Below are 526,004 nucleotides of genomic sequence, written 5' to 3' on the forward strand. Positions count from 1 at the left end.
GTTTCTTATGACTTGCTTCTGTTCAAGATTATGGGGTTGTCTTCTGATTTATTGGTTTGCTGGGTATTGTACTGGTAAATTTATAAAATGATGATTTAGGAACCTGAAAATTCATTTATATTTTAGGCTGACATTTTTTTCTTTCATTAACATTCAGACAGGATCCCATAAATATACTCGATTTTAAAACTTTTGAGTATTTTCCTTTTCTTAAGACTGATGTTTGTGTTACACTGAAAAATTTCCCTCTAAACCAATGCGTTGTCAAAATCTGCCATTATATAATCTGTGACAGGAGAAAGTCTGAAAGTAGTGCTTCTTTTTGAGAAAAACAAACATTATCTGGAATATCATCACATCTTCCTGAAAATATTTTAAAGACTTGTGTGTCACTCATTGACTGGCTTGATTTCTTTTTTTTTTTTTTTTTTTTTGTCTTTTTGAGACAGGGTCTCGCTATGCAGTTCATGCTGGCCTTGAGCTCACTTTGTAGCCCTGGCTGGTCTCAAACTTGCAATGATCCTCCCACCTCAGCCTCCCGAGTGCTGGGATTACAGGTGTGAGTCACCACACCCCACAACTGGCTTGATTTCATATTATAATACATGCTCAAGGGGATTTAGCTCAGTGGCATAAGCGCACAGTTGTGAGTTCGATCCCCGGTACAAAAAATAAAAGAGACTATTATACATGGTCATTATAGAAAACCTTAAGAATGTAGAAAAATGTGAAGATGCAAGACATAAGAAGAAACCTACCTGTTACTTTTGTTAAACCTCACATCTTGAAGTTTTAATCTTGCAACATCCTATCCATTCTGACTCCTCTATAGATTGTCCAGGACATCAAAGTAGAAGACTGACTAAATATAATGGCACTTAGGGTTTTTATGGAAGGATATAGAACTGTAGGGAAAAAACCTACAAATTGCTCCAGAGATGACATCTTGTTCTTATTTAGCTTTCTTTGAGTCATTAACAGTCGGGCGCCACTGGTGCTGAAACTTATCATTATTATAACCGCAAATGGGTTAATGCCTGAACAGAGCTATATTCTTGGGGCTGGTTCCCAGCCGCACCACACAGACCCCAATAGCAGTACCCTCCAAGTCCCAGGATAATGCTTTAAAAACAAGAGCATGTCAGATGTTCTCTCCCTAACGCAAAATTATCTCTTTATCTAAGAGCTTCCAACTGCTAACATGGAAGAGAAAAAGGAAAAATAAATAAATAAACACTGAGCCAACAGCCTCTAAAAAAAAGAGGCTATGTGGTTTAGTGGTCAGGCCACTAATCTGGATGTTGGGATAGCTGAGATCCAGTTCCAGCTCTCCCACTGACTGGATGGAGGCAATATACCAGACAAGATGCTTTCTGTGACCTGTGCCTCAGTTTTCCTATTTAGAAAAGAGAAAAGTGCCTTAGACCATTTTCATGAGGATATATAAAATTATCTCCAGATAGCTTCAGGTTGTTTGGGAATAAAGTAAGTGATCTTTAGTAATTATTCTCCTATAGCTGGGTGTGCTGGGGCTTGCCTATAACCATAGCACTTAGGGGGCCGAGGCAGGAGGATTGTCAAAAGTTCAAGGCCAGCCTGAACTACATAGTCCCTGTCTCTAAAAACAAAGAAAAGTGATTACTATCCTTTTACCTTGTTAATAGTATCATAATAAGCCACAGATATGAAACTTACAGAACTCCTGTACCCCCAAGGAGCCAGGGGGAAAGCGCTGGAAGGCAGTATTTTTTAGTCAAATTTACAAGACTTCACATCCAATTCCAAATGAGTAAATTCATTACCTTGAAATACTCAACACTGCTCCTAGTTTGGCTCTGTCTTTTTCTCCTCACCACATCCAAACTCAAGAATGACTCACAGGAGCCTGGAATTGAGACACATATACAATTTTAAGGGAAAGGGAGAATTAAGGGGTTTGAGGCTCCTTGTTGGAGAAGGCTAAGAATAGATCACTCACAACACAAAGAAAAGAACCTTCTCTTCTCTCTCTTCCCAGTGGAGGTGGTTTCTTGGTTTCCCGGTCACTCCTTTGATGGTACGATTTTGGTTTTCTTTCTTCCTTTTTCACAAAACTTGACTGATACCTTGCTGGAGGGGGCGGGCACTTACTAAAAATGAGAGGACAGAGCGCCTCTTTTTCTGCTAGGTTTGCACTCTGACAATTGCTACAGATCTCTGACCTGTGGAGTGGAGAGGAATAAAGAGGGAGACATCTGGGAAGCTGGAAGCCAAAGAGTGCGCTCTCCCCATACAAGACAGGAGAGCAGCTGTTTGGCACGTTGGGGAACATGTAATAGGTGTCCTTATTTGTGCACTCTTCCCTTCCAGAAGTGGAAAAAAAAAAAAAAAAAAAAAAGGAAAGACACTTGGGGAAAGGATCAAATAGTAAGGGACAGCAGTAGGAGGATGGTCTAAGATAAAGAGGAATTTGGCAGGAAATGGCAATTAACTCACAGAAGACTTAATGAACGTTTTTTGTATGTCCAATCCTATTACAGGCTAAAAGACACAAGAAGCAACCGTAATATAATACGCACGTAAAAGCACTTTGTAGTAATTTAGCAAAAGGATAAAAATAGGTTCTAGGATCTGGGTGTTTAAGAGAGATGATGGGTGGAAATATTGTGAATTAGGATGAGCTAAATAAAACAGAAATGGTTATTAAAATCAGAAATTGCGGATATGGATGGCTGGCAGGAATTCTTCGAAATCAGGAAATATGACAGATTCAAAAAGGATTCACCACCTCCGATTGCTCTAAAGCCAACTTCTCAAGGATGAGAGTCCCACGAAACCCCGGCCGCCGCGAAGCGACTGCTCCCGGAACTTGCTTGGCCGGCTCGCTGTTGCAGCACGGAGGCTGTATGCGAGACAACCCCTCCGCCTGCATCTCTCCTCCCGCAGGCTGGGTGCCATGGCAACCGAGAGAGCCTACAATCTGGCTTCCGGAAGCCGGAGAACGGCAGCCTGGAAGCTCCCGGGGTTTAAGGATGCTGAGCCCCGAGCGCCTAGCCCAACCTGACTACGAGTATCTGGGTAGGAACTTCCTTCAACTCTGGGAAGGGAAAGAAGTGGGAACGAGTTAAGCTGGGGTCTGGTGCGGAGGCGGGTCGAGGTTTGAGTGTTAACGGGTCCAGGTGGGATGGGGAGGTTGCTGCGAGAGCGACGGGGTGTTTTAGGGCCTGAGAGTCAATGTAAGGCCCAGTAGGAGGGAAAGTAGTATCTGGGAGTAAAGAATATCGGAAGTGTGTGGGCACTGCGGGTTATGTTCAAAGTGGAAACGAGAATTTGGGGCCCTGTTAGGATATTATTGAAATGCTGGTAGTAGAATTAGTAACCTTGTAACTTGAAGTGTCAAATCAGTCATTCCATGAATAATCAGTTTACCGTTATAGTGGTAGCTAACATTTTTAGCTTTCCTTTTATATTAGGCTCTGTGCTAAGCATTTTCCATGTAGAATTCTTTATGCGAATCATCTCAACAGCCCTAGGAGGAATTACAGTACTTTTTTTCATTTTATAGATGGAGAAACTAAGACTACAGAGGCAACTTGTGCCAGGCCTGGTGGTGCTGTGGGTAGTCCCAGCACTCGACAGACTGAGGCAGATTGTGGAGAGTTCGAGGCCAGCCTGGGCTACATAGTGAGTTCAAGGCCAGCCTGAACTGCATAGTGAGACCCTGTCTCAAAAAAAGACACATCTACATATGCACACATGTGTATTTATTTATTTTGCATTGGGGATCAAACTCATACCTCACGCTTGCCAGGCAGGTACTTGTGCTGCTGAGCTAAACTCTAGGTCCTCGTATATACATTTATAAAAAAAAATCATAAGCTTAATTTTTTTTTTCATTTTTATCGGTACCAGGGATCAAACTCAAGACTGTCTGCTTGCAAGGCAGGTGCTTATGCCGCTGAGCTAAATCCCCAGCCCCCCATAAGCTTAATTTTTAGAGGAGTTTTAAGTTTACAGAAAATTGAGCAGATAGTACAGAGTGCTTTTATACCTACGTTTGTTCTCCCCTATGAAGTTTTTCCTGTTATTTAAATCTTGCATTAGTGTGGCACATTTGTTGAAATTGATCAGCTAATCTCCATAAATTACTATTAATGAAAACCTTTACATTAAGATTCACTCTATGTTGCACAGTTTTGTGTGTTTGGACAATTGATAGTGCCATGTATTCATCAATATAAAATCAAATAGAATAGTTTCACTGTCCTAAAAAACCCTTTGTGGGGGCTAGGGATTTAGCTCAGCGGCATAAGCACCTGCCTTGCAAGCAGGCGGTCGTGAGTTCAATCCCCAGTACCAATAAAAAGGAAAAAAGACAAAAAAAAAAAATTTGAAAAAAAAATAAAACAAAACCCTTTGTGTCCAAGATGTTGGTGTGCACCCGTAATCCCAGCTACTCTGGAGGTTGAGAATTACAGGTGACAGACTGGGAAGTTTAGCAAGACTCTGTCTCAAAATACAGTTTTTAAAAAAGGACTGGGATGTGACTTACTGATAAATCACTTGCTTAGCATGTGCAGGGTCCTAGCTTCAATCCTCGATGTTCTCTCTCTCTCTCTCTCTCTCTCTCTCTCACACACACACACACACACACACACACACAGTATTCCTCTTTACTTATTTATCTCTTTCCTTGTCCCTCATCCCTTTGCAATCACTAATCTTACTGTCTCAAAATTTGCCTCTAGAATATCCTGTAGTTGGGGTTATGCAATGTGTAAACTCTTCAGATGGGCTTCTTTCACTTAACATTAGACATATAAGGCTGTAAATATCTGTTGTTAATGTCTCATTTCTTAGTTTTTCTGAATAAGCCATTATATGGACATACCATACCCATTTTAAATGAAAAGCAATTCCGATTAAAATTTGTGAAATGACAATATGGTGACTTGATTTAAAACTTTTTTTTTTTTTTTTTTTTTTTTTGTCTTTTTCGTTTTTATCGGTACCGGGGACCGAACTCACGACCGCCTGCTTGCAAGGCAGGTGCTTATGCCGCTGAGCTAAATCCCCAGCCCTTGATTTAAAACTTTAAACAGTATAAAAAGACTTATAGTAAAACATCTTGTCCTGTTACCAGGTAACTCTTTCTAGCAGGATTTGTGTGTGTGTGTGTGTGTGTGTGTGTGTGTGTGTGTGTGTATGTGTGTGTTTCGTTTTTATCAGTACCAGGCATGGAACTCACAAATCCCTGCTTGCAAGGCAGGCGCTTATGCAGCTGAGCTAAATCCCCAGCCCTCAGGTAACTCTTTCTAAAAGTGGCTCACCAAATTTATGTTCCCGGGTTCTGGGTTGCTTGCCTCTCCTTCTGGAAAGGGAGGTTCTTTTTGTCTCAAAGAATGGAACAAAATGAGCAAAAAGCAGTGGCCAAGAATGTAAAAGTGAAGGGTGAGGGAGAAACTGGCTGTGCCGAGCAAGCTTGGGCAGAGTAAAAGGAGAAAAAGCAATGAAAGGACACCCTGGAGAAAGCAGAGCAAGCCACCATGAAGAAACTCACAGTAGGGGGTGCCTCATGTGTCTGCATCCTTGTGTGTTGTCCAAATCTCAAAGAAATCATCCCAAGAGGCAGTGCTACGATCCCATGCCACAGGCTGGTGATGTCATGTCTAGGCCATCATATTGAAAACGGAGTGACGTTCTGGAGAGAAGTCCAGGTGCAGGACTTTGGGAAATTACTGTCTGCCTGTTGTGGGATTTTGCATTAACACTTCTCGCCTACTTCCCCACCCAGTTTGGCCACTCCCTAATCTTTTATCTCATTCTTATTCCTTTCCTATGCTATGTTCCCAGCTGTCTTCTGTTCCCCAAAAGTAACCCCCGGTTTTGGTTTTGTGTGTATCTTTCAGAGTGTTATATGTATTTAGGGGGAATATAGTGCATTCTTTTTCTTTTTTTCCCTTATACTGGAGATTGAGCTCAGAGTCTTTGCACTGAACTGCTACTATCTTTTTTACATTTTATTTTTGTTGGGCTCTTGTTTAGTTATTGAGTTTCCCAGACTGGGCTCAAACTTGAGAGTCTCCTTCCTCAGCCTCTCAGAGAGCTGGGGTCGTGGGCATGAAACACAATACCAAGTTGCAGTACATACTTTTCATTCAATATATCTGAGTAATTTCTGTTATAGGAGAATTTCCTCATTCTTTTAAAAAGGTATTTTTAACTACATAGTATTTAAATAATTTACTTAACCAATTCTGTATTGGTAGACAATGAGTGATTTTTAGCAAATATGCCTCAATAAATAGTCTGCAATTTTGTTTCTTTTTTTATTGGTACTGGGATCGAACTCATGACTGCATGCTTCCAAGGCAGGTGCTTATGCGGCTGAGCTAAATCCCCAGCCTGCAATTTTGTTTCTTTGTAAGTGCATCAGCAGGGATAAATTTCACCAAGTTAAGTTGGTAGGTCAAGGTTATATGCATGCAGAATATTGATACATATCACCAAATTGTCCTTCACAGGGGTTGTACCATTTTATACTCAGAGAATGCCTGTTTCCCCACCATCTTGCTAACAGAATAAAACTTTGGATTTTGCTCAGTCTGTAAAGTGATAGTCTCAAGGTAGATTTAGTGGGTATTTCTTTTATGAAATTCAGTGTTTCTTCTACCAAGTCTAAGGGCCACTGTGTCTTTGAAAGAGACATATATGGGGGCTGGGGATTTAGCTCAGTGGCATAAGCACCTGCCTTGCAAGCAGGCGGTCGTGAGTTCGATCTCTGGTACTGGAAAAAAGGAAACAAAAAAAATAAATAAATAAAAAAGAAAGAGACATACATATACCATAGACATATGTACAGGGAGGTAGCGGGGAGACAGTTTATGAGAGTGACCGTATCTGCTAACAAGCCAAAAGGAGATAGTTATGTTACAAATAATTGTGTATCCAATGCATAATAATGCCAGTGTCTAGCAATACCTTACTCCTTTGCTAAAGATTTTTGTTTGGTTGGTTTTTTGTTTGTTTGTTTTTTGAGACAGGATCTCATTGCGTAGTTGAGGCTGACCTTAAACTCATGGCACTTTTCTTCTTTAGCCTCCTGAGTGCTAGGATTGCACAACCCTTTATACCTGGCAAGATTTTTATGTATTTTATGCAATTTTTGCAGTACTCATCGAACCTATAAAACACCAGTACATTGTCCAATTCCTTGGGTGTTTGATGCTTGAATTATATGTCTCAAAGCCTCGGTATGTTTGCTATACTGGTGCTTTGGTGAGTCGAAGTTGCCATTGCATCCTAAGTGACTTAGACAGACAGCTAATTCAGTGGCAGTGTTTACAAGAATTGGGAAACAGAATCAAAGTCTCAGGTTCTTTGAAACAGCAGCAGTGTTTATGGAGTCCAGCCGTCCACCTAATACTTGAATCCTGGGTAGGTGGTCCCTCAGTCTCTGTGTGTGTGTGTGTGTGTGTGTGTGTGTGTGTGCGCGCGCATGTGCATACATGTTGTCTTTTGAGATAGGTTTTATTGTGTAGTTTAGGGTGGCCTCAAACTCATGACAGTCCTCCTGCCTCAGCCTCCAAAGTGCTGGGATTGTAATTCCTCCATGCTTGGGCTCTGTTGCCTATTTAAATGCCATAATAATTTTCTGGATTTTTATATTGCCCCATGTAGAGTCACATGCTTTGGCTTCCTCATGGTTAATCAAACCCTATAACTGATGAAAGGCATTTGTTTTCAGTTGAGAAGTACTGTTGTGTCAACTTAATGACCATTTAAATCACTCCCTATAGATTAGATTGTACTTCCTGACTTCAAATTTTACATGAATATGGATTTTATTTACTTATTTCTCTCTCTCTCTCCCCCTCCCTCTCTCTTTTGGGTACTGAGGATCAAACTCACAACCTTGCATTTACCAGACAAACACTTGAGCCACTGAGCTAAATTCCCAGCTGCATTATTTTTGTTATTTTGAGACAGAGTTTCATTATGCAGTTCAGGCTGGCCTTGAAGTCATAACAAGCCTTCTGCCTCAACCTCCTGAGTGCTGGGATCACAGGCATGCACCATCATATCTGGCATACATGTGGATTTTAAAAATGTTTTATAAATTGTCAGGTCACTCACTTTTGAAGAGCTGGGAAAAATATGCAACAGAGAAAAGAAAATTGCAGAGACAGGAAAGCCTTGGCATTCAGTGAAACAAAACAAAAATAAAAAGTTAAAGCTGAGTAACTTTACAATGTATCTAGAACTTCTTTTTACGGTTACAGTATAAATTACAGGGAGGGATAGGTATATGAGTGAATAGCTGTGGTATTTGTCACATACTAAGCAGAGATTATATTTGGCTTTTTGACTATCAGTGAAGAAAACCACCTTCCAATACCTTGGGTAAACTGATCCTTTCTACCATTGACCATGTGGGTAAGGAATCCATAATGGCGTCCTGGCAAGGTTTAGGATCTTAAAAATCATCATGGAAGAAGAACTCTGTGATGCTGTGGTGGTGGTGCAGAGGAAGGATAATATTGTTGCCTGGGCCCAAGCAGAAGGAGGGTCGGTGTGTGAAGGAGGTGAGATAAGCGTGACACCTAAGGCTGTAAGGCCTGTGGAAGATTCCAGCTGTATGAAAGCCACTCATTGGAGGCCTCTGCTGGAAGCCAAGGTGTGTCTGTGTATCTGAGTGGGTGTGGCGGACTCTCTCGGGCTGAAGGGCAACTGTGCTGGTTACAGGTTGGCAAAGCACGCCACTGAGGTGCTGAGCTGGTATGAGAGAGAGGGCGGGAGGTTTCTTTTGCACCCCGCCTACTGTGGTGGCGTCCAGGCTGTCCCTCCTGCTCTAAGTTGGCCTTTCTGTTTCTGTGGAACCGGCTTGTTATCCCCAAAGCTGGTAATCACTTGGCAACCTAGCTATCCCTGGGAATCAGAGATTGCCTTTCTCCTTTCAGGCTTGTGCGTTTAGCGGAACCACCATAATTGGACAGATTTTTTTTTTAAGCTATAAAGTTTTTTCTGTTTTTTCCCCCTTTGTTATTGTTTCTTCCTTTCTCTTTTTAGGTCATGGTTTTTGAACTCTCCCTGTATGATATGCCTGGCCCTGTCTTATCTTGCTTTTTCTTTGCAACCCACTTTGTGAAGTCAGTATTATTGTTAGTGTCATTTGATACTATTATCTCTTCCTTTTACAAATTAGGGAAACTGAGGCTGAGAAAAGCAATTTTACTTGCATGAGGTCACGTGGCATGGTAAAGCAGGTTTGTCAGATCTCAGTCTGTCTTTTTCTCTCCACTAAAAAGATAAAAACAAACAGAAACAAGTGACTGAAAGAGCTCTGTATGGAGAGCTTGCATCTGTATGGAGGGAGCCCTTCAGTAGTTTGTTAGCTGTGAGGGAGTTTCTGGGAACAGTAATTATCTTACTCATCTTTTGCACCCTGCTTTCACAATGTGCGTACCTCATCCATCCATGCTAAATGGAGTGTGAATAATCTGACCCTGGAGTACCCCAAATGTGAGGGGCTGTCAGCAACAACGACCACTTTTTAAGGGCCTACTTATGCACCAGATACCATCAAGAGTGCTTTATATATATTGATGCACATGAAAATAGGTTTTCTTTTTGCAGTTATTATGGCCATTTCACAGATGAGGGAACTACAGCACAGATTCTAAATAACTAGCTAGTAAGTGGTGAAACTGAATTCTAATCTCACAGTCTGCTTCAAGCTCGTGCGGTTAAACTTGATACTAGGACTCCCTTGAGCATCTTCGAAAGCAGGCCCTTCTGGAGTTCATAGACCTACACATAGGTACATGACTCCAAAGGCTTCATTTAAATTTTTTGCCATGAGGGGGCATCCTAGGAGTCAGGATGGATCAGAGAATGTAAAATCCCAATTCCCTCTTGCCCCTGGACTCTTTCTCAGGGATAGACAACAAAGAAGACCTAAACAATTTGGGAGAGTTTTTTTTAATTGATAGTAATGTATGTAGCTGTGTGACTTTGAAGAAGTTACTTAACCTCTCTGTGTTTTGCTTTCCCCATTTGCAAAATGTGGATAATAGTAGAACTTATGTCAGGCACATAAGCATGTAGAGCATGGCCTGGCTGCCCACCGTGTCCACACTGTATAGAGGGTGAGAAGAATAAGCTGCCTCAGCTGTCCCGGGCTCCGCCCGTCCCTCTCATGGCTTGCCCAGGCCATCTTCCTGTCACAGTGCTGTCTGCATGTCTGCTCCTGTCTGCTGTCTGCTGTCTGCTGCTTAGAGCCCCTGGCCTGAGCCAGCACCCCGCAGTCCTGACAGAGCCCCTTCTAGCCCTGGAGATGATACAGTCGGGGTTTTGGCAAAGGTTCTGTCACAGGATTTTTTCTACATGGAAAACTCTTTTAAGTGCCTCTAGTCTTTTTTTTTTTTGTATTTGTGGACACCATAACATAAAATTGACTTGTCTGACTGCCAGATACAACTTTATTTTCTGCTTCTGGATGAATCCTGATAAACTTATTTTTGTTTGTATATTACTAGTGAACCTTCCAATCCTATACTAGGAAATATTGTTTATGGTATATTATCAGAAATCTTCTTAGGATATGAAAGTACTGTGGTTAGTGTAGAAGGAAATGAAATAAAACATTATAGATGTTACATTGACTTTCTAAAGCTTTGGGAACTCAATCTTTTTTTTTTCTGTCTTTTTGAAACAGGGTCTCGCTATGCGGTTCAGGCTGGCGTTGGGCTCACTTTGTTAGCCCAGGCTGATTTTGAACTTGCCACTGGTTTTGAATCTGCCTGCCTCAGCCTCCCAAATGCTGGGATTATAGGAGTGTGCCACCATGCCTGGTTGGGGAACTCAATTTCTAATACATAAAACTAGTTACTTTAATCTGGGTGTGGTGGCATAACAACTGTAATGCCAATTACTTGGGAAGCTGAAGCAGGAGGGTGTAAGATTTAAGCCCAGCCTGGACAAGTTAGTGAGACTCTCTCAAGATAAAAAGGGCCAGATGGAGCGCAGCAGTGGCATACTTGCTCAGCATGTGTGAAGCCCTTCATTCAGTTCCTAGTACTGCAAAAAACAAAGCTAGTCATTTAGAAACAGTTGGGAACATGTTCACATGATCGTCTCTTCTTCCCACCTTCTTCCTTCCCTTCCTGCCCGTCCCGTCCCTTGTCCAGTATTCTACATAAAGTAAGGCATGTGTGTGCAGTCTCACCGCAGGAAACGTGCCATGGGTCCGCAGGATAGGACCTGCTGTTACCTAACCGTCACACAGCGCTGTCCTGGATGTTCAGCCTAGACTCTCTTCCATCTTTCCAAAGATCTGTAAGTTCTGTAAGGTTTTTGCGGGAGCCGGAGGGAGAGCGAATCAATGAGAATGTGGCTTCTAAGGTATTGACTCTTGGCTACTCCCATTTCTCCATAATAAACTGCAGGATGATTTCAGTTTTAATCCAGAAATAACTTTAATGTTGGACATACCTTATCATTTATATATTCAAGCAATCTCAAAGTCTTTTTCCAAATGCCACCCAGATACTGGGGATCACTTTTTTTTTTTTTTTTTTAGCAAATATAGTATTTACTTACTAACTGTAGGAAGCTGAGTAAGTAATTGAAATTTTAAAAAGTAATAACAGTGGGCTGGAAGTGACAGGATGCCAAAGCCTCTCTAGTTCATCATCCTCTTTATACCCTCACCACTTTATTACAGTTTATCACAGTTACCTTGTTTGTCTGCTTAGGTATTTGGTTATTGTCTGTTTCTTAATTTGAATGTGAGCCATGAGGGCAGACACTTTACCTCAGTATCTCTAAAATCTAACAGTACTTGGCCCAAGTGAAGTGCTCAATTGTTGAATGAATGGTCTGCTTTAAGCAGCAGAATAAATTTTAAAATAAATGTGAGGAACAAATCCAGTTCAACAAATAGTTACTGAGTGCCTACCATGTGAGAGACACTATGGTTTTTTTCCCCTTTTCATGGATGAAGAAAAGGATGACTGATTACAATCGTCCCTGAATCCTTGTCTTTAAATTCTGATCGTGTCTAAGGTTAATTTCATGGTTGATCCCATCCAAGGTTTCTACATTTTGGTTATAAAACAGTAAGATTTTAATCCAATTTCTAAAAAACTGGTATTTTAAGAAGGAAGGAAATTTTATTTGATATTGGGCATCTGGGTGAGATCCTGCCCTCAGCTAGGGCAAAGTGATGTCCTTAATAAGGAGTGGAATTAACCTTATAAATTAATCCAGGGTCTCCTTTCTGTGGTGGGCTCACTCTTGTCTTCCCTCCCCAGCGGCCTTAGGAAATAGCTCATTTTATGATTGGAATTTCAAGTCAAAACACATTCACCTGAGCAGAATTTTAATGATTTATCAAAGAGAGGAGGGATTTTCCCAAACACATCTGAACTTACCAAATTACTGATCCCATTAGCCATGTTTTTTTTTTTTTTTTTCAGCACCTTTCTTTAAACAAAGCAATTACAGCTGAAATCATCAAGTGTATTTTTCAGAAAAGCTTTTGACTGTTTTGTTTGATTAGCAGGAACTCAGTAAAAGTAAATATTGTTTGAAAAGGCACTTTCAGAGTTCTTTCTTTCTTTCTTTTCATTGAGTTAGCTTTTAAAAGACTGTTCTTTGGGGAGAGTACAGCCTTTTTTTTTTTTTTTTTTTCCAGCTGTCCTATTGTGTAGCTTAGGGTCTTGTTAATACTGTTATCTGGCCCTGAGATTACAGGTAATTGTGATAGAACACAAGATTCAGTTTCTGTAATCTCAGACCAAATCTGGTTGTGCCCCAGGACTTCGGATCAGGTGTTTGTTGGACTGAGATGTCTCTCACCTGGGATAACCTCAACAGCCCCAGCACACACAGGCATCTGGCAGTGGTAGGCTGAATTAGGGCCCATTGCCTTTCTTCTTTTTGTCTAATTCATGTGGCAGAACTCCTCCTGTGGCCAGCTTACATACAATGTGCTCAAAATAGGAAAATTTTATATTTTAAAATAGGCATGTTCGAAACAAAACACTTTTGAATGCGAAATGTACCAAAGGCCACATGTCTTTGGCTTTGCCTGTCACATGGAGAGGCTGCCAGAACCACTCGGTTCCATGGTTCTCATGCCCCAAAGTCCTGCAAATTGACACATAAGTGGGCAACACACAAAGAGGTTGGGCCCATGAGAAAGTGGGTTTGCGCGCGCTTGGACCGGCTGCCTTTCTGTCTGCGTGGAGCTCTTTCCAGCCTTGCTGCTTCTGTCCCATCTTAGCTTCTCAAAAAGGAGCGATTAAAGACGTCTGGTATTTCAGCATGTTAACGGCAAGGGCAACGTGAGGCAGGCACTCGGGCCACTGTGGAGCCTGTCACACGGAAGGAGCCGTCTTTCAGGGGAGATTAGAATTGTGTTGTAGCCAAACAAGTGCACATTCCGCCTGGAGGAGGACGCACAGAAGAGCAGGCCTCGCGCCGCCACTCCGGTCTCTTTGTGGATGGCTGCATAAGAAGCCCTTGCATGGCACGGTCACCTCTTCTGGGCTTAATGAGTCATCTTTTTGTGTGTCAGCTAGTTAAAAGGAAAAAAAAAAAAAAAAAAAAAAAGGAGAGGAGGAAGAATGCACTCTTTCCCAAGTTGCTTTATTGGCCCTGCAGCCTTGTCTTGGAGTTTTGTTCATTCTTGATGACATCATTTACAATACCAGCACACAGACAGTAAACAAAAATAATCTAGCTCTTGGGCATTGAGCAAAATTTACAGAGTCTGATTTAGAGAAGTGATAACAATATGCCCTATAAACACTAAGCACATGAGTTGAAACCACATTGGTGACCCCAGGCCTTTTTGGAATGTGACACATTGCAAGATGGCAGTTGAGAAAACCAGAAGTTCAGGACTTGAATTATGTGCAGTTCACACTTGAATCCAAGGCCAGTGTTAATCCCGGGCAGTCTGTCCTGACTAGTGTGGAAGGTGCAGGCTCACTAAGGAAGCCACTGTGGCCACCTACCTCACAGGAATGTGAGAAGACTGAGAGGATAAACAGGTGGAGTTCTTTACAGGAAGGTGTTTTGTAAATAAAAAATACTGTTATTATTCTCTTTGAGCAGTTTTCCCCAGCAAATTAATTAATATGTGTTGGCATCTTGAAAGTAGGTTATTTAATGATACTTAAAATTGATCATCTTTCTTGATAGTCTGTAAGCCATCACATTTACTGTTGAGACACATGATTACCTCATAGAAGTCTTACAGGTGCAGTCTTTTGGCTTGTTCTTTGACAGTTGGCATGGTGCAGAATGATGATTATGGAGGTAAAAGAAAATAGCTTAGATCTCAGTGGAGAACAGCCTTGGCTTTTTTCTGTTCAAGGTTGTGCCTACAAATAGCTTTTGGGGTCTTGCTAATCTTTGTTGCCATGTCTGAACACAGGCACTGTTTTGACCTTTACTTTCTCAGTAAATATTTATTTTTGATCTCATATTTCTTTTTTTTGGGAGGATGCTGAGAATTGAACTCAGGACCTCATGCTTGCCATGCAGGCGCTGTGCCACTGAGCTAAATCCCTGGCCCCTTGATCTCATATTTTTAAAAGAAAAACAAACTTATAAGGAAAAGAAGTGGTTGATTTGTCTCAAATTGTGAATTTTTTATTTTTCTTAGTATGGTAAAAGAAAATAACTATTATGGAAGGACTTGACATTAGGCTCCTCAACTGGAAATTCTCAAACTTAGCCAAGGAATAAAAACAGCTTTGGTGGCTATCTTTAGAGAAGGGACAGCAGAAAACACTTTATATTCGCAAAGGACAAGATTATTATTACCATCTCTTCTGTTTTTTGTTGGTATTTGAGTGAGGTTTTAGGTAGAAAAACCTGAGACTTCTGAGGTGATTTTAGAGATTCAGAATTTTGTCTTTTGTTTCTAGTTATATTTCATAGTATTTGGTAACTTCATTTCCAGGATTTTTTTTTTTCTGTTCGGTGAAGAAGAAAAGCTAGTTTCTTAAATTCTCATTTTAGACAAGGGTCATGCCATATATATATATATATATATTTTTTTTTTTTTTCTTTCTGTTTAAAACATAGAGATATGAGTTAAGGGTGTAGCTCAGTGGTAGAACAATTGCTCAGCATGTACAAGACCCTGGTTCTATTCTTAGCATAGGAAGCATGCACGTGCGTGCACACACACACACACACACGCACACACACAGAGATAATATTTCAGCTTCTAAGTACGGCTGCCCTAACATTGTCTGGAGTGGAGAAAGGGTTCAGGTAGAGTCACTGGTGCCCACTGTGGTCACCCTTCCCTCCAGGAGGCCTGGTGGTAGACAGCGATCTCACTGAGTCCTGACTAAGTTTTAGTTCTATCACATGGACCTTGTCGAAGGTCACTGAACTCATACATGTGGAGCTGAAGTTTGAGTGGGACTCACTTGCCTCGAAAGCTGATATTGTTAGCCACTTTCTTTTTTCTAAGTACTGCCATTTCCAAGGACCCCCTTTCCTATTCCGTTCCAGAAGGATATGTCAGAACTTCGATTGAGGGCCAGAGCGTATAACTCAATGTAGAGTCCTTGCCTAACATGCACCAAGCCGTGTGTTCAATCCCCAGCACCACAGAAACAAACAAAACCCCTTAAGTTTAACAGAAATTTCTACAGGATATATGATACATTCCCTAGATTCTTTAGTAAAATATATAGAATATAATTATAGTTTTTCTTGGCATGGCATCTGTATTTTAGACATCATTTATTTTGTTGTGTGCAGATATGACATTTACTCATGAGGGTGGGTGTTATTTTTATTATGCATAGAATGAAATAGCAGATCAAAGAACTTTTGAATGTTCCAGCGTTTATATAGATAGCAGTTAGAAGGGGTAAGTTTCTAATTCTTCTGATTCCATATTGAGTGGTTTAGGTGCAGTTGAAAGAATGTTAGTTAGTTTTAACTTTAGAGTTATTAATTAGTGCTAAGGACTTTGCCCTATACACACAGCTTCCATTTCCCACCAGGGTCACAAAGCTGCTGAGTTCTACTAAGGTTCGGCACTTTTGGTAGTTTTGTACCTTGATCTTTCAGGGTATTGAGCAGGTTGAGGACTGAGCTGCAATTATAAGAAGAAGTCCGGGCCAGGGGTTTAGCTCAGTGGCATAAGAGCCTGCCTGGCAAGCACAAGGTCGTGAGTTTGATCCTTGATACCAAAAAAACAAACAAACAAACAAACAAACAAAGAAGTTCACTACTGCAATGCTCTGCCCACTGCCCCACTGCAGCGGCCCCTGCAGAAAGAAGAAATTTTCTTTCTTACTTAATCTAAATCCAGGATGTACAGACCGAGGTCTGCTCTGGGACGTCATCTCAAGGTTGCAGGCTAGCAAGCAGCCTTTTGAAACACAGTTTCCAGTGATGCCTCCCTGTAGCCGTTTCCAGTCAATGAACAGAGGGAGTACATTCAAGAAGGCCTTTGTGACAGTTAAGGCAGAGGTTGCGCATGGCCGCTTGTGCTCACATTCACAGGTGAGAAGTTAATACAAGGCCCATGCTAACTGCGAAGATGGTTAGGAACTGACGTCCAACTGAACACGAAGAACAGGAGCACAGATTTTGGGCGATACAAAGAAGAGTCCAATCTGTTTGGAAATCGCAAACAGATTTCAGGGGATATGTAGTGTGGGTGCCTCGGACTCCAGTGTATTGCTGCTGCCTTCTTATCCTGGTTCACAGAATGGCCTGGTAGATATTTGCCTTTTCCTCTTTTTCTGTAGCTTTTGAAATACAAAGGGATTTCATTCCTTATCTCTGTTTTCCATGAGCCTGGTCATTCTCACTTTATTATTTTTTGATGTTTTAACTATGCTTCCTATGATATCTGTGTATCACTTCCTGCCAATTGTAGACATTTCCAAATAATCAGAATATTTTCTTTCTACACATTAGTGGGTCATTCAATTTAGTAAATACATGTAATTTTATGGTTTGGGGTTCCTTATCATTGTGCTTGGGGTATTGGAGGTAAGTTTGCTTCCAGGTATAATTTTTGTCTGTGGGGCCTTAGAGGTGCATTCTAAAAACCTAAATATTGTCACCAAAAAGGTAGTTTAATTGTAAATAAAAATGTTTATTGCCAGGCGTGATATTTATTACAGGGCACACACCGATAATCCCAGCATTTGGGTGTCTGAGGCAGGAGGACTGCTGCAAGCCTAAGCTACAAAGTGAATTTAAGGCCAGCCCAAACTGCATAGTGAAACCCTGTCTCAAAAAGACAAGAAAACTCTGTGCTAAGAAATTGAGGAAGAGCCGGGTATGGTGGCTCACGCCTGTAATCCTAGCTGTAATCCCAGCACTCGGGAGGCAGAGGCAGGAGGATCGTTGCAAGTTTGATATCAGCCTGGGATACAAAGTGTGCTCAAGGCCAGCCTGAAGAGACCTTGTCTCGAAAAGAAAAGAAAAAGAAAAAGAAAAAAGAAATTGAGGAAGAGAACAGAAAAGTAGGAAAAGGCAGTGCCACAAAAAATTAGGGGAAAGAAGTTTCAAGAAGCACCTTTCCATGATTGGATGCTATGGAGAGGTTGAAGTGATCTAGCCAGGCAGCAGAGTGCGTGTTTGTAACCTCAGAGCTCTGGGAGACCAATGCAGGAGGATTGCCAAATTCAGGCCTGGCCTGTGCAATTTAGTGATGCAGTGAGATCTTGTCTCAAAATGAATGAATGGTTTAGTTTAGTGCAAAAGCCCTGTACAATCCCAGTGCAGAAGGGGAGGAAAAGAAAGGAGAAGGAGAGAAAAGAGTTGCCAAGTAGTCACTGGTGAGGTTATTTGATGAGGATTCTGTGGAGTCTTGTGGCAGGATGCCCTGATTTTCCTGGGAGGAAGACTATCTAGGAGAGGGAAGAAGTTGAAACGAGGGTAGACTCATTTCAAGAAGCTTGATGGATTAGGGAAAGACAGAGACAGCAACAGGAGGGAGGAAGAGTTCTAAAGAGAACTAAAAAGGTTTTAGATAGGAGAGAGTTGAATGTCTTTATACGCTGAAAGGGGCCATTATCTAGGGAGAGGGGAGATCTCAGTGGAAAACAGTTTCCAAAGAGGATGGAAGGCATTCGGGGTCAAAGGCAGGGATGCAGGGCTGTTGGAAAGGAGACTTACAAGCATGTATTTCCAGTAGGCACTACTGGAAACTATGTGTATCTTTGAAAACAATAGACCAACAAAAACTTCATGCTCTAAAGTATGGATAGGTATTTAGTTACGTATTTATAAGGCCATTTTTATTTACATATTTATAAGATCACTTTGTTAGATTTCTTATCAACAAACATTTTATTGTGGTTAAAAATGATGTATACGTGGCACATTGGCATGCATCTGTTAGGGATTAAAAACTGGTGGTCAACTTAACACCAGCTGAATTAATCTGCTGTTGAGTGTAGATGGCCCACCAGAGGAAAGTTGCAACATAAAAAAGAGACATGGAGAGGAAGATTGTGGTGGTGTTGGTTCTCCTGTGTCGTCGTTTGGTGCTGTTGGTTCTTTTGGAAGAGCTTGTCATGCTGGCTTCCTGATATAAATTTGGCCGTTCTCTCAGTACCTTGTCCTGAGAAAGACTGGTTCACCTTGGAGGAGCTCTGGTCCTTACTTTAATCATTGATTCCTGGCTCTGGAGGGGAAGATATGTGCTGTTCAATTTCCAGAAGCTTGTCACACTGGCTTCCTGATACGTACTTGTTCTCATCACTGGAGGAACTCAGGACCTCATTGTCGCCGAGCGTGGCTATGATGCTTTTCAGAGGAGCACTGGTCCTTATTTTGAGCATCACTTCCTGGCTCCACTGCAGAACCATCAACCTACTGGCACAGATCCTTCACCCCCCCCCCCCCCCCCGGGTCTAGACTCTCTAGCTTCCACTACTGATCTTTGGGCCTTCCCAGCACAGATCCATGAAATACACTTGCATAAGTCAATATCATGGGCACTAGGCTTCTATTTGGACTTGTGGGAGGCATTGTCATGGGCTGTAGGCTTCCAGCTGGACTCATGGGAGGCCATTGTCATGACTTTAGGTCTTATCTGGACTCATGCAGGGCAGTACTGTGGGATCTAGGCCCTCAGCTAGATTTTCTAGATCTTTAGTGTTATGGACAGATTTCCTGCACTTTTTTTATATTTAACTCTGGGTGACCGTCATAAAATAATATTATAAATTCTGTGTCTCGAATGTAATTGTTCTCCTTGCAACCCTTGACTACAACATCATCTATGGTACCAGCACTCAGGAGGCTGATGTAGGATGTTCAGGAGTTTGAGTGCTACTTGGGGACTCTGAGAAAGTGTGCCAGCATCGTAAGAATTGGGAGAATCTGTGTCTCTCTGCAAATGTCTGTATACTTTTTATACTTGGCTGACAGTTTAGGGTATATAAAACTCTATGTTGGAGATAATTTTCCCTTAGAAAAAAATTTTTTTGGTACCGGGAATTGAACTCAAGACCTCGTGCTTGCCAGGCAGGTGCTGTGCCACTGAGCTATATCTCTGGCCCTTCACCTAGAAATTTTAAGACTTTTCTCCATTTCCTTTTATTTTTCGTACTGCTCTTGAGAATTTCAGTGTGGATATTAATATTTTTTTGTTCCAAGGAGTTTTTTCACATTATATGTTTGATTTTGTCTCAACTGCTTTTTCTCTGTTCTGAATCAAACTCACTCAAACATTGGATTCTGGATTTATGGTCTAGTTTTTTTATCTTTTACCTTTTTCCCCCCACCTTTTAAAAACTGTTGTACATTCTGTGAGTATTTCTAATGTTTCCCTCAACTTCCGTTCCTTCTAATCTTCAAAACAGTATTACAAGTATCTGTTGAATGTCAAAACTATCTACAGTATTAGGAGCGTTCCTTGGAGAAAGAGAACCAGGAAGTACAGATACACTTAGATGTAGTCATGTGTTGTTTGCTAACAGGGATATGTTCCAGAAACTGCACATGGCACTTTTGTTATGGAAACATCGTTGTTTCCTTACAAGACCTAGATGACCAGGTCAGTCACTCAGCATGGCTCCCGGTGCAGTCATAGGACATGGTGAGTACAAGGAGATGTCTGAGCCTCTTGCTGGCATAACATTGCATACTATTTATATAAACTGGCATTTTATAATTAAGAGGAATACGTTCTAAAATAATGATACATAGCTCAGTGGTAGAGGAATTGCCTAGAAGGGGTAAGGTCCTGGGCTCTGTCCCTATCACTGCCAATATAAAAGTATGGCATAGTAAATACATGAACCAGTGATGAAGTTGTGTACTGTCCTTAGCAACTGTGATGTGCCACATAGGTGCTGCAGTCTGTACAGTTGGCAGCACAGCAGGATACTTCACACCAGCACCACTTCAAACATGGGGGTGACCCTACTACGTTGTGACGGCTATGACATCACGAGGCAGTGGGAATTTCCCAGCTGCCTCCTGTCCGCGGATGTGCCAATTCCAGACGTTTCGTACAGTGGTGATACCGTGTCACACATGGTTCTTGGGCTCTGGTTTCTTGCACTGAGCATAGTGTTTTCAAGGTTCATCCATGCTGTGGCATGTTCTAGCACTTTATTTCCTGCTGTGGCTGATCTGATACTATTTAGTTAGATGGGTGTATCTCTTTTTGTTTATTCATGGTTATTTGGATTATTTTCACTTTTTGGTTATTACAAAAAGATTCCACTATTAACATTCATTTACATGTACTTTTTGCTTGAACATTTTTTACTTTTTTTTGTCTTTTTGAGTTCCTTATGTATTTTAGATATTAGTCCTCTGAGAAATAGCTGGCAATTTTTTCCCATTCTACAGATTGTCTCTTCACTCTGTAGGTTGTTCCTTTGCTGTGTAGAAGCTTTTTAATTTGCTATGATCCCAGTTATTGATTCTTGGTACCATTTCCTGTGCCATTGGAGTTCTGTTTAGAAGGTCTAAATGTTAAAATGGAAATACACTCCTGGAAGATAAAGTCAATAAAACTCTTAAAGCATAGGTACAAGCAAGGACTTTCTGAACCTGCTATGTATTTTTTTTTCTAAGAGTTTTATAGAATTAGATTTTACATTGAAGGGACAAGCAGCATAGTGCCTGCCTGGCAAGCACAAGGCCCTAAATGTAATTCTTGGCACAAAAGAGTGAGAGAGAGAGAGAGAGAGAGAGAGAGAGAGAGAGAGAGAGAAAGAGAGAGAGAGAGAACACTATACACTTTACATTGAGGCCATTGATCCATTTTGTGTTAATTTTTATATGTGGGTTGCACTAGGAGCCCAGTATTATATATCCAGGTGTCCCAGCACTGTGTTGTAAAGATTATTCTTTTCCCATTGAAGGATTTTGGTACCTATGTCAAACAACAGTTGGTCATAAAATGTATGTGTATAGGTTTATTTCTAAACTTTCAATTAATTCCATTGGTCTGGATGTCTGTTCTTGTGCCAATAACATAGTCTTATTGTAGCTTTGAGTGAATTTTGAAACTGGGAATATGACTTCTACAGCTTTGTTGTGCTTCTTGGGGAAGGATTATTTTGGCTGTGTATTTTGCATTTCCATTGAGATGAAGTTTATGATCAGCTTGTCAATTTCTCCAAAAAACTAGGGATTTTTATAGGGCTTGCATTGAATTTATAGATAAATTTGTAGAATATTGGCACCTTAACAGTATTCAGTCTAGTAAACCATATGGATTATTTGCATATTTAGATCATTTTTTATTTATTTTAATAATGTACTATAATTTTCATTGTATAAGTCTTATATCATCGTTTGTTAAATTTTGAGGCCTTCCATATTTTCTTGTGTGTGTTTTTGAGGCAGGGTCTTGCCTTGCAGTTCAGGCTGGCCTTTGGTTCACTTTGTAGCCCAGGCCAATCTCGAACTTGCAAAAATCCTCCTGCCTCACCCTCCTGAGTGCTGGGATTATAGGAATGGGCCACCACTCCCATTGTCTTGCATATTTTGATACTGTTATAACTGAATTTTTCTTGACAGTATGGTGGAATTGTTTTCTTAATTTCACTTTTGGCTTATGTCTTAGTTACTTTTTACTCGTTGCTGAGACAAAATACCTGAAGCCCAAAGTTGGGAAAGGAAAGGTTTATTTCTTATAGTTTTTGGAGGTTTCAGTCCACACTCAGTTGGCTCCAAGACAGGCAGGCATGGCTGGGCTGCAGTTCATGGTGGCCGCCAACAGCAAACTCAAACCAGCAAAGAGAAAGACACACCTTCTTCCTGCCATTACATCACATCCTGGCTCCACCCCTATGTGGGTGGAGCACTGACACCATCAATCCAAGCACTATACAATGAACCATCACAAATGAACAATGCAAACTCATGAGGCCTGGGGGACACAAACATAAACCATGATAGCTTATTTATTGCTTACCCATAGAAATACAGTGAATATTGTATGGTGATCTTTTTCTTTGCTTTTTTAGGAGTCCTGCTATACACTCCAGGCTACCCTTGAACTCACTGTGTAGCTCAAGCTGGCCTTGATTTCTGTTATCCTCTTGCATCAGCCTCCCAAATGCTGGAGTTACAGGCATGTGCCGCTATTCCCAGCCTGTATAGCAATCTTATATCCTATAACCTTGCTGAACAGTTTATTAGCTCTAGTAGTTTCTTGTGTGTGAATTCCTTAGGAGTGTGTGTGTGCGTATGGTACTGGGGATTAAGTCCGAGGCCTTTGTACTGAGTTACATTCCCAGCCTTTTTATTACTATTATTTTTTATTTTGAGACAGTTTTACTAAATTGTTAAGTTGCCCAGGCTGGGCTTCAACTTCAGATCCTCCTGCCACAGTCTTTGAGCAGCTGGGGCAACAGGAGTATGCTACAACACCTGGCTTCCATAGGATATTCTGTACATGAGATGGTGTCATTCACAAGTGGAGATTGTTTCCCATCTTTCTTTCCGGTCTGGATCTGGATCTTTTGATCTTTTCCTTTCCTAGTTGTGTTGGCTCATTCTCACTGTTGCACCAGGCAGTACTGCTAGAAGCAGCCACAGTGGGCATTCAGCATTGTTAAGAGGGCAGAGTGTTCAACCTTTCACAGAGAGAATGAGGTTAGCTATTGATTTTTGTAGATTGCTTTACCACGTTAAGGAAGTTTCTTAGATTCTTAATTTCTGCATGGTGTGTGTGTGTGTGTGTGTGTGTGTGTGTGTGTGCTTGTCTGTTTCATGAAACAATGTTAAATTTTGCCAGATTGTTTTAATATATTTCATCTATTGAGATGATCAGCTGGTAGAGTTTAGACCTTTTAAAAATACTTTCAGTGATATTTTAGAAGTTTTGGAAGAAAGGACAATTCTTATATCTAGTTTGATAAGCTTAACTGGAAAATTTAGAGGGGCTTTTCTTTTCTTTTTTGAGCGTAAGGGGATTGAACCTGGGACCTCACATATGGTAGGCAAGCTTTCTACCACTGAGCTACATCCCTAGCCTTATAAGGGAATTAAGAAAGAAAAAAGATATTAAAAATAGATGTATTTTGGGGGCTGGGGATTTAGCTCAGCGGCATAAGCGCCTGCCTTGAAAGCAGGCAGTCGTGAGTTCGATCCCTGGTACCGATAAAAAGGAAAGAGACAAAAAAAAAAAGATGTATTTTGAAGTTAGAGCTGAAAGTAGTTAAGAAAATTTGAGAGGTTAGAGAAGGTAACTTAGAATACTTTATTCATTATTTTAAAATGTGTACTTAAAATAATAAATAACATAATTTTCCAAAGAGAAATGAAATGTATACAGTTTTATTGAATGATACAGCAGTTTTCTGTTGGTCTCATTGCCTTCGATTCTTTCCCTTTATCAGAATGATCCTTCTAAAACCTAAGTTGGTTCTAGTTAGAATCTTTCAATAACTCTTTAAATTATTATGGCATCGAAACGTGATAGTGGCAGCTTTTTATTTTCCGTCTTATCATATTTTCTTTCCCCGGTGTTTCCTCCAGCTCTGGGGACAGCGTGCAGTGCCAGGAATCACAGTGCCAGAACTCCGTCTCTAGGCCTCATTGGTGGTGGCGAACCTGTGGCATGCATGCCACCGTGGGCTGTTTGTATCACTGAAAGTTCTGGAAACTTTGCTATTACTGATGTAGACTATTTTGTTTAACATGGAACTGCTATGCTTAAAACTTTTTGGTTTCAGGATCTCTTTGCACTCTTAAGAATAATTGAACTTTAGTGTAGGTGGGATAGAATGGATAGAACTATCAAACTTAATTTATTTGAATTTAAAACAAAATTTAAATATAAGTATTCACTCAGCAATAGGCTGATTACATACATAAGTAGCATTTTTTATTGAGAATACATTTTCCTAAACTGAAATAATAATAAGAGACGTGGCATTGTTTCACATTTTTTCCTATTTCCTCAATGTCTAGTTTAATAATAGACATTATTAAAGACAGCTGGATGTTTACATCTACTTTTGCATTAAGTCTGTTACAGAATGTTTCAGTTGATGAACATGAAGAAAGCCCATTTCATACAGATAATGTAGTTAGGAAAGATAAAGTGTATTTTAGTAGACTTTTCAGAAAACTATAGGTCTTCTTTGATACTATACCAAACTCGAGAAATAAAGATTGTATTATTGAATCTAAAAATCCTATTGAATGAATGAACTTTTCATACTCATAATTGAAATGCATTGGTTTATTTGTACTTTGAAAGGATCTTTTAGTGATTCATGATTCATATGAAAAATTAGTTCCCCTAAGTATGGCAGATCTTCCAAAGGTATATTTTGTTACAAAATCTAAAGATCATATTCATTGATACCACCATAAATCTTACGTTAAGTCTTTAAGAACTGGGAGATTATCAGGCTCATGGAGGAAGTATAAGTTCTCCAAATTGCTATTTTTTTCTTGAAAGCTTGACTTTTTATCACTGGTAACAAATACTTTCAGTAGGGTTGGGCATGTAGCCCACAGCTGCAATCTTAGCACTCCAGAGACTGAGGCACTGTGAGTTCAAGGCCAGCCCGGGCTGCATAGTGAGGTTAAGGCCAGCCCCGAACTACACAGAGACTTTGTCTCAAAAAGCAAAAACAAACTTTCAGTTGTTTTCCTTGAAATGTCTTATTTTGTTCATTTTTGAGAATTTTTTTTGCCAAACCCAAATATGAATAATCATTGTTTGGACATTAGTTCTTTCAAGTAAAAATGGTGTTTTATTAAAAAAAAAAAAAGTAATGGAGCTGTCAAGTCGGATAGTCTTTTCTTTTCTTTTTTTTTTTTGTCTTTTTTGTTTTCATCGGTACCAGGGATCGAACTCACAACTCCCTGCTTGGAAGGCAGGCGCTTATGCCACTGAGCTAAATCCCCAGCCCCAAGTTGGATAGTCTTTAAGCACTTTCCTTTAAGACAATTGCCAAGCTTTGATTTGCAGAAGTGTTTTATGCATACTTCTGGTATTGTCCACAGAATGTTAAAGATATATTCTCAAGCATCAAGGGTTAAAATTTAATGAAATTAATAGCATTTACTGAAACCTCTTCAAAACATCTATACATGAAACTGTGGCATTAGTCAGCTTGGCCTCCATAACCCAGTACCACAGTCTGGCGACTTAAGCAACTGAAATTAATTTTTTCATAGTTATAGAGGCTAAGAAATCCAAGATCAAAATGTTTTTGACTCAACAAGGAGTTTTCTTGGCTTGTAGGTAGCTGTTCTCTCACTGTGTCCTTACAAGACTGGGAGGAAGAGATTTTACAGTGTCTAATGAAGAGCAGCCATGTATTTTGACAAAGTTCAGTTCATCAGTTTTTCTTCAATAGTTGATGCTTTCTTGTCTTAGACAAATTTTGCCAAACTCAAAGTCAGTGAGATTATGTCCTATATTAGTTTTATAGTTTTAGCTTTTACCTTTAAGTCTATGACCCGTTTTGATTTGTGTGTGTGTGTGTGTGTGTGTGTGTGTGTGTGTGTGCGTGTGTGGGTATGTGCACCTGAGTGTGTGTGCACACTGTGTGTGTGTGTATGTATGGAGAGGATCAAACCCAGAGGCTGCTGCATACCAGGCAAGTGCTCCACCAGGGAGGTCCATCCTGACTCTGAGTTTTTTTTTTAATGGTGTAATGTAAAAGTCAAGGTTTATTTATTTGTGTGCTTCTTTCTTTATTTATTTGGTGATCAAAGCTCACAGTTTTGTATATAGTAAGCAAGAGATCTACTACTGAGCTATACATCCAGGACAACATTCTTTTTTGGGGAGTCTATGAATATCCAGTTACATGAGTACCAGTTGTTAAAAAGATTATCTTTTCTTCACAGGATTGCCTTTGTGGAAAATGAGTTAGCCATATACTTATGCATATATTCTAGAGTCTCTCTTCTGTTCCACCTTTATACTAATACTATACTGTCTTACTACTATGGCTTTAATGAAGTCATGTGTATAATAAATCCTGTAACTTTGTTTCTCTTTTCCAAAATCATTTTAGCTATTTGATTAATAGCTATGTGACCTTGTGCAGATGACTTACCCTTTCTGTGCATAATTTTGGGAGTAGTAAAACTGTTATGAAGATTAAGTTAAACTGGTGTGGTGGCACACTCCTGTAATCCTGCGAGGCTGAGGCAGGAGGATCCTTTCGAGCTGGAGGTCACCCTGGGCTATAATGTGAGCTCAAGGACAACCTGAACTGCATAGCAAGACTCTCTCAAAAAGACAAAAATATTGTTAGTAAAACTCTTAGAACTATGTCTGGCACATAGGAAGAACTTCATAAATACTACCTAATCTCACCATTTTTTCAGTTTATTTAATGAGGTGAACATTGTACTGATCCTCTAGTCTGGCACTAGAGGTATAGCTCACTGATGATTCTTGCCTATTACACACCTCCCTGGCTTTGATCACCAGCAGTACAAACACTCTCCATCAAAACCAAAACATCTGGGCCAGGGATTTAGCTCAGTGGCATAAGCGCCTGCTTTGTAGTCGTGACTTCGATCCCTGGTAACAAAAACAAAACATCCTTGAATTTTGTCTAACAAAATTTCAACAAATTTAGAGACCTAATTGGATTTTATTAGCTATTCATGAATCAGGGCAGGGTTGCCTCTAAATTTTTAAGAATGGTGTCATGATGAGCTGAGCTGAGGAGTTTGGCTTCACAGGCAGGAAAATGTAAATCCATACTTTTCTGAACATTATTATACTTAAAGAGAAAGTTCTAAAAGTTATGCTAGTGAGTGTTCAGGTTGAAAATAAGCAAAAAAAAAAAAAATTGAATTAAAATCTCAGAAATAGATGCCAAAAGTAAAGATCTGTATTTTAAAAATTTTATTTAAAGAAAGACTAAACAAAACAAAATAGGTAGAAATAATGCATACGTTCAGAGAAAAAAATAAACAGTAAGAAATCACTAGTTGATGTTTACATATTGTCATTTTACAAATAGTTGTTCAAGATATAAAAATGGAACATGTAAAGTGGGAATTCAAACAATGAAACTGCAAACACTTCTGTTCAACTGTCCAACAAAAACTTAGTAACATGGTTTTCAATCCTATACACTTAAACATACATGCAGTTATCCATATCTTCATTTATGTTTAGATTAAACAAACTAAAGCAAGTTAAAATCATTCTGAACAAAGAATAATAAAATTGCTGGATTTCACATCATGACACTCCATGATCAGTACTGGGTACTGTAGTGTCCTTTTTTAAAAATTTAATTTTTTTTTTGTCTTTTTCCTTTTTATCGGTACCAGGGATCGAACTGACGACTGCCTGCTTCCAAGGCAGGCGCTTATGCCGCTGAGCTAAATCTCCAGTCCCCTAAAAATTTAATTTAAAGAAAGACTAAGCAAAACAAAACAGGTAGAAATAATACATAATTTCAAAAAAAATAAACAGTAAGAAATCACTAGCTGATGATTACAGATTGTCTTCTTACAAATAGTTATTCAAGATACTAAAGTGGAGCTTATAAAGTGGGGATTCAAACCTTGAGATTGCAACCAGTTCTGTTCAACTATCCAACAAAAATTTAGAAATATGGTTATTAATTCTATACACTTAAACATACATGCAGTTATCCATCTCTTCAATTATGCTGAGATTGAATAAACCCAAGCAGGCTAATATCACTCTGAACAAAGAATAATACTATTGCTGGGTTTCACATTATGACACTCCAGGATCAGCACTGGGTATTTTAGTGTCTCTTTTTCTACAAACTATCTGTTCATTTCATCATGTGTCATATGTTCAGTTCTCATAAACTGTTTATAGATTCTACACATGCATGAGTCTTAACATGTATTTCTATCCTTTCTATATTAGAGGGAGGAACAAAACAAAGCAAGGCAAAACAAAACACATTCCTATAAACACATGAAATGAAATAAAGATATAAGACCACTGTACAAAGAGTTCTACCATGGTTCCTGTGTTGTCTCTTGTTATCTTCAATAGAATTGGCTATATCATCAGACATAGTATAATTGAATATGTCAGTACATAACAGTATTAATAAAAACACAACTTTGTATATAGTATAGAACTTCGAAAACCGGCAGTTATCAAACCAGAATGTGTACTGAAGAGTCTTATCATCTTCAGTGTAGTTGCCTATACTCTCAGACTTGATACTATCCATCATACCAGTTTTGAATAAAATCTTCTCTGCCTCATTTCTGTTATGCTCTTTTTTTGCCATCAGTTGTCTGCTTATCTTCTTCATTCTGTTTTCTACTCCATGCATTGAGGCCTCTCTGCCACTGTTCCTGAATCCTAGTACTTTTCTCTCTCTCTAGAATGCCCTGCAGTATACTCTGTAGAATTGGATTGGTGGTTGCAAATTTTCCAAGTTCCTCTTTGTCTTGGAAGCATCTTGTTTCTCCATTAATTTCTAGAGATAGTTTAGCAGGGTACATCAATCTGGATGGAGGTTATTTTCTTTCAGGGCTTGGAATATTTCACTCCAGGCTCTTCTTGACTTGATGGTTTGTGTTGAGAAGTCTGCCATTATTCTGATGGGCCTTCCTCTGTAGGTTATCTGTTTCTTGTCTCTAACAGCTTTTACTATTCTGTTCTTATATTGAATTTCTGGGATCTTGATTATTATATGCCTGGGTATAGCTCTGTTTTGGTTGTAGGTGGCTGGGGTTCTGTATGCCTTGTATATCGGAATATCATTTCCTTTTCCTATGTTTGGGAAGTTTTCCTTAATTATTTCTGTGAATAACCTTTGCAGTTCTTTTGTTTTATCCCAGCTTCTTCACTTACATTCTTTATTCTCAAGTTATAGATCCTTTTGTCATCTTCTAGCCTTTGTATTGTTACTGCTTGCTTCCTTGTTATTTTTAAAAAGCTTTCCCTTTCATACATCCACATTGCAAAATTGTCCTCCAGTTTGGATAATCTATCCTTAGTTTCTTTCAAGCTGATTTGCCATCTTTCCATAGAGCTTTTAATGTCCTGGTGATATCTTTGAATCTGCTTCATGTATTCTCTATTTTCTTTACATTCTTCATCAAATGGTTCTCTCCTGTGTTTGAGTTCCTCCTTTCTTCCATCTGTGCCTGCTTGAGGAGTGCTTAGTTATCTCTTTTATTAACCTTCTTATACTTTGCTTTATTCGGCCAAATATTTCACTTTTGAACTCGTCTATGAAGTCCCGAATATATCTCTTTATGTTCACTGGCGCTGTGTCTGTTATTGCATGTTTGCTGTTCTCATTCTCCTTTGTATTTACCTGTCCTGGGTCAGTGTTCTCAGGGTTGGGGCCTGGAAACTTTTTGTTGTTGCTTCCTCTTCCCATCTTTTTTGCTTCTTCCAGGAGGCCCCAGTTTCTTTCTTTGTTGGTTACAATTCTTCTGAAGTGCGCTGGCTAGATGACCCTTCACACTGCAGTGTGCTAGTGAGTTGCAGACAAGGATAGCGTATGCCGGCCCCTCCCCTCCAGGTCAGAAAGCTTCTGTGGCCTGCACTACTGTATTATTTTGCACGGCCTCCGCTCCGGACCAGCCAAACCTCCGAGGCCCCACTGGGCCAGTATGATTTGTGTGCACCACTGGCTGCAGGGACTTGACCTCAGATAACCTATTGGGTCTCAGCCATCCCGTGACCTAGGCCTGCCTCACTCCACCAATCCCATTCAGGAACTGCTGCCCCTTGTACTTGCCAGTCCTGCCCGGTCCCAGAATGTCGTCCGCTGGAGCCTCCCTATTTATGGAATAGCTCTACTCCCGTCACTCACCACAGGTTGATGTAGGCTCCCCGCCAACTCAGCTCTCGGTTCGCTCGCTGACCCTCAAACTCAATGTAACTGCACCTCTCGTGAGTTGAAATGGTGGGTCCTCAGACAGCTCGGCAAGTCGCGGTGGGACCTCGGCCAGTCGCAGTGGGACCCCGGTAAGTCATGGCGTTGTCCAGTCCTGGCGGGACCTCGGATGGTTGGCAAGTCACCTTAATTTCTTCTTGGAATGAGAGAATTCATCTCCCTCTGTTTGGGGCTCCCCACTCTGTATTATGTTGAATTCTAAGTTAACTATCTCAGGGAGCTTCTGTAGCCAGTTATCTGTCTGCCATCTTTGCTCCTCCTCTGTTTTGTGTTTTGAGATAGGATCTCACTATGTAGTTCACACTGGCTTTGAACTCACTATGTAGCTTAGGCTGGCCTTTAACTTACAGTGATCCTCCTGTTTCAGTCTCCCAAGTGTTGGAATTATAGTTGTGTGTCATCTATACTCAGTATAGATGGGTACAGTACTAAAGTACAGATCTATTTATTCTATGACAAACTTAGTGTAAAAAATGTCAAAATTCATTCATTGGGCTACATTTCCAAATAGAAGGAATAAATTTAGATTCATACCTCATACCATATGGTACACTGAATTGAAGTGTTAAAATGTTTTTATGACTAGGAGAAAATAAGTTATATTTATCCCTGAGATAATTTTATACCATAAATCAGTAGTAGATTTTAGAGGGCTAATTGATGCATAGATAGAATTCATTTTTAAAAAATTTTAGTAGGGCAAATAACAAAAAATAAAAAGAAGTCATAGGACAGGGATAATAATGATGAATAAAAATATATAAAGAAAAAATATATATAAAGAAAAGAAATACACACTGTCAGGGCTTACAAACAATAGATTTAATACCGAGCACATATAGGATTATTATTTTTTATTTTGAAGGTAGTAGAAATACAACAGAACAAAGCCAATCAAGGCAATGCAGTGAAACTGGTACAGAAGAACTTCACAGCTGGTTACCAGGATAACAGTAATAGGTACCATAGTATATCCCGTTATCTTCACAATAGTTGTATAACAATTAGGTATAGTGAAATCAAATCAAAGACGGAACATTATAAAACCAATCAAAAGAGAATATTGAATAGAGTAAAACATTTAGTCATAATAAAACAAAACAATAAAAATATTTGCTTTCAAACAGAAGATAGGAGATCCCCCATATTTGCTATTCTGCATACAGTCATCCTCCCACGAGATGCTCAGACCTCTGTCCCCAGTTGCTAACAAGGGTAGGGTGGGATGGAGGGGAGTTTGGGATGTTTGATTCCCAGCCCGTGCACTGGTAGGTTCACAGGAGACCCTGACCAGTGTCTCCTGTGATCAGAGAGAGGTGCTTACCAAGAGGGCGGGCAAATTGCTTTTTTGTGCAGCCGCCTGTGTTCCACATGGCTGTGGCCAGATCTCTGGTGCCGCTGACTGGGTCTCCTCAATATATAGGATTATTTTTAAATACTAACTCTTAAAGAGTCAAATGTAAAAGAGTGCAAGAGATGTGTCCACGCATTAGAGACTCAAAGAATCCAGCTGAGGGCCTGAATCCCATGGCACTATCCTGCATGAGTCCAGCTAGAGGCTCAGCGTGCATGACAATGTCCCATGCCAGTCTGCGCTGGAAAGGCCCTAAGGTCAGTAGTGGACGCTAGAAATTGTGCACCAGTGGGATGAAGGATCTGTGCCAGAAGGCTGAGGGGCTTGCACTGGGCCAGGAGCTGACACTCAAGGTAGGACCAGAACTCCATTGAAAAGAACCACAGCCATCCTCAGTGACATTGAAGACCTGAGCTCCTCCAACAATGAGAACAGCCACATCCTATCAGGAAAAAAACAGTGCGACATCTTCAGCTCCAGTTCTCTCTCTCAATCTCTCTCTCTCTTTTTTTTTTTTTTGTGCCAGGGATTAAACTCATGACCTTGCTCTTGCCAGGCAGCACTTATACCACTGAGCTAAATCCCTGGCCAGTTCTCTTCTTGTGCTACTGGCATTAATCCTCAGCTGAGCCTTCCACACCCAGCACCATGCTGATTCAGCTCAACTGGATGTACAAGCTGACCATTATTAGTTAATCCACCAAATATACCACCTCTAAATTTATATAATATTAAAGCACTGTGGTTTTTTTTTTTTTTTTTTTTGTCTTTTTCATTTTTATCGGTACCAGGGATCGAACTCAGGACTGCCTGCTTGCAAGGCAGGCGCTTATGCCGCTGAGCTAAATCCCCAGCACCAAGCACTGTGTTTTGTCAACCCAAGAAGTCAAAGGTTATGATTTGAGAATTTATTCAATCTCCATGTCCATTTATAAGAAAATGACTCATAAATTATGCTGTTTCTATACAGATACTACTATGTAGCCATTTTAGGGAGGTTTGTTGTTTCTTTGAGACAGGGCCTCACTATGTAGTTCAACTGGCCTTGAAGGTACTAGCCCAGGCTGGCCTCAGACGCTCAGCAGTCCTCTGGCTTCAGCCTCCCAAGTACTGGGATTATAAAGTGTAAAAAAAGATGGGACTTAGCCAGCCACTGTGGTAGAGGCCTGTATGCCAGCATTCTGGGAAGCTGAAGCAAGAAGATCACAAGTTCTAACTGAGCCCCAGCAATTGGTGACTTAATGAGACTATTTCAAAGTCAAAGAAAATTTTAAAAAGGGCTGATGATATATAACTCAGAATAAAGTCCCTGGGCTCCAACTTTGGTACCAAAAAGAAAAAGATGAGATTTATTACCATGGAAAGATGTGCCTGAAGTATAAAATGAAAAATGAGTTGAAGAATAGGTACAATGTATTATTTCCAAAAAACAAAAGTTAGTAAGTATTTGGCACTATGGGTATGATCACACCTAGAATAAATTCTACAAGATATAGAATAGGGGCTGGGGATTTGGCTCAGCGGCATAAAGCGCCTGCCTTGCAAGCAGGCAGTCGTGAGTTCGATCCCTGGTACCAATAAAAAGGAAAAAGAGATATAGAATAAACTGTTAATGGTGAGTACTCTGGGGAATTAGATAGAGGACTTCTCTCTTTTTTGCTTCTACCTTTCTGTATTATTTATTACATTGATGTATTGTATTTACAGTTAAAATTTTTTAAAATCCATATATGGGCAAAGATAAATTAACCAAACATTCAGGTTTACTAATAATTTAAAAAGTATCTTGCAATTTAAGATAATTTTGAGTTGTATTTAGATATGTGCAGGAATTTCTTGGAAATCATAGGTAGAATAGTCTTTCTGGGGAGTAACTGACAGTATACAACCAGAGCCATAAAAATGAGTGAATCTTTTTGGGTAAAGGTATTATAGCTACATTAAGTAAAAAACAAAATAAAACAAAACTGGAAATAATGCAGAAAGAATTCTGTATTTAAGTAATGTTTTAAAATACTGTAGTAATAATCCTCTGATTTAAAAGAAGTATTAAGCTAAATGACCTAATAAGATTGCTACCAGCTACCTAAGTTTAGAATCTTAAGAAAATGAAATTGAGATACGGTTTCTTTGGTCTTTCCATGCCTTGACCCCATTCAAATTCTCCTCAGCATTTCCCTTAAATGAAGTCCATTTAACACTGGTTTCTGCTGAGTCATTTTGTCTTTTGGAAAGACAAAGTATTCAGAGAAATAGAAAAGAATGTAGGAACTTTTGGGAAGATGATAGAGTCATGAACATCAGAGAAGCTGGCTCTCTGAGGCTTGGTGTCCAGATAGGAATGTAATTAGGTGAGGAATAGAAAAAGGAGGGAAGTAGGTCTCCAGGACCCAGCAAGGATCTGAAGCAAGAATTGAAGGCCCATTAGGAGAGGGAAGAGTGAAGGCTTTCTCCCTAAGCCTGACTCACTGGGGGAGAGATGGCTGGAACCTACAGAAGCTTAGTGACTACTGGTGACCCCAAAGTTCTCCTTGGAGAAATGCACCAGTAGGATGGAGCAGTGGACACAGCAGACTGCAGTGGCTGGTGAATTATTTGGGTTCAGATGTCCCCCAGTGAGACCTGGTGACCATCTTTGAGAGCCAAATTTGGAACTCCAAGCAGCTGCAGGCTCCATCTAGGGGCTTCCAGTATCAGGATGAGGCAGAACTGAGTTCAGGTTGGCAGGAGGTCAAGGAGGTAAGTTTAAGTCAGCAGGAGGTACATGGACTGCTGTAGGCTGAACAAATTGTGTTCTGGCCTCACAGCCAGAAACCAGGCTAAACTTCAGTGGAACTAAAGGTGCAGGCTTTGTGGGATTACCTACTACCTCGCTGTAAATCTGCAACTGGCTGGCTGGGATTGATCAGCACGGATCTGCACCCTGTCTACCCACGGTGTCTCCCAATGATAACAGAGACATCCTCCGAAGTGGACCTCTTTTTCTTCTTGTTTTTGCTTTGCTTGTTTTGCTTTGTCTCCTTATAGTCAGGAGATTCAGAAACCTTTGTTTCTAGGTTTCTTGTTGTTGTTGTCATTCTTATCTGTTTTTATTTTTTCCTTCTCTCTTTCTCTTGTCTTTTCCACCAGTTTCCTAAAGTTTACAAAATCTTCCTCTGTCCTCCAACCTTGCTTCTAATGTCTTCTATTCTATTTCTGTCTCCCTGCTCCCAACCCATTTAAAATTTTCTGCCTGAAGGGTAAAATTGCCATATTGAGGGCATATTTACTGTATACAATTTTCTGGTTTGTATTTTGTAATATAACCACAGCTATATTTCATATGGCTAAAGGTGGCAAATTAATAGTTACACAGTTTGTCATTTTCTAGGGTGCATTTGATGCTACTGTTACGCTGATTGTACTACTTTAGCCAAGTGATGTAATTGTTCTAATCAGTAGTTCTTTCTGGTGTGCCAAGACTGCGATTGCCGAAGGGTCCTAAAACTACTATAGGCCAGTGCCAAGGAGTCAGGGACTAACCTAAATGGGCAGCAACGTTTCATCCCCATTAAAATGAAGAGGTAGATCTTGCAACAGACTCAAAACCCAAAAGCCATCCATACTTGGAAGACATCTGTGAGAAGCAGTCATTTTCTAAGGGTTCTAAATGCTATCAATAAACTATGAGAAGTTCTATTTATCTAGCTATTTCTCTTGATGTTTTTCCAAAAGAATTAAAAGCATCATACCATGGCAATATGTGCACATCTATGTTTATCATGGCTCAGTTTATAAATAGCCAAATCTTGGAAATACTGCAATTGCCCATCAACTGATGACTGGATAAAGAAGATATAGGTTTTATGTATTACTCTGCCATAAAGAAGAATAAGCTTGAGGCATTTCTGGCTCAATGGATGCACCTTGAGATCATACTCTTAACTGAAATAAATCAGACACACATTTAAATACTGCATTGTTTCTCTGGTGTGAGAAACTTAAAAGTGTAAATACAAATCAAATATATGTAATAGATGCTGGTAAATGGGAAGAAAAGAGACCCTCTTGTTAGGTCTGTTGAGCCAGATGCCTGTCTATGGGATGGCAGTGTGGGACTGTTGCAGAGCAAGACTGAAACTCCATCCACCTGTCCCGGAGGAGTTGGGTTGCTGAAAAATAGAAGGTTTCTGACCAGAGATTGAAGTCAGTCTCAGAACGTCTCACACTAGGCACAACCTGACCATAGGTTGTCAAGAGACAACTTGGGAAGTTGCTTTTCCCTTCAGTACTACCTCATACTTCATTCAGTTTCCTCTCCAGTTCACAATGCAAGATCTGAAAAGGAAGTAGGGCTGTCATCAGTTCTAAAATTAAACAGAATGCTTCCTCAGCTAGTATATGGAAAAGTTGATTTAAAAAAATCTTTATGTAAGTTCTGTGAAATACCAAGACTGATTTATCTATTTTGTAATTATGATGTTTATATTTATACCAATTAATTATTACTAATCAATGATCACTTTAAGCTTTCTACATTTTTCTAAAAATTATCCTAATTCTATGATTCAGTGGAAAATATTTATAGTCAGGAGATTCAGATTCAGGTTTTTTCCCTAGTACAGTACTTACAAACTGTGTGACCTTGGGCAGTTTCTTCATTTACAAAATGGAGAGAATCTCAGCCTTGTCTATTAGTTGATGAGACAGTGTATGTAAAAATGTTTAGTAAACTTTCGGGAGCAATACAGATGTTACAGTTCAAGTTATAAAAGTCATTTTCTTGTTTGCTACTTCCATTTATGCTTTCTGGAAAATATATCAGAGCTTTATGTTAATATTGGGTTTGTTTGCATATAATGGAGAAACCTAAAATAATATGATTTAAACCACATAGCAGATAAAAGAGTATTTCTCTTTTGTGGACAAAAAGTCTGATGACAGGTGTCCCCAGCTGCTGCGGTGTGCTGCAAAATGTCATGAGGGACACAGGCTTGCATTTTTCTGTGCTGACATCCTAACCATGGATCAGTCTTTTACCTCATGATCTGCAGAGACTCCCTTGTGTTGTGTGAAAGAACTCCCTCTTGTCATCTAGTGCAATGATGATGACCCTTTAGAGCTTTCAGTGATAATAGTCCACACACATGCCTAGGTTCACCACCACTGAGCTAGAGTAAATAAGGGATGTCTCTCAGCAGTATTAGTTTCATTTAAGTGCTTTCTAGATGACCACAAAATATTTTGCTTATATAGAACTTTTTTTTAGTTATATATAACTTAATCACATGACTAAAACCTAGCTGCAAGAGAAGCTAACAGGTAGGTCCTTTATCTTTACGCTTGTGGCCATGAGCCCAGGTATACATATGTATGTTGGTGTGTGTCCTGTGGGAGGGGAGGGTAGTTTAGAATATCCATGTCTTTATATAATGTTGTGGCAGAGTCAGTGTTATAAATATGCCAACTCTAGCCATCTCTTCCTCCTTACATATTCCATTTTTGTACCTTGAGTTTGAAGGAATTAGAGATGGAATCAAAGGTAAAATCTTCATAGAAAGATAGCAAAGTGATTTGGTAAAACCAGAAAACAAAAATGTTTAGAAGAAAACTAAAAATTCTAGGAACACATTTTTAAACCCAGCAATAGATACATGAAGAAATAGTTATTTTTCAGAATAGGTTACTTCATTAAATTTTGAAAAATTACATAGTAAAACAAAAACAACAGAAAAAAGACAAAAGAAAAACTCTAGAAAATATAAGAAACACTCTCTGAATCCTTTAGTTCCTTTTTCTTTAGCTTTTCTGGTCTCTTAGGAAATCACAGTATTCAGGTTTTGCTGTGATCTATTTTGTCTGCTTTATACAAAGAAAAATTTTAACGTGATTATAGATGAAAATATGGAAAACTTTAGAGCTACATTTGAGTAAGCCTAAAAACTTTGCATCCCTGACACAATAGGGAAAGAATGAAGGAAACTAATTTCTTAGTGTTGTAGTTTCTTTTCTCCCATTGCTGAGACAAAATATCTGATACCCAAAGTAAAAGGAGGAAAGGTTTACTTAACTCATAGTTTGTGGAGGTTTCAGTCTATAATCAGCTGGCTCCAAGGCAGGGTGGCATGGCACAGGGCAACACTTCAAGGCAGCAGAAGACAGCAAAGGCAGCATGAGCAAAAGAGGGGAGAGCCAGCCTCTTTCTCTCCCTCACGTTGTATGCAGGCTGCCCTCCCCCTAGAGCAGGTGTGGCACTCCTACCATCTCCTTGACCTCTTCCTGCACAGGTTCAGGATGTGTACAAAGTGGACCCTGGCCCTCTCCTGATTTACTTAAACTTCTAAACTTCTCAAGTGGACACAATGGATCAACTAGTTTCTTTAGGAGTTAAAATGCATGCTTAAGTATTTGTAGTGCAGGAGCTGTGGTAAGAAAAGTAATGATGCCTCTGAAGACTTTGGTAGTTAGTGACAGTGGTGTGTGCGTCGCAGACCCTCAAGACTGCCTGAAACCTCACACAGTCTGAAGTCTGTGCTTCCCAGGCGCTGTGACTACAGGTGGTGAAGACACAGGAGTAAAGCTGCAGAGAACCGAGACTGTTACATGACCCAGAGGCTTGAAGAGTAGGTCACTGAGTTCAGGTGCTGGCGAAGAGGAATTGTATGTTTAATGGAAGCTGAAGAGGACTAGGAATTTTGAGTTTGGGGTGTTTAATGAGTCATTGTAATGCTTGTTGCAGGAAAAAAAAAAAAAAGATGGAAGAAAAGAAAATGGACCACATCTCCTAGTAGGAAAAGAGATGTGGGTTCTGGGGTCATTTCCTAACATGTATGCAGTGAATCCTCAGTGGAATTAGAGATGAGTGTTAGGAGATTCTTGAATGCTCTAAAATTACATGGAACATATAATGTCTATTTTTCTATGCAAAAAAATCTGCAGCTAGAATCAGATTCTTATCATAACCTAACCAAAAAAAGTCACTCACTCTAAAAATAGATAATAAAGACTCCAAGTGATTAAAAATGGAGGTGATGCTTCATGGTCCCACAGTAAGTGAATATATGCCTTGTGTATTTTCAGAGTAAGCTAGATTTCCATCAAATAAAGAAAGGAGGGAGGACATGTATAGCATGGAGGAAAATTTACACACAGGTTTAGATCTTGGCTAACCTTGTGGTCTTGGGTAAGTTACATGATTTCTCTAAGCCTCTATTTCCTCAGTTGTAAAATGGGGATAAGTATCTACCCAAATTTTGATTGTGAAGATTAAGTGAGACAAAGTAGCTTAAGCACACAGTGCACTGCTTTGGCACATAGCAGCTAACCTCACCCCACAGGGTTTTTAGTTTCTGCATTTCTTTTAATGCCCGTATTGTATATTTCACTTTGAAGGACTGGTCCTCAGCAAATCCATCTTCAGAGAATACTCATTGACGCTCACACTTGAGAAGACCACATCTTATTAAGTGGTTAGTTTAGAGGCTCTTTCCCATGCAGATTGGCAAGCCAAGTGTGTAAAAATCACACATTGCACTTGTTGCCTGGCAGCACGTGTCCCTGAGTGGTAGTACATGGCTTGCATTGTAATGGTATCAGTGCCCGGGGCCAGCTGGCTGGACGTGGACTGCCACTTGGGCTAGGGACTCCATTCCTCAACAAAATAGCGGCCAGCACCAGGGTTAACAGAAAATGACAAACCAGGCATGGATGAGGGAGGCGCCAGCAGAGCAGCGGGATGTCCTTTGATTTGCTTCTGTTATTTGCATGTCTTTCTTGTGATGTCTGTGAAATGCTCAGAAGAACAAAGTTTTTAAAAGACCTGCTGACTCCGCCTGGAAAATGTGAAAAACCTCCCATTTAGAGACCTATTATGTCCAGCTAGCCTGCGTTTTCTATATCTTTTTCTTCATTTTTTATTAATGCAAACATTTGCATGAAGACAGAACCTTTGTTTCTTAAAGAGTTCATCTGCTCCTGCTGCTTACTGGCCCTGCCATGCAAGAGCACAACAGAACCTTTGTTATGCTTTCAGCAAAGCTGTTTATGAACGGTGGCTTACTGAGGACTGCTTCCTGTGCTGTGTGCTTCCATTTTGTCTGAAAAGGAAAAAAGAAAATAGTTCTTAGCAGTGAAAAGAATTTGGCTCTCTTTTATTCAAGTCTTGGGTGTTGAAATGACAAGTAGCCCCCAAATTTGTGAGGAACTGGTAATTGCATCGAATGCATTTTTTCACTTTACCTTGAACATAATGAGGCTCTTAGTGACAATAGAAGAACAAGTGCCTTCTCATCGGGACAGAGAGAAGGAACAGTAAAAAGGCAACAGAAAGAGTGGTGCAGCACAGGACAAAAGTGGCTTCCTGCAAGAGCCCTAATATTGTAACAGAACGTGTTTGGGTACTTAGTGTTTCCCACCTGGGAGGCACAATCCTCCCGCAGTTGAGTTGAATGAAGAATGGTACCACAGTGTATAAATAGTGGATGCAGTTCGTGTATTCATTCAGTAAATATTTGAATGCTTACTATGTGGAAGACACTGCATGATCCTGAGTGTTACAGTGGATAAAAGATCAGTGTGTCACGGTACCTGCCTGCCTTTAAGGAGTAGGGCATCAAACAAAGAAGGTAGCAGAGTATAGCAGGAATAATGGTGTATTTCAGGGGCGAGAAAGTGCCCCTGAAATATTTAAGATAGGTTTTGAGAAAGTTCAGAAATAGGAAAGATTGCTTCTGGCTGGGAGAGAATCTGGGAAGACTTAGAAAGAAGGTGGTATGTGAGTGGGGACTGGCAGGAAAGGTGGAGCTGGATATGGCAACATAATTAAAGGTGATAAGTTGAAAGTTAGTGGTCTGGTAAAACAGATCAAAAGCTTATTTTTATTGTGTGCTTTGGTAGTGTGTTACATCATTACTTTAGAAGATACGCTAAGTGTGGGCCTACGTTTCTGGGGCCCCCCTGTCTAGCCTGTGCTGTTTCCGTCATCATCTCATGTGATTTCTGTGCACAGGGCATCTATAAATATCCACAGAGCAGTGTCCTTACTCTCCTAATCAAAATAGCAGCTCCATGGGATTCTTGAGCATTCTTACAATTTACCCTCCCACCCAGCCACAGGATGTGGACTAAGAGGGACCTAAGAGGTGAGGCCCCCATTTGAAAAAAGGCCCCATCTTCACGTAGTGGCATTGACACCCAGAAGAGAAAGAGGAGCAGGAGTTCTAAGCCCTTGAGTCTTCTGCTACCTTAAATTAGAACTCTTCATATCTGTCATTAGAAAAAAATGACACCCTGTTACCATTTTTTCACTTGTCCTGGATACCAAATAATTTTTATGAAACATTTGTATATTAAATGCACAGTAAATATTGATTGTTGCATTGATATCTTACTGAGTTAGTCTCACTAATGAACATAGTCATAATTAAAGTGTATACTACTGACTTCGTGGAAATCTGAATTTAATGATAATCTGCAAAGACAGTTTGTCCTCAAATGGCTTTTTTATTTTTTATATTGCTGGGGATCAAACCCATGGCCTCTCATATGCTAGGCAAATGCTCTACTGCTGAGCTACTTCCCCAGCCCCAGCCTACAACTTTTTTTTTTGTCTTTTTCCTTTTTTTTTTTATTGGTACTGGGGATTGAACTCACGACTGCCTGCTTGCAAGGCAGGCGCTTATGCTGCTGAGCTAAATCCCCAGCCCCTCAGCCTACAACTTTTGATGACTGTGTGACAAAATTAATTTTTACCCTGTGACTTTACTACTTCCCTGCCCGAAATACGTGTTTTCTGGAAAATAGTTGTGAATGTTTCTGGAGTTGATTTTATAGGCCCACTACTCGCTGAGGGTTGTAGGGTTTATTGTTATGACAGTTTTTACTTGGGCTTTTCATTTGTCCCTTGGATTGTAACTGTGGGAAATCTAAGTGCTATTTTAGATTTCTCTGGTGTTTGGGAAGTACATTTTATTGTGATCAACAGCTGAGGACTTTTGAACTTCTATGGAGGCCTCCTTTTAAAAAAAAAAAGATTCTCTAGTTTCTGGAACTTGAAATTAACAGATTCCAACATACTAATTCTGTATTCTGAGATTTAGCCTGGAAATAATGAATAAATAGGATTTTAGCTTTAATTGACACCCCTCCCCAAATCACCAGTTTTAGAAAGGAGAAAGAGAGATGGGAGGATTAACGGTTGACCAGAGAGACTGTTTGAACGTCCAAGCTCTCCACTTTGCACAGCTATTAACTGGTACAATATAGCTTTTGGTAGAGGGAAGTAGTCTTTAGTTTTTTATCCTTTACTTTACATAAAGATCTTTAGTCATCGCTTGTTTTCTGGTTGTCACAGGTGATGTTAGTGTATGTATAGGACTTTGCCTTTGGTGGGTCTTTTAGTGTTTGAGTTTGACTAGCTATATAGCAGCACTCTAGTATTTTGGACATACAGATGTAAAGTATTCTTTTTGTTTTATAACTGTTGATACAAAAGATCTTTTTAAAAAAATTGTTCTCAGAAATTTTTACTGATATATGTCACACGCATACCTCTCAAAGGGCAGCCCTAGCCTGCAGTGCAGACCAAAGGCCTGGGTTCAAAGTCTCTGCGGTCTGTCTCTGCTGCAGACCAGCCCTTTAACCTCAGGGAATTTCTGTTGTGCTTTTGAATTTCGCTTTTATCTTCTGTGTAATGAAGATAAAATAAAAACACCTAGCTCAGAATTGTTGTGAGAAGAAAGTGAATTAATACAAAAAGTGTATGTTGCTGTCTTGCACATAAACATTGCCTGCTGTTATTATATTTATAAATATTTAATAACCACTAAGTAAAGTTTGTAATGATCAAGAACAAGAGAACATAGACAGAAGTCTCCTGTATTTATACTCAGGATGTTTCTCAGGATTTGATCTGCAAGGTGGTATGTTCAGAATTTTTTTTTTTTTCTCCTGGGGCCCAAAGTTAAATTTGACACATAGGTTTTTGTTTTTGTTGTCAATACTAGGAGATAAACCCAGAACCTTTGTACTGAGCTACACCATCCATCCCCCTTTTTAAAAAAAAATTTTGTTGCAAGGTTTTTCTAAGGCTGGGCTCCAACTTGGTTCCTCTTACTGCTGTCTCCCAGAGTGTGGGATTACAGGTGTGTACCACCACCCCTGACTATACACAGCTGTTTCATAGAGGTGGTTCATGTTTTTTTAGAAAGGCCTGGTTCTTGGCTAGTAATTTCAATTTTTCTTCACTGAAACTTTACATTTTTTCCTGCACTATACTTCTAGTTTTAATTGTGAAATTATGATTTTGATAAGGACACATTTAGCTTAATCCAAACATCACAACAGAAGAAAATGTAAGATCATACATATACTGGGAGGATAGCTTTTCAAATAGGACACAAAGCACACACAGAAAGTAAAAAATACTTTTTAACAATTACATCAGCATTTAAAGTTTCTGTAAAGAGGCTGGGGGTATAGCACAATGATAGACCATTTGGCTGGTATGTGCCAGGTTTTGGGTTCATCTTCATTAACAAACAAATGTTTGTGTACTATGAAAGAAACCACAGACAAAAGTCATAAGGGGATGTATCTGTTTATGACACATATAGAATTGGTAAGTCTACAAATCAAAGAGAAAAAAGACAACCAAGAGAACCTATCTTATAACTATGAAAGTGGCAAACTTAGATCAAGAATATGTAAACAGATGTTCCTATGTTGAGTAGGAGTTTAGCATGGAAAAACCACTTTGTAAAAGCAGTTGTCCAAATATAGTAAAGATGAAAACATGTACACTGTATATGTGCCAATTGCATCTCAAGGCACCTGCCTTCAAAACAATACATGCATTAGGGGAAAGATGCTTATGGGTATTCAGGAAAGCCAGGGACAGCTCCCTGCTAGAGTGCTTGCCTAGCATTCAGAGGCCCTCTGGGTTGGATCCTCAGCACCACAAAAAGTTCAACACTGTAGTATTTGTTACAGTCAAAACATGGGAACGGGGATAGATAATGAGTACAAGGTTGCCTGAATTGCATAGCAAGACTCTGTCTCAAAAAACCAAAATGGGTTGGGATTTAGCTGAACAGCATAAGCACCTGCCTGGCAAGTGCAAGGTCATGAGTTTGATCCCTGGTTTTAAAAAATAAATAAATAAATAAATAAATAAAACGACAGTGCAGGCCACAGCAGCTTGACTGACCAGGAGGGGTGATGGCACAAAGAAATATAGTGCAGACCACAGCAGCTTGACTGATCCCTGCGCCACCGCCTCTGGCACCTCCGGGCCACCAGCAAGACCTGTTGCCGCAGGCTGCCGGAGGCTGGAGGAGTAGAGCGACTCAGTGCCCACCAGCTGCCCCCACCCATGTCTCCTGCTGCTGCCACTGCCACCCTGAGGGGAGGCAGCGCAAAGTAATACAGTGCAGGCCACAGCAGCTTGACTGATCCGGAGGGGACAAGCCAGCATAGGCAGTCCCTGTCTGCAACTCACTAGGACACGGCAGTGGGGAGAGTCATCTTTGTAACCAACAAAGAAAGAAACTGGGGCCTCCTGGAAGAAGCAAAAAAGATGGGAAGAAAAAGCAACAACAAAAAGTCCCCAGGTCCCACCCTGAGAACATGGACCCAGGACAGGTAAATACAAAGGAGAAGAGGACAACAAACATGCAATATCAGACACGGCACCAGTGGACATAAACAGATATCTTCAGGACCTCATAGATGAGTTTAAAAGGGAAATATTTACCCAAGTAAAGCAAGATATAAGAAGGTTGATTAAATAAGTGCTAAGCACCCCTCAAGAAGACACAGATGGAAGAAGGGAGGAACTCAAAGGAGAGAACCATTTGATGAAGAATGTAAAGAAAATATAGAATACATGAAGCAGATTCAAAGATATCACCAGGAAATTAAAAGCTCTATGGAAAGATGGGCAAACCAGCCTGAAAGAAACTAAAGATAGATATCCAAACTGGAGGACAATTTTGCAATGTGACAGTGTGAAAGGGAAAACTTTTTAAAAATAACAAGGAAACAAGCAGTAACAATACAAAGGCTAGGCTAGAAGATGACAAAAGGATCTATAACTTGAGAATAAAGAATGTGAATGAAGAAGCTGGGGTACAAACAAAGGAACTACAAAGGTTATTCACAGAATAATTTAGGAAAACTTCCCAAACATAGGAAAAGGAAATGATATTCCGATATACGAGGCATACAGAACTCCAGCCACCTACAACCAAAACAGAGCTATACCCAGGCATATAATAATGAAGATCCCAGAAATTCAATAAGAACAGAATATTAAAAGCTGTTAAAGACAAGAAACAGATAACCTACAGAGGAAGGCCCATCAGAATAATGGCAGACTTCTCAACACAAACCATCAATTCAAGAAGAGCCTGGAGTGAAATATTCTAAGCCCTGAAAGAAAATAACCTCCATCCCAGATTGATGTACCTTGATAAACTATCTCTAGAAATTAATGGAGAAACAAGATGGTTCCAAGACAAAGAAGAACTTGGGAAATTCACAACCACCAATCCAATTCCACAGAGAATACTCCAGGGCATTCTAGAGAGAGAGAGAAAAGTACTAGGATTCCAGGAACAGTGACAGAGAGGCCTCAGTGAATGGAGCAGAAAACAGAATGAAGAAGATAAGCAGACAACTGATGGCAAAAAAAGAGCATAACAGAAATGAGATTCAAAACTGGTATGATGGATAGTATCAAGTCTGAGAGTATAGGCAACTACACTGAAGATGTCAAGACTCTTCAGTACACATTCTGGTTTGATAACTGCCGGTTTTCGAAGTTCTATACTACAAAGTTGTGTTTTTATTAATACTGTTATGTACTGACATATTCAGTTATACTATGATGATATAGCCAATTCTATTGAAGATAACAAGAGACAACACAGGAACCATGATAGAACTCTTCGTACAACAGTCTTATATGTTTATTTCGTTTCATGTGTTTATAGGAATGTGTTTTGTTTTGCCTTGCTTTGTTTTGTTTCTCTAATATAGAAAGGATAGAAATACATGTTAAGACTCATGCATATATAGAATCTATAAACAGTTTATGAGAGTTGATCTTATGACACATGATGAAATGAACAGATACTTTGCAGAAAAAGAGACACTAAAGTACCCAGTGCTGATCCTGGAGTGTCATAATGTGAAACCTGGCAATAGTATTATTCTTTGTTCAGAGTAATATTAGCCTGCTTGGGTTTATTCAATCTCAGCATAATTGAAGAGATAGATAACTGCATGTATGTTTAAGTATATAGGATTGATAACCATATTTCTAAATTTTTGTTCGATAGTTGAACAGAACTGGTTGCAATCTCACGGTTTGAATCCCCACTTTATATGCTCCACTTTTGTATCTTGAATAACTATTTGTAAGAAGACAATCTGTAATCATCAACTAGTGATTTCTTAGTTTATTTTTTTCTTTGAAATTATGTATTATTTCTACCTGTTTTCTGTTTTGTTTAGTCTTTCTTTCAATTAAATTTAAAAAAAAAAGACACTGTATTACCCAGTGCTGATTGTGGAGTATCATGATGTGAAATCCAGCAATATTACTATTCTTTGTTCAGAATGATTTTAATCTGCTTTAGTTTGTTTAATCTAAACATAAATGAAGATTTGGATAACTGCATGTATTGTTTAAGTGTATAGAATTGACAACCATGTTACTAAGTTTTTGTTGGACAGTTGAACCAAAGTGTTTGCAGTCCACTGTTTGAATTCCCACTTTACATGTTCCATTTTTGTACCGTTAACTACTATTTGTAAAATGACAATATGTAAACATCAGCTAGTGATTTCTTACTGTTTATTTTTTTTCTCTGAACGTATGTATTATTTCTACCTATTTTCTGTTTTGTTTAGTCTTTAAATAAAAATTTTAAAAAATTATAAGAAAAGAAAAGATAACAAGACAAGAATGGGAACAAATATTTTTTAGTAGGAAAATATTTACCTTTACCTTTGGTAAATATCAAAAGAGTAAGTTACTGCCATATTTTTTTTTCTTTTGTCTTTTTCCTTTTTATCGGTACTGGGGATCAAACTCACAACTGCCTGCTTGCAAGGCAGGTGCTTATGCCACTGAGCTAAACCTTCAGCCCCCCTGCTGCCATATTGATTTATGAAAGTTCTCTAAGAACTGTTGAGTGAAATAAAGCAAGATAAAGAAAAGAATATGATCTACTTAAAAACAACCTAAAATTTAAAAACAGAATAAGTTCATAAAATACATTTTGGAAGTGTGCACCTCAAACTGATGTTACCCCCTCCTCTTTCTCTTTTACTTTCAACCCAGAATCTCATCTTTGCACTGACCTGCATCTGGAGCTAATTTTTGTATTTTTATTTTTGTTTTTATTTTGCGACAATGTCTCAATCAGTATAACTAAGTTGCCCAGATTGGCCTGGAACTTTGGCAGTCCTCCTGCCTCAACCTCCATGAGTGTTGGGATTACAAGTGTGAGCCACTGCATCCAGCTAATGTTGTTTCTGTGGAAACTGGAATTGGTTGTTAGCCTTTTTGGTATCATTTGAACCTTTAAACATAAGTACATGTGTAATTAGAAATAAATGTTTGTTAAACTTTAAAGGTCTGGGTTTGTCTGATTTGCCAGTTAAGGCTTTCTTCTCGTATTAATAAGCTTTGAGATTTTTTTCTGTTTTGCTTTCATTTCTGGTGTTAGAGGTAGTAAGGTCTAGTGGAAGGCATTAGATTTCAGGCGTCTTCCTAATCTCCTTGAGCTTCAAAAAGAGTGAATACTTCATTAGGTTGTTTAAGAACTAAATATGCGCTTCCTCTACTTCTTTGATCAAGGGAAATTGGTCTGGGTGTGGTTTAAGATCAAAGGTGGTCTTCATGGTGATAAAATATTTCACCACAACATACTGTATCCTAGGACCAAGATGAACCAGCAAGATGGAAGATGTCAGTAGTGAATTGTAGTGGTGTAGGTCAGAGTTAAATCACTAAGCTATTTGTTCCTCCCAAGATTAAATGTTGTACCACATTAGCAGTTTCTAATGACGGTGAACTTGAAACTTCTTAGCAATTTGCATGACCAGGTTTGTCAGTCAACAGGCTTATTTTTACATAAACAATTTGAATTTAATTCAACTAATATTTATTTGTGCCAGCCAGCATCTGAATACCAAGTGGCTTCAAAACCTAAATGTGTCTCAAAAGAACTCTCGTGAGAAAGGGAAAAGTTAATTTAAAAAAATTTAAAAAAATGTTAAATGAAAGTAAAATTGAATCTAATTCTCTGGTTTCACTTACTCTATTTCCCTAGTTTGTATTCATTAGTTTCACATACACTCATGAATATTTTTCCACTGAAACTTGTTTATTCTAGTATCTGTATGAACTAATAATTAAAAATTTAAGTGGTATAACTGATGTTGTAAGTGGAAATTCTGGACCCCTCCAGCAAAATTTTTCAAATGAGACCCCTTATCATTTAATTACAAAATAACTAGTTGATGCTTTGATGGTATTTATGGTTGGGAAGAAAGTAAAAGGAAATCATTTTGGACTTTCCCCATATAAATTAGAGTCTCTTGAGTAATGAGCAGTTAATAAGTGAATGCTTCCCACAAGTTGAAAAGCTATAGCTAATATGAGTATAGGATTGTATATCAAAGGTATATAGTTCCAGACCCTTGAATATAATTTGTAAATATTCTTGATTTGATGAACAGAACTTTGAGTGTAAATGAAGCTAATATTTGTTGAACACTCATTATATGCCAAGAACTATGCTAAAATTGTTATATAGGTTATTTATTTCATGCTCACTATAATCTTTGGTGGTAGGTACTCTTATTGCCTGAATTTTACAGAAAGAGCAGAAATATAGGTAACTTGCATAAATCACACAATAAGTTTCAGAGGTGAAAATCCAATAGAGGTCAGCCTGGCTCAGCAGCCCATTCTAAACAACTGCAGCAAATTGCTATGCTTTTAAAATCTATAAAGCTAGTATATAGCAATAATATACATGAATGCATTATATTTTTTTCCTAAATGTAGTTTATTATCAGACACATTCTTAGTATTACACCCATTTTAAAGCTGGAATAGCGTGGTGTTGCATTCCAGCACTTGGGAGGCTGAGGTAGTAGGATTGCTGTGAGTTTGAGACCAGCCTGGCTACATGGTGAGCTCAAGGCCAACCTGAACCATATAGGGAGACCCTGTCTCAAAATCCAAAAAACAAATAAACAAAGCAGCGGAATGACTGCGGTCTAAAGCGCTGGCGTGATCAGCGTGGAGTCAGCAGGACCCAGAAGTTCTTGAATGTACTGCACATCCCCTTGCCTGGTTCCTAAGCAGTTCGTGTAGCGCTGCCCGTCGGACGTTTCCCTAGGCGGTGCAGCGCAGCCAGGCAAAGTTATAATCGGTCGTCGCTGATGGTGGCGCCACATATGCAAGCCCTGCGCTTTTGGGCTTTAGTGTGGTCTTGAGGACTGCAGGGCTTCAGTGAATAATTTCACGCGGTGGAAGAGTCACTGTGGAGCGGAAGAGGACAAGCCAGTTTGGAGTGCTTTTCCTCTTCGAGGCGGCCAGCGAAATTGCGCAGATATCTCTGCCCTCCAGGGGTGCAGGTGTGCTGCTTTAATTCTTCAATCATTAACATAAATTAAAGCCTGTTCCTTTGCATTTAAAAAATAATATAAAACAACACTGTCCATGTTTTATTGCCAGGTAAGAGCTTTGAACTTCTGTCTCATTAGGGTTTGATAAACAGGATTTTCCAGGGCTGGGTGGCGCGCATAACCATAGGGGAGCAGCGCTGATAAGAGCTGTCTGTGAAGGAGCCACTGGAGCAGCCTCTGAGCTAGGCGCTGGCTGCGGATGCCTACCCCTGCCCCGCCCTGCCTTCCCCTCCTGGCTGCGGGCTTAGAGTGCCAGGCTTGGCGTCTTGTACTCCGAGAGCCGCGGAGGGGTGGGGTGAATACTTGTGCGGTGGTTTTTTTGTAAGAAACTTTGAAATCTTGAGACAAGTTGGAACTTCACCCAAAGTCTATTCGGTATGCAGGTGCCAGCAAGACTGAAGGATGTGCACACATGCGTGCTCACGGGCATGCGCACATTCAGACACAGGTGGACCCTCTCTCTCTCTCTCCGATGCCAGGCCAAGTGTTGATTTTCCTTTTAACGTACACCCTACCTCCGGGCTCTGTGCAGAATAAAGATTATTTTGCCCTCCAGAAGTAACGTTTTAATGATGAGGCAACATGTTGAGAGCATGAATTCTTGGTATCAGACAGGCTTTGGTTCAAATCTTTATTGTTTTGGTTTTGTTAAGGCAGAGACTCTCATGTAGCCCAGGCTGGCCTCAGATTCATGGTGATCCGCCTGCCTCAGCTTCCCAAGAGCTGGGTTTACAGGTGTGTGTCACCAGTACATCTCAGCTTCTCTATAGCTGTGTCATCTTGAGCAAATTATTTATTATTATTATTTGGTACCACAGATTAAACTCACTACCTTACTATTGCTAGGCAGGCACTTATGCTGCTGAACTAAATCCCTGACCCTTGAGCAAATTAATTCTTAAGTGTCATGTCTCCTATTTGTAAAATATATATAAATACTTGTCATAGAATTGTTGTGAAGATTAAAATAATATGCAAAAAATTTAACACATTATCGTGTTGTTTATTAAGTTGCACGGGGGCTGACAACTGGCAACTCTTATTTGTAATATTGTACTAAATATCTTAGTGGCATATAAATGTCAAACAGGTATGGTTCCTTATTTTTCTGTTTTTCCTCTTTTTTAGTGTAAAGTCTATTTTCCAAAAAATTTCGCTTTCTCCTTTTTTTTCTTTTTTTCTTTCCTTTTTTGTTGGAGGACAAATTACTTTGATTCTAACTACTCTAAAAACATTTCCTGCCTAAAGGGCTTTCACACTGGCTTTTAGTCTCTGGAATTAGGGGGGAGAAGCAGTAGAATTTGCTTCTGAGTAGAGCTGTTTCATTTCTACCATCAAAAACAAAACAAAACAAAAAACTCTTCAGTACTAGCCTTAGGTAGATGTAAATCACAAAAAGCCAGATAGCTCAAGAAAGGAATCTTTTTGTAAGTGGCTAGAAGAAAGGCAAAGAAATATAGAGATGAAAATATACTGATTTTAATGTTGGATCTGGCCATTTTCCTTCCCTTACTGTATATGTATTTTTAATTATAATGAATGCCTCTTTTTTTGGCCTTTTCTTTTCTTTTTCCTTCTTTCGATACCAGTGATCAAACTCCCAAACTTGCACTTACCAGGCAGGTGCTTGAGCTGCTGAGCTAAATCCCTGGCCACAGTCATTGCTATTTTTAAAACGATGCCAGAAATTGACATGTATTTTGTGCTTAGTTTTGGCCATGTCTTTCTCTTCCAAGGGATGGAACCCAGAACCTTGCAGCTACTAAGCATGTCCCCTACCACTGAGCTATATGCAGTTCCCAGTTTGGGCTGTTTCTTAAAGAAATAGTTTTCCAATTGAGTGAACTATGTTGGTTGAAGCACTGTTGTGTTTTTGCATCTTGGAGTGAGCGGTAAGGGTTTGTTGTGGTTGACAGTTGTCAGCTTTGGAACGCCTTTGCGGATAGAGCCTGTCAGGGAAGATAGACACATCATTCTTTTGGATGAGACCCTCTGTCACCACAGTCCGTGCTGTCAGATTGAAGACTTACTTGGGCTCAGTTTGGCAAATGAATTTATCTGTTTTATGAACTTCAAGCAACCAGGAATTAAGGACGTTTTCTATAAGTATCTGTTCTTTTTAATATCTAGCATTCTGTAAGTATCCATTCTTAGGAAATTCAACTGGTGGCTCCAAATTTTCCTGACGACTCAAACTGCCAAAAGCAAGTGTTCACTTTGGCAATAAACTTCATGGAATTGCTGTTTAGCAAGTTATTTGTTGCTTTTAGGTTTTTGGTCTCACCACTCCAGAAGAAAGTATTTTTCTGAATTTTTGGATGGTAAATGAGAACATGAATTGGAAGCTTTTATGTAAAGTGTGCCAGGTTGCCATTATCATACCTAAAGATAGAATTCAGAGAAGGGGAAGAACCCCAAGAACCCTTTCTGACAGAATTTTTTTCCCCCTGAGACAGTCTTGCTGTATTGCCCAGGCTGGCCTTAAACTTGCAATCCTGCCTAGCCTCTTGGTATCTGTATACTTTTATAGATGTGCAATACTGCACGTGGCTGATAGTTTTCTTTGTGTGTAGGGGGGATTTGAAACAAGGTCTTATATATAGCTCAGGCTGACCTTGAACTCTATCCCAGGTTGCCCTGGAATTCATAGTGATCTTCTTCCCTCAACATCCTGAGTTCTGGGATTACAGGTGTATACTACCACCCTTGGCATCTGTGATAGTCTTTTAAGAAAATTTATCAAGCATGTACCAGGCACAGGCACTGTGGTATTTAGGTGTATTATTTGATTTGAATTCTTATAATCCTACACACTAGTTAGGGTAGCATCATTACTCACATTCCTAAAGAGGAAATAGATTTAGGGAGAGTTTGCCTCAAGGTCACACCAGGAAATAGTAGGGCAGAGAGTTGAAATGGGGTCTCCCTGAATTCCAAAGCCGGAGTTCTTAACCAGTGATTCATAAGCTTCATTGTACATGAGAAGCACCAAGGGTACTTATTAAAACTTATTGGGGCTCTAGTTAGAAATTTAAGATCACTTAAGTCTGAAATGGCCAGACCACAAATCTCTGTGTGTGTGTATGTGCTCGTGTGTGTTGCTGAGGTTCAAGCTCAGGATTGCACATACCAAACTAAGCAATCACTCAGGCACTGAACTCCAGCCCTAGCTGCCAAGTTAATGTTTTAATAGGGCATCCCATGTGATTCCCAACGAGGAGCTGATGGACCATACTTACAGAAGTAAATTAAATTATATTGCTTTCCATGCTTAATAAAGAAGAAAATAGGTATAGACCAATGATCCGAGATCATGGAAAACAGAGCATGGGTCAAACCCAGTTCCAATAAACTGTATCACAATCCCATGATTTAAGTCACACATTTCTCAGTTACCACAAACACTGAAAACATCATGATCTCTAATAAGTAAAGCTATCCAGATACCATGCTCTTATATAAATGTTTGCTTTTGTTTTTTGAGACAGAATCTCTGCTATGTAACCCAGGCTGGTTTCAAACTCTCAGTGATTTTCCTGCCTCAGCCTCCTGAGTGCTGAGATTGCAGGTGTAATCCCACACCTGGCTTCTGTGCTCTTATTACTTACCAAGGTTAATAACTTACAAATACAAGGACCTGAAATTTTCTTGGTCCTTAAACTTCTTCAGTGACTTTTTTTAAATGAAGGAACTGAGACTTCTTCGTAGTCAGATCATCCATACTTCAGGCATAAAAGCACCAATTGCCTAGAGTGCATTTCTGGCCATGTAGAGTGGAAAAGGCTGGAGGGAGATAAAAAGCAAGTACTTCCAAGTGTGTCTCCAAAGCTCCTCTGGGCCTGTGTCCACTGTGAAATGGAGAGCGAAGCGGGTGCTGCTGCTGACAGCATTGAGCAGCAGCAGTCACGCATTGTTTGCATTCTGACCGCGATGTCAGATCTCAGCCAGGGTCAGCAGGGTTGTCTGCTTGTCCAGCCCCTCCTTGGGCACAGCTGACACCTTCAGTGACTTCCATGGCTGTCTGCCGGGACTGAGAGAGCCTTGTGTCTTGATCTTTAATCTATCTCCCTTTCTTGATTTGTCTGCAGCTCAGCGCCATGTGCTCACGTACATGGAGGACGCCGTGTACCAGCTGCTGGAGAACAGGGAGGACATTAGCCAGTATGGCATCGCCAGGTTCTTCATGGACTAGTAAGTGCAGAGTGCTTTGCTGAAGCATTGGGGACAGGAAGAATCTAGGGGCACTATGATCCCCACGTAGTGCCAATGAATACTAAGTCTTGGTGACTGGATGAGGTCTGCTCAGTATGTGTGAAATGTGCCTTTGGTGCAGCTAGTTGTGCCCAGTGACATGTGTCATTAATGACCGTGTCTATAGGACCTTAAATAACTGCTGTTTTGTCAACTAGATTTATCTCTATGTCCCAATTTTAATATATGTATATTGCTTGTATATATGTGTGTGTGTGTGTGTGTGTGTGTGTTGACAGTCTTGCTATGTAGTTCTGGCTGGTCTTGAACTCACTATAGAGCCCATGCTGGCCTTGCACTTGCAGCAATCTTCCTGCCTCGGCCTCCCATGTGCTGGGATTACAGGTGTGCACTATCGTCTAGCCTGATTATAATGTTTAACTTTGTCCTTTCTTTAGAGTACTCTGGCTTCTTTCAGTTGGGGATCACTTAGTCTGTTTTACATGCCTGGCTTTTCTCGTGGAGTTAGGATGTTGCTCTTGTGCAGTTTTCTTGCTATAGGATTACTGAATGATTTCAGAATGTTTCTAATGAATATTTTGGATTGCTGTTATATCATAGCACCACTGTGATTGAGCCCAGGGCCTTAGGTGTGCTAAGCAACGATACTACCTCTGAACTATTCCTCTTGTTTATTTTACTTTTGAGACAGTCTTGCTAAATTCACAGACTATCCTCAAACTTGGGATCTTTCTGCCCCAGCTTCCTGGTACTGAGATTATAGGTGTGCACTTCCATTCCAGCACTTAGATTATGTTTTTGAAGATCATGTAAAGTATGTCTGGGATATATAAAAGTCAGGAATATGACCATTTTTATAGTCTCAGAGAACTGGGTTTAGGCTAAATGTGATAATCACTTTAAAGCACTTTTGTCTTCATGAAATGATGTTAGCATTATCTTCACTACTATTATTTTATTTTTACTTTTTGTGGTACTGGGGATTGAATGGAGGGCCTTTACACTGGCCTACATCCCTAGCTCTTTTTGTTTCTTACTTTGAGACAGGGTCTGGCAGCGTCACTGAGTTGCCCAAGCTGCGCTTAAACTTGCAGCCCTCTGCCTCAGCCTCCCAGAGTGCTGAGATGATGGGCGTGTACCACCATGCCTGGCTGAAAACATTATTTTTATTACCAATATAACATTACAAACTTGCTTCTCTTTCCCTTTTTTCTGGTTTAGTGGCAACATTCTAAGAAGACAGCCTGTCACAGGCTTCCTTTTAAGAAAAGTCATGAACTGAAGTTCATCTTCCTCGATCATGGATCATTTTCTCCCTCTCTATTCTCCAGAGGTTCTTTGGAGATGACATAGCTACTCTAATGGCCTAAGCTTGGACTGCTGTTGGAGAAATATATTTTGCTATCCTCCCTCATGCTTTTGTGGAGCTGGAGTCCTTGTAAATAAAATCCAGGTTTCTTATGGATCAGGATTATAAATTCTTGGGGAAAACAAGCTTTCTGGAAGGAGAAGTCTCTTCTCCCTGCCTTGGAAAGCAAGAAGCAAGGAGTTGTATTTGCTCACGTGGTCTCAGCTGAAGCAAATGAAGTAGGTAGAGACTGAAGCCTGAGACCAGGTCACTTCCTTTGCTTTTACAGAACTGACACGCCTGGGGGTCAGGTTTCTAGGCTGCTAATCTGTACCAGCGCTCTGGGGCTCCTGGCCAAGTGGAACACGGCTCTTCCGGGTAGCGTTCTTCCTGGCTTGTTTTCAGTTCATCTCTGCCCTGTTAAAAGTCTCTCCTGTGTTATACTGGTTCCTTGGTTGCAGGCCCCATTTCTCCTTCATCACTGTTTTTGCAGTACTTGGCAGGATGTTTGGCACAGAAAATATTTTACATAGATATTGTTGTACTCTGTAGCTGTATCTGTATTTTAATCTCTCCCATACCATCTACTCTTATTCTTCATATTGTTATAAGGACCATTTTCTTTTTTTTCCCTCTACTGTTGACTTTTGGTTAAAGCTCTGCTTTATACAGTCTTAAGAAGCTGTACACCATGTGCCTAGCACTGCAAAAGCAAACCCAGTGGTCCATGTAACTGAAACTGAACTCTGGAGAACCCTTGAAGGCTTATAACTGTTCAGAATGCCATCAGCTGTTGATAGTTTCCCATCCACGATACACTGTTGGAAAAAAAAAAGCAGAACAATTTTTCTTTTTTTTTTCCCACTTGTGATTTTCTTTGAATAGAACAGTTTTTCATAGCACTGATAGAAATCTAGTTGCCCAGTGAGCTGTTTCTCATTCCCAGGAAACTAAAAATCACATAATGTATGTGAGATTATATACCTGATATGTCTATAACTCCAAGTATCAGATTGGCCCAAAGGAAGGGAGTTTTGAGAATGGAAACTTGCACTGGCACCAAAGCTCCAAAACCATTTTTTAAAAAAAAGATTTGAAAGATATAACTGTATAACAAGAATGGGAAATTAGTAGAAATTTTATTTGGTAGACAAGGGGGCCTAAATAATAAAAGCTTCTGATTTTAATTTAATTGTAACTTTGACTTATCTAGTGAAAACTCTTCTCTTTCTGGCCTTCCATTTGTATAGATTCATAAGAGAATCATGATGAAGGGAAAAGAAGAGGAAGCTCTTAGTTCTTAGAAGTCTTCATTCTTTAACCTTGGGCCAGTTACTTAAATCTGGGCTTCAGTTGCCTCATCTATGAAATGGGTTGAGTAAAGCCTTAAATGCTAATAATAGAATAATTGAAAATGCAATGGGCTCTTTTTACTAAATTTGTACTGTATCTCATCTACTGCAATTCTTTGAGATGTAAGTTCTATAATTATCTCTGTTACTGATGAGGAAACTGAGCAAACAGCTTTTTCAAGTTTGGAGGCTGGGAGTGTCCGAGGCAGGAATCGGGCCTTGTCCATAGTATTACACTTTCAAGGTGGTTTACTGCCCAGTGTTGCAAGCCTGTCCTGAGACTATTTGGAGGTCTCGTCTTGCTATAACTTTTACATTTCTTGGATTCTCTCTTCCTGTGAACAACATTATCACATAACCTTGTCTGGTGACCTAGTCCATTGCCATTTAAATGTTTAGCATGTGGGTACAGTTGGAGCTGTATCTAGGTAGCAGGAAGCCTAATATTTTAAAAAATATGTTGACTGTACACTTGCTATAGATTCAAGTTCATACCTCTTCATGCATTCAGTGATGGGTGAGGTACCCAACACGGTGATGGAAGTACCCTTAGGAATTGTTTTTGGGAGGCTTTTCTGCTGACTTTCTTCTCTGCGGCTGCTGCCCCCTCACTTGGGCTGTCACCCCTTGATTATTTGTGTTTTCAAACAAGGTCAAGATTATTTCAGCAAATCCAGATGAAACGTGAGAGCTGTTGGCCAACCGGTACCAAGTGCGCTTGTGAGCCGTGAGCTCTGTGGATTGTGCTCCTCCGGACACTCTTGTCAGGAGGATGCAGGGACTCATCTCTGTGTCATCTCACGAGAGTCTTGTCTTTCCACCAGGGCGGTAGAAGGGATTCAGGTTTAGGGTAGCCTCCCAAAGACTGGACGGAGTCAGCTCAGGTCAGAAGAAATGTGGGGAAAAAACCAAAGCGGGAGGAGCTCAGACTGCAAGACCACAGCAAAGTGTGACCAGGTTCTTGTGGTGAGGTCAAAACGAGAACTGTGGCTTTTTAAGACCCTGGGAAATAATGATGAGAGAAAAACGAGCAGAAATCTGAGCATTCCTATCAGAATAGTGAGCTGTGCTTCACAGGCTAAATTGATAGTTACAGCCCTGTGGCATCGGGAGCTTGGCCTCCACACTCTGTGGCCTTGCACCATGGGCCCAGGAGACCTTGTGCTTTCTTATGACCAAGTGCGTGTGTTTGTTTTTTTTCGGTGCTAAGGGTTGAACCCAGGCCTCACACATGCTAAGCAAGTACTGTGCCACTGAGCTATATCCTTAGCCTGTAGTCTATTATTTTAATAAACAAGCAAACTGACCTGGGTATACTCTTGGCATCCCAGTCCTCTGGGAAGCTGAGGCAGGAAGATTCCAGGTTCAAACCCAGTCTGGGCAACGCACACAAAAATGCCTGTGTGTGCATGCACATGTACACACTTGAGCAAACTGATGATGATGATAATGATAGGTAATAAACACTGCGTGTCTGGTACTGTTCCATGCATATAATATTGTCTCATTCTTCACAACTCAATGAGGCAGCATAGTAGTATGATCCTCATTTTATACATCTGGAAATTCAAGCACAGAAAAGTAACACTCTCAAAGTTACATAACTAGTGACTATTACAAGTTAAATGAGAAGAAAACAATTGAGGCGATGTGATTTACAGGCTGGCCTCATTGAGGGCTCATTTCTTCAGAAAATTAGTAACTTAGCTCACAGGGTGACTCGCCTCTTTGCCTGCTAGCTGCCCTTACCCTAAAAAGATAGTTTTATTTTATTGCTTCTAGTCGGAATGGAGAGGCCTCAGTAGCTGGAGTTCCTAGAGAGCCACTTTAGAGGTAGCCGGCCTTCTTCTTCCCTTGCTTCTATTTGGTAAGTGTAAGTAATAAAGTAGCATAAAATTATTTGTTATCTATCAGGTAAAGATAGAGGCAAAAACTTCCTCGGTTTTAGAAAAAGAATGTTAATTTCATTCTGAGATGTAGTAATCATCAAGCTCAATTCAGAAGTTGCATACTTTTTGTTATAGTAGAAACTTTTTATCATGTTGACTAGATAAATCCATGAAATGTGAACTTCATTAGTTCACTGTTAGAGAAAAGGAGATTCTAGTAGTGCACGTTCCTAAGTCGCTTAAAATAGAACTGCAATGAAGATCATCTACAGTTGTACAACATGGTCCGTTCTTTTTTTAAACAGGTTCTCCAAGCCCAGTGAAGGATGGCCCACTTCTTTCCTATGTCATCTACAGTGATCAGGGTGTAAACTTTGAGCTCATATATTGACAGATATTTTTAAGGTTACCTACCATCTAGCACTTAAATAATGTTATTTTGGGTTCTTCTTGTGTCAGTAGCAAGGGAGGAGCAGAAAACTGGGGCAAGGAGAAACACATCAGACAAACCAGGGCTTCGCTGACTTCCAGGCTTACAACTGTGAGTGAGGGGTGGACTGGAGCTTCTCCAGGCCACTTCTCCTCCATGCTTTGCCTTCGTATTGTTGTTAAATTGAGCCGGAATGTGGGGTGGTGAAGTAATGGTGACTAATCCCATTATGGCCTTCTTCAAAAGGGCCAGTGTGTCTCCCTGCAGCCAGCCCCCTCCTGCTTTTTTTCCATAGTTCAGTTCTTAGCTAGAGTTGACACATTGTAATAGAAAATTATCCATTTCTCATTGTCAGCATCTGGATTCTCACAGACTCAGAGAACTGCCAGGAATAGATTTTGCCTTCAGTGAAAGCCATCCCATTCTCACTGTTACTGACTTGGACACTGTAGTTAAGCTTTCATTTGTGAACTCTATAGAGGATTCTGGGTCTTTTTAATGTAAGCAGAAGTGTGCTGTAGCCAAAGGACCCTAGGAAGCCGCAACAGTGAGTTAAGAGTCACCAAGATCTGTTTTTTTTTTTTTTTTTTTAATTTTTTTTCCAAGATCTGTTTTGAAACAGTACCCTGGAAGGTCCCAGGAACTGCCTGTTTGCATGGCACCCATCTGGCTTCTCCCTTTCCTTCGTGCTATGGGTTATAGGAAACCATCCAGCAGCACTTGACCTGGTCGCTGAGGAAGCGATTTCACAGCCCGCTGGCCCTGATTCGTTCAGAAGCCAGAGCCAGAGGTGAGAGAAGCAATAATTGGGCCTGGCTTTTCCTTGTCAAGGAAGACCCTACTTCCCCCCAGTCCTTTCTCCAAGTTAGTGAAACTTAGCTGTTGTGAAACCATTCAATAAGAGGAAATGAACGAATACCATCCTTAGCCAAAGAATTTTCAAGACCTAGTAATAATATTCCTGTTTTCATGGGAGTTGCTTTTGCACTAGCTAATATAAAATTTAGGTTTAATTCTTCACACTAAAATATCTCCCTGTAGGGAAATAACTTGATTTATTTCCATATATAAATAATATAAAGGATTTTTACTTGATCCAAGTCCTGATATTCCTTTTCCTCCACCACTCCAATAATTCCCTGAGCACGCCTCTGGTGATCAAGTAGACAGATGTGAATCTGAATTAATAAATCTGTTGTGCTGTTAGTAATGTAAATAAAGTAGCTCATCAGAAGGTAAGAAACTTGAACTCATCAACAACAGAACAATTTAAATTGCTCTGTGCTTTTAATTTCTTCCATGACTTGCTCGGCACTTTAGAAGATCTGTGGTGCTGGCGGCACAGGCTTGGCACAAGAGCAGGAAAGAATGACACAATCTGGCACCTTAACCAGAAGGTCTGTAATGAACGGGCATGGGGCGGAGGGGATGGAAGGGAAGGAGGAAGGACAGCTAGAACTTTGGCAGCCACACAAAAGTTCTTCCCTGAGAAAAGTGAAATGAAAGTCGAGCGAAGCTTCCCTCTGGGATTATGATGTGCTGAGATGTTTGTCTCCGTGTCCCCAGCAGGTGCATCTTACAGCCAGGGACCCCCTCCAATCACACAGGGTTTCCTGGGATCCCTCAAGAGGGGTCAGAGCCAACCAGCTTCCTGCTTGAAGACAGAACTGCAATTCCTTTTTGCCGCTATCAGACTCTACTCTGACTAGCACAGAGGAAACTGTCCCCTTCAAAAATGATAGGAGTGTATATATTTATTTTACCACAGGTGGATTCCAGGGTTGTTGAGTTCTGGGTCTGCAGGAGACGGAATTCTTTGGTGAGAGCAGTTTGTGTAAAGCATTTCCTGGATGGTGTAGAAGCAGCCTTGAATTCATCCTTGTCATTAGGTAACAAGCAACGATAAATATCTCTGCTAAAGTTCTTGAGTTGTAATTTCCCAGGTTTAGGTTGTTATGAGGGACAATAATACGTATCTTACAGGACTTATACAAATCGAGTGATATGGCGTATGTAAAGTATCTGCCCATGCATTGTTCATTCCCTTATGTGACATTCTCTCTTACCTTCAGCAGTGTTCTGGGAGCTTTGGTTCCCTTACTTGGTAGAGCTCTTAGAAAGTGGTTGCCTTCCTCTTCCTCCCCTTTAGAGTTAAAGCTCTTGAGGACTTTTCAATTTCTCTCTTGTTTTTTTATAATACTTCTTACCCTGCATTTTGTGTGCTTTTTGGAGATTAAACACTTGACAATTTCCTGCATGACTAATAGCTATTTCATGTTGGCCACTTCACTCATCATTTAGTTCATTGAGAAAATGGCCCACCAGATCTTTCCTGCCTTTTTTCCCTTCCACTATAGTCAGGTGCCAACTTCCTGTCTCTTTCTCCTTTCCGCTGCTTCCTAAGATGAAACAGTTAAGGTGTGATGGGAGATCTGGGTCCCCAAGTCCACCCCACTGTCTCGGTCCTGCTCTCCACTCTTACAGTGCAGTGATGTGTGGGGTAATGAAAAGCAGACCTTCTCTGCTGAGGTCATCGCTCCTCGTGCTGGCAGCCTGCGGCAGGAAGCTGTTTATCTGTGCTTGCGGAGCCCAGCTCCAGCTTCGGAGCAGTTGGAATGTATTGAGAAACCACAGCCAAAGAGAATATGTTGCACAGGCAGCTCCACGCAGGGATTGCACATTTACACCACACAGGCAGCAGCTCACATGTGTGGCATAGCTGTTTATTTGCATACTCTCATACTTCTCCTCCGTGTGGTACATGTGCCCTCCTGGGGTTAAACCAAGAGAATGTATGGCTGTGTCCACATGCCCTGAACATCCACCAGCTAGCCAGAGGGCAAAAGGGCACCATGGGACATTTGCTGTAAGGAACACCTTTGTTTTGGTACCAGGGATCAAACTTACGACCTTGCGCTTGCCAGGCAGGCGCTTATGTTACTGAGCTAAATCCCCAGCCCCTAGGGAACATCTTCTCAAGATAGTACAAGTCTGATGGTTAGAATTTTAAACCATCAGGGATATAGCACAGTGGCACAGCACCTGCCTAGCAAATGTGAAGTCCTGAGTTTGAATTTATTTCTCAGTACAAAAAAAAAGAAAATAGAATTTTAAGCCATCCAGGCCCAATCATGAGAGCATACAGATACACTATTCCTTGCATGTTTTTCCAACTAAATGTTTTCTTCATTCCTTTTGCAAATATTAAGTATTGAGGCTTTTTGTTTTTGTCTTTTTGAGGCAGAGTCTTGCTATGCAGTTCAGGCTGGCCTTGAACTCACTTGATAGCCAGGCTGGCTTCAGACATGCAGTGATCCTCCTGATTTAGCCTCCCAAGTGCTGGGATTACAGCCACACCTGGCTAAGTATTGTTACAGAGTTTCAAATGTCTGTGTCAGTAGGAACATAAGATGCTGTTGTTGGTAAAGAGATGTAATTCGATGGAAGAAATAATGCTTACTGATTGATACCTAAAGAATAATTGAAGACTTTGTATAGTGACATTAACTTATATGCCCCAGTGTGCTGGGAATTGAGTGTAAGGCCAAATAATGGCTGTTAAATAAGAGTAGACAATTAAGGAATGATAAACAGGACCTGAGAAAGTGGGTAAGATTGGAAGGAAGAATTTTTATGTGCTATCAAAGCACTGGTGCAGAGTGGTTAAACATATACCACATGTACTTGTTTGTGATCATGGCAGGCTGCATAGCCTCATCTCCAAACTAGGGAAACTCATGTATAAATTGTAAAACCCCATATTGCATGATTTTGGGCAGAATTAAATGAGAAATGAATGTAAAGTATTCCACCTAAGATTTAGTATTAAATAGATGCTATTGTTGGTGGCCATTCATTCATTCAGCAAACACTTGCTTTGTAACTGAGACATGAGGAAGACAGTAGTGAACAAGAAAGATGAAAGGTCCCAACCCTTATGAAGCTTTCACTTCTGACATTATCTTTATTTCACCTTTTAAATGTATGTGTAGTAAGTTTTGACTTAAAAAACAGTTGCAAAATAATACAGAGCTCCCCTATCCCTTTCATACAACTTCCTCTGATGTTAACATCTCCCATAACCCTGGCAAAATTGTCAGCCAGGAACATTCTTTAATTCAAAACTACTGGGGTAAGGCTCTGTGGTAGAACATTTGCCTCCCATGTGTTCAATCCCTAGTACCACAAAACAAAACAAAGCCATCTACTAAGTGGTCCATCGATCTTATTTGAATTCACCTCCTTTTTATTCTTTTTTTCTTTTTTGAGACAGGGTCTTACTTTGTAGTTCAGGCTGGTCTGGACTTAGTTTCTAACCCAGGCTGGCCTTGCACTCACGGTGATTATCCTGCCTCAGCCTCCCAAGTGCAGGCATGTGCTGCCACGCCTTGCTTCACCCTTATTTTTGAAGTGCAGATTTTTGGGGGGCATATCACTTTAACTTGACAGTTGTTTTACCATTCTGTTCCACTGGCTTCCACTCTTTCTGTTGAGAATAAGTTTTGAGTCTTTTTTTTTTTTTTTTGTCTTTTTCCTTTTTATCGGTACTGGGGATCGAACTCATGACTGCCTGCTTGCAAGGCAGGTGCTTATGCCGCTGAGCTAAATCCCCAGCCCCAAGCTTTGAGTCTTATGTCTTCTTCAGAAAATAACCCTTTCTCTCTAGTTGTTTTGGGTATATCTCTCCTTGGTCTTTGTGTTTGAGAAGTTTTACATATAGTATCTAGGTTTGCTCTTTAAAAAAAAATATTTAGACTATTTGGTATTCTTAGGACTCCTTGAACCTGTAGCTAAAAAACTTTTGTAAGTTTTAGAAAATCTTCAATAATTAGCTTTTCAAATTCACTTGTGCTTTACATTCTTTCTTATTCCTTTTGGGATTTCAGTTAGCAAACATTAGACTTTTCACACTATCTGCTGTCTTTTATGTACTTTTCTGTATTTTTTTATTACTTTGTTTTTTATACTTCATTTATCTTCAGATCTATCTTCTAGTTCATTAATTCTTTCTCTATTTGTGTCTGATTGCTGAAATCCATCTACTGAGTTCTTAAATTTATTACTGCATTTATTAGTTTGAGAATTTCCACTTAGGCCAGGGATATAGCTCAGCAGCACAGCACCTGCTTGGTAAGCTCAAGGTCATGAGTATGGTCCTGATACAAAAAAAAAAAAAAAAAAAAAAATCAACTTAGTTTTTTTTAACTAAATCTTGTTTTTCATTTGCTTCAACATTGTATAGTTATTATTATTATTATTATTATTTTTTTTTTTTTTTTTGGTCTTTTACTTTTTATCGGTACCAGGGATCGAACTCACAACTGCCTGCTTACAAGGCAGGTACTTAAGCCGCTGAGCTAAATCCCCAGCCCCAAGTATAGCTATTATTAAAAAATAACTTACTATCTGGATTCCCTGTGGGTGTGTTCCATTATGTATTTTAACTCTTCATTTTTGTACTGTACTTTCTAATCTTCTGTATATTTCATTTTGTTTTTTGAGACAGGATCTTCCTGTGTAGTTCAGGCTGGGGCCTTGAACTCACTGTAGAGCCCAGTATCACTGAGCCTCAGTCCTCCTATTTCAGCCTCCCCGTGGCAGGACCACAGGTGCGCACAGCCATGCCCGCTGTTGTCTTATCTTGTGTTACAAAGTTTTTCCCCTAGTGGAGAGGTATATAGTGTACCTGAAAACAAGACAGAGGTGACGTGAGGCCTAAATGATGTTATCTTCCCTCAGAGAGGATTTCCATTTCCATTTTCTTCTGGCAGGGACCTGCACACTAAAGTCCTACTGGCAGGTAAAATTACTGGAAGCTGGGTTTCTTTCTTTCTTTCTTTCTGCTTGCTTGCATGCTTTCTTTCTTTCTTTCTTTCCTTTCTTTCTCTCTCTCTCTCTTTCTTTACCTTGTGCTTGCCAGGAAAGGCACTGTGTTGCTGAGCTATATCCCCAGCCTGGGAAGGGCTGATTTGAAAGGTTATCTCCTCACCAGCAGAGCCTCAGGAGTTTACCAGAGTTTGTCTTCCTAATCCAGAGACCTCCCAAACTCCCAATTTTTTTTTTTTTTTTTTTTTTTTTTTGTCTTTTTCCTTCTTATCGGTACTGGGGATCGAACTCAAGACTGCCTGCTTGCAAGGCAGGCGCTTATGCCGCTGAGCTAAACCTCCAGCCCCACTCCCAATGTTTTGAACTCCCAAGTTTCAAGGGTCATTTGAAAACTGAGGAACTTAATTTTAATTGGAAACTATTAACTGCTTAATCCGTCAGTCACATTTTCTAGAACTGGTAGAGGCCCTCAGAGCTATCAGAGTATAGAACAACCCCTTATTTTTAAAGCAGTGAGGTGAGGATGAGTGATACTGTGGGATACCTGGTGAAATAGTAGTGTGATATGAACATGTCTGGCACTTTTATATTGTTGACCGAGTCACAGATACTACAAAACCTACTGTGTTTACATTCATAATTAAAGGAAATGCTAAATTTCAATTCAAAGTTAGTAAATATAGAAAAATTTTCCCATCAAACTCTGTAGATCCCTTGAATTTAATCCATAACACCCTTCTTTCTTTTTGGGTCTTGCTATGTTGCCCATGTTGGCCTCAAACTCATGATCCTCCCAACTCAGCCTCCTGAGTACTTGGCGTTATAGGCATGCACACTATTCCTAACTTCTCTTTAGGACCCTAAGCATGGGGAAATGGAACCAAAGGCTTGGCTCATGTCTATAGAACTTATGCCTCCTTACCTCACCTCTTCATCCTCCATTGCCTTGGGAATGGCTTGCTGATAACGTTGAACCTGTATCTTGAATCATATTCTGGTTTTCCTCAACCAGAAGGGTGCATCTGAATTACCTTATCTACCTTTCTTGGAAGAGGAACACTTTTGAGTTCTCTTAGAACTTTTTATACCAGTGGAATATAATTTTCTTAGCAGAAGTAAAAAATATTGTACTCTGCAAGGAGTCATAAAGGAGTTTGATTTCTGAGGTACTAGCACAATTTGAAAAGCAACAAATAAATTCTATAAGTGGGGTTTGTGGAGGACTCAATTCTATTGAAATAAAAAGAAAGACAAAGTAGGAGACAGAACCTTGAAAATGCTGAAAAATAAACTCAGGGCCTGGTCTTTTAATTTTTAAAATTCCATCACTATTTATTAAGAACCATAGTCCTCAGTAAATTCACTGTCATGTGAAAATGATAAAGTACAATGAAAATAGAGCATTTGAAGCCAGTGTGGAAGTGTACACCAGTAACACCAGCATTCTAGGAAACTACGGCGAGAAGATTATAAATTTGAGCCCCGCCTGTGCAATTTAGTGATTCAGTAACTTAGTGATTGAAATCCTATCTCAAAATTTAAAAATTTTAAAAATGGCTGGGGGTATAGCTTTGTGCAGAGGCCCTGGTTTCAATCCCTAGTACTAAAATAAATAAGCACGTTTTCTTTTTTTGTATGCACTGGGATTTGAAATCACAACCTCATACTTGCCAGGCAGGTGTGCATGCTCTGAGCTATAGCTCCAGCCCAATAAACACATTTTAAAAATAAAAATAATTTTTTTAAAATGAAGCATTTAAAATACTAGACTAATTAATAAACTTTCATAGCAGTAACTAATTATACCATGTTAGGAACCTGATTACACTGAATGACATGTAACCAAGGCCTAGCATGATATACTGGTGATTATCTTTTCTTTGTCTTTTTCATTTTTATCAGTACCGGGGATCGAACTCACGGCTGCCTGCTTGCAAGGTGTACTGGTGATTATCAGACAGAGACAGAAGAAAAGAACTTCAAGAAGTGAGGAGTAGGGCTGGGGATTTAGCTCAGTGGCTTAAGTGCCTGCCTTGCAAGCATGCAGTTGTGAGTTCAATCTCTGAACCCTGGTACCAAAAAAAAAGAAGTGAGGACTTTAAAAAAAAAAGGAAAAAGAAATGAGGACTTGCTGAGAAAAGGGTGTGTCAGCCTGCTCAGGGGGGCCCCAAGGAGATTTTCGCAGTGAGGTCCCAAGGTTATAGAATGCACGTGTGCCAGACATCAGCAACAACAGCACAGGCAGCATGGGGCCAGCAGAAAGCGACCCGCGTCTTTATTGTATAATTGTTATACAGGTGGTTATCTCATGTTTACATTCTTACATAGTGCTGTAACCTGCACATGTGTGTTTACCTGTGCTAAGTCATGGTTACCTAACTGTATCCCACTGTGAGCCTGCGCTAGACAAGTAGGGTCAGGTCCTCAGGTGTCCTTACATGCCCCTGAGCTTTGAAGCAGTGTGGTTCCCCACAGAGTGGATATGAAAACCAGATCTTAAGCTTGGGGTGACTTGAACATAAGGAGGAAGGTTAGAGTGGGGAGAATGGAAATCATAGTTAAGTAAAATTCCTCAAAAGCATGAGACTGGCTTTTCTTTAAAGAATCACAAGTTATACATCTTTTACAACAGCAGAAGTTCTTGACTAAAGTAACAGCAATTGACTGTAACCATCTCAAGTAAAGAGAGACTTTGATGGAAAGCTGTATAATTATGGTAACTGTGTACACAGCCCCTAAAGCTCCCTTGATCCTTGTGTCAGTGTTGCTGAGGCTCGAACCCCAGGCCTTGTGCATGCTCCACAGACTACTCCTAAGCTATGCCCCAGCTCATGCCCTTGATTCTCGTCTGTTTCCTGAGCATTGTCCTTTAGCAGCTATGAATTTTGAGCCATTAATACCCTTCCAACAAAGCCCCTTCTTCCTTCACTGGCTTTGGTTTCTGTTGCTTGCACTCAGGAATGCTGACTGTTACTGTTCTATATTCACAAATATTTCATGGATCTTTTAGGGCATATTAGTTACCATATGAAATGGAATTCTCATAAACGTTATGTGGTAATGACTTTTGTAGAAAAAAGGAATGGGAATGTTTGATCTGCTGTTATTTACAAGTATTTAGACTATTACTGCTGTATACACCATCCCTAGTAAAATGTTTTTCTCCTCCCAAGTGTCACTGTGAATCATAAGTAAATACTGAAATTACAACAGAGAAGATATATTACTAAGTAGCAGATGTTTCTAGGAGTGAACATCTAATTCATTTCACTGGATGAGATTCTGCCTATTCAGTGGTTTCTTGGGTGCTGATAAAATTTCTCCAAAAGTGTTTCCTAATATATTACTGAAATATTTAAGATAAATGAAAAGCTAACATATTAAAACTAATTTTGAGTGGTGACAAAGGAGGAAGACTATCTTGAGAATCTGAAACAGTTATCAGCTCCAGTTTTTCCAAAAATAGCTATTTTCAAGTCTGTCAAGTTGTTTTGTGTGTGTTTCTGTGTGTTTCGGTTGAGGTTGGGTTTGTTGTTGGGGTGGGGGTTTTTTGTTTTGTTTTGTTTTGTTTTATTTTTGGTCTTTTTGAGACAGGGTCTGGCTATGCAGTTCAGGCTGGCCTTGAACTCACTTCATAGCTCAGGCTGGTCTCAACTTCTTGAGTGTGGGATAACAGGCGTATGCCACCATACCCGGTTTGTCGAGCTATTTTTATTAAAAACAAAAACAAAAACAACTGTCCTCTTAAAAATGTTCTTGTTATTTTTCTTATGAATCTGGGAACTATGCCAGATGGTAAAAATGGCCAAAGAGAGGCCTCAGGCGTGGACACAGTGACTGTCAGTTCACTGTGCAGGGGTAAGGGTGAAGGCAGGGTGTGGAAGCACAGCCTGTCTGCTTGGAGAGAGCGCAGAGGGCAGCTGAGACACAAACTGCTCTCCTCTGGGCAGCTCTGGCATTTAACCCAGCCAGGAGGCAGTGAGTGCTGAGGTGAGGTGGAAAAGATATTCCACTCCTCAGGAAGGAGGGGTGCGAGGACCCGCCAACAGGGCAGGCAGGCTCAGTGCAGAGCTGTGTCACCCTCATCACACTTCAGGTTTTTCTCTCAGAATAGTGGATTTGCTTATCTCATATGGCTTGGGGCTGGGGATTTAGCTCAGCGGCATAAGCGCCTGCCTTGCAAGCAGGCAGTTGTGAGTTCAATCCCTGGTATTGATAAAAAGAAAAAAGACAAAAAAAAAAAAGAATCTAACTTCACTCTCTTACAGTCTTATTTTGAAATTTTGTACCTTTTTTCCCCTTTCTTTTAAAATTTAAATTCCTTTAAAATTAAAAAAAAAAAAGAATCTTAACTTGAAAGCTGGGTGTGGAGGCACCACCAGAATTTCGAGGTCAACATGGGCTCCATAGTGACTCAGAGGCCAACCTGAACTGCATAGTGAGACCCTTTCTCAAAAAAAAAAAACAAAAAACAAATCTAGCTTCATTGTCGAGCTTATTTCCTCTTCGTCATTAATGCCCTAAGCAGTAGGTTTACCAACCCACTTTCTTTTCTTTAATACTCTCCTACCTATCTATGTTTTTCTTATCACAAAATAGATTAAGTATGTTTTTAGCAAGCTAGATTAACATGGATATGAATGGCATGTGGGTTAATCATTGACATTCATTGAACAAATGTTTAGGCCTACTTACTCCATCCCAGACAGGTAATAGATAAGTAAAACAATCAGTCAGGTGACCTGAGATGGTCCAAGCTCTGAAGTGAAGGAGGGCCCTGGGGATGCAGCTCAAGTGGTGGAGCTCTTGCCTAGTGCAAGGCCCTGCATTTGATCCCCAGCACAGGAAAGAAAGAAAAAACTAAAACATGGGAAGCTACTTTTGACAAGGTTATTTGTGTTGCTATTGCTATTTTGGGGGCCTGATTAAAGAAAGAGAAGGCCCTTTAAAAAACGTATTCTCAGGGAGCGTGGTGGGCACACCTGCCATCCCAGCCCTGGGGAGGAGGAGGATCACTGTGAGTTCTCTCCTGGCCAGCCCTAATTGTGTAGTAAGATCCTGTCTGAAGCCACCAAAAAACAAAGCAAAACAAAACAAAAAAACCTGTTCTTGGTTAAGATAGTGGAGGAAAATGAGGAAGAGCGAAGAGGGGTCACAATTTCACACTGTAGGGGAGAGGGGAAGAAGCTGAACTTGTCCTTTATTTCCTTTGTAAATAATTCATGATGTGCCAGGGATTTAGCTCAGCGGCGTAAGCACCTGCATGGCCAGTATAAGGCCATGAGTTTGATCCCCAGTACAAAAAAAAAAAAAAAAAAACCAAAAAACGTGATGATGGTGGGAGCTAGGGGCAGGTGTGACGGGTCACTGCAGTACCACCTCCTTAGAATTATGTTACGAGGCCCCTCGGAGCCCCCCATTCCCCATAAGGATTAATGGGTGTGCACCTAGAGGTGGGTAGGAGGTGCAGCTGAGTCATCCTGCCACCTCAACCTTTAGTTCTTCAGAAAGCAGTGTTTCTAATGAACTGCTCAAATATCCGTGGGTCAAATGCTAAAGTGCAACAAAATTGTTGGAAAGAACTCTTACATTTGTTGCTTAGAAAATACTTTGCTTCTTGCCCTCTTGCTGTATTGGTGCCACTTGCACAAGATGGGAATTCTTAGATTTAAGTTTTTGTTTTTGTTTTTTTTTCTTTTTGGAGTACCGGAGATTGAATCCTGGATTTTCACTCTGAGCTACATCTTCAGCCCTTTTTTATTTTTAATTTTAAAATTAAATTTTAATTAACAGGGCCTTGATAAGTGGCTAAATTTCCCGGGCTGGGTTCAAATTTGTGACCCTCCTGCCTCAGAGTGCTGAAATCACAGGCATATGCCAGCACACCCAAGTCATATTTAATTCTTGTTTTGTGTTCATTGAGTATTTACTTTGTGCCTACCTTTGCTTTAAGTGATGTGAAGGAGGAAAAAGATGGCCATATGCTCCATCCTCAGTGGAAAACATTTTGGTCACAAGTGACAGTGATCCAACTTAACATGACTTGAGAGAGGGAAACACGGACTGACAGAGGGGAAAATGTGACTAAATATTAGAAAATAGTTAGAGCTGAATTTTTTTTTTTTATTTTAAAGAGGGCAAAGTTAAACACAACAAAACAGAACATAAGAAAGCAATGTAAGAGACATAAATTTCAACGCAAGACAGCCAGAGATCTTCACTATCTATCACGTTGTCTTTTGTTTTCTTGCAAATAGTTGTCCATATCTTCACATACAGTGAATTCATACAAAACAACATAGTATAAAACTGATTCGAACAGGAAGATGAAGACATTTTAGGTTTTCAAGACCAGACAATAAGGAAGTCAACAATGGCTGTTATAGTGTCTCTCGTTCTCTTCAAAATAGCTGTCCATACCTTAGTGTGTGTTGAAATTAAACAAAACAGACTAAAATCACTCTGAACAAAGAACAATAGTATTACTGGATTTCATATCATGATGCCACAGAATCAGCGCTGGGTACTATAGTGTTTCTTTTTCTTCAAAGTAGTTGTTCATTTCATCATGTGTTATATAATCAGTTCTCATTGAGCTGAATTTTTAAAAAATCAAAATTTGTAAGATACAGCTAAGTAATATTTTCTTAGAAGAAATATCTCAAATTAATGACCTTGGCTTCTACCTGAAGAAATTAGAAAAGGAAGAGCAATTTTAAAAAGAAGATGCAAATAAATGTAAATAAGAAAGATTTAGAGTACAAAATAATGAAATAGAAAATAGAATAATCAACAATATGAGTGAAGCCAAGCTAGTTTTTTGTAAACAAAATTAATAAGAGAAAAATTGTGAACCAAACTAATCACACACAAAAAAATAAAAATCATGGTAGTAACATTATAGAAGGGATGATTGAAAAATATGGTGAACTCTTAATTTTAAAAAAAATTGTAGTAAAACCTATAGTTCAACAGAAAAACATTTAATTTCAAGTATATATAAATTTATCTATTATCAGAATTTATGTATGTATGTATAAAGTTACTTACATCAGGTTTTATAAGGCAGGCTTCCAATGACTGCCTGCAGAGTCAGGTATCGAAGAGTGTAAAATGACTGGCTGTGCACTGAGAGCTGTAGGACTCACTCAAAGGTCAAAAGCCCGCAGCTCACTGCAGAATCCCTAGTGAGTCTATATCAGGAAGCTGAAAAGTCTGTGCTGAAAACCTGCAACAGACATCCAAGGTGACAGCGAGGATTGGACTTCTCAGGAGAACCAGAAGCAAGACTTCCTTCTTTCCCTTTTTATTCTACCCAGACTACAAACCTATTGGTTGGTGCCACCCAGACCCAGAATGGGGCTTCCCTCTTCACTAAGCCAGTCATTCACACTCATAACCATGTGCTAAACCAGTCAGCCAAGTGTTTCTTATTCAAGTTGATATCCCAGTTAACACGACGTCATTATAGGGTCTATAAATTTTAAAATATAAATAAGAAACACTATTATAACTTTTTGCTGATAATTTAGATCAAATGAACACGAATATAAAAGACATCCAAGAAGAAATTACAATTTGAAGAAACTAAATTGGTAGTTAAAAATACTATCAAGAAAAATGGGAGTTATTATTTGATGTACATAGAGTTTTTAGTTTTACAAGATGAAAAGACTTAGAGATTGGTGGTGGGGAGGTTGCACAACATTATGGATGTTGAACGGTGTTGTTGAAGACGGGCAGATGAAACAGGGGGCACCTGTCGTCTCAGTTACTCTAGAGGCTGAGGCAGGAGGATCACTTGTTCAAGCAAACACTTATTTCTCCCCTATAATCAACACAGCTTTTAATTTGGCAAGAACAACTTTGTGCTCTCTTGGTAACCAATGGATGCAGCACATGTTAGAAATCCCATGTGTCTTTCTTAGCTGTAAGTTCCATCAAACTAGCCAGTAATTGTATCAGGTAGGACCTGGAAAGCTGTTTGCTTAGCAGTTGCCAAGGGTAGTGGAGGAAAGAAAAGCATGTTTCTGATACTTTTCCTTAGGAATCTGGGGATTTAAAGTTTAGTGATAAACAGTTAGTTTAATATGTTTAAATACTTGAATCACTCTTAAATCATTCCTTGTTTTGTAACACACTAAGGAGATCTTAGAGATAACTAAGGCAGTGATTGGGAAATTCTCTCGAGGATAAAGATCCTCCAGAAGTATCAACGAAGGGACAGAGTGGGGTGACACATAGACAAAATAAGTTAGCTATTAGGGTACGAAGTCCAGTGTCCTCCGATTACCTCAGGCTGTGCGAGGAGGGTTGAGTTTGCAGGCCAGAGATTCTTTGGGATGCACTGTTTTATAAGCCTCTTTAAAAAAAAAAAAAAAAAAAAAAGTCAGGGGCTGGGAATTTAGCTCAGTGGCTTAAGTGGCTGCCTGGCAAGCATGAGGTCCTGGTCGATCCCTGATAGAAAAAAAGTTCCCTCCAGCAGGTAAAGAACATTTCCTGGCTCTGGCTGGAGTCATCATGTAAGACACTGACATGTTAGGAGGGCTTCGGCCAGCAGCGACCTTTCTGGTTGAGCTTCCTACATTGTTCATTGGGTTTCTGTTGCTGTTCTTCTTAAGCCATCAGAGAAACTACTGCACTGGTGCTTGTTAAATCTGTCATTATTGGCCTCCAAAGTCTGGTGGGGACCAGAGTCACCCTGAATGCCTCTCTGCTCAATGAAGGAGGCTCGGCTCTATGGGCTCCCCAAAGCACTTTCCCACTTCCCCAGAGCACCTTCGAGGCTCTCTGCGTGGCCACTCACTGTCCTCCTTATATAATACCTCCTCTGCCTGTCCTCTGAATGCTGGATTTCTCAGTTCCCAACTTGAAGAAGGAGCTTTATTTCAGAGGAGAAGGGGCCCCCATATGTGGCCTATTATATCCATATCAACTTGCTTACCCTTTTCAAACAGCTATTGTCTTTTAATAGGGTCCTGCCTGGCAGGGGGAGTCCCTAATTCCTGCCATATAAGAATGGGCAGCTTGAGTTACAGCGAGCTGCAGCTCCATGCTCTGATCAAAAAGCCTCTGTTGTTTTTAGGGTTTCATTCCCTCCCTCTTTCTCTCTTTCTATATCCTAGGCTAATCATTCAGCACAGCAAGGTCATTACAGGCTTTGAATTGAGAGCTGAGAGTGTTAAATTACTGACCTAGAATAAAAGAGATCTGGGGGGCTCTCAAGAAAGATAAAGGGATTCCGGCTAGCAAAGTGCAAGCCCAGCAACCTCGCTTCTTAACAATATTATTTTTTTTAATCCTCTCTGTCTCCACAAGTCTTTTCTGGGATGAAGAAAGATCTGCTGGCAGAGAAATTAGGTTAGGGAACTCAGTGACATCTTCTGAGAGTTGCGGCCCAGGTGTTGGCAACCCGAGGAGGCCTGCAGAGCTGCCCCTGCTCTCTTTGCTCCTGTCTTGTCCATTTCAAACAGTGGAAGTCAAATATTTGTCTTTCATCACATTAGATACATTTATGATATTCTGAAACATAGTGTCCCACAAAGGGATTCAAGATGCCTGAAAAACCCGTACCATGTAGCCCCCAAATATTTTTTTCTTTCTTTTCACTTTTTTTTTTTTTTTGTCTTTTTCCTTTTTATCGGTACCAGGGATCAAACTCACGACTGCCTGCTTGCAAGGCAGGCGCTTATGCCGCTGAGCTAAACCTCCAGCCCCATAGCCCCCAAATATTTAAAAAATATTTTATTGTCTGATTCAAAGCTACTTCCAATCCATTTATTTTTTGTAATGGGTATATTATTGTATGTAATAGTCTCCCTTCTTTTTTCTATCCTAGAGATTGAACCCATGGTCTTCACACTGAGCCCCAGCCCCAACCCTTGTACTATTTTTCTTTTTTTAATTTTGAGGCAAGATCTTGCTAAATTGCACGGTCTGGGTTTGAATTTATGATCCTTCTGCCTCAGCCTCCCAGTTCTGGGATTACAGGCATGTGCCAGCCCAGCCTTCCCTTATTTTAACAACAACAAAAATGTCTCATCGTGAATGAATTTGACACTTCTGCTCTATGTTGTAGTGGCTGTTCTGAAGACAATCACTTACATTTCTTCATACTTTGCTAACATTGATATCTGTCCTACATCCATTTTTGTAGTTATTTCTAAATCCAGGCACCAGTCATTGCCTCTAGAAAATATTGACTTCCTAAAATGAATATTTTTAGAAAACTCCTGAAGTCACCTCTGACAGACATTCTCTGCCCAGCGAAGTCCTGACAATGGCTAACAGTAGCCTTCTGTGCTCAGCCGCTGTGCAGTGGGCGCTAACACATCGAGCTCTTGGCAGTCGTGTGCAGCGAGCATTCTGATTGTCACCATGTTATAGATAAAAACGAACTGAAGCACAGAACAGTCACATACCTGGCCCAGCTCCACGCATCGCATCGAGGAAGCCGTGTGACTTGGTTCCCTTGAGCTGGTACCTCTTAAAGTCTGTGTGCAGGCGAATCCCCAGGGAGAGGGTTAGGGTGCAGGGTTGGGTTTGGTGGGGCTGGGATGGGGCTGGAGAGCCAGGTTTCTGTCAGGTGATGCTGGTGCTGCTGTCCTTGGCTTACAGTAGCAAAAACCATAGGCATTTTTTATATCACACCTGCTCTAAAAAATTTTTAGTTATAATTTCTAATTTCTCATTTCAACAGGCATTTCTACAAATTACACATACTGGGTTTGTTGTTGTTTTTTGTGTGTGTTTTGTTTTGTTTTTTGCAGTACTATGGATTGAACTGAGGCTTCACACTCAGCACCATTCCAGCCCTTTTATTTATTTATTTTTTTGTCTTTTTCGTTTTTATCGGTACCAGGGATCGAACTCACGACTGCCTGCTTGCAAGGCAGGCGCTTATGCCGCTGAGCTAAATCCCCAGCCCCCAGCCCTTTTTATTATTATTACTTTTTTTTAATTTTCTTTTTGAGACAGGGTCTCCTTATGTGGTTCAGGCTGGTCTTGGGCTCACTTTGTAGCCCAGGCTGGTCTCGAACTTGCAATGATTTTCCTGCCTCAACCTCCTAAGTGCTAGAATTATAGGGGTGCAACACCATGCCTGGGTCATACTGAGTTGTTTTTTTTTTGTTTTGTTTTGTTTTTTGGGGTTTTTTTGGTACCAAGAATTGAACTCATGACCTTGCACTTGCCAGGCAGCCACTTATGCAACTGAGCTAAACCTCCAGCCCCATACTGATTATTTGATACTAGTATTTTACCTTCTTTTTTATTTGAGGTAAATATTATAAAATAGGAGTTGAGGATGTGGCTCACTGGCAAAGCATTTACCTGGCATGTGCAAGGCACTGGGTTTAGTCCCCAGTATATGTATATTATTTAACTTTTTTTGGTCTTTTGAGACAGTCTTGCTACAGGATGGCCATGAGCTCACTTTGTAGCCCAGGCTGCCTCAGCCTCCCAAGTGCTGGGATTATAGGCCTGTACCATCATGCCTGGCTCACGTTAACCATTTTAAGTGTATGGTTCTGTGACATTACATACATTCACATCTGTCTGCAGCTGTCATTGCCAGAACCTTTTCAACTTTCCAAACTGAAACTCTGTGCCCATTAAACCCTGACTCATCATTCCCTCTGCCCTCCGGCTCTTGGAAACCATTGCACTCCTCCCTCCTATCTCTACGAATCTGATTTTTCAAGGAACCTCATAGAACTGGATGCTTATAGTAGTCTTTTTGTTGGAATAATGTCTCCAAAGTCCATCCACGTTTGTATGCATTCGTTAGCTTTCCACTACTGTAATAAATACTTGAATTAATAACAAGCATAGGTTTGTTCTGGCTCACAGTCCCGGGGCTTTCGTTCTGTTCTGGCCTGGCCCCACCATTCTGGCCTGTGGTAAGGCAGCCAATCATGGTTTACCTTACTGCCTAGATGTAAAAAGGAAAGAGACAGGAAAAGACCAAGTTGATGTTCAAGCTATTGTTTGTGTTCCTTACTTAAAGTAAATCTTTAAAGGCTTGGCCGGTAAAGTGAGTTTTTAGTATGGATTTCTAATAAAATTTATATCTATAGCTGGTTTGTGATTTTCAGTCACAAGCATTTTGAGAAATGTCCTTTGGTCAGTAGAAGGTTGGTAATTTGATAAGTGGTACCAAATAAAGAATTAGAAAATGCTGATTTCTAAAACCAATACTAAGAGGGCTTATGGCACAGAGAAAGTTTGGAATGAATTAATCCAAGATGTCACCTGACAAAAACAGGTATTCAGGGGCTAGGCGATCTCTCTTTGGTATGTTTCTGTTCTCCTTTAACCTTTCTCCTGCTCTTTAACCATACAACGCCTTAGAGTCTTGTTGGCTAAAAGAGTTTGGTACAAGATCCTGCCTTACATCTGGCATTTTTTACTTATGTATCCTTAGAAACAAAATCTTCTGTTGCAAATAAGAAAGTAAATAATTGAAATAGAAATCTAACACATTATTAAGAAAATTTAAAGGTTTTTATAAAAACATCAGTAAGAAACTGATTTGTTTCTAGACTACTGAATCATTAACTTCTTTCTTCCTTTCTGTTTTTCTGTCTCTGTTTCTCTGTCTCGTTCTATCTCTTTTTGTCTCTGTCTCTCTCTACTTTCCATTCATAGTCCTGGAATTTGAAGCCAGAGCACTTTGCACTGAGTTATATCCCTAACCCTTTTCTTTCTTTCTTTCTTTTTAATTTTGACACAAAGTCTCACAGAGTTGCCTGAGGTGGACTCAAGCTTGCAGTCCTTTGGCCTCAGCCTCCCAGAATGGTGGGGCTTCAGGCAAGCACCACTGGTTAGCATAAGATACTACCTTTAATCACATGTGTATGGACAAGACATAGCATTATAGTGCATACCTATAGAATACTATAGTGCTCTTATTTTAGTAGTTCAAGTTAATGCAGTGGATTTGAACTTCAAACGGTAAAACAAAACAAAATTATCTTTTTGCCAAAGTCAGAAAAATGAGTACCTGAAATGTATATGTTGATTTACCAGTAGCTTTAGAATGTATGGCACTACTGAAAGAAACTGCATTTATTTTCTAAAAAGTAAGATCAACTTTGGAGATAAGGCAAACGCTGTAAAATAAAAGATGACTCTGGCAGTAACAGTAGCAGAGTGACACAGGCCGTGTTGAAGTGATAGCCATCGAGGAGAGAATAGAATCATATCAGTTAGTCTGATATGGGTGTATCTAAAGGCACAAGCCCTGAACCCTTTACCGTCTGTCATCCTGTTACCATTTTCCACTGTGATCAAATCCAAGAAGACCTGCCCCGTCTCCAGTACATTTGTATGAAACATTTTTTAAAACCTAACTCACATCATTTTGGTTAAGAGCAAAGGATGATGGTTTGAGATTTACTTGCTGGGGTTTGAACCAAGAGTGCTGATACATTTAATTATTTCAACCTGAGTATGGTAGTACATACCTATGATCCCAGAACTCTGGAGGCTGAGGCAGAGAATTATAAATTCAAGGCTAACCTGAGCCACACAATGACACCATGTCTTAAGATAATAATAATAATAATACTTTCAGTTCTTAAATGAGGTGAAGTGAAAATGAGCTCTTGAATGAGGTGGTATTGAAGAAGGGCTTTCTAACATTTAAGGAGGCCATATATAATATGGAACTAAATCAAATTCAATGGTTTGGGTCAGTGTCAACCATATGGGGATGACTTGGTTCTTGATTTGGTTCTTATCCAATTTGTTTTCCAGAATCGTGGAAAGAATTAAGTTCGTGAACAAGGCACCACTGTAGGGTTAGGTTTTCAGTGAAATCGACAGTTGATACTAATGGGAACTAATCTGTGTGAGAACAAAGGGATGACATAAAAGGACCCAAAAGCTATAGCTACAGACAACAACATAATGAAATTTACTCATTTAAAGGAGGGGAATGTGGAAACAGAAAAGTCTTGTTTAAGGATGGGACATGTAGCTCAGTATAGAGTCATTGCCAGCACACTTGATGCTCAGCGCTGCAAAATAAATGAATAAATAAACAAATAATGATTTTTAGTACCCTACGGATATGCAGCAAGTGGGCAAAACCAAGGAAGAAATTAGTACCTTATTGAGTTGAAAAGCCAAAGAAAGCCGGGTGAGGTAGCACATGACTATAATCCCAGTACTGGGGAGGCTGAGCAGGAGGATCAAGTTCAAGGCCAGCCTGAACTATATAGTGAGACCCAGCCTCATAAAAAGAAAAGCAAAATAAGAAAATATGTGATTGACAGGAAAACAGACAAAAGCTGCTGTGAGTCCAACACAGACACTGTTGCCCCCTGGGGAGGGGCGTGGAGTCTGCAGGTGTCCAAGGGAGCCTCAGCCGCAGCAGCAGGAGAGCCAGGTGACAGAAAGGTACAGAGGCTGAGAGAGAGCTAAGAGAGAGCAGGTGACAGACTTGAGACATGTAAGAAAGAAGCAAGACATGAGGGACAGCAGGCATGAGATGTCACAGGCACACTGGAGCATTCTGAAGGGAAACAGTCTTGGTCCAGAAGTTGTTTCTATCAATATAGGGGCCAATTCCCCGTGAAACCATGAAAACACCATTACTCTGGATTTTGAGTAAATTTAGGGCTTAGAAAAGGAGCTTAGGGACTTTGTGGGAACAAGAGAAATGCAAGATTTATTAATTTAGTTTTAAAGCATTTCTAAATTATTATAATAACGTGTATCTTTTTTTGTTTTTGAGTCGGGGTCTTGCTATGTGTTTACGCTGGCTTTGAACTCACTCTGTAGCCTAGGCTGATCATTACATTTGCTGTGATTCTCCCACCTCAGCCTCCCAAATCCTGGAATCATAGGCGTATGCCACCACACCTATTAAAATAACAGCTGGCATACCTGGGTGGGACTCGAATGCCAGCCTTTCACTTAACAGCCAAACATGCTAATTGATTGCACCAAAGTGTCTGGCATGCAGTGAAGAGCAGGGATGCAGTTGCTTCACCTCGGTGCTTTGTGCATTAGGCTGAGCTGGAGTTACCAACCTTGTAAGAGAGTGGTTCCTTCACACACAGGGGGAAGCAAATGACAGTCCTCTCACTCCTCCCATTGTACCCCAGTGACAGAGCTAGCATAGACAGACATAGTAGATAGGCAAATGTGAGTTTACTACAGCATGTCAGGCCTTCAGCAATAAGCTTTGAAGTTATAGAGCTTTAAAAAGGAGATTGGAACCATGCATGGGAACCTATACCTGTGGTCCCAGCACTCAGGAGGCTGAGGCAGGAGGATCACTGAGATTTCAAGGCCAGTCTGGGCTACATAGTGAGACCCTGCCTCAAAAAAGAAAGAAAGGAAGAAAGACAAGATAAGGAAAGTTTGAAACAGTAAAAAACAAAATACCTCCGGCAGGGTTTTAAGAATTATAAACTAAGATCCCATGGGAACAGTTTACTTGCCAGAAAGCAGGTTGTGAGGACAAGGTTCCCTGCCAAACCTTGGAGAGCATCTGTTTGTTGATCAACCTGTCTAGAAGCTTTCTCTGTGCCCCCTAGCAACATGCCAGTTTGGGACAAGTGCTCTGTCCCACTTCTATTTTAGGAAGGTTCTTGATGGGATCTGGTGACAGAAGAGCACTTGGCAAAGTAACCAAGGAAAGAAACTTCGATGTTGTGTATGCTTCCCATTGCAGAAGCTTCTCAGACCTCTCAGGCCATTTCTGTCTTTGTAATGCCCTTAAAATACGATCTCCCTGATGTCATGGTTGGAAAAGTAGCTCGGATACTGCGGATTACTTAGGCAGAAAAACATCTTGGTAGGAAATGTCAGTGCTTAAGGTTTAGGATGAACTGATAAGCCGATGTGGGTTTTGTTTCATTTTGTTTTTGTTTCATGTTTTTTTGAGTCAGTGTCTCACTCTATAACTCAGGCTGGTCTCAGATTTGCTATATAGTGTGGGCTGGTTTCAAACCCTCCATTCTCCTGCCCCAGCCTGCCCAATGCCGGAATTACAAGCATGCATCACCACACCTGGTTCTGATTTTTCTTTTTCCTTTTTTTTTTTTTTTCCTGTTATGGAAATTCTGAATCTTAAATTGGTTCACTTATCCCTAGACAGTGACAGAAGATTGATTAGTCCTGTTTAATTTAGGGAGGATTTTTTAGAAACCAAAGATCTTGGCTGTTCTTCTCATAACTGGGCCAGTGATGGTAACGAGAAGATGAGGAAGGTTCTGAGCACTTGGTGTGAAGCAGGTCTCTATTTTCTGTACCACCTGTTTCTTCATGGCAGTGGAGAACCTACAACCTGCAAACCTCATGATGCAAGCTGGTTCCAAAGGTACTACAATATATCTTAAAACTACACCTTGTCAAATTTCTCCTAGATACAGAATCTTATTGTTTACTTTCTTGTGTGGTGTACTGTATGTTTGGACAACAGAGTAGTAGATGACTGCACAGCAGAGCATTAGAAGTTTAGCAATACCATATTAAATTTCCGTGGAGAGACTGCTTTGTAGCAATCTGTCAGAAAAAGCTGTTCAAGTATGTTGTCTAAAGGACTTCAGGACCCTGCCGCATAGATCAGACTGTCATGTCTCTTGCAGACAAAGGATCCAGACAGATTTTTTACACTTCTCATTCACAATTTAAAAAGAAACAATCGGATCTCTATTAACTGAATGAAAGAATATCTGCATTATGCTACCTTGTGTAAAAGAGGAAAAATAAAAATGTATGCTTATAACTGCTCATTTGAGGAAAACTATGCATGCAGGAAGAATAAGCTGGTTATCAGTGAGGTTTATTACTTATGGGGCATTCATGGAATGGAGTAAAAACGGATACAGGAAGGCAGCATCTGCAGAAGGTTTTAGTATAGCACGTACTTTTGGAACTAGGATAATGTTTCATATGTACAAGTAGTAAACATATATATAGTGGTTAAGATTGGGAGGATGTTAACACTGAATTCCAGCAGAAACAAAGAGGCAAATCGTATTTCAAAGGAAAAATAGAACTGTCCTGATAAGGCACAGGGAGACTGACCTAGGAACTATGGAACACAGTATTTGGACCATGTAGCCTCAGGCTAAGCATAATTTTTTTTTAAAAAGTGTTAAATTCTAATTAATAGGCTGCTTTTTCTCAGGAATAAGTTATTTCTATACGTTTTAGCATTGAGCAAATAAAATATAGACAATAAGCAGATTTCTCACTCTGGACAGAAGAAAGTTTCAGATATGGAAAGGAGAATAGATTTAAGGTATCTTGTGGGTTAAATTCCATCGGTGAGAACTTGTGGGTGCTAATGTGGATATGATTTTATATAGTGTGTACATATAAACCTCAGTCTTTTCTTTCCCTTTCTCTCTCCTTTGTCCCTCCATCCCCTCCCTGGCTCACTTCCCAACTTCCTTCCTTCCTTCCTTCCATTCATAGGAGACAGGGTCTCATTATGTTGCCCAGGCTGGCCTTGAGCCACTGGACTCAAGTGATTCTCCTGCCTCAGGCTCCCAGTTAGCTGGGACTAGAGACACACACCACTGATCCTGCCTGTAGATCTCCTTCTTACCCCTGTATTCTGAGAGTGCCTTGGAAGCAGTGATGCTTTCCCAGATCTTGGTTTCCAAACACTGTTCTTTACCAAAAGCACGGGTAACCAGTGAAGTGACTGGCTCCAGGGTGGGTAGGGAAGAGCAAGAGGAGTCAGGAATATCTTATTCCATCATAAAGGAAATAACTGATCAAAGAATTACATGGGCTTAAAAAAAAAAAAAAAGAATTACATGGGCTTGTCTAAAGGACCAGAAATGAGCTTGAGGGGGCTTCTGTAACCAAATCTGGGCTGTCCCACCACTGCAGTAAACTATGATAGGAAAGAGTTATATAATCTTGGAATAAAGAGTTATATAATCTTGGAACTCATGAATCCACCAGATCTAAATAAATAAATAAGATGGAAATGCTCCTTTTATTGTAGAAATTCAACTTACAAATGTAAGTAAAATGATATATTAGAAAGAAGATCACTATTTGGCAAAACCATTACATTATTATTGCTTCTGGTAGAAATTACTGATAGACATTGAATTAGCAAATAGAAGCTTGAGGGGTAACAGTGTATTCCCACTGCCTCAAGCTATCTCCCCACATGATACTGGCTGACTGCATAGTGGAAACCCCAGCAGATTCACCTTAATCAAATGAACAAAATTAACATCACCATTAACTACTCCACTGCACGGGCCTCCTGATGTGGGATAGGACCCATCATCACCTTTGTGATAATCCTGCCCAGGGTGCATAACCTGAATCTAATCATGGGAAATTATCAAACTCAACTTGAAGCACATTCTACAAAGTAACCTGTAATTTCTTAAAAAAAAAAAATACAAAGGCTCAGGAAGTCCTTCAGATTAAGAGACTAGAATCAGGATAGCTAAATGCAATGTGGATCTTGGCTTCTCGCTTTTTGTAAAGGAGGCATGATTGGTGAACTGTTGGTAGATCTGTAGATTATAGTATAATATCAATTTTATATATAGGTTTGTTAATTGTATGTAAGCACATTCCTTAGTTTTAGGAGCTATACCATGTACAGGATGAAGGATCATCATGTCTACAATGAACTTCTAAGCAAGTCTAGAAAATAGTCATATGTATATTACACGTGTGTCTGTGTCTCAGAGGGGAGGGTAAGGAGGGAATTCCTAATTGAGAACAAATGTAATCTAGGTGAAGAGTATTTGAGAATTCTTTGTTGTTATAACTTTTTGGTAAATTTGAAATCATGTCAAACTTTTTAGAAATTAAAATTGTTCAATAAAACTGCAACAACTCAAAGAATGAAAGACTTTGCTCAGCAACATTGAAATACTGGTTTTGGAGAGAGCTGTCCAAGATAGCCATGTGGTACGCTTTTGTACAGCCTTTCAAATGTCTTTAGGCACTTTTTTGTTTATGTTAGAAAATGGACTGCTGTCTACTAAAAACCTTTTTAGATTAGATAAATACAACCAAAAATGAGCATGAACATGCATTCCACTTTATAGGTAGGAAGTTTCTTCTAGACTCCTGTGATGATGGTCTGCAGGCTTTATGACTTGGGTCTCTAATTCATTCCGAACACATGATAACAATACATAATGTTTTCTAAAGAGAAAATTTAAAGAACATATGTGTAAAACCAGTCTAAATTCCTTTGTGTTTTGGGAACTAACCATAGCTACAGGGGAGTGAATGGGACAGAAACTGTAACCTCCAGTGCCCACATCAGGAGCAGCAGGCAGAGGTGACCAAGGGCTCATTTCTCAGGGATAGAGAGACTAGAACCATCATGATGAGCAGAAGACAGGCGCCATTCTCTTCTACCCCACCTCTTGGAGGGAGACTCAGACACAGTTATGACTCCTGCCTGGGAAACAGCTTACAAAATTCCCAGGGCTCTGTGAGAAAGTCGTGGTCCTGTCTGTTCAGGATTTCAGTGATTCTCGATCATATCCCATTTGGATGTGTAATAATACAGTGAAATTTGAGTACACATTGTGAGTCAAAGTGCTAGCAATTGCAAAATAAACTATATGTTGCATTTCTTTTTTTTTTTTTTTGTCTTTTTCATTTTTATCGGTACCAGGGATCAAACTCACGACCGCCTGCTTGCAAGGCAGGTGCTTATGCCGCTGAGCTAAATCCCCAACCCCTGCATTTCTTGATGAATGGTAAAACCATCCTTTTGCTGGATTTTTTTTTGGTGGGGAGTCAAAATATTGCTGGGATTACTGCTTACGATCCCAGCTACTTAAGAGGCTGAGACAGGAGGATCACAGTTTCCAGGCTTACCTGGGCAATCAGTGAGATTCTGTCTCAAAAAAACAAACAAACAAACAAACAAAAACCTAAAAAAACACCTTTTTTTAAAAGCAGGGCTGGGGTCCTGGGGGTGTAGCTCAGAGATAGAGCACTCGCCTAGCATGCATGTGTGAGTCCCTGAGCTCAGTCCCTCACACTCAATAAAACAAAACAACTTTTGTGCATCAAAGAATAGTCCAGAAATTGAAAAAACATTTTACAAAATAAGAAAAAAATGATATGGAAATCGTGTATGTGATAAGGAATTGATACCTAGAATAAATAGGTAAAGAGCTCCTACAAATCAATAACAGCAAAACAGACAGCCCAATTTAAAAATGGCTGGGGCTGGGGATATAGCTTGGTTGTAGAGAATTTGCCTAGCAAGCATAAGCCCTGGGTTTTGTCCTCAGTACTATTTAGAAAAGAAGGAGGGAGAGGAAGAAGGAGAAGAAGGAAAGAAGAGAAAGAAAAAGAAGGACTTGAGCAAGACATTTTTCCAAATTTATTAATGGGCAATAAGCACCTGGAAAGATGCTCATTCAGTGTCATTAGTCATTGAGGAAATGCAAATCAGAACGGTGAGATGCCACTTCATACTACTAGATTGGCTAGGAAGGAAGGAAAAGTAACACATGTTGATGAAGATTTGGACAAACTGGAACTGTCATACATTCCAGTGAGAAGTGAAACAGGACAGCCACTCCAGAAAACAGCTTGGTGGTTTCTCAAAAGGTATGATGGCACATGCCTGTAGTCCCAGCACTCAGGAGGCTGAGGCAGGAGGATGGTTATGAGTTTGAGACCAGCCTGTGCTACAAAGAAGCTCAAGGCCAGCCTGAACTGCATAGCAAGACCCTGTCTCAAAATGATAAAAGAAAAAAAATCCATAGACTCTTGGATAGAGGTGTACATCCAAAAGAATTGAATGCCAGTCAGGAAGAGATTCTTGTGCACTGATGGTAGCAGCAGTCTTCACAGTAGTCAAAAGGTGAGAGTAACCCAAAGCCCATCGAAGGGGAAGGGCTAAGCAAGGTCCCACATGCATATGACGGAACGTTCTTCGTCCTTGAGAAGAATCGTAATACATGCCACAATATGTGTGCACTGTTGCCAGAGTTATCCTTAGTGAAATTAGCCAGATACACAAGGGCAGATGTTATATGACCCACTTACATGGGTACATAGACTAGGCAGATTTACACAGACAGGAAGAAGAATAGTGGTTAGTAGGTCTGGTGGAAAGCTGGAAAAGGGAATTATTGCTTAATGAATATATGGCTTTTCTTGGAGGTGATGACAAAGTTTTGAATATAATGGTGATGGTTACATAGCATTGTGAATATACTTAATGCCATTGAACTACACACTTAGGAGTAGCTAAAATGATAAAAAAAATTATATTTTATCATATTAAAATTTTTTTCTGAGATAAATGTGTAGCTTAATGGTAGGGTGCTTACCTAACATGTGAAGCCCTGGGTTCATCCCTTGACACCAGAAAAAGAATGGCATATACGGATAGTCCTAGCACTTCGGGAGGCTGAGGCAGGAGAATCACAAATTTGAGCCCAGCCTGGGCAACTTAGCAAGACCTTGTCTCAAAATAAAAAATGAAAGGAACTAGGCATATAGTTTAGAGCAAAGACCTTGGTTCAATTTCCAGTGCTGAAAATAAAGTAGGTATGGGTAAATACATTACATTTCTAAGAGGAATATTAAAAAATTATAGGTTTTTCTCTATAGCTTCTATACTAACAGAGGAGGTATAACAAATTCTTTCAAACTTTACTAGTACAGTAGACAGCAGAAAAACAGTTCACTGGAAAGCTAGAATAAGATGTCAGAAACCAATTAAATACAATAAAAAGTCACTTACTACCTCACAGTGACTTTAATGTTAAGTAGAGAAACAAAACGATCCAGAAAAGTTAAAATGAAAAGCATAGAAGTAGATATACCAGGAAAATACTAATAAAAAAGTTAATATTGAAATATGATTCAGACATTAGACTAAAGAGCAAGCTTTTAAAAAAGATATAAAACATAGACTTTAGATATTTCCAGCGTTAACAGTTGCAAATATTCATTCTACCTGGTATTAGCTATTTTCTTCTTATCTTTTTAAGTAAACTACCACGCATAGTTAGGCAGCGTCTGTGTGTTGGGTCACAAAGTAGAGACAAAGATGAATGTGACCTTACTCCATACAGCTTGCAGTCTGGTTGGAGAAAGAGGCCCAGGAACTTTACAACAAGAGAGCAAGTTGTATCTTAGAGGACAAATGAGAGTTGATAGGACTCTGGTATGGGGAGAGAATCAGGGGGAAAAAACTATGTGAAACGTGGCATTGAGACAGGTTTTAGATCTACGCTAAGGGTGTGGTTTCCCGAAGTAGCTCCTCCGCACCTTAGACCACCCCTTTCCTCCTCAGGAAGGCAGCACGCTGCAGGACTGCTTCTTTAGGGGCTTGCTTCATAGATTCAGGCAGCGGTTAGTGTGTCAGCCTTCATCTGCTGCAGGGTGGCCCGCCCCATTTACCTGCAACGGCTCATCTGCCTTGCATAAAACAAGGGGGGTTCCTATTCCCATGGCTTTGAGAAAACGTCTCTTCTGTCATAGTCATTTGCCAGGCATTGTTTTCTTACTTCTTCGTGGTGCCTTAAAGGTAGATTTCTATGCTAGTTTTCCATGAGAAAGCAAGGGTAGATAATTCACATTTTCATTACAGCACTGCTAATTTAAAGAGACTGATTTTTTTCCCCTAAGGAAAAGATTGATTTTATCCCAAGTGACACATGCTGTCTGTTACAGACCATAGATGCTTTTCCCTAAAGGTGGTGTGGGTGAAGGGAAATGAAATGGTTGTCTTCTAAAAACTGTCCCTTTTCAGTTCAGAGATGCTTACACACACACACACACACACACACCACCATACACATTCACACAGACACACACACTGCCTTTAAATGAAAACTGGCATTTGGAATTACCAGGTCCAATCAAGCCTCGCCATCTTCAGTGTAAGGTCTTCTCCACAACCATTAACATGTTTTCCACTCATGATTTACTTGTCAGAGAAGTCAGGAGTTTTCTGGAACCTGAAGTCTGCGTGGTGGAGATGATTACTGGATAATTGCCTATTCTTCTGTGGAATTTCCATTTTTAGACTACACCAGACTCCTGGGCCTTTCTTTCTTTGGCAGGAAAACCCAAAGGCCAGGGAGTGTGTTTTTTCCCTTCCCTGGCCTGTTTAAACAGTGACTCACTTGGGCCCCACAGCTTTGCTTCACACTCACCTAGGGATGACCTTCTGCCCTTCTTCCTATTTGCCCTTGGTAGCCTTTGGTGGCCTTTTTATCCAGGATTTGTCTGGCTTATATCAGAAAGTGTGCAGAACCACCCCTTGCTGGACAGACAGTCCAGTTGTGTCCCCATAAGCCATGATGTGCTATGGCAGCTGGAATAGGACTGGGGACAGTAGAGGAAGAATCGCTTGACTGGCAACGGCAGAGAGAGCTGAGTTAAAAAAAATAGCAGTGGCAGCATCACCCAGGTAACGACTGAGAGAGCCCCCTTTTAGAGGTGCTCTAGTGATGGAGCCGCTTGCTTAGGGTGTACATGTTGGGGTCGAAGCCCTCAGAGGAGCTGTGCTCCATGAGTTTCTGGAGGGATGAGGTTGTAGGAAAAGACTTCCCTATAGAAGCACTCAGTCTTGTCTAGAGTTCAGAGTTTTACTGGGGAGAAAAAGAGCCCCTTCTTCTTGGCAGTGATTCTATTGGTCTTGAATTTTTAATTTGATTTCAGTCTCCTAAATTCCAACTAAGGATAGTCTCTTAATTTTTCTCTTTGCAGTTTTAACAGTGTGTGCCAGGGAACTCACATTCTGTTTCGGGAATTCAGCTTTATCCAAGCCACACCCCACAACAGGGCATCATTTTTACGGGCCTTCTGGAGATGCTTCCGAACAGTGGGCAAAAATGGTGGTAAGTTTTTCCAGTTTCTTTTTTCTTGTTGTTTTTCTCTCCTCTCCTTTCCTTCTTCCTTCTTTCCTCTCTGATTTTTGTGTGTTTCTATAAATACTATTTAAATGCATGCTCTTCAAGGCTTTAGAAATATCTTACTTTGCAGGAAGTATGTCTTGGGCCAGAAATACTGTACTATTACTACCACCACTATCATTGCTAATGATACCTACTAGGAACCAGGCTCAGATCCCAGACTTTCAGTATAATACTTCATCTCATCTTCACCGCTGTCTCCATGGTCCATACTGTAAGCCCCAGAAACCCAGAGGGGCTAAGTAACTTGTAACTTTAAAGGCTACAAGGTAAGTGCTGGACTTGGATTAAAACCCTGGCACTCTGACTCCAGAGCCCTTTCTCTTGGCAAATATTTAAATCCCGTGCAGTGAATACAAGAAATAATGTGAATAACGTGAAGGCAGACCTCACTCTGTTGCTTTCTCCTTTGCAACTTTGTGGTATTTACAAATTCAAGGTTTGTGGCAACTTCACACCAACCAAATATATTGGCATAATTTTTCCAATAACATATGTTCACTTCATATTTTGGGGATTGCAAATACTTCCTTGTGTTTTCTATGATGATCCTTGATGTTACTACTGCAGTTATATAAGACAATGAGCTTGGTGGATAAATTGTGTACCATGACAGCTCCACAAACTGGCCATTTCCACCTCTCTCCTCCTCTTCTCTGGCTCCCTATTCCCAACAGTCCTGAGGTTAGGCCAGTTAGTAACCCCACAGTGTCCACTAGGTGTTCAAATAAAACAGAGAGCTACCTGCTTGTCACTTGAAATCCAAACCTAGAGATGACTGTGCTGAGTGAGGAAGGCATGCCAAACCCTGAGATTGGCTGAAAGTGAGGCCGCTCACTCCAAGCAGCTGACTGTGAATGCAAAAGGAAAGTTCTTGAAGGAAACTGCCAGTGCTTCTCCAGTGAAAGAGTGAAACGGCCTGTTGCTAACGTGGAGAGAGTTAGTGGTTAAATGGACCCAGCCAGCCACAGTATTGCCTTAAACCAACCGTAATGCAGAGCAAGGCCCCAGCTCGCTTCAATTCTATAAAGGCTTAGAGAAGCTGCAGAAGAAAAGTCTGAAGCTGGCAGGGGTTGGCTTCTGAGACTGAAGGGATGAAACTATCTCTGAAATATGAAAGTGCAAGCTGAAGCAGTGGGCACTAATGTCGAAACTCCAGTGAGTTAGCTGAGCTAACTGAAGAGGGATGCCTTCAGCTACAGGTTCTCACTGTGGACAAAAGAACTTTAACAACAACAACAAAAAGGCCTGGACTTAACTCAGTGGCACGAATGCCTGCCTGGCAAGCACTAGGTGGTGAGTTCAAACCTGGTACCAAAAAAAAAAAAAAAAAAAAAAAAAAAAAAAAAAGAGCCTTGCACTGGAAGAAGACACCTCTAGGGCCTCCGTGGCTGGAGAAGAGATGGCAGTGCTGGGCTTCAGCGTCCACTCAGGAAGCAGCCCGCCTCTCTCCGAGGGCTGACATGGAGGAGGACGTGACCTGCTCATGCACTGCACCTTTCTCCAAATGCTAGGCCCTCTGGAGCCACATGGAATCCACTCTGCCAGCACTCTTCAAGTGTGACAAGCAAGCCTGGGGACACAGCTCTGTGTGCAGCAGGGCTGGTGCACAGGTTAAGCCACTGCTGGGCCATGGCTCAGGGGAAGGACTCCATTCACATACCATAGCTCTTGTGCAATGTACCTGCTCATCCCAGACTACAGCGGAGATGTGTAACACCTGCCAGCATCCACACTGCAGCATGTAGAGCAAGGAATAATTTCAATTTTCAAGCTTCATTACTTAACAAATATATTTTGTGTGGCCATATCTGCCACATACAGTGCCTCATTTGTCTGATGGATCTGGGAAAGGTAAATTGAAAACCTTCTGGAAAGGATTAACCATTCTAGATGCCATTAAGAGCATTATGATTCATGGGATAAAGTGAAAATATGGACATTAACAGGGTTTGGAAGAAGTTGGCTACTTCCCCCTGGGTGACGGAGGGATTCATGACCTGAGTGCAGGGGATAACTGCAGATGTGCTGGGAGAGCAAGGGAACCAGCGTTACAAGTGGAGCCTGGAGAGACGTGGTCCCACAGCAGCTTTGGATAGACGAGCAAAGTAAATGTTTCTTGACATGGATCCACTCTGCTAAAGGTGATATGAACATCATCAATGTTGAAATAACAACAAAGAATTTAGGATATTATATAAACTTAGTCAATAATGCACCAGCAAGATACGAGAAAATTAAACAAAAAATATATGAGAGAATCAACTCTAATTTTGAAAGTTTTACTGTAAGTAAAATGCTATCAAAGAGCATCACTACATGTGTTGGGAATGGTGGCACATACATGTTATCCCAGCACTTTGGGAGGCTGAAGCAGGGGGATCCAAAGTTTGAGCCCCACCTGAGGATCTGGAACTTAGTGACTTCACAAGATTCAGTCTCAAAAATAAAAAGGGCTGGGACTGTTGCTCAGTACAAAAACCCTCGGTTCCATCCCCAGTGCCACCAATATATAACAATATATGAGACTCCTTGAAGGCGTAGATGATCATTAGCATTTTTAGTGGTAAAATATTTTTACATTGTGCTATATACACTTTTTAAGACATAGTATACACCTAAAAGACTATAGTGTATACATGATATGCGTGCACTATGTTACTCCCTCTATTGGAAGAAATGATAGTCCTTTTATTGAAGATGCTGTGGAACCAAATGTGTAGTGTCTCTGACTACACATATAAAAAAGGAAACTCCTGAACAGATGTGGGGTGGGATCCAGGTGTTGGAGAAGCGAGGGACAAGCATACAGAGCAAGTTCTGAGACTATTTGATCCAAGCTGGGAAGAAAGAGTAGGAGTTATCCCTATTGACAAACGAAAGATGGTGTTCTCAGTAAAACATGCACTGAAGCTTAGGAGACCATGAAATATTTAGGGAAACTGAGCTCTGCAAGAGGAGTCCAGAAGGACGAGCGCTTAAATGGAGGAGAGGGATATTCTGAAAGATCTTTCTTTGCCCTGGAGAAGCAACTGGCTTTCCTGGATGTGATTTTAAGGCTTGCAGGTGGAGAGTGGCAGGGGCACTCCCGGGTCCTGAGGTTGTTCCCAAGGCGGAGTGCAGCATGGCTGAGGACAGAGGTGGGGAACAGAGGAGTCTGTAGAAGTCATGCAAGCCAGAGCCTGGGCATATCCATGGAGACGGAAAGGACCCTTTTAGGGTGGATTCTGTGGGACATGGGGATTGGAGTGGAAGGGAAGGTGAGCTAACAGCCCACTGAGAGAACCTCCAGGTTTCCGGCTTGGATGGCTGGGTAGAAGGGGAAGTACATTTGTTGGAGAAAACATGTATTTGTTTTTTAAAACATGGCATGATATAAGCATACATTTTATTGTTTGAACCATTTTAATTGCACATTTTTGCACATATTGTTCTGCAACCATTGCCATTGTCTACCACCATCCATCTGCAGAGCTTTTTAAAAACCAAATGTCTATATCCCTGAAACATGAACCTCCTGTGCCCTCTCACCTGCAGCTCCTGGGAACCATCATTCTGCAGCCACCTCTATGAATCTGGCTGCTCTAGGCATCTCATACAGTGGATCACTCAATATCTGTCTTTTGTGAATTGCTCGTTTCCCTCTGCCTGGGGCCCTCACAGCACACCCATATCGGAAATGTGTATCGGAATTTCCTTCCTCTTTAAGGTTAAATTCTGTTCCACCTGACTGTGGATAGCACATCTTTCACTCACTTTCTATGAATGGATACTCAGTGGCATCTACCTTTTGGCTCTTATGAACAGTGCAACATGTTGTTTTTGAAAAGTTGGTAGCCCAGCATGCTGGTGCACACCTGTAATCCCAGCAATCAGGAAGCTGAGACAGGAGGCTCGTCAGTAGCTTGAAGCCAGCCTGGGCTACATAAGAAGTTTAAGACAGCTGCACTGTTAAGCGAGACCCTATCTCAAAATAAAAAGAAAAATTGGCATTTCTTTTGGACTTACCTTAAAAGTTTATTGAGCAGCAGGAAACACAAGTCAGTTCTAGAAATACAGATTTAGGGAAATAATAAATTTCACTAAAGCTTTTCAAGGCACCTTAAAATGTGCTCTAGAAAATGTAAGTCCTTTGTATAGTTGAGTACTGTTGGTTTGCCATCTCATGATTTTATTCCATGGAGTATTAAGGAAGACACTGAGTGCAAGGGTCCACCTGGAGACTTCCTGTTGGTGAGGCCCGGGTGACACTACCCCCTAGGAGCCTCCTTTGCAGTAACTTCTTACATTGAGAATATTAAAATAGATTAAATAGCTTCAATCTTTTATTAACATCTTATTTTACATCTGTCCTCAGAAGTTGATTCTTATTCTTATCTTTGTATAATGTGTTTTACCAAATAAGTATTGAATAGCTTTAGGACGTGTCTTAGTGATCCTGAGTGAGAGAAGGACAATGCCTAAACCATCTCCTCTTCATTTAACAAGTGTTTCTGGGAGATTTGCCTAGCACAAGGTTGGCTAATTAGACAGATCCTGTGCTCTGCCGGCTTTCTTTGCATTTCCAAGGTCTCACTCTGCTCTAACCAGTGCTGTCCTACTTTATATGTAAGCCAGGTATGGTGGCATACACCTATAATCCCAGCACTCAAGAGACTGAGGCAGGAGGATTGCCAAGAGTTGAAGCTCAGCCTGGGGTAGCTACATAAGGAATTAAAGGTCAGGCAACACTACAAAGCAAGACTCTGTCTCAAAACAAAACAAAATAAAATAACTAAATAGATAACGTATTCTATAAGTAAGCACTAAGGTTTTTTTCAGAAGCTCCTATGCAGACTCTTAGTAGATCACTTCACTTCAACTATCCTGATGCATGCATAATGAGATGTATAGAGGGTTCTTTGCAGTGCTGCAAACAGAACCCTGACTTACTAATGTGCTGTTTCTATTTCAATCACTGCCTTGAGGGTAAGAGAGAGGGTTGATATAGGGTCTCACTATGTAGCTCAGGCTGGGTTTAAACTCACAAGATACTCCAGGCTGGCCACTAACTCATGTGATCCTCCAATCTCCGAAGTGTGGGGATTACAGACATGTACTGTCACACTCAACTCTAATCACTGCTTTTTTGACATGAACTAGCTCCAAAAAGCAATCCCAGTAGTCTCTTCATAAACACCCAAGCACAGTAAATACGCAGTTGAAGTTTGTACTGTTTCATTGGAATCTCTTTCCCAGTCCTTCCCTAGTCTCTCACCCCAGTTAAATTGAAGAATGGTATATACAACTAGAGCTGATTTTTGTGATATATGAAACACAGAGATAACTATGGAAAACAGGCTTCAGATAACCTTAGTTCTTTTCCTCATCTAGAAGTGGGGCCTCTTCAAGAATTTATTCACTGTCACAAGGGATTCGTGTAGCATTTGGACTCTCGGCAGATGTGGGTTTCTTTATCTTGCTCATAGCAGCTGCCCGTGATCCATCCAGCTGTTGAGAAGCGGCTCCAAGTTCTCCTGATTGTCCTGATTCTCCTGCTCTAATCAGGACCTAGATTTTATCCTGGATGTATATCATGCAACTGCTGGTTTCTTAAAGACCAAAAACATCATTTGTATATAGGTGATACTAAAACCTTTGGCTAAATAGTTTTAATAGATTCTGAGTTTTTTCCAGGAATCTTTGGAACATTTCAATCCCCAAATGTGTCAGTTCCCAGTTTTAATCCAACATGAACAAACCATCTTGGAGAGAGTATTTGAAAGGAAAAGGTTTATTAAGCCCATTTTTTCCCCCAAGTAGAATGACAGGTACCTACTCAGCCCAGCCACTGCTTACTGTTCTGCAGATAATTTCTTTAGAACATCATGTACATTTTTAGCATTATCAAGAGGAAACTAATTCTTAAGGGAGGCAGCAAAAGAGCAGAGTCCCAGAAAAACATATCTAAAAATGAAGCCACCTGTAGAAAAGTAAGAACCCAATTCCTTCTGGAAAGAAACAGTTTATTCCAGTTTTTAGCAAGTAAGGGAAGCGTATTATTTCTGCATGACTGAGTACTGAACGATGCTAATTTTCCTACATCTGAATTTCAGATAATCTTCTGAACACTTTAGGGAACCTCTTGCTATCTAGGCAGCTTGGGACTTTTGGAACCAAAAGATCTATTCAAATGTAAAAAGCCTTTAAAATTCAACTTCCCAGTATGGCATGTCTTACGTGGTATTGAAAGATCAATCTGAATTTTCCAAGTCTGGCAAAGATTGAAATTCCTTTGAAGTAAATCTTCACTGTTTAGGAATGTCCACTCAGAAAAGCTTTTTGTCCACAATTTATTTTCAATTAGAATTTAATTTTTGGCCCTGTGCGATTACAGACATTTTTTCAATTAATAAAATAATGTCAGGTACTTCCCTTTCTACCTTGAAAAAGTTCCTGCCAAGGAAGTTATCTTTGTGACTCAAACGATTAGAAGTTAGATCATCTGGAACCACTGTTTCCAGACAGTGGTGACTGTAGAAATTGAGAAACAGTTTATAAGCAGCTCTTTAGGCAGGCAGACTGACAAGAAGCACAGCAGCTTTTCATTTTTGTTTTAGTTGAGGCAGAGATGGGGGTGTCAGGGCTGAGGGACCAGACTCTAGGCCGGATTACCGGAGAAGAGGGCTTGCTTATGAGCCCCAGAGCTGCAGGCAGTTATGTGATTATTGGCTGCAAACCATACACCTGTGTGGCTTGAAAAACAGCCACTGGAAAATAATCGGTCAGACAATTCCTGCAGAAAAAGTGGGGTTGGAGATTGTTCACCCTTCTCCCAGCCAGAGCAGAGGGACCTTAAAACACAACAGGCATTGGATAGAGCCTCACGGTTTAAAAGGAAAAGGATTGAAGGTAATTTAGTGACATACATGTTTCATGACAGTTTGACATCATGATTTTTAGCTTTACCATGGTGCCATTGAGTAGCAAGTACTTCACTTTGAATTTCGCTTTTCCCCCAAGGGAGTGACGTGTAGCAGGACACTCTTCTGTGACGTGGGGCAGCAGCAGTGAGCAGCCACTGCTCCCTCCAGCCCCATGGTCCCTGGGCATCGATCACATTTTAGTGTGTTTTTGATGCATTTTTGATTTAAGGTTTATTGAAACATAACCCTATTGTACACAGAGGTGCACCTGTATACCAGCACAACATTCAGTGTCCTTTAGAGGAATCAACGAAACCTAGCACTCAGTAAGGTAAAATTCACAAAGTCTAGCACCCAGTTAAACATCATGAGAAATTAAAAGAAGCAGGAGAGTGTGATCCATAATCAGAATAAAAAGCAATTAATAGAAACACAGGCACAGAAATCACAGAGATGACAGGATTCACTACAAGACGCTTAAAAGTCTTTTAAAATCATATAAATATGTTCTTGTATATAAAGGAAAACATGAATATGATTAGGAGAAGAGTGGAAGATATATTACAAATCTAAATAGGGGGCTGTAGAGTGCTTATCTAACATGTACAAAGCCCTGGTTCAATCCCTAACACTGCACAATAAATAATAAAAGCCCTAAACAGCACTTCTAAAGATGAAAAATATAGTTTCTGTAGTGAAAATAATGACAGTTAACATTTAAGTAGTGCTATATAGCTGATGCTTGCTGATGCTCCCTCACAATAATTCGATGTCTTGCCAATGGTTTAGCTCAGCAGCACAAGCACCTGTCTGGCAAGCATGAGGTTATGAGTTTGATCCCCATTACAAAAATAATAATAATCCTATGTCTTGGGTAGATTTTACTGTTACCCCTAGCACACAAAATGAAATTAGGATTTTGAAAGTTAACTTGGTCTAAGCCACAAGCTTAGTAAGTGAAAAAGAGAATGTCCATTGAAGCCAGAAAACCTGACTCCAGCCAGGTGTGGTGGTGCATTCCTGTGATTCGAGCACTGGGGAGACGAAGGCAGGATGGTTTCTGGGAGTTTGAGACCAGCCTGTACTACAAAGCAACATCCTGTCTTGAAAAACCAAGAAAACAATAATAGCCATCACTTGTTAACTAGCTAGTATCTGATAGACACTAAATTTCATTTTCAAAGTGCTTCACTAAAAACAGGCCAAATCAAAGCTGTACTGCATTAAATAACACCAAATTACAGTAATATTCAGCACCCACTGCTACTTCCAAAAGAAAGATTTGAAAGATTTAGGTAATGATTTCTGTCATACATTCAACACTGTAAATAGTACCCGTCTTCTTTTGTATTCTGAGCCCAGTCTTTATTCTATGAAAGACATTGCATGCCATTTGTCAGCTAAGGACTCATGCGGGGGCCTTCAGTTAGGTTACCCTGGATTGTAGTGCTAGACCAGGCAGGCACAGGCAAACACCTGTGATCCCAGCATGCTGGGAGGCTGAGACAGGCGGACTGAAGGTTCAGGTTTACCCTGGACAACTTAGTAAGACCATGTCAGTTTTGTTTTTGTTTTTAAGAAGGGAGTGGTAGGTAGATGATGGGGATATTGTTCAATGCAAAAGCCCTGGATTCAGGCACTGAAAAGTTTTTTCCTTGGTACTGAAAAGCTTTTTTAAAGTTAAAAAAAAAAAACAAAACATGCCACCATTCCACCTAAAATCCTTAACCCAGTTCACATGAGGAGGGGAAAACGCTCCCAGTGCCTTGCCCACATTCCCGCAGGGCGCAGCTCACCAGGGAGGAGCTGCAGCTGCCCTTATTGGGCAGATGGCCTTGGATTTACTACCGTCCCCAGCTGCTCTGTGTCACCTGCTCTGCTTCCTGAGGCCCTGCAAGCATTTGTGCTTGTTCTCGTTGCTCTTGATTCAGAACAGGGGGCGTTGGGAGCTCTGGACTCCACTAGGTCTCCCTTCCCATTTCTCCTCAGTATCATCGTGGTGTCTCGTAAAAGTTAGAATGGAAAGAGGCCTTAGAAATCATTTCCTCTTAAAACTAGGTCTGGTTTTTTACAAATACATTTTTTCTTTTTGCTGTGGTAAAGTGCACATCATATGAAAGCTATCGTGTTACTCATTTTGAAGTGTGTGGCTCTGCGGCATTGCCTCTGTACACATGCACACACAGTTGTGCAGCCATCACACTGGTGCAGCTCCAGAGCTCTTTGCATCTTGCAAACATGCAACTCTGTACTCATTTTCCATTTCTCCTTCCCAGTCCCTGGAAACCACCATTATACTCTGTCCTCATGTATTCGGCTCTTTATTATCTAAGTGGAATTATACAATAATTGTTCTTTCTAGTGAATTTATTTAACTAAGTGTGATGTTTTTCAAGTTCATTTATGTTGTAGCATGTACCGGATTTTTCCTCTTTTTATGACTGCATGGTATTCCACAGTATGGATATACCATATTGTGTTTATCCCTTTAACTGCTGATAGACATTGTGGTGGTTGTGGGTAATGTTGCTGTAAACTTGGATATATAGATATCTGTCTAAGTCCTTGCTTTCCATTCTTGTATAACTAGAAGCAGAATTGATCTTTAATTTTGGTAATAGTGACTCTATTTAATTTTTGAGTAACTGGTAGAGTCTTCTGTATAGCTGTACCATTTTACACACTCACCAGCAAGGAAAGAGTTCTGATTTCCCCCTAGTCTCACTGGTCCTTGTCTTCTGTTTTTGTTTTGTTATTTGTTTGTTTGTTTTTAATAATAGCCATCCTAATGGATACAGAGTGAAATCTCATTGTGGTTTTGATTTGCAATCCCTAATGACTGATGGTGTTGAATGTCTCTTCCTGTGCTCCCTGGCCATTTGTGTATCTTCTTTTATCCATTTTTGAGCCAGGCTGTTTGATTTGTTGTTGAGTTATAGGAATTATTTATGCATTCTGGATATCATTCCTTATCGGGTACATGATTTACAATCTTTCCTGTTTTGTAAGTTGTCTTTTTGTTTTCTTGATAGAATCCTTTCATGCACAAAGTTTTAAATTTTGTTCAAATCTAGTTAACGTGTGTTTTTATTTTGTTCCTTGTGTTTTTGGTATCATACTCATGAAATCACTGCCAAATCCAACATCATGATTTTCCCCTGGGTTTTAAAGTTCTAGTTTTTAAATTTAGGGCTTTGATTCTTTTTTTTGCTTTGATTCATTTTGAGTTAATTTTTATGTATTAGGTAAGAGTTTGACTTCATTCTTTTGCCAATAGGTAGCCGGTTTTCCCAGCGTCACCTAATGAAACAGCTGCCCTTCCCTCATGGTGTGCTGCCTGTGGCACTCTTGTTGAAAGCCAATTGACAAAACTGGGTGTGGTGGCACATGGCCTGTAATTCTAGCACACGGGAGGCAGAGAGAGGAGGATTACTGTGAGTTGGAGGTCAGCCTGGACTATGTAGTGAGATCCCATCTCAAAAAAAAAAAAAGAAAAGAAAATTAATTGATGGTATTTGTGAGCATTTATTTCAAGGCTCTCCATTCCATTTCATTCATTTATATGTCTGTCCTTTTGCCAGTATATTGCTTTGTTTATTTATCAATTCATTTTTTCAGTACTGGGGATTGAACCCAGGGCCTTCACAAGAAGCTATGTTCCCAACCATTTTAAAAATATTATTAGTATTACTGACTCAGGGTCTCACCAAGTCACTAACTTGTCCAGATTGGGCTTGAATTTGTGATTCTCCTGCCTCAGCCTTCCAGAGTGCTTGGATTATAGACTATACTGTTTTGATTACTGTGTCCTTCAGAGCTCCGAGGTGAGCAAGTGCATTGTCAAAGAGCTATGGTACATGGAAGGTGTGTTTCCCCTGAGCCACAGTCCCAACAGTGGCTTAACCTGTGCACGAGCCCTGCTGCAGACAGAGCCGTGTCCCCCGGCTTGCTTGTCACACTTGGAAAGTGCAGGCAGAGTGGCTGTGGAAGGCCCAGCATTTGGAGAAAGGTGCGGTGCATGAGCAGCTCAAGTCCTCCTTGGAACTGACCCTTGGAGAGAAGTGAGCTGCCCTCTGAGTGGGCGCTGAAGCTCGGCACTACTGTGTCTTCTCCAGCCACAGAGGCCCTAGAGGTGTCTTCTTCCAGTGTGAGCCTCTTTTGTCCACAGTAAGAATCTGTGGTAGGCCCTTTAGTGACCTCAGTTAGACTTCCCAGATAATTTGCTGTAAGTTTTAAAGTCAGGAAGTATGAATCATCCAACTTTGTTGTTTTGTGAGGTTGTTTGGCTAGCTGTGGTCCCTTTAATGAGGCTATGAATTTTAAGACAGCCTTCTGTTTCTACAAAAAATACCTTTGGGATTATTTATTAATTTATCTAGACAGGCCAGCCTTGAAGTTGAGACCCTCCAGCCTCAGCTTCCCAAATGCTGCAATCACAGGCATGGGCCACCACACCACTACCTTCAGGATTTTCGTAGAGATCACATTAGTGTATGGGTACCTTTGGGTACAGTGTCATTCTGCCAATTTTAGGGCTTTCCATCTGTAACCACAGGACCTCTTTCACCTCCTTGGTTAAACTTACAAGTAAATACTTTGTACAAGACCTTTTTTTGCAGTTGTAAATGAAATTGTTTTTCTTAGATTTCTTTCTACATTTTTATCATTAGTATATGTGAATATATGTATATTTGTGTTGATTTTATTTTCTGCATCTTTGCTGAATTAATTTATTAACTATAATAATGTTTATGTAATCATTTACGTATAAGATGATGTCATCTGTGAACAGATAATTTTCTTCCTTTTTTTGTTGTTGTTTTTGTTTATTTTCCTTACCTAATTGCTCTGGAGGGAATTTTCTATACTATACTGAAAAGCAGCGGCAGGAAGAATTCGTGTCTTTTTACCCTTCTTAGGGGAAAAGCTTTACAGTATTTGGTTTTCAAATTAAATCGTACCAAGAAAATTGTAACTTGTATATAAAGTAGCCTCAGGTTTGTTTTTAACATCTTGATTTCCAGTCTCATCTCCTCCCTCACTCAGGGGCCAGCCCAAGGCCTTGCATATGGTAGGCAGCCACTGCCACTCTGTGCCCAGCCCATAATCCGTTTTTTTTTTAAATTATGTTGATCCACTTTTCCAAAGGGAGTGGCAGTACATTTATTTTTGTGTCAAAGCTGAGTTGCTCACATTCCTAATTAAGGTGTAATCATTTTGGAGAATCAATGAGTAGCTAGTCTGAAAAATTTATTGTGTGGAGAAAAATGAAAGTTATTTTTCCCCCTGTATTGAGGTTTGAACCCAGGATCTTGCATATGTGAGGCAAGTATTCTACCACTGAACTATACCACCAGCCAAAAATAAATATGTCTTATAAGATCATATATAAGTTGTTCAGTGGTGTGTTTAAGATCATATATCTGAAGTGCCTGCCTTGCAAGCAAGCAGTTGTGAGTTCGATCCCCGGTACCGATAAAAAGAAAAAAGACAAAAAAAAAAAAAAAAGATCATATATCTGAAAGGCTACTACGGATTGAATGGTTTTCCCTAAAATTCATAGCCTCCAATGTACCCATATGTGGAGGTAATTAAAGTTAAATGACATCAGAAGGGCAGGGCCCTGATCTGACTGGTTTAGTGGCCTTATTAACGCAGAAACACCAGAAAGCTAGCTCTCCCCTCTCTCTGTTACTCAAGGACACAGTGAGAAGTTGGCCATCTGCTAGCCAAGGAGAGAGCCCTAGCCACACACCAGCCTGCCAGCCCTCGTGGTTAGACTCCTAGACTACGGAGCTTGGAGGAAGGACATTTCCGGTACTCTAGCCATCCCATCTAATGTATTTTTTTGCCATTACTTTTGCGGTCACAGCATAAGTGTGACTCCATTTCTCCCACTGTATTAGTGTCTTTTTTTTTTTTTGTCTTTTTCATTTTTATCGGTACCGGGGATCGAACTCACGACCGCCTGCTTGTAAGGCAGGTGCTTATGCCGCTGAGCTAAATCTCCAGCCCCCTGTATTAGTGTCTTTTTTTTTTTTTTTTTTGTCTTTTTCGTTTTTATCAGTACCAGGGATTGAACTCACGACTGCCTGCTTGCAAGGCAGGCACTTATGCCGCTGAGCTAAATCCCCAGCCCCTTGTATTAGTGTCTTAACCATTAGAAATCTCTATTTTTTAGTTTTCCAGCATTTTATACAATATCTCTACTTTGTGGTTGCTTTCGTAACCAAACCATACAGAAACAAGTGTGAGCACAGTTGAACAGTACCTGCACTTTCACCCAGTTAGACACAAAGGTTGGAGGTCATGTCATCCTAATGCCAGGGAGTCCTGGATAAAAAGGAGAGTGGCAGAGGATGTTGCTGTCTGATATAGCACTGGCCTCCCGTGTGTGAGGCTTCAGGTGGGTCTGTCCTCAGCGCTGCAAAAAAAAAAAAAAGAGAGAAAGAAAGAAAGAAAAAGCCACAAGAAAAAATGTGTCCCAGTTGGTGACACATTTACAGTGTCAACTATATATATTTGTGGAAGGAGAAGCTCCACCAACCGGTTAACTTGTCCGCACAGGTTGGTAGATATTGAATTGTACCATGCAGCATATTTACAGTGATGTGCATATTGTGTGTCTTACAAGTTACTTTATTTCATGTGCTTTTTTGGATTGTTTGTTTAGTTTCCCTTTACTTCTTGGCCTCCCTTTTGTCTTTTGTTTTTGAGACAAGAGTCTTACAGTGTTGCCAGGTTTGGCCTCAAATGTGATCCTCAGCCTCCCATGAAGCTGGGACAGTAGGCGTACACCACAACGCCAGGCCCACAAGCATGGGGGTTTGGAAGCATAGTACTGGAGCTGGATCCAAGGGTCTCTCAAATAGTAAGTAGACACTTTACCCAAGGTATACCTCTATCTTTATAGATTTCAAATACAGGTATATTCTAATAAGAATTGAAAGAAATATATATTTTGTTTTTTGTTTGTTTGTTTGGTTGGTTTTGTTTTCTGAGACTGTCTAGCCATGCAGTTGAGGCTGACTTGAATTGAACTGTGTAGTACAGGCCGACCTCAAAACTCACAGTGATCCTTCTGCCTCAGCCTTCCAAGTGCTGGGATTATAGGTGTGTGCCACCACCCCCAGCAAGAATTGAAATAAAGTATTTATAGAACCTTGTAAGTACCTCTGCAGAGTGCTAAGCCTCTTTAGAAAGGAACAGAGTTTGAAAACTGCTAACTTTCTTTAAGCAATCCCATTGTATAGATGCAAAAATTGAAATCGAGGTCCCCTGGTGGTTGGTAGTTAAACTAAATTCAGGTCTTTTGGCTCACAGCCCTGTGCTCTTGTCATTATCACCTCTGCTGCCAAGTGAACATAAATACATCTTATGCCCTTCAGTCTCTGAGATGAGTGTGTAAATTGGCTATCCCAAAATGTGATCATAGTAGTTAAAGGCATGACAGTGCTGATGAACTAAAATTTTTAAACATAAATAAATAAAAAAGAAAAACTATATTGCATGCCTACAAAAAGTATTTGAATTTTAGGTGTGTTAAGAATTTTAAAAAGTATCCTAAATTAGGTGATACAGTTTTGTCCTGCTGTACATACAAGAATGTACCCTTCTGACCTTCTGTCCTTCCTTGGGCTTAGAAAATAGTTATTTTGTATGCAAGTTAATTTTTTTTAAAAAAGAATGCATTCCATTTTGCTGTGATTTTCTATCTTTCATCGTCTTTCTGATGAAGAGAAGGTAGCTCTAAGTTCTTTAAATTCTAGTTTACCTCTGTTCAAAAGAAAATGTTTTATTTAAAATAAAAAACCTTGATTCTTACTGCAGAGAGAAGTACAGTACTTGCGTTATCACCTATGTCATGCTTCAGAGGACACAATAAGCAGACTCTGAAAGTTCTTTGAAAATGCAAAAAAAGTTTTTAAATAAATGAGGCTTCAGTGAGACTTTAACATATGATGTTAAAATGAATTCTGCCTCAGCCTTCTGAAACCTCTTGCTTGCTTGTATGCTTTGGTTAGAAACAAACTAAATATGCGTTTATGCACTGTGAATCACAATAAAACCACCTTAGGTTAAAGCTGTCAGTTTAATAAACCATACTCAAATTTTATTGTTTTGGTGGGTTTTAAGCTGGAAATATATAAAAGTAAGTGTAAGTAGTGTTGAAAATTTAATCTTTTCCAGTTTTAGTTTCCTTGGCATAAAACAGGCTTTTCCCTCCCACTGCCACCACCTAACCCTAATTTAGAGCCTTAATGAGACATCTTGGAGAGATTGTTCAAAATATTCCTTGATCCCATCTCCATCAGAGCCAGCAGACAAGAGGCCTGGGAACTTATTATTTAGAGAGCATTTCAGGTAATGCTTATTATCACGTAAGTTTCAACTCTGGTTGCATCTTGAGAGATCACTTAGAGAGATTTTTTTTTTTTTTAAACACTGAACCCTAGGCACCACCCTCAGCCCCCCCACCAACTTAATCCGAGTATTTTGGGTTCGGGCCTAGGCATTTTAAATGCTCCGCAGGTGAGTCTGATACACACCGAAGCTTGAAAACTAAAAGACTGTAAATGTGCCCCTCCTGCTCAGAACATCCGTGGTTCTGTCTTGCCTACTAATGAAACCCGAACCATGGCTATGTTTCAGACCACTCAGGATCCCCCACCACCCCAGCTTTTCCAGCACTCTCTGGCCACACTAAACACCCACCGCCCCGAGACTCCCTTCCTCCCCCTGCATGATTGCTTTCTGCTTCACCCTCTGTGCCAAACTTCCTCCGTGCCTGACATTCCTGACCACCCTGGATGGCCCCAGCTCAGGAAGTGTCTCCCAGAAATCCTTCCACTTCCCGCTTCCTTCCCTCCTTGTCCTCTCCCACTTTGTTTAAAACTAACTCCTCTCAGGCTGGAGATTTAGCTCAGTGGCATAAGTGCCTGCCTGGCAAGCACGAGGTCATGAGTTCGATCCCCAGTACCGCAAAAAAAAAAAAAAAAACTAACTCCTCTGGTGGTGCTTATCAGTCATGTTTTCAGTTAGCCACTGGCAAGCACATGATCTCTTTCCTGAAATGTCATAAGAGTAACTGATTTTTATCCCTTTCCTACCTCCCTATCTAGACGGTCTATATGTGATGTCAGGCATTTGTTTAATTCTGTGTGAGGCACTAAAGAGAAGGACTCCATAGCCAAGGCCATAGGTTCCAATGTCCTTTTTATTCGATAGAACTCTGTGATCATGATCACGTTCATTTTTCCAAGCCATAATGGAGAATGTGCCACTTCAGTGTTGGGAAAACAAAATAGGATAATAAACTGAAGCATTTGTAATCCCAGCACATAATTGTACTCCATCGAAGCCTGTTGCTTTTGTCATTGCCACCATTATCATTGTTAGCTCCCCTAAGCACAGAGACCACATATTTTATTTGTGAACCCCCATTCTGTGCCTTGCTTATTGTACGTGCTCAATAAATGCTGGGAGAATAAATTAATGAATGCCTGCTGGGCCGTGCTTATTTATAGTTCATTTCCAATCAGTCTAGCCTGTCTCAGAAGGAAGCAGTCTAAACTACAATTTAACCATCGAATACAGACAGAAATTAGGGTTTCTACTAGAAACTTTAAAACTGTATTAAAAAGAAAAAGAAGCCAGATCTCCAGTATAACCCAAAGACAGCTGCTCTCCTTCTACTGCCAGGAAATAGGGGAACTCTCCACGAGCTATTTGCTGTATGTTTGTGCATCTTCCGATAAACATGCTGTGACTTGGGAAGAGCACGCATTTCCCCTGCAGGCAGACTGGGCTGGGGAGCTACATGTTGCAGCAGCAGGAAAGAAATCCCCTCTCAGTGGGAGAGGTTGCTGCAGGGACCAGCTAAGCCTATTTGTAATTTTGCTGAGTTATTTACCAAGATGAAGGGCCTGGGTGTGGCCGGGATGAGATTCCTCCTGGGAAGTCACTTCAAGAATCTCCTTGATTTCCAGTCCTTCATCTTTGTTCTTTGGCATTGGCACAAGGGTGCAGTGAGTCGCACCCAGTTGGCCGCTGTTCCCAGCACACTGAATTCTTTGAAGCTGGCTTCTGCAGCCAAGGATTCCCTGCCCTGTGTTTTTCCCTCACCCTGATTTAAAAAGCAGTTCTGGAAATTCTCATCTGGCATGGAGATGGATGAGAAGGAACTTAATGGGTTGCAAGCTGTTTTGCTGGATTCACAGATTCTAAAAGGACTTGCAGAGCTTTAAATGACCATTTCTCAAAAAAAAAAAAAACAAAAAAACAAAAAACAGTATAATGGGTTTCACATGAGAAAATCACACAAAACTGGCTGTATCATTTCCATCATCATTGAATCAAGAGGCTGTCAGAGTGTGACACGGGAAAGGGCTTAGCACTTTTGCCACATGCATAAGCTGACTGGAAAACTCAGGGAAGACCCTGTGACCAAATGTACAAAGATTAACAAATTGGTAAATGTTTACTGGTGACCAGCATCTTTGAAAATGGGTGAATAAATAAGTGAATTTCACCATGGGTTTGATGAGCACATGTTTAGTGGTCTGAAAATATGTAATACTAGTTTTCAGAACCTCGTTTGTTAGGGTCATTGGTCAGGAATTCTTTGGAAGCTCTTATTTTTACTGATGTTGTTGATGAGTTATGCAGCAACTATGATGTCACTCAAAACATAAAGCATTGTCCAATGGTTGTGTTTTACTTGAGCCTAGATTTGTAGCATAAATAGTTTGGTAGTTTCAAAGAAAATAACAAGTACAAAATTCCATGGAGAAATTTTCTTAGAGGACTGGGACTGGAACTCACAAGAGATTATTTACAGCAGAGGAGAAACAAAATGTTGCTGCCCAGGAAACTATGCAAAAAAATTGTGGAGCACACTGGTGAGCTGATAGGTGGACAGGCAGGTGCAGCATCTCACAGACCTACTATGACAACAGGAAAACGAAAAGGATATCAACTGAGCCCTATAAAAAAACAAAACATAGGTGTTATCAGTGTAAGCAATACTTGCATATGGAACATGCAGTTGTCATGTATGAAAACTGCCTTGGATATGACACTTAAAGCAAAGATTATTTTTTGTTGTAGAGTTCTACAGGTATTCTCACTGTAGTTCACATAGGTTTTTATTTCTAATGTTATCCCAGGTTTTATAAGCAAGTACACAGCCAATGTAAAAATGTTGATGTCTATTCTAAGCATACTTTACACATTTGATATTTTCTTTTATTGTTACATTATCTTATCTCCCTGGCAAGTGCAGGTTATGCAACATAGTAGGAAGCTCCTGACAAAAAAGGAAGAGAGGAAAGCTAACAAGAGTGGCCTGCCACTTAAGAAAGAAATGCTAAGCACATATGTTGTTACTGAAAGCCAGACACGGGCATGAGGTACACAGTTGTCATGTGGGCAAACGGCCTGGGGTGTTGAAGCAAAGCTTTTTCTATGGTTGACTTTCATCTGTGTTTACTTTGTAGTTCATATGGGTTTTTATTTCTGATGTTATCTCTTAGGTTTTTTTTTTTTGAACCGAGGATCGAAATCACAACCTTGCAACCTTGCGCTTGCCAGGCAGACACCTATGCCGCTGAGTTAAACCCCCAGCCATCTCTTAGCTGATGTGAAAACGTAGGTGTTTTTTTTAAATGCACGATACATATTAAGAATTTAATATTTTATTTTATTGATAGTTTCTTTTTAACTATGCATTGCATAACATAATAAGAACCTTCTGACAAAATAGCAAGACCAGAGAGACGTCAAGTATGCCCTACAAAAAGGCCAGGAAAGCAAAACACATGTGTTGTCACTGTAAGCGATGCGGGTATTTGGAACGTGCTACTATGTGTGCAGACTGCCTTAGCTGTGATAGTTCAAATAAAGATTTTTTTTTTTGTAGTGCACTATTAGTATTTTCATTGTAGTTCATGTAGGAACTTACCTTTATTTTTCTTTTCTAGACTTAGTTACTTTTTACTTGTTGCTGAGACAAAATACCTGAAGCCCAAGTTGGGAAAGGAAAGGTTTATTTCTTACAGTTTTTGGAGGTTTCAGTCCACACTCAGTTGGTTCCAAGGCAGGTGGGCATGGCTGGGCCACAGTTCATGGTGGGTGCAAACAGCAAGCAGGAACCCTATGTGGGTGGAGCACTGACACCATCAATCCAAGCACTAGACAATGAACCATCACAGATGCACAATGCAAACTCATGAGGCCTGGGGGACACAGACATAAACCATGATATAGACTGTATATAAAAAGCCAGTCAATGTTGAAAATTTTGATGATTTTTTTTTTTTTTTTGGTCTTTTTCATTTTTATCGGTACCAGGGATCGAACTCATGACTGCCTGCTTGCAAGGCAGGCACTTATGCCGCTGAGCTAAACCCCAGCCCCAATTTTGATGCTTTTTCACAAAAATTAAAAATGCAGTACTTTATTTTGGTGATATTTTCCTGGTAAGTACTCACTGTTTAATCAAACTCATAAAATTAAAGTAAATAATTCATCAATAAATATTCTAAAGAATAAATGTGGAGGGGCTGGGGATTTAGCTGAGAGGCATAAGCGCCTGCGTTGCAAGCAGGCAGTCGTGAGTTTGATCCCTGGTACCGATAAAAATGAAAAAGACAAAAAAAAAAAAAAAAAAAAAGACTAAATGTGGGCTTAACACACCCATAAACATGGGTGTCTATGGCCCTTTGTGACAAAAAAATACGTCATGCCCAGTGAGGACTGAACCTAGGACCTTACACAGGTTATGCAGCTGAGCTGTACTATTGAGGGGTTTTGGTTTTTTGGAGGTTTTTTTTTTTTTTTTTTTTTGAGACAAGATCTTGCTAATTTGTCTAAGCTAGAATCAAACTCGATAACAAGTTGCACCACCATGCCCAACTATATTTCAACTTTTTTTTAATTTTTTTAATTTTTTAAAAATTTTTATCAGTACTGGGGATCGAACTCACGACCACCTGCTTGCAAGGCAGTTTATATTTCAACTTTTAAAATAAACAAGTTTTAGGGGCTGGGGATTTAGCTCAGCGGCATAAGCGCCTGCCTTGCAAGCAGGCAGTCATGAGTTCGATCCCCGGTACCGATAAAAAGGAAAAAGACAAAATAAATAAATAAACAAACAAGTTTAAGACAATTGCACCAATGATAAAACACATGATAAAATTCTAGAGGCACACACCTGCCTGTAATCCCATCATGTTGGGTGGCTGAGGCAGGGGAATCACAAGTTTGAACCCAGCATGTGCAGTTTAGCAAGACGACCCTGTCTCAAAATAAAAATATAAAATAAAATCAAAAAGGGATTATTTACAGGGGCCAGGGATCTAGCTCAGTGGCACAGCATATGTCTGGCAAGTGCAAGGTCCTGAGTTCAATTCCTAGTACTTAAAAAGGAGAAGGGGTAGACATAGCTCAGCCCAAAGGCCCTGAGCTCAATCCTCAGTACATTATACACACACACACACACACACACACACACACAAATCTAGTCATCTGGAAATCTCTTGTATTGTTGCAAGTTGCACAAGAGTATGATAATAAGACACTATTATCTGTATCTCTATATGTGCATACAAAAATGTTTGGGAAGAGACTTACCAGAGGATTTCTAATTACTTTCTCTAAATACTGAGACTTTAGATTTCGCCCCCCGCACCACACACACTTTTCAGGATACTCTTTGAGGGTTTTATTTCCATTGCTGGAGATCCATCCAGGACCCACAAATGTTAACAAAGTACTCAGTCTGCCACTGAGCTACAAACCTGTTTGTATTCTGAGAAAAAGAAAAGACATTCACAAGGTACAGAAAGAAGGCTGGGGCAGCTGTGCAGGGCAGGAGGAGAGGGACTGCAGGGGACCAAGGGTCTGTGCAGCAGGAGGGAAGACGTCCTTGCAGGCCGCTTCACCACTGATGTGATTTTTAAACTTCTTATTAGTACCAGTTTGCGGTGCATAATGATTACTTCCTTGTGGGGAGCTGGCAGATGTACAAACACATCTTAGCTGTCTTTACTTCCCGTCCCACACCCCACCTCCGATACAATATTAAAATGGTGTTTGAAAAGGCAGTGAGGAAGCCAGCTTATCTAAAGTAATAAGCAAATAGAGAAATTCGCTTTATTGCCAGGTTTATTTCATATCTTTTGATATGTTACAAGCTGCATTTTCATACACTTGAGAGCATTTTAAAAAGCAGATCCTAGAAAATATATTTTACAATTTTTCTAAATATTGTCTCTAAAGCAATATATAAATATGGCAACTAATGAATAGACATTTCTTAGAAGTACAAATGGCTGAGAAGTACATGGAAAAATGTTCAGCACCTCTAGCCACTAGAGAAATGCAAATTAAAACAACTCTGAGATTCCATCTTACCCCCAGAAAGAATGGTCATTATCGAGAAATCTGATAATAATAACTGCTGGCGAGTCGAGGCGCCCTGGTGACCACGTCTCCTGCTGCTCTGGGACTCTCCTGCCCTGCCTGTTGCCTTTCCTCCCTGCCCTCTGCATACTGGCTGCCCACTAGAGCCCCCTCCCCAGCAAGGGGCTGGAATATTTTCTGGGAAAACGAAGTAGCCCCAGTGAGAAAGTCTCTAGAAAAATCTGCCACTGAGGAGCTGCCTGCTAAAGTGACCAGGTCTCTCTGCATGTTCTGAAATGAAACTTCATATGAACCTGCTCCATCTTCAGATGGTCAGCAGTTTTGCACCTCACTCCACACAGGAATGGACATATTCAGGGTCACCAGAAATTTGGAAGAAGTCTCTAATGTGATAACTGGAAGCCACAGTAAAACAAACAGGAAAGAGGAGGGAGGAATTAAGAAGCAGAGACAATAAACGAAGCAGGTGAAATCTATCATTAATATCCTTTGGGGAGAAAAGATAAACTACCAGTTTCATTAAATAAGAATTTCTCACTGAAAAACAAAAAGAAAGAAAGAGAAAAGAAAAGAATGAAAAATTAAAAAATTGCAACAGAAAAAAAGAAAAATATTCAACAGATCTGGGCTGACAGGTAAAGATGAGAAAATCAGCCAGAAAAGGCAACGAAAAAGCAAAACAAGGAAAGGTAGAGGGCCTGACCAGGAAGAAAGGATGAACAGACTCCAGGAACCCTAGCGCCTGAGGCTTCTCCTCAGCACTAGCAGCTGAAGGACAAAGCAGCCAGGCTTCAGAACTGTGAGGGCAGAGCGTCCCAACACGGGATTCTCCACCAGACCAACTCCTGCCACAGTATGATTCTCAGTGGCCAAGATTTATTATCATTAATTTGCATGCAGCCTTTCTTGTGAAACTAGTGGAGGGTGTGTTTTATCAAAAGTGGGGATACAGGGACTGGGGATTTAGCTCAGCGGCATAAGCGCCTGCCTTGGAAGCAGGCAGTCATGAGTTCGATCCCTGGTACCGATAAAAAAAGAAATGAAAAAAGTGGGATACAGCTGAGCACAGTGGTGCATGCCTGTAATCCCAGCTCTCAGGAGGCTGACGCTAAAGGGTTACTATGAGTATGAGTCCAGCCTGGGCTACATAAGTGAGTTCAAAGTCAACCAGCACTGCATGACGAGACCCTGGATAGATAGATAGATAGATAGATAGATAGATAGATAGATAGATAGGATTATAGTGAGGAAGATGGAATTAGGGGACTGAGCAGCAAGGGAGGCCCTGACCCAGGGCTAAGTGAAAGATTTCTCCTTAGAATGACAGTGTCAGGTGATCCGAGAAGAGAGTAGCGGTTCCTAGGGAGGTGGCAAGAGTGGCGAATGCCAGAAATGAGGCTACCACAGTGGTCGGTGAAAGGTCAGAGATCATATTTCACTGTAGGAAGTGGTGGCTAGTACTTACAAATTCCAGGTAAACCAGAAAGAAATAAGTATTCCAAGAAAAATAAAAGGTTCTTTAAGAAAAAAAGTAGGGCCAGGTGTGATGGCACACATCTGTAATCCCAGCACTCTGGAGGCTGAGGCAGGAGAACTGCCACAAGTTTGAAGTCAGCCTAGAATGTATAGTGATATCCTGTCTTGAAAAAAAAAAGTAATCATAATGAATCTTGTGGTTTGACTGTGTTATTCACACAGTCCCAAATCAGTAAGTATGGCTTATTTGGAAGCTAAAATTCATATAATCTTTAGGGTAAAAAATAGGAGATGGAAGATGTATGGAGTGGTCAGAAAGATCATTCAACCCCTTCAGCTAAGGTCAAAAGATAATGTCTACAATGTAAACACTAAGAACTATTAACACAAACATTTAAAAATACAGAGTAAAAAACAAGATTCAGAGAGCTGGATTGGTTCAGATTTGCTGCAGTCTTTTGGTTTGTCATGAAGTGAGTTTGAGAAACTACCGAACCTTTCTAAGAACTTGGCCAGCAGAGATTCAAGACTCATAAAGATACTGGAGGTGGAAATAGAGATGAGGGAAAGGAAGAAGGATGTGTGGAAAGAAAGGGACAAGGGGAGAGCATTAGGGAACATTTTCCATTTTTATTTTTAATTGGCAATAACTTTACTTATTTATGAGGTACAGTATGATAATTTCACACTCATATACAGTGTATTGATAAAATCAAGGTAATTGGCCTTTCTGCCTTTAAATATTTTTCGTTTAAAAAAATTTTATATTAGAGATTGAACCAAGGGCCCTCACACTGAGATCCATCCCCGGCCCTTTTTTTCTTTTTTGAATTTTTACCATGAGATAGAGTCTCACTAAGTTGCACAGGATGGGCCCAAACTTGTAATTCTCCTGCCTCAGCCTCCCCTGAGTACTAGGATTATAAGCATGTGCCATCACACTTGGCCAAGTATTTACCATTTCTTCGTTTTTGGAACTTTTAAACTCCTTTCTTCTAGGTCTTTATAAAACACATCATTGTAAACTGTAGTCACCGGCAGTGCTGCAGAACACTACCTTGTCCTCCTCCCAGGTGTAATGTGGGACCTGTTATCTGACCTCCTCTGTCCTCACAGGGAATCCTGGTATTTACATGCTGAGAGGAGGAAGAAGGGTACGGGAGGAGATGATCAGAATGTAGACAAACAATATAACAACCACGCAGAAGCCTAGGGGCATTTTGAGGAAAAGAAGAGCAGGAGCATCCCGCGTTGCAGGCGCAGAGCTGAGAAAAGGGCCCTGGACTGCACGGTGTGCATGGTGTGCACGGTGTTGGGAGAGCACTCATCGCCTCCAGGCAAACAACTTCAGCTGAGAGCTGGAAGCAAGGCTGAAGGAGTTAGCCAGCAAATGAATGGATGGATGGTGAGAACGGGGAAAGAATCAATACTACATCCTATTCTGAGAAAAGAAGCTTTGAAAACCAACAGAGAGGGGCTGGGGATTTAGCTCAGCGGCATAGGCGCCTGCCTTGCAAGCAGGCAGTCATGAGTTCGATCCCTGGTACTGATAAAAAGGAAAAGGACAAAAAAAAAAAAAAAGAAAAAAAGAAAGAAAACCAACAGAGAGCGTTGAGGATATAGCTCAGCAGCACAGTGCCTGCCTAGAAAGCATGAGGTCCTGAGTTCAATTCCCAGTAACAAAAAATAAAAAATCAGGAGAATGTGACTTGAACAAGTAGTCTGTGAACAGCTTCTTAGGTTAAGGAACCTGTGAGATAAAGCACATGAGAGTGGACAGCAAAGAGTTCGTGGGGAAGATGCCATTGAAGATGGGAATATAAGGTGCATCACTGTCTGCAGGGAAACTGAGACCCAAGGACAAGATGGGGAGCTCAGGCTTAGGGATCGGAGACTGGAAGAGGTGAGCAAAACTGAAGATACAGACAGATATGAAGATATAGAGGAAGCAAACTGAAAGACCCCAGAAATCAGAGATGGCTTTGGTCTCCCCAGTAAAATAAAAGGCTATGTGCTGACAGTTTAGGCTGAAGCTCAGAGTTTAGAAATTTGAGAAGGAAAAGTGTCTGGAGCAGCTGCTGTAAGGAACAAAGTGCAGAGTCAAAGACAACTAAAGGGTTACCTAGTAGCCACGAGCATCCACACGGGGGTAGACAGGACCAATTTGTGGTAAAACTAGTTAATATGAGTTCTGGACGTTTTGGATGAATGCTCTATCTCCAGAAGTTATATTAATCATCCTCCTGGCTGGGAGAGTTTCCTTGGAATTAATTCCATGAGAGACTTAGGGTTCAGAAACATTAGAAAATGTGTGTTGGAAGAAAATTGATGCTGAGGCGTATCAGAGAACAGGTTTCCACAGGGGGCACCTCCGCCTGGGTCATTGGGAGGTCTTGTGGGAAGAATCCTGCGCCAGGAGAAAGACACCAACTTAAGGGACGTAAGAGAAGCAAGGCACTTTGGTGTCAGGAAGATCTATAGCTGCGTGGCTATCTCGACACAGATCTGAGAGTGGGAGCACATCTGGAAGCAGATAAAAGAGCAACAGAGAAGTGACGTCATCGTGGGATTACACTGTGGGCCGCTGAGCCAGATGGAAGAAACAGATAAAGCATTCTTGATGGAGATGGGGGAACTGGGGAGTCGGGGAACAGGAGGAGAGGGATTTTAAGACTCAAGACAAGCTCCAGGTTGTGCTCAGACAAAAAGTAACAGACTTTAAAAAAAAAAAAAAAAACAGTAGACTTAATTAATTCCCCTTCTCTCTGTTTATGTTTTTTTCCTCATCAAAGAAACATTTGCTTATCATAGAAATGGGTGAAGAAGCAGAATAATCATCCATAAACCCATAACTCATAGCAATCACAATTAGTTATTTCTGGTATTTTCTGTGCCTTCACTTTGACTCATAGGCATTATGCTGAACATGCATTTCTAGAGTGTGTCTTCTTCTTTTTACTTAGAAGCCTTTTCTCAGGTATAGTTTCTTAGGCATTTTATGTATACCTATACAGATACATTTGCCTTTCAAAGGAGGAAATAAGCCACATGTGGTGGCTCATACCTGTAATCCCAGCACTCAGGAGGCTGAGGCAGGAGGATCATTGTGAGTTCAAGGCTAGCCTGGGCTACAAAGTAAATCTAAGGTCAACCTGAACTGTCTAGTGAAACCCTGTCTAAAAAAAAAAAAAAAAGGAAGAAATAGAGTATCTTTATATAATTATAGAAATAACCGGGCTGGGGATTTAGCTCAGTGGCATAAGCGCCTGCCTTGCAAGCAGGCAGTCGTGAGTTCGATCCCTGGTACCAATAAAAAAAAAGGGAAAGAAAAAAAAAATCATGGGAGCAGCGACCCTACCATATGTGACAATCCATTATAAGGCTGCAGTACTCTTGATAATCACTAACACAGGACAGCAGGTACTGAGCACTTTAGGTAAAGTAAGTCACTGAGGTAACTTGCACAAACATACTTCCAAAGTAGCAGAGGTGAGACTTGAACTCAGGGTGTAGCTCCAGAACATATGCTTGTCATCATTTTATGTTTTTCTCAGTGGGGGCTGGGGATTGAACCCAAGGTCTTCATATCAGTCATTGTTTACTAGAAAAACTGATATAACACAAGATATACAAATAAATATATAGATTAAAAGATTGGCTCCTCCAGAGCAGGAGGACGCGTGCAGAGGATGCATGCACACAGGAGACCAAAGGATTCAGCCCAGTGTCTGGAGCTCGCTGCAGTGTCCAGTGTGAGTCAGTATCAGGAGGCCAATGGTCTGCCATGGAAGGCGGAAGAGTTTACACTGGAAGCCAAAGAATCTGCACTGGAGCCAGCAGATGAGGTCCAAGCAAAGGAGAAGACTGCAGCTCCTCAGGAGAAACAAGTTGATCTTCCCCCACTCTCTCTCCTTTGCACCATCCAGGCCACAAACTGTGCTAGAGTGGGTCTTCCACGCCCAATCAATCGAGTTTCTCTTACTGCACTTGCTGCAATCAGTCAACCATTGCAGCCTTGCTGGGCACTGAACTACTTCCCCAGCCCATTGGTGCAGTTTCTGTCACCAACACATTTGTGATCAGGACAGGCAGAAGTCGGTGGACAAAGCCAGGAGTCTCAATCGATTTCAATATGAAAAGGGAGTTAATCTACATTTGAGAGCACAGCTGGCCTTGGCAGGATGGCAGGGCTGTCCTTAAATTCAGTTAGATCTCTTCTTCACACCTTCCATAAAAATAAATCTCGCAGATCTGGGTGTAGTGGCATATGCCTGTAATCTCAGCACTAAGGAAGCTGAGACAGGACAGTCATCGCAAGTTTGAGACCAGTCTGGGTTACAAAGTGAGCTGAAGCCCAGCCTGAAATGCACAGCGAGACCCTGTCTCAAAAACAGACAAAAAAAAAAAATCTCACAAGAAGGGGAAGCATCGCTGAATCTAACTGACCAAAAATCTGGAAACCAAAAGAGAAAAGATTGATATATTTCTTTACATAAAAAGGAAAAAATCTGCTTGACAAAAATCCTGTAAGTCCCAGGTATGATGATGCACCCCTGTAATCCTAGCATTCAGGAGGTTAAGGTAGAAGGATCCCTGCAAGTTCGAGGCTGATGTGGGTTACGTAGTGAACTCCAGGCCAGCCTGGAGGAGTGCACACCTGTAATCCCAGCACTAGGGAGGCTGAGGCAGGAGGATTGCCTTAGCTTCAAGGCCAGCCTAGGCTACATAGTGAATTCAAGGCTGTTTTGAACTCCATAGGGAGACCCTGTCTCAAAAAGACAAAATTTTTAAAAAAGTAAAAAGGTCCATATAGGCTACATAGCAATGCTGTGTCTCAAATTGTACCCTCAAAGATCGGATAAATAAGTACAAAAGATTAACAACAAATAAAAGTATTTATATCACAGAGGAAGGGCTAATTGTCTTATAGATTTCCTTAAAAACAAAACTATAATAAAAATACCAAAAACTTACTATGAAATTAAAGAGTAGAATGAACAGAAAGTTCATCATAAGTGGTGCTCTTACAATTATTTTAATAACTTTACTGAGCTGTAATTTAGGCCCACATGACCGGAGTCATGGTGGTTGCTGCTGCTGCTCCAGCTGCGGCTGGGATTGAACCCAGAGCCTCAAAGTGTGCTGAGCATGTGCTGCAGCCTCTGCTACACTCTGGCCCCTATAATTTACTTATTTAAAGTGTACAATTCAGTGACTTTTAAACCCATGCCTTGGAGGAAAACAATAAAACAGCAAAAAACCTATGTTCATGTCAGTAACTCTCCGTTCTCCCTACAAACAACCCCCGTCCTCGAGAACCATTTGTCTACTTTCTGTCTCTGTGGGTAATGCCTATTCTGACACATCACATGGACAGACTCGTGCAGTGTGTGGGCTCGTGTGTCTGACTTCCTTCACTTAACGTTGTTTTGTTTGTTTTGTTGTCTTTTTGAAACAAGGGCTCTCTATGTAGTTCAGGCTGACCTTGAACTCACTGTTGTAGGTCAGGCTGGCCTCAAATTCATAGTGATCCTCCTGCCTCAGCCTCCCAAATTACAGGCATGTGCCGCCATGCCCAGCTTTTCCTTTTCAAAATTGTTTTGGCCACTCAAGGTCCTTAGCATTTTCATATAATATTTAGAACAAACTTGTGAATTTCTTTTTAAAAAATACCTGATGAGGGGCTGGGGATTTAGCTCAGCGGCATAAGTGCCTGCCTTGCAGCAGGCAGTCGTGAGTTTGATCCCCGGTACCGATAAAAAGGAAAAAGACCAAAAAAAAAAAAAAAAAAAAAAAAAACCTGATGAGAACTTGAATGAAATTACAAAAAACCTATAGATTCATTGAGGAAGAATTGTACCTTTGCAACACTGGATCTTCCAGTCCATGAATGTAGTGCATTTTTACTTAGGTCTTCTTTAATTTCTCAGCAATGCTTGGTAGTGTGTAATGTACAGATCTTAAATACTTCATTAAATTTATTCCTAAATATTTCATTCTTTCTGTCTTTTTTTTTTTTTTTTTTGGTCTTTTTTACACAAGATTTCATTATACTTTGTAATGCAGGTTGGTCTCAAACTTGCGACAATCCTCCTGCGTCAGCCTCCGGAGTACTGGGATTACAGGAGTGCACCACCATACCCGGCAACATTTCATGTTTTATACTATCATTATAAATGGTATTTTTTCATTATAAACATAGAGAAATATTATTGCCTTTTAAGTTCTAGAAATTTCTTTGAAGAATTAATATTCAAACAAATATTTTGCTTCTAGTAAGATATTTTTCTTCTGAGTGCTATTAATGTGAATAAATCCATCTTTGTCATGATTTATTATCCTTTTTATATATTGCTGGATTTCTTTTTTTTTTTTTGGTACTGAGGATTGAACTCACAACCTCACTTAATATTTTGTTAGTGTTGTTTTTAACTGTCTATATGAGGTGTTTTAGGTCACTTTTTTTCTTTTAATATCATCTTATTTCAGTGATTGGCCTTATAAAGTATGAAAGAATTTATACAATGATAATAACTTCTCAGAAACTAGGTGTTTTCTTTGGTTTTGGTTTTGCTTTGCTTTGGTTTGATTTTTTGGTTTTTTTTTTTTGTTTGTTTTTTTGTTTTTTTTTTTTGAGACAGTGTCTTGCTCTGTAGTTCAGACTGGCCTCAAACCCAGGACAATTCTCCTGCCTCAGCCTCCCATGTGCTGGAATTACAGTCATGTACCACCACCAGCCCCAGTTTAAATTAGTTAACAAAATGCTTCTAGCTGTCTTCTGTATAGCTATCATACATGTATTTGCTTCAGCTTCTCCTTTCTTGTTAAACTGTAAACTCTGTAAGAACATGTGTCTGTCCTGTTTATTCCTATATTTCCAGCATGTAGCCAACTGCTTGGTTCAAACATATGTAAACATTTACCAAATTGCATAAATTAAAGGGAAAATGAGGGCCTCAGAAAACTGAGAATTATAAAGAAATACTAAAGACAACATAAAAAGGTTTCCTTTATAAAAAGTTACATTGGAAGCAAACAACAATGAGACAGAAGTGGCCGGTATCATATTAATGAATGAATGAAAGTAGAGTATTCTCCCTAATTTGGTTTGGTCTTTGGGTTGGAGAAGACAAAGTAAACACTGGTTCCAGGGAATGAAATCAAATGTCGCTGAGATCGTGAGAGATCACCTAATTGCTGTAAAGGCGCTCAGGTTCCTGGACTTGGTTTACACTCCAAGGCACTGAAGAGTGGTGACCGAGCTCCTGGACCCAGCTGGGACAGCAGCCGGAGGTGGACAGGAGTCACCCAAAGACTGGACAGGGAGCTGCCATTCAGGTCACCTGAGCACACCGCAGCTGGTGATGATGCTGTCTTAGGTAACATTCTTCTACTGTTACAAAGGAAAATTTCCAGTTTCCAGAGAGGAAGTTGCAGTCACTGTAAGTGTGTCAAAATGCATCGAGGGAGGAAGAAGAGGAAGAGGGGAGGAGGATAAGAACCTGGCTTGGTGAGTAGAGAAGACCTGCTTTCAACTCCAGCTCTGTTGTTTCTTAGTGAAATGACAGGGACAAATCATTAATCTCTGTAAGCCAAAGGTTCTTACTGGTAAAATAGAAAACAACAGAACCTACTTCCGAGGCAGTTGTGAGTGTTAAATCCAGTCACGTGTAGGAAGTACAGATCTATCAAGACTCCGAGCTGACTGGGGAGGGAGCAACAGAGCTAAGGATGGCGACACGGAAGAGGACAGAGCCGTCAGTAGACGTGCACAGGCTGCTCTGCTGCGAGGAGTCTGTGTTAAGTGGAGCTCTGTTTAGTATATTTGTCTGGTTTCATTGGATTTCAACAAAAGCTTGACACTTCCTGCATGATATCCTTGTGAATGAGCAGCAGGAATCTAGGCTGGAAGATGCAGAACAGTCTGTCAAACCTGCTGGTGCTGGGGGAGCAGTGAGGAGAGCATTAAGATGTGTGATGCACGCACACTGACTGCTGCATACTGCAAACATGTGCTAATAAAAATAAAAAACACAACGTGGGCTGACAAGTGGGTGCCTGCCACACAGAAGAAGGTATCCAGAAGTGTGATTCTGGATTATGTCTTCAGCAAGCTTTTTCTTTTCTAATTCATTCTTTGCATAAGGGCATTAATAGCAGGCTAATAAATTTAATGTTAATAGCTAATAAACTAACTTAAAGAAAAGCTGCACGAAACACGGCCTCAGTGCCATGAGCCTGCTACTGCACTGGTACCCAGGCCTGATGCCCCGCCTGGAGTGAGTCACTTACTTTATTAATGATCTGTTGTTATTAGCTACTACAAATTACTCCAAAACCTGGGGGCTAAATAAACATTTATTACTTAACAGTTTCTGAGGGTCAGGACTCCAGAGACAGCTTAGTTAGTGGCTCTGCCTCAGGGTCTCATCTGGTGAAATCAGGATGTCGCCTGGGGCTGGAGTGGCCTAGGGCCCTGTTTGTAAGGGTACCCTTGTTGGCCCTCACAAGAGGCCACCTTCTCCACTGCTGCAGGTCCTCCTGACACAATGCCAGTTTCTCCAGGCAGAGGGATCTCACAGAGGAAGAACACTTAGGTAGCCCTGGTGCCTTTTATGACCTTACCTGAGGTCACATACTGTCCCTTTTGCTTTATTCTGTTCTTTAGGAGCAAGTCCGTGAGTTCAGCTTATATGAAGAAAGGGAAGGGAATTGGGACCGGGTTTCCCCCTAAGGGAGAGGCATAGCCTAGAATAGTGCAGCTATAACTTAAAACTGCCACGATGTAGAAGTGTGCTGGGCAATGCAGCCGTGCATGCCTGTGGTAGCTAGGCAGAAAGAAAGAATACAGTCATGTATTCTGTTTATGAATTCATTGTAAACACATAGTACCTACTGTACCATTGCCTGGAGGACTGTCTGATGTTCATTGTAAACACAGCTACTAAGGAGGCTGAGACAGAAGGATTGCAGGTTGGAGACCAGCCTGGGCAATTTAGTGAAACTTTGTCTCAAACTAAAATTTTATAAAAGGGTTGGGAATGTAGTTTATTACCCCTGGGTTCAGTTCTCTAGACGGAGCATCAGTAACACCAACACTACCTCAGTACAGCATGTGGCACTTAGAAGGTGCTCCAGAAATAGCCTTTCTTTTTTTTTTTTTTTTTTTTAGGGTTAGGGTTAGAGTTAGGTGGTACGGGGGTTAGGTGACCTCGTGCTTGCCAGCCAGGCGCTTAGACCATTGAGATAAATTCCTAGCCCTGGCCTTTCTTTTTTTTTTTTTTTTTAAATCTTTTTCATTTTTATTGGTACCAGGGATCGAACTCACAACCGCCTGCTTGCAAGGCAGGTGCTTATGCCGCTGAGCTAAATCCCCAGCTCCTAAGAGGAACTGACACGTTGAGGTTTTGTTTGTTTGTTTGTTTGTTTTGTCTTTTTCCTTTGTATCAGTGGCGGGGATGGAACGACTGCCTGCTTGCAAGGCAGGCACTTAGGCCACTGAGCTAAATCCCCAGTGCCAGCCCTGGCCTTTCTTGTTCTACTATGATTTGTACATGTGGTCCTTACTGTGGAGCCAGTGTAGATCAGACAAGAGACACTCATGACTTATTATGTTCCTGAAAAATGCAAAGAAACACCATATGTCCCTAGATTTGTCACATCTCTTTTGGACACTAAAATGAATAGATTATTTTGCAGTGTTTAGTAGTATAATTCACTGTTTAATGAAAATGAATTTCAGTGACACTTAGTAGGCACACCTAAAATGTATGCCTGGGGTTAGGGATGTAACTCAGTGGTAGAGCACTTCTCTGAAGTGGTAGAGCACGAAGCCCTAGATTCCTTCCCTACAGGGGAAAAGGGTGTTTAATTAAAATGCCAGTGACATTAATTTTCTTTGGTGGTAAGGATCAAACACAGGCCTCACACATGCTAGGCAAGCACTATACCACTGAGCCTCCCCACACAAATCACTTGAATGACAACTCAGAAACTGAATTTGCTTGGATTTATAAAGTGTTTTAAATATGGATATTAGTCATGTAAGAAGTCATCAGAGTTTAACTGTGTAATATGCTAACTTGTCTTTCTGAGTGTCCCTCAGCTTTCCCATTAAAAATTGTCATGGTTTAGACTACCAGGCCCAGTCTTCAGCAAAGATGGGAAAGGTGGGCAGGGATTTAGCTCAGTAGCATAAGCACCTGCCTGGCAAGTACAAGGTTGTGAGTTTGATCCCTGGTACCAAAGGCGGGGTGGGGGGGAGATAGGAAAAGCTTGCTAGTCTGCACACCCTCCTTGAAGGCAAAGAATAATTTGGGAGGGAAGTACACTAACAAACAAAAAGTATTCTATCAACAAAGGGCTCAATTTTGTAAAAATTTAAAAGCAAGAATTAAATCTCTTGCTCAGCTAATCTCTGGGTAATTTCAATTCCTCTGTTTATGCATACATTTGTAAACATACAGTACCTAATGTTCACCATTACCTGGAGAATTGTCTGATGTTCATTGTAAACACAAACACAAGAACTCTCCTGCCCCAGTTGGACAAAGTAACTTCCTGAGCCACTTTGGTAGGATAAGATCATTAAGTTAAAGGCACTGTGTGGCAAATTAGCTAATGGTCAAACTGTAACACCCAGCTGAGCTGACTCAGCGCCATGCTGGGTGTGGACGGTGGGATGTGGTTGCCAACAGCATAAGAGCAGAACTGGAAAGGAAGATGGTGTGCTGTTGATTCTCCTGGAAAAGCCTGTCCTGCTGGTTTGCCTAATATGAACTCAGCTGTTCTCATCGTTGGAGGAGCTCAGGTCCTTACCTTGAGTGTTGCTTTCTGGCTCTAGTGCAGATCCCTTATCGGCTGGCATAGGTCCCTCATCCCACTGGCACAGACTTTCTAGCTTCTCCCTGACCTTTGGGCCTTCCCAGCACAGATCCTTGATACAGACTTGTATGAAACATTGTCGTGGGCTCTCTAGGCCTCTAGCTAGATTCATGGAGGGCATTGCCATGGGCTCTAGGTCTTCAGCTGAACTCATGCAGAACATTGCTGTGGGATCCAGGCCCTCAGGTGGGTTTTTTGGGTCTCTAGTCTGTACTCTTGCATTTGACTCTTTGGGTGAATATTATAAAATAATCCTACAAATTTCGTGTCCTTTATTAAATCTTTTGTAAACCCTACCTACAACATACTGTTACACTTTATACAGGTTAATTTAGTAGTGCCTTGATTTGCTTTAGATCCCGGGTTCATGTCCGACATTGTTGAACTCTCATTAGTGTCTCACCAGCATTAAGCAGTCACATTTCAGAGGTGTTAAAAAACACAGGACACCAGTTTAAAAGGGAGTAAAAATAGTCTTTTAGGAGCCAGTATTTGCCAAGTTTATTTGCATCCTTGTAGATGAGACAGGAAGTCTCCTAAGAGCATCACAGTGCTGATCAGCTGAGGGGTGGGGTGGCTCTTTGTGTTGCTGGCCTCAGCCTCACACTGCCATCCTGCTCAGCATTAACAGAAACGTGAGTTAGCAGAGGACAAACATAAGGAGGAGAGCCATACTTTTAAATAGCAGCGTTTCGGGGCTGAGGATATAGCTTGGTGGCAAGGTCCTGAGTTCAATTGCTGGTTGCAAAAAAAGAACAGTATTTCTAGGTCATTTAATCTCTTACCTCTTATCTTTGTTCTTCGAGGGCACTGATTATGATCCAGGATAATCATAGTGTTGAAACAGAGCCGACAAATAAAAGGTAACTTACGTTCATCACTACCATCTTAAAAAAAAAAAAAAAGCAAGGCAATTTAGTTATACTTCCACTGAGTATACTAAAAATGAAAAACAAGTTTTGGTTTTGAAGCTTACCTCTTAGAAAGTATACCTAGAAGGGTCCAGGGAAATACGCAAATTGAGCAGGCATTGCACAGCCTGTTCTGAGTTAAAGGAATCCTGACACCTTCCTTACATCCTTTATCACTTAAGAGAAAGGCCATTCTATTTGCCTTATACCCGTGTCATTACCACACTTAAGAAAAAGTGACACTAATTTTATAACCACCTGACATCCCAAGCAAATTACGATTTCCCTTGTTCTAAAGCATTTGTAATAGCAGTTCATTTTCGAACCCAAGATCCCATAGGGGTTTCCACGTTGTGTCTGCTAATGCGTCTTTAGTGCCGTTTAATCTAGAACAGACCCCTACCATTTTGCTTTTCTGACACTGACTTCTGTAGCTGGTGTTTTGCCTGCCCCTCTACATCAGTGTGCAAACTGTGCTGTTCACAGGGCAGGGATTTAGCAGTCTTTTGTTTGTTGGGAATAGTGCCTGTCACATAGTAGGACTTGGTAAATATTTGTTGAATAAATAGATGAATGAATGGCTAATAATGAGTGCCCCAGAAGGTGATGTAGAGGACAAGAGGGCCAAGAATCACTGTGTTACTGTTTGTGTGTAACTCTTCCCTCTGTGTCATAGTTATGTGTGTTCCAGGCTTGAGCAAAAAGCTCATTTTGTAGGTCAGATAGTGAAATTGAAGCATAACGTAAAAGTTGAGTTAAAGGCCAGGAGTATCACTTAGTGATAGAGTACTCACCTTGCCCTGGGTTCCATTCCCAGTACTAAAAAAAATTCTTTTTTTTTTTTTTTTTTTTTTTTAGTTAAAATAAATACCCAAATAAAAAATCTGATCAAGAGAAAAGGGCGTGAGAGGTTTAAGATTATGCACTCCAGCAGCACAACTTCTGCAGACCTAACTGAGTCATGGGCACAGGGTACTGGGACTGCTAAGAAGCTCAGTTATCTTCAGGCCTAATACAGAGTGGAACTCAGCATGCAGGAGGCAGTTGCTCTGTTTATTCATTCTTTTGGTTACCAGCTACTTACTGGGTGCCTACTAGATGCCAGACACTGTTTTACTGATATATGTATAAAACTGAACAAAACTAAGTCCCTGATCACGTGGAGTTTACATCCAGGGGGTGCAAACCCCACCTTCCGACGTGCTTAGTTTGGGTGCTGTGGTTTCCCAAGGACAAGGGCATCGTCCAGTGATAGAGAGCAGTGTTTAAGGAGCACACCATCCTTCTGGATGCTGTCTGCCAGGCAGTGTCAGGTGAATTCCTTAAACACTCAGAGCTGGGTTTTCTCTTCAGTAAGGTCAGGGAAAGTAACAGTACCGGTGCAGCCTCTGAAGCTGGGGATGGACTCCTCACATGGTGCCTGGCATCTGTCAGGCTCTCGATAAGTGCTGCTTGTTATTTTCATCATCATTAACACTGGCTGACTGATACCGTACTTGAAGAGACTGGAAACCAAATGATGAAGAGCATGTAAAGGAAGTAGGAATATTAAACTTAAAGACAAGAAAGGAAATGTGTTACTGCTTTGAAACGCTTGGTGATGTAGCATATAACCATGGCTTACTTAATCCATGTGGCTCCAGTGGGTGGAATTTACCATGAAAACAGATTTCACAATGCAGAAAATTTCTTAGCAATTAAAATTGTCCATAAATGAAAAGAATTGCTGTCACTAGAAGTAATAAATCAGACACTGGACATGTGCTCTCCAATCTGGTAGCCACAAGTCTCATGTGCTTGTTTGAATGGAAGTACAATTATAAAAGCAGACAGGAGAACAGGAGTTTACCAGGGAACAAGGGAGAGACCAATGGGATTATCACTGGGTGGTTTTTGAGTTACATTTATGCAAGATGGCTCAGTACTAAAGATCTTCCATAGATACTACCTGTATTCAGCAAACCGGGGTTATGTGCTTAATGCTTTTAAGAGCACAGATCTTGTCTTAAGTTTTTACAACATGCACAAGCACACGGTGCACACAGATGCAGGGGACTTTGGGGGTGGTGGGTATGTCCACTGTCTTGGTTGTCATGGCAGCTCCACAGGCATACGGGGCCTGGGCCCAGCTATGTATGTTAAATATGTAAAGGTCTTTTGTGTGTCCATCATACCCCAATAAGCCTTATTTTATAAAAATTTAAAAGTTACGTTACTCACATTTCAAGTGCTCTCAGGCAGTATATGGCCAGTAACATCGCTACATTGGACAGTGTAAACCACAAACACTTCCACTTTCACGGAAAGATGCTGAGCAGTGTATTTCCACATAGTTACTGAACAGAGATGTTAAGGAGGAAATTAAGGCACAGGATGAAAAAAACAAGGTAAATTAGGTGAGTTCTCTAGTCTGTTCTTTTTTTCTTTTTTCAGTGCAATAAGTCCCTGACTTATGAATGAGTTCTGTTCCCAGAGAACATTTGTAAGTCAGATTCATTCCTAAGTCAGACAAAGTGAGTCTTATACAGTACACCTGTACTGTATCTTCATAAGTCTGGACTTACTGTCCTGAGAATGGAACCCAGACTTTTTCACTGAGCTATGTCTCCAGCCCTCTTGTATTATCTGTTTTTATTTATGGTTTTGTTTTGAGACACTGTCTCACTGAGTTGCTAACTGACCAATGCTGGGCTGAAACTTTTGCATTCCTGGTGCCTCAGCCTCCTAGAGTGCTGAGATTATGGAGCATGCCCTCTGCCTGGCTCCTAGAGTCCACGCTAAGCCTGGCTTTTATAGATTCTGATAGGTCATACTTTTTAATCCCATGGTAATAGCAGAGAGTGTGGCAGTTTTATTTTGGGCTAAAGGAAGCGCAGTTCTTACAGGAAAAAGCAATACTAATGTTATTTGAAGATGTTTGTATTTTATTGCTTTGACTTAAAACTTTCTTCCTGTCAGCTCATCACTCAAACTAGAGGAATACATTTCTGAGGAGAGATGGTTAGCAATAGCATGGGCAAGACAAAGTACATTGGTTACTACATTTCTTTTTCCCTGAACTTTCCTGTGATTTACTCAGTTCAATCTGAAGAGCCTTTTGTGACACTTAGAAGTGACTGAGGTGGGCTGGGACTGGATGGGCCGGCTGTGTACGGGGCGAGGCTTGTTTCCGTTGCCTGTCAGGGAGGGGATTTCACCGTAAACTTTGCTCTCTTTGTCCAGCTCCAGTTTCTATAGGTTCCCTCTCCCTTTGCTCTGCAGTTAAAAGAAAAAACACTCATGTGATGATTAGAAATCTTGGAACAGTGCATTGTATGAGGGAGGTGAACCTCCCTTCAAACTCTTAATGGTACTCACTCCACTGAAGCTTCCGGGTCAGCCAAAGCCACCTGCCAGAGTGACACAGTGTGTGTTCTGGCTTCCAACTGGAAGAAAATCTCTCTCAGCTCAACCTTAGGTCATATAGAATTTTTGTTCTTTTCTAATTTTGATGTTCTTGGGTATACCAGCACCTTTTCACCACCTGCCTTATACAAAATTCCTGCCACTTCCTCATGCCAAAAAAGGAAGCCCGGTATTGATAAAACTGTGGGGGACCCGCGGCAGCTGAAAAGATAAGAAGTATGAAATATAAATGACCTTTATTTTGGAGAGCAGGGAGAGACACCCCTGATCTCCTCGGGCGCAGCATCTCTTCCTGAGACAGCGATCTCTCTGTGGAACACGTGGAGTGGGGGCCTATATGTAGCTTAGGTTAGGGGTGGTGCCTGAGGGGGATTAGGGATGCACAGGTAGCCCATTGGCACTAATTTGGCGCCAGAGGTAGATTCCTAGGGGTGGGGAGATAGGGGCTCCTTGGTTCCGGCTGAGGCTTTTCCAGCTACAGTGTCCGGCCTGGGCCAAAACTCTTTCAGATATCATTTCCAACAAGCATAAATTTCTAGCCCTTTCCAAAGTGTGTTGGTGTTTGTCTACTTTATTCATTGCTGAGCAGCTCCCATGGAGCATTGTCCCAAAGAAACAAATAACAGAGTAGAAATAACGACAGTATTCCTGCAGCCCATCTCTGTGGCTTCGGTTTGGAGAATAACTATAGACTGGCAGAGGACAAGCGTTTCCAGTTTCACTCTAAGTTAAGCCAGAAGCTACAAACAACCAAGGACACCCTGTTACTACTACATAAAAGGGGCCAACTAACTAGAAAACAAACAGGCTGGGTGTGACCAGAGAATCTGTGACTTCTGCAAGCCCCCAAACATTCCAAAGAACAGGCAAATTTGGGGAACCACCTAAGGCTACATCGTTTTGTAAAGAATAATTGAAAACCTCTTTTCTGGTTTTAAAAAAAATAAGTTTTTTTTATTGTGGTAAAATATATGTAACATGAAATTTGCCATTTTAACCATTTGTAAGTGTGCCGATTCCATACACAATATTAGGTGCATTCATGATGATACACAGTCATCCCTACCTATATCCAAACGCACTCATCCTCCCACACTGAAAATCCCTGCCCATTAACAGTCACTCCTCCTTCGCTCTCCCCTCCCTGCCTGGGTAACCTCTCTACTGTGTCTCTGAAGTTGCCTCTTCAGTACTTCCTGTAGTAACCTGCAATTGATTTTTTAACAGAAGTGTAATTGTTTCCTTGCCCAAAGGCATGGGTCTGGGTGAAGGGAGCAAACATTATGGGGTGCCACATTTGCAGTGACTGGATTCATCTCAAGCAATGGGAAACTTTGCTTATAAACTTTGGTTTCTGGCATCATAGAGACTCCTTTATTCTCACTGTTTTCATTGTGACCTTTGTGTTCATTTATAAAATCTATTCATTCAAAATAGTTACTTCCTATGGGTATGATGGTACACACCTGTCATTCCCAGCCCTCAGGGAGGCTGAGGCATGAAGATCTGCCTGAGTTTGAGGCCACATGGACTATGTGGTGAATTTAAGGCCAGCTTACACTTTATATATGTAGCAAGACCCTGTGTCAAAACAAGCAAACAAAAAGCATCTACTTCAACTCATAGTAAATTTGAGATCCTGTCTACATGACCTGGTACATGACTGCCCTTGTGGCTCCTTTTAGGTGTTGTAACAAAGGAGATGTTTGAGCCCAGCATGCTGCTCTGGGGTGAGGGTCTCTATCTTGTCTAGCAGGACTAGGGGCACCTAGCAGTGCTAGGGGCACCACCACTTGGGGTGCAGAGCAAAGGAGGTGAAACTTTTATCTTGAATAGTGTCCCTTAAATTTTAAAGCCAACTCTCTGTGACGTGCTTAGTACCTACATTCACTGCCTGACCGAGTAAGTATGATTGTTTAGTAATCAAGTGCGCAACACCTAATTGTGTGTTCATGCAAAGCTCTGGAACAAGAAGTGCTACCATTTACTCACTCAAAACTCCAGTTATAAAATATCTCTGCCTCTGAGGTTGGACCATGGTGTCTTGCTAAACTAATTATTTTTTTGTCTTTTTCCTTTTTATCGGTACCGGGGATCCAACTTATGATCGGCCTGCTTGCAAGGCAGGCGCTTATGCCGCTGAGCTAAATCCCCAGCCTATGTCTTGCTAAACTATTATACGGAAGGGCTTCCTGCCTGTTCCATTTCTCTATTTCTTCAGGTTTCTAACTCTTAAACATTTAAGGGCACTTATAACCTAGATTGATCACAGTGTGAAGCAGAACCCTGGATTCTGTAATCCTCTGTCTGTTGCAGACCAACTTTGTAATTTTGAGCAGATTATTTCTATGAGATGAGATCAGTGTCAAAAGAAAAAGATGGGGGGTGGGGCTCAGTGATTGGTCAGTGTTTCCCTACTTATAGCTAAAAAGGAAAATGCCTTCATTCTCTCACTGCTGAGCCTTCCTCTCGGTCCCTGGTCCACGTGGAGGAGCCATACCATGCTGCCTTTGCCAGTGTGCCTGGAGGACTGGCTCCCTGAGACTTTAGGGGCCCCCACACCCTCTCCAGAAAATCCTTTCCCTGAAGTTGGGTCCAGATGTACAGTGCAGAAGCGCAGCCTTCCTTGACAAGCTTGCCTGTCCTATTGAAGCTATGAGAAAGTTGCAAAGGGCAAAGTAAAACATAGGGATTAATATTGGCAAATGTTTTGACCTCTGTGGATAAAGATGTTTGATAAGCACAGTCTTGTTTCCATGGCCTCATTATGTTGCTTAGGGAGAAAGTGTTTTCTTTGGCCACTTGCCATTGAAAAAGATTGGCTTCTCCCTGGATTTGGGGTGGCTTCTTTTCCTAGTTGTGTTGGCAGAATGAGGTTGGTAGTGGGGCTGGGGTTTATAAAGGTTGTTCTGCCTCCCAGCACGACAGAGAAAAGCAATAGATGATGCTACAGTGTCTCTAAGAATGTACTATTGGGGACAGAGGGGAATTAAGCTATTGTTTCAAAGGTTGCTGTTTCATGAGCAGTTGGCTGTCTTTCCTTAGAAGAATATGGTAATCCTAGATTAAAGTAAGAAGCAGAAGATAGAAAGCAGAAGATAGAAGGCCTAGAAATCCTCAGAGCAGCCTTGGATGACAGATGTTTTTAGAAGAAACATCAGCTCCTGTGACCTAAGTTAAGCCCTCTAATCTCTCCATCTCTCCAGCTCTGCGTGGAGGAGGGGAAGGGAAACACCAATCACAGTCTTCCTCTCGACTTTGGGAGGCAGCTACTGAGATAATGAACTCATCTTCTCTGACAAGGGAACAGATTGTTGACTTCTAGAACAAACTACTTAGAGGTCCCCCAAGGGGTCTGATTACCTCTTCCAACACTCAAATGGGACTATTGTAAAAAGCTATTCCACTTCCCAAAATTAAGCCATTTATGTTGTCTATAGGTCAGGTCCAGTGTGGGAAAAAGAATGTTGATCTTTTCCTTGGAAGAACTATTACTAACTAGATACAAAGGTCTCTCTCTCTCTCTCTCTGCCACATGGCACACACACACAGACACACACACACACACAGACACACACACACACACACGCACATTCTATTTGATGGTTCACTTTGGGAGACTATTAGGTTCAATCCTGGAGCACACTAAGTCAAATGACATACTTTTTTTGTAAGTTTCCAAAAAAATAGATATTATAATGGCTGGGGCCCCTCCAGTACTAAAAAAAAAAAGATATATATTATGTCTAGGGTATTAAGATTTTATGGGGGAACTTAGAGAAAAAATATCTTAAAAGGCAGTGGGAGTAGAGATCAGTTGGGAAACATCTACTATGTCTAGAACAAGTGTGCAGCTGTCCCTTTTTCTGTCAGACAGGTTTGTCTCTAAGCGTGGATTGTCAGGAGTAGTGCAGGTCATTATTCTGGGAGGAACTAAGTTCATAGAAAATTTGAAAGAAGTGCCCTGAGGGGCAGTGATTTCAGACAAACGTCTCAAACCTAAAATCTACCCATTAGAACCATCTTTGTACTCATACAAGCTGTGGTTAAATTTTTAAGATAAGGGATTTCTTTTTATTCCTGCCTCTGTAGCCTTACAGAAAGGCTCATCACAAGTAGCCGTGATCTTCAAAGGGCTTCACAGAAGAAGCCAGGTTGGGAGAAAGATGAGGGTGTGCTCCCCAATGGCAGCACAGGAACGACCGGCTAAGCAGAAATCCAAAGTGAACAGAATCAAAGTGTGCAGTTGGTGGTGCCTTTGACATGAAGTATTTAAGAAAAGCTGAGTTCGCTGGCTGCTGGTATCATTGAGTGTTTACATCTGCACAGTGTTTTTCTTCCCTCGGTGTCATCCGTTGTGCGTAGCCCTTTCTTGCACTTAGAACGCTTGGTGCACTACTCTGAAATTTGGAAGAGCCCTGTGTTCTTGGAGCCTGAGTAGCCCTGAAACAGTGGAGTAACCATATTTGAAACGTATTTGTTCTCCAGTCGCTGAGCTCTTCCTTGCTGTTTAATCATCCTGTGTGCTGACCTATATACCCGTAACTCGTGGAAAGAGTAACAGGAATGATCTCCCTGCCTCCCCTCACAGCGATGCCTGGACAGCCCGGCCACAACAGGGACGTGGGAGCCCACCCTGTCCCTGCCTGTTGAGTTCCATGGATCCTAGAGGAGCCTCCCAGCTCCCTGACAGCAGGCCCACTCCTTTTCACCCGTTTTCCTAACTCCAAATCAAGCATACTGTCCTTCTCATCTGTCCCCAGCTTCCCTTTGTCACCCTCCATTCCCTCCCACTACCCCACCCCTCTGCACTGGGTGTAACCAAACCTCAGTCACCAGCCGGCAGCTGGGCTCTCAGGCCCCTGACATTGCAGACATTCTTTTCACATCATTTTGTCCTCTCTGCTGCATTCCCTCCCTTTGGCCTCCTTCCCTCTGTGCAGACTTCTGTTTCAAGGACAGGAGTTTGCCAAGGAGATGCTGGCAGAGAGAGTCCAGTTCCCTCCTTTCTATCTGAAGAGCCCAGTGTCACTCATTAGCATACGAGAAGAATGGTTGTAAATAAACATCAAATGAGGTTAACGAGCTACAGCTCATCAATATTAATGAAGTCCACCTCATAGCCTCCAGTGAGGTACCAATGGCTCCAACCACAAGAAGCAGTTTCACAAGGCCCTCTACAGGCGGGAAGGGTTCGATTCAGCCTGTTGGAATGTTTGTCATTTCATGACCCTGAGAGTGCTGCAGAGGAAGGCTGACTGATACCAGATCTGTGCTCACAGCCCCTCCTGTACTCAGATTCCATCTGCTTATCGCAACAGGTGCAGAGGTGTGCGGTAGCCTGCACTTCCCAAGGCAAAATTCAGGCTCCCAATACTGGCACTCCTTCTCTCATTGTCCTTTCACTGTAACCCCAGGGAACCTGAACAAAAGTCTCTGAAGTCCTGAGGCGAGTTCTGGGGACCGTCTAAGCCCAGCTTGACATACATGCTGTATTTCAAGTTGCTCAAGAGCCACTGCCAGTTAGCTTCCTGCCTGATATGTCACAGAGCCTCAAGTAACCCCCTGGGTTTCCTTTGATGGCAAACAAAGAAGCAGTTTACTGATTTTGTGTGAAGTTCTGAGGTCACATATCTGAGAAGTGGCAGGAGAGGCACCCAGATCTCCATGTGACAGACCACAAAGCCCACACCCTTGATCACCTCATCTCTTGGCATCTCAGTGATGGTCACATAGGCTGCAAAGTTTCTGCTGCTCCTTCTCTATGAGAGGTATGTTCCTCTCTGGGTCAAGACTAAACACAAAGATGTTCTCCGATAGGAGAATCAGAAGGCTTTAGAATTCTTTGTTTTTTTAATCAAACTTCTTTGATTTTTTTTTGTACCAGGGATCAAATTCACGACCTTGTGCTTGTTAGGCAGGCGTTTACACCACTAAGCTAAATCCCCAGCCAGCCCTTGAAGTGATTTTTTAAGAAAATTTTCCTTGATGTGTGAATTTGAAGTCAGGGGGAAGGTACAAGTTTCTGTGTGCCCATGCCAGGTAGTGCTGTCAGTGATTTACCCACCGCGTCACACCTGTGGCTTTGATGACTGAGCACATACTTTGCATGAGGGTCCTTGACCACGGAATATGGAGAAGCCACCTGGCCCCATGGCTGATGACTGATCCCAGCTTGAGATCTTGACCTCAATTACACCATTGCAACAACTGAATCCCAGGTTTATTACCTTCAATTTGTCGTGCCCCCCCCATGGTGATTTCCTGGGGTGATGAGAACCTTGATGCTTCCACAAATGGCTGTGATCACAAAAGCTACACCTGATCATTTTAAAGAGATCCTAGTGAAAGGATTCAAGGGCAAAACAGCCCCTTCTCTGTCTTCTCCTTTCTTTCTCACAAACTCAGGGATCTCACTTGTTCATTTTTACCTCGGCAAGATGCCCGGGAATGCGTCCACAGAATGGCACCCAAAGCCCACCCATGCAGGAGCCCTTCCTGCCACCGAGGTAACCAAGATGAGGGAGCCATTGAAACGGGGCCTCCTTTCCCAGGCCTGTGGCTGTCAGCTTGATGCAGGAAGAGGCAGACTGATGACTCTGTCCCTCACCCAGTTGCCTGCCACACAGTTCTGCTTAGAGTTGGCCATACAGCTGTGCATCCTTACAGCCAAATAAGGATGTGCTGTCTCCATTTTTTGCACCCTGATTTTGGACTGGACATCCCTAGACAGAAGCATCACGACCCCAACCTTGAAGCTTTTCCAGGGATGGACTACAAGCCGTGGTGCCGGGGCAGAGCCCCGGAGGACACGGACAGTGTGCTGTCGGGATGTCTACAGAGCCAAGGGTTAGTTCATCGGCGCTTTGTGTACTCGGGCACAGCAGAAAACCCAGATTAATGGGCTGTTTATTCTTCAGCATGTTCCTTGAATCAAAGGCTCCGGAGGGTATTATTAAAGGGTGTTTGTTAGAGCGCCTGGAACACCCCTCCCGGGCTCCGCTCACTGGAGAGGAATGACAGAGCCTTTCATTCCCCAGGCAGCATCCTTCTCACTCGGGCTCACTGTGAGTAAAGGTCTTCAGGACCTTTGTGAGAAACAGTGGCTTTTGTCCTGCCTTTATGAGGTCCCAGTACTGACAGCACCTTCGTCTGCTGAACTCTAATTATTTCATGTCCTTGCTTTGAGCTACCTGAAACTAGTGAATGCAGTCTACTCTATCTCAGCGAGTTCATTTCCTCTTTTCTTTTCTCCTTTTTTTTTTTCCTCTTTTTTGGTTTGGTTTTGTTTTACTTTTTTTGTTTTTTACTTTTTACTTTTTACTTGGCTCTACTTGGCACCAATTTTGTTTGGGAGGTACTGTTACTCTTTAAAATATTGTTTAGGTGAATTTTTTAGGAGGGAAGGAAACTTCCACCAAACTCTGTCAAGCAAATGAATACATGTATTCCCCACCTGCCAGGTAGTGAAGATTGAACTAAGGGGTGCCCAGCCACAGAGCTATATGCATAGCCCTTTTTTAACTTTTTAAAATTTTGAGCCAGGATCTCACTAAGGTAAGTCTGGATCTTGCAATCCTCCTGCCTCAGCCTCCCAAATATCTAGAATTACAGATGTCCTGCTACCACACCTGGTATAATATTTTTTTAATTGAAAGATTCTCCTGATGGGGCTGGGGATTTAGCTCAGCGGCATAAGTGCCTGCTTGCAAGGCGAGTTCGATCCCTGGTACCGATAAAAACGAAAAAGACCGGAAAAAAAAAAAAAGATTCTCCTGAAATGTAATGCAATTTCTTGAAGCCTTGGAATTTTTTTTTTTGGAAGCCTTGGAATTAAAGTATGTTAAATTATTAAAATACATTACACTGTGAATTACTTTCCCCACTCCCATCCCCAGGTGCAGGAATTTATACTGGAGAAGGTGACAAAGAACCAGGAGGGAAACTGCTCCTCCAGCATCCCTCCCGGTTCCCTGTCAGTAGCAGCATGCCAGTGTGTGAGTGGTCACAGTACTTGGTTGCCTGTGGAAGTCACACTCTTCCTGTGACCCAGCAGTCCTGCACATGTGTAGCACGTGCACACGTGTTGCACACAGCCATCCCTCTGCAGAATACAGCAGATTCAAGGTTCATCACCACCATGGACAGTGAAACCCCTTGGCACAGTATAGGCACTCACACATATCAAAACAATAAAAATAGAAATGATAAGCAGTAGTTTTGAATTTTGTATAACCCTAAACTGCCATAGCCAGCCATCAGAAAATGAAATCGGGTCGTGTAAATAGAATGAAAATTGTGGAGACTCTCTGGCCTCCTGAAGCCCACCCGGGGGTGTACCTTGGAACAGTGGGACTCCAGAAAGTACTGTCCCCTAATTCCCTCCAAAACTAGTGCAGCTGTTTGGAGGAAGATTGTCATATACAGGGAGACTAAGACCTATATAAACACCCTGGCGTTCCGCCTGCTTCCCCCATGAAGTCCATCTGTTTATCCAGTTCCAAATCCCACAAGGCACTCACCAAAAAGTAAATAGTGAGAAGGGACAGGGTTTTTTTCTTGCTTTCTTGATAAACATTTTCTAGTGAACAAAACAGATTTTGCAAACACATTCCATCCAGTAAATCTCCCCTCGCAGCTGCGTGAGAGGGCCAGGCAGAGACAGGGCCGTGGCGAGAGGGGCCAGGGGCTCCATTAGGAGAATTCCAAAATTCAGGAAGCCACAGACAGGCAGCTCATGTTCATCGAGGATGAAAATTGCTTTTCTCCCTATCCTGACCCCTCATCCCAAACCTAGTATCTGTGATAGCTCCCTAAGGATAAGGATCCCAATGCAACCATCCACTTCTTCAGCCTCAAAGCCCAGCTCCCCATACTTGATCTTTAAACTGGAAGGGAGGAGTGCACGGTTCTGAACACAGACAGTGATAGGGAGATAGAAACACCCCCTTGATGTACTTGTACACAATAAATATGTGCAATGATTATATGTCAATAGAAAATAAAATCAAAATTGAAAAAGCCTTTGTTTTTAGAGGACATGACCTGCTCTCTTCTCCCACGCCCTGCCCCCAGCTGCCCCAGCTGCACTGCCCCCTGGGCTCAGACCCCAATGTCATCCCCCTGCACCCTGTCTGTCCGTCTGTCCATTCGTCCATCAGTCAGTCCATTCAGCATTCACCAGCCCTGCAGGCTGGGTGAACCAAGGGCCATGTTCAGACCAAGTACTTGGATTCCCAAGAACAGGACAAGCACAAGAAATTGACCTTTTGCCTCAGAGGCGGCTGGTTGTTTGTGTGTCTCTGTTCAATGTCGAATTGGCTCACTGAACCATTTGGGAGTTGTTTTTTCAAAATGTTCTCCTCGCTCCTCATTTGCGGGTCAGATGCCTTGGATAATCCAGTGGAATTCTCTCTGCCTTGTTGCTGGCTGCAGCCAGACACACAGCGCTGAACCCATCCACCAGCAGTGACTCGAAACGGGGTTGTGTGAAGCAGCACTGGGATTTGGATGTCCTGCACCTATTCACAGGTGCCACTTAACCCTAGCAGTGAGAGGTGGCTGCTTAGAGAAACAAATTTCACAGCCCTACGTTTCCCGTGCTCTGGGACCCTGGCACCTGCCTGTATCCACCCCTGGCTCTCCAGGACCACACAGACCTGGGGATTCTGCTTCATTTGGTGCTGTTTCTTTCCCAGTGCTTACAGAGCAATGTCTTTAGCAGATTGCAACACCATGAGGGAAACTGCTTCTCCACCATCCCAGAAATAGCGCTGGTGTGCAGGCTGGGAGGTGGGAAGCCAAACGCTTGCACTGCACGTACCTCCCAGCCTCATTGCTCACTGCACCCTTCTTCTCCACTGTGCACTGCTGCCCCTGCTGCCTGGTCAGCTCTCAGCTTGCCAGAGAGGCCATCCAGCTCTCCGCCCTCGCTCTGGGAACACCCCTCAACTGGACTTGGGTCATCAAAATCATTTTTATATGAGTATTTTATTTACTTCTTGCTTATTATCTATCTCCCCCACCACCACCACCCTAGAATCTAAGTAGCATGAAAATAGGAATCATACCCAGAGCTGTTTCTTCAGAGCCTAGCATAGTCTCTAGCAAATTTGTTTTAAATAGTCCTGAGCATTGAAGTCAGGACTTTTGCACTTTTTTTATAATAATTTTTTAAAATATTAAGACAGTCTTTCACTATGTCATTAAGTTGCCAAGACTGGGCTTGAACTTGGGATTCTCCTATCTCAGTGGGATCCTCACTCGGGCCCTGCCTCAGCCTCCCAGAGTGCTAGGATTGTATGTGCACACCACCACACCCAACTGACACAATTCCTACTGTCTGGATAAATAGGCAAGAAGGTGGCAGTGGGGAACTCCCACAGCAAGCATACACAGCTCCCATCGGGAACGTAAGCGTAAACAAATACACTGAGGAATGGGATGAAAATACAGTTTCTTATGTTGCTTTTAATACCGGTTTTAATTACAAACACAACAGGCTGAGGTGAAGAGCACATAGGTTGACTCACTTCTCATCCCTTCCGACTCGGGGGCTAAGCCGCTTCCTAGTGAGCAGGTTAAGCCAGGGTCACGTAGACTAAATGCTGCAACAGACTCTGCTGCCAACCTGGCACTGAGGCCACAAAGGGTGCCCACTTCCAAGTTTCCACTGGTCAGGGCCAGCCTTTGCTTTCCTTAGGGCAGGAGCCAGAAGAAACTGGCACAATTCGGGGTGATTTAAAGCCTGGCCTGGGTATCTCCATCCAGCCTTCATTACATTCTTGTCGGCTCTTGCTCCCAAGGGAGCCACATTCCTGGGGGCGGGCGGTGCCTTCCTGACCTACCCCTGTGAGAGGCTGGCAGACACACACAGGGCGCTCCTCTCCTTAGAAGTCCCTCTCCTGGCCCGGAAGTCTCAGCTTCTCAGAAGTTAACCTTCGTCTTGTTGGGGCAAGATCAGTGGCGAGTGTCAAGAGCAATATTAAAGATTAAAGAGCCTTCACCAGGGAAGGGGATAGTTTTGCCTCAATCTCTTAATTTGTCCCCCCCCCCCTGCAAGTGCATTCATGTTTCTGGGCTCCCTGGCTTACTCCCCAGCAGTTTGTAGTCATTATTTTCATGACTTTGTGGTCTCATTGATATTAGGATGGGTTTCAACTGCTGTAGGCGATGCGTCCACGCTCCACTGCCTTGTCGGTCACGTGCTGACAACTTCTGTCCGCTTCAGCCTGTGGCCAAGCCCACCCCATGCCACACCCACTCTTTCCATCTTTTATTGGTTCTGTGTTGACTTTGCAGGCCTGTGTTAGTTCAGCGTTCAAAGCACCTGCAGAGAATTAACCATCTCTCCCAGCTGCCGGAGCATCCAGGCCTTTGATCTCTTTGAATTCTGTACTTTTGGAACTGTTGAAGCACTCTCTAACCCCACCAAAGTACACAAAAGATCCTGGAGTCCCTGCAGGCAGACCCCCTAGACTAGCTCTGCTGAGAAACCGAAAGATACCTGGAAGGTGCCACACAGGTGTTTGCCGTATGCCACACACTGTCCCAGGCACTCGACATGAATGCCTCATTCCATCTCTACTTGTAGGCCTATAGGGCTCTGCCAAGCTCTTCCCAGTAACTTCTCTAACCTATCTTGTATTCTTTTCCCCCAATCCGTTTATGCAGCTACAGCATCTTCCAGGCTTTTCCTCACACCAACGGGCAGGCCACTGCCTTAAGGGGCTGCTCCTGGGGCCTCCTCCTCTCTCAGATGTCTCTGTTGGTCACTCCCAACCTCCTTCACATCTGTGAAACCAACCTCTGCTACTATTTCAAATTGTACTCCTGCTACCACCTACCATCCCTAGCCAACTTGCTCCCTTCTGCTTTTCCATTACACTTATCACTAATTTATATAGCTTATTTATTTTATTATTTTTTGTCATCTGTCTTCCCTGCTGTAAGGGCAAGGAGCTTACCTGCTCCCTAATGTAGCCTAAGCACCTAAAAAAAAAAAAAAAAAAAAAACAGTATCTAGGGCTAGGGATTTAGCTCAGCGGCATAAGCGCCTGCCTAGCAAGCATGAAGTCATGAGTTTGATCTCCGGTACCCTAAAACAAAAACAAAAACACAGTATCTGGTACATAATAGACTCTCCGTAATATCTATTGAATAAATAAACTTTATCTCTTTTTAAACCATGTGAGGCGGGCGGGAGATATAGCTCAGTGACATGATACTTGCCTGCAAGCATGATGTCATGAATTCAATTCCCAGTATCAAAAATAGAAATAAAAACCATGTGAGGTAGTTACTTCTACTATCCCATCTTAAAGATAATAGAATTGAAGCTCAAAAGATTTAAGTATGAGCTAGGTATTGATTGAGTGAATCCCTTCATCCTCCCATAATGAGCCTGAGAATATAACCTAGGATGCTGCGGGGGTCATGTAAACACAGTGACACACAGCACTCAGGCAGGCAGCTTTTGTTTGTTTGCGTGTTTGAAACAGTGTCTTGCTATGCCTATGCCTTTCAGGCTGACCTTGAGCTCACTGTGTAGCCCAGGCTGGTCTCAAACTCACAACAATCCTCCTTCCTCAGCCTCCCGAGTGGTGGGACTACAGGCGTGCACCACTGCACCCAGCTAGTCTCAAACTCACAACAATCCTCCTTCCTCAGCCTCCCGAGTGGTGGGACTACAGGCGTGCACCACTGCACCCAGCTAAAGAGGCAGCTTTCAAACAGATACTCAACCCAGGAGGCCAAGGGCACCCAGTGATCCTTGCAGGCTAGGTCAGACACCGGAAGTACCCAGCAGAACAGTTTCAGTTTTATAGCCTATTGTTTCATAGTTCATGTTTGGATAACTACATTTTGGGGCTTTTTAGTATAATTTACATGGAAATCTTTTCAAAATATACTTAAATATACACAGATGGGCTTTACAAAGTATGATCAAAAACCCAGTGAATGCAGCTGCTGAGTGTCATCCAACAGAAAAACGGGCTCATAGAACCATGACACTGTGGCCTCATCTGCCTTACTCACTGGATGCAGCACCATGTGATATCTGGCTCTTCTCCAAAGTCCAAATGACCATGAAAGTCAACATTTTAAATCAGTTCAGAACATCAAGGCAGCCACAACAGTACAATTCGAGACACCCGCAGACTTCCAGAGCTGCTGCAGAAAGTCTCTTTGAAGTAAGGGGAAGTGTTTTGAGGGGAATTAATGGCAACATTGGCTTTATTATAATAAATTTTTAAAATTCTGAACATTCATTGTGTTTTTTGTTCATACTCCATGGGTATTTGAGGTTGCCTGTATCAGTTAAGTTTGAAGTAGACTATATATTACTGGGAAGGGTACAGAAACCTAAAAACATTTTCTTTGTTCTCAGCATCATTGAAAGTTACTATATTTTGTGACTTCACAACTGAAAAGAACCTTAGGAAACCACAAGGCTCAGCTCTCAAGTAGATAGTTGGTTGTTGGCGCCACTGTACAGATGAAAAACTAAGGCCCAAAGAAGACACTGCATGGTCCAGTGAGGTGGCCTGACAGAGCCAAGGCAGGGTGCAGGCCTGCCGCCACTTCCCTAGTTAGCATACTCTTCGTCAGCAGAAACAACCATGTCAGGCTGGGAAAAGGAATGAAAACCATCCATAAATGTGCCTGGCTACAGATTAGACACTTCAGTGTATTCTCTTCTTTTTCCTATGCAAATTTATATTTTTCTGGGTTTTTTTTTTTTTTCTGAAACAAAGATGAGCTCATGCTGCATATAACAATTTTCTATTCATAGTATGAAGTCATCTATTTTATTTTCATCTTGAACTCATGTAGTCAAAAGAATTAATCCTTTACCATGAAAGCTCCCAGAGAGGCATTCTGCACTAGGGTTGAAGCCTCAGAGGCTGCACAATTGTCATTCAGTGCTGCATTGCCCAGGTCTCCTCTTTAGCTCCTGCTCGCCATGGTTGTGGGAGATGCTGGCCCTGGTGCTACAGGGAGGCCCGGGAGCCTTTGGGGGCGGGGCCTAGGTTCAGGAAGTTAGCATGAAAGCCAGTCTCTCCCCAGCCCCCCACAGACGTCATCTATGTCTGCATCATCATAAGGTAAGCACGCTGCCTCTGTCCTATGCTGCTGCCATGCTGTGCTGTGCCACTAGAGGCCCAAAGCCACAGGGCCATGCAACCATGCATGGACACCTCTGAAACTGTGAGCCAAAATAAACCTCTTCCCCGTGAAGCTGATTGCCTCAGATATTTGTATAGTAACAGAAAGCTGACTAACCAGCAGTTAAAAATAATAGAGCAGTATAGGGCCAGGGATTTAGCTCAGTGGCATAAGCACCTTCCTGGCAAGCTCAAGGTCATGAGTTCAATCCCTGGTACCAAAATAATAATAATAATAATATAGCAGACTACATAGCAATAAGTGCTATACAGGGAAAAAAAAAAAAAAAAAAAAAAAGGTGGAGGGGCTGGGGATTTAGCTCCATGGCATAAGTACCTGTCTGGCAAGCTCAAGTTTGATCCCTGGTACAAAAAGAAAAAGAAAAAGAAGCCATACAAGGAGGAGGGGCCGCTGTTTTAAATCCTGTGGCCAGGGGAGCATTATTAGCAAGATGGTGTTGGAACAGGGATCTGGAGAAGATAAGAGTTGTGCAGGCATCCAGGAGGGGGGACAGCATGGCCATAAGGAACCACAAGGAATTGGGGTGTAGCTATTGTCAGGGCACTTACCTGAAAATGCCTGAGGCCCTGGGTTTGACCCCAGCACCACCAAAAGCAAACAGCCTGTTGTAGCAACTATACATGACATACTTGATACACTCAAAGAGCTGCATACTGGGGAAGCCTGAGAAGGGATAACTGGGAGGAAGGAGATGCACGAAGGGTTACAGCAGGGTCCCCTGTGAGGGGGAGATTTTTATTACAGGTTAGAGGTGAGAAAGTGAGTTCAGACAAGTGTGCTCACATAGCTGGGAAGTAGTAAAGGCATTTACTCAGGCATTTACCCTGCCTGGCTTAACAAAGCCCTTGCTCTTAGCCACTGTGTGATGCTACACCGGAAGCAGTGGTAGGCTTTACCGCATTTCCACTCTTCCAGGAAGCTCAGCACTCCATGTGCTCCAGTTATGCCCTTCCTGGTCTTTGTGCTACTACTTTAGCCACAGAGAATTAGAGTGAAAGGATCCTAGAAGGTTATACACAAAAGAATATGCAGGCTTGGTGAGAGGAAAGGTTTATTATATCTTTTATGAGCTTAACTTTTTAAACAGGCAATCCATGAACGTGCCACAATTTAGAAGGTCAAAGGGTTACACAACCTTGAATATTTTAAACTAGATATTACTTCCTAGAGACAGCCCTGATCATTTATATGGGAGGCATGGCAGGGGAGGAAACTGAGGCATACAGTTGGTACCCAGTGGAAGGCCTTCGTCAATGGGGAAACCAAGTACTTAGCCCCAATGAGAGTAGACTTTGTCTTGGAGAATATTTGTATGTAAAAGAAATCAGATGGGCTCACCCTTTGATACCACTGGGTACTTTTCATCTTTTTCCTTTTCTTTTTGTATGCCTGCCAGTCCTTGTGAAAGATGGCAATCAGAGTCCAGAAAATCCGTTTACCAGGATGGAGAGCACTGTCATTGGGTTCACATTTTTATTAAAATAAGATGAGTGATTCATTCACATTTACAGGCAGAAGCTCCTTTACCCGGAAAACCATACTTTGAAAAACAAAACGGATGGCTTTACAGAGCAGTCACTGCTAGTATCAGTTTCCTTTCCCATCCAGTCCCAAAAGAGCCAGACCCGTGTCCCTCCCTCCCTCGCTGCCCAGCTTTACCCACACACGCTCGTAATTACAGACATGGTACGCGGCAGATGCCCGCAGGAGACGAGACAACAGTGGGCTCATCTGAAGAGCTGTGTGTTTATCTGCGCCGAGCCTCTTCCTGCTGCCTTCTGTTTGTGTTTCTGAAATCTGTCTTAGCGGATGGGCAGCCATATATCCGACATCCTGTCAGTGATTCTGACAGGAGAGTGGGGTATGCACTTTCTAAATTCACCCATGTTGCCAAAGCCTTCCCTCCTCACACCATCTCCTGATAATAATAATAATAATAATAATAATAATATATGCCATTTATGCCTCCAAGAGCTTGGGAGAGGTGGGGTTTTTTTATTTTTAATTCTTTTTTATTTTTAGTCTGTCTTGGTTCAGCTCACCCTCACTGAGTAACCCCACCAGCCACTGCTTCTGTGTCTATTTATTTAAAAAAGAAGGAAAATGCACTTTAAGCAAATCACATTCATAATCTGGCCCACTTTGTATTTGTTCTGTGGCTGTTTTAGAGGGTGAAAAGCTCAGAGAAATAATAGCTATTAGTGTTTGTTTCCTCTGGCTTGCATAAATTCTCATTGGTTTTGCTGATTGCTTATAAAAATCCATCCTGTCAGCCTGACATTAAATTGGAAAAGAAAAAATAGTTGGAAGTGGCTGTGTAGATTAAATAGATGTTTCTCTTGGTGACCTGTGTCGAGTCCTATTAAAATTGTAGGTACAAGCCAGGCATGGTGATATGTGCCTATGATCCCAGGACTCTGGGAGGCTGAGGCAGGAGGACCAGGAATTTACACTCAGCCTGGCCAATTTAGCAATTTAATGAGAACTTGTCTCAAAATTTAAAAGGGGGGGGGAGCTGAGGATTTAGCTCAGCAGCGTACGCACCTGCCTTGCAAGCCCAAGGTCATAAGTTCAATCCCCTGTACCCAAAAAAAAAAAAAAAAAAAATTTAGATTCCACAAAATAAAAAAAAAGTAAAAAGTGCTGGGAGTATAATTCCATTTAAAGGCCCTGGATTCAATACTCACTATTACCATCAAAAAAAAAAAAAAAAAAAAAGGAGACTGGTGATAGAACCTGGTGGTGGTAGAGTGCTTGCCTGTCACACTCAAGGTTGTAGGGTTACCCCAGTCACCAGGGTGAGTATGCCAAGGAGAGGGGAAGAAGGCCGGTACCATTTCCTCTCCTGCCTCATAAAGTTCAGTCATAAGGGATGATGCTTGTGAACACGGCTTAATTGTGGCATAATTGTAAGTCTTTCTACAAACCCCAGCCCCCGGCTCTGTTAAAGGCCCACAATAGTGGATTGGCACGGCACTGTGCACACCTGTCCTGGGCCGGAAGTCTGTTACTCACTCATCAATAAAGAACAAAGGCTGATAAAACCATCCTCCGATAAGAACACCCAGAGCCAGAGGAGGACAGTGAATGGGCCTCTCATTAGGCAGGTGCTGGCCCACCTGTGCTGATCCCGGGCAAGCATCACAAGGACAGGGCCCTGTTCCCGCTGCCTCCTTGGGTGGATACCAGCACCTGAAACACTCATCTCTCCTTCCTGCTCATTTCTTTTATCTTCTCAGACGCCCTTTACCACTACAATTCTTTTCATTTTATCAATGTCATTAATAGTATTATTCACTCATATTTCTAATTGTTTGCTCATGGTCACTTGGACTGGGATGGGGACTGAGTTGGTTGGCTGATTTCTGGAGTCTGCATTTTATTTTATTTCAATTTAGTTTATCTTTCATTATGGGGGATTGAACTCAGAGCCTGAGCTGCACCCTCAGCCCCTTTGTATCTTGAAGCATGGTCTCACTAAGTTGCCCAGCCTGGGATTGAACTTGGAATCCTCCTGCCTCAGCTCCCAGAGCAGTGCCATTTATGGGCACGTACCACCAAGCCAGACCAAAGCCCCATCCTGTAACCACTGTACTAGGGAAGCTCCACTTTGGGGGGTCAGAGCCAGGAGCTCCGTAGCCTCCCCTAAGTAGAGCTCTGGAGTTTTCAGACAGTCCCACGGGCCCTTCCTCCCCTCCACTTCTAGCCTCAGTGAGGCTGTTGAAGAGAAAGCTGAGTAAAAATGTCTTTATTTTTATCTATGGTATGCATTAAAGTTCCTATCAGATTTCCATTTTTTTAAAACTCTGTCTCTCATTTTCACACGCTTTTGTACAATTTCCTTATTTTACTATATAGTTGGGGAAACTTAGGCCTAGAAAAACTGTGCCCTGGGGCTGAGGATTTAGCTCAGCGGCATAAGCGCCTGCCTTGCAAGCAGGCAGTTGTGAGTTCGATCTCTGGTACCGATAAAAACGAAAAAGACAAAAACAAAAAAAAAAAAAAAGAAAAACTGTGCCCAGAGGAACATAATCAGTTCTTTGCCAAACTCCTAGCAGGTCCTTTTCTTTATCACAGTGTATCTCTAGGGTACAATCGACTTCTTCCTTCCAGAAACCACATGAAAACCCTCACTCTAACTGGAAAGGTCCATAGAAGGCAGCTGAAAACTGCGACCTCTTTTTCAGAGGCTGAGCAGGGTATTCTCAACCTAGAGCCACCTCAAGGGCAGGACATCCGTTCTCAGTGACTGAGGTAGTCACTGCGCCAGGGACTGGACTCCGTTCTCCCCTTGGCCTTCTGCCTAGAGCTGTTCTGCTCCTCAGAGCATCAGCAGGTCCATATGTCTTCCTGGCTGGGAATTCTACCCAGCCCAAGGCAGGACATCCAGTGGAAAGGATGCACACTGTCCTCCCATTTCCCCATACTGGGGGTGCTGCTTGTACCTGTGCAGGGCAAGGGTGCAAGTGCCAGGCTGCTCTGACTGTCCCAGGGGTGCCGGCCCCCCTGGGAGCTGATGGTACCAAGGTGGTTCTCCGTATTATGGGGTCTTGAACTCCCCCCCATTTCCTTCCCTGCCAGAGTAGCCAGCTCCATTGCTAGAAGAGAGGCACTTGGTTTTCTCTGGGTACTGCTGCCTCCTTCCACGTAGTTATCTATTGCCCACTTTGACCATGTGCAGTTTGTTGGGTTTCCTATCATTGAAGCTTTCTCAGACAGTAGCTTTCTGAATGACACCTTGCCTTGGTGTCCTCCAACTCCAACAGCAACCTTGGGGGCTAGAGGGAAGGCAGGGTGTTGTCCCAAGTGTCTGACGCAGTGTTGAGGTTCCTGTGGCTGCAGACCAGAAGCATGATGGCAGAGGGTGGCTGGGGAAGCCTGCAGACCTGACCAGAGGGCTAGAAGAATGGATGGATGATCCCTGGAAAGGAATATTTGATTTGAAAGGCCCCATCCTTAACATTTTCTTTATCTGATCCTAATAGTTCCTAGTTCATGTTCAACATTGCCATGAAATAGTTAGAGTCTGATTTAATACTTGGCTTACAACACGTATATGGGCCAAACAGAAATAGGCTAAATACATATCTCACAGTGTTGGGCTTAGTCATAATACAATACAACAGTAAAAAGCCTGGCGTTCTGCCCCCACTTGAGCACAATGGAGATGCTCTGGGGAGTAATGAGTCTGCAGAGGAGGGTGTTAATAATGGCCCAAGAACTCTAGCCGCAGGTGTCACTGGAAGCCATCGCTTCCCATTCCTTTTGTGGGATCATTTCCCTTTTGTACGCTAATCACCATTTCCCTCCACTTACACTGCAGAACAACAGTGCTGCCAAAGATAAATTTGAGGAACACAGCTTGCTCTTCTGCCAAGGCTTTGCCTGACAGGAACACAGCCTGTGGGAGGTTGGCGCTCTTCCTGTGACGTGGGGCACCAAGTGCTCCGTGGGGAGTGAAGCTGTCAGATGTGCCCCTCCCCTCCTCCTCCCTCGCCTCTCTCTCCTCTCCAGCTGTGTATTTATTCAGCTGTGGCCTGAGGACAAAGCTCCATGGCCTGGGGATGGACAGGGTGGCCGCCATGTCCTGCACTAGCTGTGTCCTTCCTTCCTAGCAGGTCCTGACAAGGCTGCCTGGCTGAGGGTATGAGTGTCGTTTACTAGGAGCCTTCACAACCCTGGCATAAAGGAGCATCAAAACAATCACAACTGAAAATTGGAGAGTCCACTTCTGGGCTGCGGTCTTTTCTGGCCTCTGTGGTGGTTTCTGTTGAAGTCGTGCCACCAGTCAGTGAGAGGTCGCACAGTCCTCTGGGTTTTCCACAGCTTATGACTGGTTCATTATCTCCAGGCCTGTCCAGCACCAGCTACCCCATCCAACATATGGCACTCACATGATGAGTTCACACTGAGCCCCAGGAAAAGACCAGATCTGAATAAGGGATGAGACGGGCCCACGGCCCTCCACCTGATGCCCTTACACGGGTCCCCAGAGACCCAGTGGGGTCCAGCAAAGGTTCCAGGTCCTAAACAGAACACGGGCAACCTTGTCTGCAACCACTGTTGTAGGTCACTGTTCTTGTGAGGTCTTCAAGGAGGCTGGAGAAATGACTGCACAGCCCTGCAGAGCTTCAGGAGACACTGGATACAGAGAGACGCCCTACTTTCTCAGTTGAGAACAAGTGAGTCCTTGTCAGGTGTCTGTCATTTCTGATAAAATTCATTTTCTTCGCTAACATAATCTCATCCGTCACTGTCTGGGATTAGAATGAAGATAACCAACCAAAGAACGGGACAAGTCACGGCGTCACTTATGGAATTCAGTAGTAGCAGAGTGCATTTCTGGGAGGTGAACCTAGGCTTCCTGGGTTCTTGCAGTAAAATTGGTGATACATTCCCAGGAAAAGGAATACTCAAGCTGATGGCACGGAGTGCTTGCTGAGAAGGTTCTGGAGTCTGCAAGCCCATGAAATGCTGTGGTCCCATGCTGCGGCTTGTTGTTTGCTGGGAGTCTGATGCCTGCCAAACAGAACATGTGCCATGTTCAAACCTTTACTGGCATCGCATATGCAAGTCCTAAATTTTCAGAAATGATTCCTTTCTCTGGGCTCTTGACACACCGACCAGAGCTTTGTCCCTATGAATGTGGTCTTCGGTCAGCATGTGGTGTATGTTTTAATTTGTTCATTCCTTCAATAGATACTGCAGTGTTCCAGGCACTGTGCTAGGTGCCTTGGCTCCATACAAAGATTTCTTCATCTTAGCTCTTCAAATTTTCTTTTTTTTTTTTTTTTTTGTCTTTTTCCTTTTTTACCGGTACCAGGGATCGAACTCACGGCTGCCTGCTTGCAAGGCAGGCGCTTATGCCGCTGAGCTAAATCCCCAGCCCCTCTTCAAATTTTCAGTTAATAATTATAAAATAGTACCAGTTATTGAACACTTAACTAATTTTTCTCAGAAAAGTACCTTATATATAAATTGCTCTCCCCTTTTTTATGTAACAATCCATTAGGTTGGTACAGTGCTTATTCACCCTGTAAAGTGAGGAAACCAAGGCTGAGGGAAGCTGTATCGCTGGTCCAAGTCCTGCTGGTGCTAAGTGGGAAGCCAGGCTTTGAAGCCAAAGTTGCCGACACACCTGCCCCACCTTCCTGCCCTGTTTGACACATTCCCGCCAGCATATACCACCTGTGCAACCTGCATGACTCTGGGACAGTATGTAATGCACATAACCACCAGTGGTTCAGAGCGAGCCAGCAGTGAGACACATGAATGATGGCCCCATCTTAAAAGGCGCCTCTGTGTTTTAACTTAGATCCAGTCTGGCAGCCACCTGGGGGGAAGAATCCTGTCCTTGGAAGTGACTCCCTGGCTCCCTCTTGCTAGAACAGAACTCCCAGGACTTTTAGAGCCACAGAAGCTTGGATCCAAACTAAGGACCCTCCCAGCAGCTGTTTCCTTGAGAAAATGGGTGACTTCTCTGCTTTCTTCATTTGAGTAACAGCAAATACTGAGCACCTGCCATGGGCCAGACACTTTGCAAAGTACCGCACTTATCAACCCCAACAGTCCTTTGACATCTGCACAGTCCCTTTGTACCTGTGGAAACCAAGGCCTGGAATCAGGCTCCTCCTGGGAGGTCAACAGCAAAGCAAGGCTTTGAACTCAGGCACCCTACGCTAAAGTCTCTGCTGCCTCTGAAAGAGACAGGAACGAAGTATAGGAGCCAGGCACCCAGCAGGGCAGGCTATACCAGAGTTGAGAAGAGGAAGGTTTAACATGTCTGACCACTCTTCCAAAGAGAAGCACCGATCTGTGGAGAGGGTTTTCTGGTTTTGATCTTATACCAAAGCCTTCTTCTGTCTCTGCCTTTGAACTTGCAGAACTGCTGGGTGAGCTTTCCTAATTATGGGGATCCCTTTAGGGTAGGACCTGTCAATGTGCACCACTTGCCTTCCCTGCACCTGCCAGGACACTGAGGCAGGCGGGACAGGTGGGTGGGTGGGAGCCACAGGTAGCCAGTGGCACAGGTGTTTCCCCTTCCTCCCCTCCCGCACCCCAGCGGCTTCCATCTTTCCTGTTGACGGTGATTAGAACCTTCCAGCCTCAATTTCTTACAAGAGAAATCTCAGTTCACTTGGGTTTCCTCCTTGATCCAGCTCACCTGAAGCAATTTAGTCTCTGCAGTGTTTGGAGGGGAAGACATACACTTACACATTTGGGTGGATAAGATTAAGGCGCCGGTTAGCTTTGGAGCCAGGCTGCCTGGGTTTGAATTCCAGGCCAGCCTCTTCAGCGCATTCAGTCTGAGCTTGTGTGTCTGAAATGGAGCGAAAAGTGAGGATTGAATGAGTGTGCATGGAAGGCCCAAGGAGAACAGGGCCTGGGCCACACCGGCTGCTCAGAACTGTGAGCAGGTAGCATTGTTAAGCCCCTGCAGCCCCAGCCCACCGTCTCTTCCACCCAGCCTGGGCCCCTGCTCTGGGAAGACCCTTGGTGTCAGACACACCAGCCTCTGACCATCCTTTCCTCAGTCTCCAGCTTACTATGTCCTCCAGCTTCTGGGTCCCATCTATGAATTGGGCACTGGCACAATGGAATCTACTACCTAAAGCTGCTATGAAGGATAAGTATAGTAATTCAAGTGCTGAGCACAGAGCCCAAAGACCATTCACTCGCATTACTGTCTTTCCTGTAACACAAAAGGCTGCTGAGAAGAGCCTTTGAAATCTCAGAGAGGCCAGGAGCCTAAGAGCCTGCCTGCACCACAGTGGCTGCTGGGCCAGAGCCCAGAGCTGGGCATAGGTGGGTGTGTCAGAAAGAAGCCTGCACAGCGCAACAGTTTCCAAACTGCTTCCTGCGCTTCTGCATTCAGACTCAACTGGAAACAACTCCCTGAGCACCAGGCCTCTCCTGTGTTTATCCCCAGAATTTAAAAAAAACAACAACAACAAAAAACAAGACAGCTCCTTCAGGTGTCACTATGCTCTAGATACCTGCTGACTGCTTTCTAGACATCAGCTCTTCTACACTTGACTTCAACCCTGCATGGCAAGACTTACCATTCCTCTGCAAGGCTGAGCTACTGCGACTCAGAGTGACAAAGCCCTTTGCCCAGGATGGTCCAGAAAGGGCATGGCCCACATTTGAAGCCCAGCCTGTGGGGCAGAAAGGGAAAGGCTCCACTGCTCACCTGAGCTCTGATTTCAGAACCTGTCTTAGCACCAGCTGGTCTCCCAGCCCCCAAGGGCCAGGAGTGGCTCTCCTCAAGATCAGCGCTTGTGATGTTATCTAGCCATTACTGCGATGGAATTAGAACTGCTCCCTCTCTCATACACAGTTAAAAGTAGTTTATTTGCAGTATCATGACTCTCTTTACATGACTACCTTCCTCATTTAACATTTGGGAGAATCAAATTCTGGAAGTGGTAAGCAGGATGTATTCTGTGTTTAGTATTTCTAAGAGACTTGTTTCATGAGAGACATACAAAGGGATTTTTGTGAATTATTCTTCCCGTGAGAAATATTTGATGTAATCAAGTTAAAATAACACCAAGATGCTAAGGAAGGGGCTGGGGATTTAGCTCAGCGGCATAAGCACCTGCCTTGCAAGCAGGTAGTCATGAGTTCGATCCCCAATACCGATAAAATGGAAAAAGACAAAAAAAAAAAAAAAAGATGCTAAGGAAGACCACGGCCACTGGCGCCTTTGTCTTTAGTAGCGGATTAGTGTCCATGGCTTTTCTCCCATCTCTCACCTTCCCTGTTCCTCACCCAGACCTGTGAGACCCTGAGTGGCTCCTCCTCCCTCTCTTGAAGAACAGGACCATACCCGTGCCATGCCTGTGATAGCTCAGACCCTGGAATAAAATCCAGGGAAGCAAGAAATTAAAATTTAGGGAGCAAAGGCTTTATTTTAGTCCAGGCCTGGCAGTGCAGCCTCCAGGAGCCAATATGGAGACTGATAAGATTATATCCAAAAGATAAGAAATATAAAACAAAAGAGGCCTTTATGCTGAGAACACAGAGAGAGAAAAACAAAACACCCCCAACCCCTGGAGTCCGGCTTTCTCTCTGGTGGACACGTGGCTTGGGGGGTATATAAGTAGCCTCAGTTTGGGGTGGAACGTAAGGGAGCATTAGGGATGCACGGGTAGCCCATTGGTCTTTGTTTGGCACCTAGGTAAATTCCTAGGGGCGGGGAAGATGGAGTCACAGGTAAATTCCTAAGGGTGGGGGAGATAGGAGCTCCTTGATTCCGCCTCTAAGGCTACACCGGCTACAGTGTCCTGTCTGGGCCAAAACTCTTTCATATCCCGTCTTATGATTATTATTATGAAAGGGGGCAAAGATTTCTCTCTTTAACTACTTCCTACTGGCAGGGGGCACTATACTGGAGTCGACAGGATGATGGTTGATGCCCAGGTAGACGCTGGTGCCAGGTGTCTTAGCCAGGACAACTTCACTGGTGAATGCACGTATGTTAGACTGGAAAAAAAAAGAGACAAGATGCTATGAGGAGGCATGGCACTATCATATTTAAGGACCCAGGTGAGGTAGAAGGAAAGGTGCCTTTGATTTAGACATGTCATTATATCAGGACGACATTGAGGTAGGATCATTGTCACAGTGAGGTAGAATTCTGAAAATTAAGTGTGAAGTTAGAAGGAGTGAAGTTATAAGAGGTGATTACTCCTCCATCTGAAAGCATAAAAGTTAGGAGGGTAGGTATGTAAAACTTGTCTCTGGCCCAGGAGTTGAACTGGAAAAAATAGGGGGAGTAGGGGAGATGGTGGCTGTACCAGTATAGGGAAGGTAAGGGCTTAAGGCTTTCAGGGATGTCACTTTTAACCAGATAGCTGAGGGTAGAAAGAACTATGACAGTTATCACATAGAACATTATGAAGATGATCTTACGCATGATGTGGGAGTCTCTAGGAAAGACTGTTAAGAGTCCTACTGTATGGGGCTGGGGATTTAGCTCAGTGGCATAAGCACCTGCCTTGCAAGCAGGCAGTCGTGAGTTCGATCCCCGGTACCAGTAAAAAGGAAAAAGACAACAACAACAAAAAAAAGAGAGTCCTGCTATAAAAATGATCATTAATAGAACATAAGAAATTAGGAGCCAAAGTGGATAACAAAATATGACTTAGCCTGTTAACTGTGGCTGTGAGGCCTTCATGAAATGGAGACAGGTGGGCAACAGAAGATGTGATGACCACTCAGAATGATCAGATTTAGGGCTGGGAGGGCACTTCATAGCCTGAGTGATGTGAAACCAGGATGGGAGTCCAGCAACTTTGATCGCTGTAGGGGTAGCCAAGTAGACCAGATAGGGGCCACTCCACCTTGGTTGTAGTCCTGTGGATTTAAAACATTTGAGATAAATTAGATCTCCTGGGGATAGGGGAGGATCTGGTTTGGTCTCTCCAGAGGGTTGTGGAAGGCAGAGATCAGCATATTGTCGCAATAAGTGTCAGAGGAAGGAGAGGACTGGGGGGACATAGTCAGCCAGGGGAGGGAAATTTTGGGGAGTGGGAAGATTGTGGAGTAAGAATGGCCTGCCGTACATAAGTTCAAAAGGACTTAAGAAAGTAGGAGCCCGGGAAAGTACCCTGAGGTTGGCTAAAGCTAAGGGCAAAAGTTGAGGCCAAGGTTGGTGTAGTTCTAAAGTGAGTTTTGTAAGGTGTGTCTTTATGAGGCCATTTGCCTTTTCTACTTTTCCTGAGGATTGTGGATGGTATGGGATGTGTAGGTGCCAGGTGATATGTAAGCTCGAGGATACCTGTTGAGTGATCTGAGAAATAAAGGCAGGACCATTAGCTGACTGAATACTCTGAGGTAGACCAAATCTTGGAATGATTTCTTGTAATATGACTTTGGTAACTACATCAGCGGTTTCCCTGGTTGTGGGAAAGGCTTCTTCCATCCTAAAAAGGTACAAACAAAGATGAGAAGATTTTGAGTCTTGTGGCGGGGCATGTGTGTAAAATCTATCTGCCAGTCCTGACCAGGGGTGTGTCCTCGAAACTGATGGGTAGGAAAGGAAGGGGGTGCCATGCATCCCTGAGGAGAGATCCTGGCACAGAGATCACAGGGATGAGTAATCTTAAGAATGATAGCTTTTAGAGAAGGGTGTGCGACTATTGGGGCTAAGAGTTTGTATAGGGCGTGTGATGCTATATGAAAACAGTTGTGTAAGTCAGTGATGATGTCTAAGGCCTATTGATGTGGGAGAACAAGTTTAGATACCTGAAAAATCCATCCCTGAGTGTTTTGTGTGTAACCTGGTTTATGAAGTAGCTGTAACTGCTCTGGTGAATAATTAGGCTGAGGTAGACTGTTTGGGACTAACGGGAGAAGATGAGAAGGGCAGGGCCTTTGTGCAGCTAACTTGGCTTGTGAATCTGCAAAGGCATTGCCTTGAGCAATAGGATCTGTAGAGTTTTGGTGTCCTCTACAATGAATAACTGCTGCCTGCTTTGGAACTTGGGCTGCCTCTAGAAGTTTAAGAATAAGGGGAGCATTAATGATAGGGTTCCCTGAGTGGTAATAAAACCCCGTTCTTGCCAGATAGAGGCATGAGAGTATAAAATGCTAAAGGTATACTTTGAGTTGGTGTATATATTTATAATCTTGCCTTTTGCTAGTGTAAGAACTCTTGTAAGGGCAATAAGTTCTGCCCTCTGTGACGAGGTGCCAGGTGGCAGTGGATTTGCCTCTATAACTTTCAACTGGTTAACTATGGCATATCTTGCCTTCTTTTGGTTGTCTGTGTTTGTTGAACTGCCATCTATGAACCATGTGTCAAAGGCTAAAGAGAGAGGTGTGCTACTAATGTGAGGGAAAGGGGTGTGAGTCATCTGTAAGAACTCAATACAGTCATGGTGAGATGGCCCTCTGAGGTGGGAAGTAAGGTTGCCACATTAAGAGGACCACTAGTTGCAATAGAGATACAAGGGTCTTGAGAGAGAGCTACATGTACCTGTTGAAGGCGAGAATTAGGGCAGGGAGCACCTTATGTGAGATAAGCTTACTTAGGTGATGAGGTGAGTGTACTGTAATAGATTGCCCTAATGTAAACTTCTTAGCTTCCTGTGTCAGGAGGGCTGCAGCTGCAAGAGCTTGGAGACAAGGAGGCCATCCTTTTACTGTGTGATCTAACTGTTTTGACAAGGAAGCTGCTGCTTGAAAAGAAGGTCCCTTTTTATGTACACCTATAGCATTTTGGCCCTGAGAAGTAGTGTATAGGGTGAAAGGTTGGGTGGGATCAGGAAGGGTAAGAGCTGGAGCTTTTAGGAAAGCCTCTTTTAACTTATGAAAGGAGGCATGTATGGGCCTAGTAGGGTCCAGGGGTTCTGATAAGGGACCCTAAGCAGCCTAGTAGAGGGGTTGGGCTAGGGCTGCAAAGTTAGGAATCCAGAGATGAAAGAAATTAGCTAAACCTAGGAAAGATGTAACCTGTTGTTTAGTTGTAGGCACCTGGAGATCACGAAGAATTGCCTTATGATCTGAGGTGATGGATCGAGTGGTGGGGGTGAGAGCGAGACCTAGGTATTTGACTTTTGGGGAGACTATCTGTGCTTTAGCAGGAGAGACCCTATATCCACGACTAGCAAGGAAATTAAGAAAACTGGCTGAATGGTGTATGGCTAACATATGGGATGGAGAACATAATAGAAGGTGTTCTATGTATTAAAGAAAAACAATAGGTTTGAGATCAAGTTCTGTGAAGTCAGTAGCGAGAGCCTGACTAAAGAAGTGGGGACTATCTCTGAACCCTTGGGGGAGTACTGTCCAAGTAAGTTGTTGAGACCTGAGAATATCTGGGTCAGTCCATGTAAACGCAAAGAGGTTCTGGCAATCAGGGTGTGGGGGAATAGTAAAGAAGGCATCTTTAAGATCTATAACTGTAAAGTGAGTGGTGGAGGGAGAGATATGAGAGAGCATGGTATAGGGATTTGGCACAACTGGGTGAGTTGGGGTAACAGCACTGTTAATTACCCGAAGGTCCTGTACTAGGCGATAGGACCCATCAGGCTTGAGTACTGGGAGAATGGGAGTATTGTGGGGTGAATGGGTAGGTTTAAGAAAACCGTTGTCCAAAAGGTGCTTAATTATGTGTTTAAGTCCCCTTAAATTTTGGGGAGCTATGGGGTATTGGGGAACGCAGGGAAAAATTGAGGGATCCCTGAGATGGATTAAAACAGGTGTAGCATGGGTAGCAAGAGTGGGATTGGAGGTGTGCCAAACTATGGGGTCGACCAGAGAAGGAGGAAGGGGAGGGAATGGCTTTGCGACACATTGTGAGGCTGTTTGGAGGATTAGGGCTGTGGGGAGAGAGAAAGTAAAGGAAAAATTAAGCTTTTGAAGAAGGTCTCTACCTAAAAGGGGTGTGGGACATGTTGGGATTACTAGGAAGCTATGGGTAAAGAAAAGAGTCTGGAATCGACATGGGACAGGCCCAGTTTGCAAAGGCTGGGTAGGCTGGCCGTCAACGCCCACAACAGAAATCAAGGACTTACTACAAGGTCCTGAAAATTCAGGAAGTACACTACAAGTTGCCCCTGTATCTACAAGCAGAGATATTATCTTACCTGAGACCTGCAGTGAGACTCAGGGCTCTGACAAGGTTACTGGAGTGGGGGCTGTGAGCCCTGAGCCCCATCAGTCTTCCATAGCAAGTCTGAGCAGATCAGTCAGCGATGAATCTGGCATTGACAGAGTTTCCTGTGAGGGCAAGGAGTTAGAGGATGGCTTACCCACTCGCTGGCAGCTAGGCCAGTCGCTCTTCCAATGGCCCTTAATGTTGCGGTAGGGACATGGCCCTAGAGGGATGCCAGGATTGGGGCAATCTTTTTCCTAGTGTCCTTGTTTGCTGCATTTAAAGCATGATCCGGGCGGGACTCGGGCAGCCACACCTTGTTTCAGATTTCTTGTCCTGGGAGCCCCAAGTGCCACTGCTAAGAGATCAGACTCATATTTAGCAAACTTTATTTTCTGAGCTTGTTTTTCCTCTTTTTGAATTTTATCTTCATTGTTGAAGACATGGAAAGCTAATTTAAGAAGATCCCCTTGCGGAGTTTGAGGGCCATATTCAACCTTTTGTAATTTTGCACAAATATCAGGAGCAGACTGGAAAATAAAATAAGAGTTAACAACAATTATCCCTTCACGAGAGTCTGGGTTCACATTAGTAAACTTAACTAAGGTTTCCCAAAGCCGATTTAGGAACACAGCTGGGTTTTTATTAGCCTCCTGGACCTGTTCTAAAAGTTTGTTATAGTTAGTATATTTGTGCACAATCTTATTAAGGCCCACAATTAGACACTCAATCATTTTATGTAATTTTGTTGAACCTTCTCCATTTTGATAGTCCTAGTTAGGATCTTGTTCTGGCACAGCTGTAGGCCCAGGGTCATCATCAGCAGTGTTCGCCTTATGACTGTGATCAGTTTCTTCTCGAGCTGCTTGCCACAGCTGAGTTCAGTCTTGTGAGCTGAGAGTGGTATTTAGAATCACATAAACATCCTTAAAATATAAATCATAACAATTAGTAATAAATTCAAATTCCCTGATATAATTCTGTGGGTCAACAGAGAAGCTACCTAATTTATGGGTAATCTGAGATAAGTCAGAAAGGTAGAAAGGCACATGTATATTAACAACTCCCTCGGGGCCAGCTTGCTTCCGAAGTGGTAGCAGAGATTGAGGAGAAGATTGCGGAGTAGATGGCCATTGGGCAGCCATCTGTCTGGTAGGCACGTGTGAGCAGTTATCTGTAGAGTGGCTACAAAGCGGCTGCCGGTTAGCATGGGACGAGGAAACACAGGCAGTTGGCACCGCACTGTGTGCCTTGCAGCGATGCAATTGCTGTCCACAGCACAGTGAACCGTCATGTTGTCCGCAACAGGGTGGCTATTGCTGATCACAAGAGGAGCCACAAGGGGGCAGCCATTGACCGTGAGATCCGTCCCAAGATGGTGGCACCCTTTCATGTGGCGGAGGGCCGCAACATGGCAACGGTCCCGGTGCAAGCTGCAACAGTCATGCAGCCTGCCAGAAGGACATAGCGACCGAAACCTAATATGGTGGGCAGGAGGTGAGGATGCCATAGGGGACAGAGAATTCTCAGGAGAGTAAGAGGTAAGAGACTGTGAAGAAGTGCTAACAGAGGGATTAGAGCCCCTGGGAGAGTTATGGGTCCCGGGAGACAGAGGGGAAGACAATCGCACAGCGAGAGATAATGGCGAGGAACGATTTTGGGTGTAGGCAGGCGGTGGATGATAAAAAACGGGGTACTTTGTTTAGCAGATCATGAGGGCAGGAGGGGACAGTTTGTGGCACAGCAGAGTTAGCTAAAAGTACCTGGGCGGGGGTACAAGATTTAATGAGAGACTGGCGCATTCTCAGAGCAAGGAAAGCTTGTATGTAAGGGATCTCTGTTAACTTGTCACAAGTTTGGCAGAAATCATATAGATTTTTGAGAATACAGGGGTCAAATGTCCCTCCTTTGGGCCATGGGCTGCCAGTAAGTGGGTAGGTCGGCCAAACCTCCTGGCAGTAAAAGATTAATTGTTTAGTTTTTAATGGTGTGTTTAATTTTAAGAGTAAGTAGATTGGAAAGTAAGCATTGCAAAGGCATCTTTTGGGAATTAGAAAAAGCGTTTCCCATGACTAATTCAGGCAAGAAATGAGGCGTGGTCCGGGGGTTGAACTGTCACTTGTCTCATGGCACCAACCACAGTTAGGGTTCCAAAAACTTGTATTTTCCAGTTGTCACTGAGAGATCTACGAGTGGATTCCACATGGGTTCAGTAACAGTTCTGCCCATGAGAGCGTGAAGCTCTGAGGGACATGAGGGTCTTACAGTGTGGGCTGGCCAGGAAAACTCTGCCTTGGGCTATCTGAACCCCAAGGATGTGAGAATTTTCAAGTGTGGACACAGGTTTTCCAGAAAGACTCTGCCCTGGGCTGTCTTAAGGATGTGAGAGTGTCACAAACCCATGGAAAGGGGGGAGAAAACCCACCTGGGGCTGAGTCCAGCACCGAAGAACTCTCTGGAGTTTGCTCATCTGAGATTAATTGGGCCGGTGTTGTGTGTGAGCGGTTGACAACAAATTAAGCAGGTCCCGGGAGACGAAAAGTGGAGAATTAATCCAGGATGTAATCCAGTTCATGAATCGGCTGGGTGTGTCTCAGGAGTCAATCACCTGATGATCGAGTCACGGCACCAAATGATAAGATTATATACAAAAGATGAGAGTATAAAACAAAAGAGGCCTTTATTCTGAGAATGCAGAGAGAAAAACCAAAACACCCCTGACCGCTGGAGTCCGGCTTGCTCTCTGGTGGACATGTGGTGTGGGGGCTATATAAGTAGCCTCGGTTTGGGGTGGAACCTAAGGGGGCATTAGGGATGCACGGGTAACCCAATGGTCTTTGTTTGGCCCCATAGGTAAATTCCTAGGGGTGGGGAAGATGGAGTCACAGGTAAATTCCTAGGGGTGGGGGAGATAGGAGCTCCTTGGTTCTGCCTCTAAGGCTTCACTGGCTACAGTGTCCTGTCTGGGCCAAAACTCTTTCAGAGACTGCATGCCTTACAGCTAAAAGGGTTGGGTTTTAAAGCCAAAAAAACCACAGGAATGTTGCAAATTTTGACACAGTTTGATAGCTTCTTGTTATCTCCTGTAACTTCCTCATAGTTAAACGTTTCTTAAGGAACAGCATATTCTATTACAGATAGGCTGAAGGGGATGCGGGGGAGGGGGGAATGACAAGAAACTGAAACTTAAAGCTTTTAGGGGAAATGCAGACTTAACCTAAAAAGAATGGGGAGGGGAGGGGGATTTACAAGGAGCTGAAACTTAAGTCTTTACTGGAAATAGAATTTTAATCTCTATTGAAATGGCACAGAACAGAACAGGAAGGAGGCGCATTGGTTAGAACTAGGTTACAATATTCCCCTTTAATGTTGTGACTGAGGCCAAATCTTTGGCCAATTACTTATAGATTTTAGGGAACAAGCTTTATGCCTTGCATTTGTTGTTCTGCATATGCAGTTATCCTATTGAGTATATATAAGGACCTACTGTGACCAAAAGCAGTACTAACAATGATCCAAGCAAGGGTAGGAGATAGGGCAGGATTCCATTCTAGACACTCCATAAAGGGTTTTTAAATAGCTCTTTTTTAAAACTAGGTCTTTCTGTAGTCTCTTGATTTTATCTCGGACAATGCCAGACTTACTTACATAAAAACTGCATCGTTCCTACAATGCCGTACAGATCCCTCCTTGTTCCACCATTAGGAGGTCTAGTCCTCTTTTGTTTTGGAGAACTACTTTAGCCAATAAGTCTATTTGGTCTTGAATGACCTGAATGGTACTAGATAATGCCTGCATATCACTAATGATCTGGTTGGAAAGTTGGACAGAAACCCATATCCCTGCTTTCCCCATACCTAAGACTCGTGATATTCCTAGGCCTACCAATAAAGGAATAAATTGAACTGCCCTCTTTGAGTGGCCTGTAATGTAATCTAAACTAGGAATGGAGACAGGCTCATCCCCGGGTAGGATCTCTATATCAGGCAATAGGACAGCTGTTACACATATCCCTGTCCAGTTAGTTGGGAGGAAAATATAGGCCATATTTCCTCCACAAATAAATACTTGTCCTTCAGCGGGATAAAGGGAGGTAGTCTGGTTAACTATGGAATTACAATTAGTAAATGCAATGAACCCCACGTCAATGTCAGAGATATCATCATAAAAACCTCCTTGGAGACAGAGAGAATACGTGAAGCCTACTGGTTGTACTCTAAAGGGGGGACCAGCACTACAATTTAAGTAATCTTGTTCCTCCAGAGGGGTCAGAGAAACATTGGTGGGGATCGCAAAGGGCATGGGGGAGCCCTGTGCCATGTGTAACCAGCAATCTTCAGCCAAAATTGGGTTGGAAGCATTTAAGGCTTTATGAGTGGCTTTTAGAATATCAGAAGTTTGAGCATCCAGATCAACTCCCCACGATTTAGGCAGCATCAAGGGGTGGTAATGTATCTGTGGAAACACTATTTTTTAATAAGAACAATTCTGAGGGCATGGCCCTGGCTGGCTGCCTTTGTTAGGTATCACGCGGGGCTTTAACTTACACATCTACATTTGTGTCAAACCCCCTGTAACTGAGGGTATAGCAACAAGGAATGCTAACTTGTCCCCACGATCTGTCCGAAGACTATATGTATATAATTTATCATTTATGTGGGAAGGATCATGATCCTTTTTTCCTATTGTATGTATAATTCTCCCCAACTGGTGTCTTTACCTTTAGTATAGCCTCCTCTGCAATCATAGGGGCTCCCATGCAAAGATCTCAACAATTGTTCTTTGCTTACAGGGGGACCAAAGCACTGTGCAAGGTCGGCATCAATGTTATTAAAATCCCCAGCAGTAGGATAGAAGCAGCAAAAGCAAGCAAGCTAAAGCAGTTCATGACTGGTGTAATCTAACTATGTTTAGTCAATTTTAACTTTAAGGGGTTACCAGTCTGCTGTATAGTCCACTGAGTATGTCCCTCATTGTCCACTGTTTCCAGTGGCTCTATGTGAGTATGGTGAATCCGCAGTTTTTCCTGCTACCTTGACGGTAGTGGGGGTACTGAGCACCACAGTGAATGGTCCTTCCCAGCGGGGTTCAAGGGAGTCTCAATGGTGACATGGTGCTTTGAGTGACATCTCTGAAGGCAGGTCTGGGTGTTTTTGTCTAAACAGCTGGTGGATCGAGGCCAACACAGGCTGGAGTGTCTGCAGGGACTTAATGAGATCTTGGTTACTTATTTCAACTAATTTGTCCTCTTGACAGTCTCGGGACCAGTGGAGGGGGCCTTCCAAACATAGCCTAAAGGGAGAAATTCCAGAAACATATGGGGTACATCTAGTTCTTAACAGCACAAAGGGAAGAAGGCTCACCCAAATATCGCCAGTTTCTAAAGACAGCTTAGCTAAAATGTCCTTGAGAGTCCGGTTCATACATTCTACTTGCCCTGAGCTTTGTGGCCGATAGGCACAGTGGAGTTTCCAATTAATCTTTAATGCCTGGGCTAACTTTTGGGTGACTTGGGCTATGAAAGCTGGGCCATTATTGGACCCCATTGATAATGGAAGGTCAAATCGAGGTATGATCTCATGCAATAACTTTCTGGCTACCACTAAGGCTGACTCGGAGTTAGTAGGGAAAGCCTCTACCCAGCCAGTGAAGGTGTCTACTAATACCAAGAGAGAGCGGTGTCCTTGTAAACCAGGTTTTACCATATCTGTAAAGTCTACTTCCCAGTGTTCTTCAGGGGCAGTTCCTCAGTGCTGGGTGGTCTCCAATGGAGAGCTTTGGGTCGGGGTGACTAACAAGCACTGTAGGCATCTGGAGCTCAAAGAAGCGGTCAGTTTGGAGAGTCTTAGAATGAAAAACTGAGTTCTGAGCAACTTAGCAAGTTTAGCTACCCCCTAAATTGGTGATTTGGTGAGCATGGGTAGCAGCTCACGTCCTAATGCCTCAGGTAACAGCACTCGCTTGTCTGGTAATTGGTACCAACCTCCTGGGGTGGGGGACTTCTCTCCAAGTTGAGTTGCAAACTGTAGGTCTTTCTTTGTATAGACTGGTTCTGACAAGGTCAGAGGGACTAGCATTAGAGCAGTTACTTCCTCAGTGGCTATTTTTCGAGCAGCTTGATCTGCCAAACTGTTTCCTAAGGTGACAGGGTCATCTCCTGTCTGGTGAGCCTTGCAATGAATAATAGCAACTCGTTGAGGTGGCCAGACAGCTGCCAGCAAGTCTAGAATCTGTGGAGCATTTTTAATCTTAGTCTCAGCTGAGGTTAAGAGACCTCGCTCCTCATAGATGGCTCCATGTACATGTACAGTAGCAATAGCATATTTACTGTCAGTATAGATATTTATCCTCTTTCCCGTGGCTAATTTTAGTGCCTCAGTCAAAACAATGAGCTCTGCCTTTTGGGCAGAGGTGCCAGGCTGTAACCGCTTAACCCAGAGTACCTCCTTTTCGGTGGCCACTGCTGCCCCGGCCACTCATTTGCCATTCTGGATGAAGCTGCTTCCATCGGTGAAATAGTTGTCGGCACCCAAAGGCTGGTTAGTAAGATCAGCCCGTAGGTTCTGCTGCAGTTCGAGGTTGTCAGCACACTCATGGAGAGGTGTCCTTTGTTCCTCTGGGTCGTCATCAGGCATAAGGGTGGCTGGGTTTAAAGCTGAAGAAGTCTTGAAAACTACTGACTCTGGGTCTAGGAGCAGGGCCTGATAGTGTAAAATTCTAGTGTTCAAAAGCCATTTTTCGGGAGGGGTTTTGATAAGAGTCTCTAAACTGTGGGATGTCATCACAGAAATCTTCTGCCCAAAAGTGAGTTTTTTAGTCTCTTTAAGTAACATTGCCACAGCAGCTAGCATTCTCAGGCGGGGGGCCATCCTCTTGTCACTGGATCAAGTCTTTTGGAGGGGTAGGCTATAGGCCTCTTCCAAGGGCCAATGTCCTGGGTTAGGACTCCTTTGGCAATGCCCCTGAGTTTATCTATGAACAAGGTAAATGGCTTGGTAACGTCAGGGAGTCCCAGGGCTGGGGCCTCTATCATGGCCCACTTGAGCTGCTAGAAGGCCCGTTCACATTCATCAGTCCAGTTCAGTGAATTTTGAGTTTCTCCCTTAAGGGAGTCATACAGTGGGTGGGCTATTTCGGTAAAATTTAGAATCCACAGCCTACAGTATCTGACAGCCCCCAGAAACTCGTGTACTTGCTTTTGGGTTCCTGGGGTTGGAATCTGTAATATGGCCTGGATTCTTTCTTTGGATACAGCCCTTTTTCCTTCTTGCAGTTTATAGCCCAAATAGGTCATGGTCTGGTGGCACAATTGGGCCTTTTTGGCTGAAACCTTATAGCCTAATCACCCCAAGGTCTTTAACAGCCCCTCAGTTGCTTCCTGACAGGATGCTAAGGAGGATGAGGCTACCAATAAGTCATCTACATACTGCAGAAGCACTATCTCAGGGTTGTTCTTCCCTAAACCCCAAGAGATCTCTGGCTAACACCTCATCAAAGAAGGTAGGCACATTCTTAAAACCCTGAGGTAAGCAAGTCCAGGTCAGCTGTTCCATTACCCCTGAATCTGGGTCAGTCCATTCAAAGGCAAAAAGGGGTTGACTCACCAGGGCGAGAGGCAGAATGAAAAAGGCATCCTTGAGGTCCAAAATGGAGTACCAGGTGTTCTCTGGGTTGAGGAAGCTGAGTAAAGTATAAGGGTTAGGCACCATGGGGTGCAGAGTCAATACCCATCTATTAACTTCTCGGAGATCTTGTACAGGGCAGTAGTCAGTTGTCACTGGTTTCTGGACTGGAAGTAGAGGCATGTTCCATGGGGAGACACATGGGATGAGGATACCATTGTCCCTTAGTCTCTGAATGTGAACTTTAATTCCCTTTTGGGCTTTTAGGCCTATTGGGTATTGGTGCAAACAAATGGGATGCGCTTGGGGTAAAAGCTCCACCACAAGGGGCACTTGGTTGACTCCAACCCTGGGAGGCTGGTTTCAGCCCAAACCTCTGGAATTTCTTGTTTCCATTTGTCTAATAGCTCTAGCTCCAAATCTGTGGCTGACGACTCAGGCACACTGGACAAGTTTCCCAGCAGGCAGTAATTTTCCCCTTCTGGGACAAGAGCTAGTACTCTGATGCCTTCAGAGTCTGGGGTTGAGTCTGCCCCCAGTCTTAGCCTTGGCTCGTTTGTAAAGAAATCAATTTGTACTTGCAATTTATGGAGGAGGTCTCATCCTAGCAGAGGGTCTGGGCACTCTGGTACCCACAGAAAATCATGTTGGACCAGCTTATGTCCAGGTCGAGCCAAACTAGCTATCACTTTTGGATATGATTTTCATCCCCCTGTGGCTTCCTGCAAGCTCTCTCTGTCTTCAAAGATCTTTTGTGCTATCTCTATCAACTGGCTGAGGGGCATCCCTTCAAATCTCTCAAACCTTTGCCATTTTTGTCTAACATGCGGGGCCGACTGAGTTGCAAAGAGAACAACTGGTGATACTGAGGGGAACCTCCTTACCTCTGGTTGTCCAATTGGGGTGGGACAAAAGGAAAACATGGTTTTGGCATTCCAGATCAGAGAGCAGGTTTCATCTGGGTGGCACACTGCTTTTTGTCCCAGGGTGCCGCGTGGCAGTCCATTGTTTTACTGAAATTACATACTTAACAAAAAGGGCTTCAGTCTGCCCTCCCCCTTTTGGAGTATAATCTCATTTTAATGGAAACATTTTGCAGTAAAGGTTCACCAATCTTATGAATAAATCTACCAAAACTGATCTAATACTGTCAAATTATGAACACATTTACTTCTTTTCAAACCTGTTATTTGCAGTACTATAAACCAAGACAAATAAAATTCACATCCTCTCGAGCTTTCTACAACTTACTATACACCCTCAAGTTGAGCTTTTCCTATCTTCTTTCACATTCTGGCACAGCCAGACATTTTTACTTGAAGACAAAACCACTTTCTTTGTCCCTCTTTTTAACTTATTACTGGTCAATTACCTTTCCTCTTGCTTTTCAGACAACATTAAAACTTTCAACAAAACCCTTGAAGTGATTTTCTTTCAGTAGTTTAAAATATATTGAATCATTTCATGTGTTTTCACCACCTTAAAATGCTGTATTTTAAAAAACTGTAATCTTTTTTTAACTGGCTCAAAAACAGTATGGCTTGGTTTCACTTGGTAAAGTTGATATGATTTTAAAAACCATAAATATACATATATATGTGCACATATGTTTACATTTTAACCAGAAAGAAAAATACTCTTTGTTAAAGGCATGCCAAGGTTGCAAGTAATCAATTGAGGACTAAAACATTAAACAAGGCACCACAACATTAAAGACACAAACAAAGGTTATTTTGTGTACAGTTTGGTGAGCTAAAGGAAATAATTTTTTTATTATGAACCTTGAGTCTAATAAGCCATATGGAGCCTGCAACAGAAATGGGCAACGAGCCCCTAAGTTAGTAACAAATTCAAACAGGCAGACAATTCAAAAGTACAAAAACACTGAACATAAGTATCTAAATCCCTTTGTCTGTTTTGGGCTTGTAAAAGGGGTTCCTAGGAGAAAATGTTCTGTTAGATTTGGGGTAACCAAAAGGAGAACACTTAGACCAAATGGACACACAGACAGACATACAAGACAAGACAAGTTGCAGCAAAAATGGCCTTTGCTCAAAAATTGGCCAAATTTTGGAATTGGTCAAATTTTGGGATCTGGAGGAATTAACAAATTAACCAATGGAGCGGATCCCCCCCCCCCCGCCCTGGGACAGAGTCACAAATGGACGAGATTCATCCCAAAAAACCAGCTGACTCTGTCCTCGGGAGGTCCTTACTCCCCAGATTGAGGGCATCCCCTCCCAATGGAGCAGTTCCCCACCCAGGGCAGAGTCACAAACGGATGAAATTCATCCAAAAAACCAATTGACTCTGTCCTTGGGAGGTTCCCACTCCCCAAATTGAGGGCATCCCCTCCCAAAGTACGAACTGACCGTGGTCTAATTAGTTACCCCAGAGTACTTACTTTTAGGTGTTCAGAATTGAGTCGGGGTCTTGCTTCCACCCCGGATGAGCCCCCAAATGTGATAGCTCAGACCCCAGAATAAAATCCAAGGAAGCAAGAAATTAAAATTTAGGGAGCAAAGGCTTTATTTTAGGCCAGGCCTGGCGACACAGCCTCCAGGAGCCAATATGGAGACTGCACTCCTTACAGCTAAAAGGGTTGGGTATTAAAGATGAAAACCGGAGTTCCGGGAGAACATGGCGGACAGACAACAGCAACTACCGGAGGCTCTCTGAAAGGCTCGGCTCAGAGGCCAGGAATGATGAGGACTAAGGAGACATGAACCGGTAGAGATATGCTCTGCTGACTCAGGAACGAACTGGGCTGAGAGAAACCAACTTAGAATACAGTCCTGGCGCTAAAATAGGAACAGAAAAGACTCGGTGTGGAGGCTCGACCCCGCGCCATTGGAAACCGCGATTTGGGTTTCCCGCCGCCCGGCAGCTGGCTGCCTCCACAGCGGCTCGGCAAGGAGAGACGCGTAGAAGCTCTGGGAACGGGAGTCTGCGAACGGAGTCGAAAACAGGACGGACAAGGAGGCGTACACAAAAACTGACTGGTGGCGAGGTGAGTGAGAGAAACTGACCCCCTACCACAGTTTGACTCCAGCGGAGGACTTTCTGGGCTCAGGCAGTCCTGTAAGAGCAGGGCGCGGTGGCGACTCCAGCCACACATTCCCCTCTCGGACGGGATCGGTGAAAAGTGCCTGGCCTGCGTGACGCTGCGGGCGGACTCGGTAGGCTGGCCTAACCCAGATCCCAGAGCCTGACGGTGGCCCGGAGGAGCCACTGACTCCCGCGTAGGCTGCCTCCTCCGCAACTCCCTGGTGCGCAGTGGTGGGCGGGAACACCTAGCCAGCGCAATTTGATCAGGCTGTGGCTGACAGGCAGGGAAGCCGGGCCTCCTATGTAAGCTTGCATTTTATAAGGAACAGAAAATATGGGGAAGGGAAGCAACAAGAAAGGCTCCTTGGCCCCCAATTCTGAGAAACAGGCAATAGAGGACACCACACCAATATACATTAAGCGCCATATAGAGAGCCTCATAGACCAATTCAGGAATGAAGTTATCAACGACCTGAAGCTAGAAGTATGCAGAATAGTTAGAGAAATGCTAAGCACCACCCAGGAAAAAACAGATGGTGGAATGGAAGAACAGAAAAAGAGGGGAGAATTGCTTGATGGAGAAAACAGAGAAAGCATTGAGTATGTGAAGCAGGTTCAAAGGGACTATCAAGAAATTAAGAAGTCTATCCAAGACTGGCATAACAGCTTGAAAGAAACTAAGGACAGACTATCTGAACTGGAGGGCAGACTTGTAATATGGGAGAATGAAATGAAAAACTTCTTAAAAATAACAAAGAAACAAACAGCAATAATACAAAGACAAGAAGATGATAAGAGGAGCCATAACTTAAGGATTAAGAACATAAAAGAAGAAGTAGGGACACAAACAAGTGAACTACAAAAGCTACTCACAGAAATAATCCAGGAGAATTTTCCTAATTTAGCAAAAGGTAAAGATACTCAGATGTATGAGGCATACAGGACCCCAGCTACCTACAACCCAAACAGAGAAACACCCAGGCATATAATAATAAAAATTCCAGAAATTCAATACAAGAACAGAATATTAAAAGCTGTAAGAGACAAGAAACAGACCACTTACAAGGGAACACCCATCAGAATTACAGCAGATTTCTCTGCACAAACCATCAAATCACGAAGAGCATGGGGGGAAATAATTCAAGCTTTGAAAGATAATAATCTCCAGCCAAGATTGAGATATCCTGCACAACTGTCCCTGGAAATTGATACAAAAACGAGGTGCTTCCAGGATAAAGAGGAACTGGGGGAATTTGCAACCATCAATTCAACCCTACAGAAAGTATTGCAGGATATTCTAAAAAAAGAAAAATACAAAGAACCCAGAAATAGTGGCGGGGAGGCCACAACGAATGGAGCAGAGAACAAAATGAAGAAGACAAACTGACAGCTACTGACAGAAAAAGAGCTCAACAGAAATGAGACAGAGAAGATTGGATGATAGGAACAGCTATTTTGGAGAAAATGACATCTTAATAGGTAATACTGATTTAGTACCATCTTGTTTTGAAGTCTCATCTAGCTTTTGTTCTTCTGTCTCCAATGGTCTAAACAGGTTGTATCTTATTGGATTTTATTATGTACGATAGTATAAGCAAAAACCTTTTAAAGACAAGGAGAATATACAGAAACCATTGTTCATTTTCTGTTAGTCGATTCTAAATACTCTATAATGCTGTCATTCTCTTAAATGGTTTTACATTGTTTTGATATACTTAATGCTACAGTATACAAAGTTGTACTCAAGGACTTCAAGGAAAGAGTCTATATGGTAACTACTTTTGGGTCGGAATTATCTGGTGGTGAAACACTATTCTGCTTAAATGGTTATGTTTTGATCTGCCCTGTTTCACTGTTATGCCCTCTTTTTTCTCAATCTCCACTTCATTATTTACTTTTTTATTTTTATCCGTTTAATTAAAGGGGAAAAAATAGCAGGATATAATATAGTAACCCACTTTGACTTTCTATTATCTCGATTTGAAGGCCTGTATTACTCTCACCATCTTGTTTTTGACTGAGGTTCCTCTATTCTGTTTTGCTGGATAGTATCAGGTTCGAAAGTTTAGGCATCAGCTGAGAAGATAATGAGATTCATTATAACGCCCATTCTCGTTGACTTTTATCTACTTTTGAAGACCTACAATGTCTCCAATGTTTTGGTTTTGTCGGTTTTGTTCTTTACTGTTTTGTTCAATTGTATTACAATTAATGATATAGGCAATTCTATTAGAGATAGCAGGAGGCATTATGGTAACCATTGTTGATCATCTTGTATTATGTTTTTATATTATCTATTATGTCCACCCTTTTGACTTGACCAATTCTGTTCTGTTATGTCACATTTGGTTTTACTGTCTTCCAAAAAAGCAATAAGAACCGTGGGAGCAATGAAACCCAAAATGTGTAATAGTCATTGTACAAAAGAGAGGAAAAGAAAGTGCTGTAAACTATATAACTGCATGTATATTTAAGTGTATAAGATAGAAAATGATATCACAGAGTTTTATTGGATCATTGAACAGAACTGTTTGCAGTATCATTGTTGGAATGTCCACTCTACAAGCTTTAATTTTGTGACTTGAACACTTATTTCTAAGATGGCAATATGTAATCCATTAACTAGTGATTTCCTACTGCGCATTTTTTTCTTCTGTAAATCTGTATAACTTGTACCCCTTCACTGTTTTTTTTTCTTTTCTCCTTAAATAAAAAAAAAAAAAGATGAAAACCACAGGAATGTTGCGAACTTTGACACAGTTTGATAGCATCTGGGCTTCTTGGTATCTTCTGTAACTTCCTCATAGTTAAACGTTTTTTAAGAAACAGCACATTTTATTACAGACAGGGTGAAGGGGGTGGGGGGATTACAAGAAAATGAAACTTAAAGCTTAGGGGAGGGGGATTTACAAGGAGCTGAAACTTAATGGAATTTTAATCTCTATTGAAATGGCACATACAGAACAGGAAGGAGGTGGATTGGTTAGAACTAGGTTACAACAGTGCCCAAGGTCAGCAAGGGAGGAGAAGAAAGTGCACGGCCTACCGCAGGCCGAGGCAAAGGCCACAAAAGCCACCCTGACCCTTTGACCTCCACTGACGCTGAATCTGTTCTTTGGTGTCCCTGACTTTGGCTATGTGGTTAGTTTAACTCTCTGCCCCCACCTTGAATTAAGCTTTGATGAAAAAGCAGTAGGAACTCAGGCCTGTCCCTGGAGATTTGGGGTTTTTGTCTTGGAAAAGCATGAACCAGACAAGCAGGGCAGGAGATCTGGATTCCTGTGGCTTGGGCTAACTTTGGCCTAAGATACCAAGTGCTTGTGATCATCATCATCTCCCTCCCCAATTGTGGCCATGCCCCATGCGTTGCCTTCCCTCGCTTCTCCTCCCCGTGAGGAGGCTCCAGGGCCACAGCTCCTGTGCCACCATCAGCTGCCCTTGCAAATTTGAAAGGATGTGTGGGAATGCTTGCAGCCAGCTGACCCAAAATCTTCTGGCTTTAGTACAAGCAATAAAAAACAACTCTTAAGCACTAGCGTATTTCCTATCCCTTGGGATCCTAGTAAACCTCTCTGAGATTTGCCTCTTCGGCAAATCTGGACCACAGAGCCTCCTGGCTGCTCTCTCCCAAGCAGAGCCTCTGTCTGTCAGGAGTCACTTGGTGGCCTGGACTGTGTATCTTGGACCCCTGTCCTGGCTTCCAGTAATAGGGTGGCCAGATCTCTGTGCGGGCATCCAGAGGAGCCAGCCACTGTGGTGCTGGGTGACAGTGATGCGGCCTGTGGTCAGTATGCTATGCTCTGCTTCTCCATGCATGCAAGCCTGTTTGCCTTGTTCAGCCTCCAGACATCCTGTGGACTGGCCCCACTATGCCAGGAGTTCTGCACATTTGTCCAGCTCTCCAATGACTCATTCCTCCAGATGTTTCTACCCTAGGGAAAGCAAGCGGAGAAGCCCATGAAGGCACCTCTCTGGTGTCCTGTTTTACCTGGGTGTTTCTCAGCCCTTTGATCAAAACATCATAACTGGGTGCCTCCACCCAGAAAAGGTTTTGCAGAAATATCAATATTAAAATCTCACCCCTAGAAATTAGTGTCCCCACACCCCTAACGCTGATTCACTTTGAAAGAGCAGCTCAGCTGGGCATGATGGTGCAGTTCTAATCCTAGCACTCAGAATGCCAAAGCAGGAGGATCACAAGTATAAGCTCTTAGGCTAGGCAACGTAGTGTCTTAGCAAGAGCCTGTCTCAAAATAAAATAAATATCAGGAAGCTGAAGCAGGAGGATTGTTGCAAGTTTGAGACCAGCCTGGGCCACAAAGTGAGCTCAAGGCCAGCTTGAACTGCATAGCAAGATCCTGTCTCAAATAGACAAATAAATGAATAAATAAGTGAGCAGCTTTCCCCAGACTGAGTCTGAAGACATGAAATGAGGGCCTGGGGCTTTAGCTCAGCGGCATAACACCTGCCTTGTAAGCAGGCAGTCGTGAGTTCGATCCCTGGTACCGATAAAAACGAAAAAGACAAAAAAATATGTAAAAAAAAAAAAAAAGACATGAAATGACTAGAGACGAGAACAGTGATAGGAAGCAGAACCTAACATGCTTCTCTCTGTCTTCGCCGCAGACCTGCTGACCATGAGAGAGTACCACTGCCTGCTGCAGCTGCTGTGCCCCGACTTCCCACTGGAGCTCACCCAGAAAGCAGCCAGGTACAGCTCCCAATTCCTAGGCCAGCCCAGCCCTCGGCCTTCTGCAAGCCAAGCTCACTAGGGGAGAAACTGGCATTGGAGAGTGTCTTTTGGGGTCTTTGACATGAGGGTGTTTCATAAAGAAGCCAAGCAAACCTTCACAGTCTCTGTAGGAGCCTTGAAGACTAAAGACAGGGATGGAGGGTGGTGAGCTGAGGGGGTCCAATGTACACACCTACATGCACAACCTGGGCACACACAAGGATACCCTGTGAAAAGGACAGGAGTAGGCAGTGACTCATGTTGATGAAGGCCAAGGTCAGGGGCTGGAAAACTGGGAGGGCAAAGAGTATCATGTGTGCTAGGGGGAGGCTCTCAGGGTGAGGATCCAGCAGGTACAATTAAGAGCCCCTCATTTTTATGTTTGGTTCACTGTTATTCTCATTTTTTAACCAAATAAAGTAACTTTTTTGGGAGGGAGGAGATACTAGGGGTTGAACCCAGGGAGCTCTAAACTACATCCCCAGCCCTTTTTTTTTTTTTTTTTTGGTATAGTTTTGTTTTTAACAATAGGATCTCACTAAATTGCTCAGACTGGCCTCAAACTCTGTATTCTCCCACCTCAGCCTCCTGATTAGCTACGATTATAGGCCTGCACCATCACACCTGGAAAATTATTTGACAGAAAACCTGAGCTTGGGTTGCAAATGCAAATACTGAGAGAAAAAAAATGTTCTTTTCTGAAAAAAAACATGTTAAAAAAGGAGAGGCTCATTTGGCTCACAATTTGGGGGAGGTCAGTGCATGGTCAGCCAGCTCCAAGGCAGGAGCATCATGGCAGAAGGGCCTGGCAGAGCAGAGCTGCTCAGTCCATGGCAGCAGGGAAGCAGGGCAGGGGACAGCATCAGAGAAGAGAAGTTTAGGGCCCAACCTAGAGCCCAAGGCCACACTGCATGACCCACCCAAACACACCCAGCAGTTTACCTCACCAGTCCTGGGTGGAGCCCAAACCAATCCAGTTGATACCCTACCCTACCGGCCACACCGAGCTCCTCTAAGTCACACTGAAATCATTTACTATACCTTTACAGTTCCATGTAAATGCACTGCCCTCAACTATCTGGCCTAATCCTTATCTGAAAGCTACTTCTCACTTTACTGAGGCTCTGAGAGGTTAAGCATGTGATGCAGCTTCTTGAGTGTTGCAAGCCAGAGAGCACTTCTGTCTTTGCAGGCTCCTACCCTGCATCCTGGCACGCATGCTTGGCATGCATGGCCCTCTAAAACCCGAGGTGCATCAGCTGCACCCTCTGAGAATGCCCTAGCGTCCCTCAAGGTGCCACTGCCCCCTGCCAACTTAGAAGGAGAGAAGTTTACCACTCCCCAGGACTACAGCAGCCGCTCACCGGGCAGGATACCAGTGCTTCACAGTGTAAAACCTGTTCAGTGATCACACACCCAGCATTCTGTAGGCCTTTTCCCCTCACTGCTCAGGACTTTCCCCTTCCTTGTTTCCCAGTGAATGCTGGTCACCTTTCAGCCATAGTTCAGTTTTGATCAGTTTGATTTTTCTGCAATCCAAAGATTTAGATTTAATTTTTACTTTATTTTATTTTTTCACTTGTTTTGTGTGGTACTAGGGACCACATTCATGACCTCATGCTCACCGGATAAGTGCTTAAACCACTGAGCTAACTCCCTGGCCCTAGACTTTTTTTTTTTTTTTTTAGCTTGAAAAATAAAAAAAGCATGAGAGATTATTTCTTGTCATTTAAAAAAGCCAAATGGAATAAGCATCAAATTGTTTCTCTTCAGGCTCAGAGCATTTTAAGAAAAATTCAAGTCAAACGTGGTGGTACATTTTGTAATCTCAGTACTCTAGGAGGCTGAGGCAGGAGGATCACAGGCCAGCTTAAGCAATTTAGCAATTTAGCAAGACTCTGACTGAAAATAAAAAATAAAAAGGGCTCCGTGAGTAGGCCGTGGTCCACCCCCAGGACCAAACAAAGAGAGAGAGAAAAAAGAGACAGAAAGCTATTGATTCAGTCCTGGTGAGAAATTTAGCATTCTTAAAGACTGGCTTTAGCTAGGAGTGGTGGTGCACACCTGTAATCCCAGCACTCGGGAGGCTGAAGCAGGATGATGGGTGGGAGTTTGAAGCCAGCCTGGACTACACAGGGAACCCCTGTCTACAAGAACGAAAACCCTGGACTTAGTGAATATAATGTGACTGGGCAATTCCTAAACAGACGCAAGGAGCCCTGTGAGCGCCTGTGCTCCAGGTGAACAGGCCCGAGCCGCCCCAGGCTTGTGGCTGCTTAGTCATGTCACTTAGCATAGTACTGAGGGGGGAGCTGGGTCCCCCTTACCCATGGTGGGGTGAATGAACGGAGGAGTGAATGCACACATGGGTGAACATGTGAATGAACGTTCCTGGGCTGGTGTTTTACACAGCCCTAATCATCCTCGGCTCCCAGCAACTGTAGCAACCAGATCTCACTACTGTATTTCTGTTCAGATTTCATTCGTGTATTCACCAAATATTTATTTTTAACAGTTTTGGAGGAATATCATTTGCCTATCTTATGCTTCACTCACAGTCTAAAATTCAGTGGCTTTTAGTATATTTCCAAAGTTGTGGATCTGTTACCACAACCAATTTTAGGACATTTTCATTACTTTGAAAAGAAACACTGCAGCCTCAGCCCTTCCGCTCTAATCCCCGTCCACAGACCAGGTGGCCACTGTTTTCTGCCTCTCAGTTTGCTTGTTCTGGACATTTTAGGTCAATGGTATTGTGTAAAAATGTGGTCCTTGACAGCTGCTTCTTTCACTTAGCATGAAGTTTGCATGTTCACCCTTGCGGCAGCATGAATCATCATTTCTCCAAATATTTCTTGAGTGTCGATTTCGTGGGAAGGATTATTCTGCCCGCTGGAGACCCAGTCAGGAATAAGAGAGTTCCCGTCCCTCCGGGGACAGCATTTAATTGAAAAGGGGCTCACTCAGTACCCGTCACTGGCACCTCCACACTCTCGTATGTCCGCGTCTTGGTTTCTGTCTCCGAGTAGTTGCTGCCACCCTTTGCTCGTTGCCGCACATCTGCCCTCCTCGCCAGCCTCTTCCAGATGTGCTAACTGACAGGCCCGAGCACTGAGAGCAGAACCCAGCGCTTGCCCTCTCTGAACCACACAGAGTGCGTGTGCCTGGGGCAGTCACAACTACAAGGAGGCTTCTCCCCGGCTGTGTTCTTCTGCTTGAAGAGGAGCAGCGCTACAGCCAGGCACACTGACAGCAGTGCGAGGGGATCTGGGGTGCCAGCGCGGGTGTCAGCGAGTCCGAGCCCCCCAGGCCTGCCTGCGACACCAGAGATGAATTGGGAGGTGGCGAGTTTGTTACGAACACCAGCGTCCTCCTTCAACTGTGCTTCTCCTGTGCCGCCGCTCTTTCCTCCACGCCACCCTGCATGAATAGAAAATTGGCAGTTACCCCAAAAGGCACCCGATGTGGGATGTGGAGCACTCTCATTATATCCTGTGGTTCAGTTCCCAGCTTACCCCGTACATACTCAGGCATTGGTTGCTGGTTCCCCTGCCAGCTCCTTCTTCAGAACAGCCTGTCCTCCTCCTGGGAATGAGGTGCGGGAGGACTGTTGTCCCAGGGCCGGCAGCTGGGACACAGAACTGAGCAGGGCTGGCATCTCCAGCATTGATGCCACCAGGTCTGGGCAACAGGTGTGCGCGGAAACTCAGGAAACGCACAAAAGCAGGGAGCAAGCAGATCCCGGGCAGTAACCCCAAGGCCCCTCTGCTCATGCATTCCTGCAGCAAAGACCAGTGGTGTGGATCTGTGATCCCAGAACTCTGGAAGGCTGAGGCAGGAAGATCAAATGTTTGAGACCCACCCGGGCAACCGAGCACTTGGCAAGACCCTGTCTCAAAAATTTTTGAAAGGGCTGGGAATGTACTCAGTGTGAAATCTCTGGGTTGAAAGCCCAGGCAGTTGTGAGTTCGATCCCTGGTACTGATAAAAACGAAAAAGACCAAAACAAAAAACAAAAAAACCCCAGTTGCTTTGAGTCTTGGATTTATTTCTTGGGGCTGGGGATTTAGCTCAGTGGCATAAGTGCCTGCCTTGCAAGCAGGCAGTCGTGAGTTCGATCCCTGGTACCGATAAAAATGAAAAAGACAAAAAAAAAAAAAAAAAAAAAGAAAAGAAAAGAAAAGAAATCCAATGCCCAAAGATAAATAAATAAATAAACAGCATGTGAAAAGAGCCAGACTTGTTGGATTTAAATCCTGGTTAACAGCTTATGCCTGTGAAAAGTCATTTAATTTCTGTGTGGCTCAAGTATCCCCATTTGTAGAGTGTAGATAATAACAGATGGAAGGATGGGTGGAGGAAAAGTTTCTGATATTCTTCAAATAGCACTTGCTGCAGACTAAACTTACAATCAACCTAAAGTGGTGGCAGTGGCGTTGGAATACAGGTGCACAGGTCCAGGGCCTTAGGACCCCTGCCGCACCTCCCCTGGAGGACCCACGGGTCTCTCCTAACTTCCCAGTCTAAAAAGGGGAGACAACAATAACTAGCCACGGGATGTTTGTAAGATTTCAACAAAAAAATATGTGCATCACTTAGCACATTGCAAACATTTTGTAAATAAGTGGTTGCTGTCATAGTAATGTTGGTGTTATTGTTACCAGATTTTTAAAAATGAACGAGAAGTTCCAGAGTTCCCAAAGCCTGTGCTATGTGGCCTTTTTTACTTTACAATACTCAAAATAATATCCAACAAAGACATTAGGTAAAGGCAGACTACTTGGGCTGCCTCCTCCCAGCTGGGCCAAGGGGACTGTCACACCTGTAAGCCATCTGAGCCCCAGTGACATGGGGCTGGGAGCAGGTACTCAGTCTGCAGCATGCAGAGTCATCTGAAGCCCTCCTCCTCAGAGTTCAGGGGGTCTGAAGGACTAAAAAATTCCTATTTCTAAAAAATCCCCGAATGATGCTAATGCTCAAACTCATGGCGATCCTCCTGCCTCAGCCTCCCCAGTGCCAGGATTACAGGCCTGTGCCACCTCACCTGACTTTTACCAAACATTTACTGAGTGCCTGTTATATGCTGTCATTGTGCTTTGTGGAGGGATTGTGACAGTGACCAAAAGAGATGTTGTCCCAGCCCTGGAAGAATTTACAGATGAATAGAGCAACAGGTATTAAATCAGCGCAGTCCTAAGTGCGACAGGAACACAGGGGCAGGAAGCTGCCTAACCTGGAGACTCACAGAAGGCTCTGCAATGAGGGGGAGGTGAGCTTGCCCTAAGAGACTGTCAGACTGAGTGTAAGGCCCCCAAGATGAACACAGTGCGGACTACAATATGGACAATGGAGTGCACTAGACAGGCCAGTGTAGGCTTGCACCAATTTAAAGTGGGCCATAAAAAGGTAACATTGCACAACAGTTGGTTGGGTGACTCAGGAAGTGGTGAGCGAGCAGATGGTTATCCACACAGCAAGAAGTAAAATTAGATCCCGCTTCATACGGTATCCAGCAGCCAGCGTCACCTAAATCACGGGCCCAAATGTGAAATGCAAAAGCCGTATCACCGTTAAAAGAGGATAAAGGAGCTGCTGTCCTGAAGGAGAAATACCGCCCAGGACGCAAGGATTTCCCAAGGGCCAGTTGCACCCTGGCCACAACTGTAAAAGTGTCAAACTCTACTACCAGCGGATTAAAATACTATAAACAGAGTTGAAAGACAAACCAGAGGCCGGAAGAGGATATTTCTCATGTATTAGTTTCCAGGATAAAAAAAAATTGGCACAGTGCTGGGGATCAAATGCACAGCCTCACTCATGCTAGGCAAGTGCCCCGCACTGTGCTACACTCCCAGCTCAGTTTCCAGAGCTTTCTAATCTTAAGCGCAATCAATGAATTACCCTTTGGGTTTTTTTGAGGTACTAGGGATTGAACCTAAGGCCCCATGCTAGACAAGTATTCTACCACTGAGCTACATCCTACCCCTTGTACATTTTAATCTCAAGATTTTTTAATATAGAATGCCTACAAATCAATATGAAAAATAAGGAGAACTCCAGTAGAAAATAAGTCTAAAGATAGAAATAGGCAACACATAGAAAATTAGCTAACAATAAGCATTTGGGTATATTTTCATGCCCAAACTACTACAAGGAACGGTCAACTAAATTAAGATGCCAGTTCACATCTGTCAGATTGGTGGAGCCTGATAATCCAGCTGGGCATAGTGGCAGATGCCTGTAATCCCAACTACCCAGGAGGCTGAGGCAGGAGGATTTGTAGGTGGAAGACAACTTATCGAGACCCTGTCTCACAATTTTAAAAAGAGCTGAGGATGTAGCTCAGGAGTACTAGGACTGAACTGAGGGGTGTTTTACCAATGAGCTATATCCCCAGCCCATTTTCTTTCTTTCTTCCTTCCTTTCTTTCTTTCTTTCCTTCGTCTTTTTTTTTTTTTTTTTTTTTTTTTTTTTTTTTTTTTTTGTATCGAGAATGAACTCAAGCCCTTGATCTTGCCAGGCAGGCACTACAGCATTGAGTAGCCATTTTCTTTTGAGATGAAGTCTCACTAAATTGCCTGCCTCAGCCTCCAGAGTGGCTGAGATTCAGGCATGCAACGCTAAAGCTGGCATAATGTTTAAAGAGTGCAGACATTTGCAACAGTTGCTGTAGTATAAAATCACATAGAGGAATGCTAAGCCTCCAGGTTTCCATAAATCCTTTTAGCCTGGAGGAAGAAAAGGGAAAGGAACAAAATGAGGTGTGGGTGTGCAGTAACAAGGATGACAAAATGCTAATGCCTGGTCCAGTTAGCTCGCTGTAAACTGAGGTGTTAAACACTTCATCAAGATCCAAGAAGATGGGCAGGGTTAAGTAAAGAGGGAAATGGGAAAGCAGTGAGGAGCCTGGGCCTGGACTCAGAGGCCTGGGGGGACAGAGGGAGGGAAGGACCGCCGTCCAGCCCCTCCAGCCGTCTCAGGGCTATGGGCTTCCCGGAGGCCGCAGGGGAGCGAGGTCAGCGGTCTTGTGCAGGGGAATGAGCATCCGGGCAGCTGCTGGAGACTAGGCCAGCACCAAGGGCAGGTCAGGCTGGGGCCCTCAGGAAGGGCAGCTGCGGGGCTCTGAGCATGGCTTCTCATCTTGCATCCTTCTGACCTGGGTCACAGTCTTCCCCACTCTGAGCTTGCGCTCTCCTAAGGCGCTCGCTGAGCTTCCGCTCTGGGTTAGGAGCCACAGTGAACTGGAGTGCACAGTGCTGACCCCCAGCCCAAATGACCATGAGTCTTTATTGCCCCTCTGGGTGTTGCCCATACCTGTGGGCCACACTTCTTAGGCCTTAAAGGGCAGTGGGCTTGGGGTGCCCTGGAGTGATAGGCTAGTCATTCGAGCTGTCAGAGGGCCTGATGCAGTCTGGAAGAGAGGCAACCCCTAGGAAATATCTCCAGAAACCTCTTGGGGAAAGGGTGGGTTCACACTGCTCTGCCTCCTGGCCCTGACCTTAGCACAAACTGTAGGGTGTGCTGAGAGCCCCATCAAGCCTGGGGACAGAGGACACAGCTGTACAAGGTGCCTCCTCTTCCTCACCCTGGCTCTGAGTAGCTTCCCCTAAAGTGGACCTGAAACTGAATAGATGGCTTCTTCCCAGGGCCTGTGCCTGGTTGGGAGCCAGCAGCACTCCCTTCCACAGAGCTCGATTTTACCTACATGGGCTCTTCTAGCACGTAAGCCAGTGGTATACCTCCGGCAGAGTACTCTGCACATTAACTCTGCCCAAGAGGCCTGCAAAAGAACTGGATCATTTCCTCCCTACAGATGAGGAAACTGAGAGCAGAGAGAACGATAACATGGCCAGTGGTCCATAGAACTGGGATTTGATCCCAGCTCATTCCCCTGGCCAGGGAGCTGACCCTTAAGGGAAGCAGAAGCTGGCGACTGAGTAGGGTGGGCTGGAAGCTTTGCTCCCTTGGTGTCTGCTGACCCCCAGCTGCCAACTGGCTTCATAGGGAGACGGGGAGGAGAGCGACCAGGCCCCTTGGGCCTCACCTGGGCCCTACCAAGCACTGTCTTCACGCCCTCGCCTACCCTGGGTCGCTCTGCACATGGTCAAACCCAGGCCTCTCCTCGCCCCAGGGCCCCCTGCCCACTCAAGGCCTGGCCTGTGGGACCTGCTCCACTCTGGCTGGCAGCAGCTCGGCTGGCTCTGCTTCAGAGCAGGCGCCAAGCCCTACAGGTGTCAGCGCAGCTGGCACCATAGTGCAGCCTCTGGCAGGAAGGCTGGGGTGTCAGCTGCCATCCCTGGGGAATGGCACATGCCATGGCCTCACCCCAGAAGGTTCCTCCTCTAGCCCTTGGATGGGGATGCGCTGCAGATGAAGGCGCTGTCTAGGGGGATGGAGGCCCACGGACTGGGACTGGCCCTGTCACAGAGGACAGGCAGACCTGAAGCTCCTGCCCACCCTGGCTCGAAGTTATGGTAAGATTCAAGGCAGGATATGGATGCAAGACCCCTCACCATGAGTCTGTCACAGTCTCCTGTGCTCACAGCCCTCGAGACAGCCACTTGCCATGCAGGGTGACACTGAGCCCCAGGAAGTTTGGGCAGCGTGGCTTCTGCAGGAACATCTGTGTACAGCAGCTCACTGCCCACTCCTTCACATCTGTCCCTCCAGCATGTGCTGCCCAACGCTGGATGTCATGTCAGTGTCACCTGGCCCTTCTTACTCATGGAGCCTGGGCAGGAGTACGTCAGAAGGAGGAACTAGGGCAGGCAGCCACAGGCCCCAGGGAAGGAGGACAGCACAGGGATTGGGGGTCAGCAGAGCTGGATGTGAGTATAGCCAGGAGCTGAGACAAGCCGGCTTGGGGGGCTCCTGACCCCAGGGAAGAACAAAAATTATGTTCTGAGGGCAGTGGGAACCCAGACAAGGCATGGGAGACATGGTAAATGTACTTGTATTGCAAAAAGATCTGTCCAACCACAGTGTGGGTGGACCTCCATTAGAAGGAGGTTCAGGCAGTGCCGGGAGGAGGGTAGAGAGCCATGTGACCTTCCTGACAAAGGCAGAGGCTGGATAATCACAGTCTCCATGAACCAGTCTCAGCGATGGACTAATGGGGCTGGCACAGGAGAGGTGTCCAGGACACCTGCCAGGTGTCAGGTTGGGCAGAGTAGGGGTGGCATGGCTGGTAAGGAGAGCTGCTGTTCAGCTGACTTCATGGTGCTCACCATCACTGTGCATGAGGGAAAAAGCCCTCCAACCAAAGCTTTTCATGTAGCCTGCTGGGTTCAGAAGATGGCCCTGCCTCTGCCTCCCTCAGCTGCTCTCTGGTCCTCCTGACCTGTGTAAGTGTCAGCCACACAACAGCAGGGACAAAGACAGAGAGCACATCCCTGCTCAGGCACATCTGTAATGCCAGCATGCTGGGAAGCTGAGGCAGGAGAATTGCAAGTCCAAACCCAGTCCAGGCAACTCAGCAACTAGTGAGACCTTGTGACAAAATAAAGTATTTTTTTTTCAAAGTCCTTGGGTTCAGTCCCCAGTACTGAAAAAAAGGGGGGCGGGCAGTGGGAGAAAAGTACATGGGAGTTCCCTGCCCTGCTGAGCTCGAATCCCACTACCACCCGCTCTTCAGAGGCTGGAGGGTTGGCGCTGTCTGTGGGGTGGCAGTGTCTCCTGCTCAGGCCCCTTCTAAAGCCCAGCAGCTCATCTGGCTCAAATCTGATCAATATGTAAAAGGTGAGGCAGGCCTGTGGTACACACCGGTAACCCAGCTATTTAGGAAGCAGAAGCACAAGCTGGAGAACCACAAACTGGAGGCCAGCTGGGTGACTAGTGAGACCTTCTCAGAACAGATACAAAGGCCTGGAGCTGGGGCTGAGCAATAGGACTCAGGCAGATCCACAGGGACTAGTTAAGGAAGCAGGTGGACACTCCGGTACGGAAAGGACTCGCAGGCCAGGTCTTGATGCCCAACACTGAAACAAAGCTCATGCTGCCCAGTAGCTTTGAGGACTGCTGTGACGTCACACTGTGCTGTGCCGGCTTGGCTCACAGCACCTCCTCTGAGCAGCCCCTCTGGTCACCAGCAAGCATCACCAATCCCAATACAAGGCTACACTGCTCGCTTTCTACATAGATAACTTGTTTGCGCACCTTATTTGTGTTTAAAATGAAAAATCATGCTAGGTGTGGTGGTGCATGTATGCAAACCTAGTGCTCCAGAGGCTGAGGTAGGAGGAACATTGCAAGTTTGAAACCAGCCAAAATTACACAGTGAGTTCAAGGCCAGCCTGAACTACACAATGAGACCCTGTCTCAAAAAAAAAAATTATATAGCAACCAAGAGGTAGCCAATGTTCAAACCAAGAACCACCCCTGGCAGGAAGCTTCAGGCCAGATCTGAAGCTGAAGGATGCCAGAGATGTGCCCAGTGTGGGCTCTGGGGGTGCTGCTGTGGCTGGGGCAGGAAAACCTCAGTAGGGCAGGGCACCCCTGTCATAGGACCACTGATGACCAGGGCTTACTGGCAGCTCCTGGAATTAGACAGAGGTGGCAGTTACACAATTTTGAATATTCTAAAACACGCTGAATCATACTTTTTTTTTTTTTTCTGTTTTTTGAGACAGAGTCTCACTGTGTAGTCCAGGCTGGCCTAGATCCTCCAGCCTCAGCTATCTGAGTACTGGGATTACAGGTGTGAGCCACCACACCTGGCCCTGAACCATACAATTTTAAAAGGAGAATTTTATGGTATTTTAGTTACATCACAATATAATAAAAGAATAAAGAGACAAATAAGTGAAGGTAACAGCTATAAGGAGAGGCCTTGGGTCCCAGGCAAGAGATAAACAAGAGATACCTTCCTGCAGAGGCTCAGGTGCCCTGGACCTCCAGGGTGCAGGCTGCCCCATGAGGGGCAGGAAGGAACGGCTCTCCCCACTTGTAGTCTATGTGTCTTTATACCTGGCAGCCCTCTTCCCTCCCGCCCTGATGTCAGAAGCTGGCCTGGTCCACCTCAGGTTAGGAGGAATGCCAGGGTGGGGGTCAGGGTATCTCAGTCCTACAGTCGGCAGGTGAGGGGCCAGCGCGCCTCCCGGTGGCCCTCTGTAGCATTGCATCCCTCCACGCTGAGCTGAATTTTCGGTTGGATTTTTCTTGTTGCAGCCTAGTAGTAGAGACAGCTTTCTTTCTCCCCAAGACACTGCAACAGAGGTGAGAAAAAGAAGATAAACTAGCCATGGAAGACAAGGGCCAAATGCGAGTGCGTCTCATGTCAAAGAGGCCATGTGATCTGGCAGAAATGCAGCGGTGGGGCAAGTCAGGCTTGCCCCTTGGGTGAAATAATCTCACCACCCCTGCGTAGCCTGCCATGGGGAAAAGTGATGTCCAGGAGGCTGAACACATTGCACAGGGCCTGCATGCTGCCAGGCACTTGCAAATGGCACCCATTTTGTTCTGATCACAAGGTAGACCAGCCAGGAGCCACTTCCAGCCTCTGAGCTAGAAGCCATCAGCTGCTGCCTATGTTGTGCTAGGGACAGGCCCTCTGTGTGAAGCCCACTCCCACTGTCCATGGCTCTCCAGCTGCCCACTTAGGGAGCCCTGACACTGGAAAGTAGAGACTTAGAAAAACACATGACAGAGACTGGGGATTTAGCTCAGCGGCATAAGCACCTGCCTTGCAAGCAGGCAGTCGTGAGTTCGATCCCCGGTACCGATAAAAAGAAAGAAAAAAGAAAAACACATGACAGCAAAACAGAACTGTGTGTAAGTGAAGGAAAGCCAAGGCCAGAAGGGCCCCACGAGACATAGGTGGGGACCCAGCTCCTCCAGTAGAGCAGCCTGGGGTGGCCCAACCCTAGCCCCTTGGCCCTCAGATGGAACACAGCAAGAGAGATTTCTACCTCTTCCTGCCCCTTCACTGGGGCCTGGGCAGTCTGAACATGGCCTTGGTCACATTCTTTAGCTAGTCCAGAGTTTAATTCCTGTGAGGTGGGAGGGACTGGAGACCAAAAGGACAGCAGGGCACTGAGACAGGTGGGTCGTCAGAGCCTCTCACAAGCCAGGTCCCAGACAGCTCTTTCCCTTCCCCAGCCTGCCATCTGATCCCGGGACAGAGGTCCCACTCACTGTTCTGGCCATTTGGAGGCTCGCTAAATCTCAGTACCACCTACCAAGGCCCCTTTAAACCTCTTGGCTGTTTTGTGCCCTTTCTGATCAGCTATATTTATCCTGAATTAAATGGTCCTCGGGCTAGGGATTTAGCTCAGCAGCATAAGCGCCTGTCTTGCAAATTCATGGTCATGAGTTCAATCCCCAGTACCGATTAAAAAAAAAAAGTGGAAAAAAATAAATGGTCCTCACTACAGAATGAGAGGAAACCTTGGCCGTGCACATTACAACTGTACCTCCTCCTGCCTCCCCAAACCCCCACCCCCTGCCCATGCCTGGCCACCAGCCAGTGCCACCGATGCTGAGCTGGAGTCCACCCTTGGCACAGGGTGGCCAGTTCCATTTGGGGTAGAGTCCAGTCACAAAAGTGAGGTGACTGAAAGGAACTTTTTGGGAGCCCTCTCCCAAATGTCCTGTGTCGCAGGGGTGGGGGCCTCAGAACAGCTGTCTCACATACTCTCTTTCTCGCTGTCTTCCCCCTCAGGATCGTGCTCATGGACGACGCCATGGACTGTTTGATGTCTTTTTCAGACTTCCTTTTCGCCTTCCAGATCCAGTTTTACTACTCAGGTGAGCGGGTCCTGTCCTGTCCATCTGTGTCTGGCACATGAGCTCCCCTCCCCCACTTCCTTTGGGGGTGTGCATCACCTCGGGCACTAACAGGATCTCCAGCTGGCACTGGTGGTCGCAAAGTTCAGTCTGCAGAGGCTACTTCTGGGCGCCTGAAGACACTGAGACCCTTGGAGCCTAACTCCTTTAAAATCACAGTGACAGTGACAATATCAAACTCTCTACCTCCTGCAAACCTGCCCAGTCCAAGGTGGAGCCCTAGGGGTTCCTTGCTGCTCCTTTGGCCCCTGCTCCTGATTGGCCACTCACACAGTTCTAATAAGGGCACACCTAGCTGTCCCTAGCACACCCACTCCGCTCCCTGGTTCACCCCCACTGCACCCGTAAGTCCCCTCTGCAATCAGAGGAATAAAAATAGATATGTGCCCAAGCGCTCACAGGCGACATCCAATGGAATGCGGGGTTTAGAAACTGCTGACGGTGGCCATAAACAGATTCGTTCAGACGGGTGCTTCCAGTAAACAGAAGGCTGTCCTTGGAGACTGGAGGTGGCCTTCCTGCCAACTGGCAGCCCGGCAGCCCCCGCCTCACTTAGGCGCCACATTCTGTTTACTCGGTGGCAGTGCAGGGCTGTTCAGGCAGGGCCTAGAGCCCAGGCTCTGGCCACTCGCTCCAGCAGCAGCAGGCATGGTTTTCCCTGGTCTCAGAGGCTCCTGGCCCTGGGAAAGGAGCAGCCACGTCATTTCCCTCACTGCTAGAGAGGAGCACAGCTGGCATGGTAGCAGCAAGGTGACCGGAAGCACTGACTGTAGGACTCTGAAACTGGTGACCACACTGGCAGCTTGCAGTGTTGGCTGTGCTCCTCCGGGTGTCCACTGTGCTTTGTGGGCTGGGGAGGTGGTAGCCTTACCACAGGGCTGAGCATCAGGAACACGTACACTTTTGCTTTTCCAACAAAATATAGCACTCAGCGGGTGTCAACAAGGCAGGCCCCTGCCTCGTGTGGGACCTTACATTACAGCGCGGAAGGCCTGCCTCAGACTGCGTGCTGTGGTGTGCAGCATGCCATGGGGAGCCTTAGCAGCCACAGGAGGTGCCGCCCTCATCCCACCCGAGGGTGGCCTGAGGGTGGCCTCTGCTCTGGGGATAGCAGACACTGAACACTGAGCTGCCATGGGGCTGAGCTGTCAGACAGGCAGGCACGGTGCAAGGACACACGGAATCCTTCCTGTCTGAACTATCTCCTCCACTCCCACGATCCCAGAATTCCTGGACAGCGTGGCTGCCATCTACCAGGATCTGCTGTCAGGCAAGAATCCCAACACAGTGATTGTGCCGACATCGTCCAGTGGGCAGTACCGCCAGCGACCTGCCTTGGGTGAGGCTGGCGTCCCTGAGGGAGTGGAAGCGTCACTGTTCTACCAGTGCCTGGAAAACCTGTGTGACCGGCACAAGTACAGGTGGGGACAGGGCACGCAGATTCTGCACAGCCCCAGGGTTTGGAGAGGGTGTTGTGATGGGCCAAGGCTTCCAGAGCCTTTGATGATCATGATATAAATCAGGACAGGGCCATCTGCTCCTGAACCAGACTGGGACTCAAAGGCCTCCCAGCCAACTCACTGAGAAAGATTGCTTTCCCTCGGTGCCACTGTAGACAATCAGCTTGCCCAGATACAGACCGCCCTTGACTTCTCAAGAAGGAAAGAGCATTTGCTGTTCCAAACTGTCCCGTAGAAAGTGGAGGTTCAGCTGGCTTGTGTGGCAGAAAACACCCAGTCTCGGTGTGGCAATCTGTGGTCACTGGTAGCCACTCCCTCCTCCAGCTCCTGTGAAAGCACCATCCAGAACAGCATCTGCCCCCTGTCCCAGCCAGGGCCATTCTGACACCTGCTCTTAGTCGCAGCTCTGGTCACCATCCCCTGCCCAGGGGGGCCCTTAGCTGGGCTTGTCTCTGAGTCAGGCTTGTGTCCCCTCAGCTGCCCACCCCTGGCCCTTGTCAAGGAGATCCTGAATGGCGTGCAGAGGCTGACGTTCTATGGCTTCCTGGGGACCCTCTCCAAGCACCCTGGCATCAACCAGGCCCTGGGTAAGCAGCCCTGGAGTCACATGAAGAGACAGCCACCAATGCAACCCCCCCCAACACACTCTCTCTCTCTCTCTCACACACACACACACACACACACACACACACAGAATCCCAGGACATCAGGTGGCCACAGGCCGATGCCCCCAAGTGGTTCTGGCGATGATACAGCAGAGACAGCAGATTCCACTTAGAAATAGGGCAAAGGTGTCTGAGAAAGAGGCCTTATTTTCCCAGCTGGGCAGGGTAGGGGTGGGGGGGTCCAGTTAATCTGACAAAGAGTGAAAGGAAATGAGGGACTAGCCCTAGCCATGCCTGCCATTTCTTGTCACTGATGGTCTTTCTGTCACCTTCCCACCCAGAATGTACTGGTGAGCCACCCTCCACCGTGTACACCCACATCTAGCACCTGGGATTCACAGACATAGCACACCCTTCCTGCAAGGGAGAGAACCAGCCCTAGAAGGAAACTAGTGTTCACTAACTACCCACCACAGGGTTCTCTGGGGCACAGGACACACTGCCACCTCACAGGCCAGTTATTTTGAGGTCGATGGGCAGCAGACGAGGAGTCAGAAGCCAATGGAGGCTGCATGGTGTTCGTTCCATCCCGGGCCACTGACTCCTCCCATTTCCCCCACCAATGACAGCTGCTAGAAGGGACAGGAAAAGCTAAGTGGCAGCTGCACCCGGCCAGCCTGCTCGAAGGCCTTTACAGAGGCCACCCTGAACCTGCTCTGAGCACCAAGCTGGTGGAGCAGGGACTGCATGGTTTCCACCCTCACCTGCCCTCCAGGGTACAAATAAAGACTCTGTTCCGAGCCAGTTGTGTAACAGATGACTGTCCCCCATCATCCCTGAGGCACTATCCAAAATTAGAAGGTCCCGTGAAAAATAGTTTGAAAACCACTAGATTAGAGCCAAAGCAGGCAGGAAGGTGATCTGGAAGAGACTTGGAGAAGTAGGGAATTGAACCTGTGTCTCTCCAGAAACCAGCACAACTCCTCTGGCCAGATATGTGCTGCAGAGCGACAGCCTGCAGCAAGAACCTTCCCAGTTGCACACCTGGCTACACACACACACTCACACTTGCAATCAGAGGGGCACCAGGAGGGCTGAGCTAAGGAAAGCACCCCAGAGACCACAGACAGAGACTTTAAAGGGGGACGGCCACCCGCCTGGCCCAGGACAGCATTTTCTTACCCTTTCCAAAGTGGGGTTATCCTATCAAGGGACACGGAGCAGGATGATTTATGACCGTAGGGGTTGGCCTGGGCCTAGTGCTAGGCCTTGGGGAGGAACTAAACACAGCCACCATCGCCTCTTGGAGGGGATCCCGCTTGCTCAGGACACTGCATCAGCTGTCATCTGCTGCCCCTTACATCTGTCCAGTGGCCCCCACGCGCCCTGCCAAGTGCTAACGGGGTGGGGTGCCACGGACATGAGGGCCCGGGGCCTCTGCCTGGCTGGGAACTGAGTCAGGATTTGCGCCCCAATCCTGGTGTCTTCTAGGAGCTCTGCCTGACAAAGCGGATCTGATGCAGGACCCGGCCATGGACGAGGAGCTAGAGCGGCTGTAAGTGTCCCATGGGTAGATGCTGCCACCTCGCGGGAACCACCCTTGCTCATGCGCGGCCAGCTCTGGGGAGCCCCACCCCAGCAGGATAGTTGGTCCAGGCTGGGCACTTCCTGCCCGGCCGGCTCTTCCCTCCCTCCTTCCCTAGGCTCGCCCAGGTCCCCGGCCTGGTCCCCGCGGTCACTGCCACCCCGGAGCTCGGCTGCCCACCTTCCCGGACCCCGCCCCGGGTGGGCTCCCCGTGGAGACCCCTCCACCACCCCCGGAAGGTGGACACGGAGAGCGACGGCTCCACGGAGGAGACGGATGAGTCGGAGACTTGAGGTGGCCGCAGGCCCCGCGTCCCCCGCACTGCCCTCTGCCGGCGAGCGGCCTAGCAGCAGCCCCGCCACAGCCCCGAGCTGGGACCCCTCAGACCACCTCGCAGAGGGGAAACAGCAGGAATGGGGCTCAGGTGCCACCTAAGTGCGTGCGCCGAGTGGACACCTACGGTGGTGTGAGCGAGGAGGGAGGAGTGGGCGACAGTGTGGCTTCCAAACCCACGCTTAAGTCTTGTGTGCCTCACTGCAGAACCCTAACTAATAAAGTCCCATGTGTGTGGTGAGCGGTGAGTCTGCAGCAGAGGGCGGGGCGAGGGAAAGGACTTTGGATCCGGAGTGTTTCTGGCTGGCAGCGGAGGGGGGGTCACCTCCCACGCATGGCTGGCTTGGTCCTAGGAGGCAGAGGGCTCAGGCCAGGTCCCCAGACCTCCCAAGGTTCTAGTCACAAAGTGCTCCACTGCTTGGCCTTGTCACGGTTTCACTAAGTTTTTACCCAGCACCTGCTCAGTGTTAGTAAGGGCCTGTGGTTGGGAACAAACAGGCCTGAGGTGTACAGCATTCTGAGAGGTGGAGGCAGGATGGCACATTCAAACCCTCCCAGAACAATTCAATGCTTATGGAGACCCTGCCTCGTTTTAAAAAAGGTTCATACAGCTCTGTGCAAAAACCCTGGGTCCCTCCTTGCCATGGGAGGAACGGGCCTGAGGTGTAAACTCACAGCTGGAGGCAGGAGGGCTTCTGTTTCAAGGCAGCAGAGGTGGGGCTTCTCCAGGGTAAAATACACCTTAGGCCCAAGCAAAGCTGCCTGTGTCCTCTGAAGGTAGTGTTACCACTACGGGACACACATTTGCTGGGTCCCCTTTGCCCTGTTCCAGAGCTAGGATCACATCCCCAAATGGTTCCAACCTGAAGGCTGAGAATTCCCCAGGCCCAGTGGTGTCAGAGCTTCGGTGAAGCTGTGCCTGGTGGCTCCTGCAGATTGGCACAGGTCCCTGGACTACTCCATGGACGTCCCAATGACACCAGGCGGACAGCTGACTGAGGGCCCAGGGCTACCTCTGCCCCCTCCCACTGTTCCACACGGCAGTCTAGGGGTCCTGCAGGGATAGGGAGGGCCACCACCACCACCCGAATGCCCAGAACTTCTGCCACTCCACCTAGGAGCACAGACCCACCATCTACCCTCCACCTGCCGGCTCTGTGCCAGGGCCTGCTAACACCAGCTCTTTCCTCCGCGTGCCACAGGGTGGTGAGGTCGAGGCTGCACCGGACCCCAAGGCAGCACAGGGCCAAGGAGCCGGGGGCCACGGGTGCTCCATGAAGAGACAAGCTGGAGGCCCCGGAGAAAGCGCCCAAGCCAAGTTGGTGGCAGCCCGAATGAGCCGGGCGGGTGGGGAGGCAGCAAGAGGCCAGGCCTTGCTGACCACAGGCCCCGTGGGGGCTTTATTGACACCGCTTTGTTTCAATACAAACAGTCCTGAAAGAAGTCTGTCCCTCGGGGGGAGGGCCGAATGGTCTTGTGTCCCTGGGGCCCAACTCACCACCCCCAGGTAGGGGCTGGGCCCAGACTGCTGCATTGGCAGAGAAGATGGCACCAAGATGACACAGTGTGTGGCGCAGCTGCCAGAGATGAGGCCTGCTGTAGGCCTTGCAAGTGCTCGCCACCAGGGTGCTGGCCAAGACCCTAGCCCCAGAGAATGCAGAGGAGGAAGCTGAGCCTGCAGCGAGCTCTATCCCTGTCCCCCATCCTGTCCCTGATCCTATCCCAGTACCTCTGGCTGGCAGTGTGAGTGTAGCATACACTCCCAGCTCAGAGTAGGAAGGAGGGATGGGTACAGTCAGGGATGCCGTGGCCACAGTGATGTGGGGGCTCAGACAGCAGCAGGCAGCCTCCCAGATGGAGGCAGGAGAGGATCACTCGGGCCTCCAGGTCGTCCCAAAGGAAACCGAAAGTGCTGGGTAGTCTCTAGCCCTTAGTCCCCAACATCCTTCCCTTGTTCTCCCTGGCACCCAGAAGAGGTTACCAGTGACAGTGGGGAAAGTCCAGGGCCTCCCCAGGGGGGCTCCCCCACCACAGAGCAGAGGAAGCCCACGACCCCAGAGAGCTGACAGAAGCTTGCGTGGTTCACTGCCCTAAGAGAAGCGCTGACCAGAGCCAAGTCAGGCGCCTGCCCTCCTCTCAGCATAGCCAAATGAGCAGCAGCTTTGGGCAGGGCCCTGGGATGCCAGCATGGAGGAGGGCTTGAGGGGACAAGAAGGGGCACAATCCACAGGCCAGGCGAGGCAAGCACTGATGCGGTCCTGCCCTTGGTCCTCCAAGGCCGCCCACTGGCACACCACATAGAGAAGTTGCCAACCTTCTCCAGTGTCCACGAGGCAGGTGTCACCAGCCTGGCAGTCACAGGGATCCTGCTGCTGACACTGCCATGGGCTTGAACCACAGGGCTGGGGTCAGTAAGAACCATAGCGATCCTGGGGTGGGAACATGAAAAATGAAGTCAGCTTCTAGGCCACTGTGACACCCAGATGTGCACCACCTCCCATATATCATACCACAGAGAGGGGACACAGCCCAGGAACAAGACTGTGAACTACAACACAACAGCATCCCACGGCACAGAGCCCCAGGACAGAGCCAAGAAAAAAGACACTGCATTCCATCTGGAGTCTGTACTCACCTGCAGTGAGTTCATCACCCCATTAGCCAGCACAGCCATCTTGCCAGCCACAGACTTGACCCCCTGCTTAAACTGTGCGATGTCAGCAGTAGGGAGCACATTCCCCAGAGACACACTTCCTGCAAAGGCAAGGGAGGTGACCTGGAGCCCCGCAGGCAGCCCTCCCAGAGCCCGCCACACACCACAGCCCTACCTGCTCCATGAGCTCCATCCGAGTCCCCAAAGAGGTCTGCAGAGCTGATGGCACTGCTGCCCGAGAGCTGCTGCAGACGGGACCTGGCTTCGTACTGTGAAGGAAAAATACGGCTTGGGGACCTTCAGCCAGGAAGGTGACAACTCACACAGCCAAGCTGCAATGACATAGAAGCCCGGGATGGGGGCAGGCAGGGAGCTCTCACCTCTACCTGTCGCCTGCAGTGTCACGTCCCAGCGCACTCACCTCAGTGTCCACCTCCCGCCCAAAGAACATGTCCGACGAGATGGCTTTGGCACCTGCAAACTTCTGCTGGGCTTCACTGGACTCTGGGCCTGAGCCCCGGCTCTCCACCTCCCTCCGGTTTGTAGCTCTGAGTGGGGTGCAGAAAGGTCCGAAACCATAGTTCTGCCTGTGGCTTTGGGACACAGAAACCCCCTCCCCAGGGACAGAATCTCCAAAGGATCTCAAAAGCCCCCATTCTCTACAGAGCCCAGCACAGCATAGAAACCTGGCTTGGGGGAGCCTGGGCTTTGGCCCCAACCCACTGTGACATCCCAAGGTCCAGCCCATACCGTCACTACAGCTACTTTGGCCCCAGTGACAATCTGCCCAACACTGGGGTGACCACATGGCTCAGTTTGCTCTGACAGCCTCCATGCACAGACACCAGGCTAGGGGTTGCACAAGGATCACATTTAATTCTTCCAGCAACTCTGTGAAGTGGCTATTTGTTTCACAAATGATCTGCAGGTAACTTACCAACAAATCATTGCTCAGATCAACATGGAGTCAAGTTTTTAAAAAATAAATTAGCGGGGGCTGGGGATTTAGCTCAGCAGCATAAGTGACTGCCTTGCAAGTGTGCAGTCGTGAGTTTGATCCCTGGTACCGATAAAAAATGAAAAAGACAAAATAAGTTAGGGGCCACTGTGCAGCTCAGTGACAGCACTCCAGCAACACGGGCAAGGAAGAACCTAGCTCCATCTCCAGCACCACCAACACATGACTAGGAGGGGACCAAACACACAGCCTTTAAGAAGGAGGCCCAGGAAAAAAAAAAAAAAGGAGACCAGGGCTGACAGGTAAAATCAGGGTCCTTCTGCCAGAGAAACGGCTCCGAAGCCACAAAGGTCCCAGGCTCTTGGTGGTAAGGCACAGCTCACACCAAAGCTGGGTCCCCTCACTCTCTATACTGAGATAGTGCCTACCACAGGGGGCTACAACGATGCTATGTTTACAACTACACAAAATGACATTGGCAATTCAGCTCCCCACCTTATAGCCACATGTTTAGGGCTCGAGATCAACACAGCGAGTGGTCCCCACATGGCCACAGACATCGTCACCAGAAGTCCTGCTGTATTTGCTGCCCCAGACCCCCTGTACCTTTCTGAAATAGGCCTGATGCTTGAGATGGTCACTTCTGGCTCCTTCTCTTCCACCCTGTCCATACCCCAGGTGGCATCTGAGTCCCAGCGAGAACCAAAGGATTCCAAGGAAAATGGGTTGTCCTTATACCTAGCAAGACAGCAGAGAGGCTCAAAGCAGCCTGAAGAGAAATATGGTGGCCAAGTCTCTGCCCCAGCAGCAGCCTTACTTTGGGGGCCCAGAGGCGAAAGTTCCAACATCATCAAACAAGTCCAGCTGTGAGCGGGAGGATTTTGCAGTCACTGGGGTCTCCTGCTCGATCACTTGCATCTCAGACAGCACGGAGTGGGAGACAGAGCTGTGCAGAAGTGGAACGGGCATGTGGATGGCATCAGCATCGTGGCACAGGAGCAGCCACCTGGCTGCTGGTTCACTTCCCCCTTCACTCCCTGCTGTGTACCATGTGGGGTGTTGGCCATCTAGGACAAGGCCAGCGGGACACCAGGCACTGCTGGTGAACTGGGGGGAAGAGCGTCCTGGAAGAGCGTCCCTGGCCAGCAGCTGCTGCCCGTGAGCACCTTACTACCAGCTGCACTACACAAGTGCTGCATCCTAGACAACCATCCCCTACTTGGTGTACCAGAGGAGAAAAGCCCCGAGCAAGAGAAATGCCCAGATAAGCAGACGACCCAGGGCATCAAGGAGAAGTTAACCATCCCGTTCCTTGGAAAGCACCCCAAGTATGGCCCAGATGAAGCGCCCAGGTGGTTGTCACTCTCTGGGGACAAGGGTGGGGGATGAGGGGATGGCTGTGGGCCTCCCTCCTCTGCCAGGCTCCACAGGGGCGCATGCAGGATTCATGGGCACCAAATGAATGCTTTAGAAACTATCTATAGTTTCTGGCTGGAAGAACAGGCTCCCTACCTCCCAAAGAATGTTTTACAACTGGCTTTAGATAGGGTAGGGTGTATTTGAATAATAGAGTTTGTTGTACAGCAAACGAAGAAAAAAACAGTTGCGAAGTTGTTCATGGCCTTTAACGCAGTCACCCTTCTGTGACCAAAACAGAGAATATAAATTTAGTAAATGTAGTATCTCCTCAAATCCTTTTCAGGACTCAGTGTGTTTTGCTGATTAGTTATGACTACACCAACAACACACACAACAAAAACTTCACAATCAGAATGTGTTCTGAAAAATTAAAATACACAGCCATATCTCCTTCCAAAGAAAAAAATAACTAAAAATACTGACTCACAATGCTACCCTCCTATAATCCCACCTACTTAACACAACTTTGAGGCCGGCCTGGGCAACTTGGCAAGAGGGGTAGAGTACCCTGAGTCCAATCCTCAGTGCCACAAAAGTAAATGAGTTTTTAAAAAAATACTGAATTTAAAAGCAAACAGTTTTATGTTCAAAATCTAGTTTTAAGCCAGGCATGGTGGCACAGGCCTGCAATCCCAGCTACTTGGGAGGCTGAAGCAGGAAGACTGCAAGTTCAAGGCAAGCCATCCTGGATCCTCCACCTGCTCATCCTCCATTTGCTTATCCTGGGCAACTCAGCAAGACCCTGTCTCAAAACAAACAGGGCTAAGGACAAGGCTCAGTGGCAGAGCGCTTCCCTGGCATCCACAAGCCCGTGGACTACAGTCCTAGCACTGAAAAAAACCTAGTTCTGCCAGCTACTAGACTTCTAGGCTCCATGCAAGGTACTTAACTACTGTTTCAATTTTTTCATTTGTACAAAGGAGTAACAATACTTCCTGAAAAGCACTACCACGTCTAAGTAAATATGGCCCCATCTAAGCTCATACCTCCTGGAAATGGACAGTGATCACCTAGTACTATCAGATATTCTGAATTTTTTTTCCTTTTTCCTTTTTTTTTTTTGGTACTAGGGATTGAACTCAGGTCCTTTGCACTGAGCTATGTCCCCAGCCACCACTACCACCCTCCCTTTTTTAAATATTGAGACTAAGTTGCCTAGTCTGGACTCAAATTTTTATTCCTCCTGCTTCAATCTCCCAGGGAGCTGGGATACAGGTGTGTACCACCAAGGCAAGCTAGACACTTCCATTTTTTTTTCTTTGTTTTGGTACCAGGGATCGAACTCACAACCGTGCTTGCCAAGAAAGGGCGTATGGGGGCTGGGGGTTTAGCTCAGCGGCATAAGCGCCTGCCTTGCAAGCAGGCAGTCGTGAGTTTGATCCCCGGTACCGATAAAAAGGAAAAAGACAAAAAAAAAAAAAGAAAGGGCGTATGCCACTGAGCTAAACTTCCAGCCTGACCCTTCAATTTTTAAGAGATCAAATCTCTACACATTAACTCACAGCAGGACAAAAACGTACTAGTTGGTCTGCAGTACTCACTCTGGTTAAGAAAACCATACAAGCAGTAGTTCTGAAACAGAAAGGATAATAATGCCTGCCCCAAGGGCACACAAAACACTGGGGGTAGCTGTTAGCACAACAAAAATGAGACACTACAGGACCTGCAGGTCTCAGGAGGGTGCTGAGACCCACCTGCACCTTGCCATTAGCATTCCTGTGCCGAGCCCCACCCCAAGCTCTCAGCTGTATCCAGCACTCCATCCTGTCTGATGTGTGATCCTGTCTGATGTGCACAGCACTTCTGATCCCTCAGTGCTGCAGTAGGTGCTTTAACACAGTACAGTCAGCCTTGAGGAAGACTAAGGGCAGAACCCCAAACTACTAGATGGAGCCCAACTGTTTCCCAGGAACCCGATGACGCTGCCCACCATGCCCTGCCAGGTCTCACCTGCGAGACACCAGGCCCATGCCCAGCCTCTCGGCCTGCTCCCGCTTCTTCCCTTCCAGATTCTGTAGCTTCTTTTCCTCCTTCTTCCTGTCAATCTGGAGCTCCTGGTAGGCCAGGCGCATGGAGGCGACCCTGAAGGACAGGGAGTGTCACAGCCTGACACCCACATTGCCCCGCCACCCCCGTGGCCAACACGCACAAGGACTCCTCCGCCTGCTTCTTGGCATCTGCTGCCTGCTGCTCTCGGAGCTTCTCGGCTACCTGGGCCTGCCGTTCAATCTCGCTGAAGCTCTGGTTGCTCACCTTCTGGGCCCCTAGGCCTTTCTTGGCCCCCAGCTGGGAAGGGAAGTAGGTGCCATGGGTCTCATGGCCAGGCTCCTCTGCTCCCCTCCAAGCACAGATGCTCTGGCCACACTCACAGTAAAGGCCCTTTTTAGGCTTCAGGGTCACAAATGGGAGCTGGTGAACATGGCTGAATCAGAACAGGGGTTCTGCTGGAGCCAGGCAGACGCTGGCACTAACGCTACAGTTCCCATGTGCCCAGCTCTCTGCTAGCCAGGGGTCTCATTCCACCTTGCCGCCTTGTCCCAGAAACCTCTTGAAGACAGACATCTCTAAATCCCTCGCACAGGCAGTCAGGCGTGTTAAGCTATCCGTGCCACAGCAGTACCGCCAGTGCATGACAAGGTTGAGGCAAATGAGGCCATCCAACTCGAGCTGGATCCAAACACCCTGCCAAACTGCCCTGCCACCTACCCCTTTCTTGGCTGCTGTCGGCTTCTTCTTGCCAATGATGGAGCTTTTCAGATCTGTGTGAGAAAGGGGACAGCCATGGGCTAGATCAGGGAAGGTTGGAGGTTGTGGCTTGGCGACACCATGCAGCACCATGGCAAGAGCAGCTAAAAAGAACAGCTTTAAGGCAGAGAAGGTGAAGCTGCCACCATCAATCACACCAGGTGGCATCCAAGCCACAGACAGACAAGGTTAAGGTGCTTGCTGACACCCAGCATGTTGTGCAGGGAGCCCAGATCTAAAGCACAGACAGTCGAGTCCCTGAACCGAAATGAAGACTGTTAGTGACCATGGATGCCCAACAGCCTCAACTCCCAAAGCCAAGTGCCCCAAGCAGCTGCTGGTTACCTTGGGCAGGAGGAGCCCCTGCAGCTGACAGATACATGGACTCTGGAGGAGAAACAGACCTGATGGTAACACAGGGCCAGTTCTAAGCCTCACAGACCTGCTGCAGACCAACTACGCCACCCTTGTGTGGGGACAGCCGGACAGCTGCTCTGCTGGCTGCCTGCCCCAACCACCAAAGAGTCGACAGAACATACTAAGGTCAGCAAAGGGACTGTTTACCCTACCCGAACTGGAAGGCCACTGAAAAAAGTAGAAGACAGTTGAAGGACAGGCCAGAGACTGGCGCTGAAAGGACAGTGTTGCCTCCAGCCATCAGGAGCCCAGATCTGTTCTCCTGTGCTGTGAATGGACCCACAGGCAAGCCCTGCAGGTACCATGACAGACATCTGATTTCATGGTGGCCTCCCACACTTTAGCTGGATCACAACCCACTCAGCCCACTCAGGGCTGTCAATTTAAAGGTCAAGCACAGAGGTTGACCATGTAGTCATGACTTCAATCAGTCCCCAGCCCAGAAAAGTCAGGTGTCCCTGGTACCAAAAAAAAAAAAAAAAAAAAGGTCAAGTACACTGTCTCCTGTAGCCTCAGTCCACATGACCAAGCAGCAGAAACCTGTAAAGGACGCTGAGGCCACCCTCTCCCAGCCAGCCCACCCGCCAGCTGGCATACTGACCCAGGGAGGCCTTGTGTGAAGAGCCAAGCAGGTCGGTGTTGGGGCCCTGCTCTGGTTCTGTGGATGCAAAGCCAAGAGTTAGGTAAGTGACTTCCCGGGGGAGGGAAGTGACAGATGAGAATCACCAGACTTCCTCAACTTACTGCCAAAACATAAATGCCCGCCACTCTGTCCAAGGAACTAAAATGAATGTCATTCCAACCAAACAGCTAGAAAGTCTCCCCACACTTCTACTCCACTGGCCAAATGTTCCCTTCCTGGCCCTAAGTTCTTTCAGCTACAGGGAAGTGGATCCAGCTACAGCGAAGTGGGTAGAATTGAGGCTGAACTCACGTGCCAGGCTATTGCTCTCTATAGATGGAGCTGGATGCTGGGTCCCTGAGGGCTCAGTGGTGGCTGCATCCCAGGCAGGGGGCTGAAAAGGAAGCCAGATCACAGAAACCCTTGTGAGCCCCCATGCTGGCAAGGATACCCAGAACCCACAGGAACCTCATGGGCATGAAGCCCTCCCTCCTCCTAGCCCACAAGGAAGGGAGGCTGGAAGTTAGCAAATAAAATTACAGTTGCTACACACCGCAGAAGAGAGCTGCAGGGAGCTGTCATCAGTTTACTCACAACCACGGTCCATCCCCCTAATTATTGGGCACCGACCACACACTCGGCACAAAGGCTCCTTATATATAAATGTAATTATAAGGAAAAGTCCTATGGGTAGCTATGTCTCCATGTTAGAAAATGAGGTTTTGCCAGGTTTAGTGACTTGGCAATATCACAGCAATGCCAAGTAGAAAGGTAGGGATACAAACTCAAGTCTGACTTCAACAGTCAGGGCCAATAGAAGGGAATCCTTCATAGGAGTTGGTCTTGGGGGAGAGAATCCTTTTGCTGTCCCCAACTAGAGTACTTTTGTTAGGGAAGAATCTAGGAAAAGTCATTTAGGGAGCCTGAGAACTCCTGAGTCTTCACCAAGAAGCTTCTCATCCTCTGCATCTCCCCAGTTCAGAGAAGTCCATTTCCTAGGACTCCATCATTCTCCCACTCACAGGACTATGCCTACCCAGCAAGCAGCAGTCGCCCATATGCAGGCCCCAGGCAGCCTCTGAACAAGTGATCACAGCAAGGCAGAGGCAATCTATAGAAGGCCTTAGCTTTGGTTAAGCAAGCCACATGTCAGAACTATGGGGGTGGGGGTGGGGGACCTCTGTGAGTAATCACCTGAGTGTGTTCGCTGAAGAAATCAGAGTCCTTTTTCTCTGGGGAGTGACCAGGCACACTACTCATGTTGTCTATCCAAAGCTGGAAGAGAGAAGGGTCCCCAAAACATGAGGCTCTGAAGCCACCTTCACCTTACCACCCCAACCCAATTAACAGGCACTTACATCAGTGCCATGCCTAGCTAGGGCTGCACTCCCCAGCTGCCGGATCTTCTCCCGGTACATCTGGGCAGCTCGGCTGTTATATTTGGTGTTGGCATCGTTGGCTGTGCATCCGTGTTGACGGAAAAAGGCTGTCTAAACAGCAGAGAAGAGCAGAACATGCCACAGGTGAGTCTCAGCACTGTATAACACATATGCTGTAGCAGACACCTCCTAGTAAGAACCTGGTTAGGATTTTTACAAGATCACACATTACTAATACTAGTAGTTTTTCATAGAGGTAAAGTTCCTTTGAAATTCTTGCAAAAAATATCTTGCCACCTTCTATCCAAGATGACTGAAGCCTAGCACTTGCTCAACCCCGCCTGTGAATAGCATGCCAAACCCACTCTACCCATCTTCCCTCTCACCAGGCCTTCAAGACTTGTGAAAGGCAGTGGAAGCCCAAATTCTCTCTGCCTTCTCCCAAGAACATTTGTCCAACAGTTTGAATTTGAAGGCCTTGAAAGAGGAGCTGTGACCAATTTCAAGTTAAGAATACACTGCATGGTATTGTCATAGACCAGAGACTCTCTAAACAGAAACAGAAAGGGCCTCCCTCATGGCCAAGCTGGTAGCTGGGCAAAAGAATGGGGATTGAGAGAAGTAAAGGAGCTTTACCGCGTTGGCATTCCCGCCGACCTGCATACACCTCAGCTGGAACCAGCTCCAGTTGGAATCCAACTCTGTGGACCTATGTACAAGGACTAAGTGTCACTGCCAAGCAGACAGCAGGAGACATGTATCTCTGGCAAGCCCATACTTGATCTGGCCTCAGGGTGTTGGAGGCAGCTGGCCACTGCCCTATTTCCTTCACTCTGCCCTGGACTTGAAGAATTTGGTCTTCCCTCACCTATTCCAAAGGATGCTAATTACTTCCCCAGATCTGAAAGGAGATCTGGTTCTCAGGCACGAAAGCTTAAATTTGGTTTTAACCTTGGGGTTGATTACAGTCTCACTGAGACATCCTCGCCATTCTAACCGCAGAAAGGTCAATGTGGCTTACCTCTGCCCTAAACTAGCCCTAAGTCTCAAGTTTGATGTTGAGGAAATAAAGGCGGTTTGATCCAGAGATGAACAGCTTATTTGGCAAGATGCCCCTACAGCCGGTCCCCTCCCGCAGGTTACTGGACCGCAGAGCCTGAATTTGGAGTAGTTCGAGTCGAGGTGGCCCCGATCTTCGCCAAGAACCTACCTGATAAAGCTCAGATGGACCCCCAGAGAACGATGCACCCCGGAGCAGTCGATACACAGAAAAACACCATACGTGATGCTGGCCCAGCTTGGACTCTTGGCGCCGCAGTCGAAACAGGCCTGAGTAGAGGCGAGAAGCGAATAGTAAGGTGCCCAAGAGGAGGCCGGACGCTGACACCCAAGAAAACCACCCACATCCGCCCTTCTGTATCTTCCTCAGACGCCAGGGGGCAGGAGTCTCCCTTTCTGCCGGCGCCAGACCCCGCGGCCCTCCTGCTCAGACACCTTGTTGGTTGGAATTGCGCGAAGTCTCTTAAAAAGAGTCTGGATTTCAGTCTTGCTCGGCTCCGCCGCCATTTTCTCTCCTTCCCAGACACAACTGCGACCGACGGGTGCTGTCGCAGGCCAATCCGCGACTGGGAGGACGGGCTAATCCAGCTAACCGATGGGTGGGGTGATTTGGACGGGTTCTGGACCAATGAGCGGCGGGCGGCACAAGGAGCGTACGTCAGCGGCCGTGAGCACTACAGTGGCCGCGAGAGTAAAGGCTAGTCCACGGCGGCCCATCTGCCGCCGGGGTGGGCGACGGGTCGCGAGCTGGTCCAAATCTTCTCCCGGGGGGGGGGGGGTCCCCGGATGACGAGAAGGCGGAGTCGCCTTCCAAGAGCGTGGACTACGGGCCCTATGTCTGGCAAGTTGTTGATCGATAAGTAATGATTAACAATCCTCCCGAACTCTTGTTATCCCACAAATCCGCAAGGGAAGATACTCTGGCAGGACTCCTGTACAGCTCACAAGCCAGCACCTAGCCTCGAGCTAGATCGATGACTCCTGTAGATTCAGGGTCGTGATGTTCCAGCGCAGGAACTAGCTGGCAAACCAATGCCCAACCCCGTCCTCCCAGAGCCTCCCTCCGGGTGCAGGGCTTCAATATCAAAAAGACGCACACACCGCCTGATAGTGCTTCTTTTTTTATTTTTTTCAAGTCTAATACACACTAGAACAAGTCACAAAAGAGGGTGCCACTAGTCCAGGACCACACTCCCTCCAAAGTCCACCCCAGGAGGCCAGAGAACATCCTCAGCTCCTGAAGACACCCACAGCACTTCTGGGAAGGCCAGGGCAGTCCTGGGCAGCCCTGGGTCCTTCTGTCCTCTCCAACCTCCTGCCCTCAGCCTAGAAGCAATTGGCACAGACCTCTCCCCTCCCTGGGTCGCAGGACTTCCTCCCTCCTCAAGAGACAAAGGAGCAGCAGCAGCGTGATGATTCAGGGCCCTCTGTTCTGGCTGTCCAAAAGCAGCTGGGATGAAGAGACTGCCGAAGGACTACCAGGCACTCAGGCACCCACACACTCCACATAGTTGGCAGGGTACAGGCCGATGCGGCCACTCTGTAACTGGCCCTGGCACCAGCCCTGCTCATCCTCCTCACTCATCTTCAGTAGCTCCTCTCCTGAGGAAAGGAGTTTTGTCACTGCCAAATGCTGTAGGCCCAGCCATTCCACTACTGACTCAAAGACTGAGGGTGGTAGGGTAGAATGACGGCTTGCCAGCCAGCTAGCAAGGAGGGATAGGGCTCAGGTAAGGGAGAGGTGGCCATTACCAAGTTGCCCCACTGCACACCCCAGAGGCAGCAATCAGGCCCTAGCTGACTGCACCCAAACCAGCCACAGAACTGGGGCTGAGAAGGAAGGTACCTGGCTTCCCCCACACTCCCCCGCCCTGGCAGGTAAAGCAGCGACTGAGCCTGGGAAGGAACAAGAAAGGGGCCCCAAGGTACCTGCTCGGAAGCTCAGCTCATCTGCTTCCTGGCCAGCGTAGTCATAGAGTGCCCGCACTCGCACCCCGGTGACAGCCTTCCGAGGGCTCTCCTCATCCGACCACTCCTCATCCTGCCCACTGGAGAAGGGAGGCAGAGCAGGCAGCTCAGGCCCCAGGACTCAGGGACAAAGGTTCACCCCTCACAGGGACCCTGCAGGGGTAGGTGGGGAGGAGCTGGAACACTCTAGTGGGAACTGCCTGGCAATTTTAAACCTGTCCTAAGTCAGCCCTCTCGTGAGGGTGCAGGTTTCAACCCACTTCATGCTGGATAAGAAACAAAGGAGAGAGGAGAAAGTGGGCTAGGCAAGGGGCAGAGCTGTTTCTTAGCCTCAGCTGGGCCCCTGGCTCTCACCCTGGGGACTGGGGTGGGGGTGCAGGGCCATCTCTTGTGGGCATGATGCTGGTCAGAGTAACTTCATCGGGGTTCCGGCTACCCTTCTCCTTCCGGCTGATTGTCCTCTGTGTGTCCAAGGACCACTCCTGTGGGACAGTGCATCAGGTCAGACTGGGTAACCTTCACCAACTTCATCCCAAGCCCCACTTGGCATGCAATACATGCCTCAAACTGTGGCCAGTTCATGGCCATGCCTGGCCCATGGGTGCTGCGCCACCAGCGCAGGTCTTCCTCATCACTGGCTGCCTCGATGCCCTGATGCAGGTCTCGGTGGAGTTCATGGAACCTAAGGTAGGAGATACCTTCCTCAGATAGGGACGTCCCAGGCCACTGGAACCCCCAATCCCAGGGCCTGCAAGACACAGAGGAAACCCCATGTCCGTGCCATACTTGTCATTACTGGAGAGGTCAAGGTGCTGGTGCAAGGTGAGCAGCATGTCCTTGAAGAAGAGGAGCCGCTGGCGTTCAGCGGCCTGGCAGCTCTCAAAGGCCTGCTCCATGTCCTCCATATAGCGTGGGGTATAGCGGTGCAGCTCCGCCAGCGCCTGCTCGTACTGGCTTTTCATCTAGGTGGAAGAGGTAGGGGCCAGTTAGCACTGTACATCTGCATTTAGCAGGCAAAGCCACCAGGAGCAACCAGGCCTGAGGTCCTGTCCTCAGGGACCTCAGCAGTCCAGCACGGAAGGTGACATTAGAGGACATCACCTCTAAGAGCCTGCTGGAGAACAAGACAGAGTCAACCTATGCAAAAGGTGAGAGAAATCAAGAAAGGCTTCCTGGAGGAGACCTTGCACCTTCTACCCAAGTGCTCTGCCAGGGAGCCGCACCCCCAGCCCGTTCTTCCTGTAAGTGAGAGGGGTAGTGGGGAAGGCGCCTGGGAAGCGGTCCCCAGCCTTACCTTCTCTGCCTCCTTGGTACAGCGCCCCACGCGCTCCTGCAGTTTGCGCAGCTGCTCCTGAGACACGGTGCTGTCTGCCTTGGCATGGCTCTCCCGGGTCTGCACTGTCTTCTCATCCTTCCGGGCCGTGTGGTAGCTCTTCTTGGCTGCCTCAACCTGGCACACATAGGGACAGCTCTGCGCCCTGGATGCTGCACTCCAACCTCAGGTCCCCACACACACCTGGAAGGTGCCCGCCTCCAGCCCTGCTGTGCACCCAGGCTCACCTCCTTCAGCCTCTTAAGCCAGGGCTTCTGGGCCTTGCGGAAGCCATCCTCAGCTGCCCGGCTCTCACGGAAGCCGCCCAACACCGGCCGGTGGAAGGCACCCCGCTGCCAGACACGCACCTGCTCGCTGTCAGGTCCATGCAGCTTCTCTCGCACCTCCAGGTGCAGCTCACTGAGCCGCTCAGCCGCCGTGAAGAAGGCATGCCAGGCCTTCTCCAGCGTGCCGTACTGGGGGCCTGTGAAGGTGACGTCCCCAGTGAGCCACCGCTCTCACTGGGTCCTGCCTCGGTGCCCACAGTGCAAAGGGAACAGCGCTGTCACCAGCTACCCACTAAATGTTCACTCTGTATCCTAACCAGGAGACCTCACTGAATCCCTGCTTCAACCACTGTCAAGACAGTGTCATGATTAGCGTGGATCAGATGAAGAAACTGAGGCCCAGAGAAGCAATGTTGTCCAAAGCACTACAGGTACTTAATGGAGCAGAATCAGACCCCAGGGAATGCATAAACTGCACACCTGGGTCTTTCCCTCAATCAAACGCCTGAGGTCCAGTCCTAGCTCTTTGAAGCTGTGTGACCTCAGGCAAGTCCCTTGGCCTCTCTGAACTCCCAGTTACCCTTCCAGGGCAGTGGAGTGTAGCTCAGAGGCAAAGTGCTTGTCTAGTATAGGTTCAATTCCCAGCACCAAGGGAGCATCCCACCCTCACTGTCCCCTCCCCCACCATCAGCCTGCACAGCGGCTCACCCTTCTCCACTGCGCCCCGCCACTTGCGGGCCCAGTCAGCCAGCTGCTGGGCATAGGCCTTCTCGATGCGGGCTCGTTCCTGGAAGCAGCTGACCAGGTCCCCACAGAGTCGGTGCCCATCCTCCACCCGCTGTACCGTCCGCCTGTAATTGCCAGCCTGGGGGTACAGGTGACAAGAGCTGCTGCACCAGGGAAAAGCCTCCCTCGGGCTGGGGCTAACAGCTAGGCTCCTCCCCTGGCCAAGTGGCTGAGCCCAACAAGAGAGAGCATTTCAGTGCCACCCCGAAGCCCCAGCTGCTTACCTCCCAGAAACTACCCCCCAGGGCCTCCCCTCCGGCGTCCTCTTCTGGAGCCATGGTGTCCCCGCAGCACGGAATGATGGCGGACTGGAGGCTGTGGAAAGCAGGAGTAAGCAGAAAAGCTGGACTTGGTGCCTGGGCATCACCCCCAGTGCCATCCCTGGCATTCAAGGAACTGTCAGCACTCAGGGTGACACAGGGCTGAAGTTCCAGGAGGAGCCCAGAGAGGGGCCATGATAGCCGATAGCTGCTTTCAAAGCTCCTGTACTCACCGTGGGGTGCCCTTCCCTGCCCCCATACCTGGAGTCTAGAGATCACTTCAGGGACCCAAGTGTCCAGCTCTCCAGGAGGTCACCACGACACTGCCTTGAAGTTAAGAACACGGTGGGGTAAGGGCAGAGGCCGTGTCTAGGGCGGTGCCCTGCTCCCCCCCCCCAATATAGCAACTGCTGTCAGAAGCGCCAGATTCCAGGCAGGGGAATGCCAGGCAGGTCACACGATCCAGGCGGGATTAGATGGCAGGCGGGGGTGGGCGGTGGGCAGAAGAGGGGCAAGGACTCCTGCCCAGCCAGGGCCCCTAGTGCCTTCCCCTGAACCATAGGTCAACCCCGTTAGTAGACAGGGCTGAGTCAGGAGCTGCCTCTGCTGGGAAGGGCACAAAGAAGCCAAGAGGCCAGAACAAGTGCACTTTTGGTGGAAATTTGCCCACCTGGTCGGCTTCCATGCCTGGGCTGGTGTTCAGACTGAACCAGGCCATGAACCAGCAATGCCAGGGACTGCTGAGTCCCAAACAGCATCTGTGGAGCCCCTCGGGACCTCATGGATAACAAGCAACTCATCACTGCCCTCAAAATGTCCAGAGTCTGAGGCGCCATGGCAGGAGTAGAGTTCTCCAGAATCACAGCAGCAGGCAACAGGGACTGCAGGCCTCTAGATCAGACACAGTGGCATGCAGCCACTCCTGTCCTACCTCTGGGCTGAGTCTCAGCTGTCCCCAAACTGCATCAACTGACTCATAGCCCCTAGGAGATCACTTCCTTCTCTGAGCAAACCTAAGGCCCAAGGGACAAGCAGGTTAGGGAGGACAGAGTGTCTGCCTGCTACCCCCAGAGCAGGCTCAGAGCCAGAGCTCCCTCCAAAGGGAAGACCTTGACTTATCCTTCAGAAATCAAATGAAAGTCAGGCAGGCATGGTAGCCTACACTAGTAATCCCAGCCTTTAGGAAGCTGAGACAGGAGGACTTCTGTGATTCAAGGCCTGCCTGAACTATATATCAAGATCTTGTTTCTAATCAAATAAGTCAAATGAGCATGGTGGTCATCTCCCGCAATCTCAGCACTCTAGGTAGCTAAGGCAGGAGGATCACAAGTTCAAGCCCAGCCGGGGCAACTTAGCAACTTAGTGAGACTCTGTCTCAAAGAGTGAAAATGAGCTGGGGATGTAGCTCAGTGCCAATGCCCTGGGTTCAATCTTCACTATCACCAAAGAGGAAAAAAAGGTAAGGCTAACAAGAGCCACTTCCCAACAGTCACTCCCCTTTGTTCCTCCATCCACTGGTCTCCCAACAGCCCTGTAACCCCTCGCTCAAGGCATATATCCCACAGGTTGTGACCAACAGGATGACATCTGTCACCAAGCATTTTGATGCTTTTCTGCTATTCTAATGTGTGTATCCCTGAGCTCCAAAGCCAGTGTGGCTCCGTGGTAGAAGCTGTGCTTAGCAGGCACAAAATCTGGGGTCCACGGCTCAGCACCAAAAAGAGAAGGGAAGGAAGACGTCCACCTGAAGACCAGCACCGTGCTTCCAGCCTCTACTGCCAAGGGAGCACCAAGGCCTCCCAGGGAGCCCATTGGTGTGCAGGCAGTGGGGTGGGGGTGCCCAAGCACAGGGCACTAGTACCTCACTGTCTTTCTTAAGTCTGCCCCACTTGTCCAAAAGGGACAAGCAAGCCAGATGGAGAGAAAGAGAGCTGCAGCCATAAATCACAGGGCCTCTGGAGCTGTCCCAGGGAACCATCAGGGATGGGGGCCTCCTGCTTGCTCCCCTGAGGGCTGCCCCCCAGCCGTCCCCTCTCTCTGGCCCCAGAACAGAGCAGGCTGTGTGTGCAGGGCTGGCACGGCTCCCTCGGCCTCATAGAGCAAACACAAACCCCAGCCCCAGGCACAGCCTGGCCCCACAGCCTAGCTTCGTGTTGCTGTGGGGGTGGCCTGGAGCCCTGGTCCCTGCTGAGGACAGTTGGCACCTTATGCTTCCTGGCTCGGGCAGAGCCTTAAATCAGCAGAACACCCTCTACACAAGCAGGAGCTCAGCAGGTAATGAAACCTTTCCGATCCAGGGTGCCTACACCACTTGGCCCAGAGAAATCTTCCGTCTCCTGGCAGCTGCTAGGAGACGGAAGCTAGGAAGTCCCCATCTTTGAGAAGCATCCGCTGTTCCCACCTGAGGCCCCCATTCCTCTGCAGACGCTGGAGTCACCGCAGGGGTAGGGAGCGCAGCCACCCTGTCCTGCCCAAGCAGTCTGAGTCACTGCTCGCAAGGGCTTCTCCCAGGGGCAGCCCCTCTGGGCCAGCCTGAGGCCCTAGAATCCGAGGACACAGGAGGGGACAGTCACTGTCCCGTGGGACTGGCACCCACATCCAGAAGCCCTAGAGACTGGGGGAAGGGTGGCAGGGAAGAGGAGGAGGCAGGGCCAGGAAGGGGCAAAACAAAGGGGCACTTTTGGAAACCCGACCTGCCTGCGGGGGTGCCCGTTCACTCCCAGATGACAGACTCCAAGTCCCAAGCCTCCAGCTCTGGGAGCGCCCCTCGACAGCTCCCAGTCCGCTGCTGGCGCCGCGCAGCCAGGAGCCCCGGGAGCCCACGCGCGGCGGCGGGGCCGGGCCTGCTATGGAGGCGCTGGGACTTTCTCGGCCAAACTTGTTGAACTTGGTCTCGGCGGAGGTGGGGCCAGCCGGTCCTGGCGGAGGGAAGGGGCACCCCTTGCCTGGGCTGGGCCCGCCGCCACCTCCAGATGGTGGCCCAGGAGCTGGAGCTCAGTGCAGAGATCCAGGAGTCCCCAGGGAAGCTGAGGACCCTTCTGGAGCTCAAGGAGGGCGGCGGGGGGCCCTCGACGGGTCCCCAGAGATGGTTTGCTCTTCTGCCCGATGCTGCCCCTTGCCCTGCAGCCCGAGGCATGGCCCTGCCCGTCCTCACGCGGAGCGGGGTTCCCCGCGGCGGGACCCGGTCCCGCTGCCAACTCCAGGAGCTGCGCGACCGCGGGGCGAGCTCGGGCCGCCGCCTCCCAGTCCCTCCCGGGCACTCACCGCTCCTCGCTGGGCCCGCGGCGGCTGGGGGTCCGGCCACGCTCGGCTCGAATCCTCTGCTCCCGCCCGGCCGCCGCCTCCCGGAGCGCCCGTCCCTCCCCCGGGAAGCCCGGCCCCCGGCCCCGCCCTCCCCTAGTGGCCCCAGCCCCACGGCCAGTCTCCGAGGCCAGGTACGCGGCCCCGGCTCGCGGGCTCCGGAGTCCGCCCCGGGCGCCCGGCGCTGGGCTGATGCCCCAGGATGGCGCCGCGAGGCTGCAGGGTCAGATTTCGGCTCTGCCCTCCGCACCTCTGCAGAGCCCGGGTCCGCGAGCGAGCGGGGACCCGGCCTGAATCGACCCTCTAGGGACTCCGGGGGCTACAATGCTTTGCATTCTTTGCTGAGCACAGCATCCTTAGACTGTTTCTCGGGCGAGGCTTCCGACTACCTCCCTGGGAAGCATTAGGATCCCCGTTGTACCGCAGGTGGAAACTGAGGCAGAGACCTGCAGGGACTTATCTCCGGGTGGGCGGAGCTGGACTGTAAAGCTGGGGCGGGAGCCGGTACAGCTCTGCTAATCTGGGGCTCATTCTGAGGCCTGGGACAAACGCGCGGTGGGGGTGGGACAAAAAGGCACGAGCTCCTCCCTCTCCGCGTTCTCCGTGCCATATCTTATACCGCGATTCATTCTTCAAGCCCTTCGCTTCTCTGCCCCCTTTATCAGTGCCGTAGTTTTTCCAGGTCACCACGATCACCCAAAAGAAATCCTTCCTGCCTCGACACCACCCCTATCACCCCCAGCCCCTCGGGATATTTCGGAGCCTGTCCCTCTTGTTATTTATAGCCACTAGAGCGGTCCAAGAATGTTCCCAAGCTGACCTAATCGCCACCTGCTCGGCCCCTTCTCTTCCCTCTCCCTTCTGCACCCGGTAGCCCAGCAGCGGTGCCCTGCGTCCCAGAGACCAAAGGGAGCGCCGGCCGGCCAGATCCCAGTCCGCGGGGGTTGCACAGAGACCCCCTGCGAGCTGCAGAGCGCCCCCAGGGGGATGGCGCGCGCGCTGGGGACCCGGTCCCGGGCTGTCCCCTCGCTCCCGCCCCAGCCCCCACTCCTTGAGGAGCGTGAGTCTGTGCATGAAAATTTTCAAAAGGCAGCTTTAAAAATAAGAAAACCGCATTGATTCTAAATCTGGGAGGAGTTAGTGAAGCCAATGAGTCCGCTCACAAGTTGGATAAGGGGTGTGAAGAGAATGAATGGGGGTGATTCAAGGGTAACACTGACTGCCTCCCCAAGGTGCCTGGAGGCACCCAAGACGCTCCACTTTTGGCTGGCGGACTCTGGCCGCGGGTGACAAATCAACCTTGAGTAGTGGATATGAAACTGGAGGCTGTGGCTTCCGAAACCAGTTTCAACACCCACTCTCTTGGGGTTTGGACAAGTCTCTTCTCTCTTTATCTCTGTTTCCACCTTTATTAAACCTGGCAGGTGACTGGGCTGACCTTTCATCGGGCCCTGGGCCCCATCTCATTAACGACTAAAACAACTGCAAATGAGAGGAGCTGAGGAAATGTCTAATAACAGCCACAGTGCTTTGTATTATTTTAAATCAGTTAACAGCCCACCTATCGCCTGGGGGCCTCTACATACCTGGACAGAAAGTGTGAAAATACAAGGATGAAATTAATTACAGGAGCTACCTATTAAAACCTCATTAAAAATAAAGTTGGCAACCAAGCTCTGGGATCTGGGGAGGCCGAGCCATAGAGACTTCAGGGAACAGGGCTGTTCATCAGACCAAAAGCAGAAGGAGCTGTGCATGGGCAAACATCTGGCTTCCCTTGGGTTAGAAGTGAGAAGCAGAACACAGACACTTTGCAGCTGATCTTCACAGTCCCAAAGGCACTGTAGGGAAAAATCACATAAACCAAACCCACAGCACCATGGGCTGCTTTAAAGGTAAAAGGACACCATGATGTCCTCAGAAAACCAACTCCACACCAGTGCCACGCCCTACCCGTCAAATATCCGGCTGTGCAGCCAGAGCTCCTGCATCACAGAGCTTCATCACACAGCTGCATCACACAGTCTCAACCCAAAGGAGGCTCAAGGTGACCTACAAGAGCCCGAGGCTCAGGTAAAGACAGAAACCCAGTAAGACAGCTTTCCAAGTGGCAAATTGGTCTGCAGCCAAAGAAGAAGACACTCAGGGACTCACCTTGACTTTCTGGATTTCTCAAGCACCATTCCTTTTTTGTTTATTTATTTATTCATTCATTTATTCATTCACCCAGCCTAGAAGACACCGAGGTTTTTCCTCTGAGCTAAATCCAATACTAGGTATTGAGAACACACAGAACATAAAGCTGTGCCTTAAGTGTACAACAGCAATGCCACATGGACCATGGCGGGGACAGAGGTGGGAGAAACCTCTTCTCCCAAGGACCTGGCACCACTGGCCTTGATGAGTAGTAGTTAGTCATGTGGAGAGGCATCCGTGTGGGAGTGTAGGGCATACCAAACCCAGGGTTATTAGCTTATGATTCTATGACCAAGCAGTTGTACTCTGAGTATCAGCTGTGGACAAACACATCCACAAGGACAGGAGGAAGGACAAGGATATTTGGACATAATACTGTCTACAGTTGGGGAAACTGGAAGCAAGTGACCATTCCAGGGTGATAAGTACTGTAGTGGCCTGATTGAAGTCAACCCATGCCATACTCTGTAACTTTTCAAAGGAAAGGTAGAGGGCTGGGGACTTAGCTCAAGGGCATAAATGCCTGCTTGGCAAGTGTGAGGTTGCCCAGTACACCAAAAGAAAGAAAGAAACACGGTTGTGTTTTTTTTGTTTTGTCTTTTTGCTTGTTTGCAATATGAACAAGGGAGCCCAGAGCTGCATGCCTGTAGGCAAGCTACCTCCAGTCCCAGAGACACTTTCACAAAACAGTACTGGGGCTGGAGATTTAGCTCCGCGGCATAAGCACATGTGTGACAAGCTTGAGGTCATGGTACCAAAAAAAAAAAAAAAAAAAAAAAGTGCAAAGCACATGAGAAAATAGAGAAAACTGATTTTGGCATGAACTGTAAGGAGTGGTCTTGTATTGGAAAGAAATATGTTTATGGCATTAGATTTGCATGGAGGGATAGTGTACTGGGAACTGAACCCAACGCCTTCTCACTGAGCTGCATCCCTGGCACTGTTTTTATTTTTAAGACAAGGTCTCATTAAGTTACTAAGTTGAAGAAAATATTGCTAAATTGCCTAGGCTGGTCTCAAATTTGCCATCCTCCTGCTTCAACCACCCAGAGTGTGGGGATTATAGATGTGCACCACCACCACGCCCAGTTTAATGTCAGAATAAATATAATGAAGGACCGAGGGTGTGGCTCAGAGGTAGACCCTACTTACCATACAGGAAGCTCACACACACCAAGAATCATGACAAACTGGGCCTGGTGGCCCATGCCTATAATCCAGTGATCAGGAAACTGAGGCAGGAGCATGACCACAAACTGGAGGCTATCCTGGGCTCCATCACAAGAGTCTATCTAAATAAATAAATAAGTAAATAAGGAATGAGAGGGGAGTACCATGACTTATGGCTGTAATCCAAGGACCTCGGAGGTTGAGGCAGGAGGATGGCTGTGAGTTCAAGACCAACCTGGGCTACAAAGTGAACTCAAGGCCAATGTGAATTGCACAGTGAGACCCTGTCTCAGAAAGACAAGAAGAAGAAGAAGAAGAAGAAGAAGAAGAAGAAGAAGAAGAAGAAGAAGAAGAAGAAGAAAGAGGAATGTAGAGCTTTTGAGTGGATGTTGGGTCTAAAACAGTGCTGTCCCACAAAGCATTGGGAGAGACTGGAGCTGTTCTGTACCTATGCAGTTCAATTAGACAGCACAAGTCATACAGGGAACTTGAAAGGTAAGGGGGTAACTGAAGAATTAATAAGAATAAGAATTAAATTTTGTTATCTTTGAGAGGGGGATCTTGCTATGTTGCCCAAGTTGATCTTAAACTCCTGGATTCAAGTGACCCTCCTGCCTCAGCTGAAGTTATGGTTTTGCAGCAACACACCTGGCTTTTCCTTTCCTTTTTTCTTTTCCTGTTGTTGTTTTTGGGACTCAAAGTCTCATTGTGTAGTTGAGGGTAGACTTGAACTATGTAACCTAGGCAACCCTCCTGCCTCAGCCTCTCTAATGTTGGGGATACAGGCATGCACCAACACACCTGATGTCCCTTCTTTTTCTTGCTTGCTTCTTTTTCTTCTCTTTTTTTCCCTACTGAGGATAGAACCCAGGCTTCCTAGATGCAGTGCACAATAGCTAGGGGAGGGTAAAGGGGAGCAAGCCAAAAAGCACCCTGTTTCTCCAGTTTCTCTGGTCCTCTGGACGTTACCAAGCATCCCTAACAGGCAGCTGAGTAAAGTGTCCTGATCCAAGGCAATGTTTTTAAGATCCCTGGCAGCCCCAGGGGGAAGAGCTGGTCCGAGTTAGGGACAGGGGCTACCCGGCAGGGAGGCCATTTCTGGGTTAGGACGCAGGAGGAAGCCCGAAGAAGGGCTGGAGTGAACCAAATAGTAGGCTTGGATGCAGCTGCAGGAAAGCTTGGGGTCAGGAATTTGCCCAGGGCAGATTCTTTGGAAAGTGACCTGGAGTTGGCAGGAGGAGCCTGGGCCCTGCGCTGCACGCCCACCTTTCAGCCGCTGGGCGGGAAGGCAATCGCTGCACATCCGCACATCTGTGCAACGGCCTGGTGCATCTGGGGCCTCCTCGCCCGCGGAAGAATGGCCTGGGGCGTCCTATGAGTTAGGCTTTCAGGGGACCCTCTGTGTGCTGGATACGGATGGGGTTGCAGGCTGATCCTCCGCCGGAAGACTGTGGCAAGGTCCCTGATCCTGTGGAATTTTCCACTAAAATCCAGTAAAGCTAAGTATTGGGGGGAGGGCAAGGTGCAGTTCAGTCGTTTACCCGGGAGGCCCTGAGGTTTGAGCCTTAGCAAAGCCTGGAGGGGCGACCCAGGCCTAGAAGCCCAGCTGCTCTTTCATCTGAGGCAGAAGGAGACCTGTCTGAACTACATAGCGGGACCTACCTCCAAAATAAAAACAATATTTTGTAGAAAATTCAAATCTCAGTGTTTGTCAGTTTGATTGGAACACAGCCAACTCATCTATTTTCATATTGTCTTCATACCATGGCAGAGGTCACAGTGGCTGCGACAGGGATTATGTGGCTTACAGAGGTAATATGGCTGTTTACTATCTGGCCCTTTGAACAAAATCTAAGTCGACCCACGGATTACAGAGAAACAAAAAGCAGACCCAAGCATGGGGGCACATACCTACGATCCCAGCACTGGAGAGGCTGAGGCTGGAGTATCTCCATGAGTTTGGGGCTGGCCTGAATTACATAATGAGACCCTGTTTCAAATGACAAATGACAACAAACAAAAAACAACAAAAAAAAGAAAAACAATTCGATTTTGTTTTTGTTACAGGGTCTCTCTAACTAGTTCAGGCTGCCTTGAACTCACTACATGGCCCAGGCTGCCCTCGAGCTTTCTAGACTCAGCCTTCCTAGGGATCACAAGTGTGCACCACCATACCTGGCTAAATTCACTTTCAAAGTTTCAAGGCTGTAGTCCCAGATACTTAGGAGGTTGGGACAGGTGGATGGCTTGAGCCCGAGGAATTCAAGATCAACCTGGGCAACATGGTAAGACCCAATTCCCTCCCTCAAGAAGAAAGGAGGGAGAGTGGGGTGGTGGGGAGAAGAAGACTTCACTTCTGCACACACTGGGTTTGAGGAACTAATGGGACCTCCCAGGGGCTGTGCCTCACACTGCTGTTACATCACTGGTTAGCCAGAGACCTGGACCAGGAACAGGCTGTGCAGTTCACCACCCAGGGGAAGTCACTCAGAGGCCGAAAGGACAGAGTGGGGATGTAGGCAGGGGCGGTGTCCAACACCAAGTGTCCCACTCTGACCCCATCACTGATCCTCATGACAATCCCCATGAAGTGGCACCTGCTGCTCCCAGGTGATAGAGGAGGAAACCAATGAGGGACTGGGGAAGTGGCCCTGACTGGCCCAGCGTGGCAAGCCAGCTTCCCCCTGGTTCTGGCTGGGCACCAGGAAGGAAAGACAGGCCAGAGAGTTTCTCAGGCTACCGTGATCCTATGGATTGACTGAAAACAACAGGAATTGATTATTTCCAGGTTCTCAGGGCTGGAACTCAAAGTCAGCATTGGCACTTGGGAGAACCTTACTCTACCCAGCTTTGGTGGCAGTTGGCAGTTCTTGGCAGAGTTAGTTTACTGCCACGTGGCTCCAATCTGTCCACCCTCCTGGGGTCTTTATGGCTGTGTGTCTGCATCTCCTCTCCTTCAGTCTCATTCTTTTTGGCTTTTTTTTTTTTTTTTTCTTTTCAGTCTTTTTGAGACAAGTTCTCACAGTGCAGTTTAGGCTGGACTTGAACTTATTAAGTAGCCCAGGCTAGCCTCAAACTCACAGCAATTCTCCTGTTTCAGCCTCCCAAGTGCTGGGATTACAAGTGTGCATCACTATGTCTAGGTTGGCCTCACTTTTAAAGCAATACTTGCACTGGACATGGTGGGGCACATCTGTAATCCCAGCAGTCCGGAGGCTGAGGCAAGAGGATTGTCCTGAGTTTGAGGCCAGCCTTGGCTACATGGTGACTTCAAGACCAGCCCAAACTACAGAACAAGACGTTGTATTTAAAAGAAAAACCATACTTGCCCCTGGATTTAGAGCCAAATAAGCCAGAATGATCGTCTCGGTTTCAAACCATCTCCAAAGACCCTTTCCCCAAACAAGGATAGGTTCTGGGATTAGGATGCAGACCTACCTGTTCTGTGATCACTGGTCACCCCACTTTGCCACGCTAATCAGAGGCCAAAGCTGCTAGCTTTGGAAATCTCGTGCAATGCTTCTCACACTTAAAAAGCAGGAAACTTTCTTTTCCTTAATCTAGCTTCATAATTGAGCCTTTTGAAGAATGGATCAGCAGCCCTAGGACCGCCAGTTGCCTTTGTTTAGGACAAAATTGACCTGGGGCTCTTAGGACTCGGAGACAGTTGAGTGTGAAGGGACACAGGGTACACTCGTGAGCAAGGGTGAGTCAGGAGTGTCAGGAAGAGTGTGAGTTTGTGTCAGGACACTGTGCCTCATCCAGAGCTCTGGCTTCACCAATAAGCACCTCAGTTGCCAGCAGCCCCTCTATGGAAAACAGCTGCTGGGCTTCCTGAGGTTGGGAGAGTGTCTGGTCACCTGGTTACAACGTCACAATAGAGGATGTGCTACCCAAGAGGCGTGGGCAGCAGGGATTGGGAGGAACCCAGCTCCCTGCTGACTTGGGACTCCTCAGGCAGGCCCACAGGGCACAGCTCCGCTGCCACTCAGAACACCCTCCTTCCTTCCTTCTTGCCACTGTCCCTGGCAGAGGACTTTGCATCAGCACAGTGAGCTGGAACTCAATCCCCTTATTTCCTTTTATTTTTTCAGATAGTGGAGGTTGGTGACCTTCTGTTTTTATGCACATGCATTCGAATACATAGTGGTCACAGTCCTTGTGGGGAGCTGGAGCGTGAGCATCATACATCTGAACTGGTTTCTCATCTCCTTCCCTCCCTACCCTGCTCCTCCTCTGTCTCTTGGTCCCTTTCCTTTTTGCAAAAGATCTCCTTCCCTGTTTCCTATTGTCTAGTTTTTATTTTGTTTTTACTTATGCTGCAGGTCTTGCATATAAAAGAAACCATGCTGTATTTAAGTTTCTGTATTTGGTTTATTTCACTTAACATTATGGTTTCAAGGTGCATCCATGTTGCTACCAATGACTCAGATTTATTCTTCTTTATGGCAGAGTAGTACTTTATTGCATACATATGCACCACATTTTCTTTACTCATTTGTCTGGGGTTTTTTGGTACCAGGAGTCGAACTCAGTACCTTGTGCTTGCCAGACAGGCACTGTGCCACTGAGCCCCTATCCATTCATCTGCTGATGGACATATAAGCATTTTCCAATATTTAGCTATTATGAATTATGCTGCTGTAAACACAGGTACACATGGATCACTGGTCTTCAACCCTTTTGGGACAATACTTAGAAGGAAAAGAGCTGGGAAGCCCATTTTTTTGATTCTCCAGTCTCCCGAACGATGACAGATTGGTGAGGGCTTTTGAGACCACCAGACTTCTTCACCAGCTTTATCAGAGCTTATGAGTAAGCAGCACATCCATGGCAGATTATATAACAACTTCTATTTGTAGAACGCTTCACAGATTGCAAAGCATTCCCATAGATGGTACCAGCATTCTGGCAATTGCTGTGCAAATCCGAATACCTGGAGAAGGGCTCTGGTGTCCTGTGCTGATGGCATTTCCTGACAGACACTGAGTTAGTGTGTGGATACTGCCTTGTCCCCCACAGTAAAGACAGAAGGTTCAGCACTTGGGAGGCTAAGACAGGAGGATTGATGTCAGTTTGAGACCAGCCTAGGCTACACAGCGAGTTCAAGGCCACCTGGACTACATAGTATGGCCCTGTCTCAAAAGGAAAGAAGGAGAGAAAGCAAAGAAATTTGTTTTGGGTTACAGCTAGATGTCTGATACTTTTACAACCATCCCTGATCTTCTAAGCCCAGAGTCTGATGCACAGTAAGCACAAGCTCTACCGCTGAGCTACATCCAAACCTCAAATTATATTTTTGAATCTAATATTTAATATTCCCAGAGGGAGGAGCCATACTTCCATAGACTCTTACTATGAATTTGGTCATATTTGGGCATTTGAACATGGACTGGGCATCCACACAATAAGAACTCTGGAGGCTGTATCCTCCCCAGCCCATTTCCAGTCCTTCAAGAGGAGTTTCAGCTTCTGTCCCTGCCAACTCTGCAGAATCTCCGAGGCTGTCATTTGCAAACCACCAGATGCACGGACTGTGTGTGGGAAGCCTGTGCGCCTCATCTGTGTGGACTAGGATGCTTCTGCAAACTCAGCACTGTGCTCGGCTTCACAGACTGCTTGAGCAGAACCCGTCATGTATCAGCCTGCACCAGAAAAGTGGTTTCTACTACATGGAAACTTCCAGGGAGACCAGACTGGAAAGTGCCATTTACTGCTTTTACAGCAACTCAAAAGATCACAGGTTTTAAAACCGAAAAGGGCCGCGTGGTACACACCTGTGTTCCCACCACTCAGGAGGCTGAGGCAGGAGGAATGCTGTAAGTTTGAGATCAATCTGAAAGGGATGCAAATGCCTACCTAGATTCCCTCCTTTCATTTTGTGATGGGGAAGCGAAAGCATGGAAAAATGAAACGATGACCCTGAGATCACACAGTCTAAGTACAATGCTTTTTCACTGGTTTATCAGTTGTTCTAGAAAACATCTCAGTAAAGCCACTTATTGTTTTGCAGATCAAAGAAACCAGCATTATGTAGGGTCATGCTCACAGTCTGCCTGGCTTTCAGGGGAAACACGGGACCTTGATTTGTTATCACCAGCAGTTTTTGAATGAGTTGCCTTATGCCTTATGTCAAAAGTAGTAGCAGAGAGGTCCAAAACATCTGTTCAGTGGTTTCATGGCACAGGTGCTCCAAGGCCTGCAACTCAGTGGCGTTGCACACCTCACCTCCTTATCAGATTGACAGCATTAAAGTATATGAATTTTTTTTTGAGACAGGGTCTTGCTATGTAGCCCAGACTGACCTTGATTGCTTCAGCCTTGCGAGAGCCAGGACTACAGCAGCACACCACCATGCCTGGCTCACATTAGTCATTTTGAACTAACGGGGCTTAATTTTCTTTTGAGTCAGGGTCTTGATGTGTGATTCAGGCTGGCCTTGGACTCACTATGAAGCCTAGGCTGGGCCAGGACATTAGGATAACAGGCGTGCGCCATCACGCCCAGTTTAAAGATACTTGAGAAACAGTAGATAAAGGGCCAGGTCTGACCTCCCTCTGTGCACCTAAAGGCAGATCAGGAGATTCCCCATGAGAAAATCGAAGATGCCTCCAGGCAGAGCATGTTCTTGTCATCAGAGACTAAACACCCACACTAAAGCAAACCTGGACAAACCTACATAATATTCCTTAGCTTCCATTAACTTCCAGGTCATGGGCTCACAGTGTACTGCTCCCAGCCCGTGCTTTATTGTCTTGCTACAGCCCACTGTAGCTTGACCACTCTTTGGGTAAAAGGGCACAAGTAGAAGCTCTGTTGCCTACTGGCCTCTTTGGGTCTTCATTTTTCTTTTGAAGTCTCCCATGACTATGCAAAACTATTAAATAAAATTTGTTTTCCTCCTCTGACTCTGTCTTACATCAGTTTCATTCTTAGATCCAATCACAGAACTAAAAGAGTAAAAACAGGTTTTTCTTCTTCTATAATATTTTAATGTTTATTTTAAAAACCGATACATAAAATTGTGCATACTTATGAGTTACCATCTGATATTTCATACATCAGATGTTTAAATCAGGTTAAACATACCTCTCTTCTTGAATATCATCTCTTTGAGACAGGGCCTCATTATGTATCCCAGTTTGGCCTCAAAGTTCACCATTCTGCCTCAGCCCCCTAAAGGCTAATACAAGTGTATATCACAGCACTGATTAACATTTACTTTTTTTTTAATGGTGGGAAAGCCCTTAAACTCCTTCAAGTTTTCTTTGACACAAGGTATGTGATCATTATCTACAATCACAGTAGCATACCAGCACTTCTCGCTCCTATCTAACCCTTACTGTGTCTCTAGTAAAACTTATCTACCTAGTGGAAGGAAGCAAAGGAAGTAAAGGCTATGATTGACAAAACTGCTGCAGTCCTCATTGACCAAAATGGGGAGACGTCTGGTTATTTACATAACCTGGAAAATGTGTATCTCTTCTGAGCTGAGACACCAGCAATCAAGTTTCATCAAGCCCAACACATAGTTGCCAAATTCTTCGTGCGAAAAATAACACTCGCCACGCCGTCTGGGCTCCCAGAGCCCGCCTCCCACGCACCGCGCGCACGAGCGCACGAACGCACGCACGCTCGCATGACAGACTCTCGGCGCGCCCCGCCCTTGAGGAAGGGGCGGGGCCTCTGAGGGGCGGGGCCGGAGCGCCTGGCTGACTAGCCCTGGGCTTGTTTGGCGGGAAGTTGGTTTAGCGCGACTACCTGTGGCGGCGCGGGTGGCCTCGTCGTCGCCTCATCTCTCCTCAGAGGTTTACCGTTTTTCTCCATGATCTCGGCTTAGGGCTTAGTGCTCCTTCGCTCTGAGGACGTGATGATTCCCAGGAAGCGCCCAGAAACCCAGAAGACCCCCAAAGTGGTGGTGCGCCCAGGGAGCAGGAGAAGTCCCCTGGAGCCGGAGCCCGCGGCCAAGAAGCCCCGCACGAGGGGCCCCGGTACTGCCGCGCCTGCCTCTGCTTCCCTGTTTGCGCTGTGCGGGTGCTCACGCCAGAGAGCGAGGGGGGACGGGCGCCCCATTTCCCGGGAGCCCTGGGACGCGCTGGTGCCCGCTGGTGATGATTGACACCAAGTAGGCGCGCCCCACCTCCCCTGAGGTGACAGGAAGACGCAGACCCGCTACCACAGATGCCTGCTTTTCACAGTCCTGCTGTGTGTGAGGGCTGCTTGAAAGAGCCCTAACTTTTCTGGCTTTGTGGGTGCCGAGTGTTTTTGTGTTTTGTGGTACTGGGGATTGAACCCAGGGCCTTCACACTGAGGTGCATCCCCAGCATTTTTCTTCCTTTTGAGACAAGGTCACACTAAATCATTAAATTCCCCAGGCAGGGCTGGAACTTTAGATTCTCCTGCCTCAACTTCCCAGCTTGCTTAGATTACAGGCCTCCAGATCCTCAGTCATGAGTTGTTAGCTAACTCCTTTGCTTTCAACTGTGAGAACAGCCATTTCCTTCTTTCTCCTCCTCAGCTGTTTACCAGAATTTGAGCCTGGGGCTATGTAGCTCTGGAGCTTGTGCCTGATGGAGTGGTTTTTGTTTCAGAGAAAAAGGAATTTGTTGTCAAGAGAAGTGCGACCTTTGAGGTTCAATCCATTAATACAGCTTGGGCTCCTGAGTTCATCTTATTGTAATAATTTGAATTATATCCCAAGAAGTGACCTAGTTAGTTTAAATTTATTCAAGATCCTACCAGATCCTCCTCCTGTCAGAACAGACAGGATTAAGGATTGACATTTGGTCACCTCTGTATTATTTTAATATAGGATTTTAAAATGTTTTCTTTTCCTAAACAGTCACTTCAACGCTGTCCTAAAATTTTTCATCATGTGATTTTTAAATTATGCAACCTAATTCCAGCTTTTCCAGTCCACATGGGAAAGAGTTCTGCAGTGTACTGAACTGTGGTGTCTTTGGCTTAGCTCTGGGGAACCCTGCAAGATCATGTTTAGTTTCACTCCAAAATTACTGTTTGTAGTAATTACTGTTGTAGTACTGGCACGGTGGCACACACCCTGAAATCGCAGCATTCTGGGAGGCTGAGGCAGGAGAGAAGAGTGTTAGCCCTTCCTGGGTAATCTAGCAATTTAGGAACAAATTGCTTCAAATAAAAAGGACCCCCAGTCCAGCCCCACTCAAATACTCTTTGAGGAGCAGGGGTTTTTTTTGTTTTGTTTTTGTTTTGTGTGTGTGTTGTTTTGTTTTGTGGATGGGGATAGGTCAAATCTCTGTTAAGTGTTTCTGCTCTATGCTGAGACTAAACAGACTTTGGAAAGGTTTTAGGAGCTGATGAAACAGATTGGCACTTTTTTTTTTTCCCCAGTTTGGCCATTTTGAGTGAAATGGCTCTGTTGTCTTCATGAGATTTCAGCTGAAAACCTTCCCCAAGATTACAGAGGAAAATATGTGTCTGTTGTTCTTGGCAGGTCCTGGCAGGAGATATGACTCAGGCTGTGTTCAGGCGGGCCTGGCCAGCCTGCAGGTCCCGAAAGTGGGCAGTAACATTGTCAGGGTTCTGCACCAGCATAAGCTGGGTGTGGCTGCCTGGCCGTCACTACAGCAGGTGAGACACTTTTTAGGGTTTCCACACTGTCTTTTTCCTGCAGGGTGATGGGTTGGTTTACCAGTTTGTCTCATAGTTCCACCCTGTATCTCGGGCTCCAGGGCACTGAGCCAGGAAGTCTTACACTGTAAAGGTAGCCTGGTACTGCATGCCTGTAGTCGCAGTGCTCAGTAGGTTGAAGCAGGACAGTCACTCACTGCAAGTTTCAATCTGTGCTATGAAGTGAGTTCAAGGCCAGCCTGAACTACATAGCCAGATGCTACCTCAAAAACCAACAAGCATCTTAACATTAAAAAAACAAAGTCAGTTGGAATGTACTCTGCTCCTGACCTCCATGATTAGTTCAGGTCCACTGCAGATGACTTCAGGCCAGGCACGGGAGGACTTGGTGTAGGGTGGCTCTCTGAAGGAGCCAGAGGTTGGTGGTTTATCCAGGACTGGGCTTTTGAGTCAGTGACCCTACTTCCTGCTCTCTGTCTCTGTGCCAGGGTCTGCAGCAGTCCTTCGTGCACTCCCTGACTGCTTACCGGATATCCCAGAAGGCCTCTCCCTTTGACAGGAGGGCCACGGCCCTGGCCTGGCACCCAGCACACCCCAGTACCCTGGCTGTGGCCTCCAAAGGGGGCGACATTATGCTCTGGAACTTTGGCGTCAAGGACAAACCCACCTTCATCAAAGGGGTAAGCAGTTCCCTATGCTAGGGGGTCTGCTGGGAGTGTTAAAGACAGGAAAGGAGTGCGGTTGTCATCCAGTCACTGGATGATTGGGATCACAAGTAACTGGGGCTGTTCCAGACTCAGTCACTGCCTGAGCCCTGGGCAGTATAAATGGTACTGTTACCATGTAAATGGTAACAGGTCTGCAAGACCGGATGTCCACCCTGGAATGAAGGTATAGCATGGCCACCCACAGTATCCAAGCCCAGTCTTACATCTCTGACCTCATTTTGTCCATCCTTACTTCCGGTGCTTTAGCCACACCAGCTGTTTCTATCCCTGGAACTGGGACTGTGTCTTACTGTTCCCTTTGAGCAGAGAACCCTTTCGTGTTACTGTCTTACCTCTTCAGGTCTACCCTGCTTCTCCCACTCAAGAGGAAGCCCCCACCCGCCCAACCATTCCCTCGGTGGGCATCTGCCCTGCCCTCAAATGTGTATTAGAGTCTGAAATATTATCTTTTTCTCTGCATCTCTGCTCACTAGAAAGTAGGTGCCTCTGTCATGGCAGCACTCAGGCACTGAGGCAGGAGGATCACTGTGAGTTTGAGACCAGTCTGGGCTACCCAGGGAGTTCAAGGCCAGCCTGAACTACATAGCAATGCTACTGGCTCTACCCACACACACACATGCACGCATGCACACACACAAACAAGGGAGTAGCCAGTAGCCAGCCTGGGCTACATAGAGAGATCCTGTCTCAAAGAAAAAAAAAAGAACTGCTAGAAGCCAGAGGAAATGAGGCTTGGTAAGGACAGAGGTTGTAGCTTTCTTTCTCCTCTGACCAGATAGCTAGATTAACAGGCAGGTGACCACCATCAAGGGAGCTTTGAATAGAAATCAGAGCCCAGGGCTCAGGCAGTGACTGAGGACATAGAAGAGAAAATTTTAGTTAAGACTGGAGGTGGTAAGCAGTATTCTAGGGGAAGAACCTGAATAAAGGGGAATATGTACTGCTTTGACCTTGCACAAGACTGAGGCTTCTATCTCCTTGTTATTTATTTATTTATTTGTATTTTTGAGACAGGGTCTTCCTATGCAGTTCAAGCTTGCCAAAAACTCACTCTGTAGCCCAGACTGACCTCAAACTCATGGTGATCCTCCTGCCTCAGCCTCCCAAGTGCTGGGATGACAGGTGTGCACCACCACCCAGCTTGTCTCTTTAAGTCATCTGACATTGGTTCTGACCTTTTTATCTTTCAGGCCCCTTATTTGGGAAATATGTATTACATTTTCAAAATTAATATAGATTCGTTTTATTTTTATACATTTATTTTCATAAAAATTCAGACTATAAAAGTTTTAAGTGTCATCTAAAATTTCCATTTTCAGCATCTTTCTGCACGTGCACACCCATTCTTCCAGTCCAAGCAGTCAAAATATTTTCTCATAGGCTCTGTTGTGGCCTAGTTATTATGTCAAATATTCTAGTTTAATCATATTATACCAGAGAATGGCCATTTAAAACTAGTCCATAATTTCCTTCTTTTTTTTTTTTTTTTCAGTGCCTTTGGTTGTGGTATCAGGGAAATGCTGTCCTCAAAAAATGAGTTGCAAAAAAAAAATGAATTGGAAAGTATTCCCTCTGTTTCTGTTTTCTGGAAGAATTTATGTAGAATTAGGATATTTTTTTTCCTTGAGATAGGGTCTTGATATATAGTTTAGGCTGATCTTAAACTTACTGTGTAGCCCAGGCTGGCCTCAAACTCATAGGGATCCTCCTGTCTCAGCTTCCCTAGGAGTACTGGTATGTGCTACCATGTCTGGCCTAGGATTCTTTCTTAAATTTTTTTGTAGAATTCCATAGTAAAGTTATTTGGACATGAGATTTTTTTTCCCTTTTTTTAAAAAAAATATTTTTGCCTGGCATGGTGGCACACACCTGTAACCCCAGCCTTGGGGAGGCTGAGGCAGAAAGATCACCACGAGTTCAGTGCCAGACTACCCTACATAATAAGTTCAGTGTCAACCTAAGCTACCTAATGAGACCTTGTCTCAAAACAGAACAACAAGAAAATTATTTCTTGGTTGGGCGTGGTGATACATACTGTAACCCCAGTACTCTGGGAAACTGAGACAAGAGGATCAGAAGGTCAAGCCTACCTTATAGAACTTAGTGACTTAGTGAGACCCTGTCTCAAAAGAAAGGCCTGGGGATATAGCTCAGGGTAAAGGCCCTGGGTTCAGTTCCCAAACCACCAAAACAAAACAAAACCAAATTTTCATCCTGGACCGTGACAGTACATACTGTTCTGAGGATTTCTCAATTTATTTGTGTTTGTTTCCTCTGGTTTTGAGTAGTTCTTCGCCCCTATGTGCACATCAGCACTCAGTTGAAGATAAGAGGGGATCCTTGGGGTCTCCCAGGCTCCATCTGTACCTCCTCCTTGCATACCCACTGCCAAGTGGGTGTCCTGTGTGTGCAGCTGGCTGAGGACTCGGGTCCCGCCTCCTGAGCTGTAGTGTGCAGAGCTACTTCCAGCAGTCACGTGCTCAGTTGCAGGGTGCCCTTTTTTTTCCCTCCAGTTCTGTGCTGCCTGTTGTCTTCATATATTCTATCCACTTTTCCCCAAAAGGCAGGAGGGACCAGAAGCAGAAATCCACATATATTAGTGTTAATAGTTTATCTGAGGATTTTTTTTTCCTACCATAGCCAAGCAAAGCAGTCTAGTCCCAGCCACTCAGAAGGCTGAGGCAGGAGGATCCCAAGGTCAAGGATGCCTATGGGCAATTTAGTGAAGGCTGTCTCAAAATAAATACAAGAGCCCAGGATGTAATTCAGTGGCAGAGCACTGTTGAGTCTGATCTCCAGTGCTATACACAACTCACACTCAGATTGCTCTACAACCTTGTTATCTGCAAATAGTGAGCATTTGATTTCTTTCCATATCATTCCTCTACTTTTTTTTTTTTTTCCTTTTTATCGGTACCGGGGATCGAACTCACGACTGCCTGCTTTCAAGGCAGGCGCTTATGCCACTGAGCTAAACCCCCAGCCCCTCATTCCTCTACTTACTCCATTGGCAAAAACCTTTAGTACATTGCTGACTAGTGACAGTGACTGCAGCCCACATCCTTTTCTCATTATTATTATTTGTGTGGCGGGGGTGGGGGAGGATTGCTGAGGATTGAACCCCAGGGCCCTGTGCATACAAGGCAAGAACTGTACCACTGAACCACATTCCTAGCCCTCCCCCTTTTTTTTTTTTTTTTGAGATGTTTTCCCTATGTAGTTCAGGCTGGCCTCAAACACACAACAATCCTCCTGCTTCAACTCCCTGTAAACAGCATCTACATAGTGAGACCTAGTTTCAAAAACCTCCTTTATTTTTTTATTATTATGAGGATTGAACCCAAAGTGAATGTCAGGTAGGTGCTCTACCATGCGGCCATATATTAACTGTTTCTGACACAGATCTTGCTAAACTATCTCAGGCTGGGCTCTAACTTGTGATCCTCCTGCCTCAGCCTCCCAAGTACTTGTGATTACAGGTGCATACCACTATACATGGCCCATTTCCACCATTTCTAAGTGTACAGTTTAGGAATGTGGTCTGTATTTACATTGTTATGCCTGTCTTCTGAGGGGGTTTCTCTTTGTGTTGCTCAGACTGGTCTGCAGTTCCTTGGCGCACCAGCCAGTCCTCCCACCTCAGCCTCCTGAGCAGCTGAGGCACTGCCTTATTCACATTGTTAGCATCTAGAACTCTTCATATTTAAAACTGAAACTCAGTACCCACTGAATAAGTCTCTGTTTCATCCCCACCAACCCCGGCAACCACAGTCTACTTTCAGTTTCCATGAATGTGGCTGCTTTAGATGACATCCTGCAGAGTTGGGATCATATATTATTTATTTGGTGTGGCTGGCTTATTTCCTCTCATATCCTAAGGTTCATCCATGTTGTTCTGTGTGATGGAATTTTCTTCTAAGACTGAGTAATATTGCATTGTGTGTGTGCACATTTTGTTATTCTGTTCACTCACCAGTGAAAGAAAGCAATTTGAGTGGCTTCCATTATTTGGCTCCCGTGAACACAGATGTGCATCTAGCTCTTTGACTTCTGTCTGAGGTCCTGCTGGATATTGAGGCACAGAAGTGGGTTGTTATGTGAGCTGCTAATTCTGATGTCAGTGTTTTGAGGAACCCCAATGCTGTTCTCCACAATGGCTGTATACAGCAGTTTCCCGCTTCTCCTATCTTCACCAATGTGGTTATTTTCTAGGTGTGTTTTGTTTTGTTTTCAGTACTGGGAGTTGCATTTGGGGCTTTTGCACTAAGCTACATCCCCAGCTCTTTTTTATTCTGAGACAAGATCTAATTAAATCACTGAGGTTGCCCTTGAATTTATGATCCTCCTGCTTCTGCCACACACAGCCTTTGTTATAGCTGAAATTGTAGACACGCAACATTATACCTTGCTTTTTGCTTGCTGATTTTAGTTAATTTTATCTTTCTGCCCATCTTCAGTCTATTTATCCACCCATCTATCCACCTACCCACCATCCATTCCTCCATTTATTTGAGACCTGTGTAGTTTAGGTAGGCCTTAAACTCAACTATGTAGCCCAGGCTGGTCTTGAACTTGAGGTGGCCCTTTTGCCTCAGCCTTCCAAATGCTGGGATAACAGGCATGTTTCAGCATGCCTGGCTTGTTTGTTTGTTGTAATACTGGTTGTCAGAAGGAGTATGAGGTGACCTCACTATAGTTTCACTTCTTTTTTACTAATGAGTGATAGCATCTTTTCATATGCTTAGTGACCATTTGCGTGTCTTTTTTTTAAATTGGGAATCAAACTCAGGACCTTACATTTGTCATGTAGGCACTGTGCCACTTAGCTATATCTCTGGCCCATATTCTTTTTTTGAGAAATGCATATTCAAGTCCTTTGCGTATTTCTTTTCTTTCTTTCTTTTTTCTTTTTCTTTTCTTTTCTTTTTTTTTTTTTTTGAGATAGGATCTCACTATGTAACAGTTCAGGCTGGTCTTGAATGCACTGTGTAACCCAGGGTAGTCTCAAACTTGTGGAAATCCTCCTGCATCAGCCTCCCGAGTGCTGAGATTATAAGCAAGCAACACCACACCTGACACTTTTCCTATTTTTTAGTTGATCTATTTGATTTGCTGTTGCTAAGTAGTAGGAATTTGAATATATATTCTGGGTGTTAGCCCCAACTTAATATTTAAACCAACTTGCCTTATTGAAATAAATCTCAATCCAACTTGGTCATAATGTACTTATGTATGGGTCATTAGATTGAATTTACTAACCTTTTGATTAGGATTTTTTTCTTTGTAGCCCAGGCTGGCCTTGAACTTGCAGCACTCTCCTGCATTAGCCTCCCAAATTGATTAGGATTTTTGCACCTTTGTTCATGTTTACAGTTGCCCACCAGTATTTGTGTGTGTGTGTGTGTGTGTGTGTGTGTGTGTGTGTATGATAATTCTTGTCAGATTTGAGTATCAAGGTGATACCTCATAAATTTGGGTATCATTCTGTTTTCTAGCTAATGGGAAGTTCAAAACATGGAAAGCTGGGTGTGGTGGTGCACACCTGTAATCCCACCACTCAGGAGGCTGAGGCAGGAGGATTTCCATAAACAAAATCTTTTATTCTTTCTGTTCCTCACCATTCTCCTCTCTTGTATTCCTGAATAGTTCAAACCAGTAGACATTAGGTGGGGTCAATGAAGACAGCTTCCATAGAGGATGGCCACAGAGGCCTTGTGGTCCTATGAGCCTATGAGCAGGGCTGGTATCAGTTCAGGGATCACAGTGGCTGCTGAGCAGCACAGTCAGGGCCTGAGCTTGAAAACAGGGTGTCCATACCAGTCTAGAGGAGGGAGGAGGGGACAGTGACATTCTGACAAGGATCAAGGAAGCCTGCTCAGCTGGCAGGCACACAGGACAAGGGTGTGGTAGCCCGTGGCACAGTTGAGTGGAGCTGGCCAGCTAGGAGGCTGAGGAAGCCAGGTGCTTGTTGTGTATGGCACCCTGTTCAGTCCAGAGTCAGAGAGCAATGGCAGAAGGAAGAATGGAGAAGGAGCCCCTGGGAATGGAAAATTCTTAAGCAGTGTCCGGCAGCTGAGAAACACCTAATAAGGCTGAGCTCTGGATATTGTCATGGGTCCCCACTTTATGTATTTATTACATTTTGAGGGGGCCATGCTAGGGTTGGAACCCAAGATTTGTGCATGCTTGGTGAGCATTCTACCACTGAGCTGCACACCCGGCCCCAGCACAAGTGTTTGCATCGCGGCTTCCTGGTGTGTCTGTAGGATGGGAAGTGACACCAGGCTCGCTCCTGCCCTCCTAAGCCAGCCATGCTTGGAGCTAGTGCTTGTCTAAAACATGTACTGTGAGAATAATAAAACTGGAAGAGAAAGGGAAGAACCGTTGATACGCACAAGGAACCTGGATGAATCTCAAGAGAAATGAAAAAAAAAAGGCAACCTCAGAAGTTTACAGCTGAGCAACAGAAGAAAAGTTGCAAACTATGTGATCCATTTCTGTGAATTCTGTAAAGGGAAAGCCACAGGGATGCTGATGGAGAACGGATCAGTTCTTTCCAAGAATTGGGAGTGAGGGAAGGGTGTGGTTCAAAGGGAGAACAGCAAAGTGTGTGTGCGTGCGTGCGTGCGTGCATGCGTGCGTGTGTGTTTTAGATAGGGTGTCACTATATAGGCACAAGCCAGCCTCAAATTTGTGGTGAGCTTCCTGCCTCTGCCTCTTAAATGCTGGGATTACAGGTGTATGCCACTGTGTTTGGCTGAGAAATAGGGGAGGGTAAGAGAACTGTTGCTAAAATTCATAGAACTATATCCCCTCATCATTATTACTGTGTGTTAAATTTTAAAAGCAGAAATAAAGAGTGCCTTGGACAGTGTCTCTGCTCACTAGCTTTTCCTCTCTTTGTGCCAGATCGGAGCTGGGGGGAGCATCATGGGGCTGAAATTCAATCTTCTCAACAGCAATCAGTTCTACGCTTGCTCCATGGAGGGAACAACAAGGCTGCAGGACTTTAGAGGCAACACCATTCGGGTTTTTGCCAGAACTGACTGTTGCAAGTGAGTAGCTTGCTTCCAAGCACCTGGGGTCAGTCTACAGAAGATCCTGGTCCGGCCTGGCACAGGGGCGGAAGGAAAGGAGACAGACACTTGCCAGCCCCCTTCAGCTGGGTTACTGCTTTGGGGAGCTGGTGTGGCAGAGCTTCGGTGCTTCCCGAAGTCATGCGCATAGTATTATAAGACCTTGATTCTCCGAGGACGAGTCCAACAGGGAGCACAGCACAAATGGGGTCCAGAGCTGGCCAGGCCTTCGGTAGGAGCTTTGGGTGTGTGGAATCGTCTTATAGGAGCAGGTGGTAGGGACATGGATGGAATCAGTCACTTTGCTGCTGTCTGGCCTGAGCTACAGTGCTGACTGGTACACACAAGTGCCAGGCCCGACTAGCTGTGACAGTCACAGGAGCTGTCAGCACAGATAACGGGCAGTCCTCCACGCATTGACACAGGGTGGAGGGCAGAAAGTCAGGGGGTTCGGAGAAACAGTGACTCAGAGCTGCCTTGGCTGGGGATCAGTGTCCCTAGTCCTGAAGAGGTTTGGAGACAGAAGCGCTTCTGGGACATGTGTGCTTTTCTCTGACTGCTCAGAAGGGGGCAGACACTGTCCAGCCAGCTGTGGGGAACTGAGTGGCACATTTCCACTTAGTTTTGTCATCTCCTTTGGGCCAAAGGGTGGAGAGGATGGGGAGAGAACATGGAGCAAGGCTTCCTTGGAATTGGGCTCCAGTGGGCAGGCTGGCCTCAGATTTGGACTTGGGCAGTCACCTGAGTGAGCTGCTTCCAGGGTCAGTCTCAGCCGGGGATGCTGGGTTGGCAGGAATGGGTACATTTCCGAGTCTCGTCACCCCTGTTCTCCTTCTCTGGATAGAGGACAAGTCTGAGAGTTCCTTGCTGGGAATCCATGGCAATTCATTTGGCAAATACCTATTTAGCGCGTGCTGTGGCTGCCACAGTGAATAAACAGACCTGTTTCCATCCCTGGAGTCTCACAGCAGTCTCTCCCTCCAGCATCTGGTTCTGCAGCTTGGATGTGTCTGCCAGTAGCCGAGTGCTGGTCACAGGGGACAATGTGGGCCACGTGATCCTGCTGAACACGGATGGCAAGGAGGTGCGTTCTCCATAGCCCAGGTCTCTTCTCCCCTCCCTAATCACAGCCTCATCCAGTCCCCTCTGAAACAGGCTCTTCTCTGCAGCTTTGGAATCTCAGGATGCACAAAAAGAAAGCAACCCACGTGGCCCTGAACCCCTGCTGTGACTGGCTGCTGGCCACAGCCTCTGTAGATCAAACAGTGAAACTCTGGGACCTGCGCCAGGTGAAAGGGAAGGACAGCTTCCTCTATTCCCTGCCACACAGCCAGCCTGTCAACTCAGGTGTGTGACACCCGACCTCATCTTTCCTGCAGACCCTGCCTGACTCATTGAGGCTGGGGGTTTTCCTCAAAGGTTAAAAGCCATAAGGTCCAGCTGCACCCCAATAGGATCTACCACGCTAATGACCTGGAACTTATGGGGCTGGGGCTGTCCCCATGCACTGCTGAATTTCTAGAATTCTTGTTCATAGCCCAGATTCCCCCTTTCCCTTCTACCCTTCCCTCCCCACTCTGTGCCAGGCAGGGTGACAGAGGCTGGGGCTCTTCTGGCTTAGGGGCTTTCTACTCTGCCAGCTTGCTTTAGCCCTGATGGAGCCCGGCTGCTGACCACTGACCAGCGCAACGAGATCCGGGTTTACTCCGCCTCGCAGTGGGACTCCCCTGTGAGCCTGATCCCGCACCCACACCGCCACTTCCAGCACCTCACCCCCATCAAGGTAAGTGAGGAGGCCGGGCCTGGTGGGGAGAGGGCAGTGAAGGTGAGCCCACCCATCGGCACAGCAGTCTGCCATCAACTCATTGGCTCCTTTTGGCCTGCGCCTGCAATTCCATTTCGAATTTTCTTAATCTAATTAGCTATTTTTCTGAGTCTTTTTGGCTCATTCCTGGCCACTTTCTGTGATCCTGACCCTCTGTCCTGTCTTCATAGTTCTGAGTTCTGGTTCCCTGTATGCACAGTACATCCACAGACTAACCTTCACCTTAGTTTGTCTTGCAGGTGTAGGTGGCTTCTAGTAAAAGAAGTAAGTCCCCTACCTCCCCAATTTGGATTTCCGTGTCCTCATTTGTAAAAGAGAATAGTAGTGTCTAACTGCTAGGGTGGTTGTGACAGTGATCAGTGCACTGAAAGCACTTGCACCATGCCTAGCACCCGGTAAGTACTCAGTACATGACATTTAGCACCTCACATCAAATCTAGTAATAAACAATACCAAGAACCCATTACCAGCTGGTGTTCTTGCTGATCAACCTATCCTTATCTCCCCTTTTCATCCAGCCAGGCTAACTTCCCATCTGTGATTTGTTAGTGACCTATTCCCAAGCCACTGCATGCACATCTCTTCCTTCCTGCTGACCATGTCTTTCGTCCCGTGGGATCTGTTAGGAAAATCCCATCCAGTTCTGTCATTCCAGTAACTGGCAGATTGGTGTGTCTGGGGTAATCTGGGGAAATGTGAGTTTTCTCTCCCATTTTAACACTACTGATTTTATACTCCACTCTGGGTTATCTGTGTGGTGTTGCTTCACAACTTAATGCCACTAGATTTTGGTTGTAGAGTTTTTGCTCTGCTGAAGAGGGATCTCTTGGGTTGTGTGTGGGCCAGGCTAATGTTAAACATTATTTGGTGTGAGCTCAGGAAATGCAAGAGGCCTAGGGGTCCTCAGGGAGGAAGCCAGCTGGGATTACGAATTTGCATCAGGGGATGACATACAGTTGAAAACTATCCTTGTAGTTTCATGGAGATCTTATCTCCATTATTATGTAGTTGGCTTGTTAGTGGCAAAACATCCTTTTGTTGTTCCTCTTAACAGGGTTCCCTTTTGACCAGCCTCTCTATCTCCTAGGCAGCGTGGCATCCTCGGTACAACCTCATTGTCGTAGGCCGGTACCCGGATCCTAATTTCAAAAGTTGTATTCCCTATGAGTCAAGGACAGTTGACATATTTGATGGAAACTCTGGGAAGCTGCTGTGTCAGCTGTATGACCCAGAATCTTCTGGTATCGTTTCGGTGAGATATAGGCCCCCTCATGATGGGAGGAAACTGGGGTTTAATCCACTTCCTGACTTGTTGGTCCTTATGTGTTCTGCCTCTACCAGTACCTGCCAGCTTCCTCACGCTGATCCTGTTGTCTCTACAGCTTAATGAGTTCAACCCCATGGGGGACACGCTGGCCTCAGCCATGGGTGAGTAGCAGCTGTACATCTTGTACCAGCCAAGCCTGACCCTGCTCTCTAAGGTTCAGTGCAGCATAAGGTCAGCTCTAACACATTTACCCCCCAGGGCAGCAGCCAGGCAAGGTGACGGGCACACAGTGGTGTGTGGCTTAGGCCCTTCGTCATCTTGCTTTGGTTTGGTGGTGACAATGCCTGGCTGCTGTGCAGTGCTAGGATTTCCTTACCAAGTGCTGGGTCCCCTGGACTAGTCCCAAGAACCAGAGCCTGGCAGTGGTAGGCCAAGTCAGACTGTCCCTCCTTCTTCCAGGTTACCATGTTCTCATCTGGAGCAAGGAGAAAGCTGGGCCATAGAAGCAAAACGAGAGCCAGTGAAGAAAGTGTGGGCCAAGCGTCAGCCTTCCACATGCGGGAAGAAGTTGTGCAAGAAGAGGCAGCTGTTTGTTAAAGGGGCAGAAGTGCCCAATGTTAGGGTAGGCGCATGGGCACCATGGCCTGGGGCACTGGCTTTTTAATGATGTGCACTTTGCTCCAAAAGCTTAGGGTGACCCAAGGCTGTATCCAGCTCGGAGCCAAGGTGGTTTTGTTTCTTCTGACATGGTGGCAGTGTTCTGGTTTGTGTGCACTACTGACATGACCAATAAAACCATACCAAACCAAGCTGTCGAGTGATCTGGTACTGCCCACGTCAGAGGGCCCCATGGGTCTCAGAGCTGAATAACAGGTGCAGAACCAGCACTTGTGATCCAAAACTTCATTTTCCGGAAATTGCTATAGCCCTGTTCAGGGCCACAGTCTAGCAGTCCAGTTCCCTAGCCCCAGGGTGGGGAAAACAGGTTCCTGATTCAGTTTGATTCACTCCCTCCCACCTCCCAATTCCCTCCCCTGCAAAGTACAAACACCCTTGTGAGCTGCTCAAGCTTAGGTGACACATCACACACTAATGGTGGCTTCTGCCGGACACAAGACAACTGGCTTGCTGGTTGTTGGGCGACCTGATTTCTTCGTAGTCAATGTTTATAGCCCATTGTTGTGCAGTTTTTCTCTCTAAAATGTGCGCTATGTAGCAAAACGATGTCCTCTTTGAGTTATTTGCCAAAACTCCAAACCAGAAGGGAGAGAGCAGGGCATGGTGGAGAAGCAAGGCAGATGGGGACTGACTCCTTTGGAGTTTTTATCCCAAGTCCTGAGTGAGATGAGCGCTTGTGTACACCTCAGGTCCTCAGGGAGGAGGGAAGAGGCAGGTCCATCAGAAGCCAGCATCCAACACAGTACTTGGTAGAAGTCAGGTAGGTGACAGGTGCTGTGGGCCATGACAGGCCCCATTGCCTGTCTGGGCTGGGGAGTCAGGGAGGCCAACCCAGCCTCCTGTCCACAGGTTGGGAGCACTGGCAGTCAAGAGCGGGGCCAGCCCACTTCCCTAGGAGGCAGCGGGAAGGGGGCTGAGTGGTTGTCAGGCGTGGTCCTCCCCGTCGGCCACATGGCGGTAGCCTGGTGGCTGGGCCTGCGTCCGGAAGAGGACAGTGAGGAGCAACACGATGAGAAGGAAAAGGATGGAGCCGCACACAGCCAAGGCCACAATCACCTCTGCACAGAGAGGGAGAGAGAGGATGTTAGGTTCACCCTGTAAGCATTAAGCTGCCACTTCATGCCAGGTGCTGCTCTGGTGACAGGACAGACAGGAGCCATGACAGTCTCTATCCTGTGGTGCCGATGCTCTGGGAGACGCGCTCCAGCACAGGCGATGGATAAGCTCAGGGAAGGCATCACCAAAGAACAGAGACTTGGTGTCACCGAGAGAGACACATAGACATCTGAGAGCAGCACGTGTAATCCCAGTACCCGGAGGCTATGGCAGGGAGAATACAGCCTGGACAACTCAGACTTAGTGAGACTCTGTCTCACCACTTGAAAAAGAAAAGGGGATACTGAGGGTATGGTTCTGCCAAGGACCTGGGTCTAAACCCTAGAACTATAAAGAAAAAACTAACAGATCTAAGAGTGTCAGGTGAGAGGTGGGGGGTTGGGAAGCAGATGCAGGAGGTCCTGGCTTGGGAATAAACTTGCCACCATCTAAGGTCACAAAAAGTCAGTGTCCTTCAGGCAAAGCAGGAGGCCCGGGAGGTCGTAGCAGAGAATCTGGGCTTCACTGTGTGTGGTGAGAAGCCATTGGGACACTGAGGAAGACAGTGCTATGGCCAAATGACATTTCTTAGAAATGACCCCTGTTGCTGGGGATTTAGCTCAGCAGCATAAGTGCCTGCCTGGCAAGTGCCACGTTGTGAGTTCGATCCCCAGTACAAAAAAAAAAAAAAAAAGAAAGAAAGAAAGAAATGACCTCTGCTGCACTGAAAGACAAGCAGGGACAAGAAGAGAATATGAGAGGACACCAGGAGGCCCTTCAGGATTCAGAGAAGAGCAAGGTCAGCTTGGACCAGGAAGGCAAGGACATGTGTTGGAAAGGCTATGATCTGCTAGTGGCTTAGATGTGGGGCAGGAGCCAGACGGTGCCTCAGGTTTTACTGAGCCACTAAGTGACAGATGCAGTGCTGACTGAACAGGGGCAGCCTCGGGGGGACTCATGTTCCATATGTCAACTCAGGCTTGCTGGACATCCACAGAGAGGCTGTGAGTCAGCAGTGGGGTACAGAAGTGACCCTCAGGGACGAGGCACGGAACTCAGAAAAACAGGCAGGGGAAAACCAAGAGACTGAGATTTTGGGTTTTATTTCTGCAGTCCTGGGAATAGAATCCAGGGCCTCGCATGTGCTCTGCCGCTGAGCTACACCCCCAGTTCCCAAGACAGTGTCTGAGCAAGGAGTGATCCATTCTGTGATGGTGCTGAAAGGTGACAGAAGCTGCTAAGAACTGGTCACTGTGATCGGGGGCTGACAGAAGACAGTAATGTCCATCTCAGGAATTGAGTAGTGAGGAAGTGAAGCTAGTGTCCAGGCAACTCCTGGGAAGAGTCTACTCCCAAAGGGATTGGAGAAACAGGAGAGCTGGAAGAATGGGTCTTAATCAGTAGGGAAGGGGACACAGATATCACAGGTCCTGTGGAAAAGAGATGGGACAGCGACAGTGGCTTCTGCCAGCAGGTGAGCTGGTGGTCTGTGATGGAGAAGGCATTCCCTTGGGTGTTCTCTCTCTCAGTGACACAGTGAGGGCATCACTTCTGGGTATGGTGTGGGCAAAAGGTGCAAAGTGGTCTTGGCAGAAGAGCTAACTGTCCAGAGAAATGGACCAAGGTGACAGTTCCCTCCAAACTTGGGGCTAGGAACTGAACGCAACCTGGAACCTGACCCACAGGCAGTGGCACTCACCTGTGTCTGCAGTACTGCTTGCCAGCTGGCACTCCTGGTGCCAGTCCTTGGGCACAACGGGCTCTGTGAGGCGAAGGAAGTCCTGCAGTGGGCACCGGTGAGGGCAGCCAGGCAAGATCAGGGGCCACGGGGTCTTCTTACTTTCATTCCGGAAGTACATCTCCACTGAGAAATTGCTGGAGTTGACAGGGTGAGACAGGCTGCGCACCATGCCAGCCACGCAGTCACGCCCCCATGCCGGCCCTGGCTCTACTAGCTCTACTTACCCACTGTCTTCCTGGTATAGCTCAAATATGTGGCAGGAGGCGTAGGGGGCTTGTGCACCACTGTAGACGTCCAGGGCCATTTGCAGAGCGACCAGGGTAGTGTCATGCTAGAAGGGAGGGGCTGCCTGTCAACACTGCCCTGCAAACCCTGGAACCACACCGAGAAGAAACCTGGCTCCCAGCTTGGGCTCCGAGCTTACCGCAGAGTAGATCAGCAGCTTAGGGAGCTGGGAGGTGGTTGTCATGAGGGTCAGGTTCTTCCGTATCTGAGCCAACAGGACTCCTGGGGCAGAAAAGTTCCTGGTGTCAGGTGCAGCAGCCATCAGTGCCTTCCAATCAACTGATGTGCTTCTTACCCTGCTACTGCTGGGTCTGACCACAGCCCAGAGGACATTTTTCTTTTCTTTTCTTTTTTTTCCTTGCATTACCGAGGATTGAACCATGGGCTTCACGCTATGCTACATCTCCAAACTTTTTTCATTTTTTTAGGAGACAAGATTTTGCTAAATCACTAAATTGCCAGGGCTGGGCTCAAGCTTTTAATCCCCCTGACTCAGCCTCCTGGTCCTGGGATTACAGAGATGCACCACCACCTCTGGCTTAGAGAATTCTAGGTTTGTGAGGACCATGTTGGAACTCCACTCCACATCCTCCTCTCTAAGAACTTTCAAATTTATAGAGGGAAGCAAAATAATACAAGTACCTATATTTAAACACAGATGTAGAAACTTGCCCCTTTATAAATAAGCCAGGAGGCCCTGGCCATGTCTGATTACTCCAGCATGGAACAGGAGGAAAACTGAAGAGTACTTTTACAACACAGTTGTGGCTCCATGCCAGGGCAGGTGCCATGCAGAACTACAGTGGGTCACACTGACAACTGGCACGCCCTTGGGTGCTCCAAAGCTGCAGCTGGAAGCTCGCACCTGCATCCCTAGCCTTCTCTGCAAATGGCCCTGTGGTTTTCCAAGGGAGGGATTTACTTAGGATGGGTGTGACTTAGGAATAAGTGGCAGAAAAACATGCAAACCTGACTGTGGTCACAGTGCCACATGGGCTGTGTCAGAACTGGGGAGACTTACGTGACTAAAGGGACAGCAAGTGGAAATGGTTTTAAGTACTGAGCACTGAACCCAGGGCTTTTGCACTGAACTACATTCCAGCCTTTTTTATTTTTCATTTTGCATCAGAATCTCAATGAGTTGCTCAGGCTGGGCCCGAATTTCCAATCCTCTTGCCTCAACTTCCCAAAGTGCTAGAATGACAGGTGTGTACCAGCACACCCATAAGAATAAGATTTCCAGTACCGCAGGGTCCTGAGGAGAGGGGTACACGGTGCCCTTGTCACTCACCCCCCTGAAGCCGGGCTTTGGCTGCCTGCTCATGGATGCCGAAGAGGAAGCGGAAGCTGAAGTCCTTTAAGCGGCTCAGGCGCTGCATGGTTTGGGGTGAGGCCCAGGGAGGCAGCAGTAGCCCATGGGTTTGCTGTATGGCGCAGTGGGCAGGTTAGTTCTTGGGCCTAGGCCAGAGCCTCTTGGGGGCCTCTCCTCCCCAGAGGGAAGGTGCCTGTGTGTGTGAGGAGGACAGGAGACAGAGGTGAGTGAGGGGCACAGGGCAGTCTTGGTGGATGGTAGCGGGTTCAGGGCACAGGGGAGGAAGCTCCAGACTGAAGAGCGAGATCAGCAGATAGGATCTGACACGGTGAGCTTGGGGCTAGTGCAGCAAGAACTGCTGACAACCAGCAAAGCAGTTCCCACTCTCGGATTCTCTTCCCCATGGGGAAGTTCCCAGGTTTCACAAACAGCTGCCCGCTGGACACCCAGGCAGACAGCAGCGCCCAATTATCAGGCTCTACCCTCTGGAGACCCGAGCCTGGCAAGGGTGAAGCGCAATCTTGCAGGCACCCTGGTGGGCTCACCTCACAGAAGAGCGTGTCATACACGTTCCACACGGTCTCTAGGGTCAGGTTGGCGAGCCCTGTCTCATTGGCCACCATGGCCAGAAATTGCTAGGGAAAAATGAATTGAGGGTCAGTCCCGGCCTGGGGAAGAAGAGGCCAGGCTCTAGCTCTCCCCTACTCACTGCATTCTGGGCACTTTCATTCTGATACTCTGCTGTCTGCCGGGTCTCATTCTGCAGCTGCTCATAACGGGGACAGGGGCCCAGGGGGAACTTTAGCAGCTGTAGACGAAAGACAGAAACAGGCAGAGAAGGAGTCAGGTGAGCAGGCCCAGGACCATAGCTGCCCACGTCATCTCCAGGGAAGGGCTGGCAGGGCTTACCCTGTCCTCAGTGAGAGGCACAGTGTGCACTGGGATGGGCTGCCAGGAGATGTTAGGATTGAAGCGTTGCGTCCCGTCAGGAGGGAAGAGTCCAGCCAGGTTGGCTTCTGCACTCATGAGTGTGCGGTCAAAGTCCGTGCTGCGCACATAAACCTGTCAAGACGGCACAGAGAGGCTCACGTGGGTATGTGTAGAGGTGTCCTTCCTCCCTGGGACCCCAGCACAGTGGAAACCTCCATGCATCAGGCCTATTCCTCTTTCCCAGGATGAGAGAATAAGGAACAGAGAGTGGCCTGTGAAAAAGGAGAAACTGAGGATAAGCAAGCTCAGACAGAGGTGAGCCTCAAGGAAACAATAACGTAGACTCTGGAGACAGCTGTGACTAAGCTCAGTAACCAGAGCTATCCATATCCCTGGTGTGGGGAGAGGACCTCAAGAGCCAGCACATTGGCCAGCCTTTCCTGCTTCTCTTTATCTTGGTCCTGCCTGACTTATCATCTGCCATTCCCATTGCACTCTAAGCTCCAGGAAGTCAGAGTGTATTTGTGTGATGCACTATTATATATGATGTACAAGCACAGTGCTTGGTCCTTTTTTTTTTTTTGTCTTTTTCCTTTTTATCAGTACTGGGGATCGAACTCATGACTGCCTGCTTGCAAGGCAGGCGCTTATGCCACTGAGCTAAATCCTCAGCCCCACAGTGCTTGGTCCTTAGTAAGCGCTCAATAAATATCTTGGATGGGAAGCCTGTCATCACAGTCAGAAAATACTTTGGCAGGCCTTTACTTAAGTCTGGGTTGGATGTTTGATCAGTTTTGCCTCTTCCCAGCTAAGCAGGGTCAGTTCAGCCTCAGGGACATCCTCTGACTCCCTTATTCTGGATACCTCTTGGATCTGGTCGTGTGGCCAAGAAAGCAGGAGAGAGTCTGAAGTGCCCAACCTCTCCTTGAGGCTCACCAAGGACAGTGGGTGATGACAAGAGACCCCATTCTTCTTGCTGCTTGACCTCCTAGCCTTACCTCTTGCCGGCGGTAAGAGGCATTTAGGAAGCCATGGTAGCGCTGCCGCAGAGCCTGGCCCAGCTCCCAGTGCTGCAGCATCCCTTCCTGTGGGCAAACCCAACATTAAGAGGGTCTGGGGCAAGGAATGGCTCTTATGCTCCCGAAGGATTTAGGCACTGTTTTTCTCTAGGTTGACCCCTGGCTGGAAGTAGCACTGGGTTAATAGGCTCTCAGAAGTTATTTGTTAAGTGGTCAGTTGTACTTAGCACTGTCCTGGGAACAGAACACAATGTAAAGCTAGAAATCTGGTCAGGGATGATGGGGGAAGTAACTCCGTAGCAGAGCATGTGCTTAGCATGCCTGAGGCCCTGGGTCCATCCTCAGCAGCACAAACAGCAACAAAATCTGGTTTAAGTTAGCACCCATGTGAGAAGTGGCTGTTTAGGGGACCCCCAAGTTCTGTAACCTGCTCCAGAGATCACTCACTGTCCAGCTTATCCTGAGAGTGGCTGGTATCAGACCCACCTTGGTTAGCTGACCAAACCCCTGGGGCCATTCCTCTTCCTGATGGGGATCCTTTGGATATGTCTTCACTGGGGATCGGTCTCCATGTCGATACAGCTGAGGAAAGAAAATGGCTTGCCTACAGATCGGAAGGGTCTCCCTCTGCCCCCTGATGGACAGGGAGCCTCACCCCTCTGGGAAGCCTTTATACTCATTGCAAAAGATCCTGCTTGAGAAAGGTCTTACCTTGGCTAAGAAATGTAACGTGAAGCCCTAGGCAAAGTGAAAGGCACAGGTGGGAAGGACTTTAAGAGGACTAAAAGCAATGCATTTGGTGGGGGAAACTGGGAAAAACGAGCACCAATGTCATCTCTTCACCTTTTAACTACATCCCTGTCCCTGGGCAGATCTAGCCCATCTGCCTTAATCTAGAACTCCTTACTCGGGTACCTGACTCCCAGAATGGCCTAAGGTCCCAAGTCGATGATGAGCCCAGCCTCTCAAACTCCCCAGGTCAGGCGTCTCTTACACCAGCTTTTCCTCCTCCTCGAGACCCCCGACCCAGCAAAAGCCCTGCCCCTCCCATCCACAAGCTGGCCTTTGCCCTTCTAGCATTGGCGAACCCTTTGGTGACTCCGTCACCCATTACCAAGGTAACAAAGCGCAGGCTCCGGGCCTGGGTGGGTGGCATCACCATCAGGTTCACGCCAAGAAGAAGCTGGAAAAGAGCCGCCCGGCTCCAACCAGACCGGCTGCCCGCCATCACCGTTGTGATCCGTGCAGCAAAGACGCCGGAACGCATCACACAGCACCTGCTGCAGCCGCCCGGACGCACTCGTGAGGACACCAAGCGGAAGTGTACTCGCCGCCATCTTTGTAAGGCAGGCGGTGAGGAACGCAGAATCGGGGAGGGAAAACGAGCAGGTTGGCGATTTGGCTGTAGCAGAGGTGTACGAAAATATAGTGCAACTTGGCGTGGCAGAGAGGGCTAGAAAACCTTGTCTTGGTAAACAGGGCCCGAGGTCCAGTTTGTGTCCTCCCGAACCAAGGTGATAGGTTCACCGGGCGGAACCACGGCAGGGAGAAAGAGCGCCCCCTCAGGCCAGGGCGTTGCTGGGCCGGGGGTGGGGCTGCCTCCCGGTCGAGGTGGAGCCTGGCTCTGACCCTGGTGTCCTGGAGAGGCTTTGTTTGGGGTGCAGAGTACAGCTAGTGAAGAACCCTTTGGACTCCCTGTGTCCTTGAAGCTGGTCCATTGTAGTCTCCTTGTTCTTCGTGCTCCTAGCAATGCTTAACTAACCTCTTTGTTTCCTTTCCCTGCGCTCCCGCCCATTGGCTGCCAAGATTCAGTTAATTAGAGCCAAGACGTCAAGCTTCTTCCCCAAGGATTTGGGTCACACAGGATGTTCAGACTTCCCAGACCCAGAGCCTGAATTCCCCAGAGAGATCTTTCATCGCACAGAAGCGATATTTTTGGGCAGGCACATACCAGCGGAAGTCAGTGCTGTTTCTGCAGAATCAGCAGTCTTGTTGGCATTTCAGGTGCAGCCAGTTTGGCCTCAGGACTTTGAGCTTGGAGTGACGCACAGTGCACAGTTTGAGAGGCTGGGCTAGAAACAAATCCACTTTACCCTATTGGCAAACAAAGCTAATCAGAACTGTTATCTTGTTCTGGGACTCCAGATTCAATTATTTGTGTGTACCTCCCAGTCTGAGCTTACTAAGTTGTCCTGAAGGAAGCTAAGGAGTGAATAGAACAGGGAGGCTGGTGACCAAGTAGTGGTTAATGTCATTAAGCATAAGCACTGTTGTGAACCATGAAAATGTTGCCCTTTCTCCTTCAGAAAAGCACACTCATAACACACACATGTAAACATACTCAACGAAATTTTGCTGTAACCCCGAGTTTCTACAAAATTCTCCATAGGTTTATAAATCAGACCTCTAAATCCCAATTTGACCTACTTCTCTCACTTTACAGATTAGGAAACAAACCCAAAGAGATGATTTGTCCAAGCTCGCAAAGGAATGGATTGAACTTGAAGTTTTCTGCCGATCTTTTCTTGGGGAGGAGATAATAACTGGGAACTGGACTCAAAACTTTTGCAGTGAGCTATATTTCTAGCTCTGGGGGTCAGAGCAGAGTCTTGCTAAATTCTCCAGGCTGGGCTCAAACTTGCAATCCTCTGGTCTCAACCTCCAACAGTGCTGGGATTATGGTGTGTGCCATCAAGCCTGGTTCATCTTTGAAATGGGCTGTTGCTCACAGACTGTCCAAATTACATTACTCAACAATACTATTTTTTGGTAGCCCCAAATAAAGAGATTTTCTGCTAAAGGAAACTTTTCACATTATTGGGATTGCATGGGGCATGACTAACTGGCCAACTATTACATATTACTGGAGTTTTTAGAGAATGTTTGTTTTCATGTGACCCTTACTCTTCTTGAAAACTAACCAGACCATTGTGTTTTCAGAATGTACATCTTTAGCTCACCAAATTTTAGCAAGTAGAACAAAACTCCTTCAAATTCATTTTTTACTTTTCTTCCTACTTGCTCAAATATGTCTATATCCTTTGTGCCTGCAAATACCCCATGTAGGAGGGATTGATGTAGCAGGTTTTATTTCAATTTTTATAGTGAGAGATGATTCCAGGACAGATGGGGATTTCAAGTAAATGGTAGGGCCTGGAGTGGAGCCTTGATACCTGGGTTCCACAGCTTTCACATATTTTCTACCAGATGATTCTATGCTCCTCACACCTTAGTTCTTCAAGATGCAAAAGAAAGATACAGATGCAAAAATAAAAACAATATATATGGATGGCACCAGTCCCAATAAATCAGTGTCTGGTTTGTGAACTAGCCCTGTACCCTAGCTTGGCAAATGAGTTAAATATTCTTCCCCTTGGGGAGACAATTTTATGTAATGGAGTGAGGTGGGGATTCATTTTGTTTAAGCATGAACTTTTTGGGTTTTTGTTTTGTTTTTCTCTTTTTTTGCTAAAGGAAATTGAACGAAGGACCTCGAACTTGCCAGGCAGGTGTGTATGCCTCTGAGCTATATCCCTGCCCCCGCTTTTTTTTGCCTTTTAGAGATAGAGTTTTGCTGTGTAATTCAGCCTGGCCTTAAACTCACTTTGTAGCCCAGGCTGGCCTCCTACCTCACCCTCCCAAATGCTGGGATTACAGCCTTGTACTACCATGCCTAGCCTGAGCTTGAGCTTTTAAATCAGTCTTATCCGTATTCAAATTTGATATTCATACCTTGCCAGTAACTATCTCCTAGGGTTTATTGTGAAGATGAAATAATCTCCATAAAGATAAATTACAAGAAAAGCCTTTATGGGACTAGGGATTTAGCTCAGCGGCATAAGCACCTGCCTTGCAAGTGTGTGGTCGTGAGTTCGATCCCCGCTACTGATAAAAAAGAAAAAGACAAAAAAAAAGAAAAGAAAAGCCTTTATTTTCTTCCTTCTGTATCATCTCTGGATATAGAGGTCTAGGAAGCAGAAATTCGTGGATTCTTCTCTGTCTTGAGGTTGGAGGTTGGGCAGAAGTCACTTGAGTTTGTACCTATCATTCTGCACCGTGACCCCACACTTTCCTCAGAATGGGGGTGAGGGAATGGGAAGCCAGTGCCTGCTCACCTTATCCTGTGGCCTGCTTCACAGGAACCACTGCTTCAGGGAAGGGTCCCAGCAGTGCAAGTGACCACGGGCTGACAAATTCTCCTAATGCTACATCCCAGGTCCCTTGCTGTCACTAGAAGCCTTTAGAGGTTGGTGTGTGTGTGTGTGTGTGACAGAGAAGGGTGGAGGGAGAGAAATGTGACTTGGGAAATTCCCAGTGGTGTTCCCAGAGATTATTTCTGGTAGGAGCCAAGGAGACATACGACAGGGACATTCTGGGCCTAACACCTGTTGGCTCTTGGCACTGTGCCATGAAGGGGTGGGGCTGGTAAAGTATGGCTTGTGGTTCCAGCTGTGGATCACCTGATGGCTGGCCCGAGCTTAGGTAGAAGCCCCAGTGGCTGGTCTCTGACCTCTCCAAAAGGACCTGGTTTTCCCATTACCCTTTCCCTCCCCTTCCTAGTAGGGGGCTCCCCAACCCTGGAGCAGGCAGCAAACACTGGCAACACCCCTTCTACCGGAGGTCAGGCTGGGCTGACTCCCAGCTTGGAGCATTTTTTCCTTGACCTACTTGTTCTGCAGCTCACTCTAGTCTGGATCAGGCAGCCCCAGCTGGGGCTTGTGTGTGACCTGCAGGAGACTGGGGGATCAATCTCAGCTCACAGGAGATACATAGCCAGGCCCCAGACCAATGTTTGTCCCAAGTCCCCCAGAACCAGGTGGCTTAGGAATGTCTGGGCAGCCAGGCAGCCTGAGCTGTGATGAGGGTGTGGGCAGACAGAGCAGTTCCAGTCTGGTGTCCCCAAGCATCCACTTTCCCAGGACAGCTGGGGCCTGCGAAAACCAGGGAAGGGACATGTGAGCGGAACAGAGAACCTTGTGCTCATGACTCAGGAATCCCCAAATCAGGGTGGGGCCCATGGGAGGGGATGGCCTTGTGAGGAGAGGGAACAAAGCAGGAGCTGGAGGCAGAAGTCTGAGATGGGGCTGTCGGAGGGGCTTTTGGGAAATGTGAAAGCGAATGCATGGGCAGATTTTGCAACAGCCCGGGCCTGCTGTCTCCCAATGTGTGTGCTGTCTCCTGCCCTACCCCAGGCTTCCTCGTCTCTCACAGTCCTCGCTGCTGCTTCAGCTTTCCCACCATGCTCCCCGCCTGTTCCTCTGTCCCACCCCTGCCCCTGGCTCTGCTCCCTCTCTCCTCTTTCCTAGTGCCCTGGTGCTCTCTCTGTCCTCCATAGCTCCCTCTGGCTGTCTGCCCTGGCCCCTGTCCTGGGCCTTAACACGGGCCCTTGGGAACTGGAGTTCACTGCAAAACAGGAAGAACCCACAAGCAGGAAACTGGGAATGGGGCAGGGAGTGAACGGCCAGCAGTAACCCCAGATCCTGCCTCCTGCATCTGAGCTGCAGCATCTTGCAGCTCTGCCTCTCCCTGCAGCCCCCTGGCCCAGCTCCTTCCATCACAGCCCTTCACTAGTCTAGTGGACTGGACGGGCAGCGAGACACAAGCGTGCTATACTCTGAGGCAGGAGGAAAGGAGCTCAGGGACTCTGGAGGGGGGGGCACATGGATCCTGATCCCAGCGTGGCCACCGTGTGTGGTCTTGGGCAGGGCCGCTGTACAAGAAGTTCTTCATCCTGCAGGCTCTGCTGTAAAGACCACAGAGGTAGTGAGGGCTGTAGGTCTCAGCGTTAGCCGTGTGCAGGGTCAAGGTGATGGGGAGACCACAGCTTGGAGTGATAGAGAGATGGAAGCTATTGCCAGCTCTTGGACACTTACTGTGTGCCACATGTGGTGTTCTGACAGGTTTGATTCTCACTGTAATCTTAATTGTTGTTACGGGTTTTTTTGTTTTGTTTTGGGGTTTTCCTTGTTTTGTTTTTTTCCTTTTTGAGCCACGGTCTCACTATGCAGTTCAGGCTGGCTTTGAGCTCACTTTGTAGCCCAGGCTGGTCTCAGAACTCACAATGATCCTCCTGCCTCAGCCTCCTGAGTGCTGGGATTACAGGCATGGGCCACCATGGCTGGCTATTATTTATTACTTTTTCATTTTCATTTTCATTTTCATTTTTATCTGTACTGAGGATCGAACTCACAACTGCCTACTTGCAAGGCAGGTGCTTATGCCGCTGAGCTAAATCCCCAGCCCCTATTATTTATTACTAACACTATTATTATCATTCCCATTTTAAAGATGGCGAGAGGTTCAGAAACAATGAGTAACTGAATCAAGCTCATACTGCAGGACTAGGATGCAGCTCAATACTAACGTGCCTGCCTAGCATGTGAAGATCCTGGGTTGGATCCCTGGCAGTGTGAAAACAAATTGCTCAGCTAATGAGAGGGCCAGGATTTGAACCCACAATCTGAGCTCAGAGTCCAGATGCTAAATGAACGTGCCATATTGAAATTACTCCAGCTGACAAATGTGAGATAGGGAAGGATCCTATTTTCTTGTTTAATTATTCATTTGACAGACAGGAACATAGAACCTAGTCTGTTGCCTCTGTTGTGCCAGGTCCTGTTCCACGCATTTGGGGTCGAGGGGGAGAGAAAATAAACGAAGACTGTTGTTTTTCCTCAGGGGTGGGTCTCACGGCCCAGGCACAGCTTTAGTCTCAGAGGAACCTGCCACAACCCCAGGTGGATCTGTTCCCAGAGGAGGCAACCTGTGTCCCTTTCTGGGTCCATCGCAGGCTGAACTTTGGTGTTGCCATCTGCAACCCTCTTGCCACAGGCCCCCACTGCTCAGAGCCCATTGCCACCAGCCACTTGTGTGGCCCTGCAGGGCACCCACACACTGGCTCCCTGGAAGTCACAGCACCTGCCTCTCTGCCCTTGGCGTTTCACCAGCTTGGCTGTGTCCTGGGGCTCACGGGGAGAACCTGGCCCTAACCCAGGGGCAGGGGAGGAGGAGGCAGGCTGGGAACACAAGCAGGCTGGGACTCAGTGTCGCAATTCTGGGCAGTGTGAGACCTTTGCTCCACGAGGTGGCTGTGGAGGGAGGGACGCTGACTCCAGAGGCTGCCGGGATCGGGATCGGGTGGGGGAGTCTGGGAAGCAGCCCCTCTCTCAGAGCGAGAGCCTCGGGGTGAGGAGAGAGGGGAGAGACGTGGAGTCCTGCCCGCTGCGGGAAACCGACTGTCTGCTTGAGGGTAGGGGACTGGGTGGCGCCCAGCAGCGGGACGGCCGGCTGGGGAGGAGTCAGCCTGGTGGGGAAGCTGTTTGTAGCTGGGAGGCCAGGAAGAAGAGGTGGCCCGACCCCTCCGCAGGCAGTCCCTCCCCTCAGCCTCTCCCCACATTACTATTTCCCTGGGCTCCAGGTCCCCGTGAGTTCCGCTCTAGTCACCGCCAGCACCACCACGGCAGGCTCAGCACAGGGGACTGCACTATCCTCCTGTCCCAGCAAGGGGGCTCCAGAGACTGCACAGCCAGGAAGTCTGGTGGCCTGGGACTCGGTGGGTTTACTCCTCAGCTGCGGCCTGGACTCTGCTACATTGGGGTTGGGCAAGCAGCTCCTAGAACCATAGAAGGGGGATCCTGGGAAAAGCCAGGGGTGATGGTGATGTGGAACCTTGGGGAGGGTGTGTGCGTGTGACAGAGTTCCGTTAGGTCCCAGAGAGACTTCTAAGGGGGTCTGGGGGAGGCAGTCCTGCATGTGCACTGGGGAGACACTTAGAGCAAGAGATTTGTGGTGTGATCCCAGAGGAAGGCAGGACTGAGGTTCTGTAAAAGCAGCCTGTTTGTCTTCCATCCTGTTTCAGGGTGCTGCTCAGCTTTGGTGCTTCCCAGTGCTGGAGGGAGGGAAAGGGGCCTTGGTAGATGTCCCAGCCGTTCCCTGATGGCCCAGAGTAGGGCTTGGAACGCGGAGTGGCACAGGGGCCCAGAGCTTCGTTTGGAGTCAGGGAGACAGGGTTGGGGTCACCTAACTGTGTAGCTGAGAGCAGTGTGCTTGATCTCCTTGAGCCTCACTTTCCTCCACTATGAAGTGGCTTAAGAATAGTCATGACAGGGAGGATCACAAGTCTGAGTGAAACCCTGTCTCAAAGCAAAAGGTAAAAAGTGCCTATTGAGTACTTGCCTAACATGTGCATGGCCCTGGATTTGATTCCCAGGCGTCCTGACCTCACAGGGACATTGTGAAGAAGGGTGTAGGTCTCAGCACGGGCTAGTATATGGCAGTTCAGTGTGAGGATTACAAGGCAGCAGCTGGAGAAAGGAGCTGAGTTCTGGAAGTGTATAACTTGGGTTGTTCCTGCAGGGCAGCATTTTGGTAATGTCCAGGGCTCCAGGAAGAGATGTCCTTGTGGCTGGAGGCCCCTGTGCCTGGTAAGCATCCCCGGTGCCTGGCTTCCTCCTGCTGCATCATGCCCCACTCAGTGATGAGTCCAAGCTGCTCTTGGTCTTCCTTGCTTCCTGCCCAGACCACACATGCCCTGACTCCAGTGCCCGGCCCTCCCTTGTGAGCTCTCGCCCTGGGAGAACTAGATGTCCAGTGCTTACCTAGCCCTGGCATGGGAGAGCGCTGATCTCTGAACTGGATGCCCAGCAGGGAGCAATGGTTAACATCTTCATTTAGGGTCTTGACATGCAAAGGTCTATGACTGGCCAGTCCTAGAGCCATAGAACCCGGACATCCTGGAGCAGGAGCTGGGGCTTGGCTGCCCTTTAAGGGCGGAAAGCACTTTGCAGTTTCCCAAGCAGGACATCCTCGCGGGAGTGACCTGAGACTCCCCTGTGTCTCTCTTTTGGGCTCAGACTCTGCGGTGGAGCTGTGGGAGCCGGAGGCCTTGGATACCAGCAGCCAGGTCCAAGGAGGCAGCAGCTGTGCCCTTAGCAAGGAAGCCAGGATGCCCCCATCTGCCAGGGACACTATGGTGGTGGGGTTGGAGGCAGGGGAGCCCACAGCCCTGCTGCCGAGGGTGGAGGCCTTTCCAGAGCCCACAGGTGAGGAGCTTCTGGATTCATAGGAGGTTGGGGCTCCCTATCTGAGGAGGGTGGGGTACACATTGGGGTCTTGACTTTATAATATGGTTAAACCCAAAGACTTTGGGTTAACTAAACCCGAGTCATCAGAGTGTGAGTTTTGTGTCTTCCTTAGGCCTTTGTGAGCCTCCATGTCCTTCTCTGGTAAACAGAATTAATAACTATGATTGTTGTAAGGATCACTGTATGGGAAGGGCTCCAATAGTACCTAGAAATGAGCGCCTTCGCTGAATGAGAGTTCCTGGTCTTTACCCATAGTAAGTACACCAAACCAGGTGTGGCAGCCTGTGCCTGTGGCCCCAGCTACTTGGCAGGCCAAGGTGGAAGGTGAACCTTGAGCCCAGGAATTTGAGGACAGCCTGACCCCATCTCAGGAAGAAAAAAAAATAAGAGAGACTAGACTTGATATAACAAAGGGAATAAAGTCACTGAGTGCCCACCACAGTGACCAAGTCAGGAGGACGTGAAGGCTCTTCCCTTACTCCAGAGCTCCGACCGCAGAAGCGGAAGAAGGGGCCGGCCCCCAAGATGCTGGGCAACGAGCTGTGCAGCGTGTGTGGGGACAAGGCCTCCGGCTTCCACTACAATGTGCTGAGCTGCGAGGGCTGCAAGGGCTTCTTCCGCCGCAGCGTCATCAAGGGGGCATGCTATGTGTGTCACAGCGGTGGCCACTGTCCCATGGACACCTACATGCGTCGCAAGTGCCAGGAATGTCGGCTTCGCAAGTGCCGCCAGGCGGGCATGCGGGAAGAGTGTGAGTACTTGGGGGAGGCTGGTGGAGAGAAGTGGGTGCCAGGGTTCCAGCTCCCAGAGTGGGTTTAGATCTCTGCCTTGCTCCTGCCCAGCCTTTGCAGGACCTCAAGCCATGCTCTAATACCCCATCCTTGCTTCCTGTGCTCACACTGGGCCCTGTCCCTAGGTGTCCTGTCAGAAGAACAGATCCGCCTGAAGAAACTGAAGCGGCGGGAAGAGGAACAGGCTCAAGCCATGTCCACAACCCCGAGGGCTGGCTCGCCACCCCAGGCCCTGCCCCAGCTCAGCCCAGAGCAGCTGGGCATGATCAAGCAGCTGGTCGCTGCCCAGCAGCAGTGTAACAAGCGCTCCTTTTCTGACCGACTTCGTGTCACGGTACTGGACAGATCAGGGGACGGAGGCCATGCCCAAGCCCTGCGTGGCCTCTTGATGCCCAACTCTAAGCAGTTTGCCCCCTCCCTCCTCGCCTTCCTGGGTAGCCCTGGCCCATGGCACCAGATCCCCAGAGCCGGGAGGTCAGGCAGCAGCGCTTCGCCCACTTCACGGAGCTGGCCATCGTGTCCGTGCAGGAAATTGTTGACTTTGCCAAACAGCTTCCCGGCTTCCTGCAGCTCAGCCAGGAGGACCAGATCGCTCTGCTGAAGACTTCTGCGATTGAGGTGGCTGCAGAGGTGGTGGGAAGGAGGAGCACCGGAGAGGGTTGGAGGGGCATCCATGCATCCTGCCGGAGGAGCCCAGTCCCCTGGAAGGCAGGGATAGGGACTCAAATTGCCCTTGAGGACTATGCACCAAGACTGCCCTTTTTGCCTCACAGGTGATGCTTCTGGAAACATCCCGGAGGTACAACCCCGGGAGCGAGAGCATCACCTTTCTCAAGGATTTCAGTTATAACCGGGAAGACTTTGCCAAAGCAGGTGAGCATTGAGGTCAGTGAGGCCCTGGGTTGGATGGACAGATGCTTTTGGTCCTGGGGCCTGTAGTGATCACAGTCAAGGGCCTCGGGGAAGGTGCCACTTGTTTGTCCAGGAGAGGAAGCTGAAACATTACTGGGCTTCTCTCAACTGTTCCATAGATCCCTGGGGCCTTCAGGGGGCCTGCTGTTCTTAAACTGTCTTCTGAGTAACCTGAGGGACTCAGGGGAGCCAGAGAACTGGCTTTCATCTTTCATTTAGCAAAAACAAGAAGCTCTGTTTAAACCTGTGTTCTGTATTGTGCTTCTACGTAGCAGGCTTCCTGAAGAGATACTATAACTAGAAAAAAAGTTTGGAAACCACTACACCCAACCTTTAGTACCTGAAAATGCACAGGTCTTTTTCAGATGTGCTCTTTCAGAATCAGGTGGGTCAGCTGCTCTCCATTCTTTGGCAATCTCTCACAGAACTACAGTTAAAATACAACAGTCATATTGGATGGGACACTTGTGCGATAAGCATGAAAGCATCTGTCCTCCTGTACCTGTCGTGGTTTCTCTAAGCATTGTTTGCATTGCCATTGGCTGTCTGATGCTCGATTGGGGCTAGGCAGATGCTTCCTCCTATCCAGCTGCTGGTCTTTTTGATGTTGGGGGAGCAGGGTTGGGAAAAGTTGGAAGGCTGGGGAGATTTGAGATGTCTAGAACTGAGACTAGGTAGCTTAATAGCTGAGGGAGTGGGTCTAAGAGAGCTTATGCTACAACTCCGGGGCCGGCAGAGTGTGGTGTGCAGGGGTGAGCTCATAATGCCTCCCATCTTCAGGTGACTCTGGCAGTTCATGCGTTACTTGTCCCAACATGGGCCACCTAATGCGCTTTCTAGGAAGGCCTATCTTAACTGTAGGGCAAGGCTGTGTTGGTTGGTCTGTTACTGTCTGCTGTGCCTGGCGTGTTGGCTGAGTTGAGTGTGTGGCAGCTAGCAGGAGTGATTTGATTACTTTATCCAGCTTTTTTTTTGGGGGGGTGAGATACAAGGGGTAAATGTGCACTAAGCTTCATTCATGGCCATTTTTTATTTTGAGGCAGGGTCTCCCAGAGTATCCAGCTTTGAAGTCGAGCCCAGTCCCCCATCTCTGCTAAACCACCTTTTGCCCCGTGGTGACTGCCTTGACCTTCTTCCCCTTCTGCTCCTTCTGCTTCTTCCCAGCTCTAAGATCTCTCTTCCTTCAGCACTGTGGACTGGTGCTGTCTAAATCCACACCTATTTATAGATCTCTTTATATAAGCAGTTTTGATGTCATCATGTTTGTCTTTCTCATATCATCAATGCAGTCTCAGGAAAAAGGGATGGGATTTTTTTGTTTTTATTTCATTTTTTAATTTGTTTTCTTTGGACTTCTTTTGCTTTGTTACTTTTTACTCCAAAAAGCTCTACTTTTTTGAGCCTCCTTTCTTTTTTTTCTTTTTTCTGTTTTTGAAACAGGGTCTTGCTATGTAACGTAGGCTGGCCTTAACTTCATTGTCTAGTCCAGGCTGACTTCGAACTCATGGCAATCCTCCTGTCTCAGCCAAGGGCTGGGAATATAGGTGTGTACCACCACACTGGGCTTGGGTTCTCTTTCTGTCCTATATCGCCTACCATCTGGCATACATGTTGGATGATTAATGAGGGGAACCAATCCCCTTTGAGGGGTTCATCCAGTGAGCATCAGCAGACCCTCATAGATGCAGAGCCCCATTCTAGAACCTTCTCTGAATCTTTGTAGAAAGGGGCTGTGGGACACATTTGAGGGGGGTTAAAACTTCACCAAAATATGCTTTATAAAATGGCTCTTGCCCATGAAATGGATCAACACACAACACTTGATAACCATCAGGGTGAAAGTACAGGAAGTGACTAATGGAGAAGCTTCATATTGAAACATGTAGCAGATGGTTGCTGAAAGAACTCTGAGAAATCCTGAAGAACAGTGAGGGAGCAGAGACTTCCACAGTGTGGAGGCCAAGTGCTCCCTGGAGGCACTGCTTTTGGTCATGGCTTGTTACATTTGAGTCTTCTAAGAAGGCTGATTCTGTTAGCTTTTTAAAAAAAATTAACAAACACGTGGTACATACCACATCTGCCACATAATTTATGGTAAAAGCTCTATGAGGTAGGTAGTATTCTTATCTCCATATAATCAATGGGAAAACCAAGCCCAGAGGGGTTTAATGACTCACCTAAGGTCATAGAACCTAGTAAATGGTAGAGTTACAACTAGCCCAGAGCCCATACCCTCAGACACTTTGCTGTATTTCCTCTGGGATAGGGTATAAGCAATGGATCCCTTCAGATAAGTAAGGCCATTTCCAGCAAAAGGACTCACCTACAAACACAAGTAGGAGATGCTTCTATTTCTCAAAATGTGGAACCCTCAAGAATTATAATAGCAGAACATTTTTTATTCAATTCAGCATTTCCAGTTCCAAGTACTCTGCATGATTTATCTATCACAGCAGTCTTATGAGGTAGTTCAGCTGTGAGGCTCAGAGAGGTTAAGTAGCTTGCCCTACACAGCAGAGCCCTGGAGACTGCTGAGTGAGTTCCTAGCAGTTCCTCATGTTAGGAGCTGAAAGTTCCTGTCTCTGCAGCCACGTATCTCAGCCTCCCTTCTCCCCACCACCAGGGCTGCAGGTGGAGTTCATCAACCCCATCTTCGAGTTCTCCAGAGCCATGAATGAGCTGCAGCTCAATGATGCAGAGTTCGCGCTACTCATTGCCATCAGCATCTTCTCGGCAGGTGCGCAGGAGTGGCTGGGAGGAAACCCAGCAAGAAGCCTGTGTGCGTGTGTTTGTGTTTGTGTGCACACATGCCGGCCTGGTGGGGCAGGAATGCTGGGCATGGAGACTCTAGCTTCACTATTTGGGGGTAGGGGGAGCAGCTGGGTGGGACATGTGTCTATTTGGAGGCTGTGACTGGGGCATGGAATTAAACCCGGGTCAGACCTGATTCTCAACTCTGTTGGTGACCTATAGACCGTCCCAATGTGCAAGACCAGCTGCAAGTAGAGAAGCTGCAACACACCTACGTAGAGGCCCTGCATGCCTACGTCTCCATCCACCACCCCCATGTGAGTGTCCTGCAGTTGTCTTTTCCCTCTGCTCCACAGCCCATCCCTGTCTCACTTACTTGCCTTCTAGAGCCCTCTGCCTACACCTACCTTGGTCAAATCTGCCTCTCCCACCGCTCCCCTGCCCGCCCGATCCAGTCAGTGCTGAGAGGCAGAGACTAGCCTTAGTTCTCTCCCTGCCCAGGACCCACTCATGTTCCCGAGGATGCTAATGAAACTAGTGAGCCTCCGCACGCTGAGCAGCGTCCACTCGGAGCAAGTGTTCGCCCTGCGTCTACAGGACAAAAAACTACCCCCACTGCTCTCTGAGATCTGGGATGTACACGAATGACAGTGTCTAGCTGTCCACTGGAGGTGGAGCAGAGCAAGAAGGACAAACATTCCTGGGAGCGGGGTGACAGAGCTCCTCTGTGGTTTTACAGAAGTTTGCAAGGGTTGGGGTTTGGAGGCCGCTGGACTGTGGGGCTTGCTAGAGCTGTGTTCTACTAAAGACCTCATGTCCTGCCGAATGACAGACCTGGGGGCCACCATGCACAAGGTTCTCCAGGGTTAGCCCTGCCCATCCTGCCTCTACCACTTCCTGTTTTTCCCCACAGGGCCCCAAAAGAAATTCTCCACTGTCACTTTGCGGGTTGGCCATAAATGCCTTGAGGCTACCACAGAGAAGATAGGTCTGGCCTGTTGGAACAGGAAGATCCAGATAAATGCAGAGTGATAAATGCAAACTAATTTCTGGATTGGGGGGTGGGAGTGCAGCGAGGAGGAGGAAGCCTGTGTCCTGCAGGATCCGCTGCCTCTAGACTCAGTAAAGGAAAGCCACAAGTGACAGCCGCGGGAGCCAGCCAAGGTGGGGGATGTTCCGCCTTCTAGCCAGGTTGTGCCACGGATGAAATGCTGAGGTTTCGACGCTCCTCTCTACTTTAACGATCCAGTGGTCGTGTGTGTACAGTGTCTTAGTTTTTCCGCTGGCATGTGAAAAAGGCACAAACTGAAATACCCAGAGCCAGGTCGGTTCCACTTCTGGGCCCAGACCCTGTGAGTTAGGAAGAAAAGCCTCTCAATTTACTCGAGGCCACCAGGGACCTGCTAAATTCTCCAAAGCCTGAACTCCACTTCCCAGTAGGCGTCGCGGCGCCGGCCACGCCCCCTCTCCTGGGTGCGCGCCGGGCAGGTGCTCCGGCGGCGCGCCTTCTTCTCTGCACCCCCGCCGCCCAGAATTGGTAGGCTCTAGCGGCCGGGCTGCCTACTGGTCAGCTCAGGCAGCCGGGAACCTCCAAGTCGCGTGCGGGGGGATCGAGGTGAGATGTGAGAAGCCGGCCGGAAAGTCTCAGGGGCAATTTATTTTGAGAAGTCACTTTCAGATTAAACAACTTTTCGTCGAAATGAACTCAATGACGGTGTCGAATTAAAATATCTTTGCGCCACCTGCACAAAAGATATTTTTCTAGGTCCTCCCCTTGGCGTTCAGCGGTACTGGGCTGGCCCAGCGCGCCCGTTCAGCGTTCCCACTCCCACACAACTAAGGTGTGCGCAGCCGCCTTTCTCCCGGTTGGCTCCACCTTCCGGCTCGGTTTGGCGCACCCCCGGGGGTGGATGGTACGGCCTCGGCCCCCTCAGCCTCCCCTCCCGCCCCGGGTCCGAGTGGTACGCCCCCCTTCACCCCCCGTGCAGACGCGGAACTGGAGCCCGCTGGCCGCGGTGCCACACTGGGGAGCTACAGGCGCCCCGCTGCCTGCCTCGGGCCGTGCGGTAGTCCGACGGGTCCCCGAGGCACGGGAGGTAGGTGGGTCTGGGAGTAGGGGTCCCTGGGCGGGTCGAGGGACCCTCGGGAGGAAGCATGCTAAGAGGGAAGAGGGGCTCGCGGAGAAGCGGGGGGCATGGAAGGGGTGCTGCTTGGCTTGGTCCCTCGAGCCAGCAGCGCGGGTTGCGGCGGGGGTGGGGAACTGTCCAGCAGGTGAGGAGGTGGGCAGCTAGGGCCACCCGGCTGCAGGCGGCTCGGAGCCCAGAGGGTGTGCGGTGCGCGTGTGCACGGACGTACGCGCGTGCGTGCGTGCAGCGCCTTGTTTGGGGTTAGGTTCTAGAGAACCCTTCTGGTTCTCTAATACATATATTTAATTTGATGCTTCAAAACTGATTCGAGTGGAGACATCATCTCATCTTTCCTGCAACTGCTCCACTGTCCATCCTCGGGCATATTGCTTCCTCCTTCTCTTCCTCCTCCTCCTCCTGCTCTCTCCTCTTTCTTTTCTGACCCTGCCCATCGCCGTCCTCATCGCTTGAGTTCTCCACGCTGAACCAGTCTGTGCTGATGAGCTTGCAAGGTCACTGCTTGGAGAGGGGGAGGAGGGACAGCAGCCTCCTGTGGTGCTCACGTCAGCAAAGATGTCATATCGCACTTGGGTTCCTGTGGTTTTACTATGAGATCCTGCCCCCCAAGAAGGGACGAATCTAAAGGGGTGGTTAGCGTAGGCTGAAAAAAGGCATAGATAACATAAAGGTCTGTGGAGATGTAAATGGTGATTCGGGACTTCAGAAAGCTATGCGTTTTAAGTTGGTGCTTTGCACTATAGAGAGATAGGAATCAGGGGCTTTGCATGCATTAAGTCAACCAAGGTTGAAGCAAGAGGCAGTCAGTTTGGTTGGTTTTGATGACAGTGTGAGTTATAGGTAGTGGTAGAGGATTTTGATTCTTCCAGGGGAAGGGAAAGAGGAGAGAAGGAGAAGAAAAGCTCTCTTTGTCTCTGCAATCTGAATAACTGAAAGTAGTGGCTATTAATGAGATATAAATGGTGGCTAAAAAATGTACCATTTAGGGCCTGGGGATTTAGCTCAGCGGCATAAGCGCCTGCCTTGCAAGCAGGCAGTCGTGAGTTCCATCCCTGGTACCGATAAAAACGAAAAAAAAAAAAAAAGTACCATTTATAGCTAAGAGAGTCACAAAATCTTGCGGTCCTTGAGCCCCTGGAAGAAGATGAGGCCCATAGAATATGGTGATGACTTGAGTTTTAGCAGATAGTTCTCAGTGGAGAGAGGTTGGGACCCCACGGATAAAGAGGTCCAGTGCCTCATTTATTAGTAGGAGATGCTTCATGCTTAATCATGGAGATTTCAGCCAGGAAGGGCTCATGGTTCTCAGTGTAGCCTAGAGCTCTGTTCCTGTAAATTGTTTTACTTTAAGATACACTGGTTCCCACTTTAGATGTTTTCTACATAATCTTTTTATGGAACAAATTATATTTTCATCCACATCTCATCTCATTTCCCTATTTCTCTCCCTTTTGTTATTCCAGCCAGGTCTATAGTGGTGTCTCACATGACGCTAGAAGTTGGGAGAACAAAAGGACCCTTTGGAGTCATTAAACAAAAATGACTTTAGAAATGAGTGAATGTGTGACATGCTCAGGAATCTAGTGCTGAGACGCTGCTATCAAAAGCCAGAATAGACCAAGTGTAAACTAGAGGCAGATGAGGGAGAAGGGACCTAGTTCTCAGCAGCGGATAAGGGAGAAGGCACTGTGATGGAAGAGGAGAATCCAGGTTTAGGGCCCTGGCTTACTCTGTAGTAAAAGCCGCTAACACTGTGCTGGTCACCAGGGAGGGGAGGGGCTGTGGCTCTGCTATAAATAGTGCTGGATGCCTGAGTCGCTATGGAGACAACATTGAATCCTATTACCTGCTGGTCCTCTATCGGGAGCAAGGGAAAGAGGGAGCGGTAGACTGAAGACACAAGAGGTGTTGCACATAGTTCTTGTTTGGTTTAGATAGGGGAGGAAAACATAGAACTATGCACTATCTAAGTCAAGTAGGGCCTTAAGGATACAGGCTATGTGTGTGTGTGTGAGTAAGTATGGGAGTGCACACAGCAGTACGTGAGGGAGTGTGTGTGTGACTCTCTGGGAACAAAGTCTCAGTGTGGTCTTGCATGGAGCTCTGAGGCAAAATTGTGGAGCTCTGGGGATAGCCATGTAGTAGAATGAAACATTTTATTGAGAAATACATGTATAGGGAGACCTAACAGGAAGTAATAGACAATTAATTTTATGTAAGCTTTTCCTAATTTTAGGACTATAGCATAGAAATTCTTCTGAGCTCCTCTCCCTATCCTTGGAGGAATTCTCATATTTCTGTGCCTAATGCGTAGTGTGTGTAAGTTAGCACGGGACAAGCATCATCTGTATTTTCCAGTCCTAAGCCTGGAATAGAGAACTGTTTGTTCAGCACCAAGGGCAGAGCTAGCAGCAGCCGCTGAGACCCTTGCCTGAAGCAGGAGCAAGAGTGGTTGAGAGAGGTGGTTGGGACATGGGCACTCTTCGTGTGACATCACATGTGACAGGCAGTTGGCTGCTGTTACTGTCCAGGTGCAATTCACTAGACAGTCTGTATGGTAGCTTCTCATCAAGCTGAACACAGTTCATTGGAACAGGTTTCATCTAGACCTAGAAGTGTGGGTAAGTGCTGATTGAGTCTGGTTTGTTCCTGATCTTTCTTGGAGCAGTTCTGCAAGTGACTAATTTGAACTCAGTCATGGTAACCAAAATTAAGGCACTTTCAGAGCAGAGCCCCGGGGCTAGGCTGGAAATGAGCTAGGCTGGAAATGAGCTAGGCTGGTAGGGGTGAGGAGGCGAACCATTGTTTATCTATCTATCTATCTATCATTTATTTATTTATTTACCCTGTGCTTGAATTGAACTCAGAGTCTTGCACATGCTAGGCAATAACTCTACCACTGAGCTAGACCCATAGTCTCTTACCCTACTTCTTTCTTTTTTGTACTGGGAATTAAACCAAGGGCCTTTGCACTAAGCTACACCCCCCGCCCTTTTTTTATTTTTTAGTTTTGAGACAGGGTTTTATGAAGTTGCCCAGACTGGGTTTGAACTTGTAATCCTCCTGTCTCTGCCTCCTAGACTGCTGAGTTTATTGCCATGTGCTACCTACCATGCCCTATTATCCTATTTCTTGATATTTGACTCTGAGCTGATAAGCCTAGTGTGGGCTAGGCAAGTGTCATGTTCTCCTGTCTTTAGTAGGCGAGTCAGAACCTCTGACCTGTGCCCTACGCTGGGATGGACTTGAAAGAGATGCAGCAGTGGATCTTATCAGCATATTTTTCCTACTGTCCTTGGGTTTTCAGATAACATCAGAATTCCTCCTGGGATCCTGACTCTTTGCTTGAAGTTTCTCTGAAATGAACTGATACATTGGAACCATGGTACAGAAGAAGCTCTGTCCTCGACTGCTTGACTACCTTGTGATCGTGGGCGCCAGGTAAGTGGATGAGACTGTTCCCGGCCTTATCCGGGATAGTCACCCAGCTGCAGTTATCCCCTTTCCGCGTCCGTGTGGCTTTGCCTATGTACTTTTCCAGTATTTTACCCCAGTAAAAGCGTCGAGCCCAGAAGGAAAAACAACACTGTGGGGGTGAATTCAGAGTATGAGTCCCAATAGAGACAGCAAAACTTTGTTCTTGTGTTTTTTGTGTTTTTTTTTTTTTCACAAATATGCTTTTCATATGTGAGTTGTTTTATGATATATGAAAGCAAAAGTGAGCTGTGCTCTTTCTCTGCCTGCCTGCACTCTTCTGGGACTTCCTTAGCTCGTGCCCTTTGCGAGTTGTTAATCAGCTGCAGGTGCTGATCTTGTGCTTGGCAGAACTTTCAGGATGGATGTCGTCAAAAAAGTACCCACACTTCCTGGTTAGGTTCCTTTACCTGCAAGAACATTGGAAGTTGCTCTTGCTGCGACTCCAAGGTCACAGTTTGATAGGGGCACTGTCCCTACAGGCTGCTGACTTTGTCTGTCCTCTGTCCTCAGGCACCCGAGCAGTGACAGTGTGGCCCAGACGCCAGAGCTGCTGCGGCGCTACCCACTGGAGGATCACGCTGAGTTCCCCCTGCCCCCGGACGTCGTTTTCTTCTGCCAGCCTGAGGGCTGCCTGAGCGTGCGACAGCGGCGCATGAGCCTGCGGGATGACACCTCTTTCGTCTTCACCCTCACGGATAAGGACACTGGAGTCACGCGTTACGGCATTTGTGTCAACTTCTACCGCTCCTTCCAGAAGCGGGTGCCTAAAGAAAAGGGTGAAGGCGGGGCAGGGGCCCGTGGGAAGGAAGGGACACGTGCTGCTGGGGCTACAGAAGAGCCGGCCCCTGAGACCTCGGAGAGCGGCCCACCCTTGCAGCCTCCCAGTGCCAGCTCCACCCCTGATGTGACCCAGTCTCCACAGGCCAAGCGCCGGGCCAAAGGCAGTGGCCGGTCCCGCAACAGCACACTGACTTCCCTGTGTGTGCTCAGCCACTACCCTTTTTTCTCCACCTTCCGAGAATGCCTCTACACCCTCAAGCGGCTCGTGGACTGCTGCAGCGAGCGACTTCTGGGCAAGAAGCTGGGCATCCCAAGAGGCGTCCAGAGGTATGGCATGTGCTGGGCCAAGAGGGGAGCAGGCAGCCCTTAATGATGGTCTTGACTGGGCCATGAGGGGTGAAAGAGATTCCCTCGGCAGCCTGAAGTCCTCTGGACCTGTTGAGGCATGGCAGCCTTGTTAAGCAAACAGCTGCTGCAGAGTTGGGCCTCCTGTCGTAATGCTGCACCCTGGTCCCTGCCTTGTTTTAAGTCAGAGCTTGCTAAGTTGCCTAGGCTAGAAGCATGTGACCCTCCTACCTCAGCCTCCTGAGTAGCTGGAATTACAGGCGTGTGCCACTGCCCCAGCCCACACCCACATTTTTACACTTGTGCTTGCTCCTGTATGAATCCCCTGGTCCTCTCTAAGCTAAGAGCAGGTTCTCCCAAAGAACTCTTTCCTGTTGTCACAGGGGTTCTCAGTTGGGTCACAGTCTGTTTTCAGTTCCTGCTGCTCGAGTGTTTGACCCCCACTCTTTGCTCCTCAGGGACACCATGTGGCGAATCTTCACAGGCTCCTTGCTAGTGGAGGAGAAGTCAAGTGCCCTTCTGCATGACCTCCGTGAGATTGAAGCCTGGATCTATCGACTGCTGCGCTCCCCGGTTCCTGTCTCTGGGCAGAAGCGAGTGGACGTTGAGGTCCTCCCTCAGGAGCTGCAGCCCCCCCTGACCTTTGCCTTGCCTGATCCCTCTCGGTTCAGCCTGGTGGACTTCCCGCTGCACCTGCCCCTGGAGCTGCTTGGTGTGGACGCGTGCCTCCAGGTGCTGACCTGCATCCTGCTGGAGCACAAGGTGAGAGCACACAAGCTCTGCGGCGTGGAGGGCTGGAATCTGAGCTCTTTGAGGGCAGGGACTGCATCTTTCATTTCTTTTATATCTAGGAAGTAGCACGATGCCAGGTAATAGCAGGTACTCAGTCAGCGTGGGTTGAATGTAGTTGCTGGTATCATATTCAGAGGACGTGCTACTCAGTGCAATTGTCCTCATCTAATTCTCTGAAAACACCAGTAGTTCTGTTTCAGTGACTGACCCCAGCACAGGGAGTGAATCAGTGTTTGGGGTCAGATGTGGGATGGGATAAGGCAAGGGTGATTGTGGGAATTAAACTGCTTCCATAGACTTGGTGAAACAGAATTTGAATTGTAAGCCAGGTGTAGTGGGCACACACCTGTAATCCCAAGTACTTGGGAGGCTGAGACAGGAAGATCACAAGTTCAAGGCCAGCCGGTACAGTTTAGGGAGACCCTTTCTAAAAACAAAATTTTAAAAAGGCTGGTACTGTGTGGGGCCCTGGGTTCAGTCCCCAGTACTGCAAAAAAGAAGACATTGAATTGCAGTGTTGGTAGTGTTTTCTGGTCAACCTTGCTGTGTACTGTTGAGTGACTGGTCAGGTGTGACTTTGGCAGGTTGTGCTGCAGTCCCGAGACTACAACGCGCTCTCCATGTCCGTGATGGCGTTTGTGGCCATGATCTACCCCCTGGAGTACATGTTTCCCGTCATCCCACTGCTTCCCACTTGCATGGCATCAGCAGAGCAGGTACGTCTTAAAGTGTTTTCTGCTTTTGTCCCCTCTCTTCCTGGGAAAGGAAGCTCAGCGTCCATAGAAGTCAAAAGCCAGCCCTGGTCCTCAAGCCACTATTACGTGTTTACAAAACCCAATTGATTCGTAGCGATCTGCTTTTGTTAGTTACAACAAGAGATTATAGACTTCTCACTCCACTGCTTGCTATAGGTTATGGAACACACAGAAGATGCATTGTGTTACCTTTCCAATATCTAAAAAAGTCTGTTTTGAAACACATCTAGCCTCAAGGGTTTTGGAAAAGAGATGGTGGCTCCACATGTTCTTTTCTAGAATAATCCTGGCTTGCTGGCTGTTCCCAGGAGGCTTGGTCATTTCTTATCCTCTTTGTCCTTTCCACAGCTGCTGTTGGCACCAACGCCGTACATCATTGGGGTCCCTGCCAGCTTCTTTCTCTACAAACTTGACTTCAAGATGCCTGATGACGTGTGGCTGGTGGATCTGGACAGCAATAGGGTGAGGGTCGGGGCTGAGGCAGCGTAGGATTTAGGATGAGATTGTTTCTAGACCCAAGCTTGCGATGCCTATTTTTCTAGATGATTTCTCTTGTGAAACTCTGAAGTAATTCCTTCTAATGGTGCTTTACTTTATTGGCCAGATGGGCTCTTTGTGAGTATTCAAAGAATTAGCAGGATTTAGTTTTGCTGGAATTGAGTACTCCTCCTACATTCAAGATGAATAAGAGGGCAATTACTTTTGTGGGATCATGGCATATGGTATAGATCAGTGAGGACGAACCTTTTAGTTTTTAGTGATAGCACACGTCTGGCTGGGGCACGTGTGCCATAGGTTCATAACCACTGGAGATCATCTCTCTGTCTTTTTTTTTTTTTTTGTCTTTTTCCTTTTTATCGGTACTAGGGATAGAACTCACGACTGCCTGCTTGCAAGGCAGGCGCTTATGCCGCTGAGCTAAATCCCCAGCCCCATGGAGACCATCTCTTAATGGTCTCCAGAACAATAGTTTCCAGTAAAAACTCTTCCAATGCAAACTTAAAAAATCAACACTTTCAGGGTGAAGGCACCTTCAGTAGAATGCGCTTATATGTGTGCACTTTAGAAAAGCAGAAGGTATGATCTGTGATCCTATTATCTGGTCACCAGTAGCATTTGAGCATGTTTCCTTTAAAATACGTAAGTGTACTATGTGTATGTATGTGCATATAAATACACATCATGACACTTGGGAGTATATCGTATGTGATGTACATGTGTGCATGTATATGTATGTGTATGAATAAAATCTTCCTCTTGCTCACTGGCCAGATGTGAGTGAAGGTCCCAAACAGTTCATGGCAGGTCGTGCCTTCCTGCTTTTCTCTGGTGCAGGTGATTGCTCCCACCAATGCAGAAATGCTGCCCATCCTGCCAGAACCAGAATCATTGGAGCTGAAGAAACACTTAAAGCAGGTATGTGTGAAGCATGAAGGAGAGGCGGGGGAGGACTACTGACCGTGGAGTCAGTGTAGGAAGATGGTGATTCTCGGAGCCAGTTTCCTTCCAGACTTCAGGTGGACTCCATTTGTCTCTGGTAGGCATAAAAAGTGTGCTCCACTTTGGGGCAGCAGGGTAAATGTCAGAGAGTCTTCCTAAGGCTCCATTACCCTGGAAAACTTATGTAGGAAAGAGCCCTTCAGGTTCTGTTTGTGTTGTGTCCACTTTTTTTGGTACCAGGGATCGAGCTCAAGACCTCATGCTTTCCAGGCAGACGCTTACACCACTGAGTCTGGCTCCTGTGTCCACTATTCATTACAGAATTGGAGCATCTTTCCATCCCTACAGAATCCTTACCTCAGACTTCCTTTCTCTGAGTAATCCCTCACATCTACTTTTCATTTATTGCTTTTCTTATTATTTATTTATTTACTTACTTTTTGAGACAGGGTCACATTATATAACCCAGGCTGGCTTTGAAAGCCCGCCATCCTCCTTCCTCAGCCTGCTGAGGGCTGCTATTACAGGCATGCACCACCACACCTAGCTCTTCTTTTTGGAGACTTAAATTCCATTTATTTTTTAGTTTCCTCATCAATAACATTGAGAGGTTAGCTGCTATGTCTCTCTCATGAAATTTTAAAAAAATACAAGTGTAGGGGCTAGGAATTTAGCTCAGAGGCATAAGCGCCTGCCTTGCAAGCAGGCAGTCGTGAGTTTGATCCCTGGTACCAATAAAAAGGAAAAAGACAAAAAAAAAAAAAATACAAGCGTAATGTTATGGCAGTTGTGTGTTGTGTAAAGTTTTCTGTTGGTACTGAAACTTTTCTTAACTTTTAGTCTTACTGTACATGTTTGTAGTACATACAGATTGCATTCCTCGTGGGGAGCTGGGATGTGTACATGACACATGTTAATACTGTCTATGTCCCCTCCCCCTCTTTCTGCTGCTTTTCTTCCTCTTGTGCATGCTGAACACAGTGCCTGAAGGTAAAGCTGGGCCGGGCTCACTCCCTGCCCCTGCCCTGGGACCACCACACATAGGGCTCCTCTGCTTGAAGGCTCCTTAGACATGCGTGTTGTGCAAAGGCCCTGTAGTCCCTCTAGCTGGCATCCCTGTGACTGGACAGGGTCGTTTCCTGTTGCTCCTCTCGCTCTCACCTGCTTCATCACTGCCCGTGTGACATGACGTCTTGTGCTGCAGAGTCTGGTGAGATCTCAGGCTCAGGGACCTCTGTGGCTGTCTTCACTTGCTGTGTTTCCACTCCACTCCTGCTGGTTGCTGAAATACAACTGATGAGATGGAGAGGCCAGTCTCAAATGATGGCAGTTCCTTACTCTCAATATTCGTAGGCGCTCAGGTCCTTGCACACATTGTTCTGAGTGCTGCTTCTCAAAGCCTGGTCCCTGTACCAGCTGCATTGTCCTCAGCTGGGCTTGTTGAAAACCATTGGAACCAGAGCCTGCATTCAGGCAACTCTCTGGGTGACCCTGGTGCTCACTCATGTTTGAGAAGCACCACTGGGCTACACCAGAGGTTCCACGCTGCCCCACGGGGCCCACTAGGGGCTCATTTAGTTTGTGAGCTCTGAGCACTCCCATCCCTTCTGATCCAAGAAGCTCTGTTTTGTTTTGGGTTTTTTTTTGTCTTTTTCATCGGTACTGGGGATCAAACTCACGACTGCCTGCTTGCAAGGCAGGCGCTTATGCCGCTGAGCTAAATCCCCAGCCCCAAGAAGCTCTGTTTTTACTTCACAGTTATTTATTTTTTCATACAGATTTCAATGTGAAAAGTACTTGGCAACTGAAATAAATTGGAAACTCTGGTTCTTGACTTCAGGTTTGGTCTAGCTGTCATGAGCTAGACTGGGCTTCAATACAAAGAGCTGCGTATTCAGACTATTTTTTGTAGGCCAGAATATTTGGATTTTTTTTCTCCCCAAAGATGCAGGCTCTGAAATGGATTGGCTGTGATTTGCAAGTGAGCGTTGTTCTTTGCTGAGAACTTTCTGATCAGAGAGTGCAATGTAGAAGATGGTAGAAAGTTCCTGCCTGGGAGTGGATTGGCTTGCTAACCTGGGACTTGGCCTTTGCTGAGGGGTTTCTTTTTTGACAGGCCCTGGCCAGCATGAGTCTCAACACCCAGCCTATCCTCAATCTGGAGAAATTCCACGAAGGTCAGGAGATCCCACTTCTCTTGGGAAGGCCTTCCAACGACCTGCAGTCCACACCATCTACCGAGTTCAACCCGCTCATTTATGGCAATGACGTGGATTCAGTGGATGTTGCCACCAGGTGAGACCAAGTGGGTGGCACAGTGATGGCTTCCTGAGTTGGTTTCTCTGCCCTCTTGACTTTGCAGCAGACTGTTCCCCAGAGCCACATTTGCTTCATCTATGCAACGCATGTGATGTTTGGTCACATTTTCCACCATGGCAAAAGCAGAGAGTAGTTCATGATGGCCTCAGCCGGAAGTGCTGATGGTTCCTGGTGCTGGAAGCCTGTGCTCTGGGAGGTAGTCTGGGAACTTTGGTTTACTTATTTGGGCTGCTTATTCTCCAGCACACAGGTCTCACGTCATTCCCTGTCCCCTCTCCCCTAGAGTGGCCATGGTGCGTTTCTTCAATTCCGCCAATGTGCTGCAGGGCTTCCAGATGCACACACGCACCTTGCGGCTCTTCCCACGGCCCGTGGTGGCCTTCCAGGCTGGCTCCTTCCTAGCCTCACGTCCCCGACAGACTCCATTTGCTGAGAAACTGGCCAGGACTCAGGCCGTGGAGTACTTTGGAGAATGGATCCTTAACCCTACCAACTATGCCTTCCAGCGGATCCACAACAGTGAGTCCCCTTTGCTTTCTGGTGGCCCCATCTGGTGGCCATTTGCTTTTTCCTGTGCTAATCTTTGACCTGCCCTCCCATTCCTGTTTTGCTTTAGGCTTTTCCCAATTTTTCTTTCTTCATATTGAGCACTGAACCCGGGGCCCTTTGAATTGAGCTTTTTTTCCCCAGCCATTTTTATTTTATTTTGGGGGCACAGCATCTTGCAAAAGTTACCACATCGCCTGACCTGTATTCAAACTTGCAATCCTTTTGCCTCAGCCTCCCACAGTGCGGGGATTATGGGCCTAAACTACCACACCTGGCTCCTACTTTTTATGTGTTTGCTTTTTTTCCTTGCTGCTAACTATTTCCCTTCCTCCTGGATAGATATGTTTGATCCGGCCCTGATTGGTGACAAGCCAAAGTGGTATGCCCACCAGCTGCAGCCCATCCACTACCGGGTCTACGACGGTAACTCCCAACTGGCCGAAGCACTGAGTGTGCCACCGGAGCGAGACTCAGACTCCGACCCCACCGACGACAGGTGAGTGTCCCTCTCCTATCTAATTGGCCCGTTCTCAGTGCACAGGAAACCGAATCTCATAGCTGATAGGTGCCAGGCATTTATATATATATTTTTTGTACCAGAAGTCGAGCTCATGACCTTGAGCTGGCGAGGCAGGCACTGTGCTGCTGAGTTATCTCCCCAGCCCCATTGCATTTTTTTTTTTGTACTGGTGATCGAACTTATGACCTCTCACTTGCCAGGCCAGGATTTAGCTTATGCCCCTGAGCTAAATCCTGGCCTGTTGTGTTTTTTCGTTTTTGTTTTGTTTTTGGTACTTGGGGATCTAACTCAGGACCCCATACTTGCTAGGCAGGCTCTTACTCCACTGAGCTAAATTCCCAGCCCCATTGTGTTACATTTTGATGAATTGTTTTTCTTGTTTTTTTTTCTCTCCTGGTCTTGAGTGAGGTGTGCTTGCCTTACTGCTTCTGAATTCTAATTGCAAATTACTTCCCTTGTCCCTTTCTGCTTTCTTCCTGCCTTCCTCGCTCGTCCTCCCCTGTGTGCTTTGCTTGGCAGTGGCAGTGATAGTATGGATTATGATGACTCAAGCTCTTCCTATTCCTCCCTTGGTGACTTTGTCAGTGAGATGATGAAATGTGACATCAACGGTGATACTCCCAGTAAGTGTGCCTGGGGACCTCGATGGCGCTGGGCAAGGCTTGGGGATAAGGTCTATACCTGCATCCCTTGGGTTTGGGCAGATGTGGACCCTCTGACACATGCGGCGCTGGGGGACGCAAGTGAGGTAGCGATCGATGAGCTGCAGAACCAGAAGGAAGTGGAGGAGCCTGGCCCTGAAGGCGAGAACACTCAGGAAAACCCTGCCCTGCGCTCCAGCTGTAGCACCACTGCCAGCAGCAGCCCCAGCACTGTCATCCATGGAGCCAACCCTGTACGCAAGGACTCGGGTGACAGCAGTTGGGGGATGTGGCCTCATGCCTGTTAGGTGTCCTGTGCTGTAGCTGTGCTGTACCCTTCATGCTCTGCTCATCTTGAATGTAATTTTGACCCCAGAAGGAGATCACAGGGCATTTTGGGGGTACAGCTAAGATCCCCTGTGTATAATTTGTGGAGGCAGAAAACAGGTGCTGAAATATTTTTTGTCCACATTTGCCATAGAGTAGATATCTGATAGGTGTGACCCTGCCCTGCCATACCAGAGATGTGGGAAGGTACCCTGGGCACCAGGTAACCGGTGTGTACCCGATATGGCCTCAGGAACCTGCTGACTACGTGGAGATGGATGACAAGGTGGCAGTCGGCATCAATAAGCCTCTTCCTCCCGTGCCTCCCAGCCTCAGCAAAGTGGGCATGGACCGGCGGCAGGCAGAGAGTAGAGAGGGGTCAGTGTGCCACCGAGCCTGTGACAGCCCATACCTGGAGTCCCAGTATGGCCTTCCCCCCGAGGAGGATGAGGATGAGCAGGGGGAGCATTATACTCCCCACTTCAGCCAGCATGTCGATGGCAGTCGGTGAGAGCAGGGTCCCTCCTAGCTGGGTGATGAAGGACCTCATGGCAGTGGACCCGGGTGAGGGATTCATGAATGTCCTCGTGATCCTGCCATCCCCAAGGCTGGTGCTTGATCCAGGGGCTCAGGCATCCCAGGAAGGGAGCTATGGCTGCAGTGTAGCCCGAGGCCCATTTTCCCAAGATTAGGTCCCTCGCCTGGGGCTCATAGGTGCCACTGTGCATTCAAGGGCTCAAAAGCTGCTGCGGCCCAACAGCTTGAAATTGGCGAGTGACTCGGATGCAGAGTCAGACTCCCGCGCGAGCTCCCCCACCTCCACCGTCTCCAACACCAGCAGCACCGAGGGCTTCGGGGGCATCATGTCATTTGCCAGTAAGTGCCTGAACCCAGTGGTCCCTCCTGTCTATCCGAGATGTGGGGCGGAGCTGCCATCGTCAAGTGCTCAGTCAGGCCCTTTTGGGTGATGCTGCAAAAGGAGTTTTAGATGGGGTCCATAAAGAACAGGTACATCAGCCACTCAGTGTTGTCTCTGGAGGTTTCGTCTATTTCAGGCAACACAGCTGAGCAGTCCATTAAAGACATCCTTAAATTCAAAATCACTCCTTTACAGAAATATTCTGGTCAGATTTGCTTTAGGCGTATGTCAGCTATACCTTTTGCTACTACAGGACTTTGGTGAACATTCTTTGAAATCTACCTGAGGTTGATTTTTGTGCTTGGGGATTTTTCCCAGCAATGTTAGTGGTGTCTCTTTAAGTGTGAAGATAGAGGGTGCCATCATGGGGGGAAATGTGACTATTAGACTTTTCAGAAGCCGGGAAGGTACAGCCCCTACTTCAGACTGCAAGCATATTAACTGCCAGCCTGCAGGCTATGTGAGCAGTGAGGATGTTATCACTGGAGGTGGTCAGTGAAAATTGTCACTGGGTTTTGAGCATTCTTGGTGATGATTCCTTTGTCTGCCCTAAGTTAGATGTGACCCCTGCTAAGAGCAGTGACTGTCTGGCCCAGCACACCATAGGCTCTTAGAGAGGAAGGAAGTGAAGATGATGCCAGACCCAAGCCTTGATGTCTTGATTTCCTCGCTGAATTGTTGTTCTTGTGCCCTTCCTTTGACAGGCAGCCTGTACCGGAACCACAGTACAAGTTTCAGCCTTTCAAACCTCACGCTGCCCACGAAAGGTGCCCGAGAGAAGACCACGCCATTCCCCAGTCTGAAAGGTACAACAGCCTTTCTTGTGCCAAACCAGGTTTTCCTAGGAGACGTCAGACCCAGTGTGCGTGTCAGCAGCCCTGGACCATAGGCACTGGGGCTGGCAGTTGCCATTCATTTGCTTCTCATGGCCTTCCCTGCACATCCCAGGCATTTGATGGTGTCAGATGGAAACCATTATTGTAGATGGAGAAGCTCCTGTGCTGTCATGTAGGTTCCTGGCAACTGTAGCAGCACTGCTGCCTCTGGGGGTGGGGAGACTCTGATCAGAGATCCATGACTGACAATAGGGATCATCCGTCATCTGTCCCCAGTCACCTTAGGATAAGCCATCCCCAGGAACCATCTCCAGGAGCTCCTAGAGGATGCTCGTAGAGTCCTCTTACCAGGGCTAAGGACCATCTTGGGGTCCTGGAAGAGGCCACAATTCCCTTGTGACCTGTGATCTTGTTGAATTGAATTTGGCTTTCCTTTGTTTTTGGTGGCCACCATACTACAGTGCTTAATCATGGTAGGAAGCGTAAACAGCAGCTTCGTGGTTCCGTGACTGAGCTGCTCCTCCCAGTGAGGGAAAAGGCCAGGAGTCTAAGCAGTGGATACTCCAGTGGGGAGGAGATCGTGGGCTTGGTGGGCAGAAGGATCCCAGGGGGCAGTGCAGGGCACTGACAAGCTCTGCTGCAGCAGAATAGGCCTCTAGTTGTGGCCGGGCAGGCTGGGGAGGGAGAGGTGTTTGTGCAGCTGGCTTTGTGGGAACCGCTGGAAGGGGCGAGCATTGGAACCATTGCATGCTGACGCTTCATCCCATCTGCTGCTCCTGTCCTCCCAACACCTCCCAAACTCATGCTCCCCACCCAGCTTCCCACAACAGTGTCTGCAAGAGAAGCCTCTTGCCCGTGGACACCCCCAGGCCTTTGGACCCCTGTGCTAGAGGTCGCCTGACACGCATGTGCCTGCTGAGCATCGAGGCTCCCTTTGTCATTTTGCTCCACCCTGGCTGCGAGAGGCCCCAGCCCTAAGGATGGTCTTTCTCAGAACCCTGGTTCTCTCTGGGTCACCTGGCCTCTAGTGCTGGTGTGACCAAGAACTAAGGTCACATGTACTCTTGAAGCTTTGGGAGGACTCTCAGCTGCTTGACTTCCTGCTCCATCAGAGGGTGTATGGGTCGCGGTATTGTGGTGCACCTACTAATTGTGTATTTTGTGTCCCAGTATTTGGGCTAAATACTCTAATGGAGATTGTTACTGAAGCCGGCCCCGGGAGTGGCGAAGGTGGGTCTTGCCCGTGAGCTGTGCATGATCTCTTTTCTCCTAGCATCTTCCGTGCCTGCCTGAGGGCCATCCTCCTCGTGGAGCAAGCGGCCTCCCCTGAGTGACCTGCCTTGCCATCCCCGAGGCGCCCTTGCTGCCCGCAGGGCGCGCTGCGGTGCATGCGGAGTGGCCAAGGCTCCCCCCACCTCCTCCACATGGCCATGGCTGCTCTCTGCCTGTGTGTGCCACCCCGGTGCCGCCCCAGCCGGCCCTGCTGGGCCCGGGTGCAGCGCATCGCCGCCCAGGGCTGTGCTGCTGTGAGCCCCCGGGCTGGCAGTAATGTCCATTCTTCCTACCTTCCTCACTTCAGGAAACAGGAGGGCCTTGGTGGACCAGAAGTCATCAGTGATTAAACACAGCCCAACAGTGAAGAGAGAGCCTCCCTCACCCCAGGGCCGGTCCAGCAATTCTAGGTAATAAATGGCAGTAGTCTTAACAGCTGTGCTGTAAGAGTTCTCAGGTGGCGTAGCTGGGTGTGATGGTGCACTCCTCTAAGCCCGTCTGTCCTGCAAGACTGAGGCGGGAGAATGTCAAGTGCAAGGCTAGGCCAGTGCAGCGAGACCCTAGCTGAAAATGAAAAATATAAAGGGCTGGAATATATACCAGTGATAGAACAGCCCCAGCTTCAGACCCCAGGGGAGAAAAAGAAAAGAAAAGGCTCTCAGATTGGATAGTGGTTACCATACAACACTTGAGGATTCTCAACATGGGGAAGGAGACTGTCAGTGAGAAGAGGAAGTCAGTGTCCTGCCAGCCCTCCCCATTCCAGTCCAGTCCCCACAGGGTAGCGGTGGTTTCTGCTGGAGAAGGGGGAAACTATTACCCTGAGATGGGATGCAGTGGCCAGGGCCATCACGGGCCTCAGCTTTGCCTTTGGCTCCTGGAGATGAATACATGGCCTGGCAAGAAGGCCACTGCTCTACCAGGCAGCTGATGCCCACACGTGCTGTGTGGCCTGCAGCGAGAACCAGCAGTTCCTGAAGGAGGTGGTGCACAGCGTGCTGGATGGTCAGGGCGTGGGCTGGCTCAACATGAAGAAAGTGCGCCGGTTGCTGGAGAGCGAGCAGCTGCGGGTCTTCGTCCTGAGCAAGCTGAACCGTGTGACGCAGTCCGAGGACGAGTCCCGGCAGGACATCATCCCAGACGTGGTCAGCGCTGGGGCTGGGGCTGGGGCTGGGGCATCTCCCAGGCAGAAGGACGTGGCCCCCAAAGGCAGTTTGCCCATGCCGGCCCTGGCTTATGGTTGCAGGAGATCAGCCGGAAGGTGTACAAGGGCATGCTGGACCTCCTCAAGTGCACAGTGCTCAGCCTGGAGCAGACCTACGCCCACGCAGGGCTAGGGGGTATGGCCAGCATCTTTGGGCTCCTGGAGATCGCGCAGACGCACTACTACAGCAAAGGTAGCCACCCCTCAACTCGTCTCCAAGGGCCAGCTGTGTCCCATGGCAAGTCCCCTGCTGTGTGGGATTTTCTTTTCTAGCACGTGTACATGTAGTGAGCGTGACTGCGTCATGAAAAATAAGATGTCGCCTTTGCTTTCCCCACACTTCCTTTATTCCACATCATCCTGGATCCCGGCTTTTCCTACCTCATTTTCTTACCTGGATTCCCATTTGCTACCTCTCTTAACCTACTTGTGTGTTTGATTTTCCCCTCAGAGCCAGACAAGCGGAAGAGAAGTCCCACAGAGAGTGTAAATACCCCAGTTGGCAAGGACCCTTGTCTGGCTGGGCGGGGGGACCCAAAGGCTATGGTCCAGCTGAGAGTCCCCCAGCTGGGACCTCGGGCACCGAGTACCACAGGAAAGGGTCCTAAGGAACCAGACACCAGAAGTTTAAAGGAGGAGAATTTTGTGGCCTCCGTCGGTACGTATCATCGTATTTGGTGTGCTGCAGGGGTCCTGGCTCCTTAAATATCCCTTCTCCTCTCAATCCATCTAGAATCCTGCCTTTCTCTCCCCCATGCTTTGCTTTCTAGAGAGGGAGATAGGTCTGTGTCCATTTCCAATCGCATTGCTTTATATTTCTCTGTCCCTTATGCTCCATCTGTAGCCGCCCCCACTGACATCCTAGAGGAGGAACAGAAGTGTTGTGCAGAGGCCTGCAAGGCGTATTGTGGGGAGTCTGAGCTGTACTCCTTGTCCCTCTTTTTATTTCTGGATTTCTTTGCATATCGAGAGGCTGTGTGAGCTCCAGAAAGCTGGCAGGAGGCTCCTACAAGTATCTCTGGGCTGTAAACTGATGATCATCCGGGTCTCCGAGGGCAGTTTTTCCTCAGGCAGGAGCTGTCTGCCAGGACTCTGCTCCTCGGTGTGTGTCTGCAGCCCAGCTCTCCAGGCTGGGGCCCTGGAGTGGATATCCGAGTCAGCTCCTCTCTCAGCTCTTCCTGCCCCAGCTCGATCAGCAGTGTGCTTGGTTGTGTTTCTCTACACTTTGTCTGGAGTCACCTTGGGTTGGCTTCCTCCTTCCTTGCCAGTCACCTAGGCTGTCCATGTCTGTCTTTTGCTGGCTCTAGATCCCCAGGCACTCTGCTTAGCTGCTGCATCTTCGTCACAGCCACTGTTGCCTTGTGGCCCCATAAATGGTGATGAGGAAACAGTTCCCTGGTTCTCTCCACTTCTCTGGCCAGCCTAACATTCTCCTGGAGGCTAGCGACCCTGCTTTCTCCTGCCCTGACAGCCTTCTAGAAAGGGAGCTGAGGCTTGAAGGCTGGCGTTGTGTCCTGTACCTGCCCCCAACTAGGAATGTTTGGGCCAGTCACTTGCCCTCAGTTTCCTGTCTCCTGTCCTAGGAAGTGAGGGGGTCCTCCCAGTAAACTCCGTGTGTCCTTCCAGGGAGGGGACTGCGCAGTTGTTGTCCTCTCTGCTTTGCCCCATCCAATCTCGGCCATTCTGTGCTCTTTGTCACTTCCCCCGGAGGCACAGCTCTGTTGGTAGGGCAGGCACTGGTTCAGAAGGTGTCATTCTCTGGGGAGCAGCAAGGAGAGATGCTGACCAGCTCTGTCCAGCCAGTGAGTCCGAAGTGCTCGGCCGATGAGGACAGTCATCTCTGTCACCTGGCAGTCTGTCAGGACTGTTCCCAGCTCGTTAGGCAGAGAGCATGGTGTGGTGGGAGTTCCCACCGAGCCTGTGTTAGGTTACGCGCTCCGCACTCTCGAGCCCCAAGTCCAGGCTCTCTCGGACCAGGTTCCTAAGCTCAGAGCGAAGAGCTTCCTCCAGGCTTCCCAGGGTTGCTGCCTCGTGGGGTCCAGGTTAGGATCTGGATCTTTAGTTCTGAGTTGGGGGAAGGCCTTGGATGTCCTAGTTCTCGTGCCTCTCCCCCAGTGAAGAGATCTTCCTGTTTCTTGGTTGGTGGTTGTGTGTCCGAGATGGAGTCGACTTGGGCGGGTGGGTGTCCCTCCACCCGTCTGACCAGCCTCTGACTCTCTCCTTTTTCTCCTGCTTGCATTGCATCTGGGGTAGAATTGTGGAACAAGCACCAGGAAGTGAAAAAGCAAAAAGCTTTGGAAAAACAGAGTAAGGAACAAATGCCCCTTCCTGTCCCCAAGTCTCCCATACCTGCCAACTCCCCAGGCCCAGATTGGGCAGACTCCCTGCTCAGCTCCACCCCAAATTTGCTCTTGGGGGGTATTTGTCCTGAAAGCAGGTAGGTGGTGTAACTTAGGTGTTACGGATGTAGGCTGCTTTGTGCTCCACCCCCCCCCCCAGAGTATCTCTGGAGAAATCCTCCCCACACTTGACTTGCGGGGGAGGCTTTGCTGGCGGCGGCGCCCCCATTGGCTGACCGCTCCCCCTCCGCCAGGAGGCCCGTGGGCACAGTTGGCAGAGATGGTTGCTGTCCCTCTGTGTTGAGTCTGTAGCTGCCCACCTCTCTGGTGGCTTGCCTAGGCACGCTTTCCTGCTTCCTGTCATCCTGTCCTTCTGCCATCCCATGGGGGTGCGGTAATGGGTTGTTGTTTTTCATCAAATGTAGCTGTTGAGGGGAGGGCGGGCGTGTGTTCCCTTTTCTCTTTGGGCCTAACCTCTCCTGGCTCCTTCCACTCACTTGTTTGGGAAGTGCTGACAACCTGGGCACCCTTGAGGGGCCTGGGCTCCAGCGAGGCTCTGACTCGGGCACCGTGGAGTGTGGTTGGGCGGTTGTGGAACGTTTCTGTTCTAGGGTGATTTGCTCACCGAGAAGATGGGTCCAGAGTCCCCCAAGGTCTAATTTGTTCTGTTTGGTTCTTAAGGCACCTGGGCACCTCTTCCACTGGGCGGGGGTTGGAGGCCAGTCCCTGGAAAGGAGACTGGGACTCGCCTGTGCTGCTGTCCCACTCCCTTCTCCAGCCGCCTGAGCCTCTGTGTGCCGAGTGACAGAGTTCTTCCCCTCCTCAGGGCCGGAAGTAATCAAACCCGCCTTTGACCTTGGTGAGACAGAAGAGAAAAAGTCCCAGATCAGTGCAGACAGTGGTGTGAGCCTGACATCTGCTTCTCAGGTTTGTGACAGGTTACAAATATAATTTATTTAACTTTATAACCATAGGACCTAACTGACATGGAAAGAAGGAAAGGAAGGAACAGAGGGAGGGAGGGAGCGAGCTGGCATCCTAGCATTCGGGGAGGCTGAGAGTCACTAGTTTGTGCCCAGTCTGGGCAGGTCAGTGATACAGCATGCCATATCTCTAAATGAAAAGCTAAGAAAGTCTGGGGTTGTAGCCCAACATGAAGGTCCTGGGTTTAACCCCCAGTATTGTGGAAGTGAAAAACAAGAAGATGGGATTATATTCGTTATCTCAGAGCACTTCTTTCAATGGTGCTATGGTTTGAACACATGTCACACAAGCACTCTACAGCTGAGTTACCCTCTCAGCACTCAGAATTTTCTTTCTTGCTTGCCTGCTTTTTTTTTTTTTTTTTTGGTCTGTTTTTTTTGAGAGTCTCACTATGTTGCTCAGGTGGGCCTTGAAATCACTTTGTAGCCCAGGCTGGCCTCTAACTCACAGTGATCCTCCTGCCTCAGTGTCCTAATTACTGGGATTACAGGTGTGCACCAGCACACCTAGTTTCAGAATACTTTAAATTGAAAAAACAAAGTGCAAGAACAGCTTTGAAACAACATAAATATCCCATAGTGGAGGAATGGTTAAGTAGAGAGCATATATCCATGTAATACAATATCTATTAAAGGTTGTGTTTTCAAAAATGTAGTGACATTGGAAGGTGCACTATGGCCTGTATACACTATGGTTCTGGTTTGAGTTGTGATTAGAACAGACAAAGGAAATATACTTTCCTTGGTAGATTGTGGTTTATTCTTCTGTTCTTATTCTTTTATGTGTTTTTGACAGCAGTCATGTATTTGTTCAATATGTTTTCTTTCTTTTTCACTATGTGAGTTTTACTATTTCCTGTTGAGGACAAGAGCACATGGCCTACAACCTGTCTCTGGACCATGTCAGAAGGGAGGAGACAGTATTTCAGAGGGCGGCTGGGAGCTGGTGGACTCCTCTCCACTGTGTCTGTGTCCTTTGTCTCCTCACAGACGACCGATCGAGACTCTGTCATCGGTGTGAGTCCGGCTGTTCTGATACGCAGCTCGAGTCAGGATTCTGAAGTTAGCACCGTGGTAGGGGGCACCACACTGGCATCTGGTGGGTGGGGGCGGGCCCCATGGCAGGGGCTCCTTTCTTTGTGGAGGCTGGAGGCCGTTCGCAGCCTCAGCATGGCGTGGTGCTGACAGAGATGCATGCTTATCCTGGGCCTCTCTCTGGCCTTGAAAGAGGGCACTCAGAGGTGCTCTCCGACACCCGTGCTGCTGGCAGCAGAGACCCCCTCACCACCTTGTTCCTTTCCAGGTGAGTAACAGTTCTGGAGAGACCCTCGGTGCAGACAGCGACCTGAGCAGCAACGCAGGTGATGGACCAGGTGGCGAGGGCAGTGCCCACCTGGCAAGTTCTCGGGGCACTTTATCTGATAGTGAAATTGAGACCAACTCTGCCACAAGCTCCATCTTTGTAAGCTTTATTTACTGTCACAGGGAGACTGTTTCTTTAACGGGGACGGGAAGTTAGGAGAGAACAGAAGGAATAATGGGGCCAGGAATGTACCTCCGTGGTAAAGCACTTACCTAGCATAGGTGCCACCCGTAGCCCTGCAAAAAAAATAAAACAGTAAAAAATGATGGAAAATGCTTCTTAAAAGCCTTTTCTCACAGTCATCTGGCTCTGTGATCTCCTGAATTGTGAGTAAATGAGGGCCCTGCAGTTGGAGAAGGGCTCCTGTCCCCCATGGTCATAAAGCGGTAATGGCCTGGCAGTGGTGGACCAAGTGAAGCTCCTACGGGGTGCCAGGCTGCCTGTGACAATGGGCTATGTCAGTTGAAGGGTCAGGTCCCTTTTCACAGTCTGCAAAGGCTGTCTCCTGTATGTAGGCAGACCTCAGTGTCCTTAGAGACAGTGGCCCAGGATTTCTCACTTAACCCCTGCAGGAAAGGATGTTGTCATGCTCCTTCCAGAACTCTTTATGGATTAAATCTGTGTCTGAAACCATCTGGGAGCACAGGTGGCCGACATTCAGGTCATAACTCAAGACTTTGGTTGTCAATTAAAACTACTGAACTTGCAGCCATAACCCAAGTTCGGATGTCAGCCAGTCATAACCTGAGGGTCCACTGTGGTTAAATTCTAGTCCAGTCGCTGCTCTGTCTGGATAGTGTTTGAAAATAGCATCTCACTGCAGTGTATTCCCAACAGTTAGCTGACGTTTTGTTCATTAATAAATACCTCGGAAGTGACGTACACACAAGTGCCAGATTCCATCCCAAAGAGTGGCGCAGGCATGATTTCACTCATGGGATGTTGCTCTAAATGGTCTTTCCTGACAGGTGAGGGAGCAGACGCTTTTCCCCTCAGCCACCCGATAAGTCCTCAGCCGCTGTGAGTGCACAGCTCTGTGCTGAGCCCAGGCCTGTGAGCTGTGCCAAGGCTTTGATCTGCTCACCTCTGTTAGCAGAGAGGACAATGGATGTTTGCTGCAGGAGCTGCTCTTTGTGCTGGGGGGAGAACAGAGGATGAAATCTAAATGCAATCTGCTATTTAACGCTGGTGACCAGAACCTTTCTTCTAATAGAGTCAGGGATCGCCTCAAGGGCAGAGTGCCTCTGAGTCTGAGCAGGCTGTCACAGCCAACTATTTCAGTCCCCCAGCACTTGTCTGCTCTGGCTGTACCTTCCAGGGTCAGTCTTGTGAGGAGCCTCCCAGGACACATTCTTAGTGGTGCTGTGCAAGGCTTTTGTACAACTGAGTCACTGAGAACAGTTAACCTAAATTTCTTGGCTCAGGAAAAGCAATTTTAACAAGAAATAGGTTAAATAGATATGGTCCACTGAGCAAGGTATTGGGCTGTGAAGCAGGAGACTGGCATTAGTCACCCTAATTAGAAATTTCCCGGTAATCTTTGATCAGTGGCATTTCTGTTTATTCTGGCCCGCAAGTATGGAAGGCATGGCATTGCAGTATAGTATCCACGTTTTCCACAGATGAAAATCTTGTGAATGAATAGTAAGTCTAATATTGCAGAAGTGCTCAGTGAAATTGATGATACTTCTTACTAAGAGATGGAAGGAAAGCAAAAATTAATGTCTTTAATTTAATTGCCAGCCATGTGCCAGGCACTGTTAAGTACATAATTTTTATGTACTTTCAAATCTAACCCTTAGTCTGAGGCTACCAGCTCAGGGGTAGAGTGATTGGCTAGGTGTGTGAGGCCCAGGGTTCCACACCCAGCCTTACAAAAATAATGTTGCAGATGTTAAAAATTAAGCCCCGTGGGAGGCTGAGGCAGGAGGATTGGTGCAAGTTTGAGGCCAGCTCTGGCTACATAGTAAGTTCAAGGTCATCCTGAAATATATATTGAGACTCTATCCAATTAACTAACCAATCAGTCAGTCAGTCCTTGCCCTGCCTCCTGTAGGATAAGGATTATAACCTTTCTTTTACAGATGAGGCTCAGAGAAGCTAAATTCTGGGCCCGAGGTCACAAAGCTGAGAGGAGGTCAGGATCCAAATTGTGTTTGGTCTGACTTAAAATCCTGTATTTCTTTTCTTTTCTTTTCAATATTGGGGATCAAACACAACCTCGCATTTGCCAGGCAGGCACGTATGCTGCTGAGCTATCTCCCAGACCCAAAATCTTATATTTCTACTGTGTCATGCTGCTGTATAGAATTAGCGTGCGGGTTTTGTTTTGTTTTGTGAAAATAGTGTACAGAGACTAAGGAGTAAAGGTAAGTCAGAATGGAGACTTGTTTGCTTGGTCTTGGAAGCAGTAGTGTCAGGCAGGATTATCAGGATTATCAGATTGATTTGTGATAAGTCCCAGAGACAAACAGGGCAGAAGAAGCTGAGGGACCAGTGTCATGTGGTTGCTGAATGGCACCGGCCTGGGAGCCTGGTCCCAAGGTGCCTAGCTTGCTTTGTCTCTGCATCGTTCCTCAGGTAGCTGACCTATTACCTTATCTCTCCAGGGGAAAGCTCACAGCTTGAAGCCAAAGGAGAAGCTGGCGGGCAGCCCAGTTCGCTCTTCTGAGGATGTAAGCCAGCGAGTCTATCTCTACGAGGGACTCCTAGGTGAGACATGGACCAAGAAGGCCTCTTGACTGAGTAAAGCTGGGTTCAGCCAGGGGAGAAGGTGCTGCTGAGCGGTAGCTGCTTGGCTTTTGTGATCTTCATGCTGATGTCAGACACATCGTATTTTTAGAGACAAAGCAGGTGACCTACGGGATCTAAAACAAGCAGTGGGTGAAAACTAGATGGGATTGGACTTTTGCATTAATCAACAGCTGCTGTCTTTCTGTCTGCCTTTCTTCCCTTTCTTGCTACCATGGTCCTTCCTGTTTCAAATGGCAGGAAGGGACAAAGGATCGATGTGGGACCAGTTAGAGGATGCTGCTATGGAGACCTTTTCTATAAGTAACCGCCTCTCTCTGTGTGCTGTGCTCATGCTGCCTTCTGGGAGGGACCGGGCCCCTCTTGGAGGCATCTGGGGCTGGTGGCAGGAATACTAGATCTGGGGTAGAGAGGTTTGTGTTCCTTTTCCCTGGAATTTGGAATGATTCCCTTTTATCTAGAGTCTACTCGGTTTTCATTTGGCATCTGTATTCTTTCACTGTTAAATAAGACCTTAAAATGAACTTTATTCTCCCCAGGCAAAGAGCGCTCTACATTGTGGGACCAAATGCAGTTCTGGGAAGATGCATTCTTAGATGCTGTGATGTTGGAGAGAGAAGGGATGGGGATGGACCAGGGTCCCCAGGAAATGATCGACAGGTATGGGGCTTGGGACATTTACACAGACTCTGCCCCTTCCGGGATGCAGAGTTCCAGGGCGCCCATAGGAGGATCAACTCATGCCTGGTCTTTTGGTTAGGTATTTGTCCCTGGGAGACCATGACCGGAAGCGCCTAGAGGACGATGAGGATCGTTTGCTGGCCACACTTCTGCACAACCTCATCTCCTATATGCTGCTGATGAAGGTAGGACAGGGTTTCTGGATGTCCAGCTCCTGCCCATGCTGGCAGGACAAGGCTTATTCCTCCTGCCTGAGTTTGAGGCGCTTGGGAAGCTGTCTAGGCATCCTACTGGGGCTCCCTTCCTGATTCAAAGTCTAAGGCCTCTGTTGGCCCATGGAAGGTCTTTTTCATTATGGTTGCCAGGCTGTTTTTGGTTATGAATGCTGAAAGATAAATGATCTTTCCAGCCGGGTGTGGTGGCTCATCCCTGTAATCCCAGCACTCGGGGGGCTGAGGCAGGAGGATCGTTGCCAGTTCGAGACCAGCCTGCGCTACAAAGTGAGCTCAAGGCCAGCCTGAACTGCATAGAAACTCTTTGTCTCAAAAAGACCAAAAAAAAAAAAAAAAAGATCTTTCCATGCTATTTATTTTGAACTCTATATGGGCTTTTATTGCCAGGTAGTTTCAGAATGTCAATAGAGATCCCCACAGAAGCCAATGAATTATTACTGTTATTATTATTATTACTATTTTGATATTGGAGATCCAACTCACCACCTTGCACTTGTCAGGCAGGTGCTGTACCAGCTGAGCTATATCCCCAACCCCTATTATTATTATTATTATCATTATTATTATTATTATTATTATTATTATTATTATTTTACAGTAGTAGATTCTAAAACCCTAGAACATTTGCTTAGAATTTTTTGAGAGGAGAGCAGGGCCCTGTCAGGACTCCCCGTGGCTTTGCAGGTGAATAAAAATGACATCCGGAAGAAGGTGCGGCGCCTGATGGGGAAGTCCCACATCGGGCTTGTGTACAGCCAGCAGATCAACGAGGTGCTCGACCAGCTGGCGACCCTGGTGAGTGGAGCTGAGCCCTGCCGTGGACTCCCTGCCCCTGCGCCGGCTGCCAGCCTACTACAGAGGCTGCCCTGGGGGTGTGTCACTGTGTGGCAGGTCACCCTAGCTGTGAGAATGAGCTTCTAGCCCTTCTGTTCCATGCTGGGAGCCTGCACTAAAACTGTCCTGGTGCAGCGGCTTTGTGGTGTGATCTGTGGACCCCTGAGGTGCTATAAGGTGAAAACTTTCCATGACGACCCTGAAATGCACCCCTGACGAGCTTGGTGTTTGCAAGCCAGAGCAGTGATGTGTAGCCTGCCTTGCTTCCACACGACCTCAGTTTAAGGTACCCACTTCCTTTTGAAAGTCCCGGATGAAGTGGTGAAGCCCTTACCTGTGTGAGACTCTAGTCATTGACTACGTCCCTTTAACACTCTGGGTAACAAAATTGGAATTTTTTTTTTTTAATTGGAATTATGTGTAAAACAGCGTTTCTGCCACAAGCCCAGGTATGGTGAGTGTTTTGAGGAACAACGATTTGTGACAATTTGAGTTGCAAGGTGTCCCATTACCATTGTTCATGGAACTTGTTTTAATGTGAAAGCATGCCTGACTGACTGCAGCTGTCCAGAACTGGGTATTCAGCAGGCAGTTTCTCTAAAATTAATAGCTGAGCCAGTTGTTCTAACAGAAATGCTTGTTGCCAATAAAGATTTAAGCTTTACAAAATGAGAATTTTGGAAGATTTTCAACTTTGAAACTTTGAAGACTTTGTTAATGATACTGGTGATGATATCGGTGAATGGGATTTTTTAAACATTGTATGAAATATGTCAACATTTGGAAGTGTTTTCCAAATACAGTGATGTTACAAATTCAAATGTGGGTAAAGATCCACTTAAAATGTAAAATAGACAAATGGTTTTAGTATAACAGTAGCAGATATCCACTGATTTGTTTTTAGATTCCACCTTGCATCTAATCTTTAGATTAACTGCTATTTTTCCAGTTCTGGTACAGTAGCAAAGAAGAATATGTGTATTTATCTGAAAAAGCAATTAAAATCCTCCTTTTCCAAATGCCTATCTGCAGAGTCAGATTTTCTTCCTGTACCTTAACTAAAGCAACAGATTGCACCAGATTGAATGCAGAAACAGAGGAGAAAGCAGCTGTTTTCGACTGAGCTGAATATTAGAACATTACATATTTTTTATTGTTAGGGAAGATATATTTTATGAAGTATAATAGTTAATGGGTTATTTTAAAATAATAGTTAATGAGTTATTATTTTAAAATGAATCACTAACCATGTTTAAAATTCTTAATTTTTATTTCTAGTACACTAAATATAAATAGAACTCCATGAACAAAAGTTCTTTGGGGTTCTCAGTAATTTTTAAGAGGTACAGGAATCCTGAGACCAAAATGTCCTTGCATACATCCCTGGTGGCCAGTGGCTCACATGAGACTGTCCTTTTTCTTTTCTTTTTTTCTTTTTTCTTACTGGTACCAGTGATCGAACTCACGACCACAAGCTTGCAAGGCAGGCGCTTATACTCATGACCACAAGCTTGAAAGGCAGGCGCTTATGCTGCTGAGCTAAATCCCTAACCCCTTTTTCTTTTTTTTTTTCACATGAGACTGTCCTAACAGAGCTGATACAGATTTCATTGCTACACTGGAGATTTGCAGCCCAGAGCCACGCAGCAGAGGGATTTATAAATGTACCTAAAAATCTCTCTTTCCTTAGAATGGACGGGATCTCTCTATCCGCTCCAGTGGCAGCCGGCACATGAAGAAACAGACATTTGTGGTCCATGCAGGGACAGACACGAATGGAGATATCTTTTTCATGGAGGTAGGTGCTGGTTCTTTCAAAGGAACATTTCAAAGACGTAAGGAGAAACTGCTGGCATTGATGCCAAAATAGTTTTCCCATTGACCCTGTTCTTCGTCATGATCATGTATCATTAAAGTGCCAAGTTGCAGTTACTGTAACAGGTGATGCCCAGCATTTCATTCAAGTGTGCACTGAATAGGTGACACAGTCATACTGTCCACCAATCAGAGTGACAGGAAGTGGGTGCATTGGAGGCACTGGCCTCATGCCCGTCCCCTTGCAGTTTCCCCTCACCTTGCCCTTCCTCCTGTAACCAACCACCTTTACTAGACTCCTCTGTACCTTCCAGTGGGTTTTTATGCAAACAATAAAATAAGTTCTTATATTTTCCCCTTTCTTACAGAAAGATAGCACATTTAGGCCTGTACTTTTTTTTCTTTTTTCATTAAACATTGTCCTCATGATCCTCTATAACAGAAAGGAAAAAAAAAAAGCTTTCTCCTCCTTTTTTTTTTTTTCCTGGTACCTGGGATCCAACTCATGACCTCACGCTTGCCAGACAGATGCTTCTGCCCTGGCCATGAGCTTTCTCATTTTTGCAGCTACACGTATTCCACTATGAGCTGTGCCGTCAGCTAGTTAGCCAGTCAGCGTGTGTGGGTCCTCTCTTGCTATTGGTAGCAGTGCTCCATGATCAGCCCTGTGCCTGTGTAATTTCACGTGTGTCCAGACCTGAGGTGGGTGAGTCCCCGGAGGTGGGACTGCTGGACCACAGGGACAGCGTGTGTGTAGTGTTGCTTGGTTACCCTGCCCCCGCTGCCATTTGTTTTGTTGAAGAATCTGGCTCCTCTGCCCTAGGGAAGTATCTCACATGCTAGACTTTGTGCTCACTGTACCTCCTTGGTGTCCTTGACGTGTTTTTCTGTCGCTTACATTTCTTATAAACTAGCAGACCGTTAGAGAGGTTTGCTCAGTTTCAGAGTCAGTATTCTTCCAGTACAGCAATCACTTCCCAGGATGCATAGAGCATCTCTGCTGATGGTTGTGGGCAGATCTAACCACTGTAAAGTTCTTTATTTATCTCTGTTTCATTTAGCCATACTGGTGATGGAACTCATGACCTTTATACTGAGTTACCGGTTTTTTTTGGTACCAGGATCGAACTCATGACCTTGTGCTTTCCAGGCAGGTGCTTTGCTGCTGAGCTATATCCTTGGCCCCTACATTACATTTTTAAGGAATATTTTATTTCAAGACAGGATCTCCCTAAGTTGTCCAGACTGGGCTCAAACTCTCCATCCTCTTGCCTCAGCCTTCCCAAGTGCTGGGATTATACATATGTACCACCATGCCTAGCTCATCACACAGTCTTAGGAACAGATGCTTGACCCAGCACAGGAGGGTTTCCTCTGAAGAGCAGTGTGTGTGACGCAGCTGAATGGGGAAGCATTTTGCCCCTAGGAGGAGTCAGGATTTAGGTCTGTGTTCCTCCGAACTGAAAGCCGAGGTGAGATGTGTACTCCTCGTAGAGGTAGAGCTAACTGCCAGAGATGAAACCCAGGCTAAATCTCTGGAACGTCAGGTTGGACCCTCACATCTTGATATGTTGCCATGGCAGCTTGAATATGCCTGGCCCCCTCACCATCAGCCGGCCACCCCCAGGCTATTGTTGATTTAGCCCCTCAGCACAGCCAGCTGGCCACATGGACAGCTGGACAACAATTTGGGAAGATTTTTAAAAATTGTTTTTATTGCCTGTTTTTTTTTAAGTCACAAAAGTGAAACAGTTATATGTATAAAATTTTCAAACCATGTAACAGGAAGAAAATACCAGTTTCTCTCATTCCCTCCCTATTTTATGTCACATGAATAACTGTGCTTAGTGAGTTTGATGTAAATCCTTCCAGATTTTATTTTTTGTACCAGGGATCGAACTCACAACCTCCCAGTTGCCAGGGCAGGTGCTTACGCCACTAAGCTAAACCCCCATCCCACTTCCAGATTTTTAAAAACATGCATATTTGTATAACTATAACTTATATACATAGAATTTTGTTTTGGCATTATAAAAGGGGATCAAACTACAAATAATATATCATTTCTTTTTTTCTAACTTAATGTATCATGGGCGTCTTCCCATACTGTTACAGTGGACGCTTGGCATTATTTGGATGTCTCATCATTATTTAACTAATGCCTGCAGTCATTTTTTAAAAACACTGCTTCATTGAATATCTTTCAGCATATATCTTTGTGCACCAAAGTGAGAGTATTTCTATAGGATATGTGCCTAGACATGAAATTTCCAGATCAAGCTTGTATACATTTAAAATTTAGATAGATCCTGCCAAAGTGCCATCCCAAACACTACCAGCTATGCCGTGGCCAGCAGCATAGGCAGGTATAGCATATAATCAGCATTTCTCTAGCCTAGAAATCGTGTTTTCTCCTAGATGTGGACCTGTCCTTTTTATGATGTTCCCAAAGGCTTATTGACAGAGTCAATTTCCACTTGGCAAAAACCTTCGGCCCTACAACTCATTCCCGTTCCCACTCTGGTACTTTGACCCTTCCTTCATAAGGCTTTGAGAGCTCCAGTAATCTTCAATAGAGTAGCTTGCAGCTGATAGTCTCGTATATTTACTTCTCGTTGGCCTCAGGTTTACACAGCACATGTTGTGTGCCAGGCAGTCTCAGCGTTGGGGATTATAGCAGTGAGTACCAGCCCCCTCCTAAGTGCTGGTACACATGCACACCCTCACACCCAGCACCGGTATACTAGGATTTGTTCTATGTTCCTATGTTTGTTTGTTTTTTTTTGTCTTTTTGCTTTTTATCGGTACCAGGGATTGAACTCACGACTGCCTGCTTGCAAGGCAGGCGCTTGTGCCTCTGAGCTAAATCCCCAGCCCCTTGTTCCTACCTTTTTATGTACATTAGTTTGTCAGGGTCTCATTAAGTTGGAGGGCCCCAAACTTGGAGTCCTCCTGCCTCAGCCTCCCTGAGTGCTGGGCCTACAGGTATGTGCCACCGTGGCCAGCTTTTGCACATTGAGATTTTTATGCACGTTCCCTCATGTAGTCTTCATGATGACTCCATGTGCTACTGTTGCGATCCCTACCTTGCACATGAGGAAAGGTAGACAGGTGAACTTGTTCCAGGTGACAGAGCTCAGGATGGGCCCTGGCTCAGCAGTAGAACACTTACCTATTATGTGCCTGACCCTGGGCTTGATTCCCCAGCACCACAGAAACATCCAGCACACTCTGGGAGGCTGAGGCAGGAAGACGGCAAGTTCAGGTCGTACCTGGGTGACTTTGTTAGACCCCTGCTCTTGACCAGTGTGCTGTAATGTCTCTGTGAGAATAGCAGCCATGAGCACAGGTAAATCTTCAAGAAAGGGAGGTGAAAGAGACTTTGCTCTTTCTCTTGTATCATCCTGTGTGGAACGATTTTATGCATTAAGCACTATTTGTGAAATTTCTTTAAATGTTTTTATACAAATAGGGCAGAGCTGGGTTAGAAAATGGCTAGGCTCTTTGGTTTTTCCTTGTCGGGTCTGCTATAAAGCTGTCCTTGGCATCAGTCGGGAGAGCTGTTTCCTAGACACAGTTAGAAGCTGGAGGCATGAGCTCTCCCAGTGCTTTGAGATCGGCTCTTGGATTGACTTGGGAGCCAGCTTGCTTCCCTGGGCACTGGCTGCATCCTTTCAGGGACCCCATTTCTCCCACCTTTCTCCTGAAGGTGGGTGGCCAGCTGTTCTGGTTTCAGCTCCAGGGTGGCCGGGAGGAGAGGGCAGGAAGCCTGCATAGGCTCCCAGGATCAGTGGCCCCCTCTCCTGTGGGACACTCAGAGCATGGCCAGGACAGAGGAGGCTCTTGGAAGCCAGAGCCACTGACCCCGGCACATGCTCGTGCAGGTCTGCGATGACTGCGTGGTGCTGCGTAGCAACATTGGGACGGTGTACGAGCGCTGGTGGTACGAGAAGCTCATCAACATGACCTACTGCCCCAAGACCAAGGTCCTGTGCTTGTGGCGCAGAAATGGCTCCGAGACGCAGCTCAACAAGTTCTACACTAAGAAGGTACCTGGGGTCTCTGGCTTGGGGCGCAGGTGGGTGTAGAGGGCCAGATGCCCGAGTTTCTCACTAGGAAGTTTAAAATACCAAGATACACATCTGGAGCCACACCTTGGCCTCCAGCTGTTATGCAGGATTCCTAACACTGTCCCTGAGTCCCCGCTGTGGCCCCAGCCTTTCCAGCACCCCCACAGCAAGGGGCAGGACCCACAGGACAGCTCTCCTCCCCTGTGCCACAGTGCCGCGAGCTGTACTACTGCGTGAAGGACAGCATGGAGCGTGCGGCAGCCCGCCAGCAGAGCATCAAGCCCGGTGAGGACAGCACAGGCCCCGGGAGCGTCTTCCTTGTGTGTTTGGCTGGAAGTCGGGCTGCAGGTGGGAGTCCCCACCTCACCAGGGAGCTGACCACCTCCCCTGCCCTGCAGGGCCTGAACTAGGCGGCGAGTTCCCGGTGCAGGACATGAAGACTGGCGAGGGTGGCTTGCTGCAGGTCACTCTGGAAGGGATCAATCTCAAGTTCATGCACAACCAGGTAGGCACCAGCAGTGTTGTGGGATCTTGGCCCCCTGTCCCACTGAGGACCAGGGTCCAGGCCCCCGTGCGTCCCAGGGAGCAATGAGGGCCAAAGGGAGAGCGGGACAGAGCAGGGGGAGGGCACAGCAACCGTGGTGAGACACTGTGCTCAGGGCAGGTGCTCGGGAACCAGGAGCGTGAGGCTCGGAGATCCGTGCGGTGTGAGTGGGAGCGTCTCCCGTGGCCGCCGCTCTGCCCTGTGCCCCAGGGTTGCTTTGCTTGGTAGTGTGGCCATGAGAGTTGGGGTTGCCAATCTTGCCTGCCTGGTGCGTGTGCGCCCGCCTGTCCTCGTGGAGTGTGCGTGTGTTTGCCTTTTCCCTCCTGCTGACTCCTCCTGGTCCCCTCCTCTAAGTGTCCCGCTCTGTTCCCTGCTTCACAGGCCCTGTGCCCCTTCTTTTGTTGGGGGGCACAGCAGGATCCTCTCTGCCTCACTGTGATCCTGCTCTCGAGCTGACTCTTCTTCCTCTTGGTCTCTTAACACAGTGTTACTTTTTCTCTCGATGAACGTTCTTTAAGCTGATGCCCTCTGAGGCCAGCGCATCTCCCAGGTCCGTTCCCGGCTCTGCCTCTTCACACAAGTGCCTTTCTCCCCAGCCATGTTCCAGCTCCTCTCCTGAGGCGCTGAGCCTACCCCGTGTGATGCCCCAGCCCCTGACCAGGCAGGGCCCACGACCACCTGACAGCCGGGCTTCCTCCCTCTGCTCGCCTGCTCTGCCCCCTTTCAGCATCTGCTGGCCAGCTTTGGGGTCTCAGGAGGCACTTAGTGCTCGAGTCTGGGGCCTCGGGTGACAGCAGACCCCAGACCTATGGGCAGCCCGAGAGGGGTCACCTGGGTACTCTCCTGGACCGCAGGTCTGGCCCTTCCTGGGGAGGAGCTTCCAACCGTCTTTCTGCGCTTCAGCCTCCCCTCAACCACAGCCGTTACTCCTTCCCCCGATGCCTCTAGCCTCCTGCTCCTGCCCTTGGGTGGCCCCTGGGCTCAATCCAGCTGCACATGGCAGAAGTGGAGGCCTAGAAGAGATGGCCCCCAGACGGACTTCCGGTCTGACTCGCAGGCTGATAGGGCCATCCCAGCAGAGTTAAGCCACGAGGAATACCAAATGGGAAAAGCACAGAGAGGAGTCAGGATACGCTTGCGTTTGAAGCTCAGCTCCATTGTCTGTGGGCACATAAACTTTCTACTCCTGTTTCCTCATCTCCATATTGGGGTGATCGACCACCACAGCCCAGGTGCAAGCACTAGGGGTAGCATTAGGAGGCCCCAGTCAGCACTCAGCAGAAGGGTGCTGCTGTCATCCCACGCCTTTGGGGAGGTAGAGGGAGCCTGTGTCAAGGAAGATGCCAGCACCGCCCACCCAGGACAGTGAGGGGAGCTTTGCGCTGTGCCAGCCCTCTGCGCCGGAGGAGGATGTATGGAAGGGCAATCTGAGGGCCCGAGGCAGCCGGGGACCCCAGGCACCATGTCCTGCGAGCGCCGCCCTGGACAGAGGGAACGGCAGGCAGCCCAGGCCGGCAGAGGGGCCTGCGGGTGGGTTTGACCATCCCAACTAACGCCTTCATTTCTCTCCCATGCTTTCTCCTCCGGCCAGGAGCGGAAGGTACATGCCCTTTCTGCCGTCTTCGCTTCCTAGCGCTTTGGTTGTGTGTGTGTGGATCCTGCGTCCTCCCCGGGAGCTAGGCTTCCCGTGCCGGGTGGGGCCGTAGCAGGCAGTGGGCTCCTCGGGCCAGGGGCGAGGCCTCCGGCCTTACCTGGCCTCCCTCCCTCTCTTGCAGGTTTTCATAGAGCTGAATCACATTAAAAAGTGCAATACAGTTCGAGGCGTCTTTGTCCTGGAGGAATTTGGTAATTACACTATTTTGCTCTTAGGTCTGGACTCACATGGCAGTAACTCAAACCTTGGAGCTCCAGAGGAGGGTTAGAGGCAGGGCGAAGAAGAGCGACAGAGAGGACAGTCGAGCAGGAGTGACAGGGAACGGGAGAAGAGAGGGGGAAGGAGGAGGACAGGCAAGCGTGGCCAGTCGGGTGAGCGCTGCAGTTGGTCCTGGCAAGGTGGGCAGAGTAGCGCAGGGCACAGGGCTCAGAGACCCTTGGGACAGGGCCTACGGCTGGGCATCCCGAGCCCTGCTGTGTCCGTGTCGCCTGCTGCCAGCTGTAGCAGCCCCCAGACCCCCACCCTGGCACTGCTCTGTCCCTGCCTGGCTTGTGCCAGAGGGAAGCATGGGTGTCGCAGGCAGGCAGGCCGAGGGCCGGGAAGCCAGGGCTCCTGGCAGTGGCGGCGGCACTAGGAGGGGGGTCCTCGCCCGGGCTTGGGGTGGCTGCTGTTTGTGCTTCATTCACTCGCACCCTCGTTGCTGCTATGAAAACCTTCGTTCTCCAGCAGGTAAAATGACTCCGGCTCGGGTCCCCCCAGGCCCTGCCAGGGTGAGAGCTCCACCAGCCACACTCACAGTGCCAGTCTTCACCTCCTCTCCCACCCCACCGCCACCCCCAGCTCCTTGGTTCTGAGCTCTGCACCCAGTGTGCGTGCGCCCTCCTCTCCCCTGCAGGGACACTGGGGTTCTTGCAGCTCAGGACAGGGGCCAGGCTTCTCGTTCAACCTTGGAGTTTGCTCCCTGCTAACCCGGGTCCTCAGTTCTGCCTCACAGGGTCAGAAGAAGGTGTGGCCAACTCATCCTCCCTTTCTGTCCCCTCACTGGGGGACATTGCACCCCTCTCCCTGTCCTAGGGCCATGCCAATGGCTGGGCCTGGAGGGCCCCACTCCTATGTCTGGCCATGCAGAGCCCCTGCATGGCGGGACAGGGCAGCTCCGGGCTTGCTCTCTGGGCTGTGAACCTGTGTGTACTCCCTGGTGCTTCCTGGCCCTCACTCCCCGGGTGCTGTCCTCGCCTGTGTCCTGCTTGGTGTGTCTGCTGGAGCCCTCTGACGCTCTCCCTCACACAGCCAGGCGCGGGCTGCTCCTGCCGCTCGCTCAGGGGAGGACGTGGCTCAGGCCGAGGGTTTATTGTCTGTGGCTCCTGCGTCCAGTCTCAGGCCTCCGTGCAGGGGCTGGGGGGAAGGGAACTTCGGGTACCTCAGCCAGCCTTGCAGGCTGGTGACACGGCTGAGTTCCCGGGCGGCTCAGCAAGGTGAGGCACAGGGTAGAAACCACCATCTTGGCCACTGCCACTCCTCATGGGCCTGGACGGTGGCGGGCCAGGCTGCAGGAAGGCCAGCCCTCTTCCCTCCCCAGCTTCTGTGGAAGCGGGTGGGCCCCAGCCATCGGGCAGAGTGACCCTGCGGGCTTCGCAGGGCTAGCTGAGGACTCTGCCAACAGCAGCCTCTGGGAGCCTCTGTCCTGTCCCTGCCTAAGTGCCTGCAGCCACCGGGAAAGCTGCAGAGGGAAGGGACCCTGTGCCGGGCGCTGCCGCCTGGGGGATCATGGCCCCGTTGCTCTTAGTTTTGAACTTTCTGTTTTGTCTCTTGCCCGTCCGGTTTTAGTTCCTGAAATTAAAGAAGTGGTGAGCCACAAGTACAAGACACCAATGGTGAGTGTGTCACCCCACCCCAGCTGCGCAGGGCTCCCCGGGTACCTGCAGAAAGTGGAGGGTGGCTCCTTGTGGGACCTGGCCTAGAGCAGAGGTTGAGCTGAAGCCATGGTGCACCTTCCACCTAGGGAGAGACACCTTCCGAACCTCTCCCTCCCAGACAGCCCCAGGTGCCATCAGCCAGGGCCGCTGCCCCTAGGGCTTCCCTGGTAAGGGCCAGGACCCCAGGCGCCTCGTGTCTGCTTTGCCCTAGGCCCATGAGATCTGCTACTCTGTACTGTGTCTCTTCTCGTACGTGGCCGCCGTCCGTAGCAGCGAAGAGGACCTACGGACACCACCACGGCCTGTCTCCAGCTGACGGGGGTTCAGGGCACAGTCCTGCCCAAGGATGCCGTTCACCTCCCGCCACTCCCGCTGCACGAAGTGATGGCGCCTGTGTCCTCGGCGAGCCCCATGTGGCTTAGCTGGCTCCCGCTTGTGTCTCTGAGCGTGTCCTTGCATTTGTCTGTCAGGCTGTGGTGGTTGCTTCCCCGACCCTCTCTGGACCCCTAGAAGGCCAGCCTGCTGCCCCCCGGACAGGGCTGGAGACTATCTGTGGGCCGGTGTGAGTGCTATCAAGTGTCCTTGGACAGTGTTGTTCTGGCTGTGTTCCTATTGTTCTCGGCCTCATGACCTCATGGTGCAGGAGTCTGGCCTCCGTCCTGTCTGCCTTGGTGCAGCAGAGCCCTGGGGCAGTTCCTGAGGGGTGCGGGGTGTGGGGTGCGGGCTGCGGCGGGCCAGAAAGGAAGGCGACCTCCCTGCTGCTTCTGCTGGCCCTGGCTGGAGCAGTTTTCTTGTGGCCTGCAGTGCAACGGGCCTGAGCGATTGGGGTGATGGAGTCCTGGGGACCATTGACTGTTCTGCCCAAGGACCAGGGACGGGTGGGACAGGACCCATCTGGGACCAAGTCTCCCTCCCGGTGCCTAGAGATGGCCTGAGAAAGATGACTGTAAATAATCAGCTCCACGTTATTTATAGAAAATGTACAGCTGTGTGAATGTGAAATAAACGTCCTCCATTCCCCTTGGGCTCCGTGACTGCCTTGCATTGAGCCACGCTTCCTCAGGCTCAGAGGAAGGCAGGATTGCCCCCCTCCAGGCTCCTGCAGGTTGGGTCCAGTACCCACCTCCCTCTGCCTATTTTGGGGGATCCAGGCCACCCAGAGGCTCCGGATGAGACTTTCCTCACCTGGCTTGGGCCCAGTATAGAGCTGGACTACTGCAAACTGACCGCGAGAGGGAGCAGCTGAGCTGTGCCTTGACACCTGAGCAAGTTAATTTAGCGGTGACCAGAGAACCAGGGTCCCAGGCCACCGTTCCCTTTGTAATTCCAAGGGTATCTGAAGTGGCAGGGCCTCCCAATAGGCCCTGGAGCCGAGTTCCAGGCTCAGCTCACAGTGCTGAGTTGCTGAGCAGCACTCCAAGCAGCAGCCTTTGTGGGGTTCCTGCGCCCTGGGAAAAGCCAGAACTCCGAAGGCCACTGACCTACACCACTCAGGCGCCTATGAGACCAGAAGGAACTGACGCCCTGGTTCTGAGTCCAGCTGGACAGCATTGCATCCTGCCATGTGAGATGCACCTGGAGCTCATTCTCTGTGGCCCCAAGCACCCAGCACAGTTCCCAAGAAGTGTGTTACATGCCACACTGCCCCATCCCAGGCTGCTGGGACCCTGGGCCCAGAGGAAGCGGCAGCCTTGGGTTTCTGGTGGTGTTGTGGGAGACTGGACCTTGCTAGTGGGAAATGTTGAGCAAAGTTGAAAGCCTCTGGGAAGCAGAACCCCTGCTGAGAGCTAGTAAAGCCCTCCTGCCTTTCTGTGAAAACAAACACACAAAGAATCCATCTTTGGGGCTGGGGATTTAGCTCAGTGGCATAAGTGCCTGCCTTACAAGCAGGCAGTTGTGAGTTCAATCCCTGGTACCGATAAAAAGGAAAAAGACAAAAAAAAAAAAAAAGAATCCATCCTCTGTGCACAGATCTTTTATTGCCTTTAGACTCTGAGATGCGTGGCTGGAGGGGCCTCCCACCACTTCCTGAAGGGCCCATCTTCAAAGCCCCTGGCCACCGGTGGTGATGCTGTGCTCAGGTGTGTCCCCAGGACACACATTAAGTGGCAGGAAGGCAGCCCTTCCAGGTCCCCTCCAGGCTTTGGGAATGCAGGCTGGAATCCACTTGGGGCCTGGGACACAGGCATCCCTGTGAGTGAACTGGGATCTCCTGGGCCAGGGTTCAGCAGGGACTGGAGTGTGCACTGGGCAGCTGGGGCGCCAGTCTGGTCACTGAGGCACTGCAGGAGAAAGCCCATGGCACCTGTGTGTGGTCCCCGTCCCAGAAGCCAGTGCCACTGGACACCAGGCTGGCGGAGCCAGGCCCACAGGCTTACCTCGCACCTCCAGGCGGCATTCACACTGTGCCTCGCCCTGCAGGTTGGTGGCCCTGCAGACATAGACGCCCCCATCGAAGGGGCAGGGCTTCCTGATCTCCAGGGTTAGCACGCCCTGTTTGCTGAACATGCGGAAGCGGGCGTCTTCCCCCAGGTCCAGGCCGTTCTTGAACCATGAAATCTTGGGCTACAGACCAGGTAAAGCCAGGCAGGGAGAGAAGGTGTCTCAGGGCAGGGGCACTTGGCTGGAACTCAGAGATGGTGACATTTGTGTCTGCTCAGCTGCCCAAAGCTGGTTATGCACAAGGCTAACAAGGAGTGCTCAGGCTGGGGCTGGGGATGTGGTAGCACAAATGCCTGCCTGGCAAGTGCGAGGTCCTGACTTTGATTCCCGGTACCAAAAAAAAAAAATTTAAAAGGAGGTCCAGGACTGTGGAGCACAGGCAGACGAGGACAGCTGAGGAGGGGAACAAGGCTGGGAATCCCTACCTTGGGGGTGCCCCGGACAGCACAGCAGAGGACAGTGGTATAGCCCGCGATCACCGAGCGGTTTGCCAGGGGCTGGGTGAAGCGTGGGGCCTCAGAGAAGTCCAGGGCCTTGTATTTGGGTGACTCATAGGTGATGGCTGTGGACAACAGGACTTGGTACCAGAGGGCCACCCCGACGTAGCCGCCATTCCCTGCTCCAGTGGAGCACTCCCTGGGGTGGCAGTGAGGGTATGGCACCTGGCCTGGGGATAAAGATGGGCTCCTTGGTAGTGGCGGCTCTGTCACTGGGCCCCACCATGTTATGGCTGAAGACCCGGAAGTAGTAGCCGTTGCCAATGATGAGCTCTGACACCACACAGTGGGTGCGGCGGTAGTGCTCCAGGACGGTGAACCACTCCTGGGGAGGGAAGTGGCCTCTCAGCTACTCCATGCCCCTGCAGTGGCCTGGGTGCACAGGAAAGGGAAGGACAGGGTGCACAGGGGGTCCCAGCTCACCATGGTCCTCTTGTCAGCTTTCTGTACTGAGTAGCCCCCGAGCTCAGTGTTGCCGTCGTCTTGGGGTGGCTTCCATTCCAGAGCCACATTGAAACCCCAAGTTTCTGTGACCCGGAGGTCCAGGGGAGGACTTGGCTTGTCTGTGGGGGACAGAGCCAAGTGGATCCCCACCCTTCCCTGGGTGAGAGCAGGGCCCAGACATAGCTCCCGGGGCCCTCACCCTGTACCCTGGGCCACGCACCCACGACCTGCAGCAGTAATGTGGCTGAGTCCTCCAGGGTCTCGATGCGCACGGTCACCTGGTAGCTGCCCGAGTGTGCACGGCGGGCGGCCCGGATGAACAGGATGGTGTCCGAGGGGCTGTTTCGGATGCTCACATCCTCGTCGCCCAGGGGCTGCCCCTCTTTTGTCCAGGTCACCTGAGGCCGGGGCTTCCCCTGGAGGCCAGGACAACTCAACCCAGAGCCTGGCTATCCCCAGGGCTGGTGCTGACCGGAGCCCCCTGCACCTGGCTCTGCAACACCACCTACCTGGAAAGGAATGAGGAGGTTCACGGGCTCCCCAACCTTCCTCTGGATGACCTGGCGCAGGTGTCGGGGCAGCTGGAGTCGAGGCCGTTCTGCAGGACACAGTGGGCAGCTGAGCAAGGGCTTTCCGTGCCTCGGTCCCAAGGGAAACCACAGTTCCCTTTTCTAAGCCGGACCCAGCCTGCTCACCACATCACTCCAACTGCCCAGCTCCAAAAGTTTAACAAAGGTCCTGCCCCACCTCCAAGCCCACCACAAGGCCTCAAGGGGCAGGGATCAGCAGGGCAAGCAACTTGCAAGAAGTCACACAGCCTGTGTGCAGATTTGGTTTTCAGACCCAAAGCCCTGTACCATGTGCATCCACCTGGAGAGCCGATCCTTAAGGGCTGGATCCCCTGTTGGAACAAGAACTAGAGCCCTAGGAGGTGGCTAGGAAGATGACCAGCTCAGTCCCCAAGAGGCCTCTGCTTGCTCCTGAAGACGTGGACAGGACCTGCCCGTTGGAGCTGAGAGTATCAGAGCAGCAAGAAGGCCACGGCTTGTTTTCCCTGTGTCAAAACTGGGGTGCTAGCAGGGATAAACCCGGGTCCCCAGGCTGTCCCCATTGTTGGCGGACGCCCAGTGGGGCCGCGGGGGTGTGGGGCACTCACGCAGTATCTCCCGCACAGTCACCGGCTCCTGGGTGGTGACAGGGGCCCCAGACCCTGCCACGTTGTGAGCGCACACGCGGAACAGCAGCCGGGCGCCCGTGGGCAGGTCCTTCACCAGCAGGGACGTGCGCTCCGTCAGCCCCTGCAGGGCAGCCACCCACTCCGAGCCTGCAGGAGTGGGGCGTCAGCGGGCGCGCGCAGGGTCGGCCCAGGGTGAGTGGCGCGTGGTGGGGCACTTACAGCCCTCAGCGCAGTACTCCACGGTGTAGCCGTCCAGGCCGCCTGCACCTACACGCTCCGGAGGCAGCCATTTGAGCGAAACGGTGGTGTCCGACACATCCTCCACAGCCAGGTGGGAGGGCTCACCCGGGGGCCCTGGGCAGGAACAGCAGAGGGGGAGCTGAGGGCTCCCCCCACCCCAGCAAGCAGACTCCCATGACCCGGCCCTTGGCTGCCCACAGGCCAAACAGGGAGGGCAGGACCCCCTTCCCCTTTTATGCACATCCATGAATAGTTTGGTTGGGTTAACAGTGGCACACAGCAGTGATCTCAGCAATTGGGAGGCTGAGGCAGGAGGTTCACTGTGGGTTCAAGGCCAGCGTGGACAACATAATAAGTCCAAGACCAGCCTGAACTAAGATCCTGTCTCAAAAAATAAACAATTTTTTTTTAAACAAATAGCAGGCTGCATTAAAACACTTATCTCGAAAGCCAGGCAGATGGCGCACCTCTGGGATTCCATCACCTGGGAAGCCGAGGCAGGAGGATTACCCAGCTGGGGCAATTTAGGGAGACTATCTCAACAATTAAAAAAAAAAAAAAAAAAAAAAAAAAAAAAAAAAACCTGCACTGAGGAAGCAGCTCCTTGGGTTAGATTCCCAGTACTAAAAAGCATGCATCGAGCGCCTGCTGTGTACTGAGGCCCTGCCTGCCTGGCCTCCCCGACCTAACAGCAGCAGCAGATGAGGAAAACAAGGATCAAGAAGCCAACCAGGGTCAGAACGAGCCTGGGCGCCACCGTCCCAACCTGGCAGACGGCAGCCTCGCTCACCGATGGGCATGAAGGGCCGCGAGGAGGCGCTGGGCCGGGACGCGCCCACCGCGTTGACCGCGTAGACGCGCATCTCGTAGGCCACGCCCTCGATCATGCGCCGCGCCTCCAGCCGCGGCTCGCGCAGCAGGTCGAAGTTGAGGCGCATCCAGCGGAAGCTCTTCTTCTTCTTGCGCTCCACGATGTAGCCTGGGGGGCAGCGGAGCTCTGGCCGGGCCGGCTCGGGCTCCCGCTGCCCTCTGCCGGCCCCACGCCCGGGACTCACCCAGCACTGGCTGCCCGCCGTCGAAGGCCGGCGGTGCCCACTGCACGGTGCAGGAGTCCTCGCCCACGTTGCTGATCTCGGGGGCCTCGGGGGGATCGGGCACGTCTAGGGGGGACACGGCAGCCCTGCTGTGCCCTCTGCCTCTCCCTACAGTGGGGCTCCTTGTGGGTAGAAAAGCCTGGCCCCTTCATTACCATTGCCCTGTAACTGTTGAGTGACTGCACAAGCATATGGGTGGGCCTTCCCTGGGGTTGCCCCTCTGTGGACCCCAGCTGGCCTCACCGATGACCTTGACTGTGAGGTTGACCTGGTCCTCGCCCACAGGATTCTTCACCGTGACGGTGTAGACGCCCTCGTCTTCCTTCTCTGCGCCCTCCACAGTGAACACGCTGCGGTCTTTGGTGGTCTCCACACGGACCCTGCCCTCAGTCTCACACAGCAGCTGAAGAGGAGGGAGGGTTGGGGACCGGACTTACATGGGCCCAAGAGGCTCCCTGCTGCCTCTGCAGTAGCCTGCAGCCCTGAGACACAAGGGGAGGACACGAAGGAGGGGACCACAGCCATGTTAGCGATTTCAGCATGTGTCTCCACACTCAGCAGGCTGAGGCAAGAGGATTGCCACAGGCCAACGCCAGCCTGGGCTACACAGTGAGACACTTTTTTGTTAAAAGCCTTCATATGGTGCCCGTGTGGGCAGGCCACCAGGCAGAGGACTGGTTCCAGCTTTATCACAGAACCTTCAGCAATCACCTGGCCTCCCTGTGCCTCAGTTTCCTTATCTGTTGAATGAGAATAGCACGATCCACAGAGATGCAGTGAGTGCCCAGCAGGACTCCTGTGGGCAGGTGACAGATGAGCTGGCTGTGCAGGCAGGAGGACAGGCAGACTCCTTCCCTTAGGTCAAATTCAACTCAAGGTGACAGAGCCAGGATGTGGGCCAATCTCCAGGGCTCCCTGGTGATGTCCAGGTGTCACCCCTTCATGAAGAGCCTGTCATTTCATACTCCAAAATGTCTGTCCCCTGCCCAGGGGCAGATGCCATGTGGCTGGAAGTGACAGGGGACAAGGAGCCTTCAGGATTCAGCTCCACTCACCTTCTTATCAAACACCCACTCGTCACTGTCACCGGCACCTGGGTCCTCCTGGGCATCGGGAGCTGGTGTGGCCACAGCCTTCTTCCCCTGTGGACAGTGCAGAGGGGAGGGGGCAGCCCGATCTGATCCCTAACCTGGGGTGGCCCTGTGGGCAGGTGCTGTGGGGTGTAGAGGGAAGCAGCAGGGAGCCGAGGGAGGCCGGTACCTTGGAGAGACTCTTCTGCCAGATCACAGTGGGCGCGGGGTCCCCAGAGATGGGGACATCCAGCCGCAGCTTGTTCCCTGCCACCACCACGATAGTGTCTGTGCGGCCCGGGCAGTCCAGGTGGATCTTGGGGGGTTCTGTGAGCAGGCAGCTCCAGTCAGGGGAGCCAAAGGGCTGGGCTCACCAGGAAGGAGCCTGGGTCACCCTGGCTGGGAACGCTGGGAGCGCATGTCCCGGTGGTTGGTTTTTCAAAAACCAACTTCATGGAGGTATGATTTCCACACACTGGTTCGTTTTTGGTTTTGTTTTGAGATGATCTCCCTGTGTAGTCCAGAAGTTAGAATTCTCCAATGTCTGATTAAAGTTTCGTCACAAAAAGGACAGGCATTGCCAAAAAAGCAAAAATTATAATCCAAGCCAGGTGTGGTGGTGCATGCCTGTAATCCCAGCACTCGGGGGCTGAGACAGGATTGCAGTGAGTTGGGGCCAGCTTGAGCTACACATCGAGATGGTGTCTCAAACCAAACCAAACCAAACCAAACCAAACCTTACATCCGGGCCACCATTTGATGTCTCTCACCCACCATTTCACCTTCAATACCTCTGCAGAGTTCGTGCTATCAACACCTCACTTTACAGATGAGGAAACTGAGGCCCGAGAGATTGCAGTGACCATGGCAGAGCTGACCTAGACCATGCCACCCCCATGGCCACTCTTTGCCCTGTGTGGGGTTGGGGGGACACAGGACTGGGGTGGGGACAGGAAGTGCCCGCCGGGGCCCGGACTCACCCTGTCTGGGCACAAAGTCAATCTTGACCTCTGCAAGAGAAGAGGGTCAGATGGCACCGGGGTGGAGGCCGGGCCCACCGCAGGGCACCTGAATCTTGGCTCACCCATGAAGTGCAGCTTGGCCGACAGGTTGCAGGCAAAGCCCTCGGGGACGAAGCTGTAGTCCGCCTCATCGGCAGGGGTGACGTCGTTGATGATCAGCTTGTGGACCCTGCAGGGCCATGGTGGCTCAGGGAGACCTGAGGGACCCTGCCTGCTGGGCCCCGGGGGCTCTGGTGTTTTAGAAATGCCTCCTTCTCGGTGAGGAGTGCCGTGTGGACACAATTCCTACACTGAAGTTGGGCCTTCGCATGCTGGGCTGGGGCTGGTGGCCTTAATCTCTGGGAACTGAGGTGGGACATGGCCCCAAGCTCCAGGATGAGCCAGCCTTGGGACAGCAGGGCTGGGGGCAGCTCCGCCTGCCCAGTCACCTGTGGAGGAGGGTCGGGGCTCCTGACCCTGTGCATCTGGTTTTGTCCCTGTCCCTCTATCCCCCTTCCCTCCCATCTCTCCTGTCCCGAGTCCCCCCTTGTCCCCTCGCTCACCGGCCGATGTGGGACACTTGTATGCGGCTGTCCGGCACCAGCTCCTTCCCGTTCTTCAGCCACACGCCACGCACGTTCTCGTCCGAGACCTCGCACTTGAACACGGCCTGGTCCCTGGCGCCCACCGCCAGGTCGGCGATGCCCTGGTACACCTCCAGCTTCTTCTCTGCGGACAGCGGCACTCACAGCCAGGTGTGCCACAGTGTGTGCCCGCCTCAGTGTGGGGTGCCGGACTGGCTGGGGCCCACCCTCCCGGCTCCCCCGGGGGCGGCCCCGGCCTCACCCTGCACAATGAGCTCCGCCAGCGCCTGGCCACCGCTGGTGCGAAGCGCGTAGTGGCCTGCATCCTCCAGCGTCGCCTCGTTGATGATCAGGTGGTGCCGCCGCCCATCCTTCTTGAAGCGGTATTTGAAGGTCTCCTCCCGGGTCAGCTCCACGCCGTCCTTCAGCCTGGTCAGGTGACGGGCAGTGAGGGCTGCAGCCTCCTCTGGGCCATGTCCCTGTTCCCGGCCCTGTCTGGTGCCCCGCTCCCCAGGACTCACCATTTCACCTGCGCCCCTTCCTCTGACACCTCGCACTCGAACTCCACGCGCTGTCCCACCATCACCAGCTGGTCCTCCAGGGGACGAGTGATCAGCACGGGGGGCTCTGCACAACCGGGGGCCGAGTGAGGCCTCCCTGGGGAGGGCTTCTCACCCACTTGCCTTTTTTGTTTGTTTTTTAATTTTGAGACAAGGTCTTGCTAAATTGCTAATGTGCAAAATGGCCCAGGCTGGGCTCAAGCTTGGGATGCTCCTGCCTCAGCCTCCCAGGATGCTAGGATGACAGGTGTGTGCCACCTGGCCTGGGTCCCCACCCACCTTTGACGAAGAGCTCTGTGCTGCACTTCTCACCACCCACCACGCACTGGTAGGCCGCGTCATCTGCCAGCGAGCACTGGCTGATGGTCAAGGTGCGCTTGGCGCCCACTGACTCAAAGATGTACCTGGGTGGGTCACAGAGGGGTTCAGAAGGGTTCGGATGCCTCTCCTGGCTTGGGAATCTGTCATCTCCACACCCTCCCAACTGTGCAGGAGGGGACTTACTTGCTGTGGAACAGTAGGGGTCATTGGAAGGTTCCCCATGGGAGGAAGAGACACCCGGAGACGGAGAGAGGAGAGACAACATGGTCAAACAGAGGGGTCTTTCTGGTTATTTTTGATTTTTTGGTGTGGGAGGGCAGTGGTTGAGACAGGATCTCACTATGTTGTCCAGCTGGTCTTGAACTCACAGCGACCCTCCTGCCTCAGCCTCTCAAGTGCTGGGGTTACAGGTGCGCACCCCCACGCCCAGTTTAAAATGGGGTTTTACACTGGGGACAGAGAGCCATAGCAGGAGGGGAAGTGAGGCTGGCGGCGGCGCCCCCAGGGCGCTCACCTGCCGCTCATCTGGATCTCCTGGCCGTTCTTGAGCCACTTGACCTCAGCGTCCGGGTCGGCCAGCTCCACGCTCAGCCGGATCTTGTGGCCTTTGCTCACCTGGTAGGCGGGCTCCAGCTTTCTCTGAAAGGCTGAGGGGCCCTCAGTCCGCCGCCCGCGCTCCCCCAGCCCCCCAGGCCCGTCTCCCTCGTGTGACCATCCGGGGAGCCCCCACCCCACACTCCCTGGTGGAGGCGGAGCCCGGCCAGGCCCAGCACCCGCTATGACAGGGGCAAAGACGCGCCATCAGCCGCTCCAGCCCCGGGGCTGGGGGTGCTGGGGAGTCGGCGGGGAGGGGGCGGGAGGGCGCCCGACCCCCCCAGCCGCCCCACCCGCCGCTGACCCGCGCTCTTGCGGTCGTCCGGCCGCAGCCCCCGCAGCCGCCTGAGCATGCCGCGCAGGTCGGTGACGCCGTGCTGGAAGGCGATGCGCTCGTACTCGGACGGCGGCGCCTGCCTCAGCATCTCCCACACGTCCTCCTCGGCCGGCGCCTCCAGCTTGGAGTCCCTGTGTCCCGGGGCCACGCACATGAGCTCAGGGCGACCCCAGGGCTGCAGCGGCCACCACACCTTCCCTTCGGGGGTCCTTGCGGAGGGGGTGGTTTAGGGGTGGCAGAGGCGGGCACTCACCGCGGGATCCGGAAACTGCTGCTCCAGGGACAGAAGGGACAGTGGACAGTTAGAGATCTGGGCAGCCACACCCTGACCCTGAGGCCTCCCACTCCAGGGCTCCTCCTTCCTCCCAGTCCTTGCACCCCTACATTTAAGGGGTGCCCATAATGTGTCAGAGGCACCAAGCAGGACCTGGGGAGCACTGCTTTCTTATGCCTCCTAAGCATCCCCGGGTGTGGGGGTGTCAGGAGCACCCAGAGGCTCCAGGCAGCCTAGGCTTGGTCTCCCCCAGCCTGGTCAGGGGCAGGCCCAGATCCCCATCCTTACTCTCTGATGCAGGCAGCATCCACAGAAGGTGACCAGGGTCAGCAGAAGAGGGAGGGGATGGAGAGCACAGGTCAGCAGGGCAGTGGACATCTCCTGGCTCCTCCCAGGAGCTTCCACCCCCCAAACCCCCCACAGGCTCCAAGAGGTGCAGGACTTGCCAGGACCACACGGCCCAGGATCTGGACTGGTCTCCTTCCCCAGCCTGGTAGACACCACCCAGGGGCAGAATTCCACCAGGAGACTCACCTCTTCCTCAGCAGTGAGCTGAAGTCCAGCGTCCCTGCATCCTCATGGCTGTCGCTATGGAGAGAGCCCAGTGAGGGCCGGGGTCAGGCCAGTGAGGGACAAAGGTTTAGGCGACGGGACGGTGGCTGGACAGGGCTCCTCAGGCTGAGTACGGGGTGCATGGGACTGGGGCATGGGTACCTGGTCCGCCGAGATCCTCCGGCTGTGCTCCTGTGGGGGCACACAGTGTCCTCATCCCATGAACCTCAGCCCAGCCCCTCCACAGGTCCCCAGCACCTGCCTTCCCCATGATCACTCACGTGCGGCGGAAAGCAGATCGGAGGTCCAGGTCCGCAGGCCCAATGGCCTCTGAAGACAAACAGGGGACCTGAGAGGGGCACTGGGGACCCACAGCCTGAAGGGCACTAAAACAGGGTCCCCCGGCTTCTCAAGAACCCACACCCTGCATGGCTATCTCCAAGGGCCTGGTGTTCCCTCAGTCCCAGGAGACAGAGGCAGCACGTTGGGGGCATGGACAGAGCCCAGGGCCTCACCGTGGACTGTGAGATTGAAGTTGGAGCTGTCGAATTTGTCCTTGGTGGACACCTCACAACGGTAGCCACCCGCAGAGGACAGCTGTGCGTCAGTGATGAGAAGCTCGAACAGATAGACCTGGGGGACAGGCTGGGGGTGAGACCCGGCACTCCAAGGGCACCTGAGATCTGCTAGTGCCCGCCAAGCTTCTGACCCAGGCATTTAGTTAAGGGAGCTTTGGTGAGCCTTAGAAAAGTGTTCCCTCTCGAGACCATGACTGCCACCTGCTGGCACATGATTAGAAAAAGCACCAATCTACCGTGGCCACAGGGCAAATGATGTGGGCTTAGAGGAGCCTGTTTTGTGCAGTGCACAGCCTGCACAGTTGACCATGTCAGCCCTGTATTGCCACAGACCTGTTCGTGTGTCCCCCTGCTACAGACCTGCTGGTGTCCCCTCAAGCCCCACCTTGCTGGCCCGGTCGTAGCTGTCTCGGAGCTGCAGGTGCTGGCCCACCTTGCTGCCCAGGTCCACCCACTTGCCCTTGAACCACTTTACTGCAGGCGGCTTCAGCAGGCTGGCCCCAGCTACTCGGGCTGAGAAGGTGACACTGCCACCTGCAGGCGGAAAGGGTAAAAGGCTGGGCCCGGGCACCCTGTGGCCTCCCTCCCCACCTCTGGGTGCAGCATCCCACACTCACCCACGGTCACCTCGCCGTCCTGTGGCCGTGTCAGGAAGAGCCCAATGGGGTCATCGGGGGTGGTTGGGCTCGGGTCTGGGGGCACCTGCCCCTGCCCGTCCTGCGTGGCCTGCTCGCCTTTGGGGTCTGGGATGCTGCCTTCTGGCTCAGGTGTGGCTGGGGCTCCTGAGGTCTCAGCAGGGGCAGGAGCAGGGGTCTCCTCTGCTTTCTCTAAGGGGCGGGGATGTTGAGGCACAGGCTCTGATCAGAGACCCCCGATCCCAGGCACCAGGCCCGAAAACCCACCCCCAGGCTCCTGTCCCAGTCCCAGGCTCCTGTCCTGCGGTTATCTGTCCCCACTGTGTCCCTGTCTGCCCCAGCAGCTCTGAGGTCCCCTGCCCCTGCCGTAGCCAGGCTGTCCCCCCACACCCAGCTCCCTGCGGCTCAGGCTGCTGGGGAGAGTCCTGCATGATCCAGTCCTCAGTGGAGGGTGGATCACGTTCATCATCTATATTTCCAACCACAATGGCAGACACAGGGCCCAGGCCCATGCAGGACTCCCTGTTCCCTGGGGGTGATGAAGGGAAGCCCCCACTGCCAGCTGGAACCTCAAACCCAGCTTTCACAGGGCATGGAGGCGCACACCTGTGATCCCAGCTCTCAGGAGGCTGAGGCAGGAGGACTGCAGTGAGTTCAAGGTCAGCTTGGGCTATGTAGTGAGACCTTCTCTTGGAAAACATCATAAACTAAACCTGCAGGAGCTGCTGCTGCGTTCTCACCTGCCTTTGTGACCTTGAGGTCAAACTTGACCTTGGAGGAGCCCGCGATGACTGAGTAGGAGCCCTGGTCGGTGGGGCCCGCATCCCGCACGGTCAGTGTGTGTCTCCGTCCCTCAGAAGCCAGGCTGTACTTGTCACTGGCGCTGATGTCACTGCCATCCCGCTGCCAGCGCACCTTCACCCCTGCACGCTCAGTCTCGGCCTCAAATACAGCGGGGTTGCCCGCGTCCACCTCTACTGACCGAGGCTTCTTGCTGAAGGCAGAAACTGCAGGACCACAGTGGAGGCTGCAGGTCCTGGTTCACCTGAGCGCCCACCCCTGCAGCCCCTCTTTTTTTCTTTCTTTTGTTTTGAGATAGGGTCTTGCCATGTAGTCCAAGAGATCCTCCTGCCTCAGCCTCCCACGCGCTGGGGTCACAGGCATGTACCTCTTGTGAAGCACACTGAAACATGTTCCTGCATCACCTCATTTGCTGTCCCATGGGCAGGGCTGTGATGTGTTCCCTTCTCTCCAGGACAGCAATATTGGGACAGCTGGGCTCTGCTGGTGACTCCATGGGGGAGCCTCTCCTCTGGCCCCACCCCATGGCCCTCAGCAGGGCGGTACCTGGCTATCTGGAATGTGGCTAAATCTGTCCTGCTGGGGCCTCAGCTGCCAATCAGCAGTGGAGATAAGGCTGGTCTGGGAGGCACCGGGGCTGGGTTGTTGCCCCTAAACCTTGCAAGGACACAGGACTAGGTGGGGGGCTGGGGCTTTCTCTGTTCTCTCCAAGTCACCCAGGGGTTCGGATTCAGGAGGCTGACACGGGCACAGCTAAAAGGACCCTGCTCCATCCAAACTTTCCCCACAGAAATGGGAAAACCAAGCCAGGCATGGTGGCACACCCCTGTGACCCCAGCACTCAGGAGGCTGAGGCAGGAGGATCGCCAATAATCTGAGGCCTGCCTGAGCTCCATAGCAAGCCTCATCTCAAAAAACAGAAAAAAAAAAAAAAAAAAGAGGGAAACAGGATCTGGGATTAGGCTAGCTGAAGCCTGGTCTACACTTGGGCTCCTCCTAACTGCTGAGGAAGGGGTGGATCCCCCATGTTCTGAGAAAAGAGTGGTGGTCCCCGGTGTTTCCTGCCTTGGTGCTCTCTCCTCCTGGGGCCCCTGCCCCCGCCCCATCCACCCTCAGCTCCCAGGGAGATGAGGAGAGAAACAGGCTGGAGAAGACCAGGCGGGACCACCTGATCCCTAGTGCCCGAGGCCTGAGCTCTGGTCCCCCTCGGGGCTCCCTCTTTGCTGTCCCCCAACTGTGCAACCCTGAGGCCAAACCAAGACCCGACTCCACCGCAGCTACCTGGCTTCCTCGCTGGCTCAGGCATCTTGATCGAAGTTACACCAGGCACAGAGCAGGTGCGGCCACCCAGAGGGATGAGGGGTCCTGTGTGCGTGCAGCACTATTTATGGCGACCTCCCCTTCCCAGCGGCTTATCTGCATCCTGCCCGCCACCTGCTAAATATAGACAGATCTAGAGAGCTGAGGTCTGGGGGAAGGCAGGGCCACCTCATCCCTGACTGGTCTCCCCTAGGGCGGTAGGCCACTGCCTTGTGACTATCTGATGTCCTAGGAGTGTGCTGCCTGGAAGGAGCTGGCCAATCAAGGGCATTCTTGCTGGGCAGCGGCAGTGTCCCCAACTCATGGCGCGCCCCTACTTTTGAACCCTGCAGCACCCCAGTTTCCTCCTCTTCAAAACGGGCTGGGGGGGTGGCTAGCAGCACCCAGCAGCCAGGATCGTCACACACATGAAGTAGATTTACAAGTAAAAGTCGGTCGTTGTGGCTTGTAATCGCACCACTCTGGAATGCAGAGGCAGGAGAATCACAAATCAGAGCCCAAACTGGGGAATTTAGGGACTTAAAAAGACCCTGTCCCAAAATTTAAAAGGGCGATGGAGGTAGCTCAGTGTGAGGGCCCTGGATTCAATCCCTAGTACTGCAATAAATTTGTAAATTAAAAAACAAAACACTAAATGAGAGCCCGTTAGGCACTGCCCAGCACATAGGGTGCCTACATCAGCCTGCGCTGCGGCACCCTGGGGTCCTGGCTGGGGAAAGAGGCATCAGTGCTGGGGGCTGGGGTTACAGGACTGGGGGGACCGGGTGAGCCTGCAATGAGGGTACAGTGCAGCTCTAAACACACTTGGGAGTCGGAGGGGAAACAGTGACCCGCTCAGCGCGTGATTCACGAGCGCTCAGATCTCTCATTCCGGCCTCTTCCTGTCCTCTGTGGCCTCCTGTCCTCTCTACTCTGGCAGAGCCACTGGTTTCTATGAAGTGGATACTTGGGGACCTGCCCGCCCCAGGCCTCCTGCATCTCTGTCTGCAGAGGGAGCGGCGCCACCCACAGGCATCTCCAGATGACAACAATTCACCATCCCTTTACAGGCTACAGCCACGCTGTCCACTTCTGAGGAGACCGATTCAGAACAGGACACTGAACACCATTTAGCTCTTGTGAGCTCTTTTTTTCTTTTTTCTTTTCTTTTTCTTTTTTTTTTTTTTTTTTTTTTTTGTCTTTTTGAGACAGGCTCTCACTGCACATAGTTCAGGCTGGCCTTGAGCTCACTTTGTAGCCCAGGCTGGTCTCAAACTTGCAGTGATCCTCCTGCCTCAGTCTCCTGAGTGCTGAGATTACGGATATGCGGCTTTTTTTTTTTTTTTTTTTTTTTTTTTTTTGTCCTGGGAATTGAGCCCAGAGCCTTTGCTCCGACCTGAATCTCCAGCCCTTTTTTATTTTTTATGTGGAAGATGAGATCTCACTAAATTGTTACGCTGATTGGGTTGGGCTCCTCTGAGCATCCTCCCGCCTCAGCCTTCCAGGGTTGGGATTACAGGCCTGTGCTGCCGCACTCCAGTTCGCAGTCACCTTTTGCTACCTGGGGAGACTTAGAGGTTTCCCTGCTCAGGGCCCTGCAGGACACTTCTGGGTCTTGGGGTGTGGTTCCTCCTCCCGGGTGGACGGAGACTCAGCTGGAGTCCCAGCTGGGCAGCAAACGGTCACTGCCCCTGTGTGGCCCCGCACAGCTCACAGCAGGGCCTGGTGTTAGACTCCTCCTCTTAAGGCTTCTGGTGCTGCATGACCAAAAAACTCAGTTTTGTTGCTGTGTTCACCCACACTGCCATCATTACTGGGTCAAATCTAACATTTCTACTTCAAGAGTCATTGATCAGGGGCTCGGTTTTTAGCTCAGCGGCATAACCACCGGCCTTGCAAGTGCATGGTCGTAAATTTGATCCCCAGTACTGACAAAAAAAAAAAAAAAAAAAAAAAAAAAGTCATTGATCAGGCGTGCCGAGGGCCTTTTTTTATTTTTTTATACTTTTGTTTTCTGAGACAGGAGCTCGCTGTGTAGCCGGGGCTGGTCTGGAGCTCCCAGCAATCCTCCTGCCTCAGCCTCCCGCGTGCTGGGAGGACAGGCGTGCGCCACCACGCTCCGTGGCCCTTTCCATAGGACCCAGCCCCCTAATCACCCGGAGGACCCGTCTGCACCGGGCAGACCCCTGTGGCCTGTGGTGTCCGGCTTCGGGTAAAAACCAGGGGACGGCGGAAGGGAGGGTGGTGTGGCCGCACAGGGCGCGCACGGGGCGGCCCGCCACGGCTGAGAAGAGCTTCGCTCTCAGGGGCGGCGGGAGCTGTACAGAGCGGGCGGGCGGAGTCCAGCGAGGCGGCGCTCAGCGCGGCGCCAGGCGGCCGGGCGCGGGCGCGCGGCCCAGCACCTCGCCGCTGAACTGGTAGGTGAGCTTCTTCTTCACCTTGCGCACCTCGCCCGTCTTGCCGTAGTTGCGCAGCGCGCGCGCCATCTTCTGGTAGGTCATCTTCTTGCGGTTGCCCTTCTGGATGCCCCAGCGGTGCGCCAGCGCCTCCTTGTGCTTCGAAGAGAACTGGAAGGTGCCCTTGTCCTTGTCCACCCACCAGATGCTGTCCTTCATGTCGCCGCTGCGCAGCAGGTCCAGCAGGAACTGGTACAGGCGGATCTTCTTCTTGCTGCCTGCGGGACACAGCGGTGGGGCGGGCAGCAGGGCACGGGGACCCCGTCTGGGGAGCAGGGCCGGGAGTGAGGGCACCAGCACTTCTGGGGGACCCTCAGCTTCGGAGAGACCCTTCCTCTGGGGGCCCTCACCTCCAGGGGACCTGCACCTCCGGGGAGACCCTCACCTCCGGGGGGCCTCACCTCGGAAGTTGGGAGGGACCAGGAATCCTCACCTGTGGGGGGCTCCCACCTCAAGGGGTCATGGGGACCCTCAGCTTCAGGGATTTGAGAGGGTCCTTTCTGGAGCACCCCCACATCTGGGGGCCAGGGCAGGAGAGTATGTAGTGAGCTGCTCCCAGTTTATGACCAGTGCACACACATTCATGCACACGCACACACAATCACACCGTCTTGCGCACACACACACTCCCAGGCTGAGGCTTCAGACGTCTGCAGCCGCGCTTTGCAGCCAGCGCACACTGCGCGCAGACACCCGCAGAGCCCCTCATAGACGTCCCCACAGGGGATGGCATAGCCTGGTTGGGGGTGGGGACGAGTACCTGGTTCCCCGTGCAGGAGGTTGGGCGCAGGCTCCAGGCCATCGGCCTCACCGTCCGAAACCTCCAGCGGGGGGCTGTGCCTCTCGCCCTCCTCCTCATCTGAGCTGGGCTGCGCTGGGGACAGGGGTGGGTATGGGACGCACATCCGGGTCACGTAGGAGACCTGGGAAGGCAGGAGGGGAGGACACGCTGAGAAAGGTTGGATGCTGAGGGGTCTGCAGGGGTGGCAGCGTCGGTGCTGGGGCGGAACCTGCGGGGGAAACTGGGGAGGTGGAAGCTGGGGGGGGGGGCACCCAGGGAACCATATTAGGCAGGGTGTTGACACCCTCCCAGCTGCAGAGGGGGCAAAAGGGGATGGGAGGTAGCGGGTTAGGGACAGGAGTGTGCAGGTGACCAGTGAGGGGGGGGTATGGAGGTCAGTAGGTCATAGGTCAGAGGTTATAGATGGGGTCAGGGTCCCTGGAACTGGGTCGGTGGGCCATGGGCCGTGGGCAGGGCCAGTATGAGGTCAGTAGTGAGTGACGGGGGTGGGGCTAGTGAGGGTCGCAGCCGCAGGGGTCCGGATATGGGGAGCCAGGCATCATCTGGGGGAGATAAGGGGTGCTGAGTCCAAGGTCAGCTCGGGGGTCAGTGCAGACCTTGCTGCACGCAGGCAGGAAGCCACGTCGGCTTCCTGAGGGGCTCCATCCCCACCACCCTTACAGTGGGGTGCAGCACTCGCACCTGGTGGCCGAGGCCAGCATGGGGCGGCACCATGGGGGCTTCGAGGACATTCATCTGCTCCAGCTCCATGTGGCGGTACAGCTGCTGCAGCTGCGGGGGCTGCACGCTCTGCAGCTCGGTGAAGTGGTTCTCGGTGAAGGCCTCAAACTCGCTGTGCACGTGGTGGGGGTGGAAGTCCCAGTAATGGTCTGCAGGGATGGTCAGGGTCGCGGTCACCAACCAGCACCCCGGCCCAGGGGACAGCTGGCGTGGCTCCCACTGCACCTTCACCTCCCATGCTGCGCCCCAACCCCAGTTCCTCCCCCTCCAGAGCCTCCCACGGCTCCAGCTCCTGGTTGCCCACAGTCACGTGGCCTCGTCACACGGCCACAGTCACGTGATGGCAGTCACGGGACTAATAATGTCCCTCACACACCGAAACTTGTCCAGACAAAATGCTGTGCCCGAGGTGCCAGGAGCCTTCTCTGGAAACTCCCGCCAGTGCCGCAAGCCTGGACCCGCGGGCTGGAGCCCGACAGCCACTGCCCTGGCACCCGAGTTGGCTAAGGAAGATCTCGGGCACGGCTGGTTCCTCTGGGCACCTTTTCCAGGAACAAAAACTGTCGCATGCCCACGGGTCTTCCTGGGCACAATTTGGGGCCCAAAATACAAGAGTGGTGTAAAGGGATAAAAGGGATTTTCTCATGTGGCCCAGAGGGAATGTGTGAGACCGGCCGGAGTCTGCTGGGCACGTACACAGGACACACACATGCGCGCGCACACACAGAAGTCTGTCTGGTTTCCTCTGTCTCGAAAACACACATCCACACGTCCCTAAGAAACAAAGTGTGTCTTTTAGCTCCGGACTAAATATCGCTTGCTTGCTTGTTTTCTCCTCCTTCTGTCCTTCTCTCTTTTCCTCCCTCCCTAACCCTCCCTCCCTTTCTCCTCTTTCTCATTCTGGAGCCTCGTGCATGCCAGGCGAGCACTCTGCCTGTGAGCTGTAGCCCCAGTGCTTTTTTATTTTTGAATTTGAGGCAGGCCCTCACTAAGTTGCCCAGGGTGGCTTTCAGTTTGAAATCCTGTTGCCTCAGCTTTCCCAGTAGCTGAGACCAGGATCTGCTGTCTGGTAGCTTTACCATGTGACCCTGGCGGGGATGCCCCACTCTGGAAGTCAGAGGTGCAGCAGGGAGGCAGGGTGTGTCTGTGAGATTTGGGGAACCACAGTGCAGGTGGCCTGGGTCCGCCACTGGGAGGCGCTGTGACTTGGACAAAGCCGAGCTTCAACCCTGGATGTGCCGCTTAATGCTCATAACAGGCAGTTTCCTGGCCTGTTTCCCCATCTTGGTGAGGTTAATTATGCTCCTCATTTTGTGGGTCTGGTGTAGGAGGCAAATGAACCGATGCCTGCTGGGTGCTTTGACTAAAGCCCGGCCTGAGGTTGAGACTCAAGTTTCTGAGTCTGGAAGGGAAACCGGGGGGCTCATCTGTGCTTTCATCCCACGGGGCGATAGCAAGAGCTCCGGTCTTTAGCAAAGGGGCTGTATGGGGCTCTGGGATTTTGGGGGTCAGATCCAGCTTCCTCTTTCCTGTAGATCCCCACACTCCTGACCCCTTGCCTACACTGGGACTTGAACCCAGGGCATTTGCACTGAGCTGTTTTATTGTAAAACAGGATCACCCTAATTACCAAGTTACTTAGACTGGGCTCAAACTCCAGATCCTCCTGCCTCATCCCCCTGTAGTGCTGGGATTGTAGGCATGCACCACCACGCCTGAGGAGGATTGTACTCATGGAAACCGGAACCCCTTCCTTGGGGTCTGCTCGAACCTGCAAACCTGAGCAAGGTTTCAAAAGGCCCCACTGAAGTCTGGCCTTGGCAGCTGATGTGGGTGCTCAGGCAGTTGTTCGATAAATGCTGTCTGGTGAGCAGAAACCTGCAAATTCAGGGCGTCTGAGAAACCAAGACAAGGGAACCTCCTGTTTCTGGACCTCTCCTCATGGATATCTTGCTCTGTCCCTTCCCTGTGCCACCCAGAGGCCCTTCACTTGGCTCCGAGCTCCCGGGAAGAGCAGCAGGTCAGCAGTACCTCTAGAGGGCGCTCTCTCCTTCCCGGGCCGCCAATTTGTAATGTCTGTGAAATGTAACAGACAGTGTGCTGAGCATCTAATTCCATACCGCACCTCATCCTCATCCCAGTTCCGAAGAGATGATCACTGCATTTGTCTTCCTTTTGCATACAAGGAATCTATGACTCAAAGGGGTCGGTGCAGTCATGAGTAGTCAGGACCCAAAGCCACTTGGGTCTATCACAAGACTAAACTATTATCACTACACCACACCACGGCTGAGGAACAAGATGTTTAGTGAAGCTTTGAGACATGTACGCAGTTCTTGGTCTTCCATCATCCACCCATCATTCATTATCTATCATCCGTCATTTATTCATGCACCCACCAAGCATCCATTCATCCATCCATCCACCCACTCATCCATCCATCCACCCATCCATCCATCCACCCACTCATCCATCCATCCACCCATCCATCCATCCACCCATCCGTCCATCCACCCATCCATCCATCCATCCATCCATCCACCCATCCATCCACCCATCCATCCATCCATCCACCCATCCATCCAGTCATCCCTAAACCATCATCCATCCAACTGTCATCCATCTAGTCACTCGCTCACCCACATCCACCCTCCTGCCAGCCAGAAATAACCCACTCATCTTGATCTCTCATTTCCTCCCTCTTAACATACCAGACTTTCATCCACACATCCCTATTCTTATTTAGTTGTCACCAGGACAAAGAACGTGATATTCAAAATAAGTCCACATGAAAAACGAAGCCTGAGGAGTCATCCAGGTGACCTTAACTCCTCAGGACAGAAACCCCAGCCTGAAGCCCAGGGCTCTCCCAGGAGCGAAAGGACACTCAAAACAGAAGAAAGAAGGGGAGTCAAGAGAGCGAAAGTCAGGGAAAACCACAAGAAATCACAGACCTTTGCATGAGGGCTTCTGGGACCCAGCTCCTCCTGAAAATTGTTCGGAAACTGAGGCCCAGAGAGCACAAAGTTCAGGGTCTAATTGCACCTGTTAGTCTCTTAATTGTTAGAGTTTCAAAAAAAAATTTTTTTTGTACCAGGAATCGAACTCTGGACATCGGGCTTGCCAGGCAGGTGCTTATGCTGCTGAGCTATATCCCCTGCCCCCAAAAGAGGTCATTTCATTTATTGAAGCTAATTAGTGCTTCATTAGTCATTTTAAGAAAGCCTTCTCAGAGCTGGGGATTTAGCTCAGCGGCATAAGCACCTGCCTTGTAAGCAGGCAGTTGTGAGTTCAATCCCCAGTACCCATAAAAAGGAAAAAGACAAAAAAAAAAAAAAAAAGAAAGAAAGAAAGCCTTCTCTTTTTTTATACTGGGAATCAAACTCAGGACCTTGTGCTTGCCAGGCAGGTGCTAATGCTGCTGAGCTATATCCCTGGCCCCTAAATTCTTTAAATTCTTTCTTTTTTTGAGACAGGGTCTCATTATGTAGTCCAGGCTGACCTTGAACCTTAGCAATCCTCCTGCTTCAGCCTCCGGAGCACTGGGATTACAGGCATGCACCAGTACACCCAGCTAGAATTTTATTCTTCCCTGTTATGAATTATGGGTCGGATAGGGCCTGTGTTCTATTTATTTCTAAGTGTCTTACAATGTGCCTGGTGTGTAGAAGACACTGGATACTGAGATAAGTAGGCTGGTGTGGGTGGAGGGACATGCAGTAGGTGGAAGGGAAGACAGAAAGGAGGGTGAGTGGGTGGGTAGATGGGTGTGTGAATGAATTGATGGGTAGGGGTTGCTTAGTGATGTACAAGACTGAAAGTGTATGTGGAGATTTAGATGGATGGATGGATGGATGGATGGATGGTGGGTGGATGGATGGGTGATGGGTGAGTGGATGGACAGGGTGTCTGTTTCACTCACCAATCTCATCACAAATAGCAAATTTTGTTATACCAATTAGAATGACTACTATTAAAATAAAAAGAAGCAGGGCTGGGATTTAGCTCAGCAGCAACCTGTCTTGCAAGCATGTGGTCATGAGTTTAATCCCCAGTACCAATAAAAATAAATAAATAAAATAAAAAGAAACAGAAGATGGTCAGTAGTGGTGAAAATGTGAAGTTAGAAATCTTGTGGCTCATGCAGCAAGTGTAAAATGGTGCGGCCACTCTAAAAAGGACTAGGACAGTTCCAGAAAAACTTAGCACTAGAATCAACATAAGACCCAGAAATCCCACCACCAAGTTTGAATGCAGAAGGGTTGAAATTGGAGTCTTGAAGGGCCGTCCTCTCCCAGGGGCACAGCAGCATTAGTCACAGTAGCCAAAGGATGTGGGCAGCCCACATGTCCCTCCAGGGATGGGCAGATGAACAAATGTGGTCCATACATACAGTGGAGTACTACTCAGCCTAAAAAAGGAAGCAGACTTCTACCAGAGGGACGCACCTTGAGGACACTGGCCTAAATGAAATGAACCAGTCATGAAGGAATGGTTCTGTTTATGTAGGGCACCTGAAGTGGTCAAATTTATAATGATAGAAAGTAGAAGAGGTGGTGTCCAGGCGTGGTGGGGCATGCCTCTAATCCTAGCGCTCTGAGAAGAGGCTGAGGCAGGAAGACTGCCAAGTTTGACTCTAGCTGGGGCAACTTAGTGAGACCCTGTCATAAAATTATAGAAAAATGGACTGGGAATGGAGCCCAGGGCACGGGCTTTGGGTTTGATCCCCCATACAACAAAGGCAACCATAGCAACAACGAAAGAACAATGGCTCAGGTCTGGAGGCTGAGGGGATCCGGGAGCTGCTCAGTGGACAGAGACCCAGTTTTTCAAGATGACAGGAGTTCCGGCGAGCGCGTGTGCAGTGCCACGAAGCTGGGCTCTTGAAAGGGCAGGGTGGGGTGGGGATGCGGCTGGTGGCGTGGTGCTCCGTGTGTGTCTTCCCAGATCCCATGAGCCCAGGTGTCAGTGTCTGCCACCTCCTATCCACTCTTCCCCAATTCTGCTGCTTCAAGTTTCTAAAGAAAAAAAGTGCTGCACACGGCAAAACTGCCATCCATCAAGTGACAGAGTAGACAGGAGGGAAACAGGAAGAGAACAACAAGAAGAGAATCCCCCTCACCTCCACACACCCTTTCTTATGAGGTCCTGAGAAGATCGAAAACCACAACCTACACTTGCTGGACCCTGCTCTGGGCTGTTTGTTTATTTTGCAACCCTCCTGCCTCAGCCTCTCAGAGTGTTTTTAAATGTTCACCACAGGCACAGACATGTGTACACATGCGTGTGTCCTATCAGGTCATTTCCCTGATCCACACTCCAGCAGGGCATGGGCATGGCTGGAAGGTACAGCGTCTGCCCATCCAGGGGGAGGTGGCAGGCTCAGTTCCCATCACAGAAAACAAGAAAAAGGGACCCCATGCCGCACCCACCCCTGCACTGCATCTCCAGCCCCCTGCTGGTGGCCCTGGCTCTCCCGCTGAGGTCCCTCCTGCGGTGGCCCTTGGTGCACTCCATGTCCCATGCCAGTCCCGGGCCTGCAGTCAGACTCCTGCGCAGCGACCTCCTCTGCCGGCTGGGACTCCAGACAAGGCAGTCACCCCTTCCCTGCCCCGAGCTCCTCCTCCTCCGGCCTGGGGAGGCACTCACGCTGTTGCGTGCACCCTGAGCTTCCTGCACAGCACCCGACCTCACAAAGGACGACATGTCGGTATTGTCGTGCTTTTTTTCCCTCTTTCTTCTGGTACTGGGGATTGAACTTCACGCTGAGCTACATCCCAGTCGCTTTTTAGTTTTTAATTCTCAAACAACATCAGTTGCCCAGACTGGATTTGATCTCGTGATTCTCCTGCCTCTGCCTCCTAGAGTGCATGCTCTCAATTTTAGGGAGGAGGAAAGGGGAGCTCAGAGAGGCCCTGGTCCTCGGTGGAAAAGCACACTTACAGGACCCAACTCCTCCCTGCAGCCTTGGCACTAAGCACAACTACCTAAAAAGTAGTCTCAGAGGATGAAGCTGAGGGTCCTTGAGAGTCTTCAGGTAACGCCTTCCAGCAGGCGACCGGAAGGGCGGTGAGGGTGGGGCCGACAGGCCCAGGAACACCTGAGTCTCGGGGTGTTCAAGGCTCAGCCTAAGGCAGAGCGTCAGGCATCCAACCAGGGGTCCCCCTGCAGCTCCACGAAGAAGAGCCTGGGCCTGGAGACAGCAGCCTGGGCTGCGGCAGGTCAGCCACCAGGGGGCGCCCTCCTCACACTCAGGAGGCCGGGAGGAAGCGGAGCAGGGGGGTCAGGGAGCAGAGGGAGGTTTTCCCTCCACGGTGTCTGGATTTCCCACGGAGAGCATAGAATTCGTCTGTGCCCTCACAAATAGACTTGAAGAGGATTCTTTCAAAGCCTTTTTAGCTCTGGGTTTGTTTTGTTTGTTTTTTGGGTTTCTCCTTTTTGAGATAAGATCTCACTATGTAGTTCAGCTTGGTTTTAAACTCACTATGAAGCCTAGGCTGGGTTGGAACTCAAGGTGATCCTCCTGCCTCAGCCTCTTGAGTGCTAGGATTACAGGTGTGCTCCACCACACCAGGCTCCCCAAATCCACTCTGTGTCCTTATTGCAACACATCTTCTGCCCAAGTCCCTGGTACCCAATCCCTCTCTCCTCAGCACTGAATTTTTTCTAGGAAAAGGCTAGGATTGTTGGGGGACGGTGAGAGACCTGGATGGAGAGGCGGTCCTCCAGGCCAGGACCCTTCCCTGACCCTCTCATGCCCTGCAGTGTGAGAGGCCTTGACCTCTGCTGAGCAAGGGCTCCTCAGGGGCTCCCTCCTAGCTCAGGGTGGGGGGCTCCACTCCAATCGGTGAGAGGGCTTGGCTGTCTCATTGGCATCCCATGGGCGAGGCGGGGGTGCTGAGCCCTTCACTGATCACTGGGGTGTGGTTCGACCCAGCTGGGCCCTATGCAAGTCCCTTAGCTCCAGGCCCATGCATCATCTTTGAAAATATCCACAAAGACAGACCAGGTACGTGGGGAGGAAACTGGCCTGGTTCTGGGACTCCAAAGAAGGCCCCTGTGGCTCTCCTGTCCCCCGCCGGCCCCGACTCACCGCTGTGGCTGTCCCCATCGCTGCTGAGGTACTGGTAGTACTCATGTGGGGGCCGCTGGTACAGGTCCGCGTCATAGGAAACCAGCTCTTCTGATGGCTGTGGAGAGAGAGGGCGTCAGGGCTGTGCAACCTCGCAGCCAGTGGTGGCCATCGCAGGTCAGAGAAGGACCAGGCCTTGCACACACCTGCCTGGGCCGGGGCCAACCCTGCCTGCCTCTCTGGTCCACCTGGAGCTACCACTTCCCTGGGGCCAGGTACAGCCAACCTCACACTCAGTCAGGCTGTCACAGCCCAGTCCTGTCACACACTTTCACAGCTACTGGGTCACCCAAGGTCACACATGCACACCCTCGGGTGCACGCGGATGTGTGTGAATCGATACCCGCACACGAAGCGTCCTGGCCACCACCTCACCCCCCATGCCACTGGCATCCCACAGTGCCCTGAGCCCTGGCCTCCCCTCACTGTCTGCCCCAGGCAAGCACAGGGCCACCACAGTGAGCAGCACAGGGACCGGCAGTTTGTACAGAGGTCACCCAGGCAGGCTGTGGGGGCCAAGGGACAGACAGAGGGCTGTGATTTTCGCTCTGCTCTTCCAGCTCCTATGCTGGGGTGCTTCCCTCTCTCCCTTCCCCCACTCTCCTGCCCCCCACACCAGCTGGGGCACAGGAGCCCCCAGCCTTCCCAACAGTCACCCGATCACCCAGCCCTGCAGAGTGCGAGCACAGATTGCACAACAGCCACTGTGGCCCTCAGGCTTGGCTTGGGGGCCAGGGCTGCCCACCCCTTGGTGGTACTCAGCGTGGCCCCTGGCACTGGACATAGAGCTGGGTGGGGGCAGAAGATCCTGCCCCACTGCAGTTCAGGGGCTGGGAGCCAAGGCTAAGGACAGTATGGCCAAACCCCTAGGCCTGTGGTTTTCTTTATTTTTCTTAATTTATCTATTTTTTGCCACAAGGTCTCTCTATGGCTTCAAACTCAGGCTGGCCTCAAATTCACAGCAGTAGCCGGTCGTGGTGGCTCACGCCTGTAATCCCAGCACTTGGGAGGGAGGCTGAGGCAGGAGGATTGTTGAGAGTTCAAGACCAGCCTGGGCTACAAAGTGAGCTCAAGGCCAGCCTGAACTGCATAGTGAGACCCTGTCTCAAAAAAACAAAACAAAAAAAAAACTCATGGCAATATTCCTGTCTCAGCCTCCAGACTGCCGGGGTTACAGATGTGTGCCACCACACCCAACACCTGTGGCTTTCTTGAGGCAGAGTGGGCACTGGTGGGGACAACTCTTAGGGCCCCTGGCTGTCCCAACATCTCCCAGGTCCCCAGTAGAGGCACATTTGAGGGTATAGTGGGCATGGCAGGGCAGGCAATCTGGTCCTGTCTGTGCCAGGCTCAGGCCAAGCAAGGGGTAGGAGCTCAGCATTGGGGCAGCCCCCCAGATCCCAGGGGTACAGGCAAGCTGTGGACAGAGGTGCCAGGCCTTGGTGCCACTCCAGGGCCCCTGGGCGGGGTGGAGAGGAAGGTGGCTGTTGTCTCCGGACAGGGAGAGCTGAGTCAGGGGGCAGGCGCTTCCTGGCACCCTAGAGTAAGGACTGGGGGTGGGAGGTGGCACCCAGGATCCTCTCCCAGGGTCCCTGGACTGACACCTGCCAAGGCGGTAACTGTCAACCAGAGTGGGCAGCAGTGCAGATCGGCCCCACTGGCTGCCCGCTGTTGCCGGGGTCCCCTGGGGCCACTGCGTCTTCACCAACATTTGGCCCTTGGCCTCGTCCCACCCTAACTGCAGGCCGATGCCACCCTGGGTCCTACCCCAGCCCAATCTCAGTCTCAACCTGGGCACAGCCCCTGCCTGCTACTCCCTGAAGCCCAGCCCTGGCAGCGACCCTAACTGCAGTGTCCCTCGCTGGCCCAGCTGGGCCCTGCCCCTACCTCTCTGGGACCTGAAGGCCCCAGGCCTGAGCCTTTTGGCCAATGACCGAGTCCTTGGTGCCAGGCCCCAGAGAGGGCACTGGGGATCCATCAGGGACCAAGTTCCAGTGCCTCCGTCTCCAGGAGCCCCCTGGCCCTGGGCTGAGACCTGTGCCCTTTCCTGTCCTGGCTGCTCACTGTCCCTGAGCCAGTCGCCTGTCTTCTCTTCTCCCGCCCTGCTGCCCAGCACCCTGCCACCAGCCCATCTATAAATAATCCCTTCAGGCCCCACCGAGCACAGCCCCACCATGGGCCCGGCCCTCAACCCTCAGCCACGCTCTGGGAAGCCGCTGCCAGGAGCCCTGGAGGAAGCCTGGACTTCCCACTGATAGCAGCTGGGGACAGCGATGGGCATCGAGGGCCAGCTGGGCTGGCGGAGGGGCCCCGATACTCACAGGGGGGACGAGGGGAAACCCTTCCATCTTGCACGCCTGTAACATCCAGCCGAGCTCTGTGCGGGTCGGGTCCCCTGCCTCCGGGGGGGCCAGAGCGGAGCCCCTCGGGACGGGGTGCCCCGTCGGGGGACTGGACGGTCGGGCCGTGGGGTGGACGCAGGGCTTGGGCCTGCCCCCTGAGCTACAGGAGCCCTCGGGGAGCCCCCTCCCTTGACATTGCAGGGCCAGCGCAAGTTCCTGATTTTATCGAAGGGCCTGCCGCTGGGAGATAGTCCCCTTGGGGTGACATCACCGCCCCAGCCCGTTTGCATAAATCTCTTGCGCTACAGGAAGTCTCTGGCCGCCTGGGGCAGGTGGCGCTCAAGGGGCTGGCCTGGGAAGCCATGGGGCCCGGCCCCCTGCCCAGAGGAAGCTGGGGCCGGAGGGGACAGGCCAACTCGGTCTCCGAGAGGCCCATGTAACTGCGCTCAGGCCTAGCAAGGCTCCCAGGCCCCAGCACAAAGACACCCATGCGGCCAACAGTCATCATTACGGTTAGAATGGTGGCCTCTTGGGGACTTTACACTGCCTTTTTGTTTTTTTGTTTGTTTGTTTGTTTGGTTGGTTGGTTGGTTAGTTGGTTTTTGGTTTTTTGGCATTACTAGGGTTGAACCCCAGGCCTTCAGACAGAGTTACACCAAGCCCTTTTTTTCCCTGTGTATTTGGATCAGAGTCTCGATAAGTTACAAGTGGCCTCGGGTTGGACTGGGAATCCTCCTGCCTCAGCCTCACAGTGCTGGGATTGCAGGTGTGGATCACCACAGCTAGTGGGGCCTTTACTTTAGGGGTGAGCCTGGCAGGCTGAAGGCTCTGATCCCAACTGCCAGGCTTAGCTCTGTGGGCCCTGGACTGCACTGCAAGCTTCTACCTCCACTGCGCTGAGCTCCGGGGGCTATGTCTGTGGCTCCTCCTGCGGCGGCAGAGTGTGCCCCTCACTCTGTCCCTCCCAGCTCCTGAGTAGCATGGCTGCTTCCACGTCCCAGCCCTGATCTCTTGGCTTTCTCAACCCTCACCAGGCTACAAACCTTGCTTGTGTGTCCACCCTACTTTCCTATTTTTCTGTCTCGTTGCCCACTCATCTGTCTACCCATCAACTCCCCATATATTCATTTATCTGTCTTTTTATTTAGCTCCCATTTATCTTCAGCCATTTCATCCACTTACTCATCTTTTTATCTACTTGTTGATCTAGCCATCTGTGTGTGCATATATCAGCCAAGCCACCTACTATCAGTCTACTAGTCAGTCTTCTTTTCCATCAGTTTATCCACATATATTCATCTACCCATCTGATCACCTGTTGGTTCATCTCTCTATAGGTTCATTCATTAATTCACTTATTGATCCATCCACCCATCCACCCCTCCACCTATCCATCTATCTATCCACCCATCCATCTATCCATTCATCCACATATCTGTCCATTCATCCATCCATCCATCCATCCATTCATCCTTCCATCCATTTAACTATACCTATCCATCTACCCACCTATCTATCTACCCATTTATTGACCCATCCACCCATCCACCCATTCATCCATCTACCCATTCACATCACCACACATCTGTGCATCCATCCAACCATCTATCCATCCACCCATCCATCCATCTATCTATCCATCCATCTTTCACTCACCCATCCATCCACCCATCTGCCTACCTACTCATCCACTGATTCATTCACCGTGCACCCTAGTCACCCATCCACCCATCCTTCCATCCACCCATCCTTCCATCCATCCAGCCACACATGTATCCCTGCACCCTCTAACATTAACTGAGTTTCAAGTCCTGTGCTCTGTGCTAGAAAATGGGGCAGGATCTACTCCAGGGGGTAGAGGGATGAGTAGAGACTTTTCTGTCTGTTTGGTCTCTGGTGAGTCCTTTCTGCAGGAAGAACTTCCTGTACCTTTGTTTCCTCTTCTGTGCCATCTAAATCCTTGTTTCCCATCCCCTCCCCACTGCAGCCAGCCTGCCTCCTTCCTGTCTGTGGATTCCCAGGTCCTGAAGTTTTTCCTTACTGCCAGAAAAACCCAGAGATCACAAACTGGGCATGATGGGCACACCTGTCATCCCAGCACTCTGGGCGCCTGAGACAGGAGGATCCCAAATTCAACCCCAGCCTGGGCAATTTAATCAGCTGGACCCTGTCTCAAAGTAAAACATGGATAGGGCTGAAGACGTAGCTCAGTGTGGAGGCCCTGACTTCAACCCCCAGAGCCACGAAAGAAAGAAGAAAGAAAGAAACAAAGAAAGAAAGATAGACAGACAGACACCGTGGAACTCGGCCTGGTGTCGGCGTTATGTGGAATCCCCTTCTGTGTTCCCTGATGTTTTTGTGTCTCCACTGGGGACTTTCAGCAGGGACCAGGTCACAGGTCCTCGGGGCTCCTAGGAACCTGACTGAGGGCCACCCTGGGAGGCAGGGAGAAAGCTGACCCCTCCCCTGACCACCCTAAGCCAGCCCCGGATGAGGGACAGGGGACAGGAGTGCTCCTGGGACCAGGCCTCACTGCCACGTCTGCTGGGGCCTGCACTCCCGGTCCGTTGTCTGGGTCCGGCTTGTCTGTGCTCTTTTGTGCTCCTGCCTTCACACCCCTTTTTATTAGTGTCTTCTGTGTGTCACCCTGGTGGGGTGCTGCGGGGTGGGCATAGGAGAGGGCGTGCTGGGTGCATCCGGAGCCGTGAGTTCACTCAGCTCACAGTGGAACAGGCCGGGGCCACGGAGGCAGCCAGGAAAGATCTCGGGAGCAGGGAGCTGCTGTCCTTGCGGCTGTGAGCAGGGCTGAGCAGGAAGGAGGGGAATCTGCGTGCTGAGTCCAGGCGCCTGCAAGGTGGGGTGCTCAGCCCCAAGCTCCCGAGGACTGAGTCGGGGTCCTATAGAAGGAAGAGCGCCCATTGCTCCGCCCGGCCAAGCTGGCCTGTAAGAGTTGCAGAAGGCACCAGCTTCCAAGGCACAGGTCTGAATTCCAGCTACTCAGGAGGCTGAGGCAGGAGGATCAAAAGCTTGAGGCCAGCCTGGGAAATTTATCCAGATCCTTCTCAAAATGAAATTTTAAAAGGCTGGGATGAGCCAGGCTTGATGGTACATACCTATAATCACAATACCTGGGGGGCTGAGGCAAGACGATTGCAAATTTGAGCCCAACCTGGCTAACCTAGTGAATTATTCATTAAAATTTTGCATTGAAATTTTAAAAAAATAAAGAGAGATTGGCATGTAGCTCTGGGGTAGAGCACTTGCTCAATATACACAAAGCTCTGGGTTCAATCCCTGGCACAGAAAAAAAAAGAGAGATTTGAGGCCAAAAATCTCCGGAAATGGGCAGAAGTGTCCCACCTCCTGCTGGTCCTGTGACCCAGCAAACATCAGCAGGGCTGATTCAGATTCTGGGCTCTGCACAGAGAGCCTGGCAGCACCACACAAGGGTCCCAGTTGCCCCAGATGGCAAGGGGAAGGAGCCGGGCTGTGACAGCCCTGTGGGACCAAGTTCTGGTGCAGGGGTTTCATGAATGAAATGCATTTTCAGCTTCACGGGTGGGAAACCATCCCCCTCCTGTGTCAGGGCACTGTGGCCTGAATGACTGAGCGCAGCTCTATGGTGCTGGGCGTGGAACCGAGGGCTCGTGTTGACAGCCAAGTGCTCCACCGCCTCAGCCACCGAGCTGCAGCCCCAGCCCTGTACCAGGGAGTTCAATCCTGAGCCAAGCACAGGTCTGATAATCCACCACTCCAGGCCCCCAAAAGGACCAAAGCTGTTGGCACCATGCTGGGTGCTTTTACCCGTGTGGTCCAAGCCAGACACTTGTACAAGTGAGGCCTGGGAGCTCAGTGGCCCTCGCAGGGTCACACAGTCTGAGGAGAGCACGGAGGGGGAGAGGAGGAAGCGGGAGGGCTCAGCAGCTGAGCCAGGCAGGACAGGCAAGGAAAGAGAAGCCAAAGAGAAAGGCCCAAGAGAGACAGAGAGAGGGCAGGATGGAGCACACCTGTGCTGCTGCCACTCGGGAGGCTGAGGCAGGAGGAGCTCACTGGGAGTTCGAGGCCCGTCTGGGCTACAGAGTAAGACCCTGAATCAAAAACGAAAAGAAGAACCAAAAAAGTAAGAACCCCAGAAGAGAAAGGAGAGACCAGGCAGGGGAGAAGGATCCCAGGAGGGGAGGGCGACACAGGGGACAGCGACAGTTGGCAGCCAGAAGGGGTGGGTCGAGAAAGAAGTACCCCAGCCTCCTTCCCCCACCACGGAGTAAAGGGGATCAGTGTGGGCCCCGGATCTGCATACAAAGGAGAGGCCAGGCCATTCCTCCTCAGCAGCAGGAAACTGGTTTGAAAACCAAAATCTTGGGATCTCCAATTAATGAGAAGTTTTTCATTGTTTTATTGTTTGAATAGATAACACAGGTGTATGGTTCGAAATCCAAAACAGAAAAGATCCACAACTCCCCACTTCCTCTTCCACGGCGGCCACCCCTGCTACCTGATCCTGCGTGTCCGCTGGGGCACGATCGGGGCAGACAGGAGCCTGCAGACACAGAGACAGTCGTTTAAAATCTGTTTCACTTTAAGTTGTTGAGAGAGGGTCTCACCGGGTAGTCCAGGCTGTCCTTGAACTCATGACGACCCTCCGGCCTCAGCCTCCTGAGTGCTGAGATGACGAGCACGTGCATCACTGTGCCTGGCTAGTGCTGTTCACTGTAATGACGGTGGAGTATCCACCACTCGGATGTGCAGACGCTCCCCGATCTGTGATGACCCCACCTAGGGTTTTCTGTTTTACTTTATGATCATGTGAAAAGGATCCATAGAAACTTCTACCAAAATACTTCGCATTTCCAATCTTGATCTCTTCCCTGGCTGGCAATAGGTGGTCTGAGATTCCTCTGTGACACTAGGCAGTGGCAGTCGCCACAGTTGCTGGTCACCATTGATTTTCTACAGTGTTCAGCATTGCTAAGCGAGGAGGTGTTACCAGTTACATGCATTAAAAGTATCTCCAACTTATGATGGGCTTGCCAGGGTGTAAAGTCCCTCACAAGGTGAGGATCCTCTGTACTAGGATCTCATGATGTTTCCCAGGCTGTCCCAAGCTCCCAGGCTCAAGAAATCCTCCTGCCTCAGCCTCCTAAGTAGCTGGCTCTACAGGTGGGTACCACCATGCCTAATTGTGAGACTTTTCAAATGATGCATAGTTTGAAGAATAAAGTGAACACCTATGCAACGGTGCTTCAGGTCAAAAAATTAAGCATCAGGACTTGGGAGGTAGCTTAGTGGTAAGACGCTTGCCTAATGTGTGGGAGACCTTGGATTGGATCCCCAGCATGAAAAATGAAGGAAGGAAGGAAAGAAAGAAGGAAGAAAGGAGGGAGGGAAGGGGCAGTGCTAGGGATGGACCCCAGGGTCCTATGAATGCTGGGCAGGTGTTCCCACTGAGCTACATCCCCAGCCCCTCTCCTCCTTTTTGAAACAAAATCTCTCTATGTTAGACTTAAACTCATGGAAATCCTCCTGTCTCAGCCTCCCAAGAGCTAGGATAATGAATGTGTACTGTACCACCACACCTGGCTCCTTGCTTCTTTGGCAGGCAGGGGTAACCTGGAATCAAACTCAGGACCTCACGCTTGCCAGGCAGGTGCTGCACTGCTGAACTAAATCCCCAGCCCCCTTGCTTTTTTTTTTTTTTTTAAAGAGGAAAAAAAAAAGCAAAACAGAAAAAAAAGGTACTAATAATACAGAATTTCAAAAAAGATAAAGAGTGAGAAATCACTAGTTGATAAATTATATACTGTCATCTTAGAAATAGAGGGGCTGGGGATTTAGCTCAGTAGCATAAGCGCCTGCCATGCAAGCACATGGTCGTGAGTTCGATCCCCAGTACTGATAAAAAAAAAAAAAAAAGAAATAGTTATTCAAGTTACAAAAGTAAAGCATACAAAGTGTACATGCAAACAGTGAGACTACAAACAGTTCTGCTCAACGATCCAACAAAAACTTAGTAATACTTAGTAATGTGATTGTCAATTCTACACACTAACATACGTGCAGTTATATCCTTTAGAGCACTTCCTTTTCCTCTCTTTTTTACAATAGCAATTACACATTTTGGGTTTTATTACTCCTACAGTTCTTACTATTTTTTACACTAGAGACATAATGTGATATTTGTAAATATGATTCTTATTTATTTCTCATATGAGGAAAGAGTTGTCTCCATTTACCCATGAAGGCCTCAAGAGCATCCTTTTTATAGCTGAGTAATATTCCACTGTATAAAAATACCACACCTTTTTCATCCACTCTGCAATTGATGGGCATTTTGGTTGTTTTCCCCTGCTTTTCTTTATAAGCATTTCCAACAGTGCAGTTCAGCCTTTTCTTCTTTCTTCGTTGTGCCGGGGGTCACACGCAGGGTGACTCCTGGGCCCTGAGCTGGGTCCAGCCCTCTCCTCTGAGCAGATTTTCCTATTTACGGAGGAGGCCGGTGCTGCACCGGCGTCTCTTCCTCCCTGTGCAGAACTGTCGTGATTGACACAAGCTGTCCCCAGGTGAGGGGCTTTGGGCGCTTCCAGTCTTCCATATACAAACAAGTCTGCAATTAATAAAATACCGCCTTTTACATCCACGTAGACCCCATCTCCGGTGAACCCCCAAATGCTGAGCTACCAGGTCTGACTGGTGCATTTCAGACTGAGACACAGAAGCAGGCGGCTGGTGGGGGACAGACAGGTGTGGGCGGCTGGCAGTGAGGGTATAATGCCTCCCCGCCCTGTGGCGGGGACAGGAGGCCTGGGCAGGGTGCTCTTTGTGCAATGATGAGCTGGGGGCCACACAGGGCCGGCTGGGTCCTGAGAGCTGCTCTGCAGAGGAGGCCGCGACCCACGCGCCCAGACCCCTCGCCCTGAGCCTCGCAGAGCTGGAAAATGAGGAAATGGCACCTCCCCGCCCCGGGTGGGGTGACAGGGCACGTCCACAGGCCGGGCCCCACAGCACGGCTGGGAAAGCCGACCTGAAGGGCCGAGTGCGCCGCGCAGCAATGGCCGTCTCGCAACTTCCTCTCCCGGTTGAGACACAGGGAGCGGCTCCGGGTGTCCCGGGTCGCAGGGGCCCCCAAGGACCCCAAGCTGTGGTCATAGCCTCAGGCGGCTCTCGAGAGCAGTAGGTCCCTCCACGAATCTTTACCTGGGGTCTCCTCTGGCCAGGGGACCCCGAGGGGCGGCCCTACCCTCAGGGCCTGCTCTTGGGGGACAGAGGATGACAGGCACCACACGAGCCATGTTAGGAGGTGACCTCGATAAGGTGGTCACAGCAATGTGGTGCAGGACAGAAAAGGGCCAAGGCTGTCACCACTGCGTGCCTCCTCTTTCTTTCTTTCTTTCTTTCTTTCTTTCTTTCTTTCTTTCTTTCTTCTTTGTTTGTGTTTTGAGACAGGGTCCCGCTATGTAGTCCATACCAGGCTTGAACTCACCACATAGCCCAGCCTGGCCTTGAACTTGTGGCGATCCTCCTGCCTCAGCCTCCTGAGTGCTGAGCTGACAGGCATGCACCACCATGCCTGGCTTTGGGGTGCCTTTGAGCAAACACTGGCAACGGGTGTGGGGACAGCTTGACAGGTGGGTGGGAGAGGCGCTCTGCACGGGGAGGGGACCAGGCTGTACCCAGGCCTGTGGGGCAGCCAGCAAGGAGGTGAAGTCACGCTGGGCCAGCCAGGGAGGCCGTGGAGCTCAGACTTCGTTCAGACTCTGGTTAAATGGTTCCATCATAGGGTGCATCCTCTCTTACCCAGATCCCAAGTCAGATCTGTTATTGTGCCCAGCCCATACATGCAAGGCAACTGAGCCTCGGGAGTGGTTTGAACCAGGTGACCTGTGATCCCGGCATTCACAGAGGCTGAGGCAGGAAGATTATAAGATCAAACTCAGCGTGGACAACTTTGAGACTTATCAAGACCCTGTCTAAAATACAAAAAAGAGCTGGAATGGAGCGTGGTATGAAGGCCCTGGGTTCAGTCTCTAGAGGGAAAAAAAAGGTTGCTTGTGACTTAGAGTAGCTCAACCACAGGGATGTGGAACCCAGACATCGAGCAGCTGAGACCCAGGCCCTGGCTGGGCACCTCAACAAGTGGTCCTGAAATGCCAAGGGGTGCACCTGGGAAGGGGAGCCTTGGCTGAGTCCCTGTGTGAGTCTCTGCTGAGCCTCCCCTCTCCCCAGGCCACAGGCCTTCTAAGTGCCATTTCACAGAAGTCAGAAAACAGGCTGTGCTCCGGGGACCTCAAAGTCTCCCTTAGGCCCCGGCCCCAGCTGGAGCCCAGACCTCTGAGGGGTCTGGTCTGGTCCGGCCAGCACCAGCCAGGATCCAGACCAGACCCGGCAGTGTCTCCCCTCCTCCACCGGGGCCACCACACCCCCGCCCACCCGCCCAGGCAGCGCGCTCTGCATTCCCAGAACCTCTTTCTCAATCTCCTAAGCACCAGCGCAGGCCCAGCCCCTTCCACACCCTGTGGCCTCTGTCCTTCAAGGGCTGCCTCCCCCTCCAGGCTGCCTCCCAGGACTGTCTGCCTCAGTCTCTCCACCTGCAGTACCCCAGCTCCTGCCCCATGCCCCCAGGCTCAAGGCACAGAGCTCTGGGCGGCAGACCCTGCTCAAGCACGGGGGCTGGGATTGAAGCCCCCAGTCACAGGCCGGCCCCTGCTGACCAGGCTGTGGGTGGAGAGCTCACCTCCTGGCCACATCACTCAGCCTCCTGCACCTCAAACCCACCGCCACCCACAGCGACTTCCGCCTGTCACCACGGCAGCCCAAACCCCGGCTGCTCACTGAGGCCGTGCTCCCTGCTGCACCCCCACACCACTCCACGCGCCCCCCCCCCCACCGTCTAGACGCCCTGGGTCTCTGCCCACGGCTGAGCCCTGTGGCTCCCAGCTCCTTCCCCTGTGGCTCCAGCGCCCCTCGACTGTAGCGGAGATGCCAGGCGTGCTGGGCAGCACTGCTCTGAGAACTGAAGCCTTCACCTGCACACAGCAGGGGCCCAATTAGTGCACACGCTTATGTCAACCTCTCCAAAGGTTCCCATCCCGAAGAGCCAGGCAGAGCAGCTCTGAGGCCCAGATGTGAATCCTGCCCCTGCCTCCAGGTTCACTGGCTGCTCAAGCCTCAGTGTCCACAATCGCAGAATGAGGGCAACAGCAGGGCTCGTGCCCTGGGCTCTGAAACCCAGCTGGGAAAGCAGCGGTGTGTGATGCACCTGCCCGTGGGGGCCTGTCCAGGGCCTCCTGGGAAAGCTGGAATTGGAGGACATGGCGGATCCGGGGCGCTGCCTCCCAGAGTTCTCTCTCCCTGCTGGAAGAAGGCCAGGTCTGGGGTGGGGACCCTGTGCTATGGTGAGCAGCATCCTTTAATGAAAAGGATGCTTGAGCTCCTACTGTGGGCTCAGAACATTGTCTTGTTTTGTTTTGTTGAGATAGGACTTCACTCTGTAGTTGGGGGGCCTCAAACTCACAGCAATCCGCCTGCCTGAGGGATAGGACAAGCATGTACCACTACACCCAGCACTGATGGTGTCTCTTTATGTAGCCTAGGTTGCCCTCAAACTTCAGATCCTCCTGCCTCAGCCTCTCTGCCTGGCTCTAGCACAATGTCTTGTCACTAACTTTATGGGTAGGAATTATCTCTACTTTACAGCTGAGCAATGGAATGCAAGTAGCCATTCCCACCTGCCCCAGGCCACACATCAGCCATCAACAGAATCGGGATTTGACCGTCTTATCCTATCCCAAAGCCGCTGTGTGTGCCCCAGGTCTGTGCGTCTGAGGTGTGGGGACCAGTGAGGCGGATGCTGGGATCAGAGCTGTTCAGGGGTCCTGCCTGGCTCTGGAGGCCAGGCCCGGAAGGGGTTAACTGCATGGAGGCCTGAGTGAATCACAGACTCCGCAGCCAGCGATGGAAATTCCCTGTGCATGGCGTGTGGTCACCCAGAAAAGGGAAACGGTGCTTTTCGGAGCACAGGATGGCGGGGGCCGAAGCCCGGGAGCAGACACTTGCCTGGGTGGAGCTGGTGAGGAAGGCCTGGCCTGCAGGTCTGTTCAGGTGCTAGGCGGTAAGAGGAGCTGAGCAGTCACCAGGGTAGGCCAGACCTCCTCATGCTACAGTGTGTCCATGGGCCTTGATGGATGGGTAGGAGTTCACCAGGCCCAGAACATGAAAGGGACTCCATGCCATGAGAACATCAAAGCCAAGGCATGAGAGTGTGACTCAGCGTGGAGCGCCTGTCCATACTGCTATTGCTGGACAACTCCTTCCTGTCCTTCAGGGCCCTCCCACGGGAGCACCTCTCTATCTATGCCTCTCTTTCCTCCTTTTCTTTGTTTGGTGAGACAGAGTCTTAATACATAGTTCAGGCTGGCCTTGAACTCATTAGCCCCAGTTGGCCTCAAACTATGGCAATCCTCCTGTCTCAGCCTCCTGGGTGCTGGGATTACAGGGATTAGCAACCACGTTGGACTTTTCCATCCACTGGAAGTTCTTAGGACTTCATGTTCACCTGCTGCTCCTGTCCATCTGTGTGATCCCCAGGGCAGGGGCTGAGTCCTAGCCATGGAGCCACTGGTACCCAGCACGGTGCTGGCGCAGCATCGGCGGTTGGAGTTTGCACCCGTCTCAGACTCAGAATCTGAGGCTAGGGCAGGCCAGGACTCCAGTCTCTGCCAGCCAGGGCCCAGCTTGGGGCACTCCTCACGATGGAGGTGTCAAGGGGAAGGATGGGCAGGGTAGCGGGAGACCCTGGGGTGCATGGCCAGCTTTTTGCCAAGCTTCCAGCAGCTCTGTCCCTGCCTTATAGGTCCCACCCTCCCGGCAGGGACACTGAGGCACAAGATGGACCTGGGGGTACTCAGAGAGAGCTTAGATTTTCCTGATGAATTCTAGGTTCCCAGTCCAGACATTCTAGCTATGCTGCCTTCTTTTCCAAGCCTCAGTTTCCCCTTAATGACAGAGATAGGAGAAAGGGCTTTTCCCAAGCACAGAACAGACAGATGTGAACATTCTCTTCGGGACAGAGGTGAGGGAAACATCAACCCGAAAGGACAGCCTGGTGTCACCTGCTGCCTGGCTTTGGGGCCTGCTGCGGTGTCCCTGGCCCATGCTCGCTGTCTCGCCAAGTCTGCACCACACAGGGACCCGAGGCCCATACGGGATCCCGAACCGGATTCTGCCAGCCACCCTGAGTGTAGCCCAGAGTAAGCCAGAGCTGTGAAGGCCCAACTCTCTTGACCCTACATGTCCACCATGGAGGTCCAGCAGGGCCCAGCAGCAGGGCGCGGTGGTGGCCACGGCTGGAGCCTTTCCAGGTGCAAAGGGGAACTGAGAACTGTGGGAATGCGGCTGGGCAGCCAGGGTGGCCCGGCCCGAGAGAGGGGGCTGCTCCTGGGAGCACAGATGGGTGAGCTCCCGGGACAAGGAGATGGGGACCCCCAAAGGTGGTTGTGGGGGTGGGGATGACCGTGAGGGGCCTGTGGGTTGTCCAGGGCCAGGTGGGCCTCAGGAGGTTGGAGGCCGTGCTGGGAAGGAAAGCGGAAGCCGTCGAGGGGCTGGGCAGCTGGGGATGGAGTGGGAGTGGGGGTGGGGGCCGGAGCTGCCTGGGTCGAAGCCACTTCGCTCCTCCGGGTTTCGGTTTGTAAATAGCTGCTGGCTCCGTGCAGGCAGGATGGGCCTGGTCCTTTGGTGGCTGGTGTCCAGGGAGGCCCAAGTCTAGGGGGAGGGGACAGACACTCAAACCTGGGCCTTGAGGGCCCCCAGGAGCAGCCAGTCAGGCCGGCTGTGACCTAAGGGGGACTCTGGTGGCCCTGCCCTGGGCAGCCCAAGCTGTGGTCACTGAGGTAATGCAGCTGGGCCCCAGGAGCTCCAGAACTTGATGACTCGGGCACAGGGGCTCATTTATTTATAACTGGGCCTCTGCGGCCAGAGCAGCTGCTGGGCCGCCAACTCAGCACTGAGGCCGGCCCAAGAACAGGCTGGCCTGGTGGCCCCTCCATCCCAGCCTCGGGGTCAAAGGATCCCCAAGGCCTCTTGGGTGATGGGAAGCTCTCAGGATGGAGGAAGGCATCGCCTAAGCTCTGGGACCCGGGAGGTGGCTGAACTCTGAAAGTGACACCAGTCTCAGGGTGCAGGCCAGCCTTGCTGCAAGAGGCCAGCGCAGTCAGCAAACAGAGCCAGAAGCATAGTCATCCTGTCCCCTTCTTGCAGCATCAGCTGAAAACCCAAACAGTTCAGGTCCGGGAAGAAGGCCGTGCCCAGCCCCAAGCCCAGCCCTAAGGGACCCTTGAGGCAGGCTAAGGGCTAGGAGGCCCCTCACACCACTCCGACTCTGTTCCCAGGCAGACGTGAGGGTGGGCCCTGCCCCACCCTGGCAGCCTCTTACAGGGACCCTTGTGCCGTGCAGGCAGCCAGATCCTTTCCTAGGGGCTCGCAGGGGTGAGGCAGTTCCTGCAGCTTTCTCCTAAATTCCAGTCCTTCTGGATCAACTTGTCACCCACTGCTGGCCCCCTATGGCACCAGCACCTTTCTGTCCAACCTGGTCCTGGCTCTCCTACCTCTCCAGGCCTGGAGCCCTGCCTGACACTCCCTGTGCTGGCCATCACCTCTCTAAGTCCCTACCCTGCTGCACCACTGAGGAGCTCAGCCTCAGTGCTGTCCAGAGCTTGGGCTCCTGAGATGGAGAGCTCAGTGGACCTGAGAAGTAGGGCAGAAACGGGCAAGGGACTTTACATCATGGTGGCCGTGATACCACACAAAAGAGGAAACCGAGGCTGGAGTAGGCCACTGAGGGCCAGCAGCACTCAACAAGTGAAGGACGGGCTGAGGCCAGAGCCACAGACCTAAGACTCAGCCTGGAGCGCTCAGCCTGGGCCTCTTGCTGACAGACCCCCGACCTCTGCTGGCTGGGTAAGGACGGGGCTTGGCGTGGCGGGACCCAGGCTATTGCCCGCTGAGTCTGGGCCTGGGGGTGGTGGGGTCAGGCTGCCCAGCCTGGAGCCACCCTGGCTGCAGCTGCCCTGTTTCCACATCGGCAGCAGCAGGGCCGGCGCCTGAGAAAACAGGAAGCGCCGGGCCACCACAGGAAGTGTGTGCACGCCGCCTCCCACCCCCGGCCCATTGCAAAACGCCAACAGCCCCATTACCACAGGCACCGCACAGGGGCTGGGGCAACGTGGGGCTGGACACAGACTCCGGCCCTGGCGCCTGGGCCAGGCCTGGGGAGGGGGGCTCCCTGCCCCTTCCCTGAGGACCCCAGTGACTCTGGCCTCGTGCCTCAGCCTTCTGTCTTCTGGGTTCCGGCCCAGTGCCCTGCGGGCCTGAGCCTGGCCTATGTCGGCCATCCTTCATCAGATGGTGGGGTCAAGGGTCACAGAGAAGCCATCTCTGTGACCTAGAGGCTAGCACTTGAGGCTGCTGCCTGCCTCCGGATCCTGATGAGGCCCCACTCCCAAGCCTTGCTGAGGCAGTCAGCCCAGGGCCAGCTGCCCCAAGACGCCGGGCCACTGCTGCACTGCTTCTGGTCACAGCCACACCTGCCACACGACCAGCCCAGTCCCCTCCTCCTTGCTCCCCGCTCACCTCTCTGTGCTGGCCCTGGAGCCCTGGCCTCGGGAGGAGACGGGGGCAGCGGGCCAAGGCCGGACGCCCAGGGATGCCTGTGTTCCTCCAGCCCCAAGAGACAGCAAGGAAAAGAGAAGAGAGTAGAGCATTTCATGGCTATAATAAATCAAAGGGGGAAGTCAGAGCAGGAGAAATAAGAAACTTCCCTAGCCTGGGCACAGGGACCTGCCAGGCAGCAGCCCCCAGGCGCCCCAAGCCTGCCTGCCTTCCTCCTGCCTCCCTGGCCAGGGCCCAGGTCTCGCCTATCAGGAGACCCCTCCTTCCCAGGTCCCTGGGGCTCAGGATTCCTGGCCCCCTCTCTATGCCAGGGCCTTTGGGGGTTTGGGGGGCAACCTGGGGGTTGCTATGTAGTAGGCTGTTGGTGGACAGAGGCCCTGAGAGGATGAGGACTCCTTTGGGGCACAGAGCTGGGGCTGGCCCTGGACTATAACAATGGGCAGGTCCTTCCCCTCCACCCTGCTCCTCCCCCAAACCCTGGAGCCTGGGGTCCACGGTGAGGCACAGGCACAGATGTAGCCATGCGTGTCTCCTCTCAGCCACCAGGAAAAAGGCTGCGGGGAGAACTCTCTTCAAAAGGGAGGCCCCCACACATGAACAAGAAGGATGCAAACTTGTTTTAAAATAAAATAAAATTCAAAGCCGGGCATGGCAACCCACATCCTTCATCCCAGCACTCGAGAGGCTGAGGTAGGAGGATCACCTCAAATTCCAGCCCAGGCTGAACCACATAGCAACACTGTCTCAACAAAACAAAAAAATAAAATTTTAAAACTGTTGACTAGTTTTGGGGAACTCTCTGAGCCTACCCCTCAGCTGTAGGGTACGAAGGTAGAGGTTCCAGATGCCTCTACTTGTGCCCTCCTCAGATGGTGAGCTCACTCCCTCACTTGCTCTGTGCTGTCACCGAGAGCCACCTCCCCTCTGCCCTGCTCTGGGTCTCTTGGTGCCATTCCTGGACAGCTGCCACCCTGCAGTTCTGTGAGGAAGGTGGCTGCCACCAAGACCCCCGAGCCTCAGTTTCCTCATTAGAGGGACAGGAGTTGTCGCTTCCTCCATATCAAGCAAGAAGAGAATGTGGCAGTGACCCTGAATAACTGACTTGGCCCACTGAGCCTGTTTCCCCCTACCCCTACCCTAGATGTCTGCAGTGAGGCACCAACAAGGTTGTGGATTGGGCCTCAGGCGAAGTGTGCATGTGGCCAGCATCACACCACCGCAGTCCCCTCCCGCCACCTGGGAGGCCCCAGCCCGAGTCAGGTGGGAACCTGAGCTCTCCACCTTTCTGGAAGCATCCTGGGCCCCTGGCCTACCTCCGACTCTTCCTGTCTGGGACAGTGATGGAGTGGGCCTTCACCGCCTCCCTGTAAGGGTCTTGGAGCCCACTTCCACCTTGGCAAGATCCCTCCCCCCTTTTTTTTGGTACCAGGTGTCAAACTCATGACCTCTTGCTTACCAGGCAGGCGCTGTGCTGCTGAGCTACATCCCCGGCCCCAACTCCTCATTTCTGTTTGAGCACCTTGCTGGACACAACTGATTTAGCAACTGGTGGGACCACCAGGTACTTCACAGACACAGACAGAACCTTCAGCTCTCACAGCCGTGTAATTCTCCCCATTTCTTGGAAAACTGAGAGCTGGGCATGGTGGCACACACTTGTCCCAGTGTTTGGGAGGCTGAGGCAGAAGGAGTGCCTCAAATTTGTGGGCAGCCTGGACAACACAGTGAGTGCAAAATCAGCCCAAAGGTGGGAGTGACCAAGAAGAGACAGCTCGGTTCTCCGGTTGTCCAGCCCACAGCCTGGCAGAGCAGGACCTTCAAAAGAGCCTTGGAGCCTTGGGCAGCCCAGCCCCAGCCACCACCCTGGCCACTGCCCCTTCTCCACTGGAGGGAAACCTCCAGGCTCAAGTGTGTGAACACACAGTGAAAGCCAGAATGGAGCACAGTCTCCTGGGTGAAGCCCCTCGGGCCTCCACTCAGCAGGACAGTGGGGGACAGGTGAGGGGCAGTGTCCCTGTTGCCAGAGCTGCCTTTAAATCACAGCTCTGCAACTACAGAGGAGCCACGTCCTGGACCCTAACATGGGTACAAGGAGCCCCGTGGGCTCCGGAGACACCACTGAAGGAAAACTGATCTCCAGCAGCTCAGCCTAATGGATGCAATTTCTGCCAGGTGTCACTGTCACTCTGGTGTCACAGTTGATGATCCCAGGAGAGGGATGCTGCTCACCAGGCCAAGCCCCTGTCCTATCTGATGCCAAGTTCAGGGCACTGACCCTGCACCTCCTTTTCCTCCTGGCAAGTGTCCCCTACCTGTCCCCAGAGTCAGGACCCCTGAGCACAGTGTGTGAGGATCTGGATAGGGCTGGGGTGCAGCAGTCCCCAGACGCTGGCTGCCCCTTGCTCTCCGCTGGGGACCACAGCACTGGGAGCAAGGTGGTGGTGGGGCCTCTCCTATCCCTGGGAGCTGTGTAGAAGCCCGTGGTGGGGAGTCTCCAGCGGGCGGAGCCCTAAGGACGCGGGACCCCAGGGGAAGAGCCCGGAGGGTGCGCTGAGGGGACGCGGCACCGGAGGACTTATGTCCCCAGCAGCCCTGGGGGTGCCGGGGCTCCCCCACGACTTTGCAGCGAAGGTAACAGAGGCGTGACGCCCCCCGTCCTGTGTCGCAGTCCAGAGGCAGGGTGGCCCCTCCCCCACCGTCCCTTGGGTCCCCGCCAGGGTCCCAGTCTCGCCGCAGCCCCGGCCTCTGTCTTATCGGGCCCGGCAGCTTCCGCCGCCCCCGGCCCGGGACCAGTGCGGCGTGGGGGCGGCGCCGCCAGGTGCGGCGGAAGCCAGCAGCCGAGGTCCGTGCAGACGCCCGGGGGCCTCGAGACCCCGCGCGCCGCCCAGAGACAGGGGAGAGAGAGGGGCGACACCGAGGGCAAGTGGAAAGCAGCCTCCGCTGGGGAGGTGCACCCCAGAAATCAATGCCTGCGGGGCTCCCTGCCGCCCACTGCCCGTGAGAAAGCGGCAGCGCGGAGGGAGGAAAGGAAGGCGCTGTCCAACGCACGCCCAAGGGCGCTCGGCCTCGGGGATGCAAATGAAAGGCACCCCGAGGTGCTATTTTGCACCTCTGAAGGGCGAGTTTAGGAAGCCAGGGCTGCAGGGCCGCAGCATGGCCAGGCTGCAACCAGTCAGAGCGCAAATGCAGCCGCCGCCAGGGAGAACCGGCGCCGATTGCCCAAAGCTGCAAGGCCGGAGCTGCGACCCCCGCAGGGCGCCGCCGGGCACCGCGATCCTCACTCCCGCCCGGAGCCGGCCTCTGCCCGCTGATTGGCCCGGGGCGAGGAATGGGTGAATGGACGGAATAGATTCACTCCAGAGTGCGCACCACGCGGCAAAGGAAGCAGGTGACCCTCTGTGTCACAGTGTCACAATGACTCAGTCCCATAGGGTGGCGTGTAAAAATCTAACAGTTCCCAAGACGAATGCCCTTTGATGAAGTTCACAGCCAAGCACCGATCCTATCTTTATAAATAACAGCACCCTCCCGCTGGTGCTTTTGCTATTGGGGAATGATCTTATCCACCTAAGGACGAAACTAGGTGTTAGGGAATTATGAGAACTAAGAATATGTAGTTGGTTTAAAGGAAATAAAATAGTTCCTTAAATAAAATAATAATTTGTCTTCTCATACGCTATCAATAACTTGTTCAAGGCTGACTGTGGTAGCCGATGCCTGTAATCCTAGCACTCAGGAAGCTGTGGCAGGAGGATTGCTATGAGTTCAGGGCCAACCTGGGCTCCATAGTGAGTTTAGGACCAGCCTGAACTGCATAGTGAGGACTTGTCTCAAAAAACAAAACAAAACAAAAGTTGTTTGAAATATTACGGGAAATATCTTATTCAAAATATCTACAAACATGTAAACTATCTAAGAAGTAAATCTACTAATCATTATGCAGGGCCAGGCTTTGGGGCACACGTCTTTAATTCCAGCAACTCAGGAAGATGAGGCAGGAGGATCAAAAGTTCTGGGCCAGCCTGGGCATTTTAGAGAGGGCTAAAAAAAAGGCCAACAGAAGCAGAATGTTGTGTAGCCATACATAGAGATGTGAGGAAACTATTTTTTAAAAAGCTGGTCATGATGGCTCATGCTTGTGATCCCAGATACCTAGGGGAAGCTGAAGCAGGAGGATTGAAGGTTTTCACGGCCTGCCCAACTCAGGAAGACTCTGTTTCAAAATAACATCAGAAGGATTGGTTCAATCGTAAAGCATGTGCCTAGCCCTGGGTTCCACTCCCAGCAACACACACACACACACACACACACACACACACACTGCGCCCCATTATCTTAATTCTCAGGTTCCCTCAAGCAGGAGTCAAGGAGACGCGACGGGGGAGGAGTGAAGAAATATGGAAATAAGCACAAAAATTAAATAAAAGAAGTCGAGTGTGGTGGCACACGCCTGTCATCCCAACAGGAGGCTGAGGCAGGAGGATCACCATGAGTTTGAGGCCAGTCTGGGCTACAAAGTAAGTTCAAGGCCAGCCTGGACTACATAGTGAGAGCCTGTCTCAAAAACCCAAAATAAATAAATAAAAAGAGTCCTGCATTGGCCAAGATGACAGTGCATAAAAACTCAGGGATCTCACCCATTAGGAGAAAGGGAAAGATAGACATTAAATTCATCTGTAGACTTTAACTGAGAATATAAGCCAATGCTTGTTCTTCCCAGAATTCCACATGGGAAGAGATGTATGTAGTATCACAGACAGGGTTAAGGGCCCCAAAGACATGGTGCCCTCACTTTGGGTGAACCAAGAAGGCTCCAGGGAGGAGGAAGCCTAGTAGGCAGGCTGGATTTCAACTGGGCATGGTGGTGTAGACTTGTAATCACATTATTCTGGGAGACTGAGGGAGAAGGATCCCAAAATTCAAGCCTGGCCTGGACAATTTAGTGACTTGGCAAGACCTTGTCTCAAATTAAGCAATGAAAAAGGGCTGGGGATGTAGGTCAGTGTAAAGGCACTGGTTCAATCTCTAGTGCCACCGAAAATAATGAAGCCAAAGGGAAAGAAATAAAATAAACCCTGCTCATCCAGGGCCAGCAAAGAGAGGGCGTGGTCCCATGCTGTGTTTTCCATGTGTCTATTTTTTTTTTTTTTTTTGTACCAGGGATCAAACTCATGACCTCATGCTTGCCAGGCAGACACTTATGCCACTGAGCTACATCTCAGCCCTTTCTTCATTTCTTTAACGTGTTTGTACACCCGTGTACCCGGGCACGTGGAGATGTCAACATCTAACCCTTATGTGCGAAACTCTCCCATTGGGCATAGCTGACCACTTTGTGTGTGTCCATCTGGTCCTCGGTGAAGCCCCACAGTGTTTTATGGAAGAGGAAACTGAGGCATAGGGGGTTAAGCAACCTGCCCCAGGAAGTTGGGCACCAGAATCTTTTTGTCTTAACCACCAAGCCAGATCAGAGAGACAGAAGCACAGACAGACAGAAGCAGAGATAGACAGATTTTATAGCTATAGAAAGATTGTGTGTGTGTGTGTGTGTGTGTGTATACATATAAATTTACAACTATGTTTGATTACCAGGGTAACTAACACCTTCATTTCCTTCAATATTTATCATTTGCGTTGGGTGCTTACAAACACTTCTAGTTCCTTAAAATACAGAAAAAGCTGAGGGCAGTGGCTTGTGCCTGTAGTCCCAGCTACTCAAGAGGCTGAGACAAGAGGATTGCTTGAGCCCAGGAGTTGAGACCAACCTGGGTAACATAATGAAATATATAAGGAATTGCTGTAAACTACAGTCACTTACTGTGCTACTGAACACTAACTTCCTCCTGGCTCTACCTTGGTGACTCCCTCTACCTGCCTCTTCCTTTACTATTCTATCCTCTAGTGATCACTACAGTACTATTTCTCTCTGTTTTCATAGCCAAGTCAGCGTTTTAAAAGCCCCAGGTAGGCCTGGTCAGCTCTACCTGGTTCGTTGTTCCATTCCAACCCCGCAGTGCTTTTTTTTTTTTTTTTTTTTTTGACAGTGTTTCCCTTTGTAACCCAGGCTGCCTTTGAACTCAGCAATTCTCCTGTCTCAGCCTCCTGAGTTGAAGTGCTGGGATCACAGGCATACACCACCAGGCCCACCAATGTTAGTTCTTTAATCCGAGTCAGAAGTAGAAACTTCAGGCCAAGTAGGAGGAAAGGGCAGTGAGTGATCCGGCAGCCAGTGGGCTGGGCCCATCCCTTGTCCCCAGGCAGGAATACTGACAGTATTATTGTGAAATCATTTGCTTATTGTGAAGTGCTTTGCATATGAGGGCCTGATGTGCTTGTGGGGCTGCATCCTAGAGGTCCAGCTGCGCAGCACCACTGAGTCTCCCCTTGCTCCAAGGGCCTAACCTCGGCTTCCATTCGAAGTCGAGGACACTGCAGAGCTGTGCGACCGGAGGTGAAGGCAACTGGGCCTGAGGTAGGATGGGTACCAGCTGCAGGTGAGCAGCCGGGTGCCCTTCCCTGGTGGGCAACAGCCTCATCGGGTAGCAACCTTGCCCCTCCGAGCAGTTATGTCCCCTTCCTGAGCTATCCAAGGCCTGGCCCGAGAACCAGGCAATGACACAGGTCCTGGATGTGAGGTCCGACTCTGCCAGCCGCACCACCGCGTGCACCAAGGCTAAGGAGAACACAAGGTCTGGTGAGATACTGCAAGCTGAGTAGGTGGCGCATAGTAGGTGTGCTGGAAGCCTCGGTTGCCATGGTACCAGCCGCGGAGCGCCCCCACTGGACTACCAGAAGAGATCTGGGGTTCAGAGGCTAAGGGCCGAGCTACTCGGTGTTGGACCCCAAAGGGTTACAAGTCCTGGAGACAGTGGCCTGAGGTTCCCAGTGAAAAACCAAAGCATAAAAATAATTCGATGAGTAAGAATAAAATTCCCTCTTCTGTGGCTCCCGGGCCAGGCCCCTCCCTGCGGCGGGCACTTCCCCTTTCCCTGCTCCTGGAGCAGCCCGGCCTCAAGCCCTGCTGGAGCGCCCCGCGTCCGGCCCTCCCGGTTCGCGGCAGCCCAGCGCGCCCCCGTGCGACCGCGAAAGGAACTGGCGCCGGCGGAAAACTGCGGTCAGACCCACAAGCAGAGCCGCGCAGCCGCGCAGCCGCTCGGCGTCCCCGGCGAGCCGCCCCCTCGCTCGCAGGGCTGCGCGCTGAACCTGCGGGGCTCCCACTTCCGCTCAGCTCTCCCTTCCCTCCCCTCCCCTCGCTCCGCGAGTCAGCCCCAGCGGAAGTGCGCTGTCCGCGCGGGTCCCCCGTAGTCCTGAGGCGGAAGTGCACATTCGTTCTGCTCCGGACGCTCCTGCAAGGCCGCGAGTCGGGTTCCGGACGGTCCCAGAGTGACGTGGCTGCGCTCCCGGGGTGGCTCCGGGCCGGGGTGGGGGGCGGCCAGGCGGGCGGGGCAGAGACAGGCGGGGCGGGGCGGGGCGGGGCGCGGCTCCACAGCTGGATGGCCGGGCTCTCCCGGAGCGCCGCTGCCGCTGCCACCGCTGCACGGTGAGTGACGTCCGGCCTCGGGACCCTGGCCCGGCATGTCCCCGCCTGAGCCGCGCACCTCCCAGAGTCCGGGGTCCGACTCGCTGCTCCGGGCGCCTCTGACCCCGCAGTCTGCTGTCCTCCTCAGCGTCTCCACCCGCGTCTGGCTCCCTCGACTCTTCTCCCTCTTGCTGACTCTTTTTCCTCTGACTTCTGATAAGCCCCTTCCCTTTGCAGACTGTCTCTCTCCCAAACTTGCGGCCCCTTCACCTCTCTGATGGCCCGCTTGGGACTCGGCCCGGCCTGACCCGCGCAGTCTTGACCCCGTGGCGGCCAGCCGGTCCCGCGGGGGTCTTCTGAGCTAAGCACTGGAGATTCTAGATCTAGGCATCTTTCCCATCTGCCCAGAGGCAGCTGAGTCTTCTCCCTGCCCCATCCATGAGCAGAGGGGAAACTGAGGCAGCTCAAGGTCACAGCCAGCTCAGGCAGGGCCAAACATCGCTTAAATCTCACGCTTAAATCTCACAGTTTCCAGACTAAACTTCTCCTTGGCTGACTCACGTCCCGTCCGGGGATCCGCTGGCTGGGCGCATTCCTGCCAGGGTCGCTGGCAGAGCACATTCCTGCCAGGATGGGGGGACCCGGTGCCTTCTGCGTGCTATCAATCTGCCTTATTCCGCTCTCTCATCTGCTGGTCTCTGCGTTAAGCAGTACCCAGATTAATACCTTAGGACAAGGACTCTGAGGCCCAGACCCTGGGAACTGCAAACAGCTCAGAGCACAGAGCATCAAGTTAACCTGTCTCAGAAGCCATGCCACACATCTGTGAGGCATCTCCAAACCAAAGAATTCTGCAGTCCCAGCTGCACCTCCTGGTGCCCCCAGGGACACTAGGCTCATTTCCCAGGAAGAGGCTTTGATGGTCCTGTCTAGCTGCACTGCTCAGTTTCCCCTCCTGTGCCCTCAGTGCTGGCCCATCCACTTAGAACCTGCTGCCTTCGGTCTCTGGGCGTCCTCATCAGGGCACAGCCTGGCACCAAACTGCTCCTGGCAGCCCGAGCAGCCTTCTGGGCCAGACCTGCCGGTGGCTACAAGAAGCCAGTGCCTCACCCAGTCATTAGGGAAAGTTTAGCCTCAAGCAGACGCGCCAGCCTACACAGTCTGGAGCAGGCTCAGAAGGAAAAAATGCGTCGTGCTTTGGAGAGGACGAGTGCTTGGGAGAGGGCAAGCCGAGGAGCTGAGCCCTGATCTGTGTGCCCACCAGGCGGGTGGGTACCCAGGCCAGTTGGGATTGGGGGGGGGTTGCCACGTGTCCTGAGCAGGTGTGTGGGCAAGGCTGGCTGCCTGCCTAAGTAGCCTCTGTATTTTTCAGCACGTGGCATGCCTGGATGTCCCTGCCCTGGCTGTGGCATGGCGGGCCAAAGGCTCTTCTTCCTCACCACCCTTGCCCTGCAGCTGCTGGGAAGGGCTGCAGACTCCCAGCCAGCCCTCCAGAACTGGGGTGCTGCAGCAGCCTGTCGCCTGGACAACAAAGACAGCGAGTCCTGGGGGTCCTTGCTGAGCAGCGACAAGCTGGACACCTGGATCTGTTCCCTCCTTGGCTCGCTCATTGTGGGGCTCACGGGGGTCTTCCCACTGCTTGTCATTCCCTTGGAGATGGGGACCATGCTGCGCTCAGAAGGTGGGTGACTGCAGTGGTCCTGAGGGACACCAACAGGGTGGGAGACCCTGGTCTCATGTTCCAGATCAGTGCATCTGAGATGGGGACGGGTCACCTTGGTCCTGTGGGCACAGGGGTGCATCTGTCCTAGTCAGTAAACCCCACACTCTTTGTTTTCTTCTTGATAACCGGGATTGGACCCAGGCCTTTTGCACTGAGCTACATACCCAACTTTGTATTTTATTGCTATTGTTGTTGAGATAGGGTCTCACTGTGTAGCCCAGGTTAGCCTCAGGCTTTCAGCAGTTGCCGAGGGTCAGGATCACAGGTGTGTGATGGCACACCAGCTCCATCACTGGACTTCTTATGAACAGGGACTGCCAGGCTACCTGGCCACCAGTCCTGGCTCTACCAGTCACCATCTAAGTAGCACAGGGCAAGATACGAACCTTTGCACTGTTTTAGCCTCCCAGCCTTAAAAATGGGGATCATAGGAGTTGGGATGTGGCTCAGTGGCGGTAAAGTGAGTGCCTGGCATGTGCAAGATCCTGGGTTTGATCCTGTCACCTCCAAAGTAGGCATTTTGGTTCCATCCCAGCACCTGCCAAAATAGGTGTAATATAATAGCATCTGTCTCATGGGTATTCTCGTGACGATGAAAGGAGCAGGTGTACACACAGCACTGCCTGCAGCCCTGTGCTGAGTCTGGGATGCTGTTCCCCCCTGGCTTGGTCTGGGCCCACAGTGCCGAGTTTGCAGCCATCCCTTGTGGGAGGGATGCCCCAAGGAGGGGACCCAGGAGACTGAGCCTGGCTCCAGTGGGGGCTTTTCCTTGCTTTTGCATCACCTGTGTGCAGAGAGAGTGTTGTAGGGAAGGGTGCAGAAGATGGTTTGGGTGAGGCTAAGCTGCAGGTGCTGGTCCCCTCGGGTGAGTGGGGTGTGGATCAGGACCATGCCCAGGGCTCTGTTGGGAACTAGTGTGCTCAGGCAAATGGTCCCAGGGCTCCTCTGTGGCTGCAGGGTCAGGGTGGAGACTTCTGGCTCCACATTACAAGGGAAGCACAGGCAGAGAGGGTCCTCGCTCAGCAAGTCACACAGCATGGAGGTGGCAGCTTCCCTTGGGATCCCACCTCACCCTCCACCCAATGGTCTCAGCCTCAGTTGTTCTGTAAGATCACGGGGTTGAACTTGGCACACCTAGAGCACTCTCAGATCTTTGTGCTGTGAGCCTGCGAACGTCTCCGTGTCCCTGCCACTTTTCTGACTGAAAAGAAATTTCCACTTAATAAGCTTTCTGTATTGTCATATAACTCCCACAAGATCAAACAGACCAGGAAACTGAGTCTCAGAAGTTATCTGCAGCAAACCAGCTGGTGGATTTAGGAATTGGGGACTGTGGGGCCTAGAAGCCCCATCTCCTAGTCAGGCTGGAGTAGGGGCCTCAGCCAGGTCCCACAGGCTGTGAGGGGTTCCTGCTGCATACCCAGCCTTGCTGGCTAGCACAGTGGGGCCCAGGAGAGCCACAGCCAGATACCAACTTTGGGAGATGGGCAAGCTACAGGAGCCAACAGAAAGCCCAGTGAGCTGGGTGGAACAGAGCTGATGCTGGGGTCCCGGCCCTTAGCGCCCCAACCCACATTCCTGCCTTGCAGCTGGGGCCCAGCGCCTGAAGAAGCTGCTCAGCTTTGCCTTGGGGGGCCTGCTGGGCAATGTGTTCTTGCACCTGCTGCCCGAGGCCTGGGGTTATACCTGCAGTGCCAGCCCTGGTGAGTGAGGCCCCAGCTCCCCAGGAGAGCAGGAGTGGGATCTTGGCCCTGGTACGGGAAGAGGGATCAGGGAAGAAGAATCTGGCAAGGAACTTGCCTGTGAGAGGGTCACCGTCTTGTACCCAGTGCCCAGACCCTGGTCCTCGTGATGGGCACAGGTTCGGCATGGCACATGGTGCTCCCTTGCAGGAGGTGAGGGTCAGAGCCTGCAGCAACAGCAGCAGCTGGGACTCTGGGTCATTGCCGGCTTCCTAACCTTCCTGGCTCTAGAAAAGACATTCCTGAACAGCAAGGACAAGGAGGGGCCCAAGCAGGTAAACCCCAAACCCCAGTGCCTCAAAATGCCAGTCTGGGTTCTGCCTGACACCCAGGTTCTGAGTTTAGCTCAAAAAGAAAGGGGTCTCCCGGCCTCTTGCCCAGGAGTGGTCAAGGGCGGGGCCAACTCCTTTGAGAGGCCCTGGGCTGAGGCGGGAGCTGTTCTGGCAGATGACACAACAGTGACTGCAGTGTGGGCCCCAGGCCTGCGCAGTGGTCAGCAGAGGTCCAGCCGAGTCAGGGAAGCCATCTTTCTTGTATGGCTCAGCCTCCCTGGTGCACCCCAGCTGAGTGGGGGCCTCTAATGTTGCTTCTCTCCACTTCTCCCAGCTCCAGGCCTCCAGCAAAGACCCCACTGCCACCATGCTCAATGGTGGCCCCTGTCCCACCCAGGCAGTGGCACAGCCTGGCCTGAGCTCTGCAGTCCGGAACCTCAAAGTGAGTGGCCTGCCCGGGGCACCCTCTTGCAGCCACCAAGCCACCGGCGCAGCTCAGTCCTATGTCTCCCCCCAACCCAGGTCAGTGGCTATCTCAACCTGCTGGCCAACACCGTAGACAACTTTACCCACGGGCTGGCTGTGGCTGCCAGCTTCCTCGTGAGCAAGAAGGCAAGTCCGGGCTGCGCTGCGCAGGCGGGCCTCCAGTTCTGCAGCGGGCTTCACCTCCAAGCCCTTCCCCATCCCTCCAGTTGCTCTCCCAGCCTACTCATCTCCCTGCACTGCCCATCCTGTGGTCCTGGGGATTGAACTTGGGGCCTTTGCGCTGAGCTGCACCCTCAGCTCTTAGTATTTTTTGAGATAGGGTCTTGCTAAATTACTAAATTGCCTATGAAGTTGGGACTTGGACCTTCAATCCTCCTGCCTCAGCCTCCCAGAGTGCTGGGATTACACATGTATCACCTGCACCTTTTGTCACAAGCCACACTGCTGTGTCCTTTGCCGTCTTCTCTCCTGGCTAGGAAGCTTCTCTGAAGCTAGCAGGCTCGGTGATGCTGCTCCTAGACACATCTGCCCTGCCCCTGCCCCTGCCCTCTGAGCTGTGGTGCCCTCTGCTTTCTGGGTCCTTTCGCACTTCTCCCTGTAAATGCACTGCCTCAGAACCCTCTGCTGCCGCTGCCCCAGCCCCAGCCCCAGCCCCAGCCCCAGCCCACTCAATGAGAGGGCTTGTTGTCCTTTTTGGCCCCTGCTGTCGTCCAGTAGCTAACAGAGGCCAGCAGGAAGCAACTCAGGGCAGCACAAATGCTTGTCAGGGATGGACAAGAGAGGTGTGGCCCTGACACAGCTGTGGACTCCCCTCCCTGCAGATGGGGCTCCTAACCACTGTGGCCATTGTCCTGCATGAGATCCCCCATGAGGTGAGTGCACAGCTGGCTTCAGGTAAGGACCTGGTCCTCCCCACACCAGGCGGCCCTGGGGTGAACACAAGGCCTCCCCCCAGGTGGGTGACTTTGCCATCCTGCTCCGGGCTGGCTTCGACCGCTGGAGTGCCGCCAAGCTGCAGCTGTCCACGGCGCTGGGGGGCCTGCTAGGTGCCGGCTTCGCCATCTGTACGCAGTCCCCCAAGGGCGTAGGTATGGGCGCGGGTGGTGCCTGTCAGAGGGCAGGGACTGGACCCTCGTGCTCTGGGCTTGCAGCCAGTCAGGGTCTCCTCCTCGCAGAGGAGACAGTGGCCTGGGTCCTGCCCTTCACTTCCGGTGGCTTCCTCTACATTGCCCTGGTGAATGTGCTGCCAGACCTCTTGGAGGAGGACAACCCATGGTGAGTGAGCTGTGGGGACTGGGTGGCCATCTGGCCCAAGGTCCCCAGCTGTGCCCTGAGCCACCCCTTCCTCCCAGGCTGTCCCTGCAGCAGGTGCTTCTGCTCTGTGCCGGCATCCTGGTGATGGTGCTGCTCTCAGTTTGCATCGAGTGACTTGACCGTGGCTGCCCATGCGCACAGCAATAAGATTCGGAATCGCCTGTGACCATGTGTGTGCGTGCCTGTGTGTATGCATGTGTGCCCAAGACCAACACTGTGACCCTGCCCACTGCAGCATGCCTTCCCACCATCCAGGTATCTTGCACCTGCTGCAGGAGTAGTGCAGAGCCACAGTGCTGGTCCCCACAGAACCCAGGACCCTGGAGAGTGGGTGGTTTGAACCACCCAGGGGTGCAGGGACCCCCAAAGATGAGCACCCCTGTGTGGAGTGGATCCCTCTGCTCACACCTTGGGCCCGATCTGCCCAAGGCAGAGGCCAAGGCCAGGCACCTTTCCCCAGGTCTATCTTCTTGGCCCACTTTTACCACCTCTCTAGCCAAAGAAAGGGCAGGCAAGTGTCCACGCTTCTGTCCCTTAGCCAGTGCCCTTAGCAGCACTGCCACCTGGAGCTGCCACACAGCCTGCAGGGCAACAGTGCCCAGGCTAGGCCCCTCGCTGCCAGCTCAGGGACGCACTCCCGTGGGCACAGGGCCTATAGACAGGCTGGGCGGGATGTGGCCCCCGTCCCTGTCGTCAGCGCTCAGGAATGTGCTCCTGTGCTCTGGAGGATGAAGCCATAATCCCCTGCTCTTCCCTCGAGGCCTTACAGCATTCAGCTGTGGCGCCTGCACTGTAAATATGTCTATAGATGACACAGAATAAATATGCACAGACCAGAGCCCATGGCCAGGTCTCTGTCTGCGTCTTGGCCAACCATGGGTAAGAAGCCTGGTGCTAGAAGCTCCCCAGAACATTTTGTTTTGCTTCGTTGGTCTTTTTGAGACAGTTTTCCTGTGCAGGTCAATTCAGGATGGCCATGACTTCACTTTGTAGCCCAAACTGGCCTCAAATTCACAGCAATCTTCCTCTCTCAGCCTCCCCCAAGTGCTGGGATTACAGAAGTGCCACACACATTTCTCAAGGGTTCCCTTTGCTTGTCAACCAAACAAGCCAAGGTGTCCCAACCCATCATAGGTAGGTCAGGTATCAACAGGGTCAGTGCACTAAGAACACCCGGCACAAGGGGACGCTGCTTCCCTGCAGCACCATCTGCATGTTGGAGAAGCAATGTGGTCCTGATCCCAAGCCACCTGGCTAGGATGGTGCAGGTGTGGATACCAGAGCAGATCCTGCACAGCTGGGAAGGCCGGACTCTTGGGTTCCAGCAGCAGAACATCTGAAGGGATGAGGAACCTGCACCACCTGGTCATAGCCCACCAAGCACGGCTCTCTCGAGAACATCAGCCTTGGCTCGGGGAACCAAGCAGCCCCACCTGCCCGAAAGAGCAGATGCTGCAGGCTGCCAGCCAGAGGGTGGGACACTGCAGAGGAGCCCAGGAAGGGTCTGTAGGGTCCCTAGGATGCCCTGGCTAGGCTAGATCAGTGTGAGCCAGGACTTCAGGGGGAGCAGAAAGCAGGGCTGCCAAGCCAACCTCCCGGAGTTTAGCAGCTGCTGTGGCCCCAGCCACTGGGGGTGGGAAAGGTGGCGAAACGGAAGTGGGGAGGACTGTGCCCCTTGCTGACTAGAGCTGACATTCTGAAGGCCATTCAGGGGCTCCAGAGCAGATGGGGACAGCCATGTCATCTGGGCCCAACTGCTGAGCTACATCTGTACTGTGGCCAGAGCCTGGGGGGCAGTTTATTTTGCTAACATAAAACTTCACAGTCAAACTGCAGCCCAGGGAGAGCCTTACAGCCCCTGCTCGCAGGCACAGTGCTGCGGGTGACCCACTGCCACTGAGGGTGGCTGGGGAGAGAACAGCATGATCACCTAGAAGGCATTAGAGTGGATCTTGCTCAAGGCTCTTTTTCAGCCAAGAAGCTGAAATAGCTGATGGGGCCCTAACTGGGGCAGATGGGCAAACAGGAGATCCCTTAAACCAGGAAACAAGGGGACATTTCAAGGACAAATACCCACATCCTGGCTTTACAAGTCACCAAGTACTAGGGCCTGAGCTCACAGATGCATAAAACAGCCACAATACCAGACACAATGGCAACACATCTCTAAGCCCAACTACTCAAGAGGCTGAGGCAGGAGGATTACAAAACCAAAGCCAACCTGGCAACTCAGCAAACCCTGCCTCAAAATACAAAGGGTTGGGGACGTTGCTCAGTGGTCCATGACTTAGCCGAAGCCCTGGATGCACAAAGTGGGGTGGGGTCACTACCTTCTCTCCAGCTCTTCCCTCAAACTGCAGGACCAATGAATAGAAGTCAGCTGAGGCAGGACTTGGGGCGATCGAGGCCTCAAGCCCCCAGGCAGCAGCTGCAGTGCCCATGTGGCCCAGAGGGCCCCACCCTGACAACTGGTTTGGGGCCCATGCTGGCTGGGGATGGAAGGGGCCTGCCATGCATGTCCCCACTTTTGCCCAGAGCCCAGGAAGGAGAGACAGGTGGCAGACAGGCGTGTTTATTGTGAGGCAGCCAGCGGCCAGGGGGCCTAGGCGTAGTACTGCAGGTTGGCTTTCTTCTTGGCCTGCACCTCCAGGATGCCCTCCATGTAGTCCTCGTGGGTCAGCTCTGTGGCGCCCCTGCGCAGTGCGATCATGCCCTGCAGCCAGACAGACAGGTCTAGAGGTCTGCCCTGCACCCCAGTAACCCTGACCCTGATCCTGTCCAAGGAAGAGACAAGCCGGCCAGAGCATCCAGCCCTGGCCCTGCCACTCACCGCCTCCACACACACGGCCTTGCACTGGGCCCCGTTGAAGTCATCAGTGCAGCGAGCCAGCTCCTCATAGTTCACATCCGGGCTGGGAAGAGGAGGCACCATGGGCTGTCACTGGGGAGGGGACAGGAGGCCCACCATAGGCCCTCCCACATGCAGCACAGTGCCCCCCCAGGCAGGGGAAAAGGGCAAAGGATGACACAGAGGACCCTGCTGTCCTCCTCGGCCCGGTACTGTGCTGCCACTGTCCCAGGTGATCCTTCCCAGGACCCCTTGAGGTCGTGCCATCTGCTGAAGGCTGCACCCACCCCACCCACCATCAAACCCAGGACCCTAAACTTGGCTGGACCCTGGCTGCACTCCTGCTGGCTGTGGATGCCAAAAGCTGAGCACCCAGCACCAGCCTGGGTCCCTGCAGGATTTCACGGTGGGCCTGGCCGCAGGGTATCAGCGGTGCGAAGGTGCTGCTCACCTGCTGAGTCTCCACTCACCTGACATTCATTTTCCGTGAGTGGATCTGCATGATCCTGGCCCGGGCCTCCTCGTTGGGCATCGGGAACTCGATCTTTCGGTCCAGGCGGCCTGAGCGGAGCAAGGCAGGATCCAGGATGTCCACCCTGTTGGTGGCTGCAATCACCTAAGGAGAGAAGCAGTGATTTACAGCCAGCATGGCCACGAGAGGCTGGTGGAAATGCGAGCTCCAATTCCAGCTGCTGCACTTGTTCACTGATGACCAGATAGCCCTGTGCATGCCCAGGACACTTGCCTTGACTTGGGTGTTGGGCTGGAAGCCGTCCAGCTGGTTCAGGAGCTCCAGCATGGTCCTTTGCACTTCCCGGTCACCGGCCTTCTCACTGTCGAAACTGTGAGACACAGGAGGCCGACACACTGAGGCCACGGCCCCCAACAGGAGCCAAACAGGGCATCCAGAAGGTGTTCAACCTGGGCTCAGGCACGGTGACTGCCACACAAAAGGTGTACAAACCCAATGGAGCGGCAACGAGAGCCTGGAGGCTCATGGGAGCTGGCACCAGAGGCTAAACAGAATGAAAGTAGCCCTGGCCTGGCCCAGGTCTCTGCTGAACGCACTGCTCCAACCCCAGCTGTAGCCCAGCCACACAGGGTCCAGGCAGGCATGAGAAGTGGCCCAAGACTAGGAGGGGGACAGGGGACTCCGGGGGTGCAGATTGGGGCAGAGAAGATTAGGTAAGGACAGAGGGCCAGGGCAGCCATGGCCCTCTGTTTACTCGGAGGAACACAGAGACGGTGGCCCATCAAGAGGGCCCAGACAGGCTGGGTGTAAGGGTCCATGATTCCCACAAGGGAGGTGGCTGGTTTCTGTACTGACAGCAACATGCCAGCAACTGTGAGGACAGGTGCTTGAGTGCAGGAGATTTAGGAGTTAAGAACCAGAAGCAAACAGAGGAGCCCTTGCCAGGGAAGACAGGGACAGGTGCAAAGAAGCTGGAATGCGGCAGAGCTAAAGTTTCTGTTCCCAGCCACAGGTGTCCCCAGCACCCCCTACCGCTTGGTGCCGATGGCATCCAGCTCATCAATGAAGATGATGGACGGCGCTTTTTCCTTGGCCAGGGCGAAGGCATCCCGGACCAGCTTGGCCCCATCCCCGATGAACATCTGCACCAGCTGGGGCCCAGCCAGCTTCAGGAAGGTGGCCTGTGGGTACACGCAGCAGCGTCACGCCAGAGGAGGAGATCCTAGGGCTCCTGGCTCACCCGCTTCTTCCCACAGGACTTCCACCTTGGTCTGCGCAGCACAGGCCCGGGCCAGCAGTGTCTTCCCTGTTCCCGGGGGCCCATACATCAGCACCCCTTTTGGAGGCTGGATTCCCAAGTTCTCAAACTTCTCCTTGTGGTTCATCGGCAAGACGATGGCCTCCACCAGCTGCCAGGGAGAAGACCTGGGTGAGGAAAGTGAAGCCCTAAGGGCTCCTACGACCTGATGCCTTGGGGCTCCTGTGTGCACCTGGCTTGCTTCAGTTTGGGGACACAGGCAGCTGGCCCTCCACACACCTCAAAGTTGGCCACTATCTCTTTAGGACCAGAAGGCTAGGGTAGAAGACACCAGGCCAACCACAGGAGCCTGAGTGTCAGATAATGTTGGTACCAGCCCCAACATTATACAGCCTTGACCAAGTCATCTATCATGTGGGATCTGAGCCCTTACCCTGCCAAATGTCACCCCACTTCGGCCCTGGGCTGCTGGGAGGCTCAGAGGCACTGCAAGTGGATGGAGAACTGGGAAACTCACCTCCTGAATCTGCTTGTCGAGGCCACCAATGTCACTGTACTGCTCTGTAGGCCTCTCATCCACCTCCATGGCCTTAACTCGTGAGTCGTACTCTGTAGGCAGGGTCTCCAGGATCAGGTAGGAATCTTTGTTCACACCCTAGACACAGCACGGGGGCCTTCAGCTTTGTCACAGCTCAGGCCCTACCTCGTAAGTTGCTACAGGTGTCCATAGTGCAAAAACAAAACACAGGACCAGCGACCCAAGAATCAAAAGCAAGGGGGCTGCCAGCAGTGGTGGTGAAGGCCTGGAATCCCAACTCTGGAAGCTAAAGAAGGAGGATCTCAAGTTCAAAGCCAGCCTGGGCCACCTAAAGAGACCCAGTCTCAAAAATCAGAAACTACCAAGAACAAGGAAACAGACTCTTGGGGCTGCAATGCCAAGATTCAGAGGTGAGACAAGGCTGGGGCAGAGGCAGGGCCTTGGCTCAAGAGAAAAGCCTTCCAGAGCTCAGGCACACTCACCACCAAGTCTCCCGGCTTGAGCTTTTCGGCATCCACCAATCCAATCACAGGCAGGAAGTATGTCTGCAGGATATGACAGGCACACTCAGTCACTGTCCTCAGGGCCTTTGCACCTCACCCCTCCATGCTCACCCCAATAGCTATCTCACCTGGCGCGTGGAGGTTTTGATCACTGCACACTTGCCCTTCCTCTGGGAGTCCAGGTCAATGTTGGCACCATCTTCCTCTTGGTCATTGGGGTCAACATCCAGCAGCTGAGAAGGGAATGAGCTCAGCCCCCAAACTTCCCCAGGCTGGCTGGGCCTACTTCCCTCAGATACCCCTGAGCTTAGCCAAGGTGTGGTCGATAAATCAGTGTTAATAAGGTCTGTTTAGGTTGAGCATGCAGGTTCACACCTGTGATCCCAGCACTCAGGAAGCTGAGGCAAGAGGATCCAGAAGGCTAGTTTAGGCTACAAGGCAAGTTCCAAAGCCACCCTGGACTTCACAGTAAGATTATGTCTCAAAGGAGCAAAAACTAAAGATCTGTTTAGATCTGTTTAGATGCTGCCCCTCTGCATAAACTCCAGGAAGGACCATGGGAGACGTCTGGGGTCTCTGTAGGGCTCTATGTAGGAAGCAGAAACGTTAACAAGCAGTTTGGTTCCAGGATTTCCACCCGCCTGTCCCTAGCTGCACCACCCAGGCTGTCTCCAAGCCCATTGATCCCCTCTTCCCCTCCACATACACACACACCTCGATGACGTTGGAGACAAGGTATGGCAGGGTCTTATTCACTTTGATTTTCTCACTGTTCTCTTTGATCTTGTCTTTCATGGCTTGAAGTTCATGGGTGACTCGTAACACTTCACTCTTCATTATCTGGGATGAGGATGGTGGAAGCTAGTGTTTAGCCTGGTTTAGGTAACGCAGGGCTCTGTCATAGGTGGAGGTTCAGGCTACCCGGGGGCCCCTCCTACATCTGTCCACCCAGATCTAGGCTTTCAAAAGACCCAGCCAGCCTGCGTCCACACAAAGAAGTCAAGGCAAGAGGCAAATGTGAAAACCACTTGTTTTGTTTTTTGAGGTAGGATCTCCTAAGTAGACCAGACTGACCTTGAACTATGTAGCCCAGGTTGGCCTCCAACTTGCCACCCTTCTGCCTCAGCCTCTCCGGTGCTGGGATTACAGGCTGCACTACTATGCCCAGCAGTCTGGAAACAACCTAGTGAAGCAGGTGAGGCACTGGGGAAACAGGCCTCTCAGCTGGATACAGGCTCTGGTAAAGGCTGGGTGTCTTACCCAGGAAAAGAAAAAATACTCTGAGCCTCAGTTTGTCTATCTGTAAAGTGGAGACTTGCTGGGAGGAGAGCTCTTAAGAGGAATAAACACCTGATTGGCAAAGACAGTCTGACCACTCCTTATCTCAGACCTGGTCTCCGACCACGTCACTTTTCCTGTCCCCTGCAAGGCTTAGTTTGCTTTCTCTCTTCCAAGCCCAAAAGTGATTCGCGGGTCCCAGGGAAGGAAGCCGAGAGGAGCCTGGGGTCGCGGGCCGGTGCCCACCTTGATCTCGCTGTCCAGGAGCCGTGTGCGCTGGATGATCTCCTCTGTGGACATTTTGAGCACCTCCTCGCCGATTCCATCTTGCTGTTTAAAGAAAAAACTTGCTGTTTCGGGGCCGGAGATTTAGATCAGTGGCGCAAGCCCCTGCCTGGCAAGCGCGAGGTCGTGAGTTCGATCCCCAGTACCGGGGGCGTGGGGAACTATTTCTGTATTTACTTTCATCTCGGACAGGCATACTGCGTTCCCCAAACCCACCCACGGCCTCAATTTCCCCACCACTAATCCACCATGAAGAAATCAGGACCCCTGCCTACTTCCAAGGGGCCCCGATCCCGCCAGCCCCAACACAGACACACCTAGCCCTCCCGCACCCACCTCTGCTTCATCCCACACGGTCGCCATCTTCTGCTGCCGAGTCACTGGGCACGTTCGCAAGTTCGGCAGCAGATTCCTTATCTGAGGGAAAACGCCGAAGATGGGTATGACCAAGATCCGCGGCTGGTAACTACTGTCGTCTCTAAGAAGCCTTTTCCTGACCAGTGATGAATGTCTCCAGCAAATCCTGATTCCCGATGGAATCAGTTCTATACTCGCCAGCTGAGCGAATCTGCTTCTCCGACTCCAAAACCCAAACCCCAGCCACAAGATCCTCCCAGGTGGCTCCTAAAACGTTCCCGCCCTCATTCTGTGTGTGATGGACGTGAGAAATGAGGCCTCTATTGGCCAGTCGTGTGGAGGGGGCGGGGACTGTGTTAAACCGGAAGGGGCGGGAGAAAGATGGGAGCCGCCAGGGCCCTTGGGAAACGGAGTTTTATCTGACCCAGAACCGAACGAGCTTGGCGGAAACCATTCGCTCAACCTCAGAATCCGTCCAGTTACCCCCCCCCCCACGCTGGAAATTGGAGCATTTGTATAATGGCAATGCCTCCTAAACTGTAAACATCTCCAACCCTGAGTAAGAAGGGTCAAAACATGAGCATGTTAATTTACAATTTTACGGATATTTATTTAAATACAAGCTAAACATCGAGGGCTAGGAGAGAAACACCTAGTTTTTTTGTTTGTTTCTTGTTTTAGGGATTGTTTTGTTTTTTGAGACAAGGTCTCACTTCGTACTTCAGGCTGGTCTTGAACTCACTATGTAGCCTAGCCTGGCCTTGAACTTGCTTTGATGCTCCTGGTGCTGGGATTACAGCTGTGCATGGTGGAGCCCATCCCAGCAACGTCTCCCTCTTGAAGACCTTTGGGACAGCAGGGGTGGTGCTTTCAGAGGACGAGAATAATGCCACATCCCAGGCAGGGTACTGAGCATATTCTGACATGTTGAGCAAGGCTCTGCTCATGGGGTGCCACCCCAAGTGAGGTCCACAGCATCCTATTTTTTGCAAGAAGACAGAGACCCACGGGTAAGCATGTGGCTCTATCTGAAGAACCACGCCAGCAAAGAGGGCCAGTCCTGTGGCTCTCACCAGTGCCCCTGTGGGCTGCACCCCCTCTGCAGACATCAAGATGAAGGCCTACATCTTGACTGCCCCTCCAGCACCTGTTCCTGCTTCTCCTGCATGAGGCCAGCCACTTCCCAAGAAGACGAAAACTGTGGGGTGGCCCTCCTCAGCAGAAGGGGACCTGGAGCCCATGGAAGTGACACAAATTGCTCTCCCCTTGCCACAATGCCTATGTACTCTCCCCTTGGGCCATGAGGGCATCCACATGGCTCTGGACTGGCCCAGCCTCCCAGGTGGCTGTGGTCCCCACTCATCCCTCAGCTCCTCCTCCTTCCCTGCCTAGGGCACAGAGGACAGTGATGGCAGGCAGTGGGACCCATCACAGTGTTCCCTTCTCCTCCTTGAGCCCCATCTGACCTAGGGACTGCTAGAAAGTGTCACAGAAAGGCAGTCACAGGATGGCTGAGAACTATCTCATCTGGATGCAATTGTGAGACCAGGAAGCTTCTAGAAGGCTGCTGTATATTTTGGATATGCAAATACGGAGTTCAAATTGGCAGGTGTAATGAGGGTACTCCTGTAACCCCAGCACTCTGGGAGGCTAAGCCAGTAGGATTGAAGCAAGTTCAAGCCCAGCATGAAGTGCACAGGGAAACCTTATTTCAAAAACAAACAAAACAGTAGCACTGGACTTTTGGGAAGATGGCTGGTAAGCAGCAGAGAAAACAGCCTCTCTGAGAGTTGCCATCCAGCTGCTGGAATATAGTATTGTGAGGAAGACAAGGAGGGAAGTGGGCCCCCTAGATCCAGGAAAAATCTGAGGTGTGAACTGAAGGCCACAGAGAGAGTGAAAAGAAAAACCTCAGCAAAGAAGGTGGTAGCTGGTGGCACCTTCTCCCTGAGACAGGACTGGCGGTGTGAGAGGAGCTGTCCAAACCTGAGGACAGAGGGTCATGGTCATGTTGAAGGCTGGTGACCCTGGAGGCCTCTGCAGAGAGATGTAGCAGTGGAGGGGAGCAGTGGATGTGGAGGACTGCACTGGCTGGTGGTGAGTGCAGAGGACTTAGTGATTAGCCTGGAGCCATTTCGGAGGCAGGCTGGCTGAGGTCAGCACTCGGAACTGCTGCTGGTTTCACGCGGCAACCTCTAACTGGGCTCAGACCTGTGAGAATTGCTTAGACTGAGGCAAACCCGAAGAGTCTGGTCTCAGGCAGGCCTGCTGAAATCACCCACTGCTCGGCCCAAAATCTACTGCTAGCGTGCTGGGACTGATCAGCACAATTCAAGAGTGTCTCCACAGGTTCTTTACTAATGAAACCAGAGAGTCCTGGAAGTGCGCTGTTTGTTTTTCTTTTTCTTTTTTTCTCTTTCTTCTTCATTGTTTTTATATGAGTGTGAATGTGGTTCCTAACCTCTTTGTTGGTGTGGTTCTGTTCTGTTCTTCCTTGTATCTCTTTATCTCTTTTCCTTCATTCGTCTGCACCACTTTCCCCAAGTTGGCATGATCCCTCTTTGTCCTCCAGCCTTAATTCTAATCTCTTCTTCCACTTCTCTATTTTCTCCTTAATTCATTTTAAATTTTAACCCCTGAGAGCAAAATTGACACATTAGGGACTTTATATTGCATATAATTCTCTGGTTTATTTTACATTTTATGTAATCATGAATCTAGTTCATATGATTAAAAGTTGCAAATTAAGGGTTAACTCAAGGCTAGGGGTTTAGCTCAGAAACACAAGTGCCTGCCTGGCAAGCACAAGGTCATAAGTTTGATCCCCAGTATAAAAAAAAATCTCAGGGGGCTGGGGATTTAGCTCAGCGGCATAAGCGCCTGCCTTGCAAGCCTGTGGTCGTGAATTCCATCCCTGGTACCGGTAAAAAAAAAAAAATCTCAGTTTGTTGTTTTCTAGGCTGTGTTTGATGCTATTGCTACCACTATAGCCAAAACTGAAATAATTGTTCTAAACAGCTGTGTGGTCCTGGTATTCCATGACTGAGACTGACTAAGGGTCACAGAAAATACTGTGGCCCAGTGCCAAAGAACTAGGGACTGGGCCAAACAAGCAATAACTTCTCAACTTCAACAAACTGAAGAAGTAAAATCTTCCAACAGACACAAAATCCAAAAACCAGCTACACCTGAAAGATACCTCTGAGAAGTAGTCATCACATACGGGTCCTAAACATTAGCAATAAAGCAGCCCACCGTAGGCAACTTACAAGCATCACTCCAGGAATTAAACTAAAAAGAGAAAGAAAAGAAAATGAGAAGACATTTAAGCAAAATGCAACCCTAGACATTCATTCACTTCACCAAAGGCAAATCCAGGGAGCAATCAGGTGGGACAACCTGAAAGCCCCCTACCAGGCCTCTTTGAAGTGGCAATAGCAAAGCAATTGAATGAGGCTTTGGGAAAAAATGGCATCAGAAATAATCTCTCAGATAAATACAGAGATTTCCAAAGATACATACCATGCTTAGCATCGTTAGAGCAGACATAGACAAAAAAAAAAAAAAAATAGATGAGCTTAGGAAAATTATGGAAGCTCAGCATAGGAAAGAAATGGAACCCATAAAGCAGATTCAATCAGACATGCAGGAGAATAAAAACTCCACTGAAAGTATACAAAGCAGATTAGGCCAATGTGAGGACAGGTTCCAATAATATGCTGCATACAAGAAGCACATTTAATTCAAAAAGAAACTCATAGAATGAAAATCAAAGGATGGAAAACAGTACTCTATGCAACAAGAGACCTATTTGAAGACAAAGTGAATTTCAAGCCAAGACAGATTAAGAGATATACGGAAGGTCACTACATTTTCATAAAGGGAACAATCCAAGAGGAAGAGATAACAATCATAAATGTGTATGCAACAAATACCAGTGCACCCAACGATATAAAAAGTTACTGGGCTGGGGATTTAGCTCAGTGGTATAAGCACTTGCCTGGCAAGCATGAGGTTGTGAGTTCAATCCTTGGTACCAAAAAAAAAAAAAAAAAAGAATTACCAACAGACATGAAAAGTCAAATAAACCCTAATACAATTGTATTGGGAGACCTCAATACTACACTGTCTCAAAATGACAAATCAACTAGACAACAAAATCAATAATGAAATATTAGAACTAAATCAAACTTTTGAACAAACGGGTTTAGTAGATGGCTATAGAGTGTTCTACCCCACAACATCAGAATACACAGTCCCAACTGCACATAGGACATTCTCCAAAATAGACGATATACGGACTCACAGAACATGCTTAAGTAAATGCAAAGGAATGGAAATTATCCCATGCATAATATCAGACCACAGTGCAACGAAACTGGAAATCATACCAAAGGAAACCACAAGAACATCATAAACACATGGAAATTTAAAAGCATCCCACTGAACAACCAGTGGGTCACAGATGAAATTAAAGAGGAAATTAGACAGTTCTTACAGTTTAATAATGATAGTACAACATATCAGAACTTACAGGAAGGGCCAGGGATCTAGCTCAGTGGTATAAGCACCTGCCTGGCAAGTGTGAGGTTGCGACTTTGATCCCCAGTACCAAAACAAAACAAAAAGCATAACTTGTGGGACACAATGAAAGCAATAAATACCTATCAGGAAAACAAAGCAAACACACATAAATAATTTAACATTGAACCTCAAATTGCTAGAAAAAGAAGAGCAGGCTAAGCCAAAAGCCCATATGAGGCAGGAAATTATAAAGATCAGAGCAGAAATTAATACACTGGAGACTAGAAAAATATAAAGAATGAATAAGTCAAAGAGTTAGTTCTTTGAAACATTAAATAAAATTGACAATAGCCAACCTTATCCAAAAAAAGGAAAGAAAAGACTCCAATTCACACAATTAGGAATGAAAAGGGTGAAATCACAACAGATCCTACAGAAATCCAGAAGATCATCTCTACCTAATTTGAAAACTTGTATTCTAGTAAGATGGAAAATACAGAAGAAATGGACAAATTCCTAGATACATATGAATTATCAAAGCTGAATCAAGAAGATATAAAAAATCCTAAGTAAACCATTATTAACAAATGAAACTGAAGATATAATTGAATACCTACCAACAAAGAAAAGCTCAGGTCCTGCCAGATTCACTGCTGAATTCTACAAGAAATTTAGAGAAGACCTAACACCACTACTCCTCAAAATCTTTAATGAAATTGAAAGAGAAACAATACTTCCAAATTCATTCCTAGAAGAAAGCATTACCCTGATATCAAAACCAGAGAAGGACACAACTTAGAATTACAGGCCAATCTCCCTAATGAATGTCAATGCAAAAGTCCTCAATAAGATACTGGCAAACAAACTGCAGCAAATCATCAAGGAAATTATTCACCATGATCAAGTGGGATCCATCTCAGGGATGCAAGGATGGTTCAACGTATGTAAATCCATAAATGTAATACACAATATTAACAGAGTCAAGGACAAAAATCATATGACCATCTCAATAGATGCAGAAAAAGCTTTTAATAAAGTCCAGCACCTATTTGTGATAAAAACCCTATAGAAAATTGGAGTAGATGGTCTCTGTCTCAATCTGATAAAAGCCATCTATGACAAACCAGTAACCAACATCATACTAAGTGGATGAAAACTGAAAGCATTCTCTCTAAAATCAGGAACAACGCTCTTATTCAATATAGTCTTGGAAACTTTAGCTGGATCAATTAGACAAGAGAAACAAATAAAAGGAAAAAATATACAAAAAGAAGAAGTTAAACTATTGTTATTTGCAGAGGACATGATACTCCACTTAAAAGGCCTCAAAATATCCACCAAAAGACCTCTGGATTTAATAAGTGAATTCAGTAACTTAGCTCGTTACAAAGTCAACACCCAAAAATCAGTAGCCTTCCTGTACATGAATAACAAAGTCACTTTGAGGGGAATCAGGGAAACAATACCTTTTACAATAGCATCCCCAAAAATGAAATACCTAGGTATCAGTCTAACAAGGGAAGTAAAAAACCTCTACATTGAAAACTACAGTATTCTGAAAAAGGAGATTGAAGAGGATATTAGAAAATGGCAAGATAACCCACGCTCTTGGGTAGGAAGAACCTATGTAGTGAAAGTGGCCAGACTGCCAAAACTGTTATACAGATTCAATGTATTTCCAATCAAAATTCCAATAGCATATCTCACAGAATTAGAAAAACCAATCCTCTAATTCATCTGGAACTAGAAGAGACCTAGAATAGCAGAGGCAATCCTGGGACATCACAATCCCTGACTTGAAATTATACTGTAATTTCAAGCTACTCTGATAAAAGTGTGGTACTGAGAAAAAAAAAAAAAACAGACCTGGAGATGAATAGAATAGATTAGAAGACACAGACACATGAAGCCACCTTATCTTTGACAAAGACCTTCACTGGAAGAAGGATAGCCTTTTTAATAAATGGTGCTGGATGGGGCTGGGGATTTAGCTCAGCGGCATAAGCGCCTGCCTTGCAAGCAGGCAGTCGTGATTTTGACCCCTGGTACTGATAAAAACGAAAAAGACAAAAAAAAAAAAAAATGGTGCTGGAAATAAATGGTGCTGGAAAAACTGGCTCCACACATGCTGAAGATCAAAACTGGGCCAATATCTTTCACCATGCACTAAGCTAAAATTAGAGAGGATCAAAGACCTTTTTTTTTCATTTTTATCGGTACCAGGGATCGAACTCACGACTGCCTGCTTGCAAGGCAGGCGCTTATGCCGCTGAGCTAAATCCCCAGCCCCTGGATCAAAGATCTTAATATTGAAACAGAAACATTAAATCTGATGGAAGATAAAGTAGGTAAAACTCTTTTTTTTAAAATTTTATTTAAGGAGAAAAAGAAAAAGGCTACAAGTTATACAGAATTTCAGAAAAAAAATAAACAGTGGGAAATCACTAGTTAATGGATTACATATTGTCATCTTAGAAATATTTGTTCAAGTTACAAAATTAAAGCATATAAAGTGGACATTCAAACAGTGAGACTGCAAACAGTTCTGTTCAATGATCCAACGAAACTCAGTAAAATCATTATCTATCTTATACACTTAAATATACATGCAGTTATATCCTTTAGAGCACTTTCTTTTCCTCTCTTTTGTACAATGACTATTACACATTTTGGGTTTTATAACTCCCACAGTTCTTATTACTTTTTTGGAAGAGAGTAAAACCAAATGTGACATAACAGAACAGAGTCAGTCAAATCAAAAGGGTGGACATAATAGATAATGTAAAAACATAACACAAGGTGATCAACAATGGTTACCATACTGCCTACTGCTATCTCTAATAGAATTGCCTATATCATCAGTCATAATAAAATTGAACAAAACAGTAAAGAATGAAACCAACAAAACCAAAACATTGGAGACATTACAGGTCTTCAAAAGTAGATAATAGTCAACCAGAATGGGCGTCATAATGAATCCCCTATCTTCACAGCAGGTAAAACTCTTGAAGACACTGGTGTAGGCTAAGACTTTATGAATTCCCATTACACAGGAACTATCACAAAGAATTAACAACTGCACTCTCACCCTGACTGAAAAGCTTTTGCGCAACAAGAGAAACCAGCAACAGAGTGAATAGACAACCCACAAGGTGGGAGAATATGTTTGCCATTGTACCTTAGACAAAGAATTACTATCAAGAACATATAAAGCACTCATAAAAATTAGCCCTCCCAGATTTAATGACCCAATCCATAAACAGGCATCTGAGATGAATACACACTTCTCAGATGAAGAAATATGAACAGCAAATAAATATGGGAAAAATGTTCAACATCACTGATTATTTGCGAAATGCAATTTAAAACAACACTGAGATTCCACCTCACCCCAGAACGCATGGCTATCAAGATATCAAGCAATAACAAATGCTGGAGAGACTGTGGGGGAAAACGAACCCTTTTCCGCTGCTGGTGGGAATGCAGACTGGTGGAAATCAGTGTGGAGATTACTAAAAAATTAGGACTACAGGTCCCACTTGACCCAGCTATTCCCCTTAGTGTCTTCCCAGAAGAATTGAAAGCATCACACCACAGCGATATATGTGCACCCGTGTTTATAACAGCACAATTTGTAATAGCCAGATCTCGGAAACAACCTAAATACCCATCGACTGAGGAATAGATAAAAGAGATGTGGTATTTTTATACAATGGAGTACTACTCAGCCATAAGGAAGGATCAACTAGAGACTTTTATAGGTAAATGGATGCAATTTGAGAACATACTCCTAAGTGAAATAAGGCACACCTGTAACACTGTATTGTCTCACTAGTGTGAGAAGCTGAATGAAACAACATGTGTATGTCTATGTATATAAAAACAACTAGTTAAGATAGTTACACTACCGGCTTCTCTGAGTTCATTATAGAGAAAGATTTGTGCTGGTATTGTGTGAACAACTGAAGGCAGATTTTTGTGCTCCAGGTGAATGATTTGGGGATGACGATGTGTAGTGTATGTACTACTGTTGCCCCTGTTTGATGTGTTCTGAAATTTTTTAGTTTTTCTTCTTTTTCTTTGTTTTGCTCTTTGAAACAAAATGGATTTAAAAAAAAAAAAAAAAGTAGCACCTGAAGTGGCAGTAGTGGGGGATGGAGTTCAGGGATAGGAAGGTGGCCAGAATGGCGTGTGGCCAGAGTGCTGTGGGGAGGGACCTCGGGCAGTTGGGCTCCTGAGGTGGCCAGAAGCCTGCTCAAGGCTCCTGTCTACGAGTGCAGGGCGCGCATAATCCGGATGTGAACCTTCTGAGCCAAGCGGGCTCAGGACAAATCTTGAATCCTATGTGGATTCCTCTTCTGTTAGCCCCGCTAGGGTCTAGAAAGAGCCAGCCCGGGGTTGCAGCCAGTGCTGCTGAGACAAGACACGCGGGCTGCAGGGTCAACGTGGCTTGGCAGGGCCACTGTGGTCCTCACCTGCCCTCCCTTTGTTCCGCTCAGGTCCCCCTGTGGGTCAGGACACCTCGCCTCAGCGTCCTCCCTGTCCCCGGCTGTGGAGCGCCCGCCTCCTCCATCCACTGGACAGCTCAGCCCACCCTTCCCCACAAGCCAGCACAGAAGGCAGCTGGGACCAGCACCTGGCAGGACAATCCACCTACGGTGTTCACATAAGCCAGGCTCTAGGGGCTGGGGATTAGCACAAACGCCTGTCTGGCAAGGCAAGGTCATGAGTTTGATCTCTAGTTCAAAAAAAAAAAAAAATCCAGCCTCTAACAGGGAGGAAGGGAGGGAGGGAAAAGGGGAAAAAAGAGAATAAAAGGCACATGCTTGTCGTCCTGGCACTTGGGAGGCTGAGACAGGAGGAACAGCAGGGGGAAGAAGCTGTGAGCTAGCCTGGACTACACAGAGAGAGCCTTTCTCAAAATAAAAAAAAAAAAAAAAACAGGAATCTTTTTGTAAATAATGAGGGAAAGAGGGGTTGAAGGGACAGGAGGAGACTGGGGGAAAAGAAAATCAAGAAATATCATGTACAGGTACTAGTTCCCTATGAAGAATGTGATCGTTATGTATATCTAAATTGTACCAATTGAAAAAAATAAGCAGTGACACCAGCATGGCAGGGACCAGGTGCCCAGGGATTACACTTTGCCAATCCGTGATTTTTACCTGAATGGAGCAGAAAGACCCTAGGCTGGCCAGCAACACTAACTGTCACACATCCATGATCTCTAATGCTTTTTTTCTTTATTTTTCATTTGTTTATTTTGAGATAGGTCTCACTATGTAGCCTATGCTGGGCTCAAACTTCCAGTGATCCTCCTGCCTCCGCCTCTTGGGTGCTGGGATTACAGGCATACACCATCACAACCGGAACATTTTTTTTTTTAAACTGAGGATTGAACCTGGGGCCTTCTCACTGAGCTACACCTCCAAGCACCTAGTGCTTTTCAGACAGGGTCTCCCTATATTGCCCAACGTCACCCCAAATTTAGAATCCTCCCGACTCAGCCTCCAAGAGTGCTGGGATCAAAAGATGTGCACGACGATGCTCCACCCTCCAGCCCTTCAAAGCTCTATGTGAGGAGTTAGCATTCTTCCCTACTGTTAGACAAGGAAAAGGAGATTAAGCAGAGTAACTCACTCAAGGTCACACAGGCTGAGTGATAAAGCAGAGATTTGCGCCCCAGCCTGCCGGATGCTGTGCTGTGTGGCTCTGGGGAGAACAGATCAGAGCTGGGAGTTGTTCTGGGTTTGTGTCAGTGGATTAAGACTCATTTTTTGGAAAACTTACACTATTTTCTTCTATACTTCAGCTGGCTTGCATACAGAAACCTCTCTGCTCATGAGAGCCTCTCTACTCACACACCTCTGCGACATGCTCAGCCTCTGCGAGTTCCCGTGCTGTGCGGTACACTCAGCCTGCTGTGCTGTCCCCCCAGCGGTCACTGACTCAGTCACCAGGACATCCTGGCACCCAGGAAGGGTGGCAGAGCCTCTCGGGGTCCCTGGGCAGGGTGGCTGTGGTGAGGAGGCCTGCGGGTGCCCTCACCTCACCTCTCTCACATGCAGCAGGGAAAGTGAGAATCCGGGCACCAGGTACAAACAGTTTATTACAAACAGTTTATCTAAAAACAGCGAAGTACAAAGAGGCAGGGGAGGCCTGCAGGGCAGCAGAGGTGGCCCAGGCCCTGATGTGGCCTCGAAGGCCGTGAGTGAGGCTGTCCAGGGTAAACTGAGGCTCAGGTCTGTGTGCAGGTGGAGAGGGCGAAGATTGAGCAAGGAGGAGCCTGGGGCTGAGGCCGCAGTCACACGAAGCCGGGCTTCATGGATGCACGGCGGCAGTTGGGGCAGCCCCGGGCAATGTTCCTCTGCAGGCACCTGCGGGGCAGAGGGCTCTATGGCTGCCGAGGCAGAGCCTCCGGCCCAGCCTCTCCGCTCCCTTCCCCAGGGCAGCTGCGGGCACTTGCTGCCCCAGAGCCTTCTAGACAGCAGGCAGAGTGACGCCTGGCCCCAGCTGTCTGACCCGATGGCCTCCAGAGGCCTCGCTGAGTTCCTTGGGGAAATGATGCAAGAATGGCCACCCATTCTTGCTGGGGCTCGGGGTTTAGCTCAGCAGCATAAGCACCTGCTTGGCAAGCTCGAGGTCGTGAGCTCAATACCCGGTACCAAAAAAAAAGGATACAAGGAATGGCCACCTGGATGGCGGATGGGAGGACTCAAGGGGCCAGCTAACGGGACTTTCTTAGGACACGCCTGTACCTGGGCATGAAGGCGCAGCCTGTGATCCCAGGAACTCTGGGATGCTGAGGCAGGAGTATCGCATGCTTAAGCCCAGCCTGTGCACTTTACTGACTTAGAGAGAACTTGTCTCAAAGTAAAGATTTTTTTAAAAAGGGAGCTGGGGCTGTAGTGTAGTGCCAAGGTCCTGGGTTCAAACCCCCATCAAAAATAAAGACTGAATTCCTCGGGTTAATGACAGGAAGGATGTCACCCAAGCCTCTGAGTGGATGAATGGGGAGTTTGTGGAGCGGCCTAGGCCTTAGGCAGCAGCAGGCCAGTGTGTGCTGTCCCTGTCACCAGTGTGGCGTGGCTCAGTGTCCCTCACCTGAGGTGGAACAGGTGTGCGCAGGGCAGTGCCTGCAGCCGGCCGTTCTGTTCTCCAATGGCCTCGCCGCACAGCCCGCAGTACAGCTCTGTCTCCTCCACACATGCGTGGAAGCGCACCACGTGCGCGCGCACTTCCCGCTGCAGCCCCTTGCTGCGGCAGATGTCCTCGGCCAGCCGGTGCAGCCGCAGCTGGCTCAGCTGGCAGGGGCAGGGGACAGGGCACAGTGGATAGGGGACGGGTATGGAGAGGGCCAGGTTGGTGGTGTGCTGCCCAGCCCTACCCTGCCCGCCCCCCCCCCCACCGAGGGCCACGCCCAGCCTCTCTGGGCCTGGGTTCCGTCCAGCAGAATGGGGTGGGGAGGGCAGAAGTTTCTGTCCACTGCAGGACTTTAGGGCTCCTGATACCTGTGGCCTGGCCTCCACCCACCAAAAGCAGGAGCAGTGAGCAGGGAGCTGGCCGTGCCCTGCTGCGGTGCCTGCAGGTTTCTGGAAGGCCAGAGCACTGAGCCTGCCTGCATCTGCAGGGCTGGGTGTGGTGACGGAGTGAATGTGGAGATGCCACATCCGCTACAGCTGTGGAAAGGACCTACGTGTGGCCTGACACAGACCTCGGTGACTCTGTGAGCTGCATCAGCCTCCTCTATAACGGGTCACAATGTCTAACCCCCAGGGAGAAAAAACACCAAGTGACACCTATCAAAGCTGTCCTTCTGGGTCTTAGGGACTGACTGGAGGCCACCATAGAGTCCTAATGCGCAGAAGCTCTGAGAATGCCTTCCCCTGAGTGGTGACACTCCTGCTCTGCCCCAGGGCCATGGGCTGAGGGTCAGGAAGGGCTCAGAGTCATCCACGTCTGAGGTGCCTCCCAGAACCCCTGGTCTGGGAGACAGAATCAGGTCTGACCTTGTTCCCCACCTCTTCGGCCAGGTCCTGGGCTCTCTCAATGGCATCTAGAGCCTGCAAGATGAAAAGAGAGGCCAGGGCTCAGGTGCAGGATTTGACAGAGGCTAACAGCAAACTGGGGAGGGGACAGGGCAGGGCCACTGCCCTGTGTGTGGCAGTAGTAGAGAGTAGAGGGTGGAGTTGCATGAGCCTCAGGCTGTGCATGTTCGGAATGGGCAGGACAGGCCTGCCTCACACACTGCTGGGAGACCATCAAGCCAGTCAGTGTCCTGGGTTCAAGTCCTAGTGTGTACTCTTCACTAGCCAGGGGTCCCTGAGCCAGGTGTGGGCCTGCTTCAGGCTGGGAAGGTAACTTGGACTTTCCTGGCCTCCCAGAAGCAGGTAGGGCTGACTTTAGAGAAGGAGACCCATGGAGCCTAGGCCTGGACAGAACTGCAGTTTGGCAGGACTGGCTTGTTGGGAGCAGGGGGTGGTGGGCAGAGCCAGGGAATGGGATGGGACTGCTCTCACCTTGTCCAGTGCCTTCCTGGCCACCCAGCACTTGGTCACACCCAGGAGCACCTGCACCTGCCCCAGGCGGTTTCCAATCTCAGTCATGATGCTCATGGCAGAGTCGTACCTGGGGACAGCTGTCTGCACAGCGGAGGAGGTGAATCAGGCTGGGCCAGCCCAGTGCCCCCTCCCATCCCAGTGACCTCACCTCCAGGTCCCCACGGCTCCGATGGATGTCAGCAAAGCAGAGCAGGCAGAGTGCCTGAAGTGGCCGGTCCCCATGCTGTAGCGCAATCTTCATGGACTCCTGTGAGGGATGGGGCAGCCATGGAGTCACAGCGCCCTCAGAGCCCCCCGTACCCATGTATCCATGCTGTGCCAAGGTTTCATGCACTGAAGCCACAGCACTGATTGACAGCTGGAAGCTCAGGTTCAAGGTCCCAGAAGTAAGTGCCATGCCTGGAATTTGAACCCGAGGCCGGCTCTCTTCCTGCCGGACTCTTCTGGTTGTTCAAAGAGGGTATTGGGCCCCAAGGAAAGCCCCCTCTCATGAGCATGGCCCAAACCTCCCGCGGGGTTCAGCTATGCCAGCCTGAAAGGAGGTGGCCTTGGTTCCTACCTCCTGCCCCCCACCCCTACCACATCCCTATGGCCCCACCTCACAACACTCCATGGCACTGCCCAGGTGGCCCAGCAGGCGGTAGGCCACAGCCATGTGGTACTGGCTCATGGCTCGGTACTTGAGGCTCCAGCCTTTGCCGTAGTCATTGACAAGCTCTGCTGCCTTGCAGGGAAAGAATAGGGCTTTCTCATAGTCCTGCGGAGACAGGGGTGGTGGGCACACTGAGCATGGGAACTGTCCACGAGCGGACCTCAGGGCAGCAAAGGAGCAGCCTCGGTCAGCACTGCTGCTGGATCCCAAAGGCTGCGCCTGGTTCTTGGATCTAGCACATGCCCAAAAAATACTTCCGCAAAGAATGACTGAAAAGGTGAGAAGGCACCGGGTGCAATGGTGCATGCCTGTAACTGCCACTGAGGAGGCTGAAGCAGGAGGGTCCCGAGTTAAAACCAGCCTGGGGAACACAGTGAGTTCAAGGCCATCCTGGTGAGCCTTCATAGTGAGACCCTGTCTCCAAAAGAAAAGTAGAGGAAAGGAAAGAGAAAAGAAAAGGGAAGAGAGGGATGGAGGGGCAGCAGCTGGTGTCCAGTCCTAAATGGTCCTCAGCTTCAGGACCACTCGAGGCAGGGATATCAGTGTCCCGCATGAGGGGGAGGGTGGTGACCTACAAGGCAGTTCCTCTGGTTTCTGCAGTGAGTGGAGAAATAGCCTGGTGTGATGGTGCATGCACTTTGAGAGGCATCAGCATTCTGAGAGGCTGAGGCAAGAGGACTTCAAGTTCAAGATTAGCCTGGGCAACTCGGTGAGACCCTGTCTCAAAACACTAACTAAGAAAAAAGCTGAGAATGCCACTCAGCGTGAAGGCCCTGGGTTCGATCTGCCAGCACAAAAAAACAAAACAAAAATGATGGAAAATAAAAGGGGAAGGTGAGAGTTTCCTAATGAAGAAGATGTAAAAGGGGGGCTAAGGGTTTAGCTCAGCGGTACAGCATCTGCCTGGCAAGCATGAGGTCCTGAGTTTGATTCCTGATACGAGAGAGAGAGAGAGAGACAGAGACAGAGACAGAGACAGAGACAGAGACAGAGACAGAGACAGAGAGACAGAAAAGAAGCCAGTGCAATGAATGGCTCTTATTTGTGTTCCAGTACAACAAACAGGCTGGGGGGGAGAGCACATTTAGAAATTTAAATACAGACCGGGCATGAGATGCTAGACAATATTGGTAAATTTGGTGTATGTGATAAATTTTATGATATATGGGAGTCCTTATAAAAACGAGGTGCCTTTTAAAAAATTCTAGGGATGGCTCAGCAGCATAAGCACCTGCCTTATAAGCAGGCTGTCGTGAGTTCGATCCCCAGTACCATTAAAAAAAAAAATTCTAGTGATGATGGGCTGGGGATTTAACTCAGTGGTATAAGCGCCTGCCGGGCAAGTGCAAGGCTATGAGTTCAATCCTAGTACCACACACACACACACACACACACACACACACACACACACACACAAAATTCTAGTGATGAATACTGAGCCAATTTGGGTAAAACATCACAATTTGCTACCACTTCAGTGAAAATGTGTAAATCAAGGCAGGTGTGGTGACACAAGCCTGTAATCCCAGCACTTAGGAGGCTAAAGTAGGAGGCCAGCCTGCGCTATATAGTGAGTTCAAAGTCAGCCTCAGCTACATAGTGAGACCCTGTCTCAGAAAACCAACCAACCAACCAACCAACCAAACAAACAAACTAAAATCCTGTTGTTCGTAGATGAGGCTGGTTGTAACTCAAGATTCTTGTGTAGAACTCCCCTGCCCACAAAAGTATAAGTCACATGTGGCAGCCTGCCTTGGTCCTTTACTCCTGTAGTCCCAGCACTCTGGGAGGCTGAGGCAAGAGGATTCAAAAGTTTGAGTCCATCCTGGGTACCTTAGCAACTTAGTGAGGAGAGCCTGTCTTGAAATAAAAATAAAAATGGGCTGGCAATGTAGCTCAGTGCAGGGTTTACCTAAGTACCCAAGAGTGTCAACAATATATACAATTATTCAGTCTATGGTGGTTATATGGGAAGTCATTGTATTACTCTATTTCTCATATGGTTTTCTTCAAAGTAAAAAAGGTTTATGTCAGGGGCTGGGGATTTAGCTCAGCGGCATAAGCACCTGCCTTGCAAGCAGGCGGTTGTGAGTTCGATCCCTGGTACCGATAAAAAGTTAAAAAAAAAAGGTTTATGTCATCACAGAGTCATCATATCCAGGTCCGCTGTCCTTGGGGGTCCCACCTCTTCTCCAGCCTTCCTCCGCCCCTGAGCAGACACAGCTATTCACCCCAGGTTTACTGAGCTCCCACTATGCACTGGGCACTGACCCCCCAGCCTGGCCTTGCTGCCCACCTTGACCTGTGCGTAGAAGCTGCCCAGGCTGCAGCACACACGGCACTCCAACATGGTGTCATCGTTGTTGTGGGCGTAGCGCAGGGCTTTCTCGAAGCTCTCCAGCGCCTTCTGGAAGAGGCTGAGGCCCAGGAAGGCATTGCCCATGCTCAGGCTGACCTGGCCCCCAAGCCGCGCCACTGCCCTGGTCCCCGGCAGGCCGAGGCAGGTCTTGCAGTAGGAGATGGCCTTAGGGAACTCGCACAGCTTCTCATTGCTGCGAGCCAGGTTCAGATAGCTCTCCAGGAGGAAGTCGGCGTCCTCCAGCTCCCGCGCGGTGTCTACCTGGACCACAGCAAACTGCCCACAGGGTGGGGGGCAGGAGCTCTTAAAGTAGCAGACCCCAAAGTCCTGGGCCCGGAGCCTGTGCCCGCCCAGTCTGCAGCCCAAGCCCCAGCACAAAACCTCAACGGGAGGGCCAGAACCTAGAGTTGGACACCTGGGCTCCCAGTCTCCAGCCCCTGGACCCCAGGCCTCTGTGTCAGAAGCTCCGACACAGAAGTTCCAGACCCCAGACTTGGATCTGAAGCCCCAGCCCCCAACACACAGGGCCTTGGAGGGGGTCAGGAGGCTTGGCCCCTCACTACCAGCCCGCAGGACACACAGGAGCTAGAGGGCCCTGCAATGCATTGCTGGGGGTCCGGCCCTGCCCTGCCCTGCCCACCCCCGCGCAACCACCCACCTTGAGCATCTCTCGGTAGCGGCCCATCTCCGAGTGCGCAGTCACCAGACAGCCCAGCACACGAAATCGGCCCGCAGGGTCCGAGCTCTTTTCCAGCACCTTCATCCACACCTGCAGCGCCTTTTCGGTGTGGTTGGACTGATACAGCCGTAGCCCCTTCTCGATCTGCTGCTTCGTCTGGTCCTGCCCCATCCTCCCACAGCCCGTTGGCCGCCTGCAGAGACCCTGCAGCTCCTCAGCGCCCAGAGCTCCTCATGGACCCAGGAAGGAAAACGGCAGCCGGCAGGGAGCCACTCGGGGCCTGGATGAGAGCGGGCGCCACCCTGGGAACACAGCTGCTTTGGTGGCGGCCCCTGTGCGCAGCTGTCCCTGCCACTTGAAGTCACGTGGCCCCTAAGGAATGTCAGCAGCAAGGTCACGCGGGCCTTGCTGCACCCACCCACGTTGCGTGGCTTCAGAAGAATCAGCTTCTGACCACCTGCACACCCCTTGGGTGTCACCCTGACACCCTGCTGCCCCTGCCCCTGCTGGGAGGGCCACCAGGGAGCTGGCAGGGCTGACAGCATTGAGGAAGCAGATGTCCCGCGTGCTCAGCTTGCCTCACCCTCTGCCCACGTGTCCCAAATCCCCCGCTTTGTTCCCGTGATGCACTGTGGTCACCTGGCCATGCGCTTGTCTCACCAGTCCTAAGCGTCTCCCTCCAGAGAAGGCCCTCGAACTGGTTGGTGCCAGAGGCCTGGCTTCCTGCTAACTCCCAAGGGGACTCTGGCCAAACCATTTTTCTCTCTGGGCCTTGGTTTCCTCTTCTGTACTATGAGGACAATAAATCCCAGGAAGCAGCCAGGCCAATTCCTGCTGCCCCTGTATGTTAGCAGGATGGGCCAGGTGACCTCAGGCAGGTTCTTGGCTCTTTGGAGAGCCGGGGAAAGACAGTTGCAGTGCACGGCTCTCGGGACAGCAATGAGCCTGAAACGATATGCTCCTGGCATTCTGGCATAATGGACCCTGTGTGTGACCCCAATGGACCCCTGACTGTTGAAATGTTGTTCAGGCCAGGTGTGACACATGCCTGTAATGTCAGTTCTCTGGAAAGTTGAGGCAGAAAGATCTTTTGGTATTCAGCCTGGGCAACTTGTGGAGCCGCTGTCTCAAACAAAGTGTGGGCTATGGATGTGTCTTGGTGCTAATGCCTTGGGTTCAAACCACAGTACCAATAAATAAAAAAATAAAATAAAATGTCTCACTTGCACTCCCAACTCTGGTTAGAAAAGGTCCCTAACACTGAGCTTTAAGGCCAGACACTGGAAGGGCGAGGTTGAGTGTAGGGAGCAGAACCTTGAAGCTCTGGAGCGCTGGGGGGAAAGAGAAGCCCTGGTGGCAGGAACCCTGCCACCCCAGCAGCTCCTGACCTCAGCTTCTCCTCTGCCCTCTGTTCGTCAAGCACTCCCCACCCCTGCAAAGTGGGTAATCCAGTGGTTTTCGGTATATTCCCACCATTCTGCATGGACTACCACTAATTCTGAACCACTCATCAGCCCTGAAAGATGCCCACACCCATGAGCAGTCACTCTGCAACCGTCTGGTGTCAAGGCTGAGTTGTGTCCCTCCATTACTTTGTGGAAATTCTAACCTCAGGACCTCAGGAATGTGATTATAGACATGTTTCCTTTTTTATGGTACTAGGAATCAAAATCCAGGGCCTCAAACATGCTCGGTAAGTGATCAACAACTATTGAGCTCCATCCCCAGTGGGCATTTCCTGGGAGAAGGTCGCATGGGGTGAGGGGGCTGCTCAGGGAAGGAAGCATCTGGGTGCCTCCCCAGTGCTGCATTCAGATAGACTGAAAGTAGCTCGTAAGACAGGAGGAATCCCACAGGAGCAGCCTGCTGTGGATGGCGCGTTTTCTGTATTCATCTACACTTGTGCCACCCTGTCAGAGCATCACTGTTAGAGCATCGTTTGTGGCTGGTTAATATCCGCTGTTTGGCTACATCAGTGTTTATGGAGGATGTCTGGGATGTTCTGCCTTTGGCTTTTAGCAGGAAGGATGCCATAAATCTCAATGTATGAATCATCAGGTGGACATGCTTTTCTCTTGGTATATACTCAGAGGTGGAGGTGCTGGGTCCTGTGGCATCTGTACACCCAGCCTCCTGAGGAATTGCCCAGCTCCCTGCCCTGAGGCCTTTCGGGCTCCTGCTTTCCTCTTCCCATACCTGCTTCTTGCCTAGGAAGCCCTGCTAGGTGACTTGGCTTATTATCCACTCACAGTTATAGAATCAGAGCTTGGTGAGGTCACCTGCTCAGCTCACCCCCTGTAATGCACAGGAAAGGCCTTTGTCTCATTCCCCACCCAGCTCCCCAGAGCCAGGCGTGGCACAGAGGTCACTCAATGAATTCATCACGAGTGGACAAGGAGAGAAGCAATGAGTGTTTCCACTTGAAACTAAAACGCCAGCGCATCTGCCCTGGCTGCTCACAGGAAGAACACGATGGGTCTGGCGGTCAGGACCTGGGGTCGGGAAGCAACAGTTGGCCTGAGGCCTCACAGCAGTGGTGGAGGTGAAGGCAATGATGGCCCAGGGGACACGAGGGGAAAGCACGCCTAGGCCTGGCTGGTGGGGCGGGAGGCTGTATGCAAGGGTCCCTATCGTCTCAGCAGAGCCAGGAGGTCTCCTCTCAGTAGTAAGCCATGACACTGCGGCAGAAGAAGAGTGGGGACAACTGGTGTCCACACCCCAAAGGAGCCGGGACTCTGGCGATCTCCAGCTTGGAACCTGCAGGATAAAGGCTTCTCCTGCTCCAGGAGTCACTCTTAGTTCCTGAATGGAGAACATGCTCAGACCTGCTGCAGGCCCCAATGTTCCCTGGAGACTTTCACTTTCAACTTATGTCCCCAAATTCAGCTACTACCCTGGCTTTAAGGGCACACTCCTGTGGGCAGGAGCTGTGTAATTTTACAACTAACTTTGGAGATCCAGGAGAGGTGGGAAGAGACCAACAGAACCTCACTTCTATTTCCTACTGAAGCATTACTTCAGTTTACAGATAAGGGAACTGAGGCACACTGAGAGCTGGCCTCTCTGCAATCTAGAGACAAAGCTGGGACCACAACTGAATCAGCACAACTTTAGGAATCCCAGTCTTAACCATTGTACTGTCTTGGAGAGAGGCAGAGAAAAGTGGATGGATGGTGTGGAGAAATTCATAGCGGGCATTGCCTGCCACCCAACAGTCACCAGGAGCCTAACGCAGAGCTGTGGCCTGGGTGGGTGGGAAAAAGAGACCAGGAAAAGCAGAGTCAAAAGCCACTCAAGTCAGGTGCAAAAGCCACCAGTGGCCTTCTCCACAGACCCTAATGGGGCTGGGGGGCAGCTGGGGGTGTCCACTGCACTGGGGAGCAGCTGTGTGTCTCACGGCAAAGCAGAAGGCAGGGCCAGGGTGCAGCTCAGTGGTAAAATGCTTATGTAACAGATCACGTGCCCTTGGTTCCATCCCTAGCACCCCAAAACAAAATAAAAAAATGTTATGCTCAAGCCTAAAGCAGGGGTCACATGTTAGGATGCGGCTGGCATTACCACCTGGCTGGTAACATTTGGTACCCAGGCAATTTTTCTTTCTTTTTTTTTAGTCTTTTTCGTTTTTATCGGTACCAGGGATCAAACTCACGACTGCCTGCTTGCAAGGCAGGCGCTTATGCTGCTGAGCTAAATCTCCAGCCCCTACCTAGGCAATTTCATGTAAAAATTTGCATTTCCTGCTTTATTTTTATTTTTTGGTACTAGGAATCGAACTCAGGGCCCTACACTTGGTAGGTAGGTGCTCGTGCCACAGAGCTGAATCGCTGGCCCTCTTGTTCCCCTTTAAGACTGCATGCTCACAGAACCTTGGGCCTGTGACTGCCTCACTACTTAGGTGGCCCTCAGGGATGAAAGTCTCTTTCATCCAGTCCCTACCTACCTCTGTCTACTCTCACTCAGGCACTGAAGCCAAGTGTTGCAAGATCTCATCGATGGGCCCTTCACAGGTTTACATCAGAGCCCTTCTGCCAAGATGAACACCGACCTCAGGTCCCCAGCTCTCTCTCTCTCTATATATTTTTTCTCAGTTGTGGGATGGGGAGGGCCCCTCTCTGGGAAAATCAAATGAGATCGTAAAACATGAGCTTGCTCTGAAAACAGGATGTTGTAATCAGGATTTTGAAGGGAACAGACTTCAAATAACTATGGCAGTTTATAGGACTATTTTATAATATGCACCCAAAGAGTCAAGCGTAAAAGAATGCAGGAGACCTGTCTATGCATTAGAGACCCAAAGAATCCAGATGAGGGCCTAGATCCCATGGCAGTATCCTGCATGAGTCTAGCTGGAGACTTACAGCCCACAACAATGCCTCATGCAAGGATCTGCACTGGCAAGGCCCAAAGGTCACTGGTGGAAACTAGCAAGTCTGTGCTAACAGGCTGACAGACCTGCACAGGAAGCTCAAGAACCAGAGCTCCTTCTAAGAGAACCACAGTCCTCTCAGGGACTGCAAGGATGCGAGCTCCTCCAATGATGAGAATTGTCGAGTTCATATCAGGAAAGCCAGCGAGGCGAGATTCTCCAGGAGAATCAGCAGCGCACCACCTTCCCCTACAGCTCTGTTCTGATGCTGCTGGCAACCGTCCTCAGGTGAGCCTTCCACACCCAGCATCGCGCTGGCTCAGCTCAGCTGGGTGCTACAAATTGACCATCAGTTCATCCACCACTCAGGATGTTGAATTAATGCCTCTTAATTGACTATTATTTATACTAGTTAAAAAAACTAGAAATACCCTGAATCCAATAGGCCGACAAGCCACGAAACACTATGTGGCTTCTCAGAAAGGAAGCAGTAGATGGCTGGGTACCCAGACGGAAGCATGCTCAGGACGGTATGTGGGAGGAACAAGCTGTACACTTCCGTACTGTACGTACCAAAAAATCCTTAAGTACATTGCTCACCAGTTTGTCAGTGGGCTGAGGGATGGGATCCACTCATGATTATTGACAACCTTTTTCTTTTCTTGGCGATAATGGGGTTTGAACCCAGTCACAAAGCCCTGGGTTCAAACCCCTTTATCACCAAGAACACGCCACCACATTCAGCTACAAATCCTTGAGACAGTCTGAGTTGCTCGGGATGGGATTGAACTTATGATCCTTACTTCAACCTTCTGGAGTGCTAGGTTCTAAGCACAGACCACCTTGCGTGGCTTTTGTTGTTTTATCAGAAAGGATCTATGTAGCTCAGGCTGGCCTTGAACTTCCAACAATTCTGCCTCAGCCTCCAGAGCACAGGAATTTCGAATGTGTCCTACCAGGCCCAGCTTTTGTTTTCTTAAAGCAAAAGCAACTTTGTCACAGTGTTGACCACAGACAGCTGTGGTGGAACCATTCTATGCCAGCGCTGTTCAGTATGGCAGCTATGTGCACAGGCAGCTTTTGAATACTTCAAATGAGGCTGGTGGATCCAAGGTATGAACTAGCTATCCACAAGCTGATAGGTAACTGTTTGGGACAAGGCAAGTGTGTGGGGAGCTGGATGGGACAGGGCAGCGGCAGCACAGGGCTGAGTGGGGGCGACAACTCAAAGGTCCCTTCCTTGGAGAGGGAGGAGAAACTGCTTAGGAGGGGTGAGCAAAACCCAAAGGCCTGAGCAGTGAGCACTGCATTTACGTGAAATGTGCAGAAAGAGCAATGCAGCAGGAAAATTAGTGGCTGCCAGGGGTTGGAGAAGGGGTGACTGCCAATGAGTACAGGGTTCCTTTTGGGTAGAGAAAAAAAAAAAAAAAGAGTTCTAAACTTAAGTTGTGGCAATAATTGCACCACTGTAGGAACCAATGAATGGTATGTTTCACACAGCCGCTTATGCTGCAGTATGTAGATTACAGATCAATAAAGCTATGGGAAAAGCCAGGCAGCTCAACTGGCTTCGAACTAGGACTCCATGCTCCCCACGTATTGGCATGGCAGAGTCTGAGATGTGGCCCCGGAATCAATCTGGTCCCTTGCTGCAGCAATCACCAGGCCCCTCCTCCCAGCAAAGCCAGGGCAGGTTTTCACTCAGAAAGGACAAAAGTGCCAAAGCCAGGTGACTGTCCCAAAAGGACTGTCATTCAACAGCAGCCCTGCATTCTCCGAGGTGAAGGGACAAGTGGGTGGTGCTTCCATCCTCATTGGGGTCTGAACCTTAACGCTGCATAAGGTCCCAGGAGACAGCAAAAAAGAATGTGGAGAATAGCAGGTACTCAGAAATCTACAGAAAGATGGAAGCTATTTAGGAGGCTGAGGCAGGAGGATCTGAGTTTGAACCCAGCCTCAGCAATCTAGGCAAGACTTTGTTTTAAAAATAAAAAATAAAAACTACTGTTTGGGACTTAGCTTAATATAATAAAGGCCCTGGTTCAAGCCCTAGCACCAATGTATGTGTGTATGGCTCTATGATTATTTAAAAAAATGCCATTCTCTTTGAGTAAATTTTATTTTTTGTGGTGCTGGGCTTTATGCATGCTAGGCAAAGGTTTCCCTATTGAGCCACACTTCCAGACCTAGGTACATTCTTTTCAGTGTTTTTTGAGACAGGGTCTCACTATGTCAGAATGGCCTTGAACTCACTATGTAGCACAGGATGACCTTCCTGGCTCAGCCTTCTGAGGGCTGGGGTTATAGACATGCACCACCATGCCTGGCCCCAAATACATTCTAAAGTAACATGCTTTAAGCATGAAAGATGCTCACACAATACTCAATATCCAATTTCATATCAAGTTCTAATACGTACTTCAAACAGAATTAGAATCTCAAGTTGATTTCACCAATATTAATGTTCAGATCTAGGATTGGTGGCACACACGTGTAATCCCAGTACTTGGGAGGCTGAGGAGAAGGATCACCATGAGTTTGAGGTCAGCCTGGACCATGAAATGAGTTCAAGGTTAGCCTGGACCACCAGGTGAGACCCCGTTTCAGAAAAACCAAAAGAGGTTACTTAGGGCAACTTTAATGTTATATGAATTTTGCCACAGTAAAAACAATAGTAATGCTGCATCTCAACCACCACCCAGCCACCCTGTGTGGAACCCCGCTGTGCAGACCACTATACTACCTGCGGAGCCATGAGGGTGCTCAAAGGGCAGAGCACAAGTACTTAATTAGGCCATGATCTGAAAGGGCTTTGGAACAGGGCCAGGCGGATTTTGAGCACAGGACAGGTTCTAGCAGGCAGCCGGGTGTCTGACCCAGCAGTGTCTCTGCAGAACAGGGAAAGGCATCGAGAAAAGGGCTGGGATTCCATGTGTGGCTTGTGTCACATACAGCTGTGACCAGTGAGCAGACAGTAGTGAGAACAACCACTTGGGTACTGACACCACGTTCTGGCTTTAAGCTTTAAAGCAACACTTGGTTGCCAAAAAATTAAAGTAACACTTGGTTGCCAAGATCTTGTAAGGCTCTCTCAAGCTGCATAGGTTCTGGATTTGAGTTTTGGAGCAAGTGGACATGTGGCCCAAGTGTACCTCAGCAGCAGGCGGAGGAAGCTGCTCTTGGGGTGCTCGTGGCTGGTACTCAACACCCCACTGGAATCCCTGCTGCACATACCCCGTGCGTGGGCTGTGAGTAGCTCAGAGTTGCCAGGGTCCCGCTTTGGTACCCCTGAAGAATTCCACTCTTTGTATATAGCCCGAGACCCCTGGTCCAGTGGCCTGAAGTTGCTCAGAGGCCCAAGGTGGCCCTGGAACTACAGTGGGGAACTGAAGGTGTCTCAGGAGAGGAATGGCTCTGGCTGGAGCAGCAGAGGCCTGCAGAGGCTGCTTTGTTGCCGAGCTCGTGGCAGTGGCTTTCGGAGACTGCAGCACCGGAACAGGAACACAAGGACAGCTCCAGGTCCTCAGGGAGGTGTTGCCTGCAGTGTAGCTGCAAAGAGTCAGCAACCTGTGCCCCCCCCCAACCTTCAAACCTCCCCAAACCTTACCCTGCCCCGCCCCATCCCTCACCCAACCACAGCAATCAACAACTCTGAAGATAGCATCTGTTCTTCTCAAACAGTTTAATAGCAAATAAAGAAAGGTACCACACTTGGCAGATACAAAATGACTTTTTGTCCGTGTGTCTGTGCAATTAAAACAGATTTAGGTTTCCCATTGGGACAAAAGGAAAAACACACAAAAAAGGAAGGCAAGTCCTTTGAAACACATACTCCCTTGCTCCAAACTTGTAACAATTTTTTTCTTTTTAATCCACTACACAAACTCTGTGATTGGGTGAGAAAAGCGACAAAGGCTCTTCTTACCTGTTTTTTTTTTTAAACCATTAAAGTAAAATCCATAATTTTCTACAGAGTACAACACAAGTTCACACAAAAAGACATTTTCTTTTGCAAATCAAAACAGGAAAGAAAGAAAGCTCAAACAAGGTCCAGGAAAAGCATTTCTACGGCTGAATCACGACTCGAGTTGATTGAATCCCGTTGTTGCTGCAGAACAGACTGTGCGTTTGGTCATAGTGGCATTTTTTTTCTCTTCACATTGTGAAATCACTTTACATTGTTTTCTAGTAGAAAAGGCAAAAAACTGTACAAAATCCCTAGTGTTAAATACGTTTGTACCAATAAAAAACTCACACAGGTTTGTCTCCAAAATGTAAAGTTTCTTTTTTTTTTTTCTTTTTAAATTATTCACAAAAAGCAGCTGGAAATCAGAAAGACAGCTGCCGCTCCAGGGTCTCAAATCCATTAAAACCACCACAGAACAATTAAAACAATCAGAGAGAGAAAAGGAAAAGGAAACAACGTCCAACGTTTGGCATTTGGTTTTATCCACAGGTTTTCCCAGTGCTCCTCTTGGAATTGAAAGCAAATACATTGGCAAACACAGTTTCTCAGTCCCAGGAAGGGCGGCTCTGTGCAGTCAGACTGTGGGCGTGGGCACAGGCAAGGGCCTGGCTCCCCACCACCTCCTGGGCCCCACCCGTCTATCCTTCGGCTGCCCTACCAGAAGCAGCAGCCTCCAGCTCTGCCCAGGCAGCTGGCAGGGACCCCCCTCCTCACCCCAGCGCGCACAGCGCTGACCAGTACTTCTACTGATCCCTCCTCTCCCTCAGCACCTCCACCCTCAGGACAATCCTGTCCCCAGCGCTTAGGGCCAGGAGACTCGCCATCAGCTCCCTCCTTTTTCCTCAGACCCATCCTGTCCTCTGGCCTCTCCCCCTCCATTCACATTCTTCCTCAAGTCCCAAGACCCTGAGGCCGAATGGAGCCACAAGAGAAGAGGGTAAGTTCCTCTTGGGGAGCCTGAACACTGGCTGGCCTGGCACCCAGGGACAGTAGCTATGTGGCTCTTTTCACCCAATTAAGAAAATGAACCTCTACCCTGGTCCCCACCCCAGTAGCCAGGGAAGAGCCAGCTGGGGTGGGTGGTGGTCAGGGGTGTAAACAGTGTGAAGACTGGTATTGTGCTTGTCACCTAGGCAGGTCATGCCACTCAGTTGGCGGGCCCCTCAGGTTTAGAGCGCCCTCCCGCTGCAATGCTGGTCCTGTGCTAGGGCTCCTGGCCCCTTCCCCTCGGGCTCTGTCTCTGCTTCCCTGGCTGCCCCATCTCTCTCTCCCTTCCCTTCCCCTTCCCTTCCCTGGGAAGAGAGTGGCCCAGGTCCGGGGCTCCCTGCTGAGACCCCACGCCACACGAGGTGACAGTCTAAGTGCACAGGCACATGCTCTATGGGCAATAGAGGAGAAAGTTGCCACTTCAAAATAAAACAGTACAATCTTGAAAAAAATAATCAACCCCACAACAGTTTAAAACAGCTTCTTTGAAACCCTTTTAAATCGGTCAGTTTTTGCACAAAACTATAGAAAACAGAGAGGTGAAGGTGATAAATACGAAGGTGTGAAGAAATAGCAGGAAACATGCAAAACTTTTTTTTCTGAGCATAATCAGTGGGAAAAATATTCAAAATAAAAGCACAAAACAATACAAAAACAAAAAGATCAAAGCATCACATTTTGCTGTGGAGACTGGAGGACAAGCATGGAGGTGAGCTGTGGCCCAAGGGATGGCTGGAGGGGTCCTGGACACCTGGCAGAGTCACCCCAAAGAAGACCACAGAAGAAAAGGAAAAGGGATGGCTGGGGCCCAAACTGCAGCCTGCTGTCGGAGGAGAGGAGGGGTTCAGGTGTGCTCTGCAGTCGAGAACTCAGAAAAACAAAAATAACAACACATGCCGTCTCCTCAAGCCCCACAAACTGGATCAGCAAAATGTGCTCAGGAGCCTCAAAGGTTTTAGTGACATCCTTTATTTCATTGTTTACTTTAAAGTTGTCTTTAAAACTAAGCACACAGAAACAAAGTCTAGAAACGGACTGGCTGTGTGTTCACAGAAACACAAACACCACGCGGTATGTGCTAGTAGGGCTGCTCTGAAGACAATTACAAAGAATTGGAATCACAAAATCAAGTGGTTATCTTATGAAGTTCTAGAAAAATAGATTTTTTTTATATTCAAATGCATGTTTAAATATTTCCCCTTCAGCAGTCGTTCTAGCAAAACCAATTTTGGCAGCACAAAAAAGAAAAGAAAAAAAAAAAAAAAGGAAAGAAAAAACAAAGAAACAAACGTAATAAAAATACACATCAGCATCAAAGGTCAACACAAGGTCAAAGGTGAGAGTTCAAGCATCAGAGAAGCTGAAGAGACAGGGATTTGGACGATGTACTTGACGCCACATCGACATGCTTTAGGCACAACGATGAACAAACGGCAGGAATCTAGAAAAAAAACAAACCAGAAAGAGGGAGACCCACTGAGTTACACAGAGCAATACATCCAAACAGAGAGAGAGAACAGGACACTCACTGTGTGGACAGCCCTGGATGAGGAGCAGGGCGGGGCGGGGCGGGATGACAGGGGACTTTGCACATGCTAACGATGGACACAGGGAAGAGTCAAAAAGGACACGGAGGACACCAAGAAACATCCAGCTGCCAGAGACAGAAGGGAACCTAAGGCTTGGATTTCCCTCGAAGTGCCCAGAGCTAGTAGAAGGTCTCTGGGGGCAGAGCCCTGCCTCTCCTTTCCTGGGGAGGAAGCAGAGATGCAGGCTGCGGTGGGGGTGGGGGGTGGGGCCTTCAGCAAGGAGAGCTGGGATTTCTGCTCCAACCTGTGGGGAGAGCCCTTGGTTCCCAGAAATCCAAGCCCTTAGCTTCCATACCGGCCCTAGACACTCATGTGGGACCTAGGAGATAGTGGTCTGGCCACATTCAAGGCAAATCAATTTCATGATGTAACCAAGGAAGAAACTACAGCAGAAAGCACATTGTAAGTGACACCTTCACGACAGAAAAGGATTGCTTAAGACTTGGCTGTGAGCCTCCACTCTCCAGGCTGAGCCCTCTCACATGGTGAGACTTGGAGGGGAGTGGCTTCTTCACAAAACCATCTTTGGCCCAGGAGAGAACTGTGATCAAGGGCAGCACGCTGTGGTGCAACATGCTGGGCAGAGGGGTCGATGGTATCACTGGCTGCCAGTGCAGCCAGGGCTCCACAGGACACTGCTCCTTTGGGAAGGGAGAACATGAGCGGGTGTGGGCCTTCACAGGATCCAAGGTGGCAGGCTGGACCTGAGCCCAGGACCAACCCCCAGGCAACGGTGAGGAAGGGGCGGGAGCGCAGAGCTCTGGCCAAGGAGGAAGATAGAACAGAAGGTTGGGAGCACGTGCCGGCAGCACCCAGGGAGCACAGCTCTCTCCTCTGCCAATTCACAGCATTAATGCCTTCCCCTTGGGCAGGTTAGCTGGGCTGCGAACGCCATAGAAAGTCAGTAGTTTCAATCATACACAGCACCCTGTGTGTACAACAATCACATTCTGGATTCTATAAAATCCTGGCCTTTTCCAGAGATATAATTTAGGTAATAAATATTCTCCACCCCGGAGCTGTATAAAACTTCTATAAAAATAGAAACGACATTCTTGGTTCCAGCTGGTTGGGATTCAGAACAGCGTCTCCCCCAACCTAGCATTTTTTCTTTTTTTCTTTTTTTTTTTTTTTTGTATTCTTTTTTCTTTTTATTTTTTGCATTTATTTAAAAAATCCCATCATGACCCTGGAAGCCTTTAGAACAGTTTTCTCCTTTGAAACACAGGACACATTTCTCCCAGTGTGCAGAATTCAAGTTTACGTGGTTCCGCTTAAGATGGGTACGTTTCACGTTTCTCAGAGGACAACAGACCCCAGTTATCACTGAGAAGGGAGTGGCTGTCCCTACTCCAGTGGGATAATCCAGTACCACCAATATTTGCAGCAAGATGGTCAGGCCCTGGCTGCTACCACAGGTACAGCATGGTAGCGAGAGCGCCCTTCTGACTTGCAGCACAGCGGTCCCGAGGTCCCTTCATTCTGCTCTCTGTGGTGGGCAGACTCCTACTGCTGAGGGTGGGGTAAGCTCCCAGGGAGCTGAGGCACCCAGCCCTCTCCAACAGGGTGTCCCATCAACTGCACGTCCCTACAGGCTCCCACCCACAGCACTGCTTGGAGCAGAGGGAGAGCCCAGAGGCCTGAGTTGGAGAGGCCTGTGAGAGGCGGTGGGCAGCTAACTAAGAATGAGGACAAAATGAACACAGTAATACTGAGGTAAATGAACACTAATCCACAAAGGCTGTAAACGTGCTGTTTCTCTGTCCCCAGGGGCCGAAGCTGGGACTGGCGCTGGTGGAGGTATCTGCATAACTCTGGGAACCCCACCTCTGGGACACCTCAATCAGCCAAGGAGGAAGTGCTGCCTCTGTTTTTTCCGCAGTGTGAGGCCCTGGGCTGCAAGTAAAACAACAGCCTGGCCTGGAGGGACCCGGTGGCTCCGGCCACCAAGGCACAAGCTCCTTCTGGACAACCAGATGGCTCCTGATCACTGCCTGGAGCACACTGTGCAGATCAGCCTTCGGGAGAAAACTGTGGCTTGGGGTGAACTCCACCGAAGGAGACCCAGCAGTGTCTTCCACAGAGGCCTTTAGAAAAAAGGGGGACTTGCTGGAAATGGGTCAGGGTCTTATCTGATGTTAATTTAACTAAAAATGACCTTCTGGGCTGGGGATTTAGTTCAGCGGTATAAGCACCTGCCTTGTAAGCGGCGGTGGTTAGTTGGTAAGCTCGCTTTCCCATACCAAAAAAAAAAAAAAAAAAAAAAAAAAGACCTTCCTTGGCTGTTTCTCCCAACAGCCACTAGCCAGGCAGGGCAATCCAATACCAATGGAGGCTTGAAGGCCAGGAATGGGTGATGTTTCCCTGCTTTTTGCGTAAATCAGTTAATTTAAGAGGTGCTTTATTTCCAGGGAATTGTTGACCCCTTTTAGGAAAGAGGGGCAGAAATCCAGGACAAGAATTTGGAAAATAGGTGGTGGAAACTCAGTGTATTTCCATGGAAGGCAGCTGGGTAGCTGCAGGGCAGTAGGAGTCAGGTCAGCGCCTCTCCTCCAGAACTCCCCACGCCAGGCCCAGCCACTGGGGACTCTAAGGGTCGTGCTTGGTTCCACTCAGTCCTCTCTTGGGGTGGTTTGGGGAGAATCCTGACCTTCATCTTTTAAAGACACATCCCCATTCTCCCTCCCCCAGGGTGGTCTGGTGTTGGTCCATCTCAACACACACTGGTTACAAACACGGCAAACTTTTAAATAAAGGGGGTGGGGGAAATCTCAGGATATGGCACCTAAACTCCAAAGTAAAACACTGGAAACCAAAGCACAAACTTGTCCTCTGTACGAAGCGAAACTCCCACAGAAGGCAGTAGCCGAGTCTTCGGGGCGTGCCTGCGAGAGTGGTGGGGGTCAGGGTCCGGGGCTGCCAACACACAGCCTCAGGGCACTGCATCATTAAGGGCACTCCTCCCCCACTTACCAGAAGACCCTCTCACTCCAGTCTCAGAGGGGAGCACTCAGTAGGGCTTGCTGTCATTCTTTGAACGCTTGAGCTGTACTTTGAGCCGCTTCATGCCAATCTGAAAGCCGTTCATGGACTGGATGGCAGCTTGAGCCGAAACAGGATTGTCGTAACTTACGAAACCTGCACCCAAGCAGAGACCCAGGTGAGCACCAGACGAGCAAGGAGGGTCTCAGTCCTCCTTATGCAAGAGACAGATGCTTCAGTTAGTCTCAAGTCCCAGTTTTTCTCAGTGGGAACAAAACTCTAGAAATATTGCAAGAAATATACTAATCCCTAACAGTGCTACCCAACAGCTACATAGCACTTCCCCCTCCCCAAGCCATTTTTCATACATTATTTTTCCCTCCAGAGCAGACATCATCATCTCCACTCCACATGTGAGAAAACTGAGGCTCAGGGAAAAAGTTACTTGAGCTGCCTGAGGCCAGCTGAGCAACAGTCCAATTGCAATTCCAACTCCTGCCACCAGCAAGTGCCTGGCTTTCTCTCTCAGGTGTACACTACTTCAACTACCCGATGCTGGAAGAGAAGTCAACATACCGAAACACTTGCTCAGGTTTGTCTGCTTATCTATAAAAACCTTGGCAGACACGACATTCCCAAAGGGCATAAACATCTGCAGCAGGTCCTGATCTCCAAACTCCTGGGGGAGGTGGTAGATGAACAGGTTGGCTCCCTCTGGACCTTCAAAATATCCACAGATGGAAAGTGTCAGTGCCAGCACACTGGCCCCCACCTGCACTGTACTGTCACAGTCCATACACACCATCGCTGGGGGAGGGAAAGAGATTCTCCACATATAAGGCAGAGGACCAAAGCACAACCACTGCCATCACTGCCTCCCTGTGCTGAGGGGGGCTCCAAGGACGCTGGGGTTCTATTGGCCAGAGGGCCAATTCGGGGAGCAGGGAGAGATCAGTGGCCACAGAATACAGGAAGTAGAAGAGGTTATAATGAAAACACAGAATACAGGAAGTAGAAGAGGTTATAATGAAAACAGATTGAAAAACTGCACCTAGAAACTACAGGGACAGCAAGTGGTGGTTATGGCTAGAAGTGGGAAACAGCATAGCCAATGTTAAGGAGGAACAGGAGGAAATTTCTAAGGGGACAGAAATATTCTACTTTGCATGCTGTGGATACAGGATTGCAGGCCTTATCAGAACTCTCCTAAGCTGTATACACAAATGGGTGAATTAACCATATGTAAATGTGCTTTGGTAAAAGGAAATCACCTTTTAAAAACAGCCTAGGGCTGGAGGTTTAGCTTAGCAGCCTAAGTGCCTGCTTAACAAACTCAAGGTTGTAAATTCAATCCCAGGTACCAAAAACAAACAAACAAACAAACAAAAAACCACTGAGCCTATAATTAACACTGAGCACAAAAACAGAACAGATTTCTTCTAACCACTTATGCTCAGTGATTTTCTAACCATCCTGCTGCTCTCCAGAACACTGCCACTATAGTACCTTTGCACCTGCTGTTTTTGGCTTGCTCCCCTGAGGTCCCTATTGATTTATTTTATTTTTTCATACCTAGAATCAAACTCAGGGCCATGTACTTGCCAGGCTGGCACTGATGCCACTGAGGTATGTTTCTGAGGTCCTTACTGAAACATCACCTTTGGGAACTGCTTTGAGCATTCTACATAAGGAGCAGTGAGTGACTCAGGCAGTCCCTATCCCTTTCACAGAAGGAACAATTTAGAGGACCAGCTCAGGTAGCCCCTGCTTTTCGCTGTTTATTATAGTGTCTCTTGTGTTTCCACTAAAATACTGGTTTTGGGCCAAGGATTTAGCTCAGCAGCACAAGCTCCTGTCTGGCAAGCAAGAGGTCATGAATTCAATCCTTGGCACCAAATAAAGTAAACAAATACTGGTTTACAGCTGGGTGTGGTAGAGTACATCTGCAACCCCAACCCTCAGGAGGCTGAGGCAGGCAGCCTGGGTTGCATACTAAGTTCAAAGCCAACCTGAGCTGCACAGCGAGACTGTGTCTCTAAATTAATAAAGAAAGAAAAGGAAAAGGAAAAGAAGTTGGTTTAGCAGAGATGTCCCCAGTGACACATCTCAAGAGCAAGGAAGCATGCAATTCTCAGTCAGGCAAGGAAGGACCAGAGCAACACTCTTTGCTACTATGGCAGGGCAGGCATTTGTCTCTTTCTTACACTACGTTAATACTTAAACCTTGCATGGCAATTTAAAAGAACAGTAAAATCTAAGTGCACAGGCATCCCCAGGACGTTTCCTCCTACAAACCATTACCAGTCCTTCTGAATTTAATGTCACTTATGTCAAAGGATCTATTTCCTATTCTGCCAACTGGCTGGCTCTAACTCTGTCCCATCAACCGTTTCTTCTCCATGAGGACAAGCCAGTCACAAAGTGAGGAAAATACCACAGAAGAGCCTCTGACAGGTCCATAACCCAGAGAGGATTCCTAGCAAAACAGATTAGTGTCTAATAATGGCAGCCACAGGATGGCCAGTATCTTACTGTAAAAACATTGCACTTTCCAGGGCTTCTCAGTCTGTTCTCAACATGAGCACCTCCAAAGGTTGCCAGCCTTTCCCTGGCTCCCAGCTCTGGTGAAGAGATGACAGCTACCCCTTGGGCCCTTGCTTCCCAGAACTCACCTTCCTTCTGGCTTCCAGCAGCACCAATACTCTGCTGTGTCAACAGGTTCTGGTTGTACAGAGTGGGGAGTGCAGCGGCAGCATATTGCTGGATACCAGAGTAAGCCTGGGTAAGGGCCTCCATGGTGCTTCCAGTGCCATTTGAAAGGCCACTGCTGCCCAAGCCACCATTTAAAGCAGCCATCCCTTGGTTGAGGAAGAACAAGATTAATGTCCTGAAAGGATCCACAAAGCCAAAAAAGGGGATAGCTTGAGATAATCCCCACTGTTTACCCCTTCACCTTCCATGGCTTCTACCTGGTCTCAGTTTAGAACGTTAATAAATACCACCCCCTCCAGTGGGTAAAAGGACCAACACCACTCACACACCTGGCTCCATCTTCTTTTTGGTTGTTTTACCACTTTTATTTTCTTTTTTTTTGTGCTGGGGATCGAACTAGCAATCTAGCACTTGCCAGGCAGGTGCTTGTGCCACTGAGCTAAATCGCACCCCTCTACCACTTTCTCATACACAGGTAAAATGTGGTAAAATATAGGTTGCAGGACTGAGGACTAAAAGGGGTACATGTGACTACTTAATGAGAAGATGTGGCAACTAACATTCACTGTGTTTATCCCATGTACTAAGTACCAGGGTAAACACTAAAGTAAGCAATGTTTTCATCAGCACTTTGCCTCTGTTCTCAGCTCCCTCATCACCCTCCAAGGTAGTCTCTCACTGCTATTTCTCAGATAAGGAGAATGGGGGACTGACTCACGTCTAACTTCAAATACATCAGCATTTCTAACTGTTCTGGATCACTGTGATTATTCTAGTAGCAGTACTATCTAGGTGGGCCAAGATATGCTACTTAAACAAGGAATGACCTGGTGATAATGGAGCTGTCCCTTACCTGCCAAAGAGCTGACGTTGAGGCCAGCTGTTGCTCCAGCGAGTGTCTGCAGGGCTCCAAGCGAGGCTATGGGGTTGACAGAGTTACTGCTGCTGGAGCTAGGTGAGGACCCTGCTATTAGAAATCCAGGAGTTAAACTCAAGCCATCTAGAATAGCTGAATCTTGGAAACAGCTTATATGCCTATCAACAGATGAATGCATAAAGATGCTGCAGTGTTTATATATAGTGACGTATTACTCTATCATAAAGGATAAATTTGGAGGCATTTATAGCTAAATGGATGCATCTTGAGTCCACAGTACTAAGTGAGATAAACCAGACATACAAGTTTAAGTATCACATGGTTTCTCTTTAAGAGCAAAAAAAAAAAAAAAAAAAAAAAGATGATGGAGAAGCAGGGAGATCTTTTTCAAATGGAAAGGGGAACAAGAGATGGAGAGATGAGGAAGGGGTGGGAAAAAGTATTCAGATGCATTATGTAAGTGTACAAACCTCTGCTCACAATAAATGCAATCATGTACTCCAAATATGTACCAACAAATAAAGAGATTAAAAAAAAATCTTTTAAGCCATCATTTGTCTACAATAGGAACTGATGCCTAAGAGTGATTCTACCCAGGGATTCTATTTGCAAACAGGATTTATTTCCATTCTAGTAACTGTCCTTGTAGGAAAGACCAATGATTATAACAAACTAAATATTAATGCCACGAGACTGACATCTGCACATTTGGAATTGACAGCCCCACCCCTCTAGACAGGTACTAATTCCTTTCTAGGGTAATGCCCACCCCCTTGCCGTCTTACAACATGACAGAGAGGAGAACCTGTGCCACGCTTACCTGAACTGGTTAGGACGCTGAGCGGACTGCTGGATGTAGTGAGAGCATTGGTACCACTGGGTGTGTTCTGAGCTGCGCTAGCTGCGGCAGCCAGTGCAGCCAAATTCTGTAACTGCATCGCATTGAGGCCTACAACAACCAAAGCCAAGAGTCAGCCAGCTGATATCCACTCCAGTGGTTGGCTGATATCCACTCCAGTGACAGGAGCAACAGAACTGCTCTACATGAACCTTATGAGCAGTATCACAGGGCTCCAAAAATGATGCAGACATGACCAGGGGTGGTGGTTATGTTCCTGCAATCCCAGCACTCTTAGAAGGCTGAAGCAGGAAGATTTCAAGTAGAGCCCAGCCTGAGCAACTTAGTGGAACCCTGTCTCAAAAAAACAAACTAAGGGCTAGGCATGAAGCTCAGTGTCAAGGTCTTGGCTTCAATTCCTAGTACCAACAATCAATGAAAAGAAATCTGAAATCACTTCTCAGAAGAGTTAGGTGACAACAGCTCACATCTCAGGTGAGCACTAAAGAATATTAGGGTCATGAAATCACAGGAGGAGCAGGTCTATGACCAAAGCAGGCCAGAAACCTCAGGGAACAATGTCTGATATAAAGGTGCAGAACAGAACTGCTTCCAAGGCTCACTCAAACCTCAGATCTCTGTGTATGGAAGAGGACGAAGCAGAAAAGGCAGAGGCGACCCCAAAGACCCAAGAGGAATGACGAGAGGGAGTGCAGATGAGAACAGCAATACCACAAAAAATAAGGAAAACACCAGCACTTAAATAGCAGATCAATCAGAGGAAGACAGGACACTTAGGCAAAGACTTGCAAACAGAACCAAAGTAACAGATCCAAGGGAAGGAAGAAATTTGAATTGTGCCATGGATGCTGTAAGCCATTTACTGCAATGGAAAGGCAGATTGTGGGCAGGGATAGGCTAAGTGAGAATAAAAACACAGTATCCGTTACAATCTAGCAGTTTTCCCAAACCACAGCCAACTAAACTCCCTAGGACAAAGTGAATCACTATTCAAAACAGGCAGTTCTCAAGCTGCCTGCTCTCTGCCTCCATCGACCTAAAGGCCCTTAGCTATTTGTGGGCCCAGGTCACTATAAATAAAGACGTGGGTCCTGTGAAATAACATATGTGAGACACATTGTGCACTCACTGCCTGGGTCCTAGCGGCTTCAAAAGAAGCCCTTTACATAGAGGCCATCATCAGCTGAAGATCACCTGCATTTCCTACTCATCAAAATGGCCTCAGCTCACCCCTAGGTGAAGAAGATCTTTTTCATCTTCCTTGACAGTTTTTAGGAGGTGGTGGGTAGCAGCACCCCTCCAAGCAATGTGACATCAACTAGCAATAGAGCCACTGTACAGCGACAAGACAACTGAGTTCTGGGATGGTCATCTGAGTATTTTTGTTGAGCTTATTTATTCTCTTTTTGCACAACACTGCAAGATTCTCAGCCTGCTTGCAGCTGGGTCTGCTGGCCTGGGTGCTGGCGCTCCTCTGCAGCAGTGGACACTTACCTCCCATCGGGTGGAGGCTGCTCAGGGTGTTGAGGTTCCCAGATGAGGCAGTCTGCTGAAGGAGCTGCAAATAAAGCTAGACATTACACCAAAAAACAGAACAAGAGTGAGAGTGAGGGCTGGTTCTGCATCTGGGATAACTCTACAGCACAGCAAAGCGAGAGTGCAGAGGCCCCAGAGAGGAATGTCCAAGACAAGACCCCAAGCTGACATGACAGAAACACGAGCCTGACAGCATAGACTAGAACAACACAGCAAAGCACTAGGCCACAAGAGAGCACATTCAATGGACACCAAGCCACGCGCCAGTCCCACACAGAGCACAGCACAGGACAAAAGCAGCACAGGAACACAAGATAAAGTCACGCAGTGGTACAACTGATTGCCATCAGTCTCTGTGTACCAACACCTACATTTCTAGTTTCTCTTCCAAATTCTCCTTACTTAGGCCAGCATATCTTATTCTGCAAACTCTGTCCATCTGAATACTCAATCTCTACTCCATACAACTGTTTTAAATATCACATCTGCCCATTTCACAGTACTTCTTGGTGTTATCTTTGACCAATCACAATGTGCCCATGACGGATCAGCTGCTCCCAAGCATCCTATCAATCCAGCTGTTTATCTCTTCTCCTCTGATCTGGTCTTCACTGCTGCAGATGACTAAATGATGGACAAGTCAGTCTACAATGGGTCTAGTCTATGATCACTTTCAGTGAATGTCCCTATCATTAGCAAAATCAGCAGGTTTGCCCATGAGCTTACAACTCTAACCTTACTCTGTTACTTGGCAAGCCACAGCCTACATTCAATTAACTTAATGAAAACTTTTGTTCCATTCACATCCAACTGTTGCTTATGAAAAGCCCATTTTCTTGTACCACATCTTTATTCAACCTGTTTTCCATTGCTACAGACATGACCTGGATCCTGAATCCCTCTAGCACAAAGTTTATGGACAGGTTTCACATTAACCTTCAGATGGACAATGAATGAAAACAATGCAAATAACTGCCACCATTCCTATCTTTTCTTCTTGTTTCTCACAGGGTCTCACAACATTACCCAGGCTGACTTCAAACTCACAATCTTCCTACCTAAAACCTTCCAAGTAACTGGGATTACAGACGTGCTACCACGTCACACACTTCCTCACTTCTAAAAGGGGTCCAGAACCCCACAAAAAGGCACTGCCTCCAGGTGGTTCACAACTCTGAACTGTCTCGTGACGAATGATGATGCACTGTCACGCACAGTCCTCCAGCACCCATATGTCTTCACTACAGTTTCTTAAATATTCTGGGCAAAGTGTACTGTTCCACACGGTGGACTGTGCAAACTAGATGTGGCAACTTCATTTCCTCCCTAAATGAGAAGTGCTTTGCCTGGTGTGTGGTGCACGCCTGTAATCCCAGCACCCAGGAGGTTAAGGCAGGAGGATCCCCATGAGTTTGAGGCCAGCCTGGGCTACACAGGGAGTTCCATGCCAGCCTGAACTACATAGCAAGACTCCGTTTCAAAAAAACCCAAACAAACAGCTTTTAGGGCAGGATCATGTCTAACTGAAAGAGATCACAGTCTTAATACGTATCACTGTGTGCCTGCTGAGTAGGATAGTGACACAAAAGTCCCTAAAGAGAGATTCAAAACCTTTTTGAATTTTCTGATTCAGAGAAATACAAGGTAGGATAAACTGGGATTTCTCTAAGATTGAAGAAATATGGAAACCAGAGGGTATCAAATTCAATAAAACAGTACTACGGAAGAGAAACACTGCGTTTTCTGTTTCCATGGAAAACATTATTTGAAAAAATGAATGAATGATGGTATAGTTATTCCTATGTGGATATTTATAGGTTACCCAATATGAATTTGGTGTTTCACCAGTTGCAGCTTCAGAGATGAGTGGTTTTTTTGACTTATAGACAAGAAAGTGCCAGGTGGCCAGGCATGGTGGCCCACGTCTATAATCCCAGTACATAGGAGGCTGAGGTAGGAGGATTACCTCAAGTTCAAAGCCAGCCAGAAATACACAGCAAGACCCTGTCTCAAAAAGCAAAAAGAAGGGATCAGGGATTTAGCTTAAGTGCCTGCCTGGCAAGCATGAGGTCATGAGTTTGATCCCTGGTACCACACACACAAAAAGCAAACAGAACGATACTAGATAGTTTTAGTGTCTTGTGTTGGCTATGGTTCTTTGAAAAGTTAAAGCAGTAATAATAATCTTTGTCATACATTGAAAACTCAGTCAATCTAAGTAACAAATTGGAATTCGAACTTCTTTTAAACTATGTGATTCAAACTCAACAGAAAGCTCAAACTAAAGACATTCTATTTACAATCTGGTGAACTCAGATACACAGTTGTAATTCTCATTTAATAATACTCATGCTAATCTCTTGACTTTTCAGTCCACTGACAGAAACATTTATGATGCTTTTGAAAGGAGACTCAACAAGGATTTTGCCTGTGGTGAAAGAGATACAGAGAATGATTCTTGGTAGTTAAAGATTCCCTCAGAGACTTTCCTCTTGGAATCAGGGAAATGTAAGACATTTCTGAATCTTTAAATGAGATAATCAGGATTTCACTTTAAAATTGTAGCAAAACCCTCAAGATATAGCTGAAGACACATGACAGAGAGACAGAGAAACACAGACAAACACGACTTAAAGGACATCATGGTGTCTGAATTTTTGTACAGAATCTCTGTATGCCAGAAGTTGTAAGTGCCACTATTTTGTTAACGAGGGACAACAGAGGAAACAGCTGGAAGCTTGCATAGCCTGCAGAAAGCACACCACAGACTCACTGCTAAGTACTGGGGTCCAAGAGTGTTCAGCCCGGCAAGGTTTCCCCACACAGATGCTGCGCTGATCTGCTGCATCTGCTGCTGGAGCTGCTGGGCCATTCTCTTCTGCTCTTTGTCTTTCTGTGTATCAGCAAACTTCACCACCATAGGGGACGAGCAGCCCTAGGAGAAATCAAAACTAAGCCTTCCGAGTGAAGAAAAAAATCTCTTTTAGATAACATGCAGGCCATATTTTTATTTCACTCGTTGCCAAAAGTCCCTCTTTCCTGATAAATATGTCACAAAAGACAATTTAAAGGGGCAGCTCTTTCCAGTATATTATTTGTATCTACTTATAGATCTTTTTTTAAAGGCAGGGTCTTCTTGTGTTACCAGGGTGGCTTCAAACTCCTAGGATTTAAGATAAGTGACATTCATGCCTCAAGAGGTAAGACTACAGGTACGTACTTCTATACTTAGGTGCAGTATGTTAATTTTAAAGAAAAGTATTGACTTTTAACCGTAAGACAGACTGGCTATCTAAGGTTTAAAGCAATTCAATACTATGAGAGCTGCAGAACTCTGATGGCCAACTGTCTGCACCCTCAAGCTAAATGATTTCCCCTGTCACCTATGTACTCCCTACCTCCATGGTCTGTGCTTGGTGCATTGCCTTGATAGCTGTCTGGGCCATGGCTCTTGTTGTAAAAGTCACAAATGCACAACCTGGTAAGAGAAGTCAGTAACTCATCCATTCACTTGCTTATACTGTATTCCCCCCAAAATAAGACCAAGCAAAACAAGCCCTAGCATGATTTTTTGAAATGTTTGTAACATAAGCCCTACTCAAAATAAACCCTGATTGTAGCCGGGCATTGTGGCTCATGCCTGTAATCCCAGCACTCGGGAGGCTGAGGTGGGAGGATCATTGCGAGTTCAAGACCAGCCTGGGCTACAAAGTGAGCTCAAGACCAGCCTGAACTGCAGAGCGAGACCCCGTCTCAAAAAAGACAAAAATAAAATAAAATAAATCCTGATTAAGATCATTAGCCAGACAACTACATTTGGTATGTCCCACTGTAATACATAACAGACATACTGAATTATAAATTATTAATATAAAATTGAAATACATAGTACTTTTGACATTAACACAAACTAAAGGATACTGTAAGTGTTTGGGGGTTTTCTGTTGGCTTTGGGTAGTGGGAATTGAACGCATGACCTTGCACTTTATCAGGCAGGTGCTGATGTTCTAAGTATTTGTAAAACTCAAGCAGGTGCCTTTGGACAAGAGGCAAAGGTTTATATAAACAGATAGACTTGAGACTTACTGCCAAATGACCATGGTACAGACATAGCACATGAACAGCATGTACACTTGATAATGGACAGACATCATTTTATCTAACAGGAATCTTTATAGTATCAAGAACATATAAAGAATTAAAAAAAAGTCCTCCAAGATTTAAAGATCCAATCCAAAAATGGGTATCTAAGATGAATACACACTTCTCAGATAAAATATGAACAGCAACTAAATGCATGAAAAAAAAATGTTCATCACTGGTCATTTGAGAGATGCAAATTAAAACAACACTGAGATTTTAATGCATCCTAGAAAGAATGGCTAGTATATTAAGAAATCAAGCAATAACAAATGCTGGAGGGGCTATGGGAAAAAAGAAACCCTTCTCCACTGCTGGTGGGAATGCAGACTGGTGCAACCATTGTGGAAATCAGTGTAGAGATTCCTCAAAAAAGTAGGACTAGGGCTGGGAATTCAGCTCAGTGGCAGAAGCACCTGCCTGGAAAGTGCGAGGTCGTGAGTTTGATCCCACGTACGAGAGGGAAAGGGGGAAAGGGAGAGAGGAACAGAGAGACAGGGAGAGGGAGAGAGAGAGAGAGACTAGAGATCGCATTCAACCCACTTAGTCCCCTTTCGGGTTTCTTCCCAAAAGAATTAAAAACATCATACCACAGTGAAATATGTGCACCCATGTTTATAGCAGGACAATTTGTAATAGTTAAGAGCTTGGAAACAACCTAAATGCCCATCAACTGTGGACTAGATAAAAAAGACATAGTACTGTTATACAATGGAATACTGCTCAGCCACAAAAAAGGTTAAGCTGGAACTTTTTATAGGTAAATAGATACAACTTGAGCCCATACTCATGAGTGAAATAAATAAGACACACATGTGTAAACATCTTGTTTTCTCAGTGTGAGATGAAAGAAACGTGTTTATGTGTATGTATATGTTTTTATGTCTTTTTTTTTTTTTTTTCATTTTTATAGGTACCAGGGATCGAACTCACGACTGCCTGCTTGCAAGGCAGGCGCCTATGCTGCTGAGCTAAATCTCCAGCCCTATGTGTATGTATATGTATACAAAAAAGAGTTACACTACTGAGTTCACTGAAGAGAAAGATGTATGCTGATATTATTCAGACACTTGAAGGCAGATGTCTTGTGCTCTGGTGTATGATTTGGGGATGACAATACACAACGTATGTAGCATTGCTGCCCCTGGGGCAAAAAAAGGGGAGACACCAGAAATAGATCCTTGCAAATATGAGGAGCTGATTTCTTTTTTAAAAAAGGTTTAAATGTATGAGACAGAAAATAGTTTCCTACAGATTCATGTCAAGCTGATCATGCATAAAAACTGATACGAAAGCTTCACGTCTTAAAAAAAAAACCATGAATCTCCGTAATTCAGTATCACATATGCTGTAAAGGATGTATTTCATGTATTCATATGAAATAACTGGGGGTTTTTTTTTGTTTTTTTCATTTTTATCAGTACCAGGGATCAAACTCACGACCACCTGCTTGCAAGGCAGGTGCTTATGCCGCTGAGCTAAACCTCCAGCCCCGAAATAACGGTTTTATAAATTTTGGCACCTGCAACTTTTTGTCATTTTCGTGTGGCCCATCTTTTTTTTTGGGAGGGAGGGATCTGAGATAGGGTCTCACTATGCAGTTCAGGCTGGCATGGGGTTCACTACATAGCCCAGGTTGGTCTTGAACTTGCAATGATCCTCCTGCCTCAGTCTCCTAAGTGCTGGGATTACAGGTGTGCACCACCATGCCTGACTAGCCCAACCTTGTCATCATTTTTGTTGTCACTCCTGTCTTCAATTAATACGTAATTTAATGAAAACTTAACTAAGCCCAATCTGCAAGAGTTCATGACTTGAGTAAGCATTCATGGATAAAATACCTGAGAGCTGTGCTGCCAGAACACCATGGATAGGTTACATGACAAGAAATCATTTAAGGAGAGCTCTACTGTGGCATATGAGAGATGGGGGCCAATGGCCCAATAGGAAATGGAGCTATATGAAGTTCAGGCCAGAATTCAAGATTTGGAGAGTTATGATGTTCTAGAAGATGACATGACTGTATATTGCTAAATGTAGAATTCTCTATGTGCATAAATATAATGGCTGTACATAAAAAGATAAATTAAACATGTCCCATATGAATAAGCCCTATTGTATCTTTTGGAACAAAAGTTAATATATATGCAGTCTTATTTTAGAGGAAATGTAGTTTATCTGGCAGACTGATTCAAGCACTTGTTTCATGCCACTATTCTGCTAGTGACATGAATGAGGTACCTGGTAGAAGAGCTAAGTACGTCATAATGGGTTAATAAGTACTAGAATGAAAAACCAGAGAACTGCACACAGGACACAAAGTCCTTGAGGAAGGAAGAAAGAATCCTATACTCACATTCCTCTAGAAAGGAAAATGGAAGAAGAAATGCTTCCATTTGGCATTGTGATCCTAAGCATACAGAGAAATTTTAGTACATGATACTGATGTACAGAGCACGACTTCATCAGGGTCGGGGCAGACTCCCAGAACATCAATGGTTCAGCAGGAAGCAAGAGGCCCAACCTCCTCACTTCAGTTTCAAGGGAAACTGAAGGGGGTGGGGAGCAGAGGACACATAGGCAAGGAAGGGATCTGATTTCCAGTGGTCTAGTCATGAACTCAAATTTAACACAAGTATCTTTTAAAAGCTAGATGTATACCACCTCGGCTCAGGCCATCAGGTCCCCGTAATATCCGGCACTCTTCAATCTGTCCAAATGAAGAGAACATGACTCGGATGTCATTTTCAGTGCACTTCTTGGAAATCATACCAATAAACAGCTTTCTGTCTTCCACTGCTAAGAGAGTAAAACACAAAATGCTTAAATACTGCTACTAAAGGGCAGTGCAGCATAATGAAGGTACCAGGCAACCTGGCATGGACACCCTGGCTCTTGCCTCATACCCTAATTTCAGATTCCAAGATAGCTCTTTCTGTGTAACTTCACATCTCCTCTTGCGACATATGTCATCTTAAATTTACATGTATTTGGAAGTATGTAGATGAAACATGATAGCTTTGGGTTCCTGTTAAAAGTTACTGAATCAGTTTACAGTGGCTTTCTTCAGTGATTAATAGAAGTATCCAGGTTTGCCTCTAAGGGCAACTGTAGGTATTAGGCACAAAATAATTCTCCATCTTGCTAACATCTGTTCCTTCTAGTAATACTATAAAAGGAGGAAGTAGTTTTCAAACTTGTTATAACCAAAATTACAGAAGACACTTTTCAATGAGTAGAATATCTTTCTTTTCTTTTCTTTCATTTTACTCTGAATACTTTTAGTTGTTTTGGTTTTCAACTGAAATTGGGAATTCAAAGTTAACATCCTTGCTTCTGTGAGCTTCCTACAGAGTAAGAACTCCTGACTCCTGTTTCACACTGCTCTGCTGTGTTTGTCCAAATGACTTGGAAGCACCCGCAGCACCGTTTCACGTGGATTCTCTTGCCTGCACTTTCACTTGGGAAGACCACACACGTCTTCAAGAGCACACAGTGCACAGGGGTCAGGTGTGGTTCCTGGGAGACTTCTGCTTCTCTTCATATAGTTTTTTCAGGTTGGCTTACAGCAAATTCTCCTCTTAACAAGACAGACCGAGCCAAACTGGGTTCAGGAAGATTTCAGTTGAGCAACTGGAAAAAGATGATCCCAGGTCTCCATCCACTACCAATGTCAATGTCCTTGCAGCCATGTTACTCAGCTCTTGTCACTAAGCCCTGAAGTCTAAATTCACCTTTGCCTCCAGACTCACATGGGAGACACTAGGACAGGTGCTCATCCCATTCTGCACTGTTGGGCTTCATGACTGCAGTGCTTGAGCTGAACATGGCTTTGTCCTTGTTAAGCATGAGCTGAGGAAATGATTTTCTGGAGGCTAAGCTCTCTCTCCTTCATTTCTCCCCGTAAGAAATTACACTTACCAAGGACATTCCAGTTCATTCTAGAACGTTTTTGTAACACTTCCCTGTCAACTGTTTTTCTCACTTATGCACTGTATTTATTCAAAACAAATTGTGTGACAGATTTCTTAAAAAACAGTTGAAACCAGGTAGCATAAAGAACAGCAAATACACTAAGAAAAAAACTAAGGTGAAGCTGTGATGCCTGCTTACCATTGTTTTTCTCACTGTCAGCAGGTTTCATCTGTATAGGATGATGCATCTGAAAAGGAAAAAACACGAACATTACTTCATGTACAGGGTTAGCATTCAAACCAGAAATGAGACTATAAAAGAGATATCTAACTGAAGTCCTAGGAGAGCACTCTAATCTAATTTCTTTTTTTTCCCCCTAAACTCATTTCTGCCTCATGAACTTTCTCCACAAAGCATAATAGCTAGAATGTGAGTCAAGAAGCCAAGACTCTTGCAGAACGAGAACTGCTTCCAACTCCTGTTCTTACGTCCTTTCTATCAACCCCTGTAGTGGCTCCCTCTCCCCGAGATAGTTTCCAGCACGTGCCTGATACATGCAAACACAGTCCATGCATCACAACCACCACCGTTCTGTTTGCTCAGAGCCTTCTTACCCCGGGAAGGACTTTCATGTTGTGAAGAGCATTCTGTGCTTCTAATGCAGCTTTACGAGTGTAAAATGTAACAAAACAGCACCCTAAAATAAACCAGGTTATAAGGAATCAAGCCAGTAATTTAAAAACAATGATTTTACACTTTTAGTTAACCATACCTGAAAGAAAATATAATTCCCCCACTTGTACATTCAACACTGGTTTCAAATGTAACAACCATGCTTGCTCAAGTTTGCATCACAGAAGGACTTTCACAAAAAGTTTCTCTAAAATCGGTCACTCGTAAATGACAGCATGTCTGAGAGTACTTGCAGATCTACTATCAGTCCTATACAATGTCCACCATGTTGCTATTTCTGGAAGCAGCCTAGCTATCCCTTTCCTGTTCATTGTGCAGACCATGGTAAACCAGCTGCCTAAATCAATCCTTCCTAGTAGATACTGCATTTCTAGAAGATATTGCATCCTATGAGGGCTCTGTAACTCAGCCCACAGCCTATTTCCCTTTCCTTTAGTTAAAACCTGGCTGCCGAATATGGGTTAAGTCTTAGTTTTGTTGCTCCATTTGAAGACCAATGAAGATGCTCCCATAGGTCTGTCTTGGAAACTTGGAGCCCTCACAAAGGACTGCCCAGATCTAATTTACAAGTTATCTGCATGATCACTCACACACATGTGTTTCGTTTTTGTTTTTGGTCTGAGACAGGGTCTCACTATGCAGTTCAGGCTGGCTTTGAGCTCATTTTGTAGCCAAAGCTGGTCTCAAACCTGCAGTGATCGCCCTGCCTCAGCCTCCCGAGTGCTGGGATTACAGGCATGCATCACCACATCTGGTTTCACCTTAATTTTTAATTTCTAAGCCATTATGGTTGATTTGGAAAATATAGCTCCTATAAAAGAACATTTTTCTCTGAGCGCCCTGGCAACAAGGGACAGAATGCACATAGTAGGAATGACATAGAAAAACTTAATCCTTTCAATCCTGTCATAAATCCAAAGGCCTTACCTTTGCTCTGAGGAGGGTTTTGGCTCCTATCCCTTAAGACGTTGATTTCATAGACAGCACCATACTGTTCGAAGAGTTCCCTCAAATCCTTCTCAGACCAGGTCCTGGGAACCTGGCCCACAAACATCTTGATAGCATCAAGATCTGGCTGGTCTGGGTGGTCCAGGGTGCCGTTCATCTTCTTTGAGCTGCATGAGATAAAGTGACACCTCCACTGTATATGCTTATTGCACTCCAGAAGGAGTTTTCTTTTCTATTACGATCTCAACTACTTTATGAAGGAGGAAAAAAAATTTTCTTTTACTTTATTCAATATTGCTATTCAGCTGACCATAGTTTCCTCAATGTAAGTAATCTCTCCATTAGATACCAAAGTCAAGTCATCATCCAGATTAGGGTACCCTGGTTTAAACTAAGAAATTGACAATGTCACTTATTCCTTGTTCTATAGAGCAACTTATAGGATTTTGCCCCTAAAGCAAAATCAAGTTTTAATAATATTTAAGCACAGTTAACAAAACTTATATTATAAACTGACTATAAAATTGACTAAAGACAGAGTTCAGGACTGTTCAGATAGCCAAGGACAGGAAAGTTTTCTTCCAGCAGCTGCTACCCAGAACCACTGGATTACCAAACCTGCACTAGGAACAACTAAAATACTGGCCGCTAATGTGGCTATTCTAACTACAACCCAAGTGATTTTGGAGTTATACACAAACCAATGCTCTGCTCCTGAAACGTCTAAACATGACTGTAATTTAAGTCATGTTGCCATCACCCTAGGGTTTTATCTAAATTATCTAATGTGCCGCTATTGTGCCAAGCCTACTACTAGTTGGAATCCCTCACCAACTACAAATACTGTGAAGCCAGCAAATTCCCTCAGTCCTATTACATCAAACTGTAATACTATTTTACTATCCTCACTCTTATCTCTGCTACTGCCAAGAAACTAGGGGGAAGTCTGCCCTACTAATTCCCACACCCAGAAGATATCATTAATTTCAATCTTATTCTTAATATTTACCTACACCATTCTAAATATTTACCTAAACCATTAACAATTTAAATTCCAAAAAGAACTAGCAGGGCTACTTCATCTTTTAGTATCTGTTGCTTAACACAGAAACTGTATCATTATAATCAAATCTTCCAGGCTTTTTTTATTTTTAAGACAGGGTCTCAATGTGTAATTCAGGCTCAATCCTTTTGCAATCGTTTTGCCTCAGCCTCCCAAGTGCTGGTAATACAGGTGTGTGGCACCATGCCCAGCTAAATCTTCCAGGTTCTAATAGTTGAGCATAAAAAATATTAATTTTCTCACTATCTTCTGAATAATTTTTGAAGATTCTTAAGAATACTGGGCTACCCAGGAATATAGCTCAGGCCCAGCACCTGCCTGGCAAGTGCAAAGTTGTGAATTCAATCCCTGGTACAAAAAAAAAAAAGAATACTAGATCAGGCATGTATGCCTGTAATCCCAGCATTTCAGAGGCTGAGGCAGGAGGCCGGCCAAGAGGTTGAGCTCAGCCTGGGGTACATAGTGAGTTCAAGGACGGTCTGAATTACAGTAAGAACTTGTCTCAAAACAAACAAACAAACTCCCACCAAAACCTTGTTCAATCTACAAAACCAGTTCACCTTCTATTTTTAAAATTCCTAAATCTCAAAAAAAATAAAAACACATTTCTAAATCTCCCATAACTGAACATTTGTAAATGGTACTTTCACAAGACTTTTGCAGAATCTAATACAAACTAAATTTGTTTTGTTTTTGAGACAGGCTCTTACTTTGTAGTGCTGGCTAGCCTTGTACTCCTCATGTACTCTTGGCTAGCATTGAACTCACAGCGCTACTTCTGTCCTGGCCTCCCCAGTGTTGGGATTACCAGTGTGTGCCACCACACCTGGCACACAAACTAAATATTGGAAGCTGTAAGATAAATGATTATAGACCAAATCTTGTCTTTATATCCATATTTTGCTTAGGATTCAAACAGTAATAAACTTCTCTTTCTCTGTCTCTCTTTTTTAATTGGTACCAGACAGAGTTCAAACTCATGACCACATGCTTGCAAGGCAGATGCTTATGCCACTGAACTAAATCCCCAGCCCCTCCTCTTTCTCTTATATAGTCAACATCTTTTAGCATCTTCTAACTGTATCCCTTCTCTTGTTTATTTGCATAGCCAAACTTGGTACAGTGGCTGGTTCAAAGTTAGCAATCAATTGTGGAAGGAATTTCTTAATGGTCACAACAATTCCCCTTAAATTAGTCCTACCTGAATGAGTGTTGTAAATGGAAAGTATTCTTAAATTGAAGAGTAGGTACTATTTTCTATAATTATTTGATCAACACAGGATCAAGCTACTCTTTTATAGAAAGTGTTATAGAATGTAGTATTAATCACATTTGGGAGGCACTGTAAAAATATGTCACAGCATTTGAAACTTAGTCTTGTCTACTTTTTTGAAACACAGTCTCGCCAAATTATCCAGACTGGGCTTGAACTTGGGATCCTCCTGAGTGCTGGGATTCCAGATGAATACTCTCACATCAGCTTATGAAATTTGATGCCCCAAGAGAAGCCAGGCTACTGCAGTGGCAATGACAAAACCCCTTTAACTAGTGAAACAACGGATGTTACTCCTTACAACCTGTTCCCAGCAAATTTAAATACCAATTTTAGAGGCATTTTACTAAAATGGTGGTAATTTTTTATCCTATTTTTATTCTTAGGGAAGAGACAATACAGAACCTCAATATTTCAACGACAAGGAAGTGAAGAGTTCTTTCTGTAACAAAGCAGGGGTTTATTGATTTGTGCTACTCTGCCAAATGCTCCTGGCTTGTCTTCTCCCTCTCCTTTGGGTCTGTGTGCCATTTCTAACCTTTCTCTGTTGTCTTTGCTTTTAGTGAAAAAGCAGAAGCAAAGGCACAGTCGATACATGTGATCTCCAGCACAGCCCAAGCCAGTGGACACCTAGATATAAGATAATAGTCCTTACTTCCTCTTCTATTCTCCAAATCCTTCCCTATTTCTTAAGTCCACCTGGCCTATGGCCCCTTTCCCTCGCCTGCCAATTCAGTAGTCAGCAGAACCCCCTAGAGTGGTGCCCAAAGAGCAAGGCAGTCTTCAAACCTAACACAGAAATGTTTACAGAAATTGGTTATAATCCTGTTAGCCATGATCAATCTAATCGTAAGCATAAAATCCAAGCTCACTTTTTTTTTAAAAGTCATTTTTATTATATCTGATTAGGGGCTGATAGATGAGACCTGAGATGCACTGTCAAATGCAGCAAATTGTTCACCAGGGTCAAATTCCATATAGAGAAATCCTATGGCTCACTGACTTCTTCCTTATTCCAGTAAAACCTGGCATGCACTTATTAGGTCAGCACTGGCACAAAGGCTATATGCTGGACATGGGGCCTTCCTTGGAGCTTATGAAAACAGGAGTTCAGCTGGGCACACGTTTGTAATCCCAGCACTTGGGAGGGTTGAGGTAAGATGATCAGTTTGAGGCCAGCCTGGGCTACATACAGAAGTTCAAGGTCAGCCTGAACTGCATAGTGAGACCCTATCTCACCCTACCAACCCAAAGCAGTTCAAAATGAAGGGGGAATATCACTAGAGAGACAGGAAAGCCACTCATCTGCCTGCATATATATCAAGCAGTCACCCACTTCCTCAACTGCTGTTGTGTGCAGAAATGAGCAACACTGCTGCTCTTCTCTCTCACACGTGGTTTCAGTGTGCATGTTGCCCTTAGGGATCCAAGTGCCCGCTGCCTAAAAAGACCCTATGGATAACACCTAGTGTAATATGCCACAGTTCTCAAATTACTGATTCATTCTACTTACCATTAGATACATTCTCAAATTTGTGCCTACCTCGCACCTGAAAGAACACTATGCAGTAAGTGATTTGGTTTTCCAATATTGAGACTGAACTCAAGGCTTCTGCTCTGAGCTATATCCCCAGTTCTTTTACTATTTTGAGACAGCGTCTTGCTTTGCAGCACAGACTGACCTTACACTCACTATGTACCTCAGACTGGCCTTGAACTCATGGCAATTCTCCTGCCTCAGCCTCCGGTACTGGGATCATAGACTGTACCACCAAGCTCTGACTTGACCTGAATTTATGATCCTCCTGCCTCAGCGTTCTACAGCATTAGGATTAAAAGCATGTACCACCACAGCCAGCTATGAATATTCATTATGTCATGCAAGAACCAGTGAATTCAGTGATTCCCTGAAGACATAGCCATAGCATCCCTGTCCTCCTGAGAGACTAAGGAAATACTCATCTTCTGTAGCAATTCTGCCAGACTACTTGGAAGTGGGATGGAAGAGAAGAACATCTGGCGCTGTAACAGTGAAGAGAAGAGATATGGCAAAAATATTAGGGGAAAGACATGGCATCACCAACCTCTTTATGTTTATGCTTCCAGTAGCAGAAACAATTAGAACACATTATAATGACTTCATTTATATGTAGTATCAAAAATAGGCAAATGTATACAAAGAACATTAGCAATTGCCCAAAAATAGGGCCAAGAAGGGGTGAACACTTGCTAATGGGCACAGTGTTGCTTTTTGGGATAATGGAAATGTCCAAGAACTAACGCTAATGATTACAGAACTATGTGAATCTGCCTGAAAACCACTGGATTGTGCACTTAACAGTGCTATCATTCACAGTATGTGAACTACGTATATCATCAGATAGGATGGAAGGGATGGTAGCAAAGCTAAGCCACACTGTACCAAATATGACAAGCAGGGGAAGAGTAGAACATGCAGAAACGAGTACCACTGGGGTCCTGGGGAGATGGCTTCAAGGTCTTCCAGCTGTGGAACTCTGATCAACATCAGAGTCTAGTTCATAGGTACCTTATGGAACACCTGGGTATATGCTAGCTTCAGTGAATATCTGATATCTGTTTTCTTCCAGCCAAACAAAACTTTCACATCTGTTTAATAACCATTTCATGTGGTAGCACATGCTTGTAATCTCAGTACTTTAAGAAGCTGAAGTAGAAAGACTGCAAGTTCAAGCCCAGCCTGGGTAACTTGGCAACTCTGAGAGACCTTACCTCTAAATAAAAATAAAAAAGGCTGAGATGGTTGCTCAGTGTGAAGGGCCTGGCTTCAGTCCTCAGTAGCAGGGGAAAGAGAGATCCCTTTTATCATTCTCTCCTTTTTCATACCTGTTGATTTCCCTTGGCCCATTACACAAACAGAAAATGTTTAATACACCCACTTCCCAGGCAGACATAAACACACGCCGCACTCTGAATTCAGCCACCACCTACACTCACCAAACTTCAGTTCACATATTAGGCCACGGAAAATGGGAACAAAGGTGTATGAGGATGAAAGGAACCAGAAACACAGACCTGGGTTACTTATCGAAGTTGTTCTCTTGTGAAAACAATACAGAGTAAGTCTATGCTGTGAGAACTTTCACTGGGTCAAGGCAAACCTTCTGCCATGTGGGATGCCAATTAGATTCTAAAGCTACCAGCCAATAATCTGCTTTTGAAGATTTCCAGCCTTCTCAGTTTGGGGGAAATATCTGGAGATCTCACATCTGCAATCATCTCCAATCACCAAAATAAAGAAAGAAAAAGAAAAAACTACTTCCCAAGTTTTTACTATGGTACCAGACCCTATGTGTTCCAGTTATGTAACTGAGCAATCCCTGACCTGGGGAAAATAGCACTGGATGAGCAGAAGAATACAACTGCAATGCCCTGCAGATCCTACACGCATGTGTCCACACTCTGGGGGAACCATGACTACTATGGCTTTACTTCATCCAGAGGAGGGGAGGGGTGTGCTGTGGCTGAAGCTGAATGGACCAGCTGGCTGGGGCAACCACATGACACTGGGGCATGGACACCAGGGATCACAAATGGGGAGAAAACCTCAGCAAGGCAGAAAGTGGACTTGAAAAAGTAGAATAGAAAATCAGGGGGGAAATGGAGGGGAGAAAATACTACAGAGCTGCTGAGCATGGTGGCCCTCCCCTGTAATCTCAGCACTTGAGACACTGAGGCAGGAGGACTGCCGTGAGTTCAGGCCAGTCTGGGCTAAAAAGTGAGTTTAAAACCAGTCTGAACTGCCTAGGGAAACTCAAACAAACAAATAAAACCCTACAAAACTAACGAGAATAAAATGGGGAGGGGGCTGGGGCTGTAGCTCAGTTACAGAGTACTTTCCTAGCATGCACAAAGCCCTGAGGGGATCAACCTAGTAATGAAAAGAGAGGCTAACAGGGAGAGAAAGAGAGGGAGAGAGGGAGGGAGGGAGAAAGAGAGAGAGATTGACTGATTTTGATTGAGAGAGTTGGAAAAACCCAATAATGATACAAAGATAGGCTTGGACTTTATTCCAAGATCTGAAAATAAAAGATGATCACACTTGCCTTTTAAAAGATACTTGGCACCAGGCGTGGTAGAGCACTCCTGTAATTCCATCACTCGGGAAACTGAGACAGGAAGATGGTTCTAAGTTTGAGACCAGCCTGGGCTACAAAGTGAGCCCAAGGCATAGTGAGATCCTGTCTCAAAAAGACAAGACAAAACAAAACGATACTTGGCAATAATCTAATGAAATAAAGTGGGGAAACAAAAAATCTCAATGTTTGTCCAAAAACTAGCTCCTAAAATAGCCAGGGCTGAGTAATTTGGGGTCAGGATCCATTAGATCTTAGGGGTTCAGCTAAACTCCAAGGAGGCAAGGAAAAAGAAGTTACTGGAACTCTTGGGGTCTGGTGTGATCTGGGAAACAAATTTGTGAGGAAGCCTCTATTCAATCATGTCTGATGAGTAGTTTCTAGAATAAAGTCACAAAGTTCAAATGACACTGGGAGACAGATACAGAGACTCAAGGAGCAGAAGCACATGAGCACCCTTCAAGCAAATGGCCTCACCCATCAGCTAGAGTCCAAGCAAAGTAAGGGAAACTAATGCATGCTTAATAACAATCAAAGTAGAATCAAGGACACTGATTCCAAGCAAGAACAGGGCCATGTCTCCCAGTATTTCACAACTTTTCACCACTTCTTCTCTGATATAAAGAAATTTAGAAATACCATGCACTGTTAGGTCAATTTCCAGGCAAATCACTTTAATGAGAAAACTTACTGATACGGACTCTTGCTAACGTAATATTGAAAATTCAAGAAAGAGGTGGCAAATGCACATCATTCTCAAGAGCTTTCTGAGTCTGGCCCATAGCACTGTGGTATTGCACTTGCCAAATACTCAACCTAGCACCACATGCACACACCTTTCCACTTTCTCGCCTGCCAGTCTTTGTGGTGATGTGCACTGTGGGCTAGGTCCAATGACCTGTGACACAGAAAACTGCAACTCACTTAGAAATGAAAAGAAGGTATCATTAAACTTGTATCCTAGGCCAAAGGCTGACATCGTTAACTGGGGAAACTTACAGCCTCTGTCAACTGGGTTTCTTATGTGGAATGGTGTGGAAACAGTACATAGTATATAGCCAAAGTTTTGGTGAAAATGGATAACCAAAAGAGATATAAGTGTACTTGGGGGGGAAAAAAGACACAACATGCATGCTCTGATTAACTCTGAATACCTGCATTAAAAAGAAACAAAAAACTTGAATATGCATGAAAACAGCCTCACACTCTAGCATATAAATTCCTTGTGTTTGAAGCAGGTGGTGGTGATGTTATGGTCCAGACTTCATTAAACAGTGAATTAGTCCAAACTCTTAAAAATGATAAAACAGCCACGTGTGGTGGTACACACCTATAATCCCAGCATTTGGGAGGGAGAACCAGGATTGCCGTGAGTTAAAAAAATAATAAACAAAACAAAGAAGAAGGAGGAGGAGGAGGAAGAGGAAGAGGAGGGACAGAAGGAGAAGAAGGAAAAAACAAGCCAGCCAGATGTGGCAGCACATACCCTTTACTTGTGAGGGAGGCAGGACTAGAATTCAAAGCCAGCCTAGTCTACACAGAGAGACCTTATCTCAAAAAACCAAAAAGATGATAAAATAGGCTAAGAAAAGCACTCTAAGGGGTTGAACACTGGGTAGTGGCACAGCACAGAAGAAAAATGGTACAATGCAAAACTAATTTGCATCACAAAGCCCTAATCCTTTATTATTGTGTACTTTTTTTGGTGGTACTGAGTTTTCACACTGAACTACATACCCAGCCCCTTTTTAACTTTTTTATTTTGAGACAGAATCTCATTAAGTCTATAAATTGCCCAGGCTGGGCTTGAATTTACAATCATCCTGCCTTAGCCTCCCAAAGTGTTGAGATTACAAGTACACACCCCACATCTGGTTTATGCACCAAGTCTTTATGATGATACCTATTATAGTTTCACCTGGTAACTTAGTACTACAATATTATTTATTATACTACAATTATTTATTTAAAGTTACTTGTACTAAAGTTATTTATTATACTAAAATGTTATCTTCATTACTGCTAAACTAAATGTTATTTATTTAGCAGGAGGAAAGATTTAACACAAAGGCTTATCTAAATTACTCTTGTTTTGGAGGCTACATAGAAATCAGAGTCCATTCTGAAAGAACAAGATGACTGACTTGAGGCCTCCATCATCCCTCAACCTGTTAAGGGAGCCAAACTGAACTGCACATGGAGGCCTAAGACTTGTACTGCAACACCTGTAAATCAGGCCATACTCTATCATTTAATACAGTATTCTTGGTTGGTTTGTTTGGTACCAGGAATTGAACTCAGGAGCTCATGCTTGCCAGGCAGACACTGTGCCACTGAGCTATACCCCTAGTCCCCATGGCTTTGAGTAACAACCTAAAGTTTGTCTGCTTGAGAAGCAGAGTCTTCTGAGATCAGGTAAAAGGAATGGCATCAAGGAAGTCTAGTTAAAACAGCTGAAGTAAAAAAAAAAAAAAAAAACAAAACAGCTGGAGTAAGAGAATTCAGATTTTGACATAAAGGGTTGGAAATGGGTCCTCCCACTAAGTCCAGAATCTAGGCTCCCCTAGGTATAGTGCAGGCTGAGGTTAGCATTTAGCTGTGTACAACACAGTACAATGTTACAAATCAACAGAGTTTCTCCTCCTGCAAACTTGCAAATCAAGACTGATTCAGTTTTTCTTTTCTCAGAGGGTGGAGGACATCTCACATTTCTGAAATGGTGCTAAACTGCATTTTCAATTAGACTGGTGGAGAGGATCAAGGTACGGGAATTATACTTTACATGTCAATACAGAAAACATCGTAACTACCCAGTCTCCTCTGTGACAGTTTAAGAACTGGATAATTAAAAGCAGTAATGAATAAAATACTTTATTACTGAAAGTTTAAAACTGCATGCCCAACCCAAAAGCAACATGGGAAAGCACACCCCCATACAGGGCCTGAGCAGCACCTTGAGCTGCTCCTATGGCTGCTCACACTTCAAGGGCGGCCTTGCGCAGAAACTTACTGAGAGCCGTGAGGACATAAGCAATTAAGACAGAATCAGACTAAAACAGAAAGTAAAAGCATGAGAGAAATCAGACATTGGCTTTCTCACGTAAATTTTCCCTTTTTTCTTCCCTTTTTTAAGGAAAAGAACAAGTTTCATCAAGTAACAGCAACAAGAAAAGTCTAGTTCCTCTGCTTATGATAAAAAAAATTAAGACAACAAAAATACTTACACTGGACTGGAATTCAAAGAGCAATGCTCCACCATCATTTCTGGAAGGAAATCCAACTTAAACGCGGCCATCACCTCACTGTCCCCTTCAGAAGCCAATGACATTAACTTGCTGCACTTGTCTCATCCACAAATACACTCAGCTTTAGCTTCCTGGGCTCCACAAAAAACACAAAGTGGAAACAGGAGCTCAGGGAAACCAGCAGTAAGCGCTGCAGAAACAGGCAGGTCTGGGGAAGGGGCAGGGAAGGGGAGGACTGATTAAAGCGGGGCTGTGACCATGTGAAGGGAGGCTCAGCCAGCACACAATGAAAGTGCTGATGCGCCAGGCTCGTTTTGTGTAATTTTCCCTGGCGAAGCAGTACTAAGTGCACTGTCAGATAAATAGTGTCAGATCCATGAAGATAGCAGTGGCCAACAGAGCAGAAGGAACATACACTTGTTTCACATCTCCAAACTCTTCCCTGCAAATCAGTTTTCCAAGATCCCCAAAACCTACAACTACCAGAAAGAGGGGGATGGAAAGTCATTTTGTGTGGTCTAAAAATGTTTCTAATCTTCTCCTGGATTTCTGGACATGATTTTAAAACTTAGTTTCTGAGCACCAAAGGCAGCCAGGAGTAAAGTACTTGGGTGAAAACTAAGCTCGGAACAGTCATATAACCAAGATGAGAAAGGATATCAAAAGCAGGTCAGAGGCAAACTGCTTGAAAAATGGCCAGGAGAAACTTGCTGCTCACACACATCCTGCTTCCCGAAGGTGCTGAGGGTAGAGTATGCTAACTGGGCATATGTTACAAATCCTTTGTTCAGCTGGGGTGATGGCACATGTTGGTAATCCCAGCTACTGAGATATGATGTGGGAGCATCAAAAGTTCAAGGCCAGCATGGGTAGCTAAGCACAGCTGGCTCTCAAAGTAAAAATTTTAAAAGGAATTACAAATGAAACTCAGTGGTAGATCACTTGTTGAGCACACATAATATGCTGGCGTCAATCTCCAATATGAAAAAGTCTTTGGTTCAGTAACATTCATTAGGTGACACACACAAAATTTCTTTATTAACTCCAAATACTAAATGCCAAAAAACAAAAAGGGAACAGTGGTTCTGCTTCTTTCTTGATAGCATACTAGGAAATAATCTCTTTCAGTCCTCTGCTAACTTTTCAAAACAAACAATGTCAAAAGTCAGCGCAGCGATGATAAAACGAAGTAAGCCCATTAAGGACCAACTCTAGAAAATGTAGAAGGGAGACAGCCACAGGCCAAACCTCTTGATTTTCTTTCTCCTTCTCTAAACTATGCTAAGGCCAGGGATACAGCTCAGTGGAACATCGCCAGGCTGGTAAACTCAGGGTCATGAGTTCAATTCCTGGTACCAAAAACAAACAAACTATGCTAAGACCTGGGCTGGAACTTGGAGAAAGTCCTGGTTTGATCCCCAGAAAGGGAAGTGAGAAGGACACCGCCAAAACCAAGACTACCAACTGCTTAAATAAAAATTCTATTCCGGGTGAGAAGTAGAGATGTACTCAGCCGTCAAGGCAGATGTGTGCTCCTGTTCTCAATTTAGCTCCACATCCCTCTAAACGACAAATGGTGGCATTTCAACATTTTGGCAGTGACTCTAAAACTTCATCTCTGCAGGTTCCCAAATTTCACAGGCCTTCTTTCCATTTTTACCCATTAGGTTTGCCTAACTGAAAAGTTACGTGCAAGTATGCCTTTAAAAGTGCCAGCTGGGCGTGGTGGCGCCTGCCTGTAATCCCAGCACTTGGGAGGCTGAGGCAGTTCATGACCAGCCTAGACTACAAAGTGAGCTCAAGGCCAGTCTGAACTGCATCAGAGACCCTGCTCAAAAAGACACAGACACACAAAAGGGATCATCAAAGCTCAAGTAATTCTATTAACTATACATGAACTCTAATCATGTTTCTGTTTGAACTAGAATCACATTTGTAAACAAAACAAGTATTTAACATGGGAAACTGACTGAGTCACAAGGCACTATCCAGAGTACGGAAGGATGTATATGCCTTACACTAATTCTCACCAAACTGCAGCTTCAGAAACACTGATTTTTAAGTTTCAAAACCATTTTTCCCACTCATAGAATTTTTATTTAAAAGACAGCAGAGTCGAGGTCATACAAATTCTGTGTTTACACTGTTACTAAAATCCATTTTTCTATTTACAAAGCAACAGTGCTTTAGAAACCTGTAAGATGGAAATGTTATGACATGATGGAGAGTACATTTCTTTAGCAGTTTAAAACAGTTAATCTCTGTATAATTAAATTTGACATGCTTCTGGGAAAAGAAAGCACAGAAATTAAGCATGAGTCACTCGATTTTAGAAAAAGGTTATAAAGTTAAGTGATAATAAAAAAGAATTAAGGGAACACAAAAACATATTAAGGGAAATTAAAAAGTAGAACTAGAAGTCAGTTAGTTATTCACAGAAAGCTACACATAATTTTTAAAAAATTTTTCTTTAATTAGGCACTCACTCTAGACTTTTTCCACAAAGGACCCAATAGAAATAGAAAGAGATGGTAGGGGTGGTTATGATTTGCTGCAAAAGAAGGCCTTAATTTTTCCTTGGTCATTTTACTTCCTGTTCTTCACTCTGAATTTGCTTTTGTGGTTTGATCTACTTTCCCTGGTTGCCTGCCTCAGTTTTGTTTGGCTCTTTTTTAAGTGCAATAATTGAAAGCCTGATTATGAGGGCAGCAGCAAGCAGCCTGATAGGAAGTCTAAACAATACTGGGTGTAGTGGCACATGCCTGTAATCCCAGCACTGAGGAGGCTGAGACAGGAGGATGCTTTGCAAACTCAAAACCAGCCTGGGCTACAAAGTAAACTCAAGCCCCCAGTTGTGAATTCGATCCCCAGTATTCCCATCCCCTAAAATGATTCCAGCATGGGTAACTCAGTAAGGCCCTGTCTCAAAAAAAAAAAAAAAAAAAGTGGAGTGAGGAGCTGGGTTATAACCCAGTGCCAATTCCAGTTCTAAAAAGAATCTAAAATAGTTAAAAACTGTTCAACACAGATAAGGGAAACACACTCAAGAATATTGTGCAGGGCTGGGAATGTGGCTCAGTGGTAGAGTTCTTGCCTTGTACATACAAGGACCTGGGTTCAAACCCCAATACCACAGAGCAACAAAAATAAAACCCATGTTGTACAGAATACATATTTATAAAAAAAGAACAGATATATACAACTTTAAAAAAGGTAAATAGTGCACCTTGCTAATGTAGAAATGGAAAAACTTAAGATAATGTAAAAATGGGTTAGAAGGGAGATATGCTAGAAATGTATAGCATCTTTTAGCCTTAGGTGAAGCGTAAATGAGCGTGGCATTTGTAAACCTTTATCCTGACTCGTACAACAATGAACTATGTTTCCTGTCTATCTCACAAGCTAAGTGTATCTGAAAGGGCAGTAACAAGAAGTCTGCTTCTAGAGCACAGGAAGAGATTAGCAGCTAACACTAAATTATAAAAACACATGCATGTGTCATGGAAAATCACCATCAGTTTATATAAGGAAACTAAAACAACAGCTAGAGCACAGTCATAACCTTAGAATATAATCTTTGGATAGTCCTAATCTTACTAAGTAAGTAGACTCAACTGCTACCAATGTAATAATGTAAGGGATATAGAAAAAAAGCAACTGATATCCCTTTAAAACTAACCATCCAGGGCCTGGCAAGCGCAAGGTCCTGAGTTCAATTCCCACTACTAGTAAATAAATAGGTATCAACCAACTAGAGAAACCTACAATTTTAGCTTACAGTCTTTAAGGACTTGAATTTCACTTTAAAATTTGAATACTTGTCCAAGAATAGTCAGAACACTGACTGAGACATGCTTAAATTCAAGGCCAGCCTGGGGAACATAGCAAAACTCATTTCAGAATAAATAATAAGATAATTATATGCTAGCTCAAACTGAGAACTACCTTCATAATACTCTGCTTTGTGGAAACTTTTGTTGGGTTGCTGTTATTACAAAAGCATGACAGTTAAGAATAACTTAAATAAACTCTTAGGATCTTAGTTTAAGCAAGTCTAAAACAATGTAGAAATTTTGGAATATGGTAGGGGGTAAAATAAAGATGAATTAAAATACTGTAAAAACCTATTTCAAATTTTAAAAACACTGCAAGAAAAGCAGCTGTGGGTTTACTCACTCATGTACAAGCTGGTTCACATGTGAAGCTATCACATGGCACTGAGAAGACTATGATAAGGCTGAGGAAAGGAAACATGGGTTTGGTTTGGTTTTAGAGATAGGTTCTCACTACGTAGTTCAGGCTGGTCTCCAAATCAGCGATCCTCCTGCCTCCAGAGTGCTGGGATTACAGGACCTAGAACCTATTTTGAAAATGAAAGTGGGGCTGGGGATTTAGCTCAGCGGCATAAGCACCTGCCTTGCAAGCAGGCAGTTGTGAATTCGGTCCCCGGTACCGATAAAAAGGAAAAAGAAAAAAAAAAAAAGAAAAGAAAAGAAAATGAAAGTTTTAGACTGGGGATTTAGCTCAGTGCCATAAGCGCATGCCTGGCAAGCACAAGGCTGTGAGTTCAATCCCCAGTACAAAAAAAAAAAAAAAAAAAAGACAACTTTCCATTTCTACTCCTCATCCTTAACCATTCTTATCTCCTCCTACAATCAATGCCAAAGATAAGGGTTAGCAGGAAGTTCTCTGCTGTGTTTTTTTTGTTGTTGTTGTTGTTTTTTGTTTTTGGGCAAAAGTGTAAACCCAAAGTTTCCCTTGGACAAAACAAGCCCTAACATATCCATCTGTCAACCTTTGGACCACCCTTCAAGTCAAGATCCTAAATCAGTTCTGAACATTGGTGCAATTCAAATTTGACAGCAGGATGCTCTGAGTTGTGCTGAACAAATTTTGATTCCCAGGATGGTTACGTTTTCTGTGTAAAATCCACAAAATTCCATTCTCATGTTTGTTTTTTAGTTCAATGGGGGTCTTCCATCTAGAAGTGGAAGCCAGAGAAAGCTCCCCAGGTACTACTGCAGAGAGTCTACCCTGGCCCTCACCCACCCCCACCTCCAAGAACCCAGTCTCTAGCCTTTGGAGACAGCTATGGAGGAAGAGACGGGAAAGCAAGCAAAAAAATACTTCCAACTTCCTAAGGACACATATTTTGCAAATAATATCCCATAATGTAGTAAAGAAGTCATCACCTTTCTGAAAGCAACTTTGCATATATTTGCACAGCAGGCCTCATGCAAGAAGGTTAAAAGCTGGCCATGAAGCACAGCCATCCAGCAGGGAGCCCATACCTGGAGATTTACACCTCCCTCTCTGGACTAGGTCTTCACTCTAAAAAACCAAGGAAAGAAAAATAAGTGGGCCAGGCCTACTACTTTCAGAACTCAGAAGCTCCAGATATGCAGCTTCTTTCCAAAGAAAAGTCCCTTTGTTGCCACAACAGAAGATAAAGCAAAAGGATTTCTCTCTCTCTCTCTCTCTCTCTTTTTTTTTTGAAACAGGGTCTTACTGTATAATTCTAGCTAGTCTTAAAATCACTGTGTAACCCCGGCTGGCCTTGAACTTGCACTAATCCTCCTTTTCACAAGTGCTGAGATTATACGTGTGTGCTACCACACCCAGCATCCTTCTGTTTTTCAAAATTCACAATTCCATAAAGATAAACTCAATTTAATATCTCAAAACTAATCTGAAAGCAGCATAAACTTAATCGATATAGTAAGAATACTAAAAGATCTTAAAAAAAAAAAAAAGATGGCAGGAGGACAAGGTGGCACATGCCTGTGATCCCAGCTACTCAGGAGGCTGAAGCAAGAGGAACAGTACAAGTTCTGCAGGTTGGAAGTCCAATCTGGACAACTCAGCAAGACCAAGACCCTGTCTCAAAATTTAAGACAGGGTTAGGGATACAGCAAAGGCCCTGGGTGCTTCAATCCCTGCTAAAAGGAGAGGGAGAAGTAAGTAAAGAAAAACAGAGGACAAAGGACAAAAAGGGAGCAAGAGAAGAGCTGGGAGGCAGTGTAGTGCAAAGGCCTTGGATTCAATGGGACAAACACACACAGGCCTCTCCCCCACACCTCCGATTAACATTAACTGTCTCAACAAAAAGCAGAACTAAAACTCATGAGGATGAATTCCACACATGTAGGTCACCAAAACAATCACTTTAAGCACCTGCTTTGGGACAGCCAAAAGCTGTGTAATTCTTTAGCCTCATGGATAGCTTTGTTAAAAATGCTGTTCTCCACACATCTCCCAGAAGCAGTCTCCCACAACCTGTAGGTGCACAAAACTTTCCAGAGTCAACCAAGTTCCTGCCTCTGTAAATGCACCTTGGTGGCACTAGAGCGTGGTAAACCACCAAAACCAAAAGAATCACAAAATGGGGAAGTTAATTGAAGGTAAAAGCAAAGAGAGGAACCACAAAACCAATTTGCTTTATTTTTAAACATATTGAACAGTTTTTGCAAGTAAAAATTGATTTTATAAAGCAGCTCAAATTCCTTCAAGCATCCATTTACAACTCACGCCAGCTGTACTTTTCTGTCTAGCTCTAGCCAGAGACACAACTATTTAAAGTCATGAAGGACAATACCTACCCTAGAAAGTATAAGACTTGAAAGATAATGTCAGACAAGACCCACGACTAACTGTACTGTAACATCCATTCTCCCACTCTCAAGACAGAGATTTGGGAGGATGAGACAGGATGATCACAAGTTTGAGCCCAACACAGGCTATTTAGCAATTTAGTGAGACCTGTGTTGAGATAAAGGGCTGGGGAAGCTTCCCCATCTCAAAAACCAAAAAAAGTATTTAATTGGCTTTTCATGAGACTCAATTATGTTTTTCATTTTAGCAATAAAGTTGTGGCACTTCAGTAAGTTTAAATATTTACCACACTAACAACAACAACAACAAAAATGTTGTGCCTGTAATCCAGGCTGGCTGCCAAGTGGAGACAAGAAAAACACAAATTTGGGGCTGGGGATTTAGCTCAATGGCATAAGCACCTGCCTTGCAAGCAGGCGGTTGTGAGTTCAATCCCCGGTACCGATAAAAATGAAAAAGACAAAAAAAAAAAAGAAAGAAAGAAAAACACAAATTTAAGTTCAGTCTGGATAACTGAGTGAGAACCTTTCTTAAAACAAAATTTAAAATGGCTCCAGAACTGGGCACAGTGGTGCACATCTGTAGTATCACCACTCAGGAGGCAGCGGCAGAAGGATTACTGTGAGTTTGAGGCCAGTCTGCATTACAAAGTCAGTTGAAGGCCAGCCCAAACTACACAGCGAGACCCTGTCTCAAAAAGATGACACTGACATCATATTCATTATCATTCAAGGGCTGGAGATACTGAGTTCAATGGTAGTGATTTGCCTAGAATGTATGATGTTCTGGATTCAAAGCACAGTACCACACTCATGCATGTGTGTGTACATACATGCATGTGTACACATACACAATTTCCTTGGACCTGCCTACAGCTTGAAAAGTTACTAAGAATGGGCTGAGGAAGTAGCTCAGTGGCATAGGACACAGTCAGCAATACGTATGCTTGAGCCCCTAATTTCAATCCCCAGTACTAGGAAAAAAAAAAAAACACTTTTAGAAGGAAAATGAGTCAGGTGTGGCGGTGCATGCTTATAATCCCAGTCCTTGGGAGGCCGAGGCATGAGGACTGCCTTGAGTTTGAGGTCAGCCTGGGCTACAAAGTAAGTTCCTAAAATACACAGTGAGACCACTGGGGGGGGGGGGGACCCAACAAACAAAACAAAACAAAAATCAAACCAGAAAACCAGAAAAAGAAATGGACATGATGGCACAGAGCAATAAAACCCCAAGAACTTGGGAGGTTGAGCCTGTCTTGGCAATTCAAGCACACTGTTCCCAAACAAAAACACACACAAAGAGGACTGGATATAGCTCAGCAGTACAGTGCTGCTCCTAGGTTCAATTCTCAGGACAGCACACATAACTAAACGGATAAATGGAGGAAGGGAAACTCCACTTGGAAAATTCAGTGTCTCCTCAGCTCCTGTGTGCTAACACCAGTCCAGCTGAAGACCCCTCTAGGAACTCAGATGCTAAGGAAGACAGCCTGCAGGTGGTGCTGTCTCAGATGCTCCCAATGGGAGTCTGAGCCTATGGCCTATCTCTCTTCAGAAGGGAGGACGGCTCATAATCTTCACAGTACCAATAATGTTGAGAGAAAGCTGCAGAGAAGGCTCTGGAGTAGTCTACCTTGGAAGTTAGGGAACAAGTTAAAACGTCTATGTCTTAGGAAGGCCAGGGCACAGTTTCCCAAAACATTGCATGCAACACAGTTTGAGAAGCACTCACTTTTACAGGTATTACCTCAACTACTCTGTGCAAGCAGCTCAAGCTGCATGCTGATCAGGACATCTCCACAACATAGGCAGCAGAAGGAAGGGTGGGGCTGCTAAGGCCAATGTATAAAAGGGTGAGGATACATAACACGCCTAGGACCCAGGGAAAACAGTACTTCTCCCATTGCTCTGGAACTAGACATACCCTGTACCCAACTGCTTAAGCAAGCCAAAAAGAGGAGATAGTGTGTGATCCAACACGGACAGAGGGGAGGAGCAGGGCGAGCCTGATGTGGGGGTGCACACCTGTAATGAAGGTGCATCAATGGTACCTAAATATGGCACTATATCTAAAGTTTAGACACCCTTATCAACTGAAGGTGGGAGACATGTCCAGACATCAAGGAGGCAATAAATAGGAGCTAGCAGTCTTTGAGCACTTACTGTATGCCATGCTTTGTTCTAGGTGCTTTATATTTCATTCTTGTACCCACGCTATCTCCGTATATGGAATGATTAAAGACACAAAGAAGGGGCTGGAGATTTAGCTCAGCAGCATAAGCACCTGCCTTGCAAGCAGGCGGTCGTGAGTTCGATCCCTGGTACCGACAAAAAAAAAAGATACAAAGAAATGAAGTCACTTCTTCAAGAATAGAGGATCCTGGCAATGAAGGAGCAGGCAGATAAAGCCAGGTAGTTGGCCCATTGATAAAAGGTGCTTTAGGTTAAAAATTACCATGGCTATGGGTGCAGCTCAGTGGCTGAGCATGAGAGAGGCCCTAGATTCAAAACACAAACAAAATTCATCTCCAAGAACGTTCATGCATATAAACAACGGAAAAGACTATACAAATGCTGAGGGTCAGGAAGTTTTATCTGGCCATTCTATGAAGGTAAATTTTGTAAGTATACCAAAGTAAATGCCCAGGGTCTCAACTGTCACAAGAGACACTTCCAGAAATATGATTAAGGACAGTGAGAACTATTGCTGCTGCTGCCCAGTAGAGGTGTAACTTACAAGAGGTTAATCTGCATCTCCAGGTGTTAGTTTCCTTACCTCCTTAAGGGACTCAGTGGATGTCCAGAATGTAATTAAGCCACTGCAAAACTTTTAACTGGAAGAGCAAACAGATAATAGATGTGGCTTGGGAAAAGAGTGCTTTATCTTCTCATCAGTTTATAATTCCCTTCATTTCTATCTTTTCCCTTCTGTGTGGCAGTGTAGTAAGATAAGAGGGCTCTTTGCATTGGAAAGTATGTTCGCTGCAGCCACACTCTCTGGCTACCACAAAAGACCCTCTTCTTTCCTTGTAATGCATGCTTTCCTGTGCTCTCCTGGTTAGTCACCTAGCCAGTGCCATAATTCAAGCTCAGGTTTCAGCCTTTTGACTCCTCTGTGACTAATGGACACCTATGTCTGCCCTCTCCATGACCCTAGCAGGAAGTTTATTAACAGACCTTAATCTCATCTCCTTCATACCAGTATGCTCACCCTTTCTGCAGTGCCAACAATTTTCTTGTCAGCTTTTTGTTTGTTAATTGTAGTACCGGAAGGAAGGAAGGAAGGAAGGAAGGAAGGAAGGAAGGAAGGAAGGAAGGAGTGAAATACATATGAAAGATAAAACTACCATCATAACCACTTTTAAGTTCAATGGCATTAAGCATAATTGCATTATTGCACAACGTGACAACAATTTATTTTTCTTTGTACTCAGTTTCTTTCAAAGTCAGGAACTTGTGCTTGCCAGTCAGGTGCTTATGCCACAGAGCTACATCCCCAGCCCATGATAATTTAAGGAAAAAAAAAAAAAAACTTCCATCCAAATTCTTTTTTTTTTTTTTTTTTTTTTTGGTACCAGGGATTGAACTTGAAGGCAGGCACTTGTGCCACTGAGCTAAATCCCCAGCCCTACATCCAAATTCTTAATGCAGTGCTCCTGGCTCTCTCTGGAGTTAGAGGAGAACTATTAGCCCTGTTCTACTTTATGCTAAACTGTGTGAAGATTAATACTGAAGTTTCCTGAAGAGAATACATAGCTTTCATCATTTTCCGTAGGGGCTTAAGCACTGTTGGAAAGGTCCCCTTTGACTTTCTCCTATTCCTAGAGGACAGAAGTAGTTTACATCATAAGTGAATTATCTCTTCTCTGAACAGATTTAAAGCAGTTTTCTATTTCAATCCCTACCATATATGCAATGTACTTGGGAGATGGTTGTCAATTTTTGTTAATGAAATATACTATCAATTGTTACCATTTTGTAAACTATATGTGAGCAACAAATCTGTCCTCTTTTGTATTTCAAACCTGGAACATCTGATAACATGCATCTGACCTCCAATTGTTAAATTAAATCCCTGGGCTGGGGATTTAGCTCAGTGGCATAATCGCCTGCCTGACAAGCATGTGGTTGTGAGTTTGATCCTCTGTACAAAAAAAAAAACTGTTTATCTATTCTAAAGTTTCCATGTCATGAACACTCTCTTTCTCTCCCTTTTAAATAAAAAAGTTTATGTATACATACACACTTCTTCCTTTTCTTTTGCGACACCATCTCACCATGCTTCCAAGAATGGCCTCTAACTCCTAGGCACAGCCTTCTGGGTAGATGAGACTACAAGCAATCAACACTGCACCAAGTGAACACTTTCTTCTCTTTCTTGTTTTTTTCTTTTTTTTTTGCCTTTTTTGAGATGGGGTATTGCCATGCAGTTCAGGCTGACCTTGAGCTCACTTTGTAGCCTAGGCTGGTTCTCAGACTTGCATGGATCCTCTTGCCCTAGCCTCTCAAGTGCTGGAATTATAGACATGTGCTACCACACCCAAGCTAAAGTGAACATTTTCCTAAATATTTGTACTTTCCATTTTTTATCCTCTTTGAAATTATAGATACTTTAATAAAAAGTATCATGCAATCCCCCATCTTTCTTTAACACAGCAGTTGTATTTATTCATTTCATTATGTTTTTGCATCCCCAATTTAAAATTTTTATTTATTTTACACAGAACTATATTTTGGGTTATTTACAACCAAGATTTTTCTAAGCATGTATTAAGACCCACACACCCTCAAATATATAGAATCATTATCAAATGCAGTATTATACTGTTTATTACTGCACAACCTACCTTTCTCACTTCATAAACATTTTTGTGCAAGCAGCTAACATCTAAGGGTCAGAGCTGAAAACAGATTAAAGCTTGTGTAACTGCACAAAAACAGCTTGAGTACTAAAGCTGAATGATGATGACAAGCTGGGCTCTTTTATTCTCCTTCCTCCATGATCTGTCACCTCATCTTCTGTTTTATTATATGACATACCTATGACTATTACACATATATGTATAGGTGAGGTCATGCCAGGGTGATGGTGCACCTCTGGTATCCTTGCAGCTGGGAGACTGAGGCAGGAAGGTTGTCATGAGTTCAAGGCCAGCCTAAACTACATGGTAAGACCCTGTCCTCCCTCACCCTCAAAAAAAAAAAAAAAAAAAAAAAAAAAGGAGTAGAAAGAGACAAAAAAAAGTAGTCTCCCTTGAAAAGCAGGTACTCAGAGGAAATTTAAAATGCAGAGCTTTTGTGGGGGTTGTTTTTGTTTTTGTTTTTTGAGACAGGGTCCCACTGCACAGTTCAGGCAGGCTTTGAACTCACTACATTGCTCAAGCTGGCTTTGAACTTTCAAACACTCCTGCTGCCTCAACCTCCTGAGTGCTGGAATTACAGGCATGCACCACTACGCCTGGCTCAAAATATAGTTTTTCCTGCTTCCTGCTTAAAAAGCCCAGCCAGGCATGATGGCAACTCCCATGCACTTGGAAAGCTGAGGCAGAAAAATCACAGCCAGTTCAAAGCCAGTCTGGGTACAACAGTGAGTTTAAGGAGTTAAATTGAACTACAAAGCAAGGCCTTGTCTTTAAAAAAAAAAAAAAAAAAAAAAAGTCTATACTCTCAAAATCCTTCTCAAGCTCCGTGAGGCAAGCAGTCTCCTTGCTCCCCATATAGCTCGCTACTGGTCTGAGGGTTGTGAGAGGGGAAGGCAAGGATTCTCCTTTCACAGCTTCCTTCTGTTTCCTTCCACAGCAGCACTTTACATACAGCAGCTAAGCCAGTGCACAGTACATTCTGGTCAGCGATGACTTCTACCCACTTCCAGAGTCTGAACCCAAAGTGCAGATGTGGAAGAAGCAGGAACTCTAAAGCCATACAAAGACATCAGATAAAGTACCTTATCTAAGCACCAGAGACTTCTCCACAGCATTCATGTATCAACTGCTCATGTTTGCCATGTTCTAGGGCCACGAGTTTCTTCTCAGACTTACTGCCCTGCCAGAAGGCCAAATCTGTCTCATCTAGTGAGTCACTCTGTCCCCTCTCCAACTGCATCTTCGTTTCAGCCCACTTACAGCAGCTCATGAGGGCTGTGCCATATGTTAGTACCATGTAGGCAGAATGTGACTAATTTTTTTCTAAAATACTGTCAAGAGTTACTTTTAAAATTACCTTACAATCCTGATGTCTCTGAAGAGTCATTATCACATATAGCGTTCTGGAAATAACTTTATAATTTGTTTCTGAGTGCTCAAAGGAGATTCTTTGGCATTTTCATTTCCATTGTGGAGATAAGGGAACTAAAATAAAGAGAATGGATTAAGTGATCCCAATTCTGCAACTAGTCACTGAGATCGGACTTTCTTGAATCAAGGTGCTATATGGAAACTCAATTATTACTTTGATTTTACTTTTTAATAAACTTGAGATATAAAACTACCTAGAATTTACAGGCTAATTCTGATGACCAAATAGCCTCATGACACACAGCTGAGATACACAAGCAATAAGGACTCAATAGGTCATAGGCCCTAAATGTTTTTCTAACTGGTAGAGATCACTACTGGGTAAGACTAATACTTTGAGCCCAGTGTGGTGGTGCACACAGTAATCCATGCACTTGGGAGGCTGAGGCAAAAAGACTAGCCGGAGTTCAAGGCCAGCCTGAACTGCACAGTGAGACCCTGTCTCACAAATCAAAACAAAACAACAACAAAAAAAGAGATGAATGATAGATCCAGTTTCTACCACTAAATTCCCCAGAAGTTAACAGGGAGGGGAACCTGTAGCCACTCACTTCTATTCCATGCAACCCGCCACTTTTCTGGCTGTAATAGCTATTAGTCTTGATAATTAAATTCATCAGGGTCTCTAAAATTATCCAGATACTTCTGGTCTTGTGTTCATTCTAGTGACTGTGTATAGGGTATTAAGAGCTTCTCTGATGATATCATTTAATGGGCATTATCATTTGTAAAATATAAGGAGAGACTGTAAGTATCTCATTAGTATTAAAAACTGGAAGCCAAGGATGTAGCTCAATGACACAACATCTGCCTGGAAAGTACAAGCCCCTGAGTTTGATTTCCAGTTTAAAAAAAAAAAAAAAAAAAAGGATGAATGAATGAAAGCTTGACATGCCCTATGAAATAAGAAATTTCAGTTCTAGAAGTAGTCTACAAATATAAATGTGTAGTCAGGCATAGTAGCACACACTCGTAATCTCAGCACTCAGGAGCCTGAGACAAAAAGACATTGCAAGTTCGAGGCCAGCTTAGACTACATAGCAAGACCCTGTCTCCAGAAAGAAAAAAATTAGTATAAAATGTATATTACAAGCCAGGTGTGTGGTGCACTCCTGTAATCCTAGCGATCAGGAGGCTGAGGCAGGAGGATTGTTCCAAGTTCAAGACCAGCGCAGACTACAAAGAGAGCCCAAGGCCAGCCTGAACTGCTTGGTAAGACCTTGTCTCAAAAAAAGATTAAATAAATAAAATACATATTATATATGTATGTACAATATATATACACACACAAGGATGCAAGGAGTTATTCGCAAGAACACTGTTTACAGTGCCGGAGATTTAGCTCAGCAACTCAAGGGCTTGCCAGTTAAAGCATGTGGTCATGAGTTTGATCCCTGGTACCAAAAAACAAACAAACAAACCGTTGTTTACAACAGCAAAATCTAGAAATATATGCCCATAAGGGGCTGGGGATTTAGCTCAGTGGCATAAGCTCCTGCCTTGCAAGCAGGCAGTCGTGAGTTCGATCCCTGGTACCGATAAAAAGGAAAAAGACAAAAAAAAATAAATAAATAAATAAATAAATAAAAAAGAAAGAAATATATGCCCATCATTTGGAGGCTAAGTGAATTACAGCATACAACTGAACAACACCCTGTAGTTATTAAAGAGAACATGGCATGTAACTGATCAGGGTATATTTATATGGGTGCACTTTCAAGTAGCATGTATAAGAACAGGGTTACTTCTGAAAGGACAAGAAATAATTATTCACAACAGTTGCAGAGGTAGTACCAGTTAAACTGTTTACATGTGGACACGTTACCTAGTCTAAAGAAAATTTTTTAAAGAAAACTCTTGAACTATGAAGCATTGAGTAAAGAAAAATCTCAACTCATGCTCTACTCCAGAACAAGCATCTGGGCTTTATCATTTTTTCCTGCTTTGCCTGAAAGATTTTTGTTGTTGTTGTTTTTGGTGGAAACAGCCACTGTTCAGATGGACAGCCAATGTACCCTCACATAAAGTGGTTAAGTACTTTATACTACATGTAATTAATGGGGCCGGGTATATAGCTCAGTGGTGCAGTGCTTGCCTGACAAGCCTGAAGTCCTGAGTTCGATTTCTAGTACCCAACAAACATACTGTTTATAATTAACTACCCAAGTAACTCAACTAACATCCATGCACCCTGGACTGCCAACCCTAGGCTGGCCTATTTACCAAGGTTGGGATTACTTTCAATAACTCAGCTGTAAACCTACGTTTACATTTTCTCCAATCAGCCTTTCTTGCCAAGACAGGGTGCAACATTAGCTGAATCCCAGTAAGGAAGGCAAGGGATAGGGTGAGATTATGTGTCAAAGCAAGTTCTATAAATACAGCTTTTGACCTAGTATCTCAAAAAGGAATCAAAACAGCTTCCAACTTGAACAGAAAAATCCTACAGTCCTGCACTCTTTTATTTGACAGCTCTATAGAACACAAGAGGCCAGACAAACATCTGGAATCTTATTTCTGGGCTGAATCTGGTCTCTCTCTTCCCAGTCTCCCTGGGAGCCTTAACCCCAAATGCAAGCTTTCTCATGAAAGTCAGCCTCCCTGCCTCTGCCCTTCTCTTCGCCACCTCCACAAAGCTGGCTCCCTCCCCTCAGCATGTTCATTCTCCCCAAAGCTGACAACACACCAGTTCTTCCCCAGCACCAAGCACATAACCTATCGGCTCCCAACCCCTGACCAAGCAGCCAAGAACCCTGCTTGTACCATCTGCCCCAACCTAACCCCAAACACATTGGCACTGAAGCAGGATGCTTCCATATGGCTTCGTCTCAGGTGGTTTGTCCTATTCTGTTGAAAGCAGGAAACTTCATTCAATCTCCTCTGTTCTTAATATTTTAATTCTACAGAGCTAAAAATGACTTCCAATGCAGACACTGAGATAGGTTACATATCAGAAAGTACAAAACTTACCCCTCTCCTCAACAAATTAGGGAGTGTGCTCAGCATAGGCAGATATACCCTTATGGGTACGTACCCTAAGGACAAATACTAAATATCTTCTTATATATCATCACATTTTCAAAAAGTTACTTAACCATGCTTTCATCACTCTCCAACTGAGCCCTTGAAAGAACTTTTCATATTTAAAAACCCCATCTAAATGATTACCCCACACCTCTTTCAAATCACTCCTTTTTTAAAAAAAAGCCTATTTTTCAAAATTAAACTTGTCCAAGATTTTTGCTTTTACAAAAATAAAGTCACGATGAGATCATTACTACTAGGCTAAATAATTTCAGTAGACAATAGTAAAAATGTTAACATGAACATTATGATCACACAGTACAAAAATATGATTTAGACAAGGAAATAATCATCTCTCTTAAGAATTCTCAAGTCCTGAAAATCTGGCAATACTCCCCGCTGGCTGTATGCTGTTTCTCATTTTGTTTCTAGTGCTACCCCATTGAAATTACCTAGCCTACCAGTTATCACATCATGACATTCCCTTTATTTTTTGATTTTTGTTTATTGAGACAGGATCTTGCCATGTAGTTCAGGCTGCCCTCATTGCAGTGATCCTCCTGACTCAGCCTCTCAAGTGCTAGAATTACCCATGTGAGCCACCAAACCCAACCCACCATGACCCTTCTTGTTGGGGTCTTGCCATGTGGCCCAGGCCAGTTTCCCACACACAATCCTCCCATCTCAGCCCTGAGTGGGAGCAGCTGAGGTCTCGGGTGTGTGCCTCCTTGCCCAGCACCATCCCTGCTGCTATTACTCTGCTGTCCTAATACAGGCTGCAACTAACTGGCAGATCAGGCAAATCACTGACCTTCCTCTTATTCCTTCCTATCCTCATCCAGAAAGCATCTCCAAATGTGTGATCTGACTTGGGAGACTGACATTAATTCTGCTCAGTGTCATCAGTAAACATTCTGGTATCAGCATAGATGAACTAACAACTTTTTGGACATTCTTGCAAACCTATTATTTGGCTTATTCTTATAACCATTTATAAAGGAATTGGTTGCCCAGCACTTGGAAGGCTAGGAAAGAGGATCACCATGAGAATGAGGTCAGTCTGGGCTACAAAGTGTGTTTAAAGCCAGACTGAACTGCACAGCAAATCCCTGTTTCAAAAAACCAAAAGAATTAGCATAGATGATGACTTGCAATCAAAATCAGTCATTCAGGCAGAGAATTTAGCTCAGCAGCATAAGTGCCTGCCTGCCTGGCAAGTGTGAGGCTGCAAGTTCGATCCCTGGTACCAAAAAAATCAGTCATTTTCTTCTTGTTTCTTTCTTTCTTTTTAAAAGAAGGACAAACTGGAGACTTTTTAAAAAATCAGTCATTTTCAAAAGGAAATGCTAAAATGGAACTGGGTTAGACTGATTGGTAGTTCAATAATCCCAAATAGTACCAAGTATGTTAGTAAAACTAACAAATATTTATTGCCACATCTAGGACGTATCTCACCCAGTTTTGAATCTTACCTCTGCTTTCTTATCTCAGTTTTGTCGCTCACTAGTCAGGTAACTTTGGGCAAATTCTTAAACTTCTTTATAATGTTTTTTCCTCATTTAAAAAACAGCTATAAGGGGAAGGAGGAAAAGAGAGGAGAAGTAAAAAAAAAAAAAAAAGTGTTATGTACACGAACCAACTCCCCAAACTAAATGCAATCATTATGTACTACAACCAAGTACAACAAAAACCAGCTACAGAATCTGTGTCTACCTTACAGAATGCTTTTTAGGGGAGTTACATGGGTTGAGTATTTAGAACAGTGTCACACACAAAGTACTTGAAGATTATTCACTACTGTAATTCCAGGTTAAGTTTGGGCCATGGAGGAGAAGACAACTTCCTCTAAAAGTTTTCTTTCTTTCTTTCTTTTTTTTTTTGGTACCAAGAATTAAACTCACAACCTCACACTTGCTAGGCAAGTGCTCATGCCGCTAGCTATATCCCCAGCTAAGTCTTTTCTTTTTCTCTCTGGTTTTGTTTTTGTTCAAGGACAGTACTGAGGATTGCACCAAGAGCCTTTATGCTAAGCTACACCTCCAGTCCTTTTTATTTTGAGAGGATCTTGCCCAAGTTGCTAAATTCCTCAGGCTGGGCTTGAACTGGGCATCTTTTACCTCAGCCTCTTACACTGCTGGAATTACACGAGTGTGCTACATCCAGCAAGTTTTAGTCCTTGACAAGACAACTGTATCTCTTCAAAACAGAGTACCTGAAGTGACAATGGAATCCATTCTGTCAGAGGAGGGAGAAAAGAACAGACGAAAAGACAGGGATGAGCTGACAAACCACCCTCCAGCTGAGCCTGTTAAGAACCAGCACAAATATCAAGTGCTCATTAGGAAACACTGAACCACTTGGTGTATTTACTTAGTTATAAAATTTGTTTAGTCCCCTCGACACAAAAAGGATGTGCGGAGGGTTTCAAAATAGACAAAATGGAAATATAAACTAATAAAATGAGACTATGGAAATCATAAATTCTAACAAAGACCAAGAAGAAAATAGCTCCATTCACTCATTCATCTTTCTGTTTTTGTTGTTGAGACAGGCTGTCTTTGAACTCACTATGCAGTCCAGGCTGGCCTATAACATGCAATGATCCTCCTGTCTCAACCTTCCAAGTGCTGGAATTACAAGCATGCACCAGCGCACCATCACTGCTATTTTACTCTCCAATGGCAGCCCCTACAAGGGGGTGTACAATGATTCCTAGTATAAATGGGATAAAATTAATAGAACAATAAAATGAGACGGCACCTAAGAACTGACAAGAATGTGTGCCAGGGATTTAGCTCAGTGGCATAAGCATCTGCCCGGCAAGTGTGAGGTCCTAAGTTCAACCCCTAGTACCACCCTCCCCCACAAAAAAAGAATGTGTAAAGCTCATTACTCTACAATCCCTCACTCAACAGTTTTAGAAAGTCATCAACTGTACAGGACCCATGAGACTCAGCACCAGAGGCTACGCAACCAAACACACAGCTCCAAAGTGCCCCAGTGCCAGTGTTTTTCTGCCATTTAAAGTCCTCTGTTCTTATCAGCCACAGTTGCAAACATATACAAAGAATTGTCTCATCCCCACTCAGCTGACAAGTTCTATTGCCAACTTGAGTGCTTATGACTCACAGGAGGTAGGGGGAGGAGTAGAAGGAAAGCTATAAAACAAATAACCTGAGTTTAGTCTCAAACTGATCAAGAATCCAGAATTCAACTGTTTTATTAGACAACCTCACAACAAACCAAGAATATGTCCTTTCAGAACACAGCAATGACCCTAGTATCTTATGAAAATAACCTGAAATCTATCACCGTGTCATGTCCCATACTATTCCTTAAATAGACATGATACCAAAAGGCATGAGAAGCCTTTGTAAAGCCAGTCTTGAGACAACAGCACTGAGAATGGGCAAGCACAATACCACAGGCTGGCTGTAGAGCTCAGAGAGACCAAGCATCCCATAACTTCTGCTCAGCAAGCAGCCCCTACTACTAAAGCATTTCTTAAGAAGGAGGCTTCCCACCTTTTCCTGCTTGTATTTTGTCAGGAAATTTGGGTGCCAGGGAAGGAAGTCAGTCCTACCCTTAAGAGCTGATCTTCATGACCCATTTTTAAAAGGGGGTGGGGGGACAGCCACACCTGATGGTGTATCTCTGTAATTCCACCACTTGGGAGGCTGCCACAGGGGATCATCATGAGTTTAAGGCCATCCTGAACTGTATATTTATGCAGCAAAACAGTGTCTTAAAACAAAGAGAGAGAGAGAGAGAGAGAGAGAGAGAGAGAGAGAGAGAAAGAAAGAAAGAAAGAAAGAAAGAAAGAAAAAAGGCAAAAGGGCCAGGAAAGGGGCAATACTACTTTAATGCAGATGTTTCTTAGGGAAGCCAAAGACCATTTCTGATACTAAATACCAGTCCAACACCCCCCCCCATGATATTTTGTTAAAGTAATACAAATCTCACTCTTCACCCCATCACTTAGATTCTCAAACATTATCAACAATTTATAAGTGACAGGCTGAAACCCAAATCAAAAGACAAAAAGGGTCAGGGATTTAGCTCAGCAGCATAAGCACCTGTCTGGCAAGCGTGAGGTCTTGAGTTCAATCTCCAGTACCAAAAAAAAAAAAAAAAAGACAACAGGTCACCTCTTTCCTTGGAAAGCCTCAATCCTCCACAGAAATGTACACAGACAGACAAATGGATGCACACAAGACAGAAACATCAAGCACTGGCTGAGTCCTGAACCAGTGGGAGGCAACGTGGGAGCACAGGGCACCACCCGGCCTTGCTTGTGGGCTGCTCCCGCTGTTGTACAAATATAGAAAGCTGCAACGTGGAACAGCAGCTTCAGCAGAATAGACTTCACTCCATGCTCAAAGAGGAAGAGCAGGGACTGAACAGCTTTCCCCATACAAGGCTGCTGGAAGGGGCCATTTAGTGAAAGCTCAATTAGCTCTCACTCATGGGCCTTCTGCTCACAGGCTCCAGACAAAAAACAGACACCCAGGCTGGTACTTGAAGGAAAAAAGTCTAAAAGATTCTATTTCTGACAAGGAACTTCCCAATAATTTCAGTCATTTACAACAAGAATTCCACAGCTAAGGGAAACAGAAGAGACACTGCAAAAAAAAATAGTAGGGCAGACTCTTACTAGATCAGCAATAGCCACAAGGCTCAATCAGTCATTCATATTTTAAAATTTGATGTGCAAAAAAAGGTTATTCTCCACTTGTGAACAATTCCAACCTTCACTCACCTTTTACTGCTTCCAAGAAGGAAGGGCTTATTTTAACTCACAAGACTCTTAGGGGGTCTATTTTTCCCCTTTAGTTATCACAAGTAAAAATAAGGTGTAACTTTAAAAATACATTTCCCAGTATGCTGGCTTGTATAATCAGAAGCCAAAGATGAATGTTCCAAAAATTATTTTACTTAAAAGAATTCATTCAGATTCACCTCAATGAGATGTATCTAAAAGCTTAATTTTTGACCAGAATGGACTCTTTAAAGATAAGAAGTGAGTGATTTGGTTCAAAGGACTGTTTTTCAGATCTTACTGGATTAACCAAGTGTACTCAGTGTGCACTGCTTATATATTTGCTCAGTATTACAGGCACTACAGTATAAACAAAAACCATAGTATCTCTGCCCTGCAACTCCTACAATCTAGCTCCTGGATAAGAGTAACATGTGAAACAATAAAGGCTGACAGTGTGGGGGGAGTGGTACAGTGTGGGCAAAAACTAGCAATGTCATGCACACTGAGAGACAGGACAAGCGGATTGAGAGACTCCATGTGCCTTACCACTGTGTTCCCATCAAGTCCACCTGCATTGGGCCTTACTTTTTTTCTTCTTGTACTGTGGATTGAACTCACAACCTCACACTTACCAGGCAAGTGCTTAAACCGCAGAGCTAAATCCCTAGTCCTCAACTTAAAAATGCTTCATGAAACATATAGTTTTTGGCTACTTTGGAGAAAATACTTTAGAATGATATGCACTCCACCATCTCTCCAGAACATTTTCAGAAACATTCTTCCAGCTTGGGCATTTTTGCCCTGCCCCATGAATAAATTTTAAGCCATTATTTAAAATCAAAAATAAACCAGTCATGGTGGCTCATATCTATAATTCTAGCACTGAGTGACTGAGACAGGAGGATAAGAGTTCAGCCTGAGTGATCTGGTGAGACCTCTCTCAAAATAAAATGTTTAATGGGGGAAGGGAGTTTGCACTGGGAATGCTGCTCAGTGTAAAGGCCCTGAGTTCTATGCCTAGCAATGCAGAAACACAAATAAATAATCTATCACAAGGAAACAACATGGTAGGATGAGAAATGCTGATACCGACATACTGTAATCTCTGATTGGGAAGCATTGCTACATCATGCAGTCATTTGAGGGCTCCTGAGAGGACAGCATCAACCAACTTCTCTCCCCAGGTATTCACCTGTATGCCCTCCCAAGCTAATGAGCCATGAACACACAATCATCATAAATACACATTCTGCCTAAAATTCCCCCCTAAAAGTCTTTAAAATTCTTAAGCTATAAGTGGTCTACCTAAGTATTTACTTAATTAGTATAATTTTATTGGCAAAGTAATCTTTAGAAATTTTTTTTCTCTTATAGGTGATGATCACAAAATGATGCCAAATGATAGTAAATTTAAAAATCAACTCCACTACCTAGATTTCTTGGTACAAGGCAGTCCCTTGAAAAACAAGCAAGTGTTCAACATGCTAATAAAAATCCCTTGCTGAGTGTTGGGCACATGCCTGTAGTTCCTCAGGAGACTTGAGGCAGGAGGATTACTGTGAGATGGATCCCTGGTTGGGTTACATAGTGAGTTCAAAGTCAGCTTGAACTACACAGTAAAATGTTGACTCAATCAATATTTAAAAATAAATAAACAAACAAATCCCCTTAAATACCCAGCATGGGCTGGGAAACCCTCTTAAGTATGTATGTAACTCAGATATTTCACTTTTTAACATAAACAGCCTTGGTATACCGTGTTGATATCTCAACTAGTAACCCTGTAAATTAATGTAGTACTTTTCATTTAATTTAAAGCAAGCACTGGCCATGGTGCCACATACCTATAAATCCTAACCCATGGGAGACTGAAGCAGGATTTCCAGGATTTGAGGCCAGCCTTCACTATACAATGAGTTCAAGGCTAGTCTGAACTATACAGTGAGATGCTGTCTCAAAAACTAAATAATTTCTTTCATTTCAATCTGCCATGCTCTGGTTTTTGTCCCACTGGATCTCTCTACTACTTTCTTTGCTAGAAGGTGGGATTATGCTTTTTGGAAAAATTGAGTTTAGGAACTGGTATAGTGCTTTGCCTAGTATGCATGAGGCCCAAGGTTTGGTTCCCAGCAACACAAAGAAACACAGACACACACCTGGTAAGAGAGGAGCTATCTAACCCTAATTCTAACCCTTCAGATACCTAAGAAATTCTCTTATGTAAATCTTTGAGATGAGGTGTAGTGCTGTCATTGCTTAGAAACTTAAAGAAAAAGCCAGGCATTGTGGTGCATGCCTATAATTTCAACACTCAGGAGGCTGAGGCAGGAAGATTGTTGTGAGTTTGACATCAACCTGGGCTACAAAGTGAGCTCAGAGCCTGAACTGCACAGCTGAGACCCTGTCTGAAAAAGACAAAACAACAACAACAAATACCACCTTGTTTACTGAGTGGCTCAGGCTTGTAATCCCTGCTCCAAGACAGGATTGGAAGTTTGAGTTGAGTCCAAGAAATCTAGCCAACCTAGGGAAAACCTGTCTCAAAACAAAAAGGACTGGAAATACAGCTCAGTGCAAAGGTTCTGAGTTCAATTCTTACAACTTCCCTACTGACAACCCAAAAGAGGGAGAGGGGTACTGTAAAGCTAATTGTCCTATGATTTAACATGTTCAGGTTTAACTGGAATACATTATTTTAAATAACTCTATGGCACACATATGTGATACAGCACTCCAGGAGCTGAGGCAGGAGGTTCAAGTTCAAGGCCAGCCTGGGCTATACAATGATTTCAAGCAGCCTGAACTGCATAGCAAGACTGTCTCCAAAAACAAAAACAAAACAAAACAAAAATCCACCAGTTTTGGCCACAATTTTAGAAGGGTTGCAGCTTAGTGCAAAAGCCCAAGTATGAGGATGGGTGGAGGACAGAACTGAATTATTTAAACCCAACATTTAAAATTCTCATGGCAACCTAAGTGCACTGCACATACTGTATATAAAACACATATTTAGAGCTTAACTAGTAAATTCAAATGGGACATATGTGCAATGTGGGCGACAGTGTTATTCTGGGAACTTTAACTTTAAAATCTTCTAACTTTTATTTACAGTCCCAAAGATGATATAACAGTGTCAGAAGGCAGGTACAAGCTCAAGAAAGAAGAGGTACAAAGAATGTAATACAGAATGAAAGACATAAAAGACAAGGAGAAAATTCAGACTATCAGAAAAAAACAGTTCTTGAACGTGGCTATCCCCCATTATCAATCAACATGTAAATACGGGGTTAAAACACAAGATTGAGGGGGCTGGGGATTTAGGTCAACGGCCTAAGTGCCTACCTTGCAAGCAGGCAGTCGTGAGTTGGATCCCTGGGACCGATAAAAAGGAAAAAGACAAAACACAAGATTGACAAAGAGGACATTTAACAAGACAGCATTTCCTGGTAAGCAGCTGTGAGCATGGCAGGCTATGGTGGCCCAAACAGGAGCCACCAGGTGTTTACTGGGACCTGAGCAATGCTGGGACCTGGAGCATTGGGAAACCAAGCAACCAATCTCTTACATTGCTTTCTTATGTCCTTTTTGTTCTGTTGTTGTGTTTAATTTTACCCCCTTTAAAATAAAAATTTTTTAAAAAGATAGCATTTGAGGCACTCTTTAATGTGGGCCCAGTTAAAAGCAGACATGATCACAGACCAGCCAGTTTGTAAATGTGGCAACTACTTCAGAGCAGCCTAAAGAAAACAGTGTCTTCTATCCTTTCTAGGAGCACGTAAAACAAGGCTGGATAATTTGGCTGTGGTGGCATGCATCTGTAATCCTAGCACTGAGAGGCTGCGACAGGAAGAACTCAAGGTTGCACCTAGCTTGGACAACTTAGCCAAACTGTGTCGCACAATAAAAAATAAAAAAGGGGCTAGAGACACAGCTCTCCAAGTGAAGGCTCTGGGTTCGATCTCCAGTATCTACCTCTCAAAAGCTGTTTAGAATTAACATGCAATATCCAAGCCTAAGAATGGCTGTGAGATATGGCAACTGAGAGACAGGAACCACATTTTTTTTTCATTTTCCTTTTTGTCTTTTTCGTTTTTATCGATACCAGGGATCGAACTCATGACTGCCTGCTTGCAAGGCAGGCACTTATGCCGCTGAGCTAAATCCCCAGCCCCAGGAACCACATTTTAACAAAAACTAGTACTATAAATCTAGAAGTCAGGAAATGTCATTCACATCATAACTCATGAAGGAACCAAATAAAAGATGCAACAACCAACTTTGCCATCTACTAAATGACTCGTGGGAAAGTTTTACTTCCACATGGGCTCCATTATGATCCATGTAGCTCCTCTAAAAAGATATGAAGATGCTATCTGCCTTTAACCATATCTCTAGGCCAGTGATGTGGCTCACTTGTAAAACACTTGCCAAACATGCCTGAGCCCTGGATTTTTAATTCCTAGCACCTAAAGAAAACTAAGCCAGTAACCCCCTCCCCTTCCATTAGGGTTAAATTATTACTACTTTTCAATAAGAAAACAGGTAATCTTGATAAGGTACAAAAACAGTATCTTGTCAGAGCAATGAACAGATGTGACCACCTTCCAGCACTCTGCAAGAGAGCCAGGAATGAGACACTGACTTTACACTGCCAGTTAACAGTGGAAAAATTACAATGCCACATGAAAGGAATTTACAATTACTTCATCACTCCCATGAGACTGGGTCTTAATAAGCAAGAAAGGTATAAGAGGGGCTGGAGGTTTAGCTCAGCGGCATAAGCACCTGCCTTGCAAGCAGGCGGTCGTGAGTTCGATCCCCGGTACCGATAAAAATGAAAAAGACAAAAAAAAGAAAAAAGAGCATAGCATTTCAACTGAAGAGACTGGCAACCTAGCCCTGTTCTGTTCCTTAGAAGACAAATGCTCCAAATAAATTACTGTCCTCATTGAGGTCACTAACCTAAGGCTTCCATCTATACAAGGAGGTTAAGCACTCATATCTCATCCACCTTTGCTCTTTTCTGCTTTTCTCTCCCTTCCTGGATCAATGAGGTCAGAGGGAACTAGCTCTTTTCATTTCACTATACTGTAACATAATTGATCAAGGAGAACTCTGTGCGACATAATGAATTTTTATGCAAAAAGTCACTAATCAGCAGGGCATCATGGCACATGCCTGTAATCTCAGCACTGGGGGGACTGAGGTAGAAAGACTGCTTTGAGTTCAAGGCCAGCCTGAACAGCACAGTGAAATCCTGTGTCAAAAACACACAAAGTAGCCGGGCGTGGTGGCTCACACCTGTAATCCCAGCACTCGGGAGGCTGAGGCAGGAGGATGGTTGCGAGTTGGAGACCAGCCTGGATTACAAAGTGAGTTCAAGGCCAACCTGAACTACATAGAGACCCTGTCTCAAACACACACACACACACACAACACACAAATAAATAAATAAAAAGGTCATTAATCAAATTGACAAATAGAGACTCAGAATAACTAATGTGGGGGAAAGGCACTATAGATAAAGGCTAGGGATTACAAATTTCTTTCAGAGCCACGCCAAATCTAATGACTAAAATATCTGATTACTTCAATTGCTCTAGATGTACAAGAAAGCACAGGGTGGCTATAAAACCACGTAACATTAAAAATTCAACTACATTTTTACTGCAGCATTCTCTACTATACTGAAATCAAGACAGCAAAAAGACTGCCAATGGCATTTTCACTTTAATTTTCTCGTAACATAAAAGTAAACATTAATACTGAGCCCAAATCTCCATTTTGAGGTAAAGTTTTCAAGGAAAAAAAAATCTGTTCTTATAAAAAAAAAAAAAAAAATAGAGCTAAGTGTGATGGCTCAAGCCTGTAATCCCAGCACTTGGAGGCTGAGGCATGAGGATCACTGAGTTAGAGATCAGCTGAGCTACAAAATGAGCTCAAGGCCAGCCTTAACGGCACAGTGAGATCCTGTCTCAAAAATACACACACAGTGACAAGCTGAAAGAAAACAAATGTGTGTGTGTGTGTGTGTGTGTATATATATGTATATGTATATGTATATGTATATAAAAGAATAGTAAGATAGCCATACTACTGATTTCTCTGAATTTGCTAAAGAGAAAAATTTGTACTGGTATTGCCCAGACAATTGAAGGCAGATGTCTCATGCTCTGGGTGAATGATTTGGGGATGCCAACGTATGTACCACTGTTACTTACTGATTGACAAAGACTTTAAAAAAGGACAGACTTAGAAAAAGAAATGTAAAAACTTGAATTAAAAAATACGCACACAGGAAAAAGAAAATTAAATCTGGGTGTGGTGGTGTACACCTGTAATCTAGCATTTGGAAAGGCTGACACTGGAGGATCATCATGAGTTCCATGACAGCCTGGGCTATACTGTGAGTCTGAGGCTAACGTGAACTACACAGTGAAACCCTGTTTCAAAAAGACAAAAGGAGGAGGCAGAAATATAGCTCAGTGACACAGTGCCTGCCTAGAAAGCTCAAGGTCCTGAGTTCTATATAAGGTAAGTACTAAAATAAGGTAAAATAAAATAAAATGTGAGCTGAAAAGACAAAAAAAAAAAAAAAACCCAAAACAATCTAAATAGTGAGAGTCTCACTATACCAAGAAGGGAAAATAAATAAATATAAATAAATAAATATTTTTAACAAACTAAATAGTGAGAGTCTCAAAACACCAAAAAGGAAAAATAAATAAATAAATGAAACTAAAAATATTTCTGGCCAGGCATTGTGACACACATCTGTAATCATTCCCAGCACTTGGGAGGTTGATGCAGGAGGATCACTGCCATTTGAGGCCATCCTGAGTTACACAGTGAGTTCAGGCCAGTCAGACAGCAACACCCTGTCTCAAAAATAAAATTCTGGAAAAAAAATAAAATAAAATTCTGTGTATCTTACCAGAAAACACACATCTGTGCTCTTCTTCAATTAAAAGGTGTAAGGCAGGAGAATTGTAAACTCTAAAAGTTTGAGTCCTGTCTGGAAAACTCAGCAAGACTTGCTTAAAAAAATAACAACTACAAAAGGGCTGAGGGGGCGGGGGACATAGCTCAGTGGTGACGTGCAAGCCCTGAGTTCAATTCCCAGTACCAAAGGGGATGGGAAAGGCTGAGGAGGTAGCTCAAAGTTAAGACAGGGTTTGATCTCCAGTACCCCCAAGATAAAATAAACCTCACATAAAACACTCACTAGCAAAAGTATTAAAAGTGAAGGACTCACTGAAGAATGTGACATTCCAAAAAATGGACCTAAAAAATCTTTTCTTGATATACTTGTACAATTAATAATTACCAAAATAATGTTAAGTTTTGAACCCCAAACTGATTTCTGTATGGATATGTGCACTGTAAACAATGAGAAAAGTATTCACAAATGCCCCGCAAGAACACAAAACAACTTGTCTATCTGGCTTTGATTTTGCTTTAAAAATGTTTTTAACGCCCTTTTCATATTCTGGCCCACAACTGTCTCATCTTATTAAGCATATTACAAATACTTCCTGCTCAATATAGCATTTATCATCTCTTCCTTCCTACTCATTAAAGGGCTAGCTTGTTCAAATATGGCATTTTCATATCAAGTTCTAGGGTTTGGGCCTGATGCAATTCATTTAAAAACTTATCTCTCTTTTCATGACTTAAATGGATATAAACAGGCTGATAAAATACATCTGGAAATTATGGGGGCTGGGGATTTAGCTCAGCGGCATAAGCACCTGCCTTGCAAGCAGGCGGTCGTGAGTTTGATCCCTGGTACCAGGGATCAAAAGACAAAAAATCTGAAAATTATTATGACTTATAACTGATTTTGTAAGGGAGAAAAAGCACTAAGCATTCACCTTTAAAATGGGAAATCATGCAAAACCATCTCCTCTTAGAACTCCAGCAGAGAGCCAACTCGCCAGTCACCTCACTGAGGGAAGAGAAGGAGGCTGCTTGTCTGTGGAAGGGAGTCCCTTGCTGGAAAGAGTTCCCTCATGACCTCTCAAGCCTTCCCTACCTTCAGGAACACACTTCATAATGAAAAGCAGAGGCAATGTGTGGACAGAGACAGAACAGGGGCTGAGGAATTTAAACGCCGAGGCCAGTGTTGGTGAACTTAATGATACATGTGCTGCAGTGGACTGCTGGTATCACTGAATGCTCTAAAAGGTTCACCTAGGTTTAGCCTAGGCCAAAACCTTGTTTCTGTTTCTGCCTCTACAGGAACTTAAGGCATTTCATTTTCTTTATCACAAAATTAAGAAATTAAAAAAGAAAAACCTGAGACTTCTAATATTCTACTTAAATCTCAGATGGCACCACTACCTTTCCACTGCTGCAACCTAAACACAATTAGGGAGCTTTAAAGCCTCCAATTAATAGAACACAGAAATTAAAATCTTACACTTTCTTTTTCTATTTCTGGCTCAGTGCAAATGTGCAACAGTTTCCTCAAGGAGTGCTCAATACCACATAATTCTTGATACACTGGCTTTTCTTTGAACCCCAGTGACAGTTACACAGTGACAAGCTGTAAGCAAGGCAGTTACCATGGAGACTAACCAGGATTCTGGGGGTGGATCCTGCAATCTCCCTACCCCTCAACCAAAGTATTTTTGGATGTTCTGGATCTAGCAATTCAGAAAGTTAATCCAGTTTTTCTTCGGCAAGATGACTTCAAGAAATATTACAATATTTAACTGTGAAGAAACACTAAAACCTTCTTTATTGACTTTCCTTAAAAAATACTTTGAAGTCTTACATCCTCCCCTCATTCAGTAAAACAAATAAATACAAACTGAGGCTTCAGTGACTCAGATACACTGTTCTTTCTTTCCAGCCCACTCTATTGTGTACACTATATTATTACTTAATATTCTCCTAAAACCTCAAAGTTCTCCAAACCTCAAGAAATTCTGTGTAGACAAAGATGTAATTCACAGAGAGCTGCCACTGCCAGATGAAAGTGCTGCCACTTAGACCCTGGAGATCAGAGCCCCATGCTCTTAGGAGACACCATAATAAACCAGATACTTTACAAGTCCAATGTGTGAATCTGGTTTGTTCAGAGAAATGAAGCAGTCAGAAGACAGAAAAAAAATTTTTCTGACTTGTAAGCTTCCTGGAACAGAATGAAGTCTTTCTATACATCTTAGCCCAGAGCAAAGTATACCAGACAAATAAGCATTTATAAACATTTCAGTTGATTTCATAGTAAGAATCTAGAACTTCAGCTATCCTAGGCCTCATCCACAACAATTTAAGAGCTAAAAAAATCAAGTAACCCTGTGCTCATAAACACCTATCAATGATCTCAAATAATTATTAATTACAAAGCCTAAATATAAATGCCACTAAGATAAAAATAAGCTGAAAAATAAAATTTATAACCATCTGATAAAATTTGAAGAGTAGCTGAAATTCATAAGCCAAAGGGAAAAGCAAAATGGCCCTAAAGAACTAGGAAATCATGCCAGTTAAAAGCAGGTGACGTGTGTCATCACACGTGACACACTTGATGTGATGAGCATCAAGACAGCTCACAAAAGTATTTTACCTGTTTTTACTGCACTTGCACCTAAGCTTCCCTTGCAACAAATCCACATGGTTTGTTTTGTACCTTTTTCTTTTTTTTTTTTTTGAGACAGGGTCTCAACTATGTATTCCAGGCCGGCCGGCCTTGAACTCCTGTCAATCTTCCTGCATCATCATCCTTCCTTGGATTACAGGTGTGCACCCCCTGCTCCCCTCACTGCCCTATGCGAGTTGCATGTTTATTTTTAGATAGTTTCCCAAACCCAAATTAATTCAAGTAAAGAGGTTTGCCAAGGTTTCTTTTAAAAAACTGCACTTGTAAATACACCTAGGAGTTATTAAACAAAATCAGTGTACAATGAAAAAACACTGTGTCTTTCCATAATCATTTCTCATAAACTTGAGGGAAGGAGACAGGTGTAGGCAAGGACTTTCTGAACAGAACCCTAACGGCACAAGAAATAATACCAAGAATCAACAAATCAAACCATATCAAATAAAAAGCACTGGGTATGGTGGCACATGTTTATAACTCCAGCACTCAGGAGGCTGAGGCAGAAAGAATGTTGAGTTTGAGGCCAGCTTGGGCCTACATAATGAGTTCAAGGCAAGACTAAACTGCACAGTAAGACTCTGTCTCAAAGAAAACAAAACAGGGCCAGGGATTTAATTGCAATGGCACAAGTACCTGCCTGGCAAGTACAAGGTCATGAGTTCAATCCCAGGTATGCGGGGTGAGACAATACCACAAAATAAAACAAATGTAGCTGGATGTGAAAGCACATGTCTGTAGTCCCAGCACTGTAAGAGGCTGATGCAGGAGGATCACTCCCAGTTTGAGGGCAGCCTGGACTATACAGTGAGTTCAAGGCCAGCCCTGCTTCAAAAACAAATATATATATATATATATATATATTACTTCACTCGAAAAGAAGACTAAATTTATAAGCCTCACAAAAGTTTCTTTAAAATGAGGCTCATTTAAGTTTCCTATCTGAAATAGCAATAATTATAACCAGGCCAAAACCAGCCTGAACTACATAAGCAAGAACTTGTCTCATAAAGAAAAATGATAGCAATCATCATCATCATCATCATCTTTAAAGAAAAAAAAAAAACCCTAGTTATAAGTTGAGCAGGTGGCACACAACTGTGACCCCAGCATTTAGAAGGCTGAGGCAGGAGGATCACTCCAAGTTTGATGTCAGGTTGGACCTCATAGCAAAACCTTGCCTCAAAAAACAAAACAGAACACTTGTTAAAGAAAGCAAGCAAAAGGGGCTGGGGACTTAGCTCAATGGCATAAGCACCTGCCTTGCAAGCAGGCGGTCGTGAGTTCAATCCCCGGTACCGATAAAAATGAAAAAGACAAAAAAAAAAAAAAAAAAAAAAAAGCAAATAACTGAGCACAGCAGAGTGGTACATGCCTGTAATCCCAGCACCTTGGAGGCTGAAACATTAGGACTGCAATTTCAAGGCCAGCCTCGACTAAAGACTCTGTCTCAAAACACAAGAGGGAGGGAGGCAACACAGCAACCAATCTTTCCTTGGCAAAGCACCAAAGAGAAGCACTCTATACACTAAAAGCAACAACACAGGCAAGACCACCAGTTACCTTATTGTGGCAGGGAGGGACCCTACGGAGATGGGGGTATACTAGACCCTGAACCTGGAAAGGATGGCTGCATCCTCACCTTTTTTTTCTTTTGAAACAGGGTCTCAACACATTACCCAAACTGGTGGAACTTGTGATCCTCTGCCTCAGTTCACTGAATAATCACAATTGCCACATCTTGCTCTCAGCAGCCTTCTGCTTAGCATTGAGACTGCTGGGGAAAAGTGACAACCATCCAAGGAACTGTGATCCTCAACATGAGTATTCCAAAACTAAATTTAAAAAATGTTATGAAGAGCTCTGTGCTGAATCTTATTTAAAGCTCTTTAGGTTTTAAATAACTGAAACTTTCAAACTAGCTTAAGCAAAAACTGGAATTAACAGAGCATCTCATTTGAGTTTATGTGCCCTGAATTCTCTTAATTCAGGTGATCTGTTACGTTAAAAACTTGAAACTGTTTCAATTCAAACTCCTAAGAGTGCTGGACGTGGTGGCAAACACCTGTAATCCCAACACTTGGGAGGCTGACGCAGGAGGACCAAGATGAGTTTTAGGCCAAACTCATCTGGGCTACAATCTGAGTTCAAGGCCAGCCGAACTTCATAATGAAACTCTGTCTTAAAAAGAGACCAAAAAAATTTTTCCCAAGAAATTCTAATTTGCCCAGCAAGCAACTGGCTAATGAACAAGCCAGTTTCCATCTGTCAGAAGCTTAAAATCTGCTAGATCAGGTGTGGTTGCACACACCTGTGATCCCAGCACTAGAGAGGCTGAGGCAGGAAGATAGCCATGAGTTCTAAGCCATACTGGTCCAAATAGTGACTTCAAGGCCAGCCTGACCTATGTAATGAGTCTCTCTCTTAAAAATAAGTAAGCAAGCAAGCATTTTAAAATCTGCTAATACTGTGGTACACATCTGTAATCCCAACACTCTGGGAGGTTTAGGCAGGAGGACTGCAAGTCTGATCACATCTTGGGCCATTGGAGGACTTTACAATAAAATAGGCTGACTTAAAATTAAAAACAAAAATGGCTAAGGATGTAGTTCAGTGCAAAGGCCCTCAGTTGTTCAATCCACAGTACCACTACCACAAACACACACGCACACAAAAAAAACCTCAGTGAAAAATGAAAAAAATATGCTACTAAAAACAAATTACTGGGCTGGGGATTTAGCTCAGTGGTGTAAGTGCCTGCCTGGCAAGTGCGAGGTCATGAATTCAATCCCCAGTACCAAAAAAAAAAAAAAAAAAAAAAAAATTACTAACACTAAATTATATCCTTTAAGACAGTACTATAGCCAGACGTGGTGGCTCACGCCTGTAATCTCAGCACTCGGAGGCTGAGGTGGGAGGATTGTTGCGAGATGAGACCAGCCTGGGCTACAAAGTGAGCTCAAGGCCAGCCTGAACTGCATAGTGAGATCCCATCTCAAAAAAGACCAAAAAAAAAGATAGTACTACAATGAATAAATGGAAAAGCTTCCTTCATAAAGGTTGGTTGTGACAAGCAGGAAGTGAAATAGGAGCAAGGAGGGACTAAAGAACTCCTTAAAAAAATGTAGGACCCAGGGTTTAGCCCAGCAGCACAAGTGACTGCTTGGCAAGTGCAAGGTCATGAGTTTGATCCCTGGTACAAAAAAGAAAAAAAAATTAAAGCCAAGTGTTGTTACACAACTGTAAACCCAGCACTCAGGAAGCTGAAGCAGGAGGATCCTCAAGTTCAAGACCACCTTGGGCTACAAAGTAAGTTTAAAGCCAGCCTAAACTGCATAGTGAGACCCTGTCTCAAAAAGACACTAAATAAATAAATACATGCAGTGTTTGCTCCTCTTGCTCTAAGAGCATGAGAAAAATTGTCTTTCACCACAGAAACAGCTTCCAGTGAAGTATCCTTGATGAAAGCGACCACAAAGCAGCTCAAGGAGCAATCACCAGAGCCATCACCTCAGACTTCCTTTCACTCCCCAGTGAAACAAAACTTTGGCTCACACAGCACTTGAATCAGGCTAGTGGCACAGGTTCTTCTCAAAGGTAAACTCACCCAGGGCTAAGTGATCAATTAGCAGCAGCCTCACCCTGTTGGACAATTCCTCCAGGAAGAAAGGAACACTAGCCAAGCTACATGACAGAGTGTGGGGGAGGGGACTGGCCCAGAGAAGAATGTTTCCCCCACATAAAAGCTGCAAGCACAAAGAAACTGGAAAAAGCCTACAGTAAATATCTGTACAAAACTTAATAGATGCCCAAATAATACTGAGTAAAAACAAAAAGTCTATTCACAGTAGACTAGCAGTTACCCCACAATAACACCCAGTATTTCACATTTCTATATAGTCACTACAAGAACATGTTTCAATCTCACAGGAAACAAAAAGGTAAAAGAACAAAGAGAAAGTGGCAACAGTTTTAAATTTAGTGATCCTTTTGCTGAAGAAAAGCAATACTATGTAAATCAAAATTTCTGATCTTTCCAAACTAATTATCTCTGGAACCAAGACTTTTGTAAACACACCAAGAAAAGACATGTCCCCTTAAAACCAGTTTCAACAAAGTGTTCACTGGGAAGGGACAGTGAAGCCGATTGGCTGCGAGTACTCCTTTCCAGGGCAGCACTGGCCTGCACTACAACACAGCCCGCAGGGCTCAGCACCCCGACCCCCACTCATGGTGGTTCACACATCAGACCGTTCTTTCTAAGCCCTTTGGAGCATCAAAACTGCTCTGAAAGAGTCCATCTCCGCAAAGGCAAGGTCAAGGTTGGCTGACTCAGAGTAGCACAGACTGCACAAAGCTCTCAGAGGTAAACACTTTAAGTCACTTAGTTCCCTTTAATGAAGCTTTCTCAGTCCTTGAGGAAAAAAAAAAGTCTTATTTTAATATAACTTTTCACTGTTACAAGATGTTTCTGCTGTGTAAAACCAGAAAATAATAAATATGAAGGAAAAAATATCATCCATACCCTACTGCCCAGAGAAAATTTTGGTATTAACCCTTGTAGCTTGTGAAAATGGTTTCAGAATTAGAAAATCTTTGATGGGCCATGGTAGTGTATGCGTGTAATCCCAGCACTCAGGAGACTGAGGCAGGTGGATTGCTGTGAGTTCAAGGCCAACCTGAGTTACATGGTGAGGTCAAGACCAGCCCGAACTGCATAGCAAGACCCTGTTTCTAAAAAAAAAAAAAAAAAAAAAAAAAAAAAATATATATATATATATATATATATACACACATATATAGACACATATTTATGATGAACATAAAATAAAGTTTAAAGGTTCAGAATTCACTGAAGCTGAAGTTTAACATAAATACATGCAACTTCCGCGCACAGCAGAGACTTAAAAAATTATCAGACAGTCCTGCATTAAAAAAAAAAAAAAAACCTCTAGCCAGCTGTGTTAGTGCACACTTGTAGTCCCCACTGGGAGACTGAGGCATGAGGATCTGAGTTCAAGTCCAGCCTGGGCTACATAGCACAAGGCCAGACTGAACTATCTGGCAAGACTCTGTCTCAAAAAAAAAAAAAAAAAACTTTGAAAAAGAAAATCTTTCATCTGCTCAGCTTCCCCAGCTCTTTCGTTTCTCCAGCTCTATTCATCTAATTAAACTAGGAAGAGACTCAGGTGTCCTCTACTAGAAATTCGATATATTTATGTTTTCCCATTTTGTTTGAATACAGAAGCCTCGTACCAAAAGCTTGTCACATGAAGTAGGTAAAATGAAGATAAATCTAGGAAACCACATTACCAAGGTACTCCACAAAGAATAGTGAGCTGAAAGAGTCTATAAAGAATGCCCTGCTTGATAAAATATCTCAGATACTCGAGTTGTACTTTAGCAAAAATCTTATTCCTTAAACCATACTAGACACAGGAAAATGCAAAACAAACACACTCAAAAGGGGAGACCACACAACACTTGCCTTAACAGTCGCTGCTCAAGCAGAGCTGCTGAGCAGCTCCCCACCACCTCCACTACCTGGCTGAGCTGTGATCCTGCCCCAGGTCAGCAGTCCATCTGTGGAAACAAAGGCCAAGAAAGCAGCGCTGTCACACTGTTCAGCCACTGCTTTGCCTACCAGTGCAGCCACATGTGACCCTTGGGGTTGATGCCTCTGCTTGGAAGATAGGCAGACAGGCCCAAAACTGTTACTGTCACAGTGGTGACAATAACCTTTAAACCCACAGTAACAAGCTGCCACGGCCACACTTCCCAGAGTGAATGTATATAACTCCTTTCGTGCCACATACAACTTTTCAATCCACACATTTCTATTTTAAGGCCTGAACAACTGAGTCAGTGTTGCACACATGTAATCCCAACTACCTGGAAAACTGAGACAGAAGGATTAGGGGGTCAGATGACAGTTTGGGCTGGGGATTTAGCTGAACCTTGAGTTCAAATCCCAGTAACATACACACACAGATTCCACAACCAAAGAACCAACTCTCAATTACAGTAAGTCTAAGTCCCTGCACTTTTATCCTAATTTTCTAAATTTGCATTTTACTTGCATTTCCCATTTCAGTGTCCCAAATACCTCTAGCGAAAGGGAGCAGATAAATCCAAAATTGTATTAAGGGCAATCAACTTTGGTTTTGGTTTTGTTAAAACAGGGCCGGGATTACACATGTGTGCCCTTGTGCTCAACCTACAGCAGTCAACTTTGGAATCTGTTAGAATTCTACTCAAAAAGGCTATAAAATCAATTCCTAAAAAAATAAAATAAAATAAAATCAGTTCCTGGCGTTTTGTTGTTGTTGGGTTTTTTTTGTTTTGAGACACAGTCCTGCTATATTGCCTAGGCTGGCCTAGAACCTGTAGTCCTTCAGCCTCAACCTCCAAAATAAGTTCAATTACAGGCACATACTACCACACCCAGCTCAAATTAGATAGCTGAAATACCTGAACTCTGATGATACAATCTATTTCTAAGTATTGCCAAAAATAAGAATCAGAGAATAGTTTTCAGAGAATGGTTCATGTTGTTTGGAAAAAAAAAAGGTGCTCTGCCTTCCCAACATCTAAAAAAAATGTCCTGCTAGGCATGGTGATACACGCCTGTAATCCCAATACTTGGGAGGCTGAGGTAACAGGATCACGATGTGAGTTCAAGTCCAACCTAAACTAGATAGGGAGGCTCTGTCTCAAAGCAAAACACAACACACACACACACACACACACAAATAAAAGTTCCAAGTGTTAAATACCATCAGAGCTTAACTTCTTTGGGACAGTAAATCGACTGAATAATATTTCCATATCTTCAGGATTAATATTAAATTTCCTTTATTAAAAAAATTCTGGAAGTTAAATTCCCTTTATTACTAAAAAGACTGAGCCTGGCATGGTAGCACACGATCCCTTGGGAGACTGAGGCAGGAGGATCACATAATTTCAAGGCCAGCCTGGGCTACACAAAGAAACTCTTTCTCAAAAAACCCCCCAAAAAACAAATAAAAAAGAAGGTTGAATTCCTCAGGAGGCATGGTTCAAAAGGAAAAGGTGGAAAGGCAGGCTGGTACACATCTACAATATCAACATTTGAGAGGCTGAGTTAGGAAAATCACCAAGAGTTCAAGGCCAGCCTGGGCTACACAGTGAGTTCAAAGTCAGCCTCCTCTAAAAGTGAGACCCTAAATCAACCAAGAACAGATGCTGATAGGGAACAAGGAACCCTTCTCTACTGTGGAAGTTAATGTGGAGAATCCTCAAAAAAAAAATGAAACTAGAAGTTACTTTCTTAGTAACTTCCTGAAAGAATTAAAAACATCAGAGCTGGGCATAGTGGCACAGTCCTGTAATCCCAGCACTTGGGAGGCAGATGCAGGAAGATTGTTGCAAGTTCAAGACCAGCCTGGGCTTCAAGGTGAGCCCTGAACCCCATAGTGAGACATTATCTCAAAAAGTCAGAAAAAAAAAAAAGAATTAAAAACATCACACCAGAGCCACATATGCATACCCATGTTTAAAGCAGCACAGTTAAGCCAGGCATGGTGGCTCACATCTGTAATCCCAGGACTTGGGAGGCTGAGGCAGGAGGATCATTGCGAGTTTGAGACCAGCCTAGGCTACAAAGTGAGCTTAAGGTTAGCCTGAACTGCACAGAGAGACCCGGCCTCAAAAAAAGACAAAATAAATAAATAAATAAAATAGCACAGTTTGTAAACAGCTAAATCTTGGACACAGTCCAAATGCTCATCAACCAAAGACTAGATAAAAAGATGCAGTTTTTGTACACAATGGAGTACTACTCTGCCATAAAGAAAAATTTCTAGGTAAAAGGACACACCTTAAGACCATACTCATACACATGTGTAAATATCACATGGTTTCAAAAATGTAAACAAGGACCAAAATGTATACTCCATAATGGGAAATGGAAGAAAGTACTCAAATGAAGAAGGGGAGGAAGGGACAAGACAAAAAAAAAGAATACAAGTAAAAAATGGAAACAAAACTTTTGTAAAAAAAAAAAAAAAACTTTTGTAAATAAAAGGGGAAAGTGAGCTGAAGAGAAGGGAGGAAAATGGAAAAAAAGCAGCAGCAAAATATGCCATATGTAGATACAAATTCCCTATGATGAATATCATCACTATGCACACTTAAAATATATCAATAAAAAAAAGAAAAAAATAAGTTCAAAGGAAAATACATATGAAAAATATGAACTTTTAAAAAAAAAGGTAGAAACATGACATCATACTCCTGTCATCTCAGCATTCATTAGACAGAGGCAGGATTGCCCACAAGTTCGAGATCAGCCTAGGCTATCTAGTGAGTTCAAAAAGACAAAAAAAAAAAAAAAAAAAACAAAGTTAGTCTGAAATACATGGTAAGATCCTGTCTCAAAAACAAACTAAAAGTTGTACACTAATGGGCATGAGGATACAAGCCTGTAATTCCAGAACTTGGAGAGGATGAGACAGGAGGGTTGCTGGGAGTTCAAGGGCTAGGTCTGCAACAAGACCATGTTTCAAAAAAAAAAGCTTGCACTCAAAGACTGGCAATTAGGATAAAATTAAAATGACACTATACACTGTGATATGAGTAGCTGCATAAGGTGCTGTGCACTGACATGTTTGAATTTGCAGAGGTTTTAGTGTCAGTGGACATACCTGTGATTGACAACCCTTACAAGGAACAGCAATCCAAATTCAGTCCATTATCTTTATACAAAACTACAAAGACAAGAAAGCCAAGAGACATTCCTGATCAGAAAAGTGGAGGAATCTAGCCATGAGAAGGAGTAAAGACCTAATGTATATAGTGAACATACCTATAATCCCAGCACTCTGGGATACTGAGACAGAAGGATCACAAGTTTTCACCTAGCCTAAGCACTAAGTAACTCAGAAAGACTCACCTAAAAAAAAAAAAAAAAAAACACTGGAGATGTAGCTCAGCACAAAGGCCCTGGGTGCAATCCCCAGTACAAAAACAGAAAAAAAGAAAGAAAGAAAAAAAGAGAATGAGATCCTGATGCATGTTACAAAATTCATGAAGCCTGAAAGCAACACAGTACATGAAAGAATAACCACTATGCAATTCCAGCTATGTGGAACCCAAGTAACAGGCAAATTCATAGAGATAAAAAGTAAATCAGGGGGCTGGGGGCAGGAAAAAGAAAAGTAAATCAGAGGCTATCACAGATTGGGGCAAGGGAAGACAAGAGTTAATATTTAATAGCTACAGAATTTCTGTTTGGGATGATGAAATATTTTTGGAAAGACAATGGTGATGATTTCATAACAACTGATTAATTAGTGCCACTGAATTGTACACTTAAAAATGGAAGAAAATATTTGAAAATCATACATCTAATAAGAGGCTAATGCCCAGAAAATAAGAACTCTTATAACAACTTAAAAAATAAAATCTATGGGGCTGGGGATTTAGCTCAGCGGCATAAGCACCTGCCTTGCAAGTATGTGGTCGTGAGTTCGATCCCCAGTACCAAAAAAAAAAAAAAAAGACGAAAAAATAAAATCTATGTATTTTTCAGTGATGGGAATCAAACTCAGGGTTTTGAATATGCTAGGCAAGTGCTCCACCACTGAGCTACATTCCCAGCCCAAATAACCTGATTTAAAAATGGGCAAAGGGTTGGGCACAGTGGTACATAACTGGAATCCCAGCACTGGGGAAAAGCTGAGGATCATCCTGAGGTCAAGAGCAGCATGGACTACATGGTGAGACTTTCCCTCAAAAACCAGAAAAGAGGAGGAGAAAGAGGAAACAAACATTATAAAGTATGGGAGAAACAAACTTGTGCACATTTATCAAGACTGTAAAGTGGTACAAACACTATAAAAAGCAGCCTGAAGTGTTCTTCAAGTAGAATTACCGTAAGACCTGGCAGTCCCACTTTCAGGTATATACATGAAGTTGAACAGCTCTACTCAGAAACCCAAAATGCTATAAAATTTAATCTTTTTGGGGAGGGATCAGGTTTGAACCACTCAGCTATATATCTCTAGGCTTTTTTTTTTTTTTTTTTTTTTTTTTTTTTTTTTAAGAAAGTGTCTCCCTAAATTGCCTGGGTGGAACTCGAGTTTTTGATTCTCCTGCCTCAGCCTCCCTCAGGACTGAAATTACAGACAAGCACTACCACAATACATTTATAATTTAAATTTCTTAAGTACCACCATGATACCACAAGGAGAAAATGCCACACCTGACTGGTCATAAACAAAATGTAGGTACAGTTGAGTATAATGGCACATACTGTAACACTAACTATTCAGGAGGCTGAGGAAAGAGGATAGTTAGCATGTTCAAGGCCAGCTTGAGCAACTTAGTGAGATTCTGTCTCAAAAAATAAAGAGTTGCAGAATACAGTTCACTACTCCCTAGGTTCTATCCCTAGTAGCCCACAGAAGGAAAAACAACAACAAACCACCTAGAAAAGTGTTCCTCTAATCCCAGCACACTGAAAGGCTAAGACAAGAAGATCCCAAGTTCAAGTTCTTCCTGGACTTTTATTTACTTTGGTGAAACCTTGTCTCAGAAAAGAGAGGTGAGTTGCTGGGGATCTAGTCCACTAGAAAGCCTTGATTCAATCCCAGTACCCAAAAATTAACTTCTTTTGAAAAAGGAATTGGAGTTATCTTGGCACACTCCATGTTCAATCCCAGTACTATACAAAGAAAGTGGGGAATGGGGGTGTAGCTCAGTGGTAAAGGGTACCAGGCACGTGCACTAGGCATGGTGGTACATGTCTGTAATCCCTGCACTCAGAAGGCTGAGGCAGGAGGACTGTTGCAAGTTCCAGACCAGCATGGGCTACAAAGTGAGCTCAAGGCCAGCCTGAACTGCATAGCAAGATCCTGTCTCAAAAAGACGAGAGAGAGAGAGAGAAAGAAAGAGAGTGAGTATGAGTTTAAGGCTGTGAGTACAATCCCTACGTTGAAGAGAAGAGAAAAAAGGAAAGTTCTGCTTTGTTTTTAAGATAGGTTCTCACTATGTATTCCAGGCTGACTGAACTCATTATGTAGTCCAAAGTGATTGACTTGTGTCGATCCTTCTGCCTCAGCTTCCTGAGTGCTAAGGTTATAGGTGTGCGCCACCACACTCCATTGAAAGAGTTCTTTAATGAATGAAGTTTCATGTATACAAGACACTTCCAGACTTCTGGAAATCAATTTCCCAAAAAATGTGAATGTGCTTAATGCTACAGAACTGTACACCTAAAAATGGTTAAGATGGTAAATTTGTTGTGTTTCTATCACTATGAAAATTTTTTAGGAGCAATCTGACGTGGGATGTGTGCCGGTAGTCTGGCTACTCAAAAAGCTGAGTCATAAAGATCACCTGAGCCCAGAAGTTCTAGTCCAGCCTGGGAAACATGGGGAGATTCAATCTCAAAATAAATACTGCCAGACATGGTAGCATACCCTTGAAATCCTAGCACTCTGGAGACTGAAGACAAATCACAGAAATAAATTTTTAAGAAACTAATTTTTTAACAAAGCAAGCATAGGTAAAGGGTTACTGGGAATTGGGAAGCTGAGGCAAGAGGATTTCCTAGAGTTCAAGGGCAGCCTGAGCTATGTAGTATGTTCAAGGCCCACCTGAACTACGAAGTGCCATCTTGTTTAGACACATTTTGTTACTGTTTGTTTTTGCAGTGCTGAAGATCAAAAGTAGGACTTTATATATGTAGGTAAGCACTCTGAGCTACTCCCAGTCTAACATTTTTTCTAATTAACAATATACCAGAAACCATCAAATTTTACACCTTCAATGAGTGAATCATATAAGTACATAAATTATGTCTTAATAAAGCTCTTTGTAAAAATGCAGGGAAAAGATGAATGTGATCATTAAGTAAATCTAAAAGGTGCCAGTGGGCCCAGAATTTAGCTGTGGTGTCATGCCTGCCTGGCTTGTGAAGTCCTTAGTTTGATTCCTAGTACAAAAAAATAAATTAAATGTACCAATAAACTTAATTCAAAAATAAATTAAGCTGGGGGTTTTGGTCAGCAGCATAAGCCCCTGCTTGGCAAGCACATTGAGTTCAATCTCTGGTACAAAAAGAAAAAAAAAGCTAAATAAAATAAAAAGGGAAAAGAGCTTAAACAACTCCAATGCACTGCTTAAATAAGAATGAAGTCATCATCTGCAGGGTGCGGTGGGAGGCTGAGGCAAAATGATCCTTGCAAGTTCAAGGCTAGCCGGGCTACAAAGTGAGCTCAAGTCAGCCTGAACTATGTAATGAAAACTCTATTCTTGAAAACACACACACAAAAAAAGCAACAACAGGAAAAACCCTTGCAGTCATCTGTTGAACAGCCCAATACTGAGCAGGAGCCTGTGCCCCTCCTCCTCCTCAGCCTGATACTGCACTTCTCCTGACAAGGACCCCACCATTACCTCTTACAGCCCACTCCCCTCCTTAGGTCACCTCCCCAGAAACTGCAGCTCCAGAGGTCTAGGTGCAGTAGAGAAAAGGAAGGGTAACAAAACTCAGGACTTACACTCCACGTTTAGCAGCTATCCCAACTTTTTCTTTCCCTCATCCCCCCCATTCCCCCCATCCCCTCCCTCCCCCGCCACCTCCCTCTTTAAGACAGGGTCTTGCTCTGTAGCCCAGGATGGCCCTAACCTCGAAAGGATCCTCCTGCTAATGTCCCAAGTGCTGGGATTACAGGTGTTCACCACCATGCCCTGTTCCCAAAACAAAAAAAAAAAAAAAAAAAAAAAAAAAATCGACAATGCAACACACAGGAACTGCTGACTCTTTGCCATCTTTTCCCTCTCTTCCAGACCATATGCTTAAAAGAACTATTTCACTGTATTTGTGCTGAGATACCCACTAGACTAGCTCAAGTGAAATTAAGTACAGAAGAAAAAAAAAAGTCAAGTACCTATTACACCTTAAAAACAAAAGGAAGACCAAGAAACAAGAGGGAAGAGGACTAAAAAAGAATTAGGATATGTTATGTGAATGGACCAATTCCACACAAAGAATGTAATCAAGTGTATACTGCGAACATGCACTACTAAAACTTAAATTTAAAAAACAAAACTAATCTTAGCTGAGGATTTAGCTCAGTGGCTCAAGCCAACACAAGGTCGTGAGTTCAATCCTCCCTACCAAAAAAACAAGTCAATCTTAGAAACATCACCAAACTGACTAGGTCAATCTTATTTTGGTAAATAACCAACACTTGTACAGCATTAACAAAAGACGAACAAGATGACATTCAAATACCAACAATCATCTGACTGAGGACTGTAAATTTTGTTCTTTTAACTTCTCCGTATTTTGCACAATGAATCTGTAGCTTCTGTAACAATAAATGGAAATTTTTAGAAAAATAAGCCACTATGGCTCCCAATTTCACCGTCTGCCTATCATACTTTCACATGTTACTGCATGCAAGGGGAGCTGCCGCTGTGCAAGACAGACACCATTTTCTCCATTTTGCAGATTAAAATAAACTAAATGATTCCGTCGAGGTTGTGTAACTAGTACCTGACAGAGAGCAAAGATTACAATGCAGACCTTCTAACTTTAAACCCAGGGTTCTCTCTCAAAGGGCAACTGGCTTTACTGCTCATGATATCGTTAAAAAAAAAAAAAAAAAAAAAAAAAGGCAAACCGAACTTCTCCTAAGAGCCTGGAGACTTAATAGCACTTGCCACGGATGCCTGGGCGGGCAAGCCCTTAACTTCTGAGAGCCTGGATTTCCTCCTCTGAAAAGCAAGCCACGAGAAAAGCGTCTAAGCGCCCCTGGCCGCGGACGATCTCAAGCCGAGATCGAATCTAAGGAGGAGCCCTGACAGCAGGCACAAATGCTGGCGGGAGCAGAAGGCCCGAGCCAGGGCCACAGCCTCGTCATGGAACAGGTGGTGGCCGGTGCGGCGCGGTCTCCGCTAGGGGAACCCTAGGCTTTATGGTAAAGCAACAGCTGAGAGCCGCAGCTCTGCTTAACTAGCAGCGCGGCAGCGGTCCTGCCGAAGTCGTGTTGGGAGACCATGTGGCATTCCATGAAGCCAGAAGAGAAGCGGCACGGGGACAGAAAGTCTGTAGCAACACTTTGCGTACTCCGTGCTAACAACTCGGAGATTTTCCAAGCGGACCTCTGAACCGTAAAACCTAAGGAGCCTGTGGTGACCACTGAGACACCTTCATTCTCACCAAGGATCTACAAAGAAACTGAAACAAGCATCCTACACGCGTGGAAAAGGATGAAGTACGCACTGAAAGCCTTAGGACAGACAAACACCATGGGAGGGGAAAAGGCTTCAGGAGGTGAGTTCCAGACAGAGGAGGCAGGGCATTCGCGACCACTTACAGCACGGACTGTAAAGCACCCAAGCACTCAGACAACCTTCGTTACTCGGTCACAAACGCGCAGCGCTAGCTCCACTGGCCGGAAAGCGATTGCAATTTTGCTGGAAACAAGCTCTCGCGGAAACCTCGCCACCTTGCCTCCCCTCCACCTCGGGAAGAAGCCCGCAGCTGTCAGAAGCATTGGCACGCTCGGAGCCAGTGCCGAGGATCCTACCGGAGGACCACTACCCCGACACCCCAGACCTCAGAAATGCAAAGCCTGGTCCAGGCCGCGCCCCGGGGTGCGGCGGTGACGGGGTGAGCACCTGACGTGAGGGAGGAGGGCGCGCTAGGCGCCGCAGGGCTGGGGCGAGGCGCGGGGGGCTCCCCAGACTCGGGAGGAGCGCTGCCCTCTAGAGGCGGGGACCCCGGGGCGCCCCGCGATGGGCACCCGGAACACGTGGGACGAAGGGGTCAGCGCAGGAGCCTCCCAGGCCGGCGGGCTGGTTCGGGCAGGGCAGCGGAGGGGGGGGGGGCGAAAGAAGACTGGGACACCTGGGGCAGGGGACGCAGCGCCCGGGCCGGCCGGGACCCTGGCCTGGCAGCGGGCGCCGGGCCACGAGGAGGGCGGGTCTCCCCGGGCGCGCGCTCGCGACAGGACCCTGGGCGCCGAGACCCCGGCCCGGGAGGCAACCGAGGTCTCGCCTTGGGGCGCCCGGAGAGCGCTGCGACCGCGCCCCGAGGGCCTGTGACCCGCGGCCGCCCACACCGGACCCGCCCCGCGGCGCTTCCCTCCACCTCCTTTCCCTCCCTTTCCCTCTGCCTCCCTCCTCCCTCGGCCCCGCGGCCCGTTATCCCACGGCCGCCGCACTCACCAGCGGCTGCACCTGAGCCCGCCGCCGCGTCAGCTGCTGCCTGCGCCTCCGCAGCCGCCGCCTCGCTGCTGAGGCAAAGTCCCAGGGGAGCCTCCGCGTCCCGCCGCCGCCGCCGCCGCTGGAGCAGAACACCCCAAAATGGCGGCACTTCCGGCGCCTACCACCGGCGGGGAGGGCGGGGGAGGAGGGAGGGCGGTGAGGGGGAGGGACCTCTGAGGAGAGGCGCAGGCTGCGCGGCGGGGCGGGGCGGGGCAGCGCGGGGCGGGGCGGGGCGGGACGGGCGCCCACGCGGCAGCGCCCCCTGGGGCAGAAGAGTGGTGGCTCAACCCCGCCGAAGCTTCGACTCTTGGGCGGACCCTCCGCCCCGGGAGCCGCAGGGGTGCATCTCTTTGTCTCCAAGCTGTGCTGGAGGCCAGCGAAACGCTAGCCTGGGAATCTGAAGTTCTCGGCTCCGTGCACCGCTTCCGGGAGGAGCGCTGGATGAGCCTGCTGCGCGGGCAGCCCTGCTTGGCGCTGATATGCGCATAATAAAATACTGGGCACAAGAGTGCGCGGTGCTTGGACCCCCTTGGGCACAGGGCGCGTTCTCCATTTTGCACCACTAGACAAGTAGCAGCGTCCAGGCCTTCTTTCTCCTGAGCAGACATGCGGAATGGGGGCGCGTTACAAGCTTTCGGGGTTAGGGCAGCACCCTTGTCTAGCGAGATGGTCGGCAGGGTGCGCGCGCTCCTGGCAAAGTCCCTGCATGTGACATCCGGAGGCGCAGAAGGATTCCGTTACTCGGCTCTCCAGCCCTAACCTACTTTAACCTGATTCCCCTCCCACACGCACAATCCAAATGGGTGTTCAAAGATCTCCTCTTGGGTCACTCTCGAATTCCTGGGTCGAGATAGAATACAAACAACACAACCGACTGTTTGCTGTTGTTTATCTCCCAGGTCCTAGAACTAGGTCTTACGTGACAGTGAAATCCAAAAGTTTAGGCCCCATCAGTTTAGGAATAACTCATGGGTTTGCAAATGAATTCTCTGCAACATCATATGGCTTCCCAGTGGACATAATTTTTACACCCACAAGTACCCTGCTTACGACAAAACAAAACAAAAACACCCCAAGTCGGGGGGCTGGGGATTTAGCTCTGCGGCGGCGGTCCTGAGTTCGATCTCCGGTACCGATAAAAAGGAAAAAGACAAAAAAAAAAACACCCCAAGTGAACCCCCAAGCCAAAGCTTCGGGGTTTTTCCCTTTGCGGTGGGGATTAACTGCAATTTTTCTGATTTCATACACCGTGGACAATTAGCCCTTAAATTGAACATTATCATATTTCCTAATCATACTGTGTAGTTTTATAGACGTTTATAATGCTGATATATGATCTTGTTCTTGTTAATAGTCTTATGTATAATTTACTGAAAACACCTATCTATAGACTATTAAAGCTAAGAAAACTTTCTCCTAAACAGTACAATTAACTTTATATTGTTTTTCCCAGCTGCCATAGATCATAGAAACGTTCCAGGCAGAGAATCTGTGGTTTGTGCTCCATGGAATCCTGTGGCTCCCTTCCTTCAGGTCTCAATTTAAATGTAATCCAACCCTCTTCCTCTCACAGAACCCACACACATATACATAAGCAGCCTGGGCTTCAAATCCCCCTTTCTTACTTTGCTTTTATCCTAAACATTTGCCACCAGAAAGTAAATTATAGATTAGTGTATCATCAGGGGCTGGAGATTTAGCTCAGCAGCATAAGCGCCTGCCTTGCAAAGCACTGGTTCTGAGTTTGATCCCCGGTACCAATTAAAGAAAAAAAAAAGAGTATCATCAAACCTGGTGTGGTGACGCATGCCTGTAATCCCAGCATTCAGGGAACTGAGGCAGGAGGATCGCTGTGAATTTGAGGCCATTGGGGGCTACAAAGTGAGTTCAAGGCCAGCCTGAACTGCATAGGGAGACTGTCTCAAAAAACCAAAACAAAAAAATAGTAATAATAACAATTTTTTTTAAAAGTTTCATCAAACCAAAAATTTTTAATTTCATTTATTTACTGTTATACCCTCAGGGCTCAGGTACTACCTAATCTACAGTTGATGCTAAGTAAATACTGAGTTAATGAATGGGCCTCTCTAGAAAGTGAGTGAGACAGAGAAAGTGAATTGCTTAGCCTGAAGAAGCAACCTGGAACATGTCCATGAACTACAGAAGAGCAGGGACCACACCCTGTCTTGTTATCATCTTCTTTTTCCAGAGTTTTTCAGTGTCTAGCTCAATAGGTATTTCTAAAAAGCAGCCAGAACCTTTTCCCTAGTTTATCTGACCCACCACCAAGGGCTCCCTTTTGCAGGAGAGAATCTATTGGCAGGACACTGATGTCACTCTTTTGTCCAGGAACCATGGAAGGCAGAGCTTCCCAAGCCAGAGCAGGGGAGAACAGTTACAGAAAGAACATCCATGAATGTTGTGACTTTGAAGGGTTTCAGCAGTGCAGACAAAATACTATACAGTGAGAAAGTCTAATGGGGTGCTTCAGAGTATGTAAAGTTTTGGTTCTGTTTTGTTTTTATTTTGTTTTATTTTGGTATCAGGGCTTGAACTCAGGACTTCACCCTTACTAGGCAAGTGCTTGAGCCACTGAGCTAAATCTCTAGCCCTGATTTTTGTTTTTTGTTTTCTGAGACGTGGTCTCACTATGCAGTCCAGGCTGGCCTTGAACTCACTATGGAGCCCAGGCTGGCCTCAAACTTGCAACAATTCTGCCTCAGCTTCTTGAGAGCTGGGATTACAGGCATACATCACCATGCCCAGATGAGAGCATGTAAAGTTTACGACTGTCTCTTTTTTCTTTTTTCCTTAACGATAGGTAGGGGTGGGGGCTGGGGATTTAGCTCAGCGGCATAAGCGCCTGCCTTGCAAGCAGGCAGTCGTGAGTTTGAGAGTTTGATCCCCGGTACCGATAAAAAGGAAGAAGACCAAAAAATAAATTAAAAAAAAAAAAAAGGTTAGGGTTCTATGAGAGACTCATCTCAAAAAAAAAAAAAAAATTAAGGTTAACTGGGTGTGGTAATGCATACCTGTGATTCCAGCCTTCAAGAGGCTGGGAAAGGATAATCACCACAAATTCAAGGAAGCCTGTACTACATAGTGAGTTCAAAGCCAACCTGGACTATATTAGGGAGATCCTGTCTCAAAAATATAGATTAGGGTTATCATGGTTTTTCTCACAATAGTCTACTCTGTCCTCCAGGGCACACTTTTGTCTTGCTTTTTCTATTTTACTTGGCCCAAAATCATTCTGCAGAGCCAGTTTCTCCCTTATGATTCACTTTTATTTTTTCAAATAAACTTTGCCACTGGTCAAAAATAATAGATTAGGGGCTGGGGATTTAGCTCAGCAGCATAAGCGCCTGCCTTGCAAGCAGGCAGTCGTGAGTTCGATCCTGATAAAAAGGAAAAAGACAAAAAAAAAATAATAGATTAAAATTTGTTTTTAAGGTTGAGGATTTAGCTCAGTAACATAAGTGCCTGCCTGGCAAGTGTCAGGTTGTGAATTCAATCCCTAGTATCAAAAATTTTTTAGAAAGTTTTTGTTTTTAAAAATAGCTAATGAGGGGCTGGGGATTTAGCTCAGCACCATAAGCACCTGACTTGCAAGCAGGTGGTCCTGAGTTCGATCCCTGGTACGGCTAAAAAAATAAATAAAAATTTAAAAAGTAGCTAATAAAGGGCTGGGAATATAGCTCAGTCACATAAACACCTGTCTGGCAAATACGAAGTCATGAGTTTGATCCCAATATCAAAAAAAAAAAATCCAATGTTAGACCAGGTGTAATGGTACACACCTGTAATTTAGAAGGCTGAGGCAGAAAGACTGCCATGGGTTAGAGGCCAGCCTGAACTCCATACTGGGTTCAAGGCCAGTCTGAATTGCATAACAAGACACTGTCTCTCAGAGCCAGGTGTGGTGGCACATGCCTGTAATCCTAGAACTTGGGAGGCAGAGGCAGGAGAATTGTTGCAAATTCCAGACCAGCCTGGGCTACAAAGTGAGCTCAAGGCCAGCCTAAACTGCATAGCAAAATCCTGTCTCAAAAAAAGAGAGAAAATTAAAAAAGACTGTCTCAAAAAAATAAATAAAAATAGCCAATGTTAGGCTGGCACTGGTAGCACCTATAATTCCAACAAGGATATCATGGATCATTGTGAGTTCAGGGTTAGGCTGGGCTAAAAAATCAGTTCAAAACCAGCCTGAACTACATAGTAAAATCTAAGTGTACTGATGCATACTTATAATCCCAGCACTTGGGAGGCTGAGGTGGGAAGGTTGCCATGAGTGAAGGTCAGCCTGAACTACATAGCGAGGCCCTGTCTCAAAAAACCAAAATAGCCAGTGATCCCAGGCATGATGGTGCCTGCCTATAATCTCAGCATTCAGGAAGCTGGGACAGGAAGAGAGCCATGACTAAAAGGCCAGCCTGGTCTATATAAATAAATAGTCAGTGTAAAAAAAAATTAAAGCCAGGCCTGGTGGCTCACGCCTGTAATCCAGCACTCGGGAGGTTCATTGGGAGTTCGAGACCAGCCTAGGCTACAAAGTGAGCTCAAGGCCAGCCTGAACTGCATAGAGAGACCCTGTCTCAAAAAGACAAAAAAAGTTAAAATAGCCAATTTTATTAAGAGTACCAAGTATTCCCAGCACTCAGGAGGCTGAGGCAGGAGGATCCCTGAAAGTTTGAGACCAACTGGGCTACAAAGTAAGTTCAAGGCCAGCCCAGGCTGCATAGTCTCAAAAAGTAAAAGAAAGAAGAAAATGTGAGTGGTATAAAATTTAGATAATCTGGCAGAACTTGAAATTTTACATAGTTTTCTAGGAATTTATCCTCAGGATATAATCATGGCTAAATGCAAATGTTATAATGTTATTTAGCATAAAATCTGATACCAGTAGAGACTGATGCTTTTTCCTTTTTATCGGTAGCAGGGATCGAACTCACGACTTTCTGCTTGCAAAGCAGGCGTTTATGCCACTGAGCTAAACCCCCAACCCCTGAGACTCCTACTTTGAGAAACTGATGAAGAAGACAGGAAGGAAAGAGACAAGGAAGATATAAAAACAAGAAAATAACAGAATGACAGCAAAAGAAATCCTAGAAACTGTTTACATTCATATAAAAACAAGAGCAAACAATGAAGAAAAAGCAAACAAAAAAGGAAGAAAAGAGAGAAAAGAAGGAAGAAGAAAATAAAGGGGAAAGTCCACTTCCACATCTGTGTCTGCTGTCACTGGTAGACAATTTGGGCAGACAGAGTCCAGATTCAAATTTGATTAGTCCCAGGGCAGTGGATACTCCCAGTGATACTCCACCAAAATTTAGCCTGGTTTCTGGCCATGAGGAAGCTGGCACTGCATTTGCTCAGCTTGCAGGGGTCCATGTGCTTCCTGCTGGTATCTGTACTCAGCTCCCTAACCTCCTTTTTTTTTTGAGACAAAGTCTTACTGTGTAGTCCAAGCTGGCCTAGAACTCACAGAAATCCTTTTGCTTCAGCCTCCCAAGTGTTGGAGTTGTAGGTATGTACCACCTTGCCTGGCCTGATTTATTTATTAGCTTTCTTTTTTTATTGGTTTGTAGTTCTAAGATATTTTGAATATAAGTTACATATGTCTCCTTAAATGTATTGCACTGCTACTTTCTTAATGATTTCTTACTTGTTTTGAAACAGGGTCTCACTATGTAGTTCACACTGGCCTAGAACCCACTCAATAGCCCAGACTGGTCTCAAACTCATGTAATCATCCTGCCTCAGCCTTGTAGTACTGGGATCACATGCCTGAGCCACTACACCTGACCACTCACAAACACCTCTTGTTTTTGTGAATACCAGTTTTTAAATTTCCGTAAAGTCTCATTCATCAAGCCTACTTTATAGTTTTACAGTTCCTAGTGCTGTGTTCTATTTAAGAAAATTTGTTTCTTGGGGCTGGGGATTTAGCTCAGCGGCGTAAGCACCTGCCTTGCAAGCAGGCAGTCGTGAGTTCAATCCCTGCTACAGATAAAAACGAAAAAGACAAAAAAAAAAGAAAGAAAGAAAATTTGTTTCTCTAAATTGTGAAAAACTTTATCCTTTTCATCTTTCAAATTCAGATCTGTAGTTTAGCTCTAGTTTTATGTTCAACATGAGATAATGGTCAAATGTCTCTGCTGCTTACTTTTTTTTTTTTTTTTTTTGTCTTTTTCCTTTTTATTGGTACCGGGGATCGAACTCACGACTGCCTGCTTGCAAGGCAGGCGCTTACGCCGCTGAGCTAAACCCCCAGCCCTGGCCCCAGTTCTTTTTACTTTTTCCAATCATTTATATTTAAAATTTATTTATTTATTTATTTATTGAGACAGGCTCTCGCTAAGTAGTTCAGGCTGGCACTGAACTCACTGTGTAGCCCAGGCTGGCCTTGCACTCACAATCATCCTCCTGCCTTGGCCTCCCAAGTTTTGGGATTACAGTCATGCACCACCATGCCTGGTTTATTTTATTTTTTAATTTCTAAAATTTTCATTACTACTTGTTTGTAGGACATGATTATACTCCTCCTTTTGAGCTGCTAAATGTACATAACACATCTTAATTCCTCTTTTATTCCCTTTTCTTTTTATTTTTTTATTTTGACACAGGGTCTCACGAAGTTGCTGAGTTGCCCAGCCTGGGTTTGAACTTGGAATCCTCCTGTCTCAGCTTTCCAGAGTGTTGGAATGGCAGGTGTGTACCATCAGACCTGGCTGAAGCCTTCTTTGGAACTCATATTGTTTCACTCAGGTTTCTTGTTTTGTTTTGTTTTGTTTTGTTTTGTTTTTTGCTGTTATTTTTTTTTTGGTAAGCTATATCCTCAGCCCCAAAAACAATCAGCTTTTTTTTTTTTTTTTTACTTTTTGGTGGTGCTGGGGGAATTGAACCCAGGGCCTAGTACATTCAAAATAAGAGCTCTTGCACTATGCCACATCCGCAGCCCCAGAACTCATATATTGTTGATAGGGAAAAAGAATTTCATGCAACCCCTGTGGAAGGCTGTTTTGCAGCATCCACTAAAGCTAAAATGGGAAACAAACATACACCGTCTTGGGCAGCAATTCTGCGCCTGACAGATGAGTAAGTATTTCTTTCCATCACAAGAATGACTTGGAAGCCAGGTGTAGTGCACACGCCTGTGATCCCAGCACTCAGGAGGCTGAGGCAGGAAGATCACCTCCAGTGTGAGGCCAGCCTGGGCAATAGTGTACATTCAAGGCCAGCCTGAACTGCACAGCAAGACCCTGTTGTGAAAAATCCCCAACCCAAGGCAACCCAACACAAACCAACCCACCTACAAAAGAATTACTTATAGCAATCTTATTTCAATAGCTCCAGGTGGTACAGTGCTTGCCTAGGGAGCGCTAGACCCTTAGTTCCATAACTGGTACAAAAAAGAAAAGTAAAAATTATAATAATAGCCACAACTAGGTCTAGGGAGATAGCTCAGAGATACAGTGATTGCTTAGCATGTGCAGGGCCTTGCGTTTGATCCTCTCCGTACCAAAATAATAATAGCCCCTCTATAAACAACAAAGGAATAATCAAACTTAGTTTTGGTGGGTTTTTTTCTTTTTTCCTTTTTCTGTACCAGGGATCAAACTCACGACCTTGTGCTTGCCAGGTAGGCGTTTACATGGCTGAGCTAAATCTCAGGCTTTTTTTTTTTTTTCTTTTGGTCTTTTTTTTTTTTTTTTTTGGTCTTTTTTTCATTTTTATCGGTACCGGGGATCGAACTCACGACTGCCTGCTTGCAAGGCAGGTGCTTATGCCACTGAGCTAAATCTCCAGCCCCTCTTTTGGTCTTTTTGAAACAGTCTCACTATGCAGTTCAGGCTGGCCTTACACTCACTCTGCAGCCCAGGAAGGTCACATATATACAGCAATCCTCCTGCCTCAGCCTCCTGAGTGCTGGGTTTACAGGCGTGCGCACTACACCTGGCTAAATAACCCGAATTAGAAATGGTGTCTAAACATATTCTGGAATACTGAAATTGATGGGTTCGGCCCCTATAGGACTCCGCTAGGCTCACCATGGTGGTGACCCAACATGCCGCCTATACCCTCGTGTCCAGCCAAAGCAAACTTACGTGTTCTTCTTCTAATCCCAAAATGAACTTCCTGCTCGTTTCCATGCAAGCGGAAGATCCTCCAATTCTCTCACTGCACCGCGATCCAGTCTCCACCCCCAGCCCAACTCCTTAAGAGGTGTTCCCCAGCTTCCTGTGTTTGAGGGTCCTTGCAATCTGCTGCAGCCTTCCCGTGCTTATCACGGGGGGGGGGCGGCATTAGCTCAGCAGGCGTGAGTCCCTGCTTGGCAAACTCCAGGTACTGAGTTCAATCCCCGGTACAAAAAAAAAAAAAAAAAAGAAAAAAAAGAAGCTTTCTTATCTCTGTCTCTCAACTGAACCAAAAAAACCCTAACAGAAACTATAAATAAGTTAGGCAATATGAGACATCACAAATATAGTGACTGTTTAAAAGTGTTTTAATTTATTAGGGTAAAAGATATACTGGCATTAGTCCCTCTCGAAATTCCTCCCTTGCTTTGAGGTATATTTCTTCCCTCACTCTTGTTGCTCTCTGCAGCAGCTCTAGAAGTGGTCTTTTGTGTCACTGTCATGACTGCCTCAGTGTCCTGAATTGATTCACATTTACCTTTCACGGTCATTCTGACTGAAGGAAAGAGTGGGAAGTTGCTTGGTGTCAGAATTGGTAAATAAGGTGGATTTTAACAGTGCCAGGTTTTTCGGTTTTTGTTTTTGAGACAAGGTCTCACTATGTAATCCAGAGTAGGCTTGGACTCACCATGCGCCCTGGCTGGGCTCCAACTCCTGATTCTCCTGCCTCAGCCTCCTGAGTGTTGGAATTACAGATGTGTGTCCCTATGCCTGCCTATAACATAATGTAGGATGATAGTTGCAGAGTTTACCATATATTTTTTTTCTCATCCTGCAGCTCCTAAATTTCTCCTAAATTGGCCTGTAGCTGGGGGCATAATTCATTAGCACAGCACCTGCCTGGGAAGTGCAAGGTCCTGAGTTTGATTCCCAGCACACACACAAAAATGAATTTAAGTTGGCCTGTACTTGCTCTGCAGAGCACATTTCTTCTACTACCTTCAATACATGTGTAAAACCTGGCTTCCTTTTATTCTTGTATTGTTCAGTTCTTTAAGACAGAAAGAGCTAAAAAAAAAAAAAAAAAAAAAAAAAAGCAAAAGCAAAACAGGAGACCTAGGTGTGGTGGTATATGCGTGTAATCCCAGCACTCAGGAGGCTGAGATAGGAGGATTGCTGTGAGTTTGAGCCCAGTATGGGCTACATTGTGACACCCTGTCTCAAAAAAAAAAAAAAAAAAAAAAAAAAGACAGGAAGAGCTGGCCTCTCTAGGGAGTTCCCAGAACCCAATAATAAGACTACAGCAAGATTTGGGTGAGTGCCAAGCATGGTGGCTCATGCCTATAATCCCAGCACTTGGGAGGCTGAGGCAGGAGGATCATTGCAAGTTCAAGACCAGCCTAGGCTACAAAGTGAGCTCAAGGCCAGCCTGAAAGTTCAGACTGGCCTCAAACTCATGTGACCCTCCTGTCTCAGCCTTCTGAGTACTGGGATTACAAGCATGCCCTACCACACCTGGCCAAAAACAAATTCTGGATCAAGCAAATACTAGACATGCATTTTTGGTAAGGCCTAAGATTTGCAGAATACTGCCACGAGTATTTAGAGCTGGGCATGGTGGTACACTCCTATTGCATCAGGAAGCAGAGACACTGAAATGATACCCAGCAGCATAACCACCTGCCTGGCAAATGCAAGGTCCTGAGTTTGATCTCTGGTAGAAAAAAAGGTGAAATGACACCCAGGATTTGGAGGCAGATTTATTTATGTCAACAGGCACCATTTGGAATCATTCCCAAAATATCAGGCCCTGATCTCTGGTGGTTTAGGGTTCATACAAGAAAAGTAAGCAGCAAGTATAGCAGAATGGCTTGTCAGTTGTGGCCTGACAATGTGCATCATAGTGACCAGCTCTATATCATAGTGACCAGCTATTTCTAAGGGACAGAAGCAACCAGAACTAAGAAACTGAAGTGTGTGGGGGTGCATTTTTTGTTATACTATAATTCCAACACTAGGAAGGCTCACATAGGAGAATCACTGTGAGTTTGAAGTCAATCTGGGGTACATAAACTGTCCCAAAACCCAGCCAAACAAAAATAACTTTTTCATCAATCAGCATAAAAGTATCAAAAAATAGCACATTATATCAATTATGAAATATATCTTACGGCCCACCCAACCCTAGTTGGATGAAAGCAGTTTAATAATTCAGTTTAGGGAGATTCTGAATAGGAGAAATTCAACATAAGAATTGAATGGAAAGAGCCACTTGCTGTATTTTTGAACATACCACCTAAAGACACAAAATCAGGCTCTCCCAGTGCATGTAGATATGGCATATTGGAGGGAAATTTAATAATAATCATTAAAACATTTAAAATCTTCGCATCTATTTATATATATAATTCTAAAAGTGATAATTAATAAATGGTAGATCCGTGGTTGCCAGGCAAGAGGGTGAGGCTGGCCCAAAGTTCAAGTCCAGTCTGAGCCATAGCAACATGAAATGAAGCATGAGGATGGGGGACAAAGCAAGCAATGGGGCTAGAGATTCAGCTCAGAGGCATAAAACCACACACACACACACACACACACACACACACACACACACACACCACAAAGGGACAGGAAGAAACTGGGGGTACCATGCGAGTTTCATTGTCTCCACACACTGGTTTCACAAGCCCATCAGTGGGCAGCGTGCGATCCCACTATTTGGTAGCCTGGGGCAGGAGGATGGCAAATTCCAGGCCAACTTGAGCAATTCAGCAAGACCTTGTCTCAAAATAAAATGTGAAGAGGACATGGGTAGCAGCGCCTGCCAGTGATGCCAGCACTCTGGGAAGCTGAACTGGAGGATCCCAAGTTCAAGTCCAGCCTGGGGAATTTAGTGAGGCCCAGTCTCAAAATAAAAAAGGGGCTGCGGATGCAGTTCAGTGTGAAGACCCTGGGTTAAGTCCTCAGAACCAGGGGGAAAAACGTATAAAGTATAATCTAATCTACACCTATCTGCACTGACATGGAACAATATTCATAATACCATTGAGTAAAAAAAAAAAAAGTACATAGGATGCCAATTTTTATTGTAGTACAGAGGGTTCGCACTGAGCTCCGTCCCCAGCTTCCCCCCTCCTTTTTTGGAAGGTGGTGGTGGTCCCAGGGTATTGATCCCCAGCCCCTGCCCCCGCTTTTTGAGACAGGCTTTGCTAAATCCTTAAGGTGCCAGTCTGCTCCGAGAGAACTTTAGTCCTCCTGTCACAGCCTCCCGTTGTGGTCACAGGCCTGCGCCACCACGCACAGTGCCAGCTTTTAGTAACATTCTTCCTTCCTACGCGTCTCGCACTCTGTGCACGCGGTGTGTGGGCAGGGGGCGGGAGCAGGCCCGAGACGTGGGGACGCAGGTGGGGGAGGCCGCCGCGTCCCCTTGTGCCCCGGACGGGACAGGGACTGAGACAGAGCCCTCTCTACTTCAAGGCGCCTCTACTTCAAGGAGTAAAGCGAAAATAAATGAATTGAAATCTGGGCGCCGCCTCCATTCTCCCTACACGGGGCTCTGCCCCTGCGTCCCGCCCGGCCCGGGGCGGGGTGTCCTCCGGCTCCGCTGTCCCCTCCCCGGGGCGGAGTCCCGCCCGCTCCCTCGCACGCGCCGGTTCCGGTTTCCTCGCGTCCCCGCGTCCCTGCGGCGGATGGCGCCCTCAGAGTGGCTGGGCGCAGGCCTGGCCCGCGCGCTCTTCTACCCGACGCTGCTCTACACCGTGCTCCGTGGGATGCTGAACGGCCCGGGCCACCGCGCCTGGTACCACCGCATCGACGGCACCGTGCTGCTGGGCGCGCTGCCGCTGCGGAGCTTGACACGCAAGGTGAGTGGGACGGTGACACGGGACGGGGACAGGGGCAGGAGGGGCCGGCGGGAAACAGGAAAGTGGCAGGCGGGGTGGGGCACAGGAGGACAGAGACGGGGGTCAGGGACATCCTGTCTGGATGGGGACACGGGGGTGGGGGGGTGGCCAGAGGACAGGAGCCAGGGAGAGGAACAGGGTCCAGGGGTCCTGGCGTCCCGCTGAGCCCTCTGTGGCCCGCAGCTGGTCCAGGACGAGAACGTGCGCGGCGTGATCACCATGAACGAGGAGTACGAGACCAGGTTCCTGTGTAACAGCTACAAGGTGAGGGCCCAGGAGGCCGAGAGTGGACTTTAGGCTACCAGGTTGCAGCACCCTCCGGCACAGACCCGACAGGATGGCCCGCAACCAGAGGGGCCTCTTCAGTAAGGCTGACTCCCTCCTCCTACTTGCTGTGGTCCCAGCACCCAGGAGACAGGCAAGAGAATTCCTTGAGCTAAGCAGTTTGAGACCAGCCTGGGCAACATAGTCAAACCCTGTCTCAAAAACAAAAACAGAATAAGTTGACAAAGTCTGATTATTCCTTTATGCACAAAATTATATTCTTAATTTTAGTCGCTAAAACTGTAAAGCCTCTTTTGCGCCCATTCAGTCAACACTCAGTGAGTACCAAGTGTGGGTGGGTCAGGCCCTGCATGGGGGATTACAGCAGAAGATCTGAGGGATTTCTTATTGCATTCATGTGAAAGAGATGGTGGATTCATGTGAAAGATGGTGGAAACTGGGCCATGGTGGCGCATACCTCTGATCCCAGCACTTGGCAGGAGGATGATTGTTGTGAATTTAAGATCAGCCTGAACTACAAAATGAGCTCAGGGCCAATTTGAACTGCATAGTGTGACCCTGTCTCAAAAAGACAAAGGAAGAAAGAAAAACAAAAAAAGAGATGTTGGAAATCCACCATGCTGTTCAGTTCAGACTGAAACTTCATTTTCATTACATGTCAGTGCTTTTTTTTTTTTGTCTTTTTGTCTTTTTGAGACAGGGTCATACTATGCGGTTTAGGCTGGCCTTGGGCTCACTTTGTAGCCCAAACTGGGCTCTTGAACTTGCAACGATCCACCTGCCTCAGTCTCCCAAGTGCTGGGATTACAGGAGTATGCTACCACACCTGGCGTCTGTTAACACTTTCTTATGGAGCTTTCTGCAATGGGTATTAGAAGAGGTAACATCTGTTGTTGCTAAATCATTTTGGCTGTGTAGGGTGGTGTACATACTCCCACAGAGGCAGAGAAGGGAAGCCCGGTCTTGCCAACTTAAAGAGACTGTGTCTCAAAATAAAAGTAAATTTTAAAAATTAGACAGGCTGGGGATGTTGTAGCTCAGTGTCAAGGCTCTAGGTTTGACCTCCAGGATCACTAAACAAAAACAAAATTCTCTCATCACATGCTAAGCTTTTCAGAGACCATACAAATATTTGTGCCTTACACTGAGAATATATTATTTAGTGTTATTTCATGGCTGAGAGCTGAGTGGTAAAATGCAAATGTAGCACATGTGAGACCTAAGATCGCGCTCTTTGTCTCTCTCTCTCTCTCCCTCCATCTCTCATCAATGAGGAGTGGAGCTTGGTCTCCCCGATGCAGTGCCCCCAGCTGGAGAGAGGAGTAGAGAGCTAGGATGGAAAGAAACTGTAAGGTAGTTAAGAGTAAAGTTGACCCCTTCTCCATGCTCTGGCTTGAACCCATGGTTCCAGCACTGGGGAGGCTGAGGCAGGAGGATCACATGCCTTACATGTGCTAAGCCCACACTCTGTCACTGAGCTGCATCCCCAGCCCTGTGGCACACATTGGAAAAGAATGGGTAGCAGTTCCTGGGAGTTCCCCCTGAATCCTGAGAGTCCTTTAACCAAAGTGGTAAGTGTTCATGGTGCCATTTCAGCCCTCGAGCAAGGAGTTATCCGAAGCAAAGGCTCTTGTGTATCTGGGTACTTGAGATCATCTAGAAGTCTTGCTAAAATAGCACATTGCTACCTACATAGGACTGACCAAGGCACTCGCTGACACTGGCATGCAGCAGCCTGAGTATTTAGCAGCCCTGCAGGGGTTTCTGGTGATGGGCCAGTTTTCAAGTCTTCACACTGAGCTACATTCCCAGCTTTTTATTTTTATTTTACTTATTTTTATTGTTTTTGTACCAAGGATCAAACTCATGACCTTGTGCTTGCCAGGCAGGTGCTTACACTACTGAAATAAATCCCTGGCCCCCTAGCTTTTTATTTATTTACTTTACTATGTTCTTTTTTGGTACCAGAAATTGAACTCACAGCCCTGTGCTTGCCAGGCAGGTGCTATGCCCCTGAGCTATATCCCCAGCCCCACAGCTTTTTATTTATTTTCATTTTTTTGGTACCAGGGTTTGAACTCATGACTTTGCATTTGCCAAGCAGGCACTTACATCACTGAGCTAAACCCCCAGCCTGCTTTTTATTTTTATATTTATTTATTTTTCAGTTTTTTGAGACAGGGTTTCCTTTGTAGTGCACACTGGCCTTCAAGTCTCTATGTAGTCCAGGCTGGCCTGGATATCACTGCAATCTTTTTGTCTCAGCCTCCCAAGTATGAGAATTTACAGGAATATACCACAATGTCCAGCTTTTATTATATATTTATTTTATGTTTATTTCTATGTATTTATTTAGTTAACTATTTGAGACAGGCTCTTGCTATATAGCCCAGGCTCACCTCCAGCTGGTTGTGATGCTCCCGCTTCAGCCTCCTGAGGGCTGGGATTACAGCTGTGCACCATACTTGGTTTAAAGAAAACAGGAAAGGTTATGCATTCACACTGCAGTAAAGCCTGAAGCTGCCTTGTGGCCCTGCTGCCCTGGGAGTCCCCTTCCTACTTCACAGGTTCCTTTCCTTGTCTTTTTCTGCCGATGACCCTGTCTCAGGAGTGGAAGAACGTGGGTGTTGAGCAGCTACGACTCAGCACAGTGGACATGCTGGGGATCCCCACCTTGGCAAACCTCCAGAAAGGAGTACAATTTGCTCTCAAGTACCGGTCCCTGGGCCAGTGTGTCTACGTGCACTGCAAAGCTGGCCGCTCCAGAAGTGCCACCATGGTGGCCGCATATCTGATCCAGGTAGGCAGGTGTTGCACGGCAGCTGGAACTTTGTGGGCAGGGCTGGCCAACAGGCCTGGCTGCAGACAGCCACTGCCTGATTTCAGGCTGTTGGGGAGGTGTGTACCAGGCACCACACCTGAACTTTGCAGGTCGGCTCATCTCGGCTCTGCCACCTACCTGCCAGGATGGGACACAAGCACATTCTTCTCTCCAATTCGATTTCCTCAGACTTCATAAGGAAACTTAAATGAGAGTGTGTCAAGGGCTAAACCTGGCATGGTGGTCCATACCTGTGATCCCAGCACTCAGGCTGAGGCAGGCAGAGCTCAAGTCTGAGCCTAGCCTGGGCAACTTAGAAAGACCCTGTCTCAAAATAATATAAGAGGAGGAGACAGTGGGCCCTGTGTTCAATCTCTGGTACCACGAAATTAAATAAACTAATACTCTTTCTGGCCATGGTAATGGGCTGCAGAGAAACATCTGCCATACAGTCATTCAGTCTTCTTTGCTGAGTATAGGGATTGAACCCAGGGCCTCGAACATGCTCAGGTAAGTGCTCTATGCCAAGCTACCCTTGCCTTACAAGACAGAGTCTTGTTAAGTTGCCACTCTTGGGCTCAAGAAGCCCTCTTGCCTCAGCCTTCCAAGTACCACACCTGGCAATAGAGCATGGATATGAAAACCCCCTAAAATGGAGGGTTTGTGTTTTGTTTTGTTTTGTTTTTTCAAAATTCTGGGAGTCCTCTGGAAGCTGCTCCTTCATTTCTCCACTGACACCTGGCCTGTACTGATTCAGGTGCACAACTGGAGCCCAGAGGAGGCCATCAAAGTCATCACCAGCATCCGGTCCCACATCCACATCACGAATGGCCAGCTGGAGGTCCTCAGGGAGTTCTACAAGGCCAACTCTCCAAATGTGACACATCAGAGCCTTACATGAGCTTTGTGGCTGAGAAAGAACTCCAGACAACTCCACTTGATAAAGAACAAATGTTTACAGGGCCAGAGGGGAGTCTGCTGATTTGACACGACGGAAATGTGCTAAGTGATGGGTAACTGCTTCCATTGCCTGGTTTCATTATCCTCAAATAATACTGCTGTACGGCTGGAAAGGAAGAGACTGTGTGCCTAAATTTTCTTTTCTTTCTTTCTCTCTTTTTTTTTTTTTTTTTGTGGAATCAGGGATCAAACTCATGACCTTGCACTTGCCAAGCAGGCATTTATGCTGCTGAGCTAAATTTCCAGCCTCTAAAGTTTATTTTCTTAAGGTTAAAAAAAAACAAAATACTAATTTCAAACAAAAACCTATTGTGTAGCTAATGTTGCACCTAATGATATTTAGCATCATAACTCAAGATTTTGAGGGCAGGGGGTTGAGTTGGCAGGACATAGATCTTGCCATGTTGTTCAGGCTGGCCGTGAACTGGCCGCAATTCTCCCGCTTCAGCCTCCTAAGTGCCAGGATTATGGGTGTGATCACAAGGCCTGGCTTAGACATTTAACACTAGAGAAAGAGAAAGACCAAGCTCTGGCTCTTGCCTCTGTCAAAATCCCACTGCTTCTGGAACAATGGTGTACACTTACACAAGGATGCAGGATGCAGCAGGACTGGGAACTCAGGGTTGACATCAGTTCCCCTTTGGGGTTCAACACAGTCCCACACATACCTTCAAAAACCTTTATTTGTATGAACATGTATTTATAGCTCTTGATTTAGCTTAGAACCTTGAAAAGAACAGACACCTTATATATTATATTGAGTTTGAAAAAGTTTCTGCTGTCAATTAGAAATAATTCCTTCTGTTTCCACTCACCCTTGGTATGAGATACAAAAAAACAGAAGTCGTTTTGCAGATGGATGGATGGAAAAACACTAGGACAAATGACTGAATTCAATAGCTGACCCTGGCTGGTGAAGGACACCTTCAGCTTCTTCTCCCATCCAAACCTGGGAGGGAGACCTTGGCCCTCATTCTCTGAGGGAAAAGCTCTGTTAGCTGTGCCACAGCCTTCAGGGAAAGGAGGGCTGTCCTTCTGCACTGGCACTGGGGCTGTCTACTTCACAGGAGGCGGGACTGTGCCTGGGGTTTCAGCAGAGGCGAGGCCCAAGGTGCAGGGAGGGCAGAGGAATGGGTTCACACAGCCAGCAGAGCAGCAGTGTGAGAAAACTCCCAGCAGGTTACCCTAGGGGATGAGGGGAAGATGGGACGCTGCCTTCCTAGGAGTGTCCCAAAGACCACTTTCTGGGCACTGGGCTCAGGGACCTGGGGTCTGGCTGGATGGTGGTGAGTGAGGGAGACTCACTCTCCCTGCCTGGCTGGAGGGTGGAGGAGTGAGCCACTCCCCCGGCCCTGCCTTAGGCCAACACGAATTGCAGGCTGGTGAGTAGCACCTTGAGGCCCCTGGTAACAGTCACTGCTGATGTGGCAGGGTCAAGCTTGTAGGTGTTAGCATCCCCCTTCTTGTAGTGGTCCCGGAAGACATAGATGCTGCCATTGCAGCTGGCGATCTTCCAGAGGGACGGGGCCGAGCTCCAGGCCTCAGGCAGACAGAGCCGTGTGAAGCTGTCCAGCATCGGGTTGTAGCACACCAAGGAGTCCCCCTCGGCCACAATGAACACCAGATCCTTGTGCACAGCTGCATGCATGCGGCCCGCGAAGGGCAGCACGTAGGGCTTCACGTGGCACTTGTCTGTCTCGGTGTCAAAACACTGGATGAGTCGGGAAGGCTTGGTGAAGAAGTCCAGGTCATTTTCCTCACCCCCGAGTAAGTAAATGATCCCGTTGAGGTTGGCACCAGCAGCCCCTGACACTGCCACCTCCAGCTGGGTTGTTTCCGTCCACACGTTGTCACCCACGCGGTAGTAGATGACGGCATTGGAGAGGGTGTCCTGCAGCGTCTTGCCCCCGAGTGAGTAGATGGCATCCTTGCCGGGCACGGACACCAGCGTGTGCTTCAGCCGGTCCCGCGGCAGTGGCGCGCACCACTCCCAGTCCACTGTGGCGTTGTTGCACTTCCACATGCGCCTTGGGATGGAGCCTCCCACCACATACAGGTCCCCACCGTGCTTGCAGGCCGCCGTGATCTGGTGGCACAGACTGTTCTGGCCACTGACACTGATGGAGTCGTCCTCCGCACAGTGCAGGGACACGGCCAGGGAGTGTGTGCGTGAGGCCTCTTTCCCGATGAGGTAAATGTGCACGTTCTCCCCGATTTCCTGTCAGCAACATCAAAATATGAGCAACAGGAGCTCTCAGGGAAGGCTCAGCTAGACAGCTCTAGAGGAGCAGGCCTCATGTATGCGCCTCATTCGAACCCACTCTTGTCCCTGCCTGTTTCTAGTCCTGCCTCCTTAGTTACCCACCTTCCTTGACACATTTCACACTGGGGTGGGAATGGATTGGGCTTATGCTTACAGCTTGTTAAAAACAATTATAAACCCATGCTTCAGGAAAAGGAGTTTTTTTTTTTTAATTTTTTTTTTAAAGTCAGTCAAATTTAGCAGTGGGGGGGTGGTATACCAACTTTAGTGACACTAATATTATTAAGTTCTGATAACCCACTGCCATCAGACCAGCCAGGAGTTATTTTTTTGAGGTGCTAGGGATCAAATCGAAGGTCTCATGCTTGCTAAGCAAGCACCACTGAGCTAGTCCCTCAGCCCAAAGATTCTTAACTCACTGATGAAAAGAAAAAGAGTTCCTTTAAGGAGCTTTGAAGCTGGGTGTGGTGGCACACACATTAAATCCTAGCACTTGGGAAGCTGAGGCCGGAAGGTCAGGATTTTTTTGAGGCCATCATGGGCGACACAGTGAGTTCAAAGGGCAAGCTGCACAAGAAGACACTGTCTCAAAAAAATGAGAAAAGGATGAACCAAAAAGGAACTTAGGAGCCAGATGTGGTAGTGTATCCCAGTAATTCTAGCCTTCAGAAGGCTGAGGCAGGAGGATTGCTGCAAGTCCGAGGTCAGACTGGGCTACAAAGTGAGTTCAAGCCCTGCCTGAACTGCGTAGTGTGCATAGTGAAACCCTATCTCAAAAAAAAAAAAACCTTTGAAGTTCATAAATTGGTGGCTTCTGTGATCACAGACATATTCTCCTCCCAGCTCCTATCAACTTCACCCAGAGATCATTTATTCGACAGCTATTAGATGCCAGACCAACTGACACCTGGAATGCATAGATTACACTGCCCCAGTTATTAAGCACTCCACCTTACCTTTAGGCTGGTTCTGAGTGACTCTGAAAAAGCCTCTCTTTCCTCTTTATTGAAATTGATCCAGGCTTCTATTGCTTCTGTTGGGTTCTGGGAACATGGAACTCCATCTGTGAGAGCCAGAGGAAAGCCACAGTTAATAACAAATCCAAGGAGAAATTCAAAGAACCACTTTATTAGACTACCACTGTGTATCAGACTAGACCCATAAGCACACACAGAGACACACACATATACACTTAGACACAAAAAAGATTATTCTCTTCTGTACTGGGGATGGAACTCAGGACCTTCAAACTCAACTATAGTCCAGTCCACTTTTTATTTTTAGACAAGGTCTTGATAAATTGCTCAAGCTTTGGATCCTCCTGCTTCATCCTCCTACTGTGCTGAGATTATAGATGTGCCATCGTATTTGGCTTCCTCACTACATTTTGTGATGTGAAAGTGCCGCTGCTTTTCTTTTCCTGGCTGCTGTTTCTATAAAGCACTCCCTCCCTGACAGCAGCTACACTGAATTCCAACTCCACAGTGAATCTCACTCCCAACCTAAATCCCTAGCAGAAAGCTTGTAGTTCCTTTCTCCTGATGAGGAAACCCATAGAGCGTCATGATCAAGTGGTCCCTCCCTCAGCCTACCCGAGATAATATCGGTGAGGAGGTGATGTGGCAGGTGAAGAAACTCTTCTGTGCTCTGCAGCTGGGCCAAGTGGGTCTTGGCACAGTGCTTGGCAGCAGTGTAGAGCTCGGGATCACTGTGCCGATCCGCCAGCCACATAACCTGCAGGCAGTTTCCTACGTGCACTGTGCGGGCCAAAAACCGGGAACATTCCTCAAAGAGAGATGTCAGCTGGTACATGTCTGACACCTCATAAATTTCCTGCAGTTCATCTGCCCGGAGCTTCACAGTGCCATGGTAGATGTAGTCCACTAGCAACTGGAAAACAGACTCGCTGACATCCTGCAGCACAATCACCCGATTGTGAGCCTCCTTCAGGTTAGAGGTGAACATGGACCGGAAGAAGCAGCTCTGAGCAGAGAGAACCAGCCTGTGAAGCTGAAACTCCCGGCCTTCCACAGAAATAGTGACATCGGCAAAGAGCTCCTCTTCCAGACATAGCTTCATGATGCCCTGAGCCACACGGCCTGAGTGGGACCGATCTTTGAAAGTGTAGTTTACAAAGTAGTTCTCATCCATTGATGCTCCAGGCTCCTCTGGTGACTCCATGATGGTCAACTTCTCTGTCAGTTGCTGGCAAAGCAACACCACGAGGAGGAGTTTGGGAAATTCACAGTTGCAGCCTGGGACTCTGAACTGTCCAACCTGGGAAGGGAGATGCAGAAACTGAGACCAAAATGGGCCAGACTGGCTTTAGTGCTGGCCAGGCCAGTAACATCCCTGCCAGACTCCTTCAACTAAACCCAAGTTCGTTTTCCTGCAGCTGTGGACTTCCTCCAAGAAAATCAATAGAAGTCCCAACTTTGTTGGTTTCCCTGAGAGTGCATCAAATATTCTTTTTCCATGATGTAACAAAAAGGCTTGGGATTTAGGCCAAAACATGAAAGCAAAGGGCTGGAGGCCGCCTATGATCTTAAAAGCTTCACTAACTAAATAATTTGGGCATAAAACTAGCAAGGTCAACGAGAAGCAGAACCAGGGGGAAAAAAAATACCGCCCGCGTCCCTGTCCCCCGAACCCCCGCACGCGGAGTCCAGATCCTGCAATGGGAGGCGAAGCCCGGGACGACTCAATCCTCTGGCTCTCTTCTGAACTTCCATCCCTCCCCTTACTCGCTCGCCTTATTGACTCTCTAAAGCTCCGTCCCGGAGGTCGGCACAGAGCCCTACTGTCCCCAGCTCGGGGCACACGGAAGCCCATCGCCTGGCGCGGGGTCTCCACTCCTCCCGGTGTCGCCTGAGAAACGGTCGTCAAGGAAACCGCTCCCAGCCCCCTCCACCGTCCGCCCTACTCTAAAGCTTAGCTGGGTAGCGGGGGAGGGGTGTGAAATGGAAAACCCAGAACACCCGCCCCCTCTCCTCCTCTAACCTGCCTGTTTCTTACTGTCTTCGCCTTCGCCCCTTCCTCTTCCCGAACTAGGGCTTCGTTCACCTCACGGTTTCCCAACCTGCCGATCTAGCCGCCTCACCTGCGTTCCCTCCTTTCATTAAGGTGCCCGGAACCTGTGGTTACGATCCAGCGCCCGCCCGGAAGAAGATCCGTTACACACTTCCGCTTTCGGTCCGTGCCCTTGGGGCTCCGTGTCCTGTGGGCCCTTCCCCGGCTGCCGGGTCTGCATCCGGGAAAAATGGCGGCCGCTGCGGCCAGGGTCTGGTGGCGAGGGCTCGTGGGGGCCAGAGCGGTGGCCGGGGGTAAGCGGGGGTCAGTTGGCCGAGGCCTGAGTCGGAGGCAGTGAGGCACGCAATGCGGAGGACTCCTTAGGCCTCACCAGTAGGTCTGTGCCTCTTCTTTTCCGGGCAGGGGCTGGGCGACCCTCGGCGTTGTTGCAGTGGGTGAGGACGGAGAGCGCCGCGGCCGACTCGCGCCGTGAGTATGTGCGGGCAGCGCTCCTGTCGCCCGGGGCCCTTCGTTCTCTTTGGCCTGATGCTCGCCCTTGCTCAGAGGTGCCCTGCCCTGTGTCCTGTAGATCTCTGCTTGTCCTTGGGGACCTGATTATTCTCCACCTTACATGCCGAAGCGAGCCTTCCCCGTGTCCTAAACCTCTCGGTTATGGCCTTGGTTGCCCCCTATGTGTTTTCGTGACCCTCTTCTCATGATTAAATTGGCAGCGTTTTGAGAACAGAAATCAAAATTCTTGTGCTTCCTCAGAGAGCCGTGAGAATAGTAGCTCACGTTAAATTGTATGCTCACTGTAGGACAAGCACCTCACGAAAGCTTTGAGTGAAGAATATTACTTGATTTTCACAGCAGTCTTATGAAATAGATGGTATTTTACTATTCATATGACAGATCAAGAGAACAAACAAAAAACAGCCCATCCTGGTGGTGCACACTTGTAATCCCAGCTCACACAGGAGGCTGAAGCAGGAGGAGTACAGCAATTTCGAGGCCAGCCTGGGCTGCATAGTGAGATCCTGTCTCAAAAACAGACCAGATTGGGGATGGGGATTTAGCTCAGCGGCATAAGTGCCTGCCTTGCAAGCATGCAGTCCTGAGTTCGATTCCCAGTACCGATAAAAAGAAAAAAAAAAAAAAAAAAAAAAAAACAGACCTGATTAAAAAAAAAGAAAAAACAGACCAGATAACTAACTTGTTCAATGTTACAGACCTAGTGAAAGAGCAGGTCTTCCCACTGTCAGTGGCAAAGAACTCTTCAGTATTATTCCCAAGCATGTCATATGCAAATGACCAGTGATTTAGGGCTGTGTGAATGGGTATATGGAGATACTGAACATCATAGTTATATGATAGTTAACATAAATCAACACATACAAACATTTCAGTAAGATTATCTGTGAGGGCTCTTAAGTTCTGAGGTTCTTACCTTGAAAACATGGTTTGGGCCAAATTCCAAGGAGGTTTAAAAAGCAAAAACAAAAAAATTCTAGTTCTGAGTCCTCTGTTTAAGAAGTATAGCGCAGCAGAAGAGCTGATACCGTGCTGTGTTAGCAGAAATGTGAAGGGACAGCTATGGGACAGGTTCAAGAAGAGGCAGATAGCTTGGCTGCACTGAGTTTTTCCTGTGTAGGGGAGGTGGCATTTCCCTAGGTTTTCCTTACTTTCTGGTCCCTGGAAGAGGATCTGTCTACCTGCACCTTTTTTAAGGTTCTAGGGAACTGGGCTGGGGATTTAGCTCAGCAGCATAAGCACCTGCCTGGCAAGCACAAGATCATGAGTTTGATCCCCGGTACCAAAAAAAAAAGAACAAGGTTCTAGCGAACTTTGCTCAGAGCTGACAACCTTTACAGACCCATAAGACAGATACCTGCTTGCCACCTTCTCTGTTCCTCTGATGAATATGGTTTCTCTTTCAGCCACTGTTAGGCCGAAAGATGCGGTGACCCATAAGCAGCTCTCAGCTTTTGGCGAGTATGTGGCTGAAATCCTGCCCAAGTATGTCCAGCAAGTTCAGGTAATGCTCATTCCAGTCGTTGGGATCTGAATCAGGAAACAGCCGTGTTCTTGGTGTGTGGGAGTGAACAGCCTGGTTGCAAAGACCACAGACCCTTCCATCCCAAACTTGGGCTGCTTTTCTCTCCCCTAAACCCAGTCAGCCCTGCTGGAGTTGGCTGCTTCTTGCATAACTATGCCTTCCTCTCCCTCTGTCTGCAGGTGACTTGCTTCAATGAGCTAGAGGTCTGTATCCATCCTGACGGCGTCATCCCGGTGCTCACCTTCCTCAAGGATCACTCCAATGCACAGTTCAAATCCTTGGCTGACTTGACAGCAGTGGACATCCCAACTCGGCAGAATCGTTTTGAGGTCAGTCAAGAGTAGGACGAAGAAGGGTAAGAAAGGGACAGAACATTTTCAGAGCAGTAGGTGCTTATGGGAACCATAACCTCCTTAGGTGCAGTTTCAGGTTGCACAGGACACAGCAGTTAAACTAGGGCTTGAGACTCAGGTAGATCAAGTGTGAATCCTGGCTATGCTACTAGCTGGTTGTGACCTCAAACATTCTCTTCGGGTTGGCTTGAGATGGGGCCTGGCTTATTGCTCAGGCCAGTCCTGAACTTCTATGCTCAGAGGATCTCCTGCACTTGGCTATTGAGTAGCTGGGACTGCAGGTATGAGTCACTATGCTCAATGCTGTTTGATTGTTTTGAGCTTTAGTTTTCCAATCTGAAACTAAGTGTAGGTGATGGCGGGAGGGGCTGGAGGCACTGCTGAAGTGGAGGAAAGGCAAGGCCTCTATGTGCCCAGCAATTTTAGATGTCGAAAACGTACCCTGTGTGCCAAGTTTGGTATTTTGTTGTCCATTAGAATTTATCATGGTGGCCCTGGGTTTTTTTGTTAACTGACAGAATTAGAAAGTCATTTGATATTGGAGGAGGATTTTTATCTTAGTGGCTTTGAGATGCTGATTTCATTAGAGATGGAATTACTCAAAAGAAAGACTCAAGAATGGCCAAAGAAGCAATTAAAAATGAGATAGTAGGGTCTGGGGGATAGCTTAGTGTGATGGTGGTGAGCCCATGGCACAGATGCCACAGCAGCTGTTTGTATCATTGAAAGCTGTAAAAGATTTGCCATTTCTAGCAGAGTAGTAGAGCAGAGGTTCAGCATGCACAAGGCCTTGGGAACACACACACACACAACGTGCACACACACAATGTGCACACACACATACGTGCACACACACACAAAGATATTAAATGAGAGCATCCACTTTCATCCTAAAAGGAAAAAGAAAAAAGGAAAAAGCCAGCAGTAATCATAATTGGCCCATCTTAAGCCAGGAAACCAAAACAACTTTGAAGTCAGTGTGATCAAAGGTCGACCATGTAAAACACCTGGTGTACCATGAGAAAGCTTTCCAGCCATGAGGTATGTTTAAGTTGTAGTTATGAGCATCACACAGAAGGCAGGGCTGTGTGGTGGCGCATATCTGTCAGCTCAGCACTCAGGAGGCTGAGACAAGAAGGTTACCGTGAGTTTAAGGCCAGTGTGGGCTATACAGTGAGTTCAAGGCCCCTAGTGAGTTGAACTACATAGTGAGAACCTATCTCTGAAAACCAAACCAAACCAAACGGAAGACAGGATCAAGGGTGGAACCCTAACCCGCCCTGTGTTCTCCCAAGGAATGCTCTCCCCAGAAATTCCCATTGCAACCCCTCAGGTTGCTCCACCTTGGTCCTCCTGTGCCCCTTCTCTGTAGATAGTCTACAACCTGCTATCCCTACGCTTCAACTCTCGGATCCGTGTAAAGACCTACACAGATGAGCTGACACCCATTGAGTCCTCAGTCTCGGTGTTCAAGGCATCCATCTGGTATGAGAGGGAGGTGAGTTAGAGGGCATGCTGGGCCCTGACTCTGGGCCTGAGCTGCAGCTTCAGGGGAACAGGGCTGAGCCCCTCGTAGCCCTGCTGGACTGTTTGACCAAGTACTTCTCCTTTCCAGGTCTGGGACATGTTTGGAGTCTTCTTTACTAACCACCCTGACCTGAGGCGGATCCTGACGGATTATGGCTTTGAGGGACATCCGTTCCGGAAGGACTTCCCCCTGTCTGGCTATGTTGAGGTAGGAGCCATGGAGTGGGGTGATAGGCTCAAGAACCTGAGGGGCCTAGGCCTGGCGGGGGCATGGTCTGTGGATGGTGGTAGCCTGTAGCCTGGGCCTGGGATCCAAGTGCCAGCTGCATTTTGTAAGCTGCACCAAGTTACTTTACTGGACTGTAATTCCATGATTGTCACAGTACCAGCACTTGCAGGTTGCATGTGTTGAGCCTGTTACACTGACCTCGGCCAATACAGGCCATGGTAATGGTCGTACTGATGAGCAGGGCACCCTGAAAGACACAGTGTACCATGAGGCCTCAAGGGAGAGTGTTTCTTTGCCCCACTCTGGATGCCTGGGAAGTGTTGGCAGGGCATCTGATGGGGCTGGCAGTGCTTGTTGCCAAGATGGTAGAGCCTAGCTATATCATGACCTGATAATCAATGTGATGTGGATGAGGACTTATGACAGGGCTTGGAAAGAGGCTGAAATGAGTCAAGGATATAGCTGGGCATGGTGACACCTGTGATCCCAGCACCCAGGAGGCTGAGGCAGGAGGATAACCACAAGTTCAGGGCCAGTCTGAGCTGCATAGTGAGTTAAGGCCAACCTGGACTATATAGTGAAATCATGCTTTAGGAAAAAAATAAAGACAGAGGGCCAGAGGCTGGAGTCCCCTGTGGCACTTCTCAGTAGCAACCCACACCTGCCTTGTGCTCTGCAGTTGCGCTATGATGAGGAGGTGAAGCGTGTGGTGGCCGAGCCAGTGGAGCTGGCCCAGGAGTTCCGCAAGTTCGACCTGAACAGCCCGTGGGAGACTTTCCCTGCCTACCGCCAGCCCCCTGCAAGTCCCCAGCTCCAAGCCGGAGACCAGAAGAAGCCTGAAGCCAAGTAACTCTCGTGAGGCATGTGGATCCTGGAGAGCACCCTGCCTGCCCATGATGGAGTCTGTAAATAAATTCCTACCTAGACTTATGCTTCCTGTGTGTGCTGAGTGGGCAGAGGCGAGGGAGGGTTCTCCTGCTCCCGCAGAGAACTTGCCCTGGAAGCAGGGAGGCTGAGATGGGCCTTGGTAGCAAGTTTTTGGCTGCCTGCAGGCCTAGGGTACATTTCTTTTGTTTGAGACAAGATCTTGCTGTATAGCTTAGGTTGGCCTTGAGCTTACAGCGATTCACACACCACCATGTCTGGCCCAGGTGTTTGTTTCTAGCACTCATGGTGCATAAGGTTGAGGATGGTGTGGCATGGCCCCACTGAGAACTGAGGAGTCTCTGCTGGAGACAGCTGCCACCTCAGCAGAGTGTGGCATCTCTAAGGAAGCCCATCTCTTGTCACCTACCTATGTAGCGTTCTCCATGAGCCAGCAGTGGGCCAGGTCAGCGATCTCAGCTCCTCTCTAGTCTCAAACCCTGTGTCTGCTTCTGGTACGCAATAGGCCACCATTCTCAGGCTAAGAGCTAAGAATGCTGCTAGCAAAGGGAGACGGTTCCAAGGCTGGGACAGAAAGCACTTGGGGTGCAGGCTGTGCTGCCTGCAGACAGCTCCCAGCTGGCCGCTTGAGGCCTGTGGCCCATCGGGGGAGCACTTGGCTGTGCAACCGAAGGACAGCTCCGCAGCTGATGCGTGATGGCCGAAGGGCTCCTAGAGTGTGCCAGGCTTGGTGTGTCAGGCCTGACTTACAAGTGAGATGTTTGAGAGCGAAGACAAGAAGGTGGGATTACTGCCTGGGGTCTTTCCTGTGCAGGGAGGGCAGAGCCAAAGCTGTCTACCACACACATTTTTTTTCCCCATTATCCACATCCCGCCCATCTTGGCAGGAGTGGCGGCTAACTGCCAAAGCAGATTCCCTACTCCTAAGGCGTGGAAGGAGCCCTGGCAAGTGGTGAGGCCACAGCTAGCCCCACCCTGAAGCCTGACACACAGCAGCAGAGCCCGAGCAGCTGATAGAAAGCTGGGAGTGTGGCGTGTGGCTGGTAGATCAGGAGCCGGAGCTGCTGGAGCGCGTAAGACTTGGGACGTGGTCAGGCATGGCTGGGACACTGCGGACTCTGCTTTATCTGGTGGCTACTGTTCGTCTCCTCCCTGAGGTGACTCTGACCCAGCACCGTGCAGGTAACAGGGCTTCAGGGGACAGTGCCTTTGAAGGGCAGACAACTGTGGGCTGGTGGGGACCAGACTGAAGGATCTCAGCTCCAGAACCGAGGAAGTTCACACGAAGCCTGTGGAGACAGCCCTGGGTGACCTGGCTCTAGACTCCAGGCCCTGGGCTCCTTCCAGCTGATGTCCACAGCAGGGTCTCCTGGCCTGGGGACAGTCATTGCAAGGGTGAAGCAGCACCACAGGGCAGGGACAGGAAACGGCCCTGTCCATCCTCTCCTTTTTACACATCATACAATATTGAGCCAGCAAAAAGGCCCTTCCCAAAGAGGGCCTTGTCCTTTATGGAGGGCCACTGACATCTTTTGAGGTCACCCTGTCCCCTGGTGTCTGCTGGGAGGGAAGGAGGGAAGGAAAGGGTCCTGAGGCCCTTTGGCTCAGGACTCTACCAAGGCCACTGTGCAAATTAAAGAAGAGCCCTGGCCATTTGCCCAAATGGTGATAGGGTTTGGTGTGATTCTCTGGAGTCCCAAGGGCCATGCCTGGGAGTGTGGATGTCAGTGTGTTTGTGTACACAGGGGACAGTGCTGAACTGGCACTCCTAGAGGATGAGCCACTAGGGACCCTCCTGGCAGCTGAGGAGCACTGGGGTATTCAGGATGGAGGGCGGCAAGGCCTGACGCCTCTCTGCTGCTCCAGGGCAGCCCACGGACAGCACCAACATGGGAGGTGGCCTGCAGGAGCCAGAGGCCCCAGAAGTGATGTTCGAGGTCACTCTCCAGCCTGGGACATGGGGGTGCAGCATTCAGAGGTCCCTAAGCTCTGGTTGGGAAGTGGGACGTCTCAGCATGGGGCTGCTGGGGTGGTGGGAGTCCAGCCTGGGTTCTGTGCCTGGTTCCGCCCCGCTGGTCTCCTCTTGCTCTCTGCTCTGTCCCCTGCCATTGCCATCCCTGAAACAGCTCTTCTTGCAGCTGCTCTGGGCTGGGCTGGAGCTGGATATCACAGGGCAGCTGAAGATCCGGGATGAGGAACTGGCGTCTACAAGGCCAGGCCGCCGCCTCAGGCTCCTCCTGCAGCAGCTCGTGCCCAGGGACTTGGAAGGTGCTGAACAGCGGCTGCAGCAGTTCCAGGACCTGCGGGAGGGGCCTCCCCTTAGCCCTGCAGACCTCCAGCAACTGCTCCTCACAGGCCTGAGCTGCATCTATTGGCTCCACGCAGCCAGTGAGGCTGAGGAGAGGGGTCGCTGGGTACATGTCTTCACCCTCCTGACACAGGAAGTGCTCTGGGACCTGTGCAAGGGCTTCTGTCCCCAAGGCCAGCCCCCTTCACTGGGGCCCTAGGCCTCCACCCTCAACTCTATCCCTTGATCCCTCCCTTTCACCTGCTGTTCCCTCCTCCTGGCACTTCTCAACCTGAGCCAGGCCCACCCCGGGCAGGGGCTTTTGACATCTGGTTTTTGCTTGGCTTGCACCCTCATACCCCTGCCCTGATACTTACCCACTCTGCCCTGTTTCCTGGACCCTGAAGGCAGAAAGTCCACGGCCTGGATCTAGGTGGCAGGCAGCTAAAGGCAGGGCATGTTAGCAGTGTGTGTGAATGCACAAGTGTGGGAGCCAGGCATCAGGACTGAGAAGTGTGTTTAAGTGACGGAAAGGGGAACTGCTCCAAGCAAGCTCAAATCTGATGTTCCAACTCCTGGCTGGCAGGCAATCTGAGAGAGGCCCTGTGGAGTCCTAGCACCCAGTCCTAATTTCCATAGTCCCCTCAAGCCTAACCAAGACTCTGCCACCACCACCACCCCCAGCATGCCGTCCCCCAGCTGTGCTGGAGCACAGAGTGGACTTCTCAAATGTCAGTCTGTGGAGGGGAGGAAAGCAGGTGGAAGAGGATTGTCTTTGGGTAGGGAGGAAAACTGACTGGTTCCACATCAGCAAGCCATCAATGAATGTGTCAGGAAGAATGAGCTGGAAAGGGGCTGAGCCACCCAGGCAGCTGAGGGAGGTTGGGTGGGTGGAGCCCTGGATGTAGCTCTTCCCATAAAAGATTCTGCTTGGCATACTGAGGCTTGTGTCATTCTACTGCCTCTAACCCCCATTCTGTCATACTGTCCTCCCCATCCCAGAGGTTAGCAGGCTGGACAGCCAAGTATCAACTCTTCATCCTATTCCTACACCTTACTCGAGGAACCATGCTGTTTCCTTCTAGCCTAGCTGGATATTGGGAAATTCTACCTTGTCCTAAACAGGAATCAGCAGGGCTTTAGAATAAGGTCGTAAATCAAGCCGGGAGTGGTGGCTCACGCCTGTAATCCCAGCACTGGGGAGGTTGAGGCAGGAGGACTGTTGTGAGTTCGAGACCAGCCTGGGCTACAAGGTGAGCTCAAGGCCAGCCAACTGCATAGCAAGACTCTGTCTCAAAAAGACCAATAAATAAAAATTAAAAAAAAAAATAAGGTCATAAGTCAACAGGTGCAGTGACACACACCTGGTAATCGCAGCACTCAGGGAGGCAAGAGGATCACAAATTCAAGCCTAGCCTGGGCAATGTATTGATTTCCTCTGACCTGTCTCAAAATACAAAATACAAGAGGGATGTGGGGGGATGGGATGTAGCTCAGCGCCAAGGACTGGATTCAATCCCTAATATACCAGGAAAAACATCAGAGGGGCACACTGAACAGGGACCATGGTGCAGCCCACCACAGGATAGGTGAGTACTGCTTCAGATTCCCACTCCTCAACCTCGAGGCCCGATCCCTACCCAGCTGCTGGCCACAGAGGTCAGTGTGCCCCAGACAGCGGAAAACACAAGTGACAGCGCAGGCGCGGTGGATACGGCACAGGTGCACTTTATTGGCAGAGTCCAGTGCGGGGGTGTCCGGGCGGCCCGGCTCGCATGCGCCCCGCATCCGCCCGTGATCCTGTCCCCTGGCCCCTTTTTGCCCAGCCTCAGAGCTCCGGATCGCCGTCTGGAGTGAGGTCGGGGTACACCAGGAAGCCAGAGAAGGTGATGTACTTGCCATGGTTGCTGTAGGCGCCGTAGCCGTCGTGGTCGTGGCTCAGCAGCCACACGGCGTCGCCGCGCCGCAAGGACAGCATCACGCTCTGGCTCTGCATCTCGCGGCGACGCGACGCGCCATCGTCGTAGATCATGGCCTGCACCTCGTCGCGGTTCTTCATCAGCTTTACCGACAGCGTCTTGCGCGGCATCTTGCCCAGCGTGAAGGAGAAGAAGTAGGCGCCGGGCAGGCGGCAGCGGAACACGCCGGCCGCCGCGTCGAAGTCGCCGCCGATGTTGACGAGCTCGGTGTCGAAGGCGAGAGGCCGGTGCCGAGGCCCGGGGCCCGCGTCCGCGCCCACCAGGCTGCGAGTGCGCGCTGCCGAGAAGGCCGAGCGTGGCTGGGAGGGCGCAGGCCCGGGCGCGGGCGCAGGCGCGTCGGCGTCGGCGTACACCAGGTAGCCGCTGAAGGTGGCGCCCGGAGAGCCCAGCGCGTACTGCGGGGCGCCGTGCAGTCGCAGCCACACCGTGTCGCCGTAGTCAAGCTGCAACATGGCGCTCTGGCTGGCGGCGCGCCGCGTGCCGGGCCGCCGCTGCTCGTCGAAGGCCAGCGCCTGCACCTCGTCGCGGTTGCGCACCAGCATCACCGACAGGCTCTTGTGCGGGGCTTTGCCCGCGGTGAAGGAGAAGAAGTAGGCGCCTGGCACGCGGCAGCGGAAGTGCCCTGTGGCCGCGTCGAAGTCGCTGCCGATGTTCACCAGTACCTTGTCAAAGGTGACCGCCATCTCAGAGGTGCCCTCCAGCGGGGTGGTGCGCACCGCGGAGAAGGCCGAGCGCAGCCCCGTGGAGTCAGGCCCCGGGGCCGGGCCCAGGGCCCAGCAGGTAGCCGGGGCCAGTAGGCCAAACAGAAGAAGCAGCATGGCCCCTGTGGAGACAGGAAGCACAGGGGACATGGCATCTAGGACCCACTGCACACCGGGTGCCCTTCCCAGCCCTGACCTGGACCCTCAGATCTCTGCAGCACTCCTGCAAGTCTGGACCAGGTCAGAGGCCCTCCCACATTTTAGGACCTTAGTGTCACACCGAGAGCCTATTAAAATACACAGCCGGGCATGGGGGTGCACGCCCGGAATCTCAGCAATTTGAGAGGCTGAGACAGCAGCATCACCGACCATTCGAGGCCAGCCTGGACTACATGGCAAGACCCTGCTTCAGAAAAACGCAAACTAACACAGGGCCATGAGGGTGACAGAGAGATCTGTCTGGGCAAGTGGAAGGCAAGACTGAGCAACTTGCAGAGGATTTAGCTCAGCAATGTAAGCGCCTGCCTGGCAAGTTCGAGGTCATAAGTTTGATCCCCGGTACCAAAACAAAACAAAAAAAGACCGGGCAACTTCCTAGTTTAGGGAGACAGTCTCAGAACAAAAAAGTTCAGTTCCCAGGGTTCATCCCCAATACTGGAAAACGTACATGCACAGTTGAGTCCATCCCAGAGTCTGGACTGGGGCCTGGGAATCTGCAGGTCCATCTTATAGTCAGAGTGCCTGCTGTGTTTCAAAATTGGGGCCAGTGATTCTCCTTTCCTTCCTTTGCAAGCACAGTCTCTCTGGTGGACATAACTCAGGCTGTGGTTAAGAGGCTCGCCTGCGTGCCCCTCAGCACCTTGGGCCCTGATAACAATGGGGCATGCAGGGCATGTGAGTGTCCCTCAGCGGGTGGCTTGCTTCCTTCTCCTGTGGTCCCCTCTGGCCCTTAGTCTGCCCTTCACGGAGCAGTGTCTTAGGATCACTGTTGTCTGTGACAGCGGCTCTTTCAGTCCCTCTGGGCAGGAAAGGAAATGGATGTTCCCTGACTCCCTGGTGATTCTCTAGGGTTATCTGTCACAAAGGCCCTCTGACCCCAAGGTGTCCTTCAAGCCCAAGGAGGCCAGAACAGTTGGGCTTTGAGGCAGCTCCACACCAAAGAAATTAAGAGGAAAAGGAGGTGACACTGGGACCAGAAGCTGGTACCTGCAGGGAAGGAGAGATCCTCCCCTATCCTGGAGCACTGGGACAGAATGGGTTCCAGCTGGCCTTGGTAAGGCTGTGAAACTACCTTTGTTCTTCAGAGGTGGAACAAATCGTTCAGATACCTATATTTGGGCTCCAATCCTGCTCCCTGGGGACAGGCTGTGAGCCCTCAGGAGCTTCTGAGCCTCTCTGGGCTCCCTGTCAAGAGCCAGCCATGCTTCATAAGCTTATTGAGAGAAAGTAGAGACAGAAGATGAGGACACATAGATGAGGACATGCTTTGCAAATAGCAGTGTGATCCAGGTGGCCAGGGAGAGGCTGTGACTGAGTTCTTGACATCAGTATTAGGGACTCAGGAAGCCTTGCCCCTGAGAGTTAGGCTGGGTGTGTGGGATTTCACTGCTTGTCCTAGGAGGGCAGAATCTTAAAATCAAGAGTGCTGGGCACAGGCTTCCCTGGAAACACCCTGTTGTGTATGTGGCTCTGTGTCTCCTAGATACGCCAAGGGCCTGCCCAATCAGGTTGCCAGGTGCAGCCCAGCAGATGTGGCCTGTGCCAGGTGTTCACCTGAAGGCTGTGAGAGCTGGAATGCAGCTCCGATTGTGGAGTGGCACCCGGGGAAATTCTCACCTTAGAGTCCCAAGCTGCTGGCCTCTCCAAATGCAGTACTCTTGCTTTTTTTTTTTTTTGTACTAGGAATCGAACTCATGACTTGCTTGCGAGGCAGGCGTTTATGCTGCTGAGCTAAATCCACAGCCTCTTTCTTAATTCTTGAAAAAAGAAAGCTGTGGGTGCTTGGTGAGGGGTGGGAGGAGAGCAGCTGGTCTCAAGTGGTACAGGTTGCCCCTCAAAAGTATCCAGTATATTCCCTTACACAGAGCTCCTTTGAGCTGGGTGTGAAGCAGGAGGATTGCAAGTTTGAGTTCAGTCTGATCTATATAGGAGTTCAAGACCAGTCTGAACAGGAAGACCCTGTCTCAAAAACCAAACCAAACAAAGAAAAACCCAAAGCTCTTTTGTTCACACTCCATCTTGGCAAGCTTGGGAGATGGGCATCCTCCCGTTTCTCAGGTGACAAAGCTGAGGTCTAACAAGGGGGACATATTCCGGCCCAAGGTCATCCCTAGAGCTCCAAGGCAGGGCTTGCACATAGGTTTGTTGACTTCAAATTCAGGCTGCTTTCCTTCCCACCACCCTTCCCTCTCAGACACAGGCATCTCTAGCCACTCTGTCCTCTGCCTCAGTTTCTCTTTTCTGCAAAAAACAGGAGAAGACACGAGGGGACTACATGTGGGAACCACGGTGAAGGAGAAAGGAAGCCAGCAAAGCAAACAAAAGCAAACCAAAAATCCCTTCTAGCACTGTCTCAAGGCGCAGGGGCTGTTTTCTTTCCTAGCTGCTGCCTTTCGGGAGCCCCTGCCTATTGGACCCTAGTGCCTGCCCCTAGCTGCCCCACGGTGGTCCTGCGCGCCGGTTCCCATTCTCCGTCTCCCCTCTGCTGCGCCCACCCCGGGGCCCTGCGGGCCCTCCTTGGCTGGACCCCCTCCCCAGCAGGTGGGGACAGGTGGGGGGGGGTGGCTGTTCCCGGCTCTGTGCAGGTGAGGCGCGACACGGGCGTCTTCAAAGAGCAAATCTGGGACAGGCGCCGGGCAGCCCCGGAGCCAGGGCACCAGGCTCGGAGGTGCAGCGACGTCCGGCGGGGGCGTCTCCGCGACCCCCTCACCCCCGCCCCCGTATCTCCCTAGACATTCACCCTTTCTTATGAAAAATCTCCCCGGCCAGGGTAACCGAGGTCTTCCCTCCAGCCTCCGGAGCGCAAGCCCGAAAGCCCCTCCACGCCGAGGCGCCCAGGTGCCCCTTTCACCTGGACCCAGGCCCTTCGCGCGGCCGCGGGGCGGGGACCCGGGCTTCGGCTGCGAGTCGCGCTCACCTGGCCGCGGCGCTGGGCTCGCTTCGGTCCCGGCTGCGATCTTCCTGGGGCGCGGGCTCGGGCTCGGGCTCGGGCTCCGGCTGTGCGCGGGGCGGGCGCTGGGGCTGCGCACTGACCACGCTGCGGCGGGGACGGACAGGCGGTCAGGCGGGCGGGCGGGGCGCGGGGACCCCGGGACCGGCAGGCGGACGGCCAGGGGAGGGGAGCACGGCCACGCGGGAGCGAGCGAGCGGGAGACTAGAGGCGAGAGGGTGCGTGGTGGGGGAGGGGCGAGGAGAGGGGGAGGGGCGTGCCGGAGGGAGCGAAGCCTGGGGCGACACGCGGAGCACAGGCCTACCCGCCAAGCGCGGGACCCTTCCTACCCGCGACCTCCGCGCCGCGTCCTCTGGGTCTGGACAGCAGGTACCATTGACTGAGTTAGCAGATGGGGAAACTGAGGCCCGGGGCAGTGGCCACATAGGGCTCTGTACAGATCTGCTTCCTCGCCGGCTGGGGGGAAGGAGGACGGAAGCAGGACACAGCCTGGGCAGCCCCTAGGCGCAGGGACAATGGGAGAGGAGGTTGGATGAGGACAGATGTCCAAGCTGAGCTGCCTTTGGCGGGGGTGGGGGTGGGGGCTTTGTCGCCAGGAAGAAGGGTTTAAAACACCCTAGTTTCCGCCACCCCCAGCTGTGAAAATGCTCACAGCACCATGCGGCAGGAAGAAGACAAAGGCTGCGACATCAGCAGGCCAGCTTGTCCCTCCCTGGAGAGGTGGCACGGAGGGGGATGTCCCTGGGGCAGGACTGAGTTCTGTGCCCGCTGGGGAAGCTTGGGAAAGGCAGAGAGGGACACGGACACTCTGCGGGGGGGCGGGGATCTGGAGCCAGGGACAGGATCCACCCTCCACTGTGGGCCTTGACCCACTCCCCTGGGCTGGGCTGCAGAGGTGACAGCTTGGGAACTTGGGCTGGGGTCTGGACTCTATCCCAGTGCTGTCACAGGGCCCTGAGAGGTCTGGCCCCCTTAAAGCCCCTGCCCTCTGGGACCTTCCTTCTGGAACTCTCCAGAAGTCCTTGGTCCCATTCTTCTGAGACAAGAAAGTCCTGGAGACCCTAATAGAGTGGTGGAGCTTCCTTCCACGAGGGCATCGATCATGAGTGATGGGAAGGAAAGGAATATGCACTGCAAATGAACTGGGTGGTTGGCGTGTTTGCAGACCTTGGCAAAGCACTTGTGTGGTTCTTCTGGCACAGGTATCTGCTCCAACAGCTTGAAAATCTTAGGCCACAACCTGTAGGAAAGCAGCAGACAGGCTTGGGTGGGACAGGGCACACAGGGATGGACAGGAAGGCTGGGCCAGGCTGGACGCCAACCTGTCAAGCCCCAGCGGTCTTAAGGCATGGTAACCCTGGACTAGGAGGACCCTCCTGCTTCAGCCTCCCAAGTTCTGGATTTACAAATATGTGCCATCACAGCTGCTAGAGTAGTCCTTTTGAAGGTGTGATTCCAATGTGGATTAGGGGGAGAAAGCAGAACAATTAATCCCAGTTGGCACCTATAGTCCCAACCACTCAGATCCCTTGAACCTAGGAGTTCCAAACCAGCCTGGGCAACATGGTGAAACCTCTTTTTAAAGAAACAAAGCAAAACCAAACAAAATTCCCAGCACACAAGAGGGTGAAGCAGGAGAATCATTGAGTTCAAGGTTAGCCTGAAATATATAGTGAGTCCCTATCTCAAAACAAAGACAAAAACCACAAGAACAAAATAAAAAATCACAAATCCAAAATGTGGTCCGACAAGAACTGGGAGTCATTGACACTTATCCTGAGCCCCCAAGAAAGAGTCTTCAGGGTGGGGATTTAGCTCAGCGGCATAAGCACCTGCCTTGCAAGCAGGCAGTCGTGAGTTCGATCCCTGGTACTGATAAAAAGGAAAAAGACCAAAAAAATTAAAAAAAAAAAAAAAAAAAGAGTCTTCACTAGAGAAGCCAGGGTAAAGAGAGATAAGTCTTGAGCAGAGAACACAGGAGTCGTTGGGAAGGTGAGGAGGGCCCTGGGAAGGGTTAGAAAAAATGATGCCAGGAGCTGATGCATCTGGGGGCACCTTGGGATGTAGGCTGCCACCAGATGGGAAGGTGGGAGCAGAGAACTGCGGGGTCCAGAACATGTGCCCCCTGCCTTGGCTGTGTTTCCCATGTGCCGGCACTCTGTGGTGCAGCTACAGTGATTTTAACAGCAGTGTGGTAGACGTCCACCCACACTCTCACAGGCCTATCTGGAGATCACTTGCACACAGCTCCTGAACCTGTCTCTGCTTCCTGGATGTTTTAGTTAGCTTCCTCCATTCTGGGACACAATGACCAACACCCAAATCTTAAAGGAGGCGAAGTTGATTTTGACTCTTGATTTCTGCAGGTTCAGTCCGTGATTAGCGGCTCCCAGGCAAAAACAGAACAGTGGAAGGGCATGGCTAAGAAGAGCTGCTATACTCAGGGTAGCCAGCAAACGTGAGAGAAGGGAGGAACTGGGAAGAACACACTTTTCTTGGTCACACATCCAGTGACCACCTCTGACCAGGCCCCACCTTTGAGCACAAGATGTTGGGAAGGCATTTTAGATCTAAACCATAACATGGTACCTCTGGCGCCCCAAAAGCTCATGTCTTCTTCATTATGCAAACTGCCTTTAGTCCCAAAGAACTGCCAAAGTCTTAACAGTTTCAGCATTGCTGAAGAGTTCATCCAAAGTCTTCCCTGAAACTCAAGGCAAACTGTTAGTTGTGAAAAATCAAAAAGAAAGTTAAATACTGTCAATATACAGTGACACAGCATAACCATTCCCATTCCAAAAGGGAGAAGTAGAGGGATAAAAGAAATGGGACCACTTATAATCTCAGTCTAAGGACATGGACAAAATATAAACAAACTTTTTGCAAAAGTATAACACACAAAAAGTGTAACTGCTAGCCTCTAGTCCAACTGCCAGGGGAATCTTTGTTCCCAACCAAAACCTTCTGAGCCTGGCCTTTACTGTCTGCATTCTGGTCTTCTAAGCTTTGACCAGAATCCTCCATGAAGCTCATCTTACAGGATTCTGGGCTTCTCTAGCCTGCATCTTTAAATCTTTTAAACTCCTCCCATGATCCAGTCCAGAGGCTTCTGAACCACTTGGTCAGGTATAGTCACAGCAACAACCCCATTCCTGGTACCAGTTTTCTGTTTTTGTCTGTTTTCCCATTGTTGGAACAAAATACCTGATGCTTGCAATGTAAAGGAAGAGAGGTTTAATTGGGCTCATGGTTTCAGCCTATGGTTTGCTCGCTCCAAGGCAGAAACAGCATGGGTGTTTAGGAGCAAAGCTGCTCCTGGAAACCAGGAAGCAAAGAGAGAAGGGAGGAGCCAAGGACTTCCAGGGCACACCCCTAGTGACCTGCTGTTGCCACCAGACCTTACTCCTAATAGCGTATTCAGCCATAGTTGATCCTCTGAACACAAGAGACTTCTGGGGATATGGTGGATCTAAACCATCACACCATGTGTCTCCCATGGGCATGCTGGGCTTGGCGGTGAGCATGAGCAAGCGAGACAAGCCAGAAAGCTAACACCCCGGGAAACCCTCAACCAGGAGGATGTGAGTTGGAGAATGAACACCCAGATTTCTGGTGCCTCAGTGGGTGCATTCCAATTCCCCGCGGCAGGGCATGTTCTAGCAGGACTGAATACATTTTCTTTATCCACGTCTGTGTACTTTACTGTCTTTCTCGCTTTCTTGTCTCACACCTGTCCACCCCATTTCTTAGGATCACCTTCTAAATAAACTGTTTGCACTAAATCCTTGTCTCTGGCTCTGCTTTTGGGGGAATAAGACACTTGACACTAACTGTATGGCTGGCATTTTTAACTAAGTGATTTTTCACATCCATTTTCCTATTGAACGTTTAACACTCCCTGAAGTGGCTATCACTCAACCAATCTTACAAATGAAGAAGAAAGAACTTCATGCAGGGGTGGGATTCAGACTCAGAGTGGACATACGGTTCCAAAATATTGCTTAACCTCGAGGCTTTGCAGCCTCCTGAAGATCTTTCAACCTTCTTATTTCATCTATAAAATAGTGACCTCTTGACTTAGAAGGGAAGCAGTGACCCCACCTCAGCCAAGAGGCCCTCTTCCCTTTTCCTGGAGTGTGAATCTGAAGGCTGGAGCTCCAGATGCCGCCTTGGGCGGGAAGAAGTGTAGGCCTTGCCCTCAAGCAGCTGCTCCTGTAGTGGGGGTGGGGCCTGAGGAAGGTCTGGACACAGAGAACTAGAACAATAGAAAGAGATGGCACAGGAGTGAGCCACAAGGTGTAATGAGAACTGAAGGAGAAACTCCACTCTGAGGATGAGAGGACGGTCACAAATGATGCTACCTTCAAGTAGTGCTTTTTTTTTTTTTTTCCTTTTTGGTACCAAAGATCAAACTCAGGACCCTGAGCTTGTGAGCTGTATCCCCGGCCTTTTTATTTTATTTTATTGAGCTAACATCTGGCTATGTACTGTAGTTTAGTTTGGCCTTGAACTCATCCTCTTGCCTCAGCCTCCCATGGCCTCCACCCTTGGAGGTTTCCTCTTTTTATTTAATTTAATTAATTTTTTTTCAAGGCTTTGACAGGTGGGATGGAGATGAAGCTGGAGGAGTGGGAGGTAAAATGTCATTACAGGTAAAACTATGAACAAACACACAGGTGACACGCACCGGGGCTTGAGAGGTGGGCACCGCACAAGACTCAAGGCTCCGGAGGGAAGTCAGGGCAGGTGAGCGGGCCTGGGAAGCTTCGACGCAGCCTTGGGAGCTCTTACCCTGCTGCAGAGCAAAGGTTGCCCGGTGCTGTGGTTTCAGATTACCCTGGGTGCAGCGTGGGCTGCAGAGGAAACACGAAGAGTGGGGGTGAACCCGGGCCGGGCGGCAGTGGGAAAGGCCAGCCTGGGGCGCAGGCCGCTGTGTGATCAGCGCCTGGCTCGCTGCAGCACTCGGGCGCACTGGCAGCGCCACCGCCCGGGACCGGGCTGCGACTGCGGACTTCAGGAGAAAGACGGCGGCGGCCCGGAGCGAGCCAGGGGGCGGCCGCGGCGGAGAGGGGTGCGGCGTGCCCCGCGCAGGCTCCCGGCCGGGGTGTGCGCCCTGGGCGCCCGGGAACGCCGGGATGGGCGTGCACAGTGGCTGCGAGGCCCGAGGCCCGAGTCCCCTTTTGTCTTTTGTCCCCGCGGGGCTCCAAGGCTCCAACAGCAGTCCCGGAGCGGGCAGGACTGGGCCAGGCGAGGCGGGGTCCCTCGGTCATCCCGGCTCTCTGGGAGGCTGAGGCAGGAAGCACGGTGGGTCTGGCGTCCGCCGAGTACCACAGCGGCCTTGGAAACCCCGCCTCAAAATGAATCAAAAGGCGGGGGCGGCGCTCCGGGGCGGGGCGCGCTAGCCGGGGGTTCAAGGCTCTTCCCCGTCCAAAGCAAAGCGCTGGCCCGGTTTTCGCGGTGCCGGGCCGAACCCAGGCGGTGCACGCTCGCACAGGCCGGTACCGAGGAGGCTGCGCCGCGGAGCCTTCGTGGTGCCGGCGTCACTCAGGGTGCTGCCGCCACGGCGGGGTCTGGTTGCGTGCGGGGTGGGGAGGGCCGGGCTGGAAAGGGGTCCGCGGTCGGCCTGAGCAACCTCTGCGGGCGGAGGAAGGAGACCGCGCGCCGTGAAGGGCGGACGCGACTTCCCGTGGCGCTCTCTGGATTTAATCTATTTGTTTTTTGATAGGCTTTATTTTTCACCTGGGGATGGAACCCAGGGCCTTTTTTATTTTGAGACAGGTCTCCCCAAGTTGCCCAGGCTGGCTTTGAACTTTGGATTCCCCTTTTCTCTGCCACGCAGAGTGCTGGGGTCACAGGCGTGGCCGTCGTGCCCAGAACTTGATTTTTAGTACTATGGGTTGAACCCAAAGGTACTCTACAGCCAAGCTACAGTGTCAGCCCATTCGTTATGTATTCATTATTGATTAATTGTGGTACTGGGCATTGAACCCAGGGCTTTGGCATTGAGCTACATTACTAGTCTATTTATTAAGTACGTTTGTTTGTTTGTTTAGGGTGGTTAGTACTGGGGATCAAACTCACAACCTCATGCTTGCCATGCAGGCGCTTTTGCCGCTAAACTAAATCCCTTGCTTTTTTTTTTTTTGCTTTGAGACAGTGTCTTACTGTGTAGTTCAGGCTGGCCTTGATCCACTGTCCCAGGCTGGTCTCAAACTTTTGGCAGTCCTCCTGCCTCAGCCTCCTAAATGCTGGAATTATGGGTATGTGATACGCAGCCCAAGACATGCATTCTAAGTAGAGGATGGAGCAAGGCTAATGACAGAAGGGACACTTGAAGGAAGGCTGAGAGTAAGGACAGCAGCAGGGGCTCCCCGGGAGACAGCACAGAATGGTGACGCTCTGGCCCACTGGCATCGCAGGCTTGGGTCTGAATTCCAGCTGCACCCTGGGTTGTATGGCATCACCTTCCATCAGTGAGGTGGGGACAATGACAGTACTGTGCTCCCTGCTCGAGACCGCCCTTCACGGTGTACCTGATGTGAGTCCTCAGCACAGAGCCTGGCATTGCATGTGCTTGTTGGCCACTGCGGCAGGGGTACGTCTGCAAGATGAACAGGGCTGTGAGGCCACGGAGTGGAAGGCAACCCGCTTTCCTGTGGGAGTTCCTGGGGTTGATGCTGAACAGCATCAGGGGGCTGAGGCAGGAGGGTCACCACGAATTCAGCTTGAACCACAGAGTGGGAGCTTATCTCAAAACAAAAAACAGACATGAAAACAAACCGGAAATTTAAAAAATGAAAAGATATCTTTTACTATAGCTTAAAAGATAAGCTTGTTTATATAGCAAAACTGCCAATAAAAATTAAGAGACAAACTACAACCTGAAAAATGTATTTCTAACACACCACAAAGAACAAATTTCTTTGTAGATAGAGAATTCTGAAAAAAGGACAACTCAATAGGAAATAGAAAAGTGGGTAAAGACAGAAACAATAAGAAGGAAAAGAAAAATAACCATCAGAATACCAAAACTACAAAAATCAATCATTTTTATTCAGAACTGGGGATTGAACTCAGGCGCTTCTCACTAACCTACATCTCCAACCCTTTTATTTTTTGAGTCAGGGTCTCCCTAAATTGCCAAGTTCCCTAGGCTGGGCTCAAATGTGCCATCCTCCTGCCTCAGCCTCCCAGAGTGCTGGGATTATAGCTGCATACCACCAAGCCTAGAATATTATTACTTTTTTGCCTCTAGTTGTCCAAGTTCAACATTGCTTATAACACATCATTGGTGAGATTCAGTTCCTGCAATTTCTTTCTTTCTTTCTTTTTTTTTTTGGTACCGACAGTCAAACTCAGGACCTTGTACCAGGCAGGCACTATGCCACTAAACTATATTCGCAGCCCTCCATTGATGAGATTCAGAGAAATAAGCTTTCACGCATTAGTGAGAGGATAAGCAGTTGTGCAACCAGACCACATCTAGCAAATAAAGACTGGATGGACATCGAAGCTACCCACACTGAACGTTACCTTAGTGACCTGAGCATTGCTTGCAACACCAACAGCTTATTAGAACAAAATGACCTGGATTACTCTTTGCTGCATTGTTAATAAAGGCAAAATGCTGTACTGGAAATGACCTCTGCACCCAGCAGTAGAGGAGTGGTAAGCTAAATTTTAATACAGTTATGTACCAAAATACTATGAGTGCACCCAGTAATCCTAGCACTTGGGAGGCTGAGGCCAAGGAGATCACTGAGTTCCAGGCCTGCCTGAAGTACATAGTGAGTTCAAAGTCAGCCTGAACCGAATTGTGAAACCATGGCAAAAAAAAAAAAAAAAAAAAAAGACAAAACCCCAGAATACTATGTACCCTTTACAAAACATAGAGGAAATAATCTCAGATACATTTGAGTTCTGGGGAAAGAAGTCTTGTGCACATTAGCCAAGCACTCTGCAACTGAGCAACAGTCCCACCCTTTTTAAATTTGCGACAGGTTGGCTTTAAAGTTGGGATCTCCTGCCTTAGCTTCCTGAATAACTTAGATTACAGCATGCAGCCCCCGGGACTGTGAGATACACTGATACACTGTTACATGGAGGGGGAGGGAGGAGGACGGGCAACAATCCACTGTGTTTTAGGAATCAGAGTCGGCCTCTGCTGGTCGCGCCTAGCAGTGCTCCCGCCCACAAAGGCCCGGAAGGAGGAGGTTCCAGGGTTCAGCCTGAGTCCTGGCCGTGCTCCAGCCCAGCCTCCTGCCGCCCCTGCAGAGTTACTCCCTGCAACAGGCCCTTGTGCAACTGATTTTTTTCTTTTAATCTAAATGCAGCTCTTCCCACTTATTTCTTTTAAATTTTATCCTGCCACTTTCAACCCACTGTTCTGAGTTATTTTTGAAGCTTGATTCTGACATCTAAATATTAGCTTTTGCTCCCAGCAGTGGTGCTGCATGCAAACCCAGAGAGGGTGACAGCCATCGGTGACTGTCACACTGACTGGAGGCAGAGTGCACTGATTAACTGACAGAGGTGAAAGGGCACAGTAATTAAATGGCCTATAAACCCACCTAATTGGCCAATCTTTTTCTTTTTTTTCTTTTATTTAGGGCCTCAGAATGTAGTCCAAGCGGGCGTTCAACTCACTACCTCGCCCAGGCTGGCCTCAAACTCACAGCAACCCTCCTGCCTCAGCCTCCTGAGTGCTGGGATCACAGGTTGCACCACACTTGGCTTCAACCTTGGGGCTGCAGTTTTCCTAGTTGCCTCCTTCCTAAGTGCGAGGCTTTTGGTGTCTAACTGGTGATGGGAAGCTGTGGTTGAAGGAGTTTTCCTAGTAGTTTTTTGAAGAAAGTGGTAGCTCCTGAGTCGCTGTGGGTGTTTGCTGCCCCTGTCGCCTTCTGCGGAGGCCGCACTGCTTTTTCTAGGTCTTTGCTCAGGCTCAAGTTCCATGCTGTGCTGTCCGGGGTCAGGGGTCAGATGTGCTGGGGGACCCCTGCAGCTTCCACATGGAGGCTGCTCAATGCTCGGCCCTTGTGCTCTGTGCAGAGTGAAGGAGGGCCGGGCTGGGTATCCTGCTTCCCGACAAGGGCTGCTGAGCCCTCCCCACAGCGAGGCAAGCCCTGCGTGGCCTTCCTTCCTCTGTTGGTGTTAACCAGCGGTGTCTCTGTGCTACTCCAAGTCTTAGCCTATGGAGCACCCTCTCCTTGAGACAGGGTCTTGCTATGTAGTCCAGGCTGCATAGCAAGCTCAAGGCAATGCTTTTGCCTCAGCCTCCCTGAGTGAAGTGGGCAGTTGGCCTGTGTGCAGTCCTGGCAGAGTGGGGACCTCAGGGCTCACAGATGAGCATGGACTCCAAGCCAGCGTCTGCCTAGGGATCGTGGCTGGCACACTGCAAGGATGCATTTGTCCTCTCTGCTGAATAAAAGTTCTAAGAAGCTGTGTATATGGTGCTACCAGATTGCATTTCCTTACCATGTGGATGGCCAGTTTGAAACACTGGACTAAGTCAAACCATTTCTGTTGTTTGAGCTGATAAATTACTTTTGTTAGTTAAGTCACAGTCAGGCTTCTTAGTGCTCCTGAGCTTCATGTTTCCATCAGGGACATGGAGGTGGCGTTTTGCTTACATGCCATGTGGGAGCTCTGAGTGGCAGGTAATTTGAGACAAGGTCTCACTAAGTGGCTAGGTTGTCCAGATGCGCTTGGATGTCACAGGGCTCCTGCTTCAGCCTCCCCAGTGCTAGGATTGAGGTGTGCACAGGACACCTGACCTACAGGGCCTACGGCTTGTGGACATGTACAGTAGACAATAGGGATGCTGTCAAGAGGTGATGCCTTGGGGACATCTAACCTGTACAGTTGTGTACAGATGTTGTAGTGGATGAACTGGTCAATTTGTAGCACCCAGCTGAGCTGAGTCAGCGCTATGCTGGGTGAGGAAGGCTCACCTGAGGACGGTTGCCAGCAACATAAGAACAGAGATGGAGGGGAAGGTGGTGCGCTGCTGATTCTCCTGGAGAAGCTTGTCTCGCTGGCTTTCCTGATACGAACTCAGCAATTCTCATCATTGGAGGAGCTCTGGTCACCTTGAGCTTCCTGCCTCCGGGGCAGATCCCTCAGCTGTTGGCACAGGTCCTTCATCCACTGGCACAGACTTTCTAGCTTTCAATGCTGACCTTTGGGCCTTCCCAGTGCAGATCCTTGATGCAGACTTGCATGAGACATTGTCTTGCACTTTAGGCCTCCAACTGACCTTGTGCAGGACACTGCCATAGGATCCAGGCCCCCAGCTGGATTTTTTTGTCTTTTTCATTTTTATCGGTACGAGGGATCGAACTCATGACTGCCTGCTTGCAAGGCAGGTGTTTATGCCACTGAGCTAAATCCCCAGCCCCTCCCAGCTGGATTCTTGGGATCTGTAGTACATGGACAGATCACTTGTGCTCTTCTGCATTTGACTTTTTGGGTAAATATTATAAAATAATCCTATAAATTATGTGTATTAAATCTGTGTTACATCTATCCCCATGCAAATCCCAACCTCAACAGATGCTGAGGCTGTGCACCGCCTCCCTTTGAGCAACAGTGAGAGTGCAGGGCTTCCAGCTGGGGATGGCATAGAGGACAGGGTGCTCCAGGAAGTTAAAGTGTGCAGCCTCCTCATGGGGACGCTGTGACTGCACTGCACAACATCCTTGGCCTGTGTTTACAAATATCCTTGGCTCCTGGCGCTGGACAGACAGGACACAACACAGGAGCTTCAAGAGACCGCAGCTGGTGGGCTGAGGGTGCACAAAATGGGGGAGGGGATCGTTGAGGACACTGAGATGTCTCAAGGACAGGGTCAGAAATTTTTTTTTTTTGGTACTGGGGATCAAACTCATGACTTCACGCTTGCCAGGCAGGCGCTTATGCTACTGAGCTAAATCCCCGGCCCTGAGTCTTTTTTGAGACAGGGTCTTGCTATGTAGTCCAGGCTACTTCAAACTCAAGGTGATCCTCCTGCTTCAGCCTCTTGAGTGCTGGAACTACAAGAGCGCGCCACCATGCTGGGCTAAGACAGACTTCTGCCTGTGCAGTTAACCAGTAGGCAGGCAAAGCCAAGGGCAGCGCCCCCTGGTGACAGGGGATGAGATACATGGCAGAGCAGCGAGGTGGGGCCATGGGTCTGATAAGAGGTGGCTTTCTAACTTGGAGGGAGACAAGTCATCAGACCACCCACAGTTCCTAGCTCAGGAAATAAGGTGTCACTTGTGTGCTTAATAAAGTTTGAAGCCGAATGTGGCAGCACCTGCCTATAATCCCAGCACTTGGGAGGCTGAGGCAGGAGAATCACTGTGTTCTAAGGCCAGCTTGGGCTACAAAAGTGAGTTGAAGGCCAGTGAGACCTGGCCTCTACACAGTGAGACCTTTAAAAAAAAAACCCAAAATTTTAAAAAGTTTAAAAAATGGAAGTCTGAGATTCAGAGTTGGCAAGAGGGGTTAAGGATCCTGAGACATCCAATGGATACAGCTTCAGGGCAAACATTCATTCAACAAACATGTTGAGGTCCTACTATGCATGAGTCTCCATTCTGAGTGTCTGTCACATGGCAGAGACATGGCTCTGGAAGAGGGTCAGGCCAGCCAGAGGGGCAAACCCATTGGCCTCAGCACTGACACTCTGCTGACTCGAGTTTCCCAGGGTTTTGTCTACACTGTATAACACCCCCCCCCCCATTCTGGCTCTTGCAATAGTTACCACATACAAATGGTGACCGTGCTGGGCAGGCGCTGCATTTTTTTTTTTTTTTTCCTTTTTCGTTTTTATCGGTACCAGGGATCGAACTCCCGACCACACACTTGCAAGGCAGGAGCTTATGCCGCTGAGCTAAATCCCCAGCCCCTGCCCCTTTTGTCTTTTTCATTTGCAGGTGCTGAATTTAATACTCTGTTCATTTCAGAGATGAGTAATTTTTTTCTTTTTGTTATTCACTCCTGCCTCAGCCTCCTGAGTGCTGGGATGACAGGTGTGTGACACCACATGGCTCACTGAGTGACTTTATTTATAAGCTCTGACCATGAACTCTTGGGGAAGGCAAGACAGGAGTCATAGCTGCAGCGGAAGCCATGGGTCTGCTGCCAGGACTTCGCCTGCCTTTGCTTCCAGCCACTGGACATGCTTCCCAGTGTTCCTGCTGCCACGCATGGAGAGTGTGAGGAGCCATTCCCTTGCTGTCCTCACCCAACCTGGCTCCCCTGCTCCCTGGGGAAGTGACGCAGCCCCAGCAGATCTTCCTATGGCAGTACAGTACTGGCAACAGTGCAACCAATAGTGCTGCTGACCAGAGCTCAGATCTGTGTCCAGCCAGGTGTGGGCTCACACCTGCAACTTCAACGACTTGAGGAGGCTGAAACAAGAGCATTAAAGTCTGAAACCTGTATAAAAAAAAAAAAATCAAGTATTGGGCTGGGGATTCAGCTCAGCAGCATAAGCGCCTGCAAGCATGCAGTCATGAGTTCAATCCCCAGTACCAAATAAATAAAATCTTACAGGAAAGCTTCCAATGGCCAGAAGGAAAGGCCATTTCCAGCCTAGGAAATCACGGCAGAGCCACAATGTGTTTATCGGCCACAAAATGATGACACACAGGCGGACGTCTTAAGTCGCCTTCATCCCGCAGTTGCTCTGCAGTAACAGACACTGCACCCAGGTCCTCCTGCACAGTGGGTGGACGAGGGCTCCACTGGGCTCCTCCTTGAGGCTTCTTTCATTTTGTTTTTCGAGACAGGGTTTCACTATGTAGTCTAGGCTGGCCTGGAACTTACAGTAATCCTCCTGCCTCAGCCTCCTGACTAACTGGGAACACAGGTAAGTGCAACCACCTGCAGTCCAAGGCTGCTTTCTTGCCCTGGCAAGTCTACAAGTGTCCTCCAAGTTCCAGGAAATCCTGTTCTCTTCAGTCAAGGCAGGAATGCTCTGCGGCCTCCCTGGTGGGTACAGTATTTTCCAGTGACTCAGCCTGGCAGTGGTCAGCAAGCAGTGCTTGCTGGACAGCTTCGTCCCAGGTCCCCACAGTTACTGTGGCAGTCCTTTCCCTTACATGGTATCAGAAGAGCACCTGCCTGTTCTTCCTGACCCTCAGGTAAACATCAGACTTTGGTCTTACAGCTTGTGATGAACAAGCCTACATCCGAGCCCCTCTGGAGCTGACTGTGGATGGAGCAGGACTGCAATGAGCAGCCCCGCCCCAGGGTGCTGGGGCCAGAAGCCAGGGCCTCACATGCCTCACATAAATGCTCCACACCAAGTACCCCTGTGAGGCCAGCTAGTATTCCTTTGTTACTTTTTTTAAAAATGTAGCTATGTAGCTCAGGCCAGCCTCAAACTCACAGCAATCGTCCTGCCTCAGTCTCTCAAGTGCTAGGATAAGGTGTGCACCACCACCCTGGCTGAAACTCTGATTCTGCCCTGTAATCCCGACCTGGGCAGCCTCCATCAGGCAGTTAGTACCGGCACAGCCAAAGCCCCGGCGCCCTCTGGTGGTGGCCTAGTTCCTTCTGGGTCAGGTACATAAAGTCACAGGCTAAACGGGACGAATTCTGCCTAGATCAGCTTTACTGTAAGATTTTTTGGGGAGAAAAAAATAGGTTAAGAAAAAAATACATTCTCATATTAAAACAAATTCAGCTCATATCTAGAATATAAGATGACCCTGCGGGGTGGAGTGCGTGGGAGGGGGAGCTGTGGGTGCCTCAGAACCGGGATTGAGGCCAAGGCTTCAGAAGCCCTGGCTGCTGTTGCTGGTGCCATCCCCCTTCCTAGTGCTGCTAACCAGAGGTAGTGACACGGGCTGTCCTAGGACTCTGGAGGATTGGCCACTGCACAGCGAGCAGAGGTGGGTGACCAACACGCCTTCCAAAGCATCCTCAGGCATGAAAAGTAAACCCCTGGTCTCCTGCAGTAATAAAACAAAGGGAACGAAACAAAAAGCTTCAGGACAAAAGGCCCAGAGCACAGCAGCGAGCTGATGACAGGGTTCGACCTCCAGTGGCTCAAGTCTTCTTGGTGCTGCTCAGTTTTTTCCTTCACGGTGGGTAACAAGCTGAGGGCTTGGATGTCACTCAGCACTGTATGTCCCTGGGAGAGGCAGCGCCACAGCAGTCAGGCCCAGGGAGAGGGCAGCAGAGGTGATGGCCAGTCTCAAGTCACCACCGCCTGCATGGCCTACAGGGAAACACAGCGTCCTCTCTGCTAAGGAAAACCAGAATCTGGAGCAAGACGGGGGGCGCCAGTGGTGGGGCCGTGCTAGGAGAAAGAACAGAAAGGCAGACACCAACCGCCTGCATTTCCCAAGATCGAGTGATTATTAAAAAAGCGCGCCACACCATAAAGAAATCAACATTCTTGCCCATCATTCTGTGCGTCTGGGACTACAGAAATGTCACTATCCCTGCCCTGAATCTTCAGATCAGCATCCTCAGGTCGCAGCAGTACGTCTTCCCGAAGGGGACCTTCCGGAAAAACAAACTGTTTCCCCGGCTCATGTTGCCCTGCAAGAAAGCAGAGCAAAGCATGAGACCTGGCATTAGAGTGGCTGTCCCAGGACAGGGAGCCCTGTGCGTACTGGGATAGACTTGGCCTGGTGCCCGCTTCCCAGGCAGCCTATTGTGACCGGGACTCCTGGTGCCTGGCAGCCTTCCATTCTGGCAAGATGGGCTGCTGTACACCACTGACAATTTGTCCTCCTCAACAGGGCAAGGATTCTGGTCTTTGGTGGGGGTTAACACTAGGGATGACCCCAGGGTCTTTGCAATGAGCTACATTCTCAGCCCTTAATTTTTTTTTTTTTTTTTTTTTTTTTTTTTTTGACACAGGGTCTCTCTATGCAGTTCAGATTGACCTTGAGCTCACTTTGTAGACTAGGCTGGTCTCGAACACACAACGATCCTCCTGCCTCAGTCTCCTGAGTGCTGGGATTACAGGTATGAGCTACCATGCCCAGCTTCTTTTTAATTTTTTTGAGACACGGTCTTGCTAACTAGCTAAACTGTCCAGGCTGGCTTTGAATTTATGATCCTCCTGCCTCAGCCTCTCAGAATGCTGGATTACAGGTGTTTGCTACTTGCACACAGGAAAAGTTTCTTACTTAGAGTGCCCACTTTGGACTTGGGCTTTTCCACCTTGCCAGCTGAGCCATCAAATGAGTCAATGCCAGGCAATATCAAAGTGCTAGCTTTTCTCTTTTCCACAGTGCTGGCGACTGAACCCAGGGACTTACACATCAGCTAGGCAGCTGCTCTACTAGTATCCTTTTTATGAAATGTCTGGTTTCTAAGGAGAATTTTTTAAAAATCTTATAAGCCAATCATGATGGCGTACACCTGTAATCCCAGCACTCAGGAGGCTGAGGCAGGAGGGCTGCCATGAGTTCCAGGCCAGTCTGAGGTACACAGCATAGACTACATAACTAGACTCTATCTCAAGGCCAGTATAGACTACATAACTAGACTCTATCTCAAAAATAACAAAATAAAACAAATCTCACAGTTAAAGAAAGCTGCTCTGAGGGTAACTCAGGCTGACCTGGATAGCCTCAGTAGGGACACCGGCTTTGCAGTACAGCCTGTGAGATCCTGCAGTTAGGAACCAGCATTCCACTGCTATCAGCACATCCAAACGGCTGAGGTGGACTGCAGACACTTGGTCCTCCTGTGCCTGCTAAGTTCTGCAGCAAGCTCAGAGTGCAGTATCTACACACCAACGCCCCCTCTCCAGGATGAATTCCAGGTCACATTACATCTCACCTTCTCTGTGCCTGCCTGTTTTCTTCCAAAGTGGAGGCTTAGTGAGTCAGTGGGCAAAGAGGCCACATTTCCTTTAATGAGAGTCCTCTCAGAGGAGACTTCACAACAGTGGAAAACCCAGAACAAAACCACATGGGCAGGCAGGGTGGTGCCTGCCTATAATCCTAGCATTTGAGAGGCTGAGACAGGAGGACTGCCACAAATTCAAGGCCAGCCTGAGCTACACAGTAAGTTCAAGGCCAACCTCAACTACAGAGATCGTGTCTCAAAAATCTAGGTGGAAAAAGGAACCCTTCTCTGCTGTTTGTGAGAGTGTAGACTGGTACAACCACTGTGGAAATCAGGGTGGAGAGTCCTAAAAAAACTAGGACTAGAGGTTCCATTGGGCTCAGCTATAAAAGAATCATACCACAGTGACATGTGTGCAGCCGTGTTTACAGCAGCACAGTTTGTAATAGTCAAATCTTAGAAACAGCCCAAATGCCCAACAACTGGTGAATGGATAAAGATGATGTAGGTTTTTATACAATGGAGCACTGCTCTGCCATAAAGGAGGATAGACTTGAGACATTTCTAGCTAAATGGATGCACTTTTTTTTTTTTGCGACATGGTATCACTATGCAGTTTAGGCTGGCCTTGACCTCACTTTGTAACCAGGCTGGTCTGGAACTCACAAGGATCCTCCGCCTCAGCCTGCTGAGTGTTGGGATTACAGGTATGCCGACACATCTGGCACTAAATGATGCATTTTGAAAAGTCTTAAGTGAAATAAATAGGACACTAATGTACAAATATTGCATGGATTCTCTGGTGTGAGAAACTGAAAGTGTAAATGAGGACCAAAATGTATTAATAGGCCCTGTGAAATTGGAAGAAAATGTTCAAATGGGGGATAGGAACAAGGGAGGGACAGGGGAAAAGCCAAGGAGAAAAGAAGGCAAACATAGAAACAAAGGTTTCTTAAATGGGGAGAGGAGGAAATAAGGGAGGGTAAGGGAATGGGGAAAGGAAGAATCAAGTTTATCATGCACAGGTATGAATTCCCTATGATCAATGTATACCTAACCTGTGCCAATAAAACTGAATTGGAAAAAGCAAGCCAGCAGGATGGAGCCAGCCGTGGTGGGTGTGCAGGGCAGCCGCTCAGCAAAGCAACAAGGATCTACATCTGAAGAGCAGTGCTGGGGCCTGCACTCGGGTCTATTCACCCGGATGCCAGCCTGGCAGCTGGGCTCGGGGCACAAAGGCCTGTGTCACACAAAGGCCACTGTGCGATGGAAAAAGCCACAAAGAGCTGCTTTCTCCTGCAGGGCTGTGGAAAGTGCTTTCCACTCAAAAACAGCTTGAAGCTGATGGCCACTTGAAGTGACCACAGCTAAATGCAATTGTGGCTGGTCTTCAACACCAGCTCCTCTAACAGCCTGGCAGTGATGAACAGAGCCAGAGCCCGCACAGAATCACACATAAGGATGCTCAGCTCTGCCACAGCACTCTGGCACACAGGTATCACAAATAAATGACATAGTTTTGTTTTTTGTTTTTTTTTTTCCTTTTTCCTTTTTATCGGTACTGGGGATCGAACTCACGACTGCCTGTTTACAAGGCAGGCGCTTATGCCGCTGAGCTAAATCCCCAGCCCCTAAATGACATAGTTTTAAGTCTCCTCATAAACTAAGGGAAACCTGAGTACATAAGGAGAATTTGTTCAAGGGATGCAGCTCACTCGTGGAGTGCCCTGGGTATGCTAGGGGCCCTGGTTTCCACAATCCACATCTATAATCCCATAGCACTTTGAGAGGCTGAGGCAGGGGATCCCCCAGAGTTCAAGGTCAACCTGAACTACATGATACCTTGCCTCAAAAAAAATAAAAAAAACAGCTACTATTCAGACAATTAGATAATTTTCTTTATAGGTTGTGGGAGGTCTGCATGCTTTTCCTTTTTAATGAGAATCTATGTAGCTCAGGCTGGGGTAAAACTTACAGGGATCTTCTTGCCTCAACTTCCCTAGTGCTGGCATGACAGGTGTGTGCTGCATGCCCAGCCCAGACACTGGAAGGGGATCACCCGGCTGGCTCAGGTTAGTCTAGTTGATTCTTCCCCGTGCCCTTGCGACGTACTCTATGAGGTACAGGTGTGCTGGAAAGGACACACTGCAGAAGCTAACCTGGGATCCCACGTCATTATTCAGGAAGAAAAAAAGAGAAGCCAGGCATGGTGGCACAGGCGGTGCTCTCAGTGCTCTCAGAGACTGAGGCAGGAGGATCACAAATTTGAGCCTGGTTTGGGTAATTTAGCAAGGTGCTACCTCAAGTTGGGGATGTGCAGGAGATGAGGTGTGCAGGTCAGTGCCCAGCCCCACAGCAAGCCAATCCCTAGTACAGGAGGGGAGCAGCAGTACCTCCTTCTGCAGTGAGCACCAGCAGTCTATCCAGGACATGTAGACTGGGGAGTAAGGAGGGCACCCACCGGCGAGCCTGAAAGACAGAGACATGGCTGATCACACACGTGGCACCTGATGACCCCGCAATGACACTGCGACAACATGTGGCCGTGCTGCAAGGTGCGCTGACGGCCAGTTTTGGTTCAACTTTATTCACTTGGTAGTTTAGTTCTAAGGAAACAAATTATACTGAGAAGGAGAAGATAAAACATCTCAGAGGAATCCCCCTGCATAAACCAACTGCCGCTGGCAGACAGCCAGTGCAGCGGCAGGTCTCAAGCAAAGCCCATGGGACGTGAGCACTGTGTATCACTGGAATCAGAAAGAGCATGCTGCCACCTCACTTCCTGTCTGGGACAAAGACAGTGACTTCACTTTAGGAAACAGGGTCAGGTCACCACTTGATGTCTGACAAACCTTCTGTCACGTTCATAGAAACACAGGGACTGCGAGATGTGTAATGATCTTGTCCTTTCTTATGTGGGACCTGTGCTACTGGCAACTGTACATTGATTTAATTTAATTTTATTTTTTTGGCGGGGGGTTTGGTTTTTTGAGACAGGGTCTCGCTGCACAGTTCAGGCTGACCTTGAACTTACTTTGAAGCCAAGGCTGGTCTTTAACTCAAGGCAACCCTCCGGTTTCAACCTTCTAAGTGCTGAGATTACAGGTATGGGCCACCACACCTGGCTTGCACATTAATTTTAAAAGTGGATGGAAGGCTGGGGATTTAGCTCAGCGGCACAAGCACCTGCTGGGCAAGCTCAAGGTTGTGAGTTTGATCCCCTGTACCAAACAAAATAAAAGTGGATTGAAACCCTTGAAGATGTTATTTGTACCCACTCTATTCCGCAAGAGCTTTGCAGTCACGGTGTATGAGTGGCAGCCGGGGCTGCTGCAGGGGCTCTGCAGAGAGGGCACCCATCACCCGGGCCTTGCAGGCTCACTGGGGAGAAGCCGGAGCACAGGCTGCTGTGGAGAGCCCAAGGCAGGACATCATAGGCCCACACCCAAAGGGGAGAAGCAGAGGACTCACCCGCAGTTGTTGACGGCCATGAGGTTGGACACAAGCACGAAGGGGTAGGTGAGCATGCTGGCGAAGAACTGGGAGCAGAGACAGCTGTCACAGGCTGCCCCCTCCACCCCGCTCCATGGCCCAGAGCCCACCGCGCTGCCTGCGGCTGACAGTGCTTTCTGGGAGCGTTGGGGCTGGATGTGGAGCTTTGGCACTGGGCTACATTCTCAGATCTTTTAAAAATTTTTTTTTCAGCTCTTTTTAAATATTTTACTCTGAGGGCCTTGCCAAGTTGATGAGGCTGGTTGCCAATCAGCAATCCCACTTCATCCTTCCAGACAACTGGGGTTAAAGGCTGCACCTGGCCTACATCCACTATGTTAACAAAGGGCAGAAGCTTCTCTCATCTGGGACTCAGTCCTCATTCAAACAAAACTGAACTATGTCGGAGTAGAACAAGTAAATATAACCACTAAAGAGAAAATACTTTCAAACAGCTTTAAGAAAATAGAAGCATTCTTCCAAAGATGACGGAAACTACTTTCTAAGTCAATGACTAGCCGGGCATGGTACTGTGTGCCTGTCTTCCTAGGGACTCAAACCTGCCATCCGCCCACCTCAGCCTCCCTAAGTACAGGCATGTACCATACTTGGCTATAGGCTAGACTTAAAAGAAAAAATACAACCATTCCTAAAAGGCTAAGATAATTATAAAAACTCACCCCTGTGACAGCTTGGGAATAACTCTTCATTTCATTCATGGTGGAAACCTGAAACAGAGAAAGAGTTTGTATCAGAATGAATCAAGACATTAAGCCAATATTCACCCCTACAGGCATAGCAACACACTTTATTTCTAAACTGCATTTCTTTGAAAGCTTTAAAAAAAAAAAAAAAAAAAAAAAAGACAGTTTTGCTACGTAGTTCTAACTGGTCTTGACCTCAGCAATCTTCCTGCCTCAGCCTCCTGCATGCTGGCATTACAAGTATAAGCCACTATGTATGGCTCTTGAAAATCAATTTTTTTTTTCTGTCTTTTTCCTTTTTATCGGTACTGGGAATTGAACTCACGACTGCCTGCTTGCAAGGCAGGCGCTTATGCCGCTGAGCTAAATCCCCAGCCTTTGAAAATCAATTTTGAGGATAAAACATAAAATACTAGTTATGAGCATAAAAAGCTAGCAATCAAAATTCAAAACTGACAAAACAAATTGTATTGCACTAGAATGGTTTACGAACCATTGTGACAGCCTCATATTTCAGAAACAAAATGAGACTGCTAAACATTTTCTATATTTCAGAAATGTATTTCCTAGCCAGGCATGGTGGCATACACCTGTAATCCCAGCACTTGGGAGGCTGAGGCAGGATGATCACTGCAATTTCAAGACCAGTGTAGGCTACAAAGTGAGCTAAAGGCCAGCCTGAACTGTATAGTGAGACCCTGTCTCAAAAAGACAAAAACAAAAAAGTGATTTCCAGTAAAGTTCTGCTTACAGCTTATCCAAGCACCAACTCCCTGGCTCTGCACACAGCCAGGCAGAACGCTGGTAGAGCTGTCTGCTGTGAAGACACTGCTGCCAGAATGCAGAGGGACAAACAGCTGGCAGGAAAGGCTGGCTTCCAACACCTTACAGACTTGCTGGAAATCCCAAGGGTCCTCTTAACACCCTAGGTCACACGGCTTTTACAGTTTAGACCTAGGATGTACCCACAGTCTCCTGTCTTGCTTTAGAGGTAGAACTCTGGAAGACAACTGGCTCATAGGGTGCACTGTGCCCATCAGAGGGCTAAGCCACAACGGACAGCACCAGCAGGAGGCTGGGCCTGACCAAAAGAGCTAGTCACTGGGCCATGGCCTGTGTCCATCCCCTTCTCACTCTTCTCTGCTCGTGGCCACCCTAAGTCCAGTAGCTTTTCCTGCACTAGACCCCTCTGCATCCACAAACCAGCAGAATATGGCCTGAAACCACAAATCCAAATACCTTCCTTCTATAAAGTAGGTGACAGGTCATGTGTCCCAGCAACAGAAAAGTGGCTAAGACAACAGAAAACCCAAGGCAGGGCCTAAAACGGTCCTCTGCTGCACTGAGTGCTCTAACTTGGGTATCAATAAAGAAATGATCTCTGTAAGGCCCAGGACCAGAAGGGGCTTAGTCCCTGGGCCAACTCCATCACCCCTCAGGGCCTCCACAGGTCACCTCTCTGCAGTCATCGGAGATGATTTCCCTTGCCTCTGCATCATTTCACCCTCCATCACATTTCATCCAGCAAAGTGGCCCCGCAAGGAGGTGCACAGCCCACGCCAGTCCCTCACACTCCACACCTACCCCACTGTCCAGTGCGTAGGTATTGACGAGGTAGGCCAGCGAGTTACAGAGCCACAAAGAAATGATGTCACCCAGCAGGCGAGGAATCAAACCTCTAGTGAAGAGACAATGACAGTAACCAAACAGTATCACCAGCAAAAGGTGATCCACTCAGCACACGCACTCTAGAAGAGCTCCATTTGGAAACAGCCCCCAGGACATGATAGACGTCCAGCCCCGTACCCAAACCTCACTCCAGCTCCTCAAGGGTGGTTGCAGAGAGCTTTGTGCCCACTATGAAAAACAGGTCAGCTCAATCTGCTGTTACTACCAGCAGTGAGGTCCAAGATTTAGAAGAGGAAAAAAAAAAAATTTAGAAGAGGCTTTGCAGAGGAGACCTGACTATGGTGTTACTAAACTACTTGATATTCCAATTTGGCAGGTCAGAAGATAAGGAACATTTAAACACAGATGAGGGACATCAGGAACATGTTTTTAAGCCAGGCACAGTGGTACACACTGTAATCCCTGCACTTGCGAAGGCTAAGGCAGGAGGATTGCAAGTTTTAATTGTACCCCCATAACTTAAGACAAAATACCTCAAAATGAAAAAAAATTACAAAGGGTGGGTGATGTAGCTGTAGTCAGTGGTAAAGCACTCCTGGGTTTGCGCCACAGTAGTGAAAAACAAAACAAATGTGTTTCTGGAGACGGAGAACTAGGCAGACCGAACCGTAGGGACAGCATTTGTCTCCCTGCAGATCGGCAAGCAGGCATGAGTCCAGTGCTTCCGCTTATCAGCACATGACAGGCGGCATATGAAAGCTGTGTCAGTTTGTTTGTTTTCGTTTGGGGATCAAACCCATAACTTTGAGATTGCTAGGAAATCGCTTATGCTGCTGAGCTAAATCCCTGGCCCCCGTGTCAGTTTTTCAAACCAGAGACTGAACCCTAGGCCTTCACACTGAACCATATCTCCAGTGCCCCTTTTTTTCTTTTGAGACAGTTGCTAACTTGCCCAGGCTGGACTTGAACTTGCAATCTCCTGCCTCAGCCTACCAGAATGCTAGGATTATAGGTGGATGTCACCACACCTGGCTAATACTTGGTCTCTAAAAATGAGACTCACGCTAGTCATTCTGCACATAGCCCAGAGTATTTACAATACTCAAATCAAGTGAAGTGCGGCTGAGGGTGTGGCTCAGCCTGTACGAGGCTGAAGGTGCAGCTCCCATCACTGTCAGAGAACACCTAGTACGTAGAGGTCGTGTGAAGTTAAAAGGGCCCACTGAGCTCATAATGCCAAGCTTCTGAGTGTGCAGGTCTTGGGACTGAACCCAGGCCTCACGTGTGCCAGGCAAGTGCTCTACTGTTAAGCTGCATCCCAGCCTTTTGTCTTTCTTGTTTTGAAACATGGTCTCACTTTGCTGGCCTCAAACTAGCAACCTTCTGAGTAGCTGGGATTACACAAGTGTGCCGCCCCATGCAGCTTCCAAGTATTTGTTAGTAGAATGTATACAGCAACTAAGATCTTCCAAAGTACCAAACTTTATTCTCTCAGGGTAAGGAAAAAAATGTGTGAAGGGATTTTCCTATTTTTCAAAAATTAATTTTCCTCACTAACTGAATATACCTCAGCCTTTTTTATTTCTTAAATTTTGAGACAGGGTCTAAATTACCTAGATTTAGGGGCTGGGGATTGAGCTCAGCGGCATAAGCACCTGCCTTGCAAGCAGGCGGTTGTGAGTTCGATCCCAGGTACCAGCAAAAAAAAAAAAAAAAAAAAAAAAAAGAATGTTTAAAAAATGGGTCTGGAGATTTAGCTCAGCGGCATAAGCGCCTGCCTTGCAAGCAGGCAGTCATGAGTTCGATCCCCGGTACCGATAAAAAGGAAAAAGACAAAAATAAATAAATAAATAAATAAAATAAATTACCTAGATTTACCATGAACTTGCAATTCTCCTGCCTCAGCCTCCTGAGTAGTTAAGACAATAGGCATGTATGTACCTCCATGCCTGGCTAAAGGTCTGGGATTTTTACTTCAAGGAATTTAAGCCAGAAGGGGTATAAAAGGAATTTAAAGTAAACCCAGGAAATATATTTTCCCTGGGGATTAAATGAACACTGCCTGCCCTTATCTTTAGGAAAGTTCTTCCATGCACATAAAAACCACATGCAGACAAGGAACTATTTACTCACGCGAAGAATCCCAGGATGCCCTCTTCTCGGTAGATGGTCACTATGGAGTCATACAGCCCACTGCAGACACAGGAAGAAAGGGATGGGTGAGTGCTGAGCTCACAGGAGCTGTGCGAGACCCTCAGCCAGAGGCCAGAGCTCAGGCTCTGCTTCCCCTGGCCATTTCCTTCTATCCCCCCACACCCACCTTCTGTGCAGAGCAAAGCTCTGACACCCCAACACCTGAAGAATGTTCCATAAGAGCCAGGAAGCTTACAAATGGAGAGTGTGGTGGCTTCAGGAGCATTCCTGAGCACTGAACTCACCAGTACTTTGACTCTCTTCCTATGAACTGCACCATAGATCTCAGAGTGATGACTGTAGAACACAGAGAAAAGACTCATAGAACTAGATGGCAAAGATAGCCTCAAAGGAAAAAAAAAAGGCGTTTCCATGTAAGGACACTAAGCTATCTGAAAAAATTGGAGAAAAGTTGGATATTGTGGCACACAGCTGTAATGCCAGCACTCAGGAGGCTGAGGCAGGAGGAACTCAAGTTTGAGCCCAGCATGGCAACTGAGCAAGATTCTCTCAAAACTTCAAAAAGGGGTGGGGATATAATTTAGTACAAAGGCCCTGGGTTCAATCCCCAGTGCTAGCAAGAAATAGCAGGCATAGCAATGCCACCACCTTCCAGGCCAACCTGTGTAAGTGGCCAGGAGACAGGAAGCTGCGGGAGGGTGAGTGGCAGACTGCAGTCGCCAAAGGCAAACGTACCGTGGAAGGGGTGTGTGATGAGGGTAGCAGCAGAACGAGCGATCATCTCTCGGGTTGTCTAGAAACAGTGAATACACAACACTTCAACCCCTGTGATGAAGGACGTGGCATGGCTTCAGTGCCCAAACCCGAGGACCACTGGACAGGGTTCAGTGACACTTAGCCACAGGTGCCAGGTCTGTTGTCACTGCTCAGTGGTGTTCTTAAAGCAGGTTTCTGTCCTGAACAAAGCCATGAAACCAGCAGCACCAGCTGAGCTGGGCCACAGGCCACGGGACTGGGTGCAGCTGTCCCTGGGAGCAATTTGCGAGGGCTCCACAGCTACCACACAGGAAGATGCAGGGCCGGCGGAGCCTGTGTTCCTGGGCCAATGCACCTATCCTAGCCGATTTTCCTCCCCACGGCTGTGTCAAGAGGCAGGCAGTCACCCCAGGCTCGGAGTCAGATCCCCCCCAGGCTGTTCATGTCACACGACTGTCCCTTACTCCTGCTTCCCAACATTCTCTCAGCTGCTGACCTCAGATACCCTGCAGCACTGGGAATCTGGAACACGGTTGGAGCTCCAAGTGCCTCCCTGCGGAAAGCCCACCAATTCCTTTTACTAAACACTAAATTCAGGGCCTGTTTCAGCTCATGATGTCTCCACTTTGCTTTTGTGGCATGAGGACTGGACTCACAGCCATTCCACTGAGCGCTATCACCAGCCCATCTTTTGTTTTGAGACAGGGCCTCACTAAATTGCCCAGGATGGGCTCCAATTTATAATGCTTCTCCTGCCTCAGCCTCCTCAGTGCTGGCATGACAGAAGTACACCATCTTGCCCAGCCTCTGAGAAGATTTTTGAGCTGGGCCTGGTGGTGCATGCCTGTTACCCCAGTGCTTGGGAAGCTGAGGCAGGAGCAATGTTGCACCAGCCTGGTCTACCAAAGTGAGTCCAAAGCCAGCTTGAACTGGCTCAAAAAGACCAAAAATAATTAAAAAGAATAAAATCTCTTGGTTTTTACAGATAAAATTGAGTGGGCACAGGAGGAAAGAGGGAGAGAGGTATTGGGTAGAAAAAGAGATCAAAGCTTGTTAAGTGCACGTATGAACATGGCAGAATGAAGCCTACTAGTCTGCACATACATACTAAGAACAGTCAATCAATAAACAAAGTTTGCCCAATTCTCTCCATCACCAAAAAGAGAGGGCAAAGTGAGTCTGAACTGCACCTACTCTAAGCAAGTGCTGCTTTTGTCTTTTTAAGGTCACACAGATAGGAAAATCTAATTTGTTATGATTTAAAATGCTTTTCTGGGGGTCAGGCATACAGTTCAGTGGAACAGCACCTGCCTGGTAGGCACAAGATCCTTGGTTTGATTCCTGGTACCAAATAAATAAATAAATTTCTTGCCAGGGGTGGTGGTACACATGTCTAATTCTAGCACTCACAGAAGCTGAGGCAGGAGGACTGCTGTGAGTTCAAGGCCAGTCTGGGCTCCATAGTGAGTTCAAGACTACCCTGGACTACACTGGGAGACCCTGTCTCAAAAAACTAAAAAAAAAAAAAAACCAAAAACGAGTTTTCTTCTTTTCTTTTTCTTTTCAGGGGGTAACAATGGTACATACATTGTACATTCTCATCCCCAGATTTTCTTAAGTCAGGTGTGGTGGCACGTATTTATGATCCCAGTACTCAGGAGGATTGTTGCAAGTTTAAGGCCAGCCTGGGCAATGCAGTGAATTTAAGTCCAGTGTAAATCACACAATGAAACCCAAAGTTTTTCTTAAACAGTGACTATGTGCTACAAGGGACTGGTAAGCATAAACACTGTGTCATGACTCTTCTCACTGTCCCTCCTCCTGGACCCACAGGTGCAGTCCTTTAAGGACAGCAGATTGAGGTTTGGAAACTGTCTGGGACCCCAGGACTTTGCAGTGTAGCTGGTGCTAGGCGAATGTGCCATAGGCCATTAAGACAAGGAGTCAGCCAGCGACACAGGGCAAAAACGGATGCCTGTCATGCCCATGCCTGAGCTGGATTCAGCAGTTTCTGTGGTTGCTGTCATTGTTGTTTAGTACGCAATGGTGATACACGATGGGTACATTCACTGTGGGATTCAGCACGCATACATGTGCAGCATCTTAACCCTGTTCACACCCCCTTCCCCCTCCTCCACCCCTAAGAGAGCCCAACTTCAGTGCCACGGCTCCCTTTCGACTTGGGAGACAGGGAAACATCGCCTTATAACCCTGATTCCACAGGGGCTACAGGGCTCAGGATTAGGCAGAGCTCAAGGGAGATGCTTCGTTTTCATCTCTCACCTCTTTGATAACTTGGTCAAAGGAAGACGAGCCTTCTTTTGGTACACTTCCAGGTCCTGACTCCTAGAAATCAAAACCAGAGAAGAAACAAAAGAATGAGATGCCTCCCCCAATAAAAGACCCAATCAAAAATGGGCAACCGAACAGACACTTCTCAGAACAGATGGTCAACAAACACATGAAAAAAAAGTTCAATTCACTGGCCACTAGAAACATGTAAATTAAAACAACACTGAGATTCCATCTCACTCCAGACTGGCCATCATCAGGAAAGCAAATAGCAAATGCTGGTGAGGCTACAGGGAAAAAAGCAGGAAGGGAACAGAGATGTAAAAATAAGAAAATTGAACAAAGAAAGTAAGTAGAGCTTTTGGAAATGGGATGGGGATCAAGAGTTGGAGCAAGCAGGAAGGACAGGGATAAGATGAAAATGTGTACACACGACCTATTCCCCACAATGAATACAATCATTATGTACTGCAAAGTATATTAACTTTTTAAAAAGACTCCAGTTAAAAAAAAACATAAGATAGAAATCTCAACAAAATTTTTTGTTCCTTAGAGACATGGCCTTGCTATGTAGCCCAGACGGGCCTTGAACTTTTGGTCATCCCTTGGTCAGCCTCCCAAGTGCTGGGGTCCCAAGCACTCACCAACACACTCAGCTGTCTGTTTTATTTATTTATTGGAGGTGGTGGAAGCTGTCTTATTGGTTTTTTTTAGTAAGATTATTGGAGCCGGGCATGGTGGCTCATGCCTGTAATCCCAGCACTCGGGAGGTTGAGGCAGGAGGATCTTTGCAAGTTCGAGAACAGCTGGGCTACAAAGTGAGCTCAAGACCAGCCTGAACTGCATAGAGAGACCTCAAAAAAAGACAAAAAAAAAAAAAAAAAAAAAAAAAAGATTATTGGTACATTTTAGGTAAGCCTAATGAGCACACTTCTCATAGAGAATTTGTACCTGTATAGGACATAACTTGATTCTTTTTCCCATTTTTCCTCCCTTCCATTTACCCCACTTCCCTTCCTTATTTACAAAAGCTGTATTTCCATTTTCTCCTTTTGTTTTCTTTTGTTTGGGTTTTTTTTTTTTTTAAGCCTCTCTTTTTCCTAGTTCCTCTTCCCATTTGAAAATTTTTACTTTACAATATACATTTTGATCCTTCACACTTTTGGTTTCCAACACTAGAGTAACCATGCAGTATTTACACGTATGGGTGTGATTTCTTTCATTTAAGAATATGGTCTCAAAGTGCATCAATTTACCTAGAAATATCTTATGCTCATCCTTTATGGCAGAGTAGTACTCTACTGTATTAAAAAAAACCCCACACATCCTTATCTAGTCACTGGCTGATGGGCATTTGGGCTGTGTCCAAGATTTAGCTATTATAAGCTGTGCTGCAATAAACAGGGTGTGCATCTACTGCTGTGGTTTGATGCTTTTCATTCTTTTGGGAAGACACCAAGAAGGGGAATACTGGGTTGAACGAAATCCCTAGCTTTTGTTTTTTGAGAAATCTCCACATTGATTTCCACAATGGTTGCACCAGTCTACACTCCTACCAACAGTGGAGGAAGATTCCTTTTTCCCTATATCCCGATGGCATTTGTTAATGGTTGATTTCTTGATAATAGCCACTCTTTCACGGGCGAGATGGAATCTCGGTGTTGTTTTAATTTGCACCTCTCGAATGACCAGGGTCACTGAACATTTTTTCATGCATTTATTTCTAGCTGTCAATTTTAAATAGAACTGCTCCAGCTGGCAGCATTGCTGCCGGCCAGCACTCGCTGCGATGGAACAGAAAGCTGCTGACTGCTCCCAGAGGCCGAGCCCTAACTGCAAGCAAGAGGGGCCCTGTGCACAGCACTCAGCCTCAACATACCTCGGGCTTCTCACTGTCCTGGTAATGCTATGGAAGAAACAGAGAGAAAGGCGGTTAGAGCCATTCATGTGTCATGTAAAGAAAGACAAGATAACAATTCTAAAATTGCAGAAAATAAAACATTTTTGTTTTGTTTTTTGACAAATCTTCAATTAGTTTCTACTGCTAATTAATCAACCAGAAATACATGTCTCTAAAGACGATCTTGTTGCTAGGCTTAACATATTGGCGGTCAGCTGAAAGAACAAAGAAATGCTTATGAAGACTGTTATTTGAAACAAAGAAAGATGCGCCTGTGACTCAGGCCCGTGAGCCTTGCATTCTGCATTCTGAAAAGGCTGAGGCAGGTAAACTGCAAATTTGTGTCCCATCTGTGCAATTCACTCATACCTTGCCTTAAAAGAAAAAAAAGTGGGAGGAAGCTGGGGATATATCTCACTGTGCAGCCTCTGGCCTCAATCCCCAGAATGGCAAAGAAAACCAAAAAAATGACAATTTTTTTTTCTTATGCAGAAGAGAATATGAATAGAGCCAAAGCCCCGTGTCCAGAGTACAATGGAAGAAAAATACTAGATATTTTAGAAGCCAAAAGTGGGCTGGGAGAAAAAATAACAATTGGACAACTAAAATTACACAACAGTTACTCATTACTTTCTAGTTATACCAGATTTAAAAAAAAAAAAAAAAAAAAAAAAAAAACACTTTTTTTGCTGTTGTATTCTTTTTTTTTTTTTTTTTTTTTTTTTTGCCTTTTTCCTTTTTATCGGTACCAGGGATCGAACTCACGACTGCCTGCTTGCAAGGCAGGTGCTTATGCCGCTGAGCTAAATCCCCAGCCCCCTGTATTCTTTTTTGAGACAGGGTTTCCCTATGTAGTCCAGGCTGGCGTAGAACTTGCAGTCCTCCTGCCTCAGCCTGCCCAGTTCTAGAACTACAGGTGTATGCCACCACACCTGGTTACAATGCTTTCATCTGTAAAAAGAATTACTATTTAAAAAATCACAGGTGAGGGCTTGGGATATAGCGAAGGAGTTCAACATCTGGGTGGCATGCCAGAGGCCCAGGTTCCATCCCCAACAACACACACACCCAAAATCACAGGCAAGAGAAATGTCAAGATTCAGAAAAATGCCGTCTTTTGACTATATTCCAGGTCTATGGCTAAAATTAATTCTAATATTAGGGCTTTTTGAAAATTTTCACTCATTTCTATACTTTTTTTTTGAGCTATGGTCTCGCTATCCAGTTTAGGCTGGCCTTGAACTCACAGTGCTCCACCTGCCTCAGCCTCTTCAGTGTGGAGATTACACCTGGCCATGTAACACCTTTACAAATAGAGCAATGTGTAACTCTGTCTGCAGACCTGTTTTCTAAACACTAAACACGCTTTGAAGGTTAATTCACCTTGACTTACACTGTAATCAGTGCAACTGGCAAACCAGAGCAATGAAAGCACCACTAGCTTTACCATCAGAAGTAAAAGGAACCTGGCAAAACCAGAGGATCACTAAGAAACAGAGAGCTGTTTCCATGAGGCTTTCTCATGGACCCTTTGCGGGGACAACCCATGTTTTGTCTGTGTTACCATCTGCCACATCCAGATTCCTGGCTGAGAGCAGTACAGTGGCTTTGGGAGGATAAAGGCCCTGAATGAGGACATCAAGTCTGACACATGGTCCTGCCACCCTGTGCTGGGTATATCCATGCAGGCCACAGCCTCCTGCAGGCCCCCTATCCCTTTCTAGGTCCTCTGCCCCTTGCTAGGCTTCTCTTCCTGCCCTGTGTATCCCTGAGAGTACACACCACTCTCACAACTCCTCCCAGGCCTCTCCACAGCAAAGGAGACTTGAGGGGCACCACTGCCCAGCCCATCCACTGGGGCAAAGAAGCTGAGAAGCCGTCTTCATCTCCATCTGGGAGGCTACCTGAGCCAAAGGCTCAGCCATTGCACATGAAGCTCCTGTGACCACGAAGTCCTGGCAGCCTTGGCGCTGTAGCCGTGGCAGCCCAGGCAGAGGCTCAGGTACAGCATACAGCTGGAAGACCTGGAAGTTGGCAGGTGGCCCAGAGCAAGGCCAGAAGCCCTGTATGCGTACACACACACACACACCTGGCATCCTCCATGCATGGGTTTGGGCTGCTGGCACCAGGACCTAAGACCCACTGTGAGCTGGGCCAAAGCAGCAAATCTGCCTTAGCCTGCAGGGCTGTGGCACACGTGGATATGCCCAGCACAAGGTGGCAGGACCTCGGGTCAGACTTATGTCCTCATTCAGGGCCTTCTTTATCCTTCTGAGGATGCTAAAGTTGGCACTCAGCCCTGCACTGATGTTTTTTTTTTTTTCTTTTTTATCGGTACCAGGGATCGAACTCACAACTGTCTGCTTTCAAGGCAGGTGCTTATGCCGCTGAGCTAAATCCCCAGCCCCTGCACTGATGTTTTAAACACTTTATGGGCTGGGGGTGGAGTTCAGAAATAAAGCCCATCTTAACATGTGTGAAGCCCCAGGTTCCACCCCAGCACCAGAAGAAAAAGTTATGAAACATCTCACACATATCAAAAAAAATTTAAAAGTTCACCCAAACACCCACCACCACAGCACACACCCTGCTAGTGCTGCACTGCTCCCTGCAGACGGGCGGGCACACCCTCAACACCTCTGCCCTGCTGGGCTGAAGGTCTCTGCCTTTTCGCCGTCCAAGGCCACAGACACACCAAGCCCTCCCTCTTGTCCTCCCCTTCTCACAAGTGGCCACTATTCTACACTGGGGTACAGTTTGACCATGCCTTAGCTTCAATATACACACAAAACAGGGCACAGAACACCAATGTACAGCATTGTAAATAATTAACAGGTAACGATCCATACAGGCCAGGAAGAGCACTGCCTCGCCCAGACCCTCTTTTCTCTCCTTTCCACATAAATAGCCACTCTCTTCACTTGTAGACTTAAGTCTTCTTTTTTTTTTCCCCGGTGTGTATGGGGTGGGGGGTACTATAGAATGAACCCACACTGAGCACATCCCTAGCCCTTTTTAAAATTTTCTGAGACAAGGTCATGCCAAGTGACTAGGTCACCCAGGCTGGGCTCTTAACTTGTAATCCTCCTGCCTCAGCCTCCCAGAGTGCTGGGAGTGGATTAATATAGGCATGCACCACCCCACCCAGTTACCTTAATTCTTTTTTAAAAAAATATTTTTAATAGCAAATGTGTCATTAAGATTGTAAAGGAAAGTTTAAAACTTGTATTTCTAATTTCTAACACTAAATTGAAGCATGGGACAAATAAGCTTAGTCTGTTCTCATAATTATTATGAGAATAACAGAACTCAGCTAGTTTTGACATCCCCCATACCAGCCGCAGCTTGTAAGATAAATGTAACTCAGCCTGACAGTGCATCTGGTTATACTAGCTTGCATTCGTTTTCAAGGATTTATCATCTAGAGACAAGCCCTGCTCAGTCTTAGTGATTGATTCTTTTGATTTACCCTAGCCCCAAACTTCCTGCTATGATAGTAACCTCCAATTTGTTTGCTCTGCCTAGCAATATGTGACAAGATAAAATGTAACCAACTGTAGAAAGTTCTGTCACCAGCTTTTTTCCTACTTCCTGCTAACCTTTTATATTTCCTGTCTAAAAACACATATAAATGACTATCTAACCCCAAGACAAGCCTGATGATTTGGAATTAAGATTCCCATCAGACCCTCCACAGAAATAAAAATGTTTGCCTTCCAAAGTTCCTTGGTGTTAAGTGTCTTCCATTTGGCTCAGTCCTGTTTTTCCATAACAAGATCACACTAGATACCAGGTGTAGTGGTGCATATCTGTAGTTCCAGTAGGAGAGACTAAGGCCAGAGGTTAATTGGGAGTTTGAGGCTAGCCTACACTACACAGTGAAGTGAATTCATTGACCGCCTGAACTACACAGTGAAATCTTGTTCCAAAAAAACCAAAACAAAAATGAAATAAAACTGCTCTTAATCAGCAGAATGAATTGAACATAAAAGGCAGCCAAAATCCAAGGGAAGACGAACTGCTTTTTCTCTTACCTGGAGGACTTTACCATGGACCACAGTTCCAAGGACTCCCGAACACAGTCTTGGAGTTAAGCCAGTGAACAGCCCACGCTTTCCATCGATGCTGGCAATGTGCTGAGCTAGGAATGCAAGTCAGAGATTTCAGTTCTAGGCAGAGAATGGTTGCATGACAATGTCAAGGCGGCCTCAGTTTCTTCAGCAACTCCTGCCTGCCCGTCCTCAACATCAGATTCTGTGTAAATCCAAGACACTCACCATAACTGAAGAGACCTGGAAGCTGACACACTTGCCGCCCAAAAATATTCCGTCCTATTGTTGGAGGAAGAGGTTCGTATCCCACCTTTAAAAACAAAGGAAAACCTTAACACTAGGCAGTATTCCCACGAATGCGTTGGCAGGGTCTTCAACAAACAACACAGGTAAAAACATAACTTTTGTTATCCAATGAAGGATTAAAGTACCATCCTGTTCGTTTTTTGTTCTGTCGAACTCATTAAGTCTAGGTTCAATAAGCTCTAGTTCAAAGTCCATGAAGTAGGCTAACTTTTTCTTTATAACTGAAAATAGCATAAGAAACTTTTGTTAAGAATATTTCACTGACGGAGCTCAAAAAATACTTTCAGAAGCAAATCTAGGGCATTTTTAATGTTTGAACAAGACATGAGGCCCACTTTGACAGGTATCAACTGGTCAGACAAACCAGTCAAGTGCCAAATGTAGATGTAGTTGGGAAATTCACTTAGGCAATGATCCCAAAATGGGTTCCTGTTAAATGAACTGAGCCTCATTAACAATCTAATAAAAGCTGTTTTATAAAATTTTGTTTTTGTCTTTTTCCTTTTTATCGGTACTGGGGATCGAACTCATGACTGCCTTAAAAGCTGTTTTATAAAATTAATGATTACCATTGTATTTGTGCACTCCATTCAGGTTTTGATGTACTAGTATACTTGAGGGACCCACCAGTGCAGGACAGTTGTGACTCCACAATTCTGTGACCTTGTAATGTATTCTATTAATTAACTTCTGTCTGCTACCATGGAACTATTTTTTAAAGATGAATATTTGGGAATTGCAACAAAACCCACACATTTGACAGCACCCGGATGTTGTGAAATCAGAATGAAGGGTATTTAAGCTTTTGAGGTAAAAGCTCTGAATGTCACTTACCACTGTCTCTTGGGGGAACTACTGAGTAATAGGTTCACACTGAATATACTGCAAAATGTCACCTCATATGCTAGTTAGCCCCAAATGTGCCAATCCTGTTTTAAACACCTGGTACATCTCAAAGTCTCAGGTCGAGGATTAAGCTCAGCTGCACAGCACCTGCTTGGCAAGCATGAGGTCGAGTTTGATTTCCAGTACAAAAAAAACAAAACAAAAACCACTTGTATTCAATCAAAGTCTCTGCTCTAGGTCCAGATAACCTGTGTCACAAGAGGCTTCTACACACAGAACTTCAATGTATACTGGTCAATAGCGGCAAGTAATTTTTGTTAGTAACACTTCAGGAATAAGGTCCTTTCTAGTGTCCACATGTTCTCTTAGAAAGGTAAAGAAGACTGTGACTTCCAAAACTGTTTTCTTCCTTGACACAATGAATAAGGTACTTAAGCCAACCCTCAACAAAGGTAAAAATAAGAAAATACGATCTAAGTCTATTATTATCAGCTAAAAACACCGGGTCTACCTGCCTGTGATCGCGGAATGCCATGCAACATTTCACACCAGGTTAGAAAAGAAACCAAGGGGACGCATAGACAAGACATTAGGAGCGCAGCGCTCGTGTGTTTAAACTCCTAAAACTTTGCTGAACGCATTTCCAGCTGGACAAACGTGACTTTCATTGTCATAAACCACACAGATGGCTGCTGCTGGGGAGCGCTCAATGGATTCTTCTGAAACCTGACTTTCCGAACACTTCTGAATGGGCTCCTTGTGTTTATCTGGGTATCTGCTGTTTAAATCTCTGAACAGAACAGCAGTAGTGACAATTGCAAAATAAATAGATGAAAAGAAACAGGGAAAGCGAAGAAGAAATCATAAAATGTTGGTTCTCTCGTCATTCCACTTTGACTGCCACTGAGCGTGTCGCATCCCGCGCGGGTGGCCCGGGCGTGAACGTCAATGCCGAGGGGTACAGGGCGGTGCTGGGACCCCGGCCGCCTGGCCAGACTCCCCTTCGGGCGGAAGCGCGGGTGGCAGTTGGCCCAGACAGGGAGCGGCCCCGCGGGAGCGGACGCAGGGCCCGCAGGGCGCCAGGCGCTGTCCCCACCGCAGGACCGGCGCGGAGAAGGGACCGCACCGGATCCCGGGCACGGCGGGCAGGGCGACCCCGCGGGACGCCGGCGGGGCAGGGGACGGCGACGACTCATACCTGGATGAGCACTTTCACGTACATGAGCGGCTGGGACAAGATGGTGAGACCGGAGCCCAGGAGCACCTGACTGGCTGCGTCCGCCATGATGGCACTCGCGGACGGACAAACAGACAAACCGAGCCACTAAGCGACACCGCCAGTCCCAGATCACGTGCCGGGGCCGCCGGCTTCACTGGCCCGCCTGTGGCGCGCGCGCACGCACGCACACGCACGCACGCCCCGCCCTAAAACGCCCCTCCCACACCCCCGCCCCGAGAAACGGCAGGCGCTCGCGAGCGGTAGCAGCAGAGGGGCGGGGCTTGGCCGTGAGCGTGTGCCCGCCGCTAGCAACCGCCCTGTCTGCTGCGCATGTGCAACGCGAAGTGTCCGGAAGGAGAAACATGGGTGTGGCGGGGGGGGGGGAGATCGGTGTGACCCTGACTACAATGGCAAGGTCAGAGGAAGCAAAAGTTGAGAAGCTCCTTCCTTAAGCTTTGCCTCGCACTTGTCCTGTGGACTTCGTCAGTATAAGGTTCAACGGGTGTTACGCGCGGAGTCCTGAAGGTCTGACGGCCGAAGAAGACGAGTTTATTCTGACATCCTGTCACAGTTGCTCTCTCCGAGGTCATTCATTCAATGAATGTCATCAGAAACGCCTCTTGGCACCACTCTAACGTCATCTGCTTATTTTCTTTATTATTTATTTATTTGGGCCTGAGGATTGAACCCAGGACCTCTACACTGAGCTACATTCCCAGCTGCTTTTTAGTTTTTGAGACCGGGTCTTGCTAAATGGCTAACTTGCCCAGGCTGGGTTTGAATTTAGGATCTGTCCGCCTCATTACACTGGGATGACGAGTGTGCCCTTTCACACCCATCCTTTCCCCTACTTTCTGCGCATCTTCCCCGTACCACCAGCTCTGTCTGACTTGTTCCCTCCCTGCTTTGAGCTCCTGAATCCAAGAGCCGCACAACTTTGGTCACAGGTGTAATCTCAGGGCTGGGCACTCATTAGGTGCTCAGCAGATACGCGCTGCACAAGGATAGGAACTTCAGCCGCAACCATGTTGCAGGCTGTGGGAGAAAACGTGGGGAAAAAATGTGGTCCCTACATTCCATCCTGGACTCTGGACTCAGTTTGGACATCAAACAGCACTTCTGGGTAGGCGCGTGGGAAAGCAGAACTGATGGCTTTGAATCGATCGGCTTTGCCTTTCAATTCGTTTGTCCTGTGCCTTCTGATTTTCCTGTTATCTGCATCTAAGTACAGCACCACTACTTCTCTCCCAGGGCTGCTGTGAGCAATCAGGAAGCTCTGCAGGCAAGAGGAAGATTTAAAAGCTATACCACAATGCCAGCTAATGGGTTCCTTTGTGTCAGCACTACCCAGGCCTCAGCCCTGGGCCAGGAGACACCAACAGACTTGAATCTGGGGGCCTGCTACATAAGTGCCCTCTGCCATTAGTGACAGTCACCCCAAGCAGAGGAGCACTGACAAAAGAGCATACATTTCCCCTCCCCAAGAAAACTAGAATAGGAGGTCCCATTTGACCCAGCTATTTCCCTTCTGGGTATCTTCCCAGAAAAATTAAAAACATCATACCATAGTGATATATGTGCATCAATGTTTATACTGGCACAATTTGTAATAGCCAGATCTTGGAAACAACTCAAATGCCCATCACCTGAGGAGTGGATTAAAAAGATGTGGCCTTTTTATACAACGGAGTACTACTCCTCTATAAAGAAGGATAAACTGGAGATTTTTATAGGTAAATGGATGCAATGTGAGACTGTATTCATAAGTCAGATAAACCAGAGACACGTATAAACATCATATTGTCTCTAGCATGAGAAACTGAAGGAGTAAATAAGTCCAAAAGGTACAGTAGATATTGTAAAGTGGGAAGAGACTTAAAAAGGAAAGACAAACTGGGATGAGGGGATGGAGAAACAAAAGGAAAAGAAAAATAGGGGCTGGGGATTTAGCTCAGCGGCATAAGCGCCTGCCTTGCAAGCAGGCGGTCGTGAGTTTGGTACCGGTAAAAAGTTTTTAAAAAGTTAAAAAAAAAGAAAAATATATAAGATAGTTAAAATAGTTCTATTACTAATTCTCTTAGTTCATTGAAAAGATTTGTGCTAATGCTGTTTGGACAATTAAATGACAATATCTTGTAGTTTGAGTAACAAACTTAAAGATAACAATATGCAATGTATTAACCGACAAATTTTTCCCATGTGCAAGTCAACAGTGCTGGACAGTGCCTCCCTTCAGCACTGACTTCTGCATTCTTCTCACAAAACCTGAAAGTTAGACCTTCCGCTTTTTGCATGCGCGCCAGTTCAGGCTGGCCTTGAGCTCACTTTGTAGCCCCAGGCTGGTCTCGAACTCCCAAGGATCCTCCTGTCTCAGCCTTCCGAGTGCTGGGATTACAGGCGTGAGCCACCATGCCCAGCTTCAACATATCATTCTACTTGCCTCTTTAACTCCATCCCATCAGTTCCAAATAAAGCCCTCTATTTTTCTTTGTTCCCTTCAGAGGGTGCTTGCATCTCTCCAGTAGCCCTTCTGGGCCCACAATAAAAGCCTTTTTTTCTTTCTTTCTTTCTTTCTTTCTTTCTTTCTTTCTTTCTTTCTTTCTTTCTTTCTTTCTCCATTCTCTCTCTCGTGTTGGAGGACCAAACATTAACCATTGTTACCCTCTTACTATCTTGTTTTGAAATGTTGTGTTTTTTCTCTTTCTTTAAAAAAAAATTAGGGCCAGGGATATAGCTCAGTGGCACAACACCTGTCTGGAAAGTGTGAGGTCATGAGTTCCACTCCTGCTACCAAAAAAGAGAAATAAAATAAAATAAATATAAAAGAGCAAAGCCATCCTTGCTTCCTAACCTTGCTAGGATGCTGGGTAGGACAGTATGCCTACCCAGCCCAGCACATAGGAAATATAACAGAAAAAAGAGAAACAAAAATATAAAACGGGCTGGGGATTTAGCTCAACGGCATAAGCGCCTGCCTTGCAAGCAAGCAGTCGTGAGTTTGATCCCCGGTACCGATAAAAAGGAAAAAAGACAAAATAAATAAATAAATAAAACAGCAGCTTTTTTTTTTTTTTTTTTTGTCTTTTTCGTTTTTATCGATACTGGGGATCGAACTCACGACTGCCTGCTTACAAGGCAGGCGCTTATGCCACTGAGCTAAATCCCCAGCCCCCTTATTTTTATTTTTATTTTTATTTTTTGTGTGATACTGAGGAATGAACCCAGGACCTTTGCACTGAGCTACATCCTCAGCCCTTTAGATTGACAAAGATTCTTGCTAAATTGCCCAAACTTGCAATCCTTCTGTCTCGGCATTCCAGGTGGTTGGTTGTGCTGTCACATCTGTTGATTTGTAAGTTGATTTTAACTAAATCCAAAAACTTTAAAATTAGACGTCAGTCAAGACAGAGATTAGTTGTGAATTTGTGCATGGCTGGCACCCAAAAATCTCCATTCTTGCTGGGTGTGGCAAGAATGTATCCCAGCACTCTGGAAGCCAAGGCAGGAGAATCACTGTGAGTTTGAGACTAGCCTAAACTAGGTAGTGAGACCCTGTCTCAAAAATTTAAAAAGGTGAGGCTATAACTCAGTGCCTGTCTGGCAAGTGCAAGGTCCTGAGTTCAATTCTAAGTACCAAATAAGTAAACAAAAATTTTTAACAAGTATCATCCCAGCTAGCATGTTGACACAAGCCTGTAATCCCAGCACTTGGGAGGTTGAGGTAGGAGGATCGCTGCAAGTTCGAGACCAGCCTGGGCTACAAAGTCAAATCAAGACCAGCCTGAACTGCCAAGGCAGAGCTTGTCTCAAAGAAAAAAAAAAAAAAAAAAAGATCATCACATGTGAAAAGTAACTTTAAGTGAGCTCAAGGCCAGCCTGAACTGCATAGTGAGACCCTGTCTCAAAAAAGACAAAAAAGTAACTTTAAGCACAGTAAAGTCTGTCCCTAGTGCTGAAGTTGAAATGCCCAGTATAAAAGCACCTACCCTTTTTTTCCAGTTTCATTTTTTCTGTTGATACACACACACACACA

The 526,004-nt window shown here is 47.3% G+C and overlaps 19 protein-coding genes and 1 long non-coding RNA gene across 105 annotated transcripts; 8 read left to right on the plus strand and 12 right to left on the minus strand.

Annotated features, from left to right (window-relative positions):
* Positions 1-2,783: 2,783 nt before the first annotated feature.
* Cstpp1 (centriolar satellite-associated tubulin polyglutamylase complex regulator 1) lies at positions 2,784-192,624 on the plus strand. 3 transcript variants are annotated; one of them, XM_063227928.1, is made up of 10 exons: positions 2,784-3,057; positions 53,475-53,577; positions 88,144-88,274; positions 170,446-170,530; positions 183,210-183,295; positions 184,560-184,755; positions 185,272-185,381; positions 186,891-186,954; positions 188,520-188,635; positions 189,833-192,624. In XM_063227928.1, the coding sequence occupies exons 1-9, from the start codon at positions 2,799-2,801 to the stop codon at positions 188,593-188,595; spliced, it is 1,110 nt and encodes a 369-aa protein (XP_063083998.1). In that variant the 5' UTR covers positions 2,784-2,798; the 3' UTR covers positions 188,596-188,635; positions 189,833-192,624. The 3 variants fall into 3 exon arrangements, with proteins under 3 accessions (XP_063083998.1, XP_013002924.2, XP_003465193.3); XM_013147470.3 differs by having other exon boundaries at positions 188,520-192,624; XM_003465145.5 differs by lacking the exons at positions 188,520-188,635; positions 189,833-192,624 and adding an exon at positions 187,103-187,558.
* On the minus strand, positions 188,691-199,193 carry Arfgap2 (ADP ribosylation factor GTPase activating protein 2). 2 transcript variants are annotated; one of them, XM_005001587.4, is made up of 17 exons: positions 199,005-199,193; positions 198,721-198,839; positions 198,147-198,219; positions 197,490-197,621; positions 197,326-197,406; positions 196,444-196,525; positions 196,111-196,167; positions 195,438-195,479; positions 195,054-195,106; positions 194,497-194,633; positions 194,298-194,429; positions 191,746-191,874; positions 191,535-191,666; positions 190,392-190,518; positions 190,146-190,239; positions 189,953-190,071; positions 188,691-189,746 (listed from the first exon to the last, which is right to left on the minus strand). In XM_005001587.4, exons 1-17 carry the CDS (start codon positions 199,074-199,076, stop codon positions 189,726-189,728), a joined length of 1,602 nt encoding a protein of 533 aa, XP_005001644.1. In that variant the 5' UTR covers positions 199,077-199,193; the 3' UTR covers positions 188,691-189,725. The 2 variants fall into 2 exon arrangements, with proteins under 2 accessions (XP_005001644.1, XP_003465259.1); XM_003465211.5 differs by lacking the exon at positions 195,438-195,479.
* Positions 199,194-199,674: 481 nt separating this feature from the next.
* Positions 199,675-206,580, minus strand: Pacsin3 (protein kinase C and casein kinase substrate in neurons 3). Of its 5 annotated transcripts, XM_013147475.3 has the most exons (13): positions 206,447-206,580; positions 205,876-206,100; positions 205,584-205,722; positions 203,444-203,509; positions 203,147-203,237; positions 202,845-203,001; positions 202,098-202,333; positions 201,832-201,987; positions 201,324-201,499; positions 201,099-201,219; positions 200,892-201,019; positions 200,499-200,617; positions 199,675-200,171 (listed from the first exon to the last, which is right to left on the minus strand). In XM_013147475.3, exons 5-13 carry the CDS (start codon positions 203,198-203,200, stop codon positions 200,056-200,058), a joined length of 1,263 nt encoding a protein of 420 aa, XP_013002929.1. In that variant the 5' UTR covers positions 203,201-203,237; positions 203,444-203,509; positions 205,584-205,722; positions 205,876-206,100; positions 206,447-206,580; the 3' UTR covers positions 199,675-200,055. The 5 variants fall into 5 exon arrangements, with proteins under 5 accessions (XP_013002929.1, XP_063083995.1, XP_013002926.1 ...); XM_063227925.1 differs by lacking the exon at positions 206,447-206,580 and having other exon boundaries at positions 205,876-206,424; XM_013147472.3 differs by lacking the exons at positions 205,584-205,722; positions 205,876-206,100 and having other exon boundaries at positions 206,447-206,571.
* Ddb2 (damage specific DNA binding protein 2) lies at positions 205,244-231,162 on the plus strand. Of its 7 annotated transcripts, none has more exons than XM_023563031.2 (10): positions 205,244-205,456; positions 219,321-219,457; positions 219,946-220,137; positions 227,095-227,240; positions 228,246-228,345; positions 228,431-228,608; positions 228,902-229,044; positions 230,174-230,338; positions 230,469-230,514; positions 230,813-231,162. In XM_023563031.2, exons 1-10 carry the CDS (start codon positions 205,390-205,392, stop codon positions 230,854-230,856), a joined length of 1,218 nt encoding a protein of 405 aa, XP_023418799.1. In that variant the 5' UTR covers positions 205,244-205,389; the 3' UTR covers positions 230,857-231,162. The 7 variants fall into 7 exon arrangements, 4 of the variants coding, with proteins under 4 accessions (XP_023418799.1, XP_063083993.1, XP_063083994.1 ...); XR_002790055.2 differs by lacking the exon at positions 205,244-205,456 and adding an exon at positions 217,541-217,839 and having other exon boundaries at positions 230,428-230,514; XM_003465146.5 differs by lacking the exon at positions 205,244-205,456 and adding an exon at positions 217,545-217,839.
* A 79-nt stretch (positions 231,163-231,241) lies between these two features.
* Positions 231,242-238,702, minus strand: Acp2 (acid phosphatase 2, lysosomal). The gene is made up of 11 exons (XM_003465215.5): positions 238,528-238,702; positions 237,900-237,995; positions 237,393-237,479; positions 236,374-236,526; positions 236,174-236,272; positions 236,010-236,099; positions 235,444-235,576; positions 234,292-234,374; positions 234,092-234,198; positions 233,826-234,001; positions 231,242-232,089 (listed from the first exon to the last, which is right to left on the minus strand). The coding sequence occupies exons 1-11, from the start codon at positions 238,678-238,680 to the stop codon at positions 231,956-231,958; spliced, it is 1,311 nt and encodes a 436-aa protein (XP_003465263.2). The 5' UTR covers positions 238,681-238,702; the 3' UTR covers positions 231,242-231,955.
* A 5,775-nt stretch (positions 238,703-244,477) lies between these two features.
* Nr1h3 (nuclear receptor subfamily 1 group H member 3) lies at positions 244,478-252,659 on the plus strand. Of its 2 annotated transcripts, XM_003465216.4 has the most exons (11): positions 244,478-244,662; positions 244,831-244,965; positions 245,769-245,836; positions 246,266-246,454; positions 246,981-247,247; positions 247,413-247,621; positions 247,726-247,905; positions 248,061-248,160; positions 250,823-250,936; positions 251,173-251,267; positions 251,452-252,659. In XM_003465216.4, the coding sequence occupies exons 3-11, from the start codon at positions 245,806-245,808 to the stop codon at positions 251,596-251,598; spliced, it is 1,332 nt and encodes a 443-aa protein (XP_003465264.1). In that variant the 5' UTR covers positions 244,478-244,662; positions 244,831-244,965; positions 245,769-245,805; the 3' UTR covers positions 251,599-252,659. The 2 variants fall into 2 exon arrangements, with proteins under 2 accessions (XP_003465264.1, XP_063083991.1); XM_063227921.1 differs by lacking the exon at positions 244,831-244,965 and having other exon boundaries at positions 244,502-244,662.
* A 117-nt stretch (positions 252,660-252,776) lies between these two features.
* Positions 252,777-289,473, plus strand: Madd (MAP kinase activating death domain). Of its 47 annotated transcripts, none has more exons than XM_063227870.1 (36): positions 252,777-253,046; positions 256,402-256,535; positions 257,082-257,678; positions 258,155-258,458; positions 259,073-259,204; positions 259,592-259,705; positions 260,579-260,659; positions 262,800-262,978; positions 263,286-263,521; positions 263,891-264,047; positions 264,591-264,694; positions 264,776-264,966; positions 265,293-265,546; positions 265,773-265,915; positions 266,663-266,764; positions 267,965-268,024; positions 268,374-268,476; positions 269,025-269,211; positions 269,313-269,463; positions 269,722-269,928; positions 271,524-271,577; positions 272,436-272,536; positions 273,583-273,666; positions 273,896-274,054; positions 276,565-276,667; positions 276,947-277,009; positions 277,246-277,366; positions 277,467-277,572; positions 278,305-278,415; positions 280,145-280,252; positions 284,154-284,318; positions 284,552-284,624; positions 284,738-284,844; positions 286,659-286,728; positions 288,365-288,411; positions 288,665-289,473. In XM_063227870.1, exons 2-36 carry the CDS (start codon positions 256,477-256,479, stop codon positions 288,767-288,769), a joined length of 4,938 nt encoding a protein of 1,645 aa, XP_063083940.1. In that variant the 5' UTR covers positions 252,777-253,046; positions 256,402-256,476; the 3' UTR covers positions 288,770-289,473. The 47 variants fall into 47 exon arrangements, with proteins under 47 accessions (XP_063083940.1, XP_063083941.1, XP_063083942.1 ...); XM_063227871.1 differs by having other exon boundaries at positions 273,583-273,654; XM_063227872.1 differs by having other exon boundaries at positions 265,800-265,915.
* A 939-nt stretch (positions 289,474-290,412) lies between these two features.
* On the minus strand, positions 290,413-303,110 carry Mybpc3 (myosin binding protein C3). The gene is made up of 32 exons (XM_003465147.4): positions 302,936-303,110; positions 301,594-301,860; positions 300,836-301,045; positions 300,604-300,752; positions 300,156-300,273; positions 299,922-299,970; positions 299,803-299,832; positions 299,623-299,676; positions 299,068-299,088; positions 298,782-298,945; positions 298,398-298,530; positions 298,067-298,069; positions 297,842-297,966; positions 297,524-297,629; positions 297,265-297,431; positions 296,982-297,147; positions 296,502-296,608; positions 296,398-296,427; positions 295,608-295,744; positions 295,403-295,489; positions 294,591-294,750; positions 294,309-294,413; positions 294,044-294,232; positions 293,233-293,367; positions 292,993-293,160; positions 292,346-292,434; positions 292,057-292,252; positions 291,816-291,955; positions 291,558-291,717; positions 291,321-291,457; positions 290,832-291,018; positions 290,413-290,735 (listed from the first exon to the last, which is right to left on the minus strand). The coding sequence occupies exons 1-32, from the start codon at positions 302,958-302,960 to the stop codon at positions 290,725-290,727; spliced, it is 3,825 nt and encodes a 1,274-aa protein (XP_003465195.2). The 5' UTR covers positions 302,961-303,110; the 3' UTR covers positions 290,413-290,724.
* Positions 303,111-304,921: 1,811 nt separating this feature from the next.
* Spi1 (Spi-1 proto-oncogene) lies at positions 304,922-316,666 on the minus strand. Of its 2 annotated transcripts, none has more exons than XM_063227929.1 (5): positions 316,385-316,666; positions 313,962-314,121; positions 306,893-307,080; positions 306,170-306,332; positions 304,922-305,627 (listed from the first exon to the last, which is right to left on the minus strand). In XM_063227929.1, exons 1-5 carry the CDS (start codon positions 316,427-316,429, stop codon positions 305,311-305,313), a joined length of 873 nt encoding a protein of 290 aa, XP_063083999.1. In that variant the 5' UTR covers positions 316,430-316,666; the 3' UTR covers positions 304,922-305,310. The 2 variants fall into 2 exon arrangements, with proteins under 2 accessions (XP_063083999.1, XP_003465196.2); XM_003465148.5 differs by having other exon boundaries at positions 314,025-314,121; positions 316,385-316,660.
* Positions 316,667-320,777: 4,111 nt separating this feature from the next.
* LOC106026556 (uncharacterized) lies at positions 320,778-330,201 on the minus strand. The gene is made up of 2 exons (XR_010040226.1): positions 330,029-330,201; positions 320,778-323,009 (listed from the first exon to the last, which is right to left on the minus strand). It is a non-coding gene; the product is annotated as an uncharacterized LOC106026556 (long non-coding RNA).
* Positions 330,202-336,410: 6,209 nt separating this feature from the next.
* Positions 336,411-343,961, plus strand: Slc39a13 (solute carrier family 39 member 13). 5 transcript variants are annotated; one of them, XR_010040227.1, is made up of 10 exons: positions 337,466-337,607; positions 338,959-339,267; positions 340,899-341,012; positions 341,202-341,326; positions 341,658-341,765; positions 341,846-341,935; positions 342,631-342,681; positions 342,765-342,873; positions 342,985-343,084; positions 343,162-343,289. XR_010040227.1 is itself a non-coding variant. In XM_013147482.2 (10 exons), the coding sequence occupies exons 2-10, from the start codon at positions 338,967-338,969 to the stop codon at positions 343,235-343,237; spliced, it is 1,098 nt and encodes a 365-aa protein (XP_013002936.1). In that variant the 5' UTR covers positions 337,466-337,607; positions 338,959-338,966; the 3' UTR covers positions 343,238-343,961. The 5 variants fall into 5 exon arrangements, 4 of the variants coding, with proteins under 4 accessions (XP_063084000.1, XP_013002934.1, XP_013002936.1 ...); XM_013147482.2 differs by having other exon boundaries at positions 342,961-343,084; positions 343,162-343,961; XM_013147481.2 differs by having other exon boundaries at positions 337,467-337,607; positions 342,765-342,897; positions 343,162-343,961.
* A 1,718-nt stretch (positions 343,962-345,679) lies between these two features.
* Positions 345,680-350,896, minus strand: Psmc3 (proteasome 26S subunit, ATPase 3). Its single transcript, XM_003465149.5, has 12 exons — positions 350,642-350,896; positions 350,267-350,350; positions 349,457-349,582; positions 348,871-348,975; positions 348,722-348,784; positions 348,219-348,356; positions 347,709-347,852; positions 347,476-347,624; positions 346,717-346,813; positions 346,442-346,587; positions 345,954-346,035; positions 345,680-345,836 (listed from the first exon to the last, which is right to left on the minus strand). The coding sequence occupies exons 1-12, from the start codon at positions 350,666-350,668 to the stop codon at positions 345,726-345,728; spliced, it is 1,272 nt and encodes a 423-aa protein (XP_003465197.2). The 5' UTR covers positions 350,669-350,896; the 3' UTR covers positions 345,680-345,725.
* A 10,381-nt stretch (positions 350,897-361,277) lies between these two features.
* On the minus strand, positions 361,278-367,996 carry Rapsn (receptor associated protein of the synapse). The gene is made up of 8 exons (XM_003465077.4): positions 367,417-367,996; positions 366,696-367,034; positions 364,346-364,504; positions 363,896-363,994; positions 363,706-363,828; positions 363,196-363,249; positions 362,291-362,490; positions 361,278-361,563 (listed from the first exon to the last, which is right to left on the minus strand). Exons 1-8 carry the CDS (start codon positions 367,606-367,608, stop codon positions 361,491-361,493), a joined length of 1,239 nt encoding a protein of 412 aa, XP_003465125.1. The 5' UTR covers positions 367,609-367,996; the 3' UTR covers positions 361,278-361,490.
* A 7,472-nt stretch (positions 367,997-375,468) lies between these two features.
* On the minus strand, positions 375,469-452,365 carry Celf1 (CUGBP Elav-like family member 1). Of its 11 annotated transcripts, none has more exons than XM_063227932.1 (15): positions 452,221-452,357; positions 424,105-424,202; positions 396,988-397,175; positions 395,982-396,064; positions 395,566-395,614; positions 394,117-394,251; positions 390,711-390,790; positions 390,086-390,247; positions 387,271-387,346; positions 385,738-385,866; positions 384,894-385,007; positions 384,001-384,186; positions 381,905-382,048; positions 381,320-381,484; positions 375,469-381,231 (listed from the first exon to the last, which is right to left on the minus strand). In XM_063227932.1, the coding sequence occupies exons 3-14, from the start codon at positions 397,163-397,165 to the stop codon at positions 381,357-381,359; spliced, it is 1,464 nt and encodes a 487-aa protein (XP_063084002.1). In that variant the 5' UTR covers positions 397,166-397,175; positions 424,105-424,202; positions 452,221-452,357; the 3' UTR covers positions 375,469-381,231; positions 381,320-381,356. The 11 variants fall into 11 exon arrangements, with proteins under 11 accessions (XP_063084002.1, XP_063084003.1, XP_063084004.1 ...); XM_063227933.1 differs by lacking the exon at positions 424,105-424,202 and adding an exon at positions 411,996-412,035 and having other exon boundaries at positions 452,221-452,350; XM_063227934.1 differs by lacking the exon at positions 424,105-424,202 and adding an exon at positions 442,487-442,581 and having other exon boundaries at positions 452,221-452,350.
* Positions 452,366-463,807: 11,442 nt separating this feature from the next.
* On the plus strand, positions 463,808-468,482 carry Ptpmt1 (protein tyrosine phosphatase mitochondrial 1). 3 transcript variants are annotated; one of them, XM_063227941.1, is made up of 5 exons: positions 463,808-464,260; positions 464,483-464,563; positions 465,285-465,464; positions 467,193-467,384; positions 468,163-468,482. In XM_063227941.1, the coding sequence occupies exons 1-5, from the start codon at positions 464,087-464,089 to the stop codon at positions 468,304-468,306; spliced, it is 771 nt and encodes a 256-aa protein (XP_063084011.1). In that variant the 5' UTR covers positions 463,808-464,086; the 3' UTR covers positions 468,307-468,482. The 3 variants fall into 3 exon arrangements, with proteins under 3 accessions (XP_063084011.1, XP_023418803.2, XP_003465199.4); XM_003465151.5 differs by lacking the exon at positions 465,285-465,464 and having other exon boundaries at positions 463,912-464,260; XM_023563035.2 differs by lacking the exons at positions 464,483-464,563; positions 465,285-465,464 and having other exon boundaries at positions 463,908-464,260.
* Positions 468,483-469,030: 548 nt separating this feature from the next.
* On the minus strand, positions 469,031-473,881 carry Kbtbd4 (kelch repeat and BTB domain containing 4). 6 transcript variants are annotated; one of them, XM_005001595.4, is made up of 4 exons: positions 473,729-473,881; positions 472,221-472,905; positions 471,585-471,691; positions 469,031-470,583 (listed from the first exon to the last, which is right to left on the minus strand). In XM_005001595.4, exons 2-4 carry the CDS (start codon positions 472,807-472,809, stop codon positions 469,723-469,725), a joined length of 1,557 nt encoding a protein of 518 aa, XP_005001652.1. In that variant the 5' UTR covers positions 472,810-472,905; positions 473,729-473,881; the 3' UTR covers positions 469,031-469,722. The 6 variants fall into 6 exon arrangements, with proteins under 6 accessions (XP_005001652.1, XP_063084009.1, XP_063084007.1 ...); XM_063227939.1 differs by having other exon boundaries at positions 472,221-472,833; positions 473,697-473,762; XM_063227937.1 differs by having other exon boundaries at positions 473,633-473,756.
* On the plus strand, positions 473,810-478,728 carry Ndufs3 (NADH:ubiquinone oxidoreductase core subunit S3). Its single transcript, XM_003465082.5, has 7 exons — positions 473,810-473,951; positions 474,061-474,126; positions 475,575-475,672; positions 475,873-476,022; positions 477,419-477,544; positions 477,662-477,781; positions 478,482-478,728. Exons 1-7 carry the CDS (start codon positions 473,888-473,890, stop codon positions 478,650-478,652), a joined length of 795 nt encoding a protein of 264 aa, XP_003465130.1. The 5' UTR covers positions 473,810-473,887; the 3' UTR covers positions 478,653-478,728.
* A 127-nt stretch (positions 478,729-478,855) lies between these two features.
* Positions 478,856-482,317, plus strand: Fam180b (family with sequence similarity 180 member B). 2 transcript variants are annotated; one of them, XM_005008526.4, is made up of 3 exons: positions 478,856-479,869; positions 480,554-480,624; positions 480,826-482,317. In XM_005008526.4, the coding sequence occupies exons 1-3, from the start codon at positions 479,785-479,787 to the stop codon at positions 481,192-481,194; spliced, it is 525 nt and encodes a 174-aa protein (XP_005008583.4). In that variant the 5' UTR covers positions 478,856-479,784; the 3' UTR covers positions 481,195-482,317. The 2 variants fall into 2 exon arrangements, with proteins under 2 accessions (XP_005008583.4, XP_063084012.1); XM_063227942.1 differs by having other exon boundaries at positions 480,554-482,317.
* Positions 482,318-482,682: 365 nt separating this feature from the next.
* On the minus strand, positions 482,683-488,036 carry C1qtnf4 (C1q and TNF related 4). 2 transcript variants are annotated; one of them, XM_063227940.1, is made up of 4 exons: positions 487,991-488,036; positions 487,128-487,323; positions 486,791-486,910; positions 482,683-483,776 (listed from the first exon to the last, which is right to left on the minus strand). In XM_063227940.1, the coding sequence occupies exons 2-4, from the start codon at positions 487,246-487,248 to the stop codon at positions 482,803-482,805; spliced, it is 1,215 nt and encodes a 404-aa protein (XP_063084010.1). In that variant the 5' UTR covers positions 487,249-487,323; positions 487,991-488,036; the 3' UTR covers positions 482,683-482,802. The 2 variants fall into 2 exon arrangements, with proteins under 2 accessions (XP_063084010.1, XP_003465201.1); XM_003465153.5 differs by lacking the exon at positions 487,991-488,036 and having other exon boundaries at positions 487,153-487,338.
* A 13,113-nt stretch (positions 488,037-501,149) lies between these two features.
* On the minus strand, positions 501,150-522,156 carry Mtch2 (mitochondrial carrier 2). Of its 2 annotated transcripts, none has more exons than XM_003465083.5 (13): positions 521,951-522,156; positions 519,826-519,910; positions 519,583-519,689; positions 515,528-515,554; positions 513,640-513,702; positions 511,336-511,393; positions 510,885-510,936; positions 510,580-510,639; positions 508,402-508,495; positions 506,794-506,841; positions 506,093-506,160; positions 505,015-505,090; positions 501,150-501,358 (listed from the first exon to the last, which is right to left on the minus strand). In XM_003465083.5, exons 1-13 carry the CDS (start codon positions 522,035-522,037, stop codon positions 501,272-501,274), a joined length of 912 nt encoding a protein of 303 aa, XP_003465131.1. In that variant the 5' UTR covers positions 522,038-522,156; the 3' UTR covers positions 501,150-501,271. The 2 variants fall into 2 exon arrangements, with proteins under 2 accessions (XP_003465131.1, XP_023418806.1); XM_023563038.2 differs by having other exon boundaries at positions 521,973-522,115.
* Between the last annotated feature and the right edge of the window lie 3,848 nt (positions 522,157-526,004).

Source organism: Cavia porcellus, unplaced genomic scaffold (genome assembly GCF_034190915.1).
Source record: "Cavia porcellus strain 051 isolate PalLab524CR breed Dunkin Hartley unplaced genomic scaffold, mCavPor4.1 scaffold_17, whole genome shotgun sequence".
NCBI classification, from domain to species: Eukaryota; Metazoa; Chordata; class Mammalia; order Rodentia; family Caviidae; genus Cavia; species Cavia porcellus.

Excerpts from the sequence above, each read along its gene's own strand:
- Cstpp1 (XM_003465145.5), top strand. The coding sequence starts at position 2,799 with ATGAGAGTCCCACGAAACCCCGGCCGCCGCGAAGCGACTGCTCCCGGA. Across the intron at positions 183,296-184,559 it reads GATCCAGTTTTACTACTCAG|AATTCCTGGACAGCGTGGCT; the intron begins GTGAGCGGGTCC and ends CCACGATCCCAG. Across the intron at positions 184,756-185,271 it reads TGTGACCGGCACAAGTACAG|CTGCCCACCCCTGGCCCTTG; the intron begins GTGGGGACAGGG and ends GTGTCCCCTCAG.
- Arfgap2 (XM_005001587.4), bottom strand. The coding sequence starts at position 199,076 with ATGGCGGCGGAGCCGAGCAAGACTGAAATCCAGACTCTTTTTAAGAGA. Across the intron at positions 198,220-198,720 it reads GTCCATCTGAGCTTTATCAG|GTCCACAGAGTTGGATTCCA; the intron begins GTAGGTTCTTGG and ends CCTTGTACATAG. Across the intron at positions 191,875-194,297 it reads ATGGGCCTGGTGTCTCGCAG|CTCTGTCTCCCACTCCGTGC; the intron begins GTGAGACCTGGC and ends ACTTCTGCACAG.
- Pacsin3 (XM_013147475.3), bottom strand. The coding sequence starts at position 203,200 with ATGGCTCCAGAAGAGGACGCCGGAGGGGAGGCCCTGGGGGGTAGTTTC. Across the intron at positions 203,002-203,146 it reads TGGGGGGTAGTTTCTGGGAG|GCTGGCAATTACAGGCGGAC; the intron begins GTAAGCAGCTGG and ends CTGTACCCCCAG. Across the intron at positions 201,020-201,098 it reads TGAACTGGCCACAGTTTGAG|GAGTGGTCCTTGGACACACA; the intron begins GCATGTATTGCA and ends ACTGTCCCACAG.
- Ddb2 (XM_003465146.5), top strand. The coding sequence starts at position 217,719 with ATGATTCCCAGGAAGCGCCCAGAAACCCAGAAGACCCCCAAAGTGGTG. Across the intron at positions 228,609-228,901 it reads CAGCCAGCCTGTCAACTCAG|CTTGCTTTAGCCCTGATGGA; the intron begins GTGTGTGACACC and ends CTACTCTGCCAG. Across the intron at positions 229,045-230,173 it reads AGCACCTCACCCCCATCAAG|GCAGCGTGGCATCCTCGGTA; the intron begins GTAAGTGAGGAG and ends TCTATCTCCTAG.
- Acp2 (XM_003465215.5), bottom strand. The coding sequence starts at position 238,680 with ATGCGTTCCGGCGTCTTTGCTGCACGGATCACAACGGTGATGGCGGGC. Across the intron at positions 236,273-236,373 it reads TGCCTCTCACTGAGGACAGG|CTGCTAAAGTTCCCCCTGGG; the intron begins GTAAGCCCTGCC and ends TTTCGTCTACAG. Across the intron at positions 234,199-234,291 it reads AGCTGCTGATCTACTCTGCG|CATGACACTACCCTGGTCGC; the intron begins GTAAGCTCGGAG and ends CCTCCCTTCTAG.
- Nr1h3 (XM_003465216.4), top strand. The coding sequence starts at position 245,806 with ATGTCCTTGTGGCTGGAGGCCCCTGTGCCTG. Across the intron at positions 246,455-246,980 it reads GGCCTTTCCAGAGCCCACAG|AGCTCCGACCGCAGAAGCGG; the intron begins GTGAGGAGCTTC and ends CCCTTACTCCAG. Across the intron at positions 251,268-251,451 it reads TCTCCATCCACCACCCCCAT|GACCCACTCATGTTCCCGAG; the intron begins GTGAGTGTCCTG and ends CTCCCTGCCCAG.
- Madd (XM_063227870.1), top strand. The coding sequence starts at position 256,477 with ATGGTACAGAAGAAGCTCTGTCCTCGACTGCTTGACTACCTTGTGATC. Across the intron at positions 264,695-264,775 it reads CATCAACGGTGATACTCCCA|ATGTGGACCCTCTGACACAT; the intron begins GTAAGTGTGCCT and ends GGGTTTGGGCAG. Across the intron at positions 277,573-278,304 it reads CCTATATGCTGCTGATGAAG|GTGAATAAAAATGACATCCG; the intron begins GTAGGACAGGGT and ends GTGGCTTTGCAG.
- Mybpc3 (XM_003465147.4), bottom strand. The coding sequence starts at position 302,960 with ATGCCTGAGCCAGCGAGGAAGCCAG. Across the intron at positions 297,432-297,523 it reads GAAGGGGCGCAGGTGAAATG|GCTGAAGGACGGCGTGGAGC; the intron begins GTGAGTCCTGGG and ends TCACCTGACCAG. Across the intron at positions 291,718-291,815 it reads AAGCTGACAAGAGGACCATG|GAGTGGTTCACCGTCCTGGA; the intron begins GTGAGCTGGGAC and ends TTCCCTCCCCAG.
- Spi1 (XM_063227929.1), bottom strand. The coding sequence starts at position 316,429 with ATGTTACAGGCGTGCAAGATGGAAGGGTTTCCCCTCGTCCCCCCT. Across the intron at positions 306,333-306,892 it reads ATGCTGGCCTCGGCCACCAG|GTCTCCTACGTGACCCGGAT; the intron begins GTGCGAGTGCTG and ends CTGCCTTCCCAG. Across the intron at positions 305,628-306,169 it reads CCTCCTGCACGGGGAACCAG|GCAGCAAGAAGAAGATCCGC; the intron begins GTACTCGTCCCC and ends TGTGTCCCGCAG.
- Slc39a13 (XM_063227930.1), top strand. The coding sequence starts at position 338,967 with ATGCCTGGATGTCCCTGCCCTGGCTGTGGCATGGCGGGCCAAAGGCTC. Across the intron at positions 339,268-340,898 it reads GACCATGCTGCGCTCAGAAG|CTGGGGCCCAGCGCCTGAAG; the intron begins GTGGGTGACTGC and ends CCTGCCTTGCAG. Across the intron at positions 341,327-341,657 it reads ACAAGGAGGGGCCCAAGCAG|CTCCAGGCCTCCAGCAAAGA; the intron begins GTAAACCCCAAA and ends CACTTCTCCCAG.
- Psmc3 (XM_003465149.5), bottom strand. The coding sequence starts at position 350,668 with ATGGCGACCGTGTGGGATGAAGCAGAG. Across the intron at positions 347,853-348,218 it reads TCGACAAGCAGATTCAGGAG|CTGGTGGAGGCCATCGTCTT; the intron begins GTGAGTTTCCCA and ends TCTCCCTGGCAG. Across the intron at positions 346,588-346,716 it reads AGCCCAACACCCAAGTCAAG|GTGATTGCAGCCACCAACAG; the intron begins GCAAGTGTCCTG and ends TTCTCTCCTTAG.
- Rapsn (XM_003465077.4), bottom strand. The coding sequence starts at position 367,608 with ATGGGGCAGGACCAGACGAAGCAGCAGATCGAGAAGGGGCTACGGCTG. Across the intron at positions 363,250-363,705 it reads CCAGGAAGGCACTGGACAAG|GCTCTAGATGCCATTGAGAG; the intron begins GTGAGAGCAGTC and ends TTCATCTTGCAG. Across the intron at positions 362,491-363,195 it reads CCGAAGAGGTGGGGAACAAG|CTGAGCCAGCTGCGGCTGCA; the intron begins GTCAGACCTGAT and ends TGCCCCTGCCAG.
- Celf1 (XM_005001591.4), bottom strand. The coding sequence starts at position 406,787 with ATGTCATTGGCTTCTGAAGGGGACAGTGAGGTGATGGCCGCGTTTAAG. Across the intron at positions 395,615-395,981 it reads ACATGAAAGTCCTTCCCGGG|ATGCATCATCCTATACAGAT; the intron begins GTAAGAAGGCTC and ends TTTCCTTTTCAG. Across the intron at positions 382,049-384,000 it reads TGCTGGAAGCCAGAAGGAAG|GTCCAGAGGGAGCCAACCTG; the intron begins GTGAGTTCTGGG and ends GATATTTTGAAG.
- Ptpmt1 (XM_063227941.1), top strand. The coding sequence starts at position 464,087 with ATGGCGCCCTCAGAGTGGCTGGGCGCAGGCCTGGCCCGCGCGCTCTTC. Across the intron at positions 464,261-464,482 it reads TGCGGAGCTTGACACGCAAG|CTGGTCCAGGACGAGAACGT; the intron begins GTGAGTGGGACG and ends TGTGGCCCGCAG. Across the intron at positions 467,385-468,162 it reads TGGCCGCATATCTGATCCAG|GTGCACAACTGGAGCCCAGA; the intron begins GTAGGCAGGTGT and ends GTACTGATTCAG.
- Kbtbd4 (XM_063227939.1), bottom strand. The coding sequence starts at position 473,747 with ATGAAAGGAGGGAACGCAGGTGAGGCGGCTAGATCGGCAGGTTGGGAA. Across the intron at positions 471,692-472,220 it reads CCTCACCGATATTATCTCGG|ATGGAGTTCCATGTTCCCAG; the intron begins GTAGGCTGAGGG and ends TGGCTCTCACAG. Across the intron at positions 470,584-471,584 it reads CACTCAGAACCAGCCTAAAG|GAAATCGGGGAGAACGTGCA; the intron begins GTAAGGTGGAGT and ends TGTTGCTGACAG.
- Ndufs3 (XM_003465082.5), top strand. The coding sequence starts at position 473,888 with ATGGCGGCCGCTGCGGCCAGGGTCTGGTGGCGAGGGCTCGTGGGGGCC. Across the intron at positions 473,952-474,060 it reads GGCCAGAGCGGTGGCCGGGG|GGGCTGGGCGACCCTCGGCG; the intron begins GTAAGCGGGGGT and ends TTTTCCGGGCAG. Across the intron at positions 474,127-475,574 it reads CGCCGCGGCCGACTCGCGCC|CCACTGTTAGGCCGAAAGAT; the intron begins GTGAGTATGTGC and ends TTTCTCTTTCAG.
- Fam180b (XM_063227942.1), top strand. The coding sequence starts at position 479,785 with ATGGCTGGGACACTGCGGACTCTGCTTTATCTGGTGGCTACTGTTCGT. Across the intron at positions 479,870-480,553 it reads TCTGACCCAGCACCGTGCAG|GGCAGCCCACGGACAGCACC; the intron begins GTAACAGGGCTT and ends CTGCTGCTCCAG.
- C1qtnf4 (XM_063227940.1), bottom strand. The coding sequence starts at position 487,248 with ATGTGGCCACTGCCCCGGGCCTCAGTTTCCCCATCTGCTAACTCAGTC. Across the intron at positions 486,911-487,127 it reads AAGGGTCCCGCGCTTGGCGG|CGTGGTCAGTGCGCAGCCCC; the intron begins GTAGGCCTGTGC and ends TCCCCGCCGCAG. Across the intron at positions 483,777-486,790 it reads GAGCCCAGCGCCGCGGCCAG|GGGCCATGCTGCTTCTTCTG; the intron begins GTGAGCGCGACT and ends CTGTCTCCACAG.
- Mtch2 (XM_003465083.5), bottom strand. The coding sequence starts at position 522,037 with ATGGCGGACGCAGCCAGTCAGGTGCTCCTGGGCTCCGGTCTCACCATC. Across the intron at positions 506,161-506,793 it reads ATTCCCAAGCTGTCACAGGG|TTCTTCGCCAGCATGCTCAC; the intron begins GTGAGTTTTTAT and ends CTCTGCTCCCAG. Across the intron at positions 501,359-505,014 it reads GGTGCTCACTGCAGAAGGAG|GGCAACATGAGCCGGGGAAA; the intron begins GTACTGCTGCTC and ends GCTTTCTTGCAG.